A 434,464-nucleotide genomic window follows, 5' to 3' on the forward strand; every position below is an offset into this window, starting at 1 on the left:
TTTTTACACAAAAACGGTGTAACAACATAACATATCTCCTATTGTGGAATTAACACATTATGCCTAATTTATTGTGATGCCCCACCGAATGCATACATAAATGCAACATGGCTTTCCAAATGTAAACACTGTCTATATTATATAGCTATATTATAGCCACAAACACTGTCTATATTATATAGCTATATTATAGCCACAAACACTGTCTATATTATATAGCTATATTATAGCCACAAACACTGTCTATATTATATAGCTATATTATAGCTACAAACACTGTCTATATTATATAGCTATATTATAGCCACAAACACTGTCTATATTATATAGCTATATTATAGCTACAAACACTGTCTATATTATATAGCTATATTATAGCCACAAACACTGTCTATATTATATAGCTACATTATAGCCACAAACACTGTCTATATCATATAGCTATATTATAGCTACAAACACTGTCTATATTATATAGCTATATTATAGCTACAAACACTGTCTATATTATATAGCTATATTATAGCTACAAACACTGTCTATATTATATAGCTATATTATAGCTACAAACACTGTCTATATTATATAGCTATATTATAGCTACAAACACTGTCTATATTATATAGCTATATTATAGCTACAAACACTGTCTATATTATATAGCTATATTATAGCTACAAACACTGTCTATATTATATAGCTATATTATAGCTACAAACACTGTCTATATTATATAGCTATATTATAGCTACAAACACTGTCTATATTATATAGCTATATTATAGCCACAAACACTGTCTATATTATATAGCTATATTATAGCCACAAACACTGTCTATATTATATAGCTATATTATAGCCACAAACACTGTCTATATTATATAGCTATATTATAGCTACAAACACTGTCTATATTATATAGCTATATTATAGCTACAAACACTGTCTATATTATATAGCTATATTATAGCCACAAACACTGTCTATATTATATAGCTATATTATAGCTACAAACACTGTCTATATTATATAGATATATTATAGCTACAAACACTGTCTGAGCAAAATAAGACAACAACTTCAACTTAAGTTATGGAAAAAAGTGCCAAAACTGCACTGCCATATTTATTATGCTGCTTTGCAGTCATTGCAAATTGCAAATTGACTATCCGTAGGACACATTTGGAAATAGTTCCAAACCACAGACATAAACCCCGTTTCTGGAGCGCTCCTCTCAGCTGTTGTGTCTCCAGCAGAGTAGTGCTGAAGCCTACAGAACAAACATCGGTTATAAAAACCGATACTGATACTTCCCGATATTACATTTTTAAGCAAATATAGACCGATAATATCGGTGGGCCAATAATATCGGGCATCCCTAGTCAAAACTTATTATTTTAGGTCAAATGTACGGGGATATGATTTTAATGGCCTGATTGTAAAACAAAACTCCAATCAAATATTCCAGGAAGCGAACTGAATTCCACACACCTTTCCTCAGTGAACATACTTCAGCATCTGACTGAACAGGAAATAAGTAGACGCCATCGCATCAATACTTTTATTTTGAAGGTGACGTGGTCTGATTGCAGGCTCACAAGGGGAGAGCTTGACGCAGCTGTTTAACTTACCTTAGCAACGCAGAGGCTGCTCGCTGGTTAGCGGGTTCCCGCCTCGATGGACAGGTTAGTCCACCAATGGTACAGTTGGATTTCTTGTCGCATCAGGGCGGATCAACCAATAAATAAGCTTTAGACCTGTGCGAAGGTAAATGTTGGAATATTGCTGCATTAAATGTATATTATTATTATTATTATTATTATCAATACTATCAATACTATTATTAATATTATAAGTACCAACAAACCTGAAAACCATCTAATGAAGATACACATTTCAAAGAAAAATGCAGTTTGCATGTTTTCTCCTGCTCTATTTAAGAAAATAAGATTTTCAAATGTTAGCTTCTTAGAAAAATCGAACAGAATTAGAAACACCTTTTCCTTTCAAATATAGCAAGTGAGTGCAGTGAGGGTCTCCACCCTGTATGGTAAGTCGTAGTAAATTGCAGAGTTGCAGCAGGTTTGGAAATGTTTCTCTAAGGAGTTGTCATTTGTGACCCAACAGCGATCTCTGGCGGTCAGTAGACATAGTGCTTTTTCAATTGGAGAGGACCATCATTTAAAAAGTGACTGTAACAGAACTTATATGTCTGTTTCTCTGTGTTTAGAGGCATAAGAAGACGTGTCCACTGGCCATTGATTGTTGTCTTTCCAGAGGCCTGAACGTCTGTGTTAAGAACTTATTAGCAACTATAGTTTCTTGATGAATAATGCTCATAATTTGTAGTTATTGCTGAAAATAATCCCAAATAAACACATCTAGGCAGGGTGACATAACAGCAGGTACTGTATGCTCTCTTATACTAAAGCCTGCTGTACTGTATCTGATCTGTAGCTGTCAGACACAATGCTGAATGTCTTGGAAAAATACCGGAAACCTGATAGGATCACTGCTGCTTCTTGGGTGAATGTGGTTTATGATTATGAAGACAGTTATTATTATATACACTGCCAATATGGCCCCATATAACTCAACAATAATGTCTCTATCATACCTAAGTGTTTACCTTTCTAATATGAATCTGAACCTGTAATGAAGACATTATTTTGCAAAGGGGGGGGGGGGGGAAATTGCATTAATATCCTGTTTATTGAGACAAAATTGCTTACATCAGTAATTACATTATAGAACAACAGGACTATATACAAATCATCAGTGCAGATCATATTCTCAGATCACAACCATTTGTATGTTTTATAAATTAAGATTTGATCTTATGTCTTAGTTTGTATCATTTTTATAAATAATTAAGTAGTTTGGACTATACACACTAAAGTAGGTTGAGTGAGTAACTTCCACAGTGATTATTAGTTATACATGCACATTGCTCATTCAGGCATTGGTATTGTAGTGTATAGTATGTTGATCTCTCATAATGTTTATCCATACATTTTATATAGTCTCACTTTGACATGCTTTTTGCCATCACCAACATTCTCAGAGGTAAAACATCCTCCACCCATTCACCATCAGACTGCAACATCTTCTGCCATAAATTTGCTTCATTTGTCGTCGAATCCATCCAATCCACTTCCATCCCATAACTTTTCCCTGCACAGAAAACACAGAGGTCATTTTATTAATATGAATGAAACATTAGAAAAATGTAAAATAAATGTTTCATGTATAGTAAAAAAAAAAAAGACTCCATATATACATCATGTGGCATACTGTCTGAGTCTGCATGTCAACAAGCCTCTCTGTGATGACAGTTTGAATTTCCAGATGACACATGGGTGTACATAGTGGTGTAAATGTAAGAAGATGATAGGTCTGTTCTCCTAATATCCACATCCAGATCATATATGATACCCACAATTCCTGTAACTTCCACCACTTAGTAAATGATGTTACACTGATCTGATCTGGCACACTGTAACATTGAAACATAAAGACTTGATTTGACTCATTTGGACGCTGACGCTTCATATTAGCTTCACATCAACTTTTAAATCCATGTTTACACAGAAGGAGGACTGTGGATTTAGTCCTCCATCACTTCCATTGTAAACATTATGAAGGGATCTTCTAATGGTCAGTATGAACAGGAGGAATGACCAACATGATAAATTGTAAGCCTGTCCTTTAATGTCTTCAATCCTCTAATTGTGTTTTATTGTGCTTGTTATTATACTGCAAATAGAATTTCCTCTTGTGGAACACTAAAGATGTGAAGTGAACTGAGTATATCCAAACCCCCACCTTAATACCTGTTATAAATGACTTCAACTACATATATCAGCTGCATCCAGACAGCAGGTGTAAGCATGCTGCAGTGACAGTAGAGTGGACTCTCACCTGTCCCTAACCCAAGTCTAAGACCACCGATGTAATGGTTGTTCAGCCTGTCATGATCCCACACTGTGATCTCCACACAGGCCTCTCTGAGGTCCTCTGGCCGGAAGCCATCGTACACCATGGTGTGGTTGAACATGGGGTTGGCCGTTCTCTTCACCACCCGTGTCTTCTGTCGGCTTTTCCGGCTCGTGTCAGGAAGTACAGTGCTGTAGTGGAGGGAAGACAATAAAGATCATTTATTCATTTAAAAACACATGGAACAAATTACAGCTGAGCATGAAATCCCAAAGTGTTTGAAATGAATCAAATACATAAGACTTTAACAATGAAGAATACAAATAATAAGAGCTGAAACAATTCATCTATTCATTGATTTTAATAAAAATGAATTGGCTACAATTTTATAGTTGATTAATTGTTTTTTGTTGGGGGGTTTTTCCAAGAACACCAAACAATTTCTTGGATCAGAATCTCCTTGCTTTTGCTTTTTGAACTGAATATAACTCTGGATACTGTGCTGGACAGTTTTCCTTATTTTCTCATGTTCTGTTGACTACATGATTAATCAATTAAGAAAATAATTGTAAAATGAGTCACTAATGACAATAATCATTAGTTACAGCTCTTTAAGTAATCATAAAATGTATAATGTAACCATAAAAGTCTGAATTTATTAAGGAAATTTGAACTCGGGTCATTATTTTATAAAATGCCTTTTCATCCTGCTTTTCCTTACACTGTTTTTTTCACATAATTATTCATTTGATATTGTTGGATTGATTTGAATGTGGTTCAACTTTACAGGACATCCTACCATTTCACAAACGGGTCAATGATCACTCCTCTGACTGGTGGAAGGTTCTTACAGTCTTTCACCCAAATCTGCACCTCACCAGTCTCCATCCTCGATGTTCTCTTGCCTGTGGAAGCAGTCAGACCACAATGAGTGATGAGAATGATGAAAGTGAGAGGAAAGAATTGGTCAAAAGGGAGTCATTAGCTTACTGTGAGACGTCTGTGGCAGGAATCTCAGGGCTACTCTCATCTGTCCTCTGCTGGTTATCAGAGAGGCAGGAGCAGGTCTTGAGGTCTGTGCTGACACCTACAGGATCAAGCAGCAGTGAAGAATGGTTTAATCGTATCACGTCTACGGTACACACATACAACTTACAGAAAATAACTATTTACCCGAGCTTTTAATGCATATTCATTGATCTGTGTGTTGTTGAAGTCCCACTCTGACATATCCAGGTTCACCTCGCCCAGGAAGCTGTTCCGCCCAAAAGTGTCATTGTGCCACACAGAGATGTTCAAACTCTGAGTTTTCAACACCTCCATTATGATTTTGAACTATGAAAGGAGACATAGGCAACAAAATGTTAAGTATGTACAAGTGGTAAGGAACGAGTAAGACTAAATAGTTTAGTAGATGACATATGTTGTTCTTACCCTGAGGATTTCATTGTAGGTGGGGTTTACTGTCTTCTTTTTCACAGTGGACTTTTTCTTTCCTAACTTGGTTTTGTCAGGAAGAAGGTAACATTTCACATACCTGTAAAAAAAATAACAGAGCTATGTTCCTATTCTAGACTAGAACACAGAGTCAAATATTAGAAACTGCAAATAATAGCGAGATATTTGTTATCTAACCTCTGAAGTACAAATATCACTGGATAATGATATGACAGTTGTTCTATCTTTGTCATTTTAATCATCATACAGTACGTTAAAAGCACTCACGGGTCAGAGCGGCTCTTCTTGGCGTCAGCTACAGCCAGATCCCTGCAGTGCACCACAAAGATGTGAAACTCTCCAAGCTTCTGGATGTAGTTCATAGCAAACTGGATGGTTCCCTGGATTTCAATGTCACCACAGTCTGCATGGTAAATGCTGCTCATGCTGCCGCTGACCTGCTCATTCATAACACAGCAGAAGACAGAAAACACCATCGTCTATGGTTTGAACTCACTATTTATGTGAAGTGAACATGATTACATGATTTAAAAAGAAAAAGGAAATGTTTGTATTGTTTAAGCAAACTACGAGACCTATCAACAACTACAGTGACTATGTCAACCATTTTTCTATCATTGAAGAAGAGCTTGAAGAAGATATTTGAAAAGTGAAAAATGTTGAAAGAAAAAATAACTCTTATTCAAAATTTGAATAATATTCAATATAATAATTCAAAATTGATATACAAATATTAAGTAAATACAAAAAGATAGAGAAAAACTATTAAAATAAATCAAAGACTGAGATTCAGTTGACCAAAGTAAAGGGATAAAAAATATCTATGTATCTTGAATTGAACACCTTTATCCTGATGTTACTCACAAGCTGTGATGTACCTATCAGTGTATATCAGAAACATGTATTATGTGATGAGCTGCATGTGAACATACAGACGACATGGAGGCCATCCCAGAGGACAGACTCATGTTAGACATGGAGCTGCCTGTGTTTCTTCTCCAGCGTAACGTATTCTCTAAAGTGCTGTCACTGTCCGTCTAATAATATCAGACAGAAACAGAAAAAAAGACACGTAAAAATCAGTCACAGAAATATTACAATACAATAACTCAATGAATGTATCAGTTCACCACCTCATCCTGCTGAAAAATAGGAACCGACACGCTGTTTTTCATCTGCTTTGAGGTGGAGAGTGAAGAGACTGAGGGTGGATGTGAAGCAACTGGAAGAAAGATGTGACTTTAAATCTTTTAATAACACAACACATTTGTCTGTATTACAGGAAGTGTACTTATTGCATGATTAAATCTGTGTATGTCCTAATATATGTATATAGAGAGTATTTACCATCATCCACACTTAGATTCATTTGTTCTCTGTAGGTGATGCTGCTTTCTTCTCCTATGAAGAAATAGAGCCTGTTTTTATACATACTTCTCCAAAACAAAGTTATACACTTTAATGCATTAAAGTACTAAAAACATATTAAACATTCACTATATTCTTACAAAAACGATATCTGCACAACTAATGTACTGCTAATACACCAAAGCTTTATCAGCTGTTCAAGGTCCACATCTGAACAGTTCTGTTACTTGTTTGTGAGGTGAGGTTTTCCAGACTTTTGGATGATGTAGTCCTTGAAGATAATCGATTCTGAGCTGACATGGAATTATCATCATAACCTGCCACAAACAAGACACAATCAGCTCTGGAAAATACTCTCAACACAGAGCTTCTGATTTACTGAGCATATACAGTAGAACCTACATTACTTCAATAAGTAGAAAACAAGAGTTATATTGTTTTTGTATCTTTGGTCAGACACTGCAGAGAAGTAGGCTATCATTCCCAGTGAACCAGATTAGGATGAAAAAGAACATCAGAGTATACACTATAAGAACATGACCTTACAGAGTGTTTATTTTATTGTGGTGAATTAAGAAGAATATTGTTGATGACAACTATGATCACTTTGAAATAAACTTCTGTATTTTAAACATTTTCTCAATCATAGAAAGCTCATAAAATAATCTGGCATTGGTTAACTGAAGAACAAAATTGAACTGAACCTTTAATTTTAGGAAATCAAAACAATTTTAGGGGTATTAACTCTGGTTAAAAAGGCAGCTCAAATCTATAGTCTCTTTGTATAGATTGGAAAAGGAAATTGAATGGCTAAGAGGATGAAATTTGAGGGACTTATCATGGCGTGTAGTTCCAAGTACAAATTCCCAATTAAATCAGACTCACTGTAATGTAGTGAGTGGAAAGCACAGTGATGTGTTTCTGAACAAATCAGGTCAAGTTAACATAATATGTTAACTTGACCTGATTTGTTCAGAAACACATCACTGTGCTTTCCATTCCTCACTCACTATGTTGAAGAAATGTAAATAAAGAGAGAATTTAAAAGCTCACTGCCTGAACTTGCCCGAGACAGAAACCAGGCCGCGGGCAATGTGTCTTGGCTGAAGTTTCCGTCTGTACTTTGCACAATCCAAGAACTGGTTCTAGACTGTCTCCCCTCTGTGGGATCGTCACTCTCTTGAGCATCTTTGTGAAAAGAGGGGACGTGGGCGTTCTCGTGGGGGCCGAGGTAGTGCTGAAAATCCTGAGGAATGATAGATCTGGCAAGACGTGTTAGGGTTCCCAACTTCTTCTCTGAAGCTTTTTTGAATTGTGGAACTGTGGAGGAGCCTGAACTACTTTGTTGTGTGTTGTGTGTTGTTGTATTAACATTACCAAAATGAACCTTGTCCTCTGGATCTAAAGGTAGAGGACGAGAGGTAAGCTCTGTGCTAGTTTTAGTGTCTGTCTGCTTTACTTCATGTGAGGGACTCTTCCTCTGTCTTGGAACTGGTGTTGGCTTTCCTAGTTGTTCCTCAACAACCTTCGTTTGGGGGTTAATGTCTATCGGAAATGTTTTCAAGGGGGAGCCTTCCAGCCTGGATCTCTGAGGACTTGAGGATTCTCTCGGTAAGACTCTTGGGTGGCAGGTTTTTGATGGACTCCTCCTGACTTCATCCTCTTGCTCTTTGGATCTTGGAGTTTGGGATTTAGTAGGACTGAGGGGCCTTTCTTGAGACTCAGCCATGACTTGGTGGGAATAATCTCTTGACTGTACATCTTCAGCTCTACCAGAACTCCTCAGCTGTGATCTCTCTGGAGTCTGACTGAAAAAACCCCTGTCCTTCACGTTCAATGGTTTAGATACATTGGACTTGGATGTGTATGAAGAAGTTTGTGCCTCTTCCTCATACTTTTCTCTGCTATCTAAGGACAGGTCAGACTGAGGAGGAACCATTTTGTTACTGAGTATTGAACTACTTGAGGTTTCCTTAACTCTTGCAGCAATTACCCTAGGTCCTGTATACTCCGTCTCCCAGAAATGCTTAAGCTCACTGATGTTGGCTGGCTCTTCTTCTTGAGGACTGGAAGTGGACTGCCTAGGAAGAGGAACTGCTATGTCCCCGTCTTGCTTTTGGCGGTTGCAAGTTAGAGAAGGTACAGGAGTGTTTTCCTGTGGTTCATGAATCAGTGACTCTGTTATTGAACCTGTTAAAGAATCATCTGTCTCCTCATAGATGAGGACAGGATTAGCTCTGTATGTACCATCTTCTTTTGATAAATCTCCCAGGATGCTGCATTCAGTCAGTGCAGAGGAACTGGACGCAGAATTCTCAACGGTCATTTCCATCTGAGGTGAGAGGTTGCTGCCTGTGCTCTTCACATCCGAGTCAGTCTGAACATTTTGAGGGCCATGTGAAGCTTCTATTCCTGTTTTGATGATGTCTTCATGCCTCACCTGCTCTCTGGTAAATATTATTTTGGGACCGCTGTTTTCTTTCTCCCAGAAAGCTTTCAAATTGGATAGTCCGTCTGGAACCTGGACAACTCCCTCATCTTGTATCTCTTGGTGAGCATCTGAATCTACTAATGTCATTATTTCTTTAAACGGAGTGTTCTGCAGCGCTGTAAGCTGTAGTGTTCTGACCTCTGTCATCTCAGGAGGTTTATCTTCGTGTTTGACACTAGCAGATTTGTTCATGGTCATATCTGCAGCACCTTTGGAGAGATTTGAGGTGTTTTCTGGTTCTTTCTTCGCAGCTATGTTCACCTGTTCCTTCTGTGGACTCTGTGCTTGAGCAGTTTTTTCTTTATCTCTTCTAAAAATTGCAAGCAGCCTTTGTCTAGGCTTTGGTGAAACAGTGTGAGATGAGCTCTTTGAGCTGCTATTAGGTGACGACTTGGTCTCTGAAGTGGCCTTGATAGAAATTTTGGTGCTTTGTTCAGGCAGCTTGTGTTGATGAATGCTGTGTCCAGTGGGCCAGTCTGTAACCTTAGCCTGAGAGTGATGGTCCTCCTCCGGCTGTGTCTCCAAGTGAACAGTCTTACCTGACTCCTGCTCAGCCGAAACCAGGCTGGACACCGGAGGGCTTAGGAGCTCCGTATTCTCACGGTGCTCAGAGAGATCTGCAAAGATAGCAACCACCTGTTGAATCACTTATGTGTATTATATCTGCTAAACACTGCAAATTGTATAGGAGTTTTCTTTGTATATCAGTGTCAAATGAAGTGGGACATTTAGTATCATAATTACATCCTACTTGCTCTATGCTATTTCTGACAGCATTTCAAAGGCCACTATGCAAAAAAATCTGAAATGTGCAATTTTGGTGGATTTATCTAGTACAATAGTATAAAACACACACTGTGACAGAAAGCAACAAGCGATGTAATACTTAAATAATCCATGAGCTCCAATTGTGGATCAAATTCAATTAGCAGATTATTAAAGCACTTTAGCCTCGCTCATATCTCAGGGATTAGCAATGTCACACTTCATTTCACAGCAAAAGGTCCAACACGTTACATGGGACATTAATGGTAAAAATGGAACAAATGTTGACACAAATTAAACTTCAAATTTCAGATTATTATCCATAATGCCAAAGAAAAATGCAGTGAAGCCAAAAATAATAAATGTTTCTTAGCTGTCCACCAAGCTCCATAAGCAGCAGCATATTTCGTACTGCATGCAAGAATATGCACAAGCAGGATGAATGTGAAAATCTATTTTTTTGGCTGATGTCTATGAGGTAACTGGTTGTTAGTTTGACTTATTGATTAGCTGTTTAGTACACTCACTGATTTTAAATAAAACTCTTACCACCAAGGACCTGATGTTGGACAGCATCTTGCTTTTGAAGGATTTTGCAACTGAGTTCACCTTCTTGTGAAGTTTGGTTCTGCTGGAGTAAAGGCTCAAGTGTAGTAGCAGTAGTTCTATCATCATTCTCAAAGTCACTGTTGTTTTCCGTCTCAAAAGGAGCAATTGAGTCCAGCAAACTGTGCTCTCCTAGCTCCTTCCCATCCTGCCACTCAACTCCACTCTGACCCACTGTGGAGCTGAACCTCACCTGCTTCCTGTCTATCCAGGTCTCAGTGGGAGAATCCAGGGTAACTGAACTCTGGGAGTCCAGGCGAAATAACAGGGAGTCTGTGGAGCTAGAGGTGGATAAGCGCTTGAGGATGCCCCGCAGAGAGGTAGAGTTAATCTGTCTGCCTGCTGGCCCATCTACCTCAACGGAACAGTCCTGAGAACTGGTAAGAACTGCTTGGTTTTCAGGAATTGGCATGGAACCAGATGCATTCTGCGTGGCAGGGCTATCATTAGGATCTGGTTTTAGGTTAATAGCATAAGAAACGCAGCTGTCAGAAGATGGTAAGGGCTCTGAAAGAAACGAAAAAAAGAGTACACTATTTTAACCAGCATCACATCAGCTGTGTGTCTATGTTATTGTAGGTGTTTTTAAAATATACTGACAGTTTAATCACTGCTGTCCTTCAGCTACACCACCAGTTACACCACCAGTTACACATTACTGCTCAATTATGCAGCACCTCATGCCTAAAGAGTTGAGTGTTTTGGGATCCTCTTTGCATATAAACCCAGTGACTGTTTATTTGAAAGTTGGAATGTCTTGCATCAATGATTGGGGAACAAAATCTGTCCCAATTATTCATATATTAAACCTGCATTGACTAATGTTTTTTTGGCCATTTGGGGGCAGTGGTGGCGGGCTGTTGACACACCACTGACTGACCAGGTTGTAAATTTATATAGTCAGTTGCCTGCTACATTCAGCAGATACAGAGACATTAGCTTACATTTAAAGTTGTTGCAGCTTTAAAGTTTACCAAGTATTACAATATCTCATTGTGTACAGCAGGCACATACTGTGTAGACCCATGTGAGTACCTCACACAGTGGTACATGTTTCAGCAAGGAAGGGTATTAGGTAACCAACTGATTTATTTTGCCTCGTCTTAACTTTCGCTGTTTGTGTCTGTATTTTCCTTCTTATGATATATTATCTCCCTCATAAAGATTGTTTTCATAGTTCCTGTGAAATATTTCCAACAGCCACAAGTCATGCAGTACAGATTAAAGCTTTGGAATGTATTTCTGTGTAATCCCCTGGTTAGTTTGGCAGCCTCAAGTATTTGGACTTGCCTTCACTTTGAAAACCCCTGGGAAAATCTCTGAACCCGAATTGAGCCTCATTTCACAGTGACTGTGAGAAAACACACTGACAAATATTGGAAGAATTACAAAGACTTCAGTGAGTCATCATTGTGGCATAGACTTGCTGGCTGTAGTTCTATTTGTAGAGCTATTTTATAATTTTTCCTGCCTTTTTCAAACCAATGCAGCAAAAACAGGATGCTCAAATAGTTAGAAATGAGAAGCCAGTACATGCTTTTGACTGCCATGCAACACCTGCTAATGCCAACATGCTGTTTATAGTGAATGTGAAACAGCTGGAGCGCAGAGAACCCACACACCTGGATATCAAAGTGATCTCTAGAACTAGACTTACATTGCTTTCATGATTTGTCCATCGAACAGTCCGCTCAGTTCAAAACATAACACAAGATTTGTCATTACAACACAATGGATGAAGTAATCCACTCACACTCACATGTATGAAGTACCACAGTGTTTATATAAAAACTCACCCTCGTTGGGTGTCTGGGTTTGATCCGCTGCTCTGTCCAATAACTGACTGTCCTTTTCTTCAAAAGTGTGAGGTGTGAGCTCACTGTTGAATGGATTTTTTCTTTTCTTCATAGAAAGAGGAAGATTGATAAGTTTAATACTTGAAAGCACATTGAAGCATGGACACTTTTTCAATGTTTTGGTTTCTCTAGACAGGCACCTACCTTTGTGGGAGACAGTAAAACTGGTTTAGGGGTCTCTTGTGGCATTTCATAAGGGTTCTGGTTCCTATTAAATTAAATATATTTCATTATGATGACAGTCTCTGAAAATAGGACATGCAACTTCAAACTTTCTGGATATTTTATAATGATTTATTCAATCTTCATTTGGAAAATCTGCATGCTCACATTAGGTGTCTGAAACTCCCTTTTATATAATGAACACGTTTTGGTCAATGGTCAGTGAATTATAATCTCATTACCTACACAATGCCTGTATTCTTGTTATTTTAACTGCAAGTAGCTATGCAAGCTGCAGCAAAACCTCTGTGTACTGTAAGCATGTAACAGGACAAATAATTACAGACATATAGGACATTCCTCAGATGATCTAACATGGAGTTTGAAACTAAAGGTAGTACAGAATGTGTATAATATTGATATATATGAGTGCTGCTGAGAAACAGTGGAAAACATGAACATGTGACCTTATAAGAAGATTACTGAGAACTACGGGGGCCAATTACTAAGTATATATTTACTGTGCACACAAGTCCACTCACCAGTAATCACACAAATACTCAACACTACTAGCTCAGCATGTGATGCCGCTCATAGCAGACAACACAAATCATATGTTTAGTTTAGTCTAGGTGTGTGTGTGTGTGTGTGTGTGTGTGTGTGTGTATGTGTGTGTGTGTGTGTGTGTGTGTAGGATTATTTAAAACTGCAGGGAGCAGGAGAATTTAAATATAATGCACCTGTTGTATGTGACAAAAAATGAAGCTATCTCAGTTGCTGACAATGTGCAGTAAAAGGCAATATTTGTAGACTATATAGCCTACTGTGTACAATATCCTTTCAATTTAAAATGCATTTGTTATTGCACTTTTCTTAGGGTAAGTCTGTTAATATTCTATATTTTTGTTATTATCAACAAATTCCAACAACAAACTGATCTAACAAATACTGTGTGTGTATCAGAAGTCTGATCTATCTTATTCATCTGTGCCACAGAGGTCCATATCATTGAGCCACACTGTTGCACTGGGTGATATGTTCCTTCATTACACTATAGTTTATTTTCATTTAATCCCACACACCTGCAGAAATAGTCACTAAAAACAAATGTGGATTCATCTGCCACTAAAAATAGTCCCCAACAGACACGCTATTTCCTCCTGTTAGAGTAATGTTTGATAAAAACTACAGTGACCAGCTAGCTTGGGTAAACCCATGCTCTCATTCTAGCGAGATTCCACTTCGCTCAGGAAGTTAGCATGGCCACAAAGACAAAATCTTCGCCTGAGATAGGGAACCAATCACAGAAGGGGGAGGCGGGCTCAAGACGATGACGACCGTAGAGCGACTCTGTTTCCATCCAGTATGGCGGCCATGGAGCTGCAGCAACCGTTCCAAGCAGCAGTAGATTGTGTGCTAAATAAACTGGAAGGCAAGTTCACTTTGAAAATAGAACAAAAACTGGAGCTACATGATTTTCCCTTCATAAACAGGAAGTGTTCACACTGCTCCCTACAGGCTCTGAATACGTCATCGTGTATCGTTGATATGATTGGCTGTAAGTTTGTCCAGTAGCGTACAGAAGCATTTGATTGACATTCGTTGATCCCGCCTCAAATACGAGGAAATGAACGGCTCCTAGCCAGGCTAGTGACCAGCTGCTGTAGGAAATGACTGAGCCATTTATGATTCACACAGCATTAAAAGACAGACAACACAAAGCTTTGTGTCTGCACGTGTGATTTGTTGACAGTAACAACAACATAGAATATTATCAGGTTCATCCTTTAAAACAACATGATGAGTGTGGACTATGAAGCCAAAACAATGAGCTGAAAGTCAATAAAAGTTCCACTGAGTGTGTTTATCACTCCACATAGACAAAGTAAAGTTAGGTGATACTTGACAGTGAGAGACACAGTGAAACCTGACTTTAGCAACAGGAATAGTTTTTGGGGGCACATAAATTAAAACATCAAAACTCACAATCTGTGTGAAATGGGTGTTGTCTTGTGGAATACTTGGAATGACTTCCTGCGTTGGTTCACTCACCCGTCATGGTGGAGCTGCATGTGAGGCTCCTGAAGGAGTCCAGAGAGAACAGGAGGGACGAACACCTCTTTATTTTCACTGCTGACAAAACTGGGCTTCTCAGGCAATATCTGGGAGATCTCCACTGCAACACACAACATTTAACATTACGGATACAGAACATCCATTATTTCACCCAGTAAAACATAATAACTTAAAGACCGCTTAAGTGAATTCAGACATTTTCTTCTAAACACATTAAATAGGTCATAAATGTATTTCTAAAAAAGGTGTAAAAAGCATTTCAACCATTTAGATTTGAATTGTGGAGCTAGGCTTCACAAACTGCGTTTCAAGATTTCTGTGTTCAGGATTTAGTGGGCGGGTCTGAAAAACCCGCCACTGCTGCTGTAGAGGTATAAATACATTCAGCACACACTACTACTACTATTATAGTCTACAGTTAGCCAGTTAGCTGAGTTAGCCGCCGAGCTAGCCGCTGAGTTAGCCGCCGGGCTAGCAGCTGAGTTAGGTTAGCAGCAGAAAGCTCTCAGAAGTAGCGTCCATGTTTCTAGTAGAGATTTTGATTGACAGGTGACACTTGGTAGGGGTCGGGGTTTCAGCAAACTCGGCGGGCACTCCCACAGCGTTTGGGAGCAGAGAGAGTTTTACACAACTTTGAAGCATATATATATGGCAATCATTCAAATTTGGGTGGTTAACAACACACTTTTCTGTGGTATGTCAAACTCACAAGACATATTTATTCTTACTTTACATGGACTTACAGATTAATATTAACACATCATCATCCTGACCTGTAGACATTATCCAACATGGGAGTTACAGAGGCACATAAACACAATGAGCTTATCAAATATGTGATCTAATTCTCTGTTTTAGTTTGTGTACCAGCACCATGCAGCTGCTCACTAAAGGCTCTTTGAAAGGAAAACATTTACAATGATTTTCAGCATGTTTTTGCATGTTTTAGTGAGTCACTCATTGTGAGGAAATCAGATCATGCCTCAGCCTTATCTTCACATCACTTCACTTATCCTGCATGAGTTAATTAAGCTACTTACTGGGGGTTGCTCACAGAGAGGACTCATTACTATAGTCTGCAACAAGGCAAGACACGTTTATTTATATAGAACAGCTCATGAACTAGTGCATTAAAACAGTTAAAAGCACACATAAAAATTAAAGATTGGATCAATTACCAAAAGCATCTGAGACCAGTTGGGTTTGAAACAGTTGGCACACCTTTGATACCATTAGGATGTTGGTTCTAGAGATGAGCAGCATAGCAGCTAAATGCTGCTTCACCACGTTTAGTGACAGCAGTTATAATCAGGGTTGGGAAGGTTACTTTAGAAATGTAATAGATTACTTTTTATCCTATTTACTTAATTGGCACTGTGACAACATTTAAGACAATGTGTGCTTCAAATAAGCCCACTCCATGATTTATTTATAATATATATACATACATACATACATAAATACATACATATTATAAATAAATCATGGAGTGTGTGTATATATATACATAAAATATTGATTTCAAAGGATTAAAAACAGCAATATATGTATTTAGTAACATGTGAGGAAAAAATCCTCCTGAGAAAAATCTCCTGAGAAAGGTGTGACTACAGATGTAACCTCCTTATAATCATCAAGATTTTCATCAGTTACTGTCATTTAATTACACGTACATGTTTTCTCAGTGACTGTAACAGATTACAGTACATCATTTTTTGAGATTAAGAAAAGAAAACAATGACTAACAAAAAAGAAATGTGCAGAAGGAGCCAATAAAACCCAATAAGGCTTTATCTTACATCTGAGAGGGCCCTGCCCCATTTAATGATAGAAACAAGCAGCAGAGCTTTCAAGTTGTGACTTCCTGGATGCCAGTGTAAGGACTTATTAACCTGGAGTATTGGAGTAATGTGGTCACTTATTTAGTTTTTTATAAGATCTCTAGCAGCAGCATGTTGTACAAGCTGAAGCTGTTTGATGGTATTTTTAGGAAGGCCTGTGAGAAGTCCATTTCAGTAGTCAATCATAAAAGTATGAATTTATTTTTTCTAAATCATGTTTTGATATAAGGCCTCTAAGTTTGGCTCTGTTCGTTGGAGATGGTAAAAAGCTGGTTTAGTCATTACTTTCACATGGCTATTAAAACAATCAATTAAAGGTGCAGTGTGTAGAATGTAATGGCATCAAGCAGTGAAGTTGCACATTGTAGCCTACTGAATCAGGTAATAACCATACCTCGTTATCTCCTCTGCTGATCTGCTGATAGCATTAGAGAAGAATCATACTTTCAATGCATAGTTGAAATAGGTGCTTACTTGCTTCTATTAATGTAATATTTGATTGTGCAACACATATGGCAAGATGATTTTTTTTTTTTAAATGCTATGCTGTCATTTCAGTTCCACATTGCATATGATATTTACAAAGTGCATGTAACTGACTGACTGCCCCACCCCTGCAGAGTCTGGGTTCATTCATGTGTAATGATTTGAGAAGTCATTGTAAACCCATTTCTAATTAGTTCTGACCTTTCTGTTTAAAATGGCCTGTGTTGATGTGGAGGATTATCACAGCTGTGGGGGTCACATGAGGCAAGAACTATAATGTGATTTCTTTAAAAAAAAACCTTCCTTTAAAGAGTAGGATGTAGTGGGATGAGTGCCACCTGTGAGTAAAAGGAAAATCACATGGAGGATCCTGTGATATGAAAAGTCTTGGCAGCTGACCCACAGCATAGCAGTACAACAGTGTTATCTCCACTAGGATACTACAGAGCCCACTCACTGGAAACACTTCCAGTAGTAATCCCAAGCATATGACTGACTAATGTAAACACTGGTCTATGAAGTGAGCACAATATTAGAACACAGATTCATGTGAAAACTATTTCTCCAACACACATGTGGTAATATTACAATACAGGGAGATGCTATAAGGTTTGCTGATGGTTCAGTTTGGGCACAAGAAACAATTTCAATAAATGGTGACAAATGAAGTGAAACTGGGTAAAGTAGACAGCTGGAGTTGGAACTGTGTCTGGATCAGCTGATGGATCAGCTGGGTTGAGGCCAGCATGAAACTAGACTACATCTAAAGCCCGACGTTGTGAGGCTGTAATGTTCATTACACACCAGGATAGCACACAGCTGAAAATGTTAATATTCTTACTTCTTATGACGAAGTGAGCTAAAACATTATTCTGTGTTCTAATATTGTGCTCACTTCAGACACTAGGTACGTTAACCTCACATACTGTTAATATTCTGACTTATACTTAGCATCTAAACCAATTCACATTCATGAATTCCTCATCAGTCATTAATACATGTTTGTTTCATCCTTCTGTATGATGAATACAACATGTTTGAATGCTGATTTTTGAATTATTCTTTTTTATTAAAACAGGTCAAATTTGTATATTTGCATTTATAAAAATGTGTAAAGGCTGCACAAAAATGTATAAAATGATGCATTTCCATTTTAAAAGAAATGTGTATATATTGTTTTTACAGCTCTCAAATGCAAAAAAAAAAACATGGTGTTAACTATATAAAAGGGTGACAGCTTGCTTCTCAAGACATTATGTTCATTTCACAAATGAATAATCCAGGAAATAGAAGACTTACATATTGTCAGAGGTTTATATGTGTGCTTTATGGAGGCTCTGATGATGTCAGAGCCATGGATGCGATCCTGATGTCGAAGCTGCTTGGTCTCATAGAACCATTCTCCGGTCAGGTACTTCAGCTGGCCCTTATCATTCACTGACTTCTGTAGGTTCCTGTATGCACACATCAGAGGAAAACGTACAGTCACTACTTCTCTATTCACTGCATTCATTTCTAAATCCTATTTAAACATGGCAGCAGCAGGACTCACTGGACACGCTGCTCCTCAGCCTTCTTCAGCTCAGCATCTCTCCTCAGCACAGCTCGGATGGACTCCTGCTCCTCCTCTGTCAGGAAACTCAGATCAATCATGGTGGTTGCTGCTGCTTCTTGTCTCTTTCAGTATGTGTGTCTAGTGGCTGAACATGATCACCAGCTCATGCAGTTCTTCTCGAAGCTCCCAAAGCTCTTGTTCTTGTCTATCAGTGGTTTACACAAGCTGAGTGATCTGTGCTTTATCCACAGCAAATGATCATATTGAGACTGTGGTTATAAGGCATTCCTTTTTATTTCATTTACTCTTCTGGATCTTTGCTGTTTCAGATATATTTTCCTTCAGCTGATGATTCTGCAGCCATGTTCGATTTTTCTAGACCAATTTGAACCTGAAAGAAAATAGTACAAATTAAGGGTGAATTCTGTTAAAATATATTTTTTAAAGCAAATATGCTTCAAATATGTTCCATCGTCTACAGTGTGAATGTGTTCTTTAATACTAAATTGTTAGAGGGTATTTTTCATTTCTAGCTGACATGTTAACAAACAATTAATAAAGAAAATAAGTGATCATGAAAAATAGTTAGCAGCAGTTATTGATGGTAAGCCTGGAATAAATCATAACCATTAATCATAATGTGAGACATTATAAGATAATAATACAGGGTTGACAGCATTAACATATCATCTTAATGTTTTGTTGTCAAAGTGCTGACTCATGCCTTCTGCACAGTAGGTTGCACATTAGCCACAACACAATAACACCACAATAATACCAATTTCTATAATTCTATTCTATCAAGCTGGCAAAAAAATAAGGTTGTTGCTGTAGTTGTGTAGCTAAGCTTTGATCATTGCATCATTCGACGCCTCTGAAGTTATGGGTTTAGAATTCTAACATAACTACTAATTACTCTAATTATTTCTGGTTGTATCAGTATGTGTACTGGCATGCACACCTGTCACAAAGCCATCTGAGTGACTACTGCCAGTATTCAGCTTCACCTGTTCAACCTCAGTGATCAAGCTCATCTGGTCATTATTTACTATCACCCAGTCTGCACTCACACCCTCTCTGATATCCAGTCTGCACACCATCTGTTGTGTCTGTCTGCCTCTCTCTATCTGTCTGCCTCTCTCTCTCTCTCTCTCTCTCTATCTGTCTGCCTCTCTCTCTATCTATCTATCTGTCTGCCTCTCTCCCTCTGTCTGTCTGCCTCTCTCTATCTGTCTGCCACTCTCTCTCTGTCTGCCTCTCTCTTTCTGCCTCTGTCTGCCTCTCTCTCTCTTTCTGCCTCTCTGTCTGCCTCTCTCTCTCTCTCTGCCTCTCTTTGTCTGCCTCTCTCTCTCTCTGCCTCTTTCTTTCTGCCTCTTTCTCTCTTTCTGCCTCTCTCCTTCTGCCTCTCTCTTTCTGCCTCTTTCTCTCTTTCTGCCTCTCTCTGTCTGCCTCTCTCTCTCTCTTTCTGCCTCTCTCTGTCTGCCTCTCTCTTTTTGCCTCTCTCTCTCTCTCTGCCTCTCTCTCTATCTGCCTCTCTCTCTCTCTTTCTGTCTGCCTCTCTCTCAGTGACATGTCTGTGCCAGTACTTGCTCTCATCTCCCTCTGTACTGTTTGGCCAGCCAGGCCAAACCACTAACCTACAAGCTGCTCTCCAATCCTGTACCCCTTCATCAGACCTCCACTCCACTCTGACCCCCTCCCACCCATAACAATAACTTCACCTTCCAAATTCAAATAAGCCACCAACGCCAACCTGTTCTCTGCATTCTGGGTTATTTCTGCATAACTTTGGCAACATCTGTTTGTATGATTACCATGATCATTAATCATAGTGACACACACATGGATGTGTTCCTTTCAAATTTAATATGGGTTACCACATGTTGCAAGTGCTGCACCTCCAAGTTACCTCCAGGTTAAAGGTCCCACTAATTGTATTATTTAGCAGTTGTTATTGCATTATTGATAACCTAACTTGAGTTGACCAGAGAAGCTTCCTGTTTAAAAGCCACATGTTTAGAATATAATTTTTCACAACCTCACCATACCCAGCCTGTTTTCTCTGAAAAAGAGAGAAAACAGTCCATAGACAACAGGTTGAGATTACTCCTGCCTGCATGTGTGCTTCCTTCACCACTCTGTCACTCCTCACATACATATTGATAGTCATTGGTACAATTGCAAGTGCACAAATTCAGGAGGGGGCTTATTTTAATTTACATTTCTTAAAACAGTCTTTTTCACATTCAAAGTAAAAAACCTGAATGTGAACCTGAATCAGAAGTAAAAGCAGAGTTCAGAGTAACAGCTTATGGCTCGGTATCCTAGCCACCACAGCAGCTTGATAAAACATGAACACTTCTTTGCCTTGACATGTAATGCTGACACACTGCTGACTATACTCTCACAATAAACACACCCCTCCCTCCCTTCCTCCCTCCCTCCCTCCCTCTGTCATTCTGTCTGCCACAATACCCCAACCACTGTGTGAAAAGGAATGACAAGGTTATGACACATGACAAAGCTCAGAGAAAGCAGTGATGCTGTGGACACAGATCAACAGCTGCTGTTTGAAAGTGAAAACTACAGTCAGTCCTTCAGTGGAACAAGAGCAATTAAAAGAGAATACATGAACATGCAATAGGGATTACAACTTCAGGATTTTCATCTCTGCTGAGCTGTCGCTTTTCCTTTAAGAGAAGCCAAAATCTTTGTGGGGAATGTCTGCATGTTCCAACAAAGTCAGTGTTCAGCCACATCAAAGAGTCTGTGGAAATGTCACTTGCAATTTTTTATGCTTGTTTTCAAGAAGTGCTTCACTGTGGCAACAAGAGCACACATGAGACACAGGAAATGCCATCCAGTTTACCCTGGACACTGTTCTGTGATTGGCTCCCACTGTTAATTCATTATTCAAGTCAGTAAAGATATGACACTATAATATAAAGCTGCATTAAAAGTAGAGTTGTAACATATTATTTCCAGGCTAAGGTTGGCCAGCTTTGTGATAACAATAAAGTTTCCACTTTCTTTACAAAGAAGAATGTTGCATGTCCTGTTTTCTAGATGGTTACCTAGATTTTTTTCTTATTTCCTTGTTGGTATATCTGTGACTTTATTTCCTCATCACTATCTGTCTCTGTATGTCTTTTAAAAACAGAAATGACATGTAAATAAATCATTCCAGCATATGAATGAATTAACTAACATATTTCCCTTTCTAGAACGATTCATAAGAAAACAAACATCCACTTAAAAAGCTAAACAACAACAGTGACCTCAAGATTAGAGAAGTGACCGCAAAGTTACTTTCAAACCTCAACTGCTCCTAAACAGCTTTCTCTGTCAGATAGCTTTTCACTGTGCAGTTGAAGTAAAATAACACTGTCTGGTTTATATTTGTCCACTGAAGACTTTTAGTGATGTGATGTCTTTGCTACAGTAGAAACATAGTTGAGTTAAATCAAACATCTGCTGGTCTACATATTTAGATACTAGCAGAGCCAAAACATCAAACAGCATGTTTCTGTCCAAGCAGTCCAGCACAGTGAGGCTGGCTGAGGATCAGAGCTAAACAGGATTCAAATGGATAACATGGATTTGGATTTCATAATTAGTTGTTAAGTAATGATTTGAAAACCAGGAGGTGCAGAGTATATTCCAACTATAGATGGATTAGAGATTACACAATTTCCTGTTTAAAATCTACAGTAAATTCCTGCAGATTTAATGAGACCGTGGTAAACTGAGTTTATATAGTGACCTGCAGTCCATTGTCTATTGTAATATTTGCAGTCTGTTTTGTGTCCATATAATATACAATAACATGAACTTATAGTTTTGTAGTAAACGGAAACATGCTGCTTTGATCAACAGCACGTTTGGATCAGAAAGTAATGAAACTGAGTCACTTTCAAACAACTACAATGACATAAGAACATTACAACACAGAGGAAAGTGATGTATATCTTTTAAAGAAAAGTCAGTATTGTAGTGTAAAGTCAGAACGCAGTCAGCTCACCTCTCTCTGGTGCTCCTTCTGGAGTGAAAACTGATTAACAACTGATCCTGAGTGGCTGCAGGTGGGAGGAGCTGCTGACACACAGGCAGCAGCAGCTCACAGCTGGGAGGTCTCTGCTCAACTGTATGGCAGTCAGCCTCTCTTAGGAAAAACAATCCCAAAGCATAACTGTAGTAGTCCATGAACTCCCCACTTCACTGAGACATGTTGAATACACTGTCCTGTGTGTGCTCTGTCTCACAGGCCGGTGTTTTATTTTGATGGGTTTTAGCCAATTTTCTGCTTTCCAATGCCCTGACTGTAGTTCCTGGATCAGAATTAGTGTGTATAGTGTATAGTGTAGAGATTGTTTATTGTATATTTTATTTTATTTTATTTTTTATCACTTATTACAAGAATACTGTTGTGTCAATTTTGAATTTCCCCCGAGGGGACCTTACCTTACCTTAAATAACTACTGTATCACTGAGTCAAACACCTGAACAAAATCACTGCAGCCTGTATCATCCTCTGTCTGCTCATTGGCTGTGTGACTTCCCTGGGTGGAGGCTGGGACAGGTCGTCGGGCCAATTTGCCTCACCTGTGTGTATATGGGGAACTGGGGATTTAAGGGCTGTGTGACCATTTGTTCTCTCTTGCTGCCTCCAGACGGAGACTTGGTTTCAGGCTTCCACCTGCCATGTGGAAATAAGTGTTATTTCCAATCTGGATCACTGAGCGCTCACATAAAGGGGAGGTGTTTGCAGCGTCTGACCAATTGCAAATGAGAAACCCTGCAGAGCAGCCTACTGTACCATGGAGGAGCAGACAATTATTCTTCAACTATATGAAGAATTCACATCATCCAGGCCAAAAGCAACACTGTTGCTGCAGCAAAAGCCAGGAAGGAATGCTGGCAGAAAATTGCCGACATTAAGTTTAATATTCAACATTCAAAATACAAACCTATTATGTGCTTCAACTATTTGAGTGAATGATGTGAACCAGCATCGTAGGACAGAAAACCCAGAGTTAACCCTGAAGTTACCTCGATAAGAGAAAATCCAGCTTCGTAGTACAGGCCTCTGGAGAGCCTCCTCTTCAGGACTTTTCTAAACTCACATTTGCACAGCCCTACACACTGCATATTTTTAATAATGCATGTGTCAAATATGTGTATTATTGGCTACATTCTTTTATGCTTTAAAATTGCACAGATCACCCACATACTGTCAAATATACACTGGCATTTTAATACATGTATTACATTTATTTATATTATTCTTTTTATTTCCTATTTCTTATATATCTTATTCTTATTATGTATTATAGTATTTTAGCACAGTCTAAAGTATGACATCATACATTTCACTGTAATGTAATCTCAATAAATGATCCTTGTGTAATTCTTCATGTCAATCAGTGAATGTGAGCATTAAAACACATGACCGTTACCTCCACTGTACCTTACACTGCATATGAAATAATTGTAATGATGACCACTTGAGTCCACTTTTGGTAAGTCTGTACTGCAGGTAGAAAGTAAGAGCAAACTAATGGAATTATGGACTAACACTGGACCCACAACATGATGAGCACAGACCAAACTCAAAGGGAAACTGTAGAGCACAGTGTGCACTCCACTCTGTGTCTACACTGGTTGTACAGTGCTGCCCACTGGGGTCCTCAATGTCAAATATATGTCCAAGCATGTCCACAGTATGCCCCCTGTGGACCCACACTACTGTGGGCCGTCAGTGGGCATGCAGCAGGTCCACAGCAAACACAGTGGGCCCGCTGTGTGTACTGTGGGCAGGCCACACTATCCACTGCTCACAAAGGGCTTAATGTTCTGCCACAGGGGCCCCATGCATCATGTGTGCTGGGTTTAACATAAATGAACTGTGTATGATTAACTTAAACCTAAATTTCACTATGACTTTATGACTATAAATATGGATATTCTACATAGATACAAAATTTGATGAAATCTAATTTAATCCCACTCAGGTTGTTGAAGATCAAAGACCAAAGGAACAAATGACAGTATAGTTTTAAATAACTGAATAAAATCGACATACAGTGAGTTTATTAGAATAATAATGATGAGAGTACTGAAAAAAAGACTTTGCCTGTTGTAGTTGAACTGAGGTAATCTGAACCTGTGCATGATGATGATGATGATGATGATGATGATGATGATGATGATGATGATGACAGAGCAGGTGAAAGGAGGAGCAGGAGCAGCACATGAGGGATCAGAGGACGGTGGGTCACACAGAGGGGTCAGTCAGGGTGGTAGTTGTAGTTTGGGATGACTTTTAAAATCTTGTGAGGGAATTCATGAGGAAACCTACGCAACAGTGCCATCACGTGACAATGTAAGAAAAGTGCAATACTTACTAAAATCATAAATTAAGACTCAAATTCAAGTAGGAAGACATAAGTGAAATAAACTCATATAACGGAATGAAAAGAAAACATAAAGACATGTAAAAAGATGAATAATGAGAAGGTAAAGGTGTGACATATGGTGGCAATACAATGTTCCATTTACTACAAATATATGACAAAGAATGTTTTTTAAACTTACATAATGTGAATGTTAATGAGAGATTTTGATATAATAAAAATTTGATATAGAAGAAAAAAGTCCTAAGTGTTTTGTATTATCTTAAAGGAAAATGTTTCTCATGGTATCAAAAAATCAGAGAATCAGTCAAATGAGATAGTAAGATAAATCGTGTTTATTATGGTTGATTGAAGAATACATTTCCAGAGGTCACTGTATTAGAGGTGGTGTAGGGGAGCTGGGTAACGATAGAAAAGGCATCCTGAACGTTTTGATTAATAAAAAGAAATAGTATGGTAAGGGTTAACTGAAGCCCACTGAAGTTACAGGTAGTTTGTCCTCTGTTGGACAATCACACAGCAATGCAAGTAAGGTGTGAGTCAAAACCTAGATCTGCCCACTCCCACTGTATATCCCACACTCCCCAATTGTATATTTTATTTGATTTTATTATATTATCACTTTTAAAGAATACTGTTGTGTCAATTTTTAATTTCCCCTTTGTGGGATCAATAAAGTGACCCTGCCGTACCAATCTTTTTCTTCAATTTCACATTTAGACCACGGCTGTGTCTCAGGATGTAGAGCGGTCATCCACCAATTGGAAGATCCCAGCTCCTCCAGTCCACATGTCAATGTGTGCTTGGGCAAGACACTTAACCTCAAAATTGATCCTGTTGCTGCGGTGTGTGAATGTTTAGTTTCCCTCTGAGCAGGTTGGCGTATGTATGTGTATGTGTATGAGTGTGTGAATGGGTGAATGAGATGTAGTGTAAAGCGCTTTGAATGGTCATAATAAGTACAGTCTATTTACCACAAGGTGGCAGTAGAGCTCCATTCTGCAAACTGGCTGATTATCCAGGCAGCACTCATTTCTGAGATATTAATTATTGTTCATATAAACTCATTATATACTATATATACTCATTTCCAGAATTTCACACAACATAAGCGATCCATCAATCTACATACATAAACACATACATGCATACATACACACATACACACATACACACATACATACATACACACATACATACATACATACATACATACATACATACACACATACATACATACATAAACACATACATACATACATACATACATACATACACACATACATACATACACACATACATGCATACATACATACATACATAAACACATACATACATACATACACACATACATACATACATAAACACATACATACATACATACACACATACATACATACATAAACACATACATACATACATACACACATACATACATACACACATACATACATACATAAACACATACATACATACATACACACATACATACATACACACATACATACATACATACACACATACATACATACATGCATACATACATACATGCATACATACATACATACATACATACATACACACATACATACATACATAAACACATACATACATACATACATACACACATACATACATACATACATACACACATACATACATACATACATACATACATACATACATACATACACTCATACATACATACACACATACATACATACATACATACATACATACATACATACATACATACACACATACATACATACATACATACATACATACATACATACACACATACATACACACACACATACATACATACACACATACATACATACATACATACATACATACATACATACATACATACACACATACATACACACACACATACATACATACACACATACATACATACATACATACATACATACATACATACATACATACATACACACACACATACATACATACATACATACATACATACATAAATGCATACACGCATACACGAAGAACCATGCCTTAGACAAAGACCTCATGCTAACATGTCTCAAGATGTTTTACTAATGATACGTGTGTATGTTCACTGCTGTGTTAACACTTTTTAAGAGAAAGCTAAATTATTTCTCAATATCATTTTGCAATCAGCTCTGTGGTAAGTTCCTTGTTTTCCAGAGTGTGGTGTTGACAGACTTGTGCACAGGAAATGAACTCAGTCACAGCTTCCTTCTTTAACAAAGTGGTTACTGCCATCTCAACATGAGTGTATCTCTAACTAGCTCCTGATGGGAGCCAGAACAGTTGGTCTGGTCTGTGGCTGCATCATGATCGTGTACATTCTTCCCTCAGGTGGTGACAGTGTTAGGATTTTATAAATGACACCAAAGCAACTCCTCCAACACCTTCATCATTAGAAATCATTTTCCATGCAGTGTGCATGGTTCACAGTGACAGAGAACATCTGGAGTGGGCTAAACCAGACTGAGGCTGCATCTCTGTACCTCAGGACCTTTGGGTGCTGCTCAGCAGAAGACAGTGTCAGCCATAAGGGAAAGAAGAACTCTACAGCATATTAATTCACCTTCTGTTCAGCAGAAGGAACAGATTTCCACCACAACTAAAAGACTGTTGAATGCCTCTACATGTGGTCTGGATTTACACTGCAAATATCTGCATCAGTCTCAGTCTATTTTTGCTAATGACTAAAGTGCTGTTTTTTCCCCGTCCAGCTCATTTAAAGAAGGGAAGGAATCCTCAAACAAGGTTAACTGTCCAGACACCACAGAGAAAAGGAAGGCCTCACATCAACAGTAAGGCTTTTATTAACTGGCCAATTAATTCTATCATGAAAGTCAGTATCTCACACAAACACACAGTTGCATCTTTCTACTACTGCATCCAAACTGAGGGGAAGTGGCAGCACAACAAAGACTCGTCCTATTGCTGTTAGAACTGCTCTGCCAAGCAGGATGCAGCTTTTATATCAAGGGCTCTCTGTGTGTGTCTGTGTGTGTGTTGCACCTGCAGTTTCAGCACCAGAAGACTCAATAATGATGGTGGTGGGACTACAGCCTCCCCAAGGGCCAAGAACCCCACATCACCCTGAGGAGACTCGGTTATCAATAATTCATCTGCAGTGTGTCCTGAGTGTCATTAAAGGGAAACTCCACCAACTTTACACACACAGGTCTGTTTGCTCATCATGGGCAGAACTGCTCTATGACTACTCCTTAAATAACTGTTGCATAATATCTTCTGCAGCACTAAAGGAGCGTTGTCAAGTCTGTGAAAAAAACAAACATCAAGATGATGTCATAGTGATGTCATCAGCATGATCTCAGCTCAGGCTTGTCTCAGAGGGGGTGAAGTTTGAAAGACATTCATTAGGCAGAGAGAGTATACTGAAAAACCTGTGATTAGCTGCATTATGGGAACTGATCCAGCATTTCTGGAGCTTGGCCCACAGTGTGGAATAAAAGTCTGCTTCTCTTTTGACTACAGCTTTTATTGTGCCTCTAACTTTATGGAACTGCAATACTAAATCACTGCAATAGCCCTTTAAGAGACACATTATCAAGGTTATATTATATTACAGATAAAAGTGTGTATGGTAATGTAGTGCTAAGTAAAAGTTAGACACAGAAGTTCAATGATTGTCTCTTAACATGTATCAGTTATGTCACTATAGCAGAGACTGGGATTGGCAGTCTACATTCCTACTTACATATAGATTCAATCAACACTATGACCTGCAGGGTGATTCATATTGTTTCCATCAACCACCTGCTGGCTTTACTCCACCACCACTTCCTGGACCTCTTAGGATCCTGTCCTATCTCCTCAGATCACAGGCCTGCATCTACAGAGTGACTTAACTCCTCCTGGAAATCAGATCTTAGTTGATCTCCAGTGGTGAAACTTCTCACCTCGCTGCAGTGATATATAAAGTGTACTCCAGGACCCCATGACATCACTGTTGGCTGTGGTTACCGGTGCAGCAGACTGTAAAAACTGCTGCTTTTCAGTATGGGGCCATTAAAGGATGGGTTCGCAATTTTTTAAGCGTGGCTTAAAATAACAGTCAGGTGGAGGTTTTTCCTCTCTGTAATCATTCCTCCTGTTCATACTGACTATTAAAAGATCTCCTTCAAATGTGTCCACACAGTCATTTCAAAGTAGTTGATCAGCTTCAGCAGTTAGTCTTATAGTTAGTATCATATCAAGTGATATCTGACACATTTAAAGACTTTTTAGCATTAAATTCACTCTTAGTGTTTCCCTATTGAGCTGTGGTGGAAGTATAGTAACAAAAAGAGGAACTTTGCTACTAAAAACACTAACGTTAAAAAAGGAAAACCGGTTTTAATGTTCATTTGGGTCACATCTTTAATACAGATGTTCAACATGAGTCTTTTTCTCTCATTAATAACACACTTATTACACAACTACTAACATAAAATGAAAGAACATGTGCTTTTGAATAAATACAGAGTCAGGTAACTGTGGAAGCTTGCACTTTATTGGAAAAAATCAAACAAACAAAAATATAATCTGCAGGGACAATGCAGCAAATATGCTCAGTTAATGGATTAAGGGTCACTTTCATGTTCAGGTCATCTTTCATACCTGCATCCATCCATTCCTGTGACTGGCAGGATCAGTTTTATATACACAAAGCACCGATCAACAGCGCTCTATTCTCCTGCACAAACTGGACCTCTCTGCTCCGGACCCAAACCTACACCTGATGCCTCACCGTGCCTCACCGTGCCTCACCGTGCCCCACCCCCACCCCCATTGTCCTAAATGCTCCAGAGCTCGCCTATGGAAACATGATCTGAGCATGAAAGAGACCCTGCACATTCAGGTTGGAAAAAAGGGGGGCAGCCAGGAGCTTTGTTAAATGTAAGAATAAACAGCATGCCAAAAAGCATCAAAAGCATAAATGCGGATTCCTTTCCAATGCGATGCTGCCTCCATCACAAAATGTAGTGCTTTTGCTGATGTGAAAAATGTTCCCTTGCCAAATTCATAGAAATCGACCCCACTGAATTGACGGCGTTAATGAATTTTGACGTCCACACACACACACACACACACACACACACACACACACACACACACACACACCCTTAGTGTGACCTCTTGAGCCACAGAGAACTGTACAAGGCATCATGCGAGTACAGATAATATTTTAGTGCCCCAACAGCAAAATGTGTCATCTCTTTAAACTTTATATTAACTTTTTTCTTTTTAAAAATCATCTCAATCACTCAAAATCCAATTCTACAATCAATCATACCTATGTATAAACCTGAAGACCTCCTGCAAGGAGAAGGTCAATGACTAGTTACATTTCCTTTTTTTCTTTTTCTTTTTAAATGTCATCCTCTCTTTAAAGGTAATCATAAATAAATACAAACAATACACAAGGAATGTCTACTGCAAACAATACATAAAAAAGAAAGAAAAAAACAAATGTGTGGTATAAACAGTTGGAGTTTGAAATCTGTGAGGATGATTTAAGAAGGTAATCATGATTGATAATCAAAAGAAGTGACTCCCACCTGGAAAAAGAGGAGCAAAAAAAAGAAAAGAAAAAAAGACAACTCAAGCAGTGTGTATGTGAGACAACAACCCAACTTGTTTTGTCTTTTTTCCCCCCAGGTTCATGAACAGTGATATGAAAAAAAGCTGTTCTGGTTCTCTCTTAGTCCAGGATACAGAGGGGGCTGAGTGATCCCTGTCCACATGGTTTTAGAATGGCAGCACGTACTCTTCTTCTCCTTCCATGACTTAGACATGACTAGATGGGCACAATGTCCACTATGATGCCTCTCTGAGATGGCCAGAGCCGCTCCAAGTCACCGTGATTTTATTCAACAAGTCTTTAATTTGGGCCGTTAGTTCTCAGAGAGAGGTGAGTTCATTAGAGGCAAACTGCAGGTTTGCTTGGATAGTTGACTTTGTTGTGGATCATCTTCAGACGGGAAACGGTGCTCCCCCTCAGATTACATGAACTGCATCTGCTAAAATAAACAACAACACAGTCAACACACAGGAACAAGCTGTAGATGTAGTATTGTAACTCCAGTATCCAGACTTCCATGAATACACTCACAACAAGGCAAAATAAAGAGCTGAGGTCCTATTCACAAGAGACTAGTGTCACTGTTCATTTATTCTGTGATCTCATTGATGAGTCACATCAATACCTGCCTTCTTTGTTTCAGATAATGAATCAGACATTCAGATTTGGTCCAGTTTCTGTGTATCACTTTCAACAAGGTGTGTAACAGCTACTTAGACCTCCATGAGTCCAGGAACAATATTGAGTGTAATTCTCAGTGACCATAGTCCTGTGCAAATAGAGCTTTAGTGTCCTGCAGAGCAAAGAAACCTCCACTAAATCAATCCTCATTCAACAAGAGACAAGACGTGTGTGCAGAGTGCAAAGTGTGCAAAGCAGCCAGCTGGGGAGTGGAGCGCAGCAGCAGCATCTCACAGGGGACGGTTGTGACTGCCACCAAAATCAACCATTTAACAGCCAACTGTGCTCAAACAAAAGGAGAGTTCAACATGCAAGTCTGTCCACTCAATCAGGATCCTGAGTTGCATGTAGCACACACACAGAAGACGAGCGGTACCTAAAGATGCTTTATAAGAAATTCTGCAGAAAGAGCTGAGCAAAGGGGTCCTTCCCTGGTGCTCTGAGGGGGCTGAGACTGGAGGGACTAGAAGTTGTGGGTGACTGAGTCACACAGGATGAAGAACAGACCAGGAGAGAAATAGAAAGCCAATGATAAGAAATGAAAGAAGAAAGGCTAGACTATAAGTGAAAATAAAATGCATACATTACTATTTTCAGTAATGCACATAATGATATGTCAGAAAACAGTTGCAGACCTTCTATCAGGTCATGATACACAGTGACAGAGAGCTGGAAGCAGATTTAGCAACCTTCATCCAAAAGATGGATGGATAGATGATTAAAAAGAAAGAGACTACATTATCAAGTCTATATACAAAGACTGGAAATACTCATTTACAGTGTAACAGCAGGAAGTGAATAGTAAAAAGTAATCAATACAAACACAGGAACTGATATGCACTGAGATTCTATACTTTATTTTTTATTTATGTATTTTAGGAATGATTTTATGGATTCTATGTATCATATGTCAGTTCTGTCTGCTGTATGTCTGTTATTGGTGAACCAAAGATAATTTTCCACCATGGCAGACAATAAAGTTCTATTCTATTCTATAAATAGAAAGAACATCAATAAAAAAGAATAAAGAACAATAAATAAAAAGTACACCATCAATAAAAATAATAGTAATAAAAAATATAATAAAAAAAATAGTAACATTATGACCAAGAGTAATAAGAGTAATATTGGTGTTGACAGAATGATTATATAGCTGAGTCTGATACTGTACTGATTTTAAAGTGAAAAGAAATATATTGCACATTTGAACTATAAGTATTAATATAGCTGAAATACGGATATTGCACAGTAGTGTACATTAAAAAGTGCAGTAAAAGTTTTTAGCTGCTTCCAGAGTCAGATCAAAGCTTTCACTACCACAAATACATGATCAACCTGAGAGAAACACTCCCAGTTAGAAAGTACTGGACACACATTTCCTGACTGAGTTGTAGAAGAAGTGAACACACAGTCTATCTGCTTGAGGCTGGCAGGTTATTACACTGAGAAAAAGAAGGAGTAGGGATGCTGTAGATGTAGACATCCGTTACCTGTGCGCCTGGATTGGGACCGAAGGGGTTTGGTGGTCTCATCACCGGCTGGGTGTACATCATGGTGGGCTGTGTCATCATCACGGAGCTCATGTGAGGGGGCTGATGGGAGAAAAAAAACAGCAGGGGACAGATGAATAATACTGCCTGGACTATCATAATAACATAATAACAACTGAGCGTTGTCACTTCTCAGAACAGACTCAGCTTCTATCTGAGAAACTCATTTATTTACTCAAATAATCATCACTGAACAACACAAGAAAATCAAAACCATTACTTTTACATTGATGTGTTCCATATGTAGTGCTGTGTGTGTGTGTGTGTGTGTGTGTGAGAAACTGCACACTCAAGTCAAGAAGACCCCCTTCCCTCCCCCCACCCCCATCTCTCCTCCTCCTTGCGTGCACAGTGTGAGTGTGTGACAGGAAGTGAAACCCTGCTGGTGAAGACAGTTCCCAGCTGACTTACCATTGCATATGCCATCATGCCTGTTGGTGTGGTTGCAGGGAAGGCCATGACAGATGGTGCCTGAGGTGACACAAAAAAAAACAACAAGATGATCACTTTTACAGAATAAGGGCACAGCATTCCCCCCAACTCACACTCCATACTTTATTCACTTCATCAAACTTGTAGTTAGACTCCAGCATTTAATTACAAGAAAGCACAAGAAAGAATTCAGTTGACATCGAACATTCAATTCAAAACAGGTGCTTCAGCAGCAGAATGTCTTCTGTTAAAGAGAGCAGTCACATGATGAAGCTGACCTTGTTCTGACTTGCTAAGCTTGCCAGTGCTTTCTGTTCTGCTTCATTCAAACTTGTGCGTGCTGTGTGTCTGCACAGTTTTCAGAGTAAAATCAAGAATGCAGCCTGAATGGAAGCGTGAAGATAGCGAGATACTGCAGACTGTGAGGAAAAATGACTGCAGGAGTCAGACAATATGAAGATATGTGAAGGTTGCCAATAGCTCATATTCAGTTTGGAAGGAGGAAAGAGGCTGAAAAACAGCATTTAAGGCCTCAACCTGCCACAAAAAAAATCACATAGTATCTAGGAAATGTGATGGTTTGCTTTAAGGATCATGCCGATAACAGAACGAGGTAAAGGAAAGCAGAGAAGACTGTGTGGAGTCCTGGAAGTAGAAGCTGGTTACTGGCAGGTGCAGAGCTCCTTGTGGAAAGAGATTAGAGAGAGTCTGTTTCTCTGAGCACTCCTTGCTCCTCCAACAGCCCCTGCAGTGATAACAAACCCAGATTTGTCTAATGCCCAGCCCTCTCGGGAAGGATACGTTTCATTAACTATTCAGTGGTTGGCCGGGGAGGCGCAAGTGAGTCAGACGTGACGCTGCTGCCAAAATTGCTTCTTTCATCACAGACTGTGCTTGTTTCATTGCGGGCTAGATGGCTCCTTCAGAATTCCTCCTCACTGACAATGTTTGGTTTGTTTCAGGGACGCCTCTCTCATCGCCTCTTAGACCGTCAGTAATGACATGATAAGGCTTGTTTTTTAGCATCATGTTAGGGATTATCCTTTAATATGGAGCTCTGACTGATGACAGCTGTGTGAAGCTTCTTGGTGTCTTCTTGGCTTTCAATGTGATCACAAGCACTGTGTATACTAAGAGCTAATACTGTTGAGGATTGTTAGAGGCTGGATTTCAACATTTTATAAAAGTCAGATCATGGACTGAATATTTGAAACCAAAACATTGAATCCCAAAATCATGAAAACACAAAGCAGATGGATGGAAGGTACAGAGTCTTCTTACTTCTCCCTTAAACTAATCCAAACTCACTGAAGTCACTTCTCTTCTTATTAGAGGAGCTTGCTCAGTGACAGCACTGGTTTTTAAGCATACGTTTTATTTTTAGACATTACATATGGTTTTTATCTTGCACTTTATAATAAACTCTATTGTTTATGCTTATATTGAGCTGCTGGAAACCTAAATGATCAATGAAGTGACTATCTATCTATCTATCTATCTATCTATCTATCTATCTATCTATCTATCCATCCATCCATCTATCCATCTATCTATCTACTTTTCATCCAGTGGTTTCCTACTGTGTATGCAGTGAGTGCAAGCCAGTTGTGTTTTTCCATCCATCCTATTATACAAATAAGTGCATGTACAGTAATAAGTTCAGTGTAGAATCGTATCTGATCTCTAATGTAATTTAGACCAAACATCATTCATCATTTCATTTCATATATTTATTTTATATCAATCTGTCTATCTGTCAGACTAGTTATAATAATAATTATTGGCATTTTAATACTAGAACCCAATATGGCTAAATCATATGGCCTGTTGTTACAGAGAAAGCTTCTCATTGGTTGATAAAGGTTTTTATTAAAGTCTTTTTCTTCATTCTCCTCCATTAACTATCCTGGTTGAATCATGTGACTGCACCCTGGATGACTGACAACAACAACAGCGACTACAGGAAATCTACTGTGTGAGTCTATGAGAATGTAATGGTAAGAAAAACAATACAAGTTCAACTGGCAGCAGGTTTCAACTTGGTATAAGTTGTGGGAGATCATCAGTTTTTTCCAGTTTGTTCATGACTCCAATGATTAATATGTTGATGTCATTGCTCTGACTGATGTCTTCTCTAATAATTCAAAAAACATTGACTACAACATTTCACTGTCTGGAGTCCTGTAATAGTAAGAAAAGTCCTGACACTACAACTGTCCTCTGTGCAGCTGTTCAATAGGACATGGTAGACAGACATGAGAGCTTGTGACTGGTAGGACACCAGTTAAAGAGAGTAAAGGACACTCAGGAGACACAGTCAATACACACTTCAGGAGAAAGTGACAAGCATCCAGGAAAGCCTTCAGTCAGTACCTAACAGTGATGAGTCAGCCAGAACCGAGCTGGCAGGGAATGCTTCACTGGACATTTCTTGGCAGACAGAAAACAGACTCATTTTTAAATAACAGTAACTTGATATTAGTTAAAAAGCTGTAATGAAGTAGCTCCAAACAAGCCTACACTGAGCCTCTGTGCCTGTGTGCTGCTGCATGCTGTGGCTGCAGTAGTTAAAGAGTCCTGACAGTGAGCCTGTGTGACTGTTAGCTGTGGCACAGCTTCTGGACAGAGTGCTGCAGAGTTAATATGAACCGGTGCATGCCATGTGTTGGGTCAGAGAGCAGGGAAGATATTAAACCAGATGTACAGTAGGGATGGACTTACGTATTGTGGAAAAAGCATGCCGTTCTGTATGTGTGGCCCCGGAGAACAATTACACATTGCAACAGACACAGACATTAAAAGAATCACTTGGAGCAAACAGACACTGCTATGTTAACATTAACAGACAAGACATTACAAACAAAGTAAGATCCCTCCACACATATTTAATATATATTCAAATACTAAATAACAAACAAATATTTGTCATTTGACTGGTTCCATACTAGTTGTGATGTCATAAATCAGACATTCATATCTTGAGCTCAGACTTTAAATGAGCACAGAGACAAACACACTGTTAATGGAGGACTTGAAGTCAGCATCAGTTTCCCAACATCATATTTTATAACCACCTGAGCATGAAAAAATATTACAAGTACATCAACTGCTTTTACTCACAGGCTTTATATTCTCTCTTGCTGAATTAGCTGCTCAGGTTTAGCTAGAACTAAAAGGCTGAATGATAGAACTTCAAGTCTCTATGACTGACACCTTTTCATGAAATAACAGCTACTTTCTGATACATAAAAAAATCACAGATGTGAGCATTTTTAATTCATTATTTTATAATGTACTAAGACTATGTGTTGTAATCATATTTAAGATGGTTTAAATATTTTCTTTTTTATCATTATTGGTTTTGTATATACTATTAATATATGTCTTTTAAAAGCCTAACTAGAGACAGGAGATGGGAACTAGCAATAGTTATAATCTCTTTACACAGAACATCAATTACTGCAGCTCATTAGGAAAAAGCTCAAGTTGTACTATGTTCATCTGCGTTGTCCCAAACAAATAAATTAAATAAATAACAATAATTAATCTGTGTACGTGTTCCCATTATCATACTGGCTTATGTCTGATATGTTTGGCCTGTTTAGTTACAGCAGAAGCTGTTAAAAAGAACTGAGCTGTTTTTTTAGAGGCCACTACATATTTTTATCTTGTAATTATTGTCATTTTATAGACATTTATTGTGATACAAGCACATTTAGCAACAAGCTCCCATATTCTAAGGACATAAAAGAATATTAAAGAGAATCAATGCTTTCTGGCTGTTGTCACTAGTTTAGAGGGGGGGGGGGGTTAGCAGATGGGTCGTACCATGGTGGCAGGGTTCCAGGTGGTGGAGGGAGTGGTCTTGGCTTGCCAGTTGTTTCCACCTGTCAGCTTCTTCTCACCTGGCTGACTCCAGTGAATATCACTGCAGAGATGAAGTCAACATGTCAGCTGAGTTTAGTATGCAGTATCAGAGACATTCAGTTAAATATTAGCTGAGGGCGCTTACTTCTTTGCTGTGCCGTTGCCAATCCCCAGATCTAGAATGAACAGAAGCAAAGTAAGGAATGGATCTCAGATTTGACACTTTTTTCTTTACTGTTACTATTTGGCACAAATATCAGCTTATATAATAATCTGCTTAGAAAACAATGAGTTCTCTTTATGACGTGTTGTCATGGTTACAGTATCTTTAATTCCACTTACTGCCCACTAGATTGGCCAGTGAGGAGTCCAGGTCGCTGGACACCAGCTTGTGAGACTGTTGGCCGTTAGGGGTCATGCTCTGATTGGGTGAGGATGCCACTGTAGGTTTGAGGATGTCACCTAAAACATCTTAAACAAAGGGGGCAGGACAAAGGGACAGGAAGTGGAGGGAGGGGGGTTGATGGTGAGAGGTTTGGGGGTGGGGGTGGGGGGGGTCCAGAACAGGTGAAGACACAATATACAAACACAAGACAACAAAAATCCACACACGTAGACAAACACATAACAGTATAAACAACACACAAACACACACACACACACACACACACACACACACAGGGACAGAGAGAGGATGTTCAGCGTGGATGAAGCAGGAAGCAGCGCTCACAAAAAAAAACCAAAAACGTATCGAGCCAAGACTGTGTGAGAGGAATGTGTGTCGAGTCAACTCACCCAGTCATGCATATGCCATGCAAAAAGCCAAGACCCCCCGGGAGTGTGTTTAATCCCAGGAAGAGGGCGGAGAGGAAAAAAAAAAAAAAGGTTATGAGATCGTGAGCAGGCTAGAACCCAGTGAGGGTGAACAGACAGTCAGTGTGTTAGAGCTTCAACTTAAACATTTATTCTGTTGGTATAATTATCAACTAATAAACTAATGAGGCCATGTGTGTAATAACTGTTAACTTCAATCACATCCAGTTAGTGACAGTGTTTATCAAAGTTTTAATTTAGCATTAATCACAATTTCTTATGATTTTCTCTTAAATGTCTCATTTGCACATATGTTAATGTTTCCAGTAATAGGCTCATTTGTTAGTAATTAACCTGTAACTATAACACAATTGATACCATCTGCAAAACCTACAACTTATTTAAATCACAAGTTAAAAAACCCAACTTAAGTACATAATAATATTTTTCAGTGTAAGGATCTCTGTGACAATAAATCATCTTTATGTAAGAACTTCCCAGCTCAAGTGATTTCTACAGCCACAGCAAATACACACACACACACACACACACACACACACACACACACACAATGTCATCTTCTGCACCTGTGCATGCTAAAAATAAACATTGAGATGAGATGGCAGAAGCACATGACACATGAGTAGATATCCAAAGATAAGAAACAGCCACGGCAGCTTTTCACGATGTGCTGGGCAGGATGTTTCTCTGACCTCTGTCACCAGCTTCTGTTTGTTCCCTGAGCACATTCTCTAATCTACTGCAATGTTGGACAAAATATTTTTTTACCATTAAGGAAGCTCTCTCTAAACTCTACAAACAGGGCTACAATCCTTTCAGTGCACATATTGCACACAGATGCTGACCACAGTTTACAGTGTCAGAGCACTTCATCAAAGGATTGGCCAATCATGTTACTCATCAGCCAAAATAAGAGTGCATTTTTGGAATTAGGATGGTCTACATTATGGTAATATATCTGATGATTTTTAAGCTCAAAACAGATTGAAGTTGGCTTGTTGAAGTAGAAGTATGCCAGTTAAAGCTCTGGTACTGTGGTGTGATGGGTTAAGAATGTTTTATTGGTTTGATAAAGAGCCAGTGGCACCAAAAAAACTGATTACATATTTAGGAAAACAACTTTCATTATCTGCTGAGACATGAACATAGTCCACATAAAACACACACTGACAAACAAATCAAAGTCCAGCACTTTGTCTACAGCCTCCACATGATCCAATCAACGTGCATGTGTTCCCTCCCAAACCTTCAGGTGGCAGCAGAGTACACCAGGCCTGCTGACTCCTTTAGGCCAGCAGGAACAGTGAGAGTGCAGAACCTACCTGTGGGATCCAGGTTGTTGGCGTTGGTGTTGTTGCCAAATACAGAGTCAAAGTCAACGTTAAGGCTTCGAGAGTTTTGTGGCTGTTGGGGTGTTGGGGAGGCTGTAAACCCTGCACACACAAACACATCACAAACTATCAACAACCACATCTGATACACATATAAGGTCATGTACTGCTACACCAGACTTCTATTTTTATTAGAGAGGTCACATGGTGAATGTTTTATCATCCATTTCTCCAACTTTTGTATGTCTAATAGAGTCAGACTGATATTATCGGCCGATACTGACCTATCACAGATATATCGGTATAGGTGACTATGTTGCACGATAAGTGTTGAACTTTTATCTTTTTTTTAAAACTTATATAGGCAGCAGTTTATGTAAATGTGACCCTTTTTATTTAAGTTTAATGTATGCATAATTGATTTTTTTTGTTCTGCATTTTTTTTAATCATAGCTAATGATAATGATTCAATTCCCAGTGAAGTTTACTGTTTCAGTGCACTGATGTCATAAAGTTTATTAAAGTGTAAAACTGCAGGGCCTCCATTACATACCTCTGTGACAAGTGTTTGAAAAAAACCCACATTTGAGTGATCATTACAAAGACAATGTTATTATTCTGTAAAAAATGTGTGTTTCTGTATACAGCCTACATAAATACACTTTTTGTAATGATCCCCAAAATGTGGTTTTCAAACATTTGTGACAAAGATATGTAATGGAGGTATTATCGGCCAATTATTATATCACATTTTTTTTTACTTCCTAAAATTGGTATCAGCATCGGCCCCAAAAATCCAGTATCAGTCGAGCCCTAAAGCCTAAGAACTGTACTTACCCTTCACTTGCTTGTTAAAATGTGTAATATAATGCTGTTGATCACTACGTCCTTTTTTGTTGTCCATCATTATTTTGTTTTTTTTTAAATGTGTTACTTTTTACTTTGAGAGCTATAACTACATGTCCAGCCTGACAGTAGCACATACAGTAACCTCTGTCTTTCTAAAGGAAAAATCATTTCTTGAAGGCAACAAACGTGTACTGTTCTCTGTGCCAGCTCACACACTGGTGGGGTCTTGTACAGGTTGATGTGTCATATCCTAACACCCATCAGTTCCCCATAAAAGCAGCCGTTTCTTTGTGTTTGCTCACTAGAATAGCACATCTCAGCTACTGTAGCTAAGTACTTCTTCTGTCCATACATGTGACAAATGAAGCAGAGCTACACAGCTGGGGACTGTTGCATTTTACATAATAATAATGATAATAATACTTTAGTGGGGGTTGTAATGCTTGTTTCATATTTACCTTTTCTATATTTCTTCCTTAATTAATTACTCCATATTTACTGAATTACGTACTACTAAATTTAGTAAAGTTTATATTTGTTTGTTTTTAACAGTCTCCTGAGACTACTGTGCATCTCTGTCTTTTCCATCATGAATGAGTCAGTGTATATTTGTTGAAGGTTGTTGAGTCTACAAGTCGTCCCCTCTTTTTGAATCTCGAGGAACTCGCTCCAAAACATTTACCATATATCTTCTAGATCAATGACACATTTTTCCAATACAACTTCACCTTGGCTCCTCTAAAGTAAAAAGTACTCCACAAAAAAACTTGAAAACTAAGGAGTGCGAGGTGTGTTTTGGGGTTTTGGGTGGACATGTAACACCTACCTCTGAATAGACCAGCTACAGCAGGGGGCTCAGATTGGAAGAGAGGAGTGGTGGTGTAAGGGCTTGGCCCACAGAAGGAGTCTGACACACAGCAACAGCAGCAGACAGGCAAAGAACCAGATGGAGATAGAGAGATAGAGATATAGATAGATAGATAGAGATATAGATAGATAGATAGAGATATAGATAGAGATGTAGATAGAGATAGAGATATAGATAGATAGATAGATAGATAGATAGAGAGAGAGAAAGGGAGGAAGAAGGGAGAAGATTATGAAGATACAGCACCAGAAAAAAAAAACAGAGCAGCGAAAGAAAAGAGCTGGGAGGGAGAAGTCAAGCAGCTGTGGACTTTTTAAATAGAGCGGGAAAACAAAGGACAAAAGCAGAGGAAGCTGGCACTCATTGCATGACTAGCCTAAATACAGGGGGAAATTAAAGAGGATGCACAGCTAGTGGCTAACCACAAAACAATGCAGGCTCACACCCAGACGCTTATAGGAAGCAAGGACGGAGGAATGTTGAGCGGGAATTTCACTACAACACACTGTCAATCCAATTCATCTCACTCTCATGTCAACAGCCCATAATACCTGTGATAAATGTCTCTATCTGTGCAGCAGCATCCAGATCAGATGCCAGTGAGGAACTTGAATCAAAAAATGGATTGTAATGATCTAAAGAAAAAAAAAGATGGATATTCATGCAGCAGAGAGTTCTGGCTTTTGAAATACAAACACAGAGGCAGAGAGCAAATAAAAGATTAAACAGTCTAAATCAAAGAATGTTAAGAGCTGAGAAAACAAACACGAGGAAGCTTGGTCTTGATTATGGAGGGAAGCAAATATTTGGAGCGGGGGGGCAACGTGCCAGATCTTTGATGAATGTGAGAAAAGTGTCATGAAACAGTTTGTTCTGACCACTGACCCTAAACTACTAGAGGCATTTCCTCCATTTCTTTCCCTTACTGCTCTGAAATATACTCACTCCATGCCCAGTTTAACTCCTATCAGCCAGGATGAAGTTAAGAGACATCAGTATGACACATTAAAATGACACAAAAAGAAATGTAGACTGTAAAAGAAAAAGAAAAAAGGTAGAAGATGAAGCAAAACAAGCCCACCGAACACTTCATGGCTAGGTGTCCTAGAGGACAGACTGCCAGTGTCAGAGGACGAGGTGGGCAGGTGGACAGCATCGACAACAGGTAGAGTGAGGAAAGGGTTTGAGTTTGGAATGGAATCCTCCACAACGTCTGCAGCAGAGGTGAAAGGATCTGAGTGGACAGAGAGGGAGAAGAGAGGAGGAGACAGAGGAGAGGGAACAGAGAGATTATGGTGGAGAGGAGGGTGAGAAAAGTTTAAAAAGAAAAAAAAAGTTTAAAAAGTGCATGCGAGATGACATGCAAGGGGAGGAAATGTGAGTGATGCAGGTGAGAAGGATTAAAACAGTGTTAAGAGATATAACAGCAGGCTGATATCATGCATTCTACATCTGCTGCACTCTTATTGGACTACATTTCAGACTAGATCACCAGTTTAATCACCGCCGCTTCAGTCCAGAGGTTACACAGCTCCATTATCAGAGGAGTCAGAGTCCAGCACAGAGACTGATGTCCACAAACACCTGTGCTCACTATAAACCAGCTGTGTATGTAACTGTGTGTGTGTGTGTGTTTGGGGAATCGTGTCTACTCTGTGTATGAGTCCAAACATGTGCCATCTATAAGACAAATATAAAGATACTGGAGCTTTCCTCCAACAGTAAACATCAACATGTAAGTGAACACAATGAACATGAGCTCTGTGGACTAATCTAAAACTATACTTTAAGTCTGCGCTCTAATGACTTAGATTACAGGCAAACACTGCTGCTATCTGTATCAGCCACATTATTTACATACCTTTAGATAGGAGACTGAAGTGAAAAGCACACAACATTATAAAGAGGTATGAGATAAGGTTCAAACTGCAGCTATTCATTATGTACATCATAGTTCTAATGTCTTTATAGGAAACATAATGCAGCATCCATTAGTTTCACATTCAAATCATGCATCAACTAACATTGTACACACTGTGCACACTGTTGTGATATACTGACAAGCAGGTGTTCTGCAAGAACTGAAAGTTCAATGTAACACTGAATTCAAACACTTTTATTTACAAGTCTGTCATTTCTTAATAGTTTCCTAAAAAGAACAATGTGACCTGATACTTCTAGTGCAGACAATGTTGTAAGGCAGTTATGTGAGTGTAGTAAGTTATGTCAGGTTTATAAGCAGTAGTTGATTTCCAGACTCTATTCCTGAAAGGAACCAACCAATTTAAACCATGCCAACTATATCATTTTGTTACTACTCAAATACTGTTTCCCTTCCTTCATATATTATGATGTGCACTAACAAGAAGTCTCTATATGTTAAGCTAGATATCAACTGAAAGAAACACACAAAGTGGAACATGACTCATTTCTAATAATGCAGTTCAGGAACCTTCCATTGCATTTGCACATATTGGTTACTTCCTCAGAAATTATTAGAAACTATGGGACCTGTAAACTTAAGTGTCACCCAAAAGTCAAATGTGCTACTGTCTGAGGATGTGGAAACAGAACACAGCTGTGAGGACAGTAAAGCAGGAGTACTTTACTGGGCCTTATTGTCATCTACAAAATGCATATAAAACATGGTGCTGGTGTTTCTAACTAACCAAGTTATTTTAGATGACAATAAGCAGGAGCAGATTGATTGAAGCTGGATGCAGCCAGATAAGTTACAGGTAACACGTCACTGATGTACTGCTCTGTATTCAGAGTTGGCAAAGTCCAATGTCAAAAAACAAAGTCAACTTTATCAAAGCACTGCAGAGTTTTCAGTCTCCATTCTCTCTGACAGTACTCACTGGGTCCTGGTTGATGTAGCAGCTCTCTCTCTGCTGCTGTTACAGCACATGTGCTCACTTCCTCCTCCATACTCTACTGTCTGATTACACAGCACTACATTATATTGTAATGCTAGTTGTTTTTTTCTGTTAGATTCAGCTCTTCTGGAAGAATCACAGAGAAACTTAGCAGCTTAGCTTAGCTGCAGCTGTAACATTGCTCTTCCAGACTGTTGCACCTGATTCAACAGCACCATATTTGGCCTTGTGTCATGAAACTGGTTTTCTTCCAAATATACTGATACTTTGAATGATTAGCAGTATGATATTTTAGTGTCTGCTTTTCTCCATCACTAGCATTACATGGTAGACTGGCGTGTATTCTGTCCTTGAAGGCACGATTACTGAAAATGAGGAAAAGTGTTTGTAGTCTAATTCAGATCAAAATCGGACTCTTGCCAGCAATTGAGTGTGTGGGTGCAGGAAACATGGAGAGAAGTTAAATATTGTTCATTTACTCCCCACACTGTAATGAAAAATCGCTCAAGTTTCCCTTTAAGTAGGTTACATTAATGGGTTTTAAGTAGTTGCAATAAGTAACTTTTTGTTCTTGGTTTTTCATTTTCACTCCATTTGAATAATCATGCTGTAATCCTCAGTCTTCACTTTTTAGAAAAAATACACAAATTCCATAGAGTCATGCAGCAAGTGGGAGAGTTCGAGATGGGTGTGTGCTAATGAGTATTTGCATGCGTGTGTGTGTGTGTGTGTGTGTGTGTGTGTATATAGCAGTATGGACTGAAGTGTTGCCAGGAAGAGCAGAGCTCTCACCTCCCCATGTGTTGGTGGTGGAGAGAGGCAGCGGCTGCTGGAAAGCAGGCTGCAGGTCCAGCAGGTCGTTGGCTGCCTTAGAGGTGCTGGAGAGGAGGAGCAGGAAAACAAGGGCATGGAGGAGAAATCAGTCACTCATTGACAAAACATTCATGACCTTCCTCAGCTCCAGAGTTGTGACTAAAAGAGCAAAGTATGGCTGTAGTTTTGTCTGATAATAGCAATATGTTACAGGAGCAACACTGCATATTTTTACCTTTAAAAAAAGTCAGTTAAAAAGTGCTTTCTTCACTCCTCTTTCTCTGCACATACTCTGGTGTATGTAAGCAGTTGACAGTGTTGAGTTAATTTGTTACGTTGCCCTCATTTACAAACATATTTTCACTGACGTTGTGTGTAATTTTGTATAAAATAATAATAATAATATAATAAGTACTGCTATTGCAGCATCTAGTTCCTTCACAAGGATCGAAGTTTCATCTCATCTTGAACAACTAACAATTATCTTATAACAGACATGTACATGCCAATAGGTAGTACTTCCAATACTTCATAATCTACAAACCTTTAAAAAACCCAAATGATTCTGTTTAATACATAAAATTACAGATTACAGCATCACTTCCAAACTCTTACACATGTGCAACAGTCTATGATCTAATGCATTCAAGATCTGCCAAAAGTGTTTGATCTAAATGGGTTTTGGTGTGAGAATGTCCTGTGACCTCACCTGTTAGTGGAGCTGGGGGTGGAGAAGAGGTCAATGGCTGGGGCTGAGTTGATGGTCCCACCCATCGTAGAGACGGGGGAGGAGTCTGTGGTAGCTGCGGCAGGATTCTTCTGGAGCTCCTTAAGACGCTGCTCCTTGAACAATGGGAAGTTTGCATTAGTGACACGGAAACTGAGCTGTATTCAACTACTCAGTATGACACTAGTCAGTTAGACACAGAAATATGAGGAGAAAGTAAAGGGATTGATAAGCAACAGAACGGTCCCAATCCTGAACTGAACAGGAGCTGGTGTGATTATAAGGTGTGTATCTTGCACCACTAGACCACACAGACTCCCCCCACTGCACAAAATCTGGAAAAGTGATTATGGCTATGCATTTGATATTGTCAGTGGGAGAGAGTCCAGACCTAAAGGACACATCAGCACTCTACTGAAACACTTCAGAACACTAGGACACAAAGGGATAGAACTGTTGCCAGTTTGGGGGGGAAACAAAAGCAATTAGACGTTGCTGCTCTGGCCTGAACTGCACTAAAGTGAAAAGAATGGAGGTGATGAAGGAAAATGTACTTTAAGTGCTTTTAGGCGACTCTGTTCTTCCTCCAGCGCTGCTTGTTTTTCCCTCTCGTCCACTTTGGTGAAAGATATGCCGGTGTTGGCCAGGGAGGAAACAGCATTGGAGAGGGTGCTAGCCCTGAATCAAGACACATACACAGAAAAAAGTGACCTACCAATAAACCTGTCAGGACTACAGGAATCCTCTGTTTAAATATCAATGAATTTGCATTTATGACTTTACAGCTGGACTTTGTTATATTTATTGCTTTAAAACAGAGTAGTGTCAAAGTTGACTAACTGCTTCACATATTGAAAGATATTCATTTAGCTGCTTTGTAAAACTTGGTTCATTTTTAGCATATATGTTGAAAAAAAAAAACAGTGCAATGTTATCAAGTTGCTGAATCAAACATGAGCCTCTACTCTGAGCCTGGATGGCAGAGAGCCAGGTTTAGTGAACACAGATGAAGTAGGCCTACCTGCTGGCTGCTGTTGAGTCTTTGACTTTCTTTCCCTCTAAAGAGGCCAAGTGCTGCTCCAGGGCATCCAGCAGGCTGCTGGGGGCCTAGTGTGAATGTCATTGACACACATTAAGTTTCAAAGGCTGAGGAAAACCTAACACAAGAGGTCTTCTAAAGAAAAAACTAAAAGACACTGAAGCATGCCAAGAGTCCACAAACAGAGGTACTCTCAAATACAGAGACAGACAGAGAGAAAAGGTTCAGATACTTACACACACTGTAAACTGAAGATGGAGAGATAGAAGGAAGGGAGAAATACAGAAAATAAAGGTGGTAACGGTGAGGATTTCATTAGGAAAACTTTGGGGAGAAAGGTCTCTATTTCTGCTTTATTTGCTACCAAGTTCTTCTACAGACGCACTGGACAGCAGAACCTCCAAATATCTACTTTGTATATAAAGCAGCCCTTCAGCAGGTCCCTGGTCCACACTCAAACCCTGGATTCACACCTTTATTTGCTGTACGACGTGCAAGGTCAGGAGTGAGTGTGAGCTGGAAGTAGTGGACACATGCATTGCCTGCCTGACGTGCACAGCACTTGGTGTTAACACGTGTGAGGCCTGAAGCTACAGGGGGTTAGCAGCATGTGAAAGGACAATAATAGCCAAATTTTGGAAGTTCATATTGTGGAGGTCACTAAACCAATTAGATCATAGCATATGCATTGAAAGCTTGCCAATGAGCCCCAAGATATTACAGTGTGTCAATACAAGAACTCAGATGCTGCATTACAATATACTGTTAAAGTAGCACAAGTTATATCTTAATACATGAGTTCTGTTCTGTTGTTTCTGTGACATCTCTCCAGAAATGACAGTCGCTTGATGGACACAGTGGGTTTAATAGTGACACTGTGCTACTAGATAGAATAACACATGACCAAACATTTCACCACCCATCTGTCTAACTGCTTTTCTGTGTCTTTACTAGTCTGGGTATCATGAGGTCATCTGGACTGTGAAGCCCACACAGATTTGTGTTACATGACACAAAATAAGTTTTTGATTTCTACATACTTTTAAAAAGAGTAATTTCACCCAAATCACAGATTTCAATGCAGATAATTATGGTCTGTAGGTTTGGAGATACAGCTGCTGCCATCCACAATGAAGATGAGTGAGATGTGTTTGTGGTACAGCAATAAAAATCTTTCCACAAAAAAATAAATGGACAAATTGACTTATGAGAAAGACTTGCAACAGAATTATCTGTGGTGATTATAAACAGAGGTTCCCAACCTACTGAGTTCTGTGGATATTATTATAGTCACTGTGTCACTTCACGGCGTTGTTAAAAATATAACCAGTCTTTGTTTTGTCACATTATTCCACTAAACAAAAAGCAGTGGTGATGGACTGGTCAACTCACTGACTTTAATCACAAATCATGCCTCATCATATCAACAACACATTTTGTACAAAATAGCAACATAAGAATCTAGTCAAAATAAACAGTAATATAAGGAGGGAAATAAGGGACATGATAGAGACCATGTAGTGTATTATATAGTTTCATCCAGACACCTATAGCAAGTTGAGGGACCCCTTAAAAAAAGATGGTGCATCTCAAGGGGTTTATTCTCTAATTCAAGTTTGAAAACAAATATTCTGATGCCTGGAGTTGGGAATCGTTGTCTTACAAACTCAGAGACTATCTGCATAGTTAGACACCAGAATGATTCAATTCCTTCACATTAAGTTTTTCTTGTAATTTGTTGAATTGACCCAGTATCATACTTGTAACATTGGCCACAACCACTGTATAACACTGATACTAACACATAACAGAGTGCAGGGCAGCACGTATTTACTGCTCACTCAAATAATCAGTGCGTCATCTAAAGTGTGTGTTCTCTTTTTGGCTAACTCTGATAGGTTACACTGTATTTTAGAGATATAACCACAGTATGTATAAATGTTAAATACATTATTAATCCCGCAAAATTTGGCCATTCTCCACTTTTTAGTAAAGCAAAGCCAGCAAAAAGGTGAGGCGTGTGAAGTTAAGGCAAGTTATTTAAAGTGATTGCAGGACTGCCAAATGTTCTCTTTAGAGGAAAAGCTTACCTGAGACAGGTCTGGGATGTCCCCTCGATCAATGCCCACTTGCTGCAAAGAGACAAACACAATCAGAATTTGCAGAGTAAAACAACTAAACCCTCAAAATGATCCCTGACCTCTTCATCTGTATGGGTCAACCTGCATCAGCCAACCTCCTTCTGCCGGGTTTTGAGGGGGAAAAAAACCCAAAAAGTGTGAGGAAGAGAGAGAGTAAGAGAGTTGAAACTGCAACTTTACTTTTATGTGTAGTTTCATCAGTGAAGTGTATCTTTACACTCTCCAAAACGTTACGTTGTTTTAGGGCTGAGTGGTATATTGAGCAAGCGAGATATAGGACGAGATGTTATCCTCTTTTGTGCGGATTATATTGTTGAATTACTGAATGAAGTTGTGACAACTTTCCACTGTGTCTGTCTCTGCTGCACGGAGGCTCAGCTCTGCCCCTGAGACAGAGGAGACACTGACATAGACACTGAATGGAGGACAGAGTTGCTCTGTCAGTAAGCAGCTACATGTTGTTATTAGCAGCTGTGGTCGAGTGAGCTAGACAGTGAATGAAGTGAGGGAGCACTGACAGTCAAAAAACAGGTGAATCAGATCAATAAAACGTTATTTTCTGGGTTAGGGTTTGTTTCACAGCGTTTAAGTTCAGCAGCACTAATACATTTCTCCACAAACCTCCACTCAACCCTGCAGCTCAGCCTCAAACCTCTGAATCTGAACTGCATGCTGTTTAAAATAAAGCAGCAGCAGCTTTATGCTGCTTTAGTTGGTTCAGATTTTAAAAAGCAAAGTCTTAATGAGAGATCTTCTATTGATTAGCACACAGTTAGTTTGATATTTGAAGAAACACAATGTAGAAAAAGGTATTTACTGAAACAGTATACTCATAAGTAATTCACTAGCTGAACTTAGATAATCACTTCTGCTTTCTTTGTTTCACAGCAGAAATATTGGCATTGGTCTTCTTTGATTGTTTATTAACTGGTAAAATGTCTTTCTTGTGCTTTGTGGGTGTGTCATCACCAGTTCAACCAGTAGTTCAACCAATAGTTCAATTACTAAAGCACAAAATACATTCTAGACATAACCTCTTAATGTTGCTATCAGAGTGCACCAGAATGATGCTTCTGGGGGAGCATCCATCTGGACCCCCCTAGAGGGTCAGACTGAGACCTCACCATCATATTCTGTCAGAATTCTGTGGGAAACACTGGATGTAATCCTGGCCCGGCTGCTCTCGGGTCCTCACTTACCTCTGCAACTTTGAGGAACTCTGAAATTCTTGTCATTCGTGTAAGGAACTTCTTGTAGATGTCGAGGCCCTCTTTGCACTGGACTTTCTTCATGTCAAAGTATTTCTCTGTAGAAGGAGAATAAGCACAACTAAAACATTCTGACAAATATCATCAACTTCTACTTCGTTACAAACAGTGTTGGGGGTAATGTATTACAAAGTGCTTGGATTACTTTTTTGATGTAACGAGTAACCTAAACGCGTTAGGTCCACAATTTAAGTACTCCGTTGTTCAGTTACGTTTTTAAAAAGGTAATCACTACTTCATTATTTTAACCAACTATTCATGTAGCTACCTTTTTGCTACAAGAAAAGAAAATCTGCCACAAATTTAGTATTGTAAGTAAGTAAAATTGTACCAATATCCTGAGAGAATCAAAGAGCATATACTGACGTTCAATCAGATGATCATGTGTACAAATGCAGTTCGGATTCCAACTACTACTGCTAAGTGTTAACTAAAATCTGCCCAATCCCTACAGTCCCTCCTGTGTCCCAGCGTGCAACAAGGCTTCCTGAACATCATCTTTTGTCTAGGAGAAGGTGAAACAAGGTGGTTAGCCCTGTCCTGTAGAAGCTGAGCAGGACATGCTCATCATGCTAAAACAGAAAAAAGCAAAGCTCAGTGCATATTCATTTGAGGAGAGGGTCAGTAAAGAACCCATGAGGTCTGTAGGGAAATAGTTTGTGACAGCCCCCCCCCCCCCCCCTGTAAACTTTCTTTGAAATGAGCTTGTTAGAGGTCTGCATTTTTCTGTTAATTAAAGGCTTCCATGAGCTGTATGCTGATGGGAATGCTAACGAACATCCTAATGCACGTCTTCACTTCTAAAGCTGAATACAAAGTGTTAAATAATTGCGAGGACTCCTGCAGTAATTCATTCAGTCTTTCACCTCTGGTCAATGTCCCTCACCATCTGCACAGACTTTATCTATCACAATGCACAAGACAATGTGGTACAAGACAAGAGCCTTTTCTCACATGGAATACAGAACACTGCAGGCTTCATCTAGCTGTTAAAATGATGTTAAAGTTCCTTATTGGGCTATTCAGACATTAATGATAGGAGACACAATGCTTGAGACACTAGTGCAGGAGAGGGAACAGAGAGCAGAGAGCTGTGTTATGATCAGGAGTTTTTGTTGTTGTTTTTTTTTTTTTTTTTTACACCTTATTTTACTGTTGAACTGAATGACAGCTTGCATACTGTATGTGAAGTGTTCTGCTGAATCTTTATTCATCCATGCACTTGAAATGAAAATTGCAAGTGTTGGCAGAGAGTGCCAGGTTGTGGTTGTTTGTATTTTATTGTGGTTTTCTCTGTGTGTGGTGTGATAGCAGAATAACATGTGCATTTAATGGCTTTGCTTTGTGCTGCTGTGATCTTTATATTAATATGACCACATCCAGCTCAGACTACTGCTGTGTTCAAAGTGTTGCAGGAATGTTAAAGTTCCGACCTTCTTAGATTGACATTTACATAACAGTGACTCAGGCGTTCATTCAGGCATGAGAGCGACATGTTAAAATTGTCATCAGATTAACAAAGGTGTCTGAGAGGAGCTATGCAGTGTTTTTACCCAGGAGGTTGATTATGCCCTCGTTGTAGGCTGCAAACAGTCGGATGGCATCTTTGAACAGAAGCATGAAGGCTGCGTTGATAACACCGTTTGTCAGTTCATTGGCATTGACCTGGAAGAGAGGTGGAGGTGTTGAGAATAGTCAATCAGTGATTGTGAAAACCCACAGGGTCACAAAGGAAATGATATAAGCAACACCTCTAATCTTTCCTATGTAGGTAGAGGGTCACAGTTATTGATACAAATGTTCACCAGCTCAGCCGACACTGAGCTACTCACATTGAAATCAAGTAACACATCCATCTGGTTTTGGATGATAGGGATGGTCTTGAGGAGTTTCTCTGTGTTTATGGTTCTCATCACTCCATCAGACCTGTGGGAAGAGAAAACAATGTTAATAATATAAATTATTGACATACTTTATAGATGTCTGTGAGCAGCATGCTGACACCTAGTCACTCTAGTCTTGTGTATATGTGAATTTGATTATTTTTATACTACATGCACAATGCACACACACCTTCTCATTCACTTTAATGATAAAGTGTGTCCAGACTTTTGACTTGTACTGCATGTATCAGTACAACATCTCTCCTTACAGAGTGATGTCACCATGTTTAGTTTCAGCATTAACACTACAGGCGCACCATTTAAAAATGACTGAGAATGAAAATATCCATCATAAACAGGACTCCAACCCTCAAAAAAAATGTTGGGGGTATTGTGTCTTTAAAAAAAGACGAAGTGATGATGTGAAGTTAAATGAAATGGAAAAAACAAACATTTTCTTTTACTAAAAGGTAGTTAAATATTGCATGTGTCTGGTGAACTTAAGCAACTTTCAACAGAGCTGTCACAATGTGTTTTGACAGGAAATAAAAGAATTGCATTGGTATCTTTCAGTATGAGTCAGACCTGTGGCTGACCCACAACTACCAGTGTCAAACAACAAACATCAAATATAAGCTTCTCACCCTCTTTTCACTTTAGTGAAATCAAAAGCAACTTGTCTGTAGGACACAGCCTTCTCATTCAGGTAGCGGCTATACCTCCTGATGAACGTCGACATGTCATAGCCTGCATTGCAAAAAAAAAAGAGAAGGGAGTGGTCATGTGAATGTCATGACATTTGAATATTACCTGAGGATTAGAATATTGTTGCATGTGTACAGTGATGGGAATATACCTTGAAGGCCACTTTTATCCAAAAAATTGCTGAGGTTGAATAGTGTGTTCCTTGAAGCCAGATACTGTATAAATCTCTGCACAAAAAACAGCATAAGAGGACATAAGAGGATACATGAGGACATATGCTTACACAACAAGTGGTGTCAGACTTTTAAGCAGATAACTGTTGTGCAATGAACAGCTTAACTTGTGTACATGTAACATTTAGTGTGCTACAAAACCAAACTATCTCATGCAACATACTGTATATTGTATGTATTATACTTTGCATGAAAATGGTGTGAAAACTTCATCAGATTATTAGGTTATTAAACTACAATCTTCTTAATCTTTCATGTTATTCCAGGATTTATAAGCCAGAGTGGAGAGCAGCTGTAACTGGAGTTCTGACCTCATTGCCGTAGACCATCAGATGGTGTGTGGCAGTGAGGGACTTGAAGACAACCACCCAGCTGGTGTTGGTGGTCCTCTCAAACAGTGTGTCAGCCAGCTGAGGGATGTTCACATTCATCTCGTTTGTGCACTGAATCAAGTCTGAGGAAGGAGAGGAGGAGAGAAGAAGAAGAAGCAGAAGGATCGATGAGCCGATGTGGTCACCAAGCAATCAATGCACAGCACCTCAGAGGAAACACACAAGAGGCAGAGATTTTCTCCATGCAGCTTCCTGTTTGTTTTATCTCTTCCTGCAACAACAACATGTTGACCCAATCGATGAAAGACTGGAGGGCAAAGGATTGCTGAGGATTCAGAGTTCAGGTAAACACAGACTGTTGGGACAAACAAACTGTTATAGAAAGAGACGGTACAGGAATCTGTGACACACTTTGTGGATGTGGATGTGCTTATCATCATTTTAACCTCTGATTAGTGTCTGCCTGTTTAACAAATAACACAGAAAAATCAATAAATCAGAAAATATGGGTGAGATAAATTCCACTTAATTACAAAATGTAGAGAAGAGGGGTGACCTAACGCGTGTGGCTTCACATCTTTGAGTGGGCATGCCTCTGATTTGAGGACTGACAGGGCATACATCCTCAGCGTGGCTGCCATGGCAGGGTGCCACGACCATCTGGCCTGAAGTGAAAGCAAATGCCTCCTGGTTCCTCTTTCCATCAAGGCCACGGGACTGATCAATGATGCCAGACCTCATCAGACCGCCCATATATCCACACACACACACACACACACACACACACACACACACACACACACACACACACACAGACACACACACAGACACACACACAGACGGTCTCACTCAGTGCTGTGTACCCATTCTTCACTTCACAACTTGCACTTGATAGTAACCAACTCAATTTCTGACCTTTTCTATTTAGTTGTTTACTGTGTAAAAATAAATATATTACAAGTAAAGTTTGCTCAAACACTTCATTAAAATATCTACTATATAAAAACCCGTCCCTTTACATGTGATCAGATATTATCATATTTTGATGAGGTGTCAGACAATGTCTTTATTTTGTCCTCTTCTAGAAAATCCTGTGACAGACCAAATGTTGACAATGATCCCAGTTATCTAATATTCATACACCATCAGATGCCAAAAACAGGCTTGGCAGATGATGTAAATTAATATTTAAGTGAATTTTATATCTAAAGGCTGATGAATGACCCTCTGCTGGCCTTACTGGTTCTTTGAGTCTATCCATGTTACATACATGCATTGTATTAGCTGGAGGACTACTGTGAATTAAGAATGAACTGAAAAAGGTACTAAAATGGGTTATGAGTAATAGCGAGGTTTCTAATTGACATACTGTATCATGAATAACTACCACACCTTGAGCAAACATCTCACCCACTTGTCTCAATCTACAGGGCCACATTAGCATTTAGTTGAAGTTAATAGTTAACATTAACTGTTGCGTAGGAAATGGCTGGTGCAAAGCATTGAGGCCTGTTTACATGGGTGGTCTATGAATCCTCCTCAGTGTTTGTTGAAAGCCACACAAAAGCCTTTTTGCTTTTGACATCCACAATAGGCCACCCATGTGACAACAAAAGCCTTTTCAGACGCCAGTGAAACGGCTGTGTGGAGTACAAACTCACCACCAACTGTCTCCACTGCTACTGAAGACCAATCACAACTATCTGCAGCTCTGCTTCTAGAGATAGTTACCCCACTCTAAATGTTAGACTGAAGCCACTGAACTGATCACACACATACTGACATATGGAGAGTGTCAAACAGGAAAGTAAAGATATGGAACCTATCAGACAATGCGCTCCAAGTGACCTTTACCTATTATTCACTTCAAATATGTCTCATGTGTGCTGATTAGCATTCTATGTCTGGATAGCATGTCAGCATTCAGCTCAAAGCTTAGCTGTATCTCGCCCCATCAGTGACATGGGTTAGGAGTCTATCTGTAGATGTAGAGCTGAACCTGACAATCTGACTCTGAGACTTCCTTCAATGGCTAATGTAGCAAGCAAAAACCTTTGTGATTAGATAAATAGATGACCTCACACTCAGGACATAGGATTGCAGCAAACTGTTCTTCATATCATACATTATCATTTAGTGTTCTCTGTGACTGTATTTACTGGGTCTACAAGATTAGTCATAACATAGAGTGTGTATTTTATTAATGACGCATGTTTAAATGATATGAAACAGTGAAGAGTTTCATACATGGAAAAGAAAGAAGTGATTGACAGCAAGTGGCTAGCCAAGTCTTTATAGTTTATAACATGAAGAGTGTACATACAAAATACTAAATGGAAACATGTGTAATGTGTGTGAATTATAACACAACAAGCTACTGATGACTACAGTTCATCAGAAATGAAATCTGCTGCTGGTCAGAGACTTGTTTCTTCTACCTCTCTCCCTCTCTCTAGTGTTTGCTGCTACATGTTGCTGACTGGGTTGAGCTACTTTGTGGTATACAGAGAACGTGTCACAATTACTGTTTGAGAAATATGTAAAACGTACTCGAAACCTACCGACTTCCCTAAAAATCTGCTCTTACCGAAACTGAAATAGTTAAAAGTTGCAGATATGCAAGATGCATTTTCTTTGAAGGCAGCTTTCTATAAAAATAAAAAAAATGCCCTTGCACAATTATTTCCAAAGAAAACATTCACACCGCTCTTGGCAAATACTCCTTTTTAAAGTCTCATGTCAGCAAAATTCCTGAGACACAGTATGCAGGATACAGACAGAAAGACATTATTTCCTGTTCTCTTTCATATGTTGGCTGGGCCACTGGAGGCACACATTAAAATGTCACTAAATGCAGTGTAACAAGAAGCTTATAGAACCCACACACTGTCTGTGGGCTGGAATGGCTTGAATATATTGGAGCTGGCCAGAAGGCTCATTTAAGCTGTACATTTGTTAAGAGCTGCCAGCAGTCCAACCACAGTAGGCCTGCAGTACAACATCAACCATTTACACACAGCTGTATTCTTTTTATGTCCACTTTAACTTGTGACCCACATTTATCACACACACACCCCTCTGTTTGTCTAGGGTCATTTACACTATCATGCTGAGGACAGGGAGATAAAATGAAGAGCCATTCACAGTGCAGTGTGAATAAGATGGATATGCATTTAAACATGTGCTAGTTAAACTGAAGCTTGAGGGTTAGTGTCAGAGCTCCTACTGTCTCTATCTATACGTTTCTGTTGGAGAAATGCTCTCCTACTAAATGATTATGAATTAACATCAGCATTTAATAGAGTGCTTGATGGCAGGAAAGCTCATGCTGCATCGTGAATCCTCTGCTAACATCTCAGACATGGGTTACACACATATTTGGCAGATATGTCAACAAAAAAAAAAAGTGTAAAACGCGACAGGAAGTCAAAGTAAAGCGAGGCAGCTAGTGAGAGCTTATTTGTATACGATGCGGCAGCAGATTCTCTGGTTTTTGGAAAGACTTGTGTGTCCGTGGAGGATTTCCAAGTGGAGTAGCATGACAGGGGTGGAGGATTTAAGTAGCTCAGTGAGGACGCCTGCATTATCAGATGGAACTGACTGACTGTCAACTGAAAACATGAAAGAGGAAGTGATGAGTAAACTATTCTGCAAAGAGGAAGTATGAGGTATGCAGGCCTGCTGTGTGATGAAAAAACACACGTATTGTTCTGGCTTACTGCATATGACATGCATTACTGGATATGGTTAAGATGTCAGGGCAGGGGCCTCATTAATACATCTATGTTTATAAAGCACCGTGATGAATGATGACACAGCTGTCTGACATGAATTATTCACTGAGTGATAAACACACAGTTACCTCAAACTTGCTGTAAAATGTAGATATGGAGCCTTTGTGTAGATGAAGATTAGAGTCATTAATATCTATATATGTTAATATATAAGGTCAATGACATGATGCAAACCAGCGTCAATTGGTGTAAGCAGCATTTTTTCATAAAAATCTGATTTATATACAGGAAAATTACTCTAATAAAGTAACGCTGTTGTATGTTTTGTAACAAATCTTACCTAATTTGTCCTGCTCAGTATTGACTAAATGTTTAAAATTTAAATGTAGAAATACTTAAGTCCACTTAAATATACTGTAGGTGGATAACAAATTTAATATTTATCATTCTTTTGTGGTTACACCATTTGACATTTTCAGGAGCATTCCTGAAAGTTTTGGTAAAATATGGTGCAAATGTCATTTCAAATGATATAAAAACAACAACAATAATACATTGTACATTTCAACAAACCCGATGCTGCTTTTAAAACTAGTTTTTAAAGATATTTTGGAATAGCTCATCTTGCCAACTGTTATTTATCACTGACCCAGATAACATCTTATGTGATGTGTCTCCTAATGGTCAAAGCTAACTTACAGAGTGAGTGAGTGAGTGAGTGAGTGAGTGAGTGAGTGAGTGAGTGAGTGAGTGAGTGAGTGAAAACATTAAATAGAAGTTTGCTTTTCTTGCTTTAGGACATACTTTACATCTTAAGAAACAGTTGCATCTGGTAACTGTTATGACATGAATCACTGGCCACATGAAACCATCACTGCTATAAAAACAGCATCATTCTCCTGTGATCTTCATCTGCAGTGGCAAATCAAACCAGCACATGTTAAACCTTCATTTTAAATCAAATAAACTCTTATTGCATAAGTTAGTCCAATTCCAATAAATGCATTACAGGTCAAGTTAAGGAGCTTTCTGTGATTCTAGTGCATCTGCTAAATAAGCAGCTTCATGAAACAGAGCCCACCACACATCACATACAGCTGCTTCAAAAAGATCAGTGGATGCCAGCAGCAGAACATACAGACCATATACAAGCACTCACTGACTTTTAATTAGTGAACTGTGCTACAAATGGCTGCTTTATGACACACTGGTCCTGGCTTTAATTTAAGCTTTTACTTTGGCAGCTCTGCTAATGTGGGCACTTCCCCGTCTGGAGAACGCCCAAGCAATTGTCAGTTAAGATGCATCAGAAAATCTTAAGATAACATGATGATGACATGTCTGGCATGTGGAGGGCATTCCACAGTGTGACCGCTGGGACAGTGTATACTTGTAATCACCAGTATAATTAGCAGGAAATGCATCAGAAGTCTCCCCACCAATCTCACATGTGATCAGCTCAGTTTGCTTTGTACTCTGGGAAGGGGCTGGGTTATGTAATGACTTCCTGTTAGCCATTTACCCTCCACCATCCCATTTGAGGCTTGCCTTAGGAGCTAGAGGAACACTTCCTGCTGCAGGAAATGTCTAACCCCTTACAATCCACTTACTCTGAACATGATGTGGGCTCACAGAACCCCTGAAAGTACACCAGAGCTGGCAGGAAACATACTTCATATTTCAGAAAAGTGAATACTGATTTGCTAAAGGAACACTTTCCAAGAGTCATGTGACAGACAGGTGTCACTTGTCTCCACTATAAGAAGGTGCTGTTGAATCTCACAGGCCTCTCACAGTCACAGTGGGTTCCATTCAGCTCAGCTGGTCCACACAGAGCCAGCATGCTTTTTTAAGGGTGGTCACTTGATGCCACTGCAGTCACATGTCCCTTGTGCATTCTGCATGGGGGGAGGGAGGGAGGGCTGGGGTGAAGTTATGAGGCTGGGTGCAAAGGTACAGATGTACAGGTAGAAGTAGAGTTTGTACTGCTATTACAGCTCAAATGATTCACGTACAGACAAACACAGCAAGGGAACAAACACACCACCAAGCAACATCTGACAGGATCAGAGATATGAGAGCAGGTCACATATCATCATCACAAAGCACTCATATCACATGCAGCCTCTTCCACTGCTTTAGTAAACAGCTTCAAATAAGATAGACAAATCAATAAAAGCATCTCAAAGTCTGAACAGTCCTGCTCTATCCTCTAGAGCGGATAACTTGTTAGTCTACACTAGAGCTGCAAAGATTAGTCGATTAATCAAAAGAAGATTAATCAGCAGCTATTTTGATAATTGATTAATCATTTCAGTCATTTTAAATCAAAAATAAACATTTTCTGGTTCCAGCTTCTTAAATGTGAGAATTTGTTGCTTTTCTTTATTATTAACGATAGTAAATGAAGAGTCTTTAGGTTTTGGACTGTTTGGTGGACAAAGATGCAGTTTGAAGACGTCACTGGACATTTTGCACAGTTTTTTTAACACTTCATAGACTACAGGATTGGTCATTTAAGCCATTTTATTTAAAGTGTTTTGTTAATTATAACACCGTGGCCATATATTCCTGTGTTTGACTGGATTAAACAACACATTCTCACATTTTATAAACCTAATGATCATTAATGAGTTCATTGAGAAATAGCAGCCTCTGCTTTAAACATTTCTGTTTCATTGACAGGAAACATTCACATTTCACTGAATCTCTTCCAAACTTACTTAAATCAATAAACTCAGGGTCTTATACGAAATAGTTTTACACAACAAAAATGTCCAACCACAGACAGTGTTGGAAAAGCAGACAAAAGACAAACCACAATCTAACCTCAAAGCAGGTGAGAGGTGAAGGAGAACTTGTAATGCTCCAGATACAGATATGCATGTGGGTCAGGGGTGTGTGTGGAACCCAGTACACTCAACAGCTACAAACTGTGGCAAACAGTGAAGAAGTGGGTCAACCAGACAGATGAGGAGACTGCAGCCAGTCAATTTACGGACAGTGAAGCACATTATTGACACCTGTTTGGATGATTATTAATTAGTAGAGCCTGATTGGATATATTGGTTCGCCAATATTATCGGCCAATATCACAAATATATCAGTATCGGTGTATGCGTTGTCTGATATGTGTTAATTCTTAGAGGTTATATTGGCAGCATTTTATATATATTTGATTCTTTTCCTCAATTCATACATACATTTTTTTTGCTGTTTTTTTTATATATAGTTATTGATAATTATGAAATTCCCAGTGAAGTTTACTCTGTTTACTGATTAATTAATACAATAAGGTTTATTCCTGAACTGTCAAATATGTCTTCATTACATATCTTTTTCAGAAGTGATTGCAAAAAATGTGTATTCATGTATTTATTCTATAAGTAAATAAATATCGGCTGATATATCGATATTGGAATTGTTTTACTCCATAATAATTCCTCTAATCACTTTTATTACAATCACAGAGGAGGATGTGCTTGATGAGTATTGTTTGTGTCTGAGCTGTTTCTCCAAAGTCATGTTGTTATCAGAATAAGCAGAACACTTTTACTGCTTCTCTGTTCTAACCATGAGATTTTAAATATACACATATTATACATCAGCAATCAGCATCGACAAACTCCCCAAAATGAGAAGTTCACATTGAGCCTTGAACAACAATCAACGCTATCACAGGAAGTCTACATTTAATACCCAGCCCCTCCAACCACCAAGACACACACACATGGACGCACACACACACAGCTTCTAAATGATGAACCTTGGACCAAATGGCATAATATTCACACCTAAAAATCTTCATCTCTCTCAACATTATGTGAGAATCAAAGGTCCGCAGTCATTGCTGACTCCATATACTCATTACCTCATGAGAAACCTTTGAGCTGTTAAACAGCAGCGTGTAATGGACTTTACATAACGGCAATTAACCTGGACCGATGCTGCCATGCTCTCCGGCTGCCCAATTTTCAACAGCAAGTCTCAGTGGAGGAAATACCGTCCATTACATAACAGTGCAGCTACAAAGTGTGTAGTTTCATACACACTGCTGGGGTGTAAAGTGCACTGAAACACCCAGTGAAAACTTTCCCAGAAGTCATTTCACACTGACTTTAAACAAACATAGAAGTAAATAAGCCTTGGTTGGCAGCAGAGGGTGATGTGTTCAGCCTTTACGTGTGTCTGTCTGCTAACTGCACAGACTATTTAAAGTGATGGGACTGAGTTTATCTAGCATACCAGTGCTGAAGAATGTTAACTGTGCTCCAATGCAAACTCTATGCAGACAGGTCATATCTCACCTGCAGTCCAGACAGTAAGAACACACGGACGAGGCAGCTCCACGCATCAACAGCTATATCAGGCTAGTCAGGAAACTCCAAACACAAGTACGCCCTCCAGACCTCTTTAAATACCTCAAACCTAAGTGAGAGCTCTGCCTGCCAGGAGAAGCTTCAGTTGAGCAGCTTCACCGAGGAGCCACATATCATCTGGCTGTCTGGAATCAGGAAGGTCACTGGGGCATGATGCATACTCCATCAGCTGTAAACCCATATGTTTCAACATCAAACATGGAGCTCCTTGTTCTAGCCAATCCTAAAAATAGGGAGTTGAATGGAAGTGGATTCCACACGGTGCCAAGGGGCTTTCTGAGCTGAGCAATCTACTGTGTGTAGCTGAGCCAAACAATACAACACACCACTTATCTTTACTATTCTTCACTTTCTCACAATGATAATTCTTTATTAGTAATTATGCCAACATATGAGTACTTGAATAGAAATATGTCTTTGTGTCTGACAGGAATGCATCTGACAGGCTGGCTGACGGCTTCTATTCAAATTCAGCTACAATGACCAATTTGCATAGTAGGCACACAGCACACTGCATGTTTGCTGTTTGTTGACCAAAGTGCTGCTAGGCTCTGTTGCCTGGTGTGCCTCATTTCATCTGCAAATACAGATAGAAGTAGGACAAAATCTGAGAGCGTGTCCCTGAAGGGGAAAAAACATCACATCAGAATGAAAAGAGAAAAAAAAATAGTTTGAAAGATGAGTAACACACACAGTTATCAAATACCTGCAGGGCTACAAATTATCACAGCTAATGAAATTGAGACCGTATGTGGCAACAGTTTGAAAAAATAATGTATGTGTGGACTTTTTCTACTTGTTTCTACCACATGGAGAGGAGAGCAGCATATCCACTTGTCCAGCTGTCTCAAAGTACACAAACAGCTGGACACAGAACACGGGATTAACTTAGCTGCAGAGAGCATCGACGCTAACCGACACACGTCAAAATGACCAGATGACAACTGAACCTTTACCATACATAGCTTCCATTTTTCAAACCAAATATGAAATTCAATGTCCTTTCCTCAACATATTCACCCGAGCCAAAAGGAAGTTGCATGGAGCATACAGAGTTGTAAAATCATGTTATTGTTGTGTGGTCTGGCTTCATTCCTGCACTGCAATAAAACGACAGCTCAACTTTGGTATCCTTAAAACTACTAGCTGGGCAAAACAGCAGACCTCCCAATAACAATCTGATCTATCGGGACATGAATTAAAATGCTAGCTGAGACAATGATTAAGATCACAGATAAACCACAAGACGTCAGGACAGAAATGAGAGTAAATATTCCATTTGTGTTAATTTTGGCGACAACATATGATCCGTTTGTCTTGGAAGCCCCTGATAGTAGCATGGATGTCTGGGAAAGATAAAGACTTAAAACATGACCCAAAGGCCAGAAAGTGGAGAAGCAAGCATCTCTAAAGGCACTGTAGGGAAATGACTCCTGGATTTATCCCGATGATATCCACATAACACCTCGACAAGTAAAATAAACTTGTTCCGAAACAAAAGGAATGACGCTGCTGAACATTCATTTGCTTGTGTGCTCTTGATAAAAGCTCTGTGTTCGTGTCCACAACCCTAAAACCACTTCCTCAAACAACAATTGACTCAACAGGCTGTAACCATTGGCCTTCCCCTCTTAGAGCTTCAGGTGATGTCAGACCCTGGAATACATTTAGAAAAAACACAGCCTGCTTATTGGCAATGTTCTTATTATTACACTGAACCTCAAGTCTCACGATAGGAGTCCACAAGGCAAAGTGACACTGTCCATCAGGTAGCAACCGTTTCCAATTCAATGTCATTTTACCTGCTGTATGTAGTAAAGTGCTCCAATGAAGCTTGACTCATATTAATACAGGCTCACATTATTATATTAACCACTACACAAGGAAGCTTTTTCAAATACCTAAGTTGACTTATTCTTACAGTAGGTTTGTACTGAGGTTAGTCTCTTTGGGGTTAGTTAACCACACAGTTTCCTCCTCAGATAAAACTATGTTGGTATGTGTAATGCTCCAGTTAATACAGTGGCTGTCTGGAGAATGTGGTTAATCATTTCAAAGATTTAGCATTAACAAGAATCCAAGCTACTAACATTGTATGGATTTTTATTAGCAAACAGCTCGTCAGGTCAAAACGGCTAAAGCTAGCATGGCTAATGTACTATGTAGGATGAGATGAATGGTTTATATATACATTGAATGCCTGTACAAACTCCTATATGTGAATTCAATAATAGACTCTCACAGTATGGCTAATGTTACACTACTGCAGGCCTCAGAGCCACACACAGCCTTCACATTCCCACGAAGTGAGACACACAGCCATGACAATAACCAATATATGAACATACTCACAATCCAAATGTTTCTTTTTTGGGCCCATTACTTCATGTGTAGTCGCCTTACACACAGTTTTGGAAATGGCCGAGCCGGTGACACTGTGCTGAGCGGCGGTTATCCTGTCTGTAATGCTCTGTCCAGACATCCTGTATCTGCTACAATACACGGTCAACGTTACACTAATGGTTCACTATCCAGCGGAGTAGCCTGGCCTTTGTGGACGGTGTCGGTCTTCTAAAGGTCTGTGCCACCTGACGACGAGAGAGAGAGAGAGAGAGAGAGAGAGAGAGAGAGAGAGAGAGAGAGAGAGAGAGAGAGAGAGAGAGAGAGAGAGAGAAATAATGAGACGACGGCAAGCGTTATATATCTCTTGTAAGTTAGCTAGCGAGCTAACTCATGAGACATATTTACATACGACTTTAGATAAAAACATGGACAACACAGTAAATATGATACATATTATATGACTGTAAGATACGAACCCAGTCTTTTAATCGATCCCACACGTCTACGGTCTGCTCTCCTCTTCCCGTACAAGTCTTTCTCACATACCGGAGCCAGACACACAGAATAAAAATAGAAGCTATTTCCGGACATGTTTTTCAAGATAAAAGCTGTGTTGAGATGCGTGATGTTTGATTTCCCTTTGTCAGAGTGGATTTTCATTCAATTGAACGCAGATAAACGTTGTTGTAGATAGGAATATAGGAGAACAACCACGACAAATGATAATGGTACTTTATCAATATGCTGGGTGTTGAGAATTCAGTCTCCGATAATGTTTCTCTGAAAATGAAGCTATGGATAAAAATGAGTTGTTGCTGTAAATAGTGCATGCTTATAAATATATGCCTGTCGAAACTAATAGTCAATCATTTAATCAGAAACATATCCACAGTGTGGTAATATCACTAATAATTCAATTCAAGCCTTTGTTTTCAAGTCTTTGTTTGAGACTATTATGTCACTTCCTGTATTGTTGCGGTTAAGTGCGGGTAGCTTGACGCCGCTCTGCTTCTCGCTTTCTTTGGTTCCCACGCTGAACTCCAGTGTTTTTTACAGCGCCTCCCCCTGCTGGCTTTAAATCATCGTTTAAATGGACTGAAGGTTTTTGGAGGAAAATGGCGGGTCTATTTCCTGGCCAGCCATGACCTCTCATAACTTCTTGCACACGATTCACTAAGTATCAGTGTAAAGGTTACTGCCTCCCGCTGTGAGATATGTGTGTGTTTACCTGTCCTCCGCCCTGTGCCTCTCTGACTCAGCCTGCTCTAACACTGGGCTTATGTGTGCATTTTGTATTCATTATTAGTATCCACATATACATAGAGCTACCGGCTTTAGTGACAATTATGATGGACTTTATTTTTTTTTAAATAATGGCTAAAACCAATCAAATATGAAAGCCAAATATGAATTATCATTGTTCATACTACATTTTTGATATGTAATTGGTGTGTGCTTCACTAGGCTATCTATGTCATTATTATTAACATTAAACAGTCACTGTTTGCATTAATTACAATATACACTATTGCGTCACCTTTTATTAGCCTATATTGATGGGAGTCTTTTATATTCAGACTGAAGTTAACACAATGTGACATGTCAATAGTCCCTGGTGAATAGTGTTTTTTCTCGCTATTAAAAAACCTTTGAACAAAATTAACTGGAGATTTCCTTTACTTTAGATGACAGTAATGCAGATTAAGTGATTCCTTACAATACCACTTAATGAGAACCCTCTCAGCCCACTTAATACACAGTGATGACACATCAGAACCAGTCTATCTCTGGACGCTGCTTTTAACCTGTGAGATGGAGTCATGTTGGGATCCAATGGAACATGGAATGTTTTATTGACATGATCAAAAAAGTCAGGCAAAGAATGATTTTTATAGCAGTCATCTGAATCATGAAGCGACCTGTAGATTGTGTCTCCCGCAGTTGGAATCATGTGAGAAGCAGCTGATAGAGTACAATGATTCAACCACTGTCAGCATTGACTCAGCTTATGTGCCTTCTTCCCATAATCACCTCTAAGTAAACGGATATTACAGAAGACTTCCTTATGTAGCTTTCAAGAAGTTAACACTTCGCTAGCTCTCATCCGTTGTTAGGCTTTAGTTGATATTGAACATGCATTCGCCTCCCTCTCATTTATTTAGTATAACTATGAGGACATCTAGTGGTCAATACGTGTAATGACACATTTCATGTTTTTGTGTGTTCATTGGTCCTGGTTGACAAAATCGATTATTGTGAACAAACATTTTTGTGGACGTGTACCAGACTTCAGAGTCAACTTACAATCTGTTTCTTTGTCAGTGTTTTCCTTCCTTTCCCAGAATGACTTTGTTGAACTACCAGAGAAGGGACACAAACACACTGCACAAGTTGAAGGTATGTTAACATCATAATTTAGTATATTGTATGGATTTATACATATAGCTACTTAACTATTGGCAGAAATGTGACCTTTAGAATAAGAATGATATTTACTTTGTGTTTTAGATATCTGAAACATTAGCTGTGTAGGAAATGTCTCAACATGAAAATTGTAGTATCAATGTTTGATATTCCAGAATAAGAAGAGCACACCAATCAATATAGACATGGGAATGCATCAAACATCACACCAACAATAACTGCTGTTTGACAGTGAGTCAGACAATTGTTTGGTTGACTTTACCTTTTTGATTTGAAAACTGGCAGCTCAGCTAACACTGCTCTTTAGTTTTGTCACACACAAGATGTTGACCGTGTTCATTACCTGATAAATGAGATGTGACAGTCAGCTTTACTCAGATCTGCAGAGGATGACATTTCCAACATATTGAACTCATTCCATGCTGAAAAACAAACAGTCTTTGAGAATAAATAAAATCATGAATAAGGTTTCAAGGTGAATGGAGAACAATATATCTCAGGATGGTTGGAGCTGGTAACAACATGCACACTTTTCTCTTATTATACATTCAGCTGTGATGAGTTCACAGCCAGATCAACCCACTAGCAGGCTCCAGGAAAATGTGAGCTGGGCCCCTGCTGAGCCTCCTGTTCCCTAACTTAGTTTAGTTAACTTGATTAAACGTATATTTTATTTCATACAAACTTCATACAACTTCATACAAACTTAAATATTATTATTCAAAGCAGATTTTGGCACAGGGACCCATGATTAGCTGAGTTACTGAAAGCAGAAGTGTTTTTCATTTCAGTTTATATTAATCAATTCATAAAGTGACTACAAATGCCTCACAGTAAACATAGGGGCCATTGGGGGCTCTGAGGGTTTGGGGGCCCTGGAACTTTGATACAATCAATGTCAAAAACAAACACAAAGTCAACAAAACAATAACACTGACAGCTGAAGAGTACAAACTCTGTGTTCTGACAACACACAGCTCTGTGGACAGCACACACTGTCCACTGGTCCATCACAGACACTGCTCACTGAACACACTGTCCTGTCCCTAAGGCTGCGGCTGCTTGCTTCCAACTGAAAACTGTGGAGAGACTGTACATCATTCATCACAGCAGCATGAGCAGGACGGTATGGCTTAAGCCACTTTCTTTAACAGATTGAATGTTTTGTTGTTGGTTTGATGAGTTTTGTCCCACTCAATTTAAGCTGGGAAATGGATACTTAAATTAAATTAATTTAAAGAGTACAGTCTAGTGCGAGATTACTTTTGTTGTGATTTGGGGCTGTATAAATAACAATTAATAAGAATAATAATAATAATTGATTGATTAAAAAAGTAAATGAACTGTACTTATTAAGCGCTTTTCTAGCACTCCTCTCTAGAGGAGCCAGGAATCAAACCGCTGATCTTTCGATTGGTGGATGACTACCATACTTCCTGAGCCACAAATTGGTTTTATATTTAGCAAAATTGGTATGAAACTGTCTTCATTATATAAATAATGTAGTTGTGTACAAGATACACATTCATCCAAACGTCTACACAAAAAGCTGAAGGATTTTTTTTATGAGGCTGCAAGAAGGCAGTCTGCATGAGAGACCCACTGACTGGACGGTTCAGTCAGATCAGTATGTTAATGACTTAATTCAGATGTCTTATTTTAAAAAATACCTGTTGTATCATAATAACTCACTGATAATAGAGTTTGTGCATTGTCATTTCAGTCATCATTAACAATACACTTTTTCTTCACAATAACGAGTCCTATCAACGACTTTAACTCATTTGGATGCATGAGTGCATTCAAACTTTATGCCACCAAGTTGACCACCTATACATGAGAATAGTGCTAATTAATGAATTCTATGTTTATATCTTGTCTGTGTTATAGTTTATTTCAGTATATGAGATTCTGATTTACTGTAGTTGTATTAGAAAGTCTTTTCCCTTTCCTGCAACAGCTATATTGCACAGGCATAGACTCCATCCTCCTCTGAAGAATGTATTTGTCATGTATATAATGGCTATGTCAACAGGGAGGACAAGCTTATACAGGGATACTCTCTGAGGGACACTGGGAATGATGCAAAGACTTGGTTACTTGTATGCATGCCAAGTGATGACATTTTGGCCAACAAAAGCAGAGAGACCTGCCCTTTCATTTTGTCAAAGACGCAAAATTATTTGTGTGCCACTCAAACTCCTAAAGAAAGCTCAGTGTGACGGCACACAGTCTAGATTGATTTCACTCCAGATAAAAGATCCTCTGATCTTTTTTCTGCTGAGAGAGATGTTGACTTTTATCATAGTTTGAATGAAATACCAGAGTTTTCAAAAATAGGTTGATTTATTGTCTTCTGTGACCTTATTAAATGGCATATTTCCACCAAATACTGAGGCCATAGATACATTTGACCTACTAACATTATCAACTTATATACAGTACAGCAACTGAGTTTACCAAACATAAAGAACTCATTCTGACCTATTAGACACACCTCATATGAAAGCACTCCCATGTGATAAACAGTGAGGGGATCTAACATGCATATACAGTTGAAAATCTATTAACCCTCACATACTGTTCATAATCTGACTCGATAATTACGATAAGTAAGTGTCTACACTAATTCACATTCATCAGTCATTAATAATCCTTAACGAATTGTGTTCTTTATTATGAGAGAACTATGAGAACTTTATTATAGATTATAAAGACTCCAAAAATATTTTTGAATGCCAATCTTTGAATTTTAGGTCAAATTTGTACATTTGCATAAGACAAAAAATGTGTATCAGCTGCACAAACAATAAAAAAAAAGTATTTCATTTCCATTTTTGTATATTCAGGATCACGTTAGGAAAAGTCCTATTAGAAGAAATGTGTATATGGTGTTTTTACAGTCAAATCTGACCCCTGAACAGTAGGTAAGGGTTAAGAAGTGTACAACTACCAATTAATCCTTCATCTAAAATAATAAGTGAGACTTTCTACTATTGTTGTGAAATGCATCCACTTGTTTCCCCTAGTGCAGATGTACGTCAAGGATTTCAAGGATGTTTATTGTCATTCCAGTCGTGTAGATACATGAAAGGGAAGTCAGAACTCAGGTCCCGCTGATCATAAAATAATGAACATCTACACAATAAAACATGAATAAGTCAGTAAAGAAATATATAAATCAAGTGAGCAGTGCGGTGTGCTGACAAAATAATAAAATCTAACAGACCCAGAGTTATTATTACAACATGCCCTGAGGAATGTAATAATATACAATAAGCCCAGAGGAATATAATGATATACTATAAACCCTGAGGAATATAATGATATACTAGAAGCCCAGAGGAATATAATGATATAGTTAAAATCACAATAAAAAGTAGCAGGAAGCGATGGTAAGGAGTAGCAGCAGTTGATTGCAGAGTTTATCAGTCTTACAGCATCTAGGAAGAATGATTGTGTCAAATAATGGTGAAAATTTACAACAGGACTTGAGAAAGTTCCCTAATTCAACAAAACAATTAAAAGAATAAGTATAAAAAAATGATTGATCACCACTGAATATAAGTGCAGCCTTGACTAAATGATTTGTTCTGATGGATATGTTAGTGCTGTACTGAAGGGATTTATTGACAGAGTGATACACACCGAAAGCAAATCATTTACCAACTTTATTAGTAAGCTTTATTTCTCCAAAACAAGAAAGATGTACTTTGTATTTTACACACACACATACACACACACACACACACACACACACACACACACACACACACACACACACACGTATGAGTTTCTGTTTTGAAATGAGAAATAAGGTATGAATGAATGAATAATAGGATTTTTTAGTTTTTGAGTCACGCGTTTGTTATGTTTGCACCTTCATGAATATTGGTGACATTTGTGTAGTGAGTCACCAGATTTCACCGCAGGTCTGAATAACAAGTCCTTCCATTATGTGAAGCAGCAACCCTGAGCAAGTATTCCCGCTGCTGTCACAGAAAGGTAGAATGACATTAGATTAATATCATTGTTTTTTCTACCACAGAAAGGAGTGTAACTGATGTTTGTCACAGATATTGTGATCCTGAGAACTACATGTTGAAAATGTTCTATGCAAATTCTATGAAACGTATTTTGAATTCCTTCCCAACCCTCCACCATCTCCTTAATTCCTAAAATTTCTTTCCAACTACTCTCGTCTTTTCCTAGTATGTTACACTCTCTAAAGCTCTAGCCATGAATGCACTGGCTTAGTTGGCCTGTATAACAAGACCACATGAGAAATTAAAGTGAAAGTTTGTAATAGAGACTAAATTGTGAATTTCTGGCTCAAGGCACGCTTTAAGGACAGAGAATAATTTTTGTCTCTCAAACAGGGAAATTGATCTCAATCGAGCAAATCAGTGAGGCTAAACTTTTTGGGGCCACCCAGTGAGCAACACTCCTGGTTTGTAACAAAGATAAAATTGTTGCAGAAATGTGAAGAGAAGTATTTATTACCAGAAGCACGAGAAGACATGAGCCTCATATCTGGGATCTGGGATTCTATGGCTCAGACTGAAGCCTCATAACATCTTCAGCTGTATGTATGTTTGCACAGAATATAGACTGTGGATTCTGTTATTACATAAGAATCACAGGAAGGGATCTCTTCCCAGAGACATAGCTTCTGTAATACTGCAGTAAAGAAGACATGCCATTATGCCGACTTTGATTTTTTCACATTCAACCAAACAAAGGTGGTATAATGCTGGTCCTGTGTGTAATCTTAGAAAGCATGCTGGCGTTTTGGAATCAGAGGTGTGCCATGCAACACAACAGTGTCAGCATCCAGTGTGTGTAGTCAGGCTGATCTGACAGTGTGACTACCTCTGCTGTCTATTTAATGGCAGAGTCCCCCGATTCTGTGGTCATACATTTTATATAGAACAGTAAAGCAGCATCACAGTGCAACATTCCTAGCTTGAACAGGCTGTAAGGGTGCTTAAAGCTCTCTCAATGTAAATATTATGTAAGTATTTATTAAAGATGTAAAAAGTATCCTTCAGTTAGTGAGTTTTGGAGGTGCTGGAAGGTGGATTTAGTTCCCTCAGGACAGAGTAAGGCTAGCTGTTTCTAGGCTTTGCTAACCAGCTAACCTATAGACATAACATCTTCTCATCTAACTGCTGTCAAGAAAACAAAAAAGAAATTTTGAATATATAATTATTTTAAAACAACCACATTACCTGCATTCAAATATCATTTTCTGGAAGTATTCACAGTTATCAAACAATGTAGGTGAGGAGATGTCATTTTATATTACTGTACCTCAATCAAAGACCAATACAATGAAGAGAACATGTATGTATAGATTCAAATGGCAGTGGAATAGTCTGCCTACATAACCTAATAATAAAGTTTTAAGAGACAACTAGTGTGATTCAAAAAAGATAGATGTACAAATGAACTGAAATATCTTCTTGTTTTTGTTTTATGGACCCAAGGAAATAAATACTAAACTAAATATTTGCAGAATTTCCAGAATAAAATCTTAAATATGAAATGTTTTAAAGGCTTCCTCACTGTTGCACTGTACACATTGTACAGTGCAAATGCTGTTTCAAACTGCTCCTGTTACTTTGGGAACAGAGCACACTTTTTCTGTTTCACAGCATGGAAACAGGCTTTATAACTTTTTGATTCTGCCCAGCAGCTGTTGCTCACATTTTACAGCCATTTTGGAAGGAGTCATTTAGTAAGCACAAAGACTGACTGAGGAATGCTTAAATTTTGTATGATGACAAGTGTTCAGGTGTTGCATATATTTTGAATAGAGCCATATTCACACAGCACAGCTAAGAACTCACATTTTTTTCTATTTTCTTCTGACAGTCTTTAGTTTATAAAAGGTTTTTAAAAAATCACAAAAGAGAGAAGAGGGAACGTTTATAAAAACTGTATCTGAAAAACAGTGATAGTCTGCAGTGTTGAAATTGAATTGGACAGTGTATGGGAAAGGTCACATGTTTGTGCTGTAAATACAGTGCAGACTGAAAATGATGTTCTAAAAAGAGTTGCTATGTTCATGTTTCTGGTTCAGAGTGAGAAATGATAGGTGTCTGTGTTGTTGTCAGGAACAGCTTGACTCTCTGTTGTTGCTGAGAAAAATAATGATAGCTGTCGGTGTCTTTGTTCAGGCTTGAGTAGAACCTTGACAGTAATATAAGAACTGAAATTGGCTAGTGCTCAAGTTGTCAACACTTTCTTCAGTAACTCCATCTTTCTATGCCTTTACCAAGAAAATGTATGATTTCCATGAAACCATAGATGTCTTATAACATGAGCAGCCATTAACACATCTAGCAAACAGCTAATGGGATGCTATGCATTCACATGGTCTGTAAAGAACACTTGGGATTTAGCTATAAGTAGTACTGTGGTTTGACAATGTCAATTTGTCTGTTTGTGAAAGGTGATGAAAAGTTGCTAAATGGTCTTTGACCCCCGTGGTTGCCATGTTCCATGGAATGAGATGCTCTCCAACTGATAAGACCAACAGGATCTAACGATGAGGCATATAGAGTGATGAAATGAGCTGTGGATAATTGAGGTGCTGAGGCACTCTAGATGCTTATCAGTCTCAGTGAAGCAATGAACTACCTCCAGTTTTTAGCCAAGATTCTCATAATTACAATTTATCTTGATTAGCAATGTCCTTCCAAATAAGAAGTTCCCATTCCCCAACTCTCTGCGCTCAATTCTAAGACAGTTCTCCAGGTGAACATCAGAGCGATGAAGGAACACTGCTGAATGTCTTTAGCTACAGAGAATCACTGACTTCCAGTAGTTTGTGCTGGCAGCTAGGAAGACCATGGTGGATTGAGGGGTCATAAATGCTGCCTGAACACCCTTGAACGGTGGATTTGAAATTAAATAATCACCAAAATGACTGCTTAAGCTTTGAAGAGTGATAAAAACACAGCAGATTAAGGACAGAGGCTACTCTTGATCACTTTAATCATCTGAGACAAACAAGGTAAGGACACCTAAATAACTGCACTCTGAAAATACAATACAAGCAATGTCAATACTATAACAAAGGTATGTTGTGTTGTAGACAAAATGTAATACATTGTTATGGCTGATGAAGCACTTCAGGACAGATTGTAGAAAAAAAACACCACAGAGGCAAACTTTGACTGCAGCTAATGTGAAATAACGTAGGTGATAACAGCCCTGTGTCTGACAGACAGGAAAATACATGTGGGTGCTTTTCAAATGGACAGAAGAAAGAAACCTAACAAGTGGCTCTTCTTTCCACTGGACCTAAAGTGAGAAGTTTACTCTAAACTTCCAATGCAATGTCCTTTCTATCTCATATTCCATATTCACAGGATCCTTGTTTGTCTTCTGTCTCGGTTCTCACTGTGGGCAGCTCATCCCATATACTGCTGTCCATATGGAAGATGGGACAGCGAGGACCGGCTAATCCCTTGAAACTCCATGAACTTTGCTTTCTTTTGCTTTGCTCTCTTTATGTGACCAGAAATCAAAGTTTGGGGATCAGGTAGGAGGCCGGCAGTGGCTTGCAGCCCTACAGAGCAGATTGCCTGCTGCTGTGCTGACTGAGGACTGCCGCACACACAAAGCATGAAAAGTGTGGATTCCCGGGGCCAAGGGCCTGCGTGGTGGGCCCAGGGAGAAAGGAACGGCTCAGTCAGCAAGCCAGGGCCACTGGAGCGATGAAAAGATAATTCCCACCCCCCACCGCCACTGGACCTCATGCGGCGTCAAACCATTTGTGAGCAGTGACAGAGCCAGATTGGGCCGAAAGGATATGAGTGGGAAACTTCAAAACCTGCTCATGTTTCTGTGGACGTGAAAGGATTTGTATAACACATTCAGATTTGATGGACTTTCCCATGTTCACTCTGGACAGCCCTTTTTTGTTGACATGTTCAAATAATGAATCTCTTATGTGTAGGATCCCTTTTTCCCCCCCTGCTCCCAAGTCCTGTTTCTAGTTGTCGGGTAGGGATGCTGTGCGGACCATTCCATCGTCTGTCCCAAGCTTATGGAGAACCGCTGACTCGCCGGCTTCCAGGAACCAGGGTGAGTGGGTCTCCTGCTCGGTCTACATTTTTACCTCAAGCTGCCAGGAACACCACCATCTGCTGTCAGAGCTAGAGAGGCTATCTACTAAACTTGGTGCAATTACGCCTTTAATTTAGCAGTTTCCTTTAGGACTTAGGAGTGTTACATCTGTGACTGACAACGATTATGTGATAAGAGGTTTTCACAGGACAATGAGATGAGTACACAGAGATAAGCCATTATACTTTATGAAATGACTGTAGTTATCAGCACATTATGCAGCATCGTTGCTTAGAACTTTGAAGCCAAAGCTGCAGGTGTTCATAGATAATTCAATGTGACATTTGCTTGCTTTGATACTGTTTGGCAGGCATTTGAAAGATGTTCCTCTGAAGTCAGAACTGTTACAAGATAACGGATATCTTTTGGGATAATCTTCCCATGCACACTTGCAGGAGAATATCTTGAGTTTTTTCCCTGTAGAATTAATTAAATATATGATGAATTTTCCAACTTTAAAGGTTGCGTTTTGTGAAGTGACATAAAATACACAGACTGGATTTTTGACATTAAGTGCAAATTCTTACTCTGTTTCAGGTGCTGACATGGAACATATATTTTTGATTCTTTTACTGTTTAGTAAAGCCTTATCAGGTGGAGCTCAATTCAATGGATACAACTGTGATGCCAACTTTCACAGCCGCTTCCCCGGTGAGGAACGACAAAGATTCGCACTTATTTCAGAACTACTGGATGGAATTTACAGATCTATATCTTTTTCTTACAAAAGAAAATTTTCTGAAAGAAGGTTATTCTTAAATTTGATAAATTTTCCAAAGGAGAGATGATGGAAAAAATGTCTACCCACACACCAATTGATAACCACATGTGGATTTGAACAAGATTAGAACTTTAGTCCTTCTAAAACTCAATTTCAGGAACAAAATAACTCATAGTTATATATCACCTAAAATACACATTCAGGATTAGTCAATAAATAAAATTGTTCTCGTGTGTGTGTGTGTGTGTGTGTGTGTGTGTGTGTGTGTGTGTGTGTGTGTGTATGCATGCAGCGGAAAGAGATATCAGTGTGTACTGTGGGGTGCAGACCATCACCCTCAAGATCAACTTCTGCCCCGTCCTCTTCTCTGGCTACACTGACACTGACCTAGCCCTCAATGGTCGCCATGGAGATGCTCACTGCCGCGGATTCATCAATAACAACACTTTTCCCACCGTGGTCATCTTTAGTATCAGCCTGGCGACACTGGAGTCCTGTGGCAATTCCCTCGTGGTAAGAAGAATGATTTATATGATTATTATACAGAATTTACAGAGTCACTGTCAGCATCACTGACACAGCAGAATGTTGATGATGCAGCTGGATTTATTAATGCTTTAACCACCAAACAGGCTATGGTGTTGATAAAGTGTATTAAGACCTCCAGTAATGCCATCACTTTGAGATTAATATGCTTCACTGTAAACAGAGGATAACGTAAGCTTGTGATTCAGAAAAGAGCATGCAGACAGACACTGTTCCACAGTGTCTCTACAATTATTTTTGTAACATTGTATATGCTTACTAATTACAGGCATAGCAGACACTAACTGAAGCTGATATATTTAACCCTTCCATACTGTTAAGGGTCAAATTTGACCTATTTTTACATTTGAGAGCTGTAAAAACACTGTATACATTTATTTTAGCTAGACTTTTCCTAATGTGATCCACATGATACAAAAATAGAAATAAAATGCATCTTTTTAAATTTTTGTGCAGCTGATGCACATTTTAAATATGCAAATGTACAAGTTTGACCTGTGTTTATTTAAAAAAAAAACAAATTATTAGTGTTCAAACATGTTGTATTCATCATATTATTAAATGTTCTTGTGGACCATAAAATAGTGATTATGAAAGTTCATTTTATCAAACAGAAAGATGAATCAAACATGTATTAATGACTGATGGGGATTTTATGAACTTGAATTGGTGCAGAGACTAATTATGAGTGAATAGTATATAAGGATTAAAACTGTAAATATTTTGGAAAACAAACAACCTGAAAAGGATGAGACGGGTCTTTAATTTAAGTCAACTGTCTCATTCACAGTATCCATGCTTAGTTGTGTTTACCCTGCATGGGACTTAAATCCAGCCTTGTTGTGGGATCTTAGACATCCTGTCAGAATGATGAGTGAAAACCAATTCTTAAACAGTTTTAGAGTGAAGCGAGCTGTCTCTCTCACACGGTTAGCCAAGTGTGGAGCTGAATGGAATGGGACAGTTCCTGGAGGGTCTGTTCTCAGATAAGGATTGAGTTGGGGGGGATTAGTGAGGTGCATTAGTATGCTCTGTGGTTTGGGTGATGGTATCAAACCTCGGTCCAGTGTGGCCACAGTAAGATAAAGCTGGTGGGTTAGTGAGCCAGGATGGTGAATGTTACCCATGCTGATGTTGTTCCCTGCAGGTCTCCACAGCTCAAGGACCCAACGCTTATGGGAACCTGTCGCTGGTGCAGATTGGGAACATATCAGGGTATATTGACACACCCGATCCCCCCACCATCATCAGCTACCTGCCAGGTCTGCTGTACAAGTTCAGCTGCAGTTACCCACTGGAATACCTGGTCAACAACACACAGCTGGCCTCGTAAGTCTTTCGTGATCACTCCCACTGTCTTTGGTTAGTGCAATAAGCCAGTAGGTAGGCACATTTTAAATACAGAACACTAATAATAAAGCAAATGTAACTTTATACTGTTCATTTTTTGCAATCTTATCATGTCTCCCAGGATGGACAAAATATATTGTACCTATTAGAATATACTATAATGCGATGTGACCTCAAAAAGACACAGGATCAGCTAAACCTGAACATAATAATTCTCATAATTCTCATGTATTGGAGGTTATTGCTTTAAATGTCATTATATTTATAAAAGTAGATCTAGTTGAAGGAAGAAAACAGCAAGGTCAAATTCAGACGCCTGCCATTTAATAATGTGTATTCATAGGTTTGTTTCACATAACTATAAAAACATTTCAGAGGTTTTTCATCTAAATTTAAAGTTGAAGAGGGTAAAAGAAGAGACAGGGATATATATGGTTTGAAAGTGCAGCTCACATTTGCTTTTCTTTATTAATATTGTGCATATTAGCAAATTAAATAACATCTGTGCTTACTGAATTATTTTCTGCTGGAAAAACATGCAAATGTCAGGAAAATGTCACTTAAACAAAATGTCACCTTTGAAAATGTTTGCAGCAGCTTCAAACTGTTTTTATCTTTATTGAAGGTCAGCAGCTGCAATCTCAGTGAAGGACAGCAATGGTACTTTCATCAGCACGTTGAACCTACTGCTTTACAATGTAAGTTCATAACAGTCACGTTTTGATATTTGTTATTTTGCCATCATTTTTGGAGCAGAGGCTGTTGCGCTGGAGACAGAACTACAGCATAAAATCAAAGTCACATGTTCATCAAAGTGTGAGATGCAGCTATATTAAGTTAATCTTCACCTTTTACATCTGTAATTGCAAGAGATTTCTGAGAATGATGATACCAGAGGCTCAAAACCCCTTTTATGCAGCTCAAGTACGCAGCAAATTACCTTTAATCCTGTAATTGAAGAAGATTATACTCAATTTACCCTCAATTCATTTCAAACCTTGTCGATTTGAACCGAACACTGGTAAATGGGATTCTGTGGAAACCAGATGATGGACATGGTGGGATTCAGGAGGCGCAGTACAAAAAAGGACAAATCACTGTCAATGAGATGAAAGCATAGAGAAATGTAATGTCATGCTGACATGCTATTGTGCTTCATGTATAGGACTCATCGTATGTTCAGCAGCTGTCCATCCCCATGGCAGGACTCACCCTGAAGACACGAGTATTCGCAGCTGTAAAAGCCACTAACCTGGATAGAAGGTATTAATCCAGCATCGCACCAGCTCACCATGTTCAATTTAGAATAAAACTGCAGTTTCTAACAATGAAAATCCCTTTATGTTATCCTTTGTTATTTATTTTCTGCCAGTTTGTTACATATTTGAAAATAGAAATAATGCAATCATTTTAAATAACAAGAAAAAAAAAACAAAAAAACATTTTGTCATCCCAAAATAAAATCAAGTCCAATGTTACAAACTACAGAGAAAAATACACAGCAACACAACACAATGACAACAACAACCACTGGTGAAAAGCATTTTTAATATTTCTACATTTGAGTCATATTTTAATGAGAAATGTAACGTGGATCACAAAAACTCAGCTACAAATGAGCTTTGAATCAAATATTCTCATGGGACTAGGGAAGGATTACACTGTGAACTGTGTCATTTTGTTCACTTGAGAAGCACCTTTGTATTTTACAGCCAGTTGCTCCTATTGATGAAGAACAGTGAGCAGAGCCGGTCGTGACTCTGACATGAACTTGTCCAAACATTGGCATTTTTTCCTATTTGGTCTTTTTTTTTTCTTTTAACCAAAGCCTCTTAAATACTCACAGACTGTGAAACAGCAGGATAATCACCTGTTGCTACATTTTGAGCAAATTGGATGTAAAATCTCTTCAATGACATTCATAACTAAGACCTTGACATGCTATTCCTGCTTTCTAATATAATGACTGAATGTGTGACAGTTGTTGGAAATATATTATGCTCTTCAGTTTTTCAGAGACTTGACCAATTGACCAACACTTTTCTCATTTAGTTATTATTTCCATGTGCCATGTTTCTAATTTTGAATATTACTGGACCCATCAGCCGGATACTTTTTGTGCACATTTATCACTGTATGCTCAAGAAGCTCTCATGGTTACAGTGTTATAATGTGTTTTATACTCTTGCACTCGTCTTAGTTGCTAAGGGCTGTGAGATCAACAACTGCAGAAAAAGGCATTTCAAGCATTCAGCTAGGCTAAAAATGTTATGAGCCACTAAAATGAAGCACGATGCAATATGAATACATTCCTGTTTTTGTTATCTTCTCTGCCATTTTGACTGTAATTGTGCTGGGAGGGATGACTGAGTGAAATTCAACTGTTGTTTGTAGGGAGGGCAGAAGGATGTAAGGAGGGGTTTAGGGTTAGGGTTAGGGTTAAGGTTAAATTGAGAAGTTTAGACTTATGGTTTATACCTTAATACCTTATTATATTTCTACAGTTAGGTGAACCCAGGACGCTCTGTTACTGTACCATTACACTACTCTATACACCTTAAAGTAAAGTTACTCTACACACACCTCCAAACACACCGGATGGAGATCTGCACTCGACTGCACTCTCCATTTATTCTAAATGACTTGTGACTCTCTCTAGTCTAACAGCCGTATCTCTGGTTGGGTTTTCAAAGTGACTCAGGGTGGACTTTGTGAAGTCTTTGTCTTGTGGTCATTCGATCTTGCCTGTAGGACTGATGGTGTGTGTGTGTGGGGGGGGGGGTGTCACTTTGCCTGAGGGGAGGGTATAAACACAAGGACTATTCAAACTTCTTTTGGCAGTTTGGCTCATTGTTTACCTTACCATCCATATCCGGAGCAGAAGTCACTTAATGCTAATATCCAACCCTGTCTCCTCTAAATCCTGTTTATATACTACTAAATTGAAATGGCAACAAAAACATTTGAAAGTATGCTGACTGAATTACATATCAATATTGCAGGATGTTGATAAAGCAGAACACTCTCTGCATATTTAATTGCATTTCCTTCAATATCTGCTTTTGCAATACATTTTATATTAGCTCATATCAGCTACAGCATTAGCTTTTCTATGGTTAGATTCATATCAGAGAAAGATCATCAAGATCTTTTTAAAATTTCCCCTCCAGACATGCTTTGAGACATGAGAATACAGCTTTAAATACTAATTTGTCTGATAGGTTTTTTTTTCTCAAAAAAGTTAAAAATTGTAAGTAACTGTAAATAACTGTAACTGCATAAGTTGCATATTATTGAATCATGATTGGCTTGAAACTAGCCGTGATGTCATAAAGTATTTTCACACCTTAAACTGAGATTTAAGAGAAACTTTCCTCCTTCAGCAGATCAGTGTGAAAAGAAACTCTTCACATAATTGTGCACACAGAAGAGAACAACACACAGAAAAACACATTTTTGAGTTGAGTTGAACATGATAAATAAGAAACATACAAGTATGTACTTGTACAGCTTTTTAGCATTGAAACAAAACCATGACCCTTCCCTAACCTTAACCTAAGGGCTTTTGTTGTCTTAAACTAACCACTAGCAAGAATGTGAAACTCAGTCTGTGGTGTCAAAGGCCTGTGCTTTGTACGCCCACCATCCACTGACCTCCACCTATATACATAGAACACTTCTTAGAATGGAAAAGAAAACATTGCCAGGGAAGGTAATCCAGGCAGAAATGACATGTAATCGCAGCGTCCATGGTTTGAATCCGGCCAGAGACCTATGCTGCAGGTCATTCCCCTCTCTCTCTCTCTCTCTCTCTCTCTCTCTCTCTCTCTCTCTCTCTCTCTCTCTCTCTCTCTCTCTCTCCTGTCTGCCTCTCTGCCAGTTACTATATGAATAAAGGCAAAACTAATTTTAACATTTTAAAAAGACAATTCAACTTCAACTACCAGGTGAGTTGAAGAGTATGAATCATTGCACTCTGTATTGACTCATGTTTAATGTTAAATAGATGGAACGTTCTCATGGACTACTGCTACACCACTCCCTCCGGAAACCCTAACGATGACCTCCGCTATGATCTGTTCTTTAGGTAACTTTTGATTAGAAAACAGATCTATGCTCCTGCTCAGTTTTTTTGATATTTCTCTCACTCTCCTTCCTAATGATACTCCCTATAATTTTCCCCTCCTCTGAGCCAGCTGTGAAAAAGATCCCCAGACCGCCGTCTTTGAAAATGGCAAGAGCCAAATGGGCCGCTTCGCCTTTGAAGTATTCCGCTTTGTAAAGCACAAGAACCAGAAGATGTCCACCGTCTTCCTTCACTGCGTCACCAAGCTGTGTCGAGCAGATGACTGTCCGATGCTCATGCCTGTGAGGCCAACACAGCACATCAATACTGACGGGACAAAAAGAACACACATTATATCTCTTCAGTATCTCTCCTCTAAATTTCACCAGGACTCACATGTTCAGCTTTTAAACATTTAAACCAGTCATCACAACATATGAATTTTACATCATTCTTCACAACATTAAAATAACTTACAGATCAAATTATTAAGGTATTGATTACACCATACATAGTTTCAGGGTCTATATTGTCTTGAGTTCTTTATTAACAGGCTGAACATTAACTATCATCATGTACTTAAGCTACTTGCTCACATTCCCTCGGCTCATGAAGAAAAAAATATGTCTCCACTCGGAGCAAAACTTGTGATCTTTTTCTGGCAGTTAAAAGAAATGTCAGATGTATTTGTCAGATGTTATAATGAAGAAGGTCATTTATATTCCACCGGCTTCAGCGACAGTCTGATTTCCAGCTCTCAACTCCAAACAGTGTTCTACTGGGAGCTAACTGACATGCTTGTAATCTATAAGTGGTCAGAGGTTGTATGATATAACAGGTCATCAGGCTGTGCTCCTCTGTCTTTCATTTTTGAAATGAATTTGTCATATTTAAATATGACTAGTTTGTGGAGTAGAACAAATAGAGGGTTAGGGTAAAATAATAATTCAAATCAACCATGAGACATCAACAGTGTTTGCTTTTTCAAATTCAAAACCAATTTATTCATATATTACATTTGGCATAAATATGATATAACCCCCCCAAAAAAGCACAAAAATACATATTTAAAATGTAAAAAACAGCATGAATGGAGTGTTAAGTATACAGGATGTGTCTACTGAATATCAGGAGGAAATGGAACACATTACAGGTGTTTCATTCTTCCTCCATATCTCACTTTGGCATGTCTCCATAGATCTGTGGCAGCAGGAAAAAGAGAGACGTCTCAGAGGAAAAGGAATCAAACCAAGCATCTGGAAATGCCGTCCTGACTGCCGGGCCCATCATCACTCGGAGTGGTACAGTTTAATAACACTCCTCCTCTTCTGTTATTCCTTTCTCCTCAGAGTCTGTTTCCTACCAAGCAAGCCTCTCTTCCCTGATATTATCCAAACAGCACTGTTAATGTCTAAGCTGCTTTTTTTCTTCCAGCCTGAAACATAACACTTAGCATACAGCGCCGTAAACGCTTTCAATTTCTTTAAAGAGTATACTTTTTCTTCTCTGCTGTGATTTCTGACAATCCCACTGGAAATTTAAAGGTGTAATGACTTTCAAGTTGCGCTGCAGTATCAAATTGTACTACAATGTAAAAACCTGAGATTACAGATGAGGATGTTGATTCATGGTGAGAACTTATCTGAGCAGCCTAGACAGTCAGAGAGCACCTGAGGACATCCTGTTGATTCCAAAATCCAGTCATCACACCATCACACAGTAAAGTATACTGTATTAACTACAATGTCACTGCTGTTACTCTTAAATGGCCTTTTCTGTCTTTCACAGATGAAACACCAACCAACAACTCTCAGCTGGGTAAGCCTCATTCTGTCTATTGTGTGCCTTTAAATTACATGACGTTCAATTTACAATAGTCCTTCAAAATCATTATATGGCAGAAGTCACATTATTACCCTTACTTCCACTCAGTCTGCCTCTCCGAGAGTTAATTTACTACACTAACTATTGACAATTGACCCAGAAACTATTGCACTCACACATGTGGAGAGAGCAAGAGCAATTGATTGCAATTAAGACTAGTTAGATTTGAAAAAAAGTTTTTCGTTTTTCGTGATTGCATGACTAGTTTTTCAGTTGCTCCCATGCTCCTAACTCAGCATGTTATGTATCTGCTGTTACATTCTGCTCTAATTGACTCTAATATCTGGTGAAATTGTTATCTCTGCTGGTATGATGAATGACTCTCTTCTCCTGATTGTTGAATGTTGATACTGTTTGATTCCTGCTGGGTTTTTTATTTTTTATTTTTTTATAGCTGAATCATTTTCTGCTTTCAAACACGATAGTTGCTGAGCCGGAAATATCTCAGCTTGACAATAACAGTTGTGTAATGTAATTTTTCTCAAGAACAAGAAAAATAAACTGTCAAATGAAAAAATGGAGTGAGAAACACACAGAGCATCAATAATAGCTGCGTCTTTGTGAGGGATTTTGCAGTGACAGTGAATATTAGGGCAAGTTTTGTAAAAGATATGATTGTTTCTTTGTGTTTTGTGCTGCTTTAGCCAACCTGAAAGCTCCAGTGTTTCAGATGAACACAGTGACAAGCGCGCTCATCTCAGGCGTGATCATCCTGGGCGTCATGAGCGTTTGCTTCTTCATCTTCTCCCTCACCCTCCTCAAAGGCAAGAGCCCTCCTGTCAGCACGCTGTCTGGAGTCCGCAACCCAGCCTTCAACTGAAGCGCCTGAGCCCGGCTCCCTGCAGACACTCCTCCACACTCCTGACAACACATGCTGAGCTGAGGGGCCAACAACAGATGTGACATGATGTTGTGCATGTAGTCATTTTACAGAAGAATACCAGCTAAATGTTGATTTAGATAACTCTTGTGTACAATGTGCATTAGTGTAGAAGTACAGCATGTTCTCAACTCATTTTTGTGGCAGGTCAGGCTACAACCTGCACGTGATCATCTGTCCCGCAACTTTAACCCAAATAGCAGGGACACTCATAACTTAATTCAATACCTCAGCTATACAGCTTTCAATTGCAGGGTATAGGATCATCTACAAGGCTTACAGTATCTTATAATGGTGTATAATCTGCACTGCTTGTTTAGAGAGTGAAATATAAGAGTTGTTCATTGAAACTATAACTTGAGTAAATGAGGAAAGCTACTGTAAAAAAAAAAAGAAGAAGGAGGAAAAAAAGGAAAACTGAAACCCTTTGATTTGGTGATTAAGTGAGCTAACAGACAGCCTCAGGCTAATAAGCTTAACGTTTCTTGACATAAAATCTAACTCTATTGATATCCTAATTGAATAAATCTATAATTTATTAATGTTGCTACATATTAGAGGGCTAGTCATGATTAATCACTTGATAGGCTTTTTTCAGATAAATAGCTAGTTTCACTCATTTACTTTAAATATGATATGCAACAGGGTGGCAATACATTTGTTTGTTAAGTTTCATTTGTATATGTAACTGTTTATAACTTCCCCAAAATGTATTCCCAAATGCCATTGATGACCTATTTGTAAAATGTACAAATTGTGTACAATTGTGCATATTGCAAATATTGCACTTTGATTAAAACTTGGCCAGTGTCATATTTTGTAAACATACATGAATTTCCTCCAAAAACCTCAACTGGAGAATTTTAGTCAAATGTTCCTCCTTCAAATTTTGTGTTAAAATGGGTTTTTAGTTTTGGATGGTTGAGGGTTAGGGTGGAATGGGATGATCCATTATGGCGACTTTATGATAGAGAAATGGTCCAAACAGCATTACCTTCAACATTCTGTCTTTGATTATTCTCCAGTCTTTTTCAGGAGAACAGATTATTTTATCTCCATGCACAGGAGGTGGTGGTGCTTTTCTCAGCTCAGAGTACTTCTGCCTGTCAGGTTGCATACATTCTGCAGCAGGGAAACTGTCACAGTCACAGGTTGTCATTTGGATTATTTTTACTTATGTAGGCCTGGCTCTATCAGCCTGTTAGCTGGAAGCTGCCACAAAGAGAGGAGAAAGAGGAGGAGGCGGGACTCTGAAACACAAGAAAGTTGCTGCAGATAATGGTGTGACTTTTTCTTCAGAACACTCATGGATGACTGATAACCTTCATCCCTATTAGTTTCTGTCTATGTCTGTTACACTAAAATCTCTTGTATGATGTAAAAGTAAAGTTTGGAACTACTTGTGATAAAGCATATATCTCACCTGTGTGTCACTCTGACCTCAGCTCGTTGTTCTTTGGCTCTCTGACAGCTGTGGTTCAGGCTCCCTCCAGTGAGCTTATTCTCTGCTTCACTGCTGTGTGCGCCCCTCTCAGCATCTGGCTCAGTGTTAACATTTGCATCTGCAACATCACACTTTACTTGTCTAGGCGGCTGGTTTGTTGTTGTCAGGAGGCTGAGGGGGTTCAGGAGGAGTATGCCGTCTCTCTGGAGGGTCATCTAAGCGAATGGTCCCAGCTCCCCATCTGGCAGTGTGTACTGGACAGCTTTGCACCTCATTTTTCTCTTAACTTGGTTCAGAGCCATTGCTTCACACTGCTGTGTCGATAGTAGACTCCCACCTTTCAGCTAGTTCTCCTGCTACCATCCTTATTTATCAAAATAACCTGATCTCCCTCCTAAATGTCTGTGCCTTGTCCTCCTGTTACTAGGTCTGCCATTAGATAAATTAAAAATTAACAATGAACAGTAGCCTTGTAATGGTGAAGTGATACAAAATAAAGTAAAATATAAATAAACAATCTCTTAAATAAATGTAAATGAAATTATATAATTCTACAATATACATAAATTCCTTATACAAAAAACAAGTGTGCAATTTTGGTGTCATTAAACAGTAAGGACAGCTTCAGTCTTATAAGTGGGAGTGGGAGGTACTGGCAGTTGTGGTGTTGTATAGTCATTTGACTGATGAGATGTACAGTTGTGGGAAGAGGCCAATGTCTGCAGCATCTGCAGCCATTTGTACATATCTCAGGGTTCATGAAGGTTCTGTTGATAAGGTATTTTTTTATTTTTTCATGGAAATATTCTGCAACAGCTGTTCAACTGAGTGACTCTCAAATTTGCAGTCTAGTCTGAATGGACCCTTTGTTGGAATCTATAGATGCAACAATTCATTCAGCATGACTCCCCAATACACAGGAGGACATATTTATCCCAAACTATAATTGGAAATATGAACACCTGCAAACTTTAGAGCTGGGACATCTTTCAGCTGTGATTTGTCAACAGTTTAAAATGTATGAATAGATTGTCATAAAATGTAGTGTTGACAAGTGTTGGGACATGAAAGACAGAATCAGTTTTGGTTATTAATCATATGTCTAATGATGGGGGGAAAATAGGGGGAATAGCAAAAGGGAAATGAATGTCTCTGTTACTGAGTGTCACTGTAAGATATTGAGCGTTGATGGAGGTTTACACCCTAGAAGCGCCTTCTAGTTTACTCTCATAATTTGAAAGTTCTGAAAATAACTTCCCGCTTCAGAACATTGTCTAAGTCAACTGGAAAAGGAACAGTTCAAAGCAGAGAGCCATGTCTGATGTTTAATTCAAACTGTCTTTTAACTCGGAGCCACAGGAAAATATCTGGGAAAGTAATCTGCAAAATTAGAGGCTTTCTTAGGTAGTGGGGGAGAGCAGCTCATGTAGCGAGCTTCAGAAGCACACTGTTGGATATGAGTGTTGTCAAAACCAGAGATGATGCAGTGTCTGATTGCTCTCTCAGTGACACCTGGAATCAGATGGCCTTCAAAGAAATAGTTTGATCTGTCTGTGAAATATGCTTCTGTGCTTTCTTGCCAAAAGTCAGATGAAAACATATTTACCACTCTGATGCCTGTGTGTTAACTATGGAACTATGGAATCTGCAGGTGATTAGCCTAGCTTAGCATAAAGCATGGCTGCACTGGGAAATGGACTGGCATTGGAAATGATTCCTCACACCTAACTAGGCCACCTCATAGTCAATAGGCAGACTACAGTCCAGATCCACCAAGACTTAAACCTGCATGATTATTACTCATCTTCCACACATGTGAGGTACTATTTTTTTAAATGTACACAGGCTTAGGCTTCCACTCAGACAAAGCACATCACAAAGCTGCTCTCATTTTACCAATCACAGCAGCGTAACACCATAACTACAAAAATAAACTGACTGAAATCATCATATTAGTTACACTCAGAATAATAGTTGAGTCAGCAACACAGCAAGAGCAGTGGAGCCCTGAGTGACAACACAAGAAGCTCCTTTATGATTCTGAAATAAGAAAATAATGTCAGCTTCTTCCATCCCTTCATATTAATATGCAGCAGATGACTGCAGCAGAGGAGCAAGTGTAGGAAACATGAATGACTACGTTAGTGTCTGACGTGTGAAGTCAGGGGCCACAGTGAGATACCCACAGTGTGACAGAGGCTGACCACTCAGTGTAGCGTGAACAGCGATGTAGAGCTGGTAGTCAGAGCTAACCAGCCATGAGCAGCTGCAGTCAGCTGGAAACACAGCAACAGCACACTGATGGCCCTTTGTAAACGTTTCTGTGTTGTACCTTTGCTGTAGCTGAGCGAGAGGCTCAACTATGAGAGGCTCAGCAGTGTGTATTTGTCGAGAGTGGCTCTGCTGTTCACACTGTATAGAACTGTTGGGAGCTTGTTTATATTCACTGAGCATTATGTTCCCTCACTTTAATAATAAAATAAAGAATTGCACCTGTCTTTCAAGCATTTTCATACATATGAAAAAACATAGCTTAAAAAAAAGATCCTCCTCCACCAGTGATAGTCGTAGCCGGGGCCATCATGTTTTGAGTTGACGTAATTGCTTCAAATATGGGGTGGGGGGAGCATTCCCTAATGTACATAACTACATATAATGTGTATTAGGGAATGACCATACCTGCGATGTGGGAATGTAGGCCTGAGGGAACATAGGAGCTAATTTTGAATTAGCTATCAGAAATGAGGGAACATAGAGCTGTGGGAACATAGGCTGACCCCTAAATAGGGAACGTTTGTCCTCAGGTATAGTATTTAAAAGATGGCAGATGAGGAAATAATTACCCAGCTGTAAAAATCAGTTGTAGGTCTTTAAAGTTCAAAACGTGGTTGTGATAAAGAAAATGTACAGTCATCTGACATAACTGCTTTAATAAATAAAATACATAATGATATTACCCAATATTTTACACAACATACAGTGGCAGCAGTCCTCTTGGGGCCACAGTAGAGGAGGACACTGGGTATTGTTGCCTAATCTGCTGGAAAGGTCACTAACATAAGATGATCAGTCACAGAGCTACACCCAGCCATTATCTTCAGCAAGAGAAATTGAGAGTAAAACCACTCTGTGTGTCTTCTCACGTTGTCTTTTATGTAAATAAAGGCACTCACGTGTCTGACATTTATTGAGATTAAGAAGGTGACACTTCAGTACACCCTGAGCAGATGACAGCAAATCATTTCAAATACAAAAAAAAGAACATTTAAAATGGACTATTCTAAGCTATGTTTTGCTATATTAAGCAATACAGCAAAAGAAGCTATTTCAAAGTATCCCTATGTATGTTCATTTAACTTTTGATGGAAATAAAACAAAAAAACATTACAAATGATTGTTTTATTAGATTTTTTTGTATCTGTTACCATCAAGAATATATGGATTTTTTTATGTAGATTCACTGTTACACTGTCCTGTGTCTTCCTGAATACATTCAGTACAACAAATGGTTGTTTTACTTGATCAGACATTACCAACACTTTTGGTGAATTCTTTGGATAAAAATGGCCTCATAGAGTGTTCCATACAATATTTGCAATATGTGTTTAATATCAGTGCACAATGTATGTTGGAAAATTGGATGTCATGAATGCAGCTGGAGTGTTTAGTTGAAGTAGCACAGTCATAAGGATTTGCCTCTAGAAACACTCACTTCGTTTTGCTGTGGATAGTATTTAGCCTGTTATCCCATGTAAAACCATAAAGGCTTTTCTCAAGTAAGGTTTAGACAGCTTCTGGAGCTGCACACACTGAACTGAAAAGCTAAAGGGAAAGAATATCTGCATAGCAATAGAAGGAGCTTATGCAATGGGAAAAAGCTCCTCACATTTTATGACATCACCAGCTTGGTCACTAGAAGATGGGTGATGGTGATTTCTCTGAAACTCATAGTATCTGTGACAAGGAGAACCTCACATTACTATCATTCTACACCTGCTGGGATTTTATCCACTTCCTATCAGTTAAATCCTTAATCCATAAACACTACAACACTTAATTTAATAGTGTCCACTCATTATGTGCAAGTTTTCACTCCTAAATGTATTTAAAATACCACTGACAAAAGCTTATTGTGCAGTTGGTTAGTAAAATCATAATCAAGTAACATTCAATTTAGTGAAATATTGCAGCAAGAGTCTGGCTCAGTGTGAGTCCCAGAGCTGGGGAGAGCAGCAGATGAGCCATCTGTCAATCACAGCTGTCAATCAACATCCACAGAGCAGACTTCAAAGCTACTAGAAGTCTTCAGATCTTATTAATGGAGCAATCATTTCCAAAATGACCACCAGCACACTATTAGAGAGCATGAATGTAGTGATTCAGACCACATTGACTCATTGAAAGAAGCTGTCTTTGTATTTCTTGAAAGCAGGTGATGCTTTTTGAATGGGAGTCAGTTGGAGCATTTATTAACATTTGGTTTTAGTTTTGATTTTCTCTATTTTAGCACAAATCAGCCATGTAGTCTCACAAACTTATAACTTTATGTAATTTGAAGATTTTTTAAAATCACAAATGTGTTTATCATGAATGCAGTGAATCAACAGAAATATCTAGATATTTTATTTGCTCCTGGTGACAGGAACAAGTACCATCAACAGTCACAAGAACATGAGAAGGTTGACATAGATATATGTGATATTTGACATGTAATGCATGATGGTTGACATGCAACAAAGGTTCCATGCCAAAGTCAGACCTGTGTAGCAGTGAGTACGGTATGTGCTGCTAGTATTCCTGGGCTGGACCGCCATTTCTTAATGTAACTCATAACAAAAATAAATTGTTTTCCAGCCCCTGCTGTCTTTCCCTCCATTACCACTAAGATGTCCTGACAGTGACCACAGTTCTGGACAAATTTGACATCCTCTCATAATTCCCATCGATGTTGCCAGGCTGCAGTGAAATATGTGGTTGTAAAAACACATCTGATTATGGAAATATGCTCTAACAAGATTCTTGATGCTCTGGCTACAGATTATGCAGATCCGAATACATCAGCAGGTTCCAAAAATACAGCATGATTGTCTCCCTTCTCTGGTTTAGCTGACTGAATCTGGTGCCAAATGTATGTGCTTTGTAAGCAGCTAGGCAACCCTGGTATTCCAGCTTTTTCCAGCCTTGTGTCTAAGAGCCTATTTGCAAAGAAAGGTAACAGCCGAAGCACCACCACACTAAAGAATGAAGTATTTAATTTTCTATGTTAAGAAGGCAAAACTGGAGGGTGAAATTGATTCATTCCGCCAATGTGGAATTTTCCATGTTTGAGAATCTGGATGTAGGAATAAACTTATTTGTTTCCATAGAAAGACCCTGCTTACCTGTGTGTGTGACTGCTTGGAAAAGGAAACAATGGAGGAAATCATCCACCCTGATAACACAATTGAAATCCAGGCTTCACATATACTACGCCTCTCCGGTGTGCTGGTGTCACTGACAGAAAAAAAAAAGTCCATACAGGATAGTCATACAGTTCTTTTGAGGGTGCACAGTCTCACAATGCATTCGTTAATGCTACTGTTGCTACTGCTACTGTTTTTACTGACATTTTTTAGCTCTTGACTTATTGTCTCTTCTCTGATTTGTATGATGTTTTTTTCTGAAATGTTTTGACAAAAACAATAAAAATGAAACCGGCTAATGCTAATGTTATTAACATTATTAAGCTCTAAATCATTTACAAATTCAATGATGTCATACAGTTTTATGGAGTGTGTAGCAGTTAGATATGAATAAAAACATACAAAAAAGCTGCTTTTGTTTAGATACTGTTTTATTAAGGCTAAAACAGTTATTGTGAAACCCATCCAATTACAAACATTTGTAGTCTAAGTCACATGACCCTAACCCTAACCCTAACCCTGCATACTACATCACTCATAATACTGCAGTACTTTTACAATAATACTGCATACTACATCACTCATAATACTGCAGTACTTTTACTGTAATACTGCATACTACATCACTATAATACTGCAGTACTTTTACTGTAATACTGCATACTACATCACTCATAATACTGCAGTACTTTTACAGTAATACTGCATACTACATCACTCATAATACTGCAATACTTTTACTGTAATACTGCATACTACATCACTATAATACTGCAGTACTTTTACTGTAATACTGCATACTACATCACTCACAATACTGCAGTACTTTTACAGTAATACTGCATACTACATCACTCATAATACTGCAGTACTTTTACTGTAATACTGCATACTACATCACTCATAATACTGCAGCATTTTTACAGTAATACTGCATACTACATCACTCATAATACTGCAGTACTTTTACTGTAATACTGCATACTACATCACTATAATCCATTACAAGATAAGTATTATGAGCGCATAATACTTATCTTATAATGGATTCTTTTTTACATTGCTGTAATGGTACTTCTACTTAAATAAAACATCTGAATACTTCTTCCACAACTTTAACATAAACAGATTACCCCAAGTGCAGTACCAGCAGCCTCCTGTGGGAGATGCAACCATCCTCCCATCATCTTCAGGTCATGATAACAGATATTGCTCTTATTGTCAATACATAGACTCTCAACTAAAAAAGGCATCAAAGTGTTTAGTATGATCCCCAGGGATTCAACACTTACTTCATGAAGGCTCATGTTAGCATTCTAAGGGAATCTGTATTTTAAAGAAAAGGAATCAGGACATTGTTTCTGGTCCATCATAAAGACTCTGGCTGTGCTGGGTTGGGTTTCACTAATAACCCTTAAGGTATGGTTCACGGAACACCCTGCGTAAAAGAATTGTTCCCATACAGTGAAGTTAAGGTAGACACACCAAACTGCATTGACCTTGTTTCTATCCAATCCTAAGAAAGAGTCATGGCTATAAAAGCATCTCCCACAACTCTATACATTGTTCAAAGCGAAGAAAAGGAGGACAGGAGTGGGACAGTTAAGGTGGGTGCCATGTAAGGTAACAAGGATCTTCAATCAAAACATCTACAGGCTATTCTGGTGCATACTTACATATTTCTTACTGTTACAGATATGTCGACTACAAGGAAAGCAAAAATGAACCTTCTTAGCTTTCTCTTTTTGGCATCCATGGTGGCCAAAAGCAGTCAGTTAACATGCTTAAGTGACCTTCGACGTCCAGGTACAGTATGCCTGCTGCTGTGTCCTGATGTGTTTGTCATCTATACTGTATGCAGGTTCTGATAACATGTTTACGTTCACTTCCAGCTTATGTGAAACGTGAATTCAAGTCCTAATTGCAGGAAAAGCTTATTGATGGAGCTTCCCCTCTCTTATAGAGTACACTGACATCTCAGTTGAATGTGGCACATCCTCGATCAGCCTGGCTATCCTCATCTGCCCTGTCATCTACACCGGCTACAACGAGTCTCTGCTCATAATCAACCAAATGTCTAACAAACCGGAGTGTAAAGGAACCTTGGACGAATCTGTCACCCCACCAGTTGTCCGGTTCACTTTCCCCCTCAACATGACCAATGCTTGTGGCAGCACCTTCGTGGTTAGTAGAGTTTGGAGGAGGAGTAAAAATGGGGGAGAATCCATATATATTTTCTCAAAGCATCCTCTTTTTTTTGTTCTCTGTGCTTGAACTTACTGTAAATGTTGCCTCCAGACCACCAGTTCACCTGGCACAGGGATCTTTGCTGACTTCTCCAACATCCAGACGGTTAATGTCAGTGGTGTGGTGCGCTCCAATGATCTGACCACGGGGGTAGTCACCTATAATGCTGAGCTGAGCTATTATTACTCCTGCGCTTACCCTCTGGAGTATCTCATCAACAACACCCGGGTGGATGTGTAAGATCTTTGCTTTTTCCCTCCAATTACTTTTTTTTGACATGGACATGTTGTTACTTGGGGACACTTGGTTTATTTTGACTATTCTGAGGGTAAATATTATGAGGGTAAGTATTCTAGTCGGTTTTTGAGGAATTTTACCATTTTTCTTACTGAACATAGTCAGACAGAGGCCTGTTTCTGAAGCTGTTACTCTTTCAGTGCAGTTCAAAAGCATGTTTAATTGAGATATTAACCTTTTGGCCTTATTCGTCTTTTACAGTCTAGTCATTTATATTAGTAAAGAAATTGGATTGTTACAAAATTCTGAAACTCGTTTCATTTACATGCAAACACCACAACACACAAAGTTATTAACCCTATTTTAAAACATGCAAAGAATGAAAATTTTCACCACTGAAGAAGATGTATTATTTCTCTGCTTTTGAGACGTGTGACTAAAATAACAATTCAACATAAAAGATTAACTAGCCATGAACTACATGGGTGTGTTTGGCTGCTATTTGGCATAGTAAATAGAAGACAAAAAAACAACCTCTGTGTGCTCTATGTGTAGCTGTTGTGGTCACCAAAATATGGGACACTTGCCTTTGGTGATACACATCTGTCCTGATCAAAGTCTTTGGGAAAATGAAACTGGTCTCTCTGGCTGTAAATGTATATAGCCTATTCTCTTGTATTGGTGGGGATAATCTACATCAGACATGTTTCATCAGGCAACTCCTCCCTGTTTGGTTTGTCTCTTTAGGTCAGCATCCTCCATTGCAGTGGAGGACAAAAATGGAAGCTTCGTCAGTACATTGAGCATGGAGCTCTTCAGTGTAAGTTAGGACAGGTGTTCTATGGTGAGATACTGGCTGTCAGGTCAGTATGTCTAACACTAATTTGATTCATTAAAGCTGTTCTATTACAGTTATTCCTTGTAATTGGCTATGTTGATATTTACTAGTTTTCAATATTAAGACAAGATATATTTCTTGATCACATGACCCAGTCTGTTGTGTTGCAGGCATTACATAAAATAGCATACATGCCATCATGTATTGTGAAATCTAAAGCTAGAAGTACAAAAATGAGACACGTATGTGACCATTTAAACTACTCAATTCAATGTACGTCTACTTTAGTTCAAATCAAATCGGTTCAGTGCAATTGTGGATTAAAACACATTACACACTATGACAAACCAGAACCAGCCAAGAAGGACACACCAGCTTCTCAAATGAACTGTTTAAAATGTGAATAATAACCAGCAGCTGTAATGTTCTGTTGACAGGATGTCGATTACACCAAGCCCCTGGTCATGCCACAGCTGGGCTTAGAGCTGAGGACCAAGATATATGTCCAGGTCCAAGCAGTCAACCTGACTGATCAGTAAGAGCACCCACCTTCTGACTCTGGTCTTGTTTGTAAGATTAGATAAGCTTTGCTATTATGTGGTATTATGTTTATCAGGAGAAAAGGGGTACAGCACCACCTCTGATGCCTATTGTTCTTACCCCTCTAGGTATCATGTCCTCTTGGACCGATGTTATGCTTCTATATCTCCTTATCCCACCAGCTCCACTTTCTTCAACCTGTTTGTCTCGTAAGTCCTCAAATCTAATTCTGAAGACACAGTCAAAGCCCATGATAGGTCAACACTGTTAAAAATAATAATAATAATAATATATATATATATATATATATCCAACAGCTGCTCTCGGGACCAGATGACCACCATGCATGAGAACGGGGACAGTCACCATGCCCGCTTCTCCTTCCCGGCCTTCAGATTTGTTGAACAGCAGAACCAAACGTTGTCCACCTACTTCCTGCACTGCATCACCAGACTCTGTGAAATCAGCACCTGCAGTGAATTTAAGGTCAGTGAAGAAAGTGAGATAGTGAAAGAAGATATTGAGCCCTTTTCTCTCCTTCAATGCTGAGAATATTCTTTAGTTAATTACATTCCTTCTTCCTTCATCTGTAGCAATGTAGCAGCAGGAGAAGAAGAGATGTTGACTCCACAGGTGTTTCAGAGGCCACAACTCTATCTTTAGCAGTTCCCATTGTCACCAAGAATAAAAACTGTAAGTATTGCGACATTGATCACAATACTTTGTTACCACAGGTGTTGACATGGTACAGATGGAAAACAGATTTTTAGGTTTTAGGTTTTTATGACCCCATCACAATTTATTATCATAACATAACATTATAATAACACCAGATATGAACAATGCAACCAAATGCACAAGTGTGATTTTACATAATGAAAAAATGGTAATATACAACTAAATATATGTTTTGGGTAAAAGTACACTGAACAAACGATAAGGTTTCATAGTGTTCATAATGTTTTCACTGAATGTTATCATGGGGTTATAATGAGAATGGCTTACAAAAACCATAAAAATGTTTGGTGGGGAATTACATAATCTTAACTGCTGTATATAAATATAATTTAAAGATACAGCATTTTCTAACTGGGATATACTATCATCATTATTCAATCATTATACATGGAATGTAAAACAAGGAAATGTATTGTGTAATATTATGTAGTAGTCTGTATATTCTGTAAATCAAGTTAATTATCTTCAAAATCCATAGGACACTGCTTGTAGCTTGTGTCATTGAGTTTACAGTGAAAAAGAATTCCTCTGAAATGCCTCTGAAACTTTAACTATGTCCAGTTTGAATGCATGGAGGCCCAGAAGGTAACTTTGTGGCATAGTCATACTCATCATTCCAAATACTAATTGTTATTCATTTCTTCCTTTCATCCCTGTCTATCAGCTCTGACAACTAAGGAAGACAGTGTACGTTTAATTCCCTGTAATGCACTTCTTATTAGTTCATCCATCCATCAATTTTCCACCGCTTAGTTTAGCATATGATTAAACATTTAGATTCCTCTTGGAATCTAAATGTTTCATTTGTTCCATCTATCTACTATATCTATGACAGGGGAATGTATTAATAATGAATGTTACCATCAGTTGTCCAGTGGTTGCCTCAAGGCTTTATCTGCCTCACTATGTGCACATGATGATTTGTGTATGATGATGCAATGATGCCTTCACTGAATATGTGTTTACTTGTATTCTGGTTGTCTTGACAGCGGCTGTATTAAGCAATGGTGCGGACTCAGACTCTGGGATGGGTTTTGGGATAGCTGTGGTCATCCTCACTCTGGCCACCATTGTGTTCTAACTGTGGCAGCTGTCTTCTACAGGAGGCTCAGACACTTTTAAAGAAGAGACACCTGTACACACCACTCAACACTAACTAAAGTGTGGACTGAACACAAGCCCTGTGGTGTAGTAGAACTAAGCTCGGCATAATGTTGCTTTCATGATGTTTATTCTCAGGTAGCATGTATGATTTTGTGGTCTTTTCTTATGCTAGTTGTACAATAAATGTACTAGAGATGTTCTAGACTCATTTGAAATGCAAAGGGAGGAGAAAAACCTTTGCACAAAGATGTTTTACTTGTTTTAGTAGAAATGCTGCATCATATAATGGAAAGCTTGAGTGTTATGCACTTGTGCGCTTTGGCTTTGAAAAGCATAAAAGGGAACTACTAGTTTGTAGTGGGGGTAGCAGAATAATACTGAAGATATTTTATCAGCAGACACTAATGTACTAGTAGAAATCTATGTTGAACAAGTGTAATTCATATAGTATTCTACCAAGTTTTAGGAAACTAAGCCAAACTAAATGAGTGATTCTGTTTCAGGGTTGTACATGTGTAATGCAAAGTTTGACATGAGAGAATGTGTTTCAAATGTGAGGCCACTGTTCAATATAATGTTTTCATTATTTAAATGAATATCAACATCAAATGAATACCAGTAAGGTCATCTACATGGACCATTCTCATTCACCTACACATATCTGGAATCAACCATCACATTCAGTCTCACAACTTGCCGTCGTCATCATGTTTGATAGTTCAGGGAGGGATGGTGGGTTTTTGTTTGTTTGTTGTTTGTATTTTTAATAATTATTTACGGTTTAATAAGACAGAATATGTGGGTGTACACTAGATAAAGAATAAAAAAATAATCATAATATCTTCTGCTCTGTCAGACTCTTAGTGTATTTTGGATGTTTGTCACACTGTGTTAGTGGCTTTGTATGTCTGCAAGTCCTGGGTTATTAAAAAAACCTTAAATTACATTATAAAGTCAATTTATTTTACCCCACACACCATCCAGTGATCTTCATATGAACTGAGCTCTTGTTAAACTGTTTCAATATATCTCTATGGCATCCTGTGTTGATAATCCATGTTCACAGTGATCTACAAAGAAAGAGATACACAGAGCTGCTGGATATTGTTCAAATTGTAATTGTCCATGACCCCATTACATTTAAGCCATACTTGTATAGAAAATATAGAAATGTATCTAGTTTTACAACAGATATAAGATCACAATGGAGGTTCACATATCACTGAAACCAGACTCTGTTACTTTCTACAGTATAAAACCTGTTCTTTAACATGACCTTTGTGAGGATGCATTAATAACAAAACATCACATACAATGACTCCACACCAACACCTGCTTCTTTTTGGGTGGGTGGGGTGACTCGAAATTGAATACCACTCTGTCAGAAGTTGGAGTCACAAACAGCTGGTCAAACAAAGACCTTTGGAAATGTCCTAATAAACAGACATCACCACACCTCTCCTTCATTGAACCAGCAGGATACTCAGCAGTACTGTATGGAGAGGAATGTGTTTTAATGACTTAATTTGTTGCCCATAATGTTTATATCACAGTTTGGTTACCATGATCATGGTCAGGCTAACCTCCTATAGTGCTACATAGCAAAAGTTTGTTGTTGGGCCCCTGATGACCCCAAATATACAAATAGTGGTGTAGAAGCCTCACAGTAATGCTATGATGGAATAATAACACCAAGCCCAAGTTTTTTTTGTGCAGTTTGATAAAACAAAACTTTAAAACTATATGTAAAAAGAATGATTAATGCCTTAAAACCTGTTATAGTTGATATTGTACCTCAGTGATGCAAAATTCCAACTAATTTTTAATGGCTTAAATGATTTGCAAACCAGGACTTTTGGGGTCCCTGAGCAATGTGGCCTCTGAGTTGCCCTGGTCATGTGTGCTTACAAAGGGCTGTAATGTATGTAGTACATGGTTGTTAGGGAATTTTCCATCATTAATATGCACTGGGTCAAACTAGGCTTTGCGGTCATAGCAAGGCCTCACCAAATGATAGGGTTTCTATAGCAGCCGAGGTCAGATATGTGTTTGACTGTTTTCCCTGAATGGGGTAGAGGTAACTGGAGTCAGACGTTTGATATAGTGTTGGATGTAGGACAAAGGTCCTGAGTAAGGTCTAAGCAATGTTTTGTCTATAGACCAGTAGACTAAATTCTGTATATTGTAGATGTGTTGGATCTGTCCATATTTGGGCATGGCTCAACCATGGGCATTATCTGTGTGGTTTAAAGTCTATCCCCGGAGGAGAGAAACTTCAGAATTAAAGGAAGCATCAGGGTATGTAACATGTACTGATCATTCATTCACTTCTCCTTGGCCAAGCAAATAAACCTTTTCAATACAAGACATCCTGGACTCCTGTCTACCCTCTCCATTGATGTATGGGCTGCATCATTAAAATCTCTATCAATGGTAGCAGTAATGTTCTGTTGGGGAAATCACATGTCAATGCAAATAATGCAGGCTTTTTTTTAAGTTCAACATGTTCTGTGAGGTAAAAAAACAAACAAAGCATCCAGCATGTTTACAATAGAATATCCTTTATTGTCATTGTACAGGTGTAACAACAAGATTGGTTCCGGATCTCAATAAAATAAAAAATAAAATGAATATTATACATAAAAACAATAAAATACTTTAAGAGCTACACACACACACACACACACACGCATATACACATACATACATACACACACACACACACACACACACATGCATGTTGGATACTGTTAGGTATATCAGGTGCTGAGGTGCTGAGGGTGGGGGTGGGTGGTTAATAGTTCAGGAGCCTGATAGCCCAGGGATAAAAAGTGTTTCTGAGCCGGTTTGTGCGGTTCCTCGGGACCCTGGATCTTCTGCCAGAGGGCTGAAGTTTGAAGAGGCCTTGGCCGGGTGACCCATCTCACCCGGCCAAGGCCTCTTCAGGATCTTCTTTGCCCTGTTAAGCCCCTGAGAGTCTGCAAAGTCCTCCAGGGAGGGCAGGGGGCAGCCAATGATTTTTTGTGCCGACTTAATGACCCCCTGCAGGGCTTTTCTGTCTTTGGCTGTGCAGCCGGCATACCACACCGTGATGCATACAATATGCCAGCACACTTTCTATCGTGGAGCGATAGAAGGTCTGCAGCAGCTTTTCCTCAAGGTGGCATTTTTTCAGTAGTCTTAAAAAGTGCAGTCTATGCTGAGCCTTGCCCACAACCAAAAGTGTTGGTGTGCCGTGTTAGGTAGTCAGCCACATGCACACCGAGAAACCTGAATGAGGAAACTCTCTCCACACAGACACTGTCTATGTGTTGTGGGACGGGGTCTACTCTCTTCCTCCTCCAGTCCATCACCATCTCCTTGGTTTTGCTCGTGTTCAGCAAAAGGTTGTTTGTTGAACACCAGGCTACGAGCCTCTGGACCTCCTCCCTGTACGCTGTCTCGTTGCCGTTGGAGATGAGACCCACTACTGTAGTGTTGTCTGCGTACTTGACAATGATGTTTGAGTGGTGGGAGGAGACACAGTCATGTGTGTATAAGCCATACAGGAAAGGGCTCAGCACACAGCCCTGAGGGAAGCCCGTGCTGAGTGTTTGGGTGGAGGATGTGTGGGGCCCAACCCTCACTGTCTGTGGGCAGTCCGTCAGGAAGCTGTTAATCCAGTCGCAGGTGAGGGGTAGGAAGTCCAGGTTAGTCAGCTTCTTGATGAGAATGTTCGGCAGAATGTTGTTGAACGCCGAACTAAAATCAACAAAAAGCATCCTGATATAGTTCCCCTGTTTCTCAGTGTGGCTCGCAGCAGTGTGGAGAACGGTGGCGATGGCATCAGCTGTTGACCTGTTTGCCTTGTAAGCAAACTGGTGCTGGTCAAAGTTCTGAGGGAGGCAGGAGTTGAGGTGGTGTAGGACTAGTCTCTCGAAGTACTTCATGACCACAGAGGTCAGTGCCACCGGTCTGTAGTCAGAGTGTTTTAATGAGTAATGTTGAATGTTTAAAGAAAAAAAGGGAGTTTATAATGAAAACTTGGCATGTTAATTTTATCTCCATCTCTATCTAACTGGGTTGGAGACATAATTGCAGATGATTTGCAAAACATGTTTGGGTCATTCAGGTTGGGTGGTCATACGAAGAGAGAAGATCAGGTGAGCTGGCCATGCAGGGAGGACACACAGCTGCACCCACTTCTGCACTCTGATGGACCATACAGTGGGAGGCAATGTGATCACTGTGCCTTTTAATATTTCACTTACCTCCCATTTCAAAAATCATGAAATTCTAATTTTGAGGAATGACAGGAGATTTTATATTACTTATATGCTAGAAATGATTTGATGTAGGTCAGAAAACTATCAGCCTAGATGGAAGACTAATCCCAGGTGATACAGTTCAAATGTCCTCTAAAGTGATGTTTGGCAATTTGTGCCAGATTTGCTCTGCATTGCAAAGATAAAACTAATAGATCATATATAGATCGTGTCCATGTACTCAGCTGAAATAGACCGCATTTTTACGTTAAAATACATTCATCTTATCGCAGACTGAATCACTGAGTGAGTCTGCAGAATATCCCATCACCCTTCACCGGCAACACTGCACCACACATCCTAATGAAATTCAAATGTCACTAGTGGCAAATCTTCTGGGCACAAAAATACCATTAAGAACGAAATACAAAATTGCCAAAGATAGAACTCTGAACTGCTGAACAGAAGTTACTGAGCTCTTTAGTGAAAACTTTCTTTTAACAAAAGTTACCTGGTGTAGCTTCAAAGCTGGTGCTTGCAATGTTATTTTGTGTGGGGGTGAAGTTATCATTTACAACACTTTTGGTACAAGTTCACTCTGAGAAATGAGAAATGTCGATTGACAATTCCAATTAAGTCTGTTTGAAACAGTCTGTGACTCAGAATCCCATCAGTATCAAATGTTACCACAGGTTATATTTCTCCATTAGTACAACGGCCTTTTCAATTAACAGCTTCCGCACGTCTTCGCAAACAATTCATCTTTGCTGCAGAGTGTATGCATCACATTAAACATCTCTCATCACTGCAGGGGTCAATAACAAACAGAACATTTCTTATTTTAGCGTATAGGCGAAAGGAATATAATAATATAATATAATATATAATATAATATAAACATCCCAATTTTAAACACACACTGAATAAGCAGCAAATTAGCACCGGGCAATGATCTCAAGATTTCTACAAAGAATAAAAGGTAACCCCTTATTTCATTTACAGTCTTTATTTTCTTAATTTCCCCTTACTCACAGTCCTAAAATCATCACAGACAATAGTTTGACAGCAGAGTTGAAATCAAATTGTCACTGCCCAATTGGACAATAGTTTAGTACTGCTTTATGGTCCTAAAAGAGAGGTTCAACTGTCATGAGAGTAAGCAGATGATGTAAAGTATACGGAGGCCTTTCCTGACTCATAAAAATGCCATGAGCACAGAGAGAGAAAGAAGAGAAAAGAGGAGCAATAAGTCTGAATGTAAAACCAGTGAAACAATAGAAAGCAAAGCTGTGACTAAATCACAGTTAAATGAATTCTGACAGCAACCACTGTTCTGACAGTCTTTAGTCACAGCAGTTACACTCCTTCAGCATCATTTGAAGCATCCCTCGCTGGGATGATAGAGGGATGTTATTTTTGCCTTTTATGACCAGAAACTCAAAACAAAATCTGCAAATAGAGCACACAGTGTTTTTCTGTGTTGTGCAGCCTGAAACAACATTGCTGGTTTACATTACAAACTCATTACACCTCTCTTCTTCACTCTACACATATCCATTCTTATAGTGCTAGTGATTTTATGTAGTTATAAAGTCAAGGAAGACATCTGAACTAAAGATGTGTAACTGGAACAAATGAGATATTATGTCACAGATGGACCCAAAGTCCTGTAGTGAGTCCTTATTTCAGTAAATATAGAGCTGCAACCTCCTAAGTCCAGGTTAATGGTTTTTACCTTGTAATGGCTAAATTAGCAAGGACAAAGTTTCACAGTCCTGCCAACACTGACTCTTGCTGCACTGTGTTTTGTAGCTGTGTTGGTAACTTCAGCCAAACTGGGTGCTTGTACTCACACTGTTTGCCATTGACTTTCATCCACATAACAAGCTTTGTATGACTCTGCCTGAAAATAATAGGATGGAATTCAGTTCTGCTGAAAACTGCAGCATGGATTCAAAGGGGAACTCTGTCAGCAAGATGCTCAGTTACTGAGACGGAGAGAAGTTGAGGTGTTGTATAAGAAAAGGATGACAAGAGAATCACTGAGACTTTGAACCTGCCAGAAAGCAGAAGTGGGCAGCAGCGAGGCTTTAAAGCAGAACTCACCTCTTGTTCACTGCCCATTGTTTCTCTCTCTCTCTCTCTCTCTCTCTCTCTCTCTCTCACACACACACACACACACACACACACACACACACACACACACACACACACACACACACACACTTATTATTGGATAAATCTTTGGATAGCCAAATACTAAGTCTTCAATTTTGACAGATATGTATATATGTTTCATGTCAACACATTTTTTTCCTCCTATGGTAATACCTTACATGAACCAGTAGGAGGCACTTCAATCATTCGTGTGTGTGCTTAGTTTGTGTGATTCCTCACTTACTGATTAACTATAGTTCTAAATCAGTATATTCATTACACTTTACGATTTATTAATGTACTCCCAATACCCCTTGTGTGTGTTGAATTTGAAATTCAGACTTTTAATTAAGGCAGTCTGCTGGGGGTTTACATTTAAAATGAAAATCATTGCTCACCAGCTTCGTTGGTTTGTGCTTTAAAGTCTTAACTGTGTATAGCAGTGGGCCCACAGGGGAGCCTGGAGGAGGTTCCAGGAGGGTCCCTGGCAAACAAAGAATAATAAGATTTCAATATAACTTAATTAACACAAGCCTAATCCAAAATATAGAAAGGCAAAAAATATCCCAATCCCAATTAAAGAGTGTAACAATGTTTCTCTCTGTATGTTTCACTGTCTGCACAGCTGCATCTACCTGGAGACAACAAAACATTTAAACCAGCAATAATTAAAATCCTCCTTTATGGGGATTTGTGCAGCCGGACAATAATATACAGCCTGCTTTAAATATTGAAAGCTGATTTTGCATATTGATTTTTTGTGTAAAATATGTTTATCATGTTTTTATGATATCAAACTGCTCCTGTAGAACAATTGTAAATGTGTGCCTTGTTTCTGCACAAGGGGTACGTGCACTGCACCCTATCCTCCCGCAGTCTCACACTCTCTCTGCATAGTCTGTGTGCGTTTATCGATTGATCAGGTGTGCCATCATTACAGACATCTCAATTTTCTGTATGTTTTCCAGAGGAGTGAGGCAGGGGCACAAGTGAAGGAAAGATGTATGTGTCATGTTCCAGAGCCAGTTATTCCATACCTGTCCACTAGATATCCTCAGTGAGTTTCCCTCCTGCTGTTGACCTGACTGCTCTTATGCTCATTAGCTCCCAGCACGTATAGAGAGTACAGTACTTTCCAATCGGTTGTTGTTACATATTTCTGGTGCCTGCTGATTTCCTGAAACACTTGCCTGATCCTGTGACCATGTGGGTCTGATCACAGTGAACTGCCTTTTATGCCACCTGCTGTGTCTCAGACTGCGTTCCAGTTCAATGCCTGGTTTCTCCAAAGTCTGTGTTTCTAGACTAAAATAGACCTTTTCCACAGTAGACATTTTGATAAGTCATAGCAAGAGAAGCACAGGTGTAAATATTAAAATGAATGATGCTTTAATTCCATGTAGCTGATTCAGTTTCAGACTTTTGGTATTGTGCATGCTGGCTCACTGTCAGGGCTTACTGGGGCACTTGAATAAAACTGAGCCATCGTTAATGTTATTAGTAACACCTGAGCTCTTCTGTGACGAGTCAACATGTCTGCTGGGAAACCATCCAAAAGGCTGTTCCATTCCAAACTCCTTTCTGATATATGCAGCCCTTTTTTGCCAGCCTTTGTGGGACAAACTAATTTTTTCTGGAGACTTGTTGAACATCAGCTAATTCAGCTGATTTCATCAACTTTTACAACTGTAAATTGATTACTGAATGCACCCAGTTTTGGCCTGTCAGTCTAGACCTTTTCATCGTCTCAGCCTGGCCTACAGATGGTTGTTTGCTCTTCTGAACTATTTGAACATGGAATGTGGTAACAGAGACTCTACGTAAGCTTGTGGTAAATATGCAATGCAATTGAAGTGGAAACAGTACTCCAGTGGTCATGGGTAGCAGCAAATAACTTCTGTTTCTACCAAGGAGAATCAAATGTCCTTGTGTGGCAATTGCATTTACAAGCGATAAAGCATTTAGATACCAGACTTTATCTCTTCTCCCATGCTCCATCTAATCTTTTCCATGGAGAAACTGAATGTTAGGTGAAGAACAGAAACAACAAAACACAAGGTCAGTTAGACTGTGAGTGTGACACACGATCCTCACTCTGTTCATCATTATTCATACAGACTGGGTATGGTCACACAGCATTTATATATGGAAAATTAACAATATATATATATATATATATATTTTGTTTAAGGAATTCATATTTGTAACCAATATCTTGTGAACATAACTTATAACAGGTTTAGAAGTCCAATGCCATACGTTGTTTTTGTCTTACTTCAGTGCCACTCAAACTGTCTTCAAATATGGATGTGTTGCACATTTTCATTTTCAGAATAACCAGTAGTATCTGAAAATGTGTGGAGCAAGAACAGTGACAGTTAAATTTTGGCCTCAAAAATAAGTCAGTCTATATTAAACTTTGTTTAATTTTATTAAGTGTCCTCTCTTCCTCCAGTTTCAACACACGAATACAAACAAATCAACACACATACCTGACTGTACTGTGACTAAATCATCTCAACTCAAAGCTCCACCAACACCCCCCCCCCCAAGAAAAATAACCTCATTGACAGAGATGCAGTAAATTAATTTTAGTTATTCAGTCAATGTAGCTATAATATAAATCCAAACTCTCATGTAGCTTAGTAAAAAGAAATCTAATGTAGACTGTGTTCATTTTAATACATTAATATTATATGAATGTGCTGATATCTGTACACATAGAGCCTCAGAGGCAGTGCTGTTGTTCTGTCCAGTAAAAACACCAAGCTTCAAACTCATATTCAAACTAATGTGGCAGCTGCTTCAGATAGATTTCATCTTTGAGGCCAACATTTGTCTTCCAAAAGGAATGATATCATATATCAAAATGCTACATTAAAGCCAGTGGTAAAATACCAAAGAGCTGAATAGATCAGTTCATCGGATCATGTTCTTCCTGGGATGATGACACAGGACTCAAACTGCTGCTGTGAGATGACAGGCTGGTATCTCTCACCTCACAACATGTGGCATCAGATCTACAAACAGGTGTTATTTAGATAAACTGAACACATCTTGGGAATCTATACAGTAGCTTAATAAAGTGATATATTAACAGTCCTAGAGTAAAAATGATAACAGTGTGGATCAAAATCTCCCAAATGATGTCATCGCCCTCTGATATCTTCATCAGACTCTGATGCATACTGGGTAATGTAGGCCTATAAAGGCCCTCCTCTGTACACCAAAACAGAAAGTTAAAACTGATAACCAGTGACACTGAAATAAAAATTGGCAGTGTAAAAAAATGAAAAAAGACACAAAGAAACATATCTGAAGATTGATACTGAAAGAAATCATATTTTAAAACATAATAAAATAATATTTTAGACATATCATTTTTTAATGCCTGTTTAATTCTTCAGTGGAACTTGTTTCAGTGGGAAAACAACTTTTTACAATACAAGTGTTTCTAGACCCATTAAACATTTTTTTTTAATATGCATTTTTTTCTGGAGTTGTCAACAATGATTGCTCATTTTAGACACAACTTTCTGATGTCTGAATTTTACTCAAGTCAAACCATGCCACTGACCATAGAGTTCCTCTGTCCAAAAACACATTGCAACACTGCACTGGGTGACATGTTCTTACATTACAATGAAAACACACAACATGCACACACACACAACATACACACACACACACACACACACACACACACACACACACACACACACACACACACACACCATAGTTTATTTAGATTCAGAAGACCACACACACTGTCAAGTTGCCAGAAATTCTCACTAGACCAAATGTGGATTCATCTATCACTGAAAACAAGTTCCCAACAAATGCACTATTTCCTCTTGCTTAAGTAACATTTGCTAAAAACTATGGTATATTATCACTAAATCTTTTAAAAAAATTAAATTATATATTTGTGAGTCATACTTACATCTTTAGTATGAACCAATGAGCTTTGCCTGAGGGCCACAGACAAGCTGGCAAAGTAAAGTACTGAGAGACAGGCTAACACATTGTCAGCTTAGTTTTGGTCTTTCCATAGGATTTGTTGACCGTAACAAAACTTCTGAATATCAACAGTCTTATCCATTAAACAAGACATGCTGTCTCTGGTGGTGGCTGCTCCATCTTGACTGTGCCCTCAGGCATTTTCACTTCAAAAATATTAAACATCGACATATGCCGAGGAGGGAGCATATAGCACCAAAGCCTACTGGAGTCACATGATTTGATTTTATGAATTTTACAAAAACTGCAGTAGACTTTTGATATTGCACTCATCATGAGCTACAGAGAGCAGTCAGCAGGAATCTTGGCTCCAACCAAACTATGCAATGGCTTCTTGGATTACTTAAATGTATTTTTATTCATTGATGTTGCTTAAAGTTTTATTTTACTTACATGTAGGTGACTTCTTGTTCCAAAGACTGAATAAACCATTCAGTCAGGGTTGAAGGATTGTGACAGTGAAAACCCATGCAGCTAAAGATGAGTAAGCACTGAATGCATACCAGCTCCAGTGTCCAGTGTTGCAGTTAAAACTAAAACCCACCCCTGACCTCTCTGAGGAAATATGTGAGCAAAACACAGCAGTCAATCAAGTATAACCTTATTGCCACACCGTGGAGATATGGGGGGGAATGTAGGAAATGAATTTTATTGAACAACAATGAGATTAAATTCAAATTTACCTCAACAGTCAGAGTCTAACCTGGAAAAGGCTCATAGAGATTCAGTGCACTCATAATACATTTATTGATTGTGTAGACTGTAGCAGAAAAGAAGATATAAATGTCTAACCTATACGCTACAATAGAGCATTTTATCAGCTCTCTGCTGGCCTAATCATAATCAATAAAGTTTCTTTTCATTCCTGTTTATGTCCAACAGGAGGCGCTATAATGACCTTGTTTCCTCATGGTATTTAGTAAACATTATCTTGATTTGAATCACACCAGGTGACTATTTTTAAACTGAGTTTATCAAGAGGTCTGTGACTTATTCAATAATCCATTTGAGGCTGATTTATTTAAAGTACATTTTTGCAAAACTGTGGGTTTCACTCACTGTTAGTGGCATATTACGTCCAGAATGGAAGTGAATAAGTAACCTAGTTTGCTTGTCAGTGAAATAACCCTTTACATTACATTCAGATTTTTTTTCGTAAAGTTCCACATTGTATGTTACATGAATATCCACACTTAACCTGAAGTTAAGGCCAGTGGTGGTTCATTCAGAGAAACCACACATACAATACAAGTATAGTCATATGATCACTATAGCTACTCCTGTTTGGGATGCAATAATTTCTCTTTCTTTAGGGACAAGTCTCATTACTGCAGGCCTTGTGTCACTGTGGGAAATAACTAGTAGACTAATATGGTTATAAAATACCCTCCAGTAAGGAGCTCACAGGCTCGCAGGGGATTGCTGGGAAAATAAGTCGGTGGGCGGGTTTAAGAGTGCCCCTGGTTTCTGAAAATGAATTGTACGGGGATTCTTTTTTAATAACAGTGAATAAATGAATAGTGTCTTTATTGAAAGCGCTGACTAGAAGCTGGGGGAAAAAGGCGGAAAGAATGCTGCCTTCGAGTGCCTCTCGTAAACTTTTTGCGAGTTGTCAGAAGAAGCCATGGAGAACACTCAGAAGACAAAGTGCCTCATACAACAGGTACAGAGCAATACTGAACCTAGAAGAGGGGAAATAGACGACACAATATTGATAGATGCCTTAGATTGGCTGAAACAATTAACTGCTCGATGTATTTCCACAAAATCTTAGACTATTTTGAGGAAGCATTGAGCCTTAAAACTTGATTTACAAGTGATTTGCCCGCGTATTGATCAGCTCAGTCGGTAGCTAGTCAGTCATCAGTCTGAATGACAAAGCTTGTTTAATGAAGCCTTGTGGCAGTTTAAGTGTGACAGCCAAAGTTAAAGTGAAGTGATATCGCTGTCAGAAGTAGTTTCTTACATTTATACTTTACGTGTCTTGTATTTGTGTATAAATACGTCACGCACGCACGCTTCCGCAACGTGAGAAAAGTGAATAATATAGTTCCACTTAAAGCCTCCCGCTTTGCTTTCTGACCTTATAACCGTTGATGTGGGAGTGCCCGCCTGTCCGACGGAACCTCAAGGCAACATTATTAGAAAAAAAGGGAGCCTCCTCCTCTTCCCTCTCTCTCCTCCTCCCTCTCTCTCTCTCTCTCCCTCCCCGCTCCCTCTCAGTGAGCTCACTGGGTATTCACCTGCGCTCCCTCATTTACACACTGACGCGGGTATCTTTCGGACTTTCCGCACCACTCTCAAAGAAGAGAAGCACCTCTGCCGGCTGTATTTAACCAGCTCACACCGACCTGCGCTGCTCGTTCACTGAAGCTCAGCAGACACATCCACCAGCCTGAAAACTACTTTATAAGGATGGATTCAACCGCTGTACTGTTACTGGCTCTCATGAGCGCCAGCACTCTTCTCCTAGGTAAGCCTAATTAATAACACAGCAGGGACTGAATGAAGTCTGAGTGTGTGTGTGTGTGTGTGTGTGTGTGTGTGTGTGTGTGTGTGTGTTGTTTTTAACCGTGTAAGCTTTTGTAGTTTCTCTCGTAACTTACCGGTCAGCACCTGAAGTTCCACACCTTACGTTATTACAGTGTAATATCGCTGTGTACTCGTATTCACAGTTTGTTAACGTTATGTAGTCGTATTCACAGTGTGTTAACGCTTGTTTGTAACTGCTGTGACTGAACAAAATTACACGTGATGCTGCGGAAAATCCAGAGTCAGTATCGAGGACTTTCCCATCCGAAAATAAAAGCAAAGTGTTGGTGAATAGTAAAGCGGGTAAATGGTCTGTCACACGGCTCATATATTAACTCTATAGTCAGCTCTTTATTCATTAATGCAGAACTCTGTCAGCTTTCAACGTATAACGCTTAACTCGCTCCTGTACAGAAACAGGTGGGTAAAGTGAATACAGGTGTGGTTTATCCTACATATACCCTCCAGGGCAATTACTTTTAATGAAAGTCCCCCACCCCCTTTCCTCTTCCCCCACCTCCACCTCCTCCACCTCCACCTCTTCCACTTCCCCAACCCAACCTAACCCCTGCTACCCCGAGGGGCTCCGTGGAGCACCGCTGTGTGTCACGGAGCTGGAGTAGAAGCCCCTGGGTGAAGATGTGGTGTGCTATCAGATCATTTGGTTCTAATCAGGGATGTGGTTGTTTAAATTTAGTTGCAATCCAAGCCTCTGTCTATCTTAACTGTGTGTTTGTTTGTGTGTGGGTGTGGGTGGTTGTGTGGGTGTTAGTGGTTGTGTGTGTGTGTGTGTGTGTGTGTGTTTGAGTGAGCGTAGAAGAAGCCAGAAATAACAATGTCACACACATTTCATGACCTTTTCCATTGTATTTTGTCCCCTTCAAGCACTGACTGATTCAGACCTGTGTTTAAGAGGAAGTTTGCCTCTCTTGATAAATTTTCGGGAACAATCTGGTTCAGTTAATGGAAAATGAATATTCACCACTCTGAGAGGTTCAACCTAGAAACCTTAAAAAGGCCCCCGGGGGTTTTGTAAACCCCTATTTTGGGTATCTGTGGTTCAGCCCTGTATAATCTCAGAGGCTGATAGTGAATAGCTTTTCTTGGTGAGAAAACAAGAGCCAGGCTTTTGAAAGAGTTCAAACACTAACTAAACTATCAGCAGTGCCGGCACCACTGACATCGTCTTGTGTCATTTAAACAGCAGAAGTCACAAGAAATGTTATTTTTTCTCCCAGCTCTTGTCTCTGAGTTGTGTCTGTGTCACTGGACATCTCTCGCTTTCCACAGAGCTGCTCTTTGTCAGAGCGGCTGAAGGGCGGGCAGCCTGTCTGGCGGCTTAGTGTATTAGTTGATGTGTGTTTGTGTGTGTGTGTGTGTGTGTGTGTGTGTGTGTGTGTGTGGGTGGGTGAGGGTGATTGGTGGTCGACACTCCACACAGCCAGGGGCTCCTTCTCCATCACTTGATGCTATCTGCTCTGTCTCTGGATCACTGATTCTACAGGAGGAGGGAATGCATACTTTTTTTTCTCCTTTTTTCTTTTGGTCACATTTCATTCATGATGAAATCCATATTTATCTTCAACATAATGACAGATAGCAGCACAGTAGATAGCAGCTGAAGTCAGTTTCCAGCTTGATCTGTAGCATTCCTCACATCAAAGAGGGAATACTTTCAAAGGAGTTTCAGACTTAGAGGTTTGAAGCCATACAAGGCTTTTCAGGGTGACTTTTGAGGGGTAAGCTGCTGGTACAGATGTGAGGGCACACAGGAAAGTGTGGGTTGTTAAAAACACACACACACACACACACACACACACACACACACACACACACACACACACACACACACACACATAGGTGAACAGTAAACACAGTTTGAAAAAGTCATCATTAGTGGCAGAGAATGACATTTTAAGAGAGAGTTTTTTTCCCATCAGGAGGAATTTGGGTGAATTAAGAGCACTTTCACATACTTGAGAAATGTTCCCTGTGGTGTAAGCAACCATTTAGTGTGGATGGAGCATTTTAGTGCTGAAGCAATTTGAAAACTATTTATCAGTGTGTGACTATTAGTGTCCTATTGAGGTAATAAGAAAGTTCCAGGTTCCACACTTAAGGGTGTGTAGATCAGGATTGGTCATAAAGCTCTTATAACATTAGGCAAGGCGAGGCAGCTTTATTTATATAGTGCATATCATACCTAGGGGCAACTCAATGTGTTTTACATGAAAATAATCATGTAGCAGTAAGAATTAGAGACAAAGAACATAAAAACATACAATTAAAAAAGAATAAAAATAAAACCCAATAATTGTAAAAACTGGAAACATTAAAACATACAACATAAAAGCTACTCACACACTTAGTGACAAGTTCAGATAGTTATGACCATCATGATGGGAATGAGGCTCTAATGTTAACACTGCCATCAGCACTCAGCACTTCATTCATCACTCGTTTGTACTTAAGCCACAGCACAGCATCATCAGGCAACATGCTTCCTACTCTTCTATAGTTTACCTCTGAATAGCCAATGATAGTCAAATCCTGCCTCTGACTATTATAAACCAGCAGCAACGTTTTTACATGATAAGCCTTGAAATGGATTTATGATTCAAACTGGACTTGGTGGATCGTATTTCATATTTCAGCAGTAGCTGAAACAGTTTGTAATGCAGTCTCTACATGACGTGTTCTGGTCCTGAACACCCACTGTGGAAGTCAGTACTTCTAATACGGAGCTGATGTCGTTGTCCTTGTCCTATTTTTGTAATGGCCTTTGTTCCGCTAACGTCAGTCATGCATTATAAAGTATTCTTCTTTTATTTCCCCTTTTTAAAATATAAAAAAGAAGAAAGAAAAAAATACATAGTGTTTTCCTGTCCTCCGTTTCTGTTAAAACGCTAAGGTGCTGAGGTGTAACTGTAGCAGTACAGCAATAGATATTTCCATAAAGTGGGAATTTTGGTCATAAAACTCCAGTGTGTCATGTTACTGCTTTACAGAAAGATCAGTGAGTGAAGGAAGCCTTGATGCATGACCGTGCACTGTACACAGACCTGAAAGCTGTAGTGGAAGGACTGTGGCTCTATGTTACAGGCCAGAGTTGGAGTTTGACTCTTTCTTGTGTCACTGGTGTCACACACACCAGAGCTCAGTTTATGCAACACAGAAAAAACGGCTTATAAAAGTTAAGTTTGAATAAAATTGAACTGAAGTTTGACAGTATTTCCTGTTGGCTTAGATCCTGAGAGAATTGAAATGGTCCTGCTACCTGCCAGACAGCTTTTTACCAACCATTTAATAATATTCTTATCAAATGTGTCAAATTGGTCCTTTGCCAGGTAAACAATGGTATGATGTCTGTAGATCTTATTAGAATAGCATCACTTCAATTGGAACACTTTTCATTTTCCATTGGAATCACAGCACTTCTCTCACAGGACTCATTACAGTACCTGGGCCTTCAGTGGTGAGCTTTGATTCTTTGTGAGCACTGACTATAATTCATCCCAGTCTGCCTGTAATTATATTCCACACATGCTCTTTGAAATAGACCCAAGCACCAAATGCTTTAAGTTGTGTATAATATGCACATAGGTGGAACTAAACCAACCTGTCCTCCTTAAAAAAATAAAAAAAGGAAAAAATTGGAGTGCATAATCTACTGATAGTCGAGCAGCCAGACAAGATAATGGGTGTGGTATGCAGTTGCACTTTAAGTTGTCTTAGGCGGGGGGGGGGTTGAAATGCTATCTCCATCTGCCCTGACATGTAGAACGGCTTGTCTTTTTCTGGAGGGAAAAAATACCTTGGTGGGGGTTGGTGGCAGTTAGTAATGGGAGGGGGGGGGGGGGGGGGGGGGGGTTGATGGATCTGTGAAGGCGGAGGAATGGGTGGGGCAACTACCTTCAACTACCTTCCTCTACCTTTACCCAACAACCCCCAGTAGCCCATTTCTAAAAGGTCAGAATCTGTTTGAAGTGCCACCTTAATCTCTCTGTCAGATGGCTTTAGTTTGATCTGCTATTCAGATAGCCCCACCCCCCTGGCACCCCTCCCCTCACTCCACCCCTCCCACTGTTCAGACACATCACATAAATGTCTCATAATTTGCTATTGTCATGTGAAAGAGGTTAAAGGTTTACAAGGTTTCTCCGTTTGTTGGTTAAGAGAATTGCACCTCCCGCAGGCTGTTGGGGAGAAAATGAGTTTTTAAAACAGTAGATGACAAAGTGTGCTGGAGCTAAATGCTGCCTTTTCATTTCAATATTAAAAAGCTGACATTTTGGGAGAAACAAGGTTTTCTCCTCTGGCAGCGATGACATCTAATAAGCTGAGACGGCTTGAGATGTCACAATGATAACATCACCAATCAGAAGACACAGTAAATCAAATGTTGGAGGTAATATGTGGCTGTGGTATTAAGTCTACAGAAAGCAGAACACACCAGTGATTGAACAAGCTGTAGTTTCCTCCCAGAAGGCCTGATTTCCTAACTCGAGCAGGATTAACGGTTCAGTCAGATGCCTTCACAGCCAGAATGTGGCTCCATTTTAATGAATGCAGTTGTTTTCAGCTCATTCACATGTAAATGCCAACAGGCTGTCAAAATAAAAAAAATGATGGCTGGAATGTGGACGTCTTTAATAATCCATCCTCTCACTATTTCACGTCAAGGTGCTTGTTTAAGGTTCACTGTTTTTTTAAAGACCTCCTGTGATGTTTGGAACAGATGTGCATAGTATACAGTCATATCATATAATGCATCTTCTTTAAATGTTCTTTTTTCAAAGGTTTGCATTAGAAAACAGTTCTAATCTCTGTTTTTATATAGAAATAGCACAAGTCATATTTTACATGTTGTAACCGTTGCATCATAAACTGCACAGAGCCTGGCCAGGCTGTGATTCTGTCACCAGTTGAATTTAGGTGGTAGTTAATATTGATGGGATACACTATACTATAGTCACTATTTAACCCTTACAGGCAACATGCACCAGGAGGTACAGGCTCTTAAACACCCTGTCAGGAGCATGATTGGTTAAGGTGGTTGTTCGATTGTATGTGACTTGAATTTGGTAGAATTGAAGCTTGTGGTAGGTTTATACTTTAATAGAAATGATAAAAAAAAGTAGTATGTGCGATATTACATGTCGATGTATCCTTGTGCAAGACACTTAACCCCAAATTGCTCCCGTTGCTGTGCCAACAGTGTATAAATGAGAATGAATGGTTAAATTCACACATTCATACACTGCCATCAGTGTATGAATGTGTGTAAATGGGTGAATGACATGTAATGTAAAGCACTTTGAGTGGCCGTAAAGACTAGAAAGGCTCTATATAAGAACAGTCCATTTACCATTTACTACTGAAAGAAGAAAAACAGAATCATACCATCTTGAAAGTATATGATTTGCTCAGCAGGGATTAGTTCTCTCAGTCCCTTTGTGAAGGTTAGAGGTGTGTCTAATGCTGGGGGCCTCACATGGGGCTGCCATGTGTGCTGGTCACTTCACAGGGATTTCCCTCCCAACTTTCATCTACTACAAAAAATCACCTTACTCTCAGAAATGTCCAGGAGCAGTACACAGTAGCTGAAGTGCCGTCAAGCTAAATGAGATCATTGATAACCCCACTCATATATATACACACACACACACACCCACACACACACACATATGACTCACATTCACATGAGGAAGTGTGACTCACCGGGAGCTTTTTGCCTTTGTCATTGTGGTGAGTGTCGGGTTGATTCCATCTAGTAATGATGTCATGGTAAAAGTCATTTGACATGTCTGGGGAAGCGTGACCATATCAAAACCAGAAGTTAAACGCTGCAGTTGCCCAAATCTCAGCGGGAGAGCTCGAGCTTTGTTTAATGTGCAGGAAAATTAAAATTCGATGAAGTCCACCTTGCCAAGAAGCAACTCTGTGGGGAAATGCTGATGGAATGAGGCAGCAGTGAATGAAAGCAGTTAAATAACTTGTGTTATCATGCCTCTGCATTCTGATTTATTGACTGCGCGGGCGAAACAGGAGTCAAGCAGTGTGTTCTGAATTTAATCTAGGGCGGGTTTTTTTTTCTTTTTTTCTGTGTGTAGCAGTAATGTTTTTTTATCCCTCATAGAATTGTAAGATTGATATGCTGTTCACTGTAGAGCTGTTCCTGAAGACAGGATGAGATTCATTTTCCCTCTGTCACTGCATCACACTCACAGAGACCTGGACAGAAACATCACCTGGTTACTGAGGAATTATTAGATTATCTATTAAGGGATGTAATTAGACAGTAACAGAGAGTGACAGGAACGATGGGCAGTGTGATGGGCTGAGGAGGGAAGAGGAGGAGGGGGGGGGGGGGGGGGTGCGCTCCACAAGTTAGACTCAAAGGCAATTTAGCATCCATATCTGGTAATTAAAAAAAACCAAGCACTGGTAGCAGCAGCATGACAGCGTGAAGAAGAATAGTTTTTTTTTTTTTACCATTCTGCTACATTTTTGGGGACACGCTCTTGGTCAACCGCTGAACAATCCCCCCCACCCCCCCACCCTGTCTGCAGCTTTTAAATGGAGTCATTTCAGCTGTAACAGTGGTGGGACCTACTATTAGTTTTAGTTAAATGACTTTAGGGAAATTTACTCCCTTAATCCCAGTGAAACCACAGTCACTATGTACATGCAAATTAAAAGTTTTATCATCAAGATTGTTATATTTTTAATTGGCGGTAAAAGAACAGCTGTGAATATGCTGTTTCAACGAGGCTTTTTTTCTTATTTGTATAGTTTTTGGTCCTCTCTCTCTGTCTCTCTCTCTCTTCCTGTGTGTGTGTGTGTGTGTGTGATTAAGGTCCTGAATGGATGACTTACATTCTGAATGAGCTTGCTGTACATAAAAAGACTATTATTTATGTTGATAAGAGGTTATTCCTACCCAGGAGCCCTCACCACGCAGCTCAGAGAGGACCACTGAGAAGCTCTGTGAGATAAGATTTAAATAAAAGATAGAATACATGTATTTGCAATGTGCTGCTCACTTTGTAGTCGCTGAATATATTAGCCAAACAGAACAGAGAAGGGGCGGAACAAAATGTGAAGCCACTGATGTGCTTGGCGGGCCACCCTCGGGGACAGACACACTTCTCAATGTGACCAATTTTAGCTGATATTCTCTACTGACACTGAACCTTGAACTCTGACACCGACTGGACTGAAGTGAGCTGAACTTGAGCTTCATGAGCTCAAATACAAGTCTTCAGGCTGTAGCTCAGCATCCTCCTTTATCCTACATTGACCATGCTCTGGTAGAGGGCTCTTGCTGCTGTTGAACTAAATGGAGAAAAAAAACCTCTCCTGGGATCCTGTTAGGACTCACTCAAAACACAAAATCAATAGCCATAAAAGAAATCTTAACTGGTCTTGGACTCCCATAATCAGTGGTCGTTATTGCAGCCTTAGATGTCAATTAACCGGATGCAGCTGAGAGTGGCCCCTAAAAGGAACCAGAGAGAAGAAAAAAAGCTCTATGAGGTCAAGAGGAGAGCCATTCAGTACTGTTGCCCTCCCTGGAGATTTTATAGGCTTGTGACTACAGCTGCCTATTGAGCCTTTAGTCCAGACTTATGGGTAAAATTAACTCGGACGCTCCGAACATAATGGAGACATTGCACAGAAAAGTGCTGCATTCAGGTTCATGAAGAAATGTAGGTTTTCAGGATTAGAATTGATCCCTGAAGCATCCAATTACTCCACTGAATAGACATATTTGATGCATTTATGGGGATGAAATAGCCCAGCCTACGCTCATAGACTCATTTAAGCATATATTTATCCAATAAACATAAGACAGATGAATAAGAAGCCAACATAGTTCACAGATGAATATGAGACAGCTGCAGAACTCATATTATCCAATACATGGTATTCAGACTGAGCAGCGCAATTGTGAGCTGTACATGATGTACAATAGAGCCATATATCAACACTTTTTACCAGCAGGACACAGTTGCTCAGATTTCATCGCGTATATCTTTGAGAAGCCTATAATGGCCGAGCAGCTCTTTTGTAAGCTTAACACACACACACACACACACACACAGGCATGTTTATGAACATGAGTGAGCCTGATATTTGAGATGAAAGCATTTGACTCGTTGTTTGACCTCCATTCCTGAGAGGTGCAGGTCAGCATACTTCTGCTGCGCTAAAACTGAAGTTATGCAAGCCACCACATTACATACTTCAAGGATGAGCACGGTCATTAGTTTGTTAATTCTCTCTGTAATTTCAACCCCTCTCTTCCCCATGGTGAAAAGATGCTGAAATATGGCAGCTAGGCAGGGTTTGTACTTTATCAGCGTGGATCTCTCTTTTTTAAACTGGTTCAAACAACTGTGGCATTTAAAGACAGACACCAGGACAGCCACTCTTTTCAACATAATTAGATTTCCCTGCACGACGGCCGCTCTGTGACTCGCTCCAGCTTTTATTTCACAATATTTCATTTCTGTACAAGCAAGTTGTCAGTCCACACAGACTGGTCCTGATCATCTTTTAAAGCAGATGGATGTGACAGAGAAGCATTCCTCTGCATGCCAAAGGATTGTGTTACACAGTGTATATGTAGGTAGGGTACAAACATGCCTTGGGGCAGAGGGCACAGTGCTGTTTTTTGGACTAATACTGTACAGGCAGATGGGGGATGTGGTGTTTGTGGTTTGCCTTTACTGACAGAGAGTGGTGGCTGACAACATGGGCACAAGAGAAGACAGAAAAGTGGGTCATGTTGACATTGTTTGCTACTTTTAATTGGTGTGTCTCAGTGGTTTCTCAAAGCATGCATTCATCTTGTGTTTTCCCCTGAAGGTTCCTAATGCTTGATGAAAGCACTACAGTTGTAGATCACTATGTTTGTGTTAAACCACTTCCAGCTAAAGTGCCCACCACCTTCCATGCCTGCAGCACTCCAGCTCTCGGATTCTTTGTAAGCATTGAAATAATGGAGCTGCTGTTGCTCTTCAGTGTTGTAAACTAACAGTCAAGATGCTCTGGACTCAATAGGCTGACTTGAATGAGTATGCAGAGATTTGAACGACAGCTTACAATGCAACTTCATGTTGTCTTAATTAGGACATGCCACTGCAGACATGATGAATAATTCCTGACTTAACATCATTGTTAAATATGTAGCTTTAATTTCTTGGGGCTGCACATAGAGGAAGAGATGCTGCTGTGGGAAAGGCTATGGCTACGCTCTGGATTTCAAACTTTTGGTTAGGCCTAATTAACACAGAAATGTGTGTGGAGGAGAAGCTATAGTGGCTGTTTTTAGGTCTATTTATGAGTGCAAATGCAAGACAAATCTTAGAAATGTAGCATTACTCAGACAAAAGAAATCCTTAAGAAGGAATGAAAAAAAATAGACAGCAAGTAGGTCAAGAGAAGACTGCACTGTATCATCTGTGCAGATTTACTATGGAGGGCTAAATTGCCTTTCAGTGGTTGTCTAACATTGCACGAATGATAAACACACCTTGATCCACAGGGTAGTTAACATTGGGATGAGAGAGGGGAGGCGTGGGGTTAGTTGCATAAACATGTGTCTCCTCATTTCCAAAGATGCAGACCATTGAATAAACATATCGTGGTTTGAGAAAGACGGTGAGCTCCATGCAGCAGCTTTTAGAACACATGGGAATAAAACGTTTAGATGCACAGAGCTTAATGTTGCCTGGAGTAGTGTGACCCCGTTAAAGAAAGATGAGGATTTAAAAGGAGGAAGAACTGAAAGTGCTGACCTTAGGCTGCAGTAGGACAAAAGTCTATATTCAGCTTCCTTTAATTGATATTCTGGTATATTGTCATGGTGACACAAAAAAATTACCCCAGCGGGAATCGGACCTCACAACACGGCATGGTTACAGCCACTTTAAATAGAAAGGAACAGCTATTAAAGCTCCTGTTTGTTTTTTCTCCCTCTGTTTTCACATTGCTGTAGCGTGAGCGTGGACAAATTGCGAACCTCAAACTGTAACATCCCGACTGAGCCGAGTGCATTTGTGAGATATTGGACATGAAAGATTTGCCATCCCAACGGGCAAAAAAACTGCACTATCTTTTGAAATATTCCACCCTGCAACATGTGTTTAAACAACACATATAGCAATGTCACAATTTTATATGTGGTTCATGTATTTTGGACATTAAAGTCAGAGAGAACCTTAAAATGTGAAGTCCATAACACAAGATTTGTGTTGTCTGTTCCCTCCTTTACTGTCCCTTGAAATGTTGCGGGTGTATTTTGCAGTTATCCCTCCAGCATGCTGTTTCTGTTGGTAATCCTAAACCTTCTGCAGCCTGAAGCCCAGGCTTTTGGTTTTAAATCTGACAGCCACCTCTGTGCTTGTGAAGCTGTTGGTGGTACAACATGATGCTTCACATATGACATTAGTTGTGGATCCCCTGCGCTGCAGAGCTGCTCAGGTTTCAGTGCTGTGAAGCAGGAATGCTGCCCAGTCTCAGCCTCAAGTTCACACAATCTGCAGGAGTTTCAAATACATCTTAAGGGGATTACTACTAAATTTCAGCTTTGAAGTCCTCAATTACAGTGCTGTAGAACATTAAGATCTGTATTTATTGAGCATTAACGGCTTGAAGAGAAGATTGGAAGAGAAAGAGTTTGTTCTCTGCTCTGATCAGTGATGACACAAGAATGTGGAGCTCCATAAAGCACAAAGCAGGAAAGATAATAAAAAAAAGGTGTCTGTCTGTCACTGCTGCTACTGTAATAGCACCATATTTTAATATAAGACACACCTGAATGCTATAATTGAGACGATTTTTCTGTATGTCACACTTATAGTTACTGTGACATTTTCAGGACAGACAATGGTCAGGACCTCAAGAAAGATCGTTCATTATATTGAGTGATGGTCTATTTCTAGGATTCCTGCCTTTAGATGTGTTTTGTTCTTCTTCCATAATTGCGCTGGGTTCATGTGCTAGTGGAATAGTTTGAATTTCAAGGCTCCAGCTGTTAAATACCGTAGAAGTGCACTATTATTAGTTTTGACTGAATATTAAAAGTTGGAGAAGTAATAGATGTTGACAGTGGTTTGAACTCTGACTGGCCTTGTAGTTATTTTTCACTTTTGTGTTTAAAGCTGTCGTTGCTAAAGGTTTGTTAATATTAACGTTTTAACTGTCATGAATCACGCTGAAATAAGAAGTCAGGAATTGAGCGTTTCTCTCCTTTAAGGAAGGACTCAAACCACATTTTATTTTTATAAGCTTTCATTTTCAGTAAACAGTCCTTGCAACAACAAGCACTTCAAACTGGACCTCCTAGCAAAGAGAGAAAAAGTGCAGGTCTCAGGGTCTTCATCTGGAGCACACCCACCAACATTAGGATGCTAAGACTTCCATGGTAACATTGATTTTCAGTCAACGGTGAATGCACAACTCATCGCTGGGCTTTGTGAAAAATGAGGCTGAGGGAATTGGAAATGCTCGCCCTGTGCACCCCATCATCAAAAATGAGTTTGGCATTCTGTTTAGATGTTTCTTTGCTGGAGCTACACTGTTTGTTTACACAGTCTATACAGTAATTGAGAGATTATTCCTTTGAATGCTGCTAAGACCCACAGTAAACCCTCAGTAAAGCCTCATGCTTGTCTTAAACTTGTGTTTACTGCCATGGGCTTGTCTCCGTGGATCGTGGGTGTACTTTCTCCTGTTTGCACTGCGTCACTCTGTCGTTTCACAACAGGCTTTATTCTGAGAGGAGAAGTACAGTCGGTGTCACAAACTTCTGTTTTTCTGGATGGGTGTGTACTTTATTGAACTACGTAAAAGTCTTTTAGGGAAACCTCTTAACTCTGTAAAAAAAGTTGACTTCCTGTGTTTCTAAAATGGTCTCATCTCTTGCATCTTCTTACATCCATCCAATTTATTAAGCAGCAACACTGACAGCCAGCACGTTACAAGGCTTTTTTTTTAGGAATTTGCTATATTAATCAGGTGTGTTTTGTTGAGATTCAGTGCATTTAACCCTTTAAATAAATAAAAATAAATAAAATAGATACGTTATTGTCTTTGCACTGAGAAAACAATACAAGAAAACATAGGGCAGCAGCATTCCATATAGCAGCATCCTAATTGTCTTCAAATAATAATGGCTTAAAATCAATGTGTCCTAAAATAAATAATTGCCTTATAATAATCATCATAAATAATCATTGTCATTTAATATAGTCAATAATTCAGTTTTTCAGTGTAAGAGCTTAGAGCTGTCCTTTCATTCATACATCAATCTAATGCTGTATGAACGTATGCAGGGAGCGCCTCATGGTCAGGGGAACTGGTGGTGATTTAGTGTTTTCCCAGCCGACACTTAAGGAAAGCTGATGTGTTCTGACATGCAGCAGAACTCCAGTTGAAGGATGATCCGCTCATAAATGCAGCACCCCGCCTCTGCTCCTCTCACTGGAACAAGTAAGTCAAACAGACCCAGAGGAAAGGACCTGGAGAGTAATCACACTTCATTTGAGATTACCAACAATCTGCATTTCCCATGTAGAGGTCCACTATGGTCTCATTTGTGCTGCTAATTTGTACTTTAGTTATTTGAAGAAACACAACGTGAATTTAAAACAATGTAAAAAAAACATGCTTATACGGAAAAATGTCAAAATATAACAGCATTTTATATGTTCTTAAGTAATGAACTAGTGGTAGTAAGTAGTAGTTGAATAATCACTCTGCTGTCTTTGATTCAGAGCTTAAATATAGACATTAGTCTTTTTTGATGGTTTGTTTGATGAACTGGTAAAATGTCTTTCCCATGCTGTGTGGGTGTCATCATTCATATCTCAACCAGTAGTTACATTACTAAGCACTAACATTTTATTAGATATAACCTCTTAATGTTGCTCTCAGAGTGCAGCAGAATGATTCATTTGACTTCAAAATGTAAAAAAATGTATTCTGGGTGAGCATGCCCCCGAACTTCCCTAGAGGGTCACACTGAGGTCCAACCACTATAGTCTATCAAAATGATGTGAGGAACACTGAACAAAGATGAAGTTGTGTCTAACAATGTCCTCTTGTTGTGAAGATATATTGATGTTTTCCATCAATGTTCACATGACTAAGACTGGAATTGATCTTTTATCAGTAGATTTATTTCCTACTGTCTGAGCTTTTAAAAGCAGCTTGATATACTGTGCACATGTTACTCTCAAAGAGGAAACACAGAGGATGCTCCAGGAGATGGTTTTAGCAGTGTTTCTCCTGGCTGGGACTTCACTGGATATCAGCTGACGCACCACAGCACACGTCTCATACTTGTGCCGCTCCTCAAGCCAAGTTTTTCCTTGACTTGGACTTGTGTAGTCAGGTCCCTCTTTACTCTTTGACAGGATTTTTTTCCAGAGAGGTTTAAGAAAGCACCACATTAAGTTTCTTAAGGTGGTATTAAGGTTGCTTCATTTCAGAACTGTGTGGACAAGACAAGACAAATCGTATCAAATAACCCTAACCCTTCCTGTCAGAATGTGTCATGTCATTCAGTAGCACGCAGCCAGAGATGCTGGTAAACAGCACTCCACCCTGTTACCTGTCTGAAATGCTAATAGTGTCAGAAGTTGTCATGTCAGTCCAGAGATTGAGGCGGCAGCATGAATCTTTCCCACAGTTGGATTTTTGGACTTGGCTAGTTTGTTTTCCTGCTATGCCCAACTGAGCATACAGATGGAATTGTCTACAGTTTCTGTCAGAGCCTGAAATGTCCTCCCACCTGAGGGACACAGTGGCCGATAACGTATATTTTCTGAGTGCTAAAAATGCAACTTTGATGCCTGTGAGAGCACGTATTAGAAATCATTAGCTGTGAAGAGACAGAGCAGCGACTGTGGAGACAAGACGGTGTGCAGGCACCAATGCACAGCCAGGATTGCTTGTCATTTAGAGTTATTTCACAGTTAAACTCAGGCTAAAAACTTGGCATGGAGATTTAAGACATCTGAAAAAATAAGCTTGTAAGCTCTGCTTACTCATCATATTTGTGTCATTATCAGAGCTGTCCCAAACCAAAGATTTTCCCAATCAAGCCATCACTTGACTAGTTAATACATGTTATATTCATTTGGTTATTTAAATCTATGTTTTTGAGTTACAGTGCTAAGACAGAATATTATAAGTAACATTATTAACACTGTGCTACATTACAGAGAAGTACAAAATTGTAATAATGAGCCTTTGAAATATAAATCTTACAAACGCACGCATGAAGCGAGCCACCGCTTAACAAAACCAAAAGCAAGAATTATTTAGAATGTGTTCTGCCAGAGAAGTTTCTTAGGGCCAGACAGTGTAGTGCTGGTGATGGGGGGAGGGAGGGGGGGGTGAGTCATGATCTCCGCTGGGTGTCACCGCTTACTTTGTCCATTGTTCCAAATTAAAAGCCCTCTATGGTTTCATACACGGTCACAGCCATACTAGACTGGACTAACCCTTGATAAGGACAGGATGCAGTTCCTGAATGCAGTTTGAAGGATTTTTTTTCCTGCAACTACGTGACCAATGAAAACTTTGTCAAATGAGAGCTTTCTCAGTTTGGTCGACTAATAGGGGACAGCCCTAATCACTACATGACCATACATAACCAGTGCTAACTGAGGACCAGATAGATTTTTTTTCTTTTCTTGCGGTTCTTCTGCGGTGCATAATAATTTTACCTCCTGTTATGTTTATACCCTTAGTGTTCATGGGTCAAATGTGACCAACTCCAAATATACAATTCATTTTTTACTTTAAAATAGGCACAGTTCACCTACTTGTCTGCCAGGTATGCAGTGAGATGTGAGAAACAAAACAAGAGAAATCCCCTGCTTATATACAGCTGTACAGCTGGAGGGCAGGTGTGTGTGTGTGTTGGAGGGTGGGGGTGTGTGTGGTATCATATTTACTGTACCACTCTACCACTGAATTGAAGTCAATACCCTTCCCTGGCATTGAACACAATTTAAATATTATCACACCAAATTGTTCTACTTTTTTTATTATTATTATTATTATTATTATTATTGTTATAGTATTGCATTACTGTTATTTTTATTTTGTGGTCATTCATGGTGATTTGGCAACATTAACTATGTATTTCTCTGCAAAAACAACCCATAATTACAACTGGTTCAAATTTAACCCTTAACAGATGCAACTTTTTAAAAAATAGGCATTTAAGAAGAAGAGAAATAATGAAAATGTGTTAGATTAGTATGAGTATTAGTATGTTTCATACATCTAAACATTAAAATGGGTCAACACAATCAGTTTGACAGTAAGTAACAGTTGTGGTTTAGGTCATATGGTAATGATGATCTATCACTCCTAAAGTCAAATGGTTAAAGATGTAGCTTTTAGCCATGATTCACTGCTTTAATGAAGACATTCTGTACTGCACGCTGTAGTTTACCGTTCTGCTATTAGCTGGAGTAAGACCTAAGCAAGTCTAGACCTGCAGTACCCTGATGTTCTCTGCTGAGCCCAGGGGTATTAAGATCTAATTTTAACTTTGGTACTGGATGGGAACCTTGCAAAGCTCGGCCTCTTTTGGTCTTATTGAGGAAATACCAAGCTGATCTCCTATGGACTAGTCATAGATAACACCAACCATCATCATGCTGTCTCTGAGGATAGTCTCAGCACTCTGGTATTTCATCCTGGACTGCCCTCTCTTAGAGACAGCATTCTTAACTCAACCACAGTGTGTAGTAGCAGGAGCAGCTCATGGGTCAGTCTCTCTGACATTTCTGTTCCTCACCAGGTATCTTTTCACAGTGTGTTTACCACTGATAAGAAAAGCATGGTGGGATTTCTGTTTCAGGGGCTACTTTTGGCAGGATCTATATCTCTCTTCACCTAGTAGAGCGAGACAAAGAACACACACAGTCGCATTGTTGGCTGATACTGAAACCGGCGGCACGCTTTGGCTGCATGCTTCCGTGGCCACCCAAGTAAAAAGATGAGGCAGTGAGAGGGAAGGCATCTGTTTCTTCATTTATAAAGCAGCCCACACAGCTACAGAGCAAAGGTGTAGCACTTTCCAGCCATTCCTGTGTCTCTTGCTGACATATACAACGACTAATAAAGCTAACCTGAGGCCACTGAGGAATTGGCTTCTCTCCAAGCTTGACTTCCTCCTCGGCACTCTCTCTGCTCCTGCTTTGGCCCGCTCCTGTCCTTTCTATGTCCTTTCTATCATCTGTTAGTACAGTATATACCCCCCCCCCCTCTCCATTTCATTCTAGCGCATCCATTCACTTCAGCTACTATTTAGTATTGTGTTCACATCAGTTTGCACTCACTGTCTCTCTGGACAACAAAGAAAAAAAGGTGAGCTCGCTGTCACGTTTCCTTTGAGAAATACAAAAGCGTCTCATGTGGTAAAAAAAACAATTCTGTCAATGTGGACTCGGCTACATCTATGTTTTATGAGCATTGTTGAATCCAGGAGCCTTTCCCTACATGTGCTGACTCCACCAACACAATGACTGACTTTAAGAAGAGTTTCAGAGGAGATGCTAAAGGATTTAAGGAGTTGCTGTTTTCAGCCTAACATGAACAAACTGCTGCAGTTCTGTTCAGTGTCATCAATAACTTATGCTTCATAATCTCTTTGTTGAGATATGGATCGATGTAGCAGTCAAGCTGTTCACCTCATCAGTGGTGTAGATGATGTGATCACAGGCTGTTCACATTTTTCTCATCCTTTATTTGAGTGCGTGTCTTGTTCAGAACTGGCGTGATGAAGTCGGTGACAGAGCTGTTATTTCAAATATTAAATGTTAGAAAGGATCGCTCCCATCCACAAAAGAAGAAGAAGAAAAAGAAAACTGTGATATGCAAATAAGCCCAAAATGCAGGATAGATAACTTGAGGCTTTTCAAGCTTTGTTCTACCTCTCTACCTCTCCTTCACTCTGGAGGCTGGAGCTGTGACATATAGCTTTGAAGAGACACTTTGGTGCAGTCAAGAAGCCTGATGTTGCCCTGATAGGCTTGTTTACTGTTTTGATGCTCATTGAATCCAGTTAATCATGTGCAAAATAAATAAATAGACAGCCTGGGGAGCAAAATCATTTTATCCATCTCAGTCTCATTTGAATACATATTTGCTCCACATTGGGTCTGTCAAAGTTGGCCAAATTGGCTTGATTATTCCTTCTGAACACGTGGGTTCAAACCATTCAGATATATATGTTTGGGTATTATGAACACAGTAATCACACTTGGGTGCAGACCAAAATAACTGGACCAAGACCCTGTTGAAGAGGTGATCCAGTTCCATTTACAAATGAAGTCTGGTATGGTTCATTTATAGAATGAACCAACCCGACTGCATGAAGTCTTCTTTTGGACTAAACCAGCTCCAGTCTTCTTTGCATAACATGAAGCAACACATTGTTCTCTAAACGTTGCCTTGAAGTGCATTCAAATGTGCCATGCAGCGTGCATGTTTTGGCTTGGTGTATGGCCCAAATGACTGGGCTGGATTATCCATATATAGCATCAAGCGAGTGCCTGGGGACACCAACCAATGTGCTGTGTTTAATGCATCAACATGGAAAAAAAAAGAAGAAGAAAAATGTAAATGTTTTCATGGTCAGAAACTGCAGCTTCAGCGTTTATAAAGCATGTGATTCAGCCTTTATTCATCATTATTCTTATCAATAAGAATATTATGAATAATAAGAGGAAGAAAAACAGTTGAACAGTAGCTGCTGCTGTGTGTGTTTCAGAATCACAGAGGCGTAGAGAGAGAGAGAGACTGTTTATTTCAGTAATTACAGGAGTACACTTCACTGATAGAAAATATGTTTCCATTTCTCCAATCCACCCCTCGTGTTCAATAAATACACCATCATATTCCTGAGTGCTACTATTAATTATATTTTCTTTTAGAAAGACAAGAAGCAAAATGATGTCCTTTATATATTTATATATTTATATATATATATATATATATATGTGTGTGTGTATATATATATGTGTGTGTGTATATATATATGTGTGTATATATATATATATATATATATATATATGTGTGTGTGTTATATTATATTAAATCCACCTATCTCCTTTCTCCCCATGAGATTTATGACCAATGAATTGAGTGCCAGCTTCCAAACCAAACCAAACCAAAGTGAAATTGCACAACTCATCAGCTGATTGGGACCAAAGCAAACAGGTGTGAAAATGCCTTCAGGCTGCTTAGAGTGCAGAGCTGGGTTGTGAATTCTCTGTTGTCGTTAACACACAGTACCTGTTGAATTATTAGTTTGTGTCAGCTGGATGTACATTTCATTTTCATCCAATAAAAGTGATGACTTCTGTCCGTACATTCATTGCATTCATTGCAGCAGTTCAGGCCCGTGCAAGAACCGGCACGTGCTACTTGGAATATTTAATTTTCAATCAATTTACAATCAAATGTCAAGTCACATCTATTCTAGCTGTACTGTATGTAGCAACCTGGAGGTGTGGTGAGTGACGTGAAAAATCATAGGATTTTTACATGTGAACCAGTAGCATTGAGTAGAACAGCATGTTCTTTTTACCTTTGGTCAAGTTCAAACTTGCAGAGTTGTGATCATAGAGAAAACAGCGGTTGGGCTGGAGGGTAAAATTCCAACTTGTCTTTGGAAAACCAGTCTGTCCATGTGTGGAACAGAATCCTGAGGGGCAAAGACAGCACCTGCACTGTATCACCTCCTCTACAGTTAACAATTAGAATCAGTCTTGGGAATTTTATGAAGTAAGTGAGGATTTTAACCTAAGGCTGTACTGGGTTTCTTCACAATATCAAGTTATTATGTGGGAAATTTAAACAGTAACATTCATATATGACATATTTTATACCTGTCCTCAGTAGATGGAATATATTTCTATGTATCACATGAGTGATGTTGCATTACTTTAATGACATTCATTAGGTTGTTTTCCAACAGTCTGCTTGTATTTGACAGTTAGAGACAGGAAACGTGGAGAGAGAAAGATGAGTATGAGTCAAACTCAGGATGTCACTACACCAGTGGTGCTCAAACTTTTTTTATAATGTACTCCCTTTGATATATTTTTCAGCCTGTACCCCCTGACAGGACGGCTCCAGACTCATTTTTTTCATCACTGCCTTGAAACCATCCCCAATTTTATTTTTTTATTTAAGCATCCTCAAGTGACTGTAAACTCCTCTAAAATCAAACTGTTGTTTCTTGACTTTGTAAAGACAGAGTTCGCCTGGAGCCCTAAATACACTCCTGTTGATGTATCAGTGTTTTCTTTAACGATTTACTTTAAACATTAAATATGATGCTTTCAGTCATTGAACGTTTCCATGGTGAACTCTGCCGTTCCAATACAGTTTCATATTTATGTAACTACTATGTCTGCTGCCTGCTGTTCTGTGTTATTGCTCTTGAATGTAGCTGAGTTCAATTTCTCCAGTAATCTCTCTTGTATAATTGTACAATTATAAGTACGTGTATATTCCTCAGTGTTCTCTGTTAGTTTGCTTAGTTGTGAGTGGGTTATTTGTGTCTGATGAAAAGCTGTCCACTCTCTCCCATCACCTGCAACCTGACAGCCTCTAGATGGCTTACATATAACTATAGGCCTGCATTTTAGACTGCTATTTTGTTCTAGTGAGGACAGGCTGCAGTGGCACTGAGTCAACTGCATGATCAAACTCTTTTCCAGGCAAAGTCTGTTTCTTTGTTTTGTTTTGATCAGAGTCACTGCAGAGAAACAGACTTCATACAACAATATATGGATCCAAAGGCTAATAGCAGCTCCAAAGCTTTCCATCCCGACTCAGGCTGTTCCTTCCTCACACACATCCAACGCTGTGCTAGAGCAGATGTGTCAAACGTCATCTGCAGGCCACAGTCAGGTGATGCATCCAGATGTTTTTCCTGATGACAGGAAGCTTTATTCTGTTTGCTTCAGACAAAATAAACAGCTTTCTCACCCAATCCAGCTGTCCACATTTCCTATCCATGTCTGAGAAGTAAGAATTGTAAGCACCAGTCAAACCAAACTGGTCCCTTTATGATTGACTTTACTGCAGCTCTCTCTTCATCTTCACTGGAGAGGAGAGCAGGTGAAATCCCCCTCTGGCCTGCTGTTTGTTACAGCCCTGCTTTCTTCATGAAACCACCCAGCTTGTATACACTTTCAGAATGCTGCTGTCCTTGCCCTGCAGACACACATTCACACTGAACATTTACCAGATGGCTTAACTTTTCAAGCCAGTCCGTGTCATCCAACAAGGCGGCATGAAGTCTGTGTTCTGACAGAAAGGTGTGTACTTCAGATCCTAATTCTAACAGCCTGTTCACTATTCCCCAAGAGAGCCAGCACACTTCTGTATGTAACAGCAGTTGTGCAAGTTCAGCTCCCAAGTTTTGACAAAGGCAGTGAAACAGTCGCACATTAAGTGGTTTGAATTTGAATGAATATTTTATTAGTTTGACGCTGTCGTTCCAAACCTCATGCGACACAGGACAGCAGCAACAGTGCTTCCCTGGTGCTTCCACTGCTCTTCAGGGTTTCCAGTCTGAAGTTGTGCCATGAAGCCCCTTCACTAATGCAGCTGCCTCAGTACAGACACTGGTATAAGATTTCTACTTCAGACTGTTTTCACAGAAGAACGTATTAACAACATCAAAAATGTTGCTCTTGTTATTTTACTCTCCAGAACTCATGAAGAAAAGAAGAAGTTCACAGATGTTGTCAGTGTTGATGTACCTCAAAAAAAGCAATAAGCTGTGTGTGTGTGTGTGTGTGTGTGTGTGTGTGTGCGTGTGTGCGTGTGTGTGTGTGTGCGTGTGTGTGTGAGAGTGAAGATGACTCACAAAGTTTGACCACAACTTGATGAACAGTGTGTTTTGTTCTGCGGTGAAGGAACAGGTGCTGTGTTGTAGTCCAGCTGCTGGTAACAGGTCCTCTATGGTTAGTGTCTTTGTGGCTGAGCTATGAACAAACACACCACATAAGAAGCCTCCAGTGTTTTGGTAGATACTGTGAAGACTCTTCTCATTCTGTCTTGGGATGATCTGAATTCAAACAGTTTTCTCTTGAAAACCTCTGACGGTTTACAGACATGATGTTGATGTGCTGAGGTGTGGTTGATGCAGCGTCGGCTTTATTGAACTGTTGGCTAATTTCTCTCTTTAATATAAGCACGATGCCTGAGGAGGGTTGTGGCTCTCATTAAAACATGTTTTTTCCTTGATGCTGATGATGTTTTATTGGCTCTGCTCTCGCTTTCTTCTTCACTTCTTTCTTGTTTTCAGCTGTATTGCTGCCATATATCAACCATGAAAACAACTTTTTAATTTTCATCTGTCTGCATTGAAAATAAGAATATTTCATATAAAATGTGGTATATTGACCTTTTTGCACTCTAATAGTTTTATTTATTTATTTAATTATGCATGATTTTTTTTTGTTTTGTTTTAAATAAACATTTAAAATATATTCACGTCCCCCCTGCTGTTCTCCAAAGTACCCCTAGGGTTACACGTACCCCCATTTGAGAAGCATTGCACTCGCCCATCAGGAAGTCTCTCTCCCTCCCTTTTTATCTTGACAAAGGAATATTAAATACCTACTTTGGTATATGACTTGACCTTTTGAAATCTGAACCAGATCAAACACACATGGGATTGTTTTTGATGTTGATTTTAATAGAGCAGAAATATTTCCATGTGTTCCTCTGCTTCTGATGGAGCTCCTTTCAAAGTGATAGCTGCCTGTAAACGTGACTCTTTTCTGCTTTCATTGCACGGTAGCATTTTATTCATTCTCACCGTGTCCTGCCATGAATAATGCTATCCTGCTACACACTTCCAACTTCTCCTCACTATTTCTAATCAGGCCTTCAGAATAGACCTGACAGCAAAGATTCAGTGAGTACTTTAAGAAGAGGGTACGTGAAAGGAGGGAGGAAGCAAGGAAGTTAATATGCAGGCAGATATATTTCCATATAGATATAGATAGTGGCCCAAAGTGTAATGTAGAAACTGTAGCACACATGCAGTGAGAATGGACATCGGTTAGAGAATGCATGTCTCTATGGGTGTGTGTGTGTGTGTGTGTGTGTGTGTGTGTGTGTGTGTCTGTGTGTTGACTTCTGTACATCAGGGTAGGTGAGTCAGGGTTAATATGAGACACTGTAAACATTACAGGTACACATTACAGAGACAACAGGACCTTCCAGTACAAACTAAACTGCACATTTCCCTCCACAAATACATTCAGCTTCTCTGGTGCAGTGCAGCAATTGAGCAATGAGACTGGGAGTATCTAACAGTGCACAATGATGTATAGCACATATATTTCACAAGTAACTTTAAATACTTCATTGTTGAAGAATGAACAGGTTTTTCCAGACTAATGCTTCAGAAGATTGCTTCTCATCACACAGCTACCTCCATGATCAGGACTAGTGTTCACCTGATCATGTGATGTGTGCCCACACATGCCTGTCTATAGATTCTGTGTTCAGGTTATTGCATGATTACATACACAGCAGTCAGCCTTTTCACTGTATAACACATGCAGGCTAGAATATGGATACAATTAGATGAACACCCAACATATGGAACTTGCTAAATCACATAAATGTCTTTAAACATACCAGACATATTCAGATAATATTTTGCCTCTGACTTGGTTATTCAGGGGGAATGGGAAATGAAAGTAAAACTGATAGGAAGATAGCTTAAGAGTTGCAGAGAGGAAAAGAAAAAGAGGAGGATATAGATAAAAATTGGAGGAGGAAACAGAGGACAGATGATGACTGATAAACTTGTAATTATCATTCAGTGCTTTGACTGAAGTGATCTTGCACATAAATTTAATGTGGGCCTCATGAAATCATGATGTTCTGCTGTTAATAAACCATCACAGAGTTCTGTAGGCATGGTTACACTGCAGTCTGTCACTTGTATTATTTGTACAATTGTTTCCTGTAAAAAACAATACATTCACGTCTGCCAGGAACAAACTGTCATTAACAGCTGATTCTAAGTGCTAGAATAACTCTGTCTGTCAAACCACTCCTGAGGAAATGATTAATTTTCCCTCAATCTGCTGTTGGCATTGTATAAATTGGTGCCATCACCTTGAGGAAAACATCTCCTCCTTCTACTTCTTCTTCTTCTTGTAGTAGAACAGCTTGCTCTCAGCAGTTGTTGATTTCCTGTCATTGTCTCTTCTTTAACTCACACAATGCCAAAACCTGAAAAACATGATTTGCTACATTCTCTCAGTGCAGCCAGTGTAATTCTAGTCACTACTGTGTCACATCTTACATGTCACATGGCTTAAAGCCTTTGTCCCTCTCCCCTCTCCCCTCTCCCCTAGGCCTGGCCTTTGTCCCATTTCAGGCACAGGGCTGTTAAATACACATGACTTTTTATGTGTCTAGCATCAGGCTGAAGTCAGCCACAGAAGGGAAAGCTGAAGAGAAGTTGATAATATTGTGTAATTAGGTTAAACAACAGTCATGTAAAACTGTGCTTCTGCTCTCATATGATCTATCTATATTGTGTTTGATGAGGAATATGATGAATATGATCTTTCATTCTGGATATTTGTTTGATCCGTCATCTGCGAGGCTTGCTCAAATTCAAGTCATATTTTCATCTCATCTTATAATAAGGTGCACAGTGCTACTTTTTACCATGCGAATCCAGTTAAGCAATTGGCATGACCTGCGGACACCACTCTGTTTGAATAATCCTTTACATCTCCTTTCATTCTTCTCATTCTTGATACTAATCTTAAGCCACATATTCAATTATGTGAATCTCTCTCAACACCATCGAAAATAAGACGCTCTGCCTGTTTGTTACCTCTTGAATCTTTGAAACTCTTATTATTGCACACTGAAACTGTACTGTCAAGTGAGGAATCATTGTGAATTAGAACCTATAAAAAGACACAAAGGCAAATGCTTGCTTAGTTGAAAGTGCAGTCAGATGTAATGGTGGATGAAGTGAGTGTTTTAAAGCAGAAGATAAGATCTGGCTGTTTGGGGGGTAGAGCAGCCAGACTGAGGCAGAGGGAGGGGCCAGTGTAAACAGGATGAAACCTGAGAAGAGCCGCATGCACAGGTGACCTGTTTAACACCTGGGGAACTCTCCTACATCATGTTCTGTTGATGGCATATTTCTCTCTAAACACAGTTAAGAGAGAAGCCAAAAGTTCAGTCAAACCTGGAGCTTCTTGAGAGGTTTCTGCTTTTCTTCTTAAATGTCAGCCTCCTACAAACAGCATTTTTATACACATTTGACTCTTTTGAGAAAATCTCCTCCAAAGTATTTGATAGATAGCATCTTAATCCTTTTGACATCTACATAGCTGCCAGATAAGGCGAAGATAGGCCTGTTTCCAAGGGCTGATGGGATTCCTCGGGTGGATTTGACGTTTCTAGATAACCATCCGCAGACCTCATCATGATACAGCGTCCATCCACAGCTCTGTTTAGCTTCTCTTTCTTTCATATCAGCCAAGTTCTGAGTGTCTGAGCATTAAGCTGCTGATGGACCCTTTTTTTTTAACCATTTGCTGGAGAGCATCACTTGACAGGCTGCGTCCATTAATATCCACTCTGATAAACATGGAGAGCTGCCATGAGTTGACTCTCTCTGTGTTTCTGGTAATGGACCGCCGCTGAGTAGGCAATTGTGCAATTCTCTTTTCCTCAACTGGCAAGTGCACGCCTTATGAATGCACACTAACAAGCTCAACAACAGGGCATCTGCTGAAAGTCAACATTTCTTCCTCTTTCTTAATTGCTGTACTCGTCTCTCAGTCTGTGTCCTGAGCTCTGAAAACAAACGCTCACAGTGACCATTGTTTTTTAGCAAATTAGGAGGTTAGTAAGTAATGAAAAAGGTACTCAGGTTTATTTTTTTAACAAGAGGGTTATATGTTTGTGTTTGTGTGTGCTGATGAGTATAATGCTGGTGTGTAGACATGCTGGTGCCTCTACAGCCTGCTGAAGCAGCACAGGGCATTTTCCCATATAGAATGAATTAGCCTCAATTCTCAAGGGTGCTCTTCTTTCCATCTCCACCTCCCCTTAGAGGGCACCACCTATAGGAGCACACAGAGGCCAAGTTGCAGCCGATCAGGAAGTTTAGACGACGTGTGTGTGTGTGTGTCTGTGTGTGTGTGTGTGTGTGTGTGTTTCACTTTGCAAGAGACCAGCAATAACATATGGTTCTGTGAGAGAGGCAGAGGGGAGAGTAGCAGCTGAGCTTCTCTACACAGCATAAAAATGAGGTGCAGCTCTTTGTTCTTTTTGATGCACAGGTCTTTTTGTTCTTTTTTTTTCTTTTTTTTGTTGCCAAAGTGACGTGCTCTGAGTCAGCCTGTTACAAAAACTGTGACCACTGACAAGCATATTTCATGTTTCCTAAGAATATGAAACCACCGAAAGTCAGCACTAACAGGATAACTTCCACATCAGGTTTGACTAAAAAAAAAACCCTGGTCCATGTTGAAGCATCAGATGAACCTTTTTCTTCTAGTTCACTGAAGGATGAAGGCCAGGCACAACAGATAATGAAATATGATGATGAACAAGAAAAGAAATGTAACCCAAAGATTATAGTTCAAGTCAAAATGTTATCATCAAAAACTTTTATGCTCAGACTCTAAAATGACTTGACACATTTTATAAATGGCTTCACTTCTCAGGAGATGTCTCATTGTCTTCCTCCTTCCGTTTTATACTTGGGTCAATTGTTTTTTAATCACATTTGCCTTTTGTTCTGGCTTTGCTTAAACCCATCGGTGTCCCCTAATCAATCTCTCTTTCCCTCTGTCATGGTTGAAATATAAATAGCTGACCCCCTTTAGACCTCTGAGTGGTCTGCATTCTTCAGTAGACACGTGTGAGAAATAAGCAGAGGAGCAAGGACAGTAAATAGGCTTTTTTTATTGAGTTAAGGGGAAAAAAAAGACTGCAAAATCCATTTTTGTGAGTTGTGGATGTGAGTGTGTATTTGGTTCCAGGTAGCACGGTAATGATAAAAGCAGCTGCTACTGAGAGGGTTCCAATGCGACCCTACACTCCTCCTCCTCCTCCTCCTCCTCCTCCTCTTCCTCCTCCTCCCCACAGAGGAACTTCAGAGGCAGTGAGGAGAGTTTGTTTGACCTCACTGACCTGTCCTATCCTTTTGGACTCATGGCCGGAGGGAGCGGCACACACACAGACAGAAAATGGCTGTTTTGCTCGTAGCCACCTGTTCAGCATTTTATCTTCCGGCAGAGTGTGTGTGTGTGTGTGTGTGTGTGTGTGTGTGTGTGTGTGTGTGTGTGTGTGTGTTTACATAGTCTATATTTGCATAGTATCGGCTTCTACCAGTGAACTACACAACACCTTTTCAGCCCAGGCAGAATGGTAAAGGGCTGTTCTCACTTACTTTTAACATTGCCTCTTTCCTGTTGCTACAAGGATGGTCTGAACAGCAGGGCAGGAAGTCAAAGTAAATTGTCCTCTTTGAAGTCAAACTGAAATTACATGTATAAATATTTACTTGTATGAAAGTAGAATGTCCCTGAAATGACGTGCATGCTGAGTCAAAAGTACAGAAATGAGTCAGTGTTATATGTGTTTTATATGTGTTTTTTCCCATGAAACATTGTTATTGACAAGCTTGTCCAAGGTGGATACGTTTTCTGCAAAGTACATTCCACAAATAGCTGAGCTGCTTTTTTTTTCTGAAATACTTTTGATAACACAGATAGATAACCACACACACGCACACAACACAATACAAAAGGGCAGGAAGAACAAAAACCATCAAATATGGAGAAAAATGCGAGCATGTAATGATAAAGCTGAGCTCTCCTCACTAGACCTCACTATAAGTCACCAAACAAGGCAGATAAGATCAATAAGTCTGAAGATAACAACAATAAAAGTCTCTGGAAAGAAGATTGTTCAATTCTTTGAGGGAAACATGTTCTTTTATATTGTGAAGGCTCACTTGGAGGTTATGTTGTCCCTGTAAAATCTGTCTTTTAATGAATACATCAGCCTGGGAAATGACATTTTATTAACTATATTGAACCAGAATGCCAAGCATAGATCTAGTGATCAATATGGAGATTTGAAAGATTTGTTCTCTCTGACCAAGGTAACATGGTGATTAACTTAGTGGGGCTGCAGTGGCAGGTGTTGGTGGGAATGGAGAGAATCTGCTCTCAAACAATAGTAACTGGTGGAGGAATGAAAACACTTGAAGCATTCGTGGCCTTCAGACCTCTTGTTGCCTACAATGCTGGTATGTTGGACCATGATATATTTGTAGCAGTGCTGCATTTTTCTTTTTTTTAAAAGTTGGTTGTTGTTGTTTTTTTTTTGGGGGAGGGGTCTACACTCTGCACAGATGTAGCGGTCAAGGCCATGCCTCTCCTGACATTCCTGTTCATGCTCAAGCACCAACCTCTAGTGTTACATTTGTGGCCCTCATCACTCAGCCACAGATACTTTATGTATCTCAACTGTAGTTAGAACTCCAGAAATATTGACTTAATAGCTAAGCAATGCCTCTGAATGTCCAACCCTGCAATCTTGGCACTTTGTGACAGGGCGTACATTTGAAATTTCAAGGACGTTGTTGAGATAAGGAGACCTCCCATATCCCCTTCCTTACACACCTCCTAACAGAAAAATGAATTATGGTGGGAGTCTGTATGCCTGTATTTATGCCCTGATATGTGTGTCAAGATAGGGGAGTGCTAACTCAGCACTGTGTGTGTCAGTGTAGTGAGTCAGGTCTATTTCTCACTAGTGAAGGCTAAAGCGAACACAAAGAGAGCCGCCTTATCACTCCTTTCTCTCCACCGTGTCTTACTGTCCAGCTGCCTGTAAACCTCAAACCAAAGAAAAGACTCATTGTTTTGTGCTGCACTTTTGATTTTGATTAATGGGGGGTGAGGACAAGGCAGGTACTGAAGTGTGTGCGTGTATTAGTGCATGTAAAAGAAGGGGATTATGACCTGTCAATCAATTTGTTCTCAACTATAAAGTTCTCAAGCAGCACTGGCTGGGATTAGAGATGGATCAAAGCAGTTATTCAGGCTTTAAAACTTGGTTTGAAACGGACAGGAGCTGAAGCATGGGGGGGGGGGGGGAGCAGTAAGAAGCAGTTGGGTAATGATAGGGCTGTGCTGTAACACCTGCAGTGTTGGGGGACTCTTTCACAGTAGCTGCAGGCGGTGAGCTCTACTGAAACAACTTAATGCCCAGTCAGAGTCCAGATGAAGTGCCTGCATCTGCAGAAGCAATCCTCTGTATGTATGTGTGTGAATGGATGTTTGAGCTGAATCATCAGAGGATATATTACTTTTGTCACTGTTCAAAAGTTAGAAAAGTCTTTGACACATCGCTGTCGTCTTCACTTTCCTCTCATCTGTAGCAAACGCCTGTGTAAATATTTTCTCAGTTTTTAGAGCACTAACTGTGGGAACATGAGCTGTGTGTTGGATTCTCAGGGCCGCTGGATAGCATGCCATCTGGCAATGTACCCATACAACGTGTGACACTATAATTGTGCACTGATACTCTTTCAGCCTCTTTCTCTCAAACACTAAGGTATTTTTCCACTGCTGCTGTGGGTGTTAAACAGGAGGCAGAATGGGTGATATGGTGGGCATTACTCCACTGTCAACCTCACTTCAGTTTGCATTGTCTTGCAGAGTACGTGTCTATTAAGAGTTCAAATCTGAAAAGAGGCAGTAAAGTCCCTACCGTCTCTCTGATAATGCTGCATTTTAAACAACAAATATGTGTTGAAATCATATAAAGAAAAAACCCTTTCCTTATCCTCTGCGCGTATATCTCTCCAGCACCAAATAGGAAACAGCAAAGTGGGTAGTTACTATGGTAACAGCCAAAAACTCCTCCAGTACTGAAACACACACACACACACACACACACACACACACACACACACACACACGATAGACAGTGTTAACAGTGTTTTGAGTCGGCGTTTAATTTGGCGTGTATCTGATCCACCATCCAGCACATTTTAGTGAGAAATTAAATTTTTGAAACGGTTCGCCTCTCATTCCCGCGTGCTTGACCCACTAAAATAGCACAGAGGGGTGAGGGAGGGGCGGGGTGGGGTGGGGTGTGGTGAGGATGAGGAGGGTTATTAATGACTTCTGATGACTCCTGATGAAAAAGTTGAAAGCTCAGCATTCTCGTTGCCCTTTAGCTACTTTTTGGATAAGTCATATTACCATTACTCACCCAGAACAATCCAACATTTCTCTTTATAACATGACCTCTTCTCTCTGTCAGCTGATGTGTCTGCAGTTTATTTACACATTTGGTATTTTATTCATTTTATTTTCAGATACATTTTAAATATACATGAATATAACTGTAGCCTTATTAAAAAAACATGACTTTTACCACTACAATATATCAAATGTTATTCTGGACTCACTCAGGTACTGTGGGACCAGCTCAATGACTCACTACACTGAAACCTATCAACATCACTACAGAGCGTCACTACAGATGCTTAAAATATTGTCATCACCATCGCTGCCTTATGAAACAGCAATGCATAAAGTAAAGGTTGCGGGGGGGGGGGGAAAGGGTATCTCATGGAACAACTTAAAAATGAAGGACATGCCACTGAGTCGAATGTAATTCTCTGATAAGTGGATTGTAAGAAAGAGACATCTGTGCTTCTAATAGGCTTATAATGGACATGTAATGTATCACAGTACGCTTCAAATCAGTCATTACTGTTATCCAGTGTCATCTGCTGTGTCAGATTTGTGGACACTTTGAAGGAAAGTATTGACGCTCACATTTGGGATATCGATCACTGATGTCTGTGAGGAGGATGAGGTTGCACGTTTTGCATGCTGTGTGTATGTATGTGTGTGTGTGTGTGTGTTTGTGTGTGTGTGAGTGTAATGAACTTATGAACTCATGTCATGGAGTGTGTAGAAGGGTTATAGTGTGTTTGTAGGTCTCAGGGTGAGGTAAGACTGAAAGTGTAATGTAATTATCTGTTGTTGCTACTGGATTGACTCAGCAGTTTCTGACTCTTCATCATTAGTCAAAGTCTATAATGAATCAACAGTACGACATGTCAGAGTGTGTGCCGTTGCTGTTCGCTATCTGGGTGACTGCGTCTAAATATAGCAACTTTTTCAGATCTGCATCTTATCCTGAAAATGCCTGAGAGAAAAAGCCCGGAAGCTTTTTCTCTAACAACAGCAAAACAATTGTAATGTGTTGATTCCCAGAGTATTTATCCACAAGCTGCATGGCTGATGCACATTTGCAGTATATGTTTGTCTAATCAAAGTGCAAGATATATAATAAATGATACTCCACAAGTGGATTTGATGTCTTTTGGGAATTCTTGTCTTATTCTTCTTTGGAAAAGTACACAACTTTTACCAACTGCATAGAATTGGTACAGTGTTAAAAAAAGCACACACATGCACTTACCTTCTGTATATATAGCAAGACAGACCTACTCTGTTCTCTGGCTGTTCAGACTGGAACTGATCTGTGTGTGTGTGTGTGTGTGTATGTGTGTGTGTGTGTGTGTGTGTACATTCAGTCAACAAGTTTTATTTTGTTTATAACTATGATTGATTGATTGATTGATTGATGATGATGATCTTAGCATTATCAGGGATCAAATACGTTCTGTCCCCTATCTTGTCGAGAGTGATGCTGTGTTCAATTTACCTCAGAAGTCGGAAATCGGAGCTGGGAATGACATCACACCCCAGTTTGTATCATTCCAGTTTACAAGTGAGAAAACCAGTTTTATTGAGTTAGCTACTGAAAGCGATACCAGTTGATAAAAACGCACAGTATTTTGTTCACACAAACACAGCAGCAACACGTCCACAGTTGGACAGTGTCGTGTGTACGACTGATTTAATGAGACACAAATAAGTCAAACTGCTAATAAACAGGATATTATTACAACTCCACACTGTTGATGCACAGGGCTGGCATTTTGGATTTTTAAGTTGGGGCTGGTGAGGTACATCCGACTTTCTGAGTCAGAGATCAGGGGGTGTACCACTTCAAAATTCCAACTAGGAACTCAGAAATTCCAAGTCACGAGTAGGACTGGAATGCATCACAACTTTACTGCATCCTTTCAGATTCTCTCTACATTCTACACATTGCACCTTTAAAGATTGCACTTGTGGTTATTCTGAATGCACATTTTTCCTCCCTTCATAAACAAAGGCAGGAATCATTAAGTGTTTGTGTGTTTTACCAATTACCAAGCTTGTCTCTCTGTTAGGCTTATTCATAGTACAAATATCATTCACAGAGAAACACTGATGATTCAGCCCAGAGGAGTCTTCATCAGATTTGGAATTAAAAAAACAAAACAAAACAGGTTTGACTTGCACGATTTAATTAGCTTTTCTTTAATGGAGGTCAAGATGTACTCTCTTGGCATTGGGTGCACTGAATAACCTGCCAAGCAACAGATAATATACTGCCTACCAAAAACATTCAGACCCAGCAGTTCTTGATACTAATCCTCTCATCACATGAAGTTTATCCAAACGTTGGTGCAGAATCTTAAGTCTGAGTTCTGTATTCCTTTTTTTCCTAAAGCATCGACCATTATTTGAGCTTTGTGTGAAATGGAGTTAGTGTGCATGTATTGGAGGTGGGGGCTGCTGGACTTTGCTTCAGACTAACAACAGTTAATTAGCCCCTTCTATAATGACCCATAATAGTCAGGCAGAAAGAGCTGCTCTACTCAGTGATGTTCCAGTGATGGTCTATCATTTAGCTTAGTGCGAGATGGATGGAAGGATCGCCATTCACTGGTGAACGCTTGTGATATCTCCCTCCCCAGGGAACGTGCCATTACAGCAGCTTCTTTCTACTGGATGTTGTCCTCCCACTACCAACCCTCCAAGGCCCCGTTGTGCTTAGTGCTGTTCATAATGCATCATGCTGATTGCAGAGTGCACTTACCTTGCAGACCAAACAGATGACTGGTGTGCCTATAGGGCTCCGTTAAGCTGCCCCGGCTCCATAGTCTCTATTGTACTCATTATGGAGTTTCATTACCTTATTGTCAGCCTTATAACATTTAACAGCAGAGCAGTCTTTGAAGTTAAACTCTGGCTCTGTGTCAATCGTTGGTGGAGTATCTCTGATATGTCTGATACCCTTTGTTCCTTTCCTGAGTAATTTGAATTTGATGGCTTGCTTTTATCATTTCCTGCTGTGTGAAGTCATAGTTTCCCATTCCACATTCCACCCTGCACTAATACATTTTCTGTTGTTATGGCCAGTATTTATACTGCTTTCACTATTCAAATGTTCCTTTTTTGTCTTCAAATTGTAAAGAGTCCAGCAGGGTGAAAATGTATTACCATGTTGTGAAAGGTACTGTGAGGAAAGTCAGCACATTCCTGCTGTTTAATTTCATAAAGAAAAGTACAAATTGTTTCATATGTGATCTGATTACTCAATCTGTTTGATATGTTCCTACTTTGGATGCTAATTTTAAACATCTTCCTTAACCAATAGCTGTCCAACTACTGTTTAACAATCAGTGCATCATTCATGGTTAACAATGTATGAAATACAGTGGATGTTTTTGTCCATAATAAAACCATTTTAACCAATGACATGAACTATGTTCACTAATGTAAACTAGGGATGGGCATTTGAATACATTTTCTTGATCGATCATCGGGAAAGTTAACGATCAATTATCGATTAATCATTATCTTTTATCTTAAAGTGCCATGATACGGGACTCTTGTAAAAGCAGCTGAGCCTGAAGCTCCGAGCCAAACCTCTTCACATATCAATCAATAGAGCACTCTTAAACACAATTGAACCTCTTTTAGAAACACTTCCAAAAGTACAATCAAATCTATATAACGTTAAAGGACTCCAAAATGCACCCAGCCGAGCCGAGAGAGAAAGAGAGAGACAGAGATAGTGTTACTTCACAATTCTGCTTATTTAACTAGAGCCTCATAAAACAACCAGAGTGACTCACCTAAAGGCTACAGTAGTGACTGTCCACTGCTAACAAAGTAAAGTAACTCCAGCCTACTGATTCATGTTGATTAGCATGTTAGCATGTTAGCATGCTCAGGGATCAGTGAGCGCAGCCTGGTGACAGGACCGAAGTAGCCGGGATGCAGAGGCAGTGTGGTCCTATCCTGGGTAGCCTGGCCAAGGTGCAGGTTTACAATGAACTCTAGTTTTAGTTTGAAAAGGTCCCATGCCAAACTTCACCTTGACCTCTTCATGTTTGATATCTACGGCAGCTGGTAGGTAGCTGAGCCGGTTTCTCTGTCAAATATCGCCCCCTGTTGGTAAGAGGTCTCATTGTTGCCACATAGTGAAATTCTTTGCATTGCTTCAAGACTCGCAACGACTACGCAACACAACTTCTATTTGAAACCAGCGTTTGATCGATAAAAATTTCATGTTGATCGACATTTTTAATGATCAATTATCGATCATCGATTAATCATGCCCATCCCTAATGTAAACACCAAGTTACTTGAATAATAAATTCAATGACACAGCTTTATTAGAGGACATGAATCTAAATGAGATCCCACTAAACATGTTGATCTAACATGATCTAACAATTTAAAAAAGTCTGACTCATTCTTCCAGTTATCAAAAGCTTTCAACAGTAAATAACATAACTGTATTTAATAAATATAAAACATGTTAAATTGAATCAATAGTGAATTAATCATTGACATCACTAATTCACCAATATAATTCACATTTTATATATATAATGTTTTTTTTACACAGTCACATAAAGTCATTACTCCACCTTGTAAAAGGTTAATTCACTGAGACATAGAGTAACTTGCCTTAAGCTAGACAGAACAAATGGGGAATGTGTCTGTGTTGTTCGCACACACACACACACACACACACACACACACACACACACACACACACACACACACACACACACACACACACACACACACTAAAAATATCTTCCTTAACAAATCATTTAGTCTCATTTTCATTCTCTGAGTGCTCTGTCGAAAATTGAGAACTTGTATTAGAGGTGCTCTCCTTCCATTTGCAGCTGCACTATTGCACTATGGAAAATGTCATATTCTCACAAGCAATAATTACTTTCCTTTTACAGTAGCCCAGAAGAGACAAACCAAACACTGCTCTAGAGAGGTTCTTTCATGACAACTTTATGTTTTCCTACATGCCTGGAGGGGGAAGGTGCTGGTGGTATCAGTTAGTTGCAATGTTTAACCCCACCTCTAGATGGCACTAATTCATACACACTGTTCCTTTAAAAAAGAACCATTCAACATCTTTCATTCTGCATTTCCTGTCTGGCCCATTCTCAGCTTCATTTTCAGCTATTATAAAACTACCTTGAGCATGAGAGCTTTTATTGTCAGAAAATGGAACAGGTCCATGCACAGTCCAGTTAGGTTTAAACATCTCAGTAACACTCACAGCATTGCTAGGAAGCTTTGGAGAGTACATCTGGGGGGTATGACTGAATGAGTGTATGGAGAGAGGAGGACAGTGCTGTAAATCCCACTCCTGTAAATCCACAAGAGCGTTTTTAAGGAGGTGCATGACATTGTTTGCAAATCTCTGTATGTGTGCGTGAGACGGACAAAGCAGGCGGGAATGTACTAAACTGCTGCCTAAATTAAACCTGTCTGTTTCTAGGCATGCTGATGGTCATAGGTAGTAATTTAAACCCACCAGGACTAGAGGAATCCACTGGGTCTCACCAAGCCTGTTCTGACCTCCACACCACAAGTCACTCTCCTTGTCCTCCTTCTTTAAATCCAGCTGGCAGGAGTCATGCTGACTGCACATTTTTTTGTCCATGTTGGGTGTCATAAAACCTGAGCTGTCTTGCCAAAAGGAACCTTGTCTGTAATGGCAGCGAGGACAGATTTGAATAATGTAAAGGTAAACAAAGTGCAGCGTAGGACTGACTGTACTCCCTTTTTGTTGAGCTGTTAAAATTACATGGGCTTTATTATTCTTGAGGTTCCCCTGTCAACATCACATCAGAAAAAGATCTATTTGGCTTAATATTTCATTTAGCATGTCTCAACAAGCAGTCATGGTGCCAGAAAGCTTTGGCTGACTATGTATTTGCAGGTGAGGCGTGCGGAAACCAGTAAGCAGTTTCCATGTTTACAACCTGTGTTGGAATGTAACAAACTCAGCATGTGTGTGTGTAAAATAGAGAAAAAGATGTGAGACAAGTAAGGGCAGATGAAGAGTATGGTGGGATGGTGTGGAGGGTCTTTGTTTGACCGCTAAACAAACCTAACTGAATCTACCCTGCAGGCACGTATTAGAGCTCAGCACCCCACTAGTTTTAAAACATGATTTTATTACAAGTGTTAAGGTCACACCCCTACCTCTTCTGCTGTTCCTCTGTTGTTCAGTGAAACAAAAATGTGCTACAGTAATATCATATGGGACCTTGTCTCCAGGTTCCAGGATTTTGTGATTCTCCTCATGAGAGTAGCAAACTTCATCTTTGACAAAAATCTTCAGCTGTAGGGGATTTAATTTTAAGATCTGAGGCACCTTCGTTTGTGTTAAAAACGGCTGCATTCACTTTTGCACCGTAAGAAAAGCTGTGATTAGCCTGACTGGGTTTGAAGCTGTGTGTGTGGCGCTGGGAGAGGTTTCAAGACAGTGGTTTTACAGAAACAGCTCAAAGGGAAAATTCACCATAAAAAGTGATTCCTCTGTTATTTCCATAAACATAGCTTTTTAAAAACCAAAGCTACATACTGTATATGACTGCATGTGAAACCCTGCCTCCTAAAAGCAGTAGAAATATGGAGGGAGTGATCTTGACTTTGTGTGTGTGTGTGTGTGTGTGTGTGTGTGTGTGTGTGTGTGTGTGTGTTTAAGTGAGGAAAAAAGAATGAATGAAAAATGGTAAAAGATGTGAAGTATAAAATATGCTACTCGAAAATCATTGTGGGTACTGTTTGTGTCTGAAGGCAGATTGATTGATAAACTTATATACATATTTATAAGACTAACACAGCAGTGCAAAAACAAGGCACTGTAAAATCACCCGTGAAGTATGAAATATGCTCCCAGAAAATATACTGCACTTCATTTCCTCAAGGCTGTTGCTGTTAAATGATACAAGGGATATTTGTGTCAAGTTATTTTACTCAACATTGTAGAGTTGAAGATACAGAAAGCTTGCGTGGTGTTAACATCATTATTCTCCATGGTTACACATTGATCTCCTAACTAAAGGTTAAGTGTATCAATGTGTAAAGTTGTGACTGAAAGGAAAAGTGGTTGTTGACTCTGAATTTGTTGCAGTGAGATAAACAGTGTGCCAGAGAAAACCATGTCCATTTAACAGCCATAAAAATGAACCTTTTTGTATATCATGTAAGGCATTTTAACAAATGAGGGTTGGTAATGTAAGAGGTATACATTGACACAGTTCAGACTACTAACTGAAATGTATTCCCTGTAGCATCAGCTCAGATTGATACAGATGGTGCTGCCGGCTCATATTGACATATGCATTGATGTACATATGGCTTCTTGATTGCCGTTTATGCTGGCAACAAATTATCTGTTAAGTGCCAGCCACCTAACCCATTACTGACACTGACCCCAACAGCTTGGCCGTAGACCGCCAGAGGTGTAGTTTTACAGTGGGGTGAGGGACCCTGCAGATGGTACAGGACTATACTCGATTGCTGACATTGTATCCGTCATTTACCTCTGAGAGTTCTCCGTAATCCCTCAAGTTTCAACTCAGCATCACTTAGAAGGAAACCCTCCAGCATCTCAGGGGAAAAGACAGACAATCCAGAATGAAAAATGGCATTACAGGTTTGTTCAATAGATTACATTTTTATAGCTGTTAAATTCAGATTTATTTGGCAATCATCATGACAGCCAAGATTGAAGATGTTTTCATTCAATAGTGCCTGTTTGACCTTGGTACGAATAATTCATCTCAGCCTCTCATGCAGAACATCTTATCAATATGCCAAACTGTGTCTCCTGAGAGGAGAGGAGATGCATTTGAATGATCAAACATAGTTGATAGTAGAATGCTAAAGGGAGGATTTATGTTGTGTGTGTGTGTGTGTGTGTGGGGGGGGGGGGGGGGGGGGGGGGGGGTGTCTCGTTTGCCACATTTGCCAGAAAAGCTCAAATTAAAATGTAAACTGCAGGATCAAAATGTCTCTCCTAGCTGACACAGTGCTAATGTGCTGGAGCCTCGCCTTAATCTGATCCATGGATCATGCTGGAGCTAATTACCATCTGCTCACTTACACTTCCTGGCCCCGGCACTCTGGCTTGTTTTCAATTACATCTCCCGAAATAAGATTACAGCCTTCATTTTTATTTTTGTTGAGAAGGACTGCATGGCTGCGTCTCCACCAGGTGAGGAGCATTATGTGTGACTGAAGGAAGTGCCAGCCAGTTATTTTCCCCACTGCGTTGATAGCAGGGTCGAGGACTCAAACTAGTGAAGCTGAATGAGTCTCCTGCAACACTTTTCATACAGAGTCATTAGTTATGTTTTCTACTCTGTTCTGCAGATCACTGCAACTCTACAATCACAGAATCAAATGGATTCAGACCTTTTATCTTCTCATTTGGATATGCTGTGAAGTTTTCATTTTGCCTTCATCTCTCCTCTTCTTCGTTCCATAAATTGAACCAAAGTGCAGGTGGAAGATGCAGCCTTGCTATACAAGTCTTTATTCCATATTAGGCCCTCATGTCTCAAAATGCCTTTTATTCCTTACATCTACAGTCACTGGTAGAACTTCAGATAAGAGAGTAGTGGTCATTTAGTGAATACTTTCATCCAAAGTGCTCCATTGTACCATCCATGCATACAGTGCATTCTTTCAGCAGGTACCTAGTGGGAATTTGGGAATCTTTTCCCCTGGCAAATAAATCTGAGATAGACTGTATCCAGAGCTGAACACACAGTACTAACCAAGGTTACAGAACACTTAGTTTGAGTTGTGCTTTAGAGCTGTATATCAGTGGTGAGTGACTGAAGATTTCATTAGTTTCATGAGAAACCTCTCTTTGGGCTATGTCTAATTGGACTTTATTGATTTAAAGCACAGAACATTAAGACTGGGCATGTCTGAGATAGTGATTTAAGGCAGTCAGTCTGTGTATTTATGCTCATGTGTTGGGAACAAATTGATATTATTGGGTCCTAAAGCAGTGAAGAAGAATAAGATCTTGATCCTAAGGAATGTATTGCTTGACATAAATTAGTACTGGTTGTTAGATTGACCTGTGGTTGTTGTGTACCTGTGAGATCATGTGAGATATTCAGTTCATGACATGACTGATTTTCAATTTCATACATGAGTCATGTCATGACGTGTAATGCTTCAGGTCACCCAGGTAACATTTACATGGCAGAAATTCAATTTTGAAGCTACTTCAGTGTTCCTGAGATAACAGCAGACTAATGAATGTGACCAGATGGAGATGATGTAGCTGGGTACAGTTTCACTGAGCAGTGAGCAGTGTATCTGATAAAAACATTCTCTGTAGTGTATGTCAACTTACCTAATATTTATTTTTCAAATAGACAGTAAACATGCTGGCTCGCTTGTTCCCGGTCCAAAATAGTTCTTATTCTCAGTTTGACTTTCACCAGTTTCACTTTCCTTTAAAGCCTGGAAAACATTCCTCTCTGCTATTAAATGGAAATTACATGACATCAACTTTTTCCAACTTAAAGAGGAAAAAACAGAACTGGAGACATTTCTCATGTGAAATGACTAAAACTGTGCTGACTTTGGAAGAAAATAGTGTTTTCATGTTGCTCATCACTTAGAACTGTAAGACACTGATCTATAAAAATAAGTTTTTATGGCCTTTAAGACTGAACATAATGCATATTCACGAGGGGAATTTATGTAACATAATGTTTGTAAGGAACTCTTACAATAGTCCTGTAAAAATCTTAAAGGGTCACTAATGAAAAGATCATTTGGATTGCATTATGGGAAGTATAGTGCTTTTGGAGCCTAACTTTATTGAAGTGCAATCCTAAATGAATGGAGTACTGCTTTAAAGAGTTTTTGAGCAGCCAGGCATTGAATTTTTATGAGTTGCTGTAGCAGTGCCATCACTCAGAACACATGTTAACAGTAGGTAGGAACAGGTCTGTGGCCTGTCAGGGTAAGTCTGTGGTACATATCTGGCAACAGAGATCGTGTGGGTGAAGTAAACATCTCCTTCTGCATACGTTGATGACACACACAGAGTCAACAGACAGCAGGATCACTGCTTTCCCCTCAACCAAACTGCCATTTTTAGCCAGCCTACAGTCTGACTTTCAGTCTGCCTTTGATCACTGTCATGGCAGAAACCCTTTTGATGACTCATGCAGATAGGCACCCATACACAGGCAAAAACAATCTCTGTGTGGCTCACTCACACACTCAGACATGTTGTTTGGTGGGTCATGCAGGGTGGTCTGAAATGTGATCACAAATTGGCCAATTTGCTCATGAGCATAGTGGCATGTTGTGTGAATTTGATGTATTTTTGAAAAAAATGTCTCCATATCTCTCCACACCTGTGGTGCACAGTCATTTATTATTTTTTATTTTCTGTTGCTATTGAGATTGGGCATGTCTGCAGGTCTTTCTCTGCTAAGTCATGGTGGCATTACTGCCCATCATAACACAAGTCCTCCTCTTGTTTTAACCCAGAGTCCTGCGGCTGTTTGTTTAGCATGGACATTATTTCATGAACTGAATATATTAGATTTATTTTACAAGAAAGAGTCGCAGAACTGCAAAAACAAGGATTACTGTGAAAAATGGGATTTGCATCATATAAAGTTTTGTGTTTGAGGTCATTGTGGTTCATTTATTATTCAAACAGATATTTCATGTTACACTGAAACAAACTTTCACATTCTCTCTAGGAACTGCAGTATAACAGACCATTACTAATTCATCTAAACTGCTGATAGTGTGTATCTCGGCTCCACATGCTCCACTGGAAAACTAAAACCGTGCGGTCTGCCTGTGTTAGGATGATGGCCTCAATCATCTCTCATTATGTACTGCTGTGGAAAATCTAACTGCACTTTGCACTGTGACTTTTTCCCCATGGACATATATGTAGGACCACTGTAATTTTACACCATCTAGCACAAATACAGCATTCATATAAATTGCACTTCTCTGTGAGCAAGGAGCTGTCCACCCATCACAGCAATGTCAAGCTTTTCCCCCATTACTCTCCAGAGTAGAGACAAGTGGACGTGTTGTTATGCTAATTCATGTTAATCAACTCCTCGCCTGAACGAACGCTTACCCTCTAACATTTCCCCGATATGGAAGCAATGGCAGACATGAAAATGTTTCTTGTGCTGTCCAGAGGCTTGATAGAAGCACAGAAAAATGATCACGGTGGCATTTCATACATGAATGCTCAGACACAGCGTTTGGACGGGTTGATAAATGAGGTTGAATATTCGTACACGGCTTTGTTCTACTACCAGAGAGGGGCGTGTGAGGGCGTGTGGGTTAACATCCATTTCTAAACACACACACATGTAGGTGCAGAGGTACACACACACATTTCTCAGACTGTCTTTCCTTTTTCTCTCAGCTTAGTCTTTCTCATTAAGCTAGAAGAAACACACAGATGCAGATATCGTTATTGTGCTGTATGCTTTCTAACAGCTGTTGTCTTTGCTGGAATACTGCTGACAAAAAACATTATAAACTTAGGCTTTAGACTTTTTCTTTAAAATGAGATCATTATTATTATTATTTGATATCAGCATCTGATCACTTCTCATGGTCAGTTGTAATAAGTGAAGGCACCAGGTGTTTGGAGATAGTTTGTACCCTCACAGAGCCTTCGCTGTTGACTGAGTTGCATCACACACACATACACTCACACACAAACGCATGCACGCACGCACACACACACACACACACACACACACACACACACACAAACAGCTGACGAAGGACCGAGCGAGTTTGTCCCAAAGCTGAAACACTCCACACCTGCTCTGCAGAGCTCCAAGCTGAGCCGTGTCATGTTTGCTAATGACATGGAAGATGACGAGGGATGAATGTATGCAGCGTCTTTATTGATGCTTCACATTGTCACTCACCTTTATATCCACCATGATCTCTGGACTTTTTTATTGTCTTATTTTTAAGTAGGAAGGTGGTGCTATCACTATTCTAGTTTGTTTTGGATGCTTTGCTTGATCTCAGTGTGGCAGCTGTAAACTGTTTCACACACAAGTCTTCTACATATAGTGTTACTTGGGTGAATTATTACATGACAAAGGCTTTATGATCTTGTTCCATCAATATATAGTCCTCACTGCTTCTCTTTTTCAGTCACTCTTTGTGCTTGGTGACATGAACCCCCCCCCCCCCTCCCCCTCAAACACACACCACAGACATTCCTATTGTGCAGTAGGCAGAGAAGGAAATGTTAATTACTGGTTTGAGTTAAAGCCAACCAATTACTCTGACAGTAATATTATGACCAAATTATTCAACTGACAGCTAAGATTAAATAATAATAATAATCATTAGTTCTTATCCACATGAGCTCAGGTGAATGGTTAGTTCATAGTGACCTGTATGAAATCAGTCAAAATACTGGAGAACTATATCTTTGTTCTGCTTTATAAAATACTAACAGCTTTTTACTGTCATTTACTTTATGTTGCTGTCTATAGCGTCACAGTTTCATACTGCAGTGCTCTGAATAGATATGAGATAGGAAGAAAATCCCTGTTGAATGTACCCTGACTCATTGAAAAAGTGGGGGGAAAGTTTATGATTACATATCAAAAGCTCCAACTTTTCAGTGTGAGTTTAGGTGTTTTTGTAATGACGTGGGCTGGTTTGGGAGACCACCAGAAAGAGCCCGCTTCCATCTCCTGTGGAACACATTGTTCAGCTGCTGTATAATGGTGAGATAGCAGCAATTGTGTTAGAGCCACCAGAGCAAACAAAACCATGCCTTCAGGCATGGTGGGGTTGACGTTTTTTTTTTTTGTTTGTGAAAGGCGGTTACCAAGCGTGGCAGAGACAGGGAGAAAAAAAAAGGCGGTGTTAAAAAGGCTTTGCAGCTGAACTGAAAGGAAACTCTTCTTAAGTGTCCGTGTCAGACCAGGAGACTGCAAACCCACCAGAACATTTGCACAGTGAAACAAACTTCTGTGTAAAGAGGAGAAATGAGGAGAAGAGTGTAAAATGAAATGAACAAGTAAGGCATGTGTTGTGGAGTAAAGACATGCTGTTTCTAACCAGCTGTCTCAGTAAATGTGAGATCTAATCCATTTATTCCTTCAGAGTCTTCAGTGGTAGAGAGACTGACAGTATATTTGTTGTAGCAGACTTATGAACACCACTCATCTGTAATTAGTAGCTGGAATCTAATTCAACTATTGCAATTTAACAGCCAAACTGGTAGAGAGGCTTTCTATAAAACTGGCTGAACATGTGATCAACATCTCTCAGCTGGAAGAGGGTGTTTATAGAAACCTTTTTGTCTCTCTTAGGCTATAGTTCACCCACCAGTAAGTCAAGACCCATCATTTGAAAGCCACTGATGTAGACCACACACAGTTTCCTTGCTTTCACCCCTCTGCTATTTTCAACTGTTAATCAGAGAGGCTAATATGTTATTACTTCCTTCCCACCTATGTGAACAATGCTGTGCTGTAGTGCAGCTCCTCGCTCTCTGACTGAGATTTGTTCTTCTGTTGATCTGACACTGCAGATACTGGATGACTTATGGCTGTTACCTGAAGAGATCAAGTAGATAAACATGTGCTATAGTCTTTCCTTTAAGCTAATGATTTCATTGATGACTGTGGTTACACTTATAAATATGATTCCTTGGCCCTGAAAAGGATTGAACACGAAAAACAAAAAAAAGAAATAAATAATGAATGAAATGAGTAAAAAAGCATGCTCAGAACTTTAAGGAGGTTTGGCAGAGGTTTATTGTGCTGCAGCAGCTTAATAAAAGCTTTTGTGGAGTGTGGAGTGGATCTTGTAAGAACATGTGAAAGGCAGCATGCTCACATCAGACTGACGTGATCTGGCGGACAGGCTCGGCTGCATTGTTTGCTATTTGGTTCTTAAGTAACCATTTTGCTACCGCTGATTGTCGGCCATGCATAGCATGCTGCTGCCCTGACCAAAAACTATTTAAACACTTTGGTTTTTATATTCAGAGTACATATGAATCACTCATTTTCCTTTTTAATGCTGAACTCATTTATATTTGAATGTATGTGTATATGTATACATGAATAATGTGTGTATGTAAGTGTAGGTATGGGTTCATATATATATGTGTATTTATTGTATATATTAGTACTTGTATGGTTAATTAGGAGTATTTTGGGAATACTTGGTTCTAAATGATGTAGATACACTCTTAATAGGCGCGAGTGTGAGTATGCACCAATTGTTTTGTTTTTTTTTAAATTGTCCTTATTGCTGAGAGGGAATGTTATATGTTGAGTTTGTTACTAAGAATGACTGGAGCAGATGTAGTAGTATAGGTTTACTCACAAATGAAAATGCAGCCACAGTGTTAATAATTACAAGTCTCATTGTAGGCAGTTAGAATCCGTTTTTACTACAAACAAACAAACAAAGAAACAAACAGGACTTTATTGTGTTAATAATTACAAGTCTCATTAGATCAGAACCAGTTCTTACTACAAACAAACAGCACTTTTCAGGCTCCTGCAGCTGTAAATTGGCTCATAAGGAAATTCATTAAAAGACAACACAAAGACTCCAGCTCTCTGGCTTACTTTATTCATTTCATGTGTTTAGTCTTTTGCCCTTGAAAATGGATTTGAACCAGTCTGACATCATCGCCCTGCAGCATCCACACATGTCTTTATATTAGAGGTGCTGTGCCACTCTCCATTTACATCTATAGTAAAACATGCTCAAAGCCTTTGTATGTGCACGTTTTTGACTATTTTAACACCACTTCTCATTTCTATTTTCTGCTGGTCACTGAAACTATCACCTTTGTATAAATGTGCAATCTGGTGACAAGAAAGCAAACATGAAAAACAAACTGAGCTTTCTTATAGCACCTAAAGCGAGAGAAGTAATCTATTTTTCTTTTCTTTTTTTCAGTCCCACTTTAGTTGTTTGCACTCTGTAGTTTTCCGGCACACAGATTCTTATAATTGGCCATCCAGCTCCAATTCACTGCGACAGTTTGTTTACTTCTCCATTACTGTTGTTGTGTGTTCAAAGATGATAAATTTAGCTGACTCTTTGAGCAGGTCTCCCATGTGACTTATGTCTTGCATTACCAGAAAATAACATGCTTTTTTTTTATGGTTTTCTTCATTAAACCATAACTAGTGTTGCACATTGTATACACAGTTACTTTAATTTGAAAGCAGCTTTGTGCACAATATCCATGAAAACAAAAAAACAAAAATCAATGGAGCTTTGTGTTATTGGAAGTTTACACATTGATGTATTTTTGTAGACTTTTAAACAATGTTGGCTGCTCTCTGCTTGTGAATAAACAGCATCACAAGTCAACACTGACGTACTCATTATATGCACTGGAAGGAAACTGTATTGTGTGATTTTTGCAAAATCCTGCAGGATAAGAAAGAACATACTGTATGTTCACTCTCACACACACTGACACACCTCAAGTATCCTAATTAGAACCAAACCACTGATTACTGGACTAATCTGCAGCACAGTAACTCACATGCACATATTCTATCAATACAAGTTGAAATTCCTTACAGCTGAGTAGGACCAACAGTAGGGTAACAAGTCAAATTGGTAGAGAAAATAAATGCATGCATTCTCTCACTAGCACATCTCTGTTTCATTTCGTGTGGCTTTTCTTCACTTAAAGCATCAAACCTAATTTACAAAATAAATGATTCTATAACGAGTGCAAAGCTGGTCTGAAGTGTTCAAACCGCAGCACATCAATGAAATGTTACAGCTGGTGAAAAACATTTGATGATCAGAGCAGTGTGTGTGTGTGTTTTCTTTAGCTCTGATTAGGTGAACTATGAAATTGGCCCTGTGTATAAAACCTTAGTTAATAATGAGAAAATAAGACGTGATGTTAATTAAGATGACCTGGATTATTCCCCCTTAAAGGAAAATCATAGAAGCAGACTTCACTAAATCTTATTTAATAGAGACTATGTGTTCTGTTGTTGTTGATTACTGCTCACACAGGAATAGACGCTTATTTAAATTAGTGCAAGTCAGCTCAGAGCTGACAGGAAGCATGGAAAGGAAAAGCACGAGGCTGCTCGAGCCTAAGCAGTCACTTCAGTCAGCAGCTGCACTTGTGCATTTTTCTGGCCTCATCACTCTGGAATGACCAGAATCTGAACCGCTTCTTGTTCTGCCTGTTTAGCTAAAAGCTCAAAGAGAAAGAGCTGAAGCGTGAAGACCTTAGCGTCCCTCCACTCCGCTCTGACCTCCATCCATCCATCTTCTCTCCTCCCCTTTTCTCCTTTCTCCCACGGTGCACATGACTGGGCTGTGCCGCCATAGCAACTACTCCACCTCAGTGCTCACTGACTTTTTGAGGACAGAGGAAATGATTTTGCGGTGGCATTGCAAAGCACAGGAAGCAGTGAGCTTGACCTGCTGAGCCTGACCTCTCCCACCACTGCCATCCAGCTTAATGGGAGGCATGCTTGAAATGTGGTGTCAAGACATTTGGCGCAACAACATATAGTGTGGTGTAGCTTTATTACCTTTTTCAACAATCTTTGCTCACACCCATCCTTTTTTTAGACATTTATACTTGGGAGGAGCAGCGCAGTCTAACCACAGTCTCCTTCAGGGTGTAAAAAACTGTGGGATCATAGGAATACGTGCCACATATTTGATTTGACTTTTCCCTTCCCCCTGCCCTCACCACTGATCAAAGGCCTCACATCAAGTGATCTGAGACATCAGGTTTTTCCTTATCAGATGAAAGTCTGAATCCCACAAGCATTTTTATACTTTTTTTTGTTGCTAGGTTTCCTATGATCTCAGACTTTTTGACACCCTGTGACTATAACAGCTCTGCTGGAACATTTAAGGGTGCTGTGAACAAGCAGATTGTAAGTGTATTCAAGTTAGAAGAGCACATATGGTTCTCTTCATATGCCCAGTTTTGGCTAACCAGCCGCTCTCACTGCTGTTGCACACCTGCTGTCAACTTGTCTTTGTCTTTTACTTTTTCTTTGTTTTAAGAATACTAAACATATTTTGTTCTTTGTGTGTTACAGTGCAGGGGAATGTGATTGCCTTGTATGGCGAGACCATCACTGTACCATGCAACGGTGGAGCTGCACCTCCAGATGATCTAATGTTCGTCAAATGGAAATATGTAAGTAAATACTGTCCCACATTACTGTCTGTGAAGTGTTTGAGGTTTGCTGAAAACACAATCAATGATTAGAAAAAAGAGGAAAAAGACAAATATATGAAAAGATCTGAATATCTTTGGTGTGTTTGACTACTAAATTAAATGTAAACTGAAGTGTTCTGCATAAAAACTGAAATACACAAAAATACAACAGCCCAATGATAAGAACCAAATCTATACATTAAATACACACCTGTCAGTTTCATACTTAATAGGGAAATAGGAACACATGACAAATAAAAGGATAGAAAAGGAATGAAATAATTACACACTGTTATAGATAGCAGGGCTGCCTGTTGTAAACATACAGTAAACAATCAGTACAACAATGTACAGAACCAAACTTCAGGTAAATAAATCATTCTGTGCTCTAGAAACATGCAGATTATAGAAAAGAAAAGATAATCTAATCCTTGATATCTAAAAATAGCTGTTTTTAGCAAGGCTACGAGGCTAGAGTTTTATTTAGCTAAGTGAGCCTTTTAAGGCAAACAATGAGCAGAAAGTAATTATTATATTGTATGCATAATGAAGAGGCAATTGCATACTTTTTTTCATTTTCATCCATCCTTTTTCATCTTCTACAGACTGGAGAAAATGTTTTGTTTCATAGTAGACAGACAATATGCAGTGCAGTGATTCAGACAGTACATACCTGAGTGTGTTGTGCTGAGCAGTGAGACAGAGGAATTGTATTGTACTCACTTACATTTCAAGAGTGGGTTGCATCAAGGCACCATGGGTAACCAAATATTTACAAGGTATAGAGAATTTCCCTGGTTCAACTATAGTTGTGTTGAAATGTTGTTGAAGTGAAGTCTAAAATCTGTTGCTTGAGTTAAGCACACATTCTGGTAGAAATTGTTCCATCCAAAATATAAAAAAGAAATACACAAACCTGCAGTGTGGTTAAAGTGCACAGATGCATTTTTGATTTGTGATGTGGCTGCAGCAACACTCATCCTGAGCCAACACACTGACTGTACTGTGATGATAACCAGCTGACCTTACAGTATGAAGGAGTTAGTAATGTGGAACCATGGTCTGGTCCTCATCCCTCTAATGGATACAGGTGGTGAGGAAGTTCTGGAGATGCTCATGTAACGTTAATATGAAACTACGAGGACAGGATTAGTTTAAAAGCTTGTGTCTGTAATATAACATAATGAAAAAATGCCATCATCTCAATCTAAGATCCAGGGTAAATATGAATCCTTATAATCCCCAGTGTAATTAGACAGTATCAATACGATAAATTATATCCTGTCATGCTGAATCTACTAATATTGCACAAGACAAAGTGACTTGGCACAGTGTTTCTCTTCTAATTAACATTTGTTTTCCACCGTGTTACCATCTTATTGTCATCACTCTGGAGGTGTGTTGAATGGCAGGTTTATACTGTGTGTTGGAGAGTGTACATTTCAAACCAGGAAAGGATGAGAGCTTTCATTTTCTTCTCTCTCTCTCTCTCTGTCTTCTCACACTTCAGGAGAAAGATGATGGCACTGGCGACTTGCTCATCAAACAGGCACATAAGGACAAAGCCACAGTTCAGGCTACTGATGATTATGCTCAGCGGGTCAGTATCGATGACAAGTTCAGTCTGCTCATCGACCAGGCCACACTCAAAGACCAGAAGACCTTCACCTGCATGGTGGTGTCAGGAGTCAACCTCATGGAGTATCCTGTCACTGTTGTTGTTCACAGTAAGTTTCATACTGAATCTATATCACTCTCAGACTATGTGTACAGGACATGTTGTCATACATGTAAGAAACACACATACTCATATTTATCTAAATGTGTCAAATATGGATGTGTATTTTGAACATAACAAACTATCAACACAAATAAGGGGAAAAGTAGTTGTTTTTTTCTCTCAGAATAATCTAACACTCCTCAAACGAAAAAAAAAAACAGTAGAAGAAATACAAAAACATTTGTGTTAGGAAAAAAGAAAAAAATGAGGCTAAATCTTGTCTTCTTTGTGTTGGCCTGGCAGTAAGACTTCATCCACACCACAACATAGTGCTCAAGCTCTGATTTGTAAGTGAACTGATTTTCACCACATGTCAATGTGGAAAGGCAATAGTGCAGAATAGTGTAGCATGTAGAGACCAGAGTTATAGTGTTATTAAATTGCAAACTGAGTGTAAAGCTGTACCGTTTTGCAAAAAGTGTGTTAATATTACAAAGTGAGTGAAAAGCAGGGAGGTTTTGCAGGCTTGGTAACAATCACTGTTGTGATTAAGTGTTCAAGCATTCAGAAAAACTAATGAATGTATCTATTTAACAGGTAGTGACAGAGAGTAGCAAGTTGGCAATTTTTATATAAAAGTTATGATTCTTTGTGTATTTTTTCTTTCCTTTTAAACAAGTGAAACAAAAGTCCTGTTAACATGCACCTTGCAACATAAATATTGAGAAGCCTCAAGTCATGACAACAATCTGATGTGTGTTGGACCTGCAGGTCTGAACATCTTGTTTAGCCTGATAAAGATCACTGTAATAAATGTATTCCTTATTCATCATCTCCCACGCTCAGAGACTAAACAATCAAACTGAAACACTGCCAACAAGCCAGTTTTACATTACTGAAGAGATTTTTCTCATATCAGATTTGTTTCCCAAAAAGAGGTCAAAACAAGAAAAACTCATACAGTCACAAAACTAACCAGAGCTGCACCCCCTCCTTATATTCAGTTTTCATTTATGCCAACCACAGTTATGAATATCCAGCCCAACACTCCACATAGTTCATCTAAGTTCATAGGAATTCAATGAGATTCCAACTTAATGTCCTGTCACTTTCTTGGCTGTAGGAGATGATAAAATAAGCAGTAGAATTCAAAGAGGACATTGAAGAGAAGATGTATTAAAAGTTTGACTGTGTGAAGTTGGGGTGAGTGTCCCTTACCCTCACAACAGCCATTAATTAAGACTTCAAGAGCGAAAAACACATCAGATCCACACTGATGCAGCCTGTGAGAGGACAGAGAACACTTTACTGCTCTCAGCTCTCTATCCACAAATGTCCTGTCATGTGTGAATAAAGCCATAAAAGAGAGCTGAGAGATCACTGACAGAGACAGATGGATGTTAGGCTTTCCATGTCTGAAAGAGCTCTCAAGACTATCATGTCACTTGTGGAATCTTGCATCTTACATTAATAGTTTCTTTTTGAAACCATGTGCTGCTGATATGCATTAGCAGTGCTCTCTGAGGACTGGAACAAATACCAATGTTTATTTAATGCAATGTGTAGAAGTGTCCTCCTCTGTAAACATTAACACTCATTCAGACTGATGTGTTGAGCAGAGGCCAACACATCAGTCTGTGCTGTTTCCAAGAAGATTTATAAAAAAATCAGTACCACTGACTAATTAACCAGCCGCCAAAAACAATTACATTAGTCAAGTTTATTCAAAGATACATGGGTGACATTTGGGAGGCATCTTTGCAAACAAACAGCCTGATTTTAGTTCATTTAAACTCAGTGCTATCCACTCTGAATTTGTCTGTTTTGTTTCCTCTCACACAGTTCTGAATTTGAATTTCACTCCCTAAAACTGTCCATGTATCACCTGCTAATGGGCTCTGCAAAGCCAAGCTTGAAATAGAGAAAGGATGTCCTACAGCTTGAATATTAACAGCACTATAAGTTAGTTGCTAAGCATTGAGATGAACCGGGTTAGACATGATCAATGATTTATTTGTGTATAAGCTTAGAAATGATTGACAGTATGAAAAAAAGAAGGCAATCTAAACAACTCTTCAAGTTCTACCAAGCCACACTCTACACACATTCTAAAGCTTGAGTCTCTCCTTTGTGTTTGCAGAGAAACCATCATCAGTGGAGATCATGGACAAGGCTGATATATTGCAGAAGGACAAAACCACAACGGTGAGATTCACTGAATACTTCATTTCAGTGTAGTGTAGAATACAAGTGCTAAACTGTTCCATTAGACTCTGTGAATCCTGCACAATGAATGTGTGTAAAGTCTGGGAGCCATCCTGCAGTGTTCAGTACTGAATGTAAATACTGCGTTTTTCCACTTGGGGAACTACTGTTTGTCTGTTTGATTGAGCTTGAGAATTTAGTATTTTCAGTACGGCTCTGCACGTGATATGAAAATGAGCTGTGACTCAGGCTCACTGGAAACTGACATGTTGGATAATTTACACAGTTGTCCAAGCAGCCTGAGGCGTTAGAGGACGTCAAGAACAGAGGGAAAAGAAAAAGACGTTTTGTGCAAGATTATACACTTTTGTGCTGTAATCTCAACTCAAATTTGCATTTATGTGACAGTTTATTTTCAAAGCATGCTGGCTGATGAATTCATTACCTGCAGGTAGCTTCTGCTTTCCATTCGGAGCAGTGTGGCAGTGTTTAACTAGAACACATTGCAACAAACAAGTTGTCACCTCTCTATTTTGGTCAAAGTTACGTTACTGTCATATGATGCTGGAACTGTGACCGAATACTAATTTGAGAATTCTCACTGTGGGTGCATTCAAGGACACTCTGGTGTTTCAGATGTGACAGACAGATGCTAAACAGCACTTTTTTCATATGATTAAGCAACACATTCATACTGTGCTTTTCACAACATCCATGTTTTGTCTCCTGGATTTAATTTTCATTAATGAAATGTTTTGTGGTTTTTGAACATCAGAGCATTTTAAATTACTCCACTAGGAGAGTTTTGAAAAATGGTGTCTGCACACAACTTCATTATCTGCATTAACATAACTTTACAATGATGAATTCTCACATATGTCACATAAGCTTTAAGGATTTATACATTAGTTTTCATTCTGTTATGAAATGACTTGAAACCAGCTACTGCTTGGTAGGTGAGATCTAAAAAGATGCTTTGGTAAGTGGGTCAGTAGTAAGACATCATTTGTATCTAATGGGATAATATGGGTTCAACTGTAGACGCTACTTAACTTTCTGCAATCCTGCAATAAATATAAACTAATAATAGAAATAGATCATACAACCTGTGACAGTCCTTAGGTTTTGGCTCCTCTGAGCTGTGAACCGCTAATTGTAAATAAATGTGCCTTGTTTAGCAGGAGTGATCACGCATAGTCATTTTCTTAAGCATGTGAATGCACATTTATACATCAGTTGTTTTTCTTAATTATTCTGCTGGCTAATGAGCTGTTTAACAAAGCTGATACTTCTCTTAGCTTAGTAGAGGAGTTTACTGTGTCACAGTGTCTTCAATTTGAAAACAAAACTGTCTCATTAGAGTGACTCTATAGTTGTCATGTTACAGAACAGAAGTCTCACTCACATCATGATATGTTTCAGGCACTTTTTTCTTTCTTTTTTTTTTTTTTTTTACCATTTCCCATTTTCTGTAATAGTGTCAGGCAGAGTTGATAGGAGATTTGTTCAGCTGCAGTGAAAGTAGCACTGTGGTGAAAAATGACTGTAGTATCAATGTGTGTCTTATGATCATTATTGAAGCACAAAAATAACAAATGGAGTTGTCAGCACTCACAGATAAGTGTATATCACTACTTTAATGATGCGTAGCAGCAAAAGAGCAGAGGCGTTTCAGCCTTATGGGTGAAATGTTACAATCTCAGCGTTACATGACATTGTAACAGTGAAAAAGCCCAGAGCTGAAATATGTCTGTGTTTTTGCTGCTGTGCATGATTAAATAACTGATACACACTTATCTGTGAGTGCTGACAACTCCATTTGTTACTTTTCAGTTTTTTTTTTTTTTTAGGTCAGCACCCGTTACTCCCTCAAGATTGTCAGATGAGCATGCCAATTTTTCTTTTTCTTTTCTTTTTTTTTCTCTGTTACGCTACATTCAAAACCACCTCACATGTCAGAATGTGATAGCAGGAGCACAAATGTGTCTCTGGGCTTTAATAACAATGCCTATATTTTAAAATCAGAACCTACTTTGATTCATAGTTAAACACCCACTACTGCTAGAGTTTCTCTCCTTATTTAGCTTTTTGTTTTCTTTCCCTGAAAACACACACACACACACACACACACACACACACACACACACACACACACACACACACATACACACAAACACACACACACATACATACACACTCACATTCACTCCAGTGAGAGTAACTCTCGAGAAAACTTTTGAAAAGCTGTGGGTGGCATATTCACAGCGGTCATCTGCCTCCTCTCTCTAGCAAAGCAATGCACATTTCTCCCACTACCACATGCAGTATATACACATTTATTATGGATCAATGAGTACTGCTGCCTCTATTGGTATTCCCACCTAAAAATGCAGGTACTATGGAACAGCTCTGAGCATTTTGTAGTGAGGGGAGAGAGACAGAGAAAGATGTAGGAAATACAAGGGGGGGAAAAAAAGTGGGAGTGGAGGGATTTCAGATTTGATAACTTGTGAGAAGGATGATGGAGGGCACGGTTGCTTCATACTCAAGTGGAATTCCAAATGAGAGGAAAGTGTCATGATAAGTAGTGGAGAATGCAGCAAGCCTTAACCGTCTGAGCTGTGGGATATCCGCGCTCACATTTTCATTTGGTCGCCAAAATCAGCCCCGATCTCAGCCCCTCGCTTCTGAATTCAAGTGTTAATGCTGGATACTTGTTAGATTAGAAAGCACGTACTGTACCAGTCTTTTCTTCCTGAACAGCAGTATCAAGCTGGTGCTGCCTGCAGTTTCTGAAGGACAGAATGATCTAGAAATCTGTATTGTGGAAGTGTATTACTCATGAAAGTGAAAGTACAGCGAGCTCACATCAAAGTCACACATTATACAAATTTTAGGGATGACATACTATATGCAGGAACTCCAACCAGACACAGTTTTCTCCTCATTTGTTCAATTAGGTATAGCTTGAGGCTGAAGTGATTCATCAGCTGCTAGTCGAATACAGATTTCTAAAATATCTGCTTACAACTACATTATAATGTTTTTATTGAATGCTTATTATAAGATTTGTAAATGCTGAACATGGGGGTTCAAATTAAGTGAATAAAGAAAGATTATTAATTGAATACCTTAATCAATAATAAAAGCAAACTTAACCCTTACATACTGTTCATATTCTGACTCATAATTAGTCTCTGCACCAATTCACATTCATAAATTCACCATCAGTCATTAATACATGTTTGATTCATCTAATGGAAAAATAGACATTCACAATCATTATTTTATGGTTCAGGAGAACATTATATACACTATGGAGTATACAGCAACATGCTTCAATGCTGATGTTTGAATTTGTTTAATAAACATAGGTCAAATTTGTACATTTGCATATATGAAAATGTTTCAGCTGATGCATTTAATGATGCATTTTATTTCCATTTTTATATACTGTGGTTCACATTAGGGACAGTCTGGCTAAAAAAAACAGTATGTTAAAATAATATTTGCAACCTGAGTTTAATAATATGAATCTGACATGGAGACACGGCATACATATTCATAGAAATACATGACCTGAAAAATAAGAGCTTTATGTCTGAGGCTCACCAAGCTGCTGTTGTTTGATCATAACAAGGTGTGTGTGCGTATGTGTGTGTGCGTATGTGTGTGTGTGTGTGTGTGTGTGTGTGTGTGTGTGTGTGTGTGTGTGTGTGTGTGTGTGTGTGTGCGTGTGTATGTGTGTGTGTGTGTACCTGTATCAGACAGCAGACAGATTCTTGTTTGTGGTGCTCAGGTCAAGCTAATTGCCTGACAGTGACAGAAGCAATGGAAGCATACGTCTGTGAATAATTTTGTTTTCACATTTTTAGATTGAGAGGAACAGATGCTACATTCACTGATCACCTCTGTTGGTGGGTTAGACAAACATCAATAAAGTTTGTCATCAGCAGATAACGTAATGACCCGTTACAGTGTTATAAGATGTTTCCTGACAGGAGTCACAAAGGCAGATGTGGAGCTTCGTTTTCTAACAGTTACTGCATTCTGATTGGTCTTCTTCCTCAGCACATTAACAACCTGCATGGGATGATAATAACAAGTTACTGAACAGCAACATACACTACATCTAGCAAGAAGTTTACAAAAAGATGATATAGTATATTGAGGGTTTTTTATGCTTTTTGAATGTGATGGGGGAGAAGCCCATTTGAAAAAAGAGTTGATCTGAATAAGAGAGAAGAGATAAACATTGTACTTGGATAGCAGCCCATGCTCTGAGTCGGTACAGTAAGTCATTTAAATGGAGCTGTCCTCCTGGACCTACAGTATGTTAAAAGCTCTTTGTGTGACTGCAGACTATCGGACGATGGATGGTTGTTGTGGGATTTTTTATCTTTCTCAGACAGCACATTCAGCCTATCTTCACTCCTCCTGTGGTCAAGTTAAATAGCATTGCATTCTCCAGCCTTCCTCTTTAGATCACACATACAGCACACTGGTTAAAGTGTTGTTTTTTTTAAAATAAGGGATTTACAACACAACTGACACTGTGGAATTTAAGCCGTTGTAATTTGTCAATGGAGGGAGGCTAAAGTCTCTGGCCAGCAAATAATAGCCAAAGTGCATGCACACACACACACACACACACACACACACACACACACACACACACACACACACACACGCTTCTCTCTTAAAGGTGCGATCACCTCCTGACTTTTCCTGCTCCACATCACATAATGATCACTGTACACTTGCAAGGTTTTCACAGGGTTACTGATCAATGCGGACAACTCAACAGTTACTTCAATCACTTTGTGGCCTGTCCTCTGCTTTGAAACAAGAACGCTCCACTGTGCATCACATTTTAAGACACTCACAATCACTCTCCATACACTGGCATTTTCAACAGCTCAGTGATGGATGACAGTGTTATGAGTGACCAGCTTAAAAAATACTACTTTCTTTTTTTTTTAAAGCTGAAAAGCCTTAAGCTGAAAAAAGTAAATGCCACAGCAGTCTTATTATTTTGGTATTCAGCATGGTGATATATCACCTCCTTATAAAGCACTCCTGCTGGACGTCTGCTTTCATTAACTACATGACTTGTTGCTTTTGAAAATGGTATTGTTGATGATGTTCATTTGTAATGGTGACTCATAGCTCAAACATAAATCAGCTGACTGTTATCTTTCAGCACTAGCAGCCAGTGTGTTATCTCATGTGATGCATTATGACCGTCAATAAACAACTGAGTAAACATGTACGACATCATTACACTCGGTTCAGGTATTATTTGCAGGCATGTAACGCGGTAACATGTGTGTGACGTGGATGTCGCTGACAGCAGTCCTAATCAGATGTCGACACAGTACACATAAACACATGTTCCACCATTTATCATTCAGTCACTGTGATTAGTGATAGACATGGAATTAATTATTCCATTTTTATACAACCAGTGAAAGGTAGTGGTGTCTTCTCGACGTTTCTCAGATCAGATCAGATCTTGCCAAATCTGATACGATGATAAAGACCTGAGTCATCTGCTCTGGTGGAAAGATATGTCCTGTCTCTCTACTTAATGACCAGCAGCAGAGGACTGGTTGTACCAGGCAGCTCCCAGTCTGAGTGTGTGTAACTGTGTGAATGTAAAGCACAGAGTGATTGCAACAGTGCATTTTGGTACAATTTGATTCAATTCTACCTCTTGCCTGAAGTCTTTATACAGTTCTCATTTCATTTACAGGAAGTACCACAAGTTGGATGAAAGACATACAGAATATCAGAGAGTTTTGTTTTATGAAAAATGAAAGACTAGACTAGAGCATGATGAATATGAACTCCGAATGCATGAAAAGAAGTGACCTCTTTTTCCTGATTTGTTGGTTAAGGATGATGAGATGAGTCTCATTATTTCAATCTCATTTGAATTATATGCATCACTTTAAAAAATGATTGAGGCTGTTTACAGCACCAAATAAATATGAAATATCTAAGAATGTCCCCATTGCAAAAACTAGTCAATACCAAATGCATACATGAAAACATATCGATAGAATAACTAATAAGTGCTTCTACTTGTATTTCCTGAGAGAGTTTGACTCAAAGGAGTGTTTGTGGTGAGTCACGTCCACTCAGGTGCAGGGAGCAGCACAGGATATGAAGCCAGGCCTTTGGTTGAAGGAATGCTCTTATGACTCACTCCTTATCTGGTTCACACACACACCATATCTCTGACACTGGTGCTGACCTTCAGTCCTGAAGATGTAACAGTGAGACAGTATGCTTATGAAAACAAAAACTAATTCATGCCTGAATGAGGCAGTTGTTTGTCTTTTTCTGGCCTGTGTCCAACATTCTCCTGTTAATGCTGGAAAGCAGACGTTACATTATACAACCGTAGGACAGAGAAATTAGGCCTTCACTGAAATGGGTTTTAGAGTGAGGCTCCCAAGAGCTTCACTCTGCACTGTTACTTCCACTATTATTATTATTTCCATGCTAAAATAGCATATTATAGCTGAAATAATATTCACTCTGCCACCCAAACTAAAAAGGACCAAACATTTAAATAATACAATAATATTGATGTATTCTTATGTGAAATCAGATGCAATTGTAGCATTAATATTAATTTGGGTTAAAGACATAAAGAACCAGTTTCACATTGTTTAGTTCATACTTATTAAACCTCATCACTACCATACTGACAGAGGATATTGATGAAAGCAAATAAATAGATATGTTTAATTGTTTAAACATATTTATATTTAGTTTAATTGTGACTGAAATATTCTATTAATGTCTATTAATGATAAAATGTTACTAAAAAATTGACTGATGTTCAAAACTTTTTAGGGCCCCTGTCAGGCCCTTAGAATGGTCCTAACCTTTCACCCCCTTATCGTGCCTCTGCTCCTGCATCTGATTAGCATTTTCAATGACATGCACACAATTTGTTCAAATGTGAGTGAGATATTGTTTTATTGTTTCCTGTTTTTTTTTATGTTTTGTTCCTTTTTACTGTGTTGTTTAGGTGGGAACATGTGTTGCGGCAGATGCAAACCCTGCAGCTACTATCACTTGGACTAAGAATGGAAACCCCCTGGTAGCTGATGGGAAAGGTAACGCAGCTCATGCTTTTAGCTGACACGCCTAGAAACTTTCCAGCAGTCACACCACACAAGGTGTTGTCATACACAGATTTCCCCGGAGACCAGCGAGCGGTTTTGTACAGTGATAGGAGAGTGAAAAATGAAATCTGTCATAGTGTATCATATTTACCCAAGACAAAAGCTTTAACAGTAGACAATATAAATATATCATTCACTGTTGTTTACTTGTCAGCTGAGGATGCAGTAATACGATGCTGCATCTTGACTTTTGTCATTTGAATTCAATCACCTCTTGGATCAAACACTAACAAGTGGAATAAGAGTATGAGAAACAGTTTGGGGTTTATTTGATCCCATCAGTGAGTACCTGACAGTAAAGACAATCACAGAAGTGTAGCTGAAAGGCAATTTACACTTCAGCACTTCACTTCTTTTCTGGGATTACTAACTTTCCATTATCTGGATTGGCTTGGAACAATAAATCTTACCTGTCTGCGCTCAGTATTCTTTGTGTCTGTGTGGTTGACATCTGCCTGTCCTTTCCTTCCTTCCTTCCTTTCTTTGCAGCCATTCTGATCACTCCTAGCATGAAGGTGGATCCAGCCACAGGCCTGTCCACCACCTCCTCCACCCTGCAGTATGCCGCCACCAAGGAGGACATAGACGCAACCTTTAGCTGCAAGTCCACACATGAGCAGGCCACTGAGGAGACCAAACTGGATCCCTTTCCCATTCACTGTGAGTGAAATACAGCGCTGCCACCAGGCTCTATGACTGTATTACACTGTCTGTTTTCCCACCTGTGCACGTAGACTAAGCTAGAGTTACACCTCCAACAGGTAGTTTCAGTATTTGTTAAGTCGTTTTAATGAATTGACACTAGGGAGAGGTTTATTAAGGCTTTTCAGCTCTGTTGTTAAAAATCAAGGACAACACTGAAGGTTTGTGCAGCTACAATATAAGAGAAGCCGCACTACTGAAAATGATATATTTTGGCATTTCTTTTCAGAGGTGTAAAATGTTAGAGAAAGGAAAATAGCTGTAATCTATTAGGTCAAGGACACTTTGTCTGAAATGTAACATCTGGGAAAAGCAGGTGTAAAATGCAAATGAAAAGATTCATTATGAAGCTTCTTTAATGCAGCTCAACCTCAGCATCACAACATACAACCAGAGAGCAGCAATGCAACATCCTGTTATTCTACACACAGTATGCAGCAGTGGCCTCCTGCTTATTTTACCTGACTTTAATGGCTCACAGCTCCAGTCCACTAACATATGATTGGTGCACTCCCTCCTCTTACACTTATTTTTCATTACTCGTGCAAACTCTGATCTTTAAGATGAGGTGACAAAAATAAACTATTTCTCTCACGTACAGCTTTCTCCTCCAAAAGTGTCTCTTCAATCAATACTTCAGGTTCAGCAGACCTATTATATAACATATCATTTTATTTAGCACTACTTTATTCAAATCAAAATAACTGTGGATTTTCAATTCAATTCAAATTAAATTACCTTAATACGTTTAGTCATCCGCTGTTGGCCAATTGTCTGCCAAGTTATCTGTGTTGTGACTGACTCAATCAGATCACATCAGAAAGGGGAGATCCACACAGCAGCAATCATTTCAATGAATCATTTATTAAATATACCCATGAGGTATGTAATCAGTAGTCAGTAATGAGCATGGTGTTGGATGGTGTTGAACGGTATGCTTAATAAGTGTAGCATTTAGCACAAGCACACCCTAAAGTACCCAAGAAAAAGAAAACAACCACTCAGTCATATCAAGAAAGACCTAAACTTGACTTAGTTCTGTTATTTATCCTGATATCCTGACGGTGGTGATGTAATGGTGGTATCAGATCAGTCTGATCAGCTGCAGAGTCCAATCATTGCACATGTCCAATGGTGTGTGTCGGTTTGATAAAAGACTTGAGTAAAGGATGGTCTCTTGTATCAGCACGCCAGCCTCCTTCAGGCATCCTCCTCACTCCTCCAAACAGCAAGAAAGGAATTGAGAAGTACTTCATGATGGTTGACTGAAATGATTTCCAGGTCACGGGAGGAGCATGGGGACATGAAAATAAGATGATTAGAAGTACTCAAAGGCACCTAATACAGACAGCCCAGGGCCATCACGTCTGCCAGTTATGTGAGGAAGACTATTTCACAAGGTAGTAAAAGAGTGGGCTGAAATGGAAAACACCTGAGACTAAATATATCGTTTGTTTAAGCTGTATAATGGTTCAAAAGACCCTTACAAGATTTTCATGTATTTTGACATAATGCAGTCTCCATGATGGAGCTGTTGATCATTTACATGCTGTTGATTGACACACTGAAGACTTAGCAGCTCACTCCCTGCTAACACTCAGCCAGACCATCAGATCAATGTCTAAAATGTACAAATGCAAAATGCCTCCTGATAGACTTCCCCATAAATTATTCATACACCACACGCACCATGATTCAAGATAAGAATAACACTGTTCCAACATCCTGATTAATGTGTTTAAATATGATTTGAATAAGTTAAATTGAATACAATCCTCTCAATACTGGACTGAATACTTGGCAATAGCAGCCTCTCTAATTCTCTGGAGTGCTGACCTTCCTGAGTGGTGAGTCTAAAGCGCAAATGCTGCAAACTGCACTGATTAGCCAACTTTAGCATCATTTGAAACAGAGAGAACTTTTGAAATAGGTTTATTTGATTTGGTCATACAGTATAGTATGTGTACAATGAAAGGAGAAAAAAAGCTGTCACTCAATCTAGAACTGACTTGCTATTCAGAAACAGTATTCAAATTCAAACACATGGAGTACCTGATGCTTGATGCTACTGTGATGGTAAGAAGCACTGTGTGATGCAAGGACAACATGAGCTCAGACTCTAAAAAAACATGTCTTTAGACAGTACGTAATATAAAATATACATGTATTGAATTGCTGTGGACATTCTGACCTGTTTTATGAGCACGGGTCTGGTTTATCCTGTCCTGAGCTGAATTTGAATGACTTCATACAGCATACAGTATACAGTGCTCCATAATATTGAAATGACACAAAGCAAAAAAGTGTTTCTTTATGGTTCTCTTCACTACATGTGAAAGGGCTTCCAGGCTGTGCTATGTTGAGATAGTTGTTGATTGACTACATTGAGCTGTGAAGTGCTTGTAGATGGAGTTAGTTTATCTCAAGGCTCAGGAAGCTGCATGTATCAGCAGCATAGTCAACATTGTGTTTGCTGAGTTCTCTGCTGCGGTTGGATTTTTTAGGATTTTAGGATTTGGGGGAATTCCATCATGGAATTACAGTCATTGCCACTCTTTGTGTTCCTGATTACATTTCTCAACTTTGAAGAGCAGCTGGAGTCCATAGAATAATAAATGAAAGCAGGGATCTCATGCAGTAGCAAGTTCATGGGAGTGTTTCCAATTTGTAAGCTAGTAATGTAACAGTATATTCCAGTGTCAGGAGGTTGGTCTACATGCTTGGTGGATGATGGGGGTCACCTTTTGAAATGTGATGGAAAATGTGGTTGTTGTTTGTATCTGTTGTGCTTGATGGTTGAATTGATCCACTGTGAAAGTGATTTATTTGGCAATGAAAGCTCATGCTACCTTTTACACCTCTCAGATCCGTCGGAGAAGGTTAGCCTGCAAATTATGTCCAAGAAACCCGTCATGGAGGGAGAAAACGTGACGCTGAAGTGTCACGCTGACGGCAACCCCCCACCCAGCGCCTTCATCTTCCACATCAAGGTCAGACAGAGCCTAAACTTCAACCTTAACGAGAACAGCACTGCCTGCTCTGGAATAATAGTTAGTCATTGTGAATTCAGTCATGGCTTCTCTATACAGACTGAGGCAGCAACTCATTACCGCTCACTACAAATTTGAATGCACTTTTTTTCCCCAACTGATCTGATTCAAAAAGGCTTAAACTAGAAATTGGTTACAAGTTAAATTTCAAGTATTATACACTTTTGAGTCATTTCTAAAGATGATTCAAATCTGATGTAACCCTGTGTATTATATGTATTACATTTCTATTAATCAATTGTTATTACTGTGTGTCTTCATTTTCCTCCTTTCACATTTCCTGATATTATTTCAGAATGACAGAAGTTAATAGTTTCCTTTCTCCTCTTCCTCCTCCTCCTCCTCCTCCCTTCTCTCTCCTCCAGGAACAGAAAATGCTGGTGAAAGATTCGGACACATACACTTTGACTGCCATCAACAGAGAGGATTCGGGTGAATACAAATGCTCTCTGGCTGACAATGAGAAAATGGAGGACTCCCAAAGCATCGTTGTTAACTGTGAGTACTCATGACATATGCAGAGCCTTAGCATACTGTATCACAACAACAAGGAGAGGAATCACTGCTGCAGCACAGACAAAACCTCCAACTGTTGTCCTCACTTTGCTTTTGCCTCGAGCTCCCCCAAAACCTCCCTGTGCTCCTTCCTGCTTGATTGAAATGCCTTAACTTCCTATATATATATATAACAAGGCACTTTTATCCACTGTAAATAAAGTCATGGGAGCAGAGTAATGGTAATCAAATTTCAACTTTGAGAGCCCAGCCTGGCAGGGAGGCAGAATGTGGAGTGCCAGGCAGGGAGGAGGAGAACTAATTAGAAATTTCTGACATCGAGTAAGCAAAATGACAAAGTGTTTGGGTGGGCGAGAAGCTCAGGCAACTGATAAGCTGTTTTTCCCTCCTACCATCCACCAGCACTCCCTCAAGTAATTACTCCCTTCTTCCCAGGTGTATGTTTCTGAGCCTGCAGTTCAAATGGGTCCTATGATTGTAATAAAAAATAAGTCTGACACATTTTCCCTCCTCTATGTCCCATATTGCAGCTTCAATGCATTTCACACATCTTAAACAAAGAAGTGTTTTTTTTCAGCTCCCTACTTTTAAATTGAGTTTGTGACTGAGAAAAGAAAAACAATAGCTCTCTAAATTGGAAATTGTTTAAGATACTTTGGTGAGAGTGTGTGTTTGTGTGCGTCTCGAGGGAACGCACGCTGGTGAGAAAAGAAAAGTTGCTGTTGCTCTTTGCTAGCTGGCTGGCAGGAACGTAAACGTCCTCTGACAGATCAACACTTCCCTCCTCTTTGTGTGATGTCATTTTTTCCCCCCATTTTCCTGCCAAAACTAGATGATTAACTGTCTTCCAAAACAGCAAGTTTGTACCCTCCACTGAAATACACACACACACACACACACACACACGTACAGATATATATAAACAAAGTGCTAATGCGATCATTTTCTAAGTGAATACACTCTCACATACATTCTGGAATATAAAATCAGCTGTTTCTACATTGCTAGAAAGAAGCAAAGCAGGTTGGATGAGAGATGCATTATAATAGTGCATTGTATTTTCCAGGCGTTGACGCTCTATTTGTATAAAACAGGAAATGAACAGAAAACAACAATAAAGGTGGATAAGCACATCTTGAATGTGTTAACCAAATGAGACGCCGTCACTTCCATATCCTGTAGAGCACTCCTTGCTGCTGATTAGCTTTCCACACTACACACACATGCACTTAGAGAGGAATTAATTTGTTTTTATTAAACACCGCATATGTAGTAATCAAAGAGGAGAAAAATAAAAGGACTTAAGTAGTTGCAGTATTTTAGAAGTGGTGATCTCAGATTGAGTTTTATAATGACATTTGTGTGATTATGATTACTGACTGATTGTACTGACTATAAACATACTTATGGCAGCTTTGTATCTTGTGGTGGTATGATGAAAAATTGATTTTGAATCCCTAGAGGCTTCCTGGTCACGCTTAAATATGATATATAATATATTCAGTTTGGAGCTCGTATCTATCAGAATTTCCACATTACCTGAGCACAGCACCATGCCATGTTATATCCATTTCAAATATGTTCCGGAAAAAACTAACTTCCTACCATAGACTATATGGGATTATGACATTTGAGCCTGGACTCATTGCAGAATTGTGTCAACACAAATACAAGCATAGCAGAAAAAGCACCTCTAATGCTACCATTATTCTATATTTTTGTTATTGTCAACAAATCCCAGGAACAGACCAAAACAAATGATCATCTCTCCATACTGTCTGTCTGCTCTGCCCCAAACACACTGTCCCCTACTTAAGATCTCTTTTAAAGAAATTGTTCTCAAATAGTTTCATTTTTAGCCATTAAACTAAATAAAGGCTATTTTCCAAAACAGCCAGTCACTGTGGTTTTCAGCACAGGAGGAAAAAAGCGCATTGGTTAGGGAATATCTGCACCACAATAAACCATATTTGGTTCTCTAGTGAGTATTTCTGGCAGCAGAAGGGTGGGTCAAAATAAACTACTTTGTGTGTGTGTGTGTGTATGTGTGTGTGTGTGTGTGTGTGTGTGTGTGTGTGTGTGCACGTGTGGTCATGAGCTCAACAGCACTAAGGAATAAGTTATATCAGACTTTGGTGACTTGATAGTAGATCAGTGTATTGTTGGTGTGGGTGTGTACATGGGTTTTGTTCACAATTACAATAAATATACAACATGTTCATCTTCATCTCATAAGCCTGTACTCACAGTTCAATGCTCTACTCACCAAGCACGTGCAGGAAGTAGCTCCTTAAAGCTGATTGTCTTGTTTATTTTAAACCAGACCGATACACGGTTGACCCTGTGTTATATATGAGAAATTGTTTAATAAATGTTGTCACTTGGTTTTTGTTAATCAGTGGTTTATTTATAAGAAATCACATACACTCTCCAAGGGAAGTGGACCATGGAACATTAGTGCTTCAAGGTTAATGCATCATTGTGATAAGAGACAGCAACATAAATGGACACTGTGCTTATCTACTGTCAGCTGACACAACTCAACATAACCATCGTTTTTCTGTCTTGTTTTCTCAGACATGGACCTGAATCTGAGTCCCACCGGGAAGGTTGTGAAGACATGGGGGGACACATTGTCTGTGAAGATGGAGAAGAGCGCCTCGGGTGAAGCCAAAATATTATGGACTAAGGTAATGAGTGCCTGGGATTGGTGTTGATCAGACAGAAGTAACATGAAAAGATAGAAGGAGATGGAAGAGTTTGCTTGTTTACTTTCTTTTCAGCCAGTAATCAAACCTGACCAGAGAAACTCACTCTGGAGCTCTTATATACTGAGAATAAGACACTGATGATGTCCATCAACACCTCAGGAGCTGGCTGGTAAAGTCAGGCTATTTATTTTACACAGTGAGTCTGACACAGAGCTCAGTCTACACTAAAAACTAGAAGAAGACACATCATGTTACATTTATTGAAGGAATGGTAGATGGTCTTAAAGGGGAATTACTGTTCTAATATATATCTGCAACCAGCATCAGAAATCCTGGTAAGATATATTTGATATAGTGGATAAATTTAGTCTGGTATAAAACGTCACATAAAATAAGGTCATTGCAGCAGTAAAAATAGGACATTCTGTAGATATGAGTAAAGGCAATAATAATATGTGAAATGAGAATGCCAGCAACCCTGAAACCAATGGAAAAATAGAACAGACATCTTGCATTCATGCTTTTACTGCATGTCCTTGGTGAGTCTGGCTGTGAGAGCATCTTGATAAGTACTAACACTGGATGAGAAAAGAATGTGTATGTTACTGTTGCATTTAAATGTGAGTTACAGGTGCACTTTGCTTGAGAGAGTAAATCCTGACAATGTTTTTTTTTTTGTCTTTTTGTTTTTCAGAATGGAAAGTCAGTGAATGAGCCTTCCTTTTCTAAGCTCACCTACGCTGATGCAGGAGTCTACAAATGTGAAGTGTCCATGCTTGACCTGACACGAGAGCAGAGCTTTGAACTGGTTGTAGAAGGTGTGTGTGTGTGTCTGTGTGTGTGTATGTGTCATAGTTATCTCCTCTACTGGCTGAAATGAGTGGAACACTAAGAATGTCTCCTGCTCATATTTTAGTTGTACCAATCTTCTTTTCTTTGAAGAAGTAATAAAGCCGGCAGGATGGAAGCTCACTTATTTGTAACCAATATGTGATTTTAAACTTGGAACTAGGTTATATTACCATTTTTAAGATTGATACCTGAGGTGTACACTGACTGAACAAAATGTTAAGGATACAGTACAGTGTATATAACACCCACACTGACAATCCCTTGCATACTGTATCTTCACTGTCTTGTGCATCTCTCTTTAAAGACTGTGTTAAGTGAATTCAGACATTTACTTCTAAACACATTAAATAGATCATAAATGTATTTCTAAAAAAGATTTCCATTTAGATTTGAATTGTGGAGCTAGGCTTCATAAAATGTGTTTCAAGATTTCTGTGTTCAGGATTTAGTGGGCGGGTCTGAATGATTAGCATAAACCCGCCCCTGCTGCTATAGAGGTATAAATACATTCAGCACACACTACTACTACTACAGTCTACAGTCTACAGTTAGCCAGTTAGCTGAGTTAGCCACCGAGTTAGCCGCCGAGCTAGCAGCCGAGCTAGCAGCCGAGCTGGCCGCTGAGTTAGCAGCAGAAAGCTCTCAGATGTAGCGCCCATGTTTCTGGTAGAGGTGGTGACTTTGATTGACAGGTGACACTTGGTAGGGGGCGGGGTTTCAGTGAACTCGACGGGCACTTCCACAGCGTTTGGTAGCAGAGAAAGAGACTGATTTTTACACAACTTTGAAGCCTAATTTCATATATTTAGCGATTTTTTAAATCGTTCAAATTTGGCAGGGTGGTTAACAACACACTTTTCTATGGTATGTCAAACTCCGAACTCATATTTATTCTTACTTTACACAGATTTTAATAAGTGAAGTATCCAGCTTCCACCTACTTTTAATCTGTTCTTCTGGAAAAAAAAGAAGTTGCAAGTTGTAACACTTTATTATCTCAGGGTACACCAATGAAATGTGTTATCAGATGCTACTGAACTGAGTAACAACATAATATGTTTGCATAATATGTTTGCATCAGGAAAGCCTATGATCACCAGCCTGACCAAACACCGTGCTGGTGATGCCCAATACAAAGTTCTGACCTGCGAGGCTGAGGGAGTGCCAGAGCCCATCTTCCAATGGAGTGTCAATAGCTCAAATGTAAGTACTGAGGTGTGTGTGTGTGTGTGTGTGTGTGTGTTGTATCTTAAAAGCAGAGATGTGTTGAGTTAGGCTGGTGGTGGAGAAAAAGTAACAATATGAAGCAAGATAACAGCAAACAGAGCAGTATGGTGTGATTAAAGAGTTCTTTGAGGATTCTGTCAGAGTTTGCTTTGCTCTAAAAATTAAAGTAAAAAAGAGCTCCTTCTGAGGTTTTCACTCTTTTCTACCATTCCTCTTTTATGTCAGCCCTCTGCACGGTGTTGTTACATTCAGACTGTACACATAGTGCAGCATTGTTCTAGGAGCCATTGTGTATTGGATCCTGTGAACTATCCTAATGGTAGGCAACAGTCTGAGCTATGATACATCACTGGCAGCTGAATGAGGATCATTTCTGCACTTAAAGCAACTTAATTGTTCTGTTACAGCCAACATTTGATAAATGACGGCAAATTCCCAGATGAGCAACGGCGGCCTGACAATACACAGCAGGAATAATTGTCTGAATTAGAAATGGATGCAGCAAACAGTCACATATCATTTCTGTCCTGTGAAAAACATGTATCTCCAAATTAGTGAAGTTTTTATGAATTGAAAAAAATGCAATTTTCTGTCAGGTGTCAATGCATGTTCACATAATCTGTTATTATTTACAAGACAGGAGAGAGATAGTGCTCAATGCATAAAGAAACGCTTAATCCTTCATTTTATCCCAAACTAAATCAGCAAATTTGTACACAGATGGTTTACACTGGAGGTGACTGTATCTCCTGCCAGATTTTTACAAGGCATGATCAAACATGATGCTGCAGTGTCATGAATGAATGTTTTAAAGAGCCCTGGGCCCCGGTTTTGAGAGAGAGATCAATGGAAATGCAAACAATGCTGCACATCATTATGCAGTGAGACAGATGAAAAGAAAGAAAATACAAAAAGGAAACATGCTCCTTTAAACCTCTTTTGTTTTTTTCATTTCTTCTTTTTTTTAATTACCCAAACTAATCTCATAGACAACCTTTCCATGCAGTGTGGGTGATGCTCAGTCTCAGTGCAGAGCATCATTCACTCTGATAAATAATGTACTTATCAAGATGTTCTGTGATGAACGACCTCAGGCCTCATTGTGAGCAGGTAATGCTCCAACAATGAGGCATCATTTCTTGGATGGGTTCAGGTTTGTTGGCAGGGTCGATGATGTTTTGTGTTTACTTGTGCATTCAGGATGAGTTTGCAGTTTGTTGTTTACTATCAGACTCCTCAGGCATATCATCAGCTACCGTCTGATGTCGACATTTGCACTATTTTCCTCCCTGTTTTCCCACCATTCTACCATTCAACACCTGGCAGGCAATATCCTGTAGAATGGAAAAGTCGATAATGTGTGCACAACTAAGGGGGCTGCTACATGTGATAGATTTATCTCCCCAAATATTTCTGGAGACTCTTATTCTCTTGTGTTGTGGTGTTTTTGCCTCCAGGAGGAGAGCTCCTACATCAATGGCAAGGCCACCCATAAAATCACTGTGGTCCCCAAGGTGAACCTGACTGTCACCTGCACTGTCAGCAACAAGCTTGGCGATGATGTCATGACGATCAATGTCTCCTCTGGTAAGTTAATGCTCATGCACACTGTAAACAACTTGGTTGGTTGGGTTTCTTTTCTCGATAGGAGTGAGAGAGGTGCAGCGATGCGTCTGTGAAGCCAGCAGCTGAAGTTTTACAGCTTTGAACAGGAAAATCATGGATTCTTACTTGCGTCACTGCGGTAGTACATTTCATTGTTTTGAGTTAATGTATTAAGTTAATTAGGCAGCATTAACTAAAAAGAGAGAGACAAATTAGTCACATTCATTTTAAGATTAACTCTGGATGCAGTCATTCTCCAAACATGGCTTTTAACATGAAATCACACAAATCTGATTTGCTGTATAGTGACAGCCTTTTCTCAGCGTGTAACCCCGTTTGACCATCTATGCATGTGAGTGTGTCTGCAGCTCAGCTCTGTGGGAAACAAATAGGCTGCTGGTGGCTTGATGATTGTGTTGCTGCCAGTGTGAATTCACAGTTAGAGAGGCTTTTGCCAGAAGCTCTCAGCTGTGGCTTGATTATTGGAACCTCATTTTAATAACGATTGCTCTTTGAAACAGTGAAATACTAGTTCCATAACTACTTCACATTTAATAGGACACATTCTAAATAGAGCAAACAAGAAATATATAGATTGGACAATAAACATATCTAAATTATAGCTTAATGAAGGCTTCACATTTATATAAACACACTGAGGCAAAGCAAGTAAACACAGAATTGATGAGAATTGATGAATATTATCAAGTATATTCAGTATGGAGTGTGAATGACATTGACATTTAGAGCACCATCTGTATCCATGTAGTGAGAACAGTAAATGGTAATCAGCAGTATTCTTTTCAGCTCACATCTCAGCAGTGTTATGGTTGAACAGTGGGTCTCCAGACTCTACAATACTGACAAAACAGCTCAAGTATTGATATCTTTGCTCATCTCAGTGCTTTTCTTTGCAGCTTCACACACACACACACACACACACACACACACACACACTCAGTGCAGATATTTGAAGAATCGTAACACTGCTTCTTTCTTTCTTCAGTGGTGTGGTGATATAACAAGAAAAAATAGATTCTGCTGTAATTAAACTGCCTTATAATAGCTTACATTGCATGAGGTGAAATGTGGTGCTTGCTTTACCTTCACTTAAGTGTGAATACATTTGATTTGGTGCTTTTAGTACTTCTGTCATTATAAGACAGAGCAGAGATGAAGGGGAAATAATCAGAAACCAATTAACCAATTTAGAGGAAAAAGTCACATCAGTAGTTATTTAGGATGAATGAATTATTTTAATGACTATAAATCCTCACATCACTCTGTCATATCTGCACTCTGTCCCCTGATATGAAGTCTATATATGTGGTGTTGGAGCTGCTGATGGTGAACAGTAACAGATGGATTTGACATTGATCAGTAAACTGCTGTTATTGACACAACATCCTGTGGAGTTTTTTTTTCTTCTTCTTCTCTTCTTCTATAATTGTTCTTTGTTCCTGAATCATTTAAACCTATTATCAATGGAGTTATTCACTGAGTGGAACCGTTGCAGAACGTGCTTATGTGGAACTTACATTTAAATGACTGCATGCAGCCACCAATTACACAGAAAGCACACTACACATACTATAGATACTGGAGTGAAAAAAATAACAAAAAACAAAAGGAAGTATGTAATGAAAGGCCAGGACTGTCAAAGGCTAACGCTGAATGCTACAGCGGTATCCTTTCATTTCATGCATACATGCTGTGCCATTGCTCTTCCTCCTCATTCTTTCTTTCAGTCGGTGATAATCCTCCTTTCTTTTGTCTCTCCTCCTCCTTCACTATCTCCCGGGTTTGGCTGGGTTTCTTGTTTGTTGGGGAGCTAAACCTGTCTCGCCTTTCTTTTCCTGCAGTCTAAGAGCCAGTGCCTGCCATTTGCTCTGAAAGCATAGTAAATTGTTGCTTTTAGAAGCTATAGTTGCTCTCCCCTTCCTAAGTTCAGTTTGCTTGTTGTGAGGCACAAGCAGAAAAAAAAAACAGCTTTAGATTTGATGTTGAGAGGCTTCTCTCACCCTTCATCAGAGTAGGACTTTGCCTTTGGGCTTTTTAGACCAACAGCATGTGTATGTTTTTGCTTTTTTTTTTTATGATTTCTAATTTATTTATGTTTGATTTCAGTTTTTAAAGAGGAGAAACAGGAAAGAGGTAAGCTTTTGTTTTCCTTTGCCCCTTTCTTTTCCTTTCTAGACTTTTAATAGGAGCTTCTGTTGAATATTTACTTCAACAAATTTCAAATGAGACTTTGAGGTGAAAGCTGCCATTATGGCTCCCTAAACTGTTATCTTGTTGGGTTCTCTGATTATGAACCCAGTAAACTATTATGTCCTCAAACACTCATCACCCCCATATGCAAACATTACTGTCATCTCAGCTTTTCCATCTTCATTATTTTGCTCAGAGTGGCTCACTTATGCAGCTCTCAGAGGCAGATTAGAGAGATTATCAAGAGTGCTGGATGATTATGAAAGAACTTCACGTAGTGTTTGCTGGATGATGAAAACACAGTCATCAAACCCATCCATGTGTCACCTATAATTCATGATCTGAACTCTGAAACAGACATACATAATAGGCTACTATTTCTTCAAAATATATTGTATGTAAGGTGCAATTTATAGTCTTCTAGTTACAAAACATATATAGTTTCATATATTTAAGGTATGAATAGTGAATCCGTGATTTGTAGCTGCACAGTTTCCTGCCATTTCTAATCCTTGTCAACAAAACAAGTCACTGTTAGCACTAATTGAAGTGAAACAGTGTGTGCCTGCAGGACATAAATCATGCACGATGGTGACAGGTTCCACACACCTGCTATTCTTTATAAAGTCACAAACACTGTCTGATGCTGAATACACACACAGATGTGATTACCTGGTGAGAAAATGGAGGGTGACGGTGAGCCAGTCTGAAACACGCAACAGAAATGAAATGTCAAAACATAACGTCAGAACACTTAGCCCACATGCCGACATTAATGCCTTTCTTCATCTCCCTGATAAACTCTCCTGTTCTATTTTAAGGAACGCGCCACACGCCACTGTCTCCTCCCTCCCAAATATCTGACGTCTCATTGCTGATGTTATTTTCCTGGAATGTAAACAAAAGTCAAGTCGGTGTGGTTTTCTAGTCGCTATGGTAACAACGAGAACATGATTCTATAAACACAAAGCCATGAAATAAAGTGTGGCGTGATGAAGGGTCAGCTGATGAAACTTTACTTCTGGAGTGTAGAGTAGTGTGACACAGACCAGGGTTATTATAGTTCACTAAAACTAAAACTAGCAGTGAAAAAACAATTTAGTAAACAGAGATTAAAGTAACAGCAGATAAAATCAGCTTAGTTGTAGTTTTCTTGTCATTGTCTCCATAGCGACTGTATAGTGTTCAGTGTGACTTGTTGAGATAACGGGCTAGTACCAGCAGTGTCCAGCATTATTTCATCCTTTACAGCTTCTACTAATCAAGGCTTTCATCCTAATAGCTGAAACACTAAAAACTAAGACTACAACTACATAAAACTACACTAAAACTAGTCAATCACTTGTTAAACTGACTAAAACTAAACTGAAAAAAAAGCAAACTGAAAAACTAAATAGAAATAAAAACTAATGAAAATTTCAAAACTATAATAACCCTGACACAGGCTGCTCGGCTCTGTATGATGTAGCTCATGCTTAAAGCAGCCAAACATCTACCAGCGACACGTTACAAGTTTTGGTGACTGTGTTTTCATCACAGCTAGAAACAATCTTTCAAAGAATTCCTTTAGGTGCTTTGTGGGGAAGCTTGAGTGTGTGTATGTGTATGTGTGTGTATGTGTGTGTTAGTTGAATCAAAGTGCTGCTGTCTGTTACCAGGCTCTCCAGAGGATTCCGGGGACCAGGCGAAGCTCATAGTTGGGGTGGTGGCAGGGCTCCTCATAGCTGCTGCTGTGGTGGGACTCATCTACTGGCTCTACATGAAGAATTCAAGGTAAAGAAAGACACACCCCAGTGCACACTGGTACACGTGCACATTTGCATTTTCACATAATTTAATTTTCATGTCCTTGCTCAAGTCCTGATGGCACTGCTCTTGCTAGCTGGAACTGCATTCACACAAAAAGGAGAAAAGCAGAATTGGTGCCTGTGAGCGAGTTTAGAATAATAACCAGTATAGGAACATGGTCAAGGTTTACAGCTACTTTCTCTCTGACAATAAAATGAACAAACACTCCTGTCTGGCCTCTAAAATGATCACGTGTCAAAGAAGAGATAAGCAGCTGAGGATGTAGAATCCGGCGGGAGTTTTCAGAGCACGTAGCAGAGGGAGATATGGCAGATGTGTGTATGCTGAAGAGATGAGTTTGCAGTCTGCTATGGAGTGACCGGCTGTGCCTCCTGGAGCTGGGGTGAAAAGGTCATTCTATAAGCACAGGTGCATCATGCATTTTTGCAATTGTGTATTCACCACAGACAAGGAAGCTGGAAAACTGGAGAGAAGGAGGTGGGGACATCTGAGGAGAGCAAGAAACTGGAGGAGAACAATCACACTGTTTAAAGGAGCTCAGGCTGTAATGTGTGTGATGAAAGAGGTAAGAACGGTCACTTTGAAATACTAAAAGTTACATTTCATTTGAAGGTTGAATTTGAAATAGTTTAATATGAATGTCTCTGTAGATGTTAAATGCAAATAATGAAGTATAACTCTAGTTTATTACAACTTGGGCCATGTGTTTGTTGGTTTGGTCATCATTCCCAGCAAGTGAATCAGTGTGATCTCATAACAGTGCACAAGTGTCATAGATGGTGATTCACACCAGCAACAACTAAATATGATCAGCCACACTATTTACATTCAAACTTTCCACAAACTGAAAGCGAAGAGTAAAATACATTGTTATTATTAAAGTGTACACTGTAAACATCAGTCACAGTTTACAGACTGACACGCTGTACTTTCCGCTGTAATGACGGTATTACTGATATTAAGGATCACATGGAAACTGCACCCACGAAATTCCAATGACACTTGTGCAGATTTTCACTGATTTTCCACCAATAAAGATGTTACTTGTAAAACTCAAAATGTTAAGACCCAGTGAAATGAAAATGACTTAATCCTGTGTTCCTTGTGTTCCTTGCTTATTTTTCTTATTATATACCAAATATGTCATAAAATCAGTATTTTTACATTACTACATCTTTTCCTGTAAGATAGGATTTACAAAAGTTCACTTTGTTTCCATTTCCAGAACAATGTGGCTGAGCTCTAATAAACTAAAAACAATCTTTCTTATCTTAAATGAATATTATCTGTCAATTACAAGCAAAAAAAAATATTCAGCAGAATTCCACAGATTTTCATTCTGGATCACCTTCACCTGTCAGACTTTGCTGTAGTAATGTTGCTCTGCTCTCAGATGCCAGTGGTTACTTTGATGATGTTATGATGGTCAAAACTACACAACTATGACCCATATTGTAAAAAAAAAAAAAGGACTGATGTACTAACATGTGTAAAATATATATTATATTCCTCTGTGCTGTACACCTCTGCTGTTGTCCAGAAAGTAAAAACACATTAGTGAGTGACTTTGTGTCTGTGTAACGCAGACACAAAGTCACTCACTAATGTGGCTTCACTTCACCAACACGTTGACAGTGTAGGACAGGGGAGTCAAACATGCGGCCCGTGGGCCAACACCGGCCCGCCAAGAGGTCCAATCAGGCCCAGTTTCCTTCTTCCTCTTTTCCTTCCTTCCGTCTGTCCTTCTTCCCTTCCTTCCTTCCTTTCTTCCATCTGCCCTTCTTCCCTTCCTTCCTTCCATCGTCCCATCCTTCTTGTCTTCTCTTATCTTCCTTCCATCTGTCCTTCCTCCCTTTCTTCCTTCCATCTTTCCTTCCTGTATTCTTTTTCTTCTCCTCCTTCTTTTCTTTCCTTACGTCCTTCCTTCCTTTTAATGAGATCAAATTGGACTGCGTGTGGCCCTTGAATGAAAATGAGTTTGACACCCTGGTGTAGGACAAAGTCAAGAGGTTGTGATATGTAGCACAACAAGCTAGCAGAGCTCTGTAAGTGGAAGCACACATGAACATGAACCTTACACACAACTACTGTCAGACTGAAAACCTGATTGCTCTTATTAGTCTTAGGAGCCTTTTTCCAAATCAATTAGCATGACTGTAATCTGCATGGTGAAGCAACATGGAAAATACGGTTCAGTTAAAATACTCACTGTTATAGTCATGGAGCTGTCAAATGAGAAAAAGGGAGAAGATGTACAGTATTATGTTAACAGTGCAGTGGAGTGTGGCTCAGTGATGTGTTCTCAATTGTTTTTGAACAACAGCAGAGGTCTACAGCACAGAGTAATAAGATATCTGTATAACATCCTTTTACACAATTCTCACACACCCATACTGTAGGCTGTATGCTGCACATGGAAAGAGTTTTTGGTCACTCCTGTCTGTTGTAGCTGACTAGTGATCCCTTCCTAAAGTTCTTTCAATGTAGGCGAAGTGATGTGGGACCGAATCGGCTGTCCTCATTCTGTGTAAAAATACATTTTAAAGTTCAGCTGAAAATAATAAAAAGCTTCACTAGTCTGAGTTAGAGAAGTCAAGTGAGTACCTTTAAAAGTTACAGTCTCAATTACCATTTCTGTTACTGTTCCTCCACTGCAGCTCAGGAAGGAAACACTGGGGAAATATAAAGAGGACATTTCATCCTGCTATACCACTATATATTCTGTACTCGGACTGGAACTTTGGAAGATACACTCAAATTGACTAACTGTTGCTGAAGCCTCACATTACCTTCAGCTGAATTTTAGAATGAAGATTTTGTTCCCTCACTTCTTGGACAGCGCCCAAGAACTCTTTCTATGCATACACATCAACCTATTCTTTAAGATAATTGAATACATTTAGTAAATGGGTGTTTTTCCAGACAACAAAATATTAAAAATCATGCATGATTGAAATGATTGTTAATGAGTATATTTCTCTGCATGTCTCTGTGGGGAAGAAGCAGTTGAAAGCAGCCTTGCAACATCAAAAACACAGACTCCCAGTTGGCTGCTGACGCGCTCCATCAGGCTCCACATAAGCAGCAACAATCAGAGAAATGTTTCCACCAAGACCTGCCCACAGCCTGCTGTCCCACCTCACTGTTTGAAGTCTTTACTGAGGCTGCCTCGTGTTACTGTGTCATTTTGTTTTTGTGTTCCTGGTGAATGCTCCCTGTTATGTTTTGTTCAGGAGATTCCATGAGGCTGTGTGGTGGAGGTTCTTCTTTTCTTTTTTTTTGTGGCTTTGGTTTTTCTTTTATGATCTTTTTTTTTTCTAATTTGTTCTCAAATTTCTTCAAAGAATGTAAATTCCTTTTTTCCACTTTTCAAGGCCTGTATAACAAATCCTAATTATGCGTGTGCCCTGGCTGAGCATGCCGATGTTTATTTTTATTTTGACTTTTTTGTGCGCTTTGTGTGGAGAAGCCTTTTGTTTGGCTGAGCTCAGAGAAAAAGACACTTCACTGCTGTATAACCTTACTGAAAATGTCCTCAAACTTTGCAGAAGATAACCTCAACATTTCTTGGCTTATGTTCTCTGGTTTTGAAACACTGGCAAATGAATATTTAGTCAATGGATTCCCACGACAGTAAGAGTCCTAGCTATAGTCATAATATTAAATAAGGAACTGGATGTACTGTGAATTATTTCTATACATGCAGTTTATTCTAACTGTAATCCAAAAAAAAAGCAAACTACTGTGTTTTAAATTGCATTTGTGCAGGTGTAAATTGGTTATGGGCAAATGGAGCATTTACACACACTCAACCACTAATTCTTTGTTTTTGTACATTTCTTCCCTATTTCAGCCCCTTTCATTTTGTTTTCTTTGAAGTCTCCAGAGGGACTTTTGGACTCATTTATGTTGCAGATCATTTTAAAAAGGAAGAAGTAGCGAAAAGGCGAGAAGTTATCAGAAAAGCAACAAGTTGTAAGAAATGCTAAATTATGTTCTGCCATAATGTTTCTTTTCTTCTTTTTTTGAAGTTGATACTAAAAATGACGTTGTTCACATGTTGTTTGGTTTAATACACTACATTGTTGTCTTCATGTCTTCACCTGGGCACATGTCTGCTCTATAGTTGAGACATTAGTTTTTGGAGTAGATTTCACATTTTCTTTTTGGAAGAGCTTTACTGAAGCCAGGTCTGAATGTTCTATTTGTTTTGTTCTTTTTTTTTTTTGTGTGTATTTGATGTATTTATATTCTGTGTGCAACCTACCTGGATGGCTGTGCTGCAGCATGCGAGATAATAATATTAATCCTGCGTGGAAGGCATCATGTGTTGAAAAGGTACTGTATGGTGGGAGAGTTACATGAGAGTGAATGAGGTAATACAAGATCCTCACTCACTCTCTGTGGTATTGTAATGATGGTATTTTAAGCTCAGTGAAGGATAACCCAAACTGAAGACAGTGGTTGAGAGTAGCAGATAGGATGGGGTGTGTAAAGATGATGGCTCTCTGGGTTTACAGCATTCTGCTCTTATCCCATAATAAAACCCCACAGCAGTCCACCAATAGGAAATACCTGGCTCACACCTACAGGTCAGTTAATCTATCTATCTAAGTATACAACATGGAAACTTCCCAAAGTAATGTTCAAAAGCAAATGTTGAAGACTCACCTCACTTAACCTCAACCTAAAATCTGCTCATATATCTGAGAACTACTGCCATGACTCAGATTTACACTAAGTCTGAGTAAACCACCTGGGAAAACAGCTGCCTGTGGTAGTTATAATAGAACATGTGGAATTGGTTTTGTAGACTGTAGTGTTTTTCATCACCTGGCATTGTAAATCCATATGTTTGCCAACATAGGCAAGAAAGTAACAGCTGATTATTTTTTGGACACTTCAGGTGTAGATAAAGCACTAAATGTTAAGTTGAGGGAACCACGCAGCAGTTGATCTTTGCAATGGTTTTCCAAACTGTAAAGAGAATACATTGTGTTACAAAGTATAGAAGTTACCAGTGTAGCTCTTCCCCATCCGGCATCTACAACATTACAACAATATATATAATCATATTGTGTGATTGTTTTTGCAAAACCACATGATCTGAAACCAGTAGGTCAACATTTTTAAGCACCTAGTCTGTTGTTTTCTCATGCCTTTTGTTCCTTTTCAAGTAATCAGGTCAGCAGTGAAACCAAAGAGGGTAAGATGAGAAGGCCATAGTAGTGTTGTAAATACAGACTTTTGTTTTTGTACTGTTGTTGACAATAAAGTGTACATTTTGAAAAAAAAGTGTTATGTGCAAGAGTTTTTTCAATAAATAGTCTCCGCATCTCATTACTGCAGTGCACCATGTATTAGGGGCAGATCTAGAACATTTCGGTAATTTAATTCTACTATTAAAGTGAATATCAACCAGGACATTGGTGGTGGGGGGAGCACCGGCCAATCAGATTCCAAGGGCCACTATGTTGGCTCCGCCCCTGGGTATTATTACATGTTGAAGGCCACTGGATGTCTTATGAGAATATACATTTACATTTCATATCTACAACAGCTTCTCTATTATATTAGTTACTTCTCCATTGACATCTTACCAGCAGCTCTGCCATGATGACTTTATAAAACTGTGTTTGCAAATACACACATCCTTTTTAAATCATTTCCAAAGATGCATCTCAAGATGAATGTGTGTTTTGCCTGGTTGAGAACATGCTTTTAAGATTTGCGGTCCTTTATTGGACCAAGCTTGTTCCTTCATGTTTGCTTTATTGTGTTGATTGTTTTGAACATATTTGTTTGCACATGTATCATTCATATAGCTACTGTTATACTTATTAATGAAACCAACACAACCACCTTCTTACACAGGGTGACTTTGGGAACTACAGTCATGGCCAAAAATATTGACACCACTTCTGTCAGATAAGCAGCACGTCTCCCAGAATATTATTTCAATTACAAATGCTTTTGGTATTCACGTGTATTTTTTTGTTTGCATTGGAACAACACAAAAAAACTTCAAAACCTGATAAAATTCCTCACAGAACTCAAAAAATAGACTGGACAACATAATTGGCACTCTCAGTAGTAAGCGATAATAATCCAATACATTTTTGGTCAAAATCACTGTATCTCTCCTCACTATCCGCTAGCTGTCCCTTCTAAATGCAAGCTGAAAAAAAGTCTGGTTTCAATACACAGCCTGGCTCTGAGACTCAGCTGATAAACATGTGGCAGGGACAGAGAGCGTTCATGTGCGTTCACGGTCAGACAGAGGGGGGCGGGGCTACGTAGTGTACGCAGTCAGAGCGAGAAACGTCTGGTACAAACATAGTGGAGAATGAGAGGTGACCAAGAAACATCCAGAGAGGAGAAGGTTAGAAGAACAAAACATATAAAAGAAGCACTTTGACTAGACAAGGACCCGCGGACACATCAGTGTGGTTTTCTAACGGCAGAGGGACAGATGGAGACCCGGAAGAGGGACCCACGCACTGGCACAACACCTGTTGAGGAGCGGAGAGTGAAGGTGGACGCTGATCTGCCGGACAGGTGAGTAACATCAGCTCTGCTTCACATAAACTATAACGTTACCTGCTGACATTCAGATCACTGTCTAGTTAGTCATGATATGTTGTTGTTGTGATGTTACCTGTAAAGTAGCAGAGTTGTTACTACAGCTGTTTGACGCTCTGCACGTTAGCTTCGCAGCTAATGTTAGCAGCGTGCTAACGTGACCTAGAACGTAGCTGCTGGCTGTGTATCTGGTATTTGTTCACTGCTTTCAAACTGTTAACAGTCATGAAGACATATAAACTCAGGTTTGCTATCACAATAAGATTATTTGGAGTGATACACGGACCAACATGCTATGTTATCATTAGCTTCAACTCTGGTCACTGTAGTTGTGTAAAATCAACCTGAACAGCTAACTCCTGCTAGTTTTTACTCTGTTGTGTTTTATTACATAAACTGATTGATACATAGATAAACAGATTTACTTTATTGATCCAGTATTAGGAAAATCTTGATTTAGAGCAGCATGTTATCCAGTATATATAATATGATGTTTGTTTAATTCAGCTGAAAAAAATCAGGGTCTGGTGATTTCCAAAACAAAAGTAAAATTTTGTCCACACAGTTGTTACAATCCAACTGTATATGAAAAACGAATTTATGAAATAATACAAGCAAGCCAAGCAACATAAAGCCCCAGAAGGAGCTTTTCCCCCACATCACTTACTATACCTTTAATATTTGGTAGCACACCCTGTGGAAGAAATAACTGAAATCAATCACTTCCTGTAACCATGAACGAGTTTCTTACACCTGTCTTCTAGAATTTTGGATCACTTTTCTTTTGCAAACTGCTCCAGATCTTTCAGATTTGAACGATGCCTTCTCCCAGCTGCTGTTTCAAAATGTCTACACAGATGTTCTCTGGGATTCACATCTGGACTAATTGTTGGCCATTTCAGAACTCTCCAGCACTTTTTCTTTAACCATGTCTGAGTGCTTTTTGTCCTGCTGGAAGACCCATGACCTCTGACCTCTGGTAGAGACGCTGCTTTCTGACACTGGGCCCCAAAATTCTTTAGTAGTCATCAGATTTCATGATGCCATTCACACAGTCAAGGCATCCGGTGCCAGAAGCAGCAAAGTAACCCCAAAACATCTGTGAACGTCCACCATGTTTGACTGAAGGGAGCTAGTTCTTTTCTTTGAAGGCCTCATTTCATTTTCTGTAAACAGTACCATGATGTACTTCACCAAAAAGCTCTATTTTGGTCTCATCTGTCCATAGTACGTTCTCCCAGAAGGAGTGGTCTCCTTCTGGGAGCAGTGGTCTCCTACCATAGTGTCAAGTGCAGGGGTGCCAATATTTTTGGCAATGACTGACCATTCTGATGCTTTGTGAAAAATAAACTTTCAGCACAGCACTGCACACACATCTTACTGTTTGACTCTAGCTATTTTTTTGCTAAGTCACACACAATGAGCTGAAAACAAACTTCTTGTCCTCTCCAGCCGCAGCAGACAAGAGGGTACAACTATCATGGTGAGAATGTTTTGGCGTCTGTCCCAGAAGACAGACAGCAGTGGCTCCAGCTCCAGTTGAAGCAGTTAGCCTCCAGCTGAACAGACATTAAGACAAAGAATTGGACTGTGTTCAACCTAGGACTGCTGAGGACTGGAGAAACTAAAAGTGCAGTGTGGCTCAGTCCTTTCCCAATTTTTGTTTTCAGCCTCAAATCAGGGAACTCCTTAAAACCCAACACGAAGACAAACAAGATGACAAAGCTGTAACATCATGTTCAGTGTCTGCATGCTGATGTAACCTATTCTGTTGGAGAGCTGCACTAATTAGCGGGTGTACGGTTCTGTGTGATGACAATATGACTTTGTTTGTGCCAACTGCAGACGACTCCAGGCCGGGCGGGAATGTGAGGGGTAGGAGGACAACTGAGACTTGTGTAGGAGGAGATGAGCTTCATCACTGTTGTATCAGCTTCCTGCTAGTTCTTACATTCACAGATTTCATGATGCCCCTTAAATCCATGGTTCTACTTTTTTGTTCTGGGGGCCTTGTGCTTAAGCCCCTTTGCATCCTTTGCATAATTCCAAGACAGTGTGTAAGAATGCAGACCCAGACCTCCAGGAAGCAGTTATTTCGATTAAACACAGTCTCTGGATGATTCAGGTTGTCTCTCTGAGGGGGAAAAAAATCACTTCCTCCTTCTCTTGCTTTCAGCATTTTAAACTGAACACACTGTTTAAGGCATTTCAATGTGCTAATAGTGTGTTGTGGAACAAATCCTACATCTGATGCCATGAACAAACAAAATAGGCCACAGTCTGTTAGTGGGGTGAGATCCAATCCATTTTAGCAGTTAGAGTATATGTGTGCTGGTGTTAAGAGAGCATAGTGAACGGCCTTAAGAGATTATGTTCTTGGGAAATACAGCTCACTGTGCATCATGTTGGAGGTGTTTGGAGGTGTTATGTTTTTTTTCTTTTTCTTTTATCAGCCAGCTTGAGACACACAATATGCAGAATACACCATCCACCTGCAGAAAGCCACTGAAGCAAAAGCCCACCATTAAATATAAACCTTTCATCTTCACTAAATAATGCTTCAGTCCACAGTTAGAGTATGTAGTATATCAACAATGACAACTAAAGCATGTCTAACTGTCTAAAAAATGAATGCGCTCTCTTCTGGATGATATTAATATACAAATGTTATATATGTGTGTGGATATTTATAAACATTATGGCAATTAGAGACTGCACAGCTGACACACTGCAGATGAATAATGAATACAAGTAATTACTTACTTGAAATAGCTTATAAAGTAGCTAAACCTGAGTGTATGTATTAACTAAGTAGTACAGCTGGACTGATTCTCAGCTTTTCTTCTGAAATCTCATGAAAAGACCAAAAGCAACAATCTGACTTTCTGTCTCAAGCTTACTCATTTCTGCTGAAGATGTAAATACACACTCATTTCCTAAAACAGATTATCACTGCACATTTCAGTAAATGTTAGTCAAACAGGAGGACACAGTGCATTTGTTGGGGACTATTTTCAGCAGTGGATAAATACACATTTTGTGCCTTAGTGGGTATTTCAGCACAATGTGTGTGTGTGTGTGTGTGTGTGTGTGTGTGTGTGTGTGTGTTCATTGACGTGTTTTTAACAGTTTTTGGAAAACAATGGAGGTCTATGGCACACACACACACACACACACACACACACACACACACACACACACACACACACACACTACTTGTTAGTAGATCACTTGTCAGTTTTAGTCTTTTCATTTGTTCACAGTAAGAAAAACAGAATGTCACCAGATGTATCATTTAATGTCTTCTCACACACTAACATCTTTTTCTTTATTTATTATTTATAACAAATAAAGATCACTCTTCCTCACTGTCACTCAACACTAACACAGTAGCGCCCCAGGAACTTCAGCAGCTAATGGCTGAGTTCACCACTGGGACAATTTCACACTTCCTTTCATAACTTTCAGTTATATTCAGTATTTCTTTAAATCCCAACTACCCTCCATCACTTGTCAAAGAGTTTCTTCTTGATCTGTTGAGCAGCTCGCAGGCAGAGTGAAGCTCCCTGAAGTCATAATTACTGGTGACAATCTTTTGTTATTTCTGTTACATTACTGGAACAAATCAAACCACGTTTGACTCTCTTGAAGCCTCTGGCTCGTAGTAATGTATTCATTTTATGCAGGAACAAATTGTCAGGAAACAGATGTCCCACAGTTATCATATCATGACACAACACACACACACACACACACACACACACACACACACACACACACACACACAAAATGTTGAAGAAAACAAAGGAATTGTGACTTTTTATTTACTTATCCATGAAAATAGCATATCAAGAAAAAAGCATTAATAATGTATAAATTAATTGCACGTTACTCTATGTTTTACACACTTCTTTTTTTTGTCACCAAAGCACATTAATACGAAAATGGATTTAGAAAATAAAAACTGCCCTTTGCAACCTAAGGCCACTTACCCCCTTCACAAGGGAGTCCAATGGAATGGATAATTCTGAGCTCAGAGTTGTTCAAGTTTGAGAAAATAAGTAAATACAGACCAGTGCAAAAACTAAGCTTCAAATTAAAGGGGAATACCGCTGAATTCAGTCTCAACTCCTTATTCCTATGATGTGTTGTGGCCTGTTCTATTTCTATTGCTAAATGGATGTTAACGTATCGTCTAACCTGCAACATGAGCTCTGTGTGATGCAGAAGCAGTTCATTTGAATACTGAATTGTACATAAACTTAGTGATTCCAGAGTTTCCATCTCCCATTATCAGGGGAGCGGATAAAGCTGCTTTATCTGATGACTAAACTTTATCTAAGTGCTTAATTATATGTTTATACATTGCTTTTTTGTTTAGTTGACATACTTCTGTGGTTGTGCTGAACGGGATAATAATGTTTTATGAATCTGCGTCTGCACAGTGGATGATAACAGAGATAAGAGACTTGTTTTGCAGACTTCTGCCTTGCACACAACATCCCTCATTATCACTATTTCTCTATGGACTGTCTTAGGCCCTAATATTAGCATATATACATTTTAAACTACAGCGGTGTTCCCCTTTAAAGTGCTGCTCAAAGAAGGAAAGAAGGGGTGATGGTGGGGCTTTATGTAAGAAGAGGGGGGGGTGGGATGTCATACGATGCCATCTCTTACACTGACTGGATGACTCAAATAATAAATACAATAAAACAATTCTTTTTTTTTCCTTTTTTTGCCTCCCACACTGTAGACTTTCAGAGCACATTTACTGAGAGGTGTTTTCTGTCTCCATCACACAGCATCATTTCATTCCCATGGTCGACCATGCAGCACAAACAGCCACACTCAATATGTTTACATGCACACAGCAACCTTTTGTTAGTCTGGTCACTATAGTTACCAGGTTTTGCTTAGAAATATGTAAATGTCAAACCAGGGTTAGATCATCTGATCCTTTTCTGATAATGAGAAACCTGTAAAGATGTCTAAAATAAACCAGAGTGCTGTATTAGGACTGGACTGGCTCATAATTTCCTCCTCCTGTATTATCAGTATGTTCCCATTAAATCCTTTCATTTCCATTCTTGCAGCTACACCATTCAATCTTTGACCTGAAACAGTGTTATTTGCTTTGTGAGGAGCCTCAGTCACAGGGGATTTAAATCAATCAACAGTTTAAAGGCAGACTAAAAAGAAAACCACAATACATCATCTCAAATTCATTTTGATAGCCTAATTATGCCTGCAGGAAAAATAAAGAACGTGGACGTGAAAATGGGTCACTGCTATGTGTTTCTCTGTGTGTTTATTGGGCTTGTCTCTCGGTACAGTTTGGACAAACTGGCTGCACAGAGGAGGAACTTCGGTCCACAGACGGAGAAAGACCTCTCTAAATCACTCTGTTTGTTTGTACAGAACCAAAAAGACACAGATCCAGATGCTGCTGAGCTCAGTTTGCTGCATCAACTGTTAATATGAGAAGAGTTACTAGAATCCTGATATACAGTAGTTAGTAGGGATGGGCATTTGAATAAATTTTCTTGATCGATCATTCGGGAAAATTAACGATCAATTATCGATTAATCATTATCTTTTATCTTAAAATGCCATGATACGGGACTCTTGTAAAAGCAGCTGAGCCTGAAGCTCCGAGCCAAACCTCTTCACATATCAATCAATAGAGCACTCTTAAACGCAATTGAACCTCTTTTAGAAACACTTCCAAAAGTACAATCAAATCTATATAACGTTAAAGGACTCCAAAATGCACCCAGCCGAGCCGAGAGAGAAAGAGAGAGACAGAGATAGTGTTACTTCACAATTCTGCTTATTTAACTAGAGCCTCATAAAACAACCAGAGTGACTCACCTACAGTAGTGACTGTCCACTGCTAACAAAGTAAAGTAACTCCAGCCTACTGATTCATGTTGATTAGCATGTTAGCATGTTAGCATGCTCAGGGATCAGTGAGCGCAGCCTGGTGACAGGACCGAAGTAGCCGGGATGCAGAGGCATTGTGGTGCTATCCTGGGTAGCCTGGCCAAGGTGCAGGTTTACAATGAACTCTAGTTTTAGTTTGAAAAGGTCCCACGCCAAACTTCACCTTGACCTCTTCATGTTTGATATCTACGGCAGCTGGTAGGTAGCTGAGCCGGTTTCTCTGTCAAATATCGCCCCCTGTTGGTAAGAGTTGGCTTCAAGACTCGCAACGACTACGCAACACAACTTCTATTTGACACCAGCGTTTGATTGATAAAGATTTCATGTGATCGACATCTTTAACGATCAATTATCGATCATCGATTAATCATGCCCATCCCTAGTAGTTAGAATGACATAGTTAGAACCAGATCTTATTGACACATCGCATGGCACTGTCTCCATTCCACTAAGTTATCCGTTTGTCTCTGTTGGCACTAATTTTTTGTCAATTCTCTTACACAAAAATGACGTTGTAACTGAGAGGGAAGGAGAGAGTTTTTTTGTGACTGTTGTAGAAGCAGATACTCCTCAGGGACTCAACACATCATTAAAGTCATCATATTTGAAATTAGCAGCTTTAATGTAATACTTTTCAAATTTCATTTTTTGGGTCTCGTTTCCATAGTTTCCATCATTGGTATCAGTAAGGATAAACATGACACTCTTCCAAGATCATCACTGAGGTCTGGAAACATGGTGACATCACTGAGAAGAGGACAAGACAAGACACAAGAGATTAGATGATCACATGTTTTAACCAAACCCTCAGGTTAGACAAGAGTTTACAGAAGAGAAAACAAAAAATCCCAACAACTTTTAACTTGAAATAAAGAAGGTTAGATAATCTGGATTAATAGTTGGATTGGAAACACACTGATCATCTACCTGCTTGTGTTTCTTGACCCATCAGACTTTGTGGTAGCAATGCTGCCAAGTTCCCACATCTCAGCTATTACTATAATGAGAACAATCTTATTATAACTGATGAAACTACAAAAATGAGACCCAAGTTGTAATCAAGTGATATTACCATTTAACAATAGCTGGGCTTTTTCATCCATGTAAACATAGTCCCTGTTTTATGGCAAATGACAGTCCTAACAGGCCTGAAACAGCCTACCAACCTGTTAAATCCCCCTCCAAAAACAGAAAGACAAAAACTGGGTAATAAGCAATACTGTGTTACATTTTGTCAAATCCAATACATGCATAGGTGAAACATGTTTGCAGTCAGTGTGGGGAAATACAGCTGATTCCAGATTCTGAGGTAAGGGGCTTCACCTGTTACGGTGCATGTGACTCTCTAGTCTCATAGTTTCAATACTTTGCAGTTTCTTGTTTGTCTGTATTGTGTTCAAACAACAAGTGCACATCAGTACAAATGCATAATTGCTGCAGAGCTATATCAAGTGACTCTTGCTCCAAATCAGATTGAGAGGCCATTCCTCATGTGGACATTTGCACCATATGATGTCTGTGTAATTGAAGAGGAGACAGGAGGCTGTGGTCGGTGTGACGGCCACAGAGCGTGTCGTCTCTTGAGCTGATGGACACTGATCTACACGACAGCCCCCCCGTCCCCCGTCATTTAAAAGCTTGATCTGAAACGCAGGCACGATCTTCTGGCTTTTCACGTGGAGAAATGAATCATTTTCCACGACCATGAAATATTTTCCACCACTTAATCACTTAAGGGCAAAGCTGGGCCTGAGAGGAGCTCAGAGTGTACAAAGGTATAGCTCTCTCATGCAGAACAAATACATTCATAGGCTTGCTGTCCTCAGATGAAGAAAGTAATTAAAAAAAGGCCCCAGCTGAATAATCCTCTGGTCTAGGAACAGAAACAAAGAGAGCGAAACTAACCCTCCCACCCGCTTCACTCTTCTTGTCCAAATAAAATACCAGGTGTATAAAGAGTGCTCCTCTGGAACTGTCATACCGTCTTCTCCTGGTTTGAACAGGTGAATCAATAAGGCATCCTCTGGCTCCGTCTAACCACTCCTGACTCACCAGACCTCGTTAAGACCTACAACGTCAGCCAGACTCCAGAATAACAGTGGAGTATTCTCTAATGGTCGACACACAAGGGAGGGAAGAGGAGGAAGCGGGTGAGACAGGAGATGCGGATGAGAGGAGAGTGAGAAAAAGGAGTTTGAAGAAAGAAACAGTGGAGTCTGGCTCCCCCTAATGGCTGTAAATAAAAATAACTCCTAATCAGCAGCGGAGCATTTGAAGCTGAAATGAACTGGAAACGCCTTTCAAATTGACGTGTGGAAGGTGGCAGGATGTGAAAGGAACAGTAGCAGCAGTAGCAGGATCGAGGCTTTTAAACAGGAAAGTCTGAGCCCCGAGACAAAAGGGTCTGTCCGAGCATTTGAAAACCAGCAAAGCTCACTGTAAACACCAACAAGCCTGCTTCTTTTCTCTTTTTTTTCACAGGTTTAAATCATTCACAGACATTTTTTTTCTCTCCCTTTATTGATTCTCTGTGTTCTGCCATGATTTGGTTAGAGCCACTTTGTTGTGCGTTGTCATCTCTGTTCGGCAACAAAAGGCAAAAGTCTCTCTTGAAAAAAATTGTTTCTGTCGATCATTGTTGTTCTAACAGTCTCATAGCCAAGCAGACTGAAGAAGCCCTTTTTTACTCAGTCCGTTCAGAGGCACAGCTTCACTGTTGTGCTCCCCTTCCACTGTCTAGTGGTTCAGTCTCGGGGCCACTAAGGCAAACTCTCGCAGAATTTTTCGGGCCACGTCAACTTTGTACTGGGCGATCATCAGCGCCCGTTTCACGTCCTCGAAGGAGTAACCCTCCCCCATCAGCTTGGCGATCTTGGCGTCCACAGTCTCTGACTCCAGGCTGTAGGGTTTGCCTGGCTGAATGTCTGGAGGGATCTTCCTGGGCAGTGGCTTGGGCGGCCTGGCAGGGGCCTGCAAACTGTCCATCAATACTAGGAGAGAGAGAGAAGACGAAGAAGAGGAATTGTGTCAGTGGAAAAATCCCTCTGGCACACAGGCAGAAACTTGAGTGTTATTAGTGGTCACGGAGAAGTTTCCAGACAAAACGCTGCTTGTCACTTAACTAAAGCTTTGACATTTTTTCCAATACCTTCAGAGTTTGGACCTTTATCATTATGTAATCAGTGTCTCACACAGCTAGAAAGCAGATACTGAGGTTTTCAGAAACACGCTCTGCCTTTTTTATGGGAAATAAATATAAACACACTACACAACACAATTAAGCTGATTTGGATCTCAAAGCTTCACACAAAACGAGCCCTACATTATTATTGACGGAGCTGCCTCCTGCTCATGTTGTTCATGCTCTGAGATATTGATGAGACTCCAAACCTGTGAGAGCATACATGAATCTTTCAACAGCAGGGTATTTTTCTTTGAGAGTAACTTTTCCACCAGAAAGCCTTTCTTCTTTAGTTGTATGAAGGGATCCTTCATAATTTCAATTTCAAAGGCCCAATCTTTTTCCACACCTTAATTCCTTTAGTACAAGCTTTTGATCTATGTTATAGCAGACGGCAGCTAGTTAAATGTACCATATATTACATTCACACATGTTTTTCAGCCTGCTGTTTTTGTGAAAGGAACACATTTATCAACTGTTTTTTTTTTGGGGGGGGGGGTTTTGACAGGAGCTACATACGCATTTCCTCATGGAGTCATTTGCTGAGGAGATGTAACTCTACCTTGACTGGCTGGTAAATGGTCGTACTCCAGGCAGCCTCTGGAGCCTTTCACTTGTTCTATGTGTCGTCTGACTGGAGGCAGAGGAGCAGCACTGTTCAGCATGTCAAACACTGCGTCTAAACCACAGACGACACGGAGAGAGTCAGGAAAACAAGCCTGTTGCTATCTGTCAGTCATTGCTGTAAACTATATCCAGACACTTAATCCACAGAGAGAAGAACAATATGAGATTAGTAAAGCCCTGTAGGAGAAGCAGAGGCTTTACTTTACTGCATCATGTGTGAATTGCCTTAAATTCACATATTTAACTTTATACATTTGAATTCAAACTCAAGCCTGTGAGTTAGTCCGGCTCACCGGGGGTTAACAGTGAGTGCTCGTGTCCAGAGGAGGGCCTGTGTGGTCGTGCGATGATAGAAGAGGCAGACGTGGAGGAGCTGCAGGATGAGGACGATGAAGAGGAGGAGAGGTCGGTGAGGCTGTGCCGCGCCGGTGGAGGAGGAGGAGGAGGAGGCTGGGAAGGAGGGCGGCAGTTGAAGGGGTCTTCTAATACTGAAACAAAGAGGAAGCACACAGAGGACTGACTCTCTGCTCTGCAGCCATTCACAGTTTATACTGTTAATACTGTGAGAAGGTGGAACAGTCTCAGCCATGTGTAGTCCCAGCAATGGGATTACATGCTGAAGAGCAGCTGGCATGCTGCCCTTTAGATAAAAGCCAAGAGAGCATACTTTTGAGAAAGGACAGGAGGGGCAGGACTAGGACAGGAGGTGCAAGAAAGACAGACTCAAAGAGGTTCTAACTGGATCAGGATCTGTTATTGTTATAGAAACTTAACCATCTATATTGTGGTGCTATAAGGTCTGACAACAAACATACAGTTATAAGAACTTATAATACTGTCATATCCAGCTGTGCCTCATATAGCACAGTGTGTAGAGTACATTCAGGACCTGTTCACACCTGGCATTAAAATGTGTCTTTGGATAATCTGATCACAAGTGGACAGGTAAGAACATGCATTGAGATGCGATCACTCAGAGCACTTTTGGAGGTGGTCTGGGCCTACTGAACTGATGTCCTCTATTTTCTGGCTGACTAGTCACAGGAACTGCACTGCTGCCTCCCAGTCTGTGTACCCGCCATGCAAAGCTCAGTTCAACTTGTTTGATAACAGGATAAACAAATACAGTATTTTGTTTTGTCATTTTTTATGTGAATTAAAGAAACTAAATCCACTTCTTGTTTTCCCCCCATTGTTCATGTTCCAAAATTGACAGTTGGAATAAATAACAAGTTTTTCACTTGTCTGTCAAAAAAACAAAAACAAAACAAAAGCAAAATGTTTAATTCTGTTTCCTCTGGATAGTTTCCTCTATCCAAGTTTTTAGTTTTGCTGTGCTGCTCAGGATTAACTGTATGAACCTGGACTGTGCTTGTAAAACCTAACCTGGACATTAAATACAATGTGAGCATGTCAGGAGGTTTAAATGATCTATGAAGTTGTGCTGCTGTGCCTCGTGGAGAGAGGACACAATGCATTGAATATTTGTGTATCCTGTTATCAAATAAGTTGAACACAGCTTTGGATGGAGGGCACACAGACCCCCACTCCACCTACTGGTTAAAACAACCAACAAGTTTAGTATTTGCAAATAGAAATGATATGTATTTATTTACATACAGAGTGGGGAAGTGAGATCCAGATGACAACAAGACCTCAGTGCTACTATATAGACTCTACAAGGGTTTCTGCTGGATGGTTGGTCTGACTGTTGGACAGATAAGATGCTGTATATCAGCTGCAGAATATGGTTTGAATCAAATAATACTGAACAGAATGTAATTTGGGTGTTATGAATAGCTTTACTACGTATTGCTTGAGATTCATTCCATCAAGTAAGACACTGGCAGATACTGTAGAAGGGTTTTACGTGACAAGAGAGACATTTTAGAGAAACACTGGCACAGAGACAGACAGAGAGTCTGAGACAGCTGGAGTTGAGGGTGGAGAGTCGTGCTTAAGAGGGCTACCTTGGGGGGGCAACAGAATGTCATAGTCCGAGGGTGTCTTGTTGGTAGTAAAGGGGCAGAGAGCAGAATGAGCTGCCCCCGAAACCAACGTCCTGACCGACTCTGAGTGGCCACCTGAGGAGCACAAGCAGAATTCAGCATTAGACAGCCTGAGGTGTAAAGACTGCAACAGGGTCAACTAACCCTTTAATGTTACATTCTATCTTAAAATGTGTTTTTATGCTGTGAACAAGAAAAAAAAACAGCTAATAGCTCTACTTGGTTGTTAAACACTTTGAGTTGATTGAAGACTTATATAAATACTTAAATAGTATTATTGACCTGTATTGTCTCAAACATGGATAAAATGAGGTGATGTGTTCCTGCAGTTTCTACAGATTATTCAAAGGTCTCACTGTAATGGTATTCACAGTAATATATTTATAACTGCTGGTTTCAGGACTCACCAGGCTCACTGGACTTCTTTTCCTCGTTGGAGGGCTCTGGGGAGCCATTCTCCAAGTGCCTGAGGGAGAGAAAGCAATGTTTTTGGTTGACAGCAGCCTAATTAGTGGAATGAAACTATCTTTGCTGTATCACCATAGTAACTTGAACAGATTAAGATAGGGCCCATACCTGCTGGGTACAGAGATGCAGATGGGAGCCTGACTCAGACAGAGGGTGGAGGAAGGGATCTGATAGTCATCCTCCGCCCTGTCCATCACTGCCCGCTGCCGCTCCACCACAGGACTGCTGAACGGGTTGGAGGATCTGTGAAGATGACAGTGATTTGAAAAACCGGGCTCTCCATGAGTGTTATACAGTTATCACATTCACACTGCAGTCAGAGTCCAGTTATGAGGATGGTAGTCCTGGTGTGCATTAAGGACAGTCCCAGATTCATTCTTTTAAATTTGATATAATAGATTTTAACAGTGGTTCATCTACATTATCATTATCTATATTAACTAAACAGTGTGTTACACCTTTTAAACATAACAGCATTGAAGAAACATTGTAGGAAGGTCAGTATGTATTTTTTGATGCAGCTCACTGTTGCTTGTTGTCATAGTAACACAACACTCTTTCCAACGTGTGACTTTGCCTGGTACCCAGCAGCCAGCGGAATCAAACCTGCAGGTTGTTCTTCACTCTCTCCCTTTGCAAACAGCAGACTTATTCAAATGCCTGCAAGCTTTTTTGTTTTTTTATTGAACACATAAAGAGTAAGAGCCAATAACCATTTACATAAGAACACAAAAATAATAACCAATAACCAATTAGCCTATTTATTTTAAGAAGGCAATTCTGAGCAGGGGGAAGAAGGGCAACTGTTATAAACTCCAGCTCTTTGGAAAAAATGTGAATGTGGAAAGCAGCTAAGAAACACACACGTCTCATTTCTGTTGAGGTACCTTTGTGAAAAACAATAAAACAATAAATTGGTGGTTATTAACAGCAAAAGACTGTGATTGTATCATTCTGTATGAAATGACTAATAATTATCAAGTCCTTCCTGCATGAATTAAATTCTTAAAACCTATTCAGTCTCTTTACAGACTGCACACTGCAGCCTTCACACTCATTTCATTATAAAGTGTGTACTGTTAATGTGAATAAATGTGCAGTATCACTTCTTAACTGGCTTCACTCTGCCAGCTGCCAATGCATGTATTACAATGTTATTGTACTGCACAGGTACAAAGTACGCTAACTGCTGTGTCCTCTGTAGTAAATGATTCAATTAAGCAACAGTAAAGGCACTGTCTTACATTAATAATGCAGGGATTTCTTTGGCCAATCAGTAACCAGGAAGACCAACACAGCCTAATGTTCTGTGATAACCACCCTTACATATTAAACATGACCATGTTAACTAAGCCAATAAATGCAGTAGTTACCAAATCAGCACTGAGGTTCAAGTTAGTGCTTCTGGGAATGAATGGACTGGTAGGAATAAAATGTGTGTGTATGTGTGTGTGAGTGAGTGATATTATGCATCAGACATATTCACTTGATTTTTCACAAGACCCCATTTAGCATGGTGGAGACATTAAACTTTAGAAAGGGTGGTCCCCACATGTGATGATCAAAACGTTGGTCCTCATCCAACATGTAAAACAGTATGTGTGTGTGAGTGAGTTTGTGTGTGTGTGTGTGTCTGTGTGTGTGGGGGGGGGGGGGGGGGGGGGTGATACTATGTTTACAGAATGTATGTGCAAATCAGCTTCATTGGAAGGAGGGAAGTGTGCAATATTTTAAAACACTACATAGTTTTCAGTGGAACCAGAGCTTCCCTATTGAGCTCAAGCTTCATCAGAAGTGACAGCTCTATCCCCTGCCTCCAATAAGGCCTGATACACAGAAATACCTAATCTAATTCTGGCTGCAGCTAAAAGGCTATTAGTTGCTCAGCCATCATTTTTCAAAGCTGTTTCTAACCAGAACTTTTCCCTAAGGCTACTAGATCTTACTGGTAGAAAGTCTATGTGCCTGAAACCACACAGACGTGAAAGGAGGTTTGAAATAAGAAACTTTAGGCTGAAAGGAAATGTCTAAGAGGAGAACAGGATTACAGCCCAACCGTGATTGATTAGGGCTAAATACAAATAGTGACTGGCTGATGTAGAACTGGATGTTATTCCATTCTCACTGAGTTCACCATTGTGTAAGGAAAGTGTCTTTAATGTGCAATGAGTCTCATTTTTGCTGAAAATAAGGTAAATCACTTGTCCAGTGTTGTTACTGCTCTGCTCTACAGACCATATATCTATTTGTACTGTTCCCACTTTGGCTTACACAGTTCTACAGACAAATAACCTTGCACAGTCTTTTACAGGAAAATTAGATATAGCTGAGTTGAATGAAATTGGCACGGACCATCTAATGTTTAATCAGGCATTTGTTCAGCATTTCAGCATCTTTTTATGATTTACACACACTGTATATTGATGCACTGACCCATGCAGTGCTGAGTGGTTTTTAAATACAGTTTTGTCAGAGGAGCTATAAAGAGGTAAGTGGAAGCTCATAGGTTAATGCTTCATGAATGCAGAGCAAAAACACACTGATACAATACACTGAGCTCTTATCTGACAATATTCATACCAAGTGACTGTACAGAGATATCATTCCAGGATTGCTCAAACTTTTTCAGGATACTTCCAAGGAAATGTGCTAATAGCTTCCCAGATAAATGTTATCATTGTGTAATACTCACTTGTGGCTGTTGGCATGGATGGACTGCGTTGGCGAGTGCCGTGAGGGAAGGATGTCATAATCATCGCTGACTTGCACGCCATTAGAGAAGGGCTGCACAGACACACACAAGAGACAGAAAGGGGGGAGATACATTTGATGAATTGATATAAACATCACGTATCTCATGAGTTCTCTACCTGGGGGGGGGGGGGGGGGGGGGGGGGGCATGAGAACACTGATCAAACACACCCATGACATGCATCTCAACTCAGTGAAAAATAGGATGTACAAACAAGTATTTATTTGCAAATGACTTGTTCTGATCTACGGAAGAGGATTAGGGTCAGAATTCTGACTTTAAACTCAGAATTCTGAGAATAAAGTCAGAACTCACTTTTTTTCCCCCCAGTGGCCCTGATTCTCTTCTGTACTGATCAAACCTGATACATTTAAAATAAAGGGTGCTTTCTCATTGGCCCACAGTGCTTTGAGCATTCCCAGCATCTGATGGTTTAGCTGTTAATATCCACTTATTACAAAAACAACTGTACAACATATATACTTTGTATACTATGCTCTGAGTGTAAAAGCAGTGCTGCTGAGAGTAAACACAAAGCAGCACAGCATTATAGACATCCTCTGTGACTGAGATTAGTATTAATCCCATGCCCAAAATAATTCATTCACAGAGAAGGCATGACCTGTGAATCTGCTGCCAGATTAGCCGGCCTCAAGCTAACAGGGTGAGGTCAAACATCTGCTCCCTGTGTGGGAGACATGTTTCAGCTACAGGTCAAAACCAGGATTTATAGTACAACTAGTACAACTAGTATTACTAATAATAATGAATTCCCTCTCAGCCAAATCATTGGATATTTCTGAAAATTTTAGGATGAAATGATCCACAGTTATAAGCATACAGTATCTGTCTTTGAAGTGAGGGTGGCTCTATATGGAAGACAAAGCATATGCAAATAACTACAATAACTTCCTGAATATTACCAAGAGTGACAATGCTCTCCACAGGCAACTGGAGGCACTTTCTGATCAAAGAGTGACTCTGGAGGGAGAGCGAGTGATTGGCTGTGTGTGAGTACACCGCACACAAAGCTTTTAAATGATAAAGTGGAAAGAGTGTACAAAATATGCAGATGCTCAGCAGTATTCAGGGTTCCACAGCAGTAAATGTCAGATTGTGTCTGGAAGATTCAATTTGTTGTATTTGAACGGTCAGTTCAAACACTGAGTTTCAGTGGGAACAGAGATTTCATTATTTAGAATAGATGAACACATTTATATTCTGCCCAACACACTTCAAGCATGTATTGTCTCATTAGAATAATGACAGTGATGCTTATTAGTGCTGCTCCTCTGTCAGACGAGGCTTTTAGTGTTGGTTTGTTGTTTCATCTCTTTCACAATCAGAGTGCTAACTATACACACAATTTATTAAATCAGGCTTGACATGAGGAATAAAATCTCCCTGGTGAATATCACAAACAATAAAAATGTGAAATCTACTTTTCATCACTGTCTCTCTCCTCATAAATGAAGACCTGTGCATATCTCACTCAGTTTTATAACTATGGACAAAATGATTATAATATCCAGGATGTTAAACAAATGCACATTCAGTTACTTAATATAATTAACAATAGTCCATAGAGCCTTGTTCTGCAATGGGTAGTCATATTTGGGGAAGTATGTGTCTTGCTGCAGAGCATGAGTGGGAGTCACAGCAGGAGCCTGATGTTTGTGAACCACAAACTACTGATCACAAACTAACAAATGGGCAGCTGCTTGAATAAAAATGTAGGTGCAAAAATGAGCACATAGGTATATCCCACTCTATAACAGAAAGACAGTTCAAACACAGTGCTCTGCTGACTTCATGCTGTGTGAAACATATTGCTGTTACTGCATGTAAAATAGTTCTCGTGTTCATTTTTGCACCTCAGGTACTTTACTGATTCATACTGTCAGTTTCATTGTCATTTTAAACTGTGGGTTGTGGCTAAGATGGTAGAGCTGGTTATCCACTGATCCAGAGTCTGCACTTTGATCCCTGGCTCCTCTGGTCCACATGTCCAGGGGTCCTGGGAAAAAAGTAATTGCTCCTAGTTTCAGGGCAGCACATCTCTGCCATCAGGGTGTGTTTGTGTAGATGTTTGATGCTCTGGATAAAAGTGCTGTAAAATGCAGGCAATTAGTATTGTAATTCATCTGTAAATGTTAGGATTTTTTATGACTGTTATAACTCTGGGTGTGTTGCATAAGTAATGCCGTTAAAACTCTTCAGTGATGTATGCGAGGCACACAACCCCCCACTGAACCTGATCTGCAGACTGCAGCTTTATGTCTCTATGTGCTGTACTGTAGATCCACTTTCTTTCATTCTCTCTTTGGACAAAACAAGCTTCAAATCAAAGCCTAATGTCCAAACCATTGTTACAAATTTCCTCTCATTGTAAAACTTTAGATTCACAGAAGTTCACGCAGTCAGTTTCAAAACTAAACTGTTCGAATCTATGGATATATGGAAATGCTGCAGATATATGAGGATAAATATCCCTAATTCAGTTCATAAAACATAAATGTGGGCACCAACCCACAGGGAGGCAAACAGTAATAACTGAAATATGTGGGGGTTGAGAGAAATGCTGTATTCCTCACACCCAACACTAAAACCATTCACTAATGTATGTTATTTAAGACTTTCGTGAGTCTAAATTGGTTTGACTGACTATAAGCAGGTTTCTATTTAGCCTGCTAACTGCTAGCAGGCTGAGATGCTAACCTTTAGTTGTGTATGTCCCACTGATTGCCTTTCAACACTTATCACAATGATTATTGTCATATACACAACAAGTCTCTAAACTGGGTCACTGTGATGTTGAAAAGAGTCAAATAAACATGAGCAAACATGAGTGGGACTGACATCAAATGTCACCTCAGACATTTCAGCCCTCCTACATACTGTACCCAGTTTCTCAGTAGAGACTCTCACAGTGTAAACAAAGGGACTGGACTTTGTATGGTTTGCATTTAGCACTGCTTCTGATGCCTCCTACGCTGCTGCATTCTGAGCCACATGTGTCTACCTGCTGGTGGTGCTAGAGGAACAGTGAGCACATCATCAAATTCAGTGGAATTCATCTTCTGGGAACTATGAATGAATCCATCCGATAGTTGTTGAGATATTTCAGTCTGGATCAAAGTGAACAGACATTTCCATTCCAAGAGAAACAAAATCATACATAGTAAACACAAGTGCCTGTTTGAAGATCTTGGATTTCTGGAGAAAGCATATGGTGTTATCTTACAGCACTTTTTTTTTCTTTAAGTGAGAAAAAACAAAAATCTAAAAGAGATCTGCTTTCCCTGCTTTTCCCAAATTATAACCTTAAATATTAAAATTGACATCGAAGCCCTACCTTAGAGCTCTCTGAGTTTCCTGCCCCCTCCATTCTGTGATGTAACCGTCCAAATCCTGCAGAAGGACAACTAAGAGGTCTTCCGTTCAGGTGGGAGGGGCCAGGGGGTCCCAGTTGGAGCGAGTGTTCAGCATCAGTCCTGTGGGCATCTGATAAGTGGCTGTCTTTGGGACACCGTGTCTCAGGGTGAATCTGGGAGTCTGACAGAGCGCTGGTAGATGATGAGATGGAAGAGGACAAGGAAGAGGCACTGGGGAGCCAAGAGTGGCGTGACTCTGGGGGGATAGGAGGAGGACGCTCAGGGGGAGGCGGTGGTGGTGGGTCCCTCTGCGGAGGAGGTGGGGCTGGGAGAGGCTTGTCCTGCTTCCTGGACATGCCTGGTGAAGACTAGGGAGGTGGATAGATATGGTAAGAAATGACAGAGATCTAAATAATTAAAGACTGTGTAAAGTGAATTCAGACATTTTCTTCTGAACACATTAAATAGGTCATAAATGTATTTCTAAAAAAGATGTAAAAAACATTTCAACCATTTAGATTTGAATTGTGGAGCTAGGCTTCACAAACTGTGTTTCAACATTTCTGTGTTCAGGATTTAGTGGGCGGGTCTGAAAATTACATAAACCCGCCCCTGCTGCTGTAGAGGTATAGATACATTCAGCGGACACTACTACACTACTACTACTACACTACTACGACAGTCTACAGTTAGCCAGTTAGCTGAGTTAGCCACCAGTTAGCCGCCGCAGAAAGCTCTCAGACATAGAGTCCATGTTTCGGGTAGAGGTGGTGACTTTGATTGACAGGTGACACTTGGTAGGGGGCGGGGTTTCAGTGAACTCGGCGGGCACTCCCACAGCGATTGGGAGCAGATAAAGAGACTGAGTTTTACACAACTTTGAAGCCTAATTTTACGGAGCCCGTAAAGGGACATGGGGGGGAAACATTAAATGTTTCTGGTGTGGTGGTGTTTAGCTCAGTAGGTAGAGCACCCGCCCCATGTGTTGAGGCTACAGTCCTCACTGCAGGCTGAGTGGTCCTATCCTGCATGTCATTGCCCCCCTCTCTGCCTCCCATTTCCTGTCTCTCTCTACTAACCTGTACAATAAAGGCAAAAGCCCCAAAAATGTACATAGAAGTTTCTCATGCTCATGAGAAAGTATTGCATGCATGCATGTCTATAAGGAGACATTATGCATAGAAATTTGTTAACGTAAGTCATTTGGCGACTTCTAAGTCATTCAGTTAAACTAAGTCTGTTCCTGTGAGCGTGAATGATCACTCCAAGTGATCGAACTTTCTTACTTTTACTGGAGTAAGAGTTGAATCAGTTCGTCTGCTTTTACTAGAGTCTTGTAGAGTATCTGTAGTACTGCATACTACTCAGGCATGACTCAGAAGAACAAGCTTGCACTTTTTAATCATAGTGCGTTGTGTTAATTAATCTGCTGTGTTGTGTTTTACCGGTGCACAGCACGTGAACACACACCTGTGCATGTTTTATGAGAGTAAACTGTCTGCCTATGTTTTAGTGAATATATTTCACCAATCTTCTGTGCTTTTTTATTTCTAAATAACAATATTTTTCCTGGTTCCCGTCATCAAATTTATCAGGAATCGGGAAATGGTTTTGATTGGATTTCCCGGGAATTCCCTTCCTCGGTCACGTACACAACACGCAACGCATGTGTCGGGATGTGTCGGGGAGGCAACCGCGTTTGAGCAGCTACACTTGGGTTTGAGTGCTGGCCAGCGGGGGACAGGGGAGGGGGGACATTGGTGCTTCAGCACGGTAGGGAACAACTGGCCCTAGTGTGAGTGTAGTCTGTTTCAGCGCAAAGGATACACCACCTTGGATCGCATAGTTAATTTCATTCATGAATAGTTATAAACATCTGGCCAGCTCTGTGGATATAGGTGGATGTACACAAAATGCAAGGAGAATTAGGACATTAGGCTACACATGTATTGCTTACTTTATGTGACTAAAGTTAACATTTATCTTCACCTTATCATCTTTTAGTTTGCTGATGACAGTTTCAGGTATATTTAGCTTTTGGAGGAAAGAGAATAAATCTCACCAGAAACATTTCTGGTGAGCACGAGAAACCAAAGTTTTTTGGGTTTTTTTACCATGTCCCTTTAGGGCTCCGTATAATTTCATATATTTGGCGATTTTTTTAATCATTCAAATTTGGCAGGGTGGTTAACAACACACTTTTCTGTGGTATGTCAAACTCAGAACACATATTTATTCTTACTTTACACAGACTTTAAAGATTCACTTTAGAATGACATTGGAAGATACTGCAGCTCCTGCTGTTTCTGCTCACTGGTCTCAACCTGCTTCACAAACTATGGCTGAACGTGCTGTGAAAAGATGTTCTTCTAACCAGCCACTGGGGAGAAATGAACAACTGTCACATAACATGATTTGTGGGTAATGAAATCCTTTTTATGACTTGCTGCCACTCAGGGTTATTAAAGTGTTTTTTGGCCTTGTGCAGCTTTCATGTGGAGTTGTTTCTTATGAGTTTTTTTTTATATTAAGTCATGTATTTATCTTTTTATTTCCTCTACCCTACTTTGTTTTGAAGGTTTCCTGTGTTAACATCCTCCTGCTGTAATGTATTATTCTTATTTTTAAGCCATCCTGTAAAGCACTTCCTAAATTTGCTTTTACATAAAGTTTAAATGAGTCAATTGAGGCTTGACTTTAACTTATTATGTGGCAGAAAATAGAGGTAACCCATTTTTCCTTTATACCTGAGGATGGCTATGACTGACCTTTGGGGAGCCGGTGGGACTGGCAGATGGGGAGCGGATGGCGCCCTTCTGGATGAGGTCCAGTCGTGGTGGGACTGGGGGAAGGCCGAGGTGCTGGCCACAGTGGCCGGGGTCTCCTATGTGGGCTTTTCTGTGTTGGCTGACTGGGGAGGAGCTGGGAGACACCATGGGCGAGTTCTGCCGCTCGGTACAGTGCTGAGAGAAAAAAAAGCAAATAATCAGTCGTTAATGACCAGCTGCTGACAAAAAACAACATCTGTAAAACATTTACTCTCTGAAAAAACAATGACTATACATCAGAGGTCACTAATAGGCGGACCACAGTCTGGATCCAGATCCAGATGCCGTCATATCCAGACCCGGACCTGTAACTGATGAAATATTGAGGATTGTTACATTTTGTCTGAGTGTTTCTATTTTAACGGGTGCAGCTTCTCCAGCTATTACTGGACAGACCACTGTGCATACTAATAAATGAACTGTACTGTATTTATTTGACAGTCTACCATCTAGCCACTAGACACACATGCTGATGGAACTACAATGCAATAACTCAGACATTATAATGTTCTGGACCTTCACTTGAGGACATTCAAGCAAATTGAACCTCAGTGAATTTGAATTGAATACCCCTGGTATACAATATATCATATTTTCTAATCTGACTAGCAGTTGGTACAACAAGCTTTGACCTTCCTGATGTTGGCCAGTCCATTCATGACCAGGCAGTCCTCTTTATCTTCCTCATCGTCCAGCTCCAGCATGGGGCAGCTGTGCTGGTCCAGGAAGAAGCACTTGTTGCCCTCATTTCTTGGGTCAAAGGGATCCACAATGATGGGCTCTGTGCCTTTGATCTCACAACGACAGAACGGACAACCCTGGCCATCCGACTCCTGGAACAGATAAGGGAGAGAGTTAGCGTGAAATGGGAGATTTCACACACACACAGACACAGGTGTGCTGGTGACATTTATAACCCATTTCCAAACTATTATGATGAGCATGGCTTCACTGTTTGGGAAACATGAGGAATCACTGTTGGCTGTTGCTGCACACAGTGAGGATACACATGGTTAAAGCTGTGTGCCTCTCTGCTGCCCTGGATCTACTCTGTCTTCCCCCCATTTAAGAAAGAACTCTGACAAAATCAACTGGACACTTGTGTAGATCCTCTCCAGGGAAAACAGTTTTGCAACTTTACAGCATTCATTGGCTTTGCATACATATTCCACATGGCAGCCTCCTGCCAAACAGAGGTCATAAATAAGAAAAGAAAAGAGGTTTTGGTTTTCAGTGCATCTCTCTTCATTGACTTAGAGGCTACAATCAAAGGCAGACAATATTTACAGAGAACAAAGCTGTATTTGTGGCGGCCATATGGTTGGGGACTTGGCGGGGGACGCACCAAAGGCATGCTTGAAACTTAATCCTAATTGGAGTGGGTGGAGAAGGGAAGGAGTGGGAGGTTAAAAGGAAGGGAGCCCAGAGGGGGGAGGAGATGGTGTGATGTTCATGGACACTGAAGAAACCCTACTGTTCAGCAACAGACATGACTGAACTGACAAACTACAGCAAACTGCTAAACTTCTGCTGTGAAATACACAGAAGAAAGAAGTTAGCAACAGGGTGTTAGTACATTCTAACTCTAACACTGATTTACTGAGTTACACAAAACCCTTTTAGCATCCACGTTAGAGCTGAAAAGAAAGGTTTTTAAGATGGTTTGTTTTTTTCAGAATTTAGAAAATGTTAAATTGCTTTCTAAATGTTGACAGTAACTCTGTTTAAGAGACAGAATATTGACATATGGGGGCTAAATGGTGACTAATATTAAGGCCGTTTCCACTGCAGGAACTCTAGGGTAATTTTATGGGCCTTTGACCATTGGCGCGTGACCCCATAGCAGGAACTGCCTTAGGGGTATGTACTCTGTGTAGCCCTGAAAAATTCCTGGGTGGGGCTTGGGGTTGACTCGGTGCTGATTGGGTATTGTTATGCTTTTGGTGTGGCGCTCGGTAACGTTATGGTCAGAACTGTCACACAACGATTACATGACAATCGAAACTGTTGCAGAATGATTATGTCACCTCCAGAGTCCGTTGGGTCCTATCAAGGTCCTACTCTGCAATGGAGACACAACAGCTGAGAGGACCGAGTGAGAAGATGTTCCTGTAAAGTTCCCAACTCCTAAATTTTACCCGGAAATTCCTTAATGGATACGGGACTTAAGTTATGTTGAACCTGTTAACAAACAGTTTCTGCAGACACAGCAACGTTGTCATTCAGTTTGAGTTGTGTTTGTTTCCACCTGATGAATGTAAGTCCAATCTCCACTCTGCTTTCAGCTCCAGTTTGGTCATTTAGCTGCTAAATGCTTCACTAGCTAGTCACTAACTGTCTGTCTGCTGGAGTGTTCACTGGCTTTTTGTTTGTTTGTGTTTGTGTCACTATGGATTAACTAGTTACAACTTGCCACAATCATCAGTAAGATGCATTTCGTTACACATACAGCAGAATATCTATTGAAACCTACAGTCTGGTAAAAACACGACACAGAAAAGCCCCTGTGAATCATTCTGAGCTCTCACTACATAGCTAGAGTAAAGGGAACCCTTTCGTGTGCCCCCATACTCAACAGAGATCAAAAACAGTCATTATAAAATAGAAGCGGATGTGGAATTACATCAGCCAGCTGTGTGTGAGGAGAGCATTGCCTGTTCCATCCCAGCTGACTAATACACATAGCGAGAGGAAAGTCAGGGAACCACCACTGAGTCAACGACCCGAACCGAGCTGCGCTGGGTTAGTCACTGTCACAGGGGTAGGAGGGTTCCCTCTTTCTCTCTGACTCACACTTTAGCTAACGTGAAGGAAAATACTTCATTATAGAAACGCACACACACAAACACACACACAGACACAAACGCTGGCGGACGTCACTGACTGAGGTTGTGGAGGAGGTGGGGTCACATTGAGTTGTCATAACAGGAAGTATGACAAACAAACACTGTGAATGTGGGTGCTGCTGAATCCCGCTGTTTACAAAGCAGAGGACTGATGGCTGGAAAGACTGCACTCATTTTTCAGAGTAAAGCCACCCAAGAAAAATCTTTCCAGCTTTGTAACCATGAAACTAAACCACTGGAGACCTGCGCAGCAAACCCAACACTAATGTGTATGTGTGCTATCCAAAAAGTTGTGGGAGACGTTGAGTTTTTCTTTTTTCTTTTTTTTTCAAAATGAGTCTACAAAAATCTACAATCCATATAAGGAGATTGTATTATCATTTTTATATAATATCATGAGTCATGTGATGACTGACTGCATACTTTTCAGAAGACACACGTTTATCATGTGTGTAATGCCAGAGAAAATAAATCTATCTTTTAATTTCAACATTAATATTGTAATCCTATTCAGTCTGTGAGGTTATGTGTGTGTAAGTGTATGTCTCTGTGTCTGTATATAGCTATATAAGTTAATATGTAGCACTGTATGTGTACATATACTGTGTTCTTATGATTTGGTCTTATTGCATTATTTGTTCTTATTGTAAAAGTTTTGATTTCACTTATTTATACTGTTTGATCAACCTGATTTATTTTAGAAGCACTTTGTAAGCGCTGTTTGATGCTTTATAAATAAACGTTATCATTATAAAAGAAATACATTAGAAACTATGTAACATGTTGCTCATTTACACTACTCTGACTAATACTCTGCAGTGGAACAGCCCATGATAAATGGAAACTATTATAGACCTGTCTGAATGAGAAACAAAGTGCTCACAACTTCATGTAGAAAACTTGCACTCTCTGTCCTCTGAATCATCTTCCATGTCCTCCCTCGCAAAGCCTCCACTGCCAAACAACTGAAGCAGTTTGAAAGCAGTGTTGAGATATGGTTTGTATAAAATATCAAAATGTAATATACATAATACAAAAAAATGTTTTAATAAGCTGAGAACTATTCCAGTTAGAAATCAGAATGACGCCAGTGATTTGTTTCACTTGCGTAACTGATGTTAATAAATGTAAATATTTAACACTACTAATATGTCCACTGTCTACAAGACTATGACACTAACTCCTCTGACAGTGAGCAACAAAAAAAATTGTGAGTGTACGTTTTTGGGCTTGTTTCCAGGCCTGCAGAATGAATGTGAGTGTGTCCCTGCCAGAGATCAATAACATCAGGGTCAGTGCAATGCAGAACTGAACATGTGTGGAGAGTCATTGCAATGTCCTCACAACACATAGGAGGAGGAGGAGGAGGAAAGAGGTATGAAAGATGGAGGTGGAGAGGGAGGAGAGGAGGGAATCTCTGGACTTAATGCTAATGACTCATTAGAGGAAGGTAATTGCAAACACACTTTGCTGGCAAGGCCTCCGATACATGAACGAGCGCACAAGCACAATGAACACAGCAGTGTGGGACTATGTGCTGAGAGGTGCACACATTACAGGAAAACCAGCGCACAGCAGGAGACAGAAAAACACATGCAGAAACACTGGAATATACTGTGTGCACACGCTCTCAGTTTGCACTTCCGTTACTGACTGATATGTGGTAATTTGATTAGGACAGATGCAAGGACACAGGGAGGAAGTGAGGGAGGGAGGGAGGGAGGGAGGGTTTTCTTGTCCATGGATCTGTCACTGAAGGCTGAAAGCTGCTTTCATTATTCAGCACTCTTTGCTCACTTACATGCAGATTATTAATTATCTTTATTCTTAAAGATTAATTTAAAATATCACTGATGACTTCTTAGATGTGAGGCTCTGGTGATTTTCAGAGATGACATGATGACCCCATAATCTCCTGAGTACATGAACAGCAATTGTCCAAAGCCACACATGCACCCCTCTGTTCATATATTTGATCTCCAGTTGAGTTTATGCAGTACGGTTCATTACAATACCTGCCAGGCAGTGAGACAGGAAGTACACATGAGGTGACCGCAGGGTTCGATCTTGACGTCTTTGTCGTTCTCAGCGCAGATCTTACAGAGCTGGAAGGTGGAGCCCATTTCACAGTACAGCTCATACTGCTCCTGTTCAGGCAGAACAAACTCCTGTTAGTCATCAGTGATGCACGTATCAAACTAGAGATGAGAGCAGACACTAAAATATACACACAGCACAGACACACACTGTGACCCTAGTGTAAAATCTCATGATGTTTAAGGGACTTTTCCATCAGAGATATTCAATGAGCTTACATTATCACAGTTGCCAAAAAAGGGTTGAATGGTCTATTTTTCACTTCGCTTAGTCAGAGAGAAAATATATGTAACAATAAATAAATAGATCAAATAAAAAATCTCATGACAATCATCATTTATGTGATCAATCTGTAAAAACCTAATGATACTCCCTGACTTCCCCTGTTTGAAGTTCAATTCCCAAAATATCATATGAGAAATTCACAGCCATAAAATGCCAGCCTGTAATATTTGCATCACTTATTATCTGGTCAAAGTAGGCTCTACAACAGATGATTGACAGTTCCCTCTGGTCTGGTCTTTGCCTCCAGTTTTTAAACTGGAAAAATGTGGTAACAGCTCTGGAAAAATAATCAGGTTTCTGCCTCACTATGAACAAAAACACTACACTTTGTGAATCAATGTGAGACATGCAAAAAGCCACGCAGCTGCAGAATCATGTCTCATTTCACATTTGACTGAGCAGCCTGCTACATATTTGATCAGGTTCAATCAGCTGTCAGTAAATGTATTCCACACTTAAATATCACATTGAAAACTGAGCTTAAACAATGTATTCTAGCTTTGGGAGGCTAAAAAAAATCCCATCATATTTTCAAACCCACTTGTGTCACTTTGATGTGATCATGAGGTGTCGGCTCACATAAACCAGTGAGGTCAGGATTGTAGCTGCGACCATCAGGAAACAAGTAGCTGCAAATGAGACAAAAAGAATCATTTAAACAATGTTACAAAAGATAAAACACACAGCAAGTCTGTCTGAAATAGTTAGACATTTGAATTTACATGTAGTATGGTGGCCCCTAAGGATAAGTCATCTGGAAGTCATCTCTGGACCCATCAGCCTGATATGTTTTGTGCACATTGATGACTGTATGATCAGTGACCTCAATATTTATAAAAACTATTTTTATAAGACGATCTTTTATGAGCTTGTCTTAAAAATGAGACAGCTTAAAGAAAACTGAGACAATACAATACAAAAACACTTAGCATACAGTACATCTATAAAAAGAAAACCTGCACATCTGGTCGAGGTCTGCACTCTTGTAGTTGAAGTGCTGTATTATAGAGTTTTATTTATTATTTATTTATCCTGGATCCAGACTGACACAAAATATCAGCTATCACCAGATCACTACAACCTCTAAATAAAAAAACCTATGATGTAATTTAACAACATGTCTGTGTGCATGAAATAAAAACTAAAACATTACTACAAAAATGGCAAACTCTTTCCCACTTCATTTATTTTTCTAAAATTACATTTAAATCATTTTGTAAGTAACTGCTATGATTGACATTTGAAAGAACGACTGATGGGAACTTCACTTCCCCAACAGTCGCTGGGGTCTCCCCGCTTGATCAAAAACAGAGGGGCTTCAAACAGAACCCCCCTCTTCCTCCTCCCCCCTCCTCTCCACAGCTACAATGGACTTTCAGAAAACACTGCACTCCTTGAACACCCTCAGCCTTGTGATTGACGGTAGGGAGAAGCAAGATGTAGCACGCTAAAAGGAAGGAAAGCATGTTTGATTTGTCTGGGGGGGCGGGGGGCTGTCAGATTATCAGGTATGATAGGAACAGATGGCCTTGCTGAATGATTTGAAGCTCAAACACGTCCTCTTGTCTGGCTGAGACGAAACACGTTGTTTCATCTAGGAAGTGGCTTTCAGAAAAGAGTTACTCCTTCAAGAAGAGTCACACCTCGTTCTGCCACAACACAGTTAAAGTCTATGCAAATCAGATGTGGCTGACTCAGACACGCTTGATCGTTTCTCATTTGTACACAGCTCGAACACAGTGGAGAGTTTAACACAACTGATCAATATACAAAGAGCCACAAGAGCCAGAGACAGAGAGTGTGTGACAGGTTACGTACAAGCCCTCCCTGTAGCCATCGATGAGGGCCTGGAACAGCGGCTTGTTATGGGGGATGGTCTGCAGTATGTTGGCATCGTTGGTCACATAGCCGATAGCCCACTGGCCCAGCCTCGTACAACTCAGTCTGAAGATGTAACTGTCAGAGGAGAGAAAGAGGAGAGGACATCATTCATACACACACTGCAGAATAGAACATGTATAACTAATTCAAAAGTTTCCTGTAGTATAGAAGCAGGTAGCTGAGGGTCATGCAGAGGTGCCTTGAACCTGGATTCTCTCTGATGGCCAATAGGGGGCGACTCCACTACCATCTATGAGAAATGACCCAACTTCTCACTTACAGTTAACAGTTGCGTAATTACTTTGTGCTCTCAGTTGCAAGTTAGAAGTATTTTTCAATACAGCATGATCATTTAGTAAATGATGGTCCCTTCATGTCATGCTTAGGGCATAGCTACGTCGTGATTGACGAGTCGCTCCCACGGCAACAGCGTTGGATCAGTAATGTAACCGTTTAACTTCATGAAAGTTAACGTTAACATTTTGGTCGACTAAAACCATTTTCGGTGTTTGGTTGTAATAAAAAAAAAAACCTCTTAGGAGTACAGTTCAGTTTTTCTAGCCAGTACATTTTGTTTTAATGCTTTTAAACCTGTTTATTGCTAGTGAAAATGTTTTTTTTAGCAATTAGCATTATCATAGTATCTATCTATCTATCTTGTTTTCATTTTCTGTAGTTGCTCTTATTATTTATTGTATTTTATTTGTTGTATGTGTGTATGTTGGTTTATACTGTATGTATATATGATATAAATGACAGTGAGTTTATCTGTAATAAATGTTGCATTGCCTCACCTGAGCTAGTTTGCAACATCGATCTCTGTATTGGCTTTTATACAAATACACACAGCTCAACAGGAAGACTACTATAAACTGCTAAAAGGCATGTGATCACTCTACATGTATGTGTGGTTTAACATATCTCTGTTGTTTCTGATCAAAGTAAAAGTAAAACTGGTTAATAAAGTTTGTGTTTTACAAGAGACTCATCATACATTTCCAATATGGTGATACATATGGAATCAGGTATATTATCATTCAACACCAATTACTTTTGTACATAATGTTACTATTTTTTACCACTATTATTTGTTTGCTCTTTCTATTTTACTGTCCACTTGCTACTGCAATAATGTAAATGTCCCCTCTGTGGGACTAATAAAGGAATATCTTTATCCTAACCCTTGTACACTGTAAAATGGCATCATTCTTAGTGATGTCATGATAAAGATTTCGACCAGCTATATTGGTTGTTAAAGACCAGTGAGCAATCACATATTCATTCATGGCCTGCATATTGACTTTTAGCTGTGTGGTCTATAATCAACACTATTAACACATATACAGTATGCTATATGTTCAATATCCCCACCATCAGTTAACCTTACTGTACTCTCACTGCTTTTAGTAGCATATTGTAACAGTGAAATACATTATATCATAATGACTTTATAGATTCTACAGGATATGACAGTTAACAGCATGTTCCCATTTCTGCACAATGTAGGTACCCAATTTCCAAAATACTGAGAGTATAATATATTTCTCCTGTCCTCCACAGTACTCACTCTCTTGTTCTTTATAGTGTTGTTTTTGCCACTGTACCTACATTTAGGTATCAATAGGAAACAACAACAGGCTGTATGATAAAGTGTTACTATGTTCAGCCAGTAACAGCTGCTTCAGTAGATCATTTGTTTATCATTTGCTCACTTTTCAGGTAATGCTTCTGTCTTGTTCTCAGTCAACACGGAGCAGTGCATGCTAGTCTCAGCACTGATCCATCTGTACTCATGATAATGTCTGCTAAACACGTCAGCTACCTTCACAGAACTAAGTGTGTTGTCCCCTCCCCCCCCCCACACTTTAAACACAGAAGGTCTTCATAAGATTCAACATGGTTAGTCCTCATAATGATACACAACAGACTGGTTCAGCTCAGCTTCAGCACCAGGTTTCTTTAATCCACTATCCTGAGCTTTCTCATTTAGAAAGCCGACCGCAACCTTGTTACTTAAGTGCATGTAAACACGCAATGTTTCAAGAGTCATAACAAATAAAGCAGACTCTGATCTGCATCATTTGTACACAGTGGAAGTGAAAAGCTCCTTCTGCTGCACTGAAAACATCAAACTCACAGTGAGAGCATGGACTCACACTGTGTAGTAAGTCCTCAATAACTACTACTACTACTGTGTGTGTGTGTGTGTGTTTGCTGTGGGCTTTAGAGAGAGAGAGAGAGAGAGAGATAGAGAGAGAGAGAGAGAGAGAGGGAGAGAGAGAGAGAGAGAGAGAGAGAGAGAGAGACTCAAACATCTCAAAATGCATGGATTTATATCTAATTGTATAAAATTGTATTGTACTGTACTGATTATGAATTGTAATATTGTAATATGTGTGTACATATTTTGTAAAATGCTTTGGCAACAACACATTTCTGTTCATGCCAATAAAGCTGTTTGAAATTGAAATTGAAAATTGAAATTGAGAGAGAGAGAGAGAGAGAGAGAGAGAGAAAGAGAGAGAGGGAGAAAGAGAGAGAGGGAGAAAGAGAGAGAGAGAGACCCTGCATCAAAAGAAAAAGAAAAGATACAGAGAACACATTCTTGATCAAAAAGAGGCTTTTGGTGGTTAAACAAATAAAAGATGGACATGGAACCTTCTTTAGGACAGCTGTGGATCATTAAATGGACAGAACTGAGCAGTAAATTGTCCTTTAGATTTGCCTTATTACAGGAGGGACATTCTATTAACTTTTATTTATCACTTTTTGGCATCAATTCATCAACAGTCATATCTGTGCAATCCCTGGAATGAATGCTAATAGCCTTTTAAATATCCCCATAATTCAACTGCACAGACCTGATGTCGTCCATGGCAGCTGAATGACCACTGGAGGGTAGAACAGATGACATGATTACACCTCATCACACTTTGAGCATTAAGGAATGAGCCAGTGAAAAACAACGTCTGTGTTTCTATGCTGAAATATGAACTTTCTACCTTTCCGTTTCAAATGAAACGATGGGGCGACCAACAATGGTGCTTCTGCTGTGTCTTTAAAGCTTTATCACACAGGGATTTTCATGAGCAAATCACATCTGAATACAAAGAGAACAGCTCAGCACAAGATGCAACAATCTGAATGTGAATAAAGATGTGAAAAAAAGAGAAGGAGTAGGTATTATAAATGCACTCCAGCACAGCGCCGGGCTTACAGCGGAGCCTTGACCACCATATGATCCCACCTCCACTAGCAACAAAGGCACACAGCTAAATCCACCAGGGCTCAGACTGAGGGGAGATGTGGGAAGACAGTTTGAGAGTTTCAGTAATGCTAATAAGCTGTATTCTGCTACTGATTGGAAGAGTTGGCTGAGGACAGACAGTGTGCCTCTCTGTGTACAGACTGCAGTAATATAATACAATAATACACTGAAATAATGATGTGATATCTATACTTCATGTGATTGTTTGATTGAGATATGATCAATACATCTGAGGCTGACTTTTAATCAATCTATAACATCTGTCTTCCTATTCTCAACTGATTAAAGTGGATGCATAGACATGTGCGTGTGTGTGTGTGTGTGTGTGTGTGTGTGTGTGTGTGTGTGTGTGTGTGTGTGTTTGTGTGTGTAAGTGTGGGCGTGTTTGTGTGTTGAGTGTGTCTCTGAGTGAGTCGAAGGGGTAACATGTAGTGGCTCATCAGATATGACTGTCCTCCCCCACACAGCTGTGTGTGTCTGTGTGTGTGTGTGTGTGTGTGTGTGTGTGTGTGTGTGTGTGTGTGTGTGTGTGTGTGTGTGTTGGTTCATTACAATGGTATTTACATGATTCACTCAGGCATCAGCGTCCCTATACATTTGCATACTCAGACATACACCAGGCCCTTCCACGCTCACTTACACACACAGACAGACAGACACACACACACACACACACACACATACACACACGCGCTTCCTGTCCTGTTATTATCTTCTCTGCTCTACCAAGCCACGACGCAGGATGGCTAATCACAGGGCGTGCACGGATCAGCTCGAGGCTACACGAGCTGCTCTCAATAAATTAGCACTGTTGTTTAAGGTATTTTCTTTCCCCCACCAGGAAGCTGCCACGTGGACCTGAAGATTGGCACCATATCAAATATGACTTGTCAGCATTTGTTTCAGAGACCAGTGTGCTACTCAAGCTACTGCTTAGACACACACTGCTCACACTGCTGCTTTATTTGCAACAATTATTGTCTATAAGGAAGGATACAGTGATTCCAATGAGATTTGACTTTTCCAGCTGAAAAAGAGGTGCATGCTTGCTGTCAGGTTGCATCTATCTGCATGCTTTTTTATTACAATACAATATTACTTTGATATTATGAGCATTCAATTTATGGCAACGGATGAGATCTTTTTTTTTTTAATTTCACGCAGTATCTGCCTCTGCTTATGGGGGCTGTGAAAGATTCATTTTTTAGGATTCTGCTGCTGTTTCAATGAATCCAGGCCAGCTCCATTTCACTCACTCAAACAGACTCTTGTTGTCTGTTTAGGGATCATTTACACTCTACTGCTACCATCAGCTTTGAAACAAAGATATGACATGTTTTATAAATAAATACGACAGTAACAAGGAGCAGTGAGAGGGTTGCTTGGACTGTGGCTCAGAGGTGTGACAGTAAATCAGGACCTCTTTATGACACATTTAATCCCAAATGAAAGTTCATACACATTTGTTTTCTATCTGACTGATATCCATTGCCTTTGAGCCTGCAGCTTTTTCTCAGGCTGTTTGCTACAGGACCAAAGTCATAAATATTCATGAGCATATGTGCAGACCGAGGAAATCAATGGTTATATCCGTGAAAATTGGATCCTAAAACAGCATGTTGACTTTCAAACCTGGCTGTGCGTCGGCACACAGATAACAACCAGGAAGCTGCGGGTGTCTGGAGGGAGGGGTTCCAATAAGTCAAGGGTAAACAAATCCTCAGTTTTTACCTCCAGAAAGAGGCAGCACAGTGTTACTATAGTCCAACCCTCACATACATTTAAAGGCTCTATTTCTCATTCAGATTCTCATAAATGCACAATAGATTCCACAGTATCAGCAGTCAAAGCCACATCAAATTTGATTCTTTTATATGCAAGATGCCCCCTTTGGAAAATGATGATGTCACATGTTTCCATGCACCAATTGATCAATGTCATAAACAAATCTGATGACAGTTATGGGTTTTTTTTGTTTATGTTGCCACTAAGAAACCACAGTCAATCAAATCTGATCAAAGCTCACCCACACAGCCCTGATCAAAGATTAGAGATTGTTAGTTCAAGTCTTAAAGGTACAGGAGACTCAAAATCATGTCGGCCTATTTGTGGCTAAATGTCAATAATAACTGTTCATTGCTCACATGTTGTTTCTGTACATACATTTGTATCTACTTTGTTTTAGCACCCTGCTTGTGAACCAGATAATAGATTGTGTCTGATATGTCAAAGGAAAACGTTTGAGTTCAGTGTGGTTCTGTTGTTGGAATTTTGTGATTCTCATTAAAAGATAAGTTTTTCTAATTATTTTTTTTCTTGCCACTGTCACTGAGTGCTGCTCATGTGGGAATGTTGGTAGTACGGTTTAGACCTGCTCTATGTGTGAAGTGCCTTGAGATGACTTTTGTTGTGATTTGCTATATAAATAAAGATTGATTGATTGATTAATTAAAATAACAGTGATGTATACAGTTGTATGGCGAGGTTTAGACACTCCTTGACAAATAACTATAATGACAAATAACATGTTATTGTGATTTTTTAAATAAAAACATGTAAACACAGCCTCTCTAGTTGATGAGAAACATTAATGCATAGATACTACTTGTGTCATGAGCAACATTTTAAGCACCATAAGAGTTCTTTTCACAAGTTCTCAGACCTTAATCAGCTTGTTAGGCCTGAGGCAAGTCAACAATAGTCATTAGGAAATGTCAGCTGGTGCCAGTCTCAAAGCTTTACAAACACTGACTCTTCAATCCTTGTGCAAACACTCAGCAACCATGAGTTCCTCTAAGCAGCCGTGTAAATCTGAAAATGAAAGTTATTGATGCCAACAATGCAGGAGAAGGCTACAAAAAGATAGTTGAGAGTTGTCAGCTTGCAGTTACCACAGTAATGAAGACATAAATGTAATTAAGAGAAGGCTGTTTAGGGGAAACTGTGAGAGGTCATGATGAGAACTGGAAGACTGAGAAAACTATCAGGAAGAAATCAAGTCAAAACCCCCATAAATCCTGCATGAAGGTTTAGTAGTGATGGTGCAGCATTCCACTGTGCTCCTAAACATGAAATCTAATGTGAGAAGAATGCAACTAAACATCTACAGAAGCCTGATGCATTTAAGAAACAAGGAAGAAACAACACTCAACGCCAACTGTTAAACATAGGAATGGATCTTTCATGCTCTGTGTTGCAGCCAGTGGAGCAGGAAACACTGCAAAGATGGAGGGAATAATGGATTACACTCAATATCAGCAAAGTCTAGAAGCAAACATCCCACTGTCTGTAAAAAAAAAAAAGCTGACAAGAGGATGGATTCTACAACATACCTCCAAATCCACCATGGACTACATGAAGAGGCACAAGCTGAAGGGTTTTGGATTGGCCCTCTCACAGTCCCCTGACTTACACATAGATGAAAATCTGTGGGTGGATTTTAACAGAGCTATGCATGCAAGACTGCCCCAGAATACTGCAGAACTGGAAGACTTTTGGAAGGAAGAAATGGGAGAAAATCCCAAATACAAGAACTGAAAGACTTTAGCTGGCAACAGACAGTGTTTGTTGCCAAACTTTGAAAGCTGTGATATCTGCCAGAGGAGGTGTTACTAAGTACTGACTATGTAGGGTGGCCAAACTTACTGTCTTTCAATTTGTGACATAAAAAAGTATCTATGCATGCAACGTTTGTTGTGTTTATATGCATATGCATTATATGATGTTATGTTAGAGAGGGGGGGGGGGTGACCTGCAGCAAAGGTCCTTTGCCAGAATCGAACCAGGGACGCTGGCGTTATGTGGCATGTGCTGTTACCACTCAGCTACCAAGGTGCTCCAGAGAACATTTCCACATACATTCACCTCCAGTATGGAAGTTTTGGAACTTTACATAGATATCTAACATCATCACAGGATAGAAAATCACAGAAATCATAATGATCCTGTTATGTTAAGTTAGACAGGTAGATACCATACCTGCCAGGCTTGTTGATGTACTTGTGCAGTCGTGCTTTGACTTCATCATAGGTAAGGAAAGCCATGTAGCCAGGGTGTGTGACCGCCAGGAAATTCCAGTTCCTCAGAATTGATCCCCATGGCTGAAAAAGACCAACCGATACTGTTATAAGTAAAAACATGATTTTACATTTTACGTTCATTTTTCCTATTATCAGCATGAAGTCATGTTGAAGCAGTATTTGAGCCACAATTAAGTGGCAGATAATATGTTGACTTGGCTGAAACTGACTGACTGATCAGCCTGCAGTCAAATGAACAAACACCAAAGTGAATGAGAGAATGCAGAGGCTGGGCTTTCTGATATCTATCTGGCTCTGTAGCTGGGAGTTTGGGAAACAGCTTGTGTGCTGCAGTAAGTTGTGTTTGGCTTTGTTTACAGCTGGTTTGAGGTTTTCTGTAGGACAGAGTTACACACATGCCAAAACATTTGATGTGGAAGAGAACTAGCTAACATCACTGCTGAGTTCTGGAGTCTCATTACTTGACTGCCCAGCAGGAAAGCCTTAATAACTGATGCCCTGTGTGTAATATTACATACAAATATTTATAGAAGGCCTTGCACCTGACTACAAAGCACCAACTCAAAAGAAAACAGCAATTTAGCATCTGCATCTCCGTAATGACTGGCCAGCTCAGATTTGTGGGCGTTGTTAGTGTTCAACCACACTCACTACTTCATCCTGAATCCAGAAATTCTGCACAAAAAATAAGACAGAGAAGCTGTTTACATCAAATCCCTAAATTAAGAGCACAAAGCTGTAGAGCATTGTGTTGGAGGGTCTAAGTGGTTTGGCCAGTTGGCTCCATCTGTTGCCAAGTGCCATAACATTCACCTCCATCCCGCCTGTTAGCTGGAGCCCACCAGGGAAAAATGATCTGCTGCCCTCACTGTGTAGCTGGTTTGGCAGAAGAAAAAAAAACAAAAAACTCATGGATACTGGAATTACTGGCCGATGGGATGAAATGGCAATGGAGCAAGCCCTAACCACTCTGAGAGTTTGTTGATCTGAGCTGTAAACTGGAGAGTGGCCCGGCCCAAAAGAAGCAGGAGACAGACAAATGGAAAAAATATTCACTACTGACTGAGTGGGACGCAGGCTGGAAAGCAAGTAAATCACCATCCTCTCATTCTGTCCTTAAAGGTCAGATCAAGAGAGTGATGGCAATTTCGTTTCCTATAGCTAATCATCACTTTATGTCGAGAATTTGCAGATGTCAGTTGAGTTGAATTGAGTTTATTGCTACATTTTCCTTTGTTCAGCCACTCATTCACTCTGATCCATGTCCTAATTCCCACCAGGATTCCCAAACAGTGAATCAACCACAGCAGGTTCATGAGGTTGGCCGCTGAGAACCGCCTCCACTGACACACATGCTATACCAGCCTGGACGTGGCTTCAATAGCAACTCTAATCCACGACTACATTTTACACAATGACGCCCCATGAGTGTGTTACATTTATGTACAGTCAGCATTGTTGAGCCTTTTTTTCCTGTCTGACCCTGATAAGAAACAACATCATCACTCTGATCATTCTTCACATGTTCACCGCCTTCATCTATCATGTTCAGAGTAAGCATGCAAAGAACAAAGGTTCTACCAAAGTAAAACATGGCTTTAAGGCCTCATCGCCCACACACACCATCTTGAAGCCACATGGGCCAGTAAACTGTCAGCAGGAGGGGGCTGAAGCCACACACATCCAAACACCTCAAACAAGCATAAAAATAGACCCCAAAAAAAAAAAACATCTAACAGAACGAATGCTTTCTACATTTCTTCTGCTCCTATGCTGGTAACTTACTGTATCATACCCACAAACAAGCTTTTGATGGTGCACGTGTTGTTGTTTAACACTGTTCCGGTCACTCTGCTTTTCTTTCTTACTTTTGCTGCGTCAAAGGAAACAGTAATGATGTGACTGTGAAGAGTTCACATAAGTATTATTGTACTTCCAAACATCCACAAAGTTCATTTTTTGCTATGACACTAGACCAGTATGTGTTGAGATGGAGCCATCCTTACAGTTCAGTGTCTTCAACATCAATCCTCTGTGAACCATAACCTCTCAGTCTGAAAAAATCCTGACAAACCTCACTGTGACTGTGACTCGCCCACTGAAAATATGCTTCCATCCCGTCTCCACAACATGTGCTTGGACTGGGACCCTCTGCAGTGATGTCTGATGTATTGAAATGTTCTTGTCTGGTCTAAACTACCTCAGGGAGTGATGGGCTAAAGAAGACATGAGCCAATCTGCAGTCTTAACAATTAGACATGGTTTATTAGACTTTATCTAAACTACTGTAAACACAGTCACTAACATAAAGCCACTATGTATCCATTTATATATTTTCACTTAAAATATGTACAATAACAGAAACTCACCAATATTACTTTGTACATAATGTTGCTATATTTTTACAATATTATTTATTACTATCGTTGTTTGTTTTATTATTTGTGTACTTACTTATTATTTATTATTATTTATTCTGCTTATTGACGCTCTTTTATTTTTTTATTGTCCACTTGCTGCTGTAATTACTGAAGAGGATTAGGGCCACTGTGGAAAAAAAAGTGTGTTCTGACTTTAAACTCAGAATTCTGAGAAAAAAGTGAGTTCTGACTTTTTTTCCCCACAGTGACCCTAATCGTCTTCCGTATGTAATAATGTCTCCACTCTGGGACTAATTAAGGAATATCTCATCTTATCTTATCACAGGGTTTCAAGCTGTGTGAGTGTGACACCGTCCTGGTCAGCCATCTTTAACACCCTCAGTATCTGTCAGCCTTGTGGCTATTCTCTTTCTTAAGTATGTGAGCACTGTGTATATTCTGTTCATGGAATCTATGATGATGTGTGATGTACTTTGATTAAATACCATCTGTTCAAATACAATGCATGAATGCCATCTGATGTGTATGGTTAGCGTGTTGTTTGTGCGCCGTTCTTTATTCTTCTCTTCATTAGAGCAGCTTTTGATAAGTCATCAGTGAGGTGATATGTGATAGTGTGGGCTTCTACTTGTTAACATAAAGTGACAACTCTGCATCTTTAACACATCTTCCTGTTTCATCCTCGGGGTTCTCAGAAAACATTAGTCCACATAGCTTCCCCTATTTTCATGACACATTAGAAATGAAATGTCATTCTGGTTAATCTGTGGTGTCATTTTAACAGCATGTCTGGCTTGCTGTCTCATATCAAACTGTAAAATGCAGTCCAAAGTCAAATGGATGCTGAAAACATATTTTGTGCAAAAAGAACACAACTAGAGTCACTGCATTTACATGTCAACATCTGTTGACTTAATAACAATACCAACCCAAACTAAAGAGCTGTGTGAGGATCACTTGATTCATTGAAACGTGTTTTTATTTTGACCAACCTGGAAGAGGCGTGTGAAGATGTCAAACTCAAAAACGGAAATGTAATCATTGCAGGTGAGGTCGATGGTGGATTTGAGGGCCATGGCCTCCAGACCAGAGCTGATGGGATGCACTTCGTGAAGGCACTGTCGGAAGACTTTCCATGGCACTATTGTCCTGCAAAGAAAAGAAAACACAGATACAGTAAACTGTCTGACTGCGAGACAGAAGGTTGAGGGGTCTTTTTTTACAGCAATTTATATTTATTGATGTAAATTGACATTTGACAAAAGCAATGAATGAATTTCTGTACAACAATAAAAAAGTGATGTTAGTGATTCACAGATAATGGCTTATGGGTTATTTCTGTAGATGAGATAAAACAAAACAAGTACAGACACACATATTCTTTGTGGTTAAAGAGTATACTGAAGTGATGAGGAAGTCTGGTGGTAAACATTGAGGAGGAGTTTGCCCTTTGCTTTTAAAGGGCCATGAGAAACTGAAGTATCTCATGGTGATATAGTTTCTGCCAAATGTCAAATTATCAAACATGTGGTGACTGTGATCAGCATCCTCTGTGGCCTTTACACACTGCTGATGCGGTCAGGCACAAGATATTCATCTCACATTTTCTATCTTACTTCTTGACAAAGTTAAAGCTTCTATTACAGTAACAGCACAAAGCTAAAATACCTCGCTGCTAGGCAGCAACACAGACACATTCAATTATAGAAAGGAACATGCAGAGAGATTGGTTTATACTATAGCACTAAACATGAAAGCTTTCTGGAACAACCAACACATGTTTTTGTTCTGCAGCATCTTTTAGAGCAGAACTAAACCTGAACTCTACACAGCATGTTGTTTCATTTAATGATTCTATGTACCACATCAAAGAGGAGATAACACAAAGGAAGAAAAATACTCTTTATTTAATGCGTCAAGATGGAGATGTTTCACATTCATTAGAAGTCAAATCCATTAAGGTTTATAAGCAGTAGCATTACAGTACAATGCTTTAATGTAAACAGATTGAAGTGTTTATTTGTGTACTTTTCAACAATTATAACTTCTTCTATGAAGACATTTTGTATTATTTTATTATATTTTCATGAATTCTTTGTCTGTAAAGTAGCATACAGGTATCTGTACAAATACATGACATCACTTATCTCTTCTAACAAATACATTCAGACTGTTTATGTAGTGGGATGACTTGAATAGAGCATTACCCATCTAAATGAAAACAATCTCTGTCTTACAGGTGAGTTCCTGATATGGTAAACTGTCTCAGTTACATAGCTGTATTTGTACTGACAAGGTGACACATGCAGCTCTGCAGCAAAAATGAAGTGAAACCCTAAAACTCCACAGAGCCCACTGAAGCAAGGAGTGGCAGCTCCATGTGAGGACATTTCCAGAGGGTCAAAAAAAAACAAAAAAAACATTTCCTCATTGCCAGTTCCTGTCTGAGTGCCAGACTTTTTAATTTGACCTCTCAGCCCTGAGCAGCTCTCATTATATATTAACATTTACAATTTAAACACAGACCATAGCTGGTCATATCAAAATGCCACACACTTACACAACTTGTTATTGGTTCAAATACACATAAAGTATTAGCAGCTCATTTTATGATTTTAAAATAGACTTTAAATTTGGCTCCTCTCAACTTTTCTGCCCTCTTACTAAACGGTAGTCAGGGTGATTTTAAAGGCATATCTTTATTTCCAACATGGTCATGATTTGAGCTAAATGTGAAGTTAATTTAAACTATTTTATACCCTTCTTAAAATATTTTAATTTTATATATGTTTTAAGATAACAACACCACTGTTCTGGATGTCTAGTGTAGGGGAGTGGATGTTTGTTTTATATGTGTATTTATCTGACAATTGCCATATGGTGCACTATCTATCTATCTATCTATCTATCTATCTATCTATCTATCTATCTATCTATCTATCTATCTATCTATCTATCTACCTATATATCTATCTATCTATCTATCTATCTATCTATCTATCTCTTGGAGCTTGTGTAAAGATAGTTTAACACAAGTTTTTGTCTTTCATTTATTCTTCATTACATCAAGACACAGAGCTGAGCATCATTTCCTCAAAGATAATTACCTGACTATCTCTGAACAACAGCAGGTCAAAACCTTTATGACTGGACTACATATGAAACACTAGAGTCGTTGCCTGGTTACCATCAGACATGGACATCGCAACACTTTTAAGATGTTTGCTGCTGTGTTAAAAATACTTCAGATACATTGCATCACATTTCGGGTGAAGTCTGTAGGGTGCTGTTGTAAGAAACGGTGAGTGTTGTGATATGAAATATTATTTCGATGAAGAACCACAACTCTAAAACACGTTTAACCCTTTGATGGCATTAACTCAAAAATGATGTATAGTTTCATTTTTTACCATCATTTTCAAAAACATGTAAAACCTGTTGGAATAAGTTGGAATGAAGTTGGCTAAAAAGAGCTAAGACAGAATCATTGAAACCCTATGCTTTATAAACAGTCAAACCAGACTGGGGAGGACTACAGTTGCAGGTTTGACAGGAACACAACAGCAGGGTTAATGTTGTAACTGTAAAGTACTCTAATAATACAGTGTGTTTCATGTGTGTAATGTTTGCATTCATTCATATCATATTGCTTTTATTTTATTTACCATGAACATGGAAGTGCTTCATTGTCAAACATGTAAGGTGATGTATGTAGGCTGTACATTGACAGGAAGTCACAGACTCATGACATACAGAAAACTAACTTCCTCACTCAGTCACTGTTCTGAGAATATTTCTACATGGTAAAATCCTGTCTTCTATGAAAATAAAACCCATGAAGAAATATTGTGTGTGCTGCACAGTCACATGTCTCAAACTGTGATGAGTAGCGGGGAATGAAACACTTTGTACAAAGTGAAACAAACTTCATTTATCATCATCATTTATATTTGTCTATGTTGTTGTTACTTTTTTTCTATAAACTTTGTAGCTAAAAGAAAATCATATGCTGAATACATACCTTGTGTTTTACAAAGGGAGCAGGGACATACTGTATCATTACACATTGTCTAGGGAGGAAATTCAGTCTGAACTTGAGAAAAAGTGGGAGAATGATTTTTACAGTGCAGAAGATGATACACTTTGAACCAGATAGTTACAAAAGTCTGATGATTCTACTTACATATTTTTGGCCTACTATTGTCCTAACTCTGTGACTGCATGTTAATACATGAGAAGCATCAACTAGTGCTGCTGCTATGAGCACATTAAATACTGCTGTGCTTGACAAGTTTAGCTTGTTAAAATAACAAAAAAAGGGTTTTATAAAAAAAATGAAGTGATAATACTTTTAACATGTGCTATTGCAAAACGTTTAAATCAGTACTGAAAGTTAAAAACAGCATCATATCAATCATCATTTTTAAATATACACATTTACACCCATAAGAAAATAGGAAGCACAGCATTGTTTAATTATGCTGCAAAATGGAATAGTCTACCAAAATCTATGAGAGATGTGAACATTTTTAAACAGCTGAAAACATATTTATTTAATTTAGCTTTTAATTAATGTCATTTTAACTTATTTTTACTGAACTTCTTTCTTTGATTCTGTTTTATTCGCTGTTGTATTATTGTATTTTTTATTTGTAAAGCACTGAGTTACATGCCTTGTATGAAATGTGCTCTATAAATAAAAAAGTTTATTATCATTATTATTATTATTATTATTATTATTAAATTTATAACATTTCAAATAAAACCCAGCTGTATGTGCAACACAATGAACAGACATTTGATTTCTGATTCATATCAAAATCAACGTGTGTGCGTGATGCGTATTGGTATTTGCTGGTGTGTAGATTTTTCTTTGTTTCCTTAGTTCATGGTTTATGGTGGTATTGTGGTGTGGTAATGAAAATGTTCAATAAAAGTTTAAGTCACAAAAAAACAATGTTGTAATCAAGCAGAGATATCAGACTGAAATGAGTTAATGAGAGAATATGGTGTGTGCTCAGCCTGGTATGATGATGGCAGGACTGAACTGGAAACATCACAGCAGCTCCTGAGCTAGCAGAGGAGACTGTCAGGTTTTAATAACACACACAGTGAGAGTCAGAGGAGAGAGAAATGAGCACAGAGGGGAAAAGAGACAGCACAGAGAGAATACAGCATACTTGAATGCTTCATGAACTCAGAGTTAAGCAGAATCTCTTCTTCTAGTAATCAAGGCTTTAAAAAAAAGGAAGCTGATGCTGACGGGAACATCGCTCTCTGGCTCAACGCATGGGCGACCACAACTTTAATATTCACTTGCGTGTATACATTAGGCTCACATACACACTGCTGTGTGTGACCGCTTTACTGGAACACACACACTGAGTCATGTGATTCATTATGCAGCTGTATTAAGTATTTGATATGTAAAGTGAAGTGCAGGACCTAGCTGAGGTTATCACTTCCACACAATTTAAAGAGTATGATACTACCATAACACTGACCTGTAAGAGATCATGTGACAAAGGTAATGAAGTTGGCTGGGGGGTGCAGGTTGACACAGGGTACAGCCTCCTCACACAATTCAATACCCGACCTAGGGAAGCTGAGGTTTGTAACACTCTATACTAGATCAGCACACATTGTCTGAGGGGGGAAGCTTGTCTGAAGTCTGACTCACGCTGGTGTTGTTCATGTTAAATTTCTGCAGCACTGCCTAGCTGCTGTCAGATCTGCAGCAGTGCACATTCACATGCACACAATCTGAATACTTGTTCATTTTACTTTTTACGTAAAGTAAAAAGGTTTACGTGTTCGTGTGCTTCTGCCAGTGATTTGATGTGAATACACACACATCCATGAGTGTGCTCTCACTTTTACCTATAAAATATGCAGTCTGGATAAACCTTGAGAAGATGTTTTGTGTATGTTTGTGTAATTATTGTATTTCATGTAGAAGCTGAACATATTTTACATCATCTTTCTTATGTGTCCTAATTTAAATTAGAGTGATTGCAATATTGTGTTGCTCAAATAACCATTTCAGTTCTGTTTTAAGCAAAAATGCAGAACACTGGCTGCTTCTCAAATGTCAGGATTTGAAGCTTTTCTGTGTCACACATGTAAACTGAATATTTTTGGACAAAACAAGACATCTGAGGATTGAAGTCAAGCTTTACATAGACAAAACAGATCACATGTACTGGAGCTGTATGTCTCCATGCCTGAATGTGGGAAACATTTAGTAAGAATACATTCATATATGTGAATGTGTAAAACATATCTGGACAAATAGATCTAATGTTTGAGTCCATGAAGACATCTACAGCTGTGTGTGACATTTAATGAACAAATAAAAACTAGCACAAATCATTTCCAAGTTGTGAGAGTATAAAAAGGGAAAAGGGAAATAAAAGCTGATACACATTTTTCTATATACAAGTCTGACCTGTGTTTATTTATTTTTTTAAATAATCAAACATCAGCATTGAAGCATGTTGCTGTATACTCCATAGTGTATATAATGTTCTCCTGAACCATAAAATAATGTTGTAAATGTCTATTTTTCCATTAGATGAATCAAACATGTATTAATGACTGATGGTGAATTTATGAATGTGAATTGGTGCAGAGACTAATTATGAGTCAGAATATGAACAGTATGTAAGGGTTAAACAACGCTTCGATCTGAAATGTTGTACTTAAGTGAAACATAAAAGTAAAAATAAAATTAAGACGGTTCAAATTTATTCCATCTTCAAAATGTTGTTAAGATGTTGAGAAAGCTTCTCAGTGTGACTGTAAGTAGTTCAGCGTGTCCATAGTGATGAGACTGATCTCACACTTTCTGAGTTTTGGAATGACTGCACTAAATATTAGACTCATAATGAATAATACATTATCTGAAGCAATATGGAAATGTGCACAAAGTTTTAGTGGCAGCTGCCGTTTTCTTGTAAGCTGTTATCTAGAGTGTGTTGGCTATGTTCCACCACTTTTTTTATTTTCTTTTTGTTTGCATTTCTCGGGGGTGCAAACACACAGGATGAAGCTAACACTGATAGTGTTGTCTCTTCACTGTCTGCACATAATCTCCTCACTTTATTTTCTCCTGGAGCTCCTCTACCAGCAGCTGCTTTTCTTTCCATTTTAGCCAATTTTCTATCATTTCATTGCTATTTTTATCTCTATTTATTTCACATTTCCCACAAATTACTTATTAATTCACTTTTTTTTAATCTCATCATGTTTTTGCAGTGTAACACAGCACTGAGAAAATATCAGGATTTTATTCAGGGAGAGGGAACAGCTGTGCAGATGTTGATAAATCTTTGCCTATGATGTTTTTATACATACATGTTATTAATCATGTCAACAGTAAGAGCTCTTCTTAAAGGTTCCAACACACTCTTAGCTGCACTCAGTCACTTGATACAAATATCTTCTTCACTTTTAGCAAAGAACATTTTGACTCTTAAATTGACTCTTCAGAGAAGTCTGAAGTGCATCCAAGAAGTAATACACTTCATATTTTCAAAAAATAAATCACCATTACAAATCCATCTGCACCACATGGCACATCTTAAAATATGACACACATTTGGAAGCACTCATGTAGTGATCTTTTTTTTCTAACATAAAAAAACTTGTTTTACTCCCTGTAATAATAAAAAGAAAGAAATACATCCTTCATTGCACTGGACTCCGCTCCTACACAATAAAACTATTGTTTAGAGGCGGTTTGGGGGCCAAATGCTGTAGTGCCATTATAACAAGCACTCAAACCTTTAAATGGCTCTTAACTTTTATTTAAAGAATAATTAGTGATTCTTTAAAGCACCTCTGGCTTCCAACTACAACAAAAGGGCTCTGCTGTGCTTTTATTTCATCAGTAAAATAAAAGTGAGGAAGCAGTTCCAACAGCGTTGTCACTGCTATTCAGGCAGCAGTTAGCTACCATATGGTCAGGAACTAAAATATATGCTCCTATTAGATACATCCAAAAATAGTGATGCAACAGGAAGAGAGCTCTAAATCTCTAAAGCACTTTTGTCCTGTTTGCTTAAAATAAAGTGACGTGTGTGTGGTCAATGGAAGGGCACGCAGGAAGTACTGAATTGAAACTTTCAACCTGCCGCAAACCACAACAACAATGTCATCATCATTTAGGGATGCCAAACTGTGAAGCTGCAAAATGTAGCTGTTAATCCAAAAATACTTCCACTCTAATGATGCTTCACAAAAGGTGACAACAACCAGACAATGTAGACTGACAGTAAGTAGATGAGAGAGGTTGTATGTGCACAGAGATGAGGTCAGGACCTGGGCTCAGCTGTGCATCTTAGCAAGGATGGTCAAACACAGCAGCTGCTCTCAGATGGGTGTGGTTGTGCTTATGCATGTGCATGTGCGTGCATGTGTGTGTGTGTGTGTGTGTGTGTCACAGTCACTGTCTTGGAGTTGCTCCAGTATCTGAGCATCCGTCCCTCTCATGTCATTATATTGAGAAACAGCATGCACACGGGAAGAAAAGTCAAGAAATTGACAGTAGACATAAAAACAGGAAACACACCCACTGACACCACAAAGATCCTGAGAGCGGTTTCTGTTTATCGCTGAACGGCATCTTGATCCACTGAAAAAGGGAACGTTAACTTAAAAGCTGTAAAAGAAAAAAAGCATAGATGAGGGGATGCTTACTTTTCTCCAAAAAATCTCCTCCAGAAGTCGGCGGCGTCGGCTTTGGTGATCCTGAACGTGTCTCCCTGGAACTGTCCTCCAGGGAACACGGCTTTGATTTCAGCCAGCATGTGGCTAAAGATCAGAGACAGCTTGGTCAGGTTCCTCCTGGAGAGAAGAGGCCAGAAAAGAGAGGAAACAGTTGGTGCACAATTATAGCCTCAGATGCTTAACAGACAACATATGGAATATATTTGACTTTTGACATCAGATGAACTGGTACTGGACATGGAAACACTCTCAGTAAAGTACACAGATGATTTAATCTCTATCATGTAAAGTGAATATAAAATGTTAGTTATAGCTGCTTTATTCCTCCAAACTCAAGAATATAAATGATGAAAATAAAAAGTCAATCACAGGACATCAAACCTATCACATCATAAATAAACTTTCTGTGTTATATCACTACAAATGTGTTGTAAATGACACATGACATGAGGATGATCACACTTATCACACTAGGGGATAAGAATGTGATAAAGTCAGATCCAAAGCCAAGTTTTGACATTTTCCAACCAGTAAGAACATTTCTACAACTTTCAAATCAAATGCAGTGAATGAATAAATAAATATTTGCATAATTAATTTACATAGTATTGTAAGGTAAATAATAAAGTACATATAAAGTTTTGCATTTAATTGTTTTCTTTTTTGTATTGAACTACTTTATATAATCTTGCTGTACTGCTCCAACATGTGAGGTCTTTTATTGTGAAATCTCAATTGAGCATATGGACACATTTTCATGCTAAAGTACGTTTGTACGTTGAAGTTAACAGCAATAATTGAAGAGTTGTGTCTCTGATTAAGAAGAGAATGATTCAAGTTCTCAGAAATAATGTGAATTAAAAAAGTCCAGATAATAAAAACAATGACTAATAACTAACATTGTAGTGGCAATGCTGGTAGAACCTTTATCAAACATTTCACTTCAAATGCTTTCAAAAGTTATTTTGAGTGTTCTATTCAAATGATTTGCATTTAAATGACATGAACAAAACAGAACCTTGAACACTGCAGAAGGAGAGATAATTAAAACTTGAATTTTCTGAACAGTGTAGTTTAATCTTTGTACAGGAGTCAGACTGTGAGGAGGTATTAGGAAGTAAGAGTTGTGAGATTAGAGCTGAAATAGTGGAGAGTAAGCATAGAGCCAGCAGGTATATATAAAATAACAATATCTCTCTAAACCCTGAGGGAGGGTTGGAGGGATGGAAGGAGAGAGGGAGGGAGGGAGGGATGGAGGGAGGGATGGAGGGATGGAGGGGGGCACTCCAGGAGGTTTTCTTAGCTCATTCTTTGTGAAGTGTTGGTAAATCTACTCTGCCTCTCCTCTGGGATGGGGGGATTTGTATCCAGCTCCCTGTGAGATTAGACCATGGGCTCATCAACACTCCAGAGAAATATACACACACACACACACACACACACACACACACACACACACACACCACACAAGACCAGGTGACATTGCTCAAGGTGTAAGAGTATGGGACAAAGACAGCACACTGGCTGTGGGGTGCTGATAACAAGCTTTTGTGTGCATGTGTGTGCGTGTGTGTATGTGTGTGTATATCAGTGCTGTACAGTGCACATCATCCAAACCTTTAATTCTTCTTTCAGAGCAACAGAAAACAGACTAGTTTTGTTCCTCACACCTCTGTGATTCAGTGATGTCACAGAACTGAACCCAGTCTGTGTCTGTGTTGACCATGTTCATCATATTTCTTTTTATTATCAATTCAAATCTAACATAAGCTTCCCCTCAATGACACAGCCTCAAACTATGACAATATATCACATAATGTCTGCATCAGTTAACAGAAGAAATCCACTAACACACAGATGTTAAGTATTAGAATAGAAGAAATGTGTCTAAAAAAATCATTCCATTCCATATTTTAACCCTCACATACTGTTCATATTCTATACCAAGTGTTTATACCAAATTTTGAACCACCCATCCATTTCTATAGTCGATACTGAGCCTTGATTCATGTTTCAGAGAGCAGAGAGAGTGACACAATATCATGTCCTATTTAACCTAAGACATGAAAATATAACATAGCAATAATGATGGAAATGTATTTAATGTAAAGTGTTTATGGAAGTGTGGGCTTTATTGTAGAACCATTAGAGTCATCAGTCTTCACTGCTACATCATAAAAAGAAATCTTATTAAAACTATGAACTATTCATTTCACTAAAACACATGGCAATAGATACAGAGATCATTTGACCCAGAACAGCCTCAATAGACAACATTTGTACCACTCATTTTTAAATATCTTAATTTTATGCATTTTGGGCCACTTTAGGAAAAGTCATTAAATTTCAGAATAAAATACATTTGAGGTGTTTTTACAGCTATTGAACAGTATGTTAGGGTTTCACATCTAAAAGTGATCTCTGTTCCCTCAGTGTTATAGATAAGAGATAAGACACTGTGCACATTTATTCACCACTGCACAATGGTACACACACACACACACACACACACACACACACACACACACACACACGGCTCCTTTACTATTTTACTGGTACCCTATATATTCTATTATATAAGATGCATAAACGTTAACTATTCTTATTGTTTAAAGCTATTTTTTGTTCTTTATTCATCAAATGCTTCACTAAGAGCCTATGACCAGATCTTTGTGGTCTCCTTTGTACTTAAGGAAGCTGGTTAAGAAAAAAAGCTTATGTTTCAGTGTGTTTCTGTTCTCCTTGTGATTAGAATAAATGACCTGTAAATATCTGCTCTGTCATCATTTGGCTTATTTCAAACTAATTGTTCATGTTGTCAGTAATGCTATCACTGTTCTGTTCTGATCATTTTCATTTTCATTGTGTCTCGCCTAAGGTTACTACTGCTACTGCTATTTCATTTCATTTCATTTATTTAGCACCAAATCACTAGTATAGTTTGACATTTGTTTGTTTTGTCATTGTTGTGTTATTGAATATCTGTGTGTTGTGTTTTGTACTGTTTTGTTTTCCATTTGTTTTGTGACCGCATTGAAAACCAAATGATGCATAATAAAGGGGCAGATATAATACATTTTCTGAATCAACATTGAACATCTGTATTCTGTCATTTGTGTTTTGCACATTGAAAACTGAAGCAAAACTATCATTAAATACTAGAATACAAATACTTAGTCTATTGTCACTTATCTGTGGAGCAGAGAATATGACATTGCTGTACAAGTTTCATTTACCCACAAGTATACATCAAGTTATTATAATCACATTTACTCTCTGTGTGGCAGGACTGACGCAGCGCAGCCACTTAAATAACACACACATGCTGTGTGGTTGAGTCCTTGGTTTGAGAGTGCATGATTTCACATTCATTCAAAGTTTAGTGAAAGTCAGGTTAATGATCAGCCACTTCTGGGAAAAACCCTGAGCAGCTCTGCGTCTCATGAAAAGTGCAGAAAGAAACTCCTTTTTTCTGTTTGCACAGCAAATGCAGTCCAAAGATAAATTCACACATAATCACATGCATCTAAATGTATGATCACACATAAATATAAACACCACACAGAGTCACATGCTACATAACCACAGAATCTCTCTCTCTCTCTCTCTCTCTCTCTCTCTCTCTCTCTCTCTCTCTCTCTCTCTCTCTCTCTCTCTCTCTCTCTCTCTCTCTCTCTCTCTCTCTCTCTCTCTCTCTCTCTCTCTCTCTCTCTCTCTCTCTCTCTCTCTCTCTCTCTCTCTCTCTCTCTCTCTCTCTCTCTCTCTCTCTCTCTCTCTCTCTCCTTGTTTCCTGTCAGCCTGTTAACTGTAAAACTGCTGAAAATGTAGAAAAACTGCTGCATGCATCTCTGGTTCAAACCTCCCAACAAACCTGGAGGAAGCCTTGATGCATGTTATTTGTCACAAGGGCCGCAACTCTCTCACTCTTCCTCAGCAGACAGTCACAGCTATCACTAATGCTTCCTCCTCCATGTAAAAACCACACTGACGGGAGCCTCATATCGGATACTTGATGAATTAGATATTTATTATTCCACAGACATGCATGATGAACACATGAAGAGGAAGAAGCACTTGTTTGAATATCAGCATGCAGTGCAAACAACAGGTGTCAAAACAATATGAACAATATAGGAAATCACAATGTGCATATTCCCCACATACACCTGCATCTTTATCATACATTGAACTGCTGACTCAATGGCCAACACAGTGCTCGCTGTAGTTTTCTACATAGCAGTTATAAAGTGAGCCAGGCATGATTTATTTCTACGTTTTCCTTTGATAGCAGAGCAGACTAGCATCAATCACAATGTTGCTTGGGTCAAATTATTTATGACATAGCAGACGCTTGTGTACTTTCTGTGCTTGACCACACCACACATACAGCTTCTTTGCATGTGGTAAACACAACATAGCTAGACAGTGATGTGACTCAATCAGTGACTGTGGCACACAGAGAAGTGTCGGCTATTTAGAAACTACACTGGTTCACACTCCTTCAGCAGTGAGCAGCACACGCTTCCTCCTCATAATAGACTGACGGAGATGTCAAATCATCTGTTTATTGCATTTGCAGAGCGGTGAGTGGAATAAAATAAAGAGGGCTGTACTGTTTTGTACCTTGGTGTTAGCATACACAGTTTCTGTGTGTGTGTGTGTGTTTGTGTGTGTGTGTGTGTGTGCCTGCACTGAAAAAGCCGAGCCTGTCTCACTAATTTCATGCCCTTCCAGTCACCATTAGGCCTCTAATCAACCGAGGACCAGCCAAAAACTCTCCATTGGGATGCAGAGGGAGAGGCTGCAGATGCTTACATAATGCTTGTGATTTGAACTCAATTTCAAGCCGTGTGTTGGTGGCGCGCTCTGCCTCTCAAAAACACCCCCGAAATAAAAACACCAAAAAGCTTTAAAGACCGTGTAAAGTGAAATCAGACATTTTCTTCTAAACACATTAAATAGGTCATAAATGTATTTCTAAAAAAGGTGTAAAAAGCATTTCAACCATTTAGATTTGAATTGTGGAGCTAGGCTTCACAAACTGTGTTTCAACATTTCTATGTTCAGGATTTAGTGGGAGGGTCTGAAAATTACAGCGGCGTTACATAAGGCGGCAGTGATTAACATTAACCCGCCCCTGCTGCTGTAGAGATATACATACATTCAGCACACTATTACTTCTATAGTCTACAGTTAGCCAGTTAGCTGAGTTAGCCGCCAAGCTAACTGCCAAGCTAGCAGCTGAAAGTTCTCAGACATATCGTTCATGTTTCTAGTAGAGGTGGTGACTTTGATTGACAGGTGACACTTGGTAGGGGGCGGGGTTTCAGTGAACTCGGCGGGCACTCCCACAGCGTTTGGTAGCAGAGAAAGAGACTGAGTTTTACACAACTTTGAAGCCTAATTTCATATATTTGGCGATTTTTTTAATCATTCAAATTTGGCAGGGTGGTTAACAACACACTTTTCTGTGGTATGTCAAACTCAGAACACATATTTATTCTTGCTTTACATGGACTTTAATGCGTTTCTCAGCTGTAGGATTCAACAACCTTCTCACCAACTCAGATCCATTTATTTTAGCGTTGTCGTTGGACAGATTGTGTGTTTCAGTCCTCTGCAATAACAGAGTTTACTGTTCCTCATGTGTCCTTGCCATGCCCTGTGCCACTAGACCGGTTGTGTAATCTGCCCCGTTTGACGAGAGCGCCCGAGGAAAGCCAGCCCATTCATTAGGCCTAATGTACTGAGAGTGTGTGTGTGTGTGTGTGTGTGTGTGTGTGAGGCAGGGTGGGCACGAACTGTTGGCTGACTAACACAGAGTAGTCACATACGTACTTCCATGTGCTTATAAACCCAACAACACAGCTGCAAATGAAACCAAACCAAAACCAAAAACAAACCTTCAACAACAAAAATGAACTTCCAGCCTCCGTGGAAATAAAAGAAAAATCTCTCTCTTTGTCAAACTCTCCCACAACAGCAGCGTGCTGACAGCGGCCTACACAGTGACACCCTGTCGTTGTGGTGACACCTGCACTGGTGCAGCTCAAACCGCCCACTATCTATATTCCAACTGGTTTCCTGTCACCTGAACCATATCACTATCCTCTGTATCAAACTGTTCCTCTAGCTCAGTGTGACACCGTACATTTCCCTCCAAAATAGCCAAGGCGGCAACGAGAAAGGAGAAGAGGGGGAACATTTATTTTAAGGGTTTTTTTTTATCAGTGGAGGACCTGAAAAAAACAATGTCAGCTAGTTGAATTCTTTTTTCCTGGATGGACAGAGACAGTTAAATCATGTCTCTGTTGTCAAGTGATGGACAATGACAATGTTTCAGGGTGTATGTGTGTGTGTGTGGGGGGGGGGGGGGGGGGGGGGGGGATTAAAACCATACACCTGTCTGACATTCAGCTGCTGTCTGGGATTGGCGATAGCTATGATGATGAGGCTTGCAGGTTAAAGGTTAAAGCTGGGGGGGGGAAAAGGTACTCGTAGTACAAGCTTTAAACTGCGTGCTTTGATCCAGGCCTTGTTTTCCTCTGTGTGTGTTTGCGTTTGGGTGTGTTGGTGCAGCTGACAGCAGAGATTTGGAGAGAGAGAGAGCAGAGTGGTCATGTGGGACTGTAATGGTCTCACAAAGGGACTATCAGACAGATGAGATGTCTATCACATCTACATGCTGCTGCTGAATGAGCTAAAGGCTGGTCTGCAGGCTGGAGGGGAACAAACAGCTGCCATGAGGGTGAGTAGGAGGGGAGGAGGGGAGGGCAGGGGTGAAAACACACTGTGGGTCAAAGCAGAGAGAGAGAGAGAGAGAGAGACTGGTGATGGATGAAAAACACGAGAGGAGAGAGAAGGGCACTCAGTAAGCCGAGTCCCCGATTTAATTGTTTCAAAAGATTGTTATTAGCATCAATTATTCAGGCAGAGAACAGAGCTGCAGAACACAGCTGCAGAATGCTGCTCATCCAGACAGAGAGAGACAGAAGAGAAGAGGAAAGAGCTCTGAAAGCAATTCATTTGATACTGAGAGAAAAAACAGCTGAGGCCATCGATCAGGAGTGATAAAAAGCAAGAAGGGTGAATAATGAGAGGAAAACACAAAACAAGAGGAGTTTGTGTTCATGAGGGTTTCCTTTTTTATCTCATTCATCCTGACTCAGAAGCTTTGACTGAGTAATGGATGGATGGAGGGATGGATGGAGGGAGAGTAGGGAACATATAGTTGCAGTTCAAATGCTGGATAAAGCTTAGAGTCTAATATTCATGTTTTATCTGCTCTGTTTAATCCTTAATAGAAGAACTTTTTGTTATTGACATAACACTGTATATTTAAATGTGTATGGTTCATTATTTAGCACACACATGCTGGGATAAACAGAAAGAAACTGAAACATAAGATACTGTAGATGCAAAGCATTTCCTTTGATTGCAAGGTAGCAAATGCTGCTCAGTCGTATGTGAATATGAAGTTCAAGTGGAGGTAGTGTGTAAAGTGTGTATATGAGCACAGCTCCACTATACCTTTGTTCATTGGTGGCACTGGTGCAGCTGCACATCATTTGCAGCCAAACATGTTCACGGTGACTTTTGGCACCACAATAATACAGTTTACAGGTCAATAACTAACTTACATTCAAACAACAACATTCAAAAACGTCCCAGCAGTTGTCTGGTACAATGTAATTTATTGACTACCCCTCCAGTACCTCTGGGTACCCCTAGTACCCCGGGGAGTGTACCTATGTTCCCCGATCGCGGCTAACTCGGTTGCTAGCTCAGCGGCTAACACTGCTGTTAGCTTGGCTGCTAACTCGGTTGCTAGCTCGGCGGCTAACTCGGTTGCTAGCTCGGCAGCTAGCTCGGTTGCTAGCTCGGCGGCTAACTCATCTGCTAACTCATCTGCTAACTCGGCTGTTAACTCGGCGGCTAACTCGGCTAACTGGCTAACTGTAGACGGGATCATCCCTATGTTCCCTGGTCACATACAAAGCGGGGAACATAGGACCCGGGGAACATAGGGATGATCCCGTACCCCGTTGTGAAACTGACCGGGGATTTGGGTCGTCCTGGCACAAAGTGAAATAAGTCCAAATCAACGACATGTTTTCTTCCTGAGTCTTGCTAGTTTTTAGTCTGTTCTGTTTGTTCTATAGCTGCTTATGTTATGTAGGGTCTGAAGCCTATCCCAGCATGCATTGGGCAAGATGCACAGAGCAGTGTGAACAGGTCACCATTCTAAACACAAAGGGCCTGATTTACTAAGATCCCAAATAAAGATACTAAATTGCATGTACAGTATAATAGATTGTGCGTTTAGTTATTGTGTGTTTTGCAGGTGATCTACTAAGAATAACTGTAAATGAAAACAGGAGCAACAGGTGCAGACAGCAGTATTTAAATGAGGGTTTTGTGTCTTAATGGAGAGTTTGGACGAGCAGAAAGCTGCAAGCATGAAATGAAATGTGATCAGGTTCTAGTGAAGAGGTTAACTAATATATTGAGTTATAACAAAAACTAATATTACCAGAAAAACACACATATGGGAGATTATTAGTGACAAAGTCAATGCTGTTAGTAAAACCAAAAATATAATATAGTCATTGTGTCTCCGCCTCCTCCTCTCCATAGTAACAGCAGGTTAATACCTGTCCTTTAAAGGTTTTATTTATAGACACAGTTTCCATCAGTAAAATGACCTTCAGGTTTGGTAAATCACAATGCTTGTACTAAATAACATATTAACATTTTCTCCTCCCTGTATTTTACACACTGGGGTTAAAACGTCTCATATTACATATTCATTAAGGCAAACAGAACGTATTATCTTACACAGATGAAAGACACAAACCTCAGTGCGCTGTGTTAGTAGATGATCTGAACATTTTTTGCAGGTGATGTCAAGTTTTTACACGTTTTTACACACGCAGACCTTTAGTATATCAGTCCCATAGAGACGAAGGTTTACAGGAAGTTAAAGTTTCCAGTTCACCTCAGCTCCAGGGGAGAGGGCACACCCTCCACACAGAAAGGTCACAGCTAGTCACATTCAGATGCTAAAAATGATCTGTGAACGATTATCAGTCTGCATGTGTGTGTGTGGGGGTGTGAGTGAGAGATTATGGGAGCACAAAGTTAGAGAAAATGTCATGAGTAACTTTGTGACATGCTTGGTTTTAACTTCATGGAGCAAATACTCCTCCGTGTCCATTCCATACACTGTGTGTCAGCAGATTGAGACTAAACCTTAGTCAGAGCGCAGTGAGTAAGCCTACCAAAGAACTTTACCATACACACACACACACACACACACACACACACACACACACACACACACCTCCCTCGTGCTCTGAGCCTCTTGGTTCCTGACTGAAGCTCTCTGGCTTCCTTCTCTGGTGCTCCACTTCCTCACCAGATGGTTCTATTTTCTGGAAGCTACAAGCCTTCCATGGGAACGTGTGACATCATCACTTTAAAGCATGCCTGCTGGCTGTGACGTGTGTACATGTGAGGACGTGTGTACATGTGAGGACCTGTTCCACATCAGACTGGAGAAGTGATACCGCAGAACATTCCACATTAAAAAGGATGAGATGAAAGAACCGCTCCTAAGCATTTAATCAAAATGTGTCTATTACCAGCTTAGTCATTCTTAGGCACTAATAAATCATTTTTAAACAATCTCATTTTAGACTGGAAACGATGCTGCAAAGGGATCCTTAACTGAACTTTGTGATATGTGGAGAGATTATTCACCAGGAAACACTTCCTGTCCTTTCAGCTCAGTAAATCAACCACATCACTTCCATTCATCCGCCTACAGCTACTGGTTACATGAATCAGGCTTTCAAAAGAAGAATCATTTGACCATGGAAGCCAGTGTGGACTCTAATGACTTTTTCCTTGTTGCTCTTTGAAAATTCACAAGCTCCAAAAATATGAGTGCAAAATAAAACCATTTACTTCAAATATAAAGTGTTTACAACTGGACTGTTTAATATGAGGATACTTTGGTATGTTAAAAAAATAAAAGCTAGTCTGTCCTGTAAAAAGGAGACTTTGGTAGTCTGCCTGTCAGCATCACATCTAACACATCTGACTTCAAATCTTTTGCAGATAGGAAACCAACCATGAGATGGAGAATTATGGTAAATGTTGCGAACCAAAGCCCACAACAGAAGACATCTGACCTATACCAGAGCTGATAATCATTTTTATATGTTTCATGAAACATTTATTCAAAGTTTAATGTAAGATTCTGATCTAAGCAACCTTATTTCCTCTTCATATTTCAGGGAAGTTACAAAGTGTGTGCCTGAAGCAAGCTTCAGCTAGTTGTCAGTCATAGAATTTAATTAACAGTGTGATCTTCACAGCACGTCCTTTTCATTCAGTGTTAAAAACAACCTTTAAATCATCTAAATGACTTTTACTTTGTGAACTTTAAAAACCTGCAAACTTTCCACACTTCTGTTGAACTCTAAAGCACACAGGTAATGACTTCTGATAAATAATTCTACATGGACTTAAAAACACTCATAAAACTGTGTCTAGAACGCAGTGCCTCAATTTCTAATCAGGAAGATTTATAGTGCAAGTCACCATTTAAAATAAATAAATAAATAAAAACATGATAAACTAGCAATTACACTAAAACACTGAGCTACACAGCACCTTAGTACTTCCAGAGTAGATACAAAGTTGATATTTAATCTCCTCTCACAAAATATAATTCCTGGAAGTGATGAAGTCATGTAAAAAGCCTTTTTCATCATGGTCATTACTGTTGACCAAGATGAAAAGTTACAAAACACAGCGCACTGCACTGTGACTCAGGGGTTATTCACAATCAGACGGGGGAGGGGGGTGGATTGAGCAGGGAAGGTGGTCAGATTGTCTTTTTTCTGCAACACTCTGCTTGCTGGCAAAAGAAGTGCACTTTTAATCCAGCTGATTTAGAGACAATCACTTTAGGAAGCTGCTAAAGCCACGCTTGTCAGGCCGGCTGTAAAAAGAAAAAAGAAAAAAAACGCTCGGCTGTGCAAATCACTTGAGAAGTGTTGTGTGGCTGTGTGGTGGCAGAGCCTGAGAGAGGAGCAGCACCACACACACACACATGCTCAAAACATATACAGGCACACTGCTGATTATATGTGTTAGATAAGAGTGTTATATTTATCACATGTATTTGAATCATGTTCACAGCCAGTAACTGACCTAAAACTACATACACAACTCATTTATTATTTTATCTTATGGTACTGTACCTCTTTTTTATTCTGTGATATACTGTATCCATTATATCTTCCTTTTTTACTTTTTCTTCTGTTTTCTATTCTTTAATATTCTCATTTCTTACCTTCACAAATTAGCATTAGCTATAAACACTGTGACACTTGCATCAGACAGTTGTTGTAGCCTGTCTATCTGTCCCTATTAAATAAACCATAATAGATCAATAAAAAAACATTAAAGACACTGTTTATGACATCACAGCAACATGTGACGTACTGAACATGAACCAGGCAGCCACATTACTGAACTCTGTAATTATGTCATTACGATTTACTGTAAAAGTTTCATGGGATCACCAAGGAGAAAAAAAACAGCAAGACCCAACCTCATGCAGGGACTTGATCCTGTGCAGCAGTGACTTATTGAAAGCCACAGCTCTCCTGTTTGTCAGCGTCATTTTTATTTTGCTGTGGTAGCAGGTCTCTCAACCGAGAAGGCTTTTCATTTCAGAAAAAGGAAGAATCCGTCTAAATAAAAAGACATTTATCAGCTGTTTTGATCCTTAACTGACAACATGCGTGACAGATTGTTGCATGTGTATGATGCAATGTGCATCTCATCCGCAGGAAGTGATGACTTTTCCTACATTCAAATACATCCCTGTTGACTAATGCCAGTCACATGCAGAGGTGTGATGCTGCCAGAGGTTTATGTTAGAAAATAAAGACTTTATTAAAAAAGGATCTCTGGGGAAGAAGGGGGGAGGAGGATGAAAGAGAGTAATTAAATAAAAGCAACTGCAGATTCTCTCTGTGACTTATATTACAATGACAAATTGCTCTTCAGGCTTAAGTGGCAAATATAACTTCAGGGTCAAAGACAATTAACACACAGAGACATTTAAAGCTGAAATATTTGAACCCCTTTTTTTTTTCTTTTTACCAGAACAACTATTTGCAATTTTGATTCCCCCTAATTAATATTCCTATCACTTCCACATGTCACCCAGCAAGTGGAGAGGAAAGATCCAGCAGGGATCAGGTGGTCAGACACCGGGGGGGTGGCTTCAGACGGGGTGCGGCCCTGGAGGAGAAGTGTTTAAAGGCAGGCCGATCACAGCAGTTAATCAAGCGTATGAAACAGACTTGTGCGAGACGGGGGCCCGCCACAAAGACACAGCAGGCCTCTCACACACGGGTCGCTGCGTCCCTGGAGACAGATGTGATGCCAGATGTGAGATCATTTCACTGTTCCCTTTAAAGAGAATTGGTTTCTTTCATGCATCTTTGTCAGAGGATATTGTGCGCTGTGTAAAACATTATTCACACACTCCTCTGATAAAAAAAAAGAAAAAAAAAGGGATGAGCCACTTTCTTCATATCATGTCACACTTGAGAACAGGACTTCCTCTGATGAAGCTCTGATATTTACCATCACACAGAACTCACATTTTAATACACGGCTGTTTATTTTTCTTGTATTGATGCACTTCTGTGCCCATTTCCAGCATTTCCACTATGAATAAACCTCATTATATATCATTTAGTGAGGGGATATTCAGTATATGAGCACATTCGAGCATATTCACATAACAACATACCACATAGACAAATGTGTGGAGAGTCTGCGTTAAACTGCAGCTAGACGTAAGCACAAGTACAAGCCCAGGCAGAGTTATTTGACATGTTTTGGCTGAGGATTATTTAAAAAAAATCCAAATCTGTGTTTTATGTGGGCTTTGGTTGCCTAGAGATTAGATTTGTATGAAAGGTAGAGGAGAGAGATGGAATTCATTGTGATTACAGAGTCACAGAAGCATATGTGTTTGAAGTGAGGGAGTGAAAAACAGCATTCTTATTACATTTCTTATTATTGGTTGTTGTCAGGATGACTGCAGCTATAGCAAGTCAATTACACTGTGACTGAATGTGACTCTATGTAATAATGATCATTGTGGGTTTAAAGGGCATTATTTCTATGTTAAATTATTTATCTATTTTTTGGACATTTTTTGCCTTTATTTGACAGTAGCTGGCATAGAGGCTGACAGAGGGAGAGAGAGAGAGAGAGAGAATCGAACCAGGGATGCTTCCATTATAAACACTCGACTACCAAAGCACTCCCTAATGTCACATCCATTCTAAAAAGAAGCAGAATTGAATCCCTTGAGGTTCAGGTAGAGAGCAGAGCTGGTCTGGATGACACTTTGAGTGGGAGGAGACCTCTGGTTTAAAGGGTGGTCTCCCTGTTGACTACAACACCCAGCTGCCTCCAAGATTAGCTGCACCGCACAGCCTCGAATTGGAGCAGCTGCAACATTTCTCACTGCGTCTCCTTCAGCAGACGATGCTTATAGCGTCCAGTAACACCTGCCCACAATGTAACAGCTTAGTCTAATGTAATAAAAGTAAATAACACCAGTCAATAATGAAATCAAATCCTGCAACAGTCAAACAATATTGTTTTTAGCCAGTAATGCAATAAAGTGTCTGTGTAATGCATCACCTACTTATACTGCACTGAGTTTATTTTCATTTGGAAAAGTTACAAAGTGTCAGGTGGAGGCTGTGTGAGGGGGGGGGGGGGGGGGGTGTTAACAGCTAACTGTGCTCCTTTGACTGTTCAAAGACAATTCAGTCCATATATGAGGGGGTCTGACACTTCCTGCACAACTCTCTACATCTTTAATGCAAGTAGAGCACTGTATTTAGTTGAAAGGGGAACATGACATGTATGCTTCCATGTCCTAATAAAGCCTGTTTAAACCTGCAGCTGCACTGTGTATTCCAGGGAGAGGAAATATGTTGCAGTTTGGGTTGAATCTTGAAATATCTAGAACTAGGAAATGGCAAATTGCTGAAGAACTGACCGAACATTGGTTATATGATATTTGGAAAATGAGAAATTCACTCTAACTCCAGCAGCAATTTGTAGTGTTCACTTAATGGTGCTGTTTTTCAGCAGCTAACATACCAGATAACATTAAGCGAACATAAGCAGAGTCTGCTGGGAACTTTGGTACGAAGAGGCAATTAATGAGGGAGAAAAAACAAAAAAAACAAGAGATAAGTCAAGTTTGAGAAAGAGACGGAATTAAAAGAGGAGTTGAGACAGATAGATCAAAAACTCTGCTGCTTGACTTCAGAGCTCAACAAGAGAGGAAATATATGAACAGGATGTAAAGTGCATGGGGATTTTCCCTCTGCTCTGCACATGGCAATCAGAGAGAAGCACAGGAGAATCACTGGAGCCTTTCACAGCTTTAATTATCTTTAGCTCCTCTGTTGCATTAATGTTTGATGAAAGGGAATGCTGAAAAGAAATCAAACTCACTTTCTTGGTTATTTTCTTGTTTTTGGACACAATGTTTTATAGCATCCAAAACATAAACTGCTTTATAGTGACTATCTATTGTTTTTGTGGAGTACTTTACTATCATCCAATGCAATGTTTCTGCTTAGTTCACATTCATCTTGCCTGATTCTCCTTACATCCGCTGCTCCAGTCAATACTAAGTGATCCTAATGCATTTAGGTCACTGTTAAAAAGGAAATTGTTGCGGTAATCCAAACAAACAGTTGGAAAAAAAACCTACTTGATAGTGGCCAGTGCTACAATAATGTGACATTTGTACATGAATGCAGTTTTCAGTATAAAAGCACACAAAACTAAAAATGACTGCAACATTTATTTTCTTCCTCCAAACTCTTCTCTCTTTCACTTCTCCATCTTCACCTCCCACTCCTCTCTCTGTGTAATCTGAGTCAATCAGGCTCATGTCTAACACATCACCATGCCAGTGGGCTGATGTAACTAAAGGTGACACACCAGCCAATCACAGGCCACCAACCAAATGTCTCTTTGATTCGTCCCAGCTTGAAAATTGGACGGAGAGGAGGACAGAGGTGTTGGGTGTCCTTCATGTCACCCTGCTGAAATGGGGCAAGCTTCACACTTAACATCCCTGTCACCATCATCATCATCATCATCATCATCATCATCACTGTCATCACTTTTTTTCCACTGTTCCATTTCCAGGTTTTTTCTATTTACTGTAATGGTGAAGATCACTTGGGAGTAAATTAAAGGAGAATTCTGTCAATATTCTATGTTTTTCTTCAGTAAATCTCATGTTTGGAGCCAAACCAACAATAAACTGATTTATTAACAAGTATCATGAGAATCCAGCATCTGATGTATATTATTCCTCTGTGCTGCAGACTATTAAAAACTAAAAATGCTAGTTTATTGTGCAACATATCACAACCTCTTGAGTTTGGGCTACATTTTAAATTTCAAAGAGCTTTATTTTAAAGTCAAGAGGTTGTATATGAAGCACAACAAGCTACAGAAGCGTCTGCCTTCCACAGAACTACTCTCACAAACTGAAAATGTGATGCAGTTTTCAGTCTTTAGAGCCATTTCTAAACAAATGAACATGACTGTAATCATCATAATGAAAGAACGTGTCACATAGTGCAGCGCTGTGACTCACTGATATGTTTTAATATAAAAAGAACATAGGTAAAACATATATGAGGCTTTGGATTCACACACATCAGCTGGTAAGTACAGTAGGATGTGTTCAGATAGAAATATAATCACCAGCCTTGTTCTTTAAGTACAATTATGTCCAAAACAACAATATTGTCCATATTTTCGAGAGATTTTAGTGAGCTCTAGAAGAAGAGCGCATCGTGTTAATGAAAATGACTTTTTAATATCGGCAGGCATGACAGTTATAATTCTAATATTCAGTGTGGCAGAAATGAGTAAATAGTTGATTTGAATTGATGCAGTGGGAGGTTGTTTCACTCTTTCTGTAGGATGACACACATCTGAAGTACAAAGCTGAGTCTCATCTCATTATATTGAAATGAAACAAACACACAAAAAAATGATTTTCCATCAGCAATGTACCAAAATAAAACTGCTAATGAAAAGTCCAGGTTCAGGAAAGTTTTGACTGTAATTACATGTGTAACAAATGACACCAGACACAACTCACATCCTGTCATACACTATTCTAAAAGGGATGTGGCAGCTGTACACAGGCCATCTTCCTAACCCACATACATTTACACACAGCCTTGGAAGCAGAGTGCACCCTCAGGACAGCTGCCTACCTCCAACTAAACTAGAATATATTTGAAACTATCTCCAGATTGTTCATTTAGTCTATTTTGCCTGCTGTGCCTTGGAGACCTGACAGGATTATCGTTGCTTTGAAAGTGGTTTTCTAGTCAAAAGGTCAAAGCAGGTCAAGATAATTACCCTCCGTACACCATGAGCACAGTCACTGTCCCTAATCATCCCAAAAAAAAGAATGGAGATAATTCTCTTACCTGTCCTGTGACTGCTCCTCATACATCCTCTCCTTTCCCTCTTTAAAAAGACGGATGGCTCGTTTGGATTTCTTCATAAGGCTGTCAATGTAGATTTTAAAGAAGTCATTTTCACTGAGCTGTGTGAGTCTCTGGTTCTCTTCGTATTTGCCCAGTATAAGCCGCAGGTGCTGGTAGGCATCAGGTAAGATATCCAGGATGTACGGAGGACTGTTTTTCAGCTGGAGTCTGGGATTTTGGCAGAGGCGGACCTGTGGCAAAAAAAACATCCATTCATGAACACTTGCTGTATGAAGATTTAAATGTGTTTAGTGTATGATAGAAAGTGCCAGCTCTGACACAACAGCTGATCAAGATGCTGATTTACTGACTTTGGTGTGACTTCTTGAAATAAATACACTGGATGTTTGGTAATTTGGCTCAAACACAAACTCTAAGATGTCAGTGAGTGAATGCAAATAACTTTCTTAAATTGACTGCAGAGACACACATCTCCATCTGGCTGTTAACAGTGTACAGCCAACTCATTAGTGATGCTGTCAGTATCTTTATGCACTATCTGCTTTAATGAATCAGTCTCACCATCAGCGATGTCTCATACACTTTGACAAATATCTACCAGGCAAGACGTGTAACATTAGAGTGTATCAAACAAATGCTTGAATTAATTTAAGACACCATCTGAAAAAATGAGACGGGAACAAATTTGCACCCCATTAGCATTAGCCCCACCTCACCATGTGCATCTACAACAAAGACTGTGTCTGCTGCCATCTGGCACACAGGCCCGACAGGGTTTATCACTCCAAAACTTACAACTTTATCCATGAGCTTCCAGGTTTTTTCCACAGTCCTCCGGTCAGCAGCAGCTTGTTTCGGCGGTCCCACTGCATCATGGATGGCATCAATGAAGCCTAAAATCCGACCTTTACTTCGGTTTGGTCCACGTCCGCCAGGGTTTCGGCCACTGAGAGCAGTTGCCATTTCCTATACACTGAGACAACAAAAGATATTATCAGTCAGTGTTTAACACAACTGCATCTAATAAAAAAATTATATATTTCATATCATATGTGTAGACAAGTCAGCATTTTAATTGAACTCTGACAGTTAAGTAAGGTTTGTTTCAGTTTGTTAAATGATCACTTACAGTTGTATAATTGTTCCAGTCAGTTTATCTTTTAAGAAAAAGCACCTCAACTTTCAAGTGAAACAAAAAGCATCTCATCTCTCCGGTTAACAGAAGCACACTCTGATGAACTGTTACCACAAGCTCAAATGTTGATGCTATTACCATTACTTCTCCTTTAACTACTGTTCAACAGATACCTGAAAGGCTTCTTTGTGTTTGACTGATGCTTGTGAAAGGGACTGAAACAAGTCGTCTATTTCAGAGCTCTCCACACTGACCATTAGAGAACATCAGACATTTTTTGGAGAGGGGCCCAGTTCAGAGAGGAACTAGTCCAGTGTTACTTTAATTACCAGAGGCTTACATGATGAGAGAATGAACAAGGATGACTATACTGGATAGTATAATCATTCACCTTGTTGCAACTATGTCTACCTACAGTACAACAGTGATGTCTAACACTAACTGAGGATGCTTCATTATTGTGTCCTTGACATGACAGTTTGGAAACCTTTGCTATTAATGATCATGTCATATTCACTCTAATAATACTAATGAAAGTATAACCAGATGACACAAAGCAAACTGCTGCCCAAACAGTCTTTTGTATCTTGTTTGTTGATAAGTACACAGTGAAGTGTTCAGGCTGGAGTTGGTGTGTTAGTATACTTTATGTTTACATGCTGCGCTGACGTCACTCACTTCTGCTGTTATTAAATGGTAACAATTGTTGGGGCTCAACTATTGTTTCCTCTTGGTTTGATTTTTGAGAAGCAGGCTGAGTGACTGAGCTGCCAGAGCAACTCACACGGGCCACTGGAGCCCAGAACAAGAGCTCTTTTACAGTCACTGAGGCTTCATCAGCAGAGAGGGGGAAAAACACCAAGTCCGAACTTACCAAACCACCAGGGAATGTCTGCTGGGATCGCTGCTCAACTCAGTCCACATCCAGCGCACAAAAAAACAAGGAGTGTCCAAGTGTCCAGAGGAAAAGAGTGTCAGGAAAAGTGTCCAGCGTGTGTAATCCTGTTGCTTCACGATAAATCCTCCATATTTAAAGTCGTCGTATAAAAAGCTGTTCCCCACTAGCTGTCGGAGGAGTTGGATAAACGCGAAGCTGGGAGGTCTGTACACTATGTTTTGTACGGAGACATCAGAGTAAAGTTAGCTACGGTTAAAAAAAAAAAATCTGTCACGTCCACCTACGCATTTCAAAGTAAAGCCTCGATTCAAGCGCACAATCATTGATACACAGTTTAATATTGATTATACAGTCGCTCTGTTTCTATCAAATGTAATCGTTAATGTAAATGTTTTAATCATTGTGTTTGCTCTACTCTTCCCGCCGTTTGTCCTTTTCACCCAACAGTGACTGACTCTCCACCTTTACACTGAAGCTCTTTCGTTACTTCCTGTACTGTCAGTCGATATTCCAGTTGGCTTGACGCCGCTGTTCCAGCGGTAGGAGGGCCAGTGGAGTATGAAGCAATATTTTCCAGGAACCGACCAGCGCAATGACAGAAGCGACCAGACACCCATTGGTGCTCAGTGAGGATGTCACTACTGTTAAGTTTGACACTGTCAGTAAGAACGGTCACATCCGGTCTCAATCAACTCCCAAGATAAAAGGCTTTTTGATGACCCCCAGGGGACAAAGTTGATTACGACACAATGTTGTAAGAACAATATACAGAATGTAAGAAAATAAAAATATTGTTTATTTGTGTTGAGTTTGTAAAAAAATCAAACATAGAGTTTTTGGCAAACTATGGTGAGTATTTATATAACATCTATACATATTCTCACAAATAAACATGTGAGACTGTTAAATGATTCATTAGTACTTTACACATGAGCGTTTTTGGTGTTTTATTTCCGTTACGCATTCATTTCATGCTTTTATTTTGGAGCTAAATTGGCCCAACTTCCAGTGGTGTCCTTGCTTTAAGTTGGCGTATTGATGCAGCAGCTGAGAGAGTGACGGGAGAAGAGCCGCTCCCAAAGAAATCCACACAACTCCTCTCACTCTGAACAAACGAGCACTGTTGTACCGGAAATGACACAACAAGTGTGGGTGTAAGAAAAATGTACAGCACCACAACTGGGTATGAAGGCAACATTTACTATTACTGGAAGTTGGTAGTAAGGTTAAAAAAAAAAAAGGGTAAGGAAAATGATCAGAGACTTATCATAAATAGCTAAGTAATAAAGTTTAGAATGATAGGCTACCACACCAATAACTGAACATGTAAAACACTGTAAAACAATTATTACTAGGCCAATCATAAATATGTAGATTAGATTGACACCACAGGTCAATAAAATACAGGGAGTAGTTCCCCAGGCACACTAATATTCCATACATGATAATAATAGAAAACACTAGAAACACCACCTTGCAGTTCTGTGCCTACACCAACGAGTCAAGCTGCAGTTTACATCCATGTCTGTCCAGACTCATATAATACTGGCAGTGAAGACTTTGAAAGAATTTAATAAAAAGCATTAAGTGTAATTGAAGTTATCACTATACTGACACATATGATTATTAGTGGGGGAAAAATCCAGTTAGAAACATGCTGTCTTCACTCAGAGACTATTTTTACAGAGGAGTACAGAGGACTGATAGAAAGCTTTTCATCACATGGGGCAATAATAATTACCTGAGGCTCAATATTAGAGAAACCAATGAGCTTGTGGTGGACTACCAGAGGAACAGGAGGCCCCCTGTCCTGTGTGTCATCCAAGGAGAGGAAGTGAAGAGGGTGGACTCATGCAAGTATCTTCGGAAAGTGACATACAAATAAGCTACAAATTCTAAAATTTGGATGCTTCACACACATCTTCAACCCAGCAGCTTTTAAGAGCTCTACAATCACCACAGTTTTAATGTGGGCACCAGTCACCAATTCATCTGACCAAATGTGAAATATAGTCACAATCTGCCCTACTGTTCCTGAGTTATGGTTTTGAATAATGACCAGAAAAGTGTTTTTGCAGAACATCATGATGCCACAGTGAAGTTGACCTTTGACCTGATCAGTTCATCCTTGAGTCTAAGTGGACGTTTGAGCCAAATTTGAAGGAATTCCCTCAAGTTGTTCTTGAGATATCACATTCAGGAGAATAGAGAATGGAACGGACAGACAGACAGCTGAAAACATAATGCCTTCCAGCCATGGCTGTCAGTGGAGGAGAAGCATACAAATTAAATTATACCTCAGATATTAAACTGTTATTTAACACTGTGGAGCTAAACTCGCCGGTGCTTTCTATTTCAGTTTTTTGTCAGTATGGTAGGCCTTATCTTGACATCAAAGTAGTAAAGTGCTGTAGTAAAGGTTGTGCAGGTAGAAAAAGCTGGATAGCAGTTTTACATCTTCTGTGGTGTATAAAATAGCCAGGTATTAAGTTTAGTGAATACTGTTCTGTCTGCATCCCTGTCAGTCCTGTCTGACTGAGGAAAACATTGGATTGTTTTTATCTCTTCTGACTTTGACCTCACAAAAATCCACATAAATAAAGTTTGTTTATCATGATGTCATTTATCACATGCTGCTTGCATGAACTTTGTACTTACTTAATGCATACTGTGACTCATGTGGAGAGATGATATCAGGAGCATGTGAGATCATTAATTCAGGTTAGTGACCCAGACAGTTGGTGTTACTCTCCACCTCTACAATGATGAACACTTGGCAAAATCCAGATGCTTCAGCCAAAACCACTGCAAACAGTTTGACAGGTTTTTTTAAATAGCTGACTCTGATATAATAATTTTGATATTCATCAAAAGTTGTAATGACTCACATTCTTACCGCAAATACACTCTATATAACTGTCACTGCTAACAGTAACTTAGTGTTAGGTGCACCAGACTGACATGTGATTGGAATTTAGAAACAAAAATACAGACAAGAGAATAACATCGAGCACAAAGAAACATGAATTAAAATGATTCTGACACGGACCTTAAAAAAAGTTTTGTGCAGAACCTCATTATCCAAATAACACTGATATATCTGAACCCACTGATCTGTATATCTATAGGACTGTTATATAGGGCTATGGCCAGTAGAGGGTGGTGTACTCCAAAGGAAAATAAAACTGTTAAAGTTTGAATGATCGGAGGGAGGGGGGGGGGGGGGGTAAAGAAAAGTTACTGTGTTACAGAGATGGTTGCCATATGTCTGTCACTGACATTTTGATTTATTATCCAGCAGACAATTTCACTCTCTAAATTGACAATTAAGTTGTTTATCAAGGGACTGACAGTTAAACTAGGCTGTTAATTGGTATGTTGATATTAGATTAAGCACCGGAGTAAAATGAAGCATAGATGAGTGGTAATTTACAGTGAAATAATATCAGAGGCAGGTCCAAACAGGCAGAAGAGGTTGCTCCTCCTCTACTTTTGAAAAGCAAGAGGAAGATGATCATAATATAAGAAAAAGTAATTGGTTAAAATAAACAATTACCAAATCTCAGGATAATTTATAATATAATAATATCCATTATTGAAATTCTGATTAAAAAGCTTCAACAGTGACACTTGCAGGACAGGAGAGAGGGGAAAGAGCAGTGTGTGTGTGTGGAGCATGGATGTATTATAAGAGCTCTTAAATTAATCCATGGTGAGAAGCAGTGAGAGGAGAGCAGAGGAGGATGGGCTCTTGCTGTCCTCTTTACAGTGGGATCATGGATGTATTATAAGAGCTGAATACTGGACCATAAATGGCACCCATTCAATCCTTTATGAATTGCTCGGCTGTTGCAGTTTTTAATTGATGTTGTGTGATTTGAATGAGTGTGCAGGAGGTCTGAATGCTTGATTGTGAGAATTTCTTTAGTAATAAGCTAACCCTCATGCATAAACAAAAGTGTGTAAATCATATATTTGATATATGCATTCATACTTTCTGATGTGAACCTTCACTTTTATTCTGTAAATGTTTTTACTTCTTTAACTTAATACATTTAGTCTCCAGAAGGCATCAAAAACATCATGTTATGCAACGACATATTAGAAACATTGACAGTAATGAGCATAAAAATAAAAATCCTGGATTAAACCCTGTCAGTGAACCCAGTAACTCAAGTAAAACAAAGACACTCCTATCACATTGAAATAATTGCAAAATCAATTGAGTAAAATGCTATGCAGTGGCAGTTTTTAGTGTTCAATCTTTCTTTTGATAAAATTAATGATTTTGAATCACAGCTCTAAGACAAGCAGCCCTTTCATCAATCAGGGGTTTTTTGTGTTTGAAAGCAACTTTTTATTTTATATGCCAATAAATAAATGGCCTATACATTTTTTATTATACAGTGATCACAATAGCCATGGTCTCAAGTAAATGGGAAGGTGGGTCTTAACTTTTGACTGGTGCTATATATAAACCAGTTACAATCTGACTGCACTACTGGGCAAGGTATGCTTAAACTTGAATTTACATTAACACAGACAGTTAACCAAACAGTAATTGATCATAAACAAGTACTCTCAGATTACCTTTCTGTGTAAAAGGGTATGCATGACCAATCTGCCAAATGTACAGCTGGTCCACATGGTGCCACAGTCAAACATAACATACAGGTTAGTTAGCTCAGGATAAAACATGTGGATGTAAATTCACAGCGTATGATAAAATGTCATCTATTGGTATGAGATCTACACCTTCAAAAGGAAGGAATGGGGACTTTAAACCACATCATATCTTTCAATCTATTGTGGTGGGGAATTCATTTGAATGGGAGTGGTATATTTTGGTTGCAGGTGCTGCAGATCACCGCAGTTATTTTCTACAGGACAAATACCTCCACATACACCTCAACTCAACCCTGCAGCGGTCCACTGCACTGCCTGATTTAGTCTGAATAGAGTTTAAGTTGTCTTTGTTCTCTCTCTTGGGAGGAGTTTTAGGCTGATCAGAGTTTTGCTGTGTGCTGTCAGGAAGGGGAGGTTTTAGATGAGGGAGAGTGGCTTACTGTCAACAACTCCAAGAAAAGAAAGGGGAAAGATAAGAGAGGAAACAATTCACAAGACTGTGACATTGACAGCCAAGCTCAAGTGAAGACATAAAGGTGGATGAGAAGGAAGGAAACATTTTCTAGGTTTTTTTAAAAAAGAAAGGGGAGGGCCTCGGCTTTGGATCAGTTAGCCCCTTGAAATTGTCTGAGGCAATTAACAAAGAATTAGGAGATGTTCTGTATTCTAGCACTTTGACTAATGGATACTCATGTTCAAAATCATCTTATCAGCAAGTTAAAGCTCTCGAACTTAAGAGGTTTTTGGGAAAAGAAGTAGAAGGGTTTGCTCCGGAAGATAGTGGAGGATTTAAATGTAGACCTATGTATGATATAGGCTAATATACAATGTGTCAGTGGGGAAAAGCACATGATGCTAAATTACTTGAAGTGAGGGGATTAGTAAGTGTAAAACTTGGTTAGGTAACTCCCAAAATCGAAGAAATAGCATTGCAATGCTCATTGTATTTAAATAGGATGAAGGCATGAGGCATTACTGAAGGAGGTAAGCCAGCCTTAGTGATGCTACTGTCAGACCTGGCTGACCTTGTGGTCCTCTCTCATAATGGCATGCAGCTGCAAGTAATGCAAACATTCTTTGTGACTGTCTCAGGTGTTAAATGCCAAGGCAAAATAGGCATCTGTCATGGCCATCTTGTGGGCTGAGAGGTACCAAGCAGGAGTTACACATGGAGAGCATAATCACTGTGATGCTAGTGATGCAGCAGTAGAGTAACGTAGGGTGATATGGGCAGAATCAAATAACACAATATTTTTGACTTAATACCTCGATATTGATATTTTGACAATATTTTAGGATGACAATTTGTGCTTTCACAAAATAATCATCAATAATGTGGATATAATGACTGGATAAAGGCAAACAATAGAACAGACGTGTGTGTTTCTGGTTGTTACTGTAGAGAGGACTGGTGTGTTTCTGGTTGTTACTGTCGAGAGGACTGGTCTATTTCTGGTTGTTACTGTAGAGAGGACTGGTGTGTTTCTGGTTGTTACTGTAGAGAGGACTGGTGTGTTTCTGGTTGTTACTGTAGAGAGGACTGGTGTGTTTCTGGTTGTTACTGTAGAGAGGACTGGTGTGTTTCTGGTTGTTACTATAGAGAGGACTGGTGTGTTTCTGGTTGTTACTGTGGAGAGGACTGGTGTGTTTCTGGTTGTTACTGTAGAGAGGACTGGTGTGTTTCTGGTTGTTACTGTGGAGAGGACTGGTGTGTTTCTGGTTGTTACTGTAGAGAGGACTGGTGTGTTTCTGGTTGTTACTGTAGAGAGGACTGGTGTGTTTTTGATTGTTACCATTGACACAGCCGTCATGACATGGTGAACACATCTCAGTGAGACTGATTGATTGATCAAGTATAAAATCCACAGGCTGATACGGCACACAATAACAATTAACCCAAAAGCAGACCTGCTAAGCGGATAAGTAAGCAAGGCACTTCTCCCAGGGAAATAAAGATGGCTGCTTAGTCCAAAGCTTTATGGTTGGAGTTTCAACAAGACTCCTGGCAGAGATGAGCACCAGCTATGCAGCCTCTGAAGGATTGAATCATAGTCCTATATGCTCCTAGCACAAGATGGTAAAGCACTGATGTTAGCTAATGCTAACAATATGTTTAGACAAGAAGATGAAAAGCAGACCGCTGTTGGCTCCCAGCAGTGGCATGCTCACAATGCATATTCAGGTATTTCATGCCATTGGCGGCAGTCAGGAAGAATTAAATAGAAATGTTATGTGAATGCACTTCATAAATGTACAAAATATATGAAAGGAAAACAGAAAAGACTGTAGTGGAAAAAAGTCTCAAGTTTTGACTTCAGTCAGACAAATAGACACATCAGTCAGTGTCTATTGCTATTGCTAACTAGCTTACAGCTAATGTGCACTGCAGTTGGTAATTTGGCTGTTTGGGTTCAGTGTTCAAACTCACTGCAAGTAATGCAAGTGGAAATTCACTTATTCGTGAGTTCTAGTTATAAACTGCTCCTCTGAACCTCCACTCTGGTATTAGCTACCTGTAAATATTTACAGTGGAAGCTACACACAGGCAGAATCCTTGAACAGGCTAGATATGACTTGAGCCTAGGGGCCCCCACATGTACCGGCCTGCAAGGGGCCCCGATTGGCCAGAAATAATATCAATTTATTAAAATTTAGAGAAGAGAATAAAACTTAAATCTTATTGGTCCATAATAAAGCGTTTAAGATGGTAAGCAGCAACACTTAGTCATTTTTTTCAGAACTGACGTCATCATCACACTCATAGCTACACTTCAGTTGTCAAAAATGTCAAAATGATGGAAAGGAGGAAATATGAAAGTGCCGCACAAAATCGCAGAGCTCAGCATGAAAAACAGCAGCATGACCAAAATCTCCCGGTTAAAATGGCGAAGTTAACAGGCTATTTCAAGCCTGCTGAAATAGTACAATTTCAAGAATTTGTGAAGGAAATCCAGGAACAGGCATTGTTGTGAAAGGATCTTCGACCAATGCGATCAACACACAGTGTGTCTGCTGGGTTGTAGTATTGCTGTTCTTGTGAGTAGGCCTACTGCTGCCATGCTGCCAAACGTGACACTTGAGGGTGTTTGGTGTCCAGTTGTAGCTGTTGTTTTGTGCAAGTGTACTATGTGTGTGAGTTAGTTGAGTGAGTGTGTGTGTGTGTGAGTGAGTGTGTGTGAGTGTGTGTGTGTGTGAGTGAGTGTGTGAGTGAGTGAGTGAGTGAGTGAGTCTTGATGGATGTTGTGTGTTGTGTTCTGCTGCCTAATGTGAGTGAATGGGTCTTTTGTTGTCTTGTGCAAGTAGCATACATTACTGTTTGAGCTGTGGCCTTCTTTTTATAGACCTACTTTTAATGTAATTTTTGCAGAATACATGTGGTGGGCCTACAGAAAAATGTAGCCTAGGGGCCCCTGTCTACCTTAACCCTCCCTCCGCCCCCCCCCCCCCCCCCCAACCCCACACTGGGTACACATGATTACACTGAAAACTTAAGCCAGTCACATATTTACTAATATATAGAACAAAGTTTGATAGAATTCAGTTATGGGAATGTTTAAGCATATTTGCTGAGGCTATAAATTCAAGCAATGATCAGTGTTCTTCTTATGCCATTGGGAATTGATTATTGATTATTCAGTGTTTATGTGTGGTACATCAGGAGAGCTGAAGGAATCTCTGGGCTCAAGCCAAAAATGGACCACACCCTTATCAGCTGAGAGCAGACCTACGGAGCAAGACGTCACCAACCAAACCTCCACTACCATCCAATCATACACACACATACTGGGTGTTCCTATCATATTATCTTTCAGCCAGACCTGGTGGTCACTGAAGGGAGGAGGGAGGAGATATACAAATGTTTTGAAGATATTATTGCCAGTTTGCCTCATCTCCACAGATCTCTGAGTTAACACCAATGTAGAGCAGCACAGAGCTGACTTTCAGTCTAACATCATACTGTTTGTTTTTGTACACAACTCTAGACAAAAGGAAGCTGAGGTGAGTAAAAGTTTATACATTTACAAAGGTGCAACACATGGATGTATATATGAATATTTTGTGATTATTAATGAACAGACCTGTTCTAATTACATTTAATATGAGTGTTTTTTTAATGACTTTTTAAATCTTATATTGTTCCTATCAGGCCTGTGATCAGATGGGAAATACCAATTTTGAATTTGTAATGCAAAAACATGGCCACATCAGGAGACAATGGTAAGTTTATTTTTCGCCTCCAACTGATTGCTTGGTTATCAACATACAGATATTCAACTTTCACCATGAATGGTTATTTTATGATAGGCATTCAAATGTTGTCACAAACTGCCACTATTTACCTTTGCTGCAAACTTGTGCCAGTATTGTAAAGTTCCTCAAAACTAACAGAACAAACAACAACAACAACAACAAAGTTTTTCAGTGTGACTGCAAACCTAATGTGAATGTTTAATATGTAGTCTTTCACAGAAATGAAATGTTATATGCAGTGAAATGAAATCCAAACTTGAAACTCAAATGTATTTGTAGTGGAAACCTTCCTGGAGGAGTTCAGGGAGGAAATCATTGCTGGAGTGAGTTCACCTGGAGTGATTGTACAGGCCTGGCTCTCACAACAGCTGTGCACACAAATGGAAACAACTGCCATCACCGAAGCTTCGACACCACAGCATCAAATGAGGGAGCTGTTTAATGTGGTGGAGAAGGGGACGTCACAAACCAAAGCGAACTTCTATCAGATACTTTCACGAGAGGAACCTGAGCTTATGGCTGATCTAGGTATGACAAACCTGTTAAAATGTTATATAGCGTCAGTATATTGTTGTGAAATTGAATATATTACCTATAAGATATAACAAATTTAAACAATTGTTACCATGGACGGCAGGAAACATTTATATTGGACACATTAACAACAAACTGTGGGCTGCCAACATTTTAAAAATTGTATTATTAAACTGTAGTAGTACTACTTTTACTTAAGAATCTGAATACTCAAATAATTTTAATTCATTTGAAACAGAAATATTGTGGCCATGTTTAAAGATCCCTGCCAACATGTTTTACAGTACATGAAAATATTTTGCTTTAAATAATATTATGTGTATTATTATTATTCCCACAATAAAGTTCAATGACCTTGTTAAAATTCTTAACAAGGTAATTGTTAAGAATTTTAAAACATATTTTTGCCTGTGCAATATGAATGTTACACTACTTCCTTTATCTGAACTCAGGTAGGTAGGTATTGGTAACATTATTCCTATACAAATTATAAATAAAATAACATAAAATATATAATAAAAATACAATACATTAGATAGGCATCTACAATATAGCAAAATATGAATAATATAAAAATATAGTTGCATAGTTGCATTACACTGGAAATATAATTGCTTATTGAATCTATTTGCATCATGTATCTTTTCTTGTCCTGTCTGCTGTCCTTTTAGTGTTACTGAAGAAGATAAACATGCTGGAAAAGTGTTTTTTCAATTGTCTTCCTAGCTGTTCCACTATCTGTTGTAAAAGGCTTATTTCAACAGAATGTTGGTGGCTTCTCAGCAATTGTCTCTTTTGTTGGTCATTTGTTAAACAAGTCATCTGCAACTTTTCTTGATCAACAGAGCAAAGACAGCAGCGCAGCAAGATGACCCAGACAGAGGAAACAAAGGACAATACCAAACAATTAGAAGACAAACAAGCAAAAGTTGAAGCAAAAACCAAAATGGAAATTATCAAAAGACAAAGGCAACTGACAAGTCAAGTAATGAGGGAGATTGAACAAGTTTTGGAAGAAAAAGAGAGAGAGAGAAATGAAACAGAACATCTAAAGACAAATATAAAGCAGCAACAGGAGGACATTGACAGGCTGACAGCTGAAAAACATGAGCAGAGCTTATTAATGAACAGGTTGAAAATACAGATGCTAAATGTTATTGAGAAACTCAAGGAAAATAAAAATGAAGCTGCTCAAGAAAAAATGCAACTTATGCAAACATGGACTGAAATACACCAAGAGAGGGGAGCTCTGGAGAGGAGACATAATGAGATCATCATTGAGCAATACAAGTTAAAACTGATCATCAATGAAAAGACTACATCAAAAGAAAGTAAGAAAGAGTCCAACCAACAGCTACAGCAAGGGCGGGAGAACATGGAGATGCTGATGGGTAACAGTCTTCAGAGTCTTATAGATAATAATAGGAAAATAATACTTGGAGCAAAGCAGGCTAAAGAACAAATTGAGAAAAACATGGCAGATTTAAAGCAAGAGTTAAAGAGAAACAGAGAGGATGTTTCTCAACATAAATATCAAATTCAGTACACCAAACACAATATGAATGAAATGATCAACAAATTGAAGCAGAGGCTGATTCAGCAGCAAAGTAATGTTCAAATGGAGAGAGTCCCACAGATGGACAGCATAGACAGCCAGAAAGAAGAAACTGACCCTTTGAAAATGAAACTCAGCAGAATCCAGGAAGAGATGGAGAGACTTTGGGGTGTTCTGGAAGACAGTGAACAAGAAGAGGACGTGAGTCTGAAGGAGTTGAAGGCAGAGACAGAGCAAAGGAAAACGATGACAGCTGACTCTCAGAAGCTAAGGCAAGACACAGATGTAAGCGTAATGATAACATGGGAAACAGAGTGGCAGCAGATGAAGACTGATATGCAGAGACAAAAACAAGATATAGAGAACAAGTTGGTACAGGTGCAATCTGAAAGAGATGAGATAGAAAGAATCAAAACTAAAATAGAGACGGAGAGAGAAAACCTAGAGAGAGACAAACAATTAGCTAAAGCTGAAATAAATGCAATGATGTGTATGAGGGAGAGTGTTGAAGGGCAAAAACAGGAGCTGGATGACAAGTTACGAAAGACAAAGAAAGAGATGAGAGAATTGGAAGTGACAAATGCTGAGATTGAAATAAAGAAAAAGGACCTGGTGAAAATGATGAGAATAATCAAGAGAAAAAAGGAAGAGATCCACAAAATGAAGGAAGAGATTGAAAATGCTAAACAAGACATGGAGGAAAGAGAAGAACAGAGTGAGGGAAGTGGATCGGAGCAGGCGCTAGAGGTAGATGACAGCTTTGATGAGGAAAATATGAGAATTCAACAGGCTACCAGAACCAGAACAATGCAAGAAACAGTAGATACAGAAAGTCAGATTGAGGAGGACAACATGGAGAGGAACACCATGAACAAGGTGAACGCTGACATTCAGAGAGTGATTCTTCAAGTAGAAGATATCAGAAAGATGCTTGGCATGATGAAAGAAGAAATAGTGCAGAGCAGGATTGACTTTACAGAAGAAAAGAACCAAATCAAATGGATGAATTTTCAAGTACAGAAAAAGAGGCGGGAGCTTGACCAACGACTGGAGAGGACCCTGCATGAGAGGGATGAATTAGAAATCATGAAGATAAAAATACAGCGACATAGGAAGAAGCTTCAACAAAAATTTCAGACTATGGCTGAGGTGAAAGTTAACATAGAAAAAGCTGCTGTAGAGATGAACAACACCCTGGGGAAGATACATACATCTCAGAAGAAGATAGACGAGACCAAGGAAGAAGTGAAAAACTACATGGTAAGTAAAACCTTTGTTTTTGTTGTTTTACTCTTGGGCCAGTAATCAGCTTTCTCACTGCAGACTCTAAACGTGATAGCAGAAAAGCACAGGTATTATTGATAACATTAACCATGTCTTTTAGTAAAATGTCCAAGTAAGCTATGACAGTATGACAGTAATGCAGCATGTGAAGCATAGGACCCTCCAGTTTAAGATGCTAGCAATCGTTATTGTAGTTCAGGCAACCCAGCTTGAGTCACATGACATAATCCTCCCTGAGAACAACACAACAGGTCTTAACACCAGTCGCCAAAAAATGACACATTTGAGTGTCAGATGCTGTCATTGTAATTATGTAATTATGACTAGGAGCAGCTGCGCTTTTCAGCTGACATATATACTGTGTATGTGAACAATTTTTCTCATTAGGAAGAGGTGGAGGGGTGGGTGTAGGCATTAATCCAACAGTGGATTTAGCAGAAGATAGCTGTTTGTTTCCTGTTTCCAACCATGAGTTAGGACAGTTTTTTTAAAACAAAAAACCCCCACTACAATCAATACAATCAATTGAACTTTCCCCTAACCATAACTCTGTGGTTATTAATGTGGCCATGACATGAAGGTCACCTAACCTCCAGGTAGTAGTGAATGTGTTCCACACCACATGTTTCTATAACTGTAACAAAATGATTTTAACCCAAACCATGATATTCCACTAAACCTAACCCAGTGGTTTAAGTGCCTTAATGTAACTGGACCTTAACCACATTGTTGTTACACCATAAAACATCATTATTTTTTAACAGTTTTGGTAAGCCCAAACAAATGATGTTGTCCTGCTGATTACTGCTGATAGAGACACCAGAGAAGAATTTGTTCCTATTTGTTGTTCTAGAATCACATGGTCAGACGACATATTTTGTTGTTTAATTTAAAGGACTTGTTGTCCTCTCTGTGTAACATAATGTATATCGATACTATATGGAAACTACTGCCAGACCGCTGACCTGACAGCTACGCTATTACTTGCTGCTGCTGTTCATTCAGCATTTCAAAAGTCCCACCTCCATTCAGCATCCATCTGTAGGTTTTGAATTTGCCTTACTTTAGGGGTGATTTAGTTTCTCACTCTCTCAGTGCTTCCTTGTGGGGAGCCTAGATACCAAACATTAACATCTACATATTCTACATCAGAGGTATCAAACATATGGCCTTTAGGCCAGAACTGGCTCACCAAGGGGTCCAATCCAACTCACTGGATAACTTTGCAAAGTATGAAAATTGCAGAAAAGTAGGCTTAATTCCAATGTTTCAATAAAAATGGTCTGCCCATAGACAACTTAAAATAATTGACTTGAAAAGTGATTCAGAAAAACACATTTTTCCTTGGAGGGGTTGGAAACATTTTACCCCTAGATAGTTTATTAAAGTAAAGTTATAATATGTATTTTATATAATGTATAGGTTATGCAATGGTTTTACTGGTCCAGCCCCCTTGAGATCAAATTGGGCTGCATGTGGCCCTTGAACTAAAATGACTTTGACACTCCTATTCTACATTAACATACAGCCTGTTCCATATCAGTTGGCTGACTGAAAATGTACTATCTACACCTGCACTTTACTGTTTCAAAATGTGTGCTCTCTGCATCTCCCAACTCTAAAGTCTTGGTTACAAACTAACATAAAAAGATGAAATAGAGACCAAATAGAGACATAACAAATATTCTAACCCCTAACCCCAACTCCAAGTCCTCCAAGAAATTAATTATGTTGAGTTGCATTTCAGTAAGAATTGCTTTGTTATGGTGCCAACCGTACCAACAGTCCATACAAGTTCTGGTCCCCATTAACCAGTCAGACAAGCTGAATTTTTTTTAATGTGAGAACTTTAATGATGATGATATAGTGTATGTACAAGGTTTGATGTTGATTTACATACTGTATATACATTCACTTTGAACAAATGTCTCAGAAAGGTAAGTTTACTGTACCATTCAGGCTACTATTGCAGCATTCTCCATGTCCAGTGACAGATGCAGATCATGCTTATATAGAATGATATACGGCTAAGATGTCCACCAGAATGCCTTTAATACTAGATACATGAAAAGCAACAACAATTCTTTCTTTTTTGTAAAGGATAAGTTGACCTCCATGACAGCTCAGGTCAGCAGATGGATATCAACAGAATCTGCAATCAAAAAGACTTTTTCATTGGATAGATCTAAGCTTCAAGAACCACAGAATGAAACACGCAGAGACTCCCTCAAGCGTCAAACATCTGAGATTCCAACAGACAAAGAAGGCTCAAAGAGTGAATTTATAAAAGAGGCCACATCTTTGCAACAATCTATAACATCAGATGTCCAGCATGAAAGTCAAGACATAAACAAAGAGGAGCAGATGCATTCAGCACACAAAGAGGGACAAGAATTCAGTTTTGTTGCAGAAGAGCAGAATATTCTCCTACAGATGCAGACAGAAATTCATGAAAATACATTAATGGAAGATGATCAGAAAGAATTGATGACAAATAGAAGAAAAAATGAAGAAATAGAAAATGAGATCTCTAAACTGAAGGAAAAAGAGGAGAAAATAAGGGAGCAAATAAAATGTTCTATGGAGGACATGGAGAACAAAAATCAAGAGATTAAAAGGCTCATTGTGGAAATAAATGATATGCAGAGCCAGAGACCTGAGACTGAAACTTGGTTACAAATTACAGAAATTGGAGATCCAGAGAAAGAAACGACTGGAATGCTGAAAGAAACCAAACACACAGATATTTTGAGGGTAATCACCAGCGCTTCCACTGATGTAATAAGTGAATATGAAGTGCAAATGCAAAAGAAGGAGGATGGCAGCAAGGTGAAACAAGAAGTAAGTGATGAATCTGACTTGATGAGATTGGATGAAAAATATATTGAAAAGTCTAGAGAAGAGGTACAGACACAGATTGATGGATGTTCTGATGAAAAGGGCGCAAGAAATCCTAATCTACAAAGACTGAGGGAAGAGATTTATAGAACCCAAGAAATCATAAGATTAGTGATGTCAGAACTTGAAAACCAGGCTGAAGAAAGTACAATCGACAGAGACCATGAGGATGAAGACAGCACTGAAATCAAAGGATTAATACAAGAGCTGAAAATATTCCAAGAGCTTCTGAAAAGGGTAAAAAATGACATGAAAGAGGAAACAACCAACATCAAATCGATGAAAAAAGCAGCAAAAAAACAGAACAGGGAACTGGACCAGAGGTTAGAGAAAACTCTGAGGGAGAGAGATGAATTAGATATTTTAAAACTAAAAATACAGAGTCAAAATGAGCTGATGGAGCAGAAGATGGAGAAAATGGAAACATTTAAGAGCACCATAGAGGAAATGGGGGCTAAGACTCTAAAGAAAAGTGCAGACATAGAGATTATTATAAAGGAGTCTGAAGTGAAACTGAGATACCTGGAAGACCTGAACTACAGGATTGAGGCTAAAAAACAAGATCTGAAAAACTGCCATCATTTTATATCCCTGCAAAGAGACCACCTTGAAAAATTTAAGACTCAGAGAAGAGACAGTGCTAAGACAGATACAGACAGGCTGACAAAAGACAGACACAGCAAAGAAATTGAGGAAATGGGAACTGAAATCTTCAAACTCAGATCAGAAAAAGAGAAACTAATGGAGGATGTAAAACTGACAATTGAGAGATTGGATCAGAGAAACTGTGAAAATGAACAACTGAGAAACACATTAAGTAAGCAAGAGAAAGAAAAAATGGAGAGAGAAGAGATAGAGATGCTGAAACAACAGATTGAAGCAGAGAAGGAGACTGTGAGATTAGCCAGACAACAAGCTGAGGCAGAAATACATGAGATTAACAGTTTAAGGGAAAATATTGAGAGACAGAAACACGAACTTCATGACAAAATGCAAATGACTCAAAAAGAAATGAGAGAACTGGAGCTACTGAAGTCAGAATTGGAAATGAAAAGAAAACAAAGTGAAGATATATTTAAAGAAAGCATAAGCAAAAAGGAAGAGATTGATTTAATGTGGAATGAAATACAAAGAGAAAAGAATTCCCTTAGGAGAGAAGCAATAAAGAAAAGAAGGGAATTAGATCAAAGACTGGAGAAAACCATGCGTGAGAGGGATGAGTTAGAAGTTATGAGGATAAAACTGCGAAAAGAGAAGGAAGAAGTGGCTGAGATGAAGCAGAGGCTTGTCAATGACCAGACTTCTCTTCTCCAAGGATACAGAGATTGTAATAAGATAAATCTAGAAAGACAAAGCTCAAAAGTGAGTGATTTTGTTTTTAACCTCCAAAACACGAGACAAAAGATTAATGTACACTTGGAAACATTCAAGAGGGAAATGGGAGTACTGAAAGATGTAAATGTTGTTTTAGAGAAACAAAGAGAAGGGCTCAAAGCTTTACAAGCTGAGAACAAGACTTTGAGAAATAATATGAGCAGAATAAAATCTCAAATAAAGATGCCCTTAGAAAGAGAGATGGATGAAATGATCCACATGAGGAACGATATCCAAAAACAAAAACAAGAACTTGATATTAGACTGGAGTATACAAAAAGAGAAATAAGTGAGATGGAAGTGCTGAAGTCTGAATTGGAGGTCCAAAAAAGAGAAAATCAACAGATGAACCGCAGAGGAAATCGAAAGGAGCAGGAGGTGAAAAAGATGTTAGCTGAAATCAAACAAGAAAAAGATGCCCTCAAGAGGGAGACACAGAGGAGGAAAAAAGAGCTTGATGTACGACTGGAGAGGATCATGAGAGAGAGGGATGAGTTAGAAATTATTAAGCTGAAGCTGCAAAGTGAAAAGGACAAAAGTAAAGGTGCATTGGAAGAGTCGAGGATGCCCACAAAAATGCATAATCAAATTCAAAAGCACTGGGAATTAATACAGACATGCATGGAGAAATATCAACTTATGAAAAGACACAGTGAAGATATGAATATAGCAATTCAAAATGAAAAAAGACATATCTTAGCCCAGGCAGAAATCATAACTCAGGCAAGAGATGAAGTGGAAAACATCAAGATGGAGATTAAAAGACAAAAAGAAATGATGATATGTGCTGTAAAGAACATGCAACAAAAGCAAGCACATCTGGAGCAAATGGAGAAGAATATCCAAGAAGAACAAAAATTATTGGAGACAGAAAAGGAGAGCATTTTAGAAAAATCAGAAGAGTTAGTCTTGAGGGAGAAAGAGCTGGTGAACGACCAGAAGTTTCTCAAAGTTGAACGCCAGAAAATGAGGAAAGAACGCAAAGAAATGAAGAGACTGATGAATAATACTCAAAGTGAGGGGACATTAAAAATCCTCAAACCTGAAAAGAAACTGAAGACACAGGATGATAAACAAAAGAAATTAATGAATGAACCACTTGAAGAGGACATGAAGGAGAGGGAAATTTTAGGAAAAGAATATCGACTACTTGTGAAACCTGAGCCTACACCAGTTAAACTGAAACTACGACATACAAAGAAATTGAAGCTTGGGTTTAAAGAATCAGATCATGAAAATCTTGGGCAGCAAAGACACCAGAAGGATCTCCCTGGAGTTGAACAGTTGATAAGTGAAGGTGAAAGGAAAGATGATATCCAAAAAGAAATTCACCAGTTAGAAAATGATGAGGAAAAAGAGGATAAAGATGTGCCACAAATTCAGCACACTGAACTGGCAAGAAGAGATGAGGTGGAAATAAAAGTGAGTCCAAAGAAGATTGAATTCTTAGATAGAGGAGCAAAACCTCTGATAACAGTGTCAAGGGAGGAGGCCATTGAAAAGGATGATGTTAAAGATGTGTGGAAGACAGACGATGTTGCACATGGTCAAGATCCTGAAAAACTGAAAGTACAATTGATGTGGGAGAGAGAAGAAAGAGATAGAGCAGTAGAGGTGATGAAAAAAGAGAAACTGGATTTGGAGCATATGAGGTCTGACGTCAAGAAACAAATTGCTGTCATAGAACGAGAAAAGCAAGTTATGAAAGATGAAAAAGACAAGATGGAAATGACAAAGGCTGAGCTGCAAAAGAAGAAAGAACATGCAGACAGTCTATTTGATGAGATAAACAGAGAGAAAACCAACATTAAAGATCTGACTGTGAAGCTTCAGACAACAAGAGACCAACTTGCCTTTAAACAAAAAGAACAAGAACTCAAAGATGACGAGATAAGAAGACAAAAAGAAGAACTCCTAAGCATTACAACCATTGCACTTACAGACAAAGAAGAAGTGGAACTTTTGAAGAAGGATCTCAACAAGAAAAAGGAAGAAGTTGAAATTGCCGTGAACAGCATCAGGGGAGAGAGAGAACAACTCAGTCAGATGAATATGGGCATTGAGAGACAGAAAAAACTACTTTTCAATGAGAAAGAAGAATGGAAGAGAACATTTGGGATGGAAAAACAAGACCTTGAAAACTTGAAGGCAGCGCTGATTCAAGACAGAGAGGATCTGGATAGAATGAATGAGATGATGAGAAAAGAGAAGCTGGAATTGGAGCTGATGAGGTCTGATATTCCAAAAGAGATTAGGCCATTAGAACAAGATAAAGATGAAGAAGAACAACTGAAGGAACCCAAGATCACAAGACTCACACAAGAACAACTAACCAGTGAGACCATTGTACTGACAGAAAGAGAAGAAGTGGAACTTTTGAAGAAGGATCTCAACAAGAAAAAGGAAGAAGTTGAAATTGCCATGAACAGCATCAGGGGAGAGAGAGAACAACTCAATCAGATGAATATGGGCATTGAGAGACAGAAAGAACTACTTTTCAATGAGAAAGAAGAATGGAAGAGAACATTTGGGATGGAAAAACAACACCTTGAAAACTTGAAGGCAGCGCTGATTCAAGACAGAGAGGATCTGGATAGAATGAATGAGATGATGAGAAAAGAGAAGCTGGAATTGGAACTGATGAGGTCTGATATTCCAAAAGAGATTAGGCCATTAGAAGAAGATAAAGATGAAGAACAACAACTGAAGGAACCCACGATCACAAGACTGACACAAGAACAACTAACCAGTGAGACCATTTTACTGACAGAAAGAGAAGAAGTGGAACTCTTGAGGAAGGATCTCGACAAGAAGAAGGAAGAACTTGAAGCTGCCATGAACACCATCAGTGGAGAGAGAGCTCAAGTCAGTCAGATGAATATAGACATTGCAAGAGATAAAGAAATACTAATCAATGAGAAAGAAGGATGGAAGAAAACATTTGAGATGGAAAAACAAGATCTTGAAAACTTTAAAGATCACATGACACAAGAGAAAGAGGATCTGGATAGATTCAATGAGAAGATGAAGAAAGAGAAACTGGACTTGGAGTTGATGAGGTCTGACATCCTCAAACAAATTGACTTATTACAACGAGATGAAGAAAATATGAAAGACGAGAAAGACAAATTAGAAATGACAAAGGCTGAGCTTCAAAAGAAGAAAGAACATGCAGACAGTCTGTTTGATAAGATAAACAGAGAGAAAACCATCATTAAAGATCTGACCCTTCAGGTTCAGACAGCAAGAGACCAAATGGAAAACGTCATGAACATTATTTCTTTAAAACAAAAAGAACAAGAAGTCAAAGATGGTGAGATCAAAACAAAAGAAGAAGAACTCGAAATCAGTAAGAACACCATACTGGCAGAAAGAGAAGGACTTGAACTTTTGAAGAAGGATCTGAACAAGAAGGAGGAAGATGTTGAAGCTGCCATTAACAGCATCAGTGGAGAGAGAGCTCAACTCAGTCAGATGAAAATGGGCATTGACAGTGAAAAAGAAATACTTATCAATGAGAAAGAAGGATGGAAGAAAACATTTGAGATGGAAAAACAAGACCTTGAAAACTTGAAGTCAGAGCTGAAACAAGAGAGAGAAGCTCTAGGTAAGGTGAATGAGATGATGAAAAAAGAGAAACTGGACTTGGAGTTGATGAGGTCTGGCATGCAGAAGCAGATCAGTACATTAGAGCAAGATAAACAAGAAGAAGTAGAACTGAAGGAACCCATGATCACAAGACTGATACAAGAACAAAAAAACAGTGAGACCATTGCAATGCCAGAAAGACAAGAACTTGAACTCCTGAGAAAGGATCTGAACAAGAAAGAGGAGGAAGTTGAAGCTGTCATGAACAGCATCACTGGAGAGAGAGAGCAACTCAGTCAGATGAAGATGGACATCGAGAAAGAGAAAGAAATACTTCTCAATGAGAAAAAAGGATGGAAGCAAATGTTTGTGATGGAAAAACAAGAACTTGAAAACTTGAAGGCAGCACTGAAACAAGACAGAGAGGATCTAGATCAAATGAATGAGATGTTGAAGAAAGAGAAGCTGGGATTGGAGCTGATGAGGTCTGAAATCCAGAAGCAGATTAATGAATTAGAACAAGATAAAGATGATGAAGTACAATTAAAGGAACCCAAGATCACAAGACTGACACAAGAACAGCAAACCAGTGATAACATTGTACTGACAGAAAGAGAAGAAGTGGAACTTTTGAAGAAGGATCTCAACAAGAAAAAGGAAGAAGTTGAAATTGCCATGAACAGCATCAGGGGAGAGCGAGAACAACTCAGTCAGATGAATATGGGCATTGAGAGACAGAAAGAACTACTTTTCAATGAGAAAGAAGAATGGAAGAGAACATTTGGGATGGAAAAACAACACCTTGAAAACTTGAAGGCAGCGCTGATTCAAGACAGAGAGGATCTGGATAGAATGAATGAGATGATGAGAAAAGAGAAGCTGGAATTGGAGCTGATGAGGTCTGATATTCCAAAGGAGATTAGGACATTAGAACAAGATAAAGATGAAGAACAACAACTGAAGGAACCCAAGATCACAAGACTGACACAAGAACAACTAACCAGTGAGACCATTGTACTAACAGAAAGAGAAGAAGTGGAACTTTTGAAGAAGGATCTCAACAAGAAAAAGGAAGAAGTTGAAATTGCCATGAACAGCATCAGGGGAGAGAGAGAACAACTCAGTCAGATGAATATGGGCATTGAGAGACAGAAAGAACTACTTTTCAATGAGAAAGAAGAATGGAAGAGAACATTTGGGATGGAAAAACAAGACCTTGAAAACTTGAAGGCAGCGCTGATTCAAGACAGAGAGGATCTGGATAGAATGAATGAGATGATGAGAAAAGAGAAGCTGGAATTGGAGCTGATGAGGTCTGATATTCCAAAGGAGATTAGGACATTAGAACAAGATAAAGATGAAGAAAAACAACTGAAGGAACCCAAGATCACAAGACTGACACAAGAACAACTAACCAGTGAGACCATTGTACTAACAGACAGAGAAGAAGTGGAACTTTTGAAGAAGGATCTCAACAAGAAAAAGGAAGAAGTTGAAATTGCCATGAACAGCATCAGGGGAGAGAGAGAACAACTCAGTCAGATGAATATGGGCATTGAGAGACAGAAAGAACTACTTTTCAATGAGAAAGAAGAATGGAAGAGAACATTTGGGATGGAAAAACAACACCTTGAAAACTTGAAGGCAGCGCTGATTCAAGACAGAGAGGATCTGGATAGAATGAATGAGATGATGAGAAAAGAGAAGCTGGAATTGGAGCTGATGAGGTCTGATATTCCAAAGGAGATTAGGACATTAGAACAAGATAAAGATGAAGAAAAACAACTGAAGGAACCCAAGATCACAAGACTGACACAAGAACAACTAACCAGTGAGACCATTGTACTAACAGACAGAGAAGAAGTGGAACTTTTGAAGAAGGATCTCAACAAGAAAAAGGAAGAAGTTGAAATTGCCATGAACAGCATCAGGGGAGAGAGAGAACAACTCAGTCAGATGAATATGGGCATTGAGAGACAGAAAGAACTACTTTTCAATGAGAAAGAAGAATGGAAGAGAACATTTGGGATGGAAAAACAACACCTTGAAAACTTGAAGGCAGCGCTGATTCAAGACAGAGAGGATCTGGATAGAATGAATGAGATGATGAGAAAAGAGAAGCTGGAATTGGAGCTGATGAGGTCTGATATTCCAAAGGAGATTAGGACATTAGAACAAGATAAAGATGAAGAACAACAACTGAAGGAACCCAAGATCACAAGACTGACACAAGAACAACTAACCAGTGAGACCATTGTACTGACAGAAAGAGAAGAAGTGGAACTTTTGAAGAAGGATATCAACAAGAAAAAGGAAGAAGTTGAAATTGAACAAGATAAAGATGAAGAAGAACAACTGACGGAACCCAAGATCACAAGACTGACACAAGAACAACTAACCAGTGAGACCATTGTACAAACAGAAAGAGAAGAAGTGGAACTTTTGAAGAAGGATCTCAACAAGAAGAATGAAGAACTTGAAGCTGCAATGAAAATCATCAGTGGAGAGAGAGAACAACTCAGTCAGATGAAGATAGGCATTGGTAAAGAAGGATGGAAGCAAATGTTTGAGATGGAAATACAAGATCTTAAAAACGTTAAAGATCAGATGACACAAGAGAAAGATGATCTGGATAGGGTGAAGGAAATGATAAAGAAGGAAAAACTGGACTTGGATCTGAAGATGTCTGACATCCTCAAACAAACTGACTTATTACAACGAGATAAAGAAAATATGAAAGACGAGAAAGACAAGTTAGAAATCACAAAGGCTGAGCTTCAGAAGAAGAAAGAACATGTAGACAGTCTGTTTGATGAGATAAAGAGAGATAAAACCAACATTAAAGATCAAAGTGTGGAGCTTCAAACAACTAAAGACCAACTAGGGACTGTCATGAGCATTATTTCCTTGAAACAAAAAGAACAAAAATCAAAAGATGATGAAATAAAACGACAAAAAGAAGAACTTCAGACCAGTAAGGACACCTTACTGGCAGAAAGAGAAGAACTTGAACTCTTGAAGAAGGATCTGAACAAGAAGAAGGAAGAAGTTGAAGCTGCCATTAACAGCATCCGTGGAGAGAGAGAACAACTCAGTCAGATGAAAATGGGCATTGACAGAGAAAAAGAAATACTTTTCAATGAGAAAGAAGGATGGAAGAACACATTTGAGATAGCAAAACAAGATATTGAAAATGTTAAATATCAGATGAAACAAGAGAAAGATGATCTGGATAGAGTCAATGAGATGGTGAAGAAGGAGAAACTGGACTTGGAGCTGATGAGGTCTGACATCCTCAAACAAACTGACTTATTACAACGAGATGAAAAAGATATGAAAGACCAAAAAGACAAGTTAGAAATGACAAAGGCTGAGCTTCAAAAGAAGAAAGAGCATGCTGACAGTCTGTTTGATGAGATAAACAGAGAGAAAACCAACATTAAAGATCTGACCCTTCAGGTTCAGACAGCAAGAGATCAACTGGAAAACGTCAGGAACATTATTGCTTTAAAACAAAAAGAACAAGAAGTCAAAGATGGTGAGATCAAAACAAAAGAAGAAGAACTTCAAACCAGTAAGAACACCATACTGGCAGAAAGAGAAGAACTTGAACTGTTGAAGAAGGATCTGAACAAGAAGAAGGAAGAAGTTGAAGCTGCCATGAACAGCATCTGTGGAGAAAAAGAAATAATCAGTCAGAAGAATACAGACATAGAAAAGGAGAAAGAAATACTTATCAATGAGAAAGAAGGATGGAAGAAAACATTTGAGATGGAAAAACAAGATCTTGAAAACTTTAAAGATCAGATGACACAAGAGAAAGAGGATCTGGATAGATTCAATGAGAAGATGAAGAAAGAGAAACTGGACTTGGAGTTGATGAGGTCTGACATCCTCAAACAAACTGACTTATTACAACGAGATGAAGCAGATATCAAAAACCAAAAAGACAAGTTAGAAATGACAAAGGCTGAGCTTCAAAAGAAGAAAGAGCATGCTGACAGTCTGTTTGATGAGATAAACAGAGAGAAAACCAACATTAAAGATCTGACCCTTCAGGTTCAGACAGCAAGAGACCAACTGGAAAACGTCAGGAACATTATTGCTTTAAAACAAAAAGAACAAGAAGTCAAAGATGGTGAGATCAAAACAAAAGAAGAAGAACTTCAAACCAGTAAGAACACCATACTGGCAGAAAGAGAAGAACTTGAACTGTTGAAGAAGGATCTGAACAAGAAGAAGGAAGAAGTTGAAGCTGCCATGAACAGCATCTGTGGAGAAAAAGAAATAATCAGTCAGAAGAATACAGACATAGAAAAGGAGAAAGAAATACTTATCAATGAGAAAGAAGGATGGAAGAAAACATTTGAGATGGAAAAACAAGATCTTGAAAACTTTAAAGATCAGATGACACAAGAGAAAGAGGATCTGGATAGATTCAATGAGAAGATGAAGAAAGAGAAACTGGACTTGGAGTTGATGAGGTCTGACATCCTTCAACAAACTGACTTATTACAACGAGATAAAGAAGATATGAAAGACCAAAAAGACAAGTTAGAAATGACAAAGGCTGAGCTTCAAAAGAAGAAAGAGCATGCTGACAGTCTGTTTGATGAGATAAACAGAGAGAAAACCAACATCAAAGATCTGACCCTTCAGGTTCAGACAGCAAGAGACCAACTGGAAAACGTCATGAACATTATTGCTTTAAAACAAAAAGAACAAGAAGTCAAAGATGGTGAGATCAAAACAAAAGAAGAACTTCAAACCAGTAAGAACACCATACTGGCAGAAAGAGAAGAACTTGAACTGTTGAAGAAGGATCTGAACAAGAAGAAGGAAGAAGTTGAAGCTGCCATGAACAGCATCTGTGGAGAAAAAGAAATAATCAGTCAGAAGAATACAGACATAGAAAAGGAGAAAGAAATACTTATCAATGAGAAAGAAGGATGGAAGAAAACATTTGAGATGGAAAAACAAGATCTTGAAAACTTGAAAGATCAGATGACACAAGAGAAAGAGGATCTGGATAGATTCAATGAGAAGATGAAGAAAGAGAAACTGGACTTGGAGTTGATGAGGTCTGACATCCTCAAACAAACTGACTTATTACAACGAGATAAAGAAGATATGAAAGACCAAAAAGACAAGTTAGAAATGACAAAGGCTGAGCTTCAAAAGAAGAAAGAGCATGCTGACAGTCTGTTTGATGAGATAAACAGAGAGAAAACCAACATTAAAGATCTGACCCTTCAGGTTCAGACAGCAAGAGACCAACTGGAAAACGTCAGGAACATTATTGCTTTAAAACAAAAAGAACAAGAAGTCAAAGATGGTGAGATCAAAACAAAAGAAGAAGAACTTCAAACCAGTAAGAACACCATACTGGCAGAAAGAGAAGAACTTGAACTGTTGAAGAAGGATCTGAACAAGAAGAAGGAAGAAGTTGAAGCTGCCATGAACAGCATCTGTGGAGAAAAAGAAATAATCAGTCAGAAGAATACAGACATAGAAAAGGAGAAAGAAATACTTATCAATGAGAAAGAAGGATGGAAGAAAACATTTGAGATGGAAAAACAAGATCTGGAAAACTTTAAAGATCAGATGACACAAGAGAAAGAGGATCTGGATAGATTCAATGAGAAGATGAAGAAAGAGAAACTGGACTTGGAGTTGATGAGGTCTGACATCCTCAAACAAACTGACTTATTACAACGAGATAAAGAAGATATGAAAGACCAAAAAGACAAGTTAGAAATGACAAAGGCTGAGCTTCAAAAGAAGAGAGAGCATGCTGACAGTCTGTTTGATGAGATAAACAGAGAGAAAACCAACATTAAAGATCTGACCCTTCAGGTTCAGACAGCAAGAGACCAACTGGAAAATGTCATGAACATTTTTGCTTTAAAACAAAAAGAACAAGAAGTCAAAGATGGTGAGATCAAAACAAAAGAAGAAGAACTTCAAACCAGTAAGAACACCATACTGGCAGAAAGAGAAGAACTTGAACTGTTGAAGAAGGATCTCAACAAGAAGAAGGAAGAAGTTGAAGCTGCCATGAACACAGTCAGTGGAGAGAAAGCTCAACTCAGTCAGATGAATACAGACATTGAAAAAGAAAAGGAAATACTAATCAATGAGAAAGAAGGATGGAAGAAAACATTTGAGATGGAAAAACAAGATCTTGAAAACTTTAAAGATCAGATGACACACGAGAAAGAGGATCTGGATAGATTCAATGAGAAGATGAAGAAAGAGAAACTGGACTTGGAGTTGATGAGGTCTGACATCCTCAAACAAACTGACTTATTACAACGAGATGAAGCAGATATCAAAAACCAAAAAGACAAGTTAGAAATGACAAAGGCTGAGCTTCAAAAGAAGAAAGAGCATGCTGACAGTCTGTTTGATGAGATAAACAGAGAGAAAACCAACATTAAAGATCTGACCCTTCAGGTTCAGACAGCAAGAGACCAACTGGAAAACGTCAGGAACATTATTGCTTTAAAACAAAAAGAACAAGAAGTCAAAGATGGTGAGATCAAAACAAAAGAAGAAGAACTTCAAACCAGTAAGAACACCATACTGGCAGAAAGAGAAGAACTTGAACTGTTGAAGAAGGATCTGAACAAGAAGAAGGAAGAAGTTGAAGCTGCCATGAACACAGTCAGTGGAGAGAAAGCTCAACTCAGTCAGATGAATACAGACATTGAAAAAGAAAAGGAAATACTAATCAATGAGAAAGAAGGATGGAAGAAAACATTTGAGATGGAAAAACAAGATCTTGAAAACTTTAAAGATCAGATGACACACGAGAAAGAGGATCTGGATAGATTCAATGAGAAGATGAAGAAAGAGAAACTGGACTTGGAGTTGATGAGGTCTGACATCCTCAAACAAACTGACTTATTACAACGAGATGAAGCAGATATCAAAAACCAAAAAGACAAGTTAGAAATGACAAAGGCTGAGCTTCAAAAGAAGAAAGAGCATGCTGACAGTCTGTTTGATGAGATAAACAGAGAGAAAACCAACATTAAAGATCTGACCCTTCAGGTTCAGACAGCAAGAGACCAACTGGAAAACGTCAGGAACATTATTGCTTTAAAACAAAAAGAACAAGAAGTCAAAGATGGTGAGATCAAAACAAAAGAAGAAGAACTTCAAACCAGTAAGAACACCATACTGGCAGAAAGAGAAGAACTTGAACTGTTGAAGAAGGATCTGAACAAGAAGAAGGAAGAAGTTGAAGCTGCCATGAACAGCATCTGTGGAGAAAAAGAAATAATAAGTCAGAAGAATACAGACATAGAAAAGGAGAAAGAAATACTAATCAATGAGAAAGAAGGATGGAAGAAAACATTTGAGATGGAAAAACAAGATCTTGAAAACTTTAAAGATCAGATGACACAAGAGAAAGAGGATCTGGATAGATTCAATGAGAAGATGAAGAAAGAGAAACTGGACTTGGAGTTGATGAGGTCTGACATCCTCAAACAAACTGACTTATTACAACGAGATGAAGCAGATATGAAAAACCAAAAAGACAAGTTAGAAATGACAAAGGCTGAGCTTCAAAAGAAGAAAGAGCATGCTGACAGTCTGTTTGATGAGATAAACAGAGAGAAAACCAACATTAAAGATCTGACCCTTCAGGTTCAGACAGCAAGAGACCAACTGGAAAATGTCATGAACATTTTTGCTTTAAAACAAAAAGAACAAGAAGTCAAAGATGGTGAGATCAAAACAAAAGAAGAAGAACTTCAAACCAGTAAGAACACCATACTGGCAGAAAGAGAAGAACTTGAACTGTTGAAGAAGGATCTCAACAAGAAGAAGGAAGAAGTTGAAGCTGCCATGAACACAGTCAGTGGAGAGAAAGCTCAACTCAGTCAGATGAATACAGACATTGAAAAAGAAAAGGAAATACTAATCAATGAGAAAGAAGGATGGAAGAAAACATTTGAGATGGAAAAACAAGATCTGGAAAACTTTAAAGATCAGATGACACAAGAGAAAGAGGATCTGGATAGATTCAATGAGAAGATGAAGAAAGAGAAACTGGACTTGGAGTTGATGAGGTCTGACATCCTTCAACAAACTGACTTATTACAACGAGATAAGGAAGACACGAAAGACCAAAAAGACAAGTTAGAAATGACAAAGGCTGAGCTTCAAAAGAAGAAAGAACATGCAGACAGTCTGTTTGATGAGATAAACAGAGAGAGAACCAACATTAAAGATCTGACCCTTCAGGTTCAGACAGCAAGAGACCAACTGGAAAATGTCATGAACATTTTTGCTTTAAAACAAAAGGAACAAGAAGTCAAAGATGGTGAGATCAAAACAAAAGAAGAAGAACTTCAAATCAGTAAGAACACCATACTGGCAGAAAGAGAAGAACTTGAACTTTTGAAGAAGGATCTGAACAAGAAGAAGGAAGAAGTTGAAGCTGCCATTAACAGCATCAGTGGAGAGAGAGCGCAACTGAGTCAGATGACTACAGAATTTGAAAAAGAAAAGGAAATACTAATCAATGAGAAAGAAGGATGGAAGAAAACATTTGAGATGGAAAAACAAGATCTTGAAAACTTTAAAAATCAGATGACACAAGAGAAAGAGGATCTGGATAGATTCAATGAGAAGATGAAGAAAGAGAAACTGGACTTGGAGTTGATGAGGTCTGACATCCTTCAAAAAACTGACTTATTACAACGAGATAAAGAATATATGAAGAACCAAAAAGACAAGTTAGAAATGACAAAGGCTGAGCTTCAAAAGAAGAAAGAATATTCAGACAGTCTGTTTGATGAGATAAACATAGAGAAAACCAACATTAAAGATCTGACCCTTCAGGTTCAGATAGCAAGAGACCAAATAGAAAACATCATGAACATTATTTCTTTAAAACAAAGAGAACACGAAGTCAAAGATGGTGAGATCAAAACAAAAGAAGAAGAACTTCAAATCAGTAAGAACACCATACTGGCAGAAAGAGAAGACCTTGAGCTTTTGAAGAAGGATCTCAACAAGAAGAAGGAAGAAGTTGAAGCTGCCATTAACAGCATCAGTGGAGAGAGAGCTCAACTGAGTCAGATGAATACAGACATAGAAAAGGAAAAAGAAATACTTATCAATGAGAAAGACGGATGGAAGAAAACATTTGAGATGGAAAAACAAGATCTTGAAAACTTGAAAGATCAGATGACACAAGAGAAAGAGGATCTGGATAGATTCAATGATAAGATGAAGAAAGAGAAACTGGACTTGGAGTTGATGAGGTCTGACATCCTTCAACAAATTGACTTATTACAACGAGATAAAGAAGATATGAAAGACCAAAAAGACAAGTTAGAAATGACAAAGGCTGAGCTTCAAAAGAAGAAAGAGCATGCTGACAGTCTGTTTGATGAGATAAACAGAGAGAAAACCAACATCAAAGATCTGACCCTTCAGGTTCAGACAGCAAGAGACCAACTGGAAAATGTCATGAACATTTTTGCTTTAAAACAAAAAGAACAAGAAGTCAAAGATGGTGAGATCAAAACAAAAGAAGAAGAACTTCAAACCAGTAAGAACACCATACTGGCAGAAAGAGAAGAACTTGAACTGTTGAAGAAGGATCTCAACAAGAAGAAGGAAGAAGTTGAAGCTGCCATGAACACAGTCAGTGGAGAGAAAGCTCAACTCAGTCAGATGAATACAGACATTGAAAAAGAAAAGGAAATACTAATCAATGAGAAAGAAGGATGGAAGAAAACATTTGAGATGGAAAAACAAGATCTTGAAAACTTTAAAGATCAGATGACACACGAGAAAGAGGATCTGGATAGATTCAATGAGAAGATGAAGAAAGAGAAACTGGACTTGGAGTTGATGAGGTCTGACATCCTCAAACAAACTGACTTATTACAACGAGATGAAGCAGATATCAAAAACCAAAAAGACAAGTTAGAAATGACAAAGGCTGAGCTTCAAAAGAAGAAAGAGCATGCTGACAGTCTGTTTGATGAGATAAACAGAGAGAAAACCAACATTAAAGATCTGACCCTTCAGGTTCAGACAGCAAGAGACCAACTGGAAAACGTCAGGAACATTATTGCTTTAAAACAAAAAGAACAAGAAGTCAAAGATGGTGAGATCAAAACAAAAGAAGAAGAACTTCAAACCAGTAAGAACACCATACTGGCAGAAAGAGAAGAACTTGAACTGTTGAAGAAGGATCTGAACAAGAAGAAGGAAGAAGTTGAAGCTGCCATGAACAGCATCTGTGGAGAAAAAGAAATAATAAGTCAGAAGAATACAGACATAGAAAAGGAGAAAGAAATACTAATCAATGAGAAAGAAGGATGGAAGAAAACATTTGAGATGGAAAAACAAGATCTTGAAAACTTTAAAGATCAGATGACACAAGAGAAAGAGGATCTGGATAGATTCAATGAGAAGATGAAGAAAGAGAAACTGGACTTGGAGTTGATGAGGTCTGACATCCTCAAACAAACTGACTTATTACAACGAGATGAAGCAGATATGAAAAACCAAAAAGACAAGTTAGAAATGACAAAGGCTGAGCTTCAAAAGAAGAAAGAGCATGCTGACAGTCTGTTTGATGAGATAAACAGAGAGAAAACCAACATTAAAGATCTGACCCTTCAGGTTCAGACAGCAAGAGACCAACTGGAAAATGTCATGAACATTTTTGCTTTAAAACAAAAAGAACAAGAAGTCAAAGATGGTGAGATCAAAACAAAAGAAGAAGAACTTCAAACCAGTAAGAACACCATACTGGCAGAAAGAGAAGAACTTGAACTGTTGAAGAAGGATCTCAACAAGAAGAAGGAAGAAGTTGAAGCTGCCATGAACACAGTCAGTGGAGAGAAAGCTCAACTCAGTCAGATGAATACAGACATTGAAAAAGAAAAGGAAATACTAATCAATGAGAAAGAAGGATGGAAGAAAACATTTGAGATGGAAAAACAAGATCTGGAAAACTTTAAAGATCAGATGACACAAGAGAAAGAGGATCTGGATAGATTCAATGAGAAGATGAAGAAAGAGAAACTGGACTTGGAGTTGATGAGGTCTGACATCCTTCAACAAACTGACTTATTACAACGAGATAAGGAAGACACGAAAGACCAAAAAGACAAGTTAGAAATGACAAAGGCTGAGCTTCAAAAGAAGAAAGAACATGCAGACAGTCTGTTTGATGAGATAAACAGAGAGAGAACCAACATTAAAGATCTGACCCTTCAGGTTCAGACAGCAAGAGACCAACTGGAAAACGTCATGAACATTTTTGCTTTAAAACAAAAGGAACAAGAAGTCAAAGATGGTGAGATCAAAACAAAAGAAGAAGAACTTCAAATCAGTAAGAACACCATACTGGCAGAAAGAGAAGAACTTGAACTTTTGAAGAAGGATCTGAACAAGAAGAAGGAAGAAGTTGAAGCTGCCATTAACAGCATCAGTGGAGAGAGAGCGCAACTGAGTCAGATGACTACAGAATTTGAAAAAGAAAAGGAAATACTAATCAATGAGAAAGAAGGATGGAAGAAAACATTTGAGATGGAAAAACAAGATCTTGAAAACTTTAAAAATCAGATGACACAAGAGAAAGAGGATCTGGATAGATTCAATGAGAAGATGAAGAAAGAGAAACTGGACTTGGAGTTGATGAGGTCTGACATCCTTCAACAAACTGACTTATTACAACGAGATAAAGAATATATGAAGAACCAAAAAGACAAGTTAGAAATGACAAAGGCTGAGCTTCAAAAGAAGAAAGAATATTCAGACAGTCTGTTTGATGAGATAAACATAGAGAAAACCAACATTAAAGATCTGACCCTTCAGGTTCAGATAGCAAGAGACCAAATAGAAAACATCATGAACATTATTTCTTTAAAACAAAGAGAACACGAAGTCAAAGATGGTGAGATCAAAACAAAAGAAGAAGAACTTCAAATCAGTAAGAACACCATACTGGCAGAAAGAGAAGACCTTGAGCTTTTGAAGAAGGATCTCAACAAGAAGAAGGAAGAAGTTGAAGCTGCCATTAACAGCATCAGTGGAGAGAGAGCTCAACTGAGTCAGATGAATACAGACATAGAAAAGGAAAAAGAAATACTTATCAATGAGAAAGACGGATGGAAGAAAACATTTGAGATGGAAAAACAAGATCTTGAAAACTTGAAAGATCAGATGACACAAGAGAAAGAGGATCTGGATAGATTCAATGATAAGATGAAGAAAGAGAAACTGGACTTGGAGTTGATGAGGTCTGACATCCTTCAACAAATTGACTTATTACAACGAGATAAAGAAGATATGAAAGACCAAAAAGACAAGTTAGAAATGACAAAGGCTGAGCTTCAAAAGAAGAAAGAGCATGCTGACAGTCTGTTTGATGAGATAAACAGAGAGAAAACCAACATCAAAGATCTGACCCTTCAGGTTCAGACAGCAAGAGACCAACTGGAAAATGTCATGAACATTTTTGCTTTAAAACAAAAAGAACAAGAAGTCAAAGATGGTGAGATCAAAACAAAAGAAGAAGAACTTCAAACCAGTAAGAACACCATACTGGCAGAAAGAGAAGAACTTGAACTGTTGAAGAAGGATCTCAACAAGAAGAAGGAAGAAGTTGAAGCTGCCATGAACACAGTCAGTGGAGAGAGAGCTCAACTGAGTCAGATGAATACAGACATAGAAAAGGAAAAAGAAATACTTATCAATGAGAAAGACGGATGGAAGAAAACATTTGAGATGGAAAAACAAGATCTTGAAAACTTGAAAGATCAGATGACACAAGAGAAAGAGGATCTGGATAGATTCAATGAGAAGATGAAGAAAGAGAAACTGGACTTGGAGTTGATGAGGTCTGACATCCTTCAACAAACTGACTTATTACAACGAGATAAAGAAGATATGAAAGACCAAAAAGACAAGTTAGAAATGACAAAGGCTGAGCTTCAAACGAAGAAAGAGCATGCTGACAGTCTGTTTGATGAGATAAACAGAGAGAAAACCAACATCAAAGATCTGACCCTTCAGGTTCAGACAGCAAGAGACCAACTGGAAAACGTCATGAACATTATTGCTTTAAAACAAAAAGAACAAGAAGTCAAAGATGGTGAGATCAAAACAAAAGAAGAAGAACTTCAAACCAGTAAGAACACCATACTGGCAGAAAGAGAAGAACTTGAACTGTTGAAGAAGGATCTGAACAAGAAGAAGGAAGAAGTTGAAGCTGCCATGAACAGCATCTGTGGAGAAAAAGAAATAATCAGTCAGAAGAATACAGACATAGAAAAGGAGAAAGAAATACTTATCAATGAGAAAGAAGGATGGAAGAAAACATTTGAGATGGAAAAACAAGATCTTGAAAACTTGAAAGATCAGATGACACAAGAGAAAGAGGATCTGGATAGATTCAATGAGAAGATGAAGAAAGAGAAACTGGACTTGGAGTTGATGAGGTCTGACATCCTCAAACAAACTGACTTATTACAACGAGATAAAGAAGATATGAAAGACCAAAAAGACAAGTTAGAAATGACAAAGGCTGAGCTTCAAAAGAAGAAAGAGCATGCTGACAGTCTGTTTGATGAGATAAACAGAGAGAAAACCAACATTAAAGATCTGACCCTTCAGGTTCAGACAGCTAGAGACCAACTGGAAAACGTCATGAACATTTTTGCTTTAAAACAAAAAGAACAAGAAGTCAAAGATGGTGAGATCAAAACAAAAGAAGAAGAACTTCAAATCAGTAAGAACACCATACTGGCAGAAAGAGAAGAACTTGAACTTTTGAAGAAGGATCTGAACAAGAAGAAGGAAGAAGTTGAAGCTGCCATTAACAGCATCAGTGGAGAGAGAGCGCAACTGAGTCAGATGACTACAGAATTTGAAAAAGAAAAGGAAATACTAATCAATGAGAAAGAAGGATGGAAGAAAACATTTGAGATGGAAAAACAAGATCTTGAAAACTTTAAAAATCAGATGACACAAGAGAAAGAGGATCTGGATAGATTCAATGAGAAGATGAAGAAAGAGAAACTGGACTTGGAGTTGATGAGGTCTGACATCCTTCAACAAACTGACTTATTACAACGAGATAAAGAATATATGAAGAACCAAAAAGACAAGTTAGAAATGACAAAGGCTGAGCTTCAAAAGAAGAAAGAATATTCAGACAGTCTGTTTGATGAGATAAACATAGAGAAAACCAACATTAAAGATCTGACCCTTCAGGTTCAGATAGCAAGAGACCAAATAGAAAACATCATGAACATTATTTCTTTAAAACAAAGAGAACACGAAGTCAAAGATGGTGAGATCAAAACAAAAGAAGAAGAACTTCAAATCAGTAAGAACACCATACTGGCAGAAAGAGAAGACCTTGAGCTTTTGAAGAAGGATCTCAACAAGAAGAAGGAAGAAGTTGAAGCTGCCATTAACAGCATCAGTGGAGAGAGAGCTCAACTGAGTCAGATGAATACAGACATAGAAAAGGAAAAAGAAATACTTATCAATGAGAAAGACGGATGGAAGAAAACATTTGAGATGGAAAAACAAGATCTTGAAAACTTGAAAGATCAGATGACACAAGAGAAAGAGGATCTGGATAGATTCAATGATAAGATGAAGAAAGAGAAACTGGACTTGGAGTTGATGAGGTCTGACATCCTTCAACAAATTGACTTATTACAACGAGATAAAGAAGATATGAAAGACCAAAAAGACAAGTTAGAAATCACAAAGGCTGAGCTTCAAAAGAAGAAAGAGCATGCTGACAGTCTGTTTGATGAGATAAACAGAGAGAAAACCAACATTAAAGATCTGACCCTTCAGGTTCAGACAGCAAGAGACCAAATGGAAAACGTCATGAACATTTTTGCTTTAAAACAAAAAGAACAAGAAGTCAAAGATGGTGAGATCAAAACAAAAGAAGAAGGACTTCAAATCAGTAAGAACACCATACTGACAGAAAGAGAAGAACTTGAACTTTTGAAGAAGGATCTGAACAAGAAGAAGGAAGAAGTTGAAGCTGCCATGAACAGCATCTGTGGAGAAAAAGAAATAATCAGTCAGAACAATACAGACATAGAAAAGGAGAAAGAAATACTTATCAATGAGAAAGAAGGATGGAAGAAAACATTTGAGATGGAAAAACAACACCTTGAAAACTTGAAGGCAGCGCTGATTCAAGACAGAGAGGATCTGGATAGAATGAATGAGATGATGAGAAAAGAGAAGCTGGAATTGGAGCTGATGAGGTCTGATATTCCAAAGGAGATTAGGACATTAGAACAAGATAAAGATGAAGAACAACAACTGAAGGAACCCAAGATCACAAGACTGACACAAGAACAACTAACCAGTGAGACCATTGTACTGACAGAAAGAGAAGAAGTGGAACTTTTGAAGAAGGATCTCAACAAGAAAAAGGAAGAAGTTGAAATTGCCATGAACAGCATCAGGGGAGAGAGAGAACAACTCAGTCAGATGAATATTGGCATTGAGAGACAGAAAAACATACTTTTCAATGAGAAAGAAGATTGGAAAAGAACATTTGAGATTGAAAAACAACACCTTGAAAACTTGAAGGCAGCGCTGATTCAAGACAGAGAGGATCTGGATAGAATGAATGAGATGATGAGAAAAGAGAAGCTGGAATTAGAGCTGATGAGGTCTGATATTCCAAAGGAGATTAGGACATTAGAACAAGATAAAGATGAAGAACAACAACTGAAGGAACCCAAGATCACAAGACTGACACAAGAACAACTAACCAGTGAGACCATTGTACTAACAGAAAGAGAAGAAGTGGAACTTTTGAAGAAGGATCTCAACAAGAAAAAGGAAGAAGTTGAAATTGCCATGAACAGCATCAGGGGAGAGAGAGAACAACTCAGTCAGATGAATATTGGCATTGAGAGACAGAAAAACATACTTTTCAATGAGAAAGAAGATTGGAAAAGAACATTTGAGATTGAAAAACAACACCTTGAAAACTTGAAGGCAGCGCTGATTCAAGACAGAGAGGATCTGGATAGAATGAATGAGATGATGAGAAAAGAGAAGCTGGACTTGGAGCTGATGAGGTCTGATATTCCAAAGGAGATTAGGACATTAGAACAAGATGAACAGGAAGAAACAGAACCGAAGGAACCCAAGATCACAAGACTGATGCAAAACAAGCAAACAAGTGAGAGCATTGCACTGGAAGAAAGAGAAGAAGTGGAACTTTTGAGAAAGGATCTCAACAAAACGAAGGAAGAAGTTGAAGCTGCCATGAACATCATCAGTGGAGAGAGAGAACAACTCAGTCAAATGAAAATGGGCATTGAAAAAGAGAAAGAGAAACTTTTCAATGAGAAAGAAGAATGGAAGCAAACGTTTGAGATGGAAAAACAAGACCTTGAAAACTTGAAGTCAGAGCTGAAACAAGAGAGAGAAGATCTAGGTAAGGTGAATGAGATGATGAATAAAGAGAAACTGGACTTGGAGTTGATGAGTTCTGGCATCCAGAAGCAGATCAGTACATTAGAGCAAGATAAACAAGAAGAAGTAGAACTGAAGGAACCCATGATCACAAGACTGATACAAGAACAGAAAACCAGTGAGACTATTGCACTACCAGAAAGAGAAGAACTTGAACTTGTGAGAAAGGATCTCACCAAGAAAGAGGAGGAAGTTGAAGCTGTCATGAACAGCATCACTGGAGAGAGAGAAAAACTCAGTCAGATGAAGATGGACATCGAGAAAGAGAAAGAATTACTTCTCAATGAAAAAAAAGGATGGAAGCAAATGTTTGTGATGGAAAAACAAGAACTTGAAAGCTTGAAGGCAGCACTGATACAAGACAGAGAGGCTCTAGAGCAAATGAATGAGATGTTGAAGAAAGAGAAGCTGCGATTGGAGCTGATGAGGTCTGATATCCAGAAGCAGATTAATAAATTAGAACAAGATGAAGATGATGAAGTACAATTAAAGGAACCCAAGACCACAAGACTGACAAAAGAACAGCAAACCAGTGAGAGCATTGTACTGGAAGAAAGAGAAGAAGTGGAACTTTTGAAAAATGATCTCCACAAGAAAACGGAAGAAGTTGAAATTGCCATGAACAGCATCAGGGGAGAGAGAGAACAACTCAGTCAAATGAAAATGGGTATTGACAGAGAAAATGAAATACTTATCAATGAGAAAGAAGGATGGAAGAAAACATTTGAGATGGAAAAACAAGATCTTGAAAACTTGAAAGATCAGATGACACAAGAGAAAGAGGATCTAGATAAATTCAATGAGAAGATGAAGAAAGAGAAACTGGACTTGGAGTTGATGAGGTCTGACATCCTTCAACAAACTGACTTATTACAACGAGATAAGGAAGATACGAAAGACCAAAAAGACAAGTTAAAAATGACAAAGGTTGAGCTTCAAAAGAAGAAAGAGCATGTTGACAGTCTGTTTGATGAGATAAACAGAGAGAAAACCAACATTAAAGATCTGACCCTTCAGGTTCAGACAGCAAGAGACCAACTGGAAAACGTCATGAACATTTTTGCTTTAAAACAAAAGGAACAAGAAGTCAAAGATGGTGAGATCAAAACAAAAGAAGAAGAACTTCAAATCAGTAAGAACACCATACTGGCAGAAAGAGAAGAACTTGAACTTTTGAAGAAGGATCTGAACAAGAAGAAGGAAGAAGTTGAGGCTGCCATTAACAGCATCAGTGGAGAGAGAGAAATACTCAGTCAGATGACTACAGACATTGAAAAAGAAAAAGAAATACTTATCAATGAGAAAGACGGATGGAAGAAAACATTTGAGATGGAAAAACAAGATCTGGAAAACTTGAAAGATCAGATGACACAAGAGAAAGAGGATCTGGATAAATTCAATGAGAAGATGAAGAAAGAGAAACTGGACTTGGAGTTGATGAGGTCTGACATCCTTCAACAAACTGACTTATTACAACGAGATAAAGAAGATATGAAAGACCAAAAAGACAAGTTAGAAATGACAAAGGCTGAGCTTCAAAAGAAGAAAGAGCATGTTGACAGTCTGTTTGATGAGATAAACAGAGAGAAAACCAACATTAAAGATCTGACCCTTCAGGTTCAGACAGCAAGAGACCAACTGGAAAACGTCATGAACATTTTTGCTTTAAAACAAAAGGAACAAGAAGTCAAAGATGGTGAGATCAAAACAAAAGAAGAAGAACTTCAAATCAGTAAGAACACCATACTGGCAGAAAGAGAAGAACTTGAACTTTTGAAGAAGGATCTGAACAAGAAGAAGGAAGAAGTTGAGGCTGCCATTAACAGCATCAGTGGAGAGAGAGAAATACTCAGTCAGATGACTACAGACATTGAAAAAGAAAAAGAAATACTTATCAATGAGAAAGACGGATGGAAGAAAACATTTGAGATGGAAAAACAAGATCTGGAAAACTTGAAAGATCAGATGACACAAGAGAAAGAGGATCTGGATAAATTCAATGAGAAGATGAAGAAAGAGAAACTGGACTTGGAGTTGATGAGGTCTGACATCCTTCAACAAACTGACTTATTACAACGAGATAAAGAAGATATGAAAGACCAAAAAGACAAGTTAGAAATGACAAAGGCTGAGCTTCAAAAGAAGAAAGAGCATGCTGACAGTCTGTTTGATGAGATAAACAGAGAGAGAACCAACATTAAAGATCTGACCCTTCAGGTTCAGACAGCAAGAGACCAACTGGAAAACGTCATGAACGTTTTTGCTTTAAAACAAAAAGAACAAGAAGTCAAAGATGGTGAGATCAAAACAAAAGAAGAAGAACTTCAAATCAGTAAGAACACCATACTGGCAGAAAGAGAAGAACTTGAACTTTTGAAGAAGGATCTGAACAAGAAGAAGGAAGAAGTTGAAGCTGACATTCACAGCATCAGTGGAGAGAGAGCTCAACTGAGTCAGATGACTACAGAAATTGAAAAAGAAAAAGAAATACTTATCAATGAGAAAGACGAATGGAAGAAAACATTTGAGATGGAAAAACAAGATCTTGAAAACTTTAAAGATCAGATGACACAAGAGAAAGAGGATCTGGATAGATTCAATGAGACGATGAAGAAAGAGAAACTGGACTTGGAGTTGATGAGGTCTGACATCCTTCAACAAACTGACTTGTTACAACGAGATAAAAAAGATATGAAAGACCAAAAAGACAAGTTAGAAATGACAAAGGCTGAGCTTCAAAAGAAGAAAGAGCATGCTGACAGTCTGTTTGATGAGATAAACAGAGAGAAAACCAACATTAAAGATCTGACCCTTCAGGTTCAGACAGCAAGAGACCAACTGGAAAACGTCATGAACGTTTTTGCTTTAAAACAAAAAGAACAAGAAGTCAAAGATGGTGAGATCAAAACAAAAGAAGAAGAACTTCAAATCAGTAAGAACACCATACTGGCAGAAAGAGAAGAACTTGAACTTTTGAAGAAGGATCTGAACAAGAAGAAGGAAGAAGTTGAAGCTGCCATGAACACAGTCAGTGGAGAGAGAGAAATAATCAGTCAAATAACTACAGACATTGAAAAAGAAAAAGAAATACTTATCAATGAGAAAGAAGGATGGAAGAAAACATTTGAGATGGAAAAACAAGATCTGGAAAACTTTAAAGATCAGATGACACAAGAGAAAGAGGATCTGGATAGATTCAATGAGAAGATGAAGAAAGAGAAACTGGACTTGGAGTTGATGAGGTCTGACATCCTTCAACAAACTGACTTATTACAACGAGATAAGGAAGATACGAAAGACCAAAAAGACAAGTTAAAAATGACAAAGGTTGAGCTTCAAAAGAAGAAAGAGCATGTTGACAGTCTGTTTGATGAGATAAACAGAGAGAAAACCAACATTAAAGATCTGACCCTTCAGGTTCAGACAGCAAGAGACCAACTGGAAAACGTCAGGAACATTATTGCTTTAAAACAAAAGGAACAAGAAGTCAAAGATGGTGAGATCAAAACAAAAGAAGAAGAACTTCAAATCAGTAAGAACACCATACTGGCAGAAAGAGAAGAACTTGAACTTTTGAAGAAGGATCTGAACAAGAAGAAGGAAGAAGTTGAAGCTGCCATTAACAGCATCAGTGGAGAGAGAGCTCAACTGAGTCAGATGACTACAGAAATTGAAAAAGAAAAAGAAATACTTATCAATGAGAAAGATGAATGGAAGAAAACATTTGAGATGGAAAAACAAGATATTGAAAATGTTAAATATCAGATGAAACAAGAGAAAGATGATCTGGATAGAGTCAATGAGATGGTGAAGAAGGAGAAACTGGACATGGAGCTGATGAGGTCTGACATCCTCAAACAAACTGACTTATTACATCGAGATGAAAAAGATATGAAAGACCAAAAAGACAAGTTAGAAATGACAAAGGCTGAGCTTCAAAAGAAGAGAGAGCATGCTGACAGTCTGTTTGATGAGATAAACAGAGAGAAAACCAACATTAAAGATCTGACCCTTCAGGTTCAGACAGCAAGAGACCAACTGGAAAACGTCATGAACGTTTTTGCTTTAAAACAAAAAGAACAAGAAGTCAAAGATGGTGAGATCAAAACAAAAGAAGAAGAACTTCAAATCAGTAAGAACACCATACTGGCAGAAAGAGAAGAACTTGAACTTTTGAAGAAGGATCTGAACAAGAAGAAGGAAGAAGTTGAAGCTGCCATGAACACAGTCAGTGGAGAGAGAGAAATACTCAGTCAAATAACTACAGACATTGAAAAAGAAAAAGAAATACTTATCAATGAGAAAGACGGATGGAAGAAAACATTTGAGATGGAAAAACAAGATCTGGAAAACTTTAAAGATCAGATGACACAAGAGAAAGAGGATCTGGATAGATTCAATGAGAAGATGAAGAAAGAGAAACTGGACTTGGAGTTGATGAGGTCTGACATCCTTCAACAAACTGACTTATTACAACGAGATAAAGAAGATATGAAAGACCAAAAAGACAAGTTAGAAATGACAAAGGCTGAGCTTCAAAAGAAGAAAGAGCATGCTGACAGTCTGTTTGATGAGATAAACAGAGAGAGAACCAACATTAAAGATCTGACCCTTCAGGTTCAGACAGCAAGAGACCAACTGGAAAACGTCATGAACATTTTTGCTTTAAAACAAAAAGAACAAGAAGTCAAAGATGGTGAGATCAAAACAAAAGAAGAAGAACTTCAAATCAGTAAGAACACCATACTGGCAGAAAGAGAAGAACTTGAACTTTTGAAGAAGGATCTGAACAAGAAGAAGGAAGAAGTTGAAGCTGCCATTAACAGCATCAGTGGAGAGAGAGCTCAACTGAGTCAGATGACTACAGAAATTGAAAAAGAAAAAGAAATACTTATCAATGAGAAAGATGAATGGAAGAAAACATTTGAGATGGAAAAACAAGATCTTGAAAACTTTAAAGATCAGATGACACAAGAGAAAGAGGATCTGGATAGATTCAATGAGACGATGAAGAAAGAGAAACTGGACTTGGAGTTGATGAGGTCTGACATCCTTCAACAAACTGACTTATTACAACGAGATGAAGTAGATATGAAAGACCAAAAAGACAAGTTAGAAATGACAAAGGCTGAGCTTCAAAAGAAGAGAGAGCATGCTGACAGTCTGTTTGATGAGATAAACAGAGAGAAAACCAACATTAAAGATCTGACCCTTCAGGTTCAGACAGCAAGAGACCAACTGGAAAACGTCATGAACGTTTTTGCTTTAAAACAAAAAGAACAAGAAGTCAAAGATGGTGAGATCAAAACAAAAGAAGAAGAACTTCAAATCAGTAAGAACACCATACTGGCAGAAAGAGAAGAACTTGAACTTTTGAAGAAGGATCTGAACAAGAAGAAGGAAGAAGTTGAAGCTGCCATGAACACAGTCAGTGGAGAGAGAGAAATACTCAGTCAAATAACTACAGACATTGAAAAAGAAAAAGAAATACTTATCAATGAGAAAGACGGATGGAAGAAAACATTTGAGATGGAAAAACAAGATCTGGAAAACTTGAAAGATCAGATGACACAAGAGAAAGAGGATCTGGATAGATTCAATCAGAAGATGAAGAAAGAGAAACTGGACTTGGAGTTGATGAGGTCTGACATCCTTCAACAAACTGACTTATTACAACGAGATAAAGAAGATATGAAAGACCAAAAAGACAAGTTAGAAATGACAATGGCTGAGCTTCAAAAGAAGAAAGAGCATGCTGACAGTCTGTTTGATGAGATAAACAGAGAGAAAACCAACATTAAAGATCTGACCCTTCAGGTTCAGACAGCAAGAGACCAACTGGAAAACGTCATGAACGTTTTTGCTTTAAAACAAAAAGAACAAGAAGTCAAAGATGGTGAGATCAAAACAAAAGAAGAAGAACTTCAAATCAGTAAGAACACCATACTGGCAGAAAGAGAAGAACTTGAACTTTTGAAGAAGGATCTGAACAAGAAGAAGGAAGAAGTTGAAGCTGCCATGAACACAGTCAGTGGAGAGAGAGAAATACTTTGTCAGATGACTACAGACATTGAAAAAGAAAAAGAAATACTTATCAATGAGAAAGACGGATGGAAGAAAACATTTGAGATGGAAAAACAAGATCTGGAAAACTTGAAAGATCAGATGACACAAGAGAAAGAGGATCTGGATAGATTCAATGAGAAGATGAAGAAAGAGAAACTGGACTTGGAGTTGATGAGGTCTGACATCCTTCAACAAACTGACTTATTACAACGAGATAAAGAAGATATGAAAGACCAAAAATACAAGTTAGAAATGACAAAGGCTGAACTTCAAAAGAAGAAAAAGCATGCTGACAGTCTGTTTGATGAGATAAACAGAGAGAGAACCAACATTAAAGATCTGACCCTTCAGGTTCAGACAGCAAGAGACCAACTGAAAAACGTCATGAACATTTTTGCTTTAAAACAAAAAGAACAAGAAGTCAAAGATGGTGAGATCAAAACAAAAGAAGAAGAACTTCAAATCAGTAAGAACACCATACTGGCAGAAAGAGAAGAACTTGAACTTTTGAAGAAGGATCTGAACAAGAAGAAGGAAGAAGTTGAAGCTGCCATTAACAGCATCAGTGGAGAGAGAGCTCAACTGAGTCAGATGACTACAGAAATTGAAAAAGAAAAAGAAATACTTATCAATGAGAAAGATGAATGGAAGAAAACATTTGAGATGGAAAAACAAGATCTTGAAAACTTTAAAGATCAGATGACACAAGAGAAAGAGGATCTGGATAGATTCAATGAGACGATGAAGAAAGAGAAACTGGACTTGGAGTTGATGAGGTCTGACATCCTTCAACAAACTGACTTATTACAACAAGATGAAGTAGATATGAAAGACCAAAAAGACAAGTTAGAAATGACAAAGGCTGAGCTTCAAAAGAAGAGAGAGCATGCTGACAGTCTGTTTGATGAGATAAACAGAGAGAAAACCAACATTAAAGATCTGACCCTTCAGGTTCAGACAGCAAGAGACCAACTGGAAAACGTCATGAACGTTTTTGCTTTAAAACAAAAAGAACAAGAAGTCAAAGATGGTGAGATCAAAACAAAAGAAGAAGAACTTCAAATCAGTAAGAACACCATACTGGCAGAAAGAGAAGAACTTGAACTTTTGAAGAAGGATCTGAACAAGAAGAAGGAAGAAGTTGAAGCTGCCATGAACACAGTCAGTGGAGAGAGAGAAATACTCAGTCAAATAACTACAGACATTGAAAAAGAAAAAGAAATACTTATCAATGAGAAAGACGGATGGAAGAAAACATTTGAGATGGAAAAACAAGATCTGGAAAACTTGAAAGATCAGATGACACAAGAGAAAGAGGATCTGGATAGATTCAATGAGAAGATGAAGAAAGAGAAACTGGACTTGGAGTTGATGAGGTCTGACATCCTTCAACAAACTGACTTATTACAACGAGATATGGAAGATATGAAAGACCAAAAAGACAAGTTAGAAATGACAAAGGCTGAGCTTCAAAAGAAGAAAGAGCATGCTGACAGTCTGTTTGATGAGATAAACAGAGAGAAAACCAACATTAAAGATCTGACCCTTCAGGTTCAGACAGCAAGAGACCAACTGGAAAACGTCATGAACATTTTTGCTTTAAAACAAAAAGGACAAGAAGTCAAAGATGGTGAGATCAAAACAAAAGAAGAAGAACTTCAAATCAGTAAGAACACCATACTGGCAGAAAGAGAAGAACTTGAACTTTTGAAGAAGGATCTGAACAAGAAGAAGGAAGAAGTTGAAGCTGCCATTAACAGCATCAGTGGAGAGAGAGCTCAACTGAGTCAGATGACTACAGAAATTGAAAAAGAAAAAGAAATACTTATCAATGAGAAAGATGAATGGAAGAAAACATTTGAGATGGAAAAACAAGATCTTGAAAACTTTAAAGATCAGATGACACAAGAGAAAGAGGATCTGGATAGATTCAATGAGACGATGAAGAAAGAGAAACTGGACTTGGAGTTGATGAGGTCTGACATCCTTCAACAAACTGACTTATTACAACAAGATGAAGTAGATATGAAAGACCAAAAAGACAAGTTAGAAATGACAAAGGCTGAGCTTCAAAAGAAGAGAGAGCATGCTGACAGTCTGTTTGATGAGATAAACAGAGAGAAAACCAACATTAAAGATCTGACCCTTCAGGTTCAGACAGCAAGAGACCAACTGGAAAACGTCATGAACGTTTTTGCTTTAAAACAAAAAGAACAAGAAGTCAAAGATGGTGAGATCAAAACAAAAGAAGAAGAACTTCAAATCAGTAAGAACACCATACTGGCAGAAAGAGAAGAACTTGAACTTTTGAAGAAGGATCTGAACAAGAAGAAGGAAGAAGTTGAAGCTGCCATGAACACAGTCAGTGGAGAGAGAGAAATACTCAGTCAAATAACTACAGACATTGAAAAAGAAAAAGAAATACTTATCAATGAGAAAGACGGATGGAAGAAAACATTTGAGATGGAAAAACAAGATCTGGAAAACTTGAAAGATCAGATGACACAAGAGAAAGAGGATCTGGATAGATTCAATGAGAAGATGAAGAAAGAGAAACTGGACTTGGAGTTGATGAGGTCTGACATCCTTCAACAAACTGACTTATTACAACGAGATATGGAAGATATGAAAGACCAAAAAGACAAGTTAGAAATGACAAAGGCTGAGCTTCAAAAGAAGAAAGAGCATGCTGACAGTCTGTTTGATGAGATAAACAGAGAGAAAACCAACATTAAAGATCTGACCCTTCAGGTTCAGACAGCAAGAGACCAACTGGAAAACGTCATGAACATTTTTGCTTTAAAACAAAAAGGACAAGAAGTCAAAGATGGTGAGATCAAAACAAAAGAAGAAGAACTTCAAATCAGTAAGAACACCATACTGGCAGAAAGAGAAGAACTTGAACTTTTGAAGAAGGATCTGAACAAGAAGAAGGAAGAAGTTGAAGCTGCCATGAACACAGTCAGTGGAGAGAGAGAAATACTCAGTCAGATGACTACAGACATTGAAAAAGAAAAAGAAATACTTATCAATGAGAAAGACGGATGGAGGACAACATTTGAGATGGAAAAACAAGATCTGGAAAACTTGAAAGATCAGATGACACAAGATAACGAGGATATGGATAGATTCAATGAGACGATGAAGAAAGAGAAACTGGACTTGGAGTTGATGAGGTCTGACATCCTTCAACAAACTGACTTATTACAACGAGATAAAGAAGATATGAAAAACCAAAAAGACAAGTTAGAAATGACAAAGGCTGAGCTTCAAAAGAAGAAAGAGCATGCTGACAGTCTGTTTGATGAGATAAACAGAGAGAAAACCAACATTAAAGATCTGACCCTTCAGGTTCAGACAGCAAGAGACCAACTGGAAAACGTCATGAACGTTTTTGCTTTAAAACAAAAAGAACAAGAAGTCAAAGATGGTGAGATCAAAACAAAAGAAGAAGAACTTCAAATCAGTAAGAACACCATACTGGCAGAAAGAGAAGAACTTGAACTTTTGAAGAAGGATCTGAACAAGAAGAAGGAAGAAGTTGAAGCTGCCATGAACATAGTCAGTGGAGAGAGAGAAATACTCAGTCAGATGACTACAGACATTGAAAAAGAAAAAGAAATACTTATCAATGAGAAAGACGGATGGAAGAAAACATTTGAGATGGAAAAACAAGACCTTGAAAACTTGAAGGCAGCGCTGATTCAAGACAGAGATGATCTGGATAGAATGAATGAGAAAATGAAGAAAGAGAAGCTGGACTTGGAGCTGATGAGGTCTGATATTCCAAAGGAGATTAGGACATTAGAACAAGATAAAGATAAAAAAGTAGTAGAACTGAAGGAACCCAATATCACAAGACTGACACAAGAACAACAAACAAGTGAGAGCATTGTACTGGCAGAAAGAGAAGAAGTGGAACTTTTGAGACAGGATCTTAACAAGAAAGAGGAGGAAGTTGAAGCTGTCATGAATAGCATTACTGGAGAAAGAGAACAACTCAGTCAGATGAAGATGGACATCGAGAAGGAGAAAGAAATACTTCTCATTGAGAAAAAAGGATGGAAGCAGTTGTTTGTGTTGGAAAAACAAGAACTTGAAAACTTGAAGGCAGCACTGAAACAAGACAGAGAGGATCTTGATCAAATGAATGATATGTTGAAGAAAGAGAAGCTGGATTTGGAGCAGATGAGGTCTGATATCCAGAAGCAGATTAATAAATTAGAACAAGATAAAGATGAAGAACAACAACTGAAGGAACCCAAGATCACAAGACTGACACAAGAACAACTAACCAGTGAGACCATTGTACTAACAGAAAGAGAAGAAGTGGAACTTTTGAAGAAGGATCTCAACAAGAAAAAGGAAGAAGTTGAAATTGCCATGAACAGCATCAGGGGAGAGAGAGAACAACTCAGTCAGATGAATATTGGCATTGAGAGACAGAAAAACATACTTTTCAATGAGAAAGAAGATTGGAAAAGAACATTTGAGATTGAAAAACAACACCTTGAAAACTTGAAGGCAGCGCTGATTCAAGACAGAGAGGATCTGGATAGAATGAATGAGATGATGAGAAAAGAGAAGCTGGACTTGGAGCTGATGAGGTCTGATATTCCAAAGGAGATTAGGACATTAGAACAAGATAAAGATGATGAAGTACAATTAAAGGAACCCAGGACCACAAGACTGACACAAGAACAACTAACCAGTGAGAGCATTGTACTGGCAGAAAGAGAAGAAGTGGAACTTTTGAAGAAAGATCTCAACAAGAAAAAGGAAGAAGTTGAAATTGCCATGAACAGCATCAGGGGAGAGCGAGAACAACTCAGTCAGATGAATATGGGCATTGAGAGACAGAAAGAACTACTTTTCAATGAGAAAGAAGAATGGAAGAGAACATTTGGGATGGAAAAACAACACCTTGAAAACTTGAAGGCAGCGCTGATTCAAGACAGAGAGGATCTGGATAGAATGAATGAGATGATGAGAAAAGAGAAGCTGGACTTGGAGCTGATGAGGTCTGATATTCCAAAGGAGATTAGGACATTAGAACAAGATGAACAGGAAGAAACAGAACTGAAGGAACCCAAGATCACAAGACTGATGCAAAAAAAGCAAACAAGTGAGAGCATTGCACTGGAAGAAAGAGAAGAAGTGGAACTTTTGAGAAAGGATCTCAACAAAACGAAGGAAGAAGTTGAAGCTGCCATGAACATCATCAGTGGAGAGAGAGAACAACTCAGTCAAATGAAAATGGGCATTGAAAAAGAGAAAGAGAAACTTTTCTATGAGAAAGAAGAATGGAAGCAAACGTTTGAGATGGAAAAACAAGACCTTGAAAACTTGAAGTCAGAGCTGAAACAAGAGAGAGAAGATCTAGGTAAGGTGAATGAGATGATGAAAAAAGAGAAACTGGACTTGGAGTTGATGAGTTCTGGCATCCAGAAGCAGATCAGTACATTAGAGCAAGATAAACAAGAAGAAGTAGAACTGAAGGAACCCATGATCACAAGACTGATACAAGAACAGAAAACCAGTGAGACTATTGCACTACCAGAAAGAGAAGAACTTGAACTTGTGAGAAAGGATCTCACCAAGAAAGAGGAGGAAGTTGAAGCTGTCATGAACAGCATCACTGGAGAGAGAGAACAACTCAGTCAGATGAAGATGGACATCGAGAAAGAGAAAGAAATACTTCTCAATGAGAAAAAAGGATGGAAGCAAATGTTTGTGATGGAAAAACAAGAACTTGAAAGCTTGAAGGCAGCACTGAAACAAGACAGAGAGGCTCTAGAGCAAATGAATGAGATGTTGAAGAAAGAGAAGCTGGGATTGGAGCTGATGAGATCTGATATCCAGAAGCAGATTAATAAATTAGAACAAGATGGAGATGATGAAGTACAATTAAAGGAACCCAAGACCACAAGACTGACAAAAGAACAGCAAACCAGTGAGAGCATTGTACTGGAAGAAAGAGAAGAAGTGGAACTTTTGAAGAATGATCTCCACAAGAAAACGGAAGAAGTTGAAATTGCCATGAACAGCATCAGGGGAGAGAGAGAACAACTCAGTCAAATGAAAATGGGCATTGACAGAGAAAATGAAATACTTATCAATGAGAAAGAAGGATGGAAGAAAACATTTGAGATGGAAAAACAAGATCTTGAAAACTTGAAAGATCAGATGACACAAGAGAAAGAGGATCTGGATAGATTCAATGAGAAGATGAAGAAAGAGAAACTGGACTTGGAGTTGATGAGGTCTGACATCCTCAAACAAACTGACTTATTACAACGAGATAAAGCAGATATCAAAAACCAAAAAGACAAGTTAGAAATGACAAAGGCTGCGCTTCAAAAGAAGAAAGAATATGCTGACAGTCTGTTTGATGAGATAAACAGAGAGAAATCCAACATTAAAGATCTGACCCTTCAGGTTCAGACAGCAAGAGACCAACTGGAAAACGTCATGAACATTATTGCTTTAAAACAAAAAGAACAAGAAGTCAAAGATGGTGAGATCAAAACAAAAGAAGAAGAACTTCAAATCAGTAAGAACACCATACTGGCAGAAAGAGAAGAACTTGAACTTTTGAAGAATGATCTGAAGAAGAACAAGGAAGAAGTTGAAGCTGCCATGAACAAAGTCAGTGGAGAGAGAGAACAACTCAGTCAGATGAAAATGGGCATTGACATAGAAAAAGAAATACTTATCAATGAGAAAGAAGAATGGAAGAAAACATTTGAGATAGAAAAACAAGACCTTGAAAACTTGATGGCAGTGCTGATTCAAGACAGAGAGGATCTGGATAGAATGAATGAGATGTTGAAGAAAGAAAAGCTGGGATTGGAGCAGATGAGGTCTGATATCCAGAAGCAGATTAATAAATTAGAACAAGATAAAGATGATGAAGCACAATTAAAGGAACCCAAGACCACAAGACTGACACAAGAACAGAAAACCAGTGAGAGTATTGTACTGGAAGAAAGAGAAAAAGTGGAACTTTTGAAGAAGGATCTCAACAAGAAAAAGGAAGAAGTGGAAATTGCCATGAACAGCATCAGGGGAGAGAGAGAACAACTCAGTCAGATGAATATGGGCATTGAGAGACAGAAAGAACTACTTTTCAATGAGAAAGAAGAATGGAAGAGAACATTTGAAATGGAAAAACAAGACCTTGAAAACTTGAAGGCAGTGCTGATTCAAGACAGAGAGGATCTGGATAGAATGAATGAGATGATGAAGAAAGAGAAAGTGGACTTGGAGTTGATGAGGTCTGATATTCCAAAGGAGATTAGTACATTAGAACAAGATAAAGATGAAGAAGTAGAACTGAAGGAACCCAAGATCACAAGACCAACACAAGAACAGCAAACCAGTGATAGCACTGTACTGGTCGAAAGAGAAGAACTTGAACTTTTGAGAAAGGATCTCGACAAGGAGAAGGAAGACGTCAAAGCTGCCATGAACATTATCAGTAGAGAGAGAGAACAACTCAGTCAGATGAAGATGGGCATTGAGGGAGAGAAAGCTTTCTCACTTTTCAGTGAGAACGAAGAATGGAAGAGAACATTTGAGATGGAAAAACAAGACCTTGAAAACTTGAAGGCAGAGCTGAAACAAGAGAGACAGGATCTAGACAGAGTTAATGAGATGATGGAAAAAGAGAAACTGGACTTCGAATTGATGAGTTCTGACATGCAGAAGGAAATTGATACATTCGAAGAAGATAAACAAGAAGAAGTAGAACTGAAGGAATCCAAGATCACAAGACTGATACAAAAAATGCAAACCAGTGATAGCATTGTACTGGCAGAAAGAGAAGAACTTGAACTTTTGAGAAAGGATCTCGACAAGAAAAAGGATGAAGTTGAAGCTGCCATGAACATCATAAGTGGAGAGAGAGAACAACTCAGACTGTTAAAGATGGACATTGAGAGAGAGAAAGAAATACTTTTCAGTGAGAAAGAAGGATGGAAGCAAACGATTGAGATGGAAAAACAAGAACTTGAAAACTTGAAGGCAGCGCTGAAACAAGACAGAGAGGATCTGTATAATATGAATGAGATGGTGAGGAAAGAGAAACTGGACTTGGAGCTGATGAGGTCTGACATCCAGGAGCAAATTAATACATTGGACCAAAATAAAGATGATGAAGTAGAACTGAAGGAATCCAAGACCACAAGACTGATAAAAGAAATGCAAAGCAGTGACAAAACTGAACTGGCAGAAAGAGAAGAGCTTGAATTTTTGAAGAAGGATCTCAACAAAAAGAAGGAAGAAGTTGAAGCTGCCATGAACACAGTCAGTGGAGAGAGAGAAAAACTCAGTCAGATTAATATTGGCATTGAGAGACAGAAAGAACTACTTTTCAATGAGAAAGAAGAATGGAAGAGAACATTTGAGACAGAAAAACAACATCTTGAAAATGTTAAAGATCAGATGAAACAAGAGAAAGAAGATCTGGATAGAGTGAATGAGATGATGACAAAGAAAAAACTGGACTTGGATCTGATGAGGTCTGACATCCTCAAACAAACTGACATATTAATGCAAGATAAAGAAGATATGAAAGATGAGAAGGACCAATTAGAAGTCACAAAAGCTGAGCTTCATAAGAAAAAAGAGCATATAGACAGTCTGTTTGATGAGATAAGCAGAGAGAAAACCAACATTGAAGCTGCCGTGAACAGCATCAGTCGAGAGAGAGAACAACTCAGTCAGATGAAGATGGATATTGAGAAAGAGAAAGAAGACATGACTTGTTACTCTGAGTTGTTAGAAAGAGAGAAGGAAGGTCTGACAAGTATCCTGTCAAACATGAGAGAGGAAATGGAAAAAGAATGGAAGAAAAAGTTAGAGTTGGAAAAACAAGAAATAAAGGCAGAGCTGAAACAAGAGAGAGAGGAACTGGAGCTGATGAGGTCTGAAATCCAGAAGCAGATTAATACATCAGAAATAGATAAACAATATGTAAAAGCAGAGAAAGATAAGTTGATACAAAAGAGTGATGAAACCACTGAACATGTCTATCTCCTTGATGAGATCACCCACCCCGAGCTGAAAATCAGAAAGGGCCAGCTTACTAATGTAATGAACTCCATGGAAACATTTAGAGACAAGCTAAAACAGTTTAATCAAAGGACATATGAAGAGTTTAGAAATAATATGGACAGATTGGAGCAGAAAAACAGAGAAATACTGCATTTCAACACAATACTTGAACACAAGTGTTATGTACTTAATGAACAGAAAAATAAGATTATTAGTCACTATGACCTGATACAAAAAGAGGAAAAACATGTGCTGTTAATCAAGTGTGATAAGGCCGTACAAACTATGTTTGTAGGAGAAGAATTGCTCCAAGAGTTTGAAAGTGAGAAGGATGCTCTGCACACAAGTGTTATGATCGAGACTGAAGAATTTGAACATCAGTCGATGTTAAAGGAATATACACGTGATACTGAAAGAAAAGATAAACACGTTGAAACTGAGAGGGAAGATCTGCTGATGGTGATGGAGTATGAAGAAGTGGAAAATGAAATAAAACAGAAGCTTGCAAGCATATCTGAGTTGACAGCAGAGCAAAAAGATGTAACAGATGGGAAAATTTCAAAAAGTGAAGGTTTGCGAAAGATGTGGAAGGATACAAAAACCGAACGGAAGGAGATAGATCAGATGAAGCGGAGGAGTCATGAGATGAAAAACAACCTGGAGAAAAGACTAAAGGTGATCAGTCAGTTTGTTAAAAGAACATGGAGACAGAGAGAAAAGGAACCAAAGCTGGAACAAGGACTAACTGGGACAAGTCAAAGTGACTGGGAGAAAGACTGCAAAACACTTGATGAAAAACACACAGAGCTCCAACAGCTTAAGGTTCAGATGCTCAGTGAGATTGGGAAACTCCAGGTCAGAGACAAAGTGTTGAGGACAGTTAAAGCCAGCGACAAAGCTAATCAAACCACAGAAGCCTCCACCGAAACATATCAAGAACTGATGAAGGGTGAAGACACTGAAGCAGCTCCACACACATGCAGTAGACTCCTCCACCAGCTCCGGCAATGTTGCTATCGCTGCTGCTGCCGCCCTTCCTGTGCCTGCTGTGGGGAGCTGTGCCCAGACGAAAGATGAGACACAGGCCTGTAAGTGTCAATGGCTTTTCTTAATGAAGTATGACTCAATCTGTTTGATTACACAAACCAAGATGGCATGAGCATTTTGAAATAATGTATGTGTGTTTGTTTTACAGTGACATGAAGATTCTGTCTGTTCTGGACAGCCCATTACCAGCCTGATGTCAAATTTCATGTTTCAAATTCAGAAAAAATGGCTTAAATGTAAATCAAACTATTCCTTTGACATTTTTAAACAGGACACAATGTTAAGTTCTGTTTTTACTTCAGAGTGCAAAATGTGTTTGTCTCCAAAAACGCTTTACCTTTGACATAAACATAGAAGCATAGGATTTAGTAAGATAATAAGATATAACAGTGTGCTTTAAGTATGAGTACTTCATTTTTAGTTTGCAGTTCCTGATTAATATTTGTTTATTACAATATTAATTACAATTTATTAAACTTGTGAATGAATGAACAGAAAAATAAGTCACTATGACCTGATACTAAAGAGTCTCTGTAGAGTACTTAATTACAGAGAATCTTTAGTATTTCAGAAATTATCATGTTTAATTGCTTTACATGTGTTTGATGATTGATTTCTTACTTATCTGTTACATTAAGACATGTTACATTACGTTAAGAAAACTACATACAATATTCACAAATATATATATATTTTAAAAGAATGTATTAATCCTGAGGAGGTTGTGTAGGACAGCTCTATATTTTAATGCTGTATTATGAATACACAGTATGTATTTCTTGAATAAAGTTTTATATGTAAAATAAAATAATCCACATCATTTTCTCTTTCCTATCCTTTTTCTCTCTCTTCTGTCAAACACAGTAAATAGGGTCATAACACCTTATTATGGACCCTGGAGTTCCAGAATAAATAAGGAACATCTCAATCTTGACTTTATCTTCATATAAGTAATAATATAGTGTGCGCATATATATATATGTATACATATATACAGTATATTCTTACTTATATGAATATAAAGTCTATATATATATATATATATATATAAAGTCTATATATATATATATATGAAGTACTGCATAGTTATCAGCCCTTTCACATGTTTTCTGTAACCATTTTCCAACATGTATAATATGTTTAGAAGTTAATTAATGAATTCACTTTACACAGACTTTGTCTTTTAAATCTCAAAATGTAAAGGGAAATATTGTGATCAGAGACCAAGAAGCACAGGTCTGCTGTATGTCCTTTTACCATACTGTGATACCTCATCAAAACCAGTCACTAGATTCATCAATACAGACAATAAATCACAGGGAACGTGAACAATCTATTTAGTAGTGTTCATATAACCCAATTTCTTGAATACTGAGAATTGGGTCGTAGAGTTTCCTCGTCCAAGAAAGTCTAATGATTCAAATTGACAGTGGCTTTTTTGGAGAAAAAGTACACATATTATTTACACTTTTTCAAGATTTGCCAAAACAAATAAACAAAAAACAGAATGGCACTGACAAATTCATGTTCAAAAGTCAATATCTGTTCTCACAACACCAGGTTTGCACTTGAGAGACCAAGCAATGTGATTCTCTGCATAGAAATATGAACATTGTGAATCTCATTTGGTAAATATTCACAGGAAGTGTACCCAATGTCCCCCTTCTACCTAACTTACATTGTTGATTGTGTAAATAATATATAGACTTTTCTTTCCATGCTGTGTGGATAACTGTAAATAATATAGGCTACCCATTCTTTCCTCTGGACTAGAACATCCAGTTCTGGAGAGAACACTGCAGGTGACCAGGCTTTAGCAGTCAGCCCTCCAGCTCTCTGCCTGAATATCTTTAAAGGATGAAGTTGGCAATATTCTGTATTTTTGTTATTGTCAGCAATTCTCATGGGAAGTCCAAAGCCAATAATGTGTTTGCCTCTCAGTACTTTCAGATTTCCCTACCCTGTCTGTATCGCTCAGCCTCCAGCACACTGATTTCTTCTACCATTTTAAAATGGCTCACAAATATATAGTTTAATATATTTAAACAGCTCTGTCAAAACAATTGGTCGCTGTAGTTTATAGCAGAAGTTACTCAAACATCCTTTTAAACTATCTGTCTTTTAAATCCCTACTCATAACCTGTTTTCACATATACTGAACAACAATGCCACCTACTGGCGGATTGTGGAACTGGTAGAAAGTGACCATTAAATCTGTCAGAGCTGTCAACTTTTCAGAAGTGAGTTTTGAGGGGAGTTGAGTGGGCCCCCAATTTTTTGGGTGTCTCATGGGGGGGTGTTAACAGTTGTTTTGACATTTTGATCTGACTATACTGTGAAAAAAATGATGGGTACATTTTGTAAATAAGTGTTAGGCCCCAGATCACATATTACTTTACTGGTCATACAGGACACCTTGACTGAAATGTTTAACATTCAATATTCCCATTGACAAATTATTCTAAACTGTTAAATCTCTTTCAACACTCACCACAGCAAAGGATCTCTGCTCTGTCCCTGCATCCTGCTCCTGTCTCTGACTCACTCTCATACACCTAGATGTCAGGAGAGGTGGAGGAGTGATCATTATTTAGTGAGCAGTATCTATTCTTTCATGTTTATAATCAGAACAAATGATACTGAATATAAATACTGAATGTAAATAGCCTACAACTTACTGTAAAGTATCAGTCTGTGAAACTGGAAATTTACCCAAAGTCCCCCAGCAGCAGGCCAAAGATTGCTCCTCAAAAAGTAGAATATTTGTGAGTTTTATGAGCCAGTTTATAAATGAGACAGCCAGGCTTTTATTAGTCAGCTTCTGTCCATAAGAGACTCAGGTGTAGTTACATGAAGTTAACTGATTACTACCAGTGATGACTTAATTTATTCTTATTTGAAATAAAAACGTCATGTCCATGTTGTGTGGGGAAGCAAACATCAAACCAAGAGCCTATCAGTCAAAAACAGAGCAGTCCTCTCTACAGTAACAACCAGAAACACACCAGTCCTCTCTACAGTAACAACCAGAAACACACCAGGGGAAAACCCTGTTTTTTTCCGCAACGAGATTAAACCTGACGGATTCTGACCTTTTCATTAGGCCTACTGAAAACAAGTCAGAAGTCTCAGAATTCTGTGTGAATTCTATAGGCTATAGGTGTGTGTGGTGTAGGGGGGGGGTGATTTAGTGCCGGAGGAGGGTCTGGAGATATGCGGAAGACTACCGCATCCCACCGGGACAGCGGGATAAATACACGTCGCTGCTCTCTTCTGAGATCTATCACTTCTCGGCGCGTGTCGCGTGGGCGTGAGAGCAGCTTGAAATGTATCTGCCAATGCCTGAGGTCTGAAATGTATTTGGTATCTATGGCAACCATCAATGGCGGAGCCAGTGGGGGGGGGCAGAGGGTGCGTAAACCGTTTCCATTGGATTCTGTGTAAAAAGCAAACATGACTTAATGGCAGACCTTCTGATAAGGCTCTTATGTAGGTTCTTTCTATAAAAGAGGCTCATCTTGCATCTCGATACAGCCAATAGTATATAAGGGCCCACTAGAAGTCCCCGCCCCCTCTGTGACGAGCCATTGGCTCCGCGCCTGGCAACCATAGACTTGTCTGTCAAGATTTGATTTCCATCATATAGCAAACTGAAGGTTAAATTCAGATATTTGGGTTGTATGCATTTACTTAACAAAGTTATGAAAATGCAGCAGAGTTTTCATTATCAATATATAACTGCTGCTGCAAAGATTACCCGCTGCCAATTACGCCACTGCTTCGGTCAAGATAAATATTGGCGACAAATAATTTCTAACTGACAAACTGAAGCTCGTATGGATTCACTGAGGAAAGATTATGAATATATAATACTAATATCATAATAATTCTGCTGGCGTTGAAGATGATTGTCCGCCATGTTTTCACGTTGTTATAGGAATCTAGGGTGCAAATAGCTCAGCTGTGTGACCGAGGCTAATTCTGAGATTAATACTAATGATTTTTAAAAATATAGTTCAGTATTATTTTTTGACAGCGTGAGAAATAGCAGCGTGGCGTGAGTGTGTGAAAAAGGTCATTTTTGTGACTCTCACTCTGATTGCATGAAAGTTGACAGCTCTGAGTCTTACACTAATACTGAGCTTCATTTTTACATGTCCAGTTATGGCAGTGGATGCTGTGTGATGACACATACCTATTAAAACTACATGCAAATGAAGTTCAGATCCCGACAATGAGCCTGGCTTTCTCTTCCCATCTCAGATATCTGCCACTGACAGAAGAAAAAGCCCAACTATTCCTTGTAGGGCTGCTTCATTGTGTCCACACTTAGAAATGCAGTCTTCAGTTTTGTTTCAGGATTACTGATTGGTGGGTTTGCACACTCCTCCATACTGCTACTGAGGAATAAAAAGCTGCAGTAAGACAGGTTCAAAACTTTACCAAATCTCTGTCTGTATTGTGGAGCAATACAGTCAATTCATTACTTGCACACAGAAAATAATAATTTCATTTTTTCAAAATACACCATACACCCCATGACAGTATTCGGACTATTCTATGTGCAATTATTTGAATTGATTTTCTATCAGCTGTCAGCAAGAAAGTCGTTTTAAAATGTAGAAATGGTACGTAGTGTTGTCTTTCTTGTCAAGCATACTGTAGAATTGTTTAACAACTTTATATGATCTACTATTTCTGTCAAACAGGTAAAACACTGGTTTGTGTGAAATGCTGTTTTCCATCATTTATCATTGTGTATAGGATAACTTCACTAATTTCAGTTTAAAAGACACACAGGCCTACTAATTCAGATTTTCAAAATACAACATAAGTTAACGATTTCTGTACGAATACAATATTTTTTAAAGTGCACCTTTTTAGATGTGACTTCAAACATCATCTTAGAACAGTTGGTTTCCTGTACTATAAAGCATTTTGTAGTGCTTGCTTTGGGACATTTAACCACCAAAGTTATCATTATTAAACAAAACACACAATCTCAATAGATTTGTTCATGAGTCAGACTATATTTATTGTTTAAGGTTTTGTCTGAGAGCATGTGGAGACAGTCCATTTGTTTTGCCATATGCCTGATTATACTTGACAGTATTTAAGATCAGTGGCCCACATCTACAACCAATCTACAATATACATAATTGATTAAATCTATAATGAAAGCTTGGAAAGCAAATGCATGTTTACAGGCTATTGCATCAAAAATCTGTACACACTCACTTACAAACACTCACACACCTCCATGCACTCTTCAGACATTCAAACATGACTGAGGAAAAAAAAAACAAAAGCAAATAATCCACATAATGCACTTCCAAGTAAGACCATACATCTACTGGAATATGATTATCAGTAGAAATGTCATTCAGTCATCCTTGGAGTAAAACTACAGTGTGCGATGTCAACATACACAGTTCTGTAGGACAGGATATCCATAGCAAGTGGTCTTGACCAAGTACAGATGGTCAGTTTGTCTGTACCAGATGATTATAGGATGCACCCACAGTATTTATTTAGGTATGACAGAAACCATGTTTGTTGATAGAACAGGTTATTCCAATTCAGCCAAATCTCAAAAAGCCACACATGGAGGTCAGATGGATAATTATCTGTGTACTCAGACTGTGAACATACACATCATTTCATGTGACTATTAATATGTATCATAAACTCAGTCAAAACTAGCATGAAGAACAATCACATTTTCGACTGCCAGTTTGTGAATTTAAATGCAATCAACTGACCATATCTAGTGTATAAGAGCTGAAACTGCCAGAGGGTGTGTTACATAATCTGTATCACTCCATATCCATTAATCCCAGAATTTCATTGAATTGCCTTTGGCTCAAGTTTCAATGTGAAAAACTCTTGTACAGAAAATTCCATACCACTAATTTTGGCCTCAAAATCTCATAATATCACACATTTAGAAAATGATGACTGCGACTGTTCTTAAAGCATTTAACATTAACCACTTTATACTTTACAGTAAATTATTCTTAATATACTGCAACAATACTGACAATAATTAAAAGGGGAAAAAATGTGGTCATGTTTTTAATTAGATATGAGGCCATATTGCCCACCTTGGTACTGTTGTTACTGTAAAACAAGGACAAATTCTTGCAAACAAACATTGACGTTGCATTGATTCTGTATGTTGAGTAACAAATAGTAATTGCTGTCTGTATTCTGAGGGCGTGGAGTTTTGCACTCTGGGCAGCTTATGGTTTTAAAAGGAAGAATCTAGAGTCAGTTTGGCTCCGAGTTTTAAAACTAACCCTATAATAAGCCACTCACTGAAAGCTTGTGTGAACTGATCTTTTTATCGGTCAAACTCTTGGAGAAAACACTTAATAACTTAGCCGGTTATCAGCCTATAATTCTGGGAATATGCACCACAGACCTGAGAGGTGGAAACAACATATGTTCTGCCTGTAAACAGATGTCAGTTGTCTGGCTGCCTTTGCTGCCTTTATCATTTGATGTATGTCACATATTGGACATATTGGATGTCCATACACTGACTGTGTATGTGGCCACCTGAATGACAGGCTCATCCACAGAAGGCAACACATATCGCTGAAAAATGGACACTTGGATTTAGAAAATCCCTGACTTAAAAGTAGGAAAATATATTAACCGTATTGAACTGTAAATCATGTGTGTTAATCATTTCAACACCTTTATATTCATTACCATGTCCACGTTACTCTGCTAGTCATTATACATCCATGTCCTTCTCCACAGGAAGCTAGAGGTGATAGTTATTGTGCGTAGAGCTCTCTGGCAACATGAAATCATGTAAATTCTTATCCATGACTGCTTGTCTATGTCCCTGCTCAGGGACAGACCGGGAAAAAGGAACAGAGGTGGACATGGAGTCCAGCAGACAGTCAGCATACTCTGTCTCTTTAGTTTCTGGTGAGGGGGCAAACAGTGGAGAGGGTGGTGATGTTCCATCATCTATGTTGTAGAACGACATCAGGTTCTGTAGTGGGTTGCTGTGTGTCTTACTGCTTCTCATGTCGTTGTCCTTCTCTTTGTCTTCCTCACCTCTAGTCTCACTCTGCTGGTGGCTGCAGCTGAGCTCTTTCGCTTGATTGAAGTGTAGAGTTGGGTAGGAGCCCGACTCGCTCATGGCCTGAAGAAGTTTGTTGATGCTGTCTGAATCTTCGTTGCCCCTGTTCTGGCTGGACTGGACTGCCTGGCACAGGAGCTGGGTGTGCTGACGGAGCTGGGCGATTTCTCTCTCGGTGGCCGCATTCTGCTTCAGCAGTTCCTTGGTGCGTAGCGTGATGGCCAGCAGGCCTGACTGGTTCAAGATCTCAGCTGTGTTGAAGAAACGGCGGTGGCGGGTGGACGAGCTGTCTGGGGCCAAGTGGTAGGGGCTGTGCATTGTAGAAGAGGAGGGAGAAGATGAGGGGGGAGAGGAGGATGAGGGGGAGTCAGAAGAAGAAGGTGGCGAGGGTGTCTGGGAGCTGGAGACGGAGGGTGAACTCACACTGTCAGAGCCCGAGCTTTGCTGGCAATGGTGGGATTTAGGATGGGTGGTGGAGCTGGGCAGCAGGTAGTGAGATGAGCTTGGGGAAGGGCTGTGGCCCCCTCTGCCTTTACACTGGGAATGGGAATGGACCCTACCCTCTTTCAGGTGTTGCTGTTGGGGATTGAGGAGGTGGTTGGTGGTAGATACAGCCTCCCTCTTCTCTTCTTCAGTGCACACTCTCTTGCTCTGACTGTGGCCTTCACTGCCACTTTCCTTGACCCCCTCCACCCATTTGGCACCCTTGCCCTCATGACTCTCCTTCCTGGGATGGGGGGCAATCCGTGGGTAAGAATTCAGTATGGGCAGGTATGAGTTCTTGCTGCTGTGGTTCACGTTGCTGCGGCTGCCTCCTTTCTTAGCTTGACCATGTGGTGCTGATAGACTGGATGAAGAGGTTGGGGTGGACGAGGAAGATGCAGGTATTGCTGGCTGTTGGATCAGTAAGAGCTGGGTGGGTGCTTTGGCAGTGGTAAGGCTGTGCCAATCCCCGCTCCATGCCAAGGGGCCATGCAGAAGCTGTTCTGGTCTAGACTGTACCACCAGGAGGTTGTGAGCAGGTTTTATGTGAACAGCAAATAGAGACCAGAGTAAAGGAGAGAACAGAAGATGGGGAAGAGGTTAAATACACAAAAAAGATGAGCTGTAGCACACAGACATAAATAAAAATAAATGTTGGATTAGTAAATATATAGAATGTATGTACACAGTACTGTGCAAAAGTTGTAAGCCCTTTAAATGTTCAGGTTCTTATCTATTAAAAAAGTACCACCAGGGAAGCATTTGATTAGTCCCACATTTATTCTGCAGCATGACAACAAGCCCAAACATCCAGCCAGAGTCATTAAGAAACTATCAGTGTGATGTCAACATCATGGAGTCAGTCTGAGATCACATGAAGAGAGAGAAGCAGCTGAGATGTCTAAATCCACAGAAGAAGAACTGTGGAAACTTCTCCAAGACGCAGGAATAAGCGACCTGCTGAGTACTGAGGAGAGATTTCATTTAGCTTTCAGCTGTTTAATCAACTTTGGATCAAGTTGACTGATCAATAAAAACTGTTCACGGTATTATTTTTTAAAGGATCCTTACCTAAAACCTTTTGCACAGTACCATATCTTATATAGATGTTATATGTATTCCTATACTATTGACTATTGTAATTATTCTTTCCATTTCCTTACTTGAACCTCTGTTAGCAAAATGAAATGCCTGAAACAGCAACTTGTTATTTATAACTGGATAGCTCACCGGCTTGACCACCAGGTTTTTGATGACGTATATGGGGGTGAGGTCCCCATAAGGAGGCATGTTGTGGCCTGCAGCATTCACACTGTTGTTGTTGAAGTTTTTGCTGCTCTCCCTGTGAGGTTCACTCACACTGCTGCGCTGGTCGTCTACATCCGTGTGGACAGAGTCTGAGCCAGCCTCTGAGGGGGCAGGAACAAGTTACACAACATGATGGAGAAACAAGGCATAGCCAACAAATGAAAATGATGAATTAGACTAATATACTAGTTATATTAGGCTTAAACTTAACTTTTATTTTATAGAAAACATTGGCAGGCTGTCATGTTTTTTCAGTGGAAGGGCATTGTTAACACCATGGCCAATGAGGTGAGGCTCTCTGTATACATTCATAGCATTAACAGGATGAAACAACACAACACAGCAGAGTGCATTTTAGAATAATGTGTATTTATACACATAGTTGGATCTGGCACCACTTCCTGATGAAAGAAGTACAAATGAAAATTCAGTATGTTGTGCACAAATATTCAGGTATGCCAGAACAAATTATCTTCCACTTGTATCTTATTTATATTTGTAAATAATACACGCTCTATTTTTTCTCTATAAGTCTGCCTTACAAACTGCTGTGTAGACAAGTATTTTTGTGCACACTGTAGATTTTTAATGTCTCCTGGCAGTCTAAATCCTGGTTGAGTTGCTGCAAAACAAATGAACAGATGAAAAAGTGGTGATCTATTTCTCAGAGTAGACCATTTGTTGCCAGATAGTTGCTGGTTCGATCCCCAGACCACAGTAAATCTGGTTGGGGAAAGTGACAAAGCAGCTCTGCTAATGATGGAGAGGCATCACTACTAACACTGAGGTACCTCTGAGCAAGGCACTTCACCAGTGGAGCTACTAAGTGACCATCTGATTACACTGTGGCTGTACTGGGCAGCTTTCAGGTGTGACTGTGTGTAACTGTGTGAGGATGAAGCAAAGTGTGGCACTACTCAGGGAAACTCCAAATTTATAAAGATGAAAACAAATCAATAAATATATAAATAACCAGCCATTAAAATGAATATTAGTTGAACCCTAGTGTGTGTTCATAAGCACTGACATCATGTGACAAATTTTTCTGTGAACATTTTGAAGTGACACCTGTCAGGTATTCATTTAAACCGACTTTTGCTCACCTGAGTACCCTGAGTCTTTTTCAGAGTCTTTCTCTGAGTCACGGCGCAGTATGCGGTTGCTCATGTCACCCATTCCAGATTGCTCTTTGTGGTTTCCACCCTGGGATGCCCGCAGGGTGGCACTGTTACTCTTATCCTTTGCATTCTTTGAGGCGTTTCGGGCGACCCGCTCCCCAAAATGCCCCTGTTCCTTTGGCATTCCAGACCTTTAAAATGAAGGCATACAGAAAAATGTTTACTGTAGTGATACATAGCACTGGATTTTTATTTTATTTTATACTTTTGGTAATTAAGTTTACCAGGCTGTGGCAAAGATTAGGAGCCAATTTCTTATTATAAGTGTAAAATGTTTGAATCCTGATTATAACACAACAATTGTGTTCTTTGATCCCTCAAGATGCGGTGGTTTGTCTTTCACCTGAAAGCAAGCAGGGGTGCTGCTGTACATTTACACGGTATTGAGCTTTGGACTGAATACTGGATACTAGCATCAGATTGAATCATAACTACCATGACTCTGACTAAAAGGGACAACATCAATGTTTAAGAGCTTCTCTGATTGTCACTTAACATACCATCTGACAAAAAGGTAAAAATGATCTGTGTGGCTCTTGCATTCATTTAGTGTATAGTAAATAATAAAATAAGTCATTTGTAGGTGGCTAACATGACCACATAAAGACAGAAATGTTGATGTTTAAGCTTTAACTAGTTCCAGACAGGGGACTCAGACAGACCACGTGGACAGAGAAGTAGATGGCATGCAACAATCAACAATCATCCCATGATTGAAGTAGGCACACTGCAATTATATGGTACACATTTGACCCACTTAAAAACTAAGACACCCAAAATGGTGCACTAATTCCTGCATTAATTAGTATGTACTTAACACACCCACCCACACAGTCAAACACTTTGAGTATAAATTATATTTGTCCTCTTCTGTATGCCATCAGTTCTTCTGGAAACTAGATCCTCATCATTGCATGCACCACTTATACCACTGACTACTGTGCTACATGTTTTGTTCATTGATTCATACAATTTCATTTATAGATATTTTCTTAAAATTCAACTTGGTATGAGTCCCATTTGTTGTGGCCTGATCATAACAATTCAACAATGGGGGCTTGTCCATTAAGGCTTGTCACTGAAAGTTTTTTTGGGCCTGAGGCAGCAGTTTGGCGCATGGTGTGACTGCATAGCTGATGACTTGGTCCAGCTGCATGCTGGCAGCGGCTGCATGTTTTGTGGCCAGGGCTGTGTGGTTTGGTTTTGCTTTGGTGTAGCTCGGGTTACTGTTTTTTTGGAGATACACCATGTGTATTTTTTCTCTGGAGGCATTGGTTCCTGACCTGGTGTCATGTGTCATGTTCTGTTCAGAAGGTAAGTGTTACTGCCCTGATACGCTATCTACAAGGATTCCACCCTCAGGCTGCAGGACATTTCACCTTAGTTTGTTGTTGTTGTTGTTTTTGTAGTCTTGTGACAATGTGGTTACTGTCGGTTGTTGAGTGCACATCCACATGATTTTGTGGGGTTGTCTGCTTGCAGGTTACTTTACAAGCCTGCTGGTCTTCAGTGCATAAATACTCACCATAAGCGGCAATGAAGACTAGGGGTGAGTTATTAATAAGTTCTGATTAGGCAGTTAGGGTGAAATTCTCTGTTGGAGGTTGTCATTTGCCCAAGTGCAAGGCTGGAAGTGAACACATTACTGTGAAAATGTAAGGAGATCATCCAATACTTTGTTGGCTTTGTTTGAACAAGATGTGTTCCATAAAAGCGAGCGTTGTGCAGCCATGGCAGAGCCAGATCATGAGAGTTCGTAATTACTTCCATGGGGCGTCATTGGAAGGACAAGTGTCCAGTGGACAAGTATCATTCACCTTTGCCTTCACATCGTCATACACTGATCAGCCACAACAGTAAGACCACTTGCCTTATATTGTGTGTTAGTCCCCCTTATGCCGTCAAAGCAGCTCTGACCTGTTGAAGATGTCCTCTGGTATCTGGTACCAAGATGTTAGCAGCAGATCATTTAAGTCCTGTAAGTTGTGATCTGGAGAAGCCACCTCAAACCAGTCCAAAACAATTTTTGCAGTGTGGCAGGGCACATTATCCTGCTGAACAAGGCAAGGCCACTGCCATCAGGGAATACTGTTGCCATGAATGGGGTGTACTTGGTTTGCAATGTTTAGGTAGGTGGTACATGTCAAAGTAACATCCACATGAATAACAGGACCCAAGTTTTTCCAGCAGAATGTTACTCAGAGTATTACACTACCTCCATTGACCCATAATATGTCCTGGTGCCATCACTTCCCAAGGTAAACTATGCACACACACCCTGCTATCCACATGATCTAAAAGAAAACATAATTCAGACCAGACCACCTTCTTCCATTGCCCCATGGTTCAGTTATGACGCTCACATGCCTACTGTAGGTGCTTTCAGTGGTGGACAGTGGTCATCATGGGCACTTTGACTGGTCGGCTGCTATTCAACCACATATGCAGCTAGCTGTAACAAATTGTGTGTTCTAACATCTATCATAGCCAGCATTCACTTTTTCAGCAGTTTGTGCTACAGTAGCTCTTTTGAGGAACTGGGCCAGATGGTTCTAGCTGTCGCTTCCCATGTGCATCAATGACTCTTGGGCATCCATGAACCTGTTGCAAGTCCTGGTACTGGGTACCGGGACTACTCCACAAGACCTGCTGTTTTGGAGATGCTCTGACCCAGTTAGGTAGCCATCACAATATGGCCCTTGTCAAAGCTGCTCAGATCCTTATGTTGGCCCATTTTTTCTGCTTCCAATACTTCAATTTCAAGAACTGACAGTTCACCTGTTGCCTGATATATCCCACCCCTTGATAGGTATCATTTTAATGAAATAATCAGTGTTATTCACTTCACCTGTCCGCGGTTTAAATGTTTTTGCTCATCATGTATGCTTCGGCTATGATATACAGTTTTGAAACAGAGATGGTTGTGTGCAGATTTTTATATTGATTCTGGCCTCATTCTGGCAGTGCCACTTGACAATGTGGTTATGATTGTGGTCAATGACCTGGCTGGTAGTGCTGTGCGGACAGATATGCAAAGTCTCTTGTTATTACTAACCGCTAGCATCTGGGAAGCCATATGAGAGTGGTTGGAGTGATCCAGCGTTTTTTCAGCATGTGTCATGGTGTGTGCACAGAGCCCTAATGTCTTTATTCCAGAACCACCTGATGGTGTTGGCTCAGCCTGTGCTGTGATGTGCACACAGAGCTGTGACATATCTGATCCAGATCTGCCTGCAGAACAGGTGGTTTCAGTGCCTGATTGTCCTCCATCTGTTTTCGAGGGAGGAATGGATTAAGAACCAAGGGGCTGATTCATCAGTATCTGCTTTGTGGGATGAGGCTTTGCTGGTTGAAAAAATAAGATGTTGCTCATGATTACTTTATTCAGGAGGATTTGCTGGTGAGAAAGTGGGAAGTGCATTTTCAGGTTGTTGTTGTTGCGGATGTAGTGTTGCAAATGGCGCATGATAGTTGTGGGGGTAAACAACACTTATGACTGTGTCTTGGATTGTTTTTGGCTTTGGTTAATGTATGATGGTTCAAAATATGTCAAGATAAGCCATACATGTCAGCTCGCTGGGAAACTAAGTCAGGTTGCTGAGCCTCCTCAGCTTTGTCCTGATACAGTTGTTGGCCAAAGGTTTGATTGTGAAGTGGCACAGAGGAATTTGGGATGTGCATAGGGTAGTTTGAAAAAAATGTATTACCATCAAACTGAGCATCGCCAGTTTAGCCCTACTGATGCAAGTTATTCTGTACCTCAGTAAGTAAATGTTCTCACTCGTGATTGTGCCTTTGCTTTCATATTCAGAAGTTGGCATTGAGAGCTTGGATGGTGAAATAGACAGCAATGCTCCCCTTGTTCCTGTCACATGCAGCAGACTAAAAAACTTCTGCTTTGTTCATCAGGTGGGTCATCAGTACCAACTGGGAACACCTGGAGCTGGGGTTCCTAGGTAACGCCTAACAGTTTCCTCTCTGCTACAGGCACCCATTTTGGTTTTGGATATGTTGCCTTCAGAATTTATGCTAGACTTAACGCCATTAATATTACAGAATTCCAGCCATACAGACCAACTACCAGACATACGTTTGAATAGCCATATAATAGCCTACACTTAAACAGCAATAAAACACAAATGTAGTGGTACATAGTATGTAGTTAGTCAGCATAGGTTGCGATGATAAAATAAACAAATAGCCCTGCTGTTGTAAATTGAATGCAACCATGTGCAACCGCACCTCTACCAACACCTCCACCTGCTACGGTATCCCTAAGCCCACCTCTCACCTGGGCCAGGGAAAAGTTAAACTGTCTTAATGGACCATGTCTTAATAGACCTGGCTTTGTGCACTGTGGCACAATCATACTACAACAGAAAATGGCTCTCCCCAAACTGTTCCCACAAAGTTGGAAGCATAGAATTGTCAAAAATGTCTTTGTATGCTGAAGCATTTAAATGTAATGTATTGTGTAATATGTCTTATATGTTTGTTCTGCTCTCAGAATATTTTTTATGATTTAAGGTACTTGATGATTTAATGAATGTATTAGATTAAACTTATGGTAAGAAATTCTGCATAAGAAACACACACACACACACACTCAGTTATAGTTGTACAGCGATCTGGAATTTGGAAGGCTACATAATCGTATATACTTGCAGTAACTTAGCAACCAGCAGTAAGAAAGACGGCTGGTCACTCAGTCAGTGAATCGTCTTTTCTCACGCTCACGAAAGCAATGGCTGTAAATTTGTTAATTTGATATTTGATGTAATATATAATATAATATGTAATGTTAAGTTTAGTATTGTAACTGGGAAGTCATACAAGAAGTGCTAAAAGTAATTTGAGAGCTGATGTAAGTGTGCATTGCTTAGCAACGATGTGTATCAGCCTACTGTTAAGGTAAACGGCTAATTTGAGCCGTGTAGTTTTTTAGCTATTCTTTAAATATCATTACTGTTTATTAGTTTTCTTTACAGCGTGTCGCTAAGTTTTTTATTGTCTTTTATTTGCAGTTTCACTCATGGTATTTCTACTAAAAATAAGGAAATAAAGGGAGCAAGTCGCTCTGGTCCTGTCTCAAGTGTGATACCTGAGTTTGGCTGACTGTTAAAATGTGATAACATACACGAAGCACATAACATGCAGGGAGAACAGTACATTGTTTATTATATGTTTTTATATATTTTTAGGTGGGAGTGTAGTGTAAATGGTATTTTTGTTTCCCTCCATGTCTAGTACATGTTGTGGCAATGACAATGACTTCCTTGAAATCCTTGAAATAAAAATTTCCCTTCAGTAGAATTAAGCGGCCTAGCCTGAAAAACAACCCCATACCATTATCACTCCTTCACCAAACTACAGTTGGCACAATACAGTCAGGCAGGTACCATCAAACCCAGACTTGTCCATCAGACTGCCAGACAGAGAAGAGTGATTCGTCACTCCACAGAACACATGTCCACTGCTCCAGAGTCCAGTGGCATCGTGCTTTACACCACTCCACCCGACGCTTGGGATTGTGCTTGGTGATGTAAGGCTTGCATGCAGCTGCTTGGCTATGGAAACACATTCAATGAAGCTCCCAGCAGACAGTTTTGGCGACTTTTATGCACTATACACCTCAGCACTCATTCTGTGGTCAGCCACTTCATGGCTGAGTTGTTGTTGTTCCTAAACCCCTCCACTTCTTAATAATACCACTTACAGTTGACTGTGGAATATCTAGCAGGTAGGAAATTTCACAAAGAAAGCCCAGCAGCCCCTCCACGTCCACTGCATCACTTTCTGGTACGGGAACTGCACAGCCACTGACCGCAAGTCCTTGCTGGAATCAGTGAGCAACTGAAAAGATCTCATAGGTGTCTCTCTTCCCTCCATAGAGAACGTCCAACATAATGTATGACCCCTCCCACCACCTCTTAGCACTCTTATCATTGGGATGGAGGCTCCAGAGCATCGGGGCAAGATCCAGGCGAATCTCCAAGAGTTTTTTCCCCCAAGCTATCAGAACTCTGAACCCTGAACTCGGGGGGGGGGGGGGGGGGGGGGTTCAATATACAGTCAGTATAGTTTATCCTGTTAAAACAAACTATAAAAATCATTGAACATATAATAATACCAACATAGTCTATGTCATTAGGTCATTAGTGATATCTGTAGATAAAACTTTCACTATAAACTGTAAAAAAGGAATATGAAGGCATACTTTTAGTAAACAGTGAAGTGTTTGAACATCATCTGAATAACAAACACTTCTATATAAAACACTACAACCTGCTTCATAAATAAAAGCTGATATAAACAAAAGACAGCTAGTCCATTCATGAGGGAGGCTGACACTGACTGTGTGTGGCCTAAGCCTCCTCAGTAAACATGACAGCATGCACATGCGGGTGAGGCTGCAGCAGACTGAACTTGATAAGATGGTCCCTGGCAGACTGTACAGTCCCACCCCCAACACTGTTATGTAATACACTGCTGCTGCTGCTCCAAGAAAAAAATAATAAACCTGCTGGATATACACATGACAACTCCTCACTCACAGCCTGTGTGACATTCATAATACACATTATAAACGACACGTTGAAGGCTTACACAACAGCTGACATGGCATATTATTACAGTGCATACACAACAGGACATTAAGTCACTGGACAAAAGTTTAGACACTTTCAAAGTAAAAGTAAAAGCAGTTCACTCACCTGTCAGTATTTAATCCACGTTATAAGAGGAAACAGATCACTTTTGACAGTAGGAAAACATCATATCCAGCAGTCTTGAGTTTAGACATCCATCCTGGACAAACAAAATGTAAAAAAAAAAAAAAATACAAAAAAATGTCTATATATTTTCTATAACTGACCGTGAAAGAGACTTTCTCATCAAGTACATAAAACAAAGCCTAGGCCATGGCCACACTGATGCAGGATGAAGCTGCAGTTTACCGGGGTGTCCGACTCTCGGAACCCCCGCTAGTCAGACCATGTACTGAAAGCATCCATGATGTTCATTTACGTAGCCCCGCCCTCGTCTGCTACATATTAATGAGTGCGTCAGTGCGCTTAGCAGATCGGTGGTGACGTAACCGCAGCAGTTTGGCCAATCCCGTGCCGATACACGTGTTTAGGCAATGACGTCGGATAGTCCACGTGAGGGGTGCAGTCGTTGCTAGTATGGTGCTTTTAACTGCTGTCGTAAATATTAAAACTGGACGTTGTTTCGCACATGAACTGAGTGATGAACAGAGCGGATCATATGAAGGATGTGTTTCATATTCAAGAACGACATGTTTATAACGTGTCGGTTCAAAAATTCACTTACTTTATTTACCTATAAAGTACATTTAGTGGCCTACACTACAGCTATATAGATGTTTGTAGCACTTAGAGCAATTGTTTTTAAAGTATTATAAAAAAAAAAGAAATCAGCTTCTTTTAAGATATTTATTTTTCCGTTTTTCATTCCACGTCTACGACACGAAAGGATCTTAGATGTTTTTCGACCAACAAGATAAATGAACAAGGAGCAAATTATGGGCTGTGTAGGCATCATTTCATTAACTGGAACGTGGAACTGTAAAGGAGGATTTTACGAGGAGCACTTAAAGGCAACATTGATACCTGTGGGTGCGGGTCAATGTCAACTTACTACACTTGCATGTGACCTGAGGTGAATGAGCCAACAGTATTTTGAAATGGTGTAGCTGTGTTTAAGCCAAGTCTATTTCCATGTATTATAAAACATTATCATCACTCACATTCCCAATGGTGCCAAAGTTAAAGCAGCTGCTCCCAACTTTTTAAATGTCATGTTTGCAATGGAACTCTTTGACATCCAGTTCCAGTCAGGCTTGCTAATTGGATGAGGAGACTACATTGCAGTTTCAAAATAAATATAGATTTTTCTGCAGTGGCATTGAAATGCAGATCAATAGACTATGTGTTGATTGAGGTATATGAGTTGAATGAGGTGATCTCTGTTAAACAACATAGGGTAAACTCCCATAAACCTACTGGAGACTATATGATGGATGGGGAACCCCAGAAGAAAAAAAAAACAGATCACAAGTAGGCCAAACAGCCTACCACACACCAGCAGTTTATACTATATAACTAACGATTATGTGTATCATTAATAATCGGTTATCTTATGTTGACTGTTTTGTGTGTGAAATGTTATCTGGTCAAAGGTTACACCTTTTAAATGTCTTGTTTTATCCGACCATCACTTCCAAACCCAAAGATACACTCATATAAAGAAAAGTATGATTTGTCACATGTGAACAAAAGAAAACTGGACCGAAAATAGTTCAAAATGAATCGATTAATCGTTGCCGCTCTGACTTCCGTACAGCACCAAAATAACAAGGAAATGGTGGGCTTGTCTTTCACAGTCAAACAGCTGATCAATGAAACGAAATGTGACAGAAAAAGGTCCCGAGACTCTCTCTCTCTCTCTTTGTTCTCTGGTATTCCCGCAGGGCACACAGTGGGAGACGATGAATGTGAATGTGTGCGGCAACATGTGAGGCAGGCGGGTTGGAGGCGTGGTCGTTCCCCGGCAGCACATGTTCCCTGCTGGGGGAGTGTTGAAAAGCACCGTGAGGCTCCCGTGTGTCTGGGCCGGAGCACACAGCAGCTCCATCGTCTCTTCTAAACAGGACAGACAGACAGTGCTACCTACTTACGTAACACTGAAATTCTACACTGTGTGGATATTTTTTTATTCAAGTGCCAGTGTGTGGTATTTATTGGACAGGAGGCGTGTTTGTGCAGTGTGAGTTTGAAAGGGAATGAGCTGTGATTTACAACAGTCTGGGCCTCAAACATTGATTTTTCACACGTATTTGGATGTAGTCAGGTCAGCATGTGTTTTAATTCATGAATCCAGCCCATATAAATCAATACTGAACACTGGGAGCTGAGGGCTTGATTGTTATTTTTAGTCATGTTCATTTCCTGACATTGTAGATTTGATTTATTAGTATTGTTGTTGATGTAATGTTAGAAACAAAGGCCCGGTTTGGAAATGGGTGACACAAACACTTACAGTAAATGCCCCAGAAGCTTTTGCATAAAATGTTTGATACAATCATCAAAATCTAGAGCTGTGGGAGTGTCATGTCAGAAAAAGTGTGCACACAAGCAAATAATCCATACTTCAGTAGTTTGTGCACACACTGAGAGCTTGGCTTACTTCTGAGCTTGTGTTAATGTTTTGCACACTGTCTCTCTAATGTAACAGTGGTGTGAAAAGCACAGAACAGAGCAAAAAGAAGCAGAAACCATGAAAAGTTAAGCGCATACATCTCAAGCTGTTGTTGCATTTGCAAGCTTTGAACACAGTTGGCATCAAATCGATAGAGGAAAACTATAGTGACTTTCAGAAGACGTGTGTTGTTATTGTGTGCAGACAGTCTGCTCTGCTGTGGTTGTGGCTGTTGTTCCAGTATGAGAAGAAAGTAGCATCTGCAAGGCTAAATGTTAGCAAGGCAACACCCAGCAGATCAACCTCTGTTTGTGATCTCAGTGTGGATGTATTTATGATTTCTCTCTCTCACGCTGTCCCAACACAGATGAGTGAAGTGTCAGACAGAAGGGTGGCACTAACAACACACTTCCTGTCTCAAGGTAAATCATTAAGCACTTTAATATGTTTTATACTCTGAGCGATTGGCTGTATTATAAAACCTGAGAGTACAATTAAGCACTCTATGATGTGGAAGGATGAGAAGTATCAAGAGAGACACAAACACACATGCATGTATTAAGACAGTTAAAATGTGTATTGGATCATTGTCTTTCAGAATTACATTCATAGACAAATAGAATAGAATTGTTTGAATAGAATCATGTAACTGAAAAACACAAACATTGCTTTCAACCATTTCAATCCTTAATTGGAGACTATCTGAAGGAGGGTTCAGGGTACAGGAAAGATGAGGGAAATCAGCAAGATGAAGTAAAACCAGAGGAAAAACAAGACAAAAACTAACGGAAATTCTTTCAAAACAGCATGTGTGGTAGAAGGCTCTGTGAGCAACGGGAAGTTGAGCAGGTTGTCTGCACCAGCTCCATTTTACCAGTGACTCAACAGCGTAGCACCAATACAATGCAGGGTGCATTTTCATTTACAGTATAAACACCCAATATTGTAAATCGCACTGGTGCACCTCTCCTGGTTACCATTTAATGTTGTGCAGCCATTTAAAATAGATGGGAACATTGAAAATAAAATGAAAAAAAAAAGACATCCTTGCAAGTCACCATTGCACTCAAACACAAAATGTCACAATGGACCATGTTCATGATGTGCGGAGCTCCCTGGATGGTTTTTTCCAGACATGTCCAATCAGATCTAATGACACATTCAAGTATGAGCAGCAGCAGTTTGGATGCACTGGAACATTGTTAGAAGAGTACAATAATACAAATAGATAACACATACAGAAGAGCTAGGAGGAAATGAGAAGCTGTTAACTGAACACCTTTAAACTTTTAACAGGTTTCCAGCAAGCAAAGTATATAATGATGTGTGGAAAGATGAGTTTCCTAGAAAGGCTGCAGAGAGAAACAGGCATCAGTGAACCGAAAAACTTATAAAAAATGTGCATTGAAAGATATGAAAGGATGATGTTCTCTGAAAGTGCTACGTATTTTGGTGTAAGGGGAGGAACTGGGTATCGTTAGAAATGTTTCAACACTATTGCTGATACAATACCTGAGTTTCAGTACTGATAGCAAAACAGTACTTTTTTCATACTTAACTTACTTTGAGGATTTCTCCTAATTTTATATAAAAAAAAGCCAAATTTATCAAATGTTTAAAAACAAGCAGCGAAACAGCTGTGGAACAAATTTGGGTTGAAATTAGGAACTATCTCTTCAATAATAAGAAGTAAAGAGGACTGTGACTCTGACCAGACACTTTTTGATACTCTGGGCTACAAATAATGAATCCAGGAAGCTTTCATTAACATCATGCACATGGTCCACGAGGAAAAATGAGGTCTGATTTAAATCACTAAGTGCTTATTGACCCTCTTAAATCACATGGCTGGTGTGTATTTTTCTGATCAAGAAAGATCAAAATGTGTTAGAATTAAAAAACAAAACAAAACCTTGCTTAAAAAAACAACATATACACCTCGTGCATTTAGGTATTCCAAATTCCCATTAATTGCTGTCACACTTGACAAATCTGTTAACAAAGATCACATTGTGAGATGAGAGCAAACAAATACACAAGTGATTTGTTTTCATTGCATACAGTTTAAAAAAAAAAAAAAAAAAAAAGACACCTCCTGTTTCACTTTGTCAAAGCTTTTCACCACGCTGACACTTTGATCATCATGTTATCAATCATCTGTTGTTCCTGATGCATAGCGGGCAAGCGATGTATAAAGACACAAAACCACATGCTCTCTCTCAGACTCACTCTGACTCATCTGATGACATTCAGTTTGGATTTGATGCCCCTGTCTTTTCCCACCCAAATTCTCTCTTTCACACTCACTCACTCACTCACTCAGACGCACGCACGCACAGCCATCAAACTGCCACGCCTCTTCCTCCCTCATATATGAACCGGTGTATCACCAGTGGTAAGGGCTGGTTCAGAAGAAGAGCACTTGGAAACGTCATGAAGGAACTGTATGGCTTCTCATAAGACCGTGTAAAGGACAGCATTGGAAATAACCAGCGGTTTTACAGTCTGACAAAGCAGCAGCAGTTGCGTTATAGGCCATCCGAAGGTGCTACAGACAGAGCCCTGATTGTGTTATTGTGTTGTGCTGATGACTATGTGAGGTACTGAAGTCCAGTTTGATACAGTACAGCCAGTGTGGCCAGGCTTTGTCCGTAATGTGGACGAAGGGGATTTCTATAGAACAACGTGGCCGTCAGCCGAGGCACTTAGATCCTGCCGGGACATTCTGGTCATTTTATAGCTGTAAGGGATGTGGCCAAGGTGTTCATGCCTTGTGTGTTTTTGTCTGTGTGTGTGTGTGTGTGTGTGTGTGTGTGAGTGTGTGAGTGTGTGAGTGTGTGAGTGTGAGACTATCACTCTCTTATGCTAGCAGAATAGGAGAACTGGGGGAAATGTGCTTGCTGTCCAGGGTCCTCACAGTCCAGACTGTTACCTGTAACAGCAGAGACATAAGTCAAGAAATCACACTGTGATCACAGACAGTGACAGCTGCATTAGGCCTGAAGGCTCTCCCACAGTAAGTAATACTTACACTTGTCTGGAGGAGTAAGCGTGATGGTCTGCGCTGTGAACTCCTCATCAAAGTACCGGGTGTCCGTCTCTGATGTGACTTGTGGTCTGAAGAGTGGGGTGAGCTGAGGTAGAGGAGAACAGGTAGGTAAACTGGCCATTAAACTGGGAACACACTCAACTTGAACGGCTCTTAGTTGTGCGTAAAGTTTGATTTAAACTGTATCCACAAGAGGACAGATCCAGGCTGGATATTCCCACACAACACCACATTTATCTTCCTTGAGAACCTCCATATTTTTATAGCATACACATTGCTGTTCTCAGGGTTAGTTTAGTTCAACTGAATTTAAGGTGAATATTTTTGTCTGCTACAGCTACTAGGGGTGGAACGGTTCATTAAAAAAAAAAATCTGTCCCGTTCGGTATGCATGTCACGGTTTGGGGCACGTGTGTATTGTTCGGTTCATGACGCGCAAAGTGCCAGTAACCCAGTGAAGTTTTTTTTTCTTTTCATTTGACTCGATGCGGAGGCATTACATTATTATACATGGGACCTATGGAGGATGGAGGCATTACATTATTATACATGGGACCTATGGAGGATGGAGGCATTACATTATTATACATGGGACCTATGGAGGATGGAGGCATTACATTATTATACATGGGACCTATGGAGGATGGAGGCATTACATTATTATACATGGGACCTATGGAGGATGGAGGCATTACATTATTATACATGGGACCTATGGAGGATGGAGGCGTTACATTATTATATGTGGGACTGATGGAGGATGGAGGCATTACATTATTATATGTGGGACTGATGGAGGATGGAGGCATTACATTATTATATGTGGGACTGATGGAGGATGGAGGCATTACATTATTATATGTGGGACTGATGGAGGATGGAGGCATTACATTATTAAATGTGGGACTGATGGAGGATAGAGGCTTTTGCTCTGTGCCAAGCTTTCCAACAGTACAACACCAGCAGCTACGGACCTGAGAGAGCCTCACCATCTCCAGATACAGGTTGATTATAACAAAGCAGCCAAACTACACAATAACACAAATGTTAGGATACACAAACATGTGTAGTCCCAAAATATCTCTACAAAGTAAATATGTATAACCTTTTATTTTATTAAGCAGATGGTCACACTGAGCCTGATAGAATCCTGCTACACAACACAACAGCAACATTAGCTTTCCTGCTAAAGTCTCCTTCTTATTGAACTTAAAAACATGAACACATGTCTTGTCCTGCACCTCAGCTTGTTGAATGAGCTCACCAGGGGAAAAACGTCATGCTAACATCAGTTAGCAGGCTAGGTAGCTAATTAGCTGCAGCACGTTTCAGCAAGTTTGCTCACTTTGTTTTCTGTTCTTTACGGTGTAACACTGCCACTCTGGCAGCATGCTAGCTGCTGTCAATCAAACAACAGCAACAGCATTTCAGATATTTAAGGTTATGACCCATTTTTTTCCCTTTCATAATAAAAACCTACTAATAATACATTTACTTCACTTTTCTTTGACTGCAGAGGGGATGACCAGATGTGACCTCTGTTGGACTGTATTGTTGAGGTCAGTGTGAGCTGAGCTCTATTAGTTTAGACTTGAACAGCTCGCCATTGTTGTTGTGTTCAGTCTGCGAGTTCCAACCAAGTCTTCTGAACACACACAGTTAAAAGCAAGTATATAATCTTTGTAGTAAAAAAGATTGCTCAGCAGATTCTTTGTATAGATTTTCATTAATTATGAAATATTGCCATCTATCTGTTGACATGTAAATAAAACTCTAATTACTACTTGATCAATACTGTTTGAGAAAGGAAAAACAAAGTTACAATCAGATTAAGAAAATGAACATCTGACAAATAAACACATCATATAACAGAAAGATGACTAATCTGTTTTGTGCTTGTCTCGCATGTTTCTGGCAGCATGACTCACAGCCCTGACAACACGATTCAAGATGTAAGTCTTTATCTATGTACATGTGAATGAAAGCTCAAATGTCTGAAATCACATATGCAAAGCACAACTAAGCACAGGACATCCTCTCTTTCTGTGACTAAAAAGCGAACTTCGGTTTCACTTCCTCTAAACTCAGAATATCTTACCTTCTTCTGTACCACATCCTGCCAGTTGATGGCGATGAAAAATTTGTGACTCATTACTTCTTTGGCATCATTTGGACCTCCACCTAACCTGTCAGTCAAAACAGGATCATGTAAGAATTTAACAGGATTTGCATAAAAAAAAAACAAATGTACACACAGGAGCTGTTGGGTCCAGTACCTTTGTTTGGGATCCTTCTTGAGCAGGCCGGCCAGCAGGGACTTGGCATCGGGCGACAGGTTCCTGGGGAAGCGGATCTCCTCCATGAGGATAAGCTCAAACAAACGCTCATGATCCTGATTGTAGAAAGGCAGACGGCCGCACATCATCTCATACATGACTACGCCAAGACCCCACCAGTCCACCGCCCGGCCATAATCATTATCCTCTAGGACCTGAAAGAAAGCATGTTTGACTCATGAACAGTTTTCAACAATGGCAGAAATGTTGGTACACAATACTTACCTGCACACTTCTGACCTTTATTCACACTCACACTATGAAAATGTTAAATTATCCAATTCATTACATCAATAATACAATTAAATACCTCCCAATATAATAATACAATAACCACATCTATCAATAATTGCAAACTCTGTCAGTGTATGTCTACTGTTAGGTTGATCCAGAAAACCAAAAACTATTACACATGTGGTTATATTGTTTTTTGATTTTTTTTGTTAAATTACAAACAAAAAATAATGACTTGAAGGATTTATCAAGTAATAATTGCTGATTTACTTTTTTATTAACTAACACATGGATTATTTCAACTATAAATCATGATAAGCAGACACAGCAGCTGTCTAACCAGCCTTCTAGCTGAAGTACCAGCGTGTGTACTGTCAAGAGAGCAAAAAGAATAAATCAGCTGCCAAACACTTTCTGGGGATCGTTTGTTTCCAGCTGCAGTTCATCTGCACATGAAGGAAACACAAGAGTAGAAAACAGCTAGCGACCTCCTGAACTACTACTAATTGTGGAAGGATGCTTCTACCCTGACTGTCAGACCTGGATTAGTTACTTGCAGCACGGAAAAAAATCAACACAGTGAGACAAGCAAATCTGATAATGTGGTTGCAATTTTGCAGAATAAATACCAGAACGGAAGCTGAGCTGTGTACTGCTGTGGACATTAAATATGACTCCATTTGTGTGTCATTTTATGTTCATCCTGTGTACAAAAAGCTAGAGTCTATCTTCTGATGTAGCTTATGTAGCTTTATGTAGATCAGCCTTCTGTACATGATATTGATCATTTTACTGTGAAACTGTGATAGCTTTTGCTTGTAGAGAGCAGATTTGGGAAGTTTCATAAATAACCCTTAAGTCCTACTCTGAAGGACTATCTTTGGTCCTAGCTTAACTTACAGTGTGATTCACTGGAGAGATGCATGTTCACATTCAAACACCTTAGGTCATGTGCCTTACCTCAGGTGCCAGATATTCAGGAGTTCCACAGAAGGTTTTCATGGTAGCGTCAGGAGTAATGCCCTCCTTACAGAGGCCAAAATCAGTGATTTTAATGTGGCCATCTTTGTCCAGCATCAGATTCTCCAGCTGAAAGGGTCAAACAACATACACAGCTTAGCTGAGTTTGATGGATATGATGACACACTCAGGTAGGTTTCATTAGTTTGTTTGCCATTAAAACTGTGGCTGTACATCCATTCTGTGTATTATGTGCCAGTAAATCAGGCTTCAACTCAATTCCACTCATTGTTAGTGTGTCAGCCGTCTCACTGCTCACCCACAGTGCCCACAGGTGACTTTGTTCCCATTACAAAACCTTCTGCTCGCTAATGTTTAAACGGTGTAGTTTCAACTGTTATTATAAGTTACTTCTGGAGAGTTATTATTCAACTATATATGAGGCAACAAAGGATAATTATGCATTATGTGGCTGCTCATTGTCAGGGTTATATCAGGAAAAGGACAGATTCTGGCCATACAATGTGCAGCTGACGTCACTTTCAGACTGAAAATTCAATGGAACATTTCCCCTCAGCAAAACATGCTGATTCCAGGAGAAGAAATAAAAATGTTCCTGCATGTTATTTTATAACTACATGTCATTCACAAGTAAGCTGTGGTGTTTCATACACATCATATCTGAATATTAAAAATATATAACTGGCCTTTATTAGTGATATTCATTGATTTTTGGATTACTTTTCAAATACATTTAACTTTGCAGATAAAAATGAACAAAGAGCCACTGCAATTAAATGCTTCTCAATGTTTGGATTCTGTTTAATTGAAAAAAGTCTTTAACTGATAAAAATCCAAATGTGTTACCAATGTAGTCATGATATAAAGCCTTTAAGAATCCTGTACATTTCAGAAATGATAGGTAATACAAATATTCACCTTCAGATCGCGGTACACAACGTCACGTGAATGGAGGTACTCGAGTGCTGACACAATCTCAGCGCCATAGAAGCGTGCCCGGTCTTCTGTGAACACTCGTTCTCGTGACAGGTGGAAGAAGAGCTGAAAGAGGCGAGAGCAGATGGACTCAGACACTTACTCAGACCTTGAAGATCTGTTTGAGTGTTCACAGCAAGCTGTTGATACCAAGTGACATCAATGATTCTCCATGTAACTGTGATGTGAGTCTCTGAGGACTCACCTCGCCTCCGTTGGCGTATTCCATTACAAAACACAACCGATCGTGGGTTTGGAAGGCATATTTCAGTGTCTGCAGGAAGAGAATAGTCACATGAGAGAAGGGAAAAAAAATACATTTCAAGGGGCATAGAGATAGTGAATGACACCATGTATTATTGTAAATCCTTACCACATGGAGAGACACAGTGAGGATGTCCTCTAATCCAAATGAAATTATTTCCTTTGTCTGTCAGTGTCATTTTAGTGAAACATAAAGAACTAACAGTGGTTTAAAAAGCATTTCTAAACTGATGAATGAATTCTAGTAAAGCTGTAAAACCTGGATTGTGTTACTTATCACAGACTATCTACCATCAGAAAGAAAAGTGAAGATTTCCAAAACTTTTAAAATTCATGCTGAAGTGATTCTGACTTTCTGACATATGTTAGTCTGGACCAAAGTGGTGGACTGGCAGACATTTCACTTTCCTGGCAAAATAATATAGTATTAATGCAGAGAAGCAGTGACAGTATTTAGTCAAGTGACTGGTGATATCATCTAATAGCAAATCAGCACTGACAGTGTTCAGACTGACCTGAGGGAGAACAAGGTGAGAAATCTTGCCCACGATTAACAAACACCACTAGTGTTACTGATCATACCGGATATTTTACAAGATATCAATTGATGATGCTAAATAACTGTTAACGTTAGATTTTTAGTTTAGATTTTTTAAGAATTAGTGCCAGTGGACAGGTTGCCGCCAGCAACCACCATATAGAACCAGAACAACCTGCCTGCCATCAGGAGCAAGAGGGAGGACAGACATGCTGAGACTCTGCTGCTGCAGGTGCTCTACAGTTTATAACTGTTGTGTCCATGGTCTGACTAAGTATTGATAACAGTTTAGTATTTTACAATTAGAGTTTTCTATTTGATCAACATGGGCACTGATACACCAACTACACCAGCAAGCCTGTGACTCCAGCCATGCTACTGCAAAACTCATCATTAATATATATACACTCACTGTGAGGAAGGGATGCTTTGTGTTCTGTAACACTCTGCTCTCTGTAACTGTGTGGGCCACCTCATCCTGCCAACAAACACATTATTATCAGACACATTGAAAACACAATATGAAATGTAAAGCTTTACTTTATGGGAACAGATGTTATGACTGATCTTTGTTTTTGTCTGAGAACACAGCCAGAGCATAAGAATGTAGTTGATAGATAGCTAAAACGTACTGTGTACACACACATAGCACTTTGTACTTACTTTGGCTATGATGACCTCTTTGCGCAGGATTTTCATGGCATAATGAACTCCGGTGGATTTCTCTTTGACTAGAATCACTTTCCCAAATGTTCCCTTGCCAAGCAGCTTGAGGTACTCAAAGTCACTCATTGTCTGTAAGTACATAAAATCAGTGTGTGAGGATTCATTAGAGGCAGAGATATAAACTAATTTGATAAAACAATAAAATAAAAAAGACAAGTCTCATAGAAGACTGTCAAATCCCATTTTGGACATGAGCAACTGAATTTGCATTGCATTTCTTAATCTGAAACATATCAATTAGTTGTTTTTTATACAATGTAAAACTGCCTGCATGATGAAAATGTCTTCATTTTGTAAAGAATCAAACGGAAACACAGTATTAAATAGCGAGAATGTCACTGTGCCTTAACAGTGCCGCTCAAAAATCAATACTGTCTTATTGTTTGTGTGTCACAAGGGAAATAAAAGGTATGTTTGGATTAGATCAGACTGAGGCTCTCTATCATCTATGTCCAAAACAACTGATCCTCTTACCACTTTGCTGCCGCTCTTTGACATCGCCACCTCCATCTCCTCAAGGCTGCTCTCGCTGGGTGAACCAAACATATCCATTGGTTCCTCATCCTCGTGTTCCCGCATCTTAAGACTATTTGCCACAGCCTGGATTGCCCGCATCCACTCCTCTCTGACAGACACAAATCCAAGAAGATGTCAGGAGTCACATCATCATTTAGCCTCTCATAGATATGCACCAAGTTGAAGGAATCCTTGTTACACACAAAAACCCACTGAATGCCATTTGGGCTCTATAGTTTGACATAAGCTTTAAGAAAAAACAGAAGGTTACTTAATAGAATATTTGACACTATTCTAACCTCTCGTCATTGCTGTCCACATGAAATGTGCGTTCAATGACAGTGGTCCACTGTAGGCAACGGATGACAAATGTGTTGGGCCGGGGTCTTTCAGTCTTCATTAACTGGCATTCTGTTGAATACACATTTGAGATTGATGTTGATAAGAAGGATTTAACAAATGTATTTTTCAGAGTTCTGATTCTCCATTTGGAGGACTGACCTGCCACTGAGAAGTTGTTGAGAGGTGGTGAAATCTGGTCGTTTAGATCAGGTTTCTCCTTGTAGCCAATGAAGGAACCGTCACTCTTCAGGATGAAATACCTGGGCCTCCATGTCTTGATATATTCACCTGGGTCAGACAAAGAGATTACATCACTGACATTCTATGATAAACCCTTTGGCTCAAGCTGATCAACTTCTATGCCAATCATTTTATGTGTTGATCAATAAAGTTACTCTACCCACCGGCTCTACATTTAGGCTAAATAAAACACCTTATAAAGATGCTTATGTCATGCATCACAGAGCCTCTTGCTTTTCATTGCAGTGGCCCTGTTAACAGTTCAGAGCAGCTACACAGCCTGCATCAATCTAGACATTCTGTGTTTTTCTTTTCTTTTTTTTTTCTTTTCTGTGTGACACGCTGTGTTCTCAGCAAAAACAGACAGTGAAATGATCTGTTGATAGTCATGTTGACATCATATCAGTAACTTTACACCTTTCACTTTAGTTTCAAGGTCATTATCTGTAGAATACGTCACAGCCATGAAAAATATGAATTGTCAGCACTGCAGGTCAGCCTGCATGGTGCATGCTGTGACAGGAAGCCTCTGTGGTGGGAAGAGTGGAGAGGTTTTTTCTCTCCACTCCTTCTGGCTTTCTGTGATACTGGGGTTTAATTGGCAGAATAATCAATATAATCAATTGAAAAAAAGGCCCATCATTAAAGCTGCTTTCACCTCACATATTTATTTTCCACAATTGACCACACGCTCCTAAACCTTTCTCTGTCTAAACTAAATATAATTTCGATGTATAATTAAATGATTCACATTCTATTATTGAAGGCCATTATCAACATCAACCTGTGTGTAAGAAGACAGGGCTGGTAGCAGCAGCACTGTACACATGAGCTGCAGCTGTGTTACTCATGAGAGGCAGACTGTGTGTCCCAGGCCTCACTGGTCTTTCTTACCTCTTTTATGGAGCCAGCCCTCTCTGACTACGTTAACTTCATTCATGGTGAGTGATGTGTTTCAGAGAGGGTCAGGAACAGGAGCTTGGGGAAGGGAACAGTGGATTTCTCTCTTGGCCCAATCAAGTCTCAGTCACAGTTATCAAATCTGACCAGCACCTGCTGAATGAAAAAAGAAGCACAAAGCACATAGGACTATCTTCAAATACTTTCAATATTAATTTCCACACCTACAGTCATTAGTTATAAAATGTTCAAAGTTAAATTGAACCCATAGGAATTGAAATACAAAACCAAACTGCTGCCCTCACTGGTGTAAAAACACTGCAAAACACAATATCAGGATGCCTGGATTGGTTTCAGAGAAGCATTTCATCATGTACACCTTAAAAAAATTAAAACATTCGATCAGCTGCACTCTGGACCTTTAGTTTTACATGATGTAATTTAGTCCTTCTAAGGACTTTCATAATGTGCACACAATCCTACTGAGTGAAGTCACAGGGGAAAGCTAATAATTTAAAACAGTATTGTTTCCATGATCACATCAATTACTAAAATAATTAATTTGTCTTTCAAATATCCCAAAAACTGTTAAAAAAAACAAATACCACAAGCTGTGAAAACCCAGAGGCACCTTGAAAATGTTTGGTCTGAGCAACAGATTGGTAATAATTTCATTCATAATAGAGAAAACAAAAGCAGTAAATCTTTACCACAGGCTGGAACCAGAGAGTGCGTTCTTATTTTCTGCACAATTAAACAACTGTAACAACTAATTGTTTGCATGTTTTAATTTGTATTGTTAGTGTGTCTGTGTGACCATGAGAATCAATGTCAGAGATCACACTAGTCTTCTATATAAATGAACACAGCGTGAATACAAAACACTCACATTGAATGTTTATTGTTTTATCAAGTACTTTTTATAAGTTAGTTTAGTTTTATTTGGATATGGTGAATGTTATCTGATGGTAGAAGTCTAAAATGATTCTGCAGTCTCTTGCCGTCCACTTCTATAAACAACACATCTCATCGTACTCTCCTGAAATCATATACAAATGAAATAGTAGCACTGTTAATTACTGATATAGTTACACATTTAGTTTGGGAATGTTATACGGGAATAATATACGTTGTACCGTTAAAATAGTTCAAAATTCAGCATTAGTCATCAGCTCATATTCCTTTTAAGTGACATTTGCTATTTTAACTGTATGCAGACGTGAGCAGAAAACACGACGTTAAAACACTTCTATAAAAACTACAACGAAGTACATGAATTCAATGTAGCTGTTATGTACTTTAACATAGTAATGTGTGTGTGTGTGTGTGTGTGTGTGTGTAACGGGTAACGTTACAGGAGCAGAGGTGCTACATTTAAAACTAATAATAAATATCTGCTGCTCAACTAAGTTAGCGTTAGCCTAAAGCAAGAAAAATACTTTTAAATAGAAGCAGTTTGAATAGAATATTGGGACTTACCAGTGAAATGACACTGTTACAGCTATTCTTATCTCGTTGTTGTTGTTGGCTGTTAGCTCGGCTGCCATTTAACGTTAGTTAGCTCACCTCAACGCTGACAGCAGCTAGCTACTTGCTAGCTGACGCTAGCAGACACACATTTACTTTCAACTAAATCATTAACAAGAGAGCTGAGGAGTCGTGTATCTGGTTAATACCTCAGCTAACATTTAACCATGAACACCTGAGCCTCAAATACACATTACATTCAGATACATGTCAGCACAGTTAGCAGTGAGAGCTGTGCTGGTTAAAGCTTGCTGGTAGTAAACTAGTTAGTTGGATGAAGATCTATCATCACAATATCACGTACTAGTGTTTTAGAGCCAATAACACACTGGTGTTTAGAATACGGTGTTTTTGTGAGTTTACTGCTGCACTGTACCGTCACAGCTGATGCTTGACTTCCTCTAAACTGGAAATGTTAGTTTATTGTTAGTAAACACTTACATTAGCGATCATAAGCCTTGTACTGAGCCTTGCTCGTAGCGAGGTAATCAAAGTCTTTTAATTGACCTAGCTATGACTTACAGCTTCCTCAACCAATCTAGTAATCCGATATATTTGACATTGAATGTAATAAGAAGATTTAACGCACATTACTACTTTCCCCCACGTTGCTCTTGTTTCAGTGCAGTTTTGACAGGCTGGATCCAGAGCAGGCCATCCACCCAGGAAAACACTATGGACTTTCTTCTTCTTGGAATTAGATGGAGTGTGACTGCTCTCTGGGTAAACAGCGCCACCCCGAGGCAAGACGGCGCCACCTCATCACCAACTGATGGCTGTGCAGTGAAAAGGCACATTGCTGTTCATCCTGGTGTAATAACACACTACACCTGAACGTGTCACTGTTTTTGATAGAGCTTTGCTTTTCAACAAAACGTAATATAGGAAATATGTACATAAAGAACTGTATCAAATTGGTTATGGGTCTCTAACATTGATTTATTCTACTCAGTTTCCTGTTCTTAACTCAGTGGATTCTGTTTATGGGTTTATGAGATACTGTATTACTTACATTTGCTCCCTGGAAATCAATAAAGATTGACCTTATCTTCTTATGTCAACAGCTTCTTCCTTTCTCCACTATCATAATGTATTTGAAAGAGGCTGCTAATATCCGCAAATAAAAGGCAGGCTTTTATTTGCAGAATTGTCTTACTTTATCTTAGAATTTTTACACTGTTTCAAATGCAAATACACACCAGGATATTCCACTAAATTTCAGTTGATAAAACACTATTCTTTCTACATCTTACAACCTACATCACCTGGTTGTTTATTATTCACATAAACAACAAACTAGTTGTGTTATTACTCAGATGTACCAGCTTGGCAAAAGACCTTTGGAGCATTAGACCAAACATATGATTAAAATAAAAGCGTATTATGTGGTTTATGAAAAAGATTTGATGAGGAAATTCATCAGAGCAAGCTTCAAAGTGATCTCAGACACACATATATTTACATTACTACTTTACTATAATACATCACTACTGTTCAGAGGAGGATATTACTTCACTATATTCATCTGACAGCTGTGTCACTTTCATTTTGCTGACAATACGTCTGCACTTTTTAAATGTTTTTACTGCAAGACCTTTACTTATAATTCCATATTTTTATGGATAGTGCTTCAGTCACCAGTGGAAAAAAATTAAAATATTGTGCAGTAATTATTTTCTACAAATGTGTGAGGGGCACTTTTAAGGCTCATGAAGATGAAAGAATAGACATAAATGAGCAAATGAGAACAAGAAACCTAAAGGGAGAAAGCTGGAGCTTTTGGTCTTGGTGTAACTTCACCTGAACTATAACTGTAATGCTGAACAGGTAAGGTTAGCCTCTTAGCCTTATTTTTATGTTTTTCAATAGTTGGAGACATTTATCTGGCTCTTTTCAAGAATATATGTCTTTTAGTATGAGCATGTAAATCTGAGAAACTACAGATCCCTGTTCTGTGACTAACAGTGAGTGAAAATGAACAACAACTGCAAACACAACTGATGTATGTTCATTTATCCATATTCATGTTTGACATACATGTATTTTTTGTGTTCAGAAAGATGTTGATTCATTTCTAATATTTTGAAGCCAAATATCGTGGTGATGTATTTCTCCATTGTGTTGTAGGTTTTTTTTAGTCAAACAGCACATTAAAAGCTTCACATGTATTTATTGTTGGGTATTGTATGTTATTACATTTTTTTGTGTTGCGTATTTGTGTTATCATATCTACCACCAATGTATGTACCAACAAGGAAAAAGGACAGTAGAGAGACAGCAGGATGTTGCAATCAACATGAAGACGACTAAAACTGAAGGCATTCTAATGGAAATATTTCTGTATTTTTTATGTTCATCAAAAAAAGAATATTGAATGATATTGTTGGCAGATTTGGCTCAGATGTCAATATTGCTGCCTTCAAGTACCACAGGAAAATACAAAGAAGATACCATAATAAATACAAAGAAATGTATTTAAATATCATAATTTGCATTTTGTAAAAATACCTAACCATTTCCATTGGATAAATAGCATGCAAATTGCCTGAGCATTGTATCATAAAACATTCATATTCTCTCAATCCATTCTTCAGTCTTTCAAGACTCTTCACCCTTGAGCTGAGCACTTTGTAGCTGCTGGATCAGTGCTGGAAGAGAAAAGCAGGATAATATACAGGTATGACACAATAGAATTATTTCATATATTTTACATATGTACTATCTGCTTTCATTACTTAACCTAATGACAACACATGAGGTACCAGTCAAATTTACCTGTGATTATCTCCTCCTTCACTATGTGAAGCTCTTTTTTCACTTCTTCAAGAATTTCCTTCAAACACACAAACACGCACACAGAGAGCAGAGAGACAGAGAGAGAGAGAGAGAGAGAGAGAGAGAGAGAGAGAGAGAGAGAGAGAGAGAGAGAGAGAGAGAGAGAGAGAGAAACATGTTCAAAAGTTCAAATCCTACATGATGACTAAAGCTGATCAGCACAGTTCTGTATCATAGTCAGCCTTACAGATCTATGGGATAACTTGTACAAAAGGTCAAACTTTGCAACAGCATTTTACCTCAGCAGTGCAAATCATGGTGGTTTAGGAAATACAGACACTATCTTACAACATAACATTGTTTTTACCATTTCTAAACAAAAGCCACATCACATCATCTTTTACACAACACAAGATATGATGTGGTTTCTGAATAAAAAGTTAACATTTTGCTTTGAAACAGTCATTGCACAGAGCTTTAGGTTAGTTTCAGGATATTGTTGTATGTTCAACTTGAAATGGCAGAACCAACCTGTTTGAGTTTTTCCATATCAACTCCATCACTTCCTGCACTTTCTGAGTTCTTTTTCACCAGCTTCATCCTAAAGTAGGAAGATCAATGTTTAACTTCAGCCAGCATAGACTCCTTGAGATCACAAGGCAAAGGGAGGTGGCCTAGAGAAGCAGCATGGTTACCTTTGCAGCAGGTATTTGAGTGAGAGGAAGACAGAAACTAAACAGCAGTACTGTCTCCTGCTATAATTACAGTTTCAGAGAGAAACCACCAAATGCAGAGCGCTTTATTTGTTGCAGTCATTTGCAAGCAGCATGACAGTGACGGAAACAGTCATGATACCGCTACAGTGCTCACCTCACTGGCCAAACTACAGATAACATATCAAGCAGAGAGCGCTGACAAGTAGCATCCTGGTGAGAAAAGATGGACAGGAACAGAGGGGGACTAGTACCTGGACACTGGGGTAGTAGGCGTGTTAGAGGAGGGAGAGGAGGAGCCACTGGGACTAGGGAAGGAGTCCCTTTGACTGGAGGGCATGGTTTTGGGCCTGTTGTAAAAACATGCAGTTCCTTTAAGGCAAGATGCTGACTGGGTTTGTGAGTTGGTGAGGGTGGCTCAGTGGAAATCGTTAGTTACTCCAAATACGATACATGTCAACATCATTTCATATTATATATATAATATAGTTGGATGAATTGGACTCTTACCTTGGTATGGTGGCAGATTTTTCCCAGGGCTTTTCATTGGTTTCTGATGAAATATGATTCTATGTATTATTACATGACTGGCCACAGGATGAAATACATGTGTCTGTCTGTTTTAACTTTCATACAGTATAACGCTATGTTGTTGTTGGTATATGAAGTACATGTTGTTCTGAAATTCAGTCAATGTTGTGGTTCTTGACAAAGAATATGTATATACTAAACATGACCCTTGTTGATATTAGAAAGTAGGGCATTTTATTTTCTTGTGGCTATAAAATGTATTCTTCATAGTATTATGTAGTGTGATGAGAAGATAAAGTGAAATGCATGTATTTGACTGTATTAGAGTTCTAAAGAGGAAGTGAAAATGACATTACTCACCACCTGGTCCTTTTGTTGCTGGGGAATCAGAATCCTGTAGTCAAGTACAGACAAACCAGAGTTATCATCTGCCAATATCTTAAAATCTATTGCTCATTCTACAAATACTACAAATCCCAAAATGATATGACAGGAGACTTACACTTCGAGGGTCTTCCTTCTTTGCAGCAGGGCTATCAGCAACTTTCCTCCTATTTAAAATTGTTATATTATAGATGTTTAGAAGTTCCCAGTATCAGATCATCACAGAGATATCTGTTTTATATGTCTCTTAAGTATTAACTTACCTCCTCGCAAGCATGGCACTCATTTCTCCCATTAAATTGCCTCCTCCACCTCCACCTCCACCAGATGAGGGTGCTGGTTTGGGGCTCGAGGCTCCTCCTTCACCATCATCCTAGATACACAAAAACACAATTTTGGTCCACTGATCAGTTTATCTAGCCTGTCACTGATGAGAACATAGACACCAAATCATCTATCATTTGTGTATGGAGGTACTGTATCATTGTTTATACAGTCAGCAGAGCATATGTGCATCAGGGTGATAATGTTAGTCAAATACACAAAGGATAAAAAGCATAAACATGTCGTATTACCGCCTTTTTTGTTTTACGCAGTTTGGCTCCTGCCAGAGCTGCAGCCAGATCAGTCGCCCCTCCACCACCTCCTCCTCCACCACCTCCTCCACCACCTCCACCACCTCCTCCTCCCCCAGCAGGGGGTGGAGGCGGTGGAGCTGGAATGCCCCCAGGAGGAGGTGGCGGAGGTGGAGGACATGCTCCTGAGGAGGGGGGTGGGCACGGAGGTGGTGGGGGTGCTGGAGGAGCGGGTGGGGCTGGTGGAGCGGCTGGTGGAGCAGGAGGAGCAGCTGAGGCCTTCCTCTCTCTCTCCAGACGCTCCCTCTCCTGCTGTTCTTGCCTCTGACGCTCCTGCCTGGATGGACACACAGGACTCAGGACTTAGACGTGTAGAGTCAGGTGATGTGTGGAGACTGTAGCGTTTGATAACTATTTTCTGTTGAATAATGGATTTTTCTACAGTGGTTAAATGTGGAACAGTCTTATTAAGTGCTGGAAGGATACGTCAGTGAATGATGACAATGATAATTGTTTGTGACTCGTTGTTTGTGAAGAATAAAGGACAAACACACGTTGATTCCAGGCTCTTAAATGTGACTTAATTGCTATCATCAATATTATAAAATTGTCAAATGTATATTTTTGGATGTCGGACTGTGAGACAGACAAAACAAGCTATGTGAAGATGTCAGTGTATTTTTTCACTATTTTCTAATATTTTATAGACTAAAACTAAAACAATAAAAATAATTGGCAGATTAATCAATAATGAAAAGTATCACTAGCTGCAGCTTTAGTACCATTTATAATATCAACAGTACCTTCTCTGCTCTTCCAGTTCCTGTGCTGAGGGTCCATTATGAGCTGAGCAAAAAAAAGAAAGAAAAATAATTATTTATATATTGTGTGTGTGTGTGTGTGTGTGTGTGTGTGTGTGTGTGTGTGTGTGTGTGTGTGTGTGTGTGTGTGTGTGTCTGTGTGTGTGTGTGTGTGTGTGTGTGTGTGTGTGTGTCTGTGTGTGTGTGTGTGTGTGTGTGTGTTTCTTGGCAGCCAGAATATTTAAGTATAAGAACGCAGTAGATGCAAGCAGGGTTGTACTAGAAAACCTACTTCTCTTTTCACTTTCACTTACCTGCGCCCGCCGCTGCATTGAGAGAATCTAAAGCCTGCATCATGCAGCTGGCAAAAAGTGAAGCGTCCTCCTTACTGCCAAAGTTCAGTCCCCACACCTGTTTGGGATCCCTCCACTGGTGGAAGTTGGGTGTGGCTTGGTTATACTTCATCCCTTTGATAATGGGACAGTTGATCACCACCTGGCATTAACAAGAAGTGCACAATAGTGATTGGATTTATTACAATGTTATAATGTTAAATGTCAAAGTCACACACACCAAGGGTTAGCTGATTCAAATCTCTGATCATTTTTGAGCTCATATGTTTCCTGTATATGTTGCTGTATATAATACATACAGTGTACATAATATACAGCATGTGTGTAAGCCACAGCCTCACAAAAGTGAGATGAGGAAGCAAAAAGCAAAATGTCTTCATTGGCCTAACAGTCATTATGCTTAGAGTTCAAAATCTCACAGAAGGTAATGCACCAAAAGTAGGTCAGAACTCAACAAACTTGAAATCTGACTGGCAGATTTGCAGAAGCAATAGCTACTCCTGCAAACCGCAGAGTTGGGTTCATCATTCATGTTTTAGGGAAGTAAATGACAGGAAACTGCATATTCACTGGGGTCCATATGTGTAAACCAGGAACACTTGAAGGTTATTATATAGCTGTATTTCTGTGTGTGTATCGGTGTGTGTGTGTGTGTGTGTGTGTGTGTGTGTGTGTGTGTGTGTGTGTGTGTGTACATTGTTCTGTACCTGCTGGTCAGCCTGCAGTTTGCGGCCCACCACTCTGTAGCTGTTGACTGCAGGGTTGTGATAGATGTGGACGCGGCTGATGGAAGCAGAGTCAGATCCTGCTGGCACCCAACGCTTGCTGTGGTCATCATACAGCATGACTGTCGCCCTCACCTGGCAGATACTGGACTCACTGTTGGAGGGAAAGGGAGTCGGGGTACGGGCAGAGAAAAGGATGGTGGAAGAATAGATGAGGTACAGGATATGAGAAGACCATGGGGTGGAAGGAAGCGGAGAGCAATAAAAGAAGCAACATACATCTGCATACACCTTGATGTCATGAAGATCCTTTTTTTTTGTGGGGGGGGGGGGGGGGGGGGGGGGGGTTGGGGGTTGGTCATATGTCCTGACATGTTGGGATAGAGGCTCAGGTATAGATAATGGATGGATAGATGACAAACTTTTCCTTGTCTGTTCAGGCTCAGAGAATACAACTGTTGATGTAACATTTTTGTTTTTATGCAATAAATATAGGGTCATAAGTGTTTTAACAGTGTGTCACCATACCTGAATGTGTGAAAACATTTTGTATCGACACATTCAAATGTGTGCATGTGCACATTTTGATCAAACAGATTTTCTTTTTGAAAGTGTAAGATCTGTTGCTGTGCACAACATTTTGTGAACAAATAACAAGAACAAATGCACAAACATCTGCAGTTACACATCAAGTCTGCGGTTGCACAACTATATATATCTGTGTGAAGAAAGTTCACACAGAACTAAACTGTAAGTTCACAGTTAAGACACATTGTGCCCAAGGTGGATGTCTGATCATGTGACTAGTAGTCATAAACTTTCTACTTTCATGAGGAGAAGAATTCCTCTTTGGGGTATAGGGATGGAAAGAAAAGTGACAGCATGCGGGAACGAGCTGTAAACCACTCTGTGACTAGGAGACAATGTTGAATTGCCAAATTTTCCCACATGATTATGAAATGTTCTGCATTCACCTCACCTGCCCTCTTTCTTCTTCAAGTCTGTTCCCAATTAGCATTATTTCTTGATTCCTTTTTAGATGTAGATAAAGCAGAATACAGAAAGTTGCAGTCTAATGAACAGTGTTTCAGTTTCAGGTTTTTGGATGTTTTTGGATGTTTTTAGATGTAAAGTTTACAGTTAAAACAAAAAGCAAATGGAAGTAAAATCTTGGTGTTGATTGGGTTTGACAGAGAAGTTTCAGTTCAAAGATTCAGAAATTTCAGGAATTTTGAAAGAATGCACTCTGTGTCAAGGCAATAAAAAACACAGCTTGTCTCTTCTCTGCTTTTGAAACTTGGATTAACATCTTCATCACATCCAGAATTGACTACTGCTACAGTATTATTTATGTTACATCAACGAAAGTCCTAAATAAACTCCAGTACAACCAGAACTCTGCTGCTGGCCTGCACATCATGTCTGTCCTCCAGAACTGCTTTAGATTCATGATTAATGACATGTTATATGTTTCTTTGAGTGAAAGCACTCTATCAATTTATTATTGTTATTATTAGTAGTAGTTACTAGAGAGATCCACAGTTTAGACCATATTGTCTTGTTGTGCTGTGAAAAGAGAAAAAGTAAACTTAGTATTGAGAAATATGAATAAGCAAAAACTGTAACTAACCCATCTTCTGTTTCCATAAAGACTGTAATTAGAGGCTGCTTTGTGTTTCAACAACAGTTAACATTTTCTCACCTTGTTTCTAGAAAAAGTTATCTTCATCAAAGCAAGGCATCAGTGCCAACACTAATGTATCATATGTACACCAGGATTTCAATAGAGCTACTCAATACTGAGTGCTCTGAAAGGAAAACTCTCTAATAATCAGGCAGATGAATGGAAGTCACGATTGTGCTGTTCTTTTCATGGTCTGGACATATAGAATGACTGTTTGTGTAACCTCAGTAAAATCAGTAATGACACAATGTAAAATCACTCCATCACAAGCAAAATCAGCAAAAACATTCCAAATAAAACATCAGGACATTTTATCAGTAACATGTAAATCACTCATTGAGTCCTGTCATTATTTGATGATGTATTAATATAATATAAACAGCATACAGAGCCTGTAAAGGGACATGGGGGAAAGAAAAAAAAAAGTTTCTTGTGCGGACCCGAAAGTATTGCATGTGTGCATGTCTATAAGGAGACATTATGCATAGGTTATTTGACCATTTTCAGTGTATTATTTTATCATTATTAAGGCAAAGGAACTCAATGTATGTCCATTGACATTATAATGAATAGGCTATAGGCTTAATATTAGTTTGCATCCAGCGTGCTGTGTGGACTTCATTACATCTGCTGCACCGCTGCTACCACAATGATCAAATGCTAAGTTTCTACAGTTTGTGAGTGTGACCCTCATAAAAGTAATATTTTACAAATCTGCATTATATAAACGAAATTTGTTAAAGTACGTCATTTGGCGACTTCTAAGTCATTCAGTTAAACTAAGTCTGTTCCTGTGAGCGTGAATGATCACTCCAAGTGATCGAACTTTCTTACTTTTACTGGAGTAAAGAGTTGAATCAGTTCGTCTGCTTTTACTAGAGTCTTGTAGAGTATCTGTAGTACTGCATACTACTCAGGCATGACTCAGAAGAACAAGCTTGCACTTTTTAATCATAGTGCGTTGTGTTAATTAATCTGCTGTGTTGTGTTTTACCGGTGCACAGCACGTGAACACACACCTGTGCATGTTTTATGAGCGTAAACTGTCTGCCTATGTTTTAGTGAATATATTTCACCAATCTTCTGTGCTTTTTTATTTCTAAATAACAATATTTGGGGGACATTGGTGCTTCAGCACGGTAGGGAACAACTGGCCCTAGTGTGAGTGTAGTCTGTTTCAGCGCAAGGGATACACCACCTTGGATCGCATAGTTAATTTCATTCATGAATAGTTACAAACATCTGGCCAGCTCTGTGGATATAGGTGGATGTACACAAAATGCAAGGAGAATTAGGACATTAGGCTACACATGTATTGCTTACTTTATGTGACTAAAGTTAACATTTATCTTCACCTTATCATCTTTTAGTTTGCTGTCCTTTTACGGGCTCTGTAGCAGCAGATGTATTGCTCATTTTTATTTTATATACCAAAGTAACATCACCTGTAACAATGCATGTTTTTTTTTTAAATGAGTCATGCATTTTGTATGTAAGTCTGAAGTAGCTAAATCTGAAAGTAACTAAACTTGGCAAATAAATGTAAATTAAAAGTTCAGCTCTAAAATGCTCTAAAATGTAGTGAAGTAGAAGTCAAATACTCAAGTAAAGTGCACGTGCTCAGAACAGTACTCAAGCATAAAATCAAGTACAGACTACGTTTTCATATTGTATTAATCTGAATGTTTTAATAAGCCACAGTAAGAAAGTAGGAAATAACACTGTGGAAATTTATTTCCATGCCCTAAAAACTGTTGTGTTGTGACAATGTGTTGTTTTCAGTCTGCTTGTTGTTGCAAACCTCTGTAGACTGTGGGAAATCTTTACTTCCTGCCCAAAAAGCTTTTTCAGTTTTGACCACTTCCTGCGTTCAGTAAAATGCTTCCCTTATATGGACTACTTTATCTACCTGTTGTGATATGCAGCAATGTCTCTCATGTGCCCTTAAAAGCTTTTTAAAGTTTCAATGATACATATTTTTCCTCAGCAAACACAGACCAGCCAGCAGTATTATTTCCACTTTTTGTGTAAGAACTGTAAGAAGGGAACATCTACAGTAAGCTCCAGACTCACAGTAGACAGCAGGAAATATACTCTGAACTAGAGAGCTTGCGTGGTAAAGTCAAGTGTAGCGTTAATAGGAAGTAGCACTGTGCTACATATGTTCAGTTATTCATGCATGAGATGTTTAACATGCTTTGGAAGAATAAAAAAACAGTTGGGTAAATGTTGTCAATGTAGTTAGAGAATGACTCACCCCATATTTCAACAGTAGTCAATATCCAAAGATTCACTTGATTTTAAATAATCTGTATCTTCTGATCAACTTGAATCAGCCCTCTGTCCTTCTTATAGGTATATTTGTAGCCTATTAAATCAAGTATGCTGTCATTCTCTCCTGCATACCTCCAACGCTCTCTGTCACGACATTGTTTGCCACCAACTGCTTGCACTTCTGCCTTTTATTCTCATTTCCTACTTTTTTTTCAGTCTTCCTGTTCTCACCTCCTTCACTCGCTCTTTTAAATGTTCACTTTCACACCTCCCCTTTTTCCACCACGCTGTGGTACAACTCTGATTTCTGTCTCAGCTTTCTTTTTTAATTGTCAGACATGTCTGTTTATTTGGGGAGGGGGACAGTTTTAATTACAATTGGTGCCAGGCTGTATGTGCCAGGCTGTATGTGTGTGTGTGTGTATGTGTGTGTGTGTGTGTGCGTGTGCGTGTGGTAGAGGGTGACGACAAGATTCCCTCCACTTGCACACTGGTCACAAGTCTTAATAGTAGAGAGTAGGTAGTGTTGCTACATCACATGCAGTGTTTCTGTGCACATTTCTCTGCTGCATATAAAACAGTCAGCAGCTGTTATTGTATTTTATGGCTCAAAATAAACAGTTTTCCGTATTTATTTATGTGGTAGCTCTATAATCCAATAGCAAGTGGTGTTAAAACTGGTGAAGGAGGACTGGGTGTAGTAGTAGTGATACCAGTGGTAGTATGTGTTGTAAATGTAGATTTAACAATATCTGGGCGGGGGATGGAAGACAGCTGAAGGTTAGTGGAGGCATCAAATTCTGTGTTCTGAGTCATCCTTTAAAGAGGGAACTGCCAAACTTACCTCTGTGACACCATTGAGACTACTAGTTTAAAGTATCAACCACATTCTGTCATCATTGTTTACTTTATTCAAAGATAATTTATAGATGTTGGTGTGTTTATGCTACAGAATGCAGGGCTGAACACAGAGTACATGTTACTCTAACATCAGTCTGTCACAGTAACACTCACTCACTCACTCACTCTTTACTTCCTTATAGAAAGAACAGTGTTGCTGTAGTTGCAATGAAAGAAGAACTGTGAACTTCATTATTTTTTTCCACTACAGGAGAGAATAAATGTTAGCTCAGGGGAACATGTTTTGGTAGAACATGCAAATTGCCATATCACTTCCTGTGGGTTACATTGATTGTGCATAACAGAGTTGCGAGAGGCTAGTGCACTTGAGAAGTATTTGTTACACATAGGTGTCAAACTGAACAATGTCAGTGCTGTTTTAGGTGTTGTTCCACATAAAGCAACATAAGATAGCATGCATATGTTGCATAGAAAATAAAAGCTTCATTTGTATCTAACAAAAAAAGTCCTCATATGCAAAAATATCTGCTATGAACTGAGATGTCAGAAATGTATCTATGTGGTGGGTATGTATTTCTACATACTGTATATTTAGCATTAGTGTGTGTCAACATGTGACCTTCAGTTACATCTTGTCTAGCAATGTTTCAGCCACATCTAAGTGCTGCTATTTCCTCTAACCCTTACCTCTCACGATGATTCTGCAGTTCCTTATTCTACTAATGTCTTGGTACCAGGCGACAAACAGTCTGCATCGGCACTTACTGTTAGATCAGCTGCATATAGCAAACCATAAGTGACCAATCAAATAAACACATCTTGCCAAAACAGGTCCCTTTTCACGAGTCAGCAGATTGTTAGTATGTGCATGCTTGTGTGTCTGTGTGAGCATCTGTGTTCTCTTTTTATGATGTTTGCAACTGATCAATAATACTTATTTATTAAATCCTGCACACAGTTTCACCTCCATACACTGAGTGCATCTTATATTAGTTTCTTATATCCTGCACACAGTTTCACCTCCATACACTGAGTGCATCTTATATTAGTTTCTGCTCTAATATTAAGCATCTGGCTTATAGTATGTAGTGTCAGGAGTATTTTGATGGCAACAGCAGTAATCTCAAGAATAATAACGTTACTTGATGTTTCTGTGCCCCTAATCTATACTACATGCTCTGGACACTTACTTTCTACCAAGTCTTACTAGTGCTACTAGTGGCCATTTTCTCCTCAGTTAGCTAGGTAGAGCTTAAATATTTATCAATGTGACGTGTATAAATAAAACTGACACATAAATTTGCCACCACAAAGGTTTCCAGTGAACTGCTTCATTTTTACCACTGAAAATGTCTATATATTAGCTATCATAACCATAAACTCATAATCTTGAGCCTCCAACCAACAACATGCTAAAATGGCTGCATGCACTAGATTTTGTCACTGCAACCTCAAGTCAGCACTATAAAGATGTTAACATGTGGGCCAGCTGTGGCTCAGGAAGTAGAGCGGTCAGTTCACAGCTCCTTCAGTCCACATGCTGATGTGTTCTTGGGCAAGACACTTAACCCCAAATTGTTCCTGATGGCTGAGCTAATGGTGTTTGAATGTGTGTAAATGGTCAGTCTCCCTCCTGATGAGCAGCTTGGTACCCTGTGTGGTAGCTCCTGTCATCAGTGTCTGAATGTGTGAATGTGACATGTAACGTAAAAGAGCTTTGAGTAGAGTAGAGTAGTAGTAAAGACTAGAAAAAGTGTGATATAAGTACAGTCTATCCATTTACTGATGTAATGAAAAAGGTATGTATAAAAAGGACATGATGACAAACTGAGGATTCAACAATACCATATGCACAGAGATGTTCTGGTAAACCACCTCCCCAAATATCAGTAATACCTCAACACTGGAAGTGGTCAGTTTAGTCATATAGCGTGTTACTACTTAACACTGGAGTTGATCACACTAATATATATCTGTGCATCACTTACACACTTCTTCATTTTATTATCAGTCTGCATGCAGCTTCCCCTGTTTTGGAAACATGAGCATGGTCCTGATGATGTAATTATCACTGAAATGAGTGTTCATGGATCCTGACCCCACTCCAGAAGGCCACTTTGTTATCCAAAGTCAACAGCTGCTGGAAGCATTAATGTAATAGGGGGAGTCTCTTTAGCAGCCTGGCACACTGATTGGACAATGCTCTGCCTCAGCCAAGCCTATCATTATGAAATATTTTTATATGAAACCAAAGACAAAAAATGTTGGTGCTATAGACAACAGAATCATAAACTACAATCAAAGCCATTTTTTTGCTGTACATTTTTAGAAGTATTAGTATGTGACAAATAAATCTTGAATCTCTGTATTAAAATAGGGAGTAGTTTTGTGAGGTGAGCTTAATTCAGCAAATGCCATCGTCTATAAATCTAGTAACACTCACCTCACCTTGCAGTACAACCCTCATGAAAATCGGCCCAAATTTACAGCAATATAAAACAGATATAAAACTCATATGAACAGATTCAAATGTAGGTTACATAACTAAAGTGTGCTTACACTTCAATCAATCATCAATCAATCAATCTTTATTTGTATAGCGCCAAATCACAACAGAGTCATCTCAAGGCACTTTACACATAGAGCAGGTTCTAAACCGAACTCTTCAGGTTTTAACTTTAAAGAGACCCAACATTCCCACATGAGACACAGTGGCAAGAAAAAACTCCCTTTTAACAGGAAGAACCCTCAGAACCAGACTCAGAGTGGGAGAACATCTGCCTCGACCGGTTGGGGTAGAGAGGAGAGAGAGGAAGGATAGAAGAGAGAAGCACAATGAAAATCAACAATGAAGCTAGAAGGTCCGGGACTGGAATCTGTCATCCGGACATCTACAGGCCCAGATTACCTGTGAGACAAGAAAGCACAGACAACTCCGGGGAAAAAGTTTACTTCACTTCTCTTTGCGTACTTCTAATGGCCTTTAATTAACCAAAGGAGTGATGAGTAAACAGAACTATTTTCTATACAAGTCTGACATTAGTGGAATAGAAACAGAATAAGCATAAATCAAACCCCGCAGCTCTTACCTCATGGTTACATCATCCAAAAGTATTTTCCTACAGGCAAGATATCTAATGATTGCTTACAGTCATGTTGACAAAGTCTAAAAGCATAGATGAGATGAGAGATGAGATGATCCACACTTATCCAATCAAATCTAGCATCCTATCAGGCTGCGTTCAATTACTTAGAGAAGCAGAGGGCACTGGCTCTGCTTTGGAAGGAGAGGGGATATGCACAATAAGGGTGTGGCTTCTACAGTAATTGATCTTGTACTTTACATTTATTCAATGTAAAGTTTAAAGTGTATTAACTTCAGTCACCCTGAATACAAGATGTTTTATAAAGGTGCTTTGACATAACATAACTGTATAAACCAACCAAACCACAGACTACTTTAAATTAGCCAAAAGCAGGAGTAAAGCTCTTTTAAGAAGACTTTGACAAATCATACAGTCACACTGGAATTAGATTGTGGTTTATGGAGGTTTGAGGTTGAACTGTTTCCATGCAGATTATGATGCATTAGATCATACAACAGTATACTTATCCCAAAAGTGTTCTACACATGTCAAACCCAAGGAATAGGCAGGAGGTTTATTTGGGGCTTCACTGAAATCTTGTCTACTATTCTTTTCATGCACAGGTGGCATGTTCCATGGCATGCTTTTGCTTGCAAACTACAATTCAAGTTATAATAGGTCACGTCCCATCCTGACAGTGGAGGCGTTCTGTCAGTGGAGCGTGCACCAGAAGCGACCTCACAGTGGAGGCCTGCAGCTAGGTGCCTCTCCTTTTCTGTGGTATGTCAAACTCAGATCACATATTTATTCTTACTTTACGCAGACTTTTAAGGTGGCGAAACTCCAGAGAAGTCAGGTAAGAAACCACAAAACACCATCCACACAGTAGCTAATGCTAATTTTGGAAAACGGTTAAATCATCATTACATAATCCTACTTCATCCTTACCCAATTAAATCCTCCAAGAGTACCTTCCTGCAGTAAAGATGGCCGACAAGAGCACCGCCATAAATCCAATCCTTGCCGGAAGTTCCAAGCGGTAGTTAGTCAATCACCGCTCATATATGGATTTAACTTTAATATCAACATTATGAATACAAATGTGAATATTATGTTTATGTAGTGGGGGTGGTGGTAGGGGGGGTTCACTCTCACACACACACAAACACACACTCATAATAGGACTGAATAATAACTAAGATTGAATGGAGTTCTCAGATTAAATAAAATATTTAAACAACCAATAAATTAACTGAGCATTTTCAGATTAGGCAGCAGTCACAACAAATGTCATACTTACTTTCACATGAATATTAATTTATCAATACTTAATATTTAATATAATTTAATACTGTGCAATGTCCATATACTGTGCAATATCATTACTGTCATTGTCCATACCCATTACTCACTGCATTATCACCATTATCACCATCACTGTGCAATATTTAAATAACGTGCAATAACCCAAACTGCATATCACACTCTATATCCTGTATTCTCCCGGGTACTTCAAACAATCCGCTAATCGATATGGACCATGGATGTATTATGGACGCCGAAAAAGCAATATATTCCACAAAGAAGAAACTTCCGCTTGGGACTTCCGGCATAGATTAGATATATGGCGGCACCCTTGTCAGTCTTAACTGCAGTTGGGTCCTTCTCCATTAAATTGTTCAAGGTTCAGCCACTATGTCAGCAAGAAAGTATGTAATGTATTTAATGAATATCTTTATTTGTCTTTTTTTTTCTCCCTCTTTCTGTGATCATAGTGCTTTGCTTGCTGGGCAAACAAACAAGGCACTCAGACCTGTAGAAAAGCCTTTCCAAATTATCAACTGTTTAATGCGGTTTGTTAGATTGACCCAAAAAGTCCACTGGTGCTCATCAGTTGGAACCAATGCTTTTATTATCAAGCAGCTCCTTTGCTAGTTAAATGCTTAACTTATAGTTTCAATGTGACGGTAGAAACAGGAAGTATCTCTGACCTTGGACAAAAGCCTACATCCTAACTTTGCATGAAGGGGGTCAGTCCAGTGAGCTAAACAATCAACAACCAATTTCTAAACTATCATGTCTAGCTAAAGACACACTAGTCAATGATCAGATGAGAACATTTATATGCCAACACTCCATTTAAAGTTCAATCAGGATTATTTCATTATTTTTTATTGATTTATCTAAAGCTTTTGATACTGTTGATCATTAAACTTTTCTAAAACATCTGGAATCAATTGGATTGGATGAAAAATTGTGTGATTGTTGGGTGAATTATCTCAGTAGTAGAACACAAACTGTTGTGGCTGATGGCTTTAATCCAACTTTATGAGTGTTAACAAAGGTGTGCCATTGGGTTCTGTTCTACAACCTCTTTCATCAAGTTTTTACAAATGACACTGGGACACACAGGATGTGTGAACAGCATGTGTGCATCATGGAATCTCATGCTTTTCATTTCAGCACCCATGTTAAACAGATTAGAGCAGCCACACTGCCTGCCTGAGACACGTCATCCAGAGAGTCAGGGTCTCATCTATTTTTTCTGTGACATACCGCTCTTAGCTAAAATAGATGGTGAAAATGATCTATTGATAGTCATATTGACAAGGTACATTAACCTACTGTAAAAAAGGCTGTGCTCCCATGCACTGTTCGCTGGAGTCTCTGATTTCCGACGCTGCTCTGTGTAAAAAAATGCATCACTCACTCTACTTGCCTGCACCTGTAGAGCAAGTGATACAGAGAGACGACGGCAGGACTTGACTGTTTCTCACCACGGCAACGTAAAACGGACTTTTTTTTGTTGTGTGCGTCCATGAATGAGTGAGTTACAAAGTCCTTTAAGTTTGTTATGTTGTGTGATATCTTATTTTGTCGCCATGAGTGTAATTAAAGGTTTTATTGCATCCAAATTCATTGTTAAGAGCTAGCTGCTGCATTGAGCTAATTGATGATCGTTAATGAGGGTTATGCTAGTTAAGTCTGTTGTACATTGTATTTGCTATTTTATGTTAATATGAATGTACACAGTAAACTTGTTGAATGTTATTTAGCATTTATTTAGTGTTTATTTTTTATGCTAAGGTTAATAGTTCTGATGTTAGCTGTTATAGCATAATTATGTCTTGTATTGATGTTTATGTCAGATTGTAATTAATATAAATCTGTATTGCTGTTCTCTGTTGCAGAACCACACACGCACAAAAGTTCAAATGACTAGATAAATGGTCAAATATCTACCTGGACTCCTCATCTTTTTTCCCCCTACACTCTCACCTGAATTATCACAATTAGTGTCCTGACCCGACACCCTGAAGTGTTTGCTGCCACACCTACCCATTTTTCATATTCTTCCACAACTACAGTTTCAATGTCTATATGTCACAAACATGAAGTGTCACCACTGCCCAACACAACTCCAGAGCAGAGTCGGTGACACACACGGCTTCTTTTTTCGACTTCTCCTGGCTTTGTGTGATAGGGGAGAACAGGGTTGGTAGTCACTGTTTTTACTGTCCTTTGAATTCCTCTTAACCTCTTAACGCACGCTGTTCCGTCTACGGGACGGGACGGATGTTATGAGGTAGCCACAAGTTCTTCTGAATGTTTTAAACACCAAACCATAAATATATATATTCATGCTGTACATTGTTGGATAGCTTAGAGTCTCCTGATTCATTCAAGACCACTCATGAATGATATGGTTGCTCACAGCCGTAATAGTATTAGCGATTAGCTCGGCTAGCCACTCAGCTAAGTGAGAAAAGCTATAATGCTACATACCTTCAAAGTCTTCCCTTTATCCACAACGATCATCTTATGACACAGGACTTTCTGTACAGCTCGCCAAATATCCATTCTTGTGAAATATGAAATCCATTTCCATAAAACCGGAATATTTTCCTCAATATGTCAACATGTTCATCTCAGAGTACACGTGACTAGATGTTGACGACCGTGAGTCTCTTCTGCTTCTGACGACACCACACACAAGCCAATCGGTGCTTAGGATTAGGCAGTACATGTCTCCAAAGCCAATGAGGACATGTGACCGACGACAATGACGACATGGCTTTGATTGACAGCTGTTCCAGCCTATGGAAATATTCGGTGAAATGAAGTTGATAACCTTTTAGCCAATAGTCTGAGGTTTCCAACGGTGTATGACACTAAGCTATCAGTTTGGCTGTCCATAAACAAACTCCAAGCGTAACCGGCGTGCGCCCGGTGCGTAAAAGAGTTGAACCATATATCATTACGCACTCTGCGTTTTGGTACACGGTTGGTTCCTGTTTGACTTGACATATGACTTATAGCAAGATAGATAGATAGATAGATAGATGGATAAATAGATAGATAGATATGGCCAAACAAAAAAAAATGGTTATATATAATAATAATAATAATAATAATAATAATAATAATAATATGGTGTCAGCTTTCATTAGAGACCAAGATTTTGATTGTAGGCAAAGGGGTTGTGAAGTTATAGGTGTTTGATTGTGGTTATACAGCTTTGGTAACCAAGTGTCCATTTGGAGTCTCCAAAAAGGACCTGAGGAAAACGCATGCACATACCTGTTGAAAAATAACTAAAAATTCATCTTTTGGTCTTTTGACTCCAAATTTGGACTGCATGAAGCCAAGACCTGTGGCTGTGGCCTCATTGTGTCTATATCCTGCTGAGAGGTCCCTGAATGTCTGTACTCATGTCATTGTAAAGGCAAACCTATGGGTGAGTAAACAACCCCATCATTGTAACCTCTGCCACTCTTTGTCAGTAAGTCACAGAATCACACAGACACTTTTACAAGAATCCTGAGAGTGTTTCCTTTCCAATGATACCAGACACATATCTGAGTCTCAAACTATGTGGGATCTGTGCTGCTCACAACTTGAGCATGTTGTTTAGGCTAACAACATAAAAAATAGGGGCGTGTATTAAGTGGTTAAACTTTATACTGAATAGATTCCTTTTTATTTGTAATGGAAGCCGAAAGTGTCAAGTAGAAATAGAGAGGTCTTACTCTCCTTCAACTGATTCTGTTCAAAAGATGTGGGCCCTCAAATATGTCTTGTGCACTTGTGACAACCGTCCCTATCATGGGGTTGGTAGTCACACACTATGGGGTTGGTTGTGCCTGTGTTAATTTAATGGGGAAAAACAGAAATGTAGACAATCTTAAAAATAAAATTTAGTTTCATTGAAATACATCATAACACATCTCATGCACCAAGAGAACATAAACAGGAAAAATCATTACTATAAGTGCATTTTTTGTCATGACAACATTATGCATTTTCACCTCTCTGACTGCTCTGAGCTTCACATCTGGAGGAGTCTGGCTCTTGCTTGTCTTCCTGACAAAGTTCCTGCTCATTTTGCTATCTTAAAAGACAGAAAGAACTATATATATATATATATCACACCAACCATGGAGAGAATGTGACAAGCATCCCCAACTGGGATTTTTTTGCTATCAGCAAAGCTAACAACCACATGTTTTGGCATAGCTAAGAAAAAACCCCATTGCTCTCGCTTTATACTTTTTAATGATAATGATTGTTTTATTATAAACTCATTGTGTAAAAGCCTTGAAGAGAAACACTGAAGAGTTACATATATTTACATTTTCACATGAAAAACACTAAATGTCCTCTCACCTCAATGTCAAGCAGTTTACTCCAGAAATGACCTCTGAAGTAACATCTCACCTAATTCTGAAATTTTCAGTGCCAAAACTTTTTAACAGCGCCCTCTATGGACCAAGATCTGATGAATGTGACGACCAACCCCCTACTACTTTGAACCAGGACTCCTGCCTGTTGTTTTACCTGCTTCCAGACAGATGTGATGTTATTTTCCTTATTTGCTGTCAGATTCCCTCCTGAAAGTTAGTTTGGAGGTTTATTGTGTGTTTGGCTTGTTTGAGGAACTTGTTTTTTTCTGGAGGGATTTTCTTCACTTGAAGCGGTGACAGCAGGGGTTTATCTGGCGGATAATCAATATAATAAATTTTTTAAAACTCCTGTATCCTGTTTGATGAGTGTATGTATCTGCCACAGAAATAGAACAAACCACACACATGTTCATCACTTTCACCACATATAGAACATATATTTTAACCTTATTCTGTCACAACTACATGCATGAAATTAATGAGGAAATAATAAAAAACATTCTATTATTGATGGTCATTATCAAAGTCAAATTCTATGTAGAAAGACAGGACAGCTGCAACATGCTGCATGGCAGTAGCAACATTGTGTGAATGTCACTAGTGAGTGAGCTGCAGCAGATCAATGACGCACACACACACACACAGCAGAAATAGAAGTAGGCAGTGTGGTCCAAGTGTTTGGAAAAAATGTTAGAAACAGTATAATTCATCTGTATATGGATGACACTATTCCCTATACAACAGCGCCCTCTTTTGCCCAAGCAGTTAAAAAATGCAAATAACATTTCTGTGCTCTACAGCATATTTACTTACCTTTGAACTCTGATAAAATAAAATGCCTGCTGTTTTCTAGAAAATTGACAGTATACAGTGCCAAATAAACTTTATACCTATTCAACTAGCCTTCCATGTTCAGGGAAAAAAAAATATATAAAAATGAATACTTCATTTTCATTGTACATAAAGATTGTCTTTTCATCAGACCAATGGTGGTCCAGATGAGTTGGATTTCAGCAGTCTCACAGCTGTTTGTGAAATAGTCACGAAATTTAATCTACAGATTAAAATCTATTTCAATTGAATTGAATCTAATCTAATCTGGGGAGGAGGTAACAGGGTAAAACAGCTCTCTTAATATTTTGACTTTGGACTGTAGTATCTATTTTAAACTCTTGCTGTTAGTGTTACATATTTCTCCTTTAATGGTAAACCTATTGGAAGAGTATCTTGTGCTGTGTCTCACATTGCATACTTCTATACTAACACTTATGAAGGAAAAGGTTGAAGCCAGGTGCCAGGAAGACGGGAAGAGGTGCAGGATGTAGTACCAATCTTCTAGATGGGTCTGGGGAGGGACCCTGGGTGGGGCAGCTGTCTCGTCATCTAATCCGTGTTGATGAGAGAGAACGTTAGAAAGGGGGTGGGGGCGTGGAATTTCCAAAATGGGATGAAGGGGGAAAGACTGGATAGGGTATGACTTAAGTACTGCCTGTGCAGAAATGAAGGAGATATGAAGTGTGGTCTCTGCTCCTGAATCTAGTGATAAAACTTAATTTCACTAACAGAGACCACACCAACCTAGCTATGAGATTTATTACATGGAAGGAGAGATCTGAGGGAAGAGGCTCAAAGGGTTGGTGATGAAGGGATGAGGGGAGTGTGTCAAAGGGGTGAGAGGGATGAAGGGATGAGGGTCGAAGGGTAGGGGATGAAGGGATGAGGGTCAAGGGTCAGGATGAAGGGATGAGGGTTGAAGGGTAGGGGATGAAGGGATGAGGGTTGAAGGTATGGGGCCTCAACTTAATGCTGGGGTGGACTGAGCACATGGCTGCTTTGTCTGCTGGAGAGGCCTGTATGGAAAGACAAAGCCCCTCAACGGAAGTAAAACCGCACCTAGGAAGAGGGCCAAGGGCGGTAAGCTGGATGGGGGGGCTGTGGAAGGCAAGCTGAAGACGACAGGATTTGGTTTCTGTATGACCGGAGGGCGAGGCAAAGGAGCGGCGAGTGTGCATGCCTATAGGGTGCCGTTTGTAAAGCGGCTCACGCTGAAAATAACAGCAACATTTTGTCACATTTAGCTTCAAACCATGTTTAAAAAACTGGTGTGGATTTTTGAGAGTCACTTTTTTGCACATTTACAACAATATTTGTCAACTTAGAGATATTTTAAATATTTAAATCCAAATGTTAAATGTTAAATTTAAATGCTAAATCTAAATCTAAATGTTAAATGTAAATCTAAATGTTAAATGTAAATCTAAATGTTAAATGTAAATCTAAATGTTAAATGTAAATCTAAATGTTAAATCTAAATCTAAATGTTAAATCTAAATCTAAATGTTAAATCTAAATCTAAATCTAAATGATAAATCTAAATCTAAATGTTACATTTAAATATTAAATCTAAATCTAAATGTTACATTTAAATGTTAAATCTAAATCTAAATGTTAAATCTAAATCTAAATGTTTCGAGTGAAACTAAATATTTAGCTAATATGCAAATTCAAATGCCGGTAACAGGAAGTACCAAAATAAAAGCTCGAGGAGGTCAGAGTGTGTTTATAGTGGCAAATAACGAATAAACCCCATCTTATCCGGGGAAATGGACTCTTGGACATGGATTATCGTGATAATAACTACCTAAAATAACAAACACAGTTGGAGAAACTTTATTTGAAGAGTACTGTGAGTTTTTAGTGTCACTTTTATGAAGGGTGCCGGACTTATGACCTGTAGCCACTACAGCCAGCCACAAGGGGGCTCACTATGACTGATCTGTCATCCTACACCCTCGTTCCTCCTCCACCCGGTACACTGTACTGTCGGCCATGATCGTGCCGCAAACATGACTGAATCTGCTTTAGCTGAGAACATCGGCAGAGCCGTTCTGGCGGCACTACAGAGTATGTCGACAGCGGGATCATCCCTATGTTCCCCGCTTTGTATGTGACCGGGAACATATGTTTAGGTTAGTATGTTTTCCAAATCACGTATCATTGGATGCTTGTCAAGGCTAACTTAACTAAACTAGCAGTAGAGATTTGCTACTAACACCAATGCACTTTATGTGTAGCACAAGCACATATGTTTCTATAAACAGTAAAACTCACACCGGTAAGTGACAAGCATCCAATGATACGTGATTTGGAAAACATACTTACCGAGGTGGCCCTGTGGCAGTTGCCGTCGCCGATGTTCTCAGCTAAAGCAGATTCAGTCATGTTTGCGGCGTAATGCCCGACAGTACAGTGTACCGGGTGGAGGAGCGAGGGTGTAGGCCTACTTCTTATATACAGTCTATGGTGTAGGATGACAGATCAGTCATAGTGAGCCCCCTTGTGGCTGGCTGTAGTGGCTACAGGTCATAAGTCCGGCACCCTTCATAAAAGTGACACTAAAAACCACAGTACTCTTCAAATAAAGTTTCTCCAACTGTGTTTGTTATTTTAGGTAGTTATTATCACGATAATCCATGTCCAAGAGTCCATTTCCCCGGATAAGATGGGGTCTATTCGTTATTTGCCACTATAAACACACTCTGACCGCCTCAAGCTTTTATTTTGGTACTTCCTGTTACCGGCATTTGAATTTGCATATTAGCTAAATATTTAGTTTCACTCGAAACATTTAGATTTAACATTTAGATTTAGATTTAACATTTAGATTTAGATTTAATATTTAAATGTAACATTGAGATTTATCATTTAGATTTAGATTTAGATTTAACATTTAGATTTAGATTTAACATTTAGATTTAGATTTAACATTTAGATTTACATTTAACATTTAGATTTAGATTTAGCATTTAAATTTAACATTTAACATTTGGATTTAAATATTTAAAATATCTCTAAGTTGACAAATATTGTTGTAAATGTGCAAAAAAGTGACTCTCAAAAATTCACACCAGTTTTTTAAACATTGTTTGAAGCTAAATGTGACAAAATGTTGCTGTTATTTTCAGCGTGAGCCGCTTTACAAACGGCACCCCATACATGACGTGGCAGGGTGTGATTGGGCGCTGCATGATTAAGTGAGGAGCGGGCCGTGAAGACACAGCAGTATTGTTCATGGTCTAAATAACACCAATATGTCCCCTGGTTTAATTGATTGAATCCGCCTGCAGCTTTGGATGTGAAAAGAACATGGTATGTATAAAAACCGTTCCCTCCGAATCACAATGAAAGACTGAGGATCATGGATAAGTAATCGTCCAGCTCTGGCCCCGGGGGGCCGCAGACGTAGTTATGATTGGGGCAGCTCAAGTTGATACCATCAGGGGTGGAGCTGCAGTGGCCACTAGAGAGAAAGCAGCAAAAGTAGAAGCCTGGGGAGAAGAAAGGCTGCAGGGATGAAGGGACGCTTGTGCACAGGACAAGAGTGAATGATGCGGGTGGCTGAAAGAAGGAAGCGGTTAGTGAGAGCTGGCGTAGGGTGTGAAATGCCCTGGCTGGATGGCTCCATATGTACGTCCCTGCGCCATACAATGACAACCTCCCTGTTTAAATCAAGATATCCACTTTTGGAGCATTTGCTGTTTTGCAGACAGAAACACTAGTTCATATACTGGTTCATTTATTGCTACCGAAACATCATCTTGACTGGTTCATCAGGAAAAAAATCACTGTTAAATGCACTCAGTTAAACAAAAAAGAAAAAAAAAGTTTGTCCTGTCTTTGTCATCAATCCCCATCTTTTGTGTAAGTGACTATAGGTCATGATATCTCTCCTGTGACATGCTTCAGCTGTAGCATTAGCATACTTCAGCAGTCAGCAGTGACCCTCCATCCTCCTTAATCACGGCACCTGCTGCTCTGCCTTCCTCACTGGGCAAATTAAAATCATATTAGGGAAAAACTGTGACCAATATTCGCTGTAAATTAGTTCAGCCAACAGGGCTCTTCATCTGATGATGTGTGTTAGAAAAATGAGTCCCATCCCCACAGTGTGCCATGTTAAACAAGAAACTCCAACTAGCTTTCTGGAAAATGAGATGTTTAACTACAATGATCAACAGTATGCCATATTATCATGAAGAAATCTGACAGGAGGTAAATTACTATATATATTTATTATGTAAATTATTTTTGATTCAGGACGTTGCTTGGAGCTGTGGGACTGCTGGTTCTTGCTGGACTGGCTGAGTTCTCTGCAGAAAAAGAAAAGAAAGAAAAAATTTAAAATTTTGAAAAATAATGTAGTGTTTGTGTTGATTTGTAAACTGCAGATTTGACTCATGTGTTGTCGGGCGATCTCAGCCAAGGGTGATCTGGAAGAGTCTCCAAGGGAAGTCGATCCTCTGGGCGTTTGGCCAGACACCTCCTCAAAAAGTCCTTGCATTCTGGACAGAAGTTTATGAATCAAGGTTTAACACATGAACTCTGCATGCTTGTATGTTTGCATTTAACACATGAACTATGTGTGCTTGTATGTTTGCATGTATGTGTGTATATTTTACCATTAGAAAGGTCAGCTCGAATTAGGGGATTGCAGTAGATGATCTCCCGGGGATTGCCAAAAGGGAGTCGCAGGTGCAGTAAGCCATACAGCACCACCCCCATCTGCCACACTGTTGTGGGACCTGCCATGTATCTTCGAAGCCTAAACCATTCCGGGGAAGTGTACGATAAAGTCCCTAAAACACACAGAGACAGAGGGTAAATATAATGGTGAAGGACCAAGGAGGAGGCCAGGGACAGAGAGGGGAGAAAATCAGAAAGATGATCTTCAAAATCTAAGGTGAAAAAAAAAGAAAAAAAGCCTACCTTGTTCCACAGTGTGCACTGCATCTATCTCTGTTGTTCCACAGCCAAAGTCAATGAATCTTAGCCTCGGGACATCAGAACCTGTTTCAATAAGAACGTTGTCCAGCTTTATGTCCCGATGGAAAACTCCTTTTGAATGCATCTCCAAGGCTGCATTCACCAGCTGTCTCTGTAGAGGCTGCAGGACAGACAAAAAGACATTTAGATCATGGGACATAAATTCTACATGAAATTTCAACATCTTGACCCATGATGGGTATAGACACATGCACACACGCACACACGCACACACACACACACACGCACACACACACACACACACACACACACACGCAACTAAAAAGGCCCTTACTAGAACTTCTTGCTCGTCAATGAGGGTATCCATCTGGTCAATGTAATCAATCAGGTCCATGCAGGGGACGGGTCTCTCCAGAACCATGATTAATTCGTCGTCCAGGTCATACCAGTCCAGCAGGAGTGGGGTTACATTGCAGGATGTTGAGTTTGGTCCAGCTCCTACTGCCGTTAACAATGCCACCTCCAGGGGAATGTTGCTGTCATTCGCATGCTATAAAAAATGTGTGAAATTAGCTTAAACATTGGGGGAAAAACTACATTTTGGGGTTTTATAAGTACATCTAAACACTGTATCTCAAATGAAAACTGCCTTAAGGTTTTACTGGTAGTGTACATGACTGTTGGCCTGATGTAAATGAAGTGAAATTCTTGGTATGAGGACACATAACATTATACTCACTAATGGGATGCGCTCAACAATGGGCTGTGGAATATGTTTGATCGCCACCTGCAAGACACAAACAGATATTTGGTTTAGCTTTCACTACATACAGGATTAATGAATAAATCATAAATGTGTGTGTGTGTTTGCAGTGTGTGTACATGTAAGAACACTTACAGGCAGATTGTCAATTCTTCGAAGTCCTGCATAGACCATAGCGTAGCCTCCTTCACCCAGCAGCTCCTTTTCCTCGTACTTGGCCTTAAATTCAACTACAGACACAGAATACAAACATATTATTTCTATTAGTTTTATAATACTTTTGAATATATTTCATTGAATACATTCATTTCATAATTATGAGGTGGAGTTACAGGCAGACATAAACACTGGATGAGTCACGAGTACAACATCCAACCAATTCAATCAAGGCTGATGTAGCACCATTAACAACGGGACCCTGGGTCTCTGCTATATTGGGTGGGTAAGATTATTAACCCTGTACCGGTTTATAATTATTGATGCAATCAGAATTCCATTCTTATGGAGAAACACATAACTATTTAATGCTCTACATTTCATAATCTGTGCTCTCAATTTAGTGATTTATGCCAAACCCTAAACTAACCACAGAAATGGTGGTTGACAGACAGTTACATCTGAAACAAAGAGAAAATGAATGTGCTGTATGTTTCATACCTCTGATGTCAGGTTGGCCAGTGCTTGTTGATGAGGAGGTGGCAGCCTCATCTGTAGAGGGTTGGCTGGGGTTCTCATGTGGACTTGGAGTGTTTCTGCTCCTCTTTTTCGGTTGCTCCTCCATCTCTTCACACCTCTCTGTACGCTTGCTGCTCTTCTTTCTTCTTCCTTCATCAGAAGCGTCAGAAGCTGGTAGATCCGTGGCTCCAGTTGGACGTCGATCTTCTGGTAACAAGAGACAAAATGTTAATTGGCACCATTGGCATGTTTGAATTATTGCTTATATTCAGAATTGAGAGAAGCAAATCCTAAACTTTCCCAGTTTAGAATTTACATGTGAAACAAAGAGAAAATGAATTTCTCTGGTGTGTGTTTCATACTTCTGATGTCACTGTGGTCAGTGCTTTTTGGTGAGGAGGAGGCAGCCTCATTTGGAGAAGCATTGCGTCGAGTTTTTCTGCTTCTCTTCCTTGGTTTCTCTTCTGTCTCTTCACGCCTCTCTTTACACTTACTGCTCTTCTTTGTTTCTCCTTTACGAGCAGCGTCAGAAACTGGGAGTTCAGTCTGCTCATGTGTACGTTGATCTTCTGCTAAGAAGAGACAAAATGTGAATTGTTTGAATTATTACATGAATTCAGATTTTAGAAAAGCAGTGAGGAATTAAACCAGAACTGTACATATTAGGATCCAGACTACATGTTTATGGTGATTACCTTCTCTGATGGGTTGGTGGATGGCTGCAGTGGAGGTGCTGGGTTCGTCACTGCTTGAGGAGAGATCTGAAGACTGTCTGCTCTCCTGGGAGGGACTCTGGCTTGTCCTGCTCCTCTTACTTGCAGTTTGCAGCCCCTCCTCAGAGCTATCCTTCCTCTTTGCGCTCTCTCGCTGACCATCCAATATGTGGTCTTTGGGCTGAAGGATGCTGCTGTCAGTGTGGCGGCCTAAGAAAAAACAAAAGTACAGTTGCATGTGGTGAATACAGGGCCAGCTAGCGATTATGTTTTATAATCAGTAGCTCTGAACCACTTGTTTCATTTTAGCTGGTTCTCAGGAGATAAAAGCTAAAAACTGCTGTTCCTTACACTGATGACTCGGGATAAACAAACTAGTAACTATGCTTAAGTAACTGTTTACATATTTTTTGTCATAAATTCCTCAAGTACTACAGAATGTCACCAGCAGCCCATCCCACATGGTGAATCATAGTGACTATTTACCTAAATTTCTGCTGGAGCACACAGAAGATGGACTAGTAAATACTGGCCAGGATTTAGATGTCATTTTTGCTGATTTGTTGATTTCAAACAGGAAAATGATACTGTGTCTTGTGAGTTGAAAAACAGACTGTGTTGATCTGTGTTGGTGTATGAAGAATTCACAGAATGTAGTGATGTCATGATGATGCCACAAATGCACTTTGATGATGTCATGAATGTTCCCACTGAAATAAAAAAAGACACCCTGAAAATGATTCAATTCTAACTTATTTGAGTTCTGTTAAAAAACAAAACAAAAATAAATAAATCAACCTAACCCATCAAAAATGATGTTACTGGGCTCTTCGTGTCATCTGCATACAGCCTGTGAAACAACACGTACAGACTAACATTCTTAATTCAAGAAAAAGTTCCACATTAGTAGATGAAGTCATCTTGACAATAAAGAAGAGTTTTATTAATTCTGAAATAAAATGATCCTCTGATAATGTCACTGTTGACTTCAGTTATATTAGAGACCAGAGACGATTCTACACTGAATTTATTACTGTACGTGCGCTCATTTGTACAACAGGATAAAAAAAACACAACTGACTTGCACTCACTGCATACACAATGGGAAAAGCATGTGTAGTACAGTGAATCTCCAAACACTACTTCTCCATGTCCATCTGTTTACTCACTAGCTTTGATTTTTTATGAAAATATGTCTAAAAGCACTGCCTCCATGACATCAGCTGTGTATGGAAAGTGGAGAAGAGGGAGAGATTATGCTGCAGGAGGAGTTTGACAACAGTTCAGTGAATGATTGGAGACTTATCTCCCTGCAGTCAAACTGTATCACTGTAAACATAATGTACTACTCTTCAAATAGAAGCAAGCTATACACTGTGTAATGCTGGATGTGGATTTTAAGGTGGACTATTTGTAACCAGTACTTCTGATGTAAATGAAACATGCAACAGTTGTAAAAAGCTCTGCAAAGCAAATTGCACATCTTACCTAAACAGAGCTATGACACAAATGGCACAACTTTTAGTTACAGTGACAACTGATATTAAGACTGGATCAGTATCAATGGATGGATCAGATTTCAAGTGTTGATTTAAATTGTACTATTCTAGTATGAATGAGAAGAGGGAGAGAACGAGATTGTACTGAAAAGCATACAATACAGAACACATGATGGTGGTGCAACATTTGTACATTCTAGAGGGGTGTACAATTTTTGGCAGGAGGAAAATAGTCTGAAATAATCTGTATCCCCTGTTACTTCAGTTAGGAAAGAGGAAACGTCTTCCTGAAAATACTTAAGAGTGATCTAAATAAAAAACAATTTGATTTATGTCATGAAAGGCGTTATATATAGTAAATGCAATAGGCTACATGATTATCACTCTTTAACAAGACGAAAATTAAATATTGCTGACAATGACAGGTTTGATGGAGCTAATTGGTGCGAGCAGTATCAAAATCATTACAGTGATCTTGATTGTACAGCACCGGCTCAACCTGCATTGTCTAAAGAAATTCCTCACAAAAGGCTGAATAACACAATAGCAAAAGTTGAACTAGTACACTGTAAAACTGTCAATGGGAGAGAGAAGATGTAGTTTCCTCGGGAGACATTGTTAGTTGCAATGAATAAGGAATTTGGAACACATACAGAAGAATAAAAGCCTTTATTTAGATAAATGAACCAGAGCTTCATGGATAACATTACGACAATAAAATAATGCATTAAATAAGCCACATCTTGTTATTTTTCATGTCTTTGACAAAATTGAAGCGTAGCAATGTAACACCGCCTCAATGAATTTGTGCACGCTCCTGCGGCCAGGGTTACAAATCCTGGCAGGAATAACTACCTTGATACGACACGGCACCACGCCGGTCCCTCCGATGTGTACGTTCCAGGTCGTTGCCTGGTCAAAGTCATTCTATTTCACAGTGGCGTACACAGACATTTTGGGGGGCAGGTGATCAGTGAAAAATAAGGACACTTAGGACACATGTGGAACTGCCGGCTGCCTTATAGCAGTGTGAGATTTATCTCCCTCATCTTCCATGCTAGTAGATGGCCTATTGTAGGACAGCACAGAGCTGCTTCCCTGCTGTAGCTGCCTAGAATAGTTAGTTTTAATAATAGCCTATTAAGGTAAATACAAGTCTTCTAAAATAGAAATAACTTATGGTTGGTACAAAATAATATAATTACCTATATAGCTTCATGCCTGATTTACTACCGCCAAACCACTTTGTGTAGTTAAAATAAAATGTGGACAGCTTTTAAGATATTTCAATAGAATTAGAGGAACAGTTCAACTTTAAAAACTGAGCTTTAAAAGGCCCTAAACAGTTAACATGACTCTGGTCTTGACTCTGACCTTTCATCTTCATCTTCCTCTTCCTCCTTGCTGCTGGTGGATGCTTTTATCCAGGAGAGCAGAGAGCTGCTTCCCTGGGCTGCCTGCTGTAGCCCCCTTTCTGTTTCCTTTCTTACCCTCTCCTTTCTAGGAATTATGCTGCAATTAGTAAATAAAAAGAGACCAAAAGTATGAAGAAGACTACTTGGTGGCATACAACAAGGCAGAAGGCTACTCTTTCTGTTTGTCATTTAGCAAATAAATTATTGCAAGTGTTAATTATGTAGCCTAATGTAAACCTACACAATACTACATATTCATCTTAAGTATACTGATAGATTCACATGCTGTACCAATGGCAAACTCTACCAGCACTCAACTCCATTCATTTATGTGTTACCTGGCTGGTGGGGCAGAGGAGGAGGTGTGTGTGGGCTGCAGCTACGTACGGCTGCTGCAACGCGCCTCCGTTTGTGTCCTCTCTGCGCGTTCACGTTGACAAAGGAAGAGAGGTGTGTGCGGAGGAGGGGGGGGGGGGGGCACTTGCTTGGTCCAGAGGGTAAAGGGCAGGTGGTACAGTACCACCTAGTGTCTTTCTGTGCACGTCACTGCTATTTCATGACCTTCTCCTCTATTCTTCACAATGCTCGTACCAGATTCACAGTTTCTAGCTCCCACTAGACCTGTGCACGAGCATGAGCGCCCCCTGCTGTGCCTGCAGAGCTACCTGCTGACACACAGAGCCCAGGCTGTGTATTGAAACTGGATTTTTTTCAGTGTACATTTAGAGGGGACAGTTTACAGACAGTGACGAGATATTCAGTGATTTTGTCAGAAAATGTGTTGGATTATGATTGCTAACTATACCTGTAATTGTGTTTTTGTTTTTGTTTTTACTGAAAAGCAGGAAAAAAGTTCATCACTTAAGATGTGTCCCATGATGTAACGTTGGTTTATGTGCAGGGGCTCAGCTCTCTGTTAATTAAACCATTGTCATCTTATTCCGCTTTATCCGGGATCGGGTCGCGGGGTCAGCACCCTTAGCAGAGAAGCCCAGACTTCCCTCTCCCCAGCCACTTCGTCTAGCCCGAGGCGTTCCCAGGCCAGCCGAGAGACATAGTCTCTCCAGCGTGTCCTGGGTCTTCCCCGGGGTCTCCTACCGGTGGATCGTGCCCTGAACACCTCACCAGGGAGGCGTCCGGGCGGCATCCTGACTAGATGCCTGAGCCACCTCATCTGGCTCCTCTCGACACGGAGGAGCAGCGGGTCTACTCTAAGCTCCCTCCGGATAACTGAGCTTCTCACCCTATCTCTAAGAGAGAGCCCAGCCACCCTACGGAGGAAGCTCATTTCAGCCGCTTGTACCCGCGATCTTGTTCTTTCGGTCACTACCCAAAGCTCATGACCATAGGTGAGGGTAGGAACGAAGATCGACTGGTAAATCGAGAGCTTTGCCTTTCGGCTCAGCTCTCTCTTCACCACGACGGATCTGTGCAGAGTCCGCATTACTGCAGACGCCGCACCGATCCGCCTTCATCCTCCCCTCACTCGTGAACAAGACCCCGAGGTACTTGAACTCCTCCACTTGGGGCAGGATCTCATCCCCGACCTGGAGAGTACACTCCACCCTTTTCCGGTTGAGAACCGTGGACTCGGATTTGGAGGTGCTGATTCTCATCCCGGCCACTTCACACTCGGTGGGTCACCAAACTGGACCCCCTCAACGCCTTGACTGCGCCTAGAAATCCTGTCCATAAAAATTATGAACAGGATTGGTGACAAAGGGCAGCCCTGGCGGAGTCCAACCCTCACTGGAAAAAAGTCAGACTTATTGCCGGTAATGCGGACCAAGCTCTGACACTGGCCCGTATCAGGGAGTCCGATACCCCGTACTACCGGAGAACCCCCCACAGGACTCCCTGAGGGACACGGTCTAATGCCTTCTCCAAGTCCACAAAACACATGTGGACTGGTTGGGCAAACTCCCATGCACCCTCAAGGATCCTGCAGAGGGTGTAGAGCTGGTAAACAGTTCCACGACCCGGACGAAAACCACACTCGTCCTCCTGAATGCGAGGTTCGACTATCCGACGGACCTTCCTCTCCAGTACCCCCAAATAGACCTTACCAGGGAGGCTGAGGAGTGTGATCCCCCTGTAGTTGGAACACACCCTCCTTCTTAAAAAGAGGGACCACCACCCCAGTCTGCCAATCCAGAGGCACTGCCCCCAATGCTGCAGAGTCGTGTCAACCATGACAGCCCCACAACATCCAGGGCCTTGAGGTACTCTGGGTGGATCTCATTAATTAAACCATTTCAGACTTTTGTGCTCTCTTCACTTTTCACTATGGACAAATCTATGTGAAGACAAGCCTGAAACACTGGAAACTGCTCTGCAATATGCATTCAGTTGCAGAACTTTGTAGGTGTGTCTGTGCTGCGCAAAATCTTTTGTGGATAGAACTTTAAAATTGGGCAGATTTCCAGTGCATTCACAATGCTATTAGTGGGCATAAGCCATTCTTCGTGGATTTGGTCCACAGAGTTTATACGCCAACTGAAAGAGGCAACAAGGGTGTGGCCAACCATGAACACATCAACAGTTAAACATCGCCTCTTGAGTGTGCATGTTCAGACCTGAAGCAAAAAGGGGGAAGAAATATGAGAGAAAGCATTTCATTACTTTGTCATCACTATCAGGCAGCCTGAGTCAATGACCTGACTGACCTGAATCAGTAGTTACAAAGTGAGGAGGTCGTCAAACTTCTTCAGTTTTTGGTTCTCCAATGTCCAGTGTCATTGTTACGTAATGGGCCACATTTTTGTGTCTTATATAAAGTAAAGTGCAGCTGCCTTTTTACCATTTCATTTCCATGCTGCAGCACACAGGCTGCTGCTTTGCATACAGTTAGAGCGCAGCCCCGGAGGCAGCACACACAGTACAGTCAACAGTCTCCTGCAGGCAATTTTATGAAGTGCTCACACTACAGACCTGATCATCACACTACAGACCTGATCATCACACGGTATCAATAATCAATGAAAAGTTTTATTGTTACAATGAGTTCTTCATTGTCTTGACTGAGGATATTCTCTCTTAGACAAATTAATTTCATAAATATTTTAAATCCCATCTTCCCCCATTAAATGAACAAATACACTAGACTTTACAGTGCTTATCCAAAATCAATTAACATACATATGCAGTACAGAACAGATAGACAAGAGCTCTTTCTCTTCACTTAATAAAGAATAAGTTATATAAAGTAACCTAACATTTAAAAGGAATAAACATGTTTGAAACATAAATTTGTATGAACTGCAAAGACAGTTTCTTCAGTGAGACTTGAGCTGCACTTTAAAGGAGCCAAGCTGTTTCATTCTTTATTGTAGCAACACACCCACTGTAACCATCAGAGCCAACCTGTTCAATTATAACTTGTGTGAAGGAACCTGTTACTGTACTTTCTTCTTCATACCCCACATCATGGCTAAATGCAGCAGTAAGGCAGTGCTGATGTAGGTTTATTCTACTGCACACTTTGTACTACATGATCTGCTGTTCTTGGAGTCACCTCTATTGATATTTGCATGATGGGGTTTAGTGGCGGGCTGTATTTGTATTTGTCATGCAGAATCCAGTGAAATAAGAGGCACGCAGTTCATGTTCCTCTGATGCACGCACTTGATGTGCAGAATGTTAGACGCACTGTTTGCTGTCAAAATGTGTTATTTTTTATCAGCAGAATTAATAAACATGCTTGAGATTTGGAAATTTCGGACATCCTGTTTTTCCTCTTGAATGTTGCAAAGACTGCTGCCTTTCCCAGCATGCACCGGGTGAGAGGCTAGACTACAATAGGATACCATCATGTATGTGCAATTATGTAAACCACACAGTCAACGGACAGCAAGTGCTTGACGTCTTTTCGGAGTGTTTGAATGGCCTTTGTATGCATTTTTAAAGGCTCTGTAATCCCAACAAACAATTGCAATAGAAAGTGGCTAAAAAAAGAGAGAGGGCTGATTTACCTAGCAGTTAAGGCTGTGGCTCCTCTGTGCTTGCTCCTGTTACTCAGACCGTGCCCTTTGTCTGGAACCAGGGCTTGGTCCAGGGCCAAAATTTGCATGCCGAGGGCCACTAGAATGCGAAGCTCCCCGGATTCTCACTGCCTGACATGCAAAACTAGTGGGGGACCAGTTAAAATGGCGCAAGCGCACAGTCAACACAGGTGTAGTCCAGTCAAAACAATAAGCAGCCAACCCCCTCCCCCCTCTCCAGGGTTCTAAACCTTCAAAACTCTCCCCAGAGAGTGTTATGGAAATGAGTGCAGTGATTTTCCTGGGGTTCTTTACCTGCAGGTTGTCAAAGGATGAGGGTTGGATATTGAGGTTAGATGATACCTAGGTTGGATTACAAGTTGAAAGCAGTGTGAGACTGGAGGTTGATGGTCATATAAAAGGCAGATCATCAGGGAGAATTAGTAGGATTCAAAGTATGCCGAGATCTTTCCTTGTGAAGAAGAAACGTGGAGCGTGTGGAGCATGGCAATGGAAAGAGTCAGAGCAGGCTGAGTGGAAGGAAGATAATACAGCAGGTAAGACTTTCATGTGTTTTTACTTTTATTTTGAGTTGTCAAAAGTAAGCATGTTGGTTTGACAGGCTACACTACAGTATGTTTAATGTATCTGTTGTCATTAAAGTTAACCTTTTTAATTTACTTCTAAAATAAACAATGATTTACTTTTTTTCCTTTCGGTGAGAACAGTTGCTAAGGGGTCAGTGTCCTGCTGTGCTGACACCCAACAGTCTGCTACTGTGCCTCAGCCAGTAACCTTAGGATGTGGGACAGCAGCAGAAATGAGAGTGCCAGTTCCTTTGGCAGGGTCAGCAGAGGCAGGGGCTGATACCAGGCAGGACTGGCCCACAATGATGCTCCACGGTTCCTTTTACCATCCCAACACATTGGCACTGGTCAGCAGAGCCAAGGTGAGGTTAAACTTCTATAATATGAGCTTGTTCAGACTATAATGTAAGAGAAAAATCTGATATAACAAGGCTGGTAACAATATCTCTGTCATTCCACCAGCCCCGTCCACGTACATCCTTCAGCTCAGGTGACTTTGTGTGCTCAGTGTGCCACAAGATCTTCCCCCTGCAGCGCATGTTGACCCGTCACCTCAAGTGTCACAGCCTGGTGAAGAGACATCCTTGTCGATTCTGTGGCAAAGGATTCAATGATACCTTCGACCTCAAGAGGCATATGAGAACACACACAGGTCAGAAACACACACACACACACACACACACACACACACACACACACACACACATACATTACGATTGGAAAAGTATTGTCTGCTGATGTTTGAGTGTTGAGTGATGTTCAGGTAATTATACAATAATTTAAAAATACTTATGAATATCATATGCAATTTCTGCCAGGTCCATTCCTCTGATTATCAATGTGCTTCTCCCTCCTGTCTTTTCTCTCCCTCCTGTTTATTTGGCACAATAAAGATTGATCGATTTATTGATTGGTTGATTGACTGATTTATTGATTGATTGACTGATTAATGGATTGATTGATAGATACCAGGAGCAGCCTTTGTTACTATATCTGTGACACAGTTGTTTGGACGTCTAGCCAGTCTGAACATGCATGTATATCCACACAGATAAGCAAAGGGAATGAGCTCTTTTGTCACCTCTTGCTGCAGGTATCCGTCCCTACAAATGTGAGCTGTGTGAGAAAGCCTTCACGCAGCGCTGCTCTCTGGAATCCCATATGAGGAAGATTCACAGCGTTAACCAACAGTATGCTTACCGTCAAAGACGTTCCAAGATCTTCGTGTGTGAGGACTGTGGTTACACCTCCAGTCGTCCAGATGAGTACTTCCTCCACGTGAGACAGTGTCATCCCGGCAGTCCCGCCCTCCGCAGGTACTACCGCCGCCAGGCTCATGAGAACAGCAGTTTTGCACCAGGGGAGCGTAAACTCAACCCCTATGTGCTGTACTCAACCCCTGCTTACTACATGTAGGAGGCATATTTAATCAGACATGTGTGTTTATTGTAGCTAAATCAATAAAATTATTTTCCCCTTTGTTACTCACTATCATCATTAAATAATAATAATATGTTTGTGTATTATTTAATATCAATGAAAGTTATTCACTTCACACATAATGTATTGTAAACATAAATTGAACAATAAAAGTAAATGCTAATAAAATGAATATTTTATGCTAATAAAATGACTAATTTGTCTTTTTTGTCTGGAGTTTCTTATTTATTTGTACATGGCTTCACTTTCATTAGAACAGCAAAGGGGCAGTCAGTTGAAACACAAAATCACCCAATTTATTTCACACATTCTTCTATTTCTGAAACAAATAATGTTCTACTTGTTCACAAACCTGAATTATTCATACAGTTTACTCAAACTCAAAATGTGTCAGACCTTGTATTGATCCCATACATCTGTACTGTAAGTGTGTTGTAAATAACACCACAAGCATTCTTATGTTCTGTGTTGGTCTCAATGGTTCAGATCCTGTTTGTGTAAATGATGTGAAAATATGCTTAATTAATGTGCTTGGTCCAGAAGTCTGCTTATTCAGTCTTTTAGAAACAACGCAATCCTTAAATGTTGAGGCACAGAGTTAAGTGTCTGATCTGCGTGTTTCTGCCGTAAAGTGATGATGCAGGTCTGCTGGTTGATCTGGTTGAAAGCTGCCATGTGCACAGAGGGAGTTCTACTATCTTTGGTTCGATACAAGTAAGATAAGAAGTGAGATTTACTGTCTGTCTCGGTCACTAACTGAAACCACAGCTGAACCTGGGTTGGTCCATGAGCCAGCGAACAGAGAAATCCTCTGTCCTGGAAGGCTTGTTTTACATTTCTGACAATGACAATCAAGTTTTATTATGAGTCTAACAATAAATAGAACAAAAGGAGTTATTTAGATATTTTATGTAGCAGAAAGCACAAATGGTTGTGTTTATGTTTAGAATTGGTTGATTTCTGGGTTGTTTGCAACACATCAGTACAATTACTGCTTTACACAAAATGTTTCATGTAAATCAATAAACCACAATCTCATGGAACATTTAAAGACTGTGTAAAGTGAATTCAAACATTTCCTTCTAAACACATTAAATAGGTCATAAATGTATTTCTAAAAAAGGTGTAAAAAACATTTCAACCATTTAGATTTGAATTGTGGAGCTAGGCTTCACAAACTGTGTTTCAAGATTTCTGTGTTCAGGATTTAGTGGGCGGGTCTGAATGATTAGCATAAACCCGCCCCTGCTGCTGTAGAGATATAAATACATTCAGCACACACTACTACGACTACAGTCTACAGTTATCCAGTTAGCTGAGTTAGCCACCAAACTAGCCGCTGAGTTAGCAGCAGAAAGCTCCCATGTTTCTGGTAGAGGTGGTGACTTTGATTGACAGGTGACACTTGGTAGGGGGCGAGGTTTCAGTGAACTCCGCGGGCACTCCCACAGCGTTTGGTGGCAGAGAAAGATGCAGATTTTTACATAACTTTGAAGCCTAATTTCATATATTTGGCGATTTTTTTAATCATTCAAAATTGGCAGGGTGGTTAACAACATATCAAGTACACACAAATTACATTTGAAGCCCCATATTGTTAAATTTGACATGATTACAATAAAGAAGAATCATATTTGTCACCACACAATAAGAGGCAGACATTACCTTGAGAGAATACACTGTGGGACATCTTCATGAGAGTGGATGTACACTGGAGGACTTTGGTGATTGGCTTTAACGATAAAGTCCTGACACTACAGTACAGCTGTGAATGAGCCAATCATTGCAAAGCATACATGAAACAGCTGATTTCAATCAGCTGATACAAGTATGACTTAGTGATCTGCCTTATTAATGTTTCTTATCTAACCTTTACCATGCTACACATCTTCTAGCCTACAGTAACTCTTTATTTATGCTGCACACCCTTCACACTGTAAGAGCTTGTGCTGCTATGGCCTAAGTTAATATGCATAAACCATTATAATACCAAAACCCGGATATCATGGTTATTATCAGTAACCTTTTCAGTACTTAAAAAGGCACAGCAAAAACATGCCTATAGTGCAACACAAGTACAAACCACCCCTAGTGCAGATACATGAGCTCATATTTACTGTAACAACTAAATGCACCAATATGGTCCAAAACGCCTGAAGATCGTATGCTCATGGAGTGATTTTTTTCTGGGACTTTCTCTATCACTTAAACATCATCACTGTCACGCATTAAAGAGTCTTTTTCTCTGTGTGCTCTCATTTCAGTGCATCTCTATCTCTGTCTGGTAAGCAGGAAAGGGAGGTCAGAAGATGTCCCTCATCATTTCTTCCTCATTACTTCCCAGCAGCTGATTGGCCTGTCTCATCATATGAGCTTCATATGAGAGCTGAGGGTGTCATCACTGTAGGACCTACAGTACAGTAATGACACCCTCAGCTCTCATGAGAAGCGTTCGTCGTCTTCTTTGGGAGTTTAGCCTCAGTCCTTTCATCCTGTGTTAGTGGGAGAAGTCAGCGTGTGCCACCTCAAGGTGCGTTCAGGAGAGCTCAGTGTAAGATTGTCTCTCCCAAGCTTGGAGCTCTCCTCCTTCAGCACACACCAGCAGGTATGACTCACTCCTCACCTGTGGCAGGCGAACCTGGAAGAAACATGATTGCTTATGTTATTGTGTCATGGCTTATAAAACGTTGCATTAAGATATATATTTTATATATATTATATAAGAAGAAAAAAACAGTATATCAATTCAATTCAGTCATAGTATACTACATTGATTTGGGCATTTAAAATAGTATTGTGCACATTTGAGTTGATACATGAAATGTATTTATGGAAAAAACAGAATGGAAGTGATAATAATACAACTAAAAATGATAAAAATAAAAATAACAATAACAACACTAATGATACAAGAATCCTAGATTTGAGAAGCTTTTATAAAAATCTAAATAACAAAAATTTAGAGGGAAGGTTCATTCTTTTTAGATGAAAATGGTCAAATTTAAGACTGAATATTTGAACAATTAACATCTTTCATCTTAGATCAACAGTTACGGGAGGCAATAGTTTCAACAAAATCTGTTTCATTTTATTTTGAAGCCCAGCACCTCAACACAGGTGTTTGCAGTCACTGTGGCTGCTTAGACCTCTGCTCAGGTGGGAATTGGGTGGAGCTTTGCTGGGAATTGCCTGGTCATCAGCCTCATGGTAAAGCTGTAAGGTGTTGTGACCAGTCATAGTGAAACACCTGTGTAGGTGTACCATGACTGAAGTTATTTTACTATGCAAATTTCTTCCACTCATTTTCAGATATCTGTGTTATGGTAGAGGTGTGATGTTTTTGCACAGGGGTTATTGGTTTTACAAGCATACATAAGCATTGTACATAATAATAACTTTATTTATATAGCTCTTTTTAAAACAATGTTACAAAGTGCTTTCAATAAAGTAAAATAAAACATAGAAAGAGCAAAAGTTGTAGTTCTGTCAAGGAAAACAAGCAGTAGAGTAAAAGTAGAGGCAATTAAAATGATAAATTAAGATCATAAAACAGTAAAACCAACAACAGACAAAACCATAAAATAGAAATTATATATACAGTACATATATATATATATATATATATATATATATATATATATATATATATATATATATGAGAAGTGATTAAAAAGATACTGAGGCAGTGAGTTCCACAGCTGAGGGGTCTGGACTTTAAGGTCCTGCTTGGTAATAAGACGGTTAGGAGGAACAAATGAAAGACTCCTGTCTGAGGATCTCAGGCAGTGTTGTGGCTCATAAGGCACCAACAAGTCCATAAATTAGCGAGGATCCTGACTCAGTAAGACCTTGAACGATAACCAATGGAGAAAAGCGAGCATTGATCATGATCAATACTCATGATCACTTTTTCTAGAATTAGTCAAGAGCTTAGCAGCAGCATTTTGAATGAATTGGAGATGGGAAATTGGCTTACTTAAGTAAAGTAAGTTCCAATTTGTAGTAAAAAAAGTAAAATAATATTTATGCTACTTTCCATAACTAAACAAACATTGCACTTTTTATCAGATACACTTATGTGACAGCTATGTTTACTTCTACTGAGCAGATTAAGATTTCACACACAAAACCAACAAAACATGATGCATTGCTATAGATAAACTACCCAACAGTATGTAAAGTAGTCAAGATTAGCTCCACACACACTACAACAAAATGCTGTTCACACATGAATGCATCAATAAAAGTTACACTGACAGCAGGTGTTGTCCTGCAAAATGAGACCAATTTATTTTGATATATTCTCTTGAAGTTGTTGGGTTTTTTTAATGAATGCAGCGCTTTAACGTGTAGTGTATGAACATGCTGTACTGTATGTCTGAATATTTCTACTTTGTGTTATTGTGACTTTTACTTAGGTGAATTAAGTGCATATCTCATTCTACCACTGATGATGATAAGCTCCCACATACAACTACAAAAAAATCAATGTAATAAAAATATGAGTATTGCATTCAAAACCATCAGTCAAATTCTAAATGACAGATTACTATTTGAGTGTGTTGTCCGTACCCTGTGGAAGAGGAGCAGGTGGCGGTGGAGGGGAATCACCAGCGGGTAATGGCAGGCTGGGGGCGCTCTCTTCCTCTGTAACACATGCAGGTCAGACCAGTGAACAGACAGCAGCTTTTGCAGGGACATAAATAGAGGCTGGCCTGCTGAATAAGAGCTTGGCCAGCTGAACAGCTCTATTTTCATGCCATACATAGAAACCTTGTGTTTGCCCATTAGCAAACCTGGCCTTAGTTACTTACACAACAACTGTAAAGCATTTTCAAATGGATAAAGAATCAAACAGGATACATGCTGCTTTAAAAGTGTTTTTCTTTTCCATGTCAGGCAGAGAAAGAGAATATGAAAGTGGATTAAAGATAGGCTTACATCCCCTGGTGCGTCCACACAGTGGGCAGGCAGAGCAAGAGATGCTGGGCAGATACTCAGCTCTGTGATTGGAGGAGAGAGAGGAACATCAGAGCCCATGATGTGTGGTGGCACTGTTGCAGGCATTCAGCCTTGGGGGTGCGCTGCTGACCAGCAAGATTTGTAATAAAAGAAAGAAACAGACGAAACCAAAAACAGTACACATATGCAGTGATGAAAGGGATGATTGTGTGAGTTTGAGAGAAGGGAGAGTGATGGAAAAAGCAGTGATTGAAATGAAGTGAACTGAGACTGCTTTTTTTTATCTTCACACATGGAGCGAGGTGAGGTACATGCTTCTTGTCCACATGCTTATGCAAAAACCAGGACTTGTGGTTATTATTCATAACACCTTCATCCATCAGCCCAAGCAGCAGGAAGACCCTCATCACTGCATCTTTAAAAAGCTCATGACACTGTATTGATTTATGGAAACGGGCATCCAAGTTCCTGCATACCAAGTCTATTCTTAGAGTGGGTATTTATCACCATGTTCTGACTGAGGCCTCCAACATAAGCAGATGCTGCTGGGACTGTGCAGCACTGTGTTTGTTCAGAGTGGCTCATATTGTCTGGAACTCATTCCACCTCACATTTATGTTGTTCTTAAGAGACTCAGGACTGTAAAGTAGTGCTTGGGTTGTGTGGATGACTGTGTGATTAGGTAATGGTACTGAAATACCTGCTATTCTGAAAACGACCGTAGAAGATTGTTTAAACCAACTGGGTCAAATTTGACAGAATAAAAAGAAAGCCACATCCCTACTTCTACATGGCCTTCACTTTTAGTCTTTTTTTGTGTTCTGTGAATTTCATTACTACTCATGAACACCTGTATGAATGTGTTAGTTGTTAGGATTATCATGGTTGCGGTCTTCAGAGTGTGTATGGCATAACTCATATCCTATAAAAAGTGAAACAGAGAGGAACAGTCCAGGCTGCATAACATGATGAGTATGATGATGATAATGATGCAGATGAGGATGGTGTGATGAGGAAGCAGGGGTGTTGATCCCTTGCCTTTCTCTTTGGGTGTTCTCCCGTCCTGCATCTCCCCCTTCAGTCTCTCAATTTCTTTCTCCAGCTCACAGTATCTCCTCTCTGCTTCTTGCAAGCGTCTGGTGGACACAGAGGGAAAGAACTGTGAGTTTCATCACATCTTTTCTTTCAGCCCTTCAAATGATTTCAGTGAATCAGTGATGATGTAATGTGACTGCAATGGATGCTGGTCTTCATTTAAAGGGTAGCAAATGATCGACTCCAAAATAAAAATGTACCTACACATGTACTTTCTTCAGCTGATGTTTCAGACAGTCTTCTTGCACAAAGATCCAATCAATGTGATAAATATCTTAGTTTTGTTTTTCAGCAGATGACTGCAGTGCATGATACTTCACAAATCTTCATCATGTCAGTGCTTTTACAGTAACTGGATAAAGGGAAATATGAGCTTCACTTTCACTTTTACTGTTTGTAACATGTTATTGTTAAGTCATCAGGCCCCAAATGACCCAGCAGTAACCCATGATAGTGAGCTCTTAAATCTGTATGTACCTGCATGTAACTGAAGGTTGCTGCTTTGATTGTCAAACCTAAGTTAATGAAAGACACCAGCGGTGACACTGAGCCTTTGCAGTCAAATGCCTCAAGTCTTTGCAAGCTCATATGAGTATTTGGAGTCGTTTTGAAAATTATAATTATGTATTCTTACTTAACATCAGCAAATGAAGTAATTGAGTGAAGTAATTTTGGGGCAGACACAGTACCTAAATTAACATTCAGTTTTGAAATAAACAGAAATAAAATGTCTGTGGTGAATATTCTTTAGAATGAAAGAAGGTTAAAAAAAAAAAAAAGAAAAAAGAAAAAATGCAGACAACAGCTTGTACCAGATCTCCTTGGAAGTCCTAATAGGAACAATGTTTGTGTATGAAACATAAGGGCATGCACAGACACTCCCATTCATTTGAATGGGGGCACTGGGTTTATGCTGCAGGAGTGGGGACCGCTTAGAGTTCAAGAAAAAAAACGCAGCCGCAAGAAAATGGACTGGAATCAACTTTTGCCAAAACACAACCTAAGGTCACATTGCACTGGCCAATCGCATACATGCAAGGACACATTCCTGGTGGGTTACTTTGTAACATGAATACCATATTTGACTGTTTAGGCCTACCTCATTATCATTGTAATGGAAGATAAAACAGTCACCACTGTGAAAGCTTTCCAGAGTTGTGAAGTCCTGTCTGTGAGTGTTACAACCTGCTGTGTTGTGTTTTGGCTTCTGATAAGTCCTTAAATGCATTAATCGAACGGCTGTGGCTCAGGAGGTAGAGCAGGCTGTCCACTAATCAGAAAGCCTCCTGCTACTCCTCCACCTCCTCAGTCTGTATATTCAAGTGTTCTTGAGCCAGATACTGAACCACAAATTGCACCTGATGGCTGCGATACTGTAGCTGCATCAGTGTTTGAATGTGCGTGAATCTGGGAATTCTGGCATATTAAATAAAGCATGGAGTGGTCAGGGTACTAGAAAAGCACCATATAAATGCAGTCATTTTACCATTAATTTGTAACTTCAATTCAACTTCCTGAATAGTATTTCATTGACTCACCCATGCCACAAACAACACGGCCCCACCTGAAACCTCCTGCATTGTAGTGCTGGATTGCTGGAGTTGCTCTGAAAGCAGCCTCACTGAACATCTTAAAGCTTGTCCTCCAAACAAATACTATGAATAAAGCCTGATATACAATGACATCCCGCCAGCCAGGCAAAGTTGCCGGCATTACAACAATCCCTCAACAAGTGTGAGTAGCTATCAAACTGTAGAAAACCTCTGGATTATTAGTTTAGTAGTAATTAGTATTAGTTTATACTGTAGGTGGACAGAGTTTAAAAAATCTGTACTGATTTAAAATAGTCAGTACTCAGCACAGGCCATGGATTGCTTTTATAAAGGTGGCATCGGTGTCAATTGATACCTCTGCAAGTCTTCATCGAGTCCTGATATTTGGTTAGTCTCCTCTTGGGTAGTGTGGGTGGATGCAATAGGATCTTGATCCAGAGTGAGCGGGTGTTCCAGCAGTGCAGGCAGGTCCTCTGATAGTGTGTCTGTGAGCTGCCACAGGTAGATCAGACACAGCATAGTAAAGAAAACACACTGAGTGGTATTTACAGTCATCTCATGAAAATAAATTAGAAATGCTGCATATGAGGTTATGAAGTAAGTGATACAACATGACAATTTCTTACCACTTTCTCTGGAGTATAAAGACTCTCACACTCTCTATGCGTCTTGTTGTCAATCTGCATCATGATGTCTTTACTGCGGTCCAAGGCACCCGTCTGACTATAAAAGAAAGGCAAATTCAACAATATCCAGGATGACACATAAAGCCCAATTAGAGTGATTTGAGTAATATAAATGCAAATCACGTCACCTGGTAGCAGTGTAAGAATATCCAACAAAAGCCAAATGTACTCCTATTGGAGCTCTGTCCATTACATCTGACAGCGTCTCCTGCAGAATACAACACATGCCAATTTTCCAACAACCACCAGTTAGTGTTACTTTGTTAAAAGGTACATACATTTTGCATACAGACAGACTATAAGCCAATTTGATGATATGAAGGTTTTTTTTACTTAAAGACTGTGTAAAGTGAATTCAGACATTTTCTTCTAAACACATTAAATAGGTCATAAATGTATTTCTAAAAAAGGTGTAAAAAGCATTTCAACCATTTAGATTTGTTCAGGATTTAGTGGGCGGGTCTGAAAATCACACAGCGGTAATTAGCATAAACCCGCCTGCTGCTGTAGAGGTATAAATATATTCAGCACACACTACTACTATTACTACAGTCTACAGTTAGCCAGTTAGCTGAGTTAGCCGCCGAGTTGGCCGCCAAGTTAGCAGCAGAAAGCTCTCAGACGTAGCGTCCATGTTTCTGGTAGAGGTGGTGACTTTGATTGACAGGTGACACTTGTTAGGGGGCGGGGCTTCAGTGGACTCGGTGGGCACTCACACAGTGTTTGGGAGCAGAGAAAAAGGGAGTTTTACACAACTTTGAAGCCTAAATATATTTAGATTTTTTTAATCATTCAAATTTGGCAGGGTGGTTAACAACACACTTTTCTGTGCTATGTCAAACCATACAGTCTATGGTCAGAACACATCTATTCTTACTTTACACAGACTTTAAGTTAAACATAAGTTAACCAAAGCAACAATATGGTAAATAAAAGGATTAGAGATTTCTTGCATCATCCACATTAAAGTGTGAACCATTAACCAAGTTGCTTTCAATGTGCACAGATGGTTTACAACTTTCACTACTTGAAATACTTCCTTTAAACACAAGCTCCTATGTAACTGCATGACACAGAGAATATTACTCTGAAGTTAATACCATTTCACTGAGACAGTCATCCAGAATGTCAAAGTTGGAGGTGTCAGTAGGATTAGATACTTCAGGCAGGAAGGGAGCAGGAAGTTTATGCAGGGAACCCCAGTCTAGTCCACAGAAGAAAGGATGGCTCCTGAAGTCACTGAAGCCTTTCATCCCCAGACGGACTTCCCTCTCACAGATGAGCCCGGTGATGATGGAGCGAGCGTTGTCTGAAACCTCAGGGCCAGATGGAGGGAACTCAAAATACTCCTGGGGATTAAAAGAAGACGATTCTAAGTTTACCTAAGTCTACTATGATTGCTGACACTGCTAAAACCACCACTAAACAAACATACAAGTAGCCTAGATCAAATTGGGAAGAAGAAGTTAGAGACCATTCTACTGGAATACTCCTTTAACCAAGTGCTTTAGTTGCCTAAACCTACACACACTGTAATCATACTTGAACATAGCCACTTGTAACCATCTCTCACTAAACTGAACCATGTTGTAGCTGCCATCTGTAGCTGTAGCAGAAAGCAAGTTTTTTTTTATGTTGGCACTGCATGGAAAAAAACATTGTTACTGATAGTTATCTGGATTTTCACAGACCCATTCAATAATGATTTCCTTTTATTGCCTACAGTTTATAAAATATTCATAATTCAAAATTTTGGAAAACATGCTTATTTGCTTTCTTGCTGGGAATTAGATGAGAAGATTGATACCAGTCTAATGTGTATGGTAAATATGAAGCTACAGCCAGCATTAGGTCAGCTGGTATAAAGCTTAGCTTAGCATAAAGACGTGAAGGACAGGGAAAAAGCTAGCCTCATTCTGTTTAATGGTAACAAAAACCTACAGACCTGCACCTCTAAAGCTCATCAATAACTGGTTATCGGGTTTATTTAATCCATAAAAATCAAAATGTAAAATGACATGGTGTGGTTTTACAGGGAAGTCCCTTCTGGTTGAGGGAATAAGCATATTGAACTGAAAATGTTCTGAAATCCTTTTTTCTTTAACCAGTCATCTATAGGCATCGTCAGTGTGAGTGTGATCTACCTGAAAGTGGATAATCTTTGCGTATGTTTCGGAGATGGACTCTGCGTAGAACGGTGTGGTCCCCAGCAGCATCTCATAGGCGCAGATACCCAGAGCCCACCAGTCACATTCAGGACCATAACTTCCACCTCCTTCTACTGCCCTCAAAATCTCTGGAGACAAATAGTCAGGCGTCCCGACTGCGAGGGATGAATGAACCTGCAATGAAATTGAAATCAAAAGCCTGATGGATTTTCAAGCATATCTATAGGTCATGACCTGTATTTCCAGCATCTGTTCTGTTGTGTGGATGTGAAACTATAACTGGAAACATTTGCTGGATGTTTGTCAGTTTGTTTGCTTTTTGGTGTAGGCAGTCCACTCGAATCTGACACAATAAACCTTCCTCCCAATGGTTTCACACTATTCCACTGATCTACAGGTGCTGGAAGCACACAGGTCTCATCATTCCCTGCTGTGCCAAGTTTGGCGTTTCCTCGTGGGGAGTGATGAGGTCACAGCCTTTAGACGCTAAACATCAACGCATGTTCTACATTCACACATTAATCCATTCCACTAGAGATGGCTGACTGAACTACGTGTTGATTCTCACCATCCCATCATCTAGGAGCCTCAGACAGGAGCCAAAGTCCCCGAGTCTGATGTGTCCATCAGCTGTCAGCAGGATATTGTCAGGTTTGATGTCTCTATGTAAGAAACAAGTTGGAGGAGACAGGTCAAATTTCATTCATAGAAAACAGCATGTTGTAGGGTGGTTGCTGTTATGTTACAGTAGAGAGTGCATACATGTTGGGTAAGAGTAGTAAGTAACATTTAAAAAGACAATGTTAACACTTAGGTCATACTTCCTCTGGAAACTGGAAATGCTTGCAGTCTGAAACAAACATTATGAGCACAATAGAATCATTTACCTGTGTACATAACCCAGCCTGTGGACAGAGTCAATGGCCATGACCATCTCAGCCAGGTAGAACTGAGCCATGTCCTCAGTGAGCCGGTCTCCAAACTTACTGAGCAGGGTCAGCAGGTCTCCCCCAACATAGTAATCCATCACCAGGTACTGAGGGAGGAGGGAGTGGATAAACAGTAGATGAGGGAAATGGTGGTGGGATTTGCTAAACACTTACTTGATGATTGGTTGTGTTCACACATACCAGATAGTTGTCATCCTGAAAGGCGTAGTGCAGCTCAGTAATCCAGTGTCTATCACCCCTCAGTAAAACCTCTCTTTCCTCTTGGTAACATGCTGTCTACATTAGACGCAACAAAAAAGACTACATATAAATGACAAGTAAAAAGACACTTGATGAATTAAAGAGGATGTGTGTTTACCTCTCCTCTCCTCAGCATGTCCCACTTATTCATAATCTTCAGAGCATACACTTGATGAGTGTTTCGCATTCTCGCCACTGCGACCTGCAAGAAGGGCAGCACGCGCACAAAGCATAAACACAGTGACAAGATAAAATAACTACGAGGCATGCATGCACAAAATGAATGTATCCATTACTTCAGGAAATGAAGCCATGCATGATTACAAGTCAGTAATAATCAGTAAGTCATCTAAATCTGCTTAACACAGTGAGGCACAGTGACATGCGGTCAGGGGAGGCAGGTGAGGCCGTGCCTCACCTGTTATCATGGAAAAAGACTTAAAAATGAAAAAAATAACAAATGGTTATATTTGTCCAGTGATTTGCACTATAAGGTTATTTTCTATCTAACTTTACCAGTTTCGGATTATTTTTAATTCAAAATCGCTGAATTTTCACATGTACTGATCAAACACTGAAAAGAGACGTGCAGTGAGGCAGCAGCGAGACAAGCCTCACCATGGATTGCGCAATGACTGGGCTTACTGCGCTGGCATGCTATGCAGTGAGACAGTACAGCTGTACAGCTTTCTCTCTGTATGTCGCTATTAACATGTTCAAACACTTTTACTATATGAACTAAATTTCCATAGTTTAGATGATGATATAATGTACAGTGTTTGTAGCGTGTTTCGTGTGCTGAGCAGCATAAAACGGCTGCAAAAAGTCACTAAGTGAGGCACGCAGTTCTCCGGCCTCATGGCAGGGGGCGCTCCTGATCCCAGTGATTCTTATTACGACTCATTAGCTGCAGAATAAGTGACAGTAAGCTACAACTCTGCTACAACTACAGTGAGCAAGTCGGCAAGTCATCCGCTACAGTTTGTATGTGTAAAGAAAGCTGATATGAGATTTTAAACATAACCTGTTAACTGCTGCCAATCAAATGGTGAATAAGTTACTCTGTAGGGTTCATATGTTTGTAAATCTGATTGTGATGAAGTCAGTGCCTCACCAGACATGAACCTCACCGCACGTCACTGGTGAGGCAGCTTTATAAAACCTACAGATAAATAATACTGCACATTTTTTAACCAATATTTCATTGAGATATTATTTCATTCATGTTTTGTATTTACACTACTTTGCCAGATAATTAGTTAAAGTAAGGGAGCAGTGTATGAGACACATCTCTCAATATATTGATACAACATGTCTTTGACTGAGTGTCAACAGAACTGCTTTATTACAGGGCCATTCTACTGGATTGCATTGAATTGTACTGGTGTAGCTCATAAAGTGGCAACTCAATGTAGAATAAGGAAAATCTTAAATCACAACTGCAAACCTTTACAGGATTGAGTCTGGTGATAAGCTGAATGATGATAGTTATTTTAATTAGAGAACACAGTGATTGATGTAAATGTTGATAAATGGCTACCACAAACACCCAAAACAACACAAGCAAATTTGTTGTTGTCTCACTGTTACAATGTTTAAATTGTGAGACAGAGTTGAATGTCAGGATGATGAATACAATGATAATAAGATATAGAAGTGCCATCACTGATTATTAAAAGAAATACGACAATGTGCTTTGAAGAAGAGAAATATTCTTTTCTGTCATATATTCTTCATTGCCTTCTCCCGACCTGCTCACCTCACTGAATGTGCCTCGGCCAATCACCTTCAGGATGTGAAAGTCTTCTCTTTTGATGCGAGTCTTCTTCACCTGCCTCACCAGGGGCTCCGCTGTGATAAGAAAAGAGTATTATTTGTATCCTTATAGATTATAAAGAGCATATGAATCATTAGTTCCATTTGATCAAGAGGATGGTGGATTGGTAATGCAGTGTGGTTGTATTGTTGGGAAGTTGCTATATGTTTCTATGGAAACAAAAAAAAAGCAGAATCTCAAAAACATGTGTGCTGGAAATGCCTTTTGCAGTCAATGGCAGCATAAATCACGTTATAAAATATGTTCATCAACAATTGTGAATCACTGCAACCACAAGAGGTCCTTGAGCATATGGTCATAAATGTACACAAAAAATACAAGGTGACCAAATGCATGATCTCCTACCAGTTTACACTGGGTAGAGAAAACACATCTGAATTCATGCACTTTCAATTCACCATTTTTAAATCTCTGGTAGGTATTTTCAAGAAATACAAATTCAAACTTCTGTCAAGACAAAATATTCCAATTTGACTATCTGTGGTGACGAGTAACTGAGCTTGAATGAAATCGATCAGATGTCTGTCCAAGAAATTCAGGTTCAACCCTGCACACTTCAATTCTCTGTGTTCATTTGTGAAACTAATATGACAGAATGAGAGGAACTCAAACCAGATATGATCAGACATATTTAGTAAGTATGTTTCAGTGCAATTAGACCAAAACCACATTTCTAGAATACCAGCCAAAATATCTGAAATAAACCAACACCTCAGCTATATATATACTATATACTATATATTTGATACATCCAGCAGATATATCTTTGTGCTACACTATTTTACAATCCTACTTTGCAAACTGGAAAAACTACAACTCTGGTGCTGGCACATTTGTTAGGTAACAACATAACATATCTCCTATTGTGGAATTAACACATTATGCTTAATTTATTGTGATGCCCCACCGAATGCATACATAAATGCAACATGGCTTTCCAAATGTAAACACTGTCTATATTATATAGCTATATTATAGCTACAAACACTGTCTATATTATATAGCTATATTATAGCTACAAACACTGTCTATATTATATAGCTATATTATAGCTACAAACACTGTCTATATTATATAGCTATATTATAGCTACAAACACTGTCTATATTATATAGCTATATTATAGCCACAAGCACTGTCTATATTATATAGCTATATTATAGCCACAAACACTGTCTATATTATATAGCTATATTATAGCCACAAACACTGTCTATATTATATAGCTATATTATAGCTACAAACACTGTCTATATTATATAGCTATATTATAGCTACAAACACTGTCTATATTATATAGCTATATTATAGCCACAAACACTGTCTACATTATATAGCTATATTATAGCCACAAACACTGTCTATATTATATAGCTATATTATAGCCACAAACACTGTCTGAGCAAAATAAGACAACAACTTCAACTTAAGTTATGGAAAAAAGTGCCAAAACTGCACTGCCATATTTATTATGCTGCTTTGCAGTCATTGCAAATTGCAATTGACTATCCGTAGGACACATTTGGAAATAGTTCCAAACCACAGACATAAAAGCCGTTTCTGGAGCGCTCCTCTCAGCTGTTGTGTCTCCAGCAGAGTAGGACCCAGATAGGACCCACCAGACTCTGACGGTGACGTCACAGAGGCGACTCGCCGAAAACATAACAGAGAAAATGACAACCTAAGGGGTATTGCACGAAACCAGGATAAGGGATTAAGCCGGGATATGTTAGTTATCCTGGCTGAATTTAGCCTCAAGTCGGTTGCATGAAAGCAGGTTCAATTTAACCTGGCCCAGTTACTATGGTGATTTATTCTCTGCAGCTAGCCTGCTCCAGACCAGGCTAACAACCAGGCTAAGATTATTCTCAGGGATTCATCTGGCAGTTCTGTCAATCGTGTGACAAATTAATGGGTTTTACAGCATTTCCATGGTCTTTCTAAATATGTTGCATCATTTTAATTATCCTGCATTAAAATATTACAGATAGACTATATTGTCGTTTCATTAAAGTCTGTTGACTGTTTAATTGCAACAGTCATTTTATAGTCATTCATGTGGTATCATTATTGTGTATAATGTACAGTAGATTTACTTTGTACTATTTACTAGCTGATACTCACAATGTTACTTGGCTGCTTCTGAGGCTGAGCAGCATCTGGGTCCTGTTACACATGTTATTTTCTATTAGCATCAAATCACTGACTTCATATCCATTATGGGCTAAATGAGCAAGACATTTCCACAAAATTGACATGATACCTCAAGCCTGGAGTCCAGCAACACTGTCTCCTCATCTGCAGAAGTGCATCCTGCAGCTGCAGATGTGCCTTCCCCCTGCCCTACACCTAATCATAATAATTGTTTGCACTTAATTATATTTCCTGAGTAGCATGCACTTTTACTTGCCACATTTAAATCAAAGTGTTTAATTTAATTTAAATCAAAACTGTTGATTAGTGGGCTTGGACAGTAACTTCTTTAGTCCTTTAATTGTAATGTTGACAGTTCTAGTGGAGCACTGTTGTATTAATTGTACTTTTTTTTTTAAGTATATTTTTGGGCTTTTTGCCTTTGATGTACAGGTTCGTAGAGAGAGCAGGAAAACTGGAGACAGAGAGGGGGGAATGACATGCAGGATAGGAGAGCTCGGTGCGGGATTTGAACCGGGGTCGCCTGCAGCGAGGACTGTAGCCTCAACACATGGGGCGGGTGCGCTACCCACTGAGCTATGCTTAACCCATTAATGGCATATTAACTGTACATTAATTGCACTACTTATGCATTGAGCCGGTCCGCGATTGTCTGCCAGGCTTACTCCCTTTCCTTGATTACAGTGCTTTGTGCTTGTGTTGCCTTTTTTTTTCTTATAATTTCTTTAACCTCATCATGAAATTCCATCAGGAGCTGTTGTTCAGCGGCCGTGAAGAATGACGCGCAACACTTTTCCATTTTCCAATCTGTGATTCTGTGATCGATGCCATGGGTCTATTTGAGAATGCCGTGAACACGCACTTATCCCAACTATCTACACCTGGCTTGACATAGCCGCGCCTTTTCATCCTGGCTCAGCAAACGTGCAACCGAATAAGCCAAGATGCGCCGGTCAGACTAGATCAAGCTGTGCTTGCTCAGTTATCCTGGATTTCTTTATTCTACTTTTGTGCAATACCCCTCAGGAGGTAAACCTCGTTTCTGTTTGTGTGTTCGTGTACATGACGGTGGACGCTATGAACTTTTTAGCCACGGTTAGCCACAGTTAGCGACCTGCGAGTCTAGCTTATAGTCATCAAGCGCGCCGGTAAACGTCCCATGCTGCGTTCAAGGCAGGCTCGGAAATGCTGAAGCCTACAGAACAAACATCGGTTATAAAAACTTCATACCGATACTTCCCGATATTACATTTTTAAGCAAATATAGACCGATAATATCGGAAGGCCGATAATATCGGACATCCCTAGTCAGAATCTATGAAAAAATAATTAACGCTGATTAACTGATGGCTTTAACATTATCATATTGTTGAATTATCAAGGACTCTTGTGTTGACAAATGATAAAGATATCAATAAAATAATAATTCTGAGAGCAGGTCTTTCAGTCAACCAATCACAAAGATTCAAATTGTTCTAAAATCTACATTTTAATTTAATTTAAAGAACATCATCAAACAGTTACATAAAAAACACAAATAATCTAAACAGCTCAGATAATAACAACTATACAACACAAAGACAATGATTCAAACAACCTAAACATCACAGACATTCACTGAACCAATATTATGAAAATAAAATGGACATTTCTTGCTAGAAATGTTATCCAAATACATTTTAATGCTGTAAGTTAAGATATTGTATTTTTCACTGAGAATAAAAGGAATGTCAAAGATTTGATAAAGTTCTACAGTTATAAATAAATAAAAGTGGTGAGGATGTTCCACTATGTCAGCGTCACCTAGTCATGAGAAGTACATGTGTGTATGTGAGGAGCATTTCCTAATGCTCCTAACATAAGCCTCTATCAGCAGTAATCATTTATTTGTGTTTTCTAAACTGTTACAAATCACTGTTAAAAAATAATGATGTTTAATGAAACACTTTGGGTAAGGTCTGGTTAGGTTTAGGTACAAAAACCACTTGGTTAGGATTAGAGAAAAATCATGGTTTGGATCAAAACGATCACATAAAAAGTGGTGTGAGTTAAATTACTTCCTTAAAGTTATGCAACCTTCATCGTCATAGCAACAGCAAACACCACGACAATCATAGACACAATTTTTTAAAAACTGACACAGCAGTCTCTTGCAGCTACGCTCACTTTTTGCCATCTATCTAGTCATCCAACCCACCTCCTCCTAGTAAGGATATATAGACAGCATCTGAACTGCGTCACATCTCAAGCTGTAGATGGATGCTAGTTGGCACTGAGAACACACGTCTACTTTTCACACCTATGCAAGGCAAAACGCGACACACCACTGGTGGAATGGTGAGTGTGTTTGGTGTGATACTGGGCTGGAGGCTCAGTGATCATGTCAGATGTGCACATGATATGACATGTTAGAAGTCTTTAACAGTGAACTTTTTTTAGATGCGTTCATACTATTGTCTTTCAAATAACAGCAGCTTCCCTTAAACTGTGAACATGCATGCAGTATGCTGCTCTGCATGTCCTTCCAACTGAACAGATTTGCCATAAAGGGAGTTCCTCTTCTACAGAACAACTGTCTGAATAGGAGTCGCTCTGTACAGCTAAAAATAGCAGCTATCATTTATGAATTGAGGCAAGTTTTCCAGTCCTTTATTTTTATTTTCATTCCCCACCTCCTCACACACTGAGAGGAATGCAAGTGAGACAGAAGCACAGTGCAAACTGTTTTTTAGATGAGGAGCAACTTCAGACACACACACACACACACACACACACACACACACACACACACACACACACACCGTTGCTTTCAGCTTGAACATTTCCTGAAGCAATGAAAAGCCCTGGGTCAGTAGACTGGATCTGCCATGTGAATTGGGGTGTGTTGCAGTCTTGTGATTTTATGATGCCAAATCTTGCATTCAGTCAGAATGCGATGAATAGATAGCATTCATGCTGAAGTCAAAGATCGATGAGTTTTGTATAGTTATAGTACATAACCGTGTAAGTCATTTTAGTCACACAGGAAGGCTGTGAGAATGTATTTTCCTGCTAACAGATATTAATATTAATTCCAGTTCTCTTCTAAAAATCCCATTATCAGGAAAACATCATTCTGTTTGTTTCTATGTAGGAAATAGACCCAACTATCTGTTCCTTGTGTTTCCTGCAGCTGTATCCTGACAAAAAAAGCCAACTCTGTGGAACATTCTGTGCATAAGTGTGTGTGTGTGTGTGTGTGTGTGTGTGTGTGTATACAGTATGTGTGTATTTCTGTGCATGTGCCTGCTTGTGTTTATTCAAGTCTACCACCATAAGTGCTCTGCCAACCTTAATGCCAGTTTCCTGTCCATGAACGGCGATTACCCTCCATGAAAAACGACTGAACAAAGATGGAGAACAGGGCTTTAATGAATGAATCAATAACAAATAAATCAATGAAAAATTAGTCAAGAAGTGATGAAATGTCCCGGTTCGGGGTTGTTTTTGGTATTTCTTCTTTCATTTGCATACTTCTACTGCAGCTTATATTAGCTGGAGGTTTTAATGTGAAGTAAAACAGCAGGACACAGTTCTGAATGGAACATGCAACAGAAAGAAACAGATGTGAATAGCTGAAGAGACTTGTGATCATATCTCATGACTGCACATGTTGATGACTAAAGCCCATTCATGAAATCATATCTTGTCAACAAATGTTAAGTTATGTGTCAGGCTAAAAAGGTGCCTGCACACACTGCTGCTTCACTACAGTCATTCTGCCTCATGTGTAAATGAACTACATGCTCTCTTTAAAGTCTGTGTAAAGTAAGAATAAATATGTGTTCTGAGTTTGACATATCACAGAAAAGTGTGTTGTTAACCACCCTGCCAAATTTGAATGATTAAAAAAATCGCCAAATATATGAAATTAGGCTTCTAAGTTGTGTAAAACTCCCCTTTTCTCCGCTGAAACCCCGCCCCCTACCAAGTGTCACCTGTCAATCAAAGTCACCACCTCTACCAGAAACATGGACGCTAGGTCTGAGAGCTTTCTGCTGCCAACTCAGCTGCTAGCCCAGTGGCTAGCTCGGCAGCGGCTAACACGGCTGCAAGCTCGGCAGCTAACTCAGCGGCTAGCTCGGTGGCTAACTCAGCTAACTGGCTAACTGTAGACTGTAGTAGTAGTGTAGTAGTAGTAGTGTAGTAGTGTCCGCTGAATGTATTTATACCTCTACAGCAGCAGGGGCGGGTTTATGCTAATCATTCAGACCCGCCCACTAAATCCTGAACACAGAAATCTTGAAACACAGTTTGTGAAGCCTAGCTCCACAATTCAAATCTAAATGGTTGAAATGCTTTTTACACCTTTTTTAGAAATACATTTATGACCTATTTAATGTGTTTAGAAGAAAAAGTCTGAATTCACTTTACACAGTCTTTAAATGTACTGATGTTAAAGTGAGACATAAGTGGGATATGCAGGACACATACCTACGTAGTACCTGTATGAAACTAATTATGCAGCTATAGACAATGTGAATTATTAGCAAAAGCAGAGAAAAACATAAATAAATATATGACTGCTACTTCAGTACCAGTTAAGACATTTGTTGAATGCTCTTAGTGGTTTCATATGATCACACTCACACAGACAGGTTGTCACTCTGTTGGCACTTGCTATTAATAATGATATTTTTGAGGCCATAACATAGAAGAGAAAGAAAACAGTGATGGAGTCTTTGCTTGTTCCTGTAAATGTTGACTCTGGCTCTGCACCCATCACTGACCTGTCCTGTTAAAGCCATGTAGGGAGTGACCAGACCCAACGCTAACCAGACACAGGGAGGGGAGGGGTAGAGCTACGTGAACCAGAGCTGCCAGATCATTTGACCAACTTGGTCAAAAATAAACTATTCTTTTTTCATTATTTTTCACCAGACACCAATAAGATCTTCAAATGTGCACAATCGACCCTGAAATACTTGTACATGCTCTGATAACAGGGCTCAACTCAAAGTCTGTATGTAAACCTGGATTGAGAATCTGGAGAACTACTAGAAAACACATTTAATTACCACTGAAGCTAAATGATGCAACTTTGTCCATTATAAAGGGATGGTTCACCCAAATTACACATTAAAAAACGTGTTCTTACTATTTGTGATATCTTACTTTCATATGATCTATATCTTAGAGTATTTGTCAACAGCACTGTCTGTGAATGTGAGTGTAATAGGGATACTGAACCTGGATAGGCATATTGCTGTTGAATTTTTAGATGCTGTAAACACAACTGTCCACTAACCTCACATCAATTTCCCTCTTCGTGTTTCCCTATTGAGCTGTGGTGGAAGTACAATAACAAAAAGAGGAACACTGTAATGTTGAAACATAGAAGATGAAGATTTGACTCATTTGGACGCTGAAGCTTCATATTAGCTTCACATCAACTTTATAATCCATGTTTACACAGAAGGAGGACTGTGGATTTAGTCCTCCATCACTTCCATTGTAAACATTATGAAGGGATCTTCTAATGGTCAGTATGAACAGGAGGAATCATTACAGCAAGTAACATCAGTAAAATTGTGAAGCAATCATTTAAAGTAAGAAATGGAAGTAAAAACATAAGAGTATACAGCATGCCATGTGAAGAAGATGACAGACATAGGGACACTATCATGACTATTAGTCTTTATCACTATTTGGTCTTAATTTTGTCCTGTTTGAACTGATAGAAAAGCTCTGTAGCATACATTAGCCTGTGCATCTAGTTTAAACTACACCCAGGTACAAACACTGTGATTATGGTTGTTTCAGTTATAAAGCAGGTAAGGGTAAGAAGGCAAAACTCCCAGGCATTTATTCCTCCTGCCTGTGATGCCTCTATCATCCTTACCAGCTGTGTGAACCAGATTTAATCTAAAGCTCAGGCCTCGAGTCCAGCTAAACCTAAAAAATTTTCTTAATCACCAATCAGCCTGCCAACTCTGACACTGGATCCTCATCCTGGACACATGCTGGAGTTAAATTTGGAAAGTCCCCTCACTGTGGGCACATGATAACCCCCAAGTGACTATAGGACAATACAGTACAGTAGGTACACACACAGTCACATGAAAAGATGATGTCAATAACAGAGGAAGAAGGAAGGTAAAAGTTGGGCAGTGCCTCCATCACACACATAAACACAGTTTTTGTGTAAAAATGTGTGTGTGCGTGTGCTTGTATTATTATCCACACACATATTTACCTCCCATATACAGTATTCTTATCTTTGAGTCAAGGTCTTGGTGACATGACAGCAGGCTCATGAGGGAAGGTAGAGTCAGTAGAAGAGTGTTGCCTTTCATAACCTTGTAGTGTCTCCTGTCTCTTTTAAGCACAATGCATTCTGGGTCATAACTCAGAACTTGCTGAGGCAGGTCTGTGTGGTTACTCCTCACATCTCACACCCCAAATTGTGAGGCTCATTTGGCGCTGGCCGACACTTTCATGACTGTAATCCCTGGAAAAAGTCGACCTGCTTGTCAGTCAGTTGTGTAAATGGAGATAAGTTGAATCACGAGTTCCATGTAATTTAATAGTTGTATTGCTTTTATGGTTTATTTGAAAATAACAATATGACACATGTATGAAATAATACTGTAAAGCAATGTAATGTAATACTGTATAGATAATAACCCCATACATGGATTGTGTCTCATAACTGGTTCTATAGAATAAAAGTAAATAACAGTGTACAGTAGGTTATAACATTAGATGTTTCCTTTAAATCTTTTTACGTTTTGGGCTTCAGATTGAAGATACATGAACATCACTCATTTAATTTAATTTAATTAAAAATATATATTATTATATAAAATATTTAATTACTCCAATTATTTTCTGTTGATCCACTAATTGAAAAACAGACTAATCATCACTTTCATTGTTACTGCAGGCCACTCTGTGTCCAAGTGCTTTGATACAGCTCAGTAACTAAGGGATTCATTTTTACATGGACTGGAAATATAGAATAATCTTAAAACAGACAAGCATGTAAAAAAAATAATAGTTGGAGCTGCAGTAGACTGGCTGTTGGTTTAAGAGTTTATCTTTCAACTGGAGAGCTTCATAATGAGCGAACATGCATTCTGAATTAGCTTCTGTGCAGCTGATTTGTACAGTAAGTGACCCTGCTGTTACTGCACAGAAGCCAAAAACACTGATTCATCAAGAGGATCATTAAAGTATTACATCATAAATGTAAACAAAGGACAACATCACAGATTATTGCACGTCACCCGTAAAGATGTGTCAGCCTTGTGTTTTCATTTACAGTTTACACAAATTTATGTTTTGGTTCCAGATCCTAAAAACCAGAAGCCAAACCCCTCCCTCAAAAAACCTGCGTGTATTATTATCACAGTAAGATGCACAATGTGCTTCATTGAAGATGATTTGTTTTGATCCATTTCCTATAATCACTTTAAAATCTGTGTTTTATTACTCAAACCTCACTGTTGATGATAAATGCGAATGTTTGTGTACAGCACACCTGTGTCTGCACTCTAACGTATAAATCAAGAAAGAAATGTCAGCAAGTAAATGCACTGAGAATCATAAAACCTTTTATAAGGAAATGAACCAGCAGACTACCAACAATAAACAGCCACAATGTTTAATCCTGACAGCATTTTAAACAAATCTCAGCTTTGTTGCGATTAGAAGCCTGCTTCAGCTGAGATGTGTGAAACTCAAGTCACTATTGTGTTAAGATCTGCTTTCATGCTTGCTTGTGTAAACCATGAGTGTCTGTTATAAGCTTTAAGCAGCTTGACATTGTATTTTACAGTGATCATTCCACCATGTATCTATTTTAACCCAATCCATGACCTTTCCCTAACCCCAAACCAATTTATTTTTGTCTCCAAACCTAACTAAACCTTAACACAGGAAATCAGTTTTTATTTTTATGCAACAGCTTTTTGTAACAGTTTTGGAAGTCACTCCCAAAAGATGTTTAACTGCTGAATAGGGCATCAGATGAGGCAGACAAGACACACTACATCCTAAACTGGCACTGCAGATAAATTATGAGGTGCAGAACTATCTAACATGAATGTAATTCCCACAGCCTGCAGTAGCTGCTTCCATTATGAACCAGGGTCCACATTATTTTTTTAAATGCTGCTTTTCTTCATAGAAATTAAGTTCTAAAAAGTTGAGCGAGACGAAGTGAATACTATTAGCATGAGTGAACTCTGTGTGTTAATGTTGAGACAAAGTTAATAGCTGACGAGGTTAATCTGTAATAAATGAACTAATGTTTTTCCCTCTCCCTGTCCAATGTGGATCTTGAACAGCACAAACATGTGTGGAGATCGGTTGATTGTTCTTGATCAGGAGCCAAACAAAGTGGCTGCTGAGCAACATGTGCTGTCAGTAGCAGGGTGAGAAAATCAGGTCAGCGTGATAATATTTCAATGAAATGATAAAGGTGTGTGTGTGTGTGCGTCAGGAGTTCTCCAGGCATGTGTGAGTCAGTTGAGCAGAATTAAAAATGCTTGGCATTTAAATTAAAACACGCACACACACGCATACTTAGCAATAACAAAAAAAGAACTCACCCCATTGCAAGAAACCAGACACATACTTCTCCCTTGCAAAGGGCGAAGAGCAGAACTCCTGGTAGACGCCCACCAGTAGGTCCAACAGGGTTTGGAGTCCAACAGGTCCTGTGGTCTGAGGGCCCTCAGCCAGGTCCAGTGCACCAAGGCCAGGGCCCGTCGACATGACGCCCGCTGATTGAGAGGTTTGTGGGGTTTAGAGCTTTAATGAAAATCTGGTGTCCATAGTGTGCTGCACTTAAAATCAAGCTGGCTCTTCCTCCTCCTCTTCCTCTGGGTATACAGTTTCTCTGTTTGCTCTGTTGAGTCTATCACATGTACAGTAACAGCCCACCCTCCCTGTCTTTTCTCTTTTCTGGACTGTAACCTCCCCACCAACACATACACACACACACACTCTGGATATCTTTCTGGATCACCACCCAACACAACCCAACCCCGCCCCCCCTCCCACCCCCCACTCCCCCTTGCCTCTCCTGACCTGCCTTTTCTCTTTACCTACTCTGCTTGCTCATCAGAGCTGTTTGTTTTCTACGAAGACATTTTAACAGTTGATCTTCTCTCTTCGTTCCCTCACTTCTATTGTGGCACAGTTTGACACTTTTTCTATCTCCTGTTTGTCTTTGTATGTATGTGCCGTCCTCTGTCTGTCTGTCTGTCTGTCTGTCCCCTCCTTTGCCTATCTTGCTGTCCCCTCCTCTGTCTGTCTGTCTGTCTGTCCCCTCCTTTGCCTATCTTGCTGTCCCCTCCTCTGTCTATCTGTCTGTCTGTCCCCTCCTTTGCCTATCTTGCTGTCCCCTCCTCTGTCTATCTGTCTATCTGTCCCCTCCTTTGCCTGTCTGTCGACTTATTCTTCTCTCCCCGTGGCTGTGCAGCATATGTCAAGCCTGCGATCTATCCTGCTCAGACTCCAGACCTTTTTTGGTGTTTGAGTCTCCCTCTCCCTCTCTCCCCTGCTCCCTCTATTTAAAGTACTCCAAACTTTGTACTACAATAGTGAAACCTCATAGAGAAGCATGTACAGTACATGCTCTGAAATGATTCCTCTTTTCCTTTTCCTCTTGTCACTTGTCAATTCATGTTTATTACCTGCTCTTGTTTGCTGTTCTTCCCTCTTTCTTCCCGCTGTGACAGAGCAAAAAGGAACCACTGACCTAAATCAGTGCTAGCTGTTGCTGTTACTCACTTTGAAGGGTGAAAATATCTTATTTTGTCAACCGTCCAAGGGTCTTATTTAGCTCCCTTCATTTTTTTGTCCTCCTCTGTCACCCGTCTCAGTCCCCCTCATGCCATGTCTTCCTCACTCACTCTTTCTCAAGGATGCAGCAGTGATTGTCTCCTCTCATCCAACTCACTGGTTTTTCAAAATCCTTCACTCTTCACGTCTTGTCTGTTCATCCGTTCATTCTGTGTCCCTCTCTGCTCCACTCCTGCTGTGTCCGTTGCTCTCCATGTGTCTGTACTCTCTTTCACTCTCTTCTCTTCCTCCTCCCCAACTTGTCTGTTTTGACTTTTCAAGCGAACTGCCTCCTTCCTCTTCCCTCTGTAGAAATGCACCACAGCTGCCACAAAGCACTGCCTTCAATGTTTAACCTCTCCACTTCATAGCCACTTAAACTGCATTTTTCGGCATCAGATGAATGCTCCATACGTCCATAGGAGTGCGATTTTTTTTTTTCTTTTTTTACAAACTAGTAGAGAATAAGCATGGGTTTATGTATGTTTTAAGTGTTATAAACAGCTTATTAGGAAGAAAACAATTAAATAGACACCATCACCACTTTAAATGATGATGATTTAAAATAATAGTTGTATGTTTTTTTATATTCCCTTGACCACCTGGACAAACCCACAATATGAATGGATTTCAAACAAGCATGTGAACACTTACCACACATAATATATTGTGTTTTCCATCTTGTATGTACTGTACATATCACCACCATGGAGAAATACATGCTCCATTACTTGCATGAATATTGACACACATACAGAGGTTGTGTGGTCCAGACATTGTTATGGGAAATGATTTGCTATGAAAGTACTGCTGGCCAAACTAAAACATTCAACACTTCCACCTTGCCAACTGCTGATGCATGCCAGAGGGAAAAAATGGATAAATAATGGATGAATGCTTGATTTTTTTAATTTTATTTTGCATGTTTTGTCATTCTGTTTGACCTGGGTCCTATAGTACTGAAATTAATTTAGAATATGTGATCTGACAGAATATTTAATTTTGCCAGTATTTTTCATCAATGTGCCTTGTTTGAACTCCAGGTTTGTGGTTCCAGGGCTCCGGTGGTCATGCAGACACCGGCAGTGAGTCATGACTCATCAGAAGAATCATATAACTAGAATTACAGCACCTGACTGCACTTTATACAGGCAGTATATAACATTGTGTAACTATTATAAATAGCAGAGCAGGTGGACCTGAATGCAGATAACAAAGGCAAAGCTGGGCTAAAGAAAAAAAAGTTATTTATTCTTGGATGTGCAGGCAAAAAAAAAAAGTTGGCAGAGCAGAACTGAATACAGAACATGACTGAACTGAACAACAAACCAACACTTAAATACAGACAGAAGTAATAAGGGAATGGGAAATAGACATAATGGCAGGCTGGGAGTTGATTGGTTAGGAAGATACTGGGAGCAGGGCAGGGCTGAAGAGACTGATACAGGACAGATGTGAAGGTATCATCAGGCTGGGGAAACACACACAGAGCAGAGCAGGACAGGTGTGAAGGTATCATCAGGCTGGGGAAACACACACAGAGCAGAGCAGGACAGATGTGAAGGTATCATCAGGCTGGGGAAACACACACAGAGCAGAGCAGGACAGATGTGAAGGTATCATCAGGCTGGGGAAACACACAGAGAGCAGAGCAGGACAGATGTGAAGGTATCATCAGGCTGGGGAAACACACAGAGAGCAGAGCAGGACAGATGTGAAGGTATGATCAGGCTGGGGAAACACACAGAGAGCAGAGCAGGACAGATGTGAAGGTATCATCAGGCTGGGGAAACACACACAGAGCAGAGCAGGACAGATGTGAAGGTATCATCAGGCTGGGGAAACACACAGAGAGCAGAGCAGGACAGATGTGAAGGTATGATCAGGCTGGGGAAACACACAGAGAGCAGAGCAGGACAGATGTGAAGGTATCATCAGGCTGGGGAAACACACAGAGAGCAGAGCAGGACAGGTGTGGAGGTATGATCAGGCTGGGGAAACACACAGAGAGCAGAGCAGGACAGGTGTGGAGGTATGATCAGGCTGGGGAAACACACAGAGAGCAGAGCAGGACAGGTGTGGAGGGAAACAAGACCATCAGATAACCAATAATACACGGCAGTCCTAAATAACTAAAACCAAATGACCAAAAAGTATGGACAACGGAAGTACAACACAGGAAACCAAGAGATCAAAACGCAAAAAGTCCAAAAACCATGAGTCCATGACAGTAAGAACTCTATTTATCACACATTTTTTCCTTTGAGGTTGCTTCTGTATGAAACACCCCCAAACAACTGATCTTCAATCAGCTTTGCTTTGGCTGATTGAAGATCCTGCATTTAGGCAGGGTTAATCTAGCCTGGCTAACGCCACACCCTACCACAATTGAGGTATAGGGTCTGGCTAGGAGCCGTTCATTTCCTCGTATTTGAGGCGGGATCAACGATCGTCGATGCTTCTGTACGCTACTGGACAAACTTACAGCCAATCATATCAACAATACACAATGACGTATTCAGAGCCTGTAGGGAGCAGCGTGAACACTTCCTGTTTATGAAGGGAAAATCATGTAGCTCCAGTTTTTGTTCTATTTTCAAAGTGAACTTGCCTTCCAGTTTATTTAGCACACAATCTACTGCTGCTTGGAGTGGTTGCTGCAGCTCCATGGCCGCCATGCTGGATGGAAACAGAGTCGCTCTACGGTCGTCATCGTCTTGAGCCCGCCTCCCCCTTCTGTGATTGGTTCCCTATCTCAGGCAAAGATTTTGTCTTTGTGGCCATGCTAACTTTCTGAGCATAGTAGAATGTTGCTGGAAAGAGGGCATGGGTTTACCCAGGCTAGCATTTAGGCAGGGTTTAATCAACAACCCCACAAACTGCCATTCACACATGGTTCTATTATGTGTCTCCAGCTGACCATTTGTGTCCAGATTTTGTTACTGCCTATGTCATCTCTAGAAGGTCAAACGGCTCGCTCACTGTTTTCCTGTTAAAACACAATAGCATTTACACTTAGAGAGATATGTGTTCAAATGTGTGCCAAGCGGCTTGAGTGATCAGATCACAGTGCTTCTTGGAGGTTGTCTACACTTGTATCTAGCACTGTCCACTTGTCATCAATGGAGACACATGTTAATGCAGGTGTTAATGCAGGTGTAAACAGGATATAACAGACAACACACCAGAAACCAGGAACAGTTGACAGGGATTCTACCTGTACTATTTCTTCAGGTTCTGTTTCTCTTTCAGCAGTGACAGATTGGAAGTGAACACTGAACGTAATGTAGACCACTGACATGGGGTGGACACTGCTTATTAACACCTGGGGCCCTTTTTTAACTGCACCAGATCAACGTCAAGCGTAAGGTGATACGTCTTATGTGCACGGACTGTGTGGGTGTCTCCATGTGCACCTGCTATTACCATTCATACATGTGCAGCAGTGCAACGTGCTGAGTGATTAATAAAAGCAGGTGTGGTGATTCATAAATACTCAGCCAGTCTCTCATAGCTCTGAAACAGTCCAAATGAAGTGTTATAACAAGAGCCAAACAAACTAAAAGCATCTCTTCAGGAAATGTCTGGATGCTCCAGAGCATCATGACATGAACACACATCACCACACATCTGCAGCCAAAAACAGATGGAGCAGTTTTTTCATCAGTTAGTTACTATAATAACAATAGAATGAAATAAAAAAATAAAGAAATTGATTTGGTGAAGCTGTTTTAATGATTATATCAGACCAATGCTATTTCAGGAATAATTCTAATTTACGTCACCTTGTACACCACATACATATACACTAAACGTATCAATTAAAACAATAAGGAATTCATAAATTAAATAGTAAATAATACAGACAGACTGATGAAGGGCACTATATTATGGATACACACTCAGCATTAGAGGTGCATTATACAGTCAGGAATGATTTCAGACCCAGCCTTAATGTTTTGTCATTCTTCTGAAGGGATGATGCATGGAAATCCTGTTAGTGGATGACAGACCTCAATGCCACATAGGAAATCAATTTTGTATCATTTTTGTACATGTTGTTAATTCCTCTGCATGATTATTATCTACATTGACCTAGTGTGTGTCTTTAAATGTAATGTTATGATAGCATCATGGCTCATCTTCCACACTGAACCCAGACTGTGAATAAGGTGAACATGACATTTTTAAGGAAATTGAAGGACATGTTAAGCAAAGTTAATGACTAAAAACATGATGAATACACTGCTGTTGTTGTTGCCATGTCAACATGCTTCAGTGTATGGCAAGCTGTGATACAGACAACAGCACTGCCCCAACTGTGCTAGCACCTCCCACTGGTTAGACTACAAAACAACACCCTAAACTGCAGTAGCAACAGGGAAGCACCCCAATAATGAATAGAGGGGCTGTTCATTTTAACTGAAGTGTTGAAATAGATATACAGTGAATTCTGAGTTAGTGCTGAAGTGTCTGCCTTCAGAAGCCAACTCTAAGCTCTGATCCAAGAATATCATTGACAGACATGTTTTCTCTGAAATCCTGTTGATTGGAAATGTACTACCCACAATCCTCTTTGATTCTCCATTAGGCAGCCTTATCGGGGAGCTTCGTAATCTACCAAGGCTTCAGCAACTCTGGTAAATGATGAATAGTTATTTTGCATTCATCATGATGTAAAATAATCTCCAAAATGTGATGAATGTGTGCAGCCAGGACACCTGCTCACCTGCTAATCTGTGTACGAAGCCTCGTGCTGCTCCACACTCACATGTTACATCCAGGCTTTGTTTGTAATTGAAGGTGACATTAAGCCAGTCAGCTTGGAAAGCTGGTTTGCTTGTCAATCTGAATGTGTACCGTTGTGTGCGTCACTGAGCAAGGCACTGTGGGAAGAATTGGGGGGGTGTAAGGAGGCAGAGGGGAGGGGGTAGTGAAATGAAGGAAGCTGAACCTGTGATTGGGAGGAAGAAGGAAAGGAAAGTGACTGACATCACAGTGTGCCCGACTCTCATGAGGAATAGTCCAGTGTGCTAACAATTTTTGTAAAAGACGACATTCAGAATTCCTTTTTTTTTTCATCTTCCAGGTCTTTAGATACTTGACATCCCAGTAAAGATGAGCTGTATTCCTGCCTCACTCAGGTAAGACATGACTAAATATTCTCCTAACATTCTCTAAATACATTTCTATTACAGTTTAATAAAGTTAATAAAGTGTAAGTATCTTCTTAAATGTTGATAACTGTATAAATGAAGTGTGTCGTACCATAAAGTCTGAGCACAATGGTCAAAATTAGGCCAAAGTCGATCTAACAAGATCACTAATTGAAGAGGTTTCTTTTACCTGAAACTAAATTTATCGGACCCTTGTAGCAGAAATAGGATTACAAACCAACAGAGATAAGGGTTAACCCTGGGATTTCAACAGTTCACTATAGGTCCAGTTAGTATTTGAACTGTGTGATTTTGTGGTGTAAAAGTACCCACTGACCCTCTTCATGCCAGTAGAAATGTATCAGTATTGGTGTTAGACTGGCCAACACAGTCATGTCTTTTTTTCCCTGTGGAACATGTGTGTACAGTATGAACACACATTGCACATTTGTTTATGTCTTTAAATCATCAACTGATCAACTGGAAATTGACTGAAGCTCTTTTATTTACCACAGCTATGGAAACCCATTGTTCTTTTTTCCCCTTCCTAGTTAGAAACCTCATACTGTACCTTTGTTTTCTTTCCTAGCTTCTCTAACCCTCGCCCCATGTTTGGAGTTAAGGAGTCACTTATTGTTCAAGCCTGTTATATTATTAAGTGCTTACCTGCAGATTACTCAGCAGGAACAAGTCTTTCCCTGGCACGGCCCTTCTCATCGCTACAATAGTTGTCACACTGCACACTACTTTGTATGTCCATGTTAAATGATCTGTCCACTGATTGAGCTAAGATGCAAATCCATGAGGTAAACCTATTTGATCTTGGGGTCATTTTAGACATCTGTACAACTTCAGTGGTTTTTGAAAGTGTGAGCATATTGCCTGGTTGGCTGGGTTCAGGCTCAGATGGAAACTTAATAAGACTGCAAGACTGTAAGACTGTGAGATGGCAGGATGATTAATGATACAGACAATGCAGATGTTGTTGTCTCCCTTTGTATATGAGATTTTCAATCCAATTCTGTACAGCAGATATAACTCACGTCACACCATAGAGCCCCATTTGGTCAGCAAATGCTCCAGTGACCCAAAAACAAAAAGCTGTTTCATTCAGTGAGCAGGGAAAAACTCAACCTAGTTTTAATCCTCAGGTAAACCGTTCATTTTATAAGGAACATCATGTGTTTGCTTGCTCATGGAACAATGTTGGGTCTTCTTAAATTAAATTAAAGAATACAATCTAGTGAACTTTTGTTGTGATTTGGCGCTGCATAAATAAAGATTGATTGATTGATTGAGGTGCGTTTCTCTTACAGCTTCAGTTCTTCAATTTAATTCAATATAGGCTTCAGGCAAACAGTGCATCTTTGGATTCTGTACTGCTGAAATTTAGTGAGCCAGTCAGTCATACATAATACAAAGTTTGTGTTTGTATGTGTTTGTATGCAGTATGAACACCATCATCAGTCAAGTAGACTCTCAGATGGAGGAGAGTCCTGTTCAGAGAAGAGGAAGCAGAGCCTACCAGGTACAATGATGTCTTTACTCATGTTTATCTTATTTGACTCCAGTGCAATGACCTGCGTCATCGCCTGTCTTCAAATTTAAGTTTGTGTTTGGTTTAATACAGGCTTACATGCAGAGTCTTTATATCTTACTTGAAATCCTCTGCTTTAATCATTGTGTTTGAAACCAAAGATCAAGCAAACTACCAGAAATGTAGCAATGCTTACAGTAACATGAGATCAAGGCCTATATTTATCGAACTGAGGAAAGTGAAAATTTGGACTCAAGTAAAAGATGAAAGTAAAACTCTTTTACTTTTTATTCTTACACACAAACTCGAGAATAAAAGCTATTCATCAAATATATTTTTATTCTAAAAAGTCCAAAGAGTAAATCCTAGATGACAGCAGTACAGACACAGAAGTAACACACACACATGTAAGGATTTCTTAAAATACCTGACAATATGCCAGATGTTAGGTTTTCTGGTTTCCGATTTCTGGTTATTTTCCCTTCTACACTTCCTTATGAGTAGCAGCAGTAAACCACATGTTAAATGTGTCTTATGGCTCATATTCATACATGTTTGTGTGAATATGAGCTGAAGAGGAATTCTAAGAAATGTGATAAATATGTGGCCTGGGGAGCATGTAGTATCATGTTTCCTTTACACCCACTGATAGCTCTGTTCAGTTTGTACATAGCACTATATTTTTTCTATGATCTTTATACATAACTTAAAAATAAAATGAGGTCAGGTTTAAAGTCAGGCTAATGTAAACCATAATAAATGTCCTCTCTGGTCCAGATCTTCCCAGAAGCAAACCTGAATGAAGACTCAGACTCCAGCTCCTATTCTGAAGACTTCCGGTACAGGAGGGAGCGTCTCCCCTCTATTGTTGTGGAGCCCACAGAGCAAAGCGAGCTGGAGAGTGGGGAGCTGCGCTGGCCTCCACGATGCATTAGAAAAAATATGCAGGAAGAAGAGCAGGAAGATGAGGACAGCAGTGCTGATCACACAGAGGGCTCTGTGGATGGAGAACAGCCGGAGGACATGAAGATGGAAGAAGGGTAAAAAAAAAAACAGGGTTATCTTTTCCCATACTTACCACACTGTCTGTCAGGGCTGATACTGATCACTCCTGATTGATACTGATGATATTTTGTCCTACTGTGTCAGAAAATGACAGACATTGGGTTAAATCTTTGTGTTACTGTCTTTCTATCACTACTATCATAACTTTAAGGCATCAGATTTGGAATTAGAATTTAAAGGAATTTGCAGTCTTCCGTGAATCACCTGATTTTGTCTTTGCATTTGCACTGTTGCAGCTCTGTTGCCAGAAAGCCTTCTATTGGACCATCACAGAGTCAACTGTCCCTCTCCCGGCTGACCCCACCTACCTCCCCCACCCAGCCTGAGGCTGCTCCACCCTGCCTGAGGAGCTGAACCAGTGAAACCAGTATGGACTGACACCACTGCAGTTCCATGGAACTGTGTGTAACCTTTAACTTGTAACCTCTTCATGTCTGATTATCCCAGTAATATCCTTCTGAGAAGGTTGAGATGCTTACACATGCAATATTTGGATTAAATAAGGTCCAAAATAGAAAAGGAAAAATACTAAGCTGATAAACAGTACTGCTGCTTTTGGAATGATACCTTTAGTTTGAAATCATCTGTGGTGAACTGCTGCACTAACTGCTACTGTATGTGACACTGTGCATGGAAAGTACGCAGAGACTGTAACAAAAACCTCCAAGACTTAACAGGGTCAATTCTTTTTCCTTTGTGACACGAATTTCATCCCACAACAAATAAGCATGTGATGAATGACTACCAGGGCCAGTTTACTAAACACTAGCATGAATGTCTGTCCCAGGCCCAACATGTCTGTTTTGACTGTTACCGTAGTAATGAGAGCCCCAACTGTGTCATGGAATAATTCAGTCATGAGTGGACCAACAGAAAGGAGGACACCTCCTTTACTTCCAAAGGAAACAGCTGTAGTGGTATGTGGGTGTTAAAAGGAAAGCTTGTCCCATTTGTTATTACCAGAGATATAAGAATAACACTGAATCATCCATGTTTGAACTAAGCAGTATGCTTCAGGAATTGTTGATAAACCACATTTTGTGGCAGCAATATTAATTCAGTTTTTGTAAAAGTAAAATCTTCTTTAATGGAATTCAGACCATGCTGAGACACTACAGCTGTGAATTCAAACCCTCATCAATGAAAAGTTTAAGTGTGACTATAATATCAACCTTATTCCTGCTACATGTGCACTCTCCTTTATTATTCCATATCCATTTTTTTTTTACTTGAATGCATTTTTTCTGCTGGATATGTCAACAACTGATATACACAGGCCCACTCATATTTAAAGAAGTGAAAGGCTAATAAATAGCAGTATAACTGCAAACATTGATTGGTGTGCTGCTTTTGTCTCCATCTTGACGGAGAAAACATCCTGAGGTTCTTGAATAAGTTCATTCGTTTGACCTGCACCATGTTCTCATCATGTCTGCTTTGTTTCTGAAAATGAAACATGATGAGCCAGGTGGACAAAGATGAATGACCTTTGAATCCTGCAGTCCTTTGCTTCTGACATGAGAAACAAAAAGATTCTGTAAGAGAAGAAACCAATGTAGAAGTTTTGTTTATAATGTGTCTGTGTCATTTTGATTAAGTAATATATCTACTCCTATATTCACTTTTCCTTTATGCACTGCCAGTCTCAATGGCTATTGTATTATTGTACAACAATAAAATTGTATTTATTTCCACATGGGTCTCATGTAAATGTAAACTGATGAGCCTGCACACACAGGTTTTTGCAGCATATATGCAGCAGTTTTTGCTGTGGCTGATGGTTGATTATCACGTATATTCACATATTTCCCTAAATATCTGCCAGGGACACTTTGCAGTTTGGCTCTGTTTGACGCAAATCAGACTGTCAGCTTTTAAAAAGATTTTGAATTGAATTGGTTCTTATTTAAAGATTTAGTTAAAGACCTCCAGATGAGGAACACTGCCATAACACACCATAAATAAAAACACCTTATGACTCACTGGCCTTGTTTGCAGTGATTGATGACTTAACAAGTCAAAGATGACTTTAGCCACTAGTTCCACAAGCATTAACTATAGAAGCAGTTAACCCCCTAAATAAAAAACAGTATCAGGTTACATCAGTGAGCATGTGACTACCCCATCTGACCTCTAGGAGGCAGCAGAGCAGCATACATCACTGTTATGAAGTCCTGTTCTTATACTAAAGATTTAAGTATCATAACAGGGCTCTGTGGACCCCCCACACATTATCCATGGATCACTATTTCCTGCTAAATTTATTACAAAATATAATAATGTAAAATATTTTCATCAAATTTAACTTGGTGTACAATTATATTATATAATTGTACACCAAGAAAGTAAGTGTAAATGTATATAATTTATATACATTCGTATGCATTTTATATTTGTTTTTAATTCAAGAACAGTCCAGTTAAACTGTTTGAATATCAGAGTTTGCACCAAGACTAGAAAGCTGTGTGATTCTGTGCCGTTTCTTTTAGGTCAAGAATTCAGAATTATTTTGCTGCTTTTATTCAGCCAGTCTTTTCTGCCATGCTACTTTTAATCTTGTTATGCACCAACATTTCCAACATTTCCTGTTGCACCAACATTTCCTGTTGGTGCATAACGTGCAAAGCCCACAAAGATTTGGGATTAGTTGGTGTATGTAGACTATTTCATCCTCAAGAAAAAGATTGTACTTATTCACATTGTACTTATTCCAGAATAGATTCTTTTCTCGTTTCTTGTTTGCTGGTGAACTTTGCAAACTCTTATTGAGACAATTGGTAACATAGATCTAACTGATCATGCTCCAGTGGATATAACCACAAAACATTCACTGAGGTGTTGCTTAAATAATTATTATTACAAAATAATGATGAAAACTGTGACAACATAAGAAAAGTAATAAAGGAATTTAGGGAATTTAATGAGGGCTCTATTGATGACGTTGGAATAACTTGGGACGCCTTTAAAGCTTATTCGATATAGTTCTCTGATTAAAGAAGCTGAGAGCAAAAAACACACACAGCACCCTGAAAGAGAAATATGGAATAAGTTAACCAAATTAAAATATGTGCTGAATATTCTACAGAAAAAATTTGAATATGTAGTATTTAAAACATTTTATCAAGGATTATACACATCCCAAGGTCAGGTTGAGGAACAAAAACTGTATTAAAATTCCTACTCTAACTGAAGAACAAAGAAATTCATTAGAGGGAGAGTTAATGTTAACTGAAGTTAAACAGCTAATTCACAGTCTGTGATTAGGTAAGTCTCCAGGCAATGATGGATTTTCATCTGATTTTTATAAAAATTTGTGGAAGATCTTGTTCCAAGACTATTAGCTGTCTATCAGGATGCATTACAGAAGGATAGACTACCAGCCAGTATGAGATCAGCTGTTATTACCTTACTCCATAAAAAATTAATTTGATAGACTAGAGAGGGTTTGTTAAAAATAGGTGTTCAGCTGACAATCTGCGCAGGTTATTACATATAATATGCAACCAACAAAAGTGGAGGCTTATCATTAGCTAAAATAGACTAATCAATATGTCTTTTCACTTTCCCAGTAATCTAAGATGAATCATTCTCCTGAGCAAGTGCCATCCTGGGTTCAAATTGAAGAAGAGCTTGTAGCCTCAACTTCTCTGGAGGCTTTTCTTACTCAGCTGGGAAGACTGGTAACCTTTAAGGATCCAGTATTGATTTTTGAACAAGAAACTTGGATGAGGATTTACCAACTTATAAAAACTAGTCCGTATCTTACCCCTAACGTCATTTGTTATGATAAAAAATGATTAACTGGCAAGAAACCTATTATGTTGGAGGAATTTGGGCCAGATCTGGAATTAATCTGCTGGGTGACTTGATCAGTGAAATAGAATGAGGACATTTTATGAAATTAAGCAGGAATATAACCTTAGTCAAAAGGATTTTTGGACATTTTTACAAATCGGGCACTGCATTAAAACCAATCAGAAAAATAACTCTGATCCCTCAAACTGGGAGAAAGATGTGGGTGAACAGATTTTGAAAGCTAGATGGAAGAAGTTGGTTGTGTTTTGGCATAACTGTTCCTATGAAGCACAGTCTCAGCTTATTCAGTACAAACTGCTTAACAGAAGCCACTGGGCACCCAATACATTGGCCAAACTAAAACTAAAGGACAGTGACACCTGTTGGAGATGTGAGAAAAAAGTTGGTACTCTGGTACACATGATATATTCTTGTGAAAAAAAGAATATATCATATATATCTGTGGGAAGAGGTTATTACTCTTCTAAATAAAAAGTGTATAGTACATTTCACTATGTCCCCAGCATTATGTATTCTGGGTCTGTTACCAGATGAATCCATTGTGACTAGAAGACAGAGGTTATTATGTTTGGCAATTACATCAGGATGTAGATTAATATTGAGACACAGGAAGTCTTCTAGTCTATGTTGTTTTAAGGAATGGATTGAACTAATGACAAGCATAGTGACATTTGAATGGGTCATTTGCAGAGGGGAGGTCTGATTAATTAATTAAAATAAATTGACAGGAGAATATGTGCTCCTGTACGTTAACTCTGACCCAGGAGACAAGGGTGACTGGTGACGAAGATTGTGAGGTGGTGAGTTAATGCCAGATTGTCCAATGTTTCTCTACACATTTAATTTTGCTTCATATCGAGCACTGATCATAAAACCAGCAGTGTTATTTGTGCATGTAGTGAGGCACAACTATTTCATAAGCACCTTTCAATTATTGAATGATATAAGCCAACTCAACATCTGTGATTTATTATTGAACTATTAATGGAACATTGAGGGGTTCTCACCATCACATTGTCAGCCCACAGAGTGCAGAGGAGAGGGTGCGGCTGTATGGTGCTAACACTCATGGTCAGTTGTGGAGAAGCACACCTGCTGAAATGCCAGGATGATGGAATGATGTGGCAGGTTACAGGATTCTAGACAGTCCGGCTTGCTTGAAATGATCAGTTGCTATCAGTTGTAGAAATCCAAGATAACATCTAATAACTTTAAAGATTGGCAGAACAGAGCGCCTCTCCTCATACTGTGTAGTACCCTTCTCCTGTCACCTCATCTTTACCTACAGTACCAGTCAAAAGTTTGGACACACTCTCTCAGTGAATGGGAAGATGTGTCCAAACTTTTGACTGGTGCTGTACATTCATATGGACTGTGTTAATTAGAGAAACTCTACTGGATGTTAGAGTAATTATAAATGAATACAGTGTTTATTGTATTGTAAGTACTGAGTGTGTGTTCAAACAAAATATAATATCAAACATACAACTTCAGTGTACCTGCCTCCACCAGTCCATACACTGACAGTCTGCAGCAAAGCACTTCTTGGCATCTACTTCCATGTCTGACCACTTTGTTCAGTTTCAGGAGTTGTTTTGTTTGTTGCACTAACAGCATTAACAGCTGCTGCAGCTGTCAGCCGCTCAAACTTTCTTCTGTTACTGCTGCGGTTCTCCACAGGAACAACATGTACATCACTACTAATGAAGCTTTTGTGTCGAAACATTTATGGTTAATAGTGGGAGTGTGTGTGGGGGGGAAATTAAGACATTTGTGCAGGCACACAGTTTTATAAATCTGATTATTGTTTGGTGCGCGTGTACATGTTTAGTTTGGATCCCATACAGTGTTTTATAAATGAGAAGCTTCATTTATCAAACAGTGCATGGGATCCAAAGGGGTATGTTCACTTAATGCAGTTTTTAACATGCTGACAACATTCACAGAGAAATCCCTAAGCTGAAACAGAATTCAGTATGCAGACTTTAGAGTTGGCAAAGGATCTACCAGTGATCCATAAGCAGCTCTCAGAAACTCAATCTATTAAGAGCTGTCTTACAAGGTTTCAAAAACATACAACTGGCAGCAGTACTGCATCAGAAATGTTCACTGCATGGTGAGAAAGAAATTGAAATTGAAAAGAAATGTAAATGGGTTTGGGTTTAATGTTCAAACAGAGTCAGCCTGTTTTATACTTGACATTTCATTCTTTACTTTTCCCTGCAGAACTGCATACGTGCTGATATATGCATAGTCAGCAGAAACTCAGAACACTCCCTACACACAGAAAGGCTATGCAGTACTGAAATGAGAAATGCTAAGAAATAAAGATTAGATTTTTTTCCCCTTACAGACAGATAACATTGTCTGACAGTTCACTATATGAGGCTATAATGTTGTAGATAGTGTGGCTGACTTGTGCCTATGTTTCATAAATAGTGAGCAGTTGTTATGTGTGATATACATGAAGTCCTCTTGCTCTGTCTCAGTTATCAGACTGACTTGAATTTAAAACTCGGGGTGGGGGTGGGGTAGGGGGCCCTGGGGAGGAGCTGTCAGAGGTTGGTTGACATTTCCCAGGGATTGGAGAAACTACACTGACACTGAGCCACACTCAGTTTGTCTCTTTCTCTCAAACTTTCACTCTTTGTCTACTCTGATGGTTCTGTCATTCCCTCAGGACTTTGACTGTTTTATATTAATTCTAGACTAAACATCAGACTCAATTGCTGTGGTTTAAACAAAGCAAGGCAATCAATCAAAACCATGTGGGAAATTCAGTTTATCACCAGTAGATAAACTGAATTTATAAAGTGTTAAACAATATTGACTTCGAGTATACAGGCCCTTAAGTGCCAGGATTTAGTCCTTATGGGGCCAAAAATATACTCTGTGGCAATGATTATAATTTTCAAATTCTACACCTGTCTAAAAGTTAGCAGCAAACGAGTGCTGTGTCTACAAACAGGTGGAATAACTGGTGAAACACCTCAATTTCCAACGAACTCTACCACAGTTACATGTCTTTACCCAAGAAAGAAGACAGTGACAGTGAAGAACTGTATATTCTTCTATAGATGCTGGGGCAACATTTTTACCTTCTTCATTAATAAAAGTCAATTTATTACAGCATCTCCACAGTGGACCTCCCCTGCACCTCCTTTCAGACCAATATCACTTTAGGGTCTTAGGAACATTGTGTCAATTATGAGATCTTCATCTAGTCTCCTTGACATCATCCTGACAAAACTGCTTAAAGAATCAATATCAATATATCAGTATATATTTATAGAAGCCATTCCTGCTTTGTTGACCATTATCAATAGCTCTCTGTCCTTTGGAGTTGTTCCAGATCTCTGTCTGTGTTCTGTCACTGCTGAAGGGCTTCTATTTAGATCCCACAGACCTAAAACAACTTCCAGCCAGTGTCCAAGCTGTCTATCATATCAAAAACAATAATAACAAGAACTTTTCTAAGGTTTTGCGGGCACACAGCACAGAAATTGCCTTCTTCAGTCACAAACCATTTACTGATGGCTAGCTGGCTATACTTGTCTTCCAAACCCTCTAATACCAGTAAATGAACTACATTACACAGCAGCGTAGATGACAGAAGTCCTCATTTTTCTCTCACTCCCAACATAAAGTCATCTACAAACATATAAATGTTTCTTTGCCTGTACTGTGTGCAGTCGTTTACCATCCACCATTAGTCAATAAATATTTTATTCAGGACTTCGCAGACTCAGCTGGCATCATGCTAAGATATGCTCTTTTTTTATTGTTGGTGATTTTAAGATATATGTATGAACTTTCTTAATCTTACCGACTCTCTTAATCTCACTCAGTTGGTGACTGGCCATATGCATGAAAAAGGACCTTGCACTCTCATATGGTTTATTTTTCAGATCATCTGCCTGTTACTGACTGCAACAGTCCTTTGTTCTAAGGCTACAATTTGTTCTCCTGCTCTGCACTTTTGCACGATCAACTCTTTAAACTACCTCACTGTTTTCTTCAGCTTGTAAAGTCTCTATGCTTTACACCCTGAATGGTTGCTGTGATGTCAGTGCTGAGGAACTTACCACCCTTTTTGACTCTGCACATCTTGGACACCATTGCTCCACTGACGTATAAAAACACTAAGCCACTTTCTGAGCCATGGCTGAATGACACCACCCAAACTCTTAAACCCACATGCAGACAAGCTGAGAGAAATTGGAAGAAGGATAAACTTAAAGTCTCCTTAGGGATTTTATGGGACTGTTTAACAAAATACCAGGGAGCCATTAAAACTGCCAAAAGAGAGTCTATATCTAACCTTGTCATAGGCCTCAGGTTCTTTTCACTGTTTTTAACTCTCTTTAATCCTTGTGATACAGTTCCTATTGTGCCATTGCCTACACTGTGTGAAACCTTTCTAAAAAATGTTATTGATAAGATCTCTGCACTCAGGTCTACACCCACTTTCTTTACCCCAGACCCTTCTGTCCGTTCTATGCGCCCAGCTGTTTTTCATCAGTTTCATTCTCTTTCTTATCAGATATAGTTAAACATCTGTGGCTTGCAAATTGTCCCTTAGACAGTATCCCCTCTCGTTTATTTAAAGAGGTCTGTTGGCTCTGATAAATACCTCCCTCAGTTCAGGCTGTGTTCTGGCTGCTTTTAAACATATTGTAGTCTCATTAAGAAGAGAAAGCTGGATCCTTCAGTTCTCTCCAACTTTAGGCCAATTTCTAAACTACTTTCTGTCTTAAGTCTTGGAGAATGTAGTTTTTACTAAACTGCAAACATTTTAAGAACATTTTAGAATTTCTGAGAAGTTTCAGTCTGTCAAGGAAAACACTGTACTGTGTGTAACTGTTGATTCAGGGAACTCTACTTTGTCTGGTGCTTTTAGACCAGTCTACTGCCTTTGACACTGTGGACCACTGGATTATGTCACCACGTCTTGAACATCAGCGGTACTGCTCTCAAATGGTTTCAGTCTTACCTGTTAGGAAGGAGTTTCTCTGTTCACTTAATATGAATATTCTTCTGCCACAGCCCATCTTTCTTGTGGGGTTCCTCAATACTCCATTTTTGGCCCCATCCTCTTTTCTTTATATATGCTGCCTTTGAGGTCCATTTTCAAGAAACATCATATTTCCTTCCATTGTTTTGCAGATGGTATTCAAATCTATATATCCGTAAAAGCTCCATGAAGCCTTTGCTTAACTGCTTAAAGGACATCAAAACATGAATAGATTAAACTTTCTCAGTCTTAATAAGAATAAGACAGAGATCCTTATGTTTGGATGCCACTGTCAGTTTGTTGATTCAAATTTGGCACTTTAGTTTCTTATAATTGTTCTTTTAAAAAAATCTTGTGATTTCCACAGCTCCTTTGAATTTCACAAACAGATTAGTCATGTTGTCAGAAGTATTTTTTTCCAGTTATGTCTTTTAGCATATGTAAGACCTTATCTTTCTCTCAAAGGCTTTGAGAGGGTCATCCATGCTTTGATCACATCACAACTGGATTACTGTAACTCTGTGTGTGTGTGGGTGTTGAACAGTCATCTCTTTGTTGACTCCAGCTGCAAAATGCAACGACTTGTCTTTAACTGGAAAAAGAAACTCCAGTACTGGCCTCCCTCCACTGGCTTCCTGTCCAGTTTAGGATCGATTTTAAGACTTTATTGCTTGTTTTTAAGGTTTTAAATGGACTGGCGCCACCTTATATGGCTGAATTTTTACATTCTCATACTCCAGCCAATGCAATGAGGTCACCATCAGGTGCTCCTGAATGCTCCTAGATCTAGGCTCATAAACAGAGGCAATCGAGCCTTTGCAGTGGCTGCCTCAAAACTATTTGACTTATTCATAGAAGAACTACTAAGACCCCTGAAAGGTTTAAGTCACTGCTAAAAACCCACCTCTTCTCACTGGCATTCACTTGAGTGAGTTTAGACACCTTGATTTCTTTGTGTGTGTACATGTATGTGTACACATTTGTTTAATGTAATATTTTATTATTATTATTATCATAATAATAATTACTGTCTATTGCTTTTAGTTGTTTTTAAGCCTCTTCAGCACTTTGGTTAACTGTGCTATATGAATACATTTGACATTGGCATTGTAATGCCATGACAGCAAAGTGCCACTAGACTATTGACCAAAACAGTCTTTCTCACACATTACACTGAGTTTAGCTTCACTGCAGTGGCTTCTAGTCTCTTTCAGAATCCAGTTTAAAGTATTTCTAACCACAGGCTCTGAATAATCTAGTATGTAACTGAACTCCTTACATCTTACTGTCCAAACAGGTCCCTCAGGTCTGCCAGTCTGGGTCTTTTAACTATTCCAGAGTCCAAGTTTAAAAGAAAAGCGTGATCAAGCATTTGCAGCTCTGGCTCCTCAGCTCTGGAATAGCCTTCCATTGAGCATCGTCAGCTGACTCACTGCCTTTAAATTCATCTGAAAATGTACTTCTACAGAATAGCATTTTCTCAGAGCTGATCAATAACACTTGAGTGGTCATCAGCTGTTGGTTCAGTTGTTTTCCTTGGTACCTTTTCATTGACTTTTATTTTCTTTCACTTTTTTTTTTCTTCCCACCACCACCCCGCCTCTTCGGAGGACAACTTTATTTTTAATGAAGCAATACATTTTACAAAATACAATTTGTCCTACCGCAACCATTCATGTGACCCTGGAGTCATAGCACCACGTGAGGTGAAACATCAAACACATGAAACGCAACTAAGTAACAGATAAACAGGTGAGACAGAGAGATAGACAGACAGACAAAGACAGACAGACAGTGGGACAGGACGATGACAAAACTGACAGGACGGGACTCAGTTGTTTGTGAATGAGTAGAAAGGTCTGTGAGTGGTCATGATCGGGTTATGGGAAGGGGCTTTTTGTAACATGCTATGTTTGGGTGTTGCTTGTGTGTGTCTGTATGTAAAATGGTGAATATCGGGGAGGAAAGGAGGAGTTAAGAAAAATTAAAAATGTAATCCATTGATTAAATAATCAATTAACTAATTAATTAATTAACTAATCAAATAAGCAAACAAATAAAGATAGAAAGGGGGGCAAGGAAAAGGGGGGGGGGGGGCTTTGGGTTATGTTTTTGTTAAATTTAAAAATGTTAGAAAAGGGGACCAGGTGTTGTCAAAGGCTGACATTTGCTTCTCTCTATGTGCATGATGTTTTTCTATTGTAATACATTCTGTGATTAAGTCTTTCCAGTGGTTGATATGGCATGATTTCTTAGACTTCCAGTTTTGGAGGACTACTTTCTTAGCAACAGTTAGAGAGATGAGCAAGGGTTTGATGAAGTGTTGCGTAATGTGGATTGTAGAAATATCATTAAGAAGACAGAGTGTTGGAGATGATGGGATTCTGGAGTCCAGGATAGTAGGGAGTGCCTCAGTAATTGTGATCCAGAAAGAGAAGACTGGTTGACAGAGCCACATGGTGTGCAGATAGTCGTCTGTGCTACCTAAAGTGCATTGTGAACAAATATCTGTGTTGGTTAAGCCCATTTTAAACATTTTACTTTGAGTGATGTGAGATCTATGAATGACTTTATACTGTATAAGCTGTAGGTTTGTGTTAGTGTGAGTTATTATCTTTCACTTGATCTTTGTATGTGTTTAGGGTTAGGGTTGTGTCATTTATTACTGCTTGCTATTGTCTTTAATGTTCTTATATGGAACGTGCTCTATAAATAAGAAATATCATGAAATGACTCATTTAGAAGGCTGTTTTGGTTCCTCTTCATTATCTCTGAAAAGCCCTGGCAGACATACTGAGACATCAAGTCTGCTGATTACTGAGTGGAAACTTTCACACATTCTTAAAGCAATTAGTTGATGGCAAGACTATCAAACCAAATGAGCAGAAATCACCTTCTGTTGCTAGGTAACTGATGCTGCCTAGCTTGTGGTCATTTGAATTGTTTTTAAATTAACAAATAATTGATTTTAGATCTCTAGAAACCACAACGTTAGAGGAAGATAATGTATTCTTGATAAATGCTTTACTTTACACTCATATACTCTGATCATCATTGATTTTAGGGGAAGGAATTTTGAAAAGTCATGCAAGAAAACAAATTCTGAAGTGATAATTTGATAGATACTTATTAAACAGATAAAGACATGGAAAAGTTTGGCACTGCCAGACCGTATGTGAGTTGGAAGTGTGCAGCATTAATATAGGTTTCTGTATATATGCCAGTGTGTGAATGTAGCTGAGGTGACTGGAGCAAAATGAGTGTTAAGCTTATAGTGTCTTCTTGCTGCTTTTGTCCATAGAGACATCAGACTAAAACAAAAGTTGGTTCCAGAAATGTGAAATGTGAATGAAGTGGGTAGAAGAACGGAAAAATCAAAAGGGATTGAGGAGAAGAAAAAAATAGGTCAGTTACTCTGTATCCCCAACAGTGCCAAAAATAAAAGCCCCTCTGTCTCCTCTCTCTCACCATCACCCTCTCTGTCTGGCTAATCAAAGCCAGATGTATGTGCACGAGGCCTTCATTCAGCCTCCTCCTCTTTTCCCTCTCCCTTCCTCTCTCACTCTGGCGCTCTGTTTCTCTTTCTCGGTGTGGGTTTCCTCCTCAGGCTCAGTGCCTCTCTGTTCCCCCCCTCATCTCCTCCTCCTCCTCCTCGTTCTCCCCCTCCTCCTCTCTTGCCTCTCTCCCCTTTGCTCTCTGGCAGAGCAGGAAATACTCCAGGTTCCTGGCCCTGAAGGGAGCATGTTTCTTCTAACCACTAACAGATGGAGGGATGGAGGAGGGAAGGGAAGGATATGAGAGTATAAGGATGGCGGCTGGGAAAATGGCAGCAATACGGAGATAGATTGTGAGATGATAAAGAGCTTCAAATGTTGCAGAAGTGAGAGGTTTTGCTCTTTCCCTTCAGAGTCTTGGTGGTGTTTATGAGCTCATCCCTCCCATCTTTCCTGTCCTCTTTTCCTCCCTCTCCTCTCCTCTCCTCTCCTCTCCTCTCCTCTCCTCTCTATCCCTGTTTTCTACTTTAATAAACTTAGGCAGCTGGAACCGAATCCTAAAGTCATAAAACAGCCCAACCCATAGAAATCCCCGTGAACTCTCCTATTCTCTGGCGCATACACACACAGACACACAGACACACATGTGTCCCCTCTTCACCCACTCTGTAGGCCTCTTAATAGAAACAGTGAATAACTTTCTACATGAGAGTGGGCTTGAGTATGATGAATGAATACTCTGTGAATGTGTGTACTGAGAAAGTGTACCAGTCAAAAATGAGGACATACCTTCCCACTCACTTGAATGAGAAAGTGTGTCCAAACTTGACTGATACTGTATGTGTGTTTGTAAAGTGTGTGTGTGTGTGTGTGTGTGTGTGTGTGTTTCAGCAAGGGTGGACCAATTGCATTTAGAGACAGAAAGATTTAATTAAACTGGCAATGCAGTTTACTGGAGTTGTATAAACAGTACCATTAACCATTAGTAGCAGTAGTCATGGTGTTTACATAAGTAAAAGTTGTATTAGATGTAGTATTACTAATAGCACTTGTAGCAATATTACTCTAAGTTAATAGTCAAAGAAGCAGTTGTTGTAGCAGTAATAGCAACAGTTTTAGTAACATTAACAGTATTTTTAGTTATAGTAAAATAACCAGCAGCATTATTATTAGTATAAGTAGTAGTAGTAGTTGTATTAGTATTCAGTAGTTGCAGTAGTAATTGTACAAGTACACAATAAAGTCTCATGGATCATGAAATCCAGATGACCAGGAACTTTCACTACAGTCCTCTGCTCTTCTGTATCGTTGGTGGTGACATTGAAAAGCAGAATATTGGGGTCATTACCCTTTAACAAGCCAGTGTTCTCCTGGAGCCCTTAGCTTTCCACTTCAATCCCACCTCTCTCTGTTACCTCCCCCGACTCCCTTACTTTTCAGTCACTCAACACTACATCACTAACACTAGCCCTGCTGAGTGGTGTGTGTGTGTGTGTGTGTGTGTGTGTGTGTGTGTGTGTGTGTGTGTGTGTGTGTGTGTGTGTGTGTGTGTGTGTTTTCTCTACCTGAATCACTGTGTGTGGTCTGCCTGTGGACATTTAAATGGCCATTTGGTGACACATAGCATAATGTATTGAACAAGCCTCCACTGAGGAAATTAATGCTAATATAACTTTGTTGGAAGTTTAAAGAAACAGTATCATTTTAGCATTTTTAAAACAAACACTTTAATTTCTTACACTGCATTTTGTCAAACACATTTCATACAAAAAGAAGCTAATAGTGAGTTGACTAGTGCACCTTAAATGATAATACTGTCAAATACTCAAAGTGACATTGTAACATTAATAACATTATCTGGCAGGCACATTTTATTAGTCTGCAAGTAGTCTACTATCAACTTTACCCAATAGTAGACACTGTAGTTTGCTACTTAACATTTTATACAAGTATTTCAAGAACACTCTTTGTGAATGAGACGCTCAACCTCACCAAAGCTTTTAAAATATGGTTTAAATCATGCCACTATTGTATGTTGCTGGATTGCATTCGCTGCTCAAAGATTTATAGACTTCTTTTCTGTTGAAAGTCAGTTGTTTTTCCAGTGAGATTTAGTATCTCAACCACAAATTTAAGAAAAAAAAAAGTCTCACAAGCACTTTGTACTGCACTAACAATCCAGTCCTTAACAACTACTCGTTTTATTTACTGTGGTCACGTCCCCCATGTCTGACAGATATATTTACTTCTACTGACAACACAAAAACATGTAGGAAGTATTACTGTTAGGTTGTTTGCTTTAAGTTATTCTCCTCATTTAATTACAGTATGACTTAAAATTACATAATGATAACTATGCACCATTTCAACAACACAAGTGAGTCTCTAAGTCCAAATAGGACTGGAAACTGTGGAAGGAAACTGTGGCTTGTCTCAGCATTGAAGGCTACTTTTTTCAACAATAAGTTCCCAATGTGCAGAGTATTGAAGAATGTTTTAAATAGGAGAGAAACCAACATGGTAAGTTTGGCTCCTTCTTTTGAATGTGGCATGGCAACTCTGCAAACTAAACATACTTTTAAAAGTACATATTAGGCTGATTTTTATTGATCTGTAAAACATTAAAATATTTAATTTAATCATTAATAGAGTCATTAGTGACACAAGTATGCCTTAGTGTACAGTCGTACTGCATTCCTAAACACATGCATATGATGTCAAGTGAAGGACTATTCGATAAAAAAAAAGACAAAAGGCAGATATTTTGGGGATGAATCAGAACTGGATGACTTGGAGCTCATTGTTAGGACTTTTCCACTACAGGACTGTAATGACCTACAGCTTATGGTAGTTATTTTCAGTTTGTTTCCGCTGTACTCCCCCACTTTGGGGGTGAGTTCCTGAGCCTACATTTTGGATCTCCTAAGGAGGAGGTGGTCTATCCAAGCTCCAGGTACTTCCAGGGGAAGGAATGCAACAGCTGGTTTGTTACAAACACAGCAATTAACAATAGTTACCACTGCAAGGAAGCCTGTTTCAATATACTCTGATTCAGAATACCCAACGTGTTTTGATGCCTTTTCATACAAATGTTTATGTAAAGAATAGATTTAGTGCACAGTATTGGGGAGCATGTCAATAGTTTAACTACATTTCCCCATAATTCAGGTAGTTTTGGTAATTTTAAAATCATGTGACATTCATTGTTTACACTGAGCTACATCCCTATATTTTCTTGAATTTTCTTCACCAGATTTCTAGCATCACCTCCCTGTCTTTTGAATCAGGAGAGAATAGAGGAGCAGAAGGGTTTTTGATGGTATGGACCACAGACAGAGCAAGACCAGCATCTGCCAGTTTCCTTAAGGGACCAGGTGTGTCCCAGAGCTACACTAGCACTGGAGAGCTAGTCAGCATGTGGGAGCTGGTTTGGTTGCAGTACTGTTGACCCCCTACTTAAAGTGGGGCTAGTCGATTAAATTAATGATACTGACATTTAAGTCATAATATGTAAATGTAAATACATTAGCACCACTATATTTATCTGTCCCACAATAGAACAGCACTTGCCACACTTGTCTACCAAAAAGCAATTATAACCATGTGTGACACTGGTACCTTTTGACATAAAATATTCAGGTTTGTAAAACATAGCAGAAAACAAGAACGAACCAAGAACCTAGACTGTAGGTATTCTCACAAGTCAGGTTATGTTAAAGTGAATCAAGGTTACTTGTCATTAAGTTCCGGTAGTGGAAAAGAGCCACAGTACCGGTCAGAGTTTGGACACACCTTCCCATTCACTTGAATACTGAATTGGTAATGTGTGTGACTTGAAAGGCAATTTCAGCATGAACTATGGTATACTCTATCAGTGGATGTGTGCATGTGTGGGTATTTAAGGGCCAATGTGGCCAATTTACAGTACCCTTAGACAAAACATGAGTAATCCATGTAAAACTTTAAGTACAAGAGAACACTTTTGGTACAATTTTTCATCTCATTTTTGAATTCAAAATGCTGGTTTGGTGACAGCTGCTTCCTTCATTGCTTGTTAAAGCTGGTTAAAACCATCCAGTCAGTTCAGTCAGTCAAGATTATAGTACTTTTATGTACACATTAATTTGTATTCACTGTATTTTGAGGTCCATAGTTCAATGCAGCTGATATTCCTCCAAAGAAAGCCGAAACAAAAAGGTTTCATTGTGGCCACCAACTGATGCTATCCAATTCTGTTGGGTTCAGTTTGACCAATATTCCACTTTATACAGTGGTCATCACTTTCAGTGAACCTGTGCGAAAGCGCAGGATCTTCTTCTTAAGGGCATGTGATGCCTTGATCTTGACAAATGCCTTGGGCTGCAGCGGTGCTCCAGGTGGGGCAGGGGGTGATGGGAGGGAAAGTTGTGGGGGTAGCTGCTGGGGCCAAACCAGACCTCCACTTTCATCTGAGTCACTGGACAAAGAGCTGGAATCTGGAGAGTCAGCTTCGCTCATGCTGGTCTCAGACTCTACTTGACCTGGGTGAGGGTAGTCCTCACTAGTCTGACACATTGGCACTTGGTCCCTCTCCAACTGGTATTCCATGTGCTGATGATGGTGGGTGTGGTGATGGTTAAGGTTGTGGTGCGGGTAGGCATATGATGTGTGTGTAGGCCGAGATTTGCGTGTGCGCCTTGCACAATGGTCCCTATGGTTTGAAGCTGAAGAGCTGTGAATGGGTGCCTGTGTGGGTGGCTGGTCAGCCTCGTCTTGGCTGAGCTCCAGGGTGGACTGCCAGCGCCGGTAGCTTCCACTTCCTTGCTGTTGTTTCTTGCTCCTGGATTGACTACTGCGGCTTCCCCTTCCACCACTTCCACTTCCTCCACCATCTCTCTCCACTGTATTGTACTTGCGCTCTGGAACCCTTTGCAAGCTATTCTCTGATTGAGACCTACAGGCCTTCCTACCCTGCTTCTTACTAGCACCATTTCTGTCTTCATTGGAGCGGCATTTCTTGGCCCCCCCTCGAGATCTGGAGGGTTGGATCTGAGATGCAGTAGGTTGCTGCTCTTGATGATGATGGCCTCTCTCTGGAGAATATGTACTTCGGTTGGGCTTGGGTGCCCCGGAGCCCTTGTGGGGATTGGAATGGTGATGAGCATAAGCTCTGGTGGAGGCTCGGCATGGCTGGGCTGGTATATACTCTGCATTGACCAGCTGCTCATCAGGTGAAGGTTGGTGAGGCTTTGACAGACCTGCAGGGGAAGGGTAGTTGGCAAAATGTTGGGGTGAATCAGGCTCACTACTGCTGGAGTCTGGTTGGGCTTGCAGAACTCTGCTAGATGGATAGTCTAGTGAGGTTGAACGAGAGCTGTTAATCATGGAGGCCTGCCTGGGTTTGTGGTACAGCCCTGGTTGATGCTGGACACTTTGCTGGAGGTGGTGGTGGTAGGGGGGTGGGGGATCTTCAGGAAACCCTGTCCCTGTGTAACGCTCCTGATCCAGGTTATGGCAAGCCTGTGGAGCAGTTCCCTCTGAGCACTGGGACAGAGTAGGGATTTCTTGACCTGACACTTGCTTTGTTGAATGTGTCTCTTCTTTGCGGCATAAGCTACTCTGCCTCACCACACTAACAGCTCGGGCATCATGTGCCAGGCTTGTGCGGGGCTTTGAGGGGCGTGATGGTAGGGCTCTGCGCTGGATCAATCCAAATATATAAGTCTCTACCTTTTGGGACTGTTGATGATCATCTTGACTGAGGTCAACATCCCTCATCTCCCCAGAAGTGTCAGTAACCGTGGACCGTCTTGTCAGATCTGACAGCCATGTTTCTCCTGTCTCTGTCTCCACTGTCCCTTCAAGGACTGAGGGAGAACAAGGGACCACTGTGTTGTAGTTTGATTCAGGGGATCCATCTCGCTTGGCTACTAGGACCTCTCCTAATAAACAGCGCAAAGACAAAGAAAATGATCAGAATCAAGCACAACATGAAACAACGCGTTTTTTTTTTCTAATTGGAATCAGGGTGGCACTATTACATGTGATGTGTTATTGGCTAGATTTAAGCACTGAAACTGTTTTCCTAATTGCGATTACATTTATACAGACTAAGCAAGGTTTGTATAGCCACAAATGAGGAGCATTGTTTGAACATTTTGACACATTGTTGCTTTTACCACTTAAGTAAAATTATCAGTGTGAATGATTGTCTTATATGTTCAGTTTAGAGCATTTGCTGACAGAATTTAGTCACTATATGACTGTTATTTTGAATTATGCTCATAGTATTACTTAAGCACACATGTTCTTGCATAGAATGTAGAATAATGCTTCAGACTTGAATGTAGAGAAGGGAAAGTGCTGACTTGACTTAAGCACCTCAAAAGTAGGTTTAGGGTCATAAACAGTTACAAATTGTATTGTGTAAGCATCAACATATCAACTTAAACATACAAAGACATGCCAACAGTCAACCAGTTTTCTAAATACCATTTTAGTTATGTTACGCACATAATTTCCCAAAATTAGTCACTTGCTACATAAGAGTCATTCATTTTCTTACAGTGTAAGAAACACACAAACACACATCACAGTCATTTCAAGCCATTTGTGGTCATACCACACACAAGTGTAGTTTAATTATAGTCATATGTAGCCAGCACTATGAGGTTACTGCCTCTGTAGTGCAAAAGACAGAATTGTTTGTCTTTTGAAATCCCAGTGTATTCAGATTTATGTTTCAAAAGCTTTACAAACATGAAGTATGGGCTGAGATGTGGTGAGACTTCAGTGATGGAGGACACTTAGCCACTAAGGGTGTGTAATAGATTTGTCTGCTTGATGTTTGTCTGCCAGACATTAAACTGCATCCTTGATGACCTCAGTGTCTACAGCAGGAAAAATAATTATTTCTCTAGAGAATGACTGAGTTACATGGTGCACTATGTTTTAGTGCAAATAGAACACACAATGACTATTGCTCATGTAGCATGGACCTCATGAAACCACTTACAGAAATTAGGTCAGTATTAACGAGAATAAAAGTGAGCACTGAAGGAGAAGTTGTTCTCCGTAGAGCAAATTGAGATTTATCTATAGTACTGTGTAAAAGTTTTAGGAACGTTACATGTTTAGATTCTTAACTACAATGCATCACCATCAGGGGGGCATCTGATTGGTCCCACATTTATTGTGCAGCATGACACCACCCGCAAACATACAGCCAGTCACAAAGAACTATCTTCAGCAACAAGAACAAGTAGCCCTGCAACAGATGGTATATACATGTACATATATATATACACACTTACACATAGCTGTTTATGCAGTTCAGAGCACTAAAACTATTGGCTGTTTGGATTTTACCTGAAGTGAGTCGACTGTCGTCCAGATTGGCAGGAGAATCTGCTGATTTGACCTCAGTGGTGACCCTCAGCTGTGCCACCTGCTGCTCTAAAGATGCCATTATACCCCAGGGAGTACACTGGAGACTGCTCTGGAAGAAAAAAAAAGCGAGAGAGAGCGTGAGTCAAGAGAATGCACTTAGATGGGAAATCCCTCTCAACAACATGATCAGAACACCATCAGTGAACATGCACACAGAAGAGACACACACGGTTGGATCTGCTGTGTTGTTCTAGATATTAAAAGTCTCTTTTACCATTTCCTCTTTGATGAAAGCAAAGAAATACATATACATTTTACTTCCTGTACAAAAGTAACAGGGTTGGTCAAATATGACTTTTGCCCTTTTAAGATAACTATAACAAGATCATGTAACTACTGTTGATTAGACTACACCATTATCACTCATAATGGTGTAGGCTTAATGTGATTGACCCATGAATAATTTTGGCATTCATATTAATCCTCACATACTGTTAAGGGTCAAATAAATTTGAGCCATTTTATTTACATTTGAGAGTGTAAAAACATCTTATACTCATTTCATTTAGCTGGACTTTTCCTAATGTGACCCACAGTATACAAAAATGGAAATAAAATGCATCTTTTCTTTATTTTTGTGCAACTGATACAAATTGTGTGTATGCAAATGTACAAAAAGAAAATAAAACATTAAAACACGTTGTTGTGTTCTTCATATTCTATCAAATTTTCTTCAACACCACAAAATAGTGATGTCTTTTTTTACCATAAATAAATAGAATATACTCTGTCTGCACTTGTACAGCTTTGTGAAGGAACATTTAAACATTTATTAATGACTGATGGGGAATTTATGGTGTAGAGACTAATTATGAGTCAGAATATAAACACTATGTAAAGGTTAACATGATATGAAGTTGCACAAAAAACCCAATAACTAACAGCAAATAACACTAAAATGTGAGAAGATGTTGTTATATTTTGCTGTTATCTTTTCATTTGGATAAAGTTAAAAGAACAACTTAACACCCACACCACAAATGGCAAAGGGACAATTACACAAAAATACACTTGAAATACACAGCGGTCATTCATTTGGAGTGCACATTATCAATTCTTTGTTCATCTCCCAGGATAAGAGGTAGAGACACAACAGCCTTCACATTCACAGACAGCTATGACCACAATCACTTATTATCAAAACAGTGTAACAATAACACACCATTCTCCCAACCCAGATCCCCACCCCCCCTCTCCCCTCCCCTCCCCCACCCACACCCCAGTTGAAGCTGTCTAAACAGAGCAGAGACACACTGAAAGCTAAAAAGAATAGAAAAGCTACATCACAAACAGTAAGAGAAAAATAAACACCATGAGATCACTCCCATTCACACTACTTTAAACTGCATGGAGATATTAAAGCTTACCTTCCATTAATAAAAAAACAACTTCTGTCAACAGTGATTCAAAAACAGAGAGGTCTCAGATAAACCCTGGGACACAGCAGTTGGTCAGCTGATTTCTATAGAAGTCCTCACATGTTTAACCAAACCCACATGTTTCACATTTGAGATGCACAAATTCCAAAACCTGCTTAGGACAGAAAATCCACCAAACATCAGCCTCTGGGAAATGAATACGGTCTGTTTTATGGCACACTCTTTCGATAAAGTACTGTTGTAAAGCAGTAATGAACAATAGAATGTCACTGTACAACTACACAGTTCAACTTTGCTTTATAGCTACTATTTGTCAAAAATGTCACAGCTCAGGTAACCATGTAGTAATAATGTAGGAGATAAAAATGATCATAAAGCAAAGACTATACAGTATTAGTGTCTGTTGTGCTTAGCTTTTCAATGGAGAGCACGTCTATAAAAGTCTGTTATGCAAACCAGAGCAGCGAAGGTGCCCAAACATGGAGACAGTGTGAGGAGTTCCTTTTCCCCTCAGATGACACATACTTACAGGACAAAAGCTGTGCGCCAAGACAAGAAGAAAAGCAGCTGGAATGAATTATGAGCTGTTTTTCTTTCAATTATTCCTCACTTTCCATTGTTTTCTGATACATCTGACATCTAACAATGGGAAAATGATTGCTTTATCATTTAATGTAACAGTTCATCCAATATTCTCTTTTTTTTGTAATTGTAATTGTGTTTTAAAACACAGACTGCTGTTGTTTGTGTTAGTACCCTTACCCTTAACAAATGACTAGTATTTAAGATTTCCAGAAAGGCAATAAAAGTATCTCAATTAGCATGTGTCACAGTTTCCACATCCTCTGAGCTCTAACAAGTGGCCTTTGGGTGCTATGTGTGTGTTGTAAATATTTCTCTGTGGGAGCTGAGGGTAAATCACCAACTGATTTTTCATTTTTGGGATATTCAGTATATTTTTTAAACCAATACATCTATTTTCTGGTGTATACATATTCTCTCAAGTTGTAAATAGTGACACCTTTTACAGACACAATAATTATGATGGATATTCAGGATTTTGCTTGTGTGGCATCACATGGTTATCTCCTCTTTGACTAATTGTTACATCATCATCATCAGACTGTGAGAAAGACATTACCACCCACTCACTGTGAAGTTACTGGAAAGTTGAGATATGGGAGCTTGTTTTTGTAAGGCTGATTTTGTACTGTAATGTTATATAAGACATAACATCTTCAGGGAGGAAAATACACTAGCTGGACCAAGAAAATCAAATATCACACATTAGCTGCCTTACAAAAACAGAGTTTGGACTGTGACAACACTTAGCCAGTTTGTTTCACATAATGAATTTTGTGCAGATTGCAGCAGTTCCACACTGATCCGACAAGTATCACAGATTTATCACTGGATGCTCTGCAGAAGAAGATCATGTATAGCAATGTGGATGGATGTCTAGAAATGACTTAATGTTTCCTACAGTACATTTTCACATCTGCCTTTTCACTTCAGAAAGTGGATAGCTGTTGCTGTTGGAAAGTTTCAGTAAATTGTGGTGGCTAAGAAACCGCCTCAAACATTAAATTCAATCCCATTTTCTATCAACTCTGAAATCAGAAGAGAAGCTGTTTGGCAGAAGCAAGTTGAGTGCCTGGACAATTAGATACATAAGTTAGTGTTCCTGGAATATCGCTGGCTCTGGGGTTCAATTTTAGCTGATATATGATGAGTCCTCAGCATTATCTATACCTTTAATAATACTTAGCTAAGACTGGAAGGACGTCCATGAAATATTGGATGAAAGAATGTTTTGATGCACTGCAGCAGCTTCTTTTTTTTCCTTTTGCAGTGGTTTGAAGTGGTGCTTGATGAGGGACTGTACAGCAAAGTAAATATGGTTTTTAAGTCAAGATCAACTTCCATGTCCGTGAAGTCATCTCAAATCAAGTTGAAAAAGGGTTCTCGGGGTTGAGCATAGCTCAGCGGGTAGAGCGCCCGCCCCATGTGTTGAGGCTGTAGCCCTCGTTGCAGGTGATCCCGGTTCGAATCCCAAGCCGAGTGGTCTTATCCTGCGTGTCATTCCCCCTCTCTCTGCCTCCTGTTTCCTGTCTATCTCCACTGTCCTCTACATTAAAGGCAAAAAAGCCTGAAAAAATATACTTTAAAAAAAAAGAAAAAGGGTTCTCCATCTGTCTATCCATCCATCCATCCATCAAAGTGGGCTGGAATCAATCTCTGCTGACATTGGGCGGGGTACAGCCTGGACAGTCCGCCAGTCCATCACAGGGCTAACATATAGTATAGAGACATACAACCATTCACACACATTCACACCTACGGGCAATTTAAAGTCATCATTTAAGCTAACCTGCATGTTTTTGGTGCAGTGCTTTGTTCGAAAAGACCAACATCAGTATCAAAGCAGACAAAGACATGAGGCAAATAAAGTGTGCAGCTGGCGTTAGATAATCAGTTGAGCAGGATCTCAAATCTATTGGATAAAGATTCCAAGGGTGAGAGTTGCCAGTGTCCAAACACCCCCCTCCCAAGACCATGTCAGAAACAAAAGAACATAGACCTCTCTTAAAGTTATTAATATCTGTCAAATGTGACAAATTCAATTATAATCTTTATTGATGCCTCAGGGCTAACAGGAATGTCATAAACAAAATAACACCAATCTCTTGACATCTGTCACACAACTCAGAGGAAACATGATAAATTGAGTTCTTCACTTATGACAAAAGGCTCCACTGTGTGAATTCAGCATGCCTCTCTGCAGAGCAGTGAGTTGATGACATCACTGCCTCTAATAGAGGGGGAAATGGTTTTTATTCCCCAAAATATAAATGATGTTTGGGAGCTGTGGTTAGCCTGTGCATAGGATAATAATCCATCTTCTGTGTACACATTGCTGTGTCTTATGTTCAGATATGTGTCTCTGAAGCTCTTTTTGTTTATTCAACATGAATCAGAGCGCAGGAATATTTCAGCATATAGACAACATGTGTGCTGCTGCAGTTAATGAAGGATTTAATTACATATTTTTTACCAGTATGTGGAGATGTGTGAAGTATTTAGTGTCTGAAGAGTTAGAATGCTGTACACAGATGCCACAGTGAAAAAAGCCTGCAGCCAACAGACAGTGTTAGCTGTCTTTTTTATTGTCAGAATGAACCAGTCTGTCTCTCAGATTGCAGCAATGTTTAAACTTGTCATAATGTCTTTATTGTCATTTAGCATGGTATTTACAAAAAATACACAGGCTGAAACGAAATGTTGTTTCTCACCAGCTTCTGAGTGCAAATAATAATGTAATAAAAATAAAACATAAGTTAAAAAGATTTAGATTAAAACAAACAAATTTAGTACGAACTTGGTTTTAGAGATTATTTAGAGATGGCTCACTCATGAGGACATTCCTCTGCTAGAGGACAGTACTCAACAGAGAACATTAATAATAATGGTAGCTCTAGTTTTCCTAACAGGGATTCTTTCTCTGTATGTAGAGCCCTCTGATAGGCTGAATATTTTTGTAGGGTAAACCCCTTTTTTTCAGCAGCTTCAGACAGGAAATCTGTACCAGCCCTGCACTTTAACCAATAGCAAATTCCAAGATGAAATGTAGTTCTCTCAGTCCTCTGACTGACACAGCAGCATTTTACTCTCAAACATGTTAAGTCCACTCAAGTCAAGATTACAGAGCATACTGACTGTCGAATGCTTTGTAAGTTTTAAATACAATTAAATAATTAAAATGTAAATAAATAGGTAAATAACTGTAAAAGACAACTGACGTAATCATGTAGTCAAATCAATAATTAAAGGTACCTCAATCCTGTTTTTAATGTATTTAATGAATGGAATGCAGTGTATTATTTATAGACAGATTTAGCGATAGATGGATGAAGGTAAACTGCTCCACAGCTTGGGAACCTCAGTGGAAAACACCTCTGGACCAGTACTGGGAATATGAGGTAAATGGTCAGGAGATTTGAGGGACATTTAAAACAACATTTTAAAAAAGATACACAGATTTCTGTATAGACAATTGAGGACAGAGGCCCAATAAATGACTATAATTGTCTTTATTGCTTCAGGTCAAAACTTGAGACTTGACATCAGATTGTCTTACAGCAGTCCAGTCCAGGAAAAGGCCATAGTCTTCTTGTAAGTGAGTTTAGTCTGACTCCAGTCCAGTCCTGTTTGGTCAAAATTGTAAAAATTGATATATTTTCATTCCTGTATTACAATGTAAGGGTCTACACTCTGTGTTAGCCAGCAGTCTGCTACAGTGATGCATGGCTCATTTTAATGAGTGAGTTCAACAAAGGGCGAGTCTCCAAGGATGTGCTTTATTCATTTGCAACATTCAGCCAGCACATAATAAATTGAGTTGGAGAGCTTACACCTGTGGTTTATCTAACAGTTACATCATCAACATCAGAGCTGAAAAATGGTGATTGTAATAGATGGACAGGAAATACAAACTCCACCTAGAAGTGAATCAATGCAGTCCTTTTTTCCAGGATTATGATGACTTTAGAAACAACCCATGATCATCATGCCTCCAACATCTGTGCATCTGAAAATAATGGATCATGAGGAGGTTTTAGCTAGGAATCTAATACATGTAATGAAGCTGTCTCTTTATGTTGCTGTAAAGTTCACTTAAAGGAAAGTTAAAGCAATTAGAAGAGTTCATTATGCCCTCTCTCCTTAAAGATCTAAACTTAGTCTGTGCATCACAAGACTCTATAACACATGAAGGCATAGTAG

General features: G+C 39.3%; 18 protein-coding genes and 1 long non-coding RNA gene across 28 annotated transcripts in view; 9 read left to right on the forward strand and 10 right to left on the reverse strand.

Annotated features, from left to right (window-relative positions):
* Positions 1-2,790: 2,790 nt before the first annotated feature.
* Positions 2,791-18,724, reverse strand: sytl2a (synaptotagmin-like 2a). The gene is made up of 18 exons (XM_053331149.1): positions 18,598-18,724; positions 18,345-18,499; positions 14,695-14,818; positions 12,625-12,688; positions 12,421-12,526; positions 10,628-11,131; positions 7,816-9,870; positions 6,990-7,079; positions 6,742-6,795; positions 6,528-6,616; positions 6,327-6,431; positions 5,662-5,831; positions 5,371-5,473; positions 5,110-5,271; positions 4,927-5,023; positions 4,736-4,841; positions 3,922-4,127; positions 2,791-3,174 (listed from the first exon to the last, which is right to left on the reverse strand). Exons 1-18 carry the CDS (start codon positions 18,696-18,698, stop codon positions 3,026-3,028), a joined length of 4,440 nt encoding a protein of 1,479 aa, XP_053187124.1. The 5' UTR covers positions 18,699-18,724; the 3' UTR covers positions 2,791-3,025.
* Positions 18,725-29,519: 10,795 nt separating this feature from the next.
* Positions 29,520-64,057, reverse strand: picalma (phosphatidylinositol binding clathrin assembly protein a). Of its 5 annotated transcripts, XM_053332049.1 has the most exons (24): positions 63,977-64,057; positions 63,510-63,745; positions 53,024-53,166; positions 52,631-52,706; positions 52,419-52,521; positions 51,724-51,817; positions 51,445-51,556; positions 49,823-49,929; positions 48,573-48,614; positions 46,465-46,550; positions 45,998-46,121; positions 45,426-45,559; positions 44,696-44,781; positions 42,106-42,258; positions 41,576-41,659; positions 40,983-41,063; positions 39,299-39,409; positions 38,334-38,336; positions 37,485-37,613; positions 37,288-37,318; positions 37,104-37,203; positions 33,255-33,314; positions 32,784-32,885; positions 31,059-31,773 (listed from the first exon to the last, which is right to left on the reverse strand). In XM_053332049.1, the coding sequence occupies exons 2-24, from the start codon at positions 63,637-63,639 to the stop codon at positions 31,681-31,683; spliced, it is 2,184 nt and encodes a 727-aa protein (XP_053188024.1). In that variant the 5' UTR covers positions 63,640-63,745; positions 63,977-64,057; the 3' UTR covers positions 31,059-31,680. The 5 variants fall into 5 exon arrangements, with proteins under 5 accessions (XP_053188022.1, XP_053188021.1, XP_053188020.1 ...); XM_053332047.1 differs by lacking the exons at positions 31,059-31,773; positions 38,334-38,336; positions 41,576-41,659; positions 42,106-42,258 and adding an exon at positions 29,520-31,051 and having other exon boundaries at positions 37,485-37,583; positions 45,426-45,553; XM_053332046.1 differs by lacking the exons at positions 31,059-31,773; positions 38,334-38,336; positions 41,576-41,659; positions 42,106-42,258 and adding an exon at positions 29,520-31,048 and having other exon boundaries at positions 37,485-37,583.
* A 9,907-nt stretch (positions 64,058-73,964) lies between these two features.
* Positions 73,965-83,451, forward strand: zpld1a (zona pellucida-like domain containing 1a). The gene is made up of 11 exons (XM_053332056.1): positions 73,965-74,021; positions 74,601-74,714; positions 75,077-75,297; positions 76,478-76,659; positions 77,306-77,378; positions 77,846-77,943; positions 80,687-80,767; positions 80,877-81,048; positions 81,945-82,047; positions 82,535-82,585; positions 83,287-83,451. The coding sequence occupies exons 2-11, from the start codon at positions 74,609-74,611 to the stop codon at positions 83,448-83,450; spliced, it is 1,251 nt and encodes a 416-aa protein (XP_053188031.1). The 5' UTR covers positions 73,965-74,021; positions 74,601-74,608; the 3' UTR covers position 83,451.
* Positions 83,452-92,110: 8,659 nt separating this feature from the next.
* On the forward strand, positions 92,111-96,037 carry LOC128370966 (zona pellucida-like domain-containing protein 1). The gene is made up of 9 exons (XM_053331150.1): positions 92,111-92,162; positions 92,320-92,540; positions 92,655-92,839; positions 93,588-93,660; positions 94,116-94,213; positions 94,347-94,427; positions 94,536-94,704; positions 94,812-94,911; positions 95,946-96,037. The coding sequence occupies exons 1-9, from the start codon at positions 92,111-92,113 to the stop codon at positions 96,035-96,037; spliced, it is 1,071 nt and encodes a 356-aa protein (XP_053187125.1).
* Positions 96,038-108,730: 12,693 nt separating this feature from the next.
* On the forward strand, positions 108,731-185,946 carry alcama (activated leukocyte cell adhesion molecule a). 3 transcript variants are annotated; one of them, XM_053332051.1, is made up of 16 exons: positions 108,731-108,954; positions 155,446-155,546; positions 157,078-157,294; positions 159,428-159,492; positions 166,538-166,625; positions 167,184-167,354; positions 170,262-170,386; positions 170,812-170,944; positions 173,540-173,652; positions 174,368-174,491; positions 175,607-175,728; positions 177,210-177,339; positions 179,485-179,511; positions 181,227-181,341; positions 181,824-181,942; positions 184,378-185,946. In XM_053332051.1, the coding sequence occupies exons 1-15, from the start codon at positions 108,897-108,899 to the stop codon at positions 181,906-181,908; spliced, it is 1,674 nt and encodes a 557-aa protein (XP_053188026.1). In that variant the 5' UTR covers positions 108,731-108,896; the 3' UTR covers positions 181,909-181,942; positions 184,378-185,946. The 3 variants fall into 3 exon arrangements, with proteins under 3 accessions (XP_053188026.1, XP_053188025.1, XP_053188027.1); XM_053332050.1 differs by having other exon boundaries at positions 184,381-185,946; XM_053332052.1 differs by having other exon boundaries at positions 184,384-185,946.
* Positions 185,947-194,164: 8,218 nt separating this feature from the next.
* cblb (Cbl proto-oncogene B, E3 ubiquitin protein ligase) lies at positions 194,165-253,515 on the reverse strand. The gene is made up of 19 exons (XM_053332038.1): positions 253,289-253,515; positions 252,075-252,252; positions 251,259-251,509; positions 234,643-234,789; positions 226,935-227,091; positions 223,500-223,621; positions 216,191-216,328; positions 214,914-215,001; positions 214,006-214,137; positions 209,777-209,977; positions 209,085-209,279; positions 206,298-206,684; positions 202,883-202,974; positions 200,299-200,433; positions 200,130-200,188; positions 199,684-199,797; positions 198,007-198,201; positions 197,649-197,765; positions 194,165-196,895 (listed from the first exon to the last, which is right to left on the reverse strand). Exons 2-19 carry the CDS (start codon positions 252,240-252,242, stop codon positions 196,642-196,644), a joined length of 2,952 nt encoding a protein of 983 aa, XP_053188013.1. The 5' UTR covers positions 252,243-252,252; positions 253,289-253,515; the 3' UTR covers positions 194,165-196,641.
* Positions 253,516-263,866: 10,351 nt separating this feature from the next.
* LOC128370967 (myosin-10-like) lies at positions 263,867-271,800 on the forward strand. Its single transcript, XM_053331151.1, has 3 exons — positions 263,867-265,538; positions 267,663-271,403; positions 271,777-271,800. Exons 1-3 carry the CDS (start codon positions 263,868-263,870, stop codon positions 271,798-271,800), a joined length of 5,436 nt encoding a protein of 1,811 aa, XP_053187126.1. The 5' UTR covers position 263,867.
* A 1,580-nt stretch (positions 271,801-273,380) lies between these two features.
* On the forward strand, positions 273,381-289,483 carry LOC128370968 (trichohyalin-like). The gene is made up of 5 exons (XM_053331152.1): positions 273,381-276,218; positions 276,882-277,511; positions 278,391-279,323; positions 288,621-289,341; positions 289,449-289,483. Exons 1-5 carry the CDS (start codon positions 273,381-273,383, stop codon positions 289,481-289,483), a joined length of 5,157 nt encoding a protein of 1,718 aa, XP_053187127.1.
* Positions 289,484-289,669: 186 nt separating this feature from the next.
* On the forward strand, positions 289,670-296,985 carry LOC128370969 (myosin-11-like). The gene is made up of 6 exons (XM_053331153.1): positions 289,670-290,598; positions 292,285-292,573; positions 293,726-294,146; positions 294,336-294,485; positions 295,497-296,173; positions 296,949-296,985. The coding sequence occupies exons 1-6, from the start codon at positions 289,722-289,724 to the stop codon at positions 296,983-296,985; spliced, it is 2,451 nt and encodes an 816-aa protein (XP_053187128.1). The 5' UTR covers positions 289,670-289,721.
* Positions 296,986-299,843: 2,858 nt separating this feature from the next.
* On the forward strand, positions 299,844-302,595 carry LOC128370970 (trichohyalin-like). Its single transcript, XM_053331154.1, has 2 exons — positions 299,844-302,480; positions 302,572-302,595. The coding sequence occupies exons 1-2, from the start codon at positions 299,967-299,969 to the stop codon at positions 302,593-302,595; spliced, it is 2,538 nt and encodes an 845-aa protein (XP_053187129.1). The 5' UTR covers positions 299,844-299,966.
* A 26-nt stretch (positions 302,596-302,621) lies between these two features.
* On the forward strand, positions 302,622-306,433 carry LOC128370972 (interaptin-like). Its single transcript, XM_053331155.1, has 3 exons — positions 302,622-306,142; positions 306,250-306,313; positions 306,368-306,433. Exon 1 carries the CDS (start codon positions 302,637-302,639, stop codon positions 306,129-306,131), a length of 3,495 nt encoding a protein of 1,164 aa, XP_053187130.1. The 5' UTR covers positions 302,622-302,636; the 3' UTR covers positions 306,132-306,142; positions 306,250-306,313; positions 306,368-306,433.
* A 4,686-nt stretch (positions 306,434-311,119) lies between these two features.
* Positions 311,120-323,191, reverse strand: LOC128371931 (CLOCK-interacting pacemaker-like). Its single transcript, XM_053332336.1, has 4 exons — positions 322,883-323,191; positions 316,095-316,300; positions 314,914-315,092; positions 311,120-314,196 (listed from the first exon to the last, which is right to left on the reverse strand). The coding sequence occupies exons 2-4, from the start codon at positions 316,291-316,293 to the stop codon at positions 312,874-312,876; spliced, it is 1,701 nt and encodes a 566-aa protein (XP_053188311.1). The 5' UTR covers positions 316,294-316,300; positions 322,883-323,191; the 3' UTR covers positions 311,120-312,873.
* A 2,619-nt stretch (positions 323,192-325,810) lies between these two features.
* On the reverse strand, positions 325,811-338,710 carry LOC128371932 (RAC-beta serine/threonine-protein kinase-like). Of its 3 annotated transcripts, none has more exons than XM_053332338.1 (14): positions 338,606-338,710; positions 336,484-336,645; positions 335,509-335,637; positions 335,307-335,418; positions 334,966-335,116; positions 334,429-334,560; positions 334,178-334,243; positions 333,169-333,237; positions 332,907-333,029; positions 331,968-332,096; positions 330,714-330,928; positions 330,536-330,623; positions 328,420-328,522; positions 325,811-328,320 (listed from the first exon to the last, which is right to left on the reverse strand). In XM_053332338.1, exons 2-14 carry the CDS (start codon positions 336,527-336,529, stop codon positions 328,241-328,243), a joined length of 1,443 nt encoding a protein of 480 aa, XP_053188313.1. In that variant the 5' UTR covers positions 336,530-336,645; positions 338,606-338,710; the 3' UTR covers positions 325,811-328,240. The 3 variants fall into 3 exon arrangements, with proteins under 3 accessions (XP_053188313.1, XP_053188312.1, XP_053188314.1); XM_053332337.1 differs by having other exon boundaries at positions 336,484-336,642; positions 338,606-338,687; XM_053332339.1 differs by lacking the exon at positions 338,606-338,710 and adding an exon at positions 337,969-338,599.
* Positions 338,711-340,017: 1,307 nt separating this feature from the next.
* On the reverse strand, positions 340,018-349,020 carry LOC128371933 (vasodilator-stimulated phosphoprotein-like). 2 transcript variants are annotated; one of them, XM_053332342.1, is made up of 13 exons: positions 348,814-349,020; positions 344,855-345,026; positions 344,109-344,289; positions 343,798-343,840; positions 342,995-343,331; positions 342,683-342,792; positions 342,538-342,586; positions 342,399-342,429; positions 342,015-342,057; positions 341,759-341,854; positions 341,323-341,392; positions 340,792-340,849; positions 340,018-340,664 (listed from the first exon to the last, which is right to left on the reverse strand). In XM_053332342.1, the coding sequence occupies exons 1-13, from the start codon at positions 348,816-348,818 to the stop codon at positions 340,615-340,617; spliced, it is 1,245 nt and encodes a 414-aa protein (XP_053188317.1). In that variant the 5' UTR covers positions 348,819-349,020; the 3' UTR covers positions 340,018-340,614. The 2 variants fall into 2 exon arrangements, with proteins under 2 accessions (XP_053188317.1, XP_053188316.1); XM_053332341.1 differs by having other exon boundaries at positions 342,396-342,429.
* Positions 349,021-363,696: 14,676 nt separating this feature from the next.
* LOC128370973 (serine/threonine-protein kinase pim-3-like) lies at positions 363,697-364,777 on the reverse strand (the record flags this gene model as incomplete). The annotated part of the gene is made up of 4 exons (XM_053331156.1): positions 363,697-363,803; positions 363,921-364,097; positions 364,228-364,405; positions 364,580-364,777. Coding segments are annotated over 4 exons (660 nt in total), but the record flags the coding sequence as incomplete, so codon positions are not given.
* Positions 364,778-364,785: 8 nt separating this feature from the next.
* Positions 364,786-365,711, reverse strand: LOC128371657 (uncharacterized). Its single transcript, XR_008322818.1, has 4 exons — positions 365,666-365,711; positions 365,144-365,238; positions 364,985-365,032; positions 364,786-364,795 (listed from the first exon to the last, which is right to left on the reverse strand). It is a non-coding gene; the product is annotated as an uncharacterized LOC128371657 (long non-coding RNA).
* An 8,688-nt stretch (positions 365,712-374,399) lies between these two features.
* LOC128371182 (transcription factor Ovo-like 2) lies at positions 374,400-377,479 on the forward strand. Its single transcript, XM_053331428.1, has 3 exons — positions 374,400-374,529; positions 374,971-375,182; positions 377,349-377,479. Exons 1-3 carry the CDS (start codon positions 374,415-374,417, stop codon positions 377,472-377,474), a joined length of 453 nt encoding a protein of 150 aa, XP_053187403.1. The 5' UTR covers positions 374,400-374,414; the 3' UTR covers positions 377,475-377,479.
* A 12-nt stretch (positions 377,480-377,491) lies between these two features.
* Positions 377,492-399,853, reverse strand: LOC128371181 (myotonin-protein kinase). The gene is made up of 15 exons (XM_053331427.1): positions 399,557-399,853; positions 388,731-388,822; positions 387,090-387,173; positions 386,912-387,007; positions 386,669-386,817; positions 386,350-386,443; positions 385,758-385,955; positions 384,714-384,962; positions 383,742-383,821; positions 383,554-383,650; positions 383,283-383,419; positions 381,318-381,415; positions 380,259-380,320; positions 379,890-379,964; positions 377,492-377,955 (listed from the first exon to the last, which is right to left on the reverse strand). Exons 1-15 carry the CDS (start codon positions 399,720-399,722, stop codon positions 377,854-377,856), a joined length of 1,779 nt encoding a protein of 592 aa, XP_053187402.1. The 5' UTR covers positions 399,723-399,853; the 3' UTR covers positions 377,492-377,853.
* A 23,801-nt stretch (positions 399,854-423,654) lies between these two features.
* The window catches only part of LOC128371416 (dapper homolog 3-like), a 25,080-nt gene continuing 14,270 nt past the window's right edge, over positions 423,655-434,464 (reverse strand). Inside the window, exons 2-3 of the mRNA XM_053331733.1 lie at positions 428,223-428,352; positions 423,655-426,796 (exon numbers count right to left, since the gene is read on the reverse strand). Coding sequence (XP_053187708.1) covers positions 425,139-426,796; positions 428,223-428,352 — 1,788 coding nt within the window. The 3' untranslated portion in view covers positions 423,655-425,138. The remainder of the gene's footprint in view (positions 426,797-428,222; positions 428,353-434,464) is intronic.

Source organism: Scomber japonicus, chromosome 13 (assembly GCF_027409825.1).
Source record: "Scomber japonicus isolate fScoJap1 chromosome 13, fScoJap1.pri, whole genome shotgun sequence".
In the NCBI taxonomy this organism is placed as follows: Eukaryota; Metazoa; Chordata; class Actinopteri; order Scombriformes; family Scombridae; genus Scomber; species Scomber japonicus.

Coding starts and splice junctions, on each gene's coding strand:
- LOC128371931 (XM_053332336.1), bottom strand. CDS start 316,293: ATGCCAAAGGAACAGGGGCATTTTGGGGAGCGGGTCGCCCGAAACGCC. Junction 315,093..316,094: donor AAAAGACTCAGGGTACTCAG/GTGAGCAAAAGT, acceptor CTGCCCCCTCAG/AGGCTGGCTCAGACTCTGTC. Junction 314,197..314,913: donor AAAACCTGGTGGTCAAGCCG/GTGAGCTATCCA, acceptor CTGGTGGTACAG/TCTAGACCAGAACAGCTTCT.
- LOC128371181 (XM_053331427.1), bottom strand. CDS start 399,722: ATGTCGACGGGCCCTGGCCTTGGTGCACTGGACCTGGCTGAGGGCCCT. Junction 384,963..385,757: donor CAAAGATTATCCACTTTCAG/GTAGATCACACT, acceptor TTTAATCCCCAG/GAGTATTTTGAGTTCCCTCC. Junction 383,822..384,713: donor ATGACTGTCTCAGTGAAATG/GTATTAACTTCA, acceptor TGTATTCTGCAG/GAGACGCTGTCAGATGTAAT.
- LOC128370970 (XM_053331154.1), top strand. CDS start 299,967: ATGAATAGCATTACTGGAGAAAGAGAACAACTCAGTCAGATGAAGATG. Junction 302,481..302,571: donor AAAACGTCATGAACATTATT/GCTTTAAAACAA, acceptor CCATACTGGCAG/AAAGAGAAGAACTTGAACTT.
- LOC128371932 (XM_053332338.1), bottom strand. CDS start 336,529: ATGAATGAAGTTAACGTAGTCAGAGAGGGCTGGCTCCATAAAAGAG. Junction 333,030..333,168: donor AATACGCCAACGGAGGCGAG/GTGAGTCCTCAG, acceptor CGCCTCTTTCAG/CTCTTCTTCCACCTGTCACG. Junction 330,929..331,967: donor CTGAATATCTGGCACCTGAG/GTAAGGCACATG, acceptor GCTTTCTTTCAG/GTCCTAGAGGATAATGATTA.
- zpld1a (XM_053332056.1), top strand. CDS start 74,609: ATGGAACATATATTTTTGATTCTTTTACTGTTTAGTAAAGCCTTATCA. Junction 75,298..76,477: donor CCTGTGGCAATTCCCTCGTG/GTAAGAAGAATG, acceptor TGTTCCCTGCAG/GTCTCCACAGCTCAAGGACC. Junction 76,660..77,305: donor AACAACACACAGCTGGCCTC/GTAAGTCTTTCG, acceptor TCTTTATTGAAG/GTCAGCAGCTGCAATCTCAG.
- LOC128370972 (XM_053331155.1), top strand. CDS start 302,637: ATGAACAAAGTCAGTGGAGAGAGAGAACAACTCAGTCAGATGAAAATG.
- alcama (XM_053332051.1), top strand. CDS start 108,897: ATGGATTCAACCGCTGTACTGTTACTGGCTCTCATGAGCGCCAGCACT. Junction 108,955..155,445: donor CGCCAGCACTCTTCTCCTAG/GTAAGCCTAATT, acceptor TGTGTGTTACAG/TGCAGGGGAATGTGATTGCC. Junction 177,340..179,484: donor GACGATCAATGTCTCCTCTG/GTAAGTTAATGC, acceptor GTTTGATTTCAG/TTTTTAAAGAGGAGAAACAG.
- sytl2a (XM_053331149.1), bottom strand. CDS start 18,698: ATGATTGATCTGAGTTTCCTGACAGAGGAGGAGCAGGAGTCCATCCGA. Junction 18,500..18,597: donor GCTGAGGAGCAGCGTGTCCA/GTGAGTCCTGCT, acceptor GTGTGCATACAG/GAACCTACAGAAGTCAGTGA. Junction 3,175..3,921: donor TAGACTTGGGTTAGGGACAG/GTGAGAGTCCAC, acceptor TTTTCTGTGCAG/GGAAAAGTTATGGGATGGAA.
- LOC128371933 (XM_053332341.1), bottom strand. Junction 342,793..342,994: donor TGCGTAAAACAAAAAAGGCG/GTAATACGACAT, acceptor TTGTGTATCTAG/GATGATGGTGAAGGAGGAGC. Junction 342,587..342,682: donor AGTGCCATGCTTGCGAGGAG/GTAAGTTAATAC, acceptor AATTTTAAATAG/GAGGAAAGTTGCTGATAGCC.
- picalma (XM_053332049.1), bottom strand. CDS start 63,639: ATGTCTGGACAGAGCATTACAGACAGGATAACCGCCGCTCAGCACAGT. Junction 48,615..49,822: donor AGTTCCTCAAAGTTGCAGAG/GTAAGTGAGGAC, acceptor GTCTCTTTGCAG/CAAGTGGGCATTGATCGAGG. Junction 37,319..37,484: donor ACTGGCCAATCTAGTGGGCA/GTAAGTGGAATT, acceptor TGTTCATTCTAG/ATCTGGGGATTGGCAACGGC.
- LOC128370967 (XM_053331151.1), top strand. CDS start 263,868: ATGCTAAATGTTATTGAGAAACTCAAGGAAAATAAAAATGAAGCTGCT. Junction 265,539..267,662: donor AAGAAGTGAAAAACTACATG/GTAAGTAAAACC, acceptor TTTTTTGTAAAG/GATAAGTTGACCTCCATGAC. Junction 271,404..271,776: donor AAGATCCTGAAAAACTGAAA/GTACAATTGATG, acceptor TTGCACTTACAG/ACAAAGAAGAAGTGGAACTT.
- LOC128370969 (XM_053331153.1), top strand. CDS start 289,722: ATGAACATCATCAGTGGAGAGAGAGAACAACTCAGTCAAATGAAAATG. Junction 290,599..292,284: donor ACTCAGTCAAATGAAAATGG/GTATTGACAGAG, acceptor CCATACTGGCAG/AAAGAGAAGAACTTGAACTT. Junction 296,174..296,948: donor CTGGACTTGGAGTTGATGAG/GTCTGACATCCT, acceptor CTGACCCTTCAG/GTTCAGACAGCAAGAGACCA.
- LOC128371182 (XM_053331428.1), top strand. CDS start 374,415: ATGTTGACCCGTCACCTCAAGTGTCACAGCCTGGTGAAGAGACATCCT. Junction 374,530..374,970: donor GCATATGAGAACACACACAG/GTCAGAAACACA, acceptor CTCTTGCTGCAG/GTATCCGTCCCTACAAATGT. Junction 375,183..377,348: donor AGTGTCATCCCGGCAGTCCC/GCCCTCCGCAGG, acceptor TAACCTTTTCAG/TACTTAAAAAGGCACAGCAA.
- LOC128370966 (XM_053331150.1), top strand. CDS start 92,111: ATGGTGGCCAAAAGCAGTCAGTTAACATGCTTAAGTGACCTTCGACGT. Junction 94,428..94,535: donor TTCTTCAACCTGTTTGTCTC/GTAAGTCCTCAA, acceptor TATATCCAACAG/CTGCTCTCGGGACCAGATGA. Junction 94,912..95,945: donor TGTCACCAAGAATAAAAACT/GTAAGTATTGCG, acceptor TTGTCTTGACAG/CGGCTGTATTAAGCAATGGT.
- cblb (XM_053332038.1), bottom strand. CDS start 252,242: ATGGCAACTGCTCTCAGTGGCCGAAACCCTGGCGGACGTGGACCAAAC. Junction 251,510..252,074: donor GGAAGCTCATGGATAAAGTT/GTAAGTTTTGGA, acceptor TTTTTGCCACAG/GTCCGCCTCTGCCAAAATCC. Junction 200,189..200,298: donor TGCATCTCTGTACCCAGCAG/GTATGGGCCCTA, acceptor TCTCTCCCTCAG/GCACTTGGAGAATGGCTCCC.
- LOC128370968 (XM_053331152.1), top strand. CDS start 273,381: ATGGAAAAACAAGACCTTGAAAACTTGAAGTCAGAGCTGAAACAAGAG. Junction 277,512..278,390: donor CAAGAGACCAACTGGAAAAC/GTCAGGAACATT, acceptor AAAACATTTGAG/ATGGAAAAACAAGATCTTGA. Junction 289,342..289,448: donor GGGAGAGAGAGAACAACTCA/GTCAGATGAATA, acceptor GAAAACTTGAAG/GCAGCGCTGATTCAAGACAG.